The following is a 576,716-nucleotide window of genomic DNA, read 5'->3' as shown; positions in this document are numbered from 1 at the left end:
TTATCTGTGAGTAGTCAACAACACTGGGAGTCATTTCTCAGTTTTTCAAATCTCTTCTGCTAGTTATACTTTTTTGCTGATTTTGTTATTCTCTAATTCAGATGTCTCTCTTTTGGCCTTGAATCTTCGAGCCTTTTCTAATTGATTTGAGGTTAGTTTCAGTTCTTTTAATCTTTACTTTTTTTCCAGAAAAACAAACACTTGAGTTCACAAATTAGCACTTTTTTTTCTTTCTGTATGTATAGATCCTGCTGTGTGTTATATGCATAAATTATTTCATTTCCATACTGGTTTTATTTTAGTTTACTTTAAATGACTATTTTCACTATAAATAGTTTGCACTGTTTGTTTTTTCTAGCAGGAACAATGAATGTAAGCAGAACCAAGACATCTAAACGCACACAGAGACGATTCAGTGTCTATCAACAGCAATCACCAAAATCAACAGAACAGCAACAGCAGAAACTAAAACAGGAGAAACTGCAGCAACAGCAGGACCAGCAGCAGCAACTCTCACAAGAACAGGTACAAGATCAAAAAGATCAATATGAAGAAAAAGAGCTAAAGCAAGAACAAAAACAAATCGAACAGGAACAAGAACAAAATCTAGATGTGGAACAGAAGCTGAACCCAGATGATGACCAGGAGCAAGAGCAAACTGAAGATCCACAGCTGAAAACAGAGCCATCCCAGGCAGCCAAAATGGAATCAAAAGATACACAAACAAGAAAGGAGCAGAATTTCTGGTACTGGCTCCCTCACCTCACTGACAATTCTCCGTGGGAATGTCTTGTCAAGGTAAAAGACCATGTTAGTAGTTAGAGAGCTGAAACTCTCCAGTATTGTAAGAAAGGAAGTGTGTACTAGTCATTTGCTAGCTAATAAAAATTTAACATACTTAAAACTCACCGTATTTTGAGATAGCCTCCGCCAGCTATTTGGCAGTCACAGACAAACTGAATTGAGTTCAGAGCATAGTACCTCAAATATGTCCCACTATAAAAGTGAAAACTTGTTCAATAAATTTGATGAACATGACCCCAAGTTTAACATAAAACAGTCTTTTGAACATTTGTGATAAGTAAATCTGCATTTCATATCAGATCTAGATACCCATCTCAGATATAAACTTAGACAGAAATGTCAAGAAATGGAAAGTCAGATAAGTAGAAATCTTTTACTCTACCCAGAATTTATATGTTAATTATATGTTATAAATTAAGACATACCTGAAGTGAAAAAGAAAACCACCAATTATGCTCTTCAAGCATGCCACAGGGACTAACAGAGCTTCAACCTATCACAAACTTCACTGAATTAATTACATCTAATCGCCAGTTTTCTCTGAAAGGGCTAAAAATGTGAACAAATAGCATTTTATTATTGTTTTAACAGTAAATCTTCAAGAATGGCTTCTTTGTCAGATATAAACAGGTTACCAGTAGTTCTTACGTGACCTCTGTCTGATGATATTTGTAGAAGAGAAACTCTCTCTTGAAGGCAAAGCAGCCAGTTAATGTATCCACTTATTCAGTCATTCATTCATTTATTTTGTTCTGTAGATCCCATCAAGGAGAACCATCATGAATTTGGAATGAATCAAGGCATACAATTAGTATGAGACAAAGCCATCACAGAAACTTTACCTGCATCATGTATTAGTAATAAAACTCTCACTGTACTGCCTAATGATATTCTCACTTATGATTTTTAAAATTAATGGAATACATTAGTACGAATGCTGCTGCTTTGAAACAAGGTGCTGCCTTCTCAGTTTTAATATATAGCTCCTGCTTTATCTGCTTTTTGTGGCTTACTGTCTACCGATTACAATTTTTCAAGAGTAATACTTTCTCATCCATAAATACTGACTCCTATTTATTGTATATTATTACTCATCATACAGCTTCATAACACACATTGCTACTTGCCTTGTTGTTAATATAAATTTTCAATCTCTGAATCTAAAGACTCAGATAATTTGTAGAAAGAGTCACTGATGAGGTATGTTTTTAATTTTCTTTTGAACTGGTAGGAATTCCGAATTTCTTGCTTTATATTAGACAGGAGCTTGTCAAATACATAACTCCAGTCTGAACCCAGGTCATGGAGGCAAAGTTTACAAGAAAATCATTTCTGTGTCTTGTATAGTGACTGTCTATATCAGAGTTTAGTAGAAACTGATCTTCATTTTGGCAAGAAAAACCAGTAAGGAGTATTAGGAAGTGAGCCAAAGAAATCAAGATCCTTAAAAAAAGGCTTCAGCAAGATATACTTTATCTGCATTACACAATATTTTTACTGCTAACTGCTGCTGAAATAACGCTTATTTACTTTAGGTGCATCATACCAGAAGGAAATTTCATAACACAATATGGTGTGAAAATGTGAAAATATGCCAAATAAACCAATATAACTTGATTTGTTCAATATTCCTGAAGAACCTTGATTGTGATGGAATTTATGGTATACAATGTTTGAAAGAGTTATTGTGTAGCTCTATATGATTTTGTCATATTTCAAAATATCAAAAATTTCAGGTACAAAATGTTCAAATGTATGTAATTTTTATTTTTAAGCTCAAACACTGAGAGAATAATTTTACTTTATATATCTTTTTTACTGTATTGAAAGTACTTTCAGAAATTGCATTTTCTAAAAACGTATTTCCTTTTATCATTGCAGGGTAAAGGCCAAGAAATTTTAGAAACAGTTTTCAGCAGTACATCAGGATCTCAGTATACAAAGTTTACACGCCGACACAGAGATACTGAGCAAACTACAGAAACTGCACAGCACAGCACACATGGCCAAACCACTCCAACTCAGCCTCGCACCCAAAGTTCAAGTAATGTGAAGAATATTAACTGTTTCTTTTTTGGGCTTCTATAAAGACATGACTTCCAAAATTTCTTAATTTCATTTATTCATTTGCAAACACTTTCCATTGTATGAATGTAATTCACAATGTGTGTAACAGTTACATTTTTCATGAAATACAAAGAATCAAGAAACATGTTTCTGTATGTAAGGCAGTAACTAAAAAAAGAAAAACCAAACAAATGTTGTGGTGGACAGGGAGTTTTGTAGTACCACATTCTGCTGCTAGAAGAATAGAGAGGAACCATTCCTGAGTCAATAACTCAAGCATCATTGCTAAGGGAAGTCCTGTTTGGCTTGTATATTTTTAAATTTCCTAGTTACAGTTCTTTTGTGTGCACTTCATTTTTTAGTGGCTGATTCTCATGCACAGCACGCAGACACATATTTTTGTTTCTTGCTTGGAAAAACTGGCACAGGAGCTCTTAAAATGTTAAAAAGAGCCTTCAAGGATAATACAATGAATAAGACTCAAGGGTTCATGTCATTTTCCCATTTCAGAAGTGGTGAAATGTCAATCAATAGGAAATCTCACTCTGGTCGCCCTTCCAAAACTCAGTATGATGAAAAAGTTAAAAAATCATCCTGTAAGATTTACAACAGACCATTAAAGAAGTTTCAGGGTTGTCTCAAGTGACTTGGAGTTCAGTTCAGCAAATTTTAATGAAAGGTTTGGTGATGAGAAGAATGACTGTCAAATTGGTTGGTTGGTTCCTCGATTTGGGGGAGCAAACCCAACAGTGAGGTCATCGGTCCCATCAGATTTGGGAAGGACAGGGAAGGAAGTCAGCAATGCTCTTTCAAAGGGACCATCCCAGCATTTGGCTGAAGTGATTTAGAGAATCACAGAAAACCTAAATCAGGATGGCCACACACAGGTTTGGAGTGTCATCCTCCCGAATGTAAGTTCAGTGTGCTAACTACTGTGCCACCTCATTCATTGCCAAATCTGCTGAATGAATATGACATCATGTGGAAGTTTCCTGCGATCTAAAATGAGTTCTGAAATGATCTAAACATTTTTCCCAAGGTCATCCCAGATGACGAAACATGGTGGTGTGGTTACAACCCAGGAATGACACAATACTCAAATTGCTGGAAGACTTCAAGTTTGCCCCATCCATTATATTGACTGTTGTCCATCCCAGATGACGAAACACGGTGGTGTGGTTACAACCCAGGAATGTCACAATACTCAAATTGCTGGAAGAATTCAAGTTTGCCCCATCCATTATATTGACTGTTGTCATAATGATTAATATCTTTCTTATTGTTCAGTGAAATGGCTCTGTTCTCCCACTTGCTTGTGGGTGCAATAGGCTTGTCCATAATTTATGAATATATAATAAATAAAAACCTTGCTTCATTAACTCTGACATGAAATTGGTGCCCTGGGCCATAATCAGTCTCTGTTGAATGTCAAACTTCAACAACCAATTAGTCACCACAGACTGAACCACTGTGTTGCTTACTGGTTTGGGACAGCCACCATCCCCACATAACATGAAAAATGGTCTATTATAATCAATATATGGCAATTGTTGTATACATGGAAGAACCCTGGAGATACTAAAAGGTATCAGATAGATTATATAATGGTAAGACAGAGATTTAGGAACCAGGTTTTAAATTGTAAGACATTTCCAGGGGCAGATGTGGACTCTGACCACAATCTATTGATTATGACCTGTAGATTAAAACTGAAGAAACTGCAAAAAGGTGGGAATTTAAGGAGATGGGACCTGGATAAACTGAAAGAACCAGAGGTTGTACAGAGTTTTAGGGAGAGTATAAGGGAACAATTGACAGGAATGGGGGAAAGAAATACAGTAGAAGAAGAATGGGTAGCTTTGAGGGATGAAGTAGTGAAGGCAGCAGAGGATCAAGTAGGTAAAAAGACCAGGGCTCTTAGAAATCCTTGGGTAACAGAAGAAATATTGAATTTACTTGATGAAAGGAGGAAATATAAAAATGCAGTTAATGAAGCAGGCAAAAGGGAATACAAACGTCTCAAAAATGAGATCGACAGGAAGTGCAAAATGGCTAAGCAGGGATGGCTAGAGGACAAATGTAAGGATGTAGAGGCTTATCTCACTAGGGGTAAGATAGATACTGCCTACAGGAAAATTAAAGAGACCTTTGGAGATAAGAGAACCACTTGTATGAACATCAAGAGCTCAGATGGAAACCCAGTTCTAAGCAAAGAAGGGAAAGCAGAAAGGTGGAAGGAGTATATAGAGGGTCTATACAAGGGTGATGTACTTGAGGACAATATTATGGAAATGGAAGAGGATGTAGATGAAGATGAAATGGGAGATACGATACTGCGTGAAGAGTTTGACAGAGCACTGAAAGACCTGAGTCGAAACAAGGCCCCCGGAGTAGACAACATTCCATTGGAACTACTGACGGCCTTGGGAGAGCCAGTCCTGACAAAACTCTACCATCTGGTGAGCAAGATGTATGAAACAGGCGAAATACCCTCAGACTTCAAGAAGAATATAATAATTCCAATCCCAAAGAAAGCACGTGTTGACAGATGTGAAAATTACCGAACAATCAGTTTAATAAGCCACAGCTGCAAAATACTAACACGAATTCTTTACAGATGAATGGAAAAACTAGTAGAAGCCGACCTCTGGGAAGATCAGTTTGGATTCCGTAGAAATACTGGAACACGTGAAGCAATACTGACCTTATGACTTATCATAGAAGAAAGATTAAGGAAAGGCAAACCTACGTTTCCAGCATTTGTAGACTTAGAGAAAGCTTTTGACAATGTTGACTGGAATACTCTCTTTCAAATTCTAAAGGTGGCAGGGTAAAATACAGGGAGCGAAAGGCTATTTACAATTTGTACAGAAACCAGATGGCAGTTATAAGAGTCGAGGGACATGAAAGGGAAGCAGTGGTTGGGAAGGGAATAAGACAGGGTTGTAGCCTCTCCCCGATGTTATTCCATCTGTATATTGAGCAAGCAGTAAAGGAAACAAAAGAAAAATTTGGAGTAGGTATTAAAATCCATGGAGAAGAAATAAAAACCTTGAGGTTTGCCGATGACATTGTAATTTTTTCAGAGACAGCAAATGACCTGGAAGAGCAGTTGAACGGAATGGATGGTGTCTTGAAGGGAGGATATAAGATGAACATCAACAAAAGCAAAACGAGGATAATGGAATGTAGTCGAATTAAGTCGGGTGATGCTGAGGGAATTAGATTAGGAAACGAGACACTTAAAGTAGTAAAGGAGTTTTGCTATTTGGGGAGCAAAATAACTGATGATGGTCGAAGTAGAGAGGATATAAAATGTAGACTGGCAATGGCAAGGAAAGCGTTTCTGAAGAAGAGAAATTTGTTAACATCGAGTATAGATTTAAGTGTCAGGAAGTCATTTCTGAAAGTATTTGTATGGAGTGTAGCCATGTATGGAAGTGAAACATGGACGGTAAATAGTTTGGACAAGAAGAGAATAGAAGCTTTCGAAATGTGGTGCTACAGAAGAATGCTGAAGATTAGATTGGTAGATCACATAACTAATGAGGAAGTATTGAATAGGATTGGGGAGAAGAGAAGTTTGTGGCACAACTTGACCAGAAGAAGGGATCGGTTGGTAGGACATGTTCTGAGGCATCAAGGGATCACCAATTTAGTATTGGAGGGCAGCGTGGAGGGTAAAAATCGTAGGGGGAGACCAAGAGATGAATACACTAAGCAGATTCAGAAAGATGTAGGTTGCAGTAGGTACTGGGAGATGAAGAAGCTTGCACAGGATAGAGTAGCATGGAGAGCTGCATCAAACCAGTCTCAGGACTGAAGACCACAACAACAACATATGGCAATTCATAATATGTCTATACTGGTCATTTCAAATGGTTGGTTAGCCTCCAGTAATCTTTGCAGTGGAATACACTGATGGCTCAATTCACCCCACTTCGCACACACTACATAGTTCTTCATGTACTGCTCTACATTCAGCTTATGTGTTTGCCATCAGTATTGGTCAGTTACTCTCTGTTCCCTGGTTTTATGGTCCACTAATATATGACTGTGTGGCCATGTCAATACTTCTTCCTGCAGCATAGCTGGAATCACAACACGAGGTCCAAGTTTTGTTTTCTTACATACCAGTCTGTTGAGCACAATTAATTGTGGGCGCATTGCAGATAGTTTACAGTCTTCTTCACCAGCTTGTTGTTTCTGCCACATTGTAGTGATGTACCACACTCATTGTAACACTTAACATTTCAGCTGGGGCCATCCACATTCTCATGTGTTCTGCCTGGTCGATGGATTACCTCAAAATCAAACTCACTTTAAAGTAATAACTTATCGTGTGTTGTTAAATTTCCTATCATACAAATAGTACTGAAATTACATTACGCCATAAGGCTCAGTATTTTCTTCATTGTTGTAGACCAATTTTTCTCCACTTTATTCAACTGGTGTGAGTCAGAGGTAACTGGATGCTTTGCTCTGTTCACTCCTTGATTCAGTGTGAAGTGAAGTGCATGACCACTTGTGTCAGATGACAATACGATTTCCTTCTCATAATTTGGAGAAACTAACACCAGACTGGTTATCAATGTTTCTTTTAATTTACTGGCTCTTCATACTCAGATCTGACAAAACTTTACTTTCTTTTTCAGTAGATGAGTAAGAGGTCATGCTATCTCTGCAAATTTTGGAACAAACTTCCTCTAATTATTTACTAAGCCTGAAAAACGACTGTAACTTCTCTTTCATACATAGTGTTGGAAAATCTTGCATTGCTTTTACTACTCAAGGTCCATCACGACTCCTTCATGACTGGGAGTCACATGCACTGCATGTAACCTCTTAAATGCCTTCCTTAAACATAGAATATGTCCCTCCACATTCTTTGCAAAGACTGTAGGTCATACAAATATACCATACATTGCCTTGGTTTTAAATCTTGCAAAACTTCATCTAACAAACACTGAGATATGGCTGGCATGTTTTTTAATCCAAATGGCATTTGCTGAAACAGGTAATTTCACAAAGGAACTGCAAATGTTGGCTATTTCTAACCTATCATAGCCACTTCTTATATCTGTGGTAGAGAAGTAAATGCATTGCCTCAAATTATCCACAGTTTCTATTATTTTGTGGTATGGATAAGCATCCATAATTGTGCAGTTATTGAAATATCTGTAATCACAACAAAAACTATATCCTTTTGTGCAGAGTACAAATTTATCCCATCCATATTATCTTCCTCTAAAATCTCCAAATTGGCAACTGTCAATCCTTCAGACAAGTCCATGTCTTTGGTCGCAAAGTTATCTATTCTGATGGGCACTATCTGCTCACTGGCCAGCTCCTGTACACATGCCATACTTCTGTGCACAAAACACCTTGCCTTAGGTAACTCATCATTCTCTTTTAGTGGTTTGTAATATTTTATCATTTAAATTAATCCTTAGTGGCCATGCATACAATCTAATTGGTTCCTCTTTCATGAGCAATGAACTTGGTGCAGTGTGGCACAGAAAGTAGATTTCCCCAGCTAGAACAATGCCCCATTTAGTTCTACTACATGCTGTCTGAGGTCCATTTCAGTATGATGCTCATGTAAGATATATAACCCTACAACTGCATAGTAACCTTCCTCTATATGAGTCAAAACTTTCAGGCATCCCTGTAATTGTTTTGCCTCCATCCAGACACCCAAGCTAATGCACATCTCTACCACCCACCGCACATAACCTACGATCTGGTGCACCCTACTTCCTTTTTCTCATGAGGTCCATATACACCTACATCAATAAAAACTTATATTCTCTTCCACGCACTAAACCAATTAAGTAAAATTCCACTTCTGCACACACTTTAGGTGTGCTAAAATTTAGTGGGCATGCCACTGGACCCCATTGTTGTTTAACAGTGGGTTACCATTCCCATTCTGTGATACCTTACCATGCCCCTTATCAGACTTCTGTCTACAGTTTTGTTCTCGGTGGCCTACTCACCCACATTTACTACATTGCAGTTGACAGCACTCTCATCGTACTTGGCTTGGTCATCCACAATGGCAAAATTTGTCTTCCACAAAGAAAATTCCCTTATCACAGACTCGAGTCACTGTTTCTATTTCTTCTGATGCTGTTGCCATTCTTATGGCTGCAGCTAGGTCTTTAGGAAACTCTGCCCATTTATATGGTACATTAAATGCAAACAGTGCAAAATGCATCTAATGCTTCTGTTATTCCTCTTTCAGTAGGAACATGTTTGTATCATTTCTTTCCATTAGCTTATATATTAACTTTAAGCTTCCTAATCCTCTCCACAAAACTTTCAATTGACTCCCCTTTTTTGTGACACATAATTCAATTTTTTTCCTGTAATATCTATTACTACTCTTCCTCCTATACCATTGCAATAAGCCTGTCATCAGAATTTCAAATGTGTGAGCATTCCTCAATTCTTCATGATAATCATGTACATTTTGGCACCTTCCACCAAATCTGACTTGGCCATATGCAGCAACTGTTCCTTGGGTAACATCCCAGCTTTGGGGCTACAAACAGATAGTCTGTAAGTGCTAACTGATCCTCCCCTGTTTTATCAACGAAAGGAGAAACTAGCTTAGTGGCACTAGCACCTAGGATAAGCATTGAGATAATGGATGAGGATCTGTCCCCCTTATTGCATCTAACTGCTTATGCAAGTCCATGATTTTTGCCTGCATTTGTATCATCTGGTTCAGAAAGGTCTGAACCACCTCCATAATCATAGCCTTCTCTATCCCTGGCACACTCATTGCAAAGCCTATGCCCACAAAAAGAGGAAAATAGAATAGAAAAGAACTTAATATTAATACTAGCATTATACTTCTTGCTACAGACACCTGTAATCCTCACATCTCGGTATCAACCATGAGCACTCTCTACGTTCTATTGTGTAATAACCAGGTCCACAATACTCAGAACAAATTGTTGTACACACCTATCTGGGTGCAAACCATCATCTGTTCCTTAGTGTGCCCCCTAAAGTCACTCACTTGAACAACTAAGTCCATTTTCACCAGTTGAACCTTCCATCCAACCTTGAAATACATACGATTAGACATTTTCACTGCAATAATATGGAAAAAAGTAAAAAATAGTCTGTTTCAAGTGACCACATTGAAATGATGCTGCTGATTGCTGTCCCACGACATTGCTTGTTGTTACTGGCTATCTACTGACATCAAATGTAATGATAAATGTGTGCAACAGTATTAATGATATTGGCAATGTGAGCATCATTATCAGCCAGGATGATCACTTCTGCGGCAGAATGGTATGTATGGGACAGCGGGTTGCATTCTACAAGGGCCGTTTTCTTTTTTCAATCTCCAATCGCTTAGTATAGAAGCTACGCAAGTGGCAGAAAGTGGACATGCGCTGTAGGCTACTGTGTAACTCTCGCACTACACCCTCCACCATTGCCAACCTCAAGGCATCAGTCTGCGTTGCACTACAGCCATGTAAATATGGCTGCCGCCATTGTTGCATCCCGCCAAGTATGCCTTATGAAGTGTAATTCAGCTTCTGCAAGCAGAAGGGAGTAGTACAGCAGAAATTCATTGGAGGATGAGCTGAGTGTGTGGTGATAACTTCATGACTAATGGTGTTGTGTGTGAATGGTGCCGAAAATTTAAAGATGGCCGAAATGAAGTGCATGATGAGGGGACCAAGGACGCAATTCTGTCATTACAGCCGACATTATTGAATGAGTTGACAGAATGATTAGAGAAAATTGTAGGTTCACCATAACTGCTTTGTCTATGGAAATTCTGGAAGTTTCAAGATCTGTTGTACACTCTATCATTACTGAACATTTAGGCTACAAAAAACTTTGTGCTCGTTGGGTTCCAAAACTGTCGATGGATGCCCACAAAAGTCACCAAATGGTGTCAGCTTTATTAATGGTGTCGCAATGGTGTGTGTATTCACTCAGGCACAGGCTGCTACCTCAGCATAACACCCAGCAGCATGCATGGTTCATGGCAGTGTGCATGTGTGAACTAGGTGGTGGTGCTATCTCCATGGAAGGCCACAGCCAGTACAGTAGCTGTGTTGACTTAAGGAACTGCACACCTGGGGCGATCTTTTCTCAGTAACAACGGCTCAAGACATGGAACCATCAGGTCTTGTGAAAGATTGTGGACCAGTGGCTACAACAGAGGTTCCAAACTTTTTTTCCTCATAGACCACATGCCAATTCTTTCTGCTTTGCATTGACCCCTGCCTTTCATACATTGAATTTTTAGAAATTCATCAACTTCAAATATAAATTTGACAGCTAATACAATGATAATCACTTTGATAGGTTTAGCTTTAGAAGCGTAGCAAAAAAAGTTAGAAACGGGATAAGTTTTCAAACTTCCTGGTAGATTAAAAATGTGTGCTGGACTGGGACTTGACCCCAGTACAGCTCACAATTTTAATCTGCCAGAAAATTTAATATCAGTGCATATTTTCCAGCAGAGTGAAAATTCATTTTAGATTGTGTTAAGTTTTATTCATTTCTTAATTTAAATGACATAAAACGCAAATCTACTAAAATTAATACATAAATGCTTCAGTTTGGTTAGGTTTGATTTTAAATCTCCTTGGTCAGTGACTTTCAGTCTGTTTCAAAATTGGCAACAACACTGAAACCACTTCCAATCAGATATGAAAATAGAAAGGCTATCAAATAATGCATAATACAGGATAAGTAACAAGTTCATCTCACTCGAGCCTGAATTGCTGACATCACTTTCTAACCTACATCTTGAGTTCATCATTAGTATTTATTCCAGTCAGTTCTTATTGTAACATTAGATCTGTTTCTTCAATATCAATGTACAGATTGATAATCCACTGTGGTCTTTCCACAGTCAAACCATCCTCAAACCTAGTTTCACAGTCTGTGAGAATGACATTTAAATGTCGAACAAAGGTTGAAATGTCATCATCCTAGCAGTTTTTCTGTGGCAAATTGGAAAACTGAGAAAATTCACATCATCCTGTGTTTTGCTTCATTAGTTTAATTATGACAAGAAAAACTGAGATGGTGGACTCTGTTTTTATCTAATTTAGATAGTTACCAAGTAATCACAACTTAACTTCATTAAATCTAGTAAACAAGTCTGTTAAATGAGCAATACCTGGTTTCCCCTTAATTGAATTTTCTTTTAAAATTGGGTCTTCCATATCCAGAAAGTCTAAAACAGTCTACAATAGTGAGAATAAGTTTGTCAAATGTAAGATTTTTTTTGGCAGCCATTGTACTTCACTGTGAAGGAATAATCAGTTAGTCCTCTTCATTTTCTTTGAGTAATTGAGCAAATAACATAGAATTCAATGTTGTCTCAAATTTTGTGTACTGTGTTAATGACAAGTTGAAGAGACTGATGCAACCAACCACTCAGGTTGTTAGCAACTGTACGTTGTTGATGGATGACTCGGTGTACTGCAAGTAATGTGGGTACATTATTTTAAAATAGCTTATAAATCCAGGCAGGGCTGATTTAAGGCACAAGTGACACAAGCTACTGCTTCAGGCACCAAGTTGAGAGGGTTTCCAGATGCGCAACAAGTGTAAGATTTCTATAAGGGAAACATAACAGTTAGTAGTGGCTGCTTTGGGCACCTTGGTGAGACGGACACTACGGGCATGCAAATGCAATATTTGGACACAATAAGTTTTACAATTAGTAGTGAAAACTGACATGGTTGACAGCATACAAGGGATAAGAAGGGAGAGGGGGTGCCAAATGATAAGTCACTTGTGTGGAAAAATATTCTCGTATTGGCCCTGAAAACATGATAGTGTCAAAACATGGCAGGTGCTCCATCTGCTGCTGCTAATCTATTTCACAGAGGGATCACTTTTTCCATGACATAATATTTCATAACATTAAATACTGATTCAACTTGAGTGTCTGTTGTCACAATTCTCGCAAAGAGCAGTTCTTCATGGATTTCTGGTCCATAACAAAATGAATGTATGCCAATAACAATGGTTAATAACCAGGTAAAGTTGACTCATTCAACTCTATGGAGAAATAGGTCCTTTGCAGCTAATTATACAAGGTGCTTTCAGTATTATAATTCATTCCATCAATACATCTTTGAACTGTGTTTTTGCTCAAAGGAATTTTTTGAGAACTTCATAAAGTGGGCTTGTGTAGAACAGTTTTTAAAATCTCTGCAGTGGCTGGCAAAATTAACTGCCCCCAGTAGCATGCAGTTTTCCAGATTTTTCTATAAATGGGGAGATAATGTAAGATACGTGCAAACCATCAAAATGAACATACCATCCACAGTGGGTCTCTTTGGAAGCTTTTCTTTAAATATTTGAAAGTATTGCAAATCTTGAGCTGTTTTGTCAGTGTGACACCTTCTCCAGTTTGGATAGTTTCATAACATCATTGATTAACACTTTGTTGCATAAAAGGCACATAGGTTCATTTGTCCAACAATAGTAGAATGACGCCCAACTTCAAATAAATGACACTGTACTGTTGCCATGTTTTGTATAATTTATCTACGGAGAAAAATTAAGCTATTTGAGTAAATAGGACATAGCAATAAAAACCAACCCTCTGAACCTAAAGTCATGAACTACACAACTGAAGAAATCATAAAACAAAATTCAATAAAAAATAATTTACTCACTTTTCTGTGCACTCCCCAACAACATGACAATGATTAACTTTAATATACCTAACTACAGTCTATTAACAAAGAGATGAAGAGGGCTTTCTAGTTATGGACCAGCGAAGTTTGTAGAAGTCAGCTGACATCAACCTGTTATCAAGCTCGGTGATGTAACACAGAACCTTGAGAATGTAGCGAAAGCAAAGTGACTGTTGTACCGCATTGTGTTGTGTTGCAAATTAATACATCTCATGATAAGTGTCAAAGTGGTTCCTTGTCTGTCAGGGGAGCACCAGATACTTCCTCCAGTTGTTGGAGTAGGGAAAGGGCCAGTACTTTATAGAGTAGAGCTAGAAAAATAATTAATAATGCCAGCTAGAAATTTTCTCTATGTCATCTTGTATCTTCCTAAAGTCACTCAACTTTGACATCTTACCATACACCACATCATCATCAACAAACAACTGCAGATTGCTGCACACCTTGTCTGCCAAATCATTTATCTATATAGACAAAAACAATAGTCCTATCACACTTACCTGGGGAACTCCTGACGGGTCATTGAACATACATCAATAATTACAGATTTTTGTAGTTGTATATATATGTTTGGATGTAGCTGTATTGCGTTGATGTACTGGTGGATATTGTGAGGTATGACTCCTGTAGTTGATAGTATAATTGGTATAATGTCAACTTTATCCTGATGCCACATGTCCTTGACTTCCTCAGCCAGTTGGATGTATTTTTCAATTTTTTCTCCTGTTTTCTTCTGTATATTTGTTGTATTGGGTATGGATATTTCGATTAGTTGTGTTAATTTCTTCTTTTTATTGGTGAGTATGATGTCAGGTTTGTTATGTGGTGTTGTTTTATCTGTTATAATGGTTCTGTTCCAGTATAGTTTGTATTCATCATTCTCCAGTACATTTTGTGGTGCATACTTTTATGTGGGAACGTGTTGTTTTATTAGTTTATATTGTATGGCAAGCTGTTGTTGTATTATTTTTGCTCCATTGTCATGTCTTTTGGGGTATTCTCTATTTGCTAGTATTGTACATCTGCTTGTGATGTGATCTACTGTTTCTAGTTGTTGTTTGCAAAGCCTGCATTTATCTACTGCGGTATTGGGATCTTTAATAATGTGCTTGCTGTAATATCTGGTGTTTATTGTTTGATCCTGTATTGCAATCATGAATCCTTCCATCTCACTGTATATATTGCCTTTTCTTAGCCATGTGTTGGATGCGTCTTGATCAATGTGTGGCTGTGTTAGATGATACGAGTGCTTGCCATGTAGTGTTTTCTTTTTCCAATTTACTTTCTCCGTATCTGTTGATGTTATGTGATCTAAAGGGTTGTAGAGGTGGTTATGAAATTGTAGTTTAGATTAGATTAGATTTACTTTCATTCCAATTGATCCGTAGTAAGGAGGTCCTCCAGGATGTGGAACATGTCAGAAAAACAACAATACATGACAAATATTTACAACTAAAACAAATAAGCTCATGTACCATTCCACAGGTCCCAAGTGGAATGATCGTCATTTTTTAATGAACACTAAGAGTCATTTTACAAATACTAATGCATTGAATTTAAAATAAAAAAGTTTTTTATTTGTTTATAAGGTAATAAACATGTAATACAACTACTGTAATACTTATTTACAATAAACACATTACTGCACTGAAATGGTGCAGAAGTTAGATTATACTTACACACACACACACACACACACACACACACACACACACACACACAAATTTTCAGTGAACACATTACTGCACTGAAATTGTGCAGAAGTTATGTTGTATTTATATACAAATCAGTTGGTTTTACTAAGAAATTCATCAATGGAGTAGAAGAAGTTGGCCACCAATAAATCCTTTAGGCTTCTCTTAAACTGAATTTCATTGGTTGTTAAGCTTTTTATGGCTGCTGGCAAGTTATTGAAAATGTGTGTTCCTGAATAATGCACACCCTTTTGTACAAGACTAAGTGACTTTAAATCCTTGTGAAGATTATTCTTATTTCTAGTATTGATTCCATGAATTGAGCTGTTGGTTTGAAAAAGTGATATATTTTTAATGACAAATTTCATTAAGGAATAAATATATTGGGAAGCTGTAGTTAGTATCCCTAGTTCCCTAAACAGGCTTCTGCAGGATGTTCTTGAGTTCACACCACATATAATTCTTACTGCACGTTTTTGTGCCCGGAAAACTTTAGCTTGGCTTGATGAATTACCCCAAAAAATAATCCCATATGACATTATGGAATGAAAGTAAGCATAGTATGCCAGCTTTTTCATTTTTGAATTCCCTATGTCTGACAAAATTCGCATTGCAAAAAGAGATTTGTTAAGACGCTTCAGCAGTTCTGTGGTGTGCTCCTCCCAGTTGAATTTATTATCAAGCTGTAATCCCAAGAATTTAACACTGTCCACTTCTTCTATCTTCTTGTCATCGTATGTTAGACATATACTCTTGGGACACCCCTTACAAGTTCTGAACTGCATGTAGTGTGTTTTTTCAAAGTTTAGTGACAAAGAATTGGCTAGGAACCAGTGATTAATGTCCACAAATATTTTATTGGCTGATCTTTCTAAGACTACACTTGATTTGCTATTTATTGCAATGTTTGTATCATCGGCAAACAAAACAAACTTGGCATCTGGTAATGTTACTGATGAAAGGTCATTGATATACACAAGAAAAAGTAAGGTCCCCAAAATGGAACCTTGTGGGACCCCACATGTAATTAGTTCCCAGTTGGATGATGCCTGATAGCTTGATACATGTCTCTTTCCTAATAACACCCTTTGTTTCCTGCCAGAGATATAAGATTTGAACCATTTTGCAGCATTTCCTGTTACGCTATAATATTCTAGTTTACTTAAAAGGATATTGTGATTTACACAGTCAAATGCCTTTGACAGATCACAAAATATACCAGTTGCCTGCAATTTTTTGTCTAATGAATTAAGCACATTTTCACTGTAAGTGTAGATAGCCTTCTCAATATCAGAACCTTTTAGAAATCCAAACTGTGACTTTGACAGTATGTTATTTGAGATAAGATGGTTATAAAGATGACTGTACATTACTTTTTCGAAAATTTTTGAGAATGCTGGCAACAGTGAAATTGGACGGAAATTTGATGCTATTTCTTTATCTCCCTTCTTAAACAGTGGCTTAACTTCAGCATATTTCAGCCATTCAGGAAATATTCCACTGATAAACGACTGGTTACACAGATAGCTTAATATGTTACTTAGCTCAGAATCACATTCTTTAATTAACTTTGTTGATATTTCATCATACCCACTAGATGTTTTTGATTTTAAAGATTTTATGATGGACATTATTTCTGTTGGAGTAGTGAGGGTCAAATTCATATTATGGAAGTTACTTGAAATGTCTGGTCTAAGGTAATCCATAGCAGCATCTACCGAACCTGACAACCCCATCTTTTCAGTAACAGTTATAAAATGTTTGTTAAAAAGTTCTGCAACACTATACACATCTGTCACCAATGTATCATTTACTCTTAATGCTATTTGTTCCTCTTCATGTCTGGTTCTACCGGTCTCCTCCTTCACTATATCCCATATTGTCTTTATTTTGTTATCTGATATGATTATCTTTTCCTTGTAATATATTTGCTTTGACATCCGTATTACAGTCTTTAATATTTTGCAGTATTTCTTATAATGTGCTATAGCATCAACATTGGAAATGTTTCAGATTGACAGATACAGTTTTCTTTTTGTTTTACAAGATACTCCTATTCCTTGAGTAATCCATGGCTTCTTTGTAGACTTTGCTCTATCCTTGATAAGTTTTGGGGGAAAGCAGTGTTCGAAAAGGTAAGCACTTTATTAGCAAAAATGTTATATTTTTCATTCATGCCATGAGCACTGTAAACATCAGTCCAGTGAATGTCTCTGAGGAGTGTCCTAAAATAATCAATTTTTGGATTACTGATTACCCTCTTGAGCTCAGATTTAACAGATTTTATATCCTGTTCAGTATTAAAATTTAACAGAAGGAACTGCATGTCATGGTCTGAGAGGCCATTGACTATTGGTTTTGTAATATAATTTTGTTCATTGGACTTTTCTATAAATATATTATCAATGGCTGTTTGTGAGCAAGCGGCTATCCTAGTGCGGAACTTTACTGTGGGGATTAAGTTGAATGATAGTGTTACTAACTCAAATAAGTTCTTATTGGGAGAGTCTTTGAGGAAATCTACATTGAAATCACCAGCAACCACTATTTCTTTGTTTTTGGTTGTTAAATGGGCCAGTACAGCTTCAAGGTGGTGTAGCCGATGTATTTAAATGAGTGATCGCTTTGTGTATTTTTCTAGTTTCTCCTCGATCTAGAAAGAATTTTCTTAAATTGTCTACCTGTCCATAATGTAGGTTTTTTATGTCGATAAGTCCCCTTCCTCCTTCCTTTCTGCTTAATGTGAATCTTTCTGTTGCTGAATGTATGTGATGTATTCTATATTTGTGGCATTGTGATCGTGTAAGTGTATTGAGTGCTTCTAGCTCTGTGTTACTCCATTTCACTACTCCAAATGAGTAGGTCAATATTGGTATAGCATAAGTATTTATAGCTTTTGTCTTGTTTCTTGCTGTCAATTCTGTTTTCAGTATTTTTGTTAGTCTTTGTCTATATTTTTCTTTTAGTTCTTCTTTAATATTTGTATTGTCTACTCCTATTTTTTGTCTGTATCCTAGATATTTATAGGCAACTGTTTATTCCATCGCTTCTATGCAGTCGCTGTGGTTATCCAATATGTAATCATCTTGTTTAGTGTGTTTTCCCTTGACTATGCTATTTTTCTTACATTTGTCTGTTCCAAAAGCCATATTTATATCATTGCTGAATACTTCTGTTATCTTTAGTAATTGGTTGAGTTGTTGATGTCAATAGTTTTAGATCATCCATTTACAGCAAATGTGTGATTTTGTGTGGGTATGTTCCAGTAATATTGTATCCATAATTTGTATTATTTAGCATGTTGGATAGTGGGTTCAGAGCAAGGCAGAACCAGAAAGGACTTAATGAGTCTCCTTGGTATATTCCACACTTAATCTGTATTGGCTGTGATGTGATATTATTTGAATTTGTTTGGATATTAAGTGTGGTTTTCCAATTTTTCATTACTATGTTTAGGAACTGTATCAATTTAGGATCTACTTTGTATATTTCCAATATTCGTAGTAACCATGAGTGGGGTACACTATCAAAAGCTTTTTGGTAATCAATTTATGCGTAGTGTAGTGACATTTGTTTAGTTTTAGCTTGATATGTCACCTCTGCATCTATTATCAGTTGCTCTTTACATCCTCGTGCTCCTTTGCAACAGCCTTTTTGTTCTTCATTTATAATTTTATTCTGTGTTGTATGTGTCATTAATTTCTGTGTAATGACTGAAGTTAATATTTTGTATATTGTTGGTAGGCATGTTATGGGGCGATATTTTGCTCAGTTTGCTGTGTCTGCTTGATCTTTAGGTTTCAGATAAGTTATTCCATGTGTGAGTGTATCAGGGAATGTGTATGGGTCTGCAATGTAACTGTTACATAATTTAGTTAGTTGTGAATGTGTTGAGGTGAACTTCTTTAGCCAGAAATTTGCTATTTTATCTTTTCCAGGGGCTTTCCAATTGCGAGTAGAATTAATTGCTTGGGTGACTTCATGTTGCAAAATTATCACTTCAGGCATTTGTGGTATCATCTTGTATGTATCTGTTTCTGCTTGTATCCACCGTGCATGCCTATTATGTTGTACCGGGTTTGACCATATGTTGCTCCAGAAGTGTTCCATGTCTGTTATGTTTGGTGGACTGTCTATTTTAATGTGTGTGTTATCTATTGTCTGGTAAAATTTCTTTTGGTTTGTGTTGAATGTTTGGTTTTGTTTCCTTCTATTTTCACTTTTTTTGTATCTTCTAAGTCGTTTGGCCAATGCTTGTAATTTCTGCTTCTTTTCATCTAATTATTATTACTATTATTATTATTATTATTATTATTATTATTATTATTATTATCATTATTCATCCCCCCTCTCCCTGTTTCGATGTAGTAGTTACAAAAGCTGTTTACAGATGGCACAGTAATCACTATATGTAGTGCTTATAACTAGTAATCCAAAGCCTAGAATCATCAATTTCACCACTGAAATGTGAGAGAAGTTTATCGTACTGACATAAGATGCTGAAATCATGTATTTGATTAAGCCACACATGTTTCTGATACTGGAATATCATATGTTAGAATACAGTGTTCTGGCAGCAAGACACTTTTTTCAAACAAGATTTAATGGTACAGAATGACCCAATGCAAAAACCATTTGCAAACGCATTACAAAATTCAAATGGACAGGCAGCATGGCTGATGATTTATTGGTCCCAAGTCAACTGTTGTTAGTCCTGAAAAAAGGTCACCGGAGTTTTGAATTATTGAGTAACATCCAAAGAAATCCATCCAAAGAATTAAAAAGCAGAAACTAGTTTGAAGTGTTCCAGTACACGAGCAATACTGACAAACAATCTACACATGTTTCTATTCAAAATTCAGTCACCAGGTCATACTACCTCTTATGCAATGAAGGGCTGACTTTGCATATTCTCATGCTGACAGATAATGACAGATTCAAAGTTGGCTGTATCTGGCTTGTAGATGAAGCATACTACCATCAGAATGGATTCATGAGTAAACAAAGCTCGTGACTTTTGGGTACTGAAAATCCCAATTTTTGTGAAGCGAAACCACTGCATTTTTCCAGAATTACTGTTTGAACTGTGATATGCAGCAGAATTCACAGCTAAAGTTTAATTTGCTCATTTGGGTTTCAAAGAAGGCAAACTTTCAAGCAAGTGTAACAAGTCAAGTTACATATAACAAAGAGAAGCACCTATTCTATTAAACTTAAGGCAATATAGTTAACAGGAAATTAATTGCCTTCCTGTCTTATATTAAATAGGTGCTGTTTATCTCCTACTGCATTTTTATGTCAGTACAATATTTGTTATAGTGAAACAGTTATGTACAAGCACAACAACAGAGGCACATTTACAATGAACACTGCAGCCAGCTGTGCAGCTAACATAAATCTTCAGTTCTTGAATTTAGGTAATTAGTGAGGTTAAATGCCAAAACATATACTGCCTAATGGTAGGTCTATTTGTGGTTAATAACAAGAGTGAATTTACACTGAACTCTGGAGTTCACAACCACAATACTAGAAGTAAAATATATATATATATATATATATATATATATATATATATATATATATATATATATATATATATATATATATATATATATATATATTTAAAAAGAAAGATGATGAGACTTACCAAACAAAAGCGCTGGCAGGTCGATAGACACACAAACAAACACAAACATACACACAAAATCTAGCTTTCGCAACCAATGGTTGCCTCGTCAGGAAAGAGGGAAGGAGAGGGAAAGACAAAAGGATTTGGGTTTTAAGGGAGAGGGTAAGGAGTCATTCCAATCCCGGGAGCGGAAAGACTTACCTTAGGGGGAAAAAAGGACAGGTATACACTCGCACACACACACATATCCATCCTCATATACACAGACACAAGCAGACATTTGTAAAGGCAAAGAGTTTGGGCAGAGATGTCAGTCGGGGCGGATGTACAAAGGCAAAGATGATGTTGAAAGACAGGTGAGGTACGAGCGGTGGCAAATTGAAATTAGAAATTAGCGGAGATTGAGGCCTGGCGGATAGCGAGAAGAGAGGATATGCTGAAGGGCAAGTTCCCATCTCCGGAGTTCTGACAGGTTGGTGTTCAGATAACCCGGACGGTGTAACACTGTGCCAAGATGTGCTGGCCGTGCACCAAGGCATGTTTAGCCACAGGGTGATCCTCATTACCAACAAACACTGTCTGCCTGTGTCCATTCATGCGAATGGACAGTTTGTTGCTGGTCATTCCCACATAGAATGCTTCACAGTGTAGGCAGGTCAGTTGGTAAATCACGTGGGTGCTTTCACACGTGGCTCTGCCTTTGATCGTGTACACCTTCCGGGTTACAGGACTGGAATAGGTGGTGGTGGGGGGGTGCATGGGACAGGTTTTACACCGGGGGCGGTTACAGGGGTAGGAGCCAGAGGGTAGGGAAGGTGGTCTGGGGATTTCATAGGGATGAACTAAGAGGTTGCGAAGGTTAGGTGGACGGCGGAAAGACACTCTTGGTGGAGTGGGGAGGATTTCATGAAGGATGGATCTCATTTCAGGGCAGGATTTGAGGAAGTCGTATCCCTGCTGGAGAGCCACATTCAGAATCTGATCCAGTCACTTGTGACAGGATACTTTCCGGGACTGGATCAGATTCTGAATGTGGCTCTCCAGCAGGGATACGACTTCCTCAAATCCTGCCCTGAAATGAGATCCATCCTTCATGAAATCCTCCCCACTCCACCAAGAGTGTCTTTCCGCCGTCCACCTAACCTTCGCAACCTCTTAGTTCATCCCTATGAAATCCCCAGACCACCTTCCCTACCCTCTGGCTCCTACCCCTGTAACCGCCCCCGGTGTAAAACCTGTCCCATGCACCCCCCCACCACCACCTATTCCAGTCCTGTAACCCGGAAGGTGTACACGATCAAAGGCAGAGCCACGTGTGAAAGCACCCACGTGATTTACCAACTGACCTGCCTACACTGTGAAGCGTTCTATGTGGGAATGACCAGCAACAAACTGTCCATTCGCATGAATGGACACAGGCAGACAGTGTTTGTTGGTAATGAGGATCACCCTGTGGCTAAACATGCCTTGGTGCACGGCCAGCACATCTTGGCACAGTGTTACACCGTCCGGGTTATCTGGATACTTCCCACAACACCAACCTGTCAGAACTCCGGAGATGGGAACTTGCCCTTCAGCATATCCTCTCTTCTCGCTATCCGCCAGGCCTCAATCTCCGCTAATTTCTAATTTCAATTTGCCGCCGCTCGTACCTCACCTGTCTTTCAACATCATCTTTGCCTTTGTACATCCGCCCCGACTGACATCTCTGCCCAAACTCTTTGCCTTTACAAATGTCTGCTTGTGTCTGTGTATATGAGGATGGATATGTGTGTGTGTGCGAGTGTATACCTGTCCTTTTTTCCCCCTAAGGTAAGTCTTTCCGCTCCCGGGATTGGAATGACTCCTTACCCTCTCCCTTAAAACCCAAATCCTTTTGTCTTTCCCTCTCCTTCCCTCTTTCCTGACGAGGCAACCATTGGTTGCGAAAGCTAGATTTTGTGTGTATGTTTGTGTTTGTTTGTGTGTCTATCGACCTGCCAGCGCTTTTGTTTGGTAAGTCTCATCATCTTTCTTTTTAAATATATTTTTCCCACGTGGAATGTTTCCCTCTATTATATTCATATATATATATATATATATATATATATATATATATATATATATGTGGGAATGACCAGCAACAAACTGTCCATTCGCATGAATGGACACAGGCAGACAGTGTTTGTTGGTAATGAGGATCACCCTGTGGCTAAACATGCCTTGGTGCACGGCCAGCACATCTTGGCACAGTGTTACACCGTCCGGGTTATCTGGATACTTCCCACTAACACCAACCTGTCTGAACTCCGGAGATGGGAACTTGCCCTTCAGCATATCCTCTCTTCTCGCTATCCGCCAGGCCTCAATCTCCGCTAATTTCTAATTTCAATCTGCCGCCGCTCATATCTCACCTGTCTTTCAACATCATCTTTGCCTCTGTACTTCCGTCCCGACTGACATCTCTGCCCAAACTCTTTGCCTTTACAAATGTCTGCTTGTGTCTGTGTATATGCGGATGGATATGTGTGTGTGTGTGCGAGTGTATACCTGTCCTTTTTTCCCCCTAAGGTAAGTCTTTCCGCTCCCGGGATTGGAATGACTCCTTACCCTCTCCCTTAAAACCCATATCCTTTTGTCTTTCCTTCTCCTTCCCTCTTTCCTGACGAGGCAACCGTTGGTTGCGAAAGCTAGATTTTTGTGTGTATGTTTGTGTTTGTTTGTGTGTCTATCGACCTGCCAGCGCTTTTGTTTGGTACGTCTCATCATCTTTCTTTTTAAACATATATATATGCTAGTCCTATCTAGAATTCAGAATAGAGTTTTATAGCCTGGTGCAAAAGACAATCACAGGTTGTCTGTAAGTTACACATGTTGTCCCATATTAAGACTATTGTGCAACAAGAGTGGTGCATTGTCAGAAGAGGGTACATGTTCTGGGTTTCCTACAAACAACATTCTGCTGCAATAGGTAATAGTATAAAAGTGTGGGAGTAAAACGGCAAAGCATCTGGGTACATACATTAAAGCTGAAATATAAGCAGGGCAGTACAATTCTTGTTGGCAAAACATCTAAGTTGTACACAGACTCACTGTGAAATCTTAGCAGTGTATGGACTAAATGCAATGGCATGTTCATCTCTATTGAAAGGGTGCCAATAATTTGAAAAGACCACACAGACATGGGTGATGCTGATTGAGAAGGGAGGAAATTAACATCGACCACAGACAATAATGTTCAGGCAATCAAGCAACTGATTGACAGCACTCATATACTTTCCAATAATAAGCATGTTCACACAGAATTTCTCAAGTGGCTCTGTTACCAAGGAGCAGATTTCTATCGTCGAGTAATATAGAATAATTGGTAGAATGTTCCAACAATCGTTTACAAAGATTTGGTGGATACATCAAAAAATAGTTTCCGGTATCTATACCAGTCTTGAGTGTAGTGCAGCATTCAATAAAAGTTACTTTAAGTGCCTTAATAATGTGTAACTTACTTCTGAAAGTCCTCTGGAATTCCGTATGACATTATTTGAATGTAAACTAAGGGAGATTTCTGACTGTTTCATTGCCAAAATCAGCGATCACATACAGAACTGAAACTCACTGAGTTAAACAGTCAAAAAGACAGACAATATTTGATTTCTGAATCAAGTTCTTGAAAGTATAGCCATTATTCATAAGAGAAATTAATTCATAGGTGTAGAGCTGGATCTTGGTGAATAATTTATGTGAACAAACAACCACATCATCAAGTATACTGATAAAAACTTTGGTGATGGGAAAGCATGAGGCTTATATCTGTACACATCCCCAGCCCCTCTCACATTACCTTCAACGATGGGTACATTCTTGCTCCAAGCAAAGTTCATGTCCTGGAGCAAGTGTAGTGCTCCACCCAAGATGGGTAAATATCATAAGCAAAGCATCCATTGTTCTCTGCCCGCATCAAAAACAGTTCAGTGCTGTTGATATACATATCTTTTAATTTTTTCATCAGTTCTATCTTCTCACCAGTCCAAATATGGAATCCTAGGTTTTACGAAGGTTCTAGCTACAGTCGTGGTTGTAGTATTATATAAAATGAAGGTGGAGGGGGAGAGAAAGGAAAGGGAAGGAACTATTGATATCAGCAGCGTCGTAACTTCATGCAGAATCAGTGTTTATGAGTGAAGACATATGCAGGACTGAGACTTGAACTCAGGATCTCCTGCTTACTAGGCAGTTGCGTTAACCACTCCACCATGTGGACACAGTATTTATAGCAAATGCATGGACTATCTGGCACCCTCTCCAGCTGACTCACATTCCCACTCACATTCCCACCTTTTCATAATCCCCACCCATATCCTCCATGCTCACTAACTTTAGACTCTGCCAGAGACCTAACATAAATGTGTGTCCACACTGAAGGTTGTGGATTAATTGCCCATTGAGATGAATCAGGGATATGAATTTGCGATGGCTGTTCTTTCTGCAGAAAGAACAGATGCCACGCATTCATATAAATAGGTGAAACAGTTATACAGAGATAAATAGATAAACACAAGATAATCACTAATGGAGAACTGCATCAAACCAATTTAAAGACTAAATACTTCATCTACATCTACACACTACTCATAATTAAGTGTCTGGCAGAGTGTTCACTGAACCACATTCAAGCTAGTTCTCTACCATTCCACTCTCAAACAGCGCACGGGAAAAACTAACACTTAAATCTTTCTGTGTGAGTTGGTGATTGAAATTGCCACAAAAAAAGCAAGCTGACATTCAAATGATTGCCATCCCAATTACAATATCATAGCTGTGGCACTCTCTCCAGTATTTCATGATAGTACAAAATGAGCTGTCCTCCTTTGAACTTTTTTGATGTCTTCCATTTATCCTATGTGATGTGGAGCCTACACTGCACAACAATATTCCAGAAGAGGACATACAATAATAGTGTAGGCAGCCTCTTTAATAGATCTGTTGCATTTTCTCAGTGTCCTACCAATAAATCATAGTCTTTGGTTATCTTTACCCAAAATATTATATGTGTGATCATTCCAACTCAAGTTATTTTTAATTGTAATACCTGAGTATTTACTTGAATTTACAGCCTTTAGATTTGTGAGATTTATCATGAAACCAAAATTTAATGGATTCATTTTATATTCATCTGAGTCACCCCCAGTTTTCATTATTTAGAGACACTGCCACTTTTCACACAATACTGATACCTTGTCTAAATAATTTTGCAGTTTGTTTTAATCATCTGATGACTCTATAAGATAGTAAATGACAGCATCATTTGCAAACAATCTAAATTGTTTATGTAGAACATACCATAACATTATTAAAATGATATTGTCTAAGGAAGATCAACATCTGTAAGTGTGTCACATGTTGTCAGACTTAACTCCAGAACATACAATCCTAAATATGTTAAAACACAATAAAAATGTCAGTTCCTGTTTCTTGTAAACCAGTCATGAAAAATCGTACAGCTTGTCAGCAATCCAAGTGGGATCAGTGAGTTCATCATGTTTCACGTATGTTAGTGGTGATTAATGACCAATAAATACAAGAGATGAAACAAGATGAAGCTAACATTCATATTTAATATATAAGAAACTACCAGCAGAAGGCTCAACTATTTAGGCTGAAACCTGGGTAAAGGTTGGTTTCATTACTGCAATCGAGGCTGATAGTTCCTTATATATTAGATTATCACAATTTCTTACTGTGCTGCAATGTTGAAAGTACAAAAACATTCATATTTAACAGGCATCACGTGAACATTGTCTGTCAGATATCATGCAGTGCTCTTTTGTGAAGTGCACTAGCTTTCTCTTATCCTTTTTCCTGAAACATGTTCTCTGTTCATTTTCTTTCATTCTGAAAATCCCTCTTCCTCAAACTCTCTCTCTCTCTCTCTCTCAATAAATGTGCAGTTGGGCAGTTTTGCTTTCAGTGCTCACTTTCAGTTTTGCATATAATTCTGTTACATAACTTCCTTGTAATATTTGCAGATCCATCTCATGAAGCCAGACCAACAGGAATGCAGCACAGGCCTGATACCTCAGCAGGATGTAGCAATAATGTTCCAGGAACAAGAAATGTTTCTCAAAGTGGACCGTCTCATGGAGGAATGACAGATCCATGTATGTTTCTTCCATTAATGCAGGCAGCTCGCAGTATGGGTTTTGATCCTAACATGTTTTCTCTTTTGGGGTTATCTGCTCCTGCACAAAATCCAGTGGCTCCAGAGGGATCACAACATCTACCAAATACTTCATCTACATCTACACACTACTCATAATTAAGTGTCTGGCAGAGTGTTCACTGAACCACATTCAAGCTAGTTCTCTACCATTCCACTCTCAAACAGCGCACGGGAAAAACTAACACTTAAATCTTTCTGTGTGAGTTGGTGATTGAAATTGCCACAAAAAAAGCAAGCTGACATTCAAATGATTGCCATCCCAATTACAATATCATAGCTGTGGCACTCTCTCCAGTATTTCATGATAGTAAAAAATGAGCTGTCCTCCTTTGAACTTTTTTGATGTCTTCCATTTATCCTATGTGATGTGGAGCCTACACTGCACAACAATACTCCAGAAGAGGACATACAATAATAGTGTAGGCAGCCTCTTTAATAGATCTGTTGCATTTTCTCAGTGTCCTACCAATAAATCATAGTCTTTGGTTATCTTTACCCAAAATATTATATGTGTGATCATTCCAACTCAAGTTATTTTTAATTGTAATACCTGAGTATTTACTTGAATTTACAGCCTTTAGATTTGTGAGATTTATCATGAAACCAAAATTTAATGGATTCATTTTATATTCATCTGAGTCACTCCCAGTTTTCATTATTTAGAGACACTGCCACTTTTCACACAGTACTGATACCTTGTCTAAATAATTTTGCAGTTTGTTTTAATCATCTGATGACTCTATAAGATAGTAAATGACAGCATCATTTGCAAACAATCTAAGTTGTTTATGTAGAACATACCATAACATTATTAAAATGATATTGTCTAAGGAAGATCAACATCTGTAAGTGTGTCACATGTTGTCAGACATAACTCCAGAACATACAATCCTAAATATGTTAAAACACAATAAAAATGTCAGTTCCTGTTTCTTGTAAACCAGTCATGAAAAATCGTACAGCTTGTCAGCAATCCAAGTGGGATCAGTGAGTTCATCATGTTTCACGTATGTTAGTGGTGATTAATGACCAATAAATACAAGAGATGAAACGAGATGAAGCTAACATTCATATTTAATATATAAGAAACTATCAGCCTCGATTGCAGTAATGAAACCAACCTTTACCTAGGTTTCAGCTCAAATAATTGAGCCTTCTTCAGAAGATATACCTGAATTTATTATTTTGTCTAAGAGGGCATGGTCTAGAAATAAAACTAAAACAGCCCATGCCCTCTTAGACAAATTACAGATTCAGGTATACCTTCTGCAGAAGGCTCAACTATTTAGGCTGAAACCTGGGTAAAGGTTGGTTTCATTACTGCAATCGAGGCTGATAGTTCCTTATATATTAGATTATCACAATTGCTTACTGTGCTGCAATGTTGAAAGTACAAAAACATTCATATTTAACAGGCATCACATGAACATTGTCTGTCAGATATCATGCAGTGCTCTTTTGTGAAGTGCACTAGCTTTCTCTTATCCTTTTTCCTGAAACATGTTCTCTGTTCATTTTCTTTCATTCTGAAAATCCCTCTTCCTCAAACTCTCTCTCTCTCTCTCAATAAATGTGCAGTTGGGCAGTTTTGCTTTCAGTGCTCACTTTCAGTTTTGCATATAATTCTGTTACATAACTTCCTTGTAATATTTGCAGATCCATCTCATGAAGCCAGACCAACAGGAATGCAGCACAGGCCTGGTACCTCAGCAGGATGTAGCAATAATGTTCCAGGAACAAGAAATGTTTCTCAAAGTGGACCGTCTCATGGAGGAATGACAGATCCATGTATGTTTCTTCCATTAATGCAGGCAGCTCGCAGTATGGGTTTTGATCCTAACATGTTTTCTCTTTTGGGGTTATCTGCTCCTGCACAAAATCCAGCGGCTCCAGAGGGATCACAACATCTACCAAATACTTCATCTACATCTACACACTACTCATAATTAAGTGTCTGGCAGAGTGTTCACTGAACCACATTCAAGCTAGTTCTCTACCATTCCACTCTCAAACAGTGCATGGGAAAAACTAACACTTAAATCTTTCTGTGTGAGTTGGTGATTGAAATTGCCACAAAAAAAGCAAGCTGACATTCAAATGATTGCCATCCCAATTACAATATCATAGCTGTGGCACTCTCTCCAGTATTTCATGATAGTAAAAAATGAGCTGTCCTCCTTTGAACTTTTTTGATGTCTTCCATTTATCCTATGTGATGTGGAGCCTACACTGCACAACAATACTCCAGAAGAGGACATACAATAATAGTGTAGGCAGCCTCTTTAATAGATCTGTTGCATTTTCTCAGTGTCCTACCAATAAATCATAGTCTTTGGTTATCTTTACCCAAAATATTATATGTGTGATCATTCCAACTCAAGTTATTTTTAATTGTAATACCTGAGTATTTACTTGAATTTACAGCCTTTAGATTTGTGAGATTTATCATGAAACCAAAATTTAATGGATTCATTTTATATTCATCTGAGTCACTCCCAGTTTTCATTATTTAGAGACACTGCCACTTTTCACACAGTACTGATACCTTGTCTAAATAATTTTGCAGTTTGTTTTAATCATCTGATGACTCTATAAGATAGTAAATGACAGCATCATTTGCAAACAATCTAAGTTGTTTATGTAGAACATACCATAACATTATTAAAATGATATTGTCTAAGGAAGATCAACATCTGTAAGTGTGTCACATGTTGTCAGACATAACTCCAGAACATACAATCCTAAATATGTTAAAACACAATAAAAATGTCAGTTCCTGTTTCTTGTAAACCAGTCATGAAAAATCGTACAGCTTGTCAGCAATCCAAGTGGGATCAGTGAGTTCATCATGTTTCACGTATGTTAGTGGTGATTAATGACCAATAAATACAAGAGATGAAACGAGATGAAGCTAACATTCATATTTAATATATAAGAAACTATCAGCCTCGATTGCAGTAATGAAACCAACCTTTACCTAGGTTTCAGCTCAAATAATTGAGCCTTCTTCAGAAGATATACCTGAATTTATTATTTTGTCTAAGAGGGCATGGTCTAGAAATAAAACTAAAACAGCCCATGCCCTCTTAGACAAATTACAGATTCAGGTATACCTTCTGCAGAAGGCTCAACTATTTAGGCTGAAACCTGGGTAAAGGTTGGTTTCATTACTGCAATCGAGGCTGATAGTTCCTTATATATTAGATTATCACAATTTCTTACTGTGCTGCAATGTTGAAAGTACAAAAACATTCATATTTAACAGGCATCACATGAACATTGTCTGTCAGATATCATGCAGTGCTCTTTTGTGAAGTGCACTAGCTTTCTCTTATCCTTTTTCCTGAAACATGTTCTCTGTTCATTTTCTTTCATTCTGAAAATCCCTCTTCCTCAAACTCTCTCTCTCTCTCTCTCAATAAATGTGCAGTTGGGCAGTTTTGCTTTCAGTGCTCACTTTCAGTTTTGCATATAATTCTGTTACATAACTTCCTTGTAATATTTGCAGATCCATCTCATGAAGCCAGACCAACAGGAATGCAGCACAGGCCTGGTACCTCAGCAGGATGTAGCAATAATGTTCCAGGAACAAGAAATGTTTCTCTAAGTGGACCATCTCCTGGAGGAATGACAGATCCACGTATGTTTCTTCCATTAATGCAGGCAGCTCGCAGTATGGGTTTTGATCCTAACATGTTTTCTCGTTTGGGGTTATCTGCTCCTGCACAAAATCCAGCGGCTCCAGAGGGATCACAACGTCTACCAAATATTAATTTCCTGCCACCAACACCATCATCACTAGAGTCTAGTGAGTATCAATGTTCTGTGAATTATGATTGTTCCAAATGCTGATGAATTGGCAACAATTTGAATTCTTCTGCAGTTATACTCAGTTTACACTTAAAGTCATATACACTGGGTTATTGTAGGTAAAACTTCTGATTTCTTTCCATTTTATTTTGTAAATGTGGTATAAATGAAACTACTGTTTCTACCCTCTGGCATGCACCTTAATTCCTCATTTTGCAATACAGTGTGCAACTTTTTCCTTAGAACAAATTCAGCACAGGAAAATCCCAAAGGAAATTCCACCAAAAAGGAACTACCAATCATGTGCTATCTTAGAGATTTACAAATCCAGAGTTTAAATTAAACTAATGGAATTTAATTATCCCAGTCACTTCCCAAATCATCAGAATATCTATGAGAGAAATTATATTATGGTAATGTTTATCCAAATCTTGAGACTGGATGATTTTAGTAATTTCGTGCTGTTAGTGTCATGTATTCTAGACTAATCCACAAAGCAGAGAATGAAACTACTTGCTGCCTAATCACTATATCCCCTCCCCATTTCTCCCTTCTCCATTGCTTGTTGTTCTCCATTTCATTATTTTCATCTTTTGTCTTTCATCCTATTGATCTGTGCTTTTTTAAAATAAACCTAGTTTTTTGACACTACAGCATGAAATTTGTCCTCCAATTGTCTTCATATTTTTTACTTACTTTTATTCTTCATTATATATCCTCCTTTGATAGTGAGACCTATACTAGATGGTAGAAAAATCCCTACCTGTCTCCAAGCACAATGTGACCCCTTTTAAACTTCATCAGTAGCTTGCATGGTGGTGTAACGTCTCTATGATGCTTTCTTTGAGTTACTCATTTGAGCTGACTAACATCTGATGCTCTATGCTTCTTCTGCTTCATTTCATCTTTCTTTGCCCCTTATTTCAGATTACCACAGTGCTTGTGCTTCGGGTGATTCTGGAGGTAATGGTGTATAATGAGCACGATGTAGAGGCTGGAAATAGCAATTTTAACAGCCATGTGATAAATGTTAAAAAGCACATTCCATGACAATATAAACCTATATTGACACACGATAAATGTGACATTAATAGAGTTTAAGCAGTTTTCATTAAGTGTATAATTAAATAATACAAGAACCATTTAACTTACACTGTGATTAGATACATACATAAATAAACAAAAATATATTATAATAAAGTATTAGTTATTATAGAATATTGGAGAATAATTGTTAAATTTCCAGAAATTCTCTAACAGAATAAAAACAAGTTCCCTGTTTCACACTCTTGCCAGTATAGTTCTACTCCCAGGAAACTCAGGAGCACTCCAGTCATTACCCAGTACCACCAGGCCTTGACTGCTTCAGTAATTACTCCACTAAGGTTACAAATTTTTCAAGTGAAGCCATGAAATAAGATTCTCTCTCCTTCACGTACTCCATGTTTCACCCACTGCCATCTTCCGCCAATCTTATCAACTTATACAACATACTTTTTGAACATTCCACGATAACCACCTACACTTCTGCAATTATTTGTACCATAAAACCTGACTTGTACATACAGTAATAACAACTGTCACAACACACAACATTAAAGCTGTGACCAAAATTCAAACTAATCATGTCATTTATGGGCTTACATGTTTTCATTTCATTGCTTTCTATATGTGGAATACAACCCCCAATCTGGTATAATGCACGAATGGATACAATGAATGGTCTGCCTTGGGGATGAACAGCAACCAGTTGCTGAGTGTGCTCTGCAGTGTAGTCAAAAGGACTTTACTACCTATTATATAACATGGGCCTTATTTCTGCTATTGTTCAGAGGTTTATGAATAAAGCCATATTTGTGTTACTTGGATTAGTTTTATGTATTACTTGGTTACTACATGATTGGTGACAAGCTTGGAACAGTTTCTATGAGCACAGTCTTTAAGTGCTGTTTCATCAGCTTTAGTCACTATTGATACCATTATTCTGGCCCTGACTGAACAGCTTACTTTGCCAGTGACCACTCTGTCGGCTTCCATTAACAGACAGGGTACTGTTCCATTGGTCTATCCACCCACTTTTCCTCCATATGATTATTCAGCTGAGGATTGGGAAACTTATGAAAAAAACTCAGACAGCGTTTTTTGGCATTCAGTGTGACGGACTCAAATTTGTGCAAAGCCTTATTCCTCTTGTGGATTCCACCTAAGATGTATCAATTACTGAGTCAACTTGCCCCTTTAAAAGAACCGGCAGCTCTTACTTTTGATCACATGTGCAGTTTATTGTTCAGCTACGGTTGAAAATGAATGCATGTCATAGTGGTTTGAGTTGAATTTTATTGGTGCCACAAGAAACCAGACCAGTCATACAGGGCCTGATCAACTGAATTTCACGGCCTTAGCCGCAAGTGTCAATTCATTACTGATGCCCATAATGACTCTTATGCAGACTCTATGGACTGCAACACAAATATCTATTTAGTTCCAGACAAGGAAGTGCATCAGAAGGCTTTATTCTGTGAAAGCCCCCTCTGGCAGAAGTTTTGTAAATATTACAATCTTTTGAAGTTTCTCAGGCAGCAGGTAATCAAACTGAAGCATGCATGGGGCAATGTAGCAATAGTGTCACATGATGTGCCCACTAGAATGACTGACAGCTTGCTTGAGGAAGCAGCAGTGGCGGTAGTAAACATGTCGGCCCTGTGCCGAACAGACCAAGGCCACCCCAAACAGCAACAACCACCAAAGCCCAGTATCAGCATTCTCTGTTTCCTTCTTGTCCTTTCTGTTTTGTCCATCATTAATATTTGGCATGCCCTAAGCACTGGGCTACGTGTAATGCCAGAAGAAAGGCCACATTGTTTCCATGTGTCGTCCGCCAAAGGACATGGACATGGATGTAAACTGTGTGACTCCAAAGTTTATGACTTCTCCCAGATTGCTTATTGAGTTAAGTGTTTTTTACCAAGTGCTCCAGCTACAGGTCAACACAGGTGCTGCACTGATGTTACTGAATTCTCAAACCTACATGAGTTTAGGCTCACTGCTGTTGACACTGGTCACATGGGAGGTGGTCAATTATCCCAAACAGAACTTTGCAATTGGACAATTTACAGCATCTGCCTCTTACAAATCAGTGGCTCATTCCATTACATTTTTGGTGATTACTGATGCCGGTCAGGAGAACTTGTTCAGGATGGACGAATTTCAGGCATTTGGATTTTTTATCACCAATGCAGTTCACCACATGTCCAATCAGGTGCTGTATTCTCAATTGGAAACACTGTGTGAGAAGTATTTGGACTTTTTTTCATAGGATGTGCTACAAATTTTTCTGCTCATATTTCTTTGAAATCCACAGCTAGGCCTCATTTTTATCATGCACATCGGGGAAACTTTGCCTTTGTGGTGACTTCAGTACTACTGCCAACACGCAACTGCTTATGGATGTGTATCCTCTCCCACACCAAGAGGAACTGTTGGTAAAAATATTGAGTGGCTAGTACTTTTCTAAAATTGGTTTGTCTGAAGCGTATCTGCAGGTACCTGTGGACAAAGAGTCTTGGCAAGTTCTGGTTTTGAATACTTCCTTTGGTCTCTATCAGTATTAGCACCTTCCTTTTGGTGTGGTTAGTGGCCCTGCTACTTTCCAACAGTTTACAGAGCAACTGACTATGCCTGACCCAAATTGCATTAATTATAAGGATGATATTGTTGGCACGGCATCCACATTGGCTGAACACTTGAAAAAATTGTGCACTTTGTTCTCCGTCTCACAGTCTGCTGGCTTAAAGTGTAACTTTGCAAAATCTCAGTTTTTTCCACCTTCTATTGTTTATTTGAGGTTCAAGGTCTCACAGGATGGAATTCACCCTCTGCCAGACCACATCTCTGCTGTTACATCTATGCCTCGTCCCTCGTCCATGAAGGATCTCCAGACATTCTTAGGGAAGATAGCCTACTACCACAAATTTGTGCCAGAGTTGACCACATTGCCCAACCCACTGCATGCCTTGTTATGGAAGAGTGTACATTTTTGCTGAAGCCTAGATTATGAATGTGCTTTTCAAATGTTGTAATCCAAACTACTCCCAGCTCCTTGTTTAGCCAAGTGTTCTCTGGACCAGCACATAGTGTTGGCAGTACAGTATGGCCTCAGCTTGGTCCTAGCACACCAATATGCCAATGGTGCTGAACAACCTGTAGCTTTTACCTCTAAATCTCTCACTCCAGCCCAGCATCATTACTCTCAGTTGGGAAAAGAGGAGCTTGCCATAGTCTATACTCTCCAGAAATGTAATGTTGTTCATATCGCTCCGTATTTCACCTTATTACTGACCATAAACCTTTGCTTTCCTTGTTTAATGCTCATGGTTCCTTGTTTGGCAAGGCAGCACACTGCCTACAATGCTGGGTGCTGTTCTTGTCTAGCTACAAGTACAAAATCTATTTTCAACCTATGTCTAAACGCGGCAATGCAGATACCTTGTCCACTGTACAAGAAACCTTTTACCAGCAACTTTTAGTACAGAATGAGATGAATGTGATGTAACAAAGGGAAAGGAGATGTATCAGTCACATCACCTGCAAAGATACCGTTCTCCTGTGTGTCTTCCCAACACTTTCACAAACAACAGTTCACTTCAGCCACGTTGGTGTATTACTCTGAAAGCATCATAATCATCATATTTGAATGTGGCAAACCCCTAGTGATGTTCCTTATGTCAAGCTTTACTGCACATTCAAGGTTCATTATAAGTTGACAATGCCACCACAAAAATAAAAATAATTACAGCAATGATAATATAATATTCTTTGATAGAACACTCCCACCTAAAAAAAAAAAAAAAATAAAAAAAATTAAAAAATTAAAAAAAATCATAGCTCCACACAATTTTAAGTATCCTGGTCATTTCGTTTGCACAATTAAAGTAGTTTTGTACAAATTCTGACACTACCTGTCACCCAGCTGGAGAATAGTTTTACGATCTTTTAACAGCATGATGTCAAGTCATATCATCTTTGTTAGCAGAGTGTACTTGATCTTCGTGGGCTGTTTACACGGTTCTGATGTCAGTGTCAAATGTAGTGTAGCCACTAAAGGCATTAAGACTCCTATGTGTTCTATCACACTTAACATCAGGTTTGACATTAACAAAATCATCTGGGCAATTGCTCACATCAATAATGCAGTTTCCAACTTCTCTCTCTCTCTCTCTCTCTCTCTCTCTCTCTCTCTCTCTCTCTCTCTCTCTCTCTCTCTCTCCCCCTCTCCCCCCCCCTCTCTGTCTCTCTCTCTCACACACACACACACATACACACACACACACTCTCTCTCTCTCTCTCTCTCTCTCTCTCTCTCTCTCTCTCTCTCTCTCTCTCTTTCTCTACCTCTATCTATCTATCTATGTATCATCTATCTCTATCTCTTTTCAGTGTAGTTTCAGCTCTCTGAGACTGCAGATGAGTGTGCAAGTTACGCTTGCGTGAGTGTGTGTGTGTGCATCTGTGTATATGAGTCTACTGCTGACAAAGGCCTTAATGGCCGAAAGCTATGATTGCGTGAATCTTTTTATTGTGCCTATCGCAACTCAGCATCTCCGCTATATGGTGAATAGCAACTTTCCTTCTCTCGTATTGTTACATTCTATCCTGGATTGTCCATTGTTTGATTCTTTTAACTTGAAATTATTATAATTTTAAAAACTCTAAAAACATTAAAAACAAAGAAAAGAAGAAACACATTAATGAAGCATAATAAAAGGTACATATATTTATAGAATTAACAAAATTTATTTGTGTTGCAGGTCTAAATGAGACACTGAATATTATCCAGGAAATTATTGCAGGTACGTATAAGGTGCTTTTTTTCTGTGTATCTCAATCTTTTCATCATTTTCAGCACAATCCCTCCAAATTTAGCTTCTTATACATATAAACATTTCTCTAACATACTTGTTTTTTTTTTTCAAAATTTGAAATATCTTCTGTGTTCAACATGTTTGTGAAATGCTATTTATCTTAACCAATGATGGTCAATTATCATAATCAATTGCATTAACCTTTGGAAACCATGTTAGCAGGAGGAATGCATTGTGATTAATTTGATTCAAATCTTATTAGTCATTTCTTCTACTATTTATGAGAATATGTGAACTCAGGGATGTAAATTTTGCTTAACTTTAATTTTGCATTGAACAGATGTTGCCTTTGCTAAGTATCAGATGAAAACAGCACCTTAGTAGTTTAAGAGGATGAGCAGCACCTTTTTACACCTTTCATAGTAGCCGCATTTCTCCTAATATACATATACATATATAACATAATCTAGAAGCTATTCCCATAATTACATCATCATTAGCAGTAAATTTTTGTTAGTATACTTTACAAAAATAGCCTGCAATGACTGCTTCTGTTAGTTTATGCAGAACATGACTCATTGCACATTCCTGAAAGCTCTTGTTGATTAAGGAACATATCGAACATGATGTGTGAATGAATGAAAAAAAAAAGTTGGTAAATACCTGAAATCAGCATGACTATCAGCTCATATGCCTCACATGGACATCTCACAAAACCACGATATCTGAGGGTACAATGTCAGGCAGATGAAAAATTGCACAGTTATGAAAATACAGACAGTCTAGAAAGGAGACTGCTCACAAAATACACACACAACCCATCTTAGAACATTACTCAAGTGTGTGGGACCAATACAAAATAGGACTAATAGGGAATATTTAACATATACAAAGAGGGGCAGCATGAATGGTCACATGTTTGTTTGAACCACAGCAAATGCGAGATGCTTGCACTGGGCTGATGGTTGATGCCATTTATCACATAAAACCCATTTCCAAAAACCAGTGAAACTGAGGGATCTATGAATGTACTACAGCCTCCTATGTATCACCCACATCACAACCAAGAAGATAATATCAAACTATTTATAGCATGCACAGACACATTTGAGTAGACACTCTTCTTGTGTTCCACATGCAAATGGAACAGGAAGAGACATTATGTAATGAGTCGGTAGTGCAATGACTGCTGCTGGGTTGTGGGAGCTGTCTGGGTGTTTATCAGGAGGTGCTCAAGTCCCACTTGGGACCTGCAGGTGAGGGAGACATGAGGGCATTGACACAGGCTGCAGAAACAGTGAATATAAAAGTACTTTATTACTCTCTCAGACTTGGACAATCATTCAGGTGAGCCCTTGATTCTGATGTGGTTTGATGTTGTGCTCATAATATTTCCTCTTCATGTGGCAGGCAAGGTAGGCAAAGCAAACAGCATGCTGCATGCATGTGTCATGCTGAGCTTGGTGTTGCTGATATGCAGAGCACTGAGTCATCTGCGGCAGAAATAGATCCTGGCTGGAAGCATGCGGCCATCAACAACACAAGAAAGGCATATTACATTGCAACTGGTGGTGTCCTGCTGGCACCATGGCAGGCAGTGTCACCCACAGAGATGAACCCTGGGCTGTAGACTTCAGCAATGCATAGGGTGGTGGCAGTGGTTGCTGCACGCATAAGCCCCAAGACTGTGTCAGTAAATCCCATGACAATAACCGATACACTGCATGTGAGGTGCATGGCCCTGCCATGCTGATGGCTTGTTCGATGGCATCTGCCATGAATTGGGCCTCCAACATTTCCCAGTGTCTGGACTGATGACTGGCTGCTCATGGGATGGGGGTTTAAATGCCACTATCTGGTGTTGACCACCTGGAAGAAGCTGTGTTTCTTTGTCAGGCAGAAATGTCTTGAACAGGTGTGACTGTTCTGGGTGTGGATATAATGACATGATAGTGGTCTGAACTGCAAAAACTTCCTGAAGGGTGGTCAGTGACCCAGGCATTGACTCATGCTGGTCAGGCATCACGAACACACCTCACTCCTGCTGTGTTAGCGAGTCAATGGCTGCAGCTGGTGGGCACAACTGTGAATGTTCTAGAATCAGTACTTGGCTATGGCTTATGGCTCATGCTGTTACTCTTTCTTCTTCTAAGAAAATTCAGCCCTCTGGATTCCCGTTTGTAAGTTGGCTGCAACATAAGTTCTGATACATTTAAAAGTAATTATACTTTCTATCTTCTACTTTACTCACAGTGTCATTTGTTTCTTTACACTATTTACACTTCTTTTATTGTCACTGGCATTGGTTTGTGCTTTGCTCCATCCTTGGGCAGTAAATTCTTTGTTGAACAGCAGTTTCTGGCTCCACTACATGAGAGGAAGTGGGTGTCAAGATGGATTCCTAGCACTACAAACTGGTTGCATCTTATCTAAATCTCATTGTATCATCTTCTACAAGTATACACTCATAACTTGGTACCTATACAAACTGAATGGTATGTGCACTGCCATATTGTTTGGCAATAGTTGCTTGCATGAACTTTATGATTTTCACATTGTCATTTTGTACTGTATTCATGCACCTTAGCAATTCAGAAAAAAATTATTTACAACCGTAAGTGAACCATGGTAACCTTGCTTTGGCAGTGTTCTCAAGATATTGTGTCTAGGGGAGATATCTGTACTTCCATAACCTACCACTTCTTTCTTGTTTTAGTAATTCTTTACTAACTCCTCTCACTCTGGGAGATTTATCCAATCTCATCACTTCAAGAGCTCTCTGATACCATTGACCCAGCTACAGGCAATATACCAGCTCTATCTGCACTGTACAATAATCCTATAATTTTCCCAGCTATAGACACTTCTATACATCATCCTAACATCTGATAGACTTTTACACTATATCAAATCTTTTTCATAGTTGCAATTGTTGGTGGATCTACCGTTATTGTGAAATTGCTTCTCAAGGGACATAGAGTGGTTTAATTGAGAATTTCACAGCCAATGATGCATCATGCATTTTTCTGTTTTGAGACAATGCCACATGACATGAAGACAGTAAGATTTGATCAACCAATACCATTGGGACTCTTTGTTCTTGTTCTAACTCGTCAGTGCTGTACTATGGCTTAACCTTATTTTATTGAGCTATTTTCTCTGGGTGTCAAACTTTCCATATTACATCTCCTAATATTCTTGACTTACACTTAGAAACCATGACCTTAATTCTATATGATAACTATGATTAATTACTGATACACATGTTACTCCCATCATCCTTACTCATTCTAAAACATTTACTCAATACAATTCATATTTAAAATAAAAACCTTATGGCTATTCTGAACTATCCTTAAGAAATTACCAAGTTTTCGCAGTATCCAAGGCTTCCTCTACCTGAGTCAGGTGTCGTCTGGCTAGCATAATGCCATTTCTGGTGACATAACCAAACAATTACATCATGTGACTTGACACATGGGGCCTTATGCCCTGGTAAAATACAGTCAGTGCACATTACCAGATTTATGGTTTAGCCCTCAATCAAATGGCTCTGAGCACTATGGGACTCAACTGCTGAGGTCATTAGTCCCCTAGAACTTAGAACTAGTTAAACCTAACTAACCTAAGGACATCACAAACATCCATGCCCGAGGCAGGATTCGAACCTGCGACCGTAGCGGTCTTGCGGTTCCAGACTGCAGCGCCTTTAACCGCACAGCCACTTCGGCCGGCTAGCCCTCAATCCTTTACCAAGTACTACAATAGTATCTAATCCCAACATCATGAGGAAACTAGAGAAGGTAAAACCTAGGAATGTAAAGAATCCCACTTTAAGTGAAAATTAAAGTCCAGGCTGTTACTTACATATGTTCCTGCACAAGTTCAACCACCATTGAAGTTTCTATCTGCTTCCATTATCAGAATGTAGCTTAACTTCTTCTTAAACCTGAAACATCACTTTCTCTATTCCCTGTTAGTGCTTCTTTGCTTAGTCTGTTAATAAAGCTCATATTATCTGCAAAAGGTACTAATTCTTCCCCATAATTAAAATAAAATAATGTGGCTGAATCCTGTTGAATGCCCATTAAATTAATCCACATCCAGACTATATTGTGTCCCTATTCATATTACTTGAACTTTCAACACCCTACTTCTTCAATAGGAATTAAACCAGACATGTGCTGAACCACGTAATTCGTCCCATGATTCATTTATCTAATAAAGTAGTGTAACTGGCACAATTCAGTGCTTTGTGTAAGTCAAAGATGATCCCAAATGGTGATATTTTATCTTTTAAAAGTTTTATGATGTGTTCAGCGAACATATAAATAGCTGTCTCAGTACAGTAACTCCTTTGAAATCCAAACTGTGAGTAACTAAGTATTTTATTACTGAACAGGTGATCAAAAACTCTCAAGTATATTTATGTCTGCATGACTTCTCTGCAATTCACATGTAAGTGCTTGGCAGAGGATTCATCAAGTCACCTTTAGACTACTTCTTTACCATTCCACTTTTGAACAATGCATGATAAAAATGAACACAAATTTTTCTGAGCAAGCTCTGATTTCTCTTATTTTATTACAATGATCATTTTTCTATAGGAACATGGGCATCATCAAAATTTTTTCACATTTCAAGGAGAAAGCTGGTGAATGAAATTTCATGAAATGACCTTGCCACAGCGAAGAATGCCTTTACTTTAATTATTCCCACCCCAACTTATGTACCATACACGTGACACTCTCTCCTCTGTTTTGCAATTGCAAAATGGCCTGCCCTTCTTTGAACTTTTACGATAACCTCCATCAAGCCTAGCTGGAAAACAAAAATCCCATACTGCTCAGTCATACTCCAGACATAGTGTAAGCAGTCTCTTTAGTAGATCTGTTACATCTTCTACATGTTCAGACAATAAAATGTACTCTTTGGTTCATCTTCTCCACAACATTTTCTATGTAGTCATTCCAATGCAAACTGTTTGTTATTGTAATACCTAGGTATTTAGTTGAATTTACAGCCTTGAGATTTGCGTCATTTATTCATCATTTTCATCATCATCATCATTTAAGACTGATTATGCCTTTCAGCGTTCAGTCTGGAGCATAGCCCCCCTTATACAGTTCCTCCATGATCCCCTATTCAGTGCTAACATTGGTGCCTCTTCTGATGTTAAACCTATTACTTCAAAATCATTCTTAACCGAATCCAGGTACCTTCCCCTCGGTCTGCCCCGACTCCTCCTACCCTCTACTGCTGAATCCATGAGTCTCTTGGGTAACCTTGCTTCTCCCATGCGTGTAACATGACCCCACCATCTAAGCCTGTTCGCCATGACTGCTACATCTATAGAGTTCATTCCCAGTTTTTCTTTGATTTCCTCATTGTGGACACCCTCCTGCCATTGTTCCCATCTACTAGTACCTGCAATCATCCTAGCTACTTTCATATCCGTAACCTCAACCTTGTTGATAAGGTAACCTGAATCCACCCAGCTTTCGCTCCCATACAACAAAGTTGGTCAAAAGATTGAACGGTGCACAGATAACTTAGTCTTGGTACTGACTTCCTTCTTGCAGAAGAGAGTAGATCGTAGCTGAGCGCTCACTGCATTAGCTTTGCTACACCTCGCTTCCAGTTCTTTCACTATGTTGTCATCCTGTGAGAATATGCATCCTAAGTACTTGAAACCGTCCACCTGTTCTAACTTTGTTCCTCCTATTTGGCACTCAATCCGCTTATATTTCTTTCCCACTGACATTACTTTCGTTTTGGAGATGCTAATCTTCATACCATAGTCCTTACATTTCTGATCTAGCTCTGAAATATTACTTTGCAAACTTTCAATCGAATCTGCCATCACAACTAAGTCATCCACATATGCAAGACTGCTTATTTTATGTTCACATATCTTAATCTCACCCAGCCAGTCTATTGTTTTCAACATATGTTCCATAAATAATATGAACAACAGTGGAGACAGGTTGCAGCCTTGTCTTACCCCTGAAACTACTCTGAACCATGAACTCAATTTACCGTCAACTCTAACTGCTGCCTGACTATCCATGTAAAGACCTTTAATTGCTTGCAAAAGTTTGCCTCCTATTCCATAATCTTGTAGAACAGACAATAACTTCCTCCTAGGAACCCGGTCATATGCCTTTTCTAGATCTATAAAGCATAGATACAACTCCCTGTTCCACTCATAACACTTCTCCATTATTTGCCGTAAGCTAAAGATCTGGTCCTGACAACCTCTAAGAGGCCTAAACCCACACTGATTTTCATCCAATTGGTCCTCAACTAATACTCGCACTTTCCTTTCAACAATACCTGAGAAGATTTTACCCACAACGCTGATTAAAGAGATACCTCTGTAGTTGTTACAATCTTTTCTGTTTCCATGTTTAAAGATTGGTGTGATTACTGCTTTTGTCCAGTCTGATGGAACCTGTCCCGACTCCCAGGCCATTTCAATTATCCTGTGTAGCCATTTAAGACCTGACATTCCACTGTATTTGATGAGTTCCGACTTAATTTCATCCACCCCAGCCGCTTTATTGCACTGCAATCTATTGACCATTTTTTCCACTTCCTCAAATGTGATCCTATTTCCATCATCATTCCTATCCCATTCTACCTCGAAATCTGAAACATTACTGATCGCATTTTCACATACATTGAGCAACTCTTCAAAATATTCCCTCCATCTGCCCAAGGCATCCACAGGATTCACCAGCAGTTTTCCTGGCCTGTCCAAAATACTTGTCATTTCCTTCTTACCTCCCTTTCGAAGACTGCTAATTACACTCCAGAATGGTTTTCCAGCAGCTTGACCCATAGTCTCCAACCTGTTTCCAAAGTCTTGCCACGATTTCTTCTTGGATGCTGCAATTATCTGTTTGGCTTTGTTTCTTTCTTCAACATAACTTTCTCTGTCTACCTGGGTTCTGGTATGTAGCCATTTTTGATACGCCTTCTTTTTCCTTTTACAGGCTGTCTTGACTGTTTCATTCTACCAAGCTGTTTGCTTCATCCTACTTTTACACACTACTGTTCCAAGACATTCTTTAGCCACTTCTAGTACTGTGTCCCTGTACCTTGTCCGTTCCTTTTCCAATGACTGTAGTTGACTACATTCAACTAACTGGTACCTTTCTGAGATCGCTGTTATGTACTTGTGCCTGATTTCCTTATCCTGAAGTTTCTCCACTCTTATCCTCCTACCTATGGACCTGACCTCCTGCACTTTCAGCCTCACAATCCCAATTTCACTGCAGATTAAATAATGATCAGTGTCATCAAAGAATCCCCTGAATACACGTGTGTCCCTCACAGCCTTCCTGAATTCCTGATCTGTTATTATATAGTCAATGACAGATCTGGTTCCCCTGCCTTCCCAAGTATACCGGTGAATGTTCTTATGTTTAAAAAAGGAGTTTGTGATTACTAAGCCCATACTGGCACAGAAATCCAAGAGTTGTTTCCCGTTCCTGTTGGCCTCCATATCCTCTCCAAATTTACCCATAACCTTTTCATACCCTTCTGTTCGATTTCCAATCCTGGCGTTAAAATCACCTGTGAGCAGAACACTGTCCTTGTCCTTTACTCTAACAACTACATCACTGAGTGCCTCATAAAAACTATCCATCTTATCTTGATCTGTCCCTTCACAATGCGAATATACTGACACAATCCTAATTTTCTTGCTAGACACTGTCAAATCTATCCACATCAGTCGTTCGTTTACATACCTTATTGCAAATACGCTGGGTTCCATTTCTTTCCTGATGTAAAGCCCTACACCCCATTGTGCTATTCCTGCTTTGACTCCTGACAGGTAGACCTTGTATTCTCCCACTTCCTCTTCTTTCTCACCCCTTACCCAAATGTCACTAACAGCTAAAATGTCCAGCCCCATCTTACTTGCAGCCTCTGCCAGCTCTACCTTCTTCCCAGAGTAGCCCCCATTGATATTAATAGCGCCCCATCTCATTACCATTTGCTTGCCAAGTCGTATCTTAGGAGTCCCTGGTTTGTCAGTTAGAGGTGGGACTCCATCACCTCCAAAGGTCCAAGGCATTTTGCTCTGATTGTTGCCAGCATCATATTTAAAGTACCAGGGAAGCATGTTGCTAGCCTTACTTGCCCCGAGTCCCATTGGGTTTTACCCCTAACGGCTGAGGGACTAACAGGTGGATTTGGTAGTCTTTGCCGTATGAGCACAAAGGTGACCACGACTCAGAATATGTCTGAGATGCCCAGCCTTATTCCAAAGTAACTGGTATCCCGACTGTCGGGACCACTTACTTGGCCACTCATGCATTGCCCATGGTTCATGAACTAGGACATGACTACAGGAACCCACACCATGAACCACGTCATTTATTCTCTAACTAAAATTTAATGGATGCCTTTAGTAGTAGGGACCTCACAGTTTTCATTGTTCAGGGTCAATCACCAATTTTTTCACCATACAGATATCTTGCCTAAATCATTTTGCAATTAGCTTTGATCTTCTAATAGCTTTACAATAATAAACAACAAGATCACCTGCAATTAAGGGGGCTGCTCAAATTATCTCCTAAATTGTTTATGTAAATAAGGAACAGTAGAGACCCTATAAAACTGCATTGGGAACACCAAATATCACTTCTATTTTACTTGGTGACTTTGTCTCAGTCACTATGGACTGTGGCCTTTCTGACAGAATATTACAAATCCAATTGCTCAACTAAGGCACTACTCCATAGCACGCAATTTGATTAGAAGTCACTTGGGAGGAATAGTGTCTAAAGCCTCCTGTAAATCTATAAATATAGAATCAATTTGAGATCCCGATGACTACCATTCATCACTTTATTCTCTTCTTCAAGGTAACTTGTAGTGTTCGAACTTCGTATATTCTCCAAAATCCTAAATCAATGTCAACAATATGGGACTGTAATACAGCAGATTACTTCTGTTTTCTTTCTTGTGTTGTGGTGTGACCTGTGCAACTTTCCAGTCCATAGCTCCTTTCTCAGGGAAGAATGGGTGGCACATTGGGAAAGGATAGAATGGAAGTGCAGGTTGCTCACACCACAGTGGGTCCCTGTCAACCTGGGGTCTGGGTGGCCTGTCTTGTCTCTCTACCTCCCGCACCTTACTCCTCTATCCTTTCTGAAAAGGAAAATAATTGTTCTAAAATATAGTATAGTTTCTTGTACTTTTATGTGGCAAAAATACCCAAGAATATGGAAATTAGGATAACTGTAAAATTAGCAAAAAAGTGATAAAGCAAAACAAGTAGTATAATCATGTGTTGTGTTAACATTACATGTACCAACTCAGCAAAAGCTATATCTTTGAGCTAATAAAATTATCTATCTATCTGATAACTTTCTTGTGTTTAACAGTCAGCTACATTTTGCCACTTTAACTTGATGTTAATGTATATGTCTGTAGGGACTGTTGCTCTGTGTCGCCAGCGGCCAGAGCTAACAGTAGGTCAAATGAAAAGAAAAATTAGAGGATTGTTTCATCAGATGCTTACTGAACCTGCCAACAAACCTCAGCAGTAAGTGAAGGAGGTGAGAAACCAAAATCAAAGCCAATTTTTTATTCACTATAAAGTACTCTTATAAATATTTATTTGCCTATCTCCAAGAATTAAATATACAGAAATATTTTTCTAACATGTTACATGCTGCTATGAAATCTGAATGACTAAGCAAGAGCAGCAGTGGTTTTGAATGAGGATAGCATCACCATATAAAGGCAACAGACTAAATGTCATCATACTAAAATATACTAAAATGTGAGATCAAACCATATTATTTCTTCTTTTTCATTATCCACTTTCAGTATGCCCTTGTATTCTGCTTTCAGTACTTCCTTCCCCATGAAGAGTGAGTGCTCTGCTTATTAACAAATCAATTAAAATATAATACAGTGGAGAAACTGAGTCACAGATAGGCACAATAAAAATACAATCAGAAAGCAAGCTAAACAAATTGGCAATGATATGTGACAATGGGCTTCCCATTGCAATTCCATCTGTCTGCTCATAGTTCTGGTCATTGAATGAAAAGTAAGTGGAAGTCAACACATGTCGAAATAGGTATCATAATCCAGCACCAACCCTTACTCAATCAACTGTAATGAGTTAGACACAGTAACATGAGTGAAGAGAAAGTCCATATAAAAACTTACTCGAATATCAAAGTCATTCAAATGTATCCACTCTAATCAAAGTAAGAAATCCACTGAGTTCTTAATGTGGTGCTCACATTGACCTATTATAAGGCACAAGAGAGTAGTAAGTTGTTTTGCTACACAGTATGTTGGAGCACCAATGTAACTCATGACTGGAAGGAGAGGAACCCTTTGTTGTTGGTCTCAGGGATGCCATATAAGCTAGGGGGAACAACACAATAAGAATTGAGACTTGATAATTGCCTGTGACAAGGACCTTTTCTTCAGGAGGTTGTTAGTCTTTCTCTTGCCACTTTTTGTGGGGTTAGCACAAAGCCTACAATATGCTGAATCAGACAGTAAACACTGCAGTCTTTGAACATAATCCTGCTTTTCCAACACAACTATGGCATTGCCCTTGTCCGTAAGTAAAATAACAATATCTGGATCAATTCTAAGTGAATATAAAGCAGACCTCTCAGCCACTGTTACATTGCTCTTGGATGGTTGTGCTCCATTCAACACATGACATGCTTCACTCCTAGCCTCATCTGCTACATCAAACAGCCTGTTCAATAGAACTAATAAAATCAATTACTGGTACACACTTGGCAGACAGTGCAAAATTTAAAGCTGTGTCATTAAAAGCTTTCTCTGTGAGATTTTATCACAGATATGTTCAAATTTCACAAATGCTAGGCAGTTACAGAATAAAATACCCAGTATACTGCAAGCAGCAGCACCATCCAGCCAATCCTAAGGAAAAGCCAAAATTTTTGAGGCAATCATTAAATGAAGCCAAAACAATCCTTGGAAAAAAAATCCAGCTGTCAATGAGTGTAATGGATCCTTTCATGAACTAGAGATAGGCCAGCTTGTTGCTTGATGTGACTGGTGACATGAGAATTAATATGATGCACAACTTTGACAAACAGAACAATATTTTGATCATGACACCTCAGCAAAAACAACAACACACATTGCAATCTTACTCTACTGCTGCGAATTTTAGCCAACCTTTGCAAGCAACAATATCACACTATTCTGAACTTATCTCAATTTTACTATAATGGATGTTAAATACAATATATATATATGTTGCCTAACTTGCAATAGTCAGCTCAGTTTGAGTTTTAAGTAATGTCCTATTGCTTTAACAAGGATAATTAATTAGTTGCATTTCAGAAAACACAGACTGAATTTATCTTATTCACTAACGTCTTGTGAATAATGAAAAAGTTTATATTCAAATTATCTTTGCTTTTAAATGAGCAATTTACAAACAGCTAGATTACATTATGCAAATATCCATGTTTCGTTGATGGTCTTCAAGGGTATGCAATCGAATTTCATCATACTGATGACACAATATTTTGACAGCCCAACTGGGTATCATCTTCAGGTGAGACTGTAGATGCACAGCATGCCAGAACTGAGGTAACATCAGATACAGCAGCTCCTCTATACGCCCTCTGCAAAGCAAAGAATTGCAGTGCAGCCAGCAGTAGAAACTAAAAAATGTGATGAATCGCAAATGAAGATGCAGCCAGTTAAAAACCATACCACTGTTGTTTTTTTACCAATAAAATAGGACTCCACATCTTGCTTAAAACCTTTATCTCTGTTAGTAATGTCATCAGATAATCATATTTTAATGGATTCCTTAAGTACACAATCCCAGTAATGGGAAGTTGGATCAATAATTTGCATCTCTTTAAATGATATGTTATGCCCTACATTGAGACAATGTTGAGCAATGGCAGATTTTCCAGGCTAGAGCAGACATGTACGATGCTGATTGATGTTGATGTTCCACACATCGGGCATGAACTGTGTCTATCCAATATAAGCCCTTCTGCAATGACAGGGAATTCCATATACTTCAGGCTTCCTCAATTCCAAATCATCTTTAACGGATCCCAGAAGGGCTTTAGTTTCAGCCAGAGGCAAAAGAACACTTTTATTATCATATTTTCTGAGGATACTTAAATTTTCAAAGAAATACTCCCTGAAAAAGGTAAAAAAGCAATCGTGTTAGAAGTGTCCATTGTTGGTTCACATAGTGGTCCAAATTGGAAAGCATGAACCATTTGATGATTAGTACATCAATTTTGCCTGAAAACAACCTTAAGATATTCCAGTTACTGCATCAACTTATCAGAATCCAAAATAGCATAGGCTCTCTTACCACTTGTATATAAAATTCCCGTGTATTGATGTCGGGGATGATAACTAGTAGCATGGAGGTAGCGGTTCATTTGTGTTGGTTTACAGTATACACTGTGTCTCAAAATCCTGTTTTCTTTTTTGTGTATTAAAAGATCTGAAAAAGTTAATTTGCCATCATTTTCGATTTCCTTCAAAAATTTGATGCTTGGATAAAAGCAGTAAAATTATCTAAAAACCGATGAAGAGCTTCCATTCCAAGTGGCTAAATGCCTGAAAAATCTATGTAATCACATCCATGTTTCTTGGCTACAAATATGTTGCAAAGAGCCACAGTACAGACATGTTAGCAATATAATTAATTTTTGAAACAGTTTGAATTCCACATCTGGTCAACACCAAGACAATTAGAGGTGAAGTGCATTCCAACTAAAATGAAATTAAGAGAATAAAAATATTTATTACTCATTCTAATTTTAGATTTTTTTCTCTGTTTACAGGTGCCATAATGACAATACTCTATTTAAGATCATGTGGGAAATTTTGAAAGCTCAAGTTTTGCTTAGCTGTTTGCATCATTCTGATGTGTTTTTTACACATTTCTCACAATATTAACTCACAGAACATTATCAATATATTTTGTGAAAGTTGTCAACATTCAAATACTGTTTCCTGAAAAATGTGGACACTTAAAAGACAATACTAGCATTTGTGTCTAATCATTCCAAATAAGGCTGTGATGTATGCTAAATAGAGTGAACATTTCAATTCAAGTTAATTGTCTCCATTTTAGTATGTTATTAGTTTTAATGAAGATAATACTTTAAGTGTGTCAATATTAATTATATAATTTCAACTGATATTGCAATACCAGTTTCAGTAATAGAATTTAAAGTTTCTTTTAACAGTCTGTAATGTAGGAATTCACTAATATTAACACCAAATGTTTTTCAGTTGAGTACATTATTTTAGGTAGTAGCAGTGCTTGTCAAAACAAAACTGATAAATATTTGAAATTCAATTGATTTTAATAGAATTCAAAAATTTCATCTTCCAAATTGCACTCTGAACTAAAACACACACACACACACACACACACTTGGTTTACATCTGGTATATGTGACTAAATTTTAATTAAAACTGCTGTTGCTTATGTATGCAAATAGATGAAATTAATTTTAATCAAAGAGTGATATAATACTCTGCTGAATAACCATATGTCACATTGTTTTGTTGGAATGAAAATGACACTAATTGAACGTAGCATGGAGAGGAGAGGTGAGAGGGAGTCACTGATTTTTTGAGTTGACAGCTCCTTTACTAAAAACAAAATGTGGGCTGGCAGAAGATTAGAGTGTAAGTAAAGGAGTCAAACACAAAGGAGGCTTGACTATCAAATTCAGTGTGGATCTTCATACAAGTTATTAAAAGTGCTTCATATTTTCATCTGTCCTACTTGCATCTGATTTTATATTTGTTACAATGCTTGTCATATCTCTCTAAGCATATAAGCATATATTTCTGAGCTTACTAGACCTACTCAAAACTGGGCACCTCTATTCACTTTAGTGATCTACTGAGAAAACAAAGACTTCCTTTTTTCATAAGATCCATTTTTACCAACAATTACTTCACATCATGTGGCCAGACAAACAAATCACAGCTATAGTAATGGGAATGAAAGTAGTTATCTCTTATGCCAGCTGGCAAATCATTAATCCTTCAAGCAGGTATATTGAATACTTTATTCCCATGTACTTGCTGAGAAGTTCCTGATCATATGTTGAACATTTCTTTTACGATGGCAAGAAATTTTTGGAGAAGAAACCAACTGGTTTCTATGTTCCTTCTTCATTCTGGTGCAACACTGTTGTTTATATTAATGAATGTTAAAAGGGCTGTGTTTGCAATGTCCTTTTTGCACTTCCTAAACTGCTTTACTGCTTTTTCTCTCCAGTATATGCTTTCTTTCCTGCAATTCTTTATGTAATAACTTAGGAAGCTTGATGTTTTGTGGTATGTTCCAAATGCCATCAGTAAAAATCCAGTATGCTAGTGAAATGACAGAATTCTGATACAGTTCCTGGATGTTTGAAATTAATTATCACTTGTACTCATTTTGGGTTTGGTTTGTACCTTCTGGAGTTATCACATGACCTACAATGATAATTTCTTAAACACCAAAAACAGTTTTTCCATAATTAATCCTTACACCAAACTTGTTCAGTCACTGAAACATGATAGTTAAATGTTTAGCGTGTTCTTTTTGAGAGCCAGAAGCTATCAGTATGTCATCTAAATATGCAAAACAGAAATCTAAATATCTCAGAACTTCATTAACAAATCTCTGTAAGGTACTGGGTGCATTCCTGAAGCCAAGCAACATGAAATTTAATTCATTAAGTCCAAACGGTGTGATCACAACACTCTATTCCTTTTCATTTTCAGCTGCTGCGATTTGTTAATAAGCATTGAGAGGACTGGGAGATTGACTTCAGAGAATATTTTCTTGCCCACAAGGATGGAATTTGCATAATTTATGTGAGGAACAGGACAGCAGATGTTGGTAGTCTCCACAAACACATGCTTTTTTGCCATGTGCAGAGGGATAGGCCACTGGGATTTAGAGGTGGCAAATTATATTAGGATTGTTTGGAAACTGAAACTCTTATTTAGCCAGTTTGGTTTTATGTAAATCTAACCTGTGGGGTTTTGAGTACACTGGAGGGCCACTGCAGGTTGCGATGTAATATTTTATTTCTCCTGGCATAAGGGTGGATTTTGTCAGTTCAATTTGTAAGTAGTTCAGAATATTTACAACTAGTATGAAGCAAACTAACAGAATCATACAAATCAACTGCACACTGGAGTGGAGCCACATCTGTTTCTGTCAACTAATAATTTTCTTTTCAGATCTATTAATAAACTAAACTAACAAAGAAAGCCTGCACCTATTATGCCTTTGTTGTATCGACTACACTGAAAGACCACTAAAAACTTCATTTTAAATTCAATATTCAATAACTTTGATCCATAAGTTTTAATCTCAGATCCATTTGCAGCATAAAGTTTGTAGCCTATCTATTTAACCTTACCCTTGGGACACACTGGTTTAATTGAAACATCAGAACCATAGTTGACCAGAAAACATAGCCCTGAAGTTTTATCTCTAACAAACAATTGATATTAGCAATCTGATATAACTGTTGTGGCAGAACACTCAGCCGTTACTGTGTCCGCCAATTAGTGTTTCCATCACTTTTCCATTTGCAAGGTTGGACACATTTCTCAGGTCTACAGTTGGAGCTGTAATGAAAATGAAAATAGTACTACTTTCTGGAACTATTTCATCTTGGCTTGCTGCAGCCTATGCTACAAGAACATCATTGCAATCAATACTGTTGCTCCCTACATCTGGATTTTCCACCCTTAACACAAGACCTTTCACTGACAAAAGACTCACATGCCATAGGAAACTGACAGAAGTTCATGATTGCTTCACATTTCCATAATCCGGTGAGTCACTTGTGCTAGTTTGTCCAAATTTTCTTCAGAAATTATTAAAATATTTCAGATGCTAACAGGAGGTTTGTCTAGCCAGACAGAGTTTAAGATTTTTTTTGAAATGTCCATTCCTCCACAACCTTTCATTTTCCATTTTCCAAAGTAAATGACTGGTCATCATATTACATATTTATAATTCACTAACTAATTTCTTAATTTGATGCTCTTCACCTTCCTTAAAAGTCATTAACAGTCTTTCTTTAGCTAACAAACATGCGTTACTTTTGTCACTGTTTACAAGACTGCACCTATTTTCAAAAAATCAGGGCTCTAACTATGCTAAGAAGTAATTGAATTTGGTTGCTTCAGTCTGTATTTCCACAATTGTTAATTTTGCATCAGCCTGACAAAACCATTTATCAGGCTTGTCATTTCAGACTGGAGAAAGTTTGATACTTTGTCCACTTCTATTGTAGTATCACTGTTTAGGATATTACTGTTTGCTTTATCTTTTATAATATTTGTTTCTCATTCAGATCACGTCAAAGTCCCCACTCGTTTGGTCTTGTATAATTAAACACAAAACATAGTATTTGAAATTCAAAAATATTATTTGGAAACTTTCAATTGTTACAAGAACAAATATCACACAATCCAGGCACGGCAGTTAATGTCTAGATCTCCTCCTACTCTGCATATTTCAAATGTCATTGTTTTCAAAGAAATATAAGAGTCAACACAAAGAACTATTTATAGGATTGCAGGTTATGAAAATAAACACAAACCTATGGCCATTATACTGTTCTCATGTACACATGAGTATGGCATTCTTCTGAAAGGATCATTTAACCTGATCACCATGAACATTACCCGTAATGGAAGTTGAGTGCAGCATAGCTTCTCATGCTTTCCAGTTTTCCACTGATAAGTGATTATGATTCCAAATGTATAACTGGAAGGATGTAACTTGCAAATATTTTTTAGCTTTATATTTTATACAATTATTCAACTTTAAAGTATCAAATAATATAGTCAGATTGGAATTCTCAAATTTGAAGTGATTTTATCCAATACAAACTGGCTGTTTATTTGGTAAAAACAGTCTCATGATAACAGACTGTTTGAAATATAGATTACAATGGAAGAGGAAGTAGAGGTTTAAATCACCAAATATGAAAGTAAGTCTGTCAAGATATTGTTCTCGATTCTGTAGCTGTATGGATTCCATGTATAAAGTAAACCATAAGCACAACTGTACAAAAAAGTGTGTTGTATGAATACTAATTTTGTCCATAAAACAATTCAGAGCTTAAATGCAAAATAAAAACATGTCAATACCAAACATACCAATGTAGGATTTACAAATCTGATACTTGTATGATCTTCAGCACTTCATTCAATTAATGGAAAACATCACAGTGTATTGAGTTTTTCAAATACTGAAATAAAGTGTTTTCTTAAATATGCAACAGTCCAACACTTTATTCCATAAGGATTTATTTTTCTCAGAAGTTCTTGGTTGAAATACGCAATTTCGCTCAACCAATTTTTGTTGAATATGAGAGCATTCAGATTAGTTGTAATGTCATTGGAGTGGTCAGTGTATGCTGACAGATTCTTCGTACATATTTTCAACACACAAACACAGTGTCACATTCCTGATGGAGGAGGGGATGATAAGAGCTGGGAAAACACTTTAACTTTTTAGTTTGCAATTTTTTATCCCAAATTAATTTCCAGAAATTATTAAACCATTTCTCTGTGCAACAGTATCTACATCTACATTTACATGACTGCTCTCCAGTTCACACTTAATAACTGCAAAGGGTTTATTGAACCACCTTGAAACAATTTCTCTACCATTATACTCTTAAACAGTGCATGGGAAAACTAACACTTAAAGTTTTGTGGCGGCGTTCGTAGCGACAAACACTTCGCTGTAGAAACGGCGTACGAAATCACCGCCACACTTTTAATAGCGGGCCGACCGGTCCACTGGAACAGTGAACAGAAAGATGAAAACCCAAACACTCTGATTAAATAAAAGTCGGTACTTATCTTTATTAACGAAGATACAGAAACACAGTAGTGAACTCCGTGTCTACAGAAATCTGTCTAGTTCGAGTCGGAGCGGCTAGGTCAGCATCGGCTGACGACAAACAACAACTCTGCTGCAATGAACACACAACTCACTAGCAAGTACACAAATCGGTGGCGAGTATACAACTGAGCGGCAAATACAGAACTGTCCTAGCGCTCGCGACTCCAGCGCTTAAGAAGCCAGAAGCCAGCGGTGGCGTGCGCAGACTTGCGGCGATTTCCTGTATCGCTGGCGCTGCTTATGCAGACGGCGTCCGGACTTTGATGCTGCCAACCTTTTGGCAGCGGGCTCGGTTGGCATTACTGGCTAGGATATAACATAAAGTGTGAGTTCTGATTTCTCTTATTTTAAGTAGATGATTATTTCTCCATATGTAGCCTGGCATCAACAAAATATTTTCAAATTCAGAAGAGAAAGTTCATGACTGAAATTTCATGAAAAGATCTTACTGCAACAAACCCCCCCTATGCTTTTGTTTTAATGATTTACACCCCAACTTGCATATCATATTCACGACTCACTCCCTCCTATTTCATGATAAAGCAAAATAAGCTGCTGATCTTTGAATTTTTTCAGTGACCTCTATCAAACCTATCTGGTACAGATCCCATACCACACGGTAATACTCCAGAAGAGAGCAGACGAGCATAGTGAAGGCACTCTCTTTAATAGATCGATTGCATCTTCTAATCTAAGTATTCACCCAATAAAACACAGACTTTGGTTCACCTTCCCCATAACATTATCTATGTGACTTTTCCAATTTTTGTTGTACATAACTGTAATCCCTGGGTATTTAGTTGAACTGGCTGTCTTTAAATTTATGTGATTTATCATGTAACCAAAATTTAATTAATTTCTTTTTGTTCTCACAAGGATGACCTCAAACTTTTTGTTATTTAGAGTTAAATTGCCACTTTTTGCACAATACAGATATCTTGTATAAATCATTTTGTAATTGCTTTTGACCTTCTGCTGATTTTACTAGATAATAAATGACAGCATCAACTGCAAACAATATAAGAGGGACGCTCAGACTGTTTCCAGAATCATTTATACAGATTGAGAACAACAGAGGACCTATAAAACTTCCTAGGGGAAAGCCACATATCACTTCTGTTTTACCTGATGACTTTCCACCAATTGTAATGAACTGTGGCCTTCTCAATGCATCAATTATTCTTGATAGTATTGAACTCTTGCACACAATTTCAGTTACAAAAATGGAAAGCAAATTCTTTTCCATAAGTATTGATAGAATTTATGCAACCATTTCCATTACAAATCAGGATTCATTCCAAACATGCATCTGTCAACTGGGAAGTCAATGAAGATGAGATGAAATTTTGAAAGGGTGATTTGATTTGTGAAACTGATGCAATTCTGCAGTCTCAGTGTATTGAAACGTTTACTGTTCACTATAAATATCAAATCCCCAAGAAATTAGCTTTGCACAGAGTAAATTACTATCATTTTGAACATCAGATGTTACTGATGCAGCATTTTCAACATTTCAGGTTTTCTGTATCATTCTAAGTGTCTCAAAACAAAGGTTGGGGCAGTGAGTAAAGTGCATCACTGGACTTATATTCTCAAAGATATAGTTCCACATCAAATGCCAACAAGACAACAAAAATGCAAGTTCTGGACACAACAGGGGACCACAGGCAAATTTTACAACTATTTAGTTGTCACTGTGGTGCATAAATAAGTTAAACCATTAGGCCCCTCTCCACCTCAGGCAATTCTGAAACCACACTAAAGTGACAAAGCTTCAATATTTACAGGTTAATACTTCTTGACAGCAGGACTGGAAAATTGGAAATTTGTAGTACGATCTCATGGGACCAAACTGCTGAGGTCATCAGTCCCTAAGCTTACACACTACTTAATCTAACTTAAACTAACTTATGCTAAGGACAACACACACACCAATGCCTGAGGGAGGACTCGAACGTCCGACGGGGGAAGCCGCGTGGATCGTGATGAGGTGCCGCAGACCGCGCGGCTTTCCCGAGAGACAGCAGAACTGGCATTTAGTCTGCAATGATACAAAGGAATTCTCAGTCTATTCAATCATGATACATGTCTTGATGCATGATATGTGAACAGTACCATTAATAGATTCGAGTGTCAGGAAGTTGTTTCTGAAAGTATTTGTATGGAGTGTAGCCATGTATGGAAGTGAAACATGGACAATAAATAGTTTGGACAAGAAGAGAATAGAAGCTTTCAAAATGTGGTGCTACAGAAGAATGCTGAAGATTAGATGGGTAGATCACATAACTAATGATGAAGTATTGAATAGAATTGGGGAGAAGAGGAGTATGTGGCACAACTTGACAAAAAGAAGGGACCGGTTAGTAGGACATGTTCTGAGGCATCAAGGGATCACAAATTTAGCATTGGAGGGCAGCGGGGAGGGTAAAAATCGTAGAGGGAGACCAAGAGATGAATACACTAAGCAGATGCAGAAGGATGTGGGTTGCATTAAGTACTGGGAGATGAAGAAGCTTGCACGGGATAGGGTAGCATGGAGAGCTGCATCAAACCAGTCTCAGAACTGAAGACCACAACAACAACAACAACACCATTAAAGGCAATGAATTACAGCTTTGTTTTTGCCAGCCTCAAGTTGCAGACTTGCTTAAAATCATTTGTAAAAGATGAAGACATGACAGTATGTTCCTGCATCACAACAATACATACTAGTCAGACATTTAGGCAGACTATTTAGCTGTAGAAGTATCTATCTTTTGTTGTTTCATTTCTACAAATGAAGACTTGTTGATTATTTGTGGGGGATGAACTCCTCCATGTATGGTCAATGCAAATTCCATGCACTGATTAAATTCCATCACTAAGACCAATATGCTTGACCTCAACAACTTCTTCCAGAAGAAAACAAATAGACAATGGGCTCTGCAAGTACCAAATGGAATGAAATATGGAACTGACTATATTCTACCTAACAATTAGAAACACAGGATGTGGTAGTTGTAAACAACTTTAAAATTTCAAGTAGTCATAGACTAGTAGGACACAGCAAAAATAGATAAAATGTTGAAAAAAATTGACCAGTTAGGAAATCAGAAATGTAGACTGTTTGTTGCTGCTGTAGTCTAAAGTCCAAAGACTATAGTTCAATTCTTTTATCTTGGCGGCTCGTGCATGCCCGCCCAGACGCGGGAGATTGCTGCGTTGCCAGTTGCACACGACGCACGCGCCAATAGAAGCAGCGCCATAGTATAGCATAGTTCGCAAGCTTACGTTTAGGGGGGAGCGCGCAGTTCATGAAGTAAAGCCACCACGGCCACATTAACCCTTTCGCTGCTACAAAGACGTGCTTCCTGCATTCTGCGCTGTGCGCGATTTTGTCACTGCAGTGCTCGCCTGTGCAGACACATCGTGTTCTGACTGCTTTGACACTCTTATCACTCGATTCCACAAAAACTATTTGGCCCAAAAATTAGATTTTTACACATCTTCTTGACTGATACCTTCCCCCCATAAATGACTTAATTTTGTTTCGATGTTCAACACAGTTATTATGCAGCATTAAATATAGTAAACCATTGCACGAAATTTTGAAGAGTTTGCAGAGGTAAAAGTCCATAGAGTATACTTTCCATATGGTCGATTTTAGTTGCCACAATGTTGAGAATGAAATGTGGACAAGATACCTAAAATTCATATAAAATTTACTGTATAACAATATCTCATATAATTTAAGTACGACATAGGTGTTGTATGTAATATTGAGAAATATTCCGTCTTTCGCGACTGTAATAAAAGTATTATTTACACCGGACGCATTTGGCTTTATTTTAAAGCACTTCAATCAATCAAAAGGAAGTAGACAAAATACATTAAACAAAACTATGGACTTACAAAACATTAGGACTTGAATATACCGTCTATCAGTGAAGTGCTCTGAGCTATGTCAAATATAATTTTTGTGTGTGGCGCACACAAACATCATTTATTTGCTAAAACACTGATCTGCCAACACAAACGTTGAATATTGTGTTACCGCAGCACAAAACTACGAAAGGTGACTTGGCAATGGAGGAGACAAAATACTGTCCACTGAAGATTCTTCAAAAGAGAGAAACGCGTCTGGTCTAAATAAGCCCCTTATTACAGGTGCAGAAGAGGAATATATTTCAGTACCATTGGTAAAACTGCGACTGTGGAACAAAAACAAGAAAGAGAACATGAGTACCATTGTGTATGTGCCATACCTTTCCTTGATTGAGGTGCTTTAAAATAAAGCCAAATGCGTCCGGTGTAAATAATACTTTTATTACAGTCGCGAAAGACGGAATATTTCTCAATATTACATACGACACCTATGTCGTACTTAAATTAAATGAGATATTGTTATACAGTAAATTATATATGAAATTTAGGTATCTTGTCCACATTTCATTCTCAACATTGTGGCAACTAAAATCGACCATACGGAAAGTATACGCTATGGACTTCTACCTCTGTAAACTCTTCAAAATTTCGTGCAATGGTTTACAACATTTAATGCTGCATAATAACTGCGATGAACATCGAAACAAAATTAAGTCGTTTATGGGGGGAAGGTATCAGTCAAGAAGACGTGTAAAAATCAAATTTTTGGGCCAAATAGTTTTTGTGAAATCGAATGATAAGTGTGTCAAAGCAGTGGGAACACCATGTGTCTGCACGGCGAGCATGTGTCTGCAGCAGCGAAAGGGTTAATGAAGAGACAAAGCACTAGAAATTTCAAAAAATTGCATTCAAACGAATATAATTCGTGAAGTAAGGCACTTCGATATTGTTTTTAAATAATGAAAATATTACGCACCGCAAAAGGTTTGAACTCATAACCTTTCGCGTAGCAGCCAAACATCTTAGCCGTTACGCTAACGCAACGCAAAATACTGACAAAGATTGTTGGTATGACTATGAATTACTCACGTTTTGTCGAAGTACAATAGGAAATAAACAATTACTGCTGTTCTTTATTGCGAAAAAGCGGTTCGTGAGAGTGATACAAACACCTTTCCTTGCTATCGCCTGAATTAGGAGTCTTATTGCTTGTTTGGTTTAATTAATTAATAGAATGTGAAGCAATTGGTATAAAGAATGCTTTTTCCAAGCTTTCTATAAAAGAATGTCTGCTATCAAGACATTGCTTTTGTTCTATTACTTTATTTATGACTGAACGTTTCTAAAACTGAAGACACTCGTCCATGCTCTGCACTGCAGTCGAGATGTGGCAACGTCGTTCTCTGTTCATTGGCTGACTGTGTTTTGTGATGTCAGATGCGCAGAACGAACCTAAACTCGGCCGCCAACATAAATGACGCACACTTTAGTTTGATGCAATTCTCCATGATGTTCTATTTTGTGCAACCTCTTCATCTCTGAATAACTTCTGCAACCGACATCCTTCTGAATCTGCTTACTGTATTCATGTATCTCTTGGTCTCTCTCTACAACTGTAAACCCCCCCCCCTCCACACACACACACACACACACACTTCCTTCTAATACTAAACTGGTGATCTCTTCATGTCTCAGAACTTGTCACATCAACCGATCCCGTCTTTTAGCCAAAGCGCTGCCACAAATTTCTTGAAACCCCAGATCTATTCCATACTTCTTCATTAGTTTAATTTGATTTGATTTATTATTGGTCCTGTAGATCATACAATTTGTACAGCAAAGCACATCATGATATAGGACAAGTCAATTTGAAAAATTATGTTAAGATGGTATATGATGAGAGATGACAGTAGTGGCACATAACTCACATAGCAGAATACATATAGGATATATGGACAAAATATAAAAAAGGTGGTGTGTGATGAGAGATGATGGTGGTGCGTACTGCACATAGCAGAATACATTTAAGCGATACAGACAGAATATGAGTAACAAACGATAATTAAATTATCTTACTAAGTAGAAATATCTACAAGTGAATATACAGCTTATTACAAGTAATTAAAATATTGTGGTACATACTTCACATAGCAGAATACATATATGAGATACAGACAGAATATAGATGAGATACAATAATTAAATTATCTTCCTAAGTAGAAACATCTACAACTGAATAAACAGCTTATTGCAAGTAATTAAAATTTTGTTTCAAGAAATTCATGTATGGAATAGAAACAGTGATTTATTAGCAAATCCTTTAATTTAATTCTCATTATTTTTGGGTTTTTGCTTATTTTTATGTCTGTTGGGAGTTGGTTGTATATTTTAATGCCCATACATTTAACCCCATTCGCATATAATTTTGTGTTGTGGGCTATAATTTGTAACTGTGTTTTGTTTCTGGTGTCATGTGTGTGGTAGTCTGCATTTCTGTCAAGGGCATCCAAGTGCTGTACTGTAAAACAAGCTAGTTCCAATATATAGAGGCATGGCAGTGGCAGGATTTTTAGCTGTCGAAATAGTGGTTTACAGTGTTTAGTTCTTTTTTTCATTTCATTATTCTCACTACTTGTTTTTGTAACTTGAAAATTGTGAGACAATCAGAGCTCCTTCCCCAGAAGATTAGGCCAGCTCAAGACAGACTCAAACAGGGCATGGTACACCAGCTTCAAGGTATCTACACTGCCTGTGTCTTTTAATGATCATAATAGATAGCAGGTTTTACTAAGCTTTTGTCACAATGCCTCAATATGTGGTTTCCAATTTAGTGTGTTATGATGGTAAGTCCAAGAAATTTGGTGTCCTGCCTGTTTGTAATGTCATCTTTGCTGATAACTGTAACTGCATTGATGGGGGTTAGATTTTGTATAGTATGGAAGTTGATACTTACAGTTTTTTGAGTATTTATGAGTAGTCTATTTGCTTCAAACCACGATTGTAAATGACAGGTAGTTTCATTAACTGCATCTTGCAATGTGTCACCTCTACTGGTTATCAGGATATTTGTGTCATCCGCATACAGAAAGGAGCTGGCATTTGGTATGTGTTCTGGGAAATCATTTGTGAACAATATGAAAAGAACAGGGCCAAGGACAGATTCCTGAGAGACACCATTTGTTGTATGTAGTATATCTGACCTGCAGTGCCTGAATGTTTCTGATTTTCTTATTTCTACATATTGCTTTCTTTGACTAAGGTAGCTATGGAACCAATTGTGGGCCATACCTCTAATCCCATACTTATGGAGTTTCATAAGCAGCAGCTTGTGGTCGACCATGTCAAAGGCCTTGGACTGATCAAGAAATATACCGACAGCAGGTTGTTTACGGTCAACAAAACTTGAGCACTTTTCTAGAAATGCATACAGAGCATGTGTGATGGACCTATTTTTCCAAAATCCGTATTGGGAAGATGTGATTATGTTGTTAGAATTTAAACATATTTCTAATCCAGTTAACATATTCTATTCAAATATTTTTGAGAAGGCAGATAGTGTAGCAATTGGCCTATAGTTTATCATGTCCGTTTTCTCTCCCTTCTTGTAGAGAGGTATAATTTTAGCAAGTTTTAGCTGGTTTGGAAATGTTCCCTCTAGAAATGAGGTATTTATGATATTTGACAGGGGTCCACTGATGTAATTTGAACACTTATGAAGTAAGAAGCAGGGTATCAGATCATGCCCTGCAGAATAAATCTTTTTGACTCTTTTTTTAATAATATCTTCAATTTGATACAGTGTTGTAGGAGATAGGAAAAAGGAGTTCAGAGGAGTATTATTTTTTAGACAAGAGTGTGCAGTGTTTGGAGAGTTAGTCACGAGATCAGGAGATTTGTGGGAGGAGAATGAACAGTATTTGAAGAGTTGGTTAGGAGATTTGTGGAAATTTCTGAAAAATAGCTGTTGACTTTATTGGCAATTTTATGTGCATTTTCAGTCTTTTGTCCTTCTATATTTAGTGTGATTTTATCCTCTATCCTTAACTTTCTACCAGTCTGTTCATTTACTATACTCCAGATGGTCTTACATTTGTTGGAAGAGCACCTGATTGTTTTATCATTATGAGCTTTTTAGCCCATTTGATAACTCTCCTGTATGTGTTTTTGTAATTTTTATAGTATACCTTGAACTCTTTGGATTTGCCACTGTCCAGTTTGCTAAGTCTGTGCAGCAGCCTCATCTTTTCTGATGAAGTTTTAATACATTTTGTGACCCAAGCATTCTGTTTTTTTTTGTTAATGATAGTCTTTGTTTTCTCTGTGAAATGGCAATTAAAGTAATATTCAAATATCTGCAGAAAATTGTCATATTTTTCATTTGTTGTTGAGGAAGTAAATACACTTTGCCAGTCTTCTTTCTCTAAGCTAAGTAAAAAGTTGTTTATGTTGCTATCACTATAACTTCTACATTTAATAACTGTTTTTCCTGTTGGGAGTACATTGAGTGGTGGATTAAAATATATTGTTAGTGCACTGTGATCTGAAAAACCAACATCAATAATTTTTACAGTGCAATCAGTGTTAGTAGCAACCTGATCAAGACAGCTGTTTAATCTCGTAGGACATATAACTTTCATATTTAAGTTGAATGACATCATTAATTTTCTAATTGGGACTTTCGAGCAGATTCTTCAAGGAAATCAATGTTGAGATCACCACATATTATTATATTTTTTGAGTTGTTATGACAAGCTTTTTCTAGCAATAGTGCAAAGTTTCTGAGGAAGACTGAAAAGTTACCACTAGGTGATCTACAGGGTGTTTCAAAAATGACCGGTATATTTGAAATGGTAATAAAAACTAAACGAGCAGCGATAGAAATACACCGTTTGTTGCAATATGCTTGGGACAACAGTACATTTTCAGGCAGACAAACTTTCGAAATTACAGTAGTTACAATTGTCAACAACAGATGGCGCTGCGGTCTGGGAAACTCTATAGTACGATATTTTCCACATATCCACCATGCGTAGCAATAATATGGCGTAGTCTCTGAATGAAATTACCCGAAACCTGTGACAACATGTCTGGCGGAATGGCTTCACATGCAGATGAGATGCACTGCTTCAGCTGTTCAATTGTTTCTGGATTCTGGCGGTACACCTGGTCTTTCAAGTGTCCCCACAGAAAGAAGTCACAGGGGTTCATGTCTGGCGAATAGGGAGGCCAATCCATGCCGCCTCTTGTATGTTTTGGATAGCCCAAAGCAATCACACGATCATCGAAATATTCATTCAGGAAATTAAAGACGTCGGCCGTGCGATGTGGCCGGGCACCATCTTGCATAAACCACGAGGTGTTCGCAGTGTCGTCTAAGGCAGTTTGTACCACCACAAATTCACGAAGAATGTCCAGATAGCATGATGCAGTAATCGTTTCGGATCTGAAAAATGGGCCAATGATTCCTTTGGAAGAAATGGCGGCCCAGACCAGTACTTTTTGAGGATACAGGGATGATGGAACTGCAACATGGGGCTTTTCGGTTCCCCATATGCGCCAGTTCTGTTTATTGACGAAGCCGTCCAGGTAAAAATAAGCTTCGTCAGTAAACCAAATGCTGCCCACATGCATATCGCCGTCATCAATCCTGTGCACTATATCATTAGCGAATGTCTCTCGTGCAGCAATGGTAGCGGCGCTGAGGGGTTGCCGCGTTTGAATTTTGTATGGCTAGAGGTGTAAACTCTGGCGCATGAGACGATACGTGGACGTTGGCGTCATTTGGACTGCAGCTGCAACACGGCGAACGGAAACCCGAGGCCGCTGTTGGATCACCTGCTGCACTAGCTGCGCGTTGCCCTCTGTGGTTGCTGTACGCGGTCGCCCTATCTTTCCAGCATGTTCATCCGTCACGTTCCCAGTCCGTTGAAATTTTTCAAACAGATCCTTTATTGTATCGCTTTTCGGTCCTTTGGTTACATTAAACCTCCGTTGAAAACTTCGTCTTGTTGCAACAACACTGTGTTCTAGGCGGTGGAATTCCAACACCAGAAAAATCCTCTGTTCTAAGGAATAAACCATGTTGTCCACAGCACACTTGCACGTTGTGAACAGCACACGCTTACAGCAGAAAGACGACGTACAGAATGGCGCACCCACAGACTGCGTTGTCTTCTATATCTTTCACGTCACTTGCAGCACCATCTGTTGTGAAAATTGTAACTACTGTCATTTCGAAAGTTTGTCCGCCTGAAAATGTACTGTTGTCCCAAGCATATTGCAACAAACGGTGTATTTCTATCGCTGCTTGTTTAGTTTTTATTGCCGTTTCAAATATACCGGTCATTTTTGAAACACCCTGTATATACACACATTAACACATTATATACATATATAGGTTGGCAAGTACTACCCCAGCTATTTCAATGTCTTTGTCTAAGGAATACACTTCACAGGGATGGAAAGGTTCACAGCTAATGCTATTTGTTACGTATATACAAGTTCCACCACCTTTGTAATTTTTCCTAGAATAGTGGTGGACTAATCTGAAGTTTTGAATATACCGATAAGGTAATTCTGACTCTTTTAGCCAGTGTTCACTAATACACAGTAAGTGCATGTCTGACAAAACATTAGTATTACATGGTTACCCATCCAGTCTTCAGCATTGTTCTGTAGTACCACATTTTGAAAGCTTCTATTCTTTCCTCGTCTAAACTGTTTATTGTTCATGTTTAATTCCCATAGGTAGGCTACTCTGCATACAAATACCATCAGAAAACACTTCTTAACAGCTACTAGTAAATCTATATTCAATGTTAACAAATTTCTCTTCTTCAGAAACGCTTTTCTTACCATTGTCAGCCTATATTTTCTATCCACTCTACTTCATCCATCATCATTTATTTTGCTGCCCAAACAGTAATACTCTTATATTACTTTAAGTGTCCCACTTCCTAACATAATTCCCTCAGGATAACCTGATTTAAATCAATTACATTCCATTAGCCTTGTTTTGCTTTTGTAGTGTTCATCTTATATCATCCTTTCAAGATGCTGTCCATTCCTTTCAACTGCTATCCCAAGTCCTTTGCTGTCTCTGATAGAATTACAACACCATCAGCAAACCTCAAAGTTTTTATTTCTTTTCTATGAACTTTAGTTCCCACTCCATTATTTTTTTGTGTATGTGTTTCCTTTACTGCTTGCTCAGTGAACAGATTGAATAACATATGGGACAGGCTACAAATCTGTCTCACTTCCTTCTTAAGTACTGCTTCCTTTTCATGCCCTTCATCTCTTATAACTGCAATCTGATTTCTGTACAAGTTATAGGGAGCTTCCCGCTTCCTGTATTTTACCCATTCTACCTTCTGAATTTCAAAGAGACTATTTCAGTCAACATTGTCAAAAGCTTTCTCCAAGTCCACAAATGTTACAAACATTGGTTTGCCTTTACTTAACCTATCTTGTAAAAGAAGTTGTAGTGTCAGTATTCCATTGTGTGTACCTACATTTCCCCAGAATCCAAACTGGTCTTCCCTGAGATAAGTTTCTACCAGTTTTATTCTGTAAATAATTTGTGTTAATATTTTGCAACCATGGTTTTTTAAACTAATAGTTCATCAATTTTCACACCCTTTAGCAACTGCATTCTTTGGAATTGGAATTATTATGTTCTTCATGATATCTGAGGGTATTTTGCCTATCTCATATATCTCACACACCAGATAGAAGAGTTTTGTCATGGTGGGCTTTCCCAAGGCTATCTGCAGTTCTGACATGATGTTGTCTACTCCCGGGGCCTTGTTTCGACTTGGGTCTTTCAGTGCTCTGCCAAATTCTTCTTACAGTATCATATCACCCATCTCATCTTCATCTACATCCTCTTCCACTTGTATAATACTGCCTTGAATTACCTCTCCCTTCTACAGAAACTCTATATATTTCTCCATCTTTCATCTTTCCCTTCTTTGAAGGAAAATGTAGACTATGAAAATTTATGTATTACCTGAAAGTGCACCAGATTAAAATATTGGTATCTTGTAAAATGAATATTACACACACACACACACACACACACACACACATTGAAGGTTCAGTGGCTTAACAAAGATACTTAAGCAACATCAAAAGATGTACAGGCATGAAGGGCATATTGGTCTTGCTTCCTATACAGAGTGTTTGTTTTAACATGGGACAATTAAATATCTCAAAAAATAAGCATAGCATGAAAAAAGTGTTTGAGATTAAAAGTTAATAACTTCAGAGGGAACATCTGTCTGTGGCACAGTAGAATCAAATGAATCACTTTTCAATTGCTAAAACTGGAACAGCTGAATTTTGTGTATTACAGTACCATCTGCCACGAGAGAGAGAGAGAGAGAGAGAGAGAGATAGATAGAGAGAATTTTGAAAATGTCATCACACAACGAGCAGGAAACCTACAAAATGACACTCATGCAGTCCCTCTCACCTCACTTGTGTTGACCACACAATCACTCTATCTCACACACTCTAAGATAATGGAGAAAGGAGAAAATGTGATATCATGGGATTAAAACAAAAATAAAACAGCAGAGGAGCTAAACGAAAGGCACAGGGAAATGTGACTGGCTGACTACTTACAAAAAGCATAGGTGAGCCAGTCACCCTGTTAACACATTAAAAACATTTCCCTAAAGTTTTCAGAAACATGTTGAACAAATAACAAAACCTTAATATTCTCATCACATTTATTGAGCATTAGCTAAAACAGAGGGCAGATCTGTTGGCAAATTTGCCACTGCCACTAGTCAGAAACACAGTCTAATAAAATGTGGCACCTAGTGATCTGCACACCACATATGGGAGGGACCTTTCACTGGAGCAAGAAGCCAGACATCATAGGGCTGTGCCCCATGCAAAGATGAATAAGGATAACCTCATCCCGTTGACATCTACATCTACATCTACATTTATACTCCGCAAGCCACCCAACGGTGTGTGGCGGAGGGCACTTTACGTGCCACTGTCATTATCTCCCTTTCCTGTTCCAGTCGCGTATGGTTCGCGGGAAGAACGACTGTCTGAAAGCCTCTGTGCGCGCTCTAATCTCTCTAATTTTACATTCGTGATCTCCTCGGGAGGTATAAGTAGGGGGAAGCAATATATTCGATACCTCATCCAGAAACGCACCCTCTCGAAACCTGGCGAGCAAGCTACACCGCGATGCAGAGCGCCTCTCTTGCAGAGTCCGCCACTTGAGTTTGTTAAACATCTCCGTAATGCTATCACGGTTATCAAATAACCCTGTGACGAAACGCGCCGCTCTTCTTTGGATCTTCTCTATCTCCTCCGTCAACCCGATCTGGTACGGATCCCACACTGATGAGCAATACTCAAGTATAGGTCAAACGAGTGTTTTGTAAGCCACCTCCTTTGTTGATGGACTACATTTTCTAAGGACTCTCCCAATGAATCTCAACCTGGTACCCGCCTTACCAACAATTAATTTTATATGATCATTCCACTTCAAATCGTTCCGCACGCATACTCCCAGATATTTTACAGAAGTAACTGCTACCAGTGTTTGTTCCACTATCATATAATCATACAATAAAGGATCCTTCTTTCTATGTATTCGCAATACATTACATTTGTCTATATTAAGGGTCAGTTGCCACTCCCTGCACCAAGTGCCTATCCACTGCAGATCTTCCTGCATTTCGCTACAATTTTCTAATGCTGCAACTTCTCTGTATACTACAGCATCATCCGCGAAAAGCCGCATGGAACTTCCGACACTATCTACTAGGTCATTTATATATATTGTGAAAAGCAATGGTCCCATAACACTCCCCTGTGGTACGCCAGAGGTTACTTTAATGTCTGTAGACGTCTCTCCGTTGATAACAACATGCTGTGTTCTGTTTGCTAAAAACTCTTCAATCCAGCCACACAGCTGGTCTGATATTCCGTAGGCTCTTACTTTGTTTATCAGGCGACAGTGCGGAACTGTATCGAACGCCTTCCGGAAGTCAAGAAAAATAGCATCTACCTGGGAGCCTGTATCTAATATTTTCTGGGTCTCATGAACAAATAAAGCGAGTTGGGTTTCACACAATCGCTGTTTCCGGAATCCATGTTGATTCCTACATAGTAGATTCTGAGTTTCCAAAAACGACATGATACTCGAGCAAAAGACATGTTCTAAAATTCTACAACAGATCGACGTCAGAGATATAGGTCTATAGTTTTGCGCATCTGCTCGACGACCCTTCTTGAAGACTGGGACTACCTGTGCTCTTTTCCAATCATTTGGAACCTTCTGTTCCTCTAGAGACTTGCGGTACACAGCTGTTAGAAGGGGGGCAAGTTCTTTCGCGTACTCTGTGTAGAATCGAATTGGTATCCCGTCAGGTCCAGTGGACTTTCCTCTGTTGAGTGATTCCAGTTGCTTTTCTATTCCTTGGACACTTATTTCAATGTCAGCCATTTTTTCGTTGGTGCGAGGATTTAGAGAAGGAACTGCAGTGCGGTCTTCCTCTGTGAAACAGCTTTGGAAAAAGGTGTTTAGTATTTCAGCTTTACGCTTGTCATCCTCTGTTTCAGTGCCATCATCATCCCGGAGTGTCTGAACATGATGTTTTGAGCCACTTACTGATTTAACGTAAGACCAGAACTTCCTAGGATTTTCTGTCAAGTCGGTACATAGAATTTTACTTTCGAATTCACTGAACGCTTCACGCATAGCCCTCCTTACGCTAAATTTGACATCGTTTAGCTTCTGTTTGTCTGAGAGGTTTTGGCTGCGTTTAAACTTGGAGTGAAGCTCTCTTTGCTTTCGCAGTAGTTTCCTAACTTTGTTGTTGTACCACGGTGGGTTTTTCCCGTCCCTCACAGTTTTACTCGGCACGTACCTGTCTAAAATGCATTTTACGATTGCCTTGAACTTTTTCCATAAACACTCAACATTGTCAGTGTCGGAACAGAAAGTTTCGTTTTGAACTGTTAGGTAGTCTGAAATCTGCCTTCTATTACTCTTGCTAAACAGATAAACCTTCCTCCCTTTTTTTATATTCCTATTAACTTCCATATTCAGGGATGCTGCAACGGCCTTATGATCACTGATTCCCTGTTCTGCACTTACAGAGTCGAAAAGTTTGGGTCTGTTTGTTATCAGTAGGTCCAAGATGTTATCTCCACGAGTCGGTTCTCTGTTTAATTGCTCGAGGTAATTTTCGGATAGTGCACTCAGTATAATGTCACTCGATGCTCTGTCCCTACCACCCGTCCTAAACATCTGAGTGTCCCAGTCTATATCTGGTAAATTGAAATCTCCACCTAAGACCATAACGTGCTGAGAAAATTTATGTGAAATGTATTCCAAATTTTCTCTCAGTTGTTCTGCCACTAATGCTGCTGAATCGGGGGGTCGGTAAAAGGAGACAATTATTAACCTAGCTCGGTTGTTGAGTGTTACCTCCACCCATAATAATTCACAGGAACTATCCACTTCTACTTCACTACAGGATAAACTACTACTAACAGCGACGAACACTACACCACCGGTTGCATGCAATCTATCCTTTCTAAACACCGTCTGTGCCTTTGTAAAAATTTCGGCAGAATTTATCTCTGGCTTCAGCCAGCTTTCTGTACCTATAACGATTTCAGCTTCGGTGCTTTCTATCAGCGCTTGAAGTTCCGGTACTTTACCAACGCAGCTTCGACAGTTTACAATTACAATACCGATTGCTGCTTGGTCCCCGCATGTCCTGACTTTGCCCCGCACCCGTTGAGGCTGTTGCCCTTTCTGCACTTGCCCGAGGCCATCTAACCTAAAAAACCGCCCAGCCCACGCCACACAACCCCTGCTACCCGTGTAGCCGCTTGTTGCGTGTAGTGGACTCCTGACCTATCCAGCGGAACCTGAAACCCCACCACCCTATGGCGCAAGTCGAGGAATCTGCAGCCCACATGGTCGCAGAACCGTCTCAGCCTCTGATTCAGACCCTCCACTCGGCTCTGTACCAAAGGTCCGCAGTCAGTCCTGTCGACGATGCTGCAGATGGTGAGCTCTGCTTTCATCCCGCTAGCGAGACTGGCAGTCTTCACCAAATCAGATAGCCGCCGGAAGCCAGAGAGGATTTCCTCCGATCCATAGCGACACACATCATTGGTGCCGACATGAGCGACCACCTGCAAATGGGTGCACCCTGTACCCTTCATGGCATCCGGAAGGACCCTTTCCACATCTGGAATGACTCCCCCCGGTATGCACACGGAGTGCACTTTGGTTTTCTTCCCCTCCCTTGCTGCCATATCCCTAAGGGGCCCCATTACGCGCCTGACGTTGGAGCTCCCAACTACCAGTAAGCCCACCCTCTGCGACTGCCCGGATCTTGCAGACTGAGGGGCAACCTCTGGAACAGGACAAGCAGCCATGTCAGGCTGAAGATCAGTATCAGCCTGAGACAGAGCCTGAAACCGGTTCGTCAGACAAACTGGAGAGGCCTTCCGTTCAGTCCTCCGGAATGTCTTTCGCCCCCTGCCACACCTTGAGACGACCTCCCACTCTACCACAGGTGAGGGATCAGCCTCAATGCGGGCAGTATCCCGGGCAACCACAGTCGTAGTCCGATCGGGGGATGCGTGGGACGAGCTGGCCGTCCCCGACAAACCCCCATCCGGACCCCCACAGTGATGCCCATTGGCAACAGCCTCAAGCTGTGTGACCGAAGCCAACACTGCCTGAAGCTGGGAGCGAAGGGATGCCAACTCAGCCTGCATCCGAACACAGCAGTTGCAGTCCCTATCCATGCTAAAAACTGTTGTGCAAAGAACGTCTGAACTAATCTACAGAGAGCACAAACAAAACGACACAAAATTGAAACGGTTATTAAAATACAAGATTGCCTAGTAAATGCAGTAATACTGCCACTTGTGCACTGCTGACACACTGCTCGGCGGCGGAAGGAGACTACGCGATTTTACACTATTCAGGTACTAAAACGCGATGCTGCAACTCTCAAATACTATAATACGCCCGAAATTTATGAATTAAACAATGCAAGTACCAAAAACACGCAAAGAAATTAAGAATTAAACTATGTAACAAATGAGTGAGCTAGGAGTATACGACTTGCTGCTGCAGCTGCTTATCCAACGGCGGCAGGGAGCACACTGACTGTGACCAACCGACACTGGCCGTTCAAAACAAAAACAGATGACAGATGACTACGCGAATTTACACTATTCAGGTACTAAAACGCGATGCTACAACTCTCAAATACTATAATACGCCCGAAATTTATGAATTAAACAATGCAAGTACCAAAAACACGCAAAGAAATTAAGAATTAAACTATGTAACAAATGAGTGAGCTAGGAGTATACGACTTGCTGCTGCAGCTGCTTATCCAACGGCGGCAGGGAGCACACTTTGCTTGAAAGGAAGTACACCGAGGCGCATTGTGGGCTTTATTAACTGGAGCTTATTGTGTGTCAATTCCAGTCACTCATCCTGCCACTGATGCAAGATTCTGTATCTTAACAGCAAGGCAATAGCATGTAGGGGAATGGAACACTGACATAACTGAGCACTTGATACACCTTCTTGGCTGCTACATCTGCCCTTTCAGTCCCCACAATACCCACATGCCCTGGCACTCAGCAGAAAGACACCTCCTTCCACAGCCATTGTAGGCGGAGGAGGGCATCCTGGATATTCTAGACTACTTCATCTGCTGGGTACAAGCATTTTAGAGACTAAAGGGCACTCAGAGAATCTGAACAGGCGAGGAATTTAGTACTCAGATCACATCTCATCTGCTCCAGTGCCTGCAAGTTTTCATATAATCCTGCATCAAAGAAAGAAGTTTTAAGGCAGTCAGACCTTGAGGACATGATCAGGAAAAAAACAAAGCAACCAACAGAGTCCTCCTGTTTCAACACAGCTGTAAAGGTGTGGTGCTCAGTTAAAATGTCCCTAAATAACGTATTAAAAACACATGCAGGAGTGCAACCTCTCCTGTACTGCACTAAATCTAAAATTGCTCTGGGCCTCTGCAGTAACCAGGATGTCAGACAGTCCAAACCCTGGATCTGGGGCTGTACCTGTAGAATCAGAATTCGCAATAAAAAATGGCAGGTCCCATTTGAAATAAAAAGGTTGGCCCTCCCATAGGGGGCCATTTTTAGCACAGACAGACATCACCTTTGGCAAAAATTTACTTTCCATTTTTATTTACTTATTTTATTTTTTAAAGAATGCTTGTTTTTAAAGATATTTAGTTCTTACAAGTTAAAACAAATGCCACTTATGAAAAATGACATAAAAATATGCTAAATTGCAGTTCTCTCAATTAACAGAATGAGATTTTTGCAATATCTTATGAGTTATGTAATATCTTTACTTGTTGCAGTCATTGCTATAAAGAATAAGTGTTGTTCTTTCAAACAAACCTAATTGTGTAATTGCTTGTGTTGAATGTGATATGCAACAATGGAAAAAAAATAATAATCACAAATCTGAAGTCTTCTGTACCCTAATCATCTTACGTAAATGAGTAATAGTGCAGTTTATTTATGGTATGGTAAAAGGGAGTGTTGCAAGGGGAGTGGAGGTCCACATTTTTGAATATGATATTATATATATTGTATGCATTTGTCTGTGTTGTATGGGTATCAGTTTGAGTTACTTCTTGGGTGGCATATGGCATTTGAAGTTTGTCAGCTGACACCTTTACATCACAACAAGTATTGCACAGAACTTATAACTCCACATGGATATCACAGGGAATTCTCAAAATAAGTGATGTCAAAGGTCATCAACGAAAACTGTATGCAAGAATGTAAATGAAAAAATTAGACAAGAAAAAGGCTTGGAATTTTTTTTAGTTTGTATAGTTGTATTCAAATATCCATACAGAAAGCAAGTTGTATACATTCATGCAATAAATGCACACTGCTATTTAATCATGTGGACAATTATTTCCAGTGCAAGGAAGAGAAATATAATAACAGTAAGGAATATATTTAAAGCTACCATGCAGAATCCCTGACATGGCAGCCCTTGAAACATATATGAAATTGGAACACAAGAGGTTTGAGTAGAAGGATATAATAGAAGATGGTAAAACAATAGTGAATTCTGCATGAAGAATTTACTTGTGAGCTTATTATGCTTTTGTATCTAGACTTTGAGCCTATTACTAGTTTATCAAGACTGAAGATTATTTTATTAAGAGTGGAAGACAATGTGTGCAGACAACAATATGTTACATATGTAAGTCCTGTAGTACAGCGAACAAGAATACACAGCTGTGTGGAAAAAAGGCAATGAAGGCTTTGAGATAATTGAAAAAGAAAGGTACAAAAAATTGTGGGTCTTTACATTCCATCTGAAGTAATTTAAGATGTCAATTGGGATTAATACTGAAAAATTGTGATTACATGGTGTGATTTATGTGTATACAATATTTACACCATAGACAAACTAACAATAACTGGAAGTGATATAAATGTTTATTTGTGAGATTAAGAAGGTATTAAGTACCGTAACTTGAACTGAAAATAATTTTCTAGTATTTATTATAATCTACAGAGAATATATAGAAATGAATTTTCTTGCCATCACAATCAACAAGCTGTTGTCACAGAAATGAACAAGAAAAATATTACACCATTACACATTATCTAATGATGTGCAATAAAAAAAATTATTACAAAGAAGAAGTATAACATTTATATATCATTCTCAGAAATAATTTCAACAAAGATCGCATGTGGAAAGCAAATACAGAAGATTCAAATGCATTCGACAATCACTGAATTTAACCTGAATCATTCCAGCATGGCATAGTACACCAAACTGGTCATGGAAGCTCACACCAAGTTTCATCGCCTATGGAAGTACATAAATGTGTTTAATTTTCAGATGTATGAAAGATTACTTAATCAAGGGTAGCCATACAGAACTGAACAGCAATGGCAAACTCAGAAGGAGTAGTAAAATACATGTGATTGTGACTATAGTGTAAATGGTGATTAGCTAACATAGGGACATTTTGCTTGTGCCTAAAGAACAACAAATTCAGTGTTCATTTAAACTGCATATTATTACAGAAAAACCTGGTCACTGTATTTTAAAATGTTAGTGGGAACTAATGGACAAAAATAGTGGATATTTGCCTTGGGCATGATTCAGGAGATGCGTGGCTAGGAATATAAACATTAAAATACTTCAAACTTTTTTTATAATCAAAATGGGAGGAGGTGTGCAAGTGATGTGGTGGAATAGAGGCAGACCATCCACTCATTCTGCATTTCAAGCTGAGTTGGTCCTCCTGAAATACAGAAGCAACAGTCAGCATACACTAGAAGATAGCTAAAGGGACACCAATAACTTAATAACTTCTTTGCTCATTATTGTGAACCTTGCCAAAAATAATTACTCTGTCAGTGCACCAATAGACAAATGAAAGGTAAAAAAAGTTTTGTTATGTTTTCACCTATGCAAAGCTAAAAAGTGTTTTCTTCTTGTCTGCTTCAATTGTGAATCAATATTTTTACTAATGGACATGAAATAGTAATATTTGGTGCGCAATACACAATTTAATGTTTGTTGAGGCTTATTTATGCCAAGAATACATTATAATAGAAGGAAACATTCCACGAAGGAAAAATATATTTAAAAACAAAGATGATGTGACTTACCAAATGAAAGTGCTGGCAGGTCGACAGACACACAAACAAACACAAACATACACACAAAATTCAAGCTTTCGCAACCAACGGTTGCCTCGTCTTTCCTGACGAGGCAACCGTTGGTTGCGAAAGCTTGAATTTTGTGTGTATGTTTGTGTTTGTTTGTGTGTCTGTCGACCTGCCAGCACTTTCATTTGGTAAGTCACATCATCCAAGAATACATTATTTAGTTACATGATATGGCTGAGAACCTATCCAATGAAACCACAGAATCACATACTGATGAGCTAAAACATTATGACCAACTGCTTAATAGTATGTTAGTCCACCTTTGGAACACATATCACGAATTCCACCTGGCACAGCTTCAGCATGTCATTAATATGTTGGTTTGTTGATTTGGGGAAGGGGACCACACAGTGAGGTCATCAGTCCCATCGGGAAACCACCATTCTCCTGAATGTGAGTCCAGTGAACTAACCACTGTGCCACCTCACTTGGTTCATTAGTGGGTTTCTGAGGGTATGTAGCACCAGATGTTAATGCACAGATAACATAATTTTCATAAATTACAGGCTGCTGATACGTGAGTGCAAAGCAGCTGCCCAATAGTGTCCCAGATATGTCCCAGAGATGTTCCATCATACAAATCTGATGGCCAAGAGATCAAGTTGAGTTTACAACCCTGTGCATCAAACCACTTTTACACAATTCTGATCTTGTGACATGAACAGTGATACTGTTGAAAGACACCAGTATTGTCAGGGAAGACATCAAGCATGAAGGGATGCAAGTGGTCTGCAATAGCATTCGTGTACAACACAGCTGTCGTAGTGCCTTCAGTTACTGTCCTAAGTCCTATGGAAGTCCAGGTGAATGCCTCAATCAACCTGTGTCCCAGGTGCAGTGCACACTTTCAGCAGCTGTTCACTTGGTGATGACATATCTATACTCGACAATCGATCTTGGGTAGCAAGAAACATGATTCATCTGACCACATAAAACATTTCTATGGAGCCACAATCCAATCTTGATGATCCCCTGGCCACTTCCATTGTAACTGACAGTCAATAACAGAGCAGAAGGCTGCCATCTGCTGCAGACAGGTCATTATCCTCTGTTACAGGTTGTGTAAGCTTTTGATCTGTGTGTTCTTTGATGAGGTGCGGACACTCAACGCTTTGTCAACTATTCATAGTCTCACCAGTTTCCACAGATGCTCATGACAGTCAACCAGCTTGACTGTTTCCAAGATGCTTGTTTCAGGTGCCAGTTCATAAGCATCTGCCCCCTGTCAAAGTCACTTAACTTAGTGGATTTCCCCATTTTCGGCCTGTATCATTGCTGTAATGATTCCCCATTCATCTTGAAACACAGCAAGTTGGAAACTAATCCCTCTATCATGTTTTCTGCTCCCATGAGTAACTAAAATTTTTCATTTTTTTCATTCTATTTCAAATGCAGCTGCACACACAATATGTACAAGCGTATGTTGAATTGTTATATGTGTGAAAGTTCATTTAAATTTATGGTTTAGCTATTTGTAATTGTCGTCCTTATTAGAATGATGTAATCGGTTTCACTAGGAGACTGGTTATTTACACGTTATGCTAACAGAAGTTTCAACAACATCATATAATGAGAAAACACTTTTGAGCTAACAGACAGAATAGGAGGTATTGTTACCAGTTATTTGAAAGCAGACATTTCCAGCTTTCAAAGAACGCTTTTTAATTATCTGAAACTAATTAACTTACAAAATAATTGACGTAAAAAGTTCAGACCCTCATCATTTCAACTGCTTATTTTGCTTTAATGCCTACAAGATTCTGAACTTTGATGCTATACACTAGAAGCTTGATATAACGTGGTTGTTGGGGAACACACTTTATCCCCACATTATAGTGTACCCATCCTATATCAAGAGTGAGCCATTAATGATAAACTACCCACAGAAAGTTAAAAAGAATACACAATGCAATATTATATATATTGTACTATACTGTATTTAAATTTAAAGAACATCAGAAGTAAAACATTTCAGAAACTTATCAAATAGGGTACAGCAATTAGACAAATTTCACTCAAATGTCAATGAAGCAGTAACACAAGTTTCAGTACAGTATATAATGTACATAGCAAATGAAGTGTAATAATTTACAACACTGCATCCAAGCTACAGTACACCATTATTCTACTGCTTTAGAGAAGTCAGTCAGCTTTCTTTGGTGGATTGTTTTGTGCAGTTTATTTGGTGTATATTGTTTTAAGTTCATCAGCAGCAAGAACTCAGTTTTTTTTTCACTTTGTTGTTCCATGCTTGTAATTACTTTATTTACATTATCCAGTATTTCATGTGTACTGGGATGCACATAATGACTTTATTTGCATTAACCAGTGTTTCATGTGTACAGGGATCTTCATCTAAACATCCTTCTTCAGCTTCATCATCCTCATCCTCAACTGCTTCATTAGTTTCATTTTGAACAGAATCAATAATATCTTTGTCATTTATGATCTCCAAAATTGATTCTTCTTTGTCGACAACTACCCAACAGTTCAAGTCTTCAAGATCAAGATTGCACTATAGAACATCGTATGCAGACTGGATGTCACTGCTGTTGAAATCTATGTCACTACAGCATTCGTGTGTTCCATGTTCTTCAATGGAAAATTTATTTCAGCTGTTTCTAACAGTGGCCAGACTGATGCTTTGCCACAACAAGACTAATGAATACACAACTCTCTTAGGACTTACAGATTTCAAGAACATTTCCATTTCCTCATCTGAATTTACTATTGAGGTGAGCAGTTTACAGTAGTAATATACCTTGAATGCTCTTATGATGCCCTGGTCCAGCAGCTGAATTAATGCCTTCATGTTTTTGGCAAAAACAAAGTTTTTTATTTTTCCAATCAATCAATAATAAAGTGCTGTTTCATCACAATGATACACTTGATGACCATTTAAATTTTCATCTACCATTACTTTGTGCAAATTTCAAGGACTGTGAAGCAGATTCACTGTTGCAAGACCTCATTTCTCCTTCAACGGTTGTTTGGTGAGTTCCATGGCAACATTTCGGTATTGAAAACCATCTGTTGGACGCTGTAAAATCTTTTTTGTCACGTAAATCAAAGTGAAATTTTTCAGCTTCAGTTTTAATAATTAGCCCAGAAAGTGGCACACATTCACTTCTCTTTATTCAAAACCACCTACAAATGCACTGTCTTTTCCTAGTTTGGTCCTTTTTCTGTCCATCACCACATCACTATTAACTGTGTTTATAAACCTTCTAAGTTTATTCTCTTCTTTCACCCATCCCCTGATTGTTCCTTCAGGTACACCACACTTGCTTGGTATATTTGCTTCAGTTTCACCATTCTTCAAACTATCAATAATTTTTAGTTTATTACTCATGGAACGTACTTTCTGTTTCTGTGACATCATAACAAGCACAAAAAATCTAGATAATGAGTGAATAATTCATGATCCATATGATGGTTGTATTCATTTTGATTATTGACAAGCACTGTTGCATAGTCAGGAACATACTCACTTTGTTGACTGTGTCACAATGTTGACAGTAAGATGTATATTTAAAGCTTCTGTCCAGCAACAATCCTGATATGTTGATGAAATAAACTAAAGGTTTAGTTTAATTATGTTCATCTATTGTGGTTGTTGTTTAAAGAGCTTGTAGGTTGCAGTAGTAAATTATACTGAAGAAAGGCTACATGCAGACTGTAATAAGGTTCTTTTTTTTTTTTTTTTTTTTTTTTTTTTTTTTTTTTTTTTTTTTTTTTTTTTTTTTTTTCGAGTTTATAAAGTATGCAAAGAGTGCAAAAACATTCATAAATGGTATATTACTTTGGTGAAGATACCGCATTATATCAGCATCCACAGTGTATCAGACCATGGTATAACAGGCTTCTACTGTATTTTTACTGCTATATGTTTTCTGAATCAAACACCACCTCTCACTAGTTAATTCAGTCACTAATTAAGATTTGGACATTTTTGGATATAAAAGACTTATCTCAAGTGGATGCCATGCTTGTAAATATGGGATTTCGATCTATGGATGAATACTGATGTTCTACATAATTTTATGATTTGCTAATCTGAAACATTTTTCATAAACCAGATAACAGTAAAGTATTAAGAGTCCATGCAAAATAGTAAAATCTAGCCTAGTAAAATTTTGAAACATTAAGTAGTTTCAGAAATCACAACATATTGTTACACCTGTCATTCCTCCTGCAAAATTGCCAGTCTGCAATCAGGGCGAACAAGTAACATATCTATGTTGGGTCATGTTAAGAGTCTCAGTTGGGCAAATGAACAAGCAACAACTAAGTTAAAGTGGAAGTCTGCATCCCAACATCACACATGCAACAAATATGTTTGTAAAGAATGTGAAACTGCATAACATCTTTGTGTCTTAAAATCTTGGGTGAGCTAGTAAATAGATAACCTAAAAGTGCTTGTGGGGATTCCACTAGTGACAGTGGCTGCCACAGAAAGGAAACACTCTGACTAGCATCTTGGCCTGGCATGAAATATCTTAGGAACAATGATTCAGTGTGCTTTTTGCCTGCATGAACTTAGATATGTAGTTATTCTGCATGAATTACAAAATATAGTGCATGTTATGCATAACTGTGTCATTACTACACATTACCTTCATCCCATCCCGGGGTAAAGCCTGTGGCCTGAGCTCCCAGTTGGTGCACATCGACAGCGCAGAAAGATACGTATGTAGCTTCTTTTCTGTGTTTACTTCATAGATTCTTACTTACATTGTGTGTGAGTTTCGTATAGGAGGTGTAATTTCGAGTTTTAGTTACTGTAATCGTAAATTCAGGCAGATTGTAGCGCAGTCGTTAGGCATTTGTACAGGTTAGTTCACACATTCTTTGCGTGTTTCCCTCACGTTATCAAGGCACGGGCTCATGTTTCAGTAACTGTTGTTCAACATCGATTAGAATGGACATGGACTGTGATTGCTGTGTTCGGATGAGGGCTGAGTTGGCATCCCTTCGCTCACAGCTGCAGGCAGCGCTGACTTCGGTTGCGTAGCTTGAGGCTGTTGCCAATGGGCACCACTGTGGGGAGCCGGACTTGGGTATCACGGGGATGTCAACCTCGTCCCATCTGCCCTCAGATCGGTCTGCCACTGTGGTTGCCCCCGGTTGCTGCCCACAGTGGGCTGAGCCCTAGCCTGTGGTTAATTGGAGGTCATTCCAAGGTGTGCCAGGCAGCAAAAGACGTCCCCGGAGGCTGATCAGAAAGCCTCCCCGGTGCGTCTGAGAAACAGGTTTCAGGTACTGTCTCTGGCTGAGCCAGATGCACCTGCCTGCCCTGTTTCAGAGGATGATTTTCAGCCTTCAAGGTCCGGGCAATCGCAGAGGGTGGGCTTATTAGTAGCTGGGAGCTCCAATGTTAGGCGCGTAATGGGGCCCCTTAGGGATATGGCGGCTAAGGAGGGGAAGAAATCCAGTGTGCACTCCATGTGCATTCCGGGTGGAGTCATTCCTGATGTGGAAAGGGTCCTTCCATGCCATGAAGAGCACAGGGTGCAGCCAGCTGCAGGTGGTGGCACATGTCGGCACTAATGATGTGTGTTGCTTTGGATCTGAGGAAATTCTCTCTGGATTCCAGCAGCTATCTGATTTGGTGAAGGCTGCCGGTCTTGCTTATGAGATGAAGGCAGAGCTCACCATCTGCAGCATCGTTGACAGAACCGACTACCATCTTTGGTGCAGAGCTGGGTGGAGGGTCTGAATCAGAGGCTCAGACGGTTTTGTGACCATGTTGGCTGCAGATTCCTTAACTTGCACCATAGGGTGGTGGGGTTTCGGGTTCTGCTGAATAGGTCAGGAGTTCACTACACTCAGCTGGCAGCTACATGGGTAGCGGAGGCTGCGTGGCATGGACTGGGTGGTTTTTTAGGTTAGAAGGCCTTGGGAAAGTACGGGGTGGGCTGCAATCTCAAAGGGTGCATGGCAAATACAGGACGTACTTGGATCAAGGAACTGTCGGAATTGTAGTTGTAAATTGTTGTAGTTGTGCTGGGAAAGTCCCTGAGCTTCAAGCGCTAATAGAAAGCACAGAAGCTGAAATCGTTATAGGTACAGAAAGCTGGCTAAAGCCTGAAATAAGTTATGCAGAAATTTTTACGAAGTCTCAGACAGTGTTCAGGAAAGATAGATTAGGCAGAATTGGTGGTGGAGTGTTTGTGTCTGTCAGTAGTGGTTTATCTTGTAGTGAAGTCAAAGTAGATACTCCATGCGAATTGGTATGGTTCGAGGTTATACTTAACAGCTGAACTAAGTTAATAATTGGCTCCTTCTACCGACCCCCAGACTCCGATGATATAGTTGCTGAACAGTTCAGAGAAAATTTGAGTCTTGTAACAATAAATACCCCACTCATACGGTTATAGTTGGTGGGGGCTTCAACCTTCCCTCAATATGTTGGCAAAAATACTTGTTCAAAACCGGTGGTAGGCAGAAAACATCTTCTGAGATTGTCCTAAATGCTTTCTCCGAAAATTATTTCGAGCAGTTAGTCCACAAACCCACGCGAATTTTAAATGGTTGATGGTTGCGAAAACACACTTGACCTCTTAGTCACAAACAATCCAGAGCTAATAGAGAGCATCATGACTGATACAGGGATTAGTGATCACAAGGTCGTTGTAGCTAGGCTCAATACCGTTTCTTCCAAATCGACCAGAAACAAACGCAAAATAATTTTATCTAAAAAAGCAGATAAAGTGTCACTAGAAGCCTTCCTAAGAGACAATCTCCATTCCTTCCGAACTGACTATGCAAATGTAGACGAGATGTGGCTCAAATTCAAAGATATAGTAGTAACAGCAATTGAGAGATTCATACCTCATAAATTGGTAAGAGACAGAACTGATCCCCCATGGTACAGAAAACAGGTCTGAACACTGTTGCAGAGGCAACGGAAAAAGCATGCGAAGTTCAGAAGAACGCAAAATCCCGAAGATTGGCTAAAATTTACAGACGTGCGAAATTTGGCACAGACTTCAATGCGAGATGCCTTTTATACGTTCCACAACGAAACATTGTCTCGAAATTGGGTAGAAAATCCGAAGAAATTCTGGTCGTATGTAAAGTACACAAGCGGTAAGACACAGTCAATACCTTCGCTGCGTAGTGCCAATGGTACTGTTACCGATGACTGTGCCGTTAAAGCGGAGTTATTGAACGCAGTTTTCCGAAATTCCTTCACCAGGGAAGATGAATGGAATATTCCAGAATTTGAAACACGAACAGCTGCTAGCATGAGTTTCTTAGAAGTAGATACCTTATGGGTTGTGAAGCAACTCAAATCGCTTGATACGGGCAAGTCTTCAGGTCCAGATTGTATACTGATTAGGTTCCTTTCAGATTACACTGATACAATAGCTCCCTACTTAGCAATCATATACAACCGCTCGCTCACCGATAGATCTGTACCTACAGATTGGAAAATTGCACAGGTCGCACCAGTGTTTAGGAAGGGTAGTAGGAGTAATCCATCGAACTACAGACCTATATCATTGACGTCGGTTTGCAGTAGGGTTTCGGAGCATATACTGTATTCAAACATTATGAATCACCTTGAAGGGAATGATCTATTGATACATAATCAGCATGGTTTCAGAAAACATTGTTCTTATGCAATGCAGCTGGCTCTTTATTTGCACGAAGTAATGGCTGCTACCGACAGGGGATCTCAAGTTGATTCCATGTTTCTGGATTTCCAGAAGGCTTTTGACACCGTTCCTCACAAGCGACTTCTAATCAAGCTGCAGGCCTATGGGGTATCGTCTCAGTTGTGTGACTGGATTTGTGATTTCCTGTCAGGAAGGTCGCAGTTTGTAGTAATAGACGGCAAATCATCAAGTAAAACTGAAGCGATATCAGGTGTTCCCCAGGGAAGCGTTCTGGGACCTCTGCTGTTCCTGATCTATATAAATGACCTGGGTGACAATCTGAGCAGTTCTCTTAGGCTGTTCGCAGATGATGCTGTAATTTACCGTCTAGTAAGGTCATCCAAAGACCAGTATCAGTTGCAAAGCGATTTAGAAAAGATTGCTGTATGGTGTGGCAGGTGGCAGTTGACGCTAAATAACGAAAAGTGTGAGGTGATCCACATGAGTTCCAAAAGAAATCCGTTGGAATTCGATTACTCAGTAAATAATACAATACTCAAGGCTGTCAATTCAACTAAGTACCTGGGTGTTAAAATTACGAACAACTTCAGGTGGAAAGACCATATAGATAATATTGTGGGGAAGGCGAGCCAAAGGTTGCGTTTCATTGGCAGGACACTTAAAAGATGCAACAAGTCCACTAAAGAGACAGCTTACACTACACTCATTCGTCCTCTGTTAGAATATTGCTGCGCAGTGTGGGATCCTTACCAGGTGGGATTGATGGAGGACATTGACAGGGTGCAAAAAAGGACAGCTCGTTTTGTATTATCACATAATAGGGGAGAGAGTGTGGCAGATATGATACGCGAGTTGGGATGGAAGTCATTAAAGCAAAGATGTTTTTCGTTGCGGCGAGATCTATTTACGAAATTTCAGTCACCAACTTTCTCCTACATAGGTAGGAATGATCATCAAAATAAAATAAGAGAAATCAGAGCTCGAACAGAAAGGTTTAGGTGTTCGTTTTTCCCACGCGCTGTTCGGGAGTGGAATGGTAGAGAGATAGTATGAATGTGGTTCGATGAACCCTCTGCAAAGCACTTAAATGTCAATTGCAGAGTAATCATGTAGATGTAGATACTACTGACACATTATGACTGTTACAACTGATCTGAATGCTTCTACATTCCCATTTCAAATACTTCACATCAATGATAAAGTCATCTTGCAACTGTCGAGCATCAAAACTCCTATGACAAGACAGTCAATTTTGTACAGATGTGTTTAGTGCTTTGCAGCAACATACTCAGCACCTGACATTGTTCAAGCAGGAGAACAATCATTCTCAGTGTAGTGTCTCCAGTGATGACAATGTTACCTACAGTACTGAACAATGTATCCCTACAGACAATCTATTGGGTGGATACATTCCAGACTTTACTTTGCATGCATATCATTCCATTGCTGTGTACCAGCTTCTTGGACATACAAATTCTCGAATGTTCACTGATGTTGATGTGCCCATCGCATCACATCTAATCTTGATCAACCCATTTGCGCCACATAACATGATCCAAGTGGTTGGACAATTCTCCGACATGACTGCCAAACTTACATCTGTGGCACAAATGGATACTGTGAACCCATTTGTTGTGCCTCTCTGGACATTGTCCTGGATATCAGCACAACTGTGCACCAACGACTCCATTGCCCATTTTAGTTCACAACTTTAGCTGTCTCTTCCCAGACCAATCAATGAGTGCATTCTGGCCACCCATGGCCTCTTGGACAACAGTGAAAAATTTGTTGTTTTGGTTAGCCACCTCAGTGAACACACTGACGTAATTAGTGAAATTATTCTGGGTCCCTCAGATAGCAATAAATACAATGCTGCACTACTCCAATACCTTTCAAATATCCTTTAGTAGCAGTTAAACCATATCACCTATCATGAATGGCTAGAGAACAGGACACCTTCACAACTTTGACACTGATTACGCACCTCAGTGCATATTAACCTCATGCATGATCACACACTTTGGACTCTGGATCGCCAAGCTCCCACCTTTAAATACAATTGGCTATAATTTGAGACAAATGTGTATTACTGGTAAGCAAATTCATATTAACAGACATGATTTTATGTTTTTACAACACCAGCAATGTATAGACTCTGCAGATAACAATGTTGCCAACTGTGATTCACAGCAGCTACATCACTGCGCCAACCACTTAGGTGCAGACGAACCAGACTGGCGATGCCCAACCAATACTGAGCATGACTTCAATTCTACCACAATGGATGGTGACCTTCAGCCTACCACAACAAACATTCACACAGTTGGCAATCACACGCACTGACTTTCTACATGGGAATGGCTCCATTGGTTCCACATGAAGTTTGATGACACGGCATTCAACTGAGGGCCACCATGTGTTTAACCAAAGGCGAAATGAGATCTGCAACAGGTGCACCAGGTCACAACAACAATTCAGGTCACCTCACCTTGCAATATATTGACAAAATGTTTACAAACTTCCTCTTCAGCAGAGTTGCACATTCTACATCCCTGAGTGCATACATAGACAATATTTTCTCACTGACACTGGTTCAAACATGAGTACCTCACCCACCTGGACATTCTCCAGTGATGAGTGGCATACCTGCCATCCAGGTCTGCATAGCAAGTGACTCCTCTATTACTGTTGACATACCTGCATCTCGTACCTTAGAGTTTGGCTTCGTTGCATAGCTTTCGTGCAGCTTTCTCATTGCAGCCATGACTGAACTGCTGCTTGGGGCTGACTTCCTCCTACTCTTCCATCTACTGCAGATTTAGCATGCATCACACTACATTAAAACAGCAGTTGCTCCATTTCTGGTGTGGTTGGTTGTGGTCTCTGCGTCATGGCATACTTCTACTACCACTCTCTCAAAACGTACGCAGTATTATGAGATGAGTGACAAATGTCAATAATACCTGCACGGCTGCATCACATCACTGGCACGACTGCAGACCTTACTTTGACACAAGTTTAGAGTCAAAACACCAATGTAATTGAAATGAAACCATATGATGAACCATTCATGTGGTGTTGGGTGAAGTTGATACCACATAACGCCACTTGGCTTCTATTCTGGTTCAAAACTCTCATCCATCTGCTCCCACCAACTCCAATGCAGCATCTAAGTTATTACACAGTACAGCAGAGACACATACCACCACAGCATGCATGACAACATGGCCTCCACACGTACTACCACAGCATGCAAGACAACACAGCCTCCACATAAGACCCAGGTTAGTAACGTACATTCTATTCATGTTCCGTCAATGCCAACTCAGTGTGTTTGCATGCCCGCCACACAGCCACCAAGTGCAATTTATGCAAAGTGCAGTAAGCAATGGGACAGTCCGCAAGATTACCATCACCCTCCCATTCCCCCACCACTACCCCCACCCCCTCCCACTCCACCCTCATCTACCACAGAGTGCAGCAGTTACCAACAGATAAGCTATGTGTGGCCATAACAGCCACTGTCCAAACTACTACAAGCTGGAATTTTGCTACCTTCTTATAGTTCATGGGCTTCCCCTACCAAATTAGTGACCATGAGAGATGGTGCAGTTGGGCTATGTGGAGACTACAGGGCCTTGAATTACCTGATCCCCAACATTCAAGACTTCACCCATCACCTCGCAGGTGCATTAGTTTCCAGTGCCTTACATCGCTAAAAGGCACACCTGCAGATACGTTAAGTGAGGAGGACATTCAATAGATGATCATCATCATGCCCTTTGGGTTTTATTAATTTCTTTACATGCCTTACGGTATCGAATACACAGCCCACATGTGGCACTGATATATTGACAGTATCCCATTTTAGTTTCCTTTTTGTATGCATATTTGGATGACATTAGAGTTTTCTCCCCTTTCAGGGAAGAGCATGAGCTACATTCAACCAAGTTCTCATTGTGCTTATTGAAAACAATGTTGTCATTAATGACAAGTGTCAGTTTTGTCAGCCCAAAGTAGTCTTCCTCACAGGTATCTGCCCTATGCCACAACAAACCAAATACTGTAAGTAACTACCTCAACTGCACCATTTCCACAAACTACACTCCTTTATCAGCAAGATTAACTTCTACTGCTGACACCTCCCTAGTGCTGCCACCATAAAAATCCCACCCGCAGAATTTCTGGCCGGCAAGAACATGACCATTAAGCACAGGGTCAAGTGGTCTCCAAGTGTGCAACACCCGCTTGACTGTCTCACTCATCCCGTGACTCCAGTGCACCAACTACCTAATGTCCAATTAACAGTTAAATTACTCATAAGCAACTTCAGCATTGAGGTAGTCCTGCAGCAAGTGGTGGGCATACTACAGTCAGTTTCCTCCCCCCAGCCCCACCTTATAAACTGACATTCTCAGCGCAAATGGTTTGCCTACAATCAAGAAGTATTGACAGTATATGAGGCAGTCCATCTGTTTAAATATGATGTTAAGGGCAGACCCGTCATCACTTACACAAACCACCAATCTTTGAATGGACTCAATACACAACCATTCGAAAGATTCCTGCCCTTGATGGTTCCATCTCCTAGACTATCCAGCTCATCACAACTGATGTCGGACACTCCACACAATAGACAATTTCATCACAGATTATCTGTTGAGAACAAATGCCCTCTCCAAAACATACCAACTATGATAAATCAGCAAAAGAACAGTCGCAAGACTGAAAAATTATGTATCTCCTTCAAGATTCTAGTTGTTGTTGTTGTGGTCCTCAGTCCTGAGACTGGTTTGATGCAGCTCTCCATGCTACTCTATCCTGTGCAAGCTTCTTCATCTCCCAGTACCTACTGCAACCTACATCCTTCTGTATCTGTTTAGTGTATTCATCTCTTGGTCTCCCTCTACGATTTTTACCATCCACGCTGCCCTCCAATACTAAACTGGTGATCCCTTGATGCCTCAGAACATGTCCTACCAACCGATCCCTTCTTCTGGTCAAGTTGTGCCACAACCTTCTCTTCTCCCCAATCCAATTCAATACTTCCTCATTAGTTATGTGATCTACCCATCTAACCTTCAGCATTCTTCTACAGCACCACATTTCAAAAGCTTCTATTCTCTTCTTGTCCAAACTATTTATCGTCCATGTTTCACTTCCATACATGGCTACACTCCATACAAATACTCTCAGAAACGACTTCCTGACACTTAAATCAATACTCGATGTTAACAAATTTCTCTTCTTCAGAAACGCTTCCCTTGCCATTGCCAGTCTACATTGTATATCCTCTCTACTTTGACCATCATCAGTTATTTTGCTCCCCAAGTAGCAAAACTCCTTGACTACTTTAAGCGTCTCATTTCCTAATCTAATACCCTCAGCATCACCCGACCAACTTATATATAAAAGCTGTCCCATACCTAGATCCATCAAACAAAAATTGTGTGTTTTTCTGCAAAATCGAGCTTGACCTCTTGTTCCTAAATCAATGAGAAAGATTATATTGGACCAACTCTGTAACATATTACACCCAGCCTATGACCATCTACACAACTAGTCAAAAAACGGTTTGCATGGCCTAATGTCAAAAAGGATTGCCAAAAATTGACACATATGTGCATGGCTTTCCAGTGCAGCAAAGCGGGTCATTACTCACTGCCACTACTCTGTCATTCTGAGATACCAAAATGTCAATTTCAAATATGTCCATTTCAATCTGGTAGAGCCTCTTTCTGAGAATGACGGCTGTCATTACATACTCTCCATCATCAACTGTGTAACATACTCAGTGGAAGCCATTACCCTCAATGAATTTTGGCAGAGACAAAAGCAAGGGTATTTGTTGACACATGGATATCACATTCCGGCTGCCCTATCTCTATAACCACTGACCGAGGATGACAACTGCTCCTAATTAAGGAACTATGCAACCTCTGCTGTACACAGCATTACCACACAATGGACTACCACTCACAAACCAACGGCCTCATGAATCTATGGCACTGTACACAGCATTTGCTAAATGGTAGAATTACCATTGCTGTTATCATATATATGCATTGCATATAAAGACGATCTCCATATATCCCTCAGAGAAGTCATCTGTAGTGATTTGCTCACTCTGCCTGTAGACTTTGTGCTATAAGTACTACCAACGGGGAGCTCAGAATTCCCTGCCCTCACCACTAGTCAAACAACACTTCACACAGCTCAGGGGACTGCTTCCACAGCCTCACAGTTCTCCAAAAATCTTCATTCATAAGGTGCCGCCAGACTGTGACTATGTCTTGCTCAGGAATGACACTATCCATCCTTCACTACAGTTGCCTTACACTGGTCCTCACAAAGTCAACAGACACGGCACTAACACTTTTGACATACTGCTTCACGGTAAGCCCACCTCTGTGGCAATCAGCTGCTTAAAATCAGCTTGGGCCTTATGTGACATCACCTATACCAACAATGTACTAATCACTGTGACCCACACAGTTCCTCTGGTTGCTTGACAGCCCAATGACACATTGTCCAGCTCAAACAGCAACAGCACCTTCATGTTCCAACTAGATGTGCAGCACTTTCTGCCAGACAACATTCAGGTCATTCAGGTCATATTAGTCAATAATTTCTTTGTGGTTGAGAGGCAGCATGCTGTGACATCAAGTAAGCACCAGAATTATCACCCAACATTTCTCTCATAACTACAAAATCCCAAGCTACAGCCTCAATCACATCACAATTCTCACCTTAGGACTTCCTCAACATTAAGGCACCCAAGACATCACAACAGCCTGCAAGCCAATCCTATGCATTCTGACATCAGCACCCCTGCCACTTTGTCATGCTCACATTCTAGCCTCACAATGTTGACAATCTTCGTCGATCTCACTCTTTACCTCCGATTTCACTGACCCTGCCCTCACCTTAATGAATACCGTCTATATGTCATGGAGCATGATTGACATCATCATGCCCATCCCTTGTGATCAGCAAGAAAACATCCCACCACACCTTGCTTTGCAGCTGGCCACAGCACAGTTGGTCATGCACACAGGTGTGAAGATGATCACAACAGCAACACACCCCAGCTAGCTTCTCCCCCAGTGCTCCACACTCCCCATGTGTGGCTCTGTGGGGTCTCCACCACCAACAACAGCTGTTGCATAGAGGAAACACTCTGGCTAGTGACAGTGGTCTGGTGTGGAATATCTGAGATTCTAAGATGCAGTGTGACTTATGCCTGCCATGTACTTTGATGTGTTTCCATCCTGTGTCGAATACGGAATAAAGCGCATGTTACATTCAACTGTGTTGTTACTACACATTACCTTTATCCCACACCACGATGAAACCTATGTGTTAATGATCGACGACAAACACTGTATATTGTACAGGGTAATTAATTTTGGTGATTGTACTATAAGTTATTTCCTGTGCACTGTTACTTTGATGTTTCTGTCACTGTGTCATGTAGTGTGAAGCTCAACAAAAACTGTGACTGATTAATGGCTGAATTAATTCTCTTCTGGATATGATTCCAAAAGAAGAGAAGTGCATCTCTCTATCCATTAAAACTGTGATCTGTAAAAGTGGAACTGACCATCTTCAAAGTTATAGAGTGAACAAAGTGGGGGAAGCCATTTTTGAAATTCACTATCCTTCACAGTATCAGCTCCCAGAATATTTTCTTATTCATCAAGATATGAGACTTCAAGACTGAGACATAACAGTCCATTAAATCCAATTTAAAAAGTATTTTAGACTATAAACAGAAAATTACTGATGTACGAGGTGCATTCAAGTTCTAAGGCCTCTGATTTTTTTTTCTCCGGACTGGAAAGAGATAGAAACATGCGCATTGTTTTAAAATGAGGCCGCGTTCATTGTCAATACGTCCCAGAGATGGCAGCACTGTAAGGGCAGATGGAATTTTACCGCCAGCGGCGAGAATGAGAACTGTTTTAAATACTTAAAATTGCGACGTTTTCCTTACTTGAACAGCGTGCAATCATTCGTTTTCTGAATTTGCGTGGTGTGAAACCAATTGAAATTCATCGACAGTTGAAGGAGACATGTGGTGATGGAGATATGGATGTGTCGAAAGTGCGTTCGTGGGTGCGACAGTTTAATGAAGGCAGAAAATCATGTGATAACAAACTGAAACAACCTCGGGCTCGCACAAGCCGGTCTGACGACATGATCGAGAAAGTGGAGAGAATTGTTTTGGGGGATCGCCGAATGACTGTTGAACAGATCGCCTCCAGAGTTGGCATTTCTGTGGGTTCTGTGCACACAATCCTGCATGATGACCTGAAAATGCGAAAAGTGTCATCCAGGTGGGTGCCACGAATGCTGACGAACGACCACATGGCTGCTCGTGTGGCATGTTGCCAAGCAATGTTGACGCGCAACGACAGCATGAATGGGACTTTCTTTTCATCGGTTGTGACAATGGATGAGACGTGGATGCCATTTTTCAATCCAGAAACAAAGCGCCAGTCAGCTCAATGGAAGCACACACATTCACCACCACCAAAAAAATTTCGGGTAACCGCCAGTGCTGAAAAAATGATGGTGTCCATGTTCTGGGACAGCGAGGGCGTAATCCTTACCCATTGCGTTCCAAAGGGCACTACGATAACAGGTGCATCCTACGAAAATGTTTTGAAGAACAAATTCCTTCCTGCACTGCAACAAAAACGTCCGGAAAGGGCTGCGCGTGTGCTGTTTCACCAAGACAACGCACCCGCACATTGAGCTAACGTTACGCAACAGTTTCTTCGTGATAACAACTTTGAAGTGATTCCTCATGCTCCCTACTCACCTGACCTGACTTTTGGCTTTTTCCAACAATGAAAGACACTCTCCGTGGCTGCACATTCACCAGCCGTGCTGCTATTGCCTCAGCGATTTTCCAGTGGTCAAAGCAGACTCCTAAAGAAGCCTTCGCCGCTGCCATGGAATCACGGCGTCAACGTTGTGAAAAATGTGTACATCTGCAGGGTGATTACGTCGAGAAGTAATGCCAGTTTCATCGATTTCGGGTGAATAGTTAATTAGAAAAAAAAATCGGAGGCCTTAGAACTTGAATGCACCTCGTAAATACTATAGGGGTGTAGATAAACATGTATTTGTGGAATAGTTACTAATGAGATAATTAGTACACTGAAATTGTATTGAAAAATGTAGGTCCTGTAATTGGTAGGAATGTTCACTTCAGTATGAATCTTCTGTAATTAATAAAAACATCCAAAGTATTATTAATATTTTATATTTGAGGATTTTGACATTTATAAAATATCAGATGGTTAAAGTTTATTATATGTATTCGTTCTATAAGTACCAATGCAACTGATGGTATCAGACATTAATATTTAGATAACAGTTTTAATTGTAATTTTATTAAAAAACCCTTTATAACAATACCGAGGATTGTTCGGGATTGTTTAGAACATATAAAAACCAGGACTATGGCTGCAACAGATAACTGCAACAATGAGTACACAATATTAAATCAAACTTATTCATATATGTCTCTATTGCTGAGATCCTTCTCATTTACTGTGTCTGCTTTAATTAAGTGACTAAAGCCTATTATATAGGAGGATCTGGGAAACAAGTTAGCATTCCTGCATTATTAAATGTAATTATGCTCTGCCATACTGTATTATTTATTTATGTCTGATTTTCTCATAAGTTGTCACCTAAGTGGTAAACATTTAGTTATGTCTTTTTTTCTGCAATATACCAGCACACAAAATTGTGAACACTTACTTATATGCAAATATGCTCTATGATGTTACTATATTGTCCTGAGGAATGGCTCACTTATATTACTCTGTCACATACATATGTGTTATGTACAATGCTTTAAGTTTTGAAGACACACACACACACACACACACACACACACACACACACACACACACACACACACATAGCATAAACAGGTTAGTGTTCATCACAAACGTGGTTTTGCAGTCAGTGCAATGTTTACAGGCATCAACAGGTTAGTGTTCATCACGAACGTGGTTTTTCAGTCAGTGAAATGTTTACAAATGCGGAGTTGGCAGATGCCCATTTGATGTATGGATTAGCACGGGGCAATAGCCATGGCACGGTATGTTTGTATAGAGCCAGATTTCCAGAACAAAGTTGTCCCGACAGGAAGACATTCAAAGCAACTGACCGGCATCTTAGGGAGCATGGAACATTCCAGCCTATGACTCGTGACTGGGGAAGACCTAGAACAACGAGGACACCTGCAATGGATGAGGCAATTCTTCATGCAGTTGACGATAACCCTAATATCAGCTTCAGAGAAGTTGCTGCTGCACAAGGTAACGTTGACCACGTCACTGTATGGAGAGTGCTACAGGAGAACCAGATGTTTCCGTACCATGTACAGCGTGTGCAGGCACTATCAGCAGCTGATTGGCCTCCACGGGTACACTTCTGCGAATGGTTCATCTAACAATGTGTCAATCCTCATTTACGGATAAGACTTCATTCCAATGTGATCAAATTGTAAATTTTCACAATCAACATGCATGGGCTGACGAGAATCCGCACGCAATTGTGCAATCACGTCATCAACACAGATTTTCTGTGAACGTTTGGGCAGGCATTGTTGGTGATGTCTTGATTGGGCCCCATGTTCTTCCACCTACACTCAATGGAGCATGTTATCATGATTTCATATGGGATACTCTACCTGTGCTGCTAGAACATGTGCCTTTACAAGTATGACACAACATGTGGTTCATGCATGATGGAGCTCCTGCACATTTCAGTCAAAGTGTTCGTATGCTTCTCAACAACAGATTCGGTGACCGATGGATTGGTAGAGGTGGACCAATTCCATGGCCTCCACACTCTCCTGACCTCAACCCTCTTGACTTTCATTTATGGGGGCATTTGAAAGCTCTTGTCTACGCAACCCCGGTACCAAATGTAGAGACTCTTTGTACTCGTATTGTGGATGGCTGTGATACAATACGCCATTCTCCAGGGCTGCATCAGCACATCAGGGATTCCATGCGACGGAGGGCGGATGCATGTATCCTCGCTAACGGAGGACATTTTGAACATTTCCTGTAACAAAGTGTTTGATGTCACGCTGGTACATTCTGTTGCTGTGTATTTCCATTCCATGATTAATGTGATTTGAAGAGAAGTAATAAAATGATCTCTAACATGGAAAGTAAGCGTTTCCGGACACATGTCCACATAACATATTTTCTTTCTTTGCGTGTGAGGAATGTTTCCTGAAAGTTTGGCCGTATCTTTTTGTAACATCCTGTATATGAATATAATAGAGGGAAACATTCCATGTGGGAAAAATATATCTGAAAACAAAGATGATGTAACTTACCAAACGAAAGCGTTGGTATGTTGATAGAGACACTAACAAACACTAACACACACACAAAATTCAAGCTTTCGCAACCCACGGTTGCTTCATCAGGAAAGAGGGAAGGAGAGGAAAAGACAAAAGGATGTGGGTTGTAAGGGAGAGGGTAAGGAGTCATTCCAATCCCGAGCGCAGAAAGACTTACCTTAGGGGGGGGAAAAAAGGCAGGTACACACACACACACACACACACACACACACACACACACACACACACACACACATATCCATCCGCACATATACAGACACAAGCAGACATATGTAAAGGCAAAGAGTTTGGGCAGAGATGTCAGTCGAGGCGGAAGTACAGAGGCAAAGATGTTGTTGAATGACAGGTGAGGTATGAGCGGTGGCAACTTGAAATTGGCGGAGGTTGAGGCCTGGTGGGTAACAGGAAGAGAGGATATACTGAAGGGCAAGTTCCCACTTCCGGAGTTCTGATAGGTTGGTGTTAGTGGGAAGTGTCCAGATAACCCGGACGGTGTAACACTGTGCCAAGATGTGCTGGCCGTGCACCAAGGCATGTTCAGCCACAGGGTAATCCTCATTACCAACAAACACTGTCCATTCATGCGAATGGACACTTTGTTGCTGGTCATTCCCACATAGAAAGCTTCACAGTGCAGGCAGGTCAGTTGGTAAATCATGTGGGTGCTTTCACACGTGGCTCTGCCTCTGATCGTGTACACCTTCCGGGTTACAGGAATGGAGTAGGTGGTGGTGGGAGGGTGCATGGGACAGGTTTTACACCGGGGGCAGATACAAGGGTAGGAGCCAGAGAGTAGGTAAGGTGGTCTGGGGATTTCATAGGGATGAACCAAGAGGTTACGAAGGTTAGGTGGACGGCGGAAAGATACTCTTGGTGGAGTGGGGAGGATTTCATGAAGGATGGATCTCATTTCAGGGCAGGATTTGAGGAAGTCATACCCCTGCTGGAGAGCCACATTCAGAGTCTGATCCAGTCCTGAAAAGTATCCTGTCACAAGTGGGGCACTTTTGGGGTTCTTCTGTGGGAGGTTCTGGGTTTGAGGGGATGAGGAAGTGGCTCTGGTTATTTGCTTCTGTACCAGGTCGGGAGGGTAGTTGCGGGATGCGAAAGCTGTTTCAGGTTGTTGGTGTAATGGTTCAGGGATTCAGGACTGGAGCAGATTCATTTGCCATGAAGACCTAGGCTGTAGGGAAGGGACCGTTTGATATGGAATGGGTGGCAGCTGTCATAATGGAGGTACCGTTGCTTGTTGGTGGGTTTGATGTGGACAGATGTATGAAGCTGGGCATTGGACAGATGGAGGTCAACATCAAGGAAAGTGGCATGGGATTTGGAGTAGGACCACGAAAATCTGATGGAACCATAGGAGTTGAGCTTGGAAAGGAAATTCTGGAGTTCTTCTTCACTGTGAGTCCAGATCATGAAGATGTAATCAATAAATCTGTACCAAACTTTGGGTTGGCAGGCCTGGGTAACCAAGAAGGCTTCCTCTAAGCGACCCATAAATAGGTTGGCATATGAGGGGGCCATCCTGGTACCCATGGCTGTTCCCTTTAATTGTTGGTATGTCTGGCCTTCGAAAGTGAATGTTTTGAGTCAGGATGAAGCTGGCTAAGGTAATGAGGAAAGAGGTTTTAGGTAGGGTGGCAGGTGATCGGCTCCATCGCAGCCAGGCCCTGGATGTGTGGAATATTTGTGTATAAGAAAGTGGCATCAATGGTTACAAGGATGGTTTCTGGGGGTAACAGATTGTGTATGGATTCCAGGTGTTCGAGAAAGTTTGGTACAGATTTATTGATGACATCTTCATGATCTGGACGCACAGTGAAGAAGAACTCCAGAATTTCCTCTCCAACCTCAACTCCTTTGGTTCCATCTGATTCACCTGGTCTTACTCTAAATCCCATCCCACTTTCTCGAATGTGTGTGTGTGCGAGTGTATACCTGTCCCTTTTTCCCCCTAAGGTAAGTCTTTCCACTCCCAGGATTGGAATGACTCCTTACCCTCTCCCTTAAAACCCACATCCTTTCGTCTTTCCCTCTCCTTCCCTCAACCGTGGGTTGCGAAAGCTTGAATTTTGTGTGGGTGTTTGCGTTTGTTAGTGTCTCTATCAACATACGAAAGAGAGGGGGGGGGGACATTCCACGTGGGAAAAATATCGCGCATATATTCTTGGGGAAAAAAAATATATTAATTAATTTTTGAATGATTGTAAAGGTGGGAAGGAGGCGTTGGAAGTATCTTGACAAAGGAAAAATAGTAAGACTGGTCATTGGTCAGACATTTCATTCAACAAATCCATCTGCGTACTGCAAACTTCAAGACTCCCTATGCAGCAGTCTGCATACTGCAAACCTCAAGATTTTCTATAAAGCAGTCAGCGTACTGCAACCTTCAAGATTATCCATAAAGCAGTGTGTGTACTGCAAATGTCAAAACTATCTACAAACCAGTCAGTGTACTGAATTCTGAATATTTTATGTAAAGTACAGAGATTAGTGCATTTACACTTAGAAATTTTGTATTAGTTTTGAGACTCAAAGTTACATGTTAGCTCATGCAGTTAAGAAATAACTTGTTCTTTCTTTGTAATATTGAGTAATAATTTTTACGTAGTGCTTCATATTTAATTTACATATTTAATCAAACATAGGATTTATCTCATACCACAAGTAAAATGCTTGTTCTTCCAGTTTATTGTGTACTGTTACATACATCTGTCAGAAAAGGGTCAGCCATGTTGGCATGAGGAGTCAGTACTTTGTGAGAAAGCATGTAGCATGTTGAGTGGGATTCATTTCTTTATTGAAAGTATATTACTGCTTATTTCAGATTTGTCAAGATGCTTTGATTTACTTTGAGATCGTAATAAATACTCAGCTGAAATATTATACTGGATTAAATATTCATTTAACTTTGTAGTTAAATCTTACAGTAGCTGTGTAAGAAAGCAGGACTATGGGTGCGACAGACCAACTGCAATGATCAGTACACAATATTAAATCAAACTTATTCATAGATACGTTTTAAGACACACAAAGCAGAGTGCAACATCAACAACAGGTAAGGGGCATGCCACACATGGTGCCGCTGTGTGAGGTAACCACCTCTGTTTTGGGCGATGAAAAAGACTCATACTCATATGGAACAGTGGCACACAAATTTTGAGAACAGATGCACAACATAAACTTAAGACCAAAAGTGACTGACAGTGATAATGACAATAAGATGCAGTAATTCAGGTGACTAACAGCAAATGATGTTGCACAATGTGTGAGAAAATCATGTCTATGTTAAAGTACAATTCATGATGTAACACAGACTTCAAACAGAAGCCACCATTAAGGAATCTGGTCGCAGGCAGAGAATCAGCAAGGGAACTCAACTGACATGGTGCAGACCAGATGTAAACACAGATAGACAAGCAGATGACTTGACGAGAAAACAGCAGCCATCAGCATCAGCAGCAGCCAACATTGAGTACCCGAGGTAAAAGTGTCATCGAGTATCTGTTAGATATTTTGCCAAAATGAGCAGCTTAGAAGACAGAGTGTCAGTAAATAAGGATTTTCAATCCAAAATGTAGAAGTTAATGAAAGATTTAAGTTCAAAAATGGAAAAATTCTATAGTGACATTAAAAGTATTTGCACAGAAGACAGTGCTAGTTTACATTCAGAAATGAAGAGTGACCTTACAAAAGGAAGTTCAAGCGTACAGAATTTAAATAAAATCTTAGACAACTGGCTTCAATATAAGCAATAAAATGAAAATGTAACAGAAAATACCAGTTCAAATTTGCTGCTAATGAGCTGTCAAACGAGAATGTAACTGAAAACAAATGTAATACGGGACTGGAAGTCATTTAATTTGGTCATGATGATTTAGCTGGCGCCATGTCAGTGAGACCCACATCAAGGATCAGGATTAATTTAAGGAAAACACATGAAAGGGTGGCCCAATTTGATGCATCATGTATCATTCCCAAACAAACATTTTTATTTAATAACAATTATATCATAATCCAACTAACAGTTACCAATATTCTTGCCAAATACAAACAAACAGTCGAGGTTTTTAAATTAAAATCACAATGCATAAGGACATTTCCATTATATGTAAAATTACAAATGGTACTCGAAGAACATGTCAACTGCGCATTACAATGGCAGCCTGATTACAAACAGTTAATTGATTAAATAAACATGTGGCGGCATTCTGTCGATGTGAGTAATGTTGCAACAGTGGGCTAATCCCACAACAGAACTTGAATATAAGTTCAACAAACATTAAATAAAAGACATTAAAATACATACATCACCAATGGTCATTCTGCTCTCATACAGACAAGATACGGCCTAGCTGGCCAAACACTACCCATATGTAAAATCCGAACCAAACAGTAGTACGTCACTGATTGGTCACAAGCCTGTTATACATAAATCATGTTAAGTGCTTAAATAAACTACTGGGCTCCTAAAACACTATTAAAATGATGATGACAATTAAACCTCCCTTTTTTAAGGAATCAAGAAACTCAGTGCTCAGTTTGCCCAAACGCTTTCATCACAAGCTCACAAGGACTTTACAGTAATAGAAATACTGACTAAATTACTTCCTAATCCAGTGACACCCCCACAACAGCACGATACCAAGAGGATGACAATAAACTACTCATCTTGTGGCTGGAATATGCGATCTGCAGAAGCACATGTGACCTGTTAACACCTAGGCCTCGTCCAATGATGGGAAAGCCATCAAAGCAGAAGGAAATCGCGTCCTTGTCCCAGACCAGCAGAACAGCCATACATCAACCCCTGCCAATACAAAGCTAACAACATATACCAAACAACAAACAGCAAACAAGTTTGATGGAAATTAAGATACATAACAATGGCTAATTAAAGATTATTTTCATGAAAACCAGCTATTAAAACTTCAGTATAGGAGCACTCGGCTCATAAAAATTGCAAGTTACCCTTCCCAGCAATAACAAGAAACAATGTACACACTCTTTTAAAAAAAATAATTATTACATAATAATCCAAACAAGATTAAAGCCGTCAAGGCATACCTCTACTGGTGCCTCTTAGGGACTAATAGACACTGTAATTTGGATATGCACCAAGTGGCAGATGGCCAGTTAAAATGTACACCTATAATCCAAAGGGCTCCTCAACACAGAGTAAGAGAGTGTGCCAATACTAAAATGCGCCACACATGACTCACACGAGCATACGTTTAGGTTTAGCGAACACCACTTTAGTTATAGACCAAGTCCAATAACTTGCTCCAGGAAGGGCTATAAGGTCTACAACAAACAGAAATTACAATCAGTAGTATCAAATAACAAACAATATTTTCAAGCAATAGATTAAAAATTGCAAAACACTAGCTTGGTGCTTACAGAAGCTTCCAGATTGACACACATAGCCCCCAAAAGAGGTCACTGAAAGGCATAAAGAAACTGTATTCCTGGCTAGCTCACATGGGGCAGAACTGAAAATCTTTGAGTACAGTACTTAATGAAAAAACTTCACATATGATTTCAAATAAATGGCAAGGAGGCCAATAGCTTCAGGACTCCAGGTAGGCAATTGATAATACTGTCCCCCTGCTCATTGCTACTAAGAAGTTGTCTAATACATTTTGGCATATTTAGCACACCACAACTGACTGATGCACTTCGTAACCAGGTTGCTGGTGACAAGAGCGGCTTGCCCACTAAACTCACAGGCAGCAATGGTCAACACTGCAGGAAAACACGGGTCCCCATAGCCCAACAGTCAATGGATCAAATCGCTGCAATAGCCAGGATGCCGAGTATTCAGGCACACGCCTCCAGCTCCGTTTCCCACACACCACTCACTATCACACAGTGCCAGAGGGAGCACACAACCAAGCAAGATGATACAATGAGGGCCAGAGTCAATGGAATGCACGCACAAGTAGCACCAGTAGGATCACATGCACATGCTAACAGAAGCCACCACAGCTCAGCCTCCCCCCACTCAAACCAACAGATCCCTCTCCCCCAGCAAGAAGGAAAGGTACGTTAATTAAGAAGCTTCAACAGATTAAGATGAACTTGGAAGGTCTACCCAGTGGCTGACACCTTAACTAGCAAATTAACCAGCCCCAAAACCTTGTGATAGAACATGATCCCACAAAGTGTGGGGGGGGGGGGGGGGTCAACTTACCAACACTAGCACCACTTTGCACTCACTCCATGAAATTTCTAACAAAAATCATATCTTCCAGCTTACCCCAAAAGAGCTGTCTGCCATGGTTGTAGTGCCTTGCCTGACAGCAGTGAGCCAATTCAATATTCTGCCTAGCCCACTTCCAGTTCTCCTTGAGGAGACCCAGAGTGATCAGAGTGGGTAAAAGGTCGTTAATGATCCATAAGTTGGAGAGGAGAGAATTAATGGGATACGCTAACATAAGAGCGACAAGATGAGCCTTGGATGCCTCATGCTGGGCAGAACTGAATGCGAAGTTGAGCCAGGGAAGGGTACCAACCTATTTTCTCAGAGACTTAATATGGTATATGCTTTAAAGGGCTCCGGAAAGGCTCAAAATCATGAAAAGTTCAATTTTTACTTTTTTGCGTTTTCTGAATCTGCAGACTATTACCTTTTAATAGATATATAATTTATTCAATTCTGAAGACAACAACTATTTTTAAATTTTTTTTGAAAGGTGTTCTACATGGGCGTGACCCACTGTGGCGCTGTTAAACTGCTGTCAAATGGTGCTATTATTAACGTCCGTGTTCATCAGGTACATTTTAGTGATGTGAGATAAAGTATATGTTGTAGTGCAGAAATTTGAGTGTATTAGACACGTACAGAAGCGAATGGGAACAAGACTTCGGCGACTGAAAGCTTCGTACAAAAAACAAAAACTCAGTGATGGTAAAGGGTTGGGTGGGAAGGGAAGGTTAACTGACAGTGTAATTGACAAAATGCAGAACTATTATGGAATGGCTATTAGGCAAAATACACAAAGTGTCGACGAAATGAAGAAGGCTGTTTGGGCTCTTTTTTTTTCATACTTCTTCAACCGATGAAAATCCCCAACATAGCTTGTGTCCCAAAGAAGAAGACAGTTGGTGTAAATATAACAAAGGATTGCTAACTGGTGAAATGTACACTCATAAGCATAGTCTGCCTCATGCAATAATGGAGGTGATAAAACCTATTTTCAGAGACTTAGCAGCACCTGAACTGTTGAAAAAGTGTATTCACGGAAAAACTCAAAACCCCAATGAAAGTGTAAATAGTGTTATATGGTCGAGAATCCCCAAGACTGCATTTGTTGGAATAGAAACACTTCACTTTGGTGTGTATCATGCTGTTGCGACTTTCAATGATGGCAACATTGTAAGGTGCAAGGTATTTAGAAATATGGGAATGAAGATAGGTTCTAACATGGTACGAGCGATGCTTGCTTTAGACAAGGAACGCCTTCAGGCTGCAGACAGGGCTGTAAAGAGTCTAGAAATACAAGCAAGAGTAAACAGGAGGAGGAACAAGAGGAAGCTGGAGGAGGAGTTTGCAGAGGATGAAGATAATCCATCCTATGGACCTGGAATGCACTAAAAAGTTAATCCAATCTTTGTCGCTCGATTCCCAAAACTTTTATTTTCTCATACTAATTACATGTTTTCTAAGATCTTCCAAACATATTTGTTTCAAACTTTCAGTAAATGTTACACAGTACCTTCTGCATAATTTAACACAGCCTTTTTCCAAAAAAAACTGTATATTTTTGAATATATAAATAAAAAATTGCAAAAAAATGTTGTGAATTTTCATTACAATTGAAAAAAAATCATCTTTAATAACTGAACTAAAATTTTGTAAAATCCCTGTGTTAAGTTGTAGCCCATATTCCAATAAATAATCTGTAAAAAGTTTAACTTCCTACCTCAAATACTTTGTGAGGAAAGATGTAATTTATAAGCGTTATTTTAACATTGCAAGTATAGGGCGTTCTGGAGCCCCTTAAGATTACGAATGACCATCTCCACAAAGAACACTTGAGGATAATATGGCATGGTGATAATATGCTTAATGACATTGTGGAAACAGGACTGTCTAAACTGCCAGGAAACAAAGGCTGAAGTGTTATCATTAACAAGGGCCTTAGAGGACAAAATCACGAGAAGCTGTTGTTTAGGTGACATATGTTAATGGAAGGGGTAACCCCTCAGCTAGGGAGCAGCCTAACAAACTGAAAGCACACATCAACAATAACCAAGATGTAACAGTTGCCCCACCTAGTGCGGGGCAATAGGAAATCAATAAAGAGTTTATCCATACGATGCTGCTCTTGCTCGGCCTGCAGCAACACTCTGGGCGAGTTAGTGTTTAGGTAAACCCCCTTACAAGATTTGCACTCATTAACCAAATTGCAAATATCCCTGCACAATGAAGGCCATGTGTGGTGAACGCATACCTTCACCAAGGTTTCGTAGACACCTAAATGACCACTGACCAAAGAGTTATGGAAATAATGAAAGATGGAGGGAACTAACTCAACAGGGAGACAAATCTTTGGCACACTGAGTATGCCTATTTGTTTACACAAAATCCCATCCTTTAACAAATACTTCGGAACACACTCTCCAGACAACAATTGCCTCCTAATGTGTCCCCACAATAGATCCTGATCCTGTTTGGCCTTAAAGCTACCAAATGATTGTGGTACTTTGACTAATACATTGCACACAATATCATGAGGACCCTCAGCTTCACCTTCGGCTCCCAGATCCTCCTCTTCAAACATGCATGGTGTACCTTGAAATGGAAGGCTGATATGCTGACAGCCCACCTCGCAATCCTATCAGTTTTCCTGGATCTAGCCAGAACCCAACTCAATGCCTGATTGTCAGTTTCTAAATCAAATTCTCTGTGTTCAAGATAAAATATGAACTTTTAAAGGGTGAATAGAATGGCTAAGGCCTCACCCTCATACACTGAATATCTAAGTTCAAGACACATCAGTCTCATTGAGGCAAAAGCTAAAGGTTGTCTTTCACTCAGATCCTCCTGGAGAAGAACCACAGCAATCCCAGTGTTCAAAGTGTCAGTCTGGCAGTCTGGACTATAAATTTCCCATAGAAATCAGGCACATCCAATACTGGAGGACTAGTGTTGGCAGTCTTAAAAGCCTCAAAAGCACACTGCCAACTTTCTCCCCACACAAAGCTCTCTGCTTTTCTGCGCAAATTATTAAGGGGAGCAGCAAGTTGCATGAATAATTAGCCATTCCTATAAACCTGATCACCTCCTTTTTACTCCTAAGTGGAGGAAATTTCTTCAGGTTTATTGTCCATTTCTGGTTGATCCAAATGCCATCACCTGAAACGAGGTGCCCCAAAAATGAGATCTGGTGCCTGGCAAGAGAAATCTTGGATGGCTTCCATTGTTAACCCAGCAGAACAAAGTCTGGACAATACCTGACCTTGAACAAATGGTTGTAGACATCCACATTATCAAGGCAATTGTAAAAACATGCAATTTTCAAATATCCCAATACACAAGAAAGAGCAGCAGCTCCAGCTGCCAACTTAAACAGCACTCCATTAAACTCATACTAATGCCAGTCCATGCAGAAGGCAGTGACATGCTTGAACTCTTCAGTCAAGGGAATCTATTAATAGGCTTGATTCAAGCTGAGCATAGTGAAGCAATTAGCCGCAGAAAACCACCTAAAACAGTTGTGAAGATTAGGCAAGGGACTGATTCCAAAAAGACCTTATTGTTTAGAACCCTGTAATCAACTACCAGCCTATAGTCCTGTCCCTGATCTTTAGGGACAAGGAATATTGGTGAAGTATAAAGTGAAGCAAGGCCTAATTACCGCATCCCACAACTTAACCCTGATCTTTTGCCTCAAAATTTTTATTTTAGGCAGCAGAAGATAACAAGGAGCCTGTTGAACTGGAACATTATCAATTAGATGAATATTATGTTGACTCAAATAACACCCAGTATTTCAGACAAGATATGTGGAAGCTCCTGCAACAGGTCCAACAACTGTCCCATCTGTTCTAGCTGAAGATGACCAACCACAAACTCCCCAGTTTCACAACTTACAAAATTAATTAGGATCAAACTGTTACAAGAGCAGGGTGCTAGCTTCTGCACTGGAGGGAATTTAAAGAACAAGGTATTACATGCAAAGTCAAGGACCAGCACGGTCCACTGAATAAAAGTGCAGCCAAGCAACAAGGTGACCATCAAGTCCTTAACTATGACAAGTTACAAACAGATAAACTACCGCGTACCTCACCAACCAGAGGTAACTCTTGCCCATTGGCAGTATGACATCTCTGGGAAGATGAACACATGAGAGACAATTTACAAGAGTGGCGGAACTCCAGGTACAATCTGTAATCAAGTAAGGAGACCAAACTGCCAGAGTCCAATAACACACAATCTGATTCCTGTCCAACATGCATACAAACATAAGGAATGGGATATCTTTCCATAGCATGAATAAGCATACAATGAATCGGTAACTTACTCTGACAAATTCGACCTCCCTCCCCCCCCCCCCCCCCCCCCCTCCCAACCTCAGGGCATCAGTTAGGCCTACGGGTTCTTGCAACATGGCACTCATGGACAAGGGAGTCATTCACACTGCAACAGAAATAACACTTGCATCCAGACCAATCAGATCTGGATCAAGGTTTGTTACCCTGCAGAATAAAAGGCATCAGTGGTAGACATCAATCTGACCCACACTGCTCATCAGAAAAGATCAGAGCTTCAATTGTCTCTATAAATTCCAGAAATTCATCAAAATTAGTCAGGTGGTGAGCAAACACCAAGCGAGACTCATCCTCTGAGTGCATACATTCTAAAATATTGGAGATACTGTACAATTTGGTAATCCCCCATATTGAGTACTGACACAGCCATACACACTCATTCAACATGTTGGCCCAATGTCTTGGAAGATGCCTGCACCCACCAATAATACCTCTGCTCAAGCTCACTGCGCATCTGTGCTGACAAACTTTCTATCTATTATTCAAGCCATGAGCTGTCCTATGGAATCCTGATGTCCAAGGTTTCAGGGACTAAGATACTCATTGTCCCATTTGTTGATGGATAAAGCGATGAAAGGATCATATGGTGCAGTATGCACATGGCATCATCATTAGACTCAAACCAGACAAGCAACCAAAGCACTTGCTGCACTTGATGCAAATCATCGATAGACAACTCAGATATACTGGTAAGGAGGCACATAACAGGGTTGGGCAATTTGGCGAAGTGATCAGTAGACAAACTACCAAGATCTCAGGCATTGGACCACTTACCATTAAGGAGCTGATTACAACAAAACTTCCTGCTCCGACCCGCGCCTCATTCTCTATACTGAGGGATGCCACCATAACCTGCAAGTCCCTTACCTGATTAAGTAACTGTTGAACCACTTCCTTCTCGGAATCCTTAAGTTCAATATGACTGAAATCCATTAAGTGATTCTCCCAATGTGGTAGGTGCACCTGGATCCTACAAGAATGCTTATAGGTGGGTTAGCTGCCTCTAGGAAAGACGCATTACATTGCACATCTGCTAATGTGGCTGAAATAATACAGAGAAAGGCAACTACCTCCCTAAGGATTTTTGAAGAAAGGCAAAGTGGACTGTCCACTGCCCCACTCTTTCTGGCTGCCAGTTCTGGGATGCTACCTTCTATAGGCAGGCCATGAAGCTTTAATTCATACTGTAAATACTCCCTCTTAAGATTCGAAATCCCAAGACATTCCCTGGAATCCACGATAAATAATGACCTCCTGAAAACAACCACAAGTATTAATGCAATAACTCAAGGAATGACAAATGTATTGATACAGTAACTCAAAAGAACGACAAGTTACCTCAAAGGACAGACAACTCTACACCCTCTTTCCCGTGCCTTTCCCCCTGCCAAACAGAATACAACCATCCTCTGCAGCTACCAATTGAGACCCAGGGCAAGGATTGGGATTAATTAAAGGAAAACACATGGAAGGATGGCCCAACTGGTGCATATTTATCATTCCCAAACAAACATTTTATTTAATAACTATTATATCATAATCCAACTAACAGTTACCAATATTCTTGCCAAATACATACAAACAGTTGAGGTTTTTAAATTAAAATCACAATGCATAAGGACATTTCCATTATACGTAAAATTACAAATGGTACTTGAAGAACATGTCAACTGTGCATTACAATGGTGGCCTGATTACAAACAGTTAATTGATTAAATAAACATGTGGCGGCACTCTGTCTGTGTGAGTAATGTTGCAACTGTGGGCTAATCCCACAACAGGACTTGAATATAAGTTCAACAAACATTAAATAAAAGACATTAAAATACTTACATCTCCAACGGTCATTCCACTCTCATACAGACAACATACAGCCTAGCTGGCCAAACACTACCCATATGTAAAAACCGAACCAAACAGTAGTACTTCACTGATTGGCCACAAGCCTGTTACACATAAATCAAGTTAAGTGCTTAAATAAACTACTGGACCCCTAAAACACTATTAAAATGATGATGAAAATTAAACCTGCTTTTCTTAAAAAAAAAAAAAAAAAAAAAAAAAAATCACGGAACTCAGTGCTCAGTTTGCCCAAATGCTTTCATCACAAGCTTAAAAGAACCTTACAATAATAGAAATACTGACTGAATTACTTCCTAATCCAGTGACACCCCAACCACAGCATGATACCAAGAGGATGACAATAAACTATGAAAGGTCTCTGTTGGATTCCTTTCATGTTTAATTTCTTAAATCTGTTGCCATTTATGGAATAAATTCCTCTTCTAAATGTACTGTGGCGTTTCTGACTATCTGGGAGGAGACTGAGCAGTGGAACGTGTTACTTTTACACATAAACAAGAACGATCTGTCACACTACTACACTTTAAAGCACAGTTTATATGTAATTCTTATATGTAATTCATGTCACACAGTCTCATACGGAACCTACATCCGCTTTCTTTTATATACTGTATATGATAAGATACTGTCATCCCTCTTCCCTTTTGTGTGAGAGGATGAATGAGCATATGTATTTCTAGTTGCATGCTTGAGGGTAGCAGACAAGGCTGTCTGCTAGAGAACAGTAGGACCAACGTCGGAACAGGTAGCTACGCTTCCTAAAAGCAAAGAGGTTTCTATCCTTAGTATGGTCCTGTCCGTCCGTTGTCATGTTGGTATAGGAAGCTGCCCCTCTGGCCACTTCCGTTGGTCTTTGTGAGCCACCCTCAGGAAGCACGCTCGGCAGTAGGGCAGTTGCAGGGTGGCCGTGGCGAGCGTCTGAAGTGGTAAGATCTCCGGCTAAGCGCGTGTCTGTTAAGTCCGTAGGACAATGGATTTCTTAAGTTCAGCCTAACTGAAAATTTAATCACTTTTATTTCGGGTTTAGGTCTAAAATATCCGATGTTATCTTAAATTGTAGTGCAGTGTAATTATGGTGTGAAGTTCAGATTATTTTTCGGTAGTTGCTTTGTTACTACTTTGTGAGTAAAGTGGAACCACGTGTTGATCAGTAACTCTAACTAAGTTCATCAATCTCAAATCCGAATGTGCGTGAGATTATAACGTCTCGTCTTGAGAATATTTTTTTAATATAGCAACTTTTCTTTATGCTTTTCTTTATGTTCAACCCACGTGGGGCGTACTTTGCGAGACCAGTACCACATGCTTATATAACTGTTTGACCCATCAGGTTAATAGTAAGACGTTAGTAACCAGTTCAAGGTTTTTCTTTTGTCAATTGCTTTTCGATCTAATGTATTTTAATTATCAAAATTATTGTGGAGTTGTACGCTTTGTGTAAACCAAGTTGACCACGTGAAGCATGTGGTGTAATCATCAAAGTAGCCCTCAGCTATTCTTTTTGCGAAGATTTCACAAAGAGTTAATATGAATTTAGTATACCAGTGTGTGGTAATTACATGACGGACAGGATTGTGGTATGAACGTAATTTCTTTGGGTAAAAACTGAATCTGTTGGTTGTGGTTAATTTCTTCTTGCTTATGTTTCAATGTTCTTCGTGTGTTATTTTATGAATGTGGTGTTGTGTGCAGTCTCCCAATCTTGGCTCCATATTTTATGTGTTCCGTAAGATTACAATCTCACTTTTTTTTTCAATCGTAAGTAAGGCACCAGCTCAGTTATAACTCACTTATAATATGCTGAAATTTCAATGAACAATCTTAAAATAAATTTCCAAATATAAACTGATTTCTTTCTTTTTATTTAAATTCTCCTTCTTATATATATATATTACCGGTTTTGTATGACTATTAAAAGATTATCATTAATGTTAGTCTGCTTGGTAAACCTAGACTAAATATCTGATGAAACAGTTGCCCAGTAATCCACGGTTAACGCCCCCAGACAGATCACGGCTTTTAACCCACTTTCATTGTCAATTAGCACCGATTTCAGCATAGCAAATTAAAGTTACAACCTTACACATCAGCATACAAAATTAGAGTTACAATATTACACATGGCGACCCTGTTCTGTGATTCCGCTAGACTCTGGAATCTCTGAAATGTTAGATTGCGAGCGTGTTATAATCTTAATTTTTTTTCCCTACAGCGCTCAAACAACTTCTGCGTTGTTTCCGAGCAGTCTTTCAAAAGGTTCACGGCGTTGTTGATCGGCGTTGCGTTGTTTGTCTTGTTTTGTTTTTTATATTTGTGTGTTTTATATGTCTGTGTGTTTTTTATTCTCGCTTGGAAATTCCACTGTTTCGATCAAAGACAAAAATTTGTTTTGCGTGTGAAAAAGTGTGTACTAGGTTGGGTATCTTTCGTGTGACTGTCGTAATTTTTGGGGGACACATTTATTGTGATTAGTGTGTTGCGTACTGAGTATAAATTGCACTAATGCAAACACGTAACCAAGCTAAAAGTAAGCGGTCCAACAACGTAAGCAACATGGACCAAGGGGATAATTTCATTTCCAATATTAACGCGTCGGGCGGTTCCGAAAATGCAATGGGGAATACTTCAGACGAAATGCAAAACAGCACGAACGGGCTCACAGCAGAGCCAGAAATTAATTTGCCTCCAACTAACCAAATTGATTTAGCAGAACTCATGAAAGCCTTATTGCAACAAAATAAAGAAAACACAGAAAAATCGATCCGAGAGCTAGGCGAACAAATGACGCAGAAATCAGAAAAATCGATCCGAGAGCTAGGCGAACAAATGACGCAGAAATCAGAAAAATCGTTCCGAGAACAAAAAGAATCATCCGAAAAATCGATACGCGAGCTAGGCGAACAAATAGACGAAAAACTAATCCATCAGACAAATAAAGTCGACAAGTCGATGCAGAGAGTGTCCGATGATATCTCACAAAGAATAAACAATCTGGCAAGTGAGATAAAAAGTGATATTATGAAAGAATTAGGCCGTACATTTGAACAAATCGATGATCGTCTGCAAGCTTTAGAACAGAGCAAGCGGAGGGGCGATACCGAATCTAAAGAAAGCGAAGAACGGCTACTTAGGAATTTCCAAGAGCTGAGGGAAGAATGCCAAAGGGAACACCAGCAGGTAATCTCGAGGGTTCAAGAGGCGGAAACGCATTGTCCCACATCCGTTAGCAACACAATAGCGGACAACAGTTTAGCGATCCACGCGTTGGAACAGCAAATTGAACAATTGAAGCAGACTGGGGCGGAGGACAAGAGACAAATTGATGATAAGATTGCGGCATTAGCGGACACTGTAGGCGCGATGAATCTGACAGAAAGCGAGAACAATACTACACCGGTAGCGGCCGCAGAGACCGAAGAAGTGCGTTCGCTTCTTAGATTTCAGAAGGGACAGTTTGAAGTGAACAGACAACACAAAGCTGTAACAGGCGAATTACAAGAACGCGTGGCGCATCTGGAAAACCGCATGGCGTGTGATTCGGAACTCGCCGATAGCACTAAAAATAGCCGTACGAACAGTGCAGAGAGGGACTCCGGCCACGAGGGAGATTTTGACGACAGGGAAGAATGTAATTTAAGGGGCAGACATGAGAGAAACAGAAACATTCAAGGGCCTCGCCAGGAGGAAATGCGGGGATTTGATTTCAAACATTTCCTTACGGTAAGAAAGTTTGAGATATTCCGAAATTCGCAAAAAGGAATACATCCACGTGCATGGCTCGAGCAATTTGAGTTTTGTCTTCCCCCCGACTGGGCAAGTTCACATAAGATAGAATATATGTGTGGCTATTTGGAAGGCGAACCGGCGATTCGCATGAGGTCGGCAGCGCGTCACTGCAACTCCACTCGGGAGTTTCGACAAGCCTTTCTGTCCGCCTATTGGTCGGAAGCGGCACAAGATAGGGTCAAACATGGCATAATTATGCTGCCAAATTTGAACCAGTCTGGTTTCGGCAGCCCTGCACGCCTATTCGACCACATGCTGCAGGCAAATCAATTCCTATACGACCCATACGGGCCTGCGGAACTAATTAGGATATGCATCACCAAATTGCCGATGCACTTGCGGCACGTCATTCTTGCGGGACGATGCAAAGAGGATGTGGAAACGTTTAAGACGCTTCTCCAAGAGTTGGAATACAATACAGGAGAATGCCCGCCTAATCAGGCACAAAGTTATTACGGGGCACAGCAGCGCGACCGCAGTCGTGGCCGTATTACTAATCAACGGCGTGATTGGTCGTCGCGACGCGAACGGAACAATAATCGGGACCGGCCGTATAGAAACTGGGGTGACAGTCGCGAACACAGGTGGAACAACAGAAATGATCGAGGACGTAGACAGAATCGTGAACGGAACAGTTACGGCAACCAGAATCGATACTACGGTGAACACGGTGGGAATAGGACTAGAGGCGGAGCACCTCATGATGTTGAAATTCGGCCAGCTAACCCTAGACATAATCCAGCAAATGGAAATGAACAAAACCGGCAATGACAAACGATCAGCGCAGAAGGCGCCCAATCGGAAACAATGAACGACATGGCAAAGGAGTGCATACGGTATATAGAGAGGGAAGATATTAGAGAGGATTTGTTGCAAGAAACTACGAGTACTAAAATTTCGGGAGTAAATCCAGTCGTGCAGTTGCAGTAAACGAAATATGTTTTAAGTGTGTCATTGACACTGGAAGCCCTTTCTCGATAGTGAGCGAGGCAGCAATTAAAAAAATGCGAAGGGACTGGGACTTGGCCCGTTTTTCAAGTGCGAGGAATAAAGGTTAAGGGCGCAATCTACGGTAAGAGCATAGAAATCCGAAGGCAGACTCGGCTTAATTTTACCTGCCAGGGAAGAGAGTTTGAGTACAATTTCTTTGTGCTCCCAATATTCATACAGCACGCATACTACAGTAAGAGATCCTCATTTATACTGACAGATATAGAATAGTGATAGATAGATAGTAGCACTGAAAGCAGAAAATCGGAAACAAGGCTACTAACAGCTGGGGACCTGGGTTTGCCAGACCCATAATACCCACAGATCGGATATTCCCCTGAGTTTATGCACTAATTCAGCAACGATCTTGCTTTCCTCAGGAGCGACTCTTTTCAATTTACACACAAAAAAAACATAAACAGCATTTTACTCGTTCACAAAGAAACCTTTTATCTTCACGTTTGAATCAAACTAAATCCTAGTTGCACAAGGAGAAAAAAATTAAAACACCACTTCAATCCATCACATAGAAACATCTTTATCATTAATTTTTATCAACATATTATTCAAGATGCATTTATCACAAATGTAAACTAATCAATTGTTTCTCTTCACCGTCCTCTCTAGTCCTCACTGCCCTGTCTACTCAATGTATGGTTTTACGTTTGACACATGGTGTAGCCCTTTTGATTTCTTCGATCGAAGAGTTTCCACTTCTATGGCGTTTTCATGGGGAATCTTCCTTATCCGATACGGCCCGTTAAAGAGATTAAAAAATTTCTTGCAGACACCTGACCGTTTGTTAGACAGCTTGTGTGATCTGATAAGGACTTTTTGTCCTACATGAAACACTGCTTTTCTCACGTGTTTCTTATACGCCTAGACTCTGGCTTCTGCTGCACGCTTGATGTTGCGTATAGCTAAGTCAACAATTGCGTTCCGGCGTAGTTTCGGCTCTAATGGCCAAGGCATCACCTCTTTGATTTTGCTTGGGGGCTCCTGGTTTTTTAGCACAGTGACTGGCGGAAGCTTTGTTGACGTATTAGGCAACTCATTAATTATATTCTGAAATCCTTTTAGGTGAATGTCCCACGATCGGTGATCACGACTGCAGTATAACCTACATAATTTTCCTAATTCACGCATAATACGCTCACTGGGGTTCGAGCTGGGGTGAAAGAGAGATATATATATAGGTTTAATTCTTCTTCTTCGAAGCATCCGCTGCCAGTATTGTGATCTAAATTGTGGTCCATTATCGGAGATAACCCTTTTTACGCTCCCAACTTCATGCAGAAACTGCTTTGCAAATGCAGTTGCCACTGCCCTTCCTGTGGCTCGCTTCAACGGAGTCAGACACACAAACTTGGAGGTTAGCTCCACCGCTACGAAAACATATGCAAAACCTGCTTTAGATCTTATTAGTGGCCCAAATAGATCCACGGCCGCGAGGTCACAAAGTTTTCTTGGTATTATCGGGTGCAATGATGCAGCATAAGTCACTGTGGCCGCCTTTGCTCGCTGACAAGCCCCGCACACTCTAAGTACACCACGAATACGCCGTAGCATGTGGTCGAATAGGCGTGCAGGGCTGCCGAAACCAGACTGGTTCAAATTTGGCAGCATAATTATGCCATGTTTGACCCTATCTTGTGCTGCTTCCGACCAATAGGCGGACAGAAAGGCTTGTCGAAACTCCCGAGTGGAGTTGCAGTGACGCGCTGCCGACCTCATGCGAATCGCCGGTTCGCCTTCCAAATAGCCACACATATATTTTATCTTATGTGAACTTGCCCAGTCGGTGGGAAGACAAAACTCAAATTGCTCGAGCCATGCACGTGGATGTATTCCTTTTTGCGAATTTCGGAATATCTCAAACTTTCTTACCGTAAGGAAATGTTTGAAATCAAATCCCCGCATTTCCTCCTGGCGAGGCCCTTGAATGTTTCTGTTTCTCTCATGTCTGCCCCTTAAATTACATTCTTCCCTGTCGTCAAAATCTCCCTCGTGGCCGGAGTCCCTCTCTGCACTGTTCGTACGGCTATTTTTAGTGCTATCGGCGAGTTCCGAATCACACGCCATGCGGTTTTCCAGATGCGCCACGCGTTCTTGTAATTCGCCTGTTACAGCTTTGTGTTGTCTGTTCACTTCAAACTGTCCCTTCTGAAATCTAAGAAGCGAACGCACTTCTTCGGTCTCTGCGGCCGCTACCGGTGTAGTATTGTTCTCGCTTTCTGTCAGATTCATCGCGCCTACAGTGTCCGCTAATGCCGCAATCTTATCATCAATTTGTCTCTTGTCCTCCGCCCCAGTCTGCTTCAATTGTTCAATTTGCTGTTCCAACGCGTGGATCGCTAAACTGTTGTCCGCTATTGTGTTGCTAACGGACGTGGGACAATGCGTTTCCGCCTCTTGAACCCTCGAGATTACCTGCTGGTGTTCCCTTTGGCATTCTTCCCTCAGCTCTTGGAAATTCCTAAGTAGCTGTTCTTCGCTTTCTTTAGATTCGGTATCGCCCCTCCGCTTGCTCTGTTCTAAAGCTTGCAGACGATCATCGATTTGTTCAAATGTACGGCCTAATTCTTTCATAATATCACTTTTTATCTCACTTGCCAGATTGTTTATTCTTTGTGAGATATCATCGGACACTCTCTGCATCGACTTGTCGACTTTATTTGTCTGATGGATTAGTTTTTCGTCTATTTGTTCGCCTAGCTCGCGTATCGATTTTTCGGATGATTCTTTTTGTTCTCGGAACGATTTTTCTGATTTCTGCGTCATTTGTTCGCCTAGCTCTCGGATCGATTTTTCTGATTTCTGCGTCATTTGTTCGCCTAGCTCTCGGATCGATTTTTCTGTGTTTTCTTTATTTTGTTGCAATAAGGCTTTCATGAGTTCTGCTAAATCAATTTGGTTAGTTGGAGGCAAATTAATTTCTGGCTCTGCTGTGAGCCCGTTCGTGCTGTTTTGCATTTCGTCTGAAGTATTCCCCATTGCATTTTCGGAACCGCCCGACGCGTTAATATTGGAAATGAAATTATCCCCTTGGCCCATGTTGCTTACGTTGTTGGACCGCTTACTTTTAGCTTGGTTACGTGTTTGCATTAGTGCAATTTATACTCAGTACGCAACACACTAAACACAATAAATGTGTCCCCCAAAAATTACGACAGTCACACGAAAGATACCCAACCTAGTACACACTTTTTCACACGCAAAACAAATTTTTGTCTTTGATCGAAACAGTGGAATTTCCAAGCGAGAATAAAAAACACACAGACATATAAAACACACAAATATAAAAAACAAAACAAGACAAACAACGCAACGCCGATCAACAACGCCGTGAACCTTTTGAAAGACTGCTCGGAAACAACGCAGAAGTTGTTTGAGCGCTGTAGGGAAAAAAAATTAAGATTATAACACGCTCGCAATCTAACATTTCAGAGATTCCAGAGTCTAGCGGAATCACAGAACAGGGTCGCCATGTGTAATATTGTAACTCTAATTTTGTATGCTGATGTGTAAGGTTGTAACTTTAATTTGCTATGCTGAAATCGGTGCTAATTGACAATGAAAGTGGGTTAAAAGCCGTGATCTGTCTGGGGGCGTTAACCGTGGATTACTGGGCAACTGTTTCATCAGATATTTAGTCTAGGTTTACCAAGCAGACTAACATTAATGATAATCTTTTAATAGTCATACAAAACCGGTAATATATATATATAAGAAGGAGAATTTAAATAAAAAGAAAGAAATCAGTTTATATTTGGAAATTTATTTTAAGATTGTTCATTGAAATTTCAGCATATTATAAGTGAGTTATAACTGAGCTGGTGCCTTACTTACGATTGAAAAAAAATGTGAGATTGTAATCTTACGGAACACATAAAATATGGAGCCAAGATTGGGAGACTGCACACAACACCGCATTCATAAAATAACACACGAAGAACATTGAAACATAAGCAAGAAGAAATTAACCACAACCAACAGATTCAGTTTTTACCCAAAGAAATTACGTTCATACCACAATCCTGTCCGTCATGTAATTACCACACACTGGTATACTAAATTCATATTAACTCTTTGTGAAATCTTCGCAAAAAGAATAGCTGAGGGCTACTTTGATGATTACACCACATGCTTCACGTGGTCAACTTGGTTTACACAAAGCGTACAACTCCACAATAATTTTGATAATTAAAATACATTAGATCGAAAAGCAATTGACAAAAGAAAAACCTTGAACTGGTTACTAACGTCTTACTATTAACCTGATGGGTCAAACAGTTATATAAGCATGTGGTACTGGTCTCGCAAAGTACACCCCACGTGGGTTGAACATAAAGAAAAGCATAAAGAAAAGTTGCTATATTAAAAAAATATTCTCAAGACGAGACGTTATAATCTCACGCACATTCGGATTTGAGATTGATGAACTTAGTTAGAGTTACTGATCAACACGTGGTTCCACTTTACTCACAAAGTAGTAACAAAGCAACTACCGAAAAATAATCTGAACTTCACACCATAATTACACTGCACTACAATTTAAGATAACATCGGATATTTTAGACCTAAACCCGAAATAAAAGTGATTAAATTTTCAGTTAGGCTGAACTTAAGAAATCCATTGTCCTACGGACTTAACAGACACGCGCTTAGCCGGAGATCTTACCACTTCAGACGCTCGCCACGGCCACCCTGCAACTGCCCTACTGCCGAGCGTGCTTCCTGAGGGTGGCTCACAAAGACCAACGGAAGTGGCCAGAGGGGCAGCTTCCTATACCAACATGACAACGGACGGACAGGACCATACTAAGGATAGAAACCTCTTTGCTTTTAGGAAGCGTAGCTACCTGTTCCGACGTTGGTCCTACTGTTCTCTAGCAGACAGCCTTGTCTGCTACCCTCAAGCATGCAACTAGAAATACATATGCTCATTCATCCTCTCACACAAAAGGGAAGAGGGATGACAGTATCTTATCATATACAGTATATAAAAGAAAGCGGATGTAGGTTCCGTATGAGACTGTGTGACATGAATTACATATAAGAATTACATATAAACTGTGCTTTAAAGTGTAGTAGTGTGACAGATCGTTCTTGTTTATGTGTAAAAGTAACACGTTCCACTGCTCAGTCTCCTCCCAGATAGTCAGAAACGCCACAGTACATTTAGAAGAGGAATTTATTCCATAAATGGCAACAGATTTAAGAAATTAAACATGAAAGGAATCCAACAGAGACCTTTCATAGTTTATTGTCATCCTCTTGGTATCATGCTGTGGTTGGGGTGTCACTGGATTAGGAAGTAATTCAGTCAGTATTTCTATTATTGTAAGGTTCTTTTAAGCTTGTGATGAAAGCATTTGGGCAAACTGAGCACTGAGTTCCGTGATTTTTTTTTTTTTTTTTTTTTTTTTAAGAAAAGCAGGTTTAATTTTCATCATCATTTTAATAGTGTTTTAGGGGTCCAGTAGTTTATTTAAGCACTTAACTTGATTTATGTGTAACAGGCTTGTGGCCAATCAGTGAAGTACTACTGTTTGGTTCGGTTTTTACATATGGGTAGTGTTTGGCCAGCTAGGCTGTATGTTGTCTGTATGAGAGTGGAATGACCGTTGGAGATGTAAGTATTTTAATGTCTTTTATTTAATGTTTGTTGAACTTATATTCAAGTCCTGTTGTGGGATTAGCCCACAGTTGCAACATTACTCACACAGACAGAGTGCCGCCACATGTTTATTTAATCAATTAACTGTTTGTAATCAGGCCACCATTGTAATGCACAGTTGACATGTTCTTCAAGTACCATTTGTAATTTTACGTATAATGGAAATGTCCTTATGCATTGTGATTTTAATTTAAAAACCTCAACTGTTTGTATGTATTTGGCAAGAATATTGGTAACTGTTAGTTGGATTATGATATAATAGTTATTAAATAAAATGTTTGTTTGGGAATGATAAATATGCACCAGTTGGGCCATCCTTCCATGTGTTTTCCTTTAATTAATCCCAATCCTTGCCCTGGGTCTCAATTGGTAGCTGCAGAGGATGGTTGTATTCTGTTTGGCAGGGGGAAAGGCACGGGAAAGAGGGTGTAGAGTTGTCTGTCCTTTGAGGTAACTTGTCGTTCTTTTGAGTTACTGTATCAATACATTTGTCATTCCTTGAGTTATTGCATTAATACTTGTGGTTGTTTTCAGGAGGTCATTATTTATCGTGGATTCCAGGGAATGTCTTGGGATTTCGAATCTTAAGAGGGAGTATTTACAGTATGAATTAAAGCTTCATGGCCTGCCTATAGAAGGTAGCATCCCAGAACTGGCAGCCAGAAAGAGTGGGGCAGTGGACAGTCCACTTTGCCTTTCTTCAAAAATCCTTAGGGAGGTAGTTGCCTTTCTCTGTATTATTTCAGCCACATTAGCAGATGTGCAATGTAATGCGTCTTTCCTAGAGGCAGCTAACCCACCTATAAGCATTCTTGTAGGATCCAGGTGCACCTACCACATTGGGAGAATCACTTAATGGATTTCAGTCATATTGAACTTAAGGATTCCGAGAAGGAAGTGGTTCAACAGTTACTTAATCAGGTAAGGGACTTGCAGGTTATGGTGGCATCCCTCAGTATAGAGAATGAGGCGCGGGTCGGAGCAGGAAGTTTTGTTGTAATCAGCTCCTTAATGGTAAGTGGTCCAATGCCTGAGATCTTGGTAGTTTGTCTACTGATCACTTCGCCAAATTGCCCAACCCTGTTATGTGCCTCCTTACCAGTATATCTGAGTTGTCTATCGATGATTTGCATCAAGTGCAGCAAGTGCTTTGGTTGCTTGTCTGGTTTGAGTCTAATGATGATGCCATGTGCATACTGCACCATATGATCCTTTCATCGCTTTATCCATCAACAAATGGGACAATGAGTATCTTAGTCCCTGAAACCTTGGACATCAGGATTCCATAGGACAGCTCATGGCTTGAATAATAGATAGAAAGTTTGTCAGCACAGATGCGCAGTGAGCTTGAGCAGAGGTATTATTGGTGGGTGCAGGCATCTTCCAAGACATTGGGCCAACATGTTGAATGAGTGTGTATGGCTGTGTCAGTACTCAATATGGGGGATTACCAAATCGTACAGTATCTCCAATATTTTAGAATGTATGCACTCAGAGGATGAGTCTCGCTTGGTGTTTGCTCACCACCTGACTAATTTTGATGAATTTCTGGAATTTATAGAGACAATTGAAGCTCTGATCTTTTCTGATGAGCAGTGTGGGTCAGATTGATGTCTACCACTGATGCCTTTTATTCTGCAGGGTAACAAACCTTGATCCAGATCTGATTGGTCTGGATGCAAGTGTTATTTCTGTTGCAGTGTGAATGACTCCCTTGTCCATGAGTGCCATGTTGCAAGAACCCGTAGGCCTAACTGATGCCCTGAGGTTGGGAGGGGGGGGGGGGGGGAGGGAGGTCGAATTTGTCAGAGTAAGTTACCGATTCATTGTATGCTTATTCATGCTATGGAAAGATATCCCATTCCTTATGTTTGTACGCATGTTGGACAGGAATCAGATTGTGTGTTATTGGACTCTGGCAGTTCGGTCTCCTTACTTGATTACAGATTGTACCTGGAGTTCCGCCACTCTTGTAAATTGTCTCTCATGTGTTCATCTTCCCAGAGATGTCATACTGCCAATGGGCAAGAGTTACCTCTGGTTGGTGAGGTATGCGGTAGTTTATCTGTTTGTAACTTGTCATAGTTAAGGACTTGATGGTCACCTTGTTGCTTGGCTGCACTTTTATTCAGTGGACCGTGCTGGTCCTTGACTTTGCATGTAATACCTTGTTCTTTAAATTCCCTCCAGTGCAGAAGCTAGCACCCTGCTCTTGTAACAGTTTGATCCTAATTAATTTTGTAAGTTGTGAAACTGGGGAGTTTGTGGTTGGTCATCTTCAGCTAGGACAGATGGGACAGTTGTTGGACCTGTTGCAGGAGCTTCCACATACCTTGTCTGAAATACTGGGTGTTATTTGAGTCAACATAATATTCATCTAATTGATAATGTTCCAGTTCAACAGGCTCCTTGTTATCTTCTGCTGCCTAAAATAAAAATTTTGAGGCAAAAGATCAGGGTTAAGTTGTGGGATGTGGTAATTAGGCCTTGCTTCACTTTATACTTCACCAATATTCCTTGTCCCTAAAGATCAGGGACAGGACTATAGGCTGGTAGTTGATTACAGGGTTCTAAACAATAAGGTCTTTTTGGAATCAGTCCCTTGCCTAATCTTCACAACTGTTTTAGGTGGTTTTCTGCGGCTAATTGCTTCACTGTGCTCAGCTTGAATCAAGCCTATTAATAGATTCCCTTGACTGAAGAGTTCAAGCATGTCACTGCCTTCTGCATGGACTGGCATTAGTATGAGTTTAATGGAGTGCTGTTTAAGTTGGCAGCTGGAGCTGCTGCTCTTTCTTGTGTATTGGGATATTTGAAAATTGACTGATGTACTTGGTAACAAGGTTGCATCTGACAAGAGCCACTCCTTGCCTACTAAACTCACCAATAGCAATGGTCAATGTGCAGGAAAATATGGGCTCCCATAGCCCAAAGGTCAATGGCTTCAAATCGCTGCAATCACCAGGACACCGAGTACTCAGGCCCAGCCATCTAGCTCCATGTCCCACACACCACACACTACCACATAGCCCCAGAGGGAACACATAACCAAGCAAGATAATACGACGAGGGCCGGTGTTGATGGAACACATGCACAGGGGTGCCAGTGGGATCATGTATGCGTCCTCACAGAAGCTGCCACAGCTCAGTCAACTTGTTCCTCAGAAGACAGTAGTAAAACTGTTGATTGTAATAGAGATCTGGAAATATATTTGGATAATGGAAGTGAAGACATAGACAGTGAGATGGAAGAGTGGGAGGCAGAGTATGCATCGCTGAGTAATATATATCCTGATGGTCCATGATGAAAGAGATAAGAAGTCATGGAAGGAGAAACATAATATGGATGAATTAAGTGATATACAAAATGAGTATTATGAGCAAGTTAAGAAGATGTGGACGGAATATTATGATATATGGATGATCAAAATAACTGTCAGGGTGAGAGAGAGTGTGAATCAGTAAATAGTGACAGGAATGTAAACGAGGTGCAAACAAATGAAGCTGGAGCAAGTGAGTTTGGATTGGTATGTGTGCAGATAATGATTGAAGCTGCTGGGAAAGTAAATGATATTGGACAGGAAGTTACTGTCACAGAAGAGGATGAATCATTGTCAATTAGTAACATAAATGAGGAGCATTCTGTTGAGACTAAGGTAGATGTTGTAATGGAAACAAGGTGCTTATTAATAGTAAATGAAATGGTCAGCCAGGCTAATGACTTTTTGGCCATAGTAGTAATTCTGGCCTGTCCAACCAGTTAGCCTGGCTGTTAAGATAAAAATAAATAACACAAATGATATATTATTTACAGGGATGACAATGACTTTATTCGTTCATAGGTCAAATAATACAGTATGACTTTTAGGCCCAGTGTACACAAAGACAAACTCAAGACAGAATGAATAAGCCTATTGTTGACCCATTACTAAGGGCTATGCACAATCACAGAACGAAACATAGAGCAAACATGAACATACACATTTTTGTAAGTGAAGAGAAAACAGCACAGAGTTTATAGACAAAACACAGCACTCATGGCAGCCAGCATGGAACAAATTTGACAGCATGAAATCAAACACTCACGGTGTGACACGCATGTCAAACACTCACACAGTATACCATATAGAACTGTTGGCCATGGTTGCTAGAACAGCCACCCTCAGTGGAAGCAAAGCAACCTCCAGAAAGCATGCTGGGAAGTGGACACGTTGAGCAGATCTCGTGAGGTGCTTATTCCCTGGAGCTGACTTTGTGGCCAGTGCTGGTGCAGGAGTTGCTGTTGCTGTGCCAGATGATGGCATTGGGGGTGCTGTACGAGGCTGCTTACTTTGAGCATCAGTGCAGGGCATCTTGTTCAAGACATATACTGGTTTGACACTGTCTATGGCAATGGTAGTTTGCTTGCAATTGACCAGAATGTCCAGGGCACGATCTCCCCTCTTCACAACAAGATGCGGTTCAGAGTTTGGTGGTTGTAGGGCTGGTTTGACACCATCCGTATGCAACATCACATGTACACATACTGAGGTCTTTGTGGACAAATGTGACAAGGAGTTCCATGTCTGGACAGCTGCGGAGGTCAGATCTCCTTGATGTGATCTGTAAGGTGACTGACAAAGGTAGTATCAGGCTGCGGAGTGACATTCAAAAATTTGCCAGACAGTCATAGCGACTCTCTGTACACCAGTTCTGCAAAGGAACTGTCCAGACTGGGTTTGTACACATTCTGTAAGCCAAGTAGAACCATCGGCACAGGTTCTGTTCACCCAGTGATGTGGCACATTAGAAATGCTTTTAGTGTTCAGTGCCTACGCTCTATCATTACACCACTGGCTGGGTGGTAGCCAGTTGTTTTGTGATGATTCATGCCACGAAAAGCTGTCAGCTTGGAGAACAGTTCCAATTTGAACAACTGTTGTTATGTGCAGAGGACAGACAAAATGAGACTCCCAGTTTAGCATGAAGGCATGTGCCAAAGGCAAAGTTCCCATGGAAATGATGTCCACAGGCGCCATTTCTGGCCAATGCATAAATCAGTCAGTCATTGTCAGCAGGTGCCATTGACCATTCGCAAGCAGAAGTGGTCTCATGACATCCCTGTACATGTGAGTGAAACGCTTGGTATTGTTGGGGAAGTCGCCAACTGGCTCATGTACGTGCCAGATGACCTTGCAACACTGACATTGTAAGCAGTATCGTGTCAACTCACAGCAGCCTTTCTTCATTCCTAGCCACAAGAAGCAATCTGTGGTGAGGCATAAAGTAGATCATGTGCTGGGATGACACAGGTTGTGTAACCATTCAAAGATGTTCTTCCGAAATTTTGCCACTAAAAGTGGCTGTGGTTTTGCTGTTGATACATCACAGTATAACTTGATGCCAGTGCCAGGAACATTGACTAATTTCAAGTCTAATGACAAAGATGTTTCCTACAACAGCTCTTGCAATTACTGGTCAGTGCATTGTTCCTTTGCAATCTTTGTGTACTCAATAGCAGAGATGCTGATTCAGGAGAGGCAGTCTGCTACCACATTCTCAATCCTGGATGTGTGTTGAATGTCCATGCTGAGCTTAGCGATAAACACAAGCTGGTTATTTGTGGCCAGCGAAGTTTGTAAATGCACAGGCCGCCAGCTGAGGTCGGACGTACTAGATTGCCTCATGTATCCCTAATAGTTTATGGTCATAAGCTCTCCACTTCTGTTGAGATGTTAACAGTTTCTGGCTACAGGCTGCCAAGCATCATTGTTGTGTTGCTGTAACAGTGCCCACCGCCATCTGGCTTGCATCTACCACCAATGCAAATGGTGCACTTGGGTCAGGGTGCATCAACAATGCAGCATCTACCTTTCTTGTTCGAATGCAGCAGTCATGTGATCGGTCCAAGTTACAGCTTCATTCCCTTTGCTGTGTAGGCCTGTGAGCACAGCCATTAATGATTCTTGAATTTCTGCTCCTCTTGTTACATGCCGACGGAAAAAATTTAGCAGGTCACCTAAACATTGTCGCAGCTCCTTAACAGTGGAAGGATCAGGGATTTTCAAAATGCCTTCAAGTTTTTGAGGTAGCAGTATGGAGTCTGACGGGTAAACCGGTGGCCAAGAAAATCGATTTGTGGCTGGCCAAAAAGACACCTCACTGTGTTCAGAACAATGCCAAGCAGCATACCTGAGGCCAACTGTCATGAATTTGCTTTCAAACAGGCTGAACAGTGTAATTATAGCCATCTTCAGGATATCTTCCTCATTGACAGGTACCTGTTTATATGCTGTGACGCAGTGCAACACACTGTACAGATGGGCACCACACAACTCATAGTTGTAATCGTGGAGTAATGGCACCAGATAATGGTCTGGCACTGTACAGGCATAAGTGCTCTGTAATTGCAGCAAGGGCTCCATTTGCCACATTTTTTTGGCACTAGATGAAACAGTGAAGATAAGGACTACTGGGCAGTTGTATGATGCCCTCTGGAATTGTGCTGTTGAATTCTGCCTTTGCAACTGCTAAGCAATACACAGCTAACATCACAGCCTCCAAGATATAAGTAATCTTTATGTAGCACACAGTGTTGTGCAACACATCTTTAGGTGGTCATATCAGTGCCAGAAAATCTCGAAATAGGGCTGTCTCTGGCTTCAATCAGTTTGACAGATTGGGTGGTTGCATGGGATCAGAATCCCATAGCCATCAGTCCTGTAGTTTGATGATGATGATGATGATGATGCTAGCCACTAGACCATGAGCTGCAGACACTGTGGTTTGTTCAATTGGGCATGTGTTTGTGACACAGGCAGAGGCTTGTAGTAAGCCACGAATTCTGTTCCCATTATCGGCTCTGTGATGGCCACGATCATTAAGTTCCACACATTTGCTTGGCATAGGCCTATAAGCAGCTCGAAACATTGTGTGCCATACATCAAGGCCACGATCATGAAGTTCCACATATATGCATGGCATAAACCTAGATGCAGCTCAAAACATTACATGCCGTATGTCACAATAGAATTGTTTGCAGCAGCTAGATAGAATGACATACGCAGCCTGCACCAGTGTAACATTGCTCATGGGAAGATACATACATTGGACCCAGTGTCAGATATTTCTGTCCTGTACATCAATCACATACAAACAGACACTGTGACTGAGACTGACAATCAGCTGAAGGATCTACACCCGACTGCTGCTGACACTTGGGTACATGCAGGGCTTGTTTAAAGTGATGTGCTTGATTACCAAATCTGCTATGGTACCAACATACCTCCTGCTGCATTTCTGTCCCAGGCATAGTCAAGTTGATCGGTGACCTGCTGCATGAGTGCTTCTGGAATATGGATCAGTCACAGTTGTTGGCATCACAATAACAACTGCTGATCTGCAGTATCAGCATGTTCACCTTTGCCACCAGTGTGTCATAGTTGGTGCACAATACCATGGCAAACATGCTTGTGCACTGCGCGGTTGTTACACTGATAGGCTCAGGTGATATGGCGTCTTGCACCTTGTTTGCTATTTCTGCCACTTTGTCTAAAGGCATCTTAGATTGCAACATGATGATTTCCTTAATGGCAGGTGGCATCCAACTGCTCTACATGGTTCTTAGCAGGCTGTCCAGTATTGTGCCAGCGTGAACCTTACTTCACAAATGCCGCAAGTACTGGGATGGTTTGTGATCCCTGATGTCTTCCTAATCAGGCCTTGGCAGAGGCATTCTTCTTGCAAAGCGGATACATGATAATTAGTTCCGCTTTGAGACAGATGTACGAACCACCCCCTGGTAGTGAAATTATCAGATCTTACACTTCAGTATGTACTGGCTCATAACCAGCGTGAACTTGGTGGTGTTGATAGTTATTCCTGAATAAAAGAAACTGGCTTCACTTGAGCAAACAAAGCACCTTGTTGTGAGGCCAGAAAAGCAGTAATCATACAGTAAGCCTGGACACAACAGGGTTGCTCGTTGCCAGATTTTCCGCCATGCTAGTAGTAGTTCCTCTAATTTGTGCATCAGGCAGGCATAAATAACATCCTTGGCTGTAAGGATAAGTCTGGCCTGTCCAACCAGTTATCTGTCTCTTTGGATAAAAATAAGTAACACAAATACAATATATTCTATGCTTTGTTGACGACTTTATTTGTTCATAGGTCAAATAATACAGAATGTCTATTAGATGCAGTGTGTGCAAATATAAACTCGAGAGAGAGTGATAAGTCTCTAGTTGACTCATTACTAAGGGCTATGCACAATCACATAACTAAATATAGACTAAACATGAACATGTAGTTTGTTATAAACTAAGAGAAAATGTCACAGAGTTTATAGACAAAACACACTACTCTGGCAGCCGGTGTGGCACTAATTTGACAGCACAAAATTGAACACACAAGGCACGACACACACGTGAACACTCGCACAGTTTACTGTACAGAACTGCTGGCCAAGGCTGCTACAACTTCACTGAGAAAAAAGTGTGTGAAATGTTGTCAATTAGGAGTAGTATAAATAAGTCACCAACGACTGAATGAGGAGTAGATAAGATTATCCAACAGAGTAGCAAAATATATGAATCAGTAAGTAAACGTGATATTAATGTAAATGGTTTTGTTGAGCAAGAAGTAGCTGATGTGAATGTTGATGTGTTTGTGGATATTGAGGCAGATTGTGTGGAAGTAATGAATGATGTTCTTGACAAAGTAAACAACAGTGGCGAATGAATGTAAGATAGAAAAAGAATATGAAACTTTGATGGTTAATAATAATGTAAGTAATTTGCCACTGATGGAGTCACTCTCTTGTAACAATGGAAATGAACTAATTTGTGAAGGACAACATGTAAGTATTGTTGATGTACCAGATCTGAGGTTAGCAGTAAGCGAGTAATGTAATAATACTACATTTGGTGACACTGAAGCCACAAGTATACAAGTAATAAATGTCACTGTTAATGAAGTAGAGAATAATGTGGGTGAGAATCAGTTTGGAAAAGAATGTAGGTTATTAGTTATTAACAACAATGTAAATAATTTGCCATTAATTAAATCCAACGTTAAAGACTGTGTACATGCAGGAATTGAAACGGTTGTCAAACTTTATACGTGTATTAGCAAGGAATGAGAGCAATGTGAAAATGATAGTGCTGTGAAAGATAAAAATAAACATTTGGGCTTTGGTCGTGTTAGTTGGTTCAGTTTAATTTGGTATCACCTGGTACTATTTCCCTTGCATCCTGTATTGTGCGTCACAATGTTTTGTTAAAGGATTACTTCTTTTTTGATGAATGTAATTAATGTAATTCCAGCCACCATGCAGAATTTTATGGACCAGCTATGCTGTGCCACGCCAATACAGACTTTTACGAAGCATCTTCTCTGCTGCAGGAAGTTGCTAAAGCTTTCCGACTAATGACATATCAAATTATCAAATGATGACTAAATACATATTTTCACTTTCAACCATCATTTATAGATGTTTACTGCATACCTACATTTAAAATTCAATCCATTAACATGACACAAAAACATTCCTTCTCTATGAGAACTCAAAACAAGAGCACCACCAATTTCCCAGTAATACAATGGCTTTCTTACACTGCAATCAAAAAAATCATTCATTTTTCTCCAAAGAGATTCCATAATATCATTTATTCTATGCACATCTTCTGAGTCCATGGACTGCATACCAGACACCCAGCAAGTAGTCAGCATTCTCCTGGTTTCTGCGCACTGTGACTATATCTTTCCTTATACACCCTCTCTGTATGAATAGGACCAGTGCACACGGAGGGTCTGTTGATATTTGAACCCTCCTACTTTACTTAAACATTGTGAACATCTTTAGCTAACATGACAATTCTTCATATAGCAGAAAAGGACCTGACCCACAACGATCTGTTTATACTACAATAGTAAGGAGTTGGTTAAAGCAAAATCTGAAACTTTGGTAGTTATTAATGAAATTAATACAAAGCAATTAGTGTAAGTTCATGTAGATACTGTTGGAATGAAATGTGGAAGTGCTGTATGAGAAAAGTGGTCTGTTGCTAAACTGTGAGTGGCTGTTCTGTGCAAATTATTAAAAATTAATAATGTTGATGAACTAAATCCTGCAATGGAAACAGAAAGAATGTTTGGAACTGACAATAAAGTAAATGATTTGAAAAAAAAAGTTTAATTTAAATATACAAATAGTATTTTTTAGGCTGTTAGTAAAGTTATTTGCCTTTGTGTTCATTGGATGCAAAATATTCATTGCTTTTGGATTTACTGGGGACAGAGCTACAGCAAATTTATTGTGTTTTGTATTGGTCCAGCGATGTCTTGAAAAATAAGGATTTGTATTGGTCCAGCGATGTTTTGAAAAATAAAGGTGAAATTACACTCTAAGTTGTAAAAATAGGTGCTAGAGCAGGGGGTGAAACTCAAAGTGAATCCACCAATTTATATAGAATTGATTACTCTTTAACAAGCACACTATATGGCACATAGTGCTTCCTCGATTTGTGTGATTCTACCCTTCCTTTCTAGAACCATTCCATTGTCTGTCTATCCTATCTGTAGTTTGAAACAAGATGAAACCTATTATCTCCTACTATTCACAAATTAATATAAAAGACTTAGTACAATGATAATCAAATTTTCTATGAGTAATTTTGGGGTTAAAGGCTTGTGTGTTAATACGTACTGGCAAAAGATAAGAGGATGGAAACATATAAAATGTTTCTTAAACTTTATATAAACTGAGATGGAACCTTTTTTTCTCTGCAATGATGAAATTTTGTGTCAATAGTAATGAATTTATTTCAGTAAAAATGCAATATGAAGTAAGATTTGTTGGTTGGTTGATTTGGGGGAGGGGACCAAACAGCAAGATCATCTGTCCCATGGGATTAGGGAAGGACGTGGAAGAAAGTTGGCTGAGCCATTTAAAAGCAACCATCCCGGCATTTGCCTGAAGCAATTTAGGGAAATCACAGAAAACCGTGGGTTTGAATTAATGTAAGATGTAAGCCAACTAACTATCAGTATCAAATTTAATGGAAATTTTATAGCAGCAAAACAAAAAAATTTTAAAACATCTGTAGGGACCAGCTGTGTAAGTACACAAAATTGGAAAAATCATTGGTTAAACATAAAATGCAATTAATTCTACATTACTTCAGCAACGTTTGGAAAGCAATAAAGACATGTGTTTAGTTACTTGTATGAAAATTCATCTTTTCAGTAAGCCATGTTACAGCCCTTTTAAGCCATGACAAAAAACGTTGAAGTAAAAATAAGTATTGTTAACTTCAGTAAAGTTAATGAAGGATGAAATGTGTCAAGGAGTCACCCTCCAGGCAGGAAGCAAGTAAAGTGCTTATTTAAATAAATTTTTGTCTGTTATGCAATAGAAAGTAATGTTTTGCCAATAATGTGATTTATTGCTGTTGAGTGTCAGAGTCCTTTTTTTGTGAATAAGAAAAGTAGGGATTTTGGAGTGTAATTGAGGAAGTAATGAAATAATATTGTATATGGAGAAACAACTTAAAATGAAACAATGAGAAACAAAGTACATGAATCAATGAAATAATGGAATATTGTGAATGTGTGAAGCAATGACAACTAGGAATCATTTCTTTATAGTAGCTTCTTTTGTGAACGCACTTTTTCAGTCAGCAAGTTTGTAAGTAAAAAATAACTGGAATAAACAGGCACTGATACATGGGAAAGTGTATAGATGTGCACGACAACACTGTTTTGTTCTAATAACACATCTAAATAACATGAGGAAACTTGATGAGAAGATACTTAAATGTATGCCATTATAATCAGCAACAGTTCGATATTGTCAAGAATTTTTTTTTTTCTTTACAAATGTAGGTGCCATTGAATTATTCAGTCAGCTCTTTGTCCCTAATTGCCTGTTAAATTCAAAGGTGGTGGTGATAAAACGTACCAAGTTTGAAACTAATCCATCCGTTACATTTTTTGTTCCCATGGATAACTAGATTATCATCACTTTTTTATCCTAAATCTAGTGCAGCTGCACATGTACAGGCATACGTCAAACAGTTATTTGTGCAAAAGCTCATTTAAATTATAGTTTACTTATTTGTAATTATCTTCCAATTACAATAATGCAGTTGGTTTCACTAGAAGCCTGAGTGATTACACATTATGGTTATTTCAAGTTATAACAAATCATATAATAAGAAATCATTTTGAGCTAATGGATAGCTTAAGAGGTATCGTTACTAATTATTTGAAAGCAGACATCCCCAACTTCCTGAAAACAAGTTTTAACTTATAAAACTGATTAACTTACAAGCTAACTGACATAAAAAAAGTTCGTATCCTCATAATTTCAATTACCTATTTTCCTTTAATGCCAACAAGATTCTGAACTTTGATGATATATTTTTATTGTTATATTTTTTGTGAATCAAATAAGACCTCTTGCTAGTTAATTCAGTCACTAATAAAGATTCTGAATAACTGAGGTTCATAAAAGATCTATTTCAAGATGGGTGCCATACTTGAAAATAGATGATTTCAGACAATGGATGGTCAATAATGTTCCACATACTTTTAAGAGTTACTAACCTGAAACGTTTTTCATAAACCAGATAATAGCAAAAGTTTTAAGAGGTTATGCAAAATAGTACAACCTAAATTAGCAAAATGTCAAAACATTACATAATTTTGGAAATCACAACATATTCTTGCAACTGTCTTTAAATAGTCATCTCTACCCCAAAATCACCAGCCTGATTCAAGAGTGCTATATTTAGTTGAAAGTATTGAATAAAATTGGTAATGTTTATATGGTGGTGAAAGCATCTTGGTTCTTTCTATTGTATAGTAATGAACTAACCAGAATTTATCATTGCAACATATCTTAATAGAAAAGATAAACTTGGTCTAGATTAATGCAGGACAATATAACTTTAAACAATCCAGGATGGAATGTAACACTATCATGAAAAGGATAGTTTCTACTCACTGTATAGTGGAGACACTGAGTCACAGTTTGGCACAACAAAATAAGTGTCAGAAAGTGAACTATCGGCCAACTGGGCCTTCATTAGGAACAGAAAACACTCACACACACACACACACACACACAAATGCAGCTCACATACACATGACCACAGTCTCTGGCTACTGAGGGCAGATTGTAAGCAGCAGCGTATGATGGGAGAAGCAACTGAGTGGTGAGGGTAAGGAGGAGGCTGGAGCAGAAGGGGGGAGGGACAGCAAGATAGGGTGGGGGATGGTAAACTGCTGCTTGTGGGAGCATACAGGGATGAGGTGGAGAGAGGGTACGGCATTTAGGTGCAGTCAGGAGGTTAGATGGGGCAGCATGATGGGGGAGAGGAGGTCGAGGGGGGAGCAGAAAAGGAGAGAATTAAAAAGTATGTGGGTGTGTTGGTAGGACAGTGGGGTGTGTTGTGCTTGAATGGATACAGGGAAGGGGCTGATGGGTAAGGACAATGATTAACGAAGAATGAGGCCAGGAGGGTTACAGGAACATAAGATATATTGCAGGGATCATTCCCACCTGCCCAATACAGAAAAATGGGTGTCAGAGGGAAGGATCCACATGGTGCAGACTATGAAGCAGTCATTTAAATGATGACGGTCGTGTCAGATGGTGTGCTCAGCAAGCAGGGTGGTCCAGCTGTTCCTTGGCCACAGTTCATCAGTGGCCATTCATGCGGACAGACAGCTTGTTGGTTGTTATGCCCACATAGAATCAAGTGCAGTGGTTGCAGCTTGGCTTGCAGTTCACGACTGGTTTCACAGGTAGTCCGGCCATTGGTGGGATAGGTAATGCTTGTGATCAGACTGGTGTAGGTAGTTCTGGGAAGGTGTAGGGACAGGTCTTGCATCCAAGTCTATTACAGGGATATGAGCCATGAGGTAAGGGGTTGGGATGTGGGGTTGTGTGGGGATGGATGAGTATATTGTGCAGGTGTGAGGTTTGGTGGCGGCGGAATACCACAGAGAGAGTGTGTGTGTGTGTGTGTGTGTGTGTGTGTGTGTGTGTTGGGGAGGGAGAGGAGGAAAGATAGTGGGTAGGACATTCCTCATTTCAGGGCATGACAAAAGGTAGTCAGAACCCTGGCAGACAATGTGATTCAATTGCTCCAGTCCTGCATGGTGCCATGTTATGAGGGGAATGCTCTTCTGTGGCTGGATGGTGGGACTTTGGGAGATGGTGAGTGACTGGAGAGATAAGGCATGGGAGATCTGTTTTTGTACAAACTTGGGAAGGTAATTATGGTCTGTGGATGCCTCAGTGTAAACCTTAGTATATTTCAAGAGGAACTGTTTGTCACTAAAGATGTTACGGCCACCTGTGACAAGGCTGTATGGAAGGGACTTCTTGGTATGGAATTGGTGGCAGCTGTCAAAATAGAGCTATTGCTGGTGGTTAGTAGGTTTGATATGGACAGAAGTACTAATGAAGCCATCTTTGAGGTGGAGGTCAACATCTAGGAAGGTGGCTTGTTGGGTTGGGTAGGAAGGACCAGGTGAAGCGAAAGGGGGAAAAGGTGTTGAGTTTCTGGAGGAATGTGGATATGATGTCCTCACCCTTGATCCAGACCACGAAGATATCGTCAATGAATCTGAACAGATGAGGGTTTGTGATTCCAGTTGTTTAGGAACATTCCTCTACATGGCCCACTAATGAGTTGGCATAGGATGGTGCCATTCAGGTGCCCACAGCAGTTCCCCGGATCTGTTTGTACTTCAAAGGAGAAGTAATTGTGGGTGAAGAGATAGTTGGTCATGGTGGCTAGGAAGGAGGGTGTAGGTTTGGAATCCATCAGCATTAAGAAAGGTAGTGTTCAATAGCAGTAAGGCCACATGCATTGAGGATGCTAGTGTAAAGGGAGGTGGCATCAACAGTGATGAGCAGAGTACCATGTGGTAAAGGAACAGGAACTGCGGAGAGTCTTTGGCGGGAATGGTTGGTATCTTTTATATAGTAGGTTCCAGGTAATAGGGTGAAGGTGTTGGCCTACGAGAGCAGAGATTCTCTCAGTGGGGGCACAGAAACAGACCACAATGGGGCATCCTGGGTGGTTGGGTTTATGGACTTTAGGAAGCTTGTAGAATATAGGAGTGCAGGGAGTGGTAGGGGTGAGGAGAGAGATGGACCCCAGGGAGAGGCTCTGGGATGGGCCTAAGGATTTGAGAAGAGACTGGAGATCCTGGTGGATTTCTGGAATGGGGTCAATATGGCAGTGTTTTTAAGTTGATCAATGTGGCAGCTGGTGGTGTTCTTCAGCCTGGTAAACCTGGTGGTTCAAAACAACAGTGGTGGAGCCTTTGTCAGCTGGTAGGATTAAAGGATGGATCAGTTTTTAGGTGGTGGGTTGTAGTTCTCTCTGCGCATGTAAGATGAGTTTGCCTGCTGATAGATTTGGGGAATGATGGTGAGGCAAGGTTCAAGGTTAATAAATTCTGGAAAGTCAACAGGGGGTGATTTGGTGGGCAGTGGATGTGGATCATAGTTGGATGGAGGAGTGAACTGAGTCAGGCAGGCTTCATCACTGGTCTTTCATTGGGTCTGACTGGCACAGTTGGTGGTGAAAAAGTGTTTCCACTGTAGGGACCTGGAGGAGGAGAGAAGATCTTTAACAAGTTCTGCATGACTAAATTTGGCAGTTGGGCAAAAAGTGAGACCTTTGGAAAGGACTGACATTTGTGCAGGACTAAGACTTTTGGAGGAAAGGTTCATGACTGTGTTTCGGGTCTGCTTAAGTTCTGGATTCTGTATGGTGGTGAGAGGGAGTTTTTGAGGGTGGAGTAAATGTAGAAGGTCTGTGAGACAAGTTTTGTCAGCTATGAGGGGATGTGAGGGAGGTTTGGAGGTTGTCATAGAGGTGGCAGGTAGTGGTAGTCCAAGATGGGAGTAGGAAGTGCACAGGGTGGCAGTTTTTTCAGGTGGCCTTGTGCACGTTGCTCTAGTTCCTGGAGGGCAAGATTTTCAATGTGTTATATGGGATCCAGGAATTTGGAATTGCATAGCACAAAAATTTTGTGGTTGGTAAGGAGGTATTGCAAGGAGGTTTGCACCTGATTGATATGGTTTTGCAAGACTACTTTGGTGAGGGTTAAGAATTGGTGGGATCTGAACAGATGGAGGTTATTGTGGAAGGAAGGGTGGCAGCCGGAGATGGGTAATTTGATGGAAAGGCCATTTGGGCAGATTCTATGAGCCAAGCAACAAAGCAGAAACAGTATGCAGTGCTGGGTTCGGGCTAGGGATAAGGAAACTTCTCTGGAAGGAGCAATTATCAAAGGTGGTGGGAAAAAAATGTGTAAAATATGTAACTAACATAGAAATACATCCAAAACAATTCACAAAAATACACCCAAACATGTGGTTAAAATCACAAAAAGCATTAAACAGATGAAGTGTGGGGAAACATGATGAAATCTGAGAAAGTAGGCTGATACTGAAAGGTGAAAACCAACTGAAATTGGTATGAAAACACAATGGGATAAAAGGAAAAAATAAATAAAAATATTGTAATGTGGGTTGCAGCTCTGTGGGAGGAAAGTGTGAAGAAAGGTGACAGCAGATGTGACTAAATTAGGTGAAGTCAGTAGGTGTGGTCTGGAATAGAGATGAGAAGGAGTGGTTGGGGGGGACTGCTAAAAGAGATAAAAGTTCGTGTGGCACAGGAAGGTATGGGAAATACATGAAAATACACAAGAGTGACACAGGAAGAGTGATCAATCTGAAATACAAGATTAATGATATTGACAGAAGTAATGTAAGACATGAGTTGCTGCACCAACAATCAGCATGGTCTTGTAGCTGTCTGTTGTGCATGGCAGAGATGCTTGATTCAGTGTGGCTCATAAGTAGAGCACACAGTGCAGTTTGTAAGGTGACAATGCAACACACTTTCTAACAGTCTTTTTGCTGTGCCTATCTGCGACTCAGTATCTCTGCTATATGGTGCGTCACAACTATCCTTTTCAAAATATCATATAACTTGAGGTACAAGCTTTAAATGAGCAACAATTTATCATGAATGCATCACTGAGCAGAAATTTTGCTCAAAGTTTAAGGAGAGTGGTTGCTAACCAATTAATTGATTATTCTCATAATGGTAATTTTAGGGAAGTGTATGCATTACACTTAACATCTGAGTCACTATGAATTATCTTACAGCCTACATTTGAGGATAGAAGATTCTGGTTATATGTATGAAAAGTTGCAATATCAACTGTTTACAGGCCTCTATTTTTATAGCACAGAGATAATTTAGTCTTTGATAAATATCCAGTTGACCATGCAAACATTAAGCTAGTGGTACAAGACAAAAAGGAACTTTTTAACATAATTGAGAAAGCAGTTGCTTGCCCCCACCTCCTCCAAAGCAGCATCTTTCACACTAATTTACTGCATTAATTTTATCCTAAGTGAGAATAAATAAAATTTTTACTATTTATGACAATTAGTACTAAGCTTTAATTTGTTACTGGTAACTGAAGATTCTCCTTCAACATGTAATCTCAGGAATACAGTACAGAGTATGTATGGAAAATTAATGTTTAAAATGTATGCAATAAACTTTGCTGTAATATTACATTCCAACCAACCTCAAGATCTTCTTAACTCCACAATCTCATTAAAGTTCAATGGATCTAAGAAAGCTAAGGTCTTAAATGAGTCGCCTCATCATGCCTTCCAGGCTGTCACTAAGAGTCTCTGCCATAATCTTTATAGCACAATAGTTGATCTACCAAGATATGCATCAGAGCTGTTGGAGTTTAATGAGTAGGGAAGACATATTAGCATTTGGTGACTTGAGTCTGGCAGTGAGATGTGTCTGAATCACTCTGTTTCTAGAGACAACAAAATGTGTGGGTTCAAGTCCCAGACCAGCAAATAGTTTTAATTTGTTGAGAAGTTTCATAACAGCACACTCACAATAGAGTGAAAGATTCATTCCATTACTGAACTCCATCACAATGTGTATGCACTGCTGGCTGTGACAAAAAACTAACAGTTATTATTCAGCCAGATGGTGAAGTACAGCTAAATAAGTTATGAGTAATACCTACAAGATCTGCATAAACATACATTTTACACTGAAGTTAGAGAATGTTGACAAAACATCAAATGCCATTTTAAAAAAATTATTTATTTCAAAACCACAAAAGTACAGCAATACCACCAGCGAATAACCACACAACATTGAAAACACTGGTACTTTAACACTCACACTTTCACAAACTCCCACAACGTTTAACATATATTACAAAGTAGACACTCTACCTGTAAGTTCCTTCATCATCTGTAACTTTGTAACTGACAACCCTTTTGTCAAAATGTCCGCTGCCTGTCTATTGGTTGGTGTGTAATCCACTCTAACCTCCTTCTCTTTAACTAATTGACAAATTGTAATGACACCTTGCCTCAATGTGTTTTGATCATTCATAAGATCTTGACCCATTAATAAATCTGATGGCATGTTTGTTATCTACTTTCAAAATAGGAACTGAGGATTCATCAACAGCTGCAATTTCTTTCAGAAGTGGATCTAACCACACAAGTGATTTGCAAGCTTCACTTGCAGTCCAATGAATAAAGAGCAACACATCGCTGTAATGTATTTTTCCATATAGTTCGACTCTTCCATGGAATTTGAGGAGGATGTCACTTGCTGATCGTCTTGTACTTCTGTTTCCACCATTATCGGAATCACTAAAGGCTTCAATATTAAAGTTTTCATTCTTCTCAAGCTTACTGCCATCTGTAATTGTTGATTTAATATACCTGATTATTCATTTTTACAATGCAAAATTTGCCTGTGTTGGTGAGTCTTGAACTCTTCATGCATCATTAATAGCATCTGGTAAATTTTGTCTTGAACTTTGTGTTGAGTACATCAAACTTCCCCCCATTTCTCGGCAGAGCTAGTATTATTAAAAGGAGGTGACTCACACATTGTCAACCCTGGTTCAAAGGGTAAAGATAATGGTTTTGCATCCATCATACCATATTTATCTAAAATTCTCTTCAACATGCAGACTTATTTATTTGAATACAGTGTCAAGTTTCTTGATAGGTAAGCTCAAGAAGTAATCAACCTTTCCTACAGTGATCTGAAAAAGTTTACCAAACTGTTCAATAAACTTCCATGTTGCATCAGTAGAGTCCATAGTCAACCCATCATCAACATAAAACAGCAGTACCAGGTTTTCATGAAAGAACATACATAGATCTAAACAATTCTCTCATAAATTACACTCAGTAAGAAATTTAACAAGAACCATGGATCTTGGACCTTGCCATCGGTGGATGGCTCATGTACCTCGGTAATACATATAGCCATACTGTATGTACAACCACAAGGAGAGGTATCTGTCGAGAGGCCAGACAAACATTTGGTTCCTGAAGAGGGGTGGCAGCCTTTTCAGTAGTTTCAGGGGCAACAGCCTGGATGATTGACTAAACAGGCCTCGTAACATCAACCAAAATCACCTTGCTATGCTCATACTGTGAACGGCTGAAAGCAAGGGGAAACAACAGCCGTAATTTTTCCCAAGAAACTGCAGCTCTACTGTATGGTTAAGTGATGATGGCATTCTCTTGGATAAAATATTCTGGAGGTAAAACAAGACGTCATCATCAGGAGAAACAAAACTGGCTATATACAGATGGGTGCCTTTAATCAGGCAGGTAGGTTAGAAAATTTAAAAAGGGAAATGGATAGATTGAAGTTAGATATAGTGGGAATTAGTGACTGGAGGAACAGGATTTCTGGTCAGGTGAACTGAGGGTTATTTATACTACATCAAATAGAGGTAATGCAATAGTAGGTATAATAATAAATAAGAAATTAGGAATGCAGGTAAACTATTATGAACAGCATAGCAAACACATTATTGCAGCCAAGATAGACACAAAGTTCTTGCCATGCGTACCACAGTCGCACAAGGTTACATGCCAACTAGCTTCAAGTACCATGAAGAGACTGAAGAAATTTATGCTTAAATAAAAGAAATTATTCAGATAGTTAAAGAGGACGAAAATTTAATTGTGATGGGGGACTGGAATTCGATAATAGGGTTAGGAAGGGAAGCAAAAATAGCACGTGAATATGGACTGGGGCCAAGGCATGAAAGAGAATGCTGTCCAGTAGAGTTCTGCACAGGACATAAATTAATCATTGCTAACACTTGGTTTAAGAATCATAAAAGAATGATGTATGTGTGGAAGAGACCTGGAGACACCGGTAGGTTTCAGATTGATTATGTAATGGTTAGACAGAGATTTAGGAACCAGATTTTAATTTGTAAGACTTTCCAGGGGCAGATGTGGACCATGACCACAATTTATTGGTTATGAACTGTAAATTAAAACTGGTTTTTTTTCCCCAAACAGATAGGAAATTAAGGAGATGAGACCTGGTTGAGTTGAAAGAACAGGAGGATGTTGGGAGCTTCAGAGAGAGCAATAGGCAATGGTTGACTGCAACACACGAAAGGAATACAGTAGAAGAAGAATGTAACAATACTAGAGAAGGAAAGTTGCTAATCATCACACAGCGGAGATTCTGAGTTGCGATAGGCACAACAAAAAGGTTTACACAATTATAGCTTTTGGCCATTAAGGCCTTTGTCAGCAATAGACACACATACACACACGCACACACCCAAACGCAACTTGCACACATGTCTGCGGTCTCAGACAACTTAAATAACACGGCGAGCAGCAGCACAAGTGCATGATGGAAGTGGTGACTGGGGTGGGGAGGGGGAGGGATAGTATGGTGGGGGTGGCAGACAGTAAAGTGCTGCAGTTTAGATGGAGGGCAGAAGAGAAGGTAGGGAGGGGGGGGGGGGGGGGTAAGAAGCAGAAAGGAAATAAATAAAAAGAAATTTAAAGGCTGGGTGTGGTGGTGAAATGATGGCTGTGTAGTACTGGAATGGGAACAGGGAGGGGGCTGGATGGGTGAGGGCAATGACTAACGAAGGTTGAGGCCAGGAGGATTCTGGGAACATAGGGTGTATTTCAGGGAAAGTTCCCACCTGCACAATTCAGAAAAGCTGGTGTTGGTGGCTGTAAAGCAGTCATTAAGATGAACCATGAACCATGGAGCTTGCCGTTGGTGGGGAGGCTTGCGTGCTTCAACGATACAGAGAGCCGCACCGTAGGTGCAACCACAATGGAGGGGTATCTGTTGAGAGGCCAGACAAATGTGTGGTTCCTGAAGAGGGGCAGTAGCCTTTTCAGTAGTTGCAGGGGCAACAGTCTGGATGATTGACTGATCTGGCCTTGTAACACTAACCAAAATGGCCTTGCTGTTCTGGTACTGCGAACGGCTGAAAGCAAGGGGAAACTACAGCCGTAATTTTTCCTGAGGACATGCAGCTTTACTGTATGATTAAATGATTATGGCGTCTTCTTGGGTAAAATATTCCGTAGGTAAAATAGTCCCCCATTCGGACCTCCGGGCGGGGACTACTCAAGAGGACGTCGTTATCAGGAGATAGAATACTGGCGTTCTACAGATCGGAAGGTGGAATGTCAGATCCCTTAATCGGGCAGGTAGGTTAGAAAATTTATAAAGGGAAATGGATAGGTTAAAGTTAGATATAGTGGGAATTAGTGAAGTTCGGTGGCAGGAGGAACAAGACTTCTGGTCAGGTGAATACAGGGTTATAAATACAAAATCAAATAGGGGTAATGCAGGAGTAGGTTTAATAATGAATAAAAAAATAGGAGTATGGGTAAGCTACCACAAACAGCATAGTGAACGCATTATTGTGGCCAAGATAGACACAAAGCCCACGTCTACTGCAGTAGTACAAGTTTATATGCCAACTAGCTCTGCAGATGACGAAGAAATTGAAGAAATGTATGATGAAATAAATTATTCAGATAGTAACGGGAGACGAAAATTTAATAGTCATGGGTGACTGAAATTCGAGAGTAGGAAAAGGGAGAGAAGGAAATGTAGTAGGTGAATATGGATTGGGGGGAAGAAATGAAAGAGGAAGCCGCCTGGTAGAATTTTTGGCAGAGCATAACTTAATCACAGCTAACACTTGGTTCAAGAATCATGAAAGAAGGTTGTATACATGGAAGACCCCTGGAGATACTAAACGGTGTCAGATAGATTATATAATGGTAAGAAAGAGATTTAGGAACCAGGTTTTAAATTGTAAGACATTTCCAGGGGCAGATGTGGACTCTGACCACAATCTATTGGTTATGAACTGTAGATTAAAACTGAAGAAACTGCAAAAAGGTGGCAATTTAAGGAGATGGGACCTGGATAAACTGAAAGAACCAGAGGTTGTACAGAGTTTCAGGGAGAGCATAAGGGAACAATTGATAGGAATGGGAGAAAGAAATACAGTAGAAGAAGAATGGGTAGCTTTGAGGGATGAAATAGTGAAGGCAGCAGAGGATCAAATAGGTAAAAAGACGAGGGCTAGTAGAAACCTTTGGGTAACAGAAGAAATATTGAATTTAATTGATGAAAGGAGAAAATATAAAAATGCAGTAAATGAAGCAGGCAAAAAGGAATACAAACGTCTCAAAAATGATATCGACAGGAAGTGCAAAATGGCTAAGAAGGGATGGCTAGAGGACAAATGTAAGGATGTAGAGGCTTATCTCACTAGGGGTAAGATAGATACTGCCTACAGGAAAATTAAAGAAACCTTTGGAGAAAGGAGAACCATTTGCAGGAATATCAAGAGCTTTGATGGAAACCCAATTCTAAGCAAAGAAGGGAAAGCAGAAAGGTGGAAGGAGTATATAGAGGGTCTATACAAGGGCAATGTACTTGAGGATAATATTATGGAAATGGAAGAGGATGTAGATGAAGATGAAATGGGAGATATGATACTGCGTGAAGAGTCTGACAGAGCACTGAAGGATGTGAGTCGAAACAAGGCCCCCGGAGTAGACAACATTCCATTAGAACTACCGACAGCCTTAGGAGAGCCAGTCCTGACAAAACTACCATCTGGTGAGCAAGATGTATGAGACAGGCGAAATACCCTCAGACTTAAAGAAGAATATAATAATTATTCCAATCCCAAAGAAAGCAGGTGTTGACAGATGTGAAAATTACCGAACTATCAGTTTAATAAGTCACAGCTGCAAAATACTAATGCGAATTCTTTACAGACGAATGGAAAAACTGATAGAAGCCGACCTCGGGGAAGATCAGTTTGGATTCCGTAGAAATGTTGGAACACATGAGGCAATACTAACCCTACGACTTATCTTAGAAGAAAGATTAAGGAAAGGCAAACCTACATTTCTAGCATTTGTAGACTTAGAGAAATCTTTTGACAATTTTGATTGGAATACTCTCTTTCAAATTCTGAAGGTGGCAGGGGTAAAATACAGGGAGCGAAAAGCTATTTACAATTTTTACAGAAACCAGATGGCAGTTATAAGAATCGAGAAACATGAAAGGGAAGCAGTGGTTGGGAAGGGAGTGAGACAGGGTTGTAGCCTCTCCCCGATGTTATTCAATCTGTATATTGAGCAAGCAATAAAGGAAACAAAAGAAAAGTTCGGAGTAGGTATTAAAATCCATGGAGAAGAAATAAAATCTTTCAGGTTCGCTGATGACATTGTAATTCTGTCAGAGACAGCAAAGGACTTGGAAGAGCAGTTCAACAGAATTGATAGTGTCTTGAAAGGAGGATATAAGATGAACATCAACAAAAGCAAAACGAGGATAATGGAATGTAGTTGAATTAAGTCGGGTGATGCGGAGGGAATTACATTAGGAAATGAGACACTTAAAGCAGTAAAGGAATTTAGCTATTTGGGCAGCAAAATAACTGATGATGGTCGAAGTAGAGAAGATATAAAATGTAGACTGGCAATGGCAAGGAAAACGTTTCTGAAGAAGATAAATTTGCTAACATCAAGTATAGATTTAAGTATCAGGAAGTCGTTTCTGAAAGTATTTGTATGGAGTTTAGCCATGTATGGAAGTGAAATGTGGACAATAAATAGTTTAAACAAGAAGAGAATAGAAGCTTTCGAAATGTGGTGCTACAGAAGAATGCTTTAGATTAGATGGGTAGATCACAAACTAATGAGGAGGTATTGAATAGAATTGGGGAGAAGAGGAGCTTGTGGCACAACTTGACTAGAAGGGATTGGTTGGTAGGACTTGTTCTGAGACATTGAGGGATCACCAATTTAGTATTGGAAAGCAGCGTGGAGGGTAAAAATCATAGAGGGAGACCAAGAGATGAATACACTAAACAGATTCAGAAGGATGTAGGCTGCAGTAGGTACTGGGAGATGAAGAAGCTTGCACAGGATAGAGTATCATGGAGAGCTGCATCAAACCAGTCTCAGGACTGAAGACCACAACAACAACAACAAGTTGAGGGATGTCATGTTTGGCAGCGTGTTCAGCAACAGGGTGGTCCACTCGTTTCTTGGCCACATTTTGTCGGTGGCCATTCATGCACGCAGAGAACTTGTTGGTTGTCATGCCTACATAGAATGCAGCACAGTGGTTGCAGCTTAGCTTGTAAATCACATTTCGCAGGTAGCCCGACCTTTGATGGGATAGGTGATGTTAGTGACCGAACTGGAGTAGGTGGTCGTAGGAGGATGTATGGGACAGGTCTTGCATCTAGGTCTGTTACAGGGGTATGAGCAATGAGGTAAGGTATTGGGAGCAGGGGTTGTGTAAGGATGGACAAGTATATTGTGTAGGTTCAGTGCGGAATACCACTGTAGGAGGGGTGGGGAGAATAGTGGGCAGCATATTTCTCATTTCAGGGCATGACGAGAGGTAATCAAAACCCTGGCAGAGAATGTAATCCAGGTGCTCCAGTCCCAGATGGTACCGAGTTAAGAGGGGAATGCTCCCCTGTGGATGGACTGTGAGACTTTGGGAGGTGGTGGGAGACTGGAAGATAAGGCACGGGAGATTTGTTTTTGTACAAGGTTGGAAGGATAATTACAGTCAGTAAAGGCTTCAGTGAGACACTCGGTATATTTTGACAGGGACTGCTCGTCACTGCATCTCTAGTGACCCCCCTTCCCACCTTCTCTCCTGCCCTTCGTCTAAACTGCAGCACTTCATTGTCCACCACCCCCACCATACTATCCCTCCCCCTCCCCACCCCAGCCTCCTCCTTACCCCCACCCAGTCACCACTCCCATCATGCACTGGTGCTGCTGCTCGCAGTGTGGTTTCAGTTGTCTGAGACTGCAGACGTGTGTGCAAGTTGCGTTTGCGTGTGTGTGTGTGTGTGTGTGTGTGTGTGTGTGTGTGTCTATTGCTGACAAAGGCCTTAATGGCCAAAAGCTATAATTGTGTTAATCTTTTTGTTGTGCCTATCGCGACTCAGCATCTTCGCTATATGGTGAGTAGCAGCTTTCCTTCTCTAATATAGTTACATTCCATCCTGGATTTTCCATTGTAGAAGAAGAATGGGTAGTTGCAGGAGGTGAGATAGTGGAGGCAGCAAAGGATCAAATAGGTAAAGAGACAAGGCCTAGTAGAAATCCTTGGATAACACAAGAGACATTGAATTTAACTGATGAAATGAGAAAACTAAAAAATTGAGCAAATGAAGCAGGTGAAATAGAATACAAACGTTTAAAAAAGGAGACGGACAGGATGTGCAAAACTGCTAAGCAGGAATGGCTAGATGGCAAGTATAAGGACTCAGAAGCACGTTTCACAGGAAAATTAAAGAGGTCTTTGGCGAAAAGAGAAACAACTGCATGAATATCTAGAGCTCAGATGGAAAACTAGTCCTAAACAAAGAAGGGAAAGCTGAGAGGTGGAAGGCGTGTGTAAAGAGTTTACACATTGGACATGAACTTAAAAGCAATGTTATAGAAAGGCATGTGGACATAGATGAAGATGAGATGGGAGATACTGAGAGAAGAATTTGATGAAGCTCTGAAAGATCTAAACTGAAATAAAGTCCTGGGAGTAGGCGATATTCTGTCACAACTACTGATAGCCCTGGGAGAGCCAGCTATGACAAAACTCTCCCATCTGATGTACCAGATGTATGAGACAGGCGAAATACACTCAGACTTCAATAAGAATGTAATAATTCAAAGAAAGCAGTTGCTGACAGGTGTGAAAACTGCTGAACTATCAGTTTAATAAGTCATGGTTGCAAAATACTACAGAAGAATGGAAAACTGGTAGAAGCACACCTCAGGGAAAATCAGTTTGGATTTTGGAAAAATTTAGGAACATGCATGGCAATACTAACCCTGCAACTTATCTTAGAAGAGAGGTTAAGGATAATAAACCTACATTTATAGCTTTTGTAGACTCAGAGAAATCTTTTGATTATGTTGACTCTTTGAAATTCTGAAGGTAGCAAGGCTAAAACACAAGGAGCAAAAGGCTGTTTACAATTTGTACAGAAATAAGACAGCAGTTAATAGTAGTGGGGCATAAAATGGAGGTAATGGTTGAACAGGAGGTGAGATAGAGCTGCAGCCTATCCCTGATGCTATTCAATATCTACATTCAACAAGCAGTAAAGGAAACCATAGAAAAATGTTGAACAAGCCTTAAGGAAACCAAACAAAAATTTGGAGAAGGAATTAAAGTTGTGAGAGAAGGAATAAAAACTTTGAGGTTTGTTGATGACATTGTAATTCTGTCAGAGACAGCAAAGGACTTGGAAGTGGTGTTGAATGGAATGGACAATGTCTTGAAAGGAAGATATAAGATGAACAGCAACAAAAGCAAAACAATAATAATGGAATGTTGTCTAATTAAATCAGGTGGTGCTAAGGGAATCAGATTAGGAGATGAGACACTTAAAGTAGTAGATGAGGTTTGCTATTTGGGCAGCAAAGGATAGCGACTGAAGTAGAGAGAATATAAAATGTAGACTGGCAATGTGAAGAAGTAGAGACATTTATTAACATCAAATATAGATTTAAGTGTTAGGAAGTCTTTTCTGGAGTTTAACCATGTATGGAAGTGAAACATGGACGATACATAGTTTACATAAAAAAATAATAGAAGGTTTCAAAATGTGGTGCTACAGAAGAATGCTGATGAGTAGATGGGTTGATCACATAACCAATGAGGAAGCACTGAACAGAACTGGAGAGATTAGAAATTTGTGATACACCTTGACCAAATAAGAGACCAGTCGATAAGACACATTCTCAGGCATCAAGGAATTACAAATTTGGTACTGGAGGGAAGTGTTGGGCGAGGGATTGTAGGGTGAGACCAACAGTAAGCAGATTCAGAAAGATGTAGGTTGCCGTAGTTATTTGACAATGAAGAGGCTTGCACAGGATAAAGTAGCATGGAGAGTTGCATCAAACCAGTCTCTGGACTAAGACCATAATAACAACATTCATACCAGCATTTTGAGGCTTGCTTTAAATTATATAGATTATATAATGGTAAGAAAGAGATTTAGGAACCAGGTTTTAAATTGTAAGACATTTCCAGGGGCAGATGTGGACTCTGACCACAATCTATTGGTTATGAACTGTAGATTAAAACTGAAGAAACTGCAAAAAGGTGGCAATTTAAGGAGATGGGACCTGGATAAACTGAAAGAACCAGAGGTTGTACAGAGTTTCAGGGAGAGCATAAGGGAACAATTGATAGGAATGGGAGAAAGAAATACATTAGAAGAAGAATGGGTAGCTTTGAGGGATGAAATAGTGAAGGCAGCAGAGGATCAAATAGGTAAAAAGACGAGGGCTAGTAGAAACCCTTGGGTAACAGAAGAAATACTGAATTTAATTGATGAAAGGAGAAAATATAAAAATGCAGTAAATGAAGCAGGCAAAAAGGAATACAAACGTCTCAAAAATGATATCGACAGGAAGTGCAAAATGGCTAAGAAGGGATGGCTAGAGGACAAATGTAAGGATGTAGAGGCTTATCTCACTAGGGGTAAGATAGATACTGCCTACAGGAAAATTAAAGAAACCTTTGGAGAAAGGAGAACCATTTGCAGGAATATCAAGAGCTTTGATGGAAACCCAATTCTAAGCAAAGAAGGGAAAGCAGAAAGGTGGAAGGAGTATATAGAGGGTCTATACAAGGGCAATGTACTTGAGTATAATATTATGGAAATGGAAGAGGATGTAGATGAAGATGAAATGGGAGATATGATACTGCGTGAAGAGTCTGACAGAGCACTGAAGGATGTGAGTCGAAACAAGGCCCCCGGAGTAGACAACATTCCATTAGAACTACCGACAGCCTTAGGAGAGCCAGTCCTGACAAAACTACCATCTGGTGAGCAAGATGTATGAGACAGGCGAAATACCCTCAGACTTAAAGAAGAATATAATAATTATTCCAATCCCAAAGAAAGCAGGTGTTGACAGATGTGAAAATTACCGAACTATCAGTTTAATAAGTCACAGCTGCAAAATACTAATGCGAATTCTTTACAGACGAATGGAAAAACTGATAGAAGCCGACCTCGGGGAAGATCAGTTTGGATTCCGTAGAAATGTTGGAACACATGAGGCAATACTAACCCTACGACTTATCTTAGAAGAAAGATTAAGGAAAGGCAAACCTACATTTCTAGCATTTGTAGACTTAGAGAAATCTTTTGACAATTTTGATTGGAATACTCTCTTTCAAATTCTGAAGGTGGCAGGGGTAAAATACAGGGAGCGAAAAGCTATTTACAATTTTTACAGAAACCAGATGGCAGTTATAAGAATCGAGAAACATGAAAGGGAAGCAGTGGTTGGGAAGGGAGTGAGACAGGGTTGTAGCCTCTCCCCGATGTTATTCAATCTGTATATTGAGCAAGCAATAAAGGAAACAAAAGAAAAGTTCGGAGTAGGTATTAAAATCCATGGAGAAGAAATAAAATCTTTCAGGTTCGCTGATGACATTGTAATTCTGTCAGAGACAGCAAAGGACTTGGAAGAGCAGTTCAACAGAATTGATAGTGTCTTGAAAGGAGGATATAAGATGAACATCAACAAAAGCAAAACGAGGATAATGGAATGTAGTTGAATTAAGTCGGGTGATGCGGAGGGAATTACATTAGGAAATGAGACACTTAAAGCAGTAAAGGAATTTAGCTATTTGGGCAGCAAAATAACTGATGATGGTCGAAGTAGAGAAGATATAAAATGTAGACTGGCAATGGCAAGGAAAACGTTTCTGAAGAAGATAAATTTGCTAACATCAAGTATAGATTTAAGTATCAGGAAGTCGTTTCTGAAAGTATTTGTATGGAGTTTAGCCATGTATGGAAGTGAAATGTGGACAATAAATAGTTTAAACAAGAAGAGAATAGAAGCTTTCGAAATGTGGTGCTACAGAAGAATGCTTTAGATTAGATGGGTAGATCACAAACTAATGAGGAGGTATTGAATAGAATTGGGGAGAAGAGGAGCTTGTGGCACAACTTGACTAGAAGGGATTGGTTGGTAGGACTTGTTCTGAGACATTGAGGGATCACCAATTTAGTATTGGAAAGCAGCGTGGAGGGTAAAAATCATAGAGGGAGACCAAGAGATGAATACACTAAACAGATTCAGAAGGATGTAGGCTGCAGTAGGTACTGGGAGATGAAGAAGCTTGCACAGGATAGAGTATCATGGAGAGCTGCATCAAACCAGTCTCAGGACTGAAGACCACAACAACAACAACAAGTTGAGGGATGTCATGTTTGGCAGCGTGTTCAGCAACAGGGTGGTCCACTCGTTTCTTGGCCACATTTTGTCGGTGGCCATTCATGCACGCAGAGAACTTGTTGGTTGTCATGCCTACATAGAATGCAGCACAGTGGTTGCAGCTTAGCTTGTAAATCACATTTCGCAGGTAGCCCGACCTTTGATGGGATAGGTGATGTTAGTGACCGAACTGGAGTAGGTGGTCGTAGGAGGATGTATGGGACAGGTCTTGCATCTAGGTCTGTTACAGGGGTATGAGCAATGAGGTAAGGTATTGGGAGCAGGGGTTGTGTAAGGATGGACAAGTATATTGTGTAGGTTCAGTGCGGAATACCACTGTAGGAGGGGTGGGGAGAATAGTGGGCAGCATATTTCTCATTTCAGGGCATGACGAGAGGTAATCAAAACCCTGGCAGAGAATGTAATCCAGGTGCTCCAGTCCCAGATGGTACCGAGTTAAGAGGGGAATGCTCCCCTGTGGATGGACTGTGAGACTTTGGGAGGTGGTGGGAGACTGGAAGATAAGGCACGGGAGATTTGTTTTTGTACAAGGTTGGAAGGATAATTACAGTCAGTAAAGGCTTCAGTGAGACACTCGGTATATTTTGACAGGGACTGCTCGTCACTGCATCTCTAGTGACCCCCCTTCCCACCTTCTCTCCTGCCCTTCGTCTAAACTGCAGCACTTCATTGTCCACCACCCCCACCATACTATCCCTCCCCCTCCCCACCCCAGCCTCCTCCTTACCCCCACCCAGTCACCACTCCCATCATGCACTGGTGCTGCTGCTCGCAGTGTGGTTTCAGTTGTCTGAGACTGCAGACGTGTGTGCAAGTTGCGTTTGCGTGTGTGTGTGTGTGTGTGTGTGTGTGTGTGTGTGTGTCTATTGCTGACAAAGGCCTTAATGGCCAAAAGCTATAATTGTGTTAATCTTTTTGTTGTGCCTATCGCGACTCAGCATCTTCGCTATATGGTGAGTAGCAGCTTTCCTTCTCTAATATAGTTACATTCCATCCAGGATTTTCCATTGTAGAAGAAGAATGGGTAGTTGCAGGAGGTGAGATAGTGGAGGCAGCAAAGGATCAAATAGGTAAAGAGACAAGGCCTAGTAGAAATCCTTGGATAACACAAGAGACATTGAATTTAACTGATGAAATGAGAAAACTAAAAAATTGAGCAAATGAAGCAGGTGAAATAGAATACAAACGTTTAAAAAAGGAGACGGACAGGATGTGCAAAACTGCTAAGCAGGAATGGCTAGATGGCAAGTATAAGGACTCAGAAGCACGTTTCACAGGAAAATTAAAGAGGTCTTTGGCGAAAAGAGAAACAACTGCATGGATATCTAGAGCTCAGATGGAAAACTAGTCCTAAACAAAGAAGGGAAAGCTGAGAGGTGGAAGGCGTGTGTAAAGAGTTTACACATTGGACATGAACTTAAAAGCAATGTTATAGAAAGGCATGTGGACATAGATGAAGATGAGATGGGAGATACTGAGAGAAGAATTTGATGAAGCTCTGAAAGATCTAAACTGAAATAAAGTCCTGGGAGTAGGCGATATTCTGTCACAACTACTGATAGCCCTGGGAGAGCCAGCTATGACAAAACTCTCCCATCTGATGTACCAGATGTATGAGACAGGCGAAATACACTCAGACTTCAATAAGAATGTAATAATTCAAAGAAAGCAGTTGCTGACAGGTGTGAAAACTGCTGAACTATCAGTTTAATAAGTCATGGTTGCAAAATACTACAGAAGAATGGAAAACTGGTAGAAGCACACCTCAGGGAAAATCAGTTTGGATTTTGGAAAAATTTAGGAACATGCATGGCAATACTAACCCTGCAACTTATCTTAGAAGAGAGGTTAAGGATAATAAACCTACATTTATAGCTTTTGTAGACTCAGAGAAATCTTTTGATTATGTTGACTCTTTGAAATTCTGAAGGTAGCAAGGCTAAAACACAAGGAGCAAAAGGCTGTTTACAATTTGTACAGAAATAAGACAGCAGTTAATAGTAGTGGGGCATAAAATGGAGGTAATGGTTGAACAGGAGGTGAGATAGAGCTGCAGCCTATCCCTGATGCTATTCAATATCTACATTCAACAAGCAGTAAAGGAAACCATAGAAAAATGTTGAACAAGCCTTAAGGAAACCAAACAAAAATTTGGAGAAGGAATTAAAGTTGTGAGAGAAGGAATAAAAACTTTGAGGTTTGTTGATGACATTGTAATTCTGTCAGAGACAGCAAAGGACTTGGAAGTGGTGTTGAATGGAATGGACAATGTCTTGAAAGGAAGATATAAGATGAACAGCAACAAAAGCAAAACAATAATAATGGAATGTTGTCTAATTAAATCAGGTGGTGCTAAGGGAATCAGATTAGGAGATGAGACACTTAAAGTAGTAGATGAGGTTTGCTATTTGGGCAGCAAAGGATAGCGACTGAAGTAGAGAGAATATAAAATGTAGACTGGCAATGTGAAGAAGTAGAGACATTTATTAACATCAAATATAGATTTAAGTGTTAGGAAGTCTTTTCTGGAGTTTAACCATGTATGGAAGTGAAACATGGACGATACATAGTTTACATAAAAAAATAATAGAAGGTTTCAAAATGTGGTGCTACAGAAGAATGCTGATGAGTAGATGGGTTGATCACATAACCAATGAGGAAGCACTGAACAGAACTGGAGAGATTAGAAATTTGTGATACACCTTGACCAAATAAGAGACCAGTCGATAAGACACATTCTCAGGCATCAAGGAATTACAAATTTGGTACTGGAGGGAAGTGTTGGGCGAGGGATTGTAGGGTGAGACCAACAGTAAGCAGATTCAGAAAGATGTAGGTTGCCGTAGTTATTTGACAATGAAGAGGCTTGCACAGGATAAAGTAGCATGGAGAGTTGCATCAAACCAGTCTCTGGACTAAGACCATAATAACAACATTCATACCAGCATTTTGAGGCTTGCTTTAAATTATATAGATTATATAATGGTAAGAAAGAGATTTAGGAACCAGGTTTTAAATTGTAAGACATTTCCAGGGGCAGATGTGGACTCTGACCACAATCTATTGGTTATGAACTGTAGATTAAAACTGAAGAAACTGCAAAAAGGTGGCAATTTAAGGAGATGGGACCTGGATAAACTGAAAGAACCAGAGGTTGTACAGAGTTTCAGGGAGAGCATAAGGGAACAATTGATAGGAATGGGAGAAAGAAATACATTAGAAGAAGAATGGGTAGCTTTGAGGGATGAAATAGTGAAGGCAGCAGAGGATCAAATAGGTAAAAAGACGAGGGCTAGTAGAAACCCTTGGGTAACAGAAGAAATACTGAATTTAATTGATGAAAGGAGAAAATATAAAAATGCAGTAAATGAAGCAGGCAAAAAGGAATACAAACGTCTCAAAAATGATATCGACAGGAAGTGCAAAATGGCTAAGAAGGGATGGCTAGAGGACAAATGTAAGGATGTAGAGGCTTATCTCACTAGGGGTAAGATAGATACTGCCTACAGGAAAATTAAAGAAACCTTTGGAGAAAGGAGAACCATTTGCAGGAATATCAAGAGCTTTGATGGAAACCCAATTCTAAGCAAAGAAGGGAAAGCAGAAAGGTGGAAGGAGTATATAGAGGGTCTATACAAGGGCAATGTACTTGAGGATAATATTATGGAAATGGAAGAGGATGTAGATGAAGATGAAATGGGAGATATGATACTGCGTGAAGAGTCTGACAGAGCACTGAAGGATGTGAGTCGAAACAAGGCCCCCGGAGTAGACAACATTCCATTAGAACTACCGACAGCCTTAGGAGAGCCAGTCCTGACAAAACTACCATCTGGTGAGCAAGATGTATGAGACAGGCGAAATACCCTCAGACTTAAAGAAGAATATAATAATTATTCCAATCCCAAAGAAAGCAGGTGTTGACAGATGTGAAAATTACCGAACTATCAGTTTAATAAGTCACAGCTGCAAAATACTAATGCGAATTCTTTACAGACGAATGGAAAAACTGATAGAAGCCGACCTCGGGGAAGATCAGTTTGGATTCCGTAGAAATGTTGGAACACATGAGGCAATACTAACCCTACGACTTATCTTAGAAGAAAGATTAAGGAAAGGCAAACCTACATTTCTAGCATTTGTAGACTTAGAGAAATCTTTTGACAATTTTGATTGGAATACTCTCTTTCAAATTCTGAAGGTGGCAGGGGTAAAATACAGGGAGCGAAAAGCTATTTACAATTTTTACAGAAACCAGATGGCAGTTATAAGAATCGAGAAACATGAAAGGGAAGCAGTGGTTGGGAAGGGAGTGAGACAGGGTTGTAGCCTCTCCCCGATGTTATTCAATCTGTATATTGAGCAAGCAATAAAGGAAACAAAAGAAAAGTTCGGAGTAGGTATTAAAATCCATGGAGAAGAAATAAAATCTTTCAGGTTCGCTGATGACATTGTAATTCTGTCAGAGACAGCAAAGGACTTGGAAGAGCAGTTCAACAGAATTGATAGTGTCTTGAAAGGAGGATATAAGATGAACATCAACAAAAGCAAAACGAGGATAATGGAATGTAGTTGAATTAAGTCGGGTGATGCGGAGGGAATTACATTAGGAAATGAGACACTTAAAGCAGTAAAGGAATTTAGCTATTTGGGCAGCAAAATAACTGATGATGGTCGAAGTAGAGAAGATATAAAATGTAGACTGGCAATGGCAAGGAAAACGTTTCTGAAGAAGATAAATTTGCTAACATCAAGTATAGATTTAAGTATCAGGAAGTCGTTTCTGAAAGTATTTGTATGGAGTTTAGCCATGTATGGAAGTGAAATGTGGACAATAAATAGTTTAAACAAGAAGAGAATAGAAGCTTTCGAAATGTGGTGCTACAGAAGAATGCTTTAGATTAGATGGGTAGATCACAAACTAATGAGGAGGTATTGAATAGAATTGGGGAGAAGAGGAGCTTGTGGCACAACTTGACTAGAAGGGATTGGTTGGTAGGACTTGTTCTGAGACATTGAGGGATCACCAATTTAGTATTGGAAAGCAGCGTGGAGGGTAAAAATCATAGAGGGAGACCAAGAGATGAATACACTAAACAGATTCAGAAGGATGTAGGCTGCAGTAGGTACTGGGAGATGAAGAAGCTTGCACAGGATAGAGTATCATGGAGAGCTGCATCAAACCAGTCTCAGGACTGAAGACCACAACAACAACAACAAGTTGAGGGATGTCATGTTTGGCAGCGTGTTCAGCAACAGGGTGGTCCACTCGTTTCTTGGCCACATTTTGTCGGTGGCCATTCATGCACGCAGAGAACTTGTTGGTTGTCATGCCTACATAGAATGCAGCACAGTGGTTGCAGCTTAGCTTGTAAATCACATTTCGCAGGTAGCCCGACCTTTGATGGGATAGGTGATGTTAGTGACCGAACTGGAGTAGGTGGTCGTAGGAGGATGTATGGGACAGGTCTTGCATCTAGGTCTGTTACAGGGGTATGAGCAATGAGGTAAGGTATTGGGAGCAGGGGTTGTGTAAGGATGGACAAGTATATTGTGTAGGTTCAGTGCGGAATACCACTGTAGGAGGGGTGGGGAGAATAGTGGGCAGCATATTTCTCATTTCAGGGCATGACGAGAGGTAATCAAAACCCTGGCAGAGAATGTAATCCAGGTGCTCCAGTCCCAGATGGTACCGAGTTAAGAGGGGAATGCTCCCCTGTGGATGGACTGTGAGACTTTGGGAGGTGGTGGGAGACTGGAAGATAAGGCACGGGAGATTTGTTTTTGTACAAGGTTGGAAGGATAATTACAGTCAGTAAAGGCTTCAGTGAGACACTCGGTATATTTTGACAGGGACTGCTCGTCACTGCATCTCTAGTGACCCCCCTTCCCACCTTCTCTCCTGCCCTTCGTCTAAACTGCAGCACTTCATTGTCCACCACCCCCACCATACTATCCCTCCCCCTCCCCACCCCAGCCTCCTCCTTACCCCCACCCAGTCACCACTCCCATCATGCACTGGTGCTGCTGCTCGCAGTGTGGTTTCAGTTGTCTGAGACTGCAGACGTGTGTGCAAGTTGCGTTTGCGTGTGTGTGTGTGTGTGTGTGTGTGTGTGTGTGTGTCTATTGCTGACAAAGGCCTTAATGGCCAAAAGCTATAATTGTGTTAATCTTTTTGTTGTGCCTATCGCGACTCAGCATCTTCGCTATATGGTGAGTAGCAGCTTTCCTTCTCTAATATAGTTACATTCCATCCTGGATTTTCCATTGTAGAAGAAGAATGGGTAGTTGCAGGAGGTGAGATAGTGGAGGCAGCAAAGGATCAAATAGGTAAAGAGACAAGGCCTAGTAGAAATCCTTGGATAACACAAGAGACATTGAATTTAACTGATGAAATGAGAAAACTAAAAAATTGAGCAAATGAAGCAGGTGAAATAGAATACAAACGTTTAAAAAAGGAGACGGACAGGATGTGCAAAACTGCTAAGCAGGAATGGCTAGATGGCAAGTATAAGGACTCAGAAGCACGTTTCACAGGAAAATTAAAGAGGTCTTTGGCGAAAAGAGAAACAACTGCATGAATATCTAGAGCTCAGATGGAAAACTAGTCCTAAACAAAGAAGGGAAAGCTGAGAGGTGGAAGGCGTGTGTAAAGAGTTTACACATTGGACATGAACTTAAAAGCAATGTTATAGAAAGGCATGTGGACATAGATGAAGATGAGATGGGAGATACTGAGAGAAGAATTTGATGAAGCTCTGAAAGATCTAAACTGAAATAAAGTCCTGGGAGTAGGCGATATTCTGTCACAACTACTGATAGCCCTGGGAGAGCCAGCTATGACAAAACTCTCCCATCTGATGTACCAGATGTATGAGACAGGCGAAATACACTCAGACTTCAATAAGAATGTAATAATTCAAAGAAAGCAGTTGCTGACAGGTGTGAAAACTGCTGAACTATCAGTTTAATAAGTCATGGTTGCAAAATACTACAGAAGAATGGAAAACTGGTAGAAGCACACCTCAGGGAAAATCAGTTTGGATTTTGGAAAAATTTAGGAACATGCATGGCAATACTAACCCTGCAACTTATCTTAGAAGAGAGGTTAAGGATAATAAACCTACATTTATAGCTTTTGTAGACTCAGAGAAATCTTTTGATTATGTTGACTCTTTGAAATTCTGAAGGTAGCAAGGCTAAAACACAAGGAGCAAAAGGCTGTTTACAATTTGTACAGAAATAAGACAGCAGTTAATAGTAGTGGGGCATAAAATGGAGGTAATGGTTGAACAGGAGGTGAGATAGAGCTGCAGCCTATCCCTGATGCTATTCAATATCTACATTCAACAAGCAGTAAAGGAAACCATAGAAAAATGTTGAACAAGCCTTAAGGAAACCAAACAAAAATTTGGAGAAGGAATTAAAGTTGTGAGAGAAGGAATAAAAACTTTGAGGTTTGTTGATGACATTGTAATTCTGTCAGAGACAGCAAAGGACTTGGAAGTGGTGTTGAATGGAATGGACAATGTCTTGAAAGGAAGATATAAGATGAACAGCAACAAAAGCAAAACAATAATAATGGAATGTTGTCTAATTAAATCAGGTGGTGCTAAGGGAATCAGATTAGGAGATGAGACACTTAAAGTAGTAGATGAGGTTTGCTATTTGGGCAGCAAAGGATAGCGACTGAAGTAGAGAGAATATAAAATGTAGACTGGCAATGTGAAGAAGTAGAGACATTTATTAACATCAAATATAGATTTAAGTGTTAGGAAGTCTTTTCTGGAGTTTAACCATGTATGGAAGTGAAACATGGACGATACATAGTTTACATAAAAAAATAATAGAAGGTTTCAAAATGTGGTGCTACAGAAGAATGCTGATGAGTAGATGGGTTGATCACATAACCAATGAGGAAGCACTGAACAGAACTGGAGAGATTAGAAATTTGTGATACACCTTGACCAAATAAGAGACCAGTCGATAAGACACATTCTCAGGCATCAAGGAATTACAAATTTGGTACTGGAGGGAAGTGTTGGGCGAGGGATTGTAGGGTGAGACCAACAGTAAGCAGATTCAGAAAGATGTAGGTTGCCGTAGTTATTTGACAATGAAGAGGCTTGCACAGGATAAAGTAGCATGGAGAGTTGCATCAAACCAGTCTCTGGACTAAGACCATAATAACAACATTCATACCAGCATTTTGAGGCTTGCTTTAAATTATATAGATTATATAATGGTAAGAAAGAGATTTAGGAACCAGGTTTTAAATTGTAAGACATTTCCAGGGGCAGATGTGGACTCTGACCACAATCTATTGGTTATGAACTGTAGATTAAAACTGAAGAAACTGCAAAAAGGTGGCAATTTAAGGAGATGGGACCTGGATAAACTGAAAGAACCAGAGGTTGTACAGAGTTTCAGGGAGAGCATAAGGGAACAATTGATAGGAATGGGAGAAAGAAATACATTAGAAGAAGAATGGGTAGCTTTGAGGGATGAAATAGTGAAGGCAGCAGAGGATCAAATAGGTAAAAAGACGAGGGCTAGTAGAAACCCTTGGGTAACAGAAGAAATATTGAATTTAATTGATGAAAGGAGAAAATATAAAAATGCAGTAAATGAAGCAGGCAAAAAGGAATACAAACGTCTCAAAAATGATATCGACAGGAAGTGCAAAATGGCTAAGAAGGGATGGCTAGAGGACAAATGTAAGGATGTAGAGGCTTATCTCACTAGGGGTAAGATAGATACTGCCTACAGGAAAATTAAAGAAACCTTTGGAGAAAGGAGAACCATTTGCAGGAATATCAAGAGCTTTGATGGAAACCCAATTCTAAGCAAAGAAGGGAAAGCAGAAAGGTGGAAGGAGTATATAGAGGGTCTATACAAGGGCAATGTACTTGAGGATAATATTATGGAAATGGAAGAGGATGTAGATGAAGATGAAATGGGAGATATGATACTGCGTGAAGAGTCTGACAGAGCACTGAAGGATGTGAGTCGAAACAAGGCCCCCGGAGTAGACAACATTCCATTAGAACTACCGACAGCCTTAGGAGAGCCAGTCCTGACAAAACTACCATCTGGTGAGCAAGATGTATGAGACAGGCGAAATACCCTCAGACTTAAAGAAGAATATAATAATTATTCCAATCCCAAAGAAAGCAGGTGTTGACAGATGTGAAAATTACCGAACTATCAGTTTAATAAGTCACAGCTGCAAAATACTAATGCGAATTCTTTACAGACGAATGGAAAAACTGATAGAAGCCGACCTCGGGGAAGATCAGTTTGGATTCCGTAGAAATGTTGGAACACATGAGGCAATACTAACCCTACGACTTATCTTAGAAGAAAGATTAAGGAAAGGCAAACCTACATTTCTAGCATTTGTAGACTTAGAGAAATCTTTTGACAATTTTGATTGGAATACTCTCTTTCAAATTCTGAAGGTGGCAGGGGTAAAATACAGGGAGCGAAAAGCTATTTACAATTTTTACAGAAACCAGATGGCAGTTATAAGAATCGAGAAACATGAAAGGGAAGCAGTGGTTGGGAAGGGAGTGAGACAGGGTTGTAGCCTCTCCCCGATGTTATTCAATCTGTATATTGAGCAAGCAATAAAGGAAACAAAAGAAAAGTTCGGAGTAGGTATTAAAATCCATGGAGAAGAAATAAAATCTTTCAGGTTCGCTGATGACATTGTAATTCTGTCAGAGACAGCAAAGGACTTGGAAGAGCAGTTCAACAGAATTGATAGTGTCTTGAAAGGAGGATATAAGATGAACATCAACAAAAGCAAAACGAGGATAATGGAATGTAGTTGAATTAAGTCGGGTGATGCGGAGGGAATTACATTAGGAAATGAGACACTTAAAGCAGTAAAGGAATTTAGCTATTTGGGCAGCAAAATAACTGATGATGGTCGAAGTAGAGAAGATATAAAATGTAGACTGGCAATGGCAAGGAAAACGTTTCTGAAGAAGATAAATTTGCTAACATCAAGTATAGATTTAAGTATCAGGAAGTCGTTTCTGAAAGTATTTGTATGGAGTTTAGCCATGTATGGAAGTGAAATGTGGACAATAAATAGTTTAAACAAGAAGAGAATAGAAGCTTTCGAAATGTGGTGCTACAGAAGAATGCTTTAGATTAGATGGGTAGATCACAAACTAATGAGGAGGTATTGAATAGAATTGGGGAGAAGAGGAGCTTGTGGCACAACTTGACTAGAAGGGATTGGTTGGTAGGACTTGTTCTGAGACATTGAGGGATCACCAATTTAGTATTGGAAAGCAGCGTGGAGGGTAAAAATCATAGAGGGAGACCAAGAGATGAATACACTAAACAGATTCAGAAGGATGTAGGCTGCAGTAGGTACTGGGAGATGAAGAAGCTTGCACAGGATAGAGTATCATGGAGAGCTGCATCAAACCAGTCTCAGGACTGAAGACCACAACAACAACAACAAGTTGAGGGATGTCATGTTTGGCAGCGTGTTCAGCAACAGGGTGGTCCACTCGTTTCTTGGCCACATTTTGTCGGTGGCCATTCATGCACGCAGAGAACTTGTTGGTTGTCATGCCTACATAGAATGCAGCACAGTGGTTGCAGCTTAGCTTGTAAATCACATTTCGCAGGTAGCCCGACCTTTGATGGGATAGGTGATGTTAGTGACCGAACTGGAGTAGGTGGTCGTAGGAGGATGTATGGGACAGGTCTTGCATCTAGGTCTGTTACAGGGGTATGAGCAATGAGGTAAGGTATTGGGAGCAGGGGTTGTGTAAGGATGGACAAGTATATTGTGTAGGTTCAGTGCGGAATACCACTGTAGGAGGGGTGGGGAGAATAGTGGGCAGCATATTTCTCATTTCAGGGCATGACGAGAGGTAATCAAAACCCTGGCAGAGAATGTAATCCAGGTGCTCCAGTCCCAGATGGTACCGAGTTAAGAGGGGAATGCTCCCCTGTGGATGGACTGTGAGACTTTGGGAGGTGGTGGGAGACTGGAAGATAAGGCACGGGAGATTTGTTTTTGTACAAGGTTGGAAGGATAATTACAGTCAGTAAAGGCTTCAGTGAGACACTCGGTATATTTTGACAGGGACTGCTCGTCACTGCATCTCTAGTGACCCCCCTTCCCACCTTCTCTCCTGCCCTTCGTCTAAACTGCAGCACTTCATTGTCCACCACCCCCACCATACTATCCCTCCCCCTCCCCACCCCAGCCTCCTCCTTACCCCCACCCAGTCACCACTCCCATCATGCACTGGTGCTGCTGCTCGCAGTGTGGTTTCAGTTGTCTGAGACTGCAGACGTGTGTGCAAGTTGCGTTTGCGTGTGTGTGTGTGTGTGTGTGTGTGTGTGTGTGTGTGTCTATTGCTGACAAAGGCCTTAATGGCCAAAAGCTATAATTGTGTTAATCTTTTTGTTGTGCCTATCGCGACTCAGCATCTTCGCTATATGGTGAGTAGCAGCTTTCCTTCTCTAATATAGTTACATTCCATCCTGGATTTTCCATTGTAGAAGAAGAATGGGTAGTTGCAGGAGGTGAGATAGTGGAGGCAGCAAAGGATCAAATAGGTAAAGAGACAAGGCCTAGTAGAAATCCTTGGATAACACAAGAGACATTGAATTTAACTGATGAAATGAGAAAACTAAAAAATTGAGCAAATGAAGCAGGTGAAATAGAATACAAACGTTTAAAAAAGGAGACGGACAGGATGTGCAAAACTGCAAAGCAGGAATGGCTAGATGGCAAGTATAAGGACTCAGAAGCACGTTTCACAGGAAAATTAAAGAGGTCTTTGGCGAAAAGAGAAACAACTGCATGAATATCTAGAGCTCAGATGGAAAACTAGTCCTAAACAAAGAAGGGAAAGCTGAGAGGTGGAAGGCGTGTGTAAAGAGTTTACACATTGGACATGAACTTAAAAGCAATGTTATAGAAAGGCATGTGGACATAGATGAAGATGAGATGGGAGATACTGAGAGAAGAATTTGATGAAGCTCTGAAAGATCTAAACTGAAATAAAGTCCTGGGAGTAGGCGATATTCTGTCACAACTACTGATAGCCCTGGGAGAGCCAGCTATGACAAAACTCTCCCATCTGATGTACCAGATGTATGAGACAGGCGAAATACACTCAGACTTCAATAAGAATGTAATAATTCAAAGAAAGCAGTTGCTGACAGGTGTGAAAACTGCTGAACTATCAGTTTAATAAGTCATGGTTGCAAAATACTACAGAAGAATGGAAAACTGGTAGAAGCACACCTCAGGGAAAATCAGTTTGGATTTTGGAAAAATTTAGGAACATGCATGGCAATACTAACCCTGCAACTTATCTTAGAAGAGAGGTTAAGGATAATAAAACTACATTTATAGCTTTTGTAGACTCAGAGAAATCTTTTGATTATGTTGACTCTTTGAAATTCTGAAGGTAGCAAGGCTAAAACACAAGGAGCAAAAGGCTGTTTACAATTTGTACAGAAATAAGACAGCAGTTAATAGTAGTGGGGCATAAAATGGAGGTAATGGTTGAACAGGAGGTGAGATAGAGCTGCAGCCTATCCCTGATGCTATTCAATATCTACATTCAACAAGCAGTAAAGGAAACCATAGAAAAATGTTGAACAAGCCTTAAGGAAACCAAACAAAAATTTGGAGAAGGAATTAAAGTTGTGAGAGAAGGAATAAAAACTTTGAGGTTTGTTGATGACATTGTAATTCTGTCAGAGACATCAAAGGACTTGGAAGTGGTGTTGAATGGAATGGACAATGTCTTGAAAGGAAGATATGAGATGAACAGCAACAAAAGCAAAACAATAATAATGGAATGTTGTCTAATTAAATCAGGTGGTGCTAAGGGAATCAGATTAGGAGATGAGACACTTAAAGTAGTAGATGAGGTTTGCTATTTGGGCAGCAAAGGATAGCGACTGAAGTAGAGAGAATATAAAATGTAGACTGGCAATGTGAAGAAGTAGAGACATTTATTAACATCAAATATAGATTTAAGTGTTAGGAAGTCTTTTCTGGAGTTTAACCATGTATGGAAGTGAAACATGGACGATACATAGTTTACATAAAAAAATAATAGAAGGTTTCAAAATGTGGTGCTACAGAAGAATGCTGATGAGTAGATGGGTTGATCACATAACCAATGAGGAAGCACTGAACAGAACTGGAGAGATTAGAAATTTGTGATACACCTTGACCAAATAAGAGACCAGTCGATAAGACACATTCTCAGGCATCAAGGAATTACAAATTTGGTACTGGAGGGAAGTGTTGGGCGAGGGATTGTAGGGTGAGACCAACAGTAAGCAGATTCAGAAAGATGTAGGTTGCCGTAGTTATTTGACAATGAAGAGGCTTGCACAGGATAAAGTAGCATGGAGAGTTGCATCAAACCAGTCTCTGGACTAAGACCATAATAACAATATTCATACCAGCATTTTGAGGCTTGCTTTAAATTATATAGGCTTTCAGAAATTTACATACACATCCTGTATCACTGTCAGAACGTTTTGGTTGATACATGTGTGTATTTTCTCCTTCAAGATACAACTAAGAAATGCTGTCCTTACATCATATTGCCTTATACAGCCATAAAATTGAACTGTAATACCCTCAACAGGGCTCTCGTTGTCTCAAATCTTGCAACAGGCCTAAATGTGTCAACACAATCTGTTCCAAAATGTTGAGTATATTCTTTTGCCATAAATCGAGCTGCATAGTGAACCAATTTATTATTTGCATTTAATTTTGTAGCAAAGACCCACCAGTTTTCATTTACTTTGTTTGTTTCAGTTTTGTACAATAGTCCCCATGTTCTATTTTTCCCAGAGCATTCATTTCTTCCTCCATTGCTTTCTTTCATTCTCCCGAATTTCCTGACTATACTGCTTCTTTATAGTACCCTGGTGTCTCACAAAGAAGCACCATTCATGGTGGCTTGGCTGAATCTTCACAGTAACATGACAGATTTCTCCATTCACATAACCTGTGGCTTCCTTTGCCATCACTTCTTCGTTCCAAGTTGCTCACAACTTGTTCTTCAGTGTCATACAAATGGTTGCTAGTCATTTAGTCACTAATAGCTACTTCCTGGTTCATACAGTTCCACTGTTTATTCTCTTCAAAATCAACTCTTTCACATTCATTTTCATCTACATCCAATACATCAAAAAGCTTTTATTCTCTTGAGTAAGAGGTTTTTGTACTTGTTTCCTGTTGAATTTTACATCTCTGCATACATGTACACACCTTGTTTTCTGAAAAAAAAAAAAAAACACAGTATTCACAACCATCACAATCAACCACACATCCTTTCAAAGATTTAGCATCAAACTTTTTCCATTTTTGTGTAGGAGTCCAAGCATAGCATTCCATTCCAAATTTGGATGGTGTTGAGACAGCAACCAGCCTCAAATTTATTTTCAGTTCCTTTATTCAAAAGGTACTGTTACCAGTTTCAAATCATTATGATTCATCTTCAGACAGTTTTCATGCTTTCATTAGAACATGTGGTGCATTTTTTACAGATTAATTGACCTAAAATATAAATAACACATAATTATAAGCATGCCACAAAAATGGTTGCGTTACAGATTTGCATTGGATGTGACTCCAAACTGACATTTCACGTAAGTCACATTCAATGAAAATCTGTAACGCAACCATCTGTGTGGCATGCTTATAATTATGTATTATTTATATTTTAGGACAGTTAATCAGTAAAAAAATGCACCACATGTTCTAATGAAAGCATGAAAACCGTCTGAAGATGAATTGTAATGATTCGAAACTGGTAATGGTACCTTTCGAATAAAGGAACTGAAAATAAATTTGTGGCTGGTTGCTGTCTCAACACCATCAACATTTGTCTTCAAATAACAGCCACAGTCTCCAACCAAGTCACCATATGACAAAATTCCATTCCAAATTATCAAAACGACCTTCTTTCCACAAAAATATTTCAACGGGAGTTTTATCTTTAGTTTTAGTGGGACCAGTTCAATTCAAAGCTTATATTGCAGCCAGAATGGCCTCACCCCACAATGCTTTTGTTAAGTATTCAGTAAAGCAGAGTAGAGTTGAGTCAACTCGAGAGCGTATCATCATGCAAGGTATTATATTTTGCTGCTCACCAACTCCATGCTGCTGAAGTGTATTTTGTGTAGTAATTGAATGTTTCAATCCAGTTGAGTCAGCAAACTTATGAACATTTTCATCATCTTACCCTTTGCCACCATCTGGATATTGCCACCATCTGTACATAATTCTTTCACAGTATCATCAGCCTGAGTCTTTCTTGTTTTGATGAGCTGTTGTAATTTTTCTTTAATTTCATCTTCTTGTCTAAAACTGGAAAAATCGCCCTTAAAAACAGGACAGTATCAATGACACTGCAAATCTTTTTTTTTTTTCCATTGGTTATCAAACATCTGCATGTACCAATTCTCCAAGTTAAGTGGATTTTTGCACTCTTTCACCAAATGCCACCCAATGATGCTTATCAAAGACACATCCCTTACAAAAGCTACTATCAACCTTTTTCTCTATATCATGATACTTCAAAAAACTGCTGCACATTGCGTTTATTTCGATGACCCCTTGTCAGGAGTTTCAGCAACAAAACGAGACTTTTCTTGATGAACAACCTTCTCGGCTACACAATAAAGCTTATTTTTGCCACTGGATGTAAAGATAGTGACTGGAATATTGTTTTTGAAAAATATCCACTATCTGCCATCATTTTCGATTATTCAATTTATTCATTTTTGTGCTCTCTTAACAGACAAAAAGTTACAGAACTCATCAGGGAAAAACCGATCCCTTCAAAATCTCTTTCTGAACACTGAATACCTGTACATCAATTAGACCTGTGCCAAATGTTGCAATTCACGCAGCATTCTTGGCACTATCCATCTTCCTCAGAGTTTCAAATGGTCCATAGTTAGTGTACCAATCAAGTTGATTTGCTACATGTGTCACACCACTGCCAAAATATCACTCATCACAGCCCAGTCAATTTACATACACAGAAAAATTTTTACGTCCCACCATTATAATTTTTTTCTCAATTTTTGAAGATCTGTGAAACTACAACCTCGTGAATTTTCCACTGAAGTTACACTATTTAACAACACAGCACAGTATTCTCCTTTGTCTATGCTAATACGCTCATCTGATCGATGGCCCTTTTCCTTACATTTGATACAAACTTACACTGTTTTGACAAGTGACCTACTTTACCACATGAACAGCGTTTTCTGTCTTTGTTCCTTTTATAATGAAACATTTTTAATGTATCTGCTTCAGATGAAGTTCATTTGCATCTTTGTTGTTGTTTGCTCATCTTCATTTTCAACATCATTGCTGTAGCAACACTTTCGTCATAATGATCTGTTTTCATGACTTATTCCATGTCTTCCCTTCAGCAGGTAAATGATGACATGTAACATAAATGTAATCAAATTTTTTGGGCAAGGTTTGCTAAATCATGCACAGAGGTCACCATTGTCAATCAGCTTGTCTAAAAATGAAACTTGTTTCCAGAATGAAATTTTTCACTCTTCAGCGGGGTGTGCGCTGATATGAAACTTCCTGGCAGATTAAAACTGTGAGCCAGACCGAGACTTGAACTCAGGACCTTTGCCTTTCGCAGGCAAGTGCTCTACCAACGGAGCTACCCAAGCACGACTCACGTCCAATTCTCACAGCTTTAATTCCGCCAGTACCTCGTCTCCTACCTTCCAAATTTCACAGAAGCTCTCCTGCAAACCTTGCAGAACTAGCACTCCTGGAAGAAAGTAGCCATGTCTCTGCAATATCCTTTCTTCCAGGAGTGCTAGTTCTGCAGGGTTCACAGGAGAGCTTCTGTGAAGTTTGGAAGGTAGGAGACAAGGTACTGGCGGAATTAAAGCTGTGAGGACGGGACGTGAGTTGTGCTCAGATAGCTCAGTCAGTAGAGCACTTGCCCGTGAAAGGCAAAGGTCCCAAGTTCAAGTCTCACTAAGGCACACAGATTTAATCTGCCAGGAAGTTTCCATGAAACTTGTGCTTGTACTTTGTCAAATTTGGCTAAATGTTTTCCAGACAATATTATGAAATTTGTATCTAAGCAATAAGTGTTTTCAGTTGAATGATCATCAAAAATTTTATGTACCTTATCCCGAATCTCCTTAGCAGTCTTGCATTCCCCAACATGAAGTAAAAGCTTAGTATCAAACAACAGAATTAGCTGTTGCCTTGCTGCTGCTTTAGCCTTGGTCCATTTAGCAAGATCAGCTTCCTAATTTTGTCCGCTTTCTTCTGGCTTATCACCATTTACAATATCAATGATACGGTCACGCTCTAAAATAGTTCTCTTTATGATCCTCCATGTCCCCCAGTTTTCTTTGCCAGTGAGTTTTTCAATTTGCTATCTTAAGTTGGCCATTTTCTCATCTTTTACACTTCTATAACACACAACTATCATCAAAATGGCTACAATAGTCGCACTTCATGAAAACTTTATCAACTATCAATGTGACAAAACATCAAAAGTCGTTTCTGAAACATAAAAATTATTTAAAAACCACAAAACCATAACAATACAATCAGTGAATAATCAACACTGCTTATCACTCCAACTGAACCCCAAAGAAACTGTTATGACATGTGATAGACAACTTCCAAAGATTATTAATACACATCTACACTGATCTGCCAGAACATTATGACCAGCGACCTACCATCAATATAAACCCACCACATGACAGCAGCGTCATGTGTGTGCGGTGCATGCAGTAGTATCAGTGAGCGTGTTGTCCGTGTGTAGAATGGGGAAGACACAAGATCTGAGTTTGACTCATGGCAGATTGTGATGGCCCAGAGGCTTGGCACAAGCATTTCGGAAACTGCACAACTTGTCAGGTGTTCAACAACTGTTGTGGTAAATGTCTTCAATATGTCAGACGTTGTACACTGGGTGGACATGTAGACCTGGACAGGCAGCGAACTGTGGTGGAATTAACATCAAACTTCAATGCTGGGCAGAATACAAGAGTGAACACACAGTGCGTCGAACACTCCAAATGATGGACCTCCACAGACAGAGCATTAGCTCTGGACATTGGTACAGTGTTGCATGGTCTGATGAATACCTTCTCTGTCATGCCCGTAGGAGGGCACAAATCCGTTGTCTTCCAGAGGAACAGCTCCTTGATGCCCGTACTGTGGGATGGAAACAAGCTGGTGGCAGCTCCATTATGGTCTGGGGAACATTCACGTGGGCATCCATGGATCCAGTGGAGCTCGTGCAAGGCACCATGACGGCCAAGGAGCATCATTCGCTGATTGCAGACCAGTTACACCCCTTCATGATGATCATGTTTCCTGGCGGCACTGGCATTTTTCAACAAGATAATTCACAATGTAACAAGGCCAGGCATGTAATGGAGTGATTCAAGGAACACAGTGTCAAGTTCCAACTAATGTGCTGGCCCCCCAATTCACCAGATCTGAACCTGGTGTAACACATCTGGGATGCAACTGAACTTGGCGTCAGAGCTCATCACTCCCATTGCAGTATTTGGCAACTAGTGTGTGCAGATGTGGTGCCAACTCCATCTAGTAACCTACCAAGGCCTCATTGCTTCCATGTTGCAAAGTGTCGCCACTGTTATCTGTGCCAAAGGTGAACCCACCAGGCAGGTGGTCATAATGATCTGGCTTATCAACATATATAACCAGTGCTGTTTCTTGGGGGAAAGCTGGTGGATGTGTACCCCTAAACTTTTTTGTCGGCAAAGTAATTTTTTTTACGATGTTCAGAACTTGGAAGAGTGCCAAAGATTTATTTCATGGAAGTAAATTTTTTATTTCATTTTTTCGTGTTGGTAATTGCCCATGCCCATGCCTACTACAGTAGTACAAGTTTATATGCCAACTACCTCTGCAGATGATGAAGAAATAGATGAAATGTATGACGAGATAAAAGAAATTATTCAGGTAGTGAAAGGAGACGAAAATTTAATAGTCATGGGTGACTGGAATTCGTCAGTAGGAAAAGGGAGAGAAGGAAACATAGTAGGTGAATATGGATTGGGGGGAAGGAATGAAAGAGGAAGCCGCCTTGTAGAATTTTGCACAGAGCATAACTTAATCATAGCCAACACTTGGTTCAAGAATCATAAAAGAAGGTTGTATACCTGGAAGAATCCTGGAGATACTAGTAGGTATCAGATAGATTATATAATGGTAAGACAGAGATTTAGGAACCAGGTTTTAAATTGTAAGACATTTCCTGGGGCAGATGTGGATTCTGACCACAATCTATTGGTTATGAACTGCAGATTGAAACTGAAGAAACTGCAAAAAGGTGGGAACTTAAGGAGATGGGACCTGGATAAACTGAAAGAACCAGAGGTTGTAGAGAGTTTCAGGGAGAGCATAAGGGAACAATTGACAGGAATGGGGGAAAGAAATACAGTAGAAGAAGAATGGGTAGCTCTGAGGGATGAAGTAGTGAAGGCAGCAGAGGATCAAGTAGGTAAAAAGACGAGGGCTAATAGAAATCCTTGGGTAACAGAAGAAATATTGAATTTAATTGATGAAAGGAGAAAATACAAAAATGCAGGAAATGAAGCAGGCAAAAAGGAATACAGACGTCTCAAAAATGATATCGACAGGAAGTGCAAAATGGCTAAGCAGGGATGGCTAGAGGACAAATGTAAGGATGTAGAGGCTTGTCTCACTAGGGGTAAGATAGATACTGCCTACAGGAAAATTAAAGAGACCTTTGGAGAGAAGAGAACCACTTGTATGAATATCAAGAGCTCAGATGGCAACCCAATTCTAAGCAAAGAAGGGAAGGCAGAAAGGTGGAAGGAGTATATAGAGGGTTTATACAAGGGCGATGTACTAGAGGACAATATTATGGAAATGGAAGAGGATGTAGATGAAGACGAAATGGGAGATAAGATACTGCGTGAAGAGTTTGACAGAGCACTGAAAGACCTGAGTCGAAACAAGGCCCCGGGAGTAGACAACATTCCTTTTGAACTACTGATGGCCTCGGGAGAGCCAGTCATGACAAAACTCTACCATCTAGTGAGCACGATGTATGAGACAGGCGAAATACCCTCAGACTTCAAGAAGAATATAATAATTCCAATCCCAAAGAAAGCAGGTGTTGACAGATGTGAAAATTACCGAACTATCAGTTTAATAAGTCACAGCTGCAAAATACTAACGCGAATTCTTTACAGACGAATGGAAAAACTGGTAGAAGCCGACCTCGGGGAAGATCAGTTTGGATTCCGTAGAAATGTTGGAACACGTGAGGCAATACTGACCTTACGACTTATCTTAGAAGAAAGATTAAGAAAAGGCAAACCTACGTTTCTAGCATTTGTAGACTTAGAGAAAGCTTTTGACAATGTTAACTGGAATACTCTCTTTCAAATTCTGAAGGTGGCAGGGGTAAAATACAGGGAGCGAAAGGCTATTTACAGTTTGTACAGAAACCAGGTGGCAGTTATAAAAGTCGAGGGGCATGAAAGGGAAGCAGTGGTTGGGAAAGGAGTAAGACAGGGTTGTAGCCTCTCCCCGATGTTATTCAATCTGTATATTGAGCAAGCAGTAAAGGAAACAAAAGAAAAATTCGGAGTAGGTATTAAAATTCATGGAGAAGAAGTAAAAACTTTGAGGTTCGCCGATGACATTGTAATTCTGTCAGAGACAGCAAAGGACTTGGAAGAGCAGTTGAACGGAATGGACAGTGTGTTGAAAGGAGGATATAAGATGAACATCAACAAAAGCAAAACGAAGATAATGGAATGTAGTCAAATTAAGTCGGGTGATGCTGAGGGAATTAGATTAGGAAATGAGACACTTAAAGTAGTAAAGGAGTTTTGCTATTTAGGGAGTAAAATAACCGATGATGGTCGAAGTAGAGAGGATATAAAATGTAGACTGGCAATGGCAAGGAAAGCGTTTCTCAAGAAGAGGAATTTGTTAACATCGAGTATAGATTTAAGTGTCAGGAAGTCGTTTCTGAAAGTATTTGTATGGAGTGTAGCCATGTATGGAAGTGAAACATGGACGATAACTAGTTTGGACAAGAAGAGAATAGAAGCTTTCGAAATGTGGTGCTACAGAAGAATGCTGAAGATAAGGTGGGTAGATCACGTAACTAATGAGGAGGTATTGAATAGGATTGGGGAGAAGAGAAGTTTGTGGCACAACTTGACTAGAAGAAGGGATCGGTTGGTAGGACATGTTTTGAGGCATCAAGGGATCACAAATTTAGCATTGGAGGGCAGTGTGGAGGGTAAAAATCGTAGAGGGAGACCAAGAGATGAATACACTAAGCAGATTCAGAAGGATGTAGGTTGCAGTAGATACTGGGAGATGAAGAAGCTTGCACAGGAAAGAGTAGCATGGAGAGCTGCATCAAACCAGTCTCAGGACTGAAGACCACAACAACAACAACAATTGCAATACGCAGTTTTTGGTGGGAAAAGCGATGTCATTGACTGTTTCCAGCATTTCGAAGCTGCGGCAACCGATCGCGACAACTGAATCGCTGGTAGCCAGGTCAACTAGCATGTAGTGCCCTCGCCCGCTAATAGTGGGTGATGGTAGTGCTAAACGGATATGCATATGCTCAAAGCCGAGCTACTGATAGATGTCTCTATGGTCCCGCTACCATGATCCTTCGTGATTCTTTGCCATCTTTGCTTTGTTGTTCTTTATTCGTTTGCGTTTGCCATTCTGTCTGCTGTTTCATTTGAGGTGTATTATAGGTCAATTGAAGTGTATGATACCATTTTCTTTTATTGTTCAGGGGTTGATGGGAATCACATGCTTCATTTGAGGTGATGTAAACTGATGTATTCGATACCACATTCTCTTGTATGTTTAGGTGTTTCTTGGTATCGCCAGCTTCATTTCAACTGTAAAGTCAATTGAAGAGTCCGATACCATTTTTTTGTAGTTCGACATGTTGACGACGTCATGGCTAAAAGCAGACGGGTGGTATCCCATACTTCAGTTATAAGTAATTTTCGCTGGATTATATACAATGTCGGAGTACCCTCAAACTTTTTTTTTTTTAGAAAAAAAGCACTGTATATTACTGAAAACACTGATACTTTCACAGAAAAGAAAAGGGCAATTTCCTTTCTGGGTGAAGAAGTTTACACAACTCACTATATTCACACAGATTTGCCTCTAGTACAACAGTACTCTGTCCTTCATGTGATTACCTTATGAGCAAACCAAACATGGAAGTAGAGTAAATGCTGGGCAGTCTTCCTCACCAATGAAAATAACAATAAAACATGACAGGTGTAGTGTACTGAAAGGCAACTCACCTACACAGGGATAAAAAGATTGAAGTCATAATTTTGTAATCTACATTTGGTTCTTTAGTGACTGATAAAAGGCTTTTTCAGTTTCCATGACATGAATTTCATGTATTTTATTTCTGAGGTGACCTGTAACAAACTGAACCATCCTATCCTCCCAACCCAACCCCCCCCCCCCCCCGAAAAAGGTCTCTCTCCTGGATTATAATCATCATCTCGAGAGTGGCATGTATACCAAACATCCTTAATTCCATACAATGCTATTCCCCACACATATGTTCTCAGAAATTTCTTCCTCTAAATTAAAGCCTATATTTGATATAATATACTTCTTTTACAGAGGGTGCCCACTTTGTTCACGCCAGTCTACTTCTTATATCCTCTTTGCTATATCCATCATATGTTAATTGGCCTCCAAAGCAGCAGAGTACTTCCATTTCATCTGCTACAAGGCCCCCAGTTATGATATCAAGTTTATTGGTAATCTGCTTTGTGTTATTCCTTATTATTTTCACCTTTCTTGGTATACTGTCATTCTGTATTCTATGCTCTTTAGACTGTTCATTTTATTTACCAGATCCTGTAATTCTTCCTCAATATCTCTGACAATACCAATGTCATCAGTTTATCTTACCACTGATATCCTTCCACCCCGAATTTTAGTCCCATTCCTGAACTTTTCTTCTATTTCTGTCATTACTTCTTCAATATATATATTGTATCCTCATTTCAATTCTTTTAATCCAAACATTTCATATTTCATTTTGTTGCTCCTCTTGGCTCTTGTATGTATTGTATTCAGTCTTTCCCTAATAATTTCAAAACCTTGTTGCACCATTTTAACTTGCCAAACAATTTTTCTAGGTCAATAAATCCACTGAAGTATCTTTATTTTCTTCAAGTCTTGCCCCCATTATCGGGCATGTCATCAGATCTCTCTCTCTCTCTCTCTCTCTCTCTCTCTCTGGTGCCTTTACTTTTCTTATACCCTGACTGACTGTCATCTAATAGATTCTCAATTATTTTCCTACATTCTTCTGTATAGTAGAACACTTTTCACATATATCTGCATTTGCTATCTATGGAATTGTATATGACATTCCAGCAGAAGTCCAGTGGTATGTCTTGTCTCCAATATCACTGATTCTACACGCTAACTACAGTAATCATTTTATTGACACTTCCCCCAATGATTTTAGAAATACCAAAGGAATGTCATATGTCCCTTCTAACTAATAAATATATATGCTTCCTCAGTCAGTGTCAAAATCATTAAAATCCTCCTAAGACTGCCACATCATCTTACAAAATATTCAAAATTCTAAAATAGTAAAACAACTGATTTTTGTCTGCATCACAGTGACCTTCTTCAGAGGACAGACCCATGCCCTGAAGAAATTCACTGCAACACAGCCACAACCGATTATTTTAGAAGATGACATTGGAGATGATGTAGCAGTACACCCAGAAGGATTCCATTAAGAACTTTCTGCCTTAACCACAAGTTTTCCACAGCTCTGACAAACTGACATTATTACTGGATTCCCTATATCAACACTCATTCCTTCTTCTATAACTTTAACAGGCAGTTCCTCCACCAAATGTTCTCAGTCTGCATTTCCCTCCCACACTCTCTCTCCTGTACCTTTACCACACAAATTCCTTTTGACTCTTAATGTTGATTCCAGTGCTTTTAATTTCACTCAAGATTGTTTTGGATTTCCTATATGCTGACGGTACTTAGAACAACTTTTTGATTTCTTCAAAATTTTCTGCAACCATCTTGTTTTAGCTTCCCTGCAACTTCTACTGACTTCATTTCTTAGTGATTTATATTGCTTTTTTGTTGAGCATTTTCATATTTCTTTCTTTTATCATGCAACTGAAGTATTTCTTTTGTTACCTAGTTTCCTTGCAGTTACTCACATGTTTAGGTTAATTATACAGTAAAACCCCATTTATAAGTTTTTGCAGGGAGATGATAAAATAAATATACAAATGATATTAACATTAAAATGAAACTTTTTAATATTTTTCTATTAAACTCAAGTGCACACAGACAGAAGATACGTATGTTGTACAGTAATAGGTGTAGTAGTTCGAATGTGCTTATCCCTAAGTTATGGACAATTAAAGTTATTTAGGCCTAAAGAATGAATCAATTGTGGTTTTTTTTTTTGGAAGCAATACTGCATTCATAAATCAATTTTCATATGTAATCAGCATGCATATCTTGTCATCACTGATGTTTCTTCATCTTCTGTAATGATGTGTTACTTCCAATGCAGTAAGTGCTTCTGACAGACTGGGAGAGTCCACAGGTTCACAACCCGATCTTTACGGTTCCTCAATACTATTTATTTCAGCAGATACTGGCACTACTTCTTGTATTACTTCATCCTCATTTTGTACACAACAAACAGCAGTATCAGCTTCAAACTGAATGAAATCAATAAAATCAATTCCATTTCCAATATGAGCCCAGTCAGTCTTCTGATATATCAAAATTTACATAAAAATGTTCAGCATTTTCAGGGTCAGATTGAGTTTCATCTTTTGTGTTGCCATCTTTTTGAAAGCACTTGCATATTGTGTTTGGCTTTAATTGATCCCATGCAGTCCTTACATACTGCATTGCCTAGATAGAAAAATAAATTAAAAATTACATACATGCTAAATTTAATTTAATTTATAGATCTATTCAAAAAAATTTAGTGAAGTTCAGAAGAAACTGACAGGAAATGTTATACATACGTAGTGTATGTGTAAAGAGTGTCCCAACCACAATACAACTCTTTGGTTTACCTGCAATATGTCCAGTTTAGGATCTTCCTTCACAGCGATGACACTGAACCAGCATTTTCCTGTACTTTGCTTTTGTGGCAGCAATGATGCTGAAGTCAAGGGGTTGAACATGGCTTGTGCAATTTGCTGGAAAAAATGCCAGTTCTATGCTGCTGAACTGTAATGCCATAGAATAATCCAAACAACTGCTGAGAAGCAAAAGCATTTTTCTCTTCTCACAATGCAGTGTGCGTTAAACTTATTGAGTTGACTCTTGAAGAGGTTTGCAGTCATACATGCCTTCTTGTTTGTCTCATACTTGGTGGAATACGACTTTACGCCCTTGAAACATCTAGGCTTCGCTGGCTTCCCAATCACTAGTGGGCGGAGTTTATCAGAGCAATCTGCATTTATGGTAAGGAGTACCGTCACTCTTTGCTTGCTTATCATTCCCCCCAAAGCAGGCATCCCCCATAAATGTCAATGTTTTGTCAAGCAACAAGTTAAAATAAGGGACTCGTTTCGTCTGTGTTGTAAATATCTTTCACACACTAATTTGCAGTTATAATTGGGAGATCATGCTTTTTCCAACATTCTACAGTGACATTATCCACACTGTTAGCCTCCCCACAAACTCTGTGGACAGTAATGCAACATCTTGCTTTTATGCATTGTAACCAACCAGAACAAGCATGAAAGTTTTCAGTATTTAACTTCTTTGTGAATTCTGAAGCCTTTTCTTCCATTATTGTGCCTGAAATAGATACATTAGCTGCACACTGTAGCTGAAACCAAGTCTGCACACTTTCCACCCTGGATACGCATGTGTTTCTTACTGCTTGGCCTAGCTTTCAAAGCACGAGATCTTATCTGCATTTCATTGGCCAGTATGGTAATTAATGTAGAACATGGGATTTTGAGATGCTTTGCAATACTCATTCTCTGTTCACTAGGACTTCTTTGCACTTCTTCAATTACGTTTACTTTCTCCTGCACGGAAAGACATCATCTTCGGTGATGAACTCATTTTAGCATGTACGAAAACTCTAAACTACACTAAAAAAAGATTGAGTTCACCCTTTGCAAAAACACTCCTAGTTTCATTCAGTACGCTCTTTGCCTGCTAACACTACCATCAAGAGCCATTGGTATGTATTGTGTGACTATTGGACTGCGGGCTGCAATCCCCTTCCTTACAGCCCCACTGCACAATGCCATTGAGAACCGCTACTCTGCAGTGCTCATTCATTCACATGGCGAAGTGCATCATGCCCCCACTGAGAACATGTGTAGCTGTTGCTGCGAGCAACTTTGACACTGTCACTACTGCTGCTGTTTTCCCTGACGTCTTGTGGCAACTGCTCATAAGCGGCTACCCATTCCTTGGCTGGTCAACAGCACCCCCAAGTGGCATTGTGTGAAGGCCACTACTGAGAGCAATGTTGCCCCAAATTATACAACCTGAAACCAGTTGCCACAAGGTCAACAACGACAGTGTCGCCAAGTGTACTGTAGCTAAGGCCCACAATAATAACTTTTACTTTGCATGCAGACTGAAAACTAACAATCACTGGCCACACCATATACGAAACACTTTGAGATGATTTCTTGGTGTTTCGAATGTATAAGGGCAACAAAAATAACTGTGAAGGAGTAAAAAAAATAGCGCAAAAGTCTGAAAATGTATAAATCGAAAACATGAACTAACTTTGCATGCAAAATCAAAAACGTGTACAGTATACAACGCACAAGTGCAAAAACATAGAGCTGAGAAATGTATAAATGCAGTTTCACTGTATACCCATACCAAAGATGTTACATATTTAAATGGTGGAACACTGCTTCTAAGTTACACTGCTCTGCATTTAAGTATGGGCCTAGTATGTAGTTTCAGTATGTCATTAGGTTCATATCAGCTGTCATGTACAATACTTACTTCTCCAGTCAACCTTAATCTGTGGCTAAAGCTTTTTTATTTATCTATTTATTTATATACTTGTTCCATAGATCTGTACATATGAGCAAGTCACTCAGATGTGGAACATGTCAATGTACATAATAAAATACATAGAATAAAGACATTGTTATAGTATTAATAACAGTGCACAAAAGTCATACTTATTAGCTTAAAAACTAGTCAACATAAATGTGAAGATAGCAGTTTCATATTTAGGGCATTATTGCATCTATTTTAACCTTGAACAGTAATCGAAACTTCCCACTTTGTGTTTAAAAGTTACCCAAAAATGGAAATGAGAAAAACAGGAATTTTTACATTAGGGCATTATTACATTAGTTTAACAGTAAACCGTGTCAAAAAATTTAAAAATATCTTTCCAATCTGGGTTTTACTTATTTCTCTGAAAGAATTCCTCTAGTGAATAAAGTGAGGTCTCAAGTACATAACTTTTCAAGCTACGTTTAAATACTGATATCATTGGCATCTCTCTCTTGCAGGGATAAAGTAAAAGTTAGTGACGCACTGATACTACTGGAGGAGTGGGAGAGTGGTAATAATAGATGAAAGTTTTCTATTGATTCAACATACAAGATTTGACTGCTCAGCTTTCCAGCAAAAGTTTTAATCTTAAATTGAAAGGGAGAGGACATAAGGCTTTGTACACTAATCCTGATCACTTTTTTTAATGTTAAGTTTCCAGGGCACTTTCTTCATGACTAAGTTAAATGTGTAGAAATTATATAATAACTGACTAAAAAGGACCCACTTTGCTTGGTCCTTTGTTCCAATTGTTTGCCATATTGATTAAAAATGTTTAATTAATCATCTCTGTCATATAGCATGTAACATATTCAAAGTATATTGCTATGAACTACATTTGGCATTTTCCTTCTTGATGCAAAGACAAAATAAGTTTTGTGGTGTCCAACAGATGAATGCACTACATGTAGCTGTCTGCACAAGAAACAAAATTCTTTAAATTCACTCCACAGCAATCGAATGTTTGTCCTTGCGCTTTGTTGATACTTATACAGAATGTTAGTCCTACCAGAAATTGGAGCTTTTTAAAGTAGAATGGTATGCGAGTCAAAATGAGTGGGCCTCATAGTCTGAATACTGACTTGCCTTTTCTTTTCCGGTTAATATTTCCACATCTATGGCGATGTTTAGGAGCTTTTTTGAATAGGTTTACAATACAATAAGAAAATTTAGGAGCTCTGCTGGGAAGTTTACACTTTTGTTTTGGTTCATCATCATATAAATGGATTTAAATCTTCTTTCTTCCCATTTTGTATTCACTGGTTTCTTTCTCGAACTAGATCAGTTTTGTTGCCAAAATTGTTCATTCACACAACCACTCTTTGTTCATATAATTTCTCTCTATACTGTTATTCTGAAGTTGTTTCTACGTCATTATAACATTGCCAACTCATTGGTTTTGATGAAATGTGCATTAATGTGATATGTGGCAAATCCAAGTTTTATTCTAAAAATTTGTGACTATTTTACAATATTCAAAATCATTCAGTAGCATTCAAGAATATTTGTAAAATCTCAAGACCATTACAGCATAACCTCGAATTTTCTGGGACAAAAGATGTCCTGATGACCACCGCTATGGGATGGTGACCATTTCAAATGCGTATCACCACACCACACCACACAATCATTATGATGCACAATGGAGGAACCAAGGGTAGCATCAGACACATAAATCATTGTGCAGTGGGTGGTTTAGCACATATCATCAACTTTACAGACAAACACTGATTCAGCTGCTTCACTGGCCTTGGAAAATACACTTCCCAGTAACCATATGTCTTCACTGTGTTTATGGGAATATGTTGTACCACTTCTGTACCCTCCTGGCATATAATGGTAGGCTACTGCGCCAGTTGTAGTTTGTGTTTGTTGTGAAATATAGCTTTTAGGGCCTTAGGAAGTATACATACCATCAAATCATGCTGTTGTGAAGACCCTTCGGATAGTCTGCTTACCCCTAAAATAGTTTCTCTACGAGACATGTAAAGTAAATGTACCACAAAATTACTATATCTTTTTTTGGAAGCATACTTACTCCAAACTTAGTGCTTTTACACAGTTTTTGGAAACATATCTTACCACCTCTGGATGTGCCTGACACTATAGCAGGTACATAAAAACTGTTACAATGATCAGTTTCTGTTTTTTCAAGAGTTGAATACTGTTGTCACTTCTGAAACCCTGGACTTATTGCTTCATTTCTATAGTGGCTTGCATCAGCTCACTTCTTATTATGTGATAAATGAAGTTTCTAGGATTGTTTTCACATTTGGTAAGTAAAATAAAAACACAAACAATGTTTTTTTATTTTATTTCTTCACATGTAATTGACAACACAACAGCTCTCAAAAGGCCTATGGGAGGCATCTACACCCTCACAGTTTTCGAATGTAAATGACAATAATAAAGTTAATCATAAAATAAATACAGTTAACTGATCACGATTTTAATATGAATAGAGGGGAAAAAATGCCCTTGCTGAAATGCGAAAAAAAAAAAAGGGCACCCACAAAAGCCTTGAGGTTTGCATAGAGTCAGTTAGTACTGCATATTGTATGCAAAAGACACGACCTAGTATTTTCCCTAGCTTTTCTCTACATCCATCATATGAGACTCTTATCAGGCAGGTTATCGAGCAGAAGTTGCCTGCACATGTCCACACAATCTCTCTAGATATGGCTGGAAGGACATGTTATGATACCAATTTACTACTACTTCTCCTCGGAGCTAAATATGCTCCTCTGAAACCACAGTTATCCTTTCATCTGTATATTTTCTCCCATTCAATGTCATATCTACTCTCCTGTCCCCTGTCTTTTACTCTTGAGAAATATCTTGTCTATTTCAATAACACAATTCAATTATTTCTAACAGACAGATAGAGGACGTATTGAGCAAAGCGCGCGCGCGCGCACGCGCACGCACGCACACGTGCACGCACACGTGCACGCGCACGCGCGCACACACACACACACACACACACACACACACACACACACACACACACACACACACACACCTGCATACATACAATATGTATCAGTGCACTGAGACCCAACTGAGGTGAATAGTAGCATTGGCTGAAGTGGGAGGTGTGGGATGGATAAGGGGTAGGGCTAGCAGGGTATGGAAGGAGAAAGATGATTTAGTGCTGCCTGTGGGAGCAGACAAGAAAGCAGAGACAAGATAGTAGGATCCTAGGTACAGCATTGAGAGGCTGTGCTGAGAAAGGGGACAAGTGAAGCAAAGAAGAGGAAAAGTCCACTGAGGGGATAGAAGGTGTGTGTGTGTGTGTGTGTGTGTGTGTGTGTGTGTGAGGCTGGAGTGGGAGCAAAGTAGGGTACAAAGGTAAGTGGACAGGGAATAGCAAAGGTAGAGGCTGCGAGAGGGGCGTATGGGAATGAAAGATATGTAGCATAAGAGTTTCCACCTATGCAATTCAAAAAAGCTGGTATGGGGAAGAATTCAGATGGCACGGGCTGTGAAGCAGTTGAAGTAAACCACTGTGTTGCACTTCACACTCAGCAATTGGTTGGCCAGGCTGCCTCTTGTCCACATTTTTGCAGTGACCATTAAGGACAGCACATTAGTGGTCATGCTCATGCAGGATGTTGCACAGTGGTCGCATCTAAGTTGGTATACTACATGGCTACTTTCACAGGTGGCCCTGTCTTTAATGGAGTAAGAAATGCTTGTGAAGGGGGTTGTGGAAGCAAGTATAGAAATGTTTTACAGATGAGTGGAATAGGTATGGACAAGGATATTTCATATTTGGGTGGGTGGTAGAATGCCATGATGTGAGGTGGTGGAAAGGATAGTACAGAGGATACTTCTCATTTCTGTATATGACAAGAGATAGTCAAATCCCTAGGGAGATGTGTGATTCAGTTGCTCCAATCCTGGTTAGTACCAAGTCACAAAGGAGGGACCCCTTTTCGCTGGTCTGTGGGTATATGGCAGATGGTTTGTGACTGGGGGACAAGATGTGGGAGTCTGTTTCTGGACAAGGTGGGAAGGATAATTTCCGTCTGTGAAGGCAACAGCGAGGTCCTCGGCGTATCTGGAGAGGGGTCATTCATCACTGCAGATGTGGCGAACAGGAGCAGCTGTGCTGTGTGGAAGGGACTCCTCGGTGTGGATTGAGTATCAGCTGTCAAAATAGAAGTATTGTTAGTGGTTGGTGCATTTGATGTGGAGAAAGACTCTGATGGAGCCATCCATGAAGTGGAGGTCGGTATCAATGTAGGTGGCTTGCTGGGCTGAGGAGAACCAGATGACGTGACTGGGAGCTAAATTGTTGAGGTTCTAGAAGAACCTTGAGGATGCTCAATCCAGTTACTCCAACCTGTATCTTCCATTGTGTGTATGTGTGTGTGTGTGTGTGTGTGTGTGTGTGTGTGTGTGTGTGTGTGTGTGTGTGTATTTTTTGTGACAGCCCAAGTAGGATTATTCCATGTTCATGGGTGTAATTGGCTATTCTCATTTGTTTTGTATGAAATTAATCTTGAATTTGTGCGTATGTACACGCATGTGAGGGCACACTTGTAATTTTTTATCCATTCAGTGTAGGTGACTGTATGATCTTTCCAAAACTTGATTAACATATATGTAATACTTTGGTGCTAAAAATTTCATCCCGATAGTAATACAGCTGCAACCAAGTGAAAATGTAATAAATTTATATACTTACAACACACATTCGTAAAGTAATTTGTTAGGTACCCGGTCAGCTCAGATTTATCAGCTCAGCTGTGGAGTTGATAAGGAGAATGCAAGGACAAAATGCACATAATCTATATATTACACTTACACTATACTAAAGGCAGTAGTTAGCCTTTAAAAGATATGTCATATACTTAATTCATGATGAGCAAATGCACATCTATATTTAAAACGAAAAGAAATAATTGCATAATCAACATATTTAATATTTATCTGATTCCATAATATTTTTACATAGTTTACAACAGTGCTGTATTTTTACAGAAGTGCAAAGTTCTTACACCTTTGAAGATAATCTTCAATAATAAATTAAAAGTCCAACTACTTCATTAAATTTGTGTCTGTACCGCAGAAGCACAACAGCAATGTTGTTGTGTTTGGCAAATACATGGCATTCCACAGTGAAGGTCAAATCGGCACACATGTGCAACAATACCCTTAAAACACAAATGCCCAGGCTGCTTACCAGAAAACAATATAAGAAAGAGCTCTGTAGTCAATAGGAAGCACAATTCAGTTTAAACTAATGAGTTACATTGCACCTGTACAGCCTTTTCACATCTTGTCCAAACAGAAGAAGATGGTGTCTATTCAGAGGTTGTGCCATGTAAACTGCATTGCCATTCGAGATGGCCACATTCACACATTTTCCCTGCTGGACGCACCTGGAAAACATTCACTGTATGCGCTGAATCATCAAATTTACAACTCACATGGAGATCTGCTATAAGGAAAGTGTAGAATTGGCTTCCCCAACGCCGACGTAGATACACAGAACGAGGATCCTCCCGCAGCACTGCTGCAATCGTTTCTGCTGTGGCTCCTGTCCCATCAGAACCAGTTTCTGCTGCTAAACTCTCCAACTGAGCACGGGCTCTTTCACTGAAAGCTACGTTCAGTTCTGGAGTTGGTGAATGGGTGACCCACTGTGGAACACGCACTACATCCCTTGCAGCCATCCTTGAAACAGATACACAGGGGAAAAAATATACTTGAATATTTCCATTAATCAGTGATACATGGCGGCAGGAGGGGGGAGGTGGCGATAGGGGGAGGGGGCGATAGGGGGAGGGGAGAGGGAGGTGGCGAGAGGGGGAAGTGGCGAGAGGTGGAGGAGGAGGAAGTGGCGAGAAGGGGAAGGGGAGGCGGCGAGAAGGGGAGGGAGATGGGGCAAGAGGAGGAGGGGAGGGAGAGCGAGAAGGCAAGAGGGGGAGCGAGAAGGCAAGAGGGGAAGGGGCGTGAGAAGCCAGGAGGGGAAGGGGAGCGAGAATGCAAGAGTGGAAGGGGAGGGGGAGTGAGAATGCAAGAGTGGAAGGGGAGGGGGAGCGAGAAGGCAAGAGGGGGAGGGGTGGGAGGGAAGGGATGAGAAGTGGAGGGGGAGAGGAGAAGGGGGATAGGGAGAGAGGAAGGGTGGGAGTGGAGGAGGGGAAGAGGCAGTAAGGGAAAGGGTAATGGAGTGGGCAGATGGAGATGAGAGGGAGATGGCAGAGAGAATGAGAAAGAGTGGGAGAGTGTAGGAAGGAGGGAGCGAGGGGGAGAAGAAGTGGGGTGAGAAAGAGAGAGGGGGTAGAGAGGGAGAGAGAGTGTTCAATGCAGGCACAATCATGTAAACAACAATCGGTAAGGCATGCTGAAGGCTCAGTTGCAGACTAACCAACTATGATTGGTTATGATGCATTTTAAAAAAATCTTAATGCCAACACCCGAGTCCTTCACAACCTGTCTTCCTTTCTAATCATTCTCAATTAATATCTTCTTTCTTCTCCAACAAAGGAAATTTTAAATTACAAAAGTTATTTATAGCTGATCCTAATTTGTAAGTGTCTAATGTCAACCCTTGGAAATTCACCTCTTGAAGATAAATATTTGCCAGAAAATTTGTATTCTTTTCATACACACTTGCATACCTAAAACATGAGATGACCAATTACACGAATAGCAATGAATAAACAAATATTTTTAGGGGGAAAAATAAGAATTTCATATATTTTTGAATGAATTTAATATGCCCTAAGAGCATTTACAAAGCACACCTTTTAATATAATCATATGTTGTAGGGAACAAGGCATCACTCTGGTGGTTCACATCACGACTGGTGCATATGAACATGGTATGTACAGTGACTGTCAGGATTTTGGATCTGGATGTCGCACTGGATATGTAGTAGTTAATAGGATAAAGGAAACTTATCTCCAGAGCCCTAAAACAATGAGTACAAGAGGCAGCAGAGCACTGAACTACATTATGACATGTGTTATGTAGACAACAGAAGGTGAAATCATGTTGTTTATAACTTGACACAGCTTTAGCAGGTAATTACAAAAGCCTATGGTTAAAACGTAGCACCACACTGCAAGACCTTCTGTAAGAAGATTGATTCAGTGACACTAGTTTTTAGTGATGAAGCAACCTCTCATGCAGGTGCAAAGCTGAATGAAACATTCACTACAGAGGAGCAGAAAATCTGCACTGTTATGTGGAACGTGTGTGACTCCTGCAAAGTGAATGTTATGTGCTATAGTGAAGATGAAACTTTTCTTCCCGAACAGATAGTGCCAGGAGCTATCAGAGCTGGACAAGCTTAAGGAATGGCTGTAATGATTTTACACAACAGAATGGTGCAGCACCATAGAGATGCCAAAGTGTTTTAAAAACATCTGCCACAGCAATGCATTGGACACAGACAGCTGGTGGTCAAATGTTTTTAACCTGGTCGCCATGTTCACCAGACCCAGTATTGCTATTTCTTCATGTGATGATACGTTAAATATCAAAAGCAGCACATCCAAGCTGCCTTCCTAAGCATCGCTGTTGACATGGTGCATGTGAGGGAAGAGAATGACTATTGCATAAATGTCAAATGACAATGAATGGTACATACTGAACATTTGTGGAAAAACAGCCTTCCTAAACCTATATAAAAAGCTTCATGAATTACAATGCACAACAAAAAAAAATTAATATACCACATCAACTGCACTGTTTTTATGATTTCTTTGCGATTCTGAAAATAATTTAAAACAGCCCTGAACTTGCAAAATAAATAATTACATCCAAGATAATTACGCCCACTGATGGAAAGTTCAGCCAACTGTCATTGCTGATTTTTCAAAAATATAGTGGTTAACACAACAGTTGTGTGTTGTGAACAGTGACTGCCTCACTAAGGACAGTGATAAATTTTTGTTTACATCAAGACGGAAATCGTCAAATTTGATAGCTCAATTGCAGACTGTAAGACAATGGTGTAGCATTTAGAATCTTTTCTAATAGATTCAAAATCAGAAAAATACTTGCACTAATGAAAATACTGGAAACACCTGCATTAATATGATTAATATGGCACTGTGCCAGTTTTGAAGGGAAAACTCTACCACTATTAACCAGTGCAGCATTTCGTTCTGCTGATGGTGAAGAGGAACCAAATCTGCATCAGTGACGTTCAGGGGAAAACTGTGGAGATGATGAGCTGATAATACTATGAAATTAGGAATACACACTCTCAAGCTATTCCATGATACGCATCAAATCATTGTACACTGGATTTTGAAAATGGTTCTGATAGCTTTTGCAACTGTGAGTTACAGACACAGGAAAACTACCAGTGTGGAATGTTTAGTGACTTGCATGAAACTGACAGATTACTGGCAGCAAATCACAAAGCCCATGAAAAAGGTCAGTTGTGTTTTTGGCATAGAATCTATATGAGATCAGTAATACCCCAACCAAAATAATCACAGTACTTTGAACTGTGTGTTTGTTTACCTGCCAGCTGATTGAGAAGAATCTGCTGTTTCTTCTTCTCCATCTGGAGCCTCTCTCTCTCCCATTCGTGCCGTGGGAGCTGGAGCAGTTACCCCCTCGGCCACCATACGTTCAGTGTGTGACGGGAACACAACTGAAATACTGTCTGCAGCTCCTTCTGGTACCATTAACGATGTATCTGCTTCACTTTCACAGCCTAAAACAAGCAAAAGGTGCTTAATAAAAATGGTTAACAGAGACTACATATATATTCTGAATAAAAGGGGTTACCAACATAAAAAAAAGGGAAAAGAAGTTTCAATGACTCATGCCAATGACATACGTAAGACTTGTTAAATATTTGTACAACAAACTCTGACTATAATGACAATTTCGATGGTAAATCAATTTACTCGTAAAAAAAGGCTTTTATTATCATACAGACTTCATAATGTTTCATATTTGTTAATTAAATGTTGAAAGTATTAACTATGAAATGTAATTCTGTGGAAAATTACATAACTGCAGTAATGTTGCAGCAGTCTTCAGTTAGAGATTGCGCTTCATGTCAGGCTATCCTATACATGTTTCTTCATCACAGCAATCTGCACTTATTCAGACTGCTTAAAGTTGTCTAATTTTACTTCCTCTCTACAATTTTTATCCCCACACTCAGTAACATAGCTATATATTCCTTGATGGTTCATGATGTGCCTGGTCGGTCAACCCCTTATTTTAGCAGAGTTGTACGATATTACTGCTTGCTGTATGTATAGATTGAGTAACACAGATGACAGGCTACAACTCTGTCATACTCAGTTCTCTATTACTGCATCCCTTTCCCATGTTCTGCAGTACTGTTTGACATTAATTCCGAATAAATAAATAAGAAATAGGTGTGAATTTGTAAGCAACTATCTGACAAATGAGAAGAGTGGGGTAAAATACTGCCCTAGAAAGATAAACACACAGACATTACTCCATCTGAAAGTTTTATTGAAGTGTACACACTATTACCGCGTAAAAATCTGATTCTAACATTAAAATGCACTTTCATTCTAGCTCTACGACATATTGCATTATTAAAGAAATAATACATGCAGATTAAGCATAATTTTTTTTACTTTCCATTTTACAAACTGCATTTACTTATGAAACTCCATTATTGTAGCTTATGGTACTAACTGTTTACTCAGCAGTAAAAAAAAGGCTATCTAATGTAAATTCACTAAAAAGCTTGATACATAAAGGGCTACATTTTACACAATATACTGAGATGCTTCATGCAAGGGAATGTCTTCTACTGATATAAGCACACCATCCTGTGTCAACTACTTTAAGTTCTTGCTTTAGCTCCACTTTCTTCAGTTTGTTTATTTAACTTCCTTCGCTAGGTATTCTTCAGTGTGATTTTAAAAAAAAGTAAAACTAGTGCCTATTCTGCAGAAGATGAGAGAGCACTTAATTGATTAACTAAGTCAGAGATAGTCTTTAACAATGACGTGGCAGTCTCTTTTTTTATGCTTATCATTGTACAACAAATTGGTATCTACATTTGTTGTAAAAATGTAGCTTTCTCCTTTTGTTGTCCAGTTCAGGGGCTTGGGTTATAAAAGACATGCACAACATGTGATTATCAATGCAGCTTACTGCAACAGGGCTTAAGACAGTTTCCTACACACATTTATAATCTTCCTCTTCAAAAAGCTGGTCCAAAAGTAACCTTTCAAGCGTCTAAGTGTATACATCCTCCATAAGTTTCTGTTGCAAATGAGAGAAACCTTTTTGCTGTACATGTTTTATCATACTCAGAAATCGAATCATATTTCAGGTTTTAGAGCATATTTGCAAATGATAAATAATATTTCAAACTTCTTACATGTAATCTTTTAAGTTTCTTGAAAATGTATGTCTTAAAAAAATAATGTCAGCATGCTAGAGTAAGGTTTCTCAGCGACAATCAATTTTGGCACACAACAATTTCATTTAAAGTAGGGAAATTATGAGACAGAATAGCTGGTCAGTTTTTACCCTCAGGAGCAAAATTCTTAGTACTACTAACATACACCTATAAAGGTACAAGGAATTATACTAGCTTTCAGAACTATTAGTTTCTTCCTCAGAGAGAAAAGAGGGATAAGCTGGGGAAGGTTAAAAAGTAAGGGCAGGTCACTCAGACCAAGGACAAGAGACCCACCAATTGTGAGGACAAGAAGAGAGAAGGATGAAGCGGAGGTGTCACAGAGAGAAGGTCCCATATTGTACACTGGTAAGTAGTGTGCCAGCTTCAGTCCAGAGATGATGAGGAAGTGGGATACATGTAGTGCTTACAATTACCATCTGGTCGGATCAACAGCAAGGTGCAACCTAATGTTCTCACCACACAAAGTCTGCCAGAGTACCTAGTAAATCTCTGACCCAATGTTGCCAGTCCCTCATCATACAAGAGTGCAATGCTGATACCATTACAAAAGTCCCTTTACAAGTAGAAACAAATGACAACTGTTAGTTTATACATCGCCTGCAGTTCCAGGCAGAATCACACTTGTCATTCATATTGCATCATCATTGGTGCCAGTTTACATACAAACAGGTAGTGGTCTTGGTAAGATGGCTCCAAAGCTTTACATAATTGGCTTCTGCACAGAAAGATGTGTTCTGTAGTGGCCAGGGCAGTGAAAACAAATGTGGATTGTTTGTTGTGGCACAAGGTACCATATTCTTCCAGAGGTTCACAACAAATAGAGCTGTTGTGCAGACACATGTGACAGATGAAAAAACGAATTTACCTGGCAACTGCAGAGGCTTGCCATACACAAAGCTGCAGCAGATGTAATCTGTTTTGTTAGCTGAAATGCACTACCCAACTGCAAGTCAAGTCATACATACTCTCTGCTGTCTGATCTTGTACGGGTAAAACTTTTGGCCACCTTGTGAACTTGTCAGTCACCATCAGACAGTAGCAGAAATTGCGAGAAATAGGTAGCAGGCCGATGAGATGCTCTTGTAGGTATGCAAAATTGTCTCTGGGAGTAACCAAGTTCAAGAGTGGTTCCTTTATATGATGTGTCACTTTTCATTTCTGGCAAGGGATATTCCTGCGTCCATGAGCGGCAGACTTTCTCCACAGCAGGCCATAGAAGGACAGTGTTGCTGGTGCCCTCATACAGCATGGATACCTGGACAGCTTAGTCCACGCAAAGACTTGAATCTGCAGCAGTGTAGTGATGCAGGTATGTACAGCTGTAGCTGGCATGTTGCTTTGTCACAATACACTATCATATCAGCACCTGGCAGTGGCATGCATGCAAATGAGTGGCCTTGTCCTTCAATTCTGTGTTGTTCTGCACTGTTGGCTGCAAACTGAAATCAATTGGTTTACTTTGGATAGTGTTAGCAACAACATTTTCAGCTCCAACATTGTACTGAAAGTTGTGAAATGGGCAATGAAATTTCTGGGAGCTATGAAAATTTGAATGTCAGGGGGCAATAGCTGGTATATATGGTGAGGGTGAGGCCTTCAATCATAAACCTGAAATATTTTACAGCCTCATAGGCAGCCGCAAGTTCTGTACAAGAAACTGGCCAAGAATGCAGTTTTTCTTTTAGCTTTTTAGAGAACACTGCTGTGGAACTACACTCACATAACATGCCAAAGCATTTGAGAAGACTTCCATACGGGTTTCAGTAGCAGGACATTCAAGTGCTGTAACCCACACCAGGCTTGCTTGTCATGCTTCAAATGCCTTCTGTAGATCATTATTCCAAATCAGCGGAAATGGACGATGCACTGTCAGGCCAGCTAGGATTGCTTGGATTTCAGTATCATGAGATATAAAGCAGGGAAAGACATTTATCATGCTTATGTATTGACAAAGCTCTTGCACTGTCATCAGGACCAAATACATCTTCAGAATGGCAAACTGATCTGGAGGTGGGTATATGGCAGTGGCAGATATCGTGAGTCTGATGAACGTCACTTCAATAGTGAGGATAAATAATTTGGTGAGATTCAGTAGTATTTCATAGTCAACAAAGTGGCAGAAAGCTTTTTGAAAATGATTGTTTGTGCTCTTCTGGTGAAGATAGTACCACCTGCACATCATCAATGACAAAGAAATAGAAGTCTAGGTATCTTAGCATCTCACCAATAAACCTTTGATAAGTGTTGCAGCACTGTATAGCATGTATGTCACGTAAGAGAATTCACACTTTTTGTATATCCTCTGGGGACTGGGATTTATTTATAAGCCTTGTCAAGCTCCAATATGAAAAAATCTGTACAAAAAGTAAGAGGACACTTGGACTCTCCAACTGGCTTCTTTGCCACCAAATGCAGTGGTGATGTCCAAATGTTTTCTAACAAATGTGCTGGGCTTACATGATCCATTGTGTTGAACACTGCCATGCAAATCTGACGTTTGTTTGGCCGGTGGTTCTGAGATCTAGAAAAGAGAAAAGGGCTAGCTGTAATCATTATACGGTGTACTGTTGAATGACATAGGGTGTCTGCCACACCCATTGGCCACATAACTGGCAGTACTTCCATCACCAGCTGCAAGAGTGGAGACAGATCTGTAATGAAATGCACAGTTGGAATGAGCTGGTTGATCATTCTTAATGAAGTTGTTACATCCAGGATACACCTATTATAAACGTCAAATATGAGGTCAACAAAAAACCCTATTCGATTAGATTGGTTGGGTTATATTAGCTACAATAAATTAACACTTGAAAGCTCTCTGTAAGCCTAATTTCAGATTTAATATCACCCCACTGTAGGTTGCTACAGCAGAATTGTTTCTTGTAACAAGATTAAAGTTGCTGTGTGGTCTCCATTGTCTTGGGAGTGCTTTTGGGAACATACTTATGTTGGACCTTGTGTCAACTAGACACTACAGCGTGACCACCTACAGGCATCACAGTTGTTGACTGGGTCACTGTTGCTGGCAAGCTGTTGCAGCTACAACACGTCTCTGTCTCTCTTATATGATGTGATGCTCATGTTAAACACCTATGTAGATGCAACCTCTGAAAGGCTGCCCATAGTTTCTCTAATCTTGTTTAACTCCAGTTCATGTGTCACTGGGTTGTCAGTGCATTTCTGGTAAGCATGACATCCATATGGAATGCAGGAATTCATGCGGCACTTCAGAACACCACCAACATGCTGAGGAACTGAGATGGTTTTCTCACAGTGGTTATTCAAATTCGGAAAAAAGAAAACCCTTAGAATTCCAGGTACGGGGAGGAAGATGGTGTCTTAAGAAGCTCCAATAAATTAATGGTGAGTGTGCAGGAGGGATGGAGCATACCACCACAATAAAATGAATTTTCTTTCCTCTGAATTGAGATATACTACCATGAGGCAGTAGTTTAACCACAGTATTTAAACATTGATAATTTATGTGAAATAATATTGATATAATTACCACACTTTGAAACAGCAAGTATTTTAAAATTTGTGATTTACAGAACTCAATAAAACTAAATTCCAATGCAAGGTTAAAAACATAGTATTGCCTGAGATTATATGAAATTCCCTGAGATTTTCCTAATTTTTCCAGGTATAATGTAATTTCCAAAATACCAGGTTTTCCAGAAGAATTGCTGAACTGTTTCTGCCTCCCAGCTCCTTCTCATACAGCAGTAGTTGCTGTGACCGTAGTGTGTGTGTGTGAGAGAGAGAGAGAGAGAGAGAGAGAGAGAGAGAGATAACCATTTCCCGTTCACATCTTTCAGCCACTTTTATCTTTTATCAGTTTGTTGCTGATGGTTTCATGATTACAAATCAAATTTTAAGCGTCACAATGGGGTTATATTTCATGCCAACAGCAATGAAATTGCTGGACATATGAACAATATAGAGTAAGCCCAGAGTGGTGATGCAGTATTTTACGGACTATTTTAAGCAAGTTTTTTTTTTCACGAAATAAGATTTTCCATTTTTATTACTGGACTGCAAAGCTAGACTATCATGCTGCACTTCTTGAAAGATGTAACAATAATGTCTTCTCTCACTCTAGACCATGACTGTTTCATCCACTGACACACTTGTTTGATTGTAGGTCGTTTTAAAGCTCCCTTTGGCTCGAATTCATGTTGCGTTTAATCTATCATCCATTTGTTCCATTCCTCTCTCATACACACTTTAAATGGTTTATTTATCGAGACATCAAGAGATTGCAATTGTGAAGTAAATCCACCTGGAATAACAGGAAGCTCTGTATTTCCCTGTCTCAATTTCTCTTTCAAAGAATTTTTCGTACAATACTAAACTGATCTAGGTCAAGAAAAGAACTTTTCTTTAATAAAGCACCTTTCCTTTTCTCCCATACTCTGTTAATCCTTAATTTCATACCAGCTTCATCCATCCAACTCTTGTCATGTACATGAACACCATCACTTGGTGGTATTTCAGAAGTTTTTGATATTGTTTAGCTCTTGAAAATGATTGTTGGATTATGTTTAGTACCATCGGCACAACATGAAAGGACAACAGTGTAGAGCATTTGTTCATGTCCACTTGTTTGTTTTAGTTACAGTTTTAGCACCTTTCATGGCAACAGTTCTGTTACTCAGCACATCAAATGTGAGAGCAGTTTCATCCATATTCACTATTTGACTTAGTTTCACATTGGTTTTCCTACAATGTTGAATAACGAAGCGATGGAAACATAACATTTTCTCTTCATACTTTTGAGACTTTTCTGAGATATTTTGGTTCTGGTTCACAGGCTCAGTCCATGGTGTTTCATAAACCTGTAGCACCAACCAACACCAGCCTGAAAATCTGGTAAGTTCCACTGTAGCACTAGCATACAAGCATCATTTTTTTTATTAATTCCAATGCCATTTTGACAGTGTCCTTGAATCCATTTCAATACATCATCTTCTAAGTTCGGCCATTTTGCATTCAGTCCTCTACCTACCTACACCTCTACCTACTCATTTTCTTCAGTTGTTCTTTACTAGCCCACCAATCACAAAACACTGTTTTCATAATTCTTTTATATTCAAATAAGTAATCAACTCACAACAACTGATAATCAACAAAGCTTTTCAGACAACGTTTCATATATGAAGCTTCAATGCTTCACCAAAACCATACGTTAATACTTAAATCACGATAGCATGGCATAGAGTCTATATAACATCATTCATTTTCTTTCGTGCTTGATCACAGCACCTCAAAGCACGACTGCAAAATGCAAGCAACCCCTCACTGGCAAATCCAAATTACACATCCGTTGTTGCCTTCTTCACTGTGCCTGCATTTTTCTTTCTCATATCTGCACATAAATTCCAGCAAACCCAGGTACAGTAGATGCTCTTTACTCTACTACTAATTACAGTCACGTTTTTTACATGCGCATATTTGTTGGTCTAGTAAAAGGAAAGTGAGACCTGTTGTTATACTTTATAGCAACATGTACCAATTCTAACATTACTCCAACTGTAATTCTGGCTAATACTTCTCATCACAAGATATTCAATGTAGTATGAGAGTAATGTAGTTCTTGGAGTGGAATACTTAGCTTTGAACCATCGAATCACCTCCGCCAATGAGTCCATTAGGGGATGTATACTGCAGATTTGCCTGGATTTCAGACGTATTGAAAACTTGGATGTTAAAATAATATTTTCCAACACAGTGATACATCCTTTTAACAGCAGGTGCATTTTCCGTAAGAAATTCACAAAGGTGTTTTCTACTGAAAAAACAGCAATTGCTACAGATTTTGCATCATTACATAGGCCAAATTGCAACTGACTTCAAGTGCTTGGTACCACTCAATGTATAAACTACCTTAACAATGTACGTTCTTTGGCCTATTATCAAAAACAATTACATTTACTGATTTACAGTGAAAAGTTAATGAGTTACAACAGACTGTTAGTATGGTTTTAAAGACCATAAATGATGATTCATTCTGAATACATTTCTAAATACCATTCTTTTGACTTTTGTGTGGCAATTTGGCTATGAATTTACAGTAACGATATCTATCACATAATCGTTAGTTACAGCTTGATTTCAGGTTGGATTTTATTCTTAACATCAATTGAGGTACCAGTACAAAATGCCAAAATAGAATTTCAAGTTAAAGTTCTGAACGATAATTTCGTAGTATCAGAGTCACTGAAAATCAATAGTGTTTATGTCAGAATGTTTGAGAATCATTAATGAAAAAGTTAATTACAACTGATCTAATTGGTTTTTCCTTACTGATATGATATATGAAGTGCACAAGTCATGTTAAATACATCACATGACTGATAAATGTTCCAATAGTCTGTTTTTAGGTAAGCTGAAATTGATGAACTTTGCTAATTAATTACTGATTTAATTACAACTAGGATATTTCTCCCAACTTTTTTACAGGAATGTTATAATGCAATCATGAGAATGTAATTATAAATTTAGCTGAAATTTATGACAGTATGTTAATTCAAAACATCAGGTTTTCTAAATACTTATAACTTTCTGTTAATTACAGTTAAGTGATCTGAAATAATGTTAATGATGTTGATTTGGTATACAAGTGAACCATACAGTTTTGCTGACAAGAACTTAAGCAAAACAATACTTTCTAACTTGTCCATTACATATTGTGGATCAGGTAATACACAACCTGCTAAACTTTTACTGGTATTGAAGCATTCATTAAATACCATTTAACTAGTCTTATTACACACTACACTCTCCATCCCAGATAATATGCTGCATCCTCCCTACCAAAAAGTCCTCAATTCAGTCACAAATTTCACTTGATACCCTCTATGATCGTACTTCTGATAATAAGGGTAGGTGCAGTACTGAATCAAATGCTTTTCAGAAATCAAGAAATACTGCGTCTAACTGACTGCCTTGATCCAAGGCTTCCAGTATGTCATGTGAGAAAAGTGAGTTGGGTTTAACATGATTGATGTTTTCAGAATCCATACTGGTTGTCAAGGAGGAGGTCATTCTGTTCAACACCTCAATACATTTGAGCTCAGAATATGTTCTAAGATTCTACAACAAACTGATGTCAAGGATACTGGACAGTAGTTTTGTGTATCACTTCTACTACCCTTGTAGATGGGTGTAACCTGTCCTTTTCTCAAGAATTGGGCATGGTTTTTTGTTCAAGGGATCCATGATAGATTATAGTCATAAGAGGGCTAATTCAGCCACAAATTCAGTGCAGAATCTGACAGGGATTCCACCAGGCACTGAAGCTTTGTACAATTTTAATGAATCAACACACCACTCACAACGCTAATACTTATTTCACTCATCTTTTCAATAGTACGACGATTAAATTGGGGCATTTTCTTTGGTTTGCCTTTGTAAAGGAACAGTTAAAAACAGAGGTAACCATTCCAGCTTTTGGTTTGCTACCCTCAATTTCGGTTCCTATCTCATTAGCTAGGGACTGGTGCCACTAACAGCCTTTACATATGACCAGAAATTTTTTGGGTTTTGTGAAAGATCATGTGATAATATTCTGCTATGGGGGACATTGAAGGCTTTACACATTGCTCTCCTGACAGCCAAATGCATTTAATTCAGTACCTTGGATCTATAGCCCTATGCTTTGTTTTACACCTATTATGAAGTAATCTCTGTTTCTTTAGAAGTTTCTTTACAGCAACTGTATACCATGAAGTGTCCCATAACTTGGACAACAGTGGCTAGGCCAGCTAGTCAAATTAACATGCAGTGATGTAAGCAGTTGCAGTTATGACATAAAAAGACACAAGCACAGAAACAATACAGCTTCAATGTCATTTAATTTTTAAAAAGAATGAAATAATATTTGGCAAAACTCTGACAATAGCGCACGCTTCTTAGAGAGCCAGAGGGAAAGCAAGACATGCTCTCATTCTTAGTTATCTTAGCATTGTAATTAACAACAGCAGGGATGAAAAACCCTAACTTAAAAACAGGGTAGTATTTCTGAGCGAGATATGATGACACAAAAGTGTACTGCAGGGATTTCACTGTTTAGCTAAATATTGAAGCTTACTGAATGTTTTAACTTACAAAGAGTCATCCGGTAATCTCTTAATTTCTTCATACATGAATTCAAGAAAAACATTTTAGTACTAGAGCAGTCATCTGCTACATCGATAAAAAGTTGATCAACAACAAAATCCATGAAGCCAAAACAAACACACCATTTTCTCCTCCTCTTTCATGATGTGCTGTGATGTATCCTGCCAGCATTCAACAGTGAAACCTGCCACAGCTTTATGCACTAGTTCCAGAAAGTCTGGCAGCTTAAATTCTCGTATTTCTCACAACAAATCCCTTAACTTGGCTCAAGACCAGTTCTGTTGGGTTCATGTCACAGTGGTACAGTGGCAACTGTAAAAAGGCAGCATTTGAATGGTGTGCTCAGTGCTGTGAAAATGATGCTTATCACTCTGGCTCATATGAGTCCACATCTGTGTTATAAAACGATGAACATACCCAAATAAAGAATACTTATTTTCATTTTTACCCTAAAAATTTAATCTGTAAGTTTTCTAAATTTAAACAACCTTTATTAATAAGGTAATTAAGAATTTATATCCACAATGAAAACTAGAACTTTGTGTGCAATACGTAATTTGAAACAAGAAGTAGATTTTTAATTAAAATAATGATTAGTTATGTGTTAGTTAGCATATGTTTGATGAATTTTAAATTTGAAAGATGCAGGTACTCCAAATTTAATGGGGGGGGGGGGGGGGGGACAACTGAAGCGATATTTGAACCCTCGATAAACAGATTAATTTTGGAATAACGTTTTCTAAAGATATTTTCTCTGGAAACTTGTAACAAACACCAAGAATGACCTGTTTCTTGCCACTTTTTGACTGTGTTCCACAATCATCTTTCACTAAAGAACACAAATCAGCGTCAGACATTTTCACACTACATATTAACAGCACGACAATTGGAGTACAACAGGTACAGAGACTGTGACTGTACATGATTTTTGAAATAAAAACTACATCTCTGAAATATGATCCAGACAAACGTCGATAGCTGTCATACATTAGAATATCTTAAAGTTTCATTTACCTTAACGATCTTATCCCCTTCAAAATACTGCCATTACAACTAATACATTTGTCCCCACCAGTACTTCCACTTTTCGAAACATTTTTTTTACTCATTTTAGAAATGGCTGACAGCTCCTCCCTCATTTTATCCTTGACTTCTTCAATGCTGTCAAATCGGTGTTTTTCATGCCCCTTTTCATACATGGAAATTAGAAAAATTCGCACAAAGCCAGGTCACATGAATAAGGTGTGTAGGGCAGTGGAACCATGCCAGTTTTAGCCAAAAACTGTCTAACAGATGGCTTCGTGTGCAGGTGTATTGTCGTAATGAAAGAGCTAGTCTCCTGCCTTCCGTTAAAATTCCCTGAACCAAGCTCCTAGATAACCCACTAATTTCTTGAACAATTGTCTGTCGATTGGTCTGTGAGCAACAGCTTTCGAATGTTTTCAATATTTTCATCGATTTGGACAGCTGATGAACATCCAGAACAAGGTTTGTCATCAATCGACATGTTGCCATTTTTAAATTGAGCAAATCACTCGTACACTTGAGTTTTTCCCGCAGCGCCATCTTGGTAAGCTATTTTCAACATTGAAACAGTTTCATCAGCATTTTTGCTGAGCAGAAAACAAAATTTCACAGCTGCATGTTATTCACTTAAACTTGCCATTATAAAAATGAAATGGCCCACGGCAATATTATCCCCCCCCCCCCCCCCCCCCCCCCCCCCCCCCCCACCCCCCCTCCAGCCACAGCCTGGGGGATGTTTCCAGAATGAGATTTTCACTCTGCAGCGGAGTGTGCGCTGCCAGGAAGTTTCATATCAGCACACACTCTGCTGCAGAGTGAAAATCTCATTCTGGAATCAGATCTACTGCTTTCCTCCCTCTGCCATATCACATTTCAACAGGACCTGTCATTAGACCAATGCCTTTTTTCATACGCTTGAGAGTCTGAAACTTCTGCAGGGCTACTGGTGCAGACTCACCGTTCTTGTAAAAGAGATTTACCAGCGATATGGGATCCTTCATGGAGACAGTCACATTGGGTGTCTCGGACGTAAACTGAGGAGCAGCCATTTGCCATGCATTTGTTGGTGTGCACTTTCTGACACTTACAATGCCATCTATTAGTAATTTTTTTTTTCCACGATGTTTCCCCTTGCATCAATAATATGCTGTTCAAATTTGACATCATCTGAGCAGCAGTTCGCTTTCTACAGCCTTTTGAAACCGAAACTAAATGATTTTTGCCAACAATTTACAATGGTGTCATGAACTTTGGTTATTCAGTAGTATTTTACTTCATTTTATCCGAACTGTCTGGGGTTTGTGAAAGACTACGTACTAATAACTTAATATCAACATTAAAATAGGAAATTACTAACAGAAAGAAAAAAATGAGATTCAGTTGTACATTTAAGTTTAAGCTATAGGTTACGAACAATGATGAACTTAAATTTTAGTGGAGAATCAAGAAGAAACAAAAAGAAAGATTTGAGGTAGGTGGTAAGTTGTCTTGGAACTATATTAATTGAGGTACATTGATTGACAGGTACCTAGTAATGGTTACAGGGGAACAATTTTCAACATCACTGGCATAAAGTAGTTACAGTTGCGTGCTAAGTCTTCACAGGATTCACATTCTTTGTGAATTTCGTGTGATGACTACTAGGTCCTGAGTTGATCAATGTCTTTCTTCATGTTTCAAGTTCTATACAACGGTCCTCCTCTTCTACTATCCTGTATACTTTCATTACATTTTCTTCTACTATCCCTAACTACTGACTAAGGTAAATATGTAAGGACTAGATTTGGAAACACACATCATTTAGTGTAAAGAAAATGGTATTCATTGTATTCAGATGATGTTTTCTGCAGAATTAACTATGGTGTAGCACTTTCGAGTTATGAAAGATCATGGCAGTTATGCCTTTCTTTAGTCAACTATTCTACTGCTAGCACCCGACAGATTAAGATAAACATCTTACTCGTCAGTGGAATAATGTTACTTCGCTTAGAATTGAAAAGCAGCAAGATCACATTTCTCTTGCAGGCATTACAATGTTCTGTGAGCTACAAAATAGTTATTGGAACATTTGTTTCTGTTCTTAATTTTCAAAATTTACAGGTCATAATTTATACACTTTCAGGAGAATTGCATGTTGTTAACTGTATGCTACTTAAAGACTCACGTTATTTTAACTATATCCATTAGAGAAATGTTTACCAAGTAAAATGCGATAACAGCATTGTACAATGCTTAGAATTTATTTTCCATTTCCTCAATATTTAAAGGTTAATTAGTATTACAAGACATGGCCTGCATCTCAATAGGAAAGGAAAGGGTAAACTGGCTGGGATGATAGCAGAATCTTCAGGAGGGAGGGGGAGGGGCACTAAAACTCATGGGAGTACTTTTTTAGGCCAAGATCACTATCCAATCATCCTACATTGATTGAAATTAAGCTTAATGGGAAGTTCAGACAGGCAGGTACAAGAGATGTGAAAATATCACAAGATTCTCATAACAGTACAGTGAAAAATAATGTTAGTATGTCACATGATTCACATAGAAGCACAGTGAAAAATAATGTTAATATGTTACATCAGAATATCAGGGGATTAAAAAACAAAGTAGATGAGCTTCTTGTTTGTTTAGAAGATTTAGAAAATGAGGATGGAATAGATGTACTATGCCTGTCTGGACATCATACAGTCACAGGTATGGAAATGGTAAATGTAGGTGGATATAAGCTTTCAACAGATGTAAGTATAGACACTATGGAGAGAGGAGAAGTTGCTGTGTATGTTAAAATCAGTCATAACGTGGAAAAAAAAAATTAACCAAAAAATTTTGCGTAGAGCAACATATAGAAGCATGTGCATGTGAGCTTAAACTAAATAATGGCACTTTTATAATTGCAGCTGTGTATAGGTCCCCATTGGGAAATTTTCAACTATTCTTGAAAAACTTGGATTCTTGGTTGTGCTATCTGTCAGACAGAGGAAAGCAAATTATTGTTTGTGGGGATGCCAATGTAGATTCTCAGAAAAAACTCCAATAGGAATCTGACCTTGAGGTATTACTTGGTCCTTTCAATTTGACATCAGTTATCGATTTTCATACTCGGGTGGTACAGGAAAGCAGCACACTGAGAGATAATCTTTCATAGACCAAGATAAATTTAATCAAATAAAACTTTTTCCTGTTAAGAATGGTCTATCTGATCATGATGCACAGATAGTTATAGTATATGATATAGCTCCATACAGTAATGTAAAACACTCCTCCAAAATAGTGCATTCAATTAATGATTTAACAATTGAAAATTTTAGGGAAAGCTTGCAACCATTAGACTGGGATGAGGCGTACAAGGAACAAAATGCTAGTTTAAAATTTATCATATTTCATGATACCTTTGTGAGTATATTTCAAAACTGTTTCCTTAGGAAAACAGTGAAATATAATTGTAAGAAACCATGTAAAAAGCCATGGCTTAAAAAAGGGATAAAAATATCTTGTAAACATAAAAGGGAAATGTACCTTATAGCTAGGAGAAGTGATGATCCCGAAACAGTGAAACATTATGAAAATTACTGCACTGTTTTAAGAAAAATTATTAAAAATTCCAGAAGTATGTGTATTATGTCTGAAATTGAGCACATCTGATAATAAAATTAAAACAATTTGGAATATCGTGAAAAGGGAGACGGGGCAACTGAGAGCACAGAAGACTGTATTTCTATCAAACACAATGAAAAGTTGTTAACAAGAAGTCAGAAGTAGAAAACATTTTTAATAATCATTTTTAAGTGTTGTAGAGAAAATAGGATCCAGCTATTCATCATCAGAAAATGCAAGGCAGTGTATGAAAGAGGCAGTACATATGCAATTTGATAAAACTGAAATTCAACCTACCTCTCCTACTGAAATTAGGAAAATAAACATTCACTCAAAAGTAAAAGTTCACATGGATTTGATGGAATTTGTAACAGAGTACAAAAAGCTTGTTCCCAACAAATAAGTAGGATTCTCAGCCACATATGTAGTAGCTCACTCAAACAGGGCATTTTTCCAGATAGACTGAAATACTCTATATTGTTAAACCATTGCATAAAAAAGGGGATAGATCTGATGCCAACAATTACTGCCCAATCTCACTTCTGACAGCTTTATCCAAAATTCTTGAAAAAATAATGTATTCAAGAGTAGCATCACATATTTGTAAAAATGAAGTACTAACAAAATTCTGTACAGTAAATGGCATAACACCATTGATAAATATAGACTATGAACGGAAGTCTGTTGCTAAGGCAGAATACTCAAAATTTCTAGGTGTGTGCATTGATGAGGAACTGAATTGGAAGAAACACATCAATGATCTGCTGGAACGGTTAGGTTCAGCTACTTATGCTATTAGGGTTATTGCAACATATCAGTAAATTAGCCTACAACACCTATTTTCATTCACTGCTTTCATATGGCATCATATTTTGGTGCAATTCACATAAACATATACTGTTTCGTAAGTCTCTTGTGCCTCCAAATGTCAGAAACAACCTAATATACATATAAGTGAAAGTTGGCTTCAGCACCATGACCAATCTCAACATGAACCATAATATACGTCTTCCCTCCAACAAGGCTAAGACAAGAGTTTTCCTCAAGAGTATCTTCTCACCTGTTCTTGTTATTATAACAATCATCCCTGACGCAATTAGCACAGGATAACATAGAAGCTCCATGGTTCTTCCATACACTTTCACTAAAACTTCCATGGATCGCCTGACAAGTACTTGTCGTTGCCATTCGACCGCCGCATCTACATTCTTCTCGTGACTGAATTTCAAACCTGCATACACAAAAATGTGACACGCAGTAGGTAGGATTCTATCATCCCACATTCACATATAAAATATCGTGTGTTCGAGACGGTAGAAGGCCAAGAGGTTCTAGAATTTACACCGAAATTCTTGAATCACTACAAGAGAAGATCAGGCATGGTACTTCACTCTGAACATTCTTTATGATGTGCAAACATTAGTCTTATAATATAAACGGACTGTGGACATTCATAGCAGCAAAAGTTATTTTTTTTAATTACCTAATATAATTTCTTATGATGTGTAGCTCACTAGTAATTTTTAACTGAAATAATATTCCGAGTACTTAGGAGGTAGATGAAAGATAAAATATGCAACCACATGTGTAAATTGTTAAAGCAGGAAAGAAAATATAACAATTGTCATGAGATGTCGAGGAAAACGGTGTTATTGACAGTTTCTACAAGGTGGAACACTAATTTTTAATTTTATTCTTTTTTTTACTTATTCCAATGTTGTAAAGGGAGAGCTAACTGAATTGTAGTAGGTTACAGAGTATGACGGAATAGGAAATTACTGAAAATGAGAGAAAGTGAAAGTCTGACTTCAATATGGAAGATGCAGGAAATAAAAGAGTCACAACATACTTACTGCAAGGCAGTATATAGTTATCAAGTACTCAAAATGGAACTCCTCTAAGAGCAAAAGATAAAATTAACATAGAAGGCTATAGCAGCCAGAATCAGTTGTGTTATATTACAAAGCGACCATCCCAAGAATTATATCTTGTACTTAGATTTGCAAAAGTGCATTAAGTAAACTATGCTGCAACTTCATGAAGAGGAAGATGCTATGGAGATGAAAAGAGAGTAAACATCATATACAAACAAAATAAAATAAATACATGGCTACAAATGTTGAATGTGAATATAATTTTTGTTAAGAACATATTAACTGCATCATATATCGCCACACTATCCTTAAGGGGGGAGAAAAAAAACCCTCATAACTGATACAGTAATGTCTTAAGACAGTAACACGATGGCTAGAAAGGGAAAGCAGAAAAATTGTACTTTTGTGCAGAACTTAATTGGTAACAACAGTATAAAAACCTGTCACAAGATCATCTGTCTAAATAGGGAATATGTGGTGTTACATATTACTCCAGAAGAGTGCTGTGTAACCCTACATCTAACTTTCCAACAAATGAGTCTCACAGATAGTAAGATGACAATGATTTAATACATAGGAAATACAAATATTGTGAGATTTTGTTATGTATCTTGCATATGGTGAATTATCTAGAGGGGTGACGCATGTCTTCAAGGTGGGATGGCAATAGCATTAATTTCGCAGGAGGAAGTACCTGCAGGGGCAGTTGGGCCCACTCCATGTACTGTCAAGCCGAGGTTACAGTAATGCATCAGTCATGGAACCAAAGCTATAGTGCAACACTGCTGAAATCAAGTGGAGTAAACTAGAGAAGACTGTAAAATGTAATCATTGCTTTACATTCCAAACTGCCGAGTTCACATTTACTTTAATACACTAAATTACAAAGCTACTGTAATGTTTCTGGAGAAAGAGTTGTTCATCATGATGAGTTACTTGTGCAATACTTGAAGAATAAATGGCAAATAGATCTAAGAAGTCTCAAATTTATTTATGTAATTCCATATTGTGCTAAATTCTAGGCTTTCAGCGTCTAGTGCAGAATCAGAAGATGAAGTCCAAGCTTTCAGTATTCAGTCTATCAAGAGATTGATGAATAATGTAACATTTTTTTATGGTCAACACCTGGAGCTAATATAAATTTTGAAATATCAAGGTACAGGGCTATTACAAATGATTGAAGCGATTTCATAAATTCACTGTAGCTCCATTCATTGACATATGGTCATGACACACTACAGATACGTAGAAAAACTCATAAAGTTTTGTTCGGCTGAAGCCGCACTTCAGGTTTCTGCCGCCAGAGCGCTCGAGAGCGCAGTGAGACAAAATGGCGACAGGAGCCGAGAAAGCGTATGTCGTGATTGAAATGCACTCACATCAGTCAGTCATAACAGTGCAACGACACTTCAGGACGAAGTTCAACAAAGATCCACCAACTGCTAACTCCATTTGGCGATGGTATGCGCAGTTTAAAGCTTCTGGATGCCTCTGTAAGGGGAAATCAACGGGTCGGCCTGCAGTGAGCGAAGAAACGGTTGAACGCGTGCGGGCAAGTTTCACGCGTAGCCCGCGGAAGTCGACGAATAAAGCAAGCAGGGAGCTAAACGTACCACAGCCGACGGTTTGGAAAATCTTACGGAAAAGGCTAAAGCAGAAGCCTTACCGTTTACAATTGCTACAAGCCCTGACACCTGATGACAAAGTCAAACGCTTTGAATTTTCGGCGCGGTTGCAACAGCTCATGGAAAAGGATGCGTTCAGTGCGAAACTTGCTTTCAGTGATGAAGCAACATTCTTTCTTAATGGTGAAGTGAACGTGAACAGACACAATGTGCGAATCTGGGAATTTTGATGGGAATGGTACACGAAACAGTTCATTTTGACACTAGTAAAATACGTACCACCTGGAATTTCTACATACACAAAATATACATTTACACATAAGTTTTAGTTTGAGATTCTGAGTGAAACCAAAAACTGAATACAGCTATATATCTGTTTGCACATCTATTCGGGTAGATTTATGTAACTGGTTCGAGCTGCACGCTTCGGGCTCCAGTTGTGATGGCGCTTTATGTACCTCCACAACGGATATATTTACAGGGTGTACATAAAGTCCGGGAACACTTTCAGTTATTTATTGCAAAAGAACTAGACACTGTTCAGGTGTTGTACACACTGCATTTTGAAGAGAAACCCTGAAAGTTTTTTTTACAAACATTCGATATACAAACCTTGAGTGACCCCACAGATGTCAATACGGTAATCAAATTCTTGCCGTATCTGTCCCAACGTGGCATCGTTGACTGTGGCAGTGCTTCCCCCGTTCTCTCCCGGAGCTCTGCTACATCACTTGGTAGAGGCAGATTTTTAATGTGTCCTCACAGAAAAGTCACATGGACTGAGATCTGGTAATCGGGGAGACCATTTCATCAAACAGCTGTCCACTTCTGTAGCATGGCTGTCATGTTTGTGACTATCGGCAAATTACCAAACTACGCTGTCACGGTATACATGAAAACAAAACTTTCAGGGTTTCTCTTCAAAATGACATATGTATGATATCAGTACAATGTTTGGCTCTTGTGCAATAAATAATTGAAAGTGTTCCTGGACTTAATGTACACCCTGTATGTAAATCGGTGGTTCATGCCCCACATTTTGGTCGCCATTGTGGTGGTGCTTTATGTATTGGGTTTTATATCTTACAAAAAGTTGAAGTTAATGTTATTGTGCCTGCTTCACAACTGGAAAATTATTTACGCCAGTGACTCAGTTTTGGTGCCTCTTGCAGTTAAATTGCCCTACATGGTGTTTGTATATTAAAAGATGCCACCACAAACATATTACAATGTACTACTCAAAATAATGAGTACATTGCAACACAAAATAAGAAATCAAAAGAAAAAGTGAAAAGCTGACAGCTCACGGCTTTCTATTATTTTAGTTTTACGAACCACTAACTCTGTATCAGATATGAAAACTTTATAATACGTACGGCTTTAAACTTGCATCCAATATGCAAAAAAAATTCCAGATGCAGTCAAGGATTATTGGCTGTGCTTTCAACGGTGGGCATGTGGGTGGGCTGCATCAAGCTTCATATTAACATCTCTCCATCAATATCCAGTGATGCTTACATTTAACAGTGCAGCAGCACTGTTGTAACTGCAATTACAACATGTTATACCAGCCAAGAGTCTTACAAGGTATGCTATCTTCAATAATGCTCATTTACTGGGTCAATCTCTGAGAGAACTCAATACACTATAATTATCATCTCGCTATATAAATCATTTGGTTTGTTTGACCAGTTTCAGCCTCCCGTGGCAAATCTTCCTTCTAATTACATGCTTGCTGTTTATTACGTTGGTCTTTTGGTGAGACAAGTGGATAATGGTGTACAAACTGACATTCAGTAAATTTGCTGTTGTGCACATCATAAAGTTTGCTGTGACTTTTAAAGCTCCATCTGGGTTCTTGCAGCCTGTCTTATGGAGTGGCTAATCCTGGCCTTTCTTAGTATTAATGGAATTCCCTACTTAAGACTGGCAGTGCAGGTTTTGCAACCACAAAAAATTCTGCTTCTTGTAAATGAAGAAAGAAAACATTACCTTATTATGGCTCTTTGTTATACCACCTGGGACCAGGAATTTCCTTTTACTTGTTTATTGTTATTCTTAAAGTCTTCCTTATACTTAAAGCCTATACTGTTAATATTATCAAATTTTACTCTCAAATGCTCGCTTATGTAAAGAATACTTGCTAAGTTTCATAATACTTAAATCTTTGCCTTGTAGTGATCTTAATTTAGAAATTGGTAACTTTACCCTTTGGGTTTTTGGGGCCATCCTTTTAAGTTTGGTGAATTGTGTGGAATTTTGTAATCATAGTAAATAGCAACTCAAATGTGCATTAATGAATGACGTTCAGTCCCTATTTGCCCAGGCCTTCCTTACTCTTCACTGTAGAGACATATTGCGGCATCTCATAATTGGCAACAGAGCATGGATACTTTTGGTTATAGGGCTTGTGATTGACAATTTTTTGTTACCTATTTGGCACTGTTAGTCAATTGTAGTAAAATAATTGTTTTGCCAGACTCTACTCGTATTGCGGTTTTCAAGTGCACTTGGAGGCAAGATGGCATCTCGACTGGTGAGGGGAGTTGTATGTTTGAAGAAGGAACAGCTACATTATGAACTGTGCATTCAGAGTCAGGTGGAGGAAGGTGATGTAGCAGAACTTAGTGCATGCCTCTGTAGGGCCACCACCCTTCCATTTAAAATAACTGGGGAACTGATTCGTTTGGTGAGTAGTGCCCTTGTGTGCTGCACCTCTTCTCTGTCTGATATCAGTGTTAACAGTCAGGCCACCTTGCTGACAATTGTCATGTTAGGAAGAAGAAACAGTCGAACAACAGACACCGAGGGAACCGCAGACAGTTTCTGCCTCGCAGATTGCTACAGGCCTGCAATAAAGTTAGGGGAATTATTAGTAGCTCTTTAGCCTTTGTGTGTGGTAGAGGAGCGTTTTGCACTGGTACTGCAAACTACTGTCTGTGCCAAGTTCTACTTTCCATGATGTCATGGGACCACAAGCTGCACGTTTATATCTCTCCACCAAACACAATGAGGAGCTTGAAGTTGGTGCTTACTGTTAGCAGTGCAGCAGCACTGTTGTAACTGCAGTTATGACACATTATACAAGCCAAGTGTCTGGCAAGGTGCATTAACTTGGGTAATACTAGTTAACTGGGTGGACTTCTGAGAGAAGCGGATACATGATAATTATCATCTTGCTATTTAAATCATTTGATTTGTTTGACAAGGATCAGCTTTCAATGGTAAAACTTCCTTCTAATTACATATTTGCTGTTTACTGGGTTTGTCCTTTGGTGAGACAAGTGGATAAGAGCATACAATCCAACATTCAGTAAATTTTGCTGTTGTGAACAGTGTAAAGTTTGGTGTGATATGTAATGCTCCATCTGTGTTTTTGTGGCCAGCCTTATGGGTAGGTTGAGTCTGGGTCCTCTTAGTATTAAAGGCACTGTCTATTTAAGACTGGTAGCACGGGTCTTGCTATCAAACAAATTTCTACTTCTTGCAACTGAAGAAAGCTTACATTAACTTACTGTACAGTTCACATCATATAGGAAGGCGGCCCAATTTGCAGCAGTTCTGCAGCCAATCAGATTCATTCTCTCTCCGAGCAGCTAGTTGTGAGTTACAAATAAGACCATGATAATCTCTCTCCTGCAAGCTGCACTGTTGCCAAAGCAGTTTCATTCACAGAGAAACAGAATTATTCATTCAGCTGTTGATGTTGCTTTCTTGTAGCAGTGTAGCTGTGAATGTATATCTATAAACGTTCTAGTGTGATTTCCAATAAAACTGTCAAGTGACAGCAATAAACGTGAAGTTCCACACTAGTGACTACTAATCAAATTGCATACCTAAGGAATATTGCCTAAGTAGTGTGACTGGATTCGCAATTTCCGTCAGAAAGGTCACAATATGTAGGAATCGATGAACAATCATCAAGTTAAACGGAAGTGATATCTGGCGTTCCCCAAGGAAGTGCTACAGTAAAATTGCTGTTCCTGATCTGCATACACCATTTAGGAGATAATATGAGAGCCCTCAGACTGTTTGTAAATGATGATGTGATTTACCCTCATCTATGATCAAAACACATTGCAAAACGATTAGACAAGATATCTGTATAGTGGAAAAAGTGGCAATTGACTCTAAATAATGAGAAGTGGGAAGTAACCACACAAATACTAAACTGAATCTACTAAATTTCAGTTACGTGATAAAACACACAGATCTAAAGGCTGTAAATTCAACTAAATACTTAGGGATTACTACTATGAATAACTTAAACGGCAAACCATCACACAGATACTGCTGTGGGGAGAGAAAAACCATAAACCTGTGATTAATGGCAGAACTCTCAGAAAATGCAACAGTTCTATTAAAGAGACTACTTAAAATGTGCTTGTCCACCCTCCTCTGGAGTATTGCTACCCGGTGTGGGATCCACATAAGATAGAACTGATGGAGGATATCAAAAAAGTTCAAAGAAAAGCAGCTTGTTTTCGATTATCGCAAAATAGGAGAGAGAGTTCCACGGATATGATTACACAATTAGGTGTGGCGGTTATCAAAACAAAGACGTTTTTTGTTGTGGCAGGAGCTTCTCCTGAAATTTCAGTCACCTACTTTCTCTTCAGAGTGTGAACGATTTCGTTGGCACCTAGGGACAATGATCATCATAATAAAATAAGAGAATTCAAGAGCTTGTGTGGCAGTAAGCTACATAACGTGATAAAAATGATGTTGAATAACTTCGCAAATATACCAAAACTGATATCGAAAAGAAGTATGTTATTGTGTGAACTTTCAAAGAGAAGACTCAATAATCAATTAATACGATCTGTGAATGTGATTGCAATTTTCTTTTCAATTTTTTTTTTTAACAAAAAGATTCCTTTTCTCCCCCCCCCCCCCCCCTTTTTTCCTCCATAGTGTAAGAAGCCGTTTTGTTATGAGGCATAAAAACATGTAAGTTTCATGTAATATTTAGCCTAAATAAATCAAACATTACTTAAAAGTGTTGTCCATTTTTATATGCACCAGCTCCTATATTCATGAAGTGGCAAAATTAATTTCTTTATGCAAATTTTACAGGGGAGCAGAGGTCAGCATCATTGTTCTAAATGATAACGGCCCAGAGTCATAATAAATATCTTAATATTCTCTAAGTTTGACAAGGAAAAAATAAATGGAAATGTAGGAGATTTTTCTTGATTAGTGGTTCTTCCTTTGCAACAATAAAAGTAATCAATATTTTCAATATTTAATCATATTTGAGTAAACTGAGTTCAGTAAATTTTTTCGATCCTCGCATAATGAAATCGCAAGTATCTCCTTAGGCTTGCATTTTCACAAAAGTAAAAACAATTAACAAAAATCAATTTTAGCAACAAATACAGTCATGCATCTGGAATTTTTTTTGCATATTGGATGCAAGTTTAAAGCCGTACGTATTATAAAGTTTTCATATCTGATACAGAGTTAGTGGTTCGTAAAACTAAAATAATAGAAAGCCGTGAGCTGTCAGCTTTTCACTTTTTCTTTTGATTTCTTATTTTGTGTTGCAATGTACTCATTATTTTGAGTAGTACATTGTAATATGTTTGTGGTGGCATCTTTTAATATACAAACACCATGTAGGGCAATTTAACTGCAAGAGGCACCAAAACTGAGTCACTGGCGTAAATAATTTTCCAGTTGTGAAGCAGGCACAATAACATTAACTTCAACCTTTTTGTAAGATATAAAACCCAATACATAAAGCACCACCACAATGGCGACCAAAATGTGGGGCATGAACCACCGATTTACATACAGGGGTGTACATTAAGTCCAGGAACACTTTCAATTATTTATTGCACAAGAGCCAAACATTGTACTGATATCATACATATGTCATTTTGAAGAGAAACCCTGAAAGTTTTGTTTTCATGTATACCGTGACAGCGTAGTTTGGTAATTTGCCGATAGTCACAAACATGACAGCCATGCTACAGAAGTGGACAGCTGTTTGATGAAATGGTCTCCCCGATTTACCAGATCTCAGTCCATGTGACTTTTCTGTGAGGACACATTAAAAATCTGCCTCTACCAAGTGATGTAGCAGAGCTCCGGGAGAGAACGGGGGAAGCACTGCCACAGTCAACGATGCCACGTTGGGACAGATACGGCAAGAATTTGATTACCGTATTGACATCTGTGGGGTCACTCAAGGTTTGTATATCGAATGTTTGTAAAAAAAACTTTCAGGGTTTCTCTTCAAAATGCAGTGTGTACAACACCTGAACAGTGTCTAGTTCTTTTGCAATTAAATAACTGAAAGTGTTCCCGGACTTTATGTACACCCTGTAAATATATCCGTTGTGGAGGTACATAAAGCGCCATCACAACTGGAGCCCGAAGCGTGCAGCTCGAACCAGTTACATAAATCTACCCGAATAGATGTGCAAACAGATATATAGCTGTATTCAGTTTTTTGGTTTCACTCAGAATCTCAAACTAAAACTTATGTGTAAATGTATATTTTGTGTATGTAGAAATTCCAGGTGGTACGTATTTTACTAGTGTCAAAATGAACTGTTTCGTGTACCATTCCCATCAAAATCCTACAAGCAACCTATCTATGTGTGAGAAGTGGCTGCAGTGTCTCAGAGGGCCATAGACACAGGTTCACGGGTAGATGCAGTGTTTCTTGACTTTCACAAGGCATTCGATACAGTTTCCCACAGTCGTTTAATGAACAAAGTAAGAGCATATGGACTATCAGACCAATTGTGTGATTGGATTGAAGATTCCTAGATAACAGAACGCAGGCATGTCATTCTCAATCGAGAGAAGTCTTCTGAAGTAAGAGTGATTTCAGGTGTGCCGCAGGGGAGTGTCGTAGGACCGTTTGCTATTCACAATATACATAAAATGACCTTGTGGATGACATCGGAAGTTCACTGAGCCAATTTTGTGGATTGATGCTGTGGTATATCGAGAGGTTGTAACATTGGAAATTTTACTGAAATGCAGGAGGATCTGCAGCGAATTGGCGCATGGTGCAGGGGATGGCAATTGAATCTCAATGTAGACAAGTGTAAAGTGCTGTGAATACATAGAAAGATAGTTCCCCTTATCATTTAGCTACAATATAGCAGGTCAGCAACTGGAAGCAGTTAATTCCATAAATTATCTGGGAGTAGGCATTAGGAGTGATTTAAAATGGGATGATCATATAAAGTTGATCGTTGGTAAAGCAGATGCCAGGCAGATTCATTGGAAGAATCCTAAGGAAATGCAATCCGAAAACAAAGGAAGTACATTATAGTACACTTGTTCGCCCACTGCTTGAATACTGCTCCGCAGTGTGGGATCCATACCAGATAGGGTTGATAGAAGAGATAGAGAAGATCCAACGGAGAGCAGTGCGCTTCATTACAGGATCATTTAGTAATCGCAAAAGCGTTACGGAGATGATAGATAAAGTCCAGTGGAAGACTCTGCAGGAGAGACACTGAGTAGCTCGGTACAGGTTTTTGTTGAAGTTTCGAGAACATACCTTCACCGAAGAGTCAAGCAGTATATTGCTCCCTCCTACGTATATCTCGTGAAGAGACCATGAGGATAAAATCAGAGAGATTAGAGCCCACACACAAGCATACCGACAATCCTTTTTTCCACGAACAATACGAGACTGGAATAGAGGGGAGAAACGATAGAGGTACTCAAGGTACCCTCCGCCAAACACCGTCAGGTGGCTTGCGGAGTATGGATGTAGATGTAGATGTGGGGCTCCAGCTTTGAGAAAAATACAAATAACCAGAACAATAAACCAAAAACTACAAAAGATAAGAGTGCAGATACAAGTGCTGCTGGCTGGTGGACAATAAAGACATAAATGAGCAGCGGGCCGGGCTCTCCCCACAGTGAAAAATTTTAAATTTTCTACATGTTTTAGTGAATTTATATTTGCATATTTTTGCAGTGAAGTCAAAACGATTCGTTTACAAAAAGCAGTGAATGATAGTGTTGAATTTGAGATAGTTTAGTGCAGTGTATATTTCATATGAATTTGCTTGCCAGGTTTAGCATAGAGTAATGTAAAGTGAAGTATGCACAAAGGTAACTTTAGAGCATTGATCACAAGATAATTTTGCAGTGTTTTTGATAATTAACAATTCAGTATAGGTAAAACTTGGACTGCAGTAGCAGAAAGTTCTGTATAGGTGAACTAGCACAATTCATGTACAGAGTCAAGTTTTGAGTAAATTTGAAAGAATTTTAGTTAATGATAGGCTTACATAACACTGTCACTTAAGGTTTGTTATATTTCTTGTGTTTTTGTGTATATTGTCATAGAATGTGCATGGGTAGGCCATTGTAGGGAGAAACGTACTGAGAGTAAGACTATATCTGAGACAGAAATGGATGATAATGTCCACGAGTTCCAATACCCATTCGCAAATTCCTCAAAGGGACCCAGAACTGAGACCAATATTTCACAATTTTACTGAAAATACCTAACACGCTCAACTGAGCACATACGTTCATGAGATTAGGCCAGAATCGAAGACTGATGTCACAGCATCAGCTGATGGTGCATCAGCAACAGCAGTTCCTAGTCCTGATTTTCCTGGAATTTTGTTAGCACAATGAGATATCCAGGACAGACAACGCAAGGAAAAGACAGGCAAGAACGAATACAATGTGAACAAGCACTTTTACGTCAGGTAAGAGATGTGTTACAATCAGAACATAATGAATGTGAGGAAAGGGAAAAGGTACAAGCCAAAGCTCTTTCTCCCTAGCCCTGGCAAGGGGGAAAAGAGAGAAAGAGTGTGGTGCCCTTCTTGTTCAGAAATTAAACGACCTTTTAGAAGAACAAGGTACGGCTATCATCTCACATCTATCGCAAGAGACGGATGTGATAAAACAACAAGTTTCGGAACTTGTAAAACAAAACAAAGATGTTCCAGAAAAAAATCAATGAACTTGACAACAGAGTAAATAAGCTAGACAATGCCCATGCCGTGCTCAAGGATCAAATAAAGGTTTTCAGCCGGACAGTTGATGATCTCACACAAAACTTACACCAACACACTGACAAGCGTATCTCTGAGGCAGTGAGCCGGTTCCAAATTGACCTGCCCATCACATCACGTGTTGCCGGAGAGCAACACGAGAATCGAGGTACGTCGGAGAAAAAGAGAGCAATACAGCAACTTTCCAGTTAATATATGCCGTGACGATAAATTTGTCTGCAAGAGTCAGCCAAGCTAGACTCCACCAACTTTTACGGGCACTGTTGGTGCTGCGGATTCAGGCGTATTACCAACCATTGGCCAAATTTGTCTGCAATAGTCAGCCAAGCCAAACTCCACCGACTTTTACTGGCATTGTTGGTGTCGCGGATTCAGGCGTATTACCAACCATTGCCCAAGTAAAACATGAGGAATCGTTGATAAAACATAGTTTCAGATATACAATGATGAGAAAAAGCATGTGCATCCTGTCGTCTTCATAAAAAGTTTTAAAAACATTTTGCCTCTCTCATGGAGAGAGGCGAAAGATTCAGTTTTCACATCCTTTATAACAGGAAATGCAGCTCTGTGGACACTAGAAACAGCCCAACAGTGTGCATCCTTTTCTCATTTTGAAAACAAATTTCTTGCAAGGTTCTGGTCCCAATCTGTACAAGAATGTTTAAGAAAACAGGTCTACAATCCCAAACCGTTCAACCCCCGTAACGGGAATTTACAAAAGTAATTTGAGAGATATCTCATTAAGCAACACTACTGTGATGAACTGATGTTGGCAAGAGATGTACTGGGAATTCTTAAAGGAAAACTACCCATCGCCAACTGAGAAAAACTCGTACATGTCCCAGACACAGACTTAAAAGAATTTATGCCAACATTAGATTCTTTGGATTTAATCCAAGAAGATGCAATGTCAAAATGAATCTGGCAAAGTGAGGAGCAATCAAAACAACAATAAATCACGACAGTCGAATAGTAACAGCCCCAGAAAGAACGGGTTCACGAAGAATAATGACTTTTCAAATGGTGAAGCGTACAATAAAAGACAGGCGGGGCATAACCAGCAACCGAGTAACAATAACTGGCATCCTAACCATGTAGAAGGAAACCCTTATTCACGATCTACTTACTCACCGAGTAAAAATGGCAATGAGCAAGACAACCGTAAAAGGAGATGTGAAGGAGGGGGTAACCCCCAACTTCTTACAGAAAAACATGCTCACTGCCAATGACCACTGGCAACACCCAGGGCCGTCAAACTGGCAGGCACAAAGTCAAATAATAATATACCAATCAATCACACTTGCCCAGAAAGATTTAAGTGATCATCTTTCCCCTCACACTGTTCAAGAATGGAATAGTAGAGAAATAGCTTGAAGGTGGTTTGATGAGTCCTCTGCCAGACAATTAACTATCTACAGCAGAGTAATCATGTAGATTTAGATGCAGAAGCTTCACAAGCAGGCGAGGAGGTTTATGTACTGCCTTTACAACTTTTTTAAATGTGAAACAGAATGCAAAGCTCCTATTTTTGACATTTTGAAGACTAAAGAACAAACTGCAGAAGCACATTTTGGCAAGAGAACTGTGCAGAAAATGGTAAACATGTCAGAGCTGTGGAAACCTCAAGAAAATTTATTTTCATATAATCTGGAAAGCATCAGAGTCGCAAGAAATCTGTAACACGAAAGAATGGTTTTGACAGCATTATTTTAAAGAGCTCCATGTTTAAATTGTATATAAGTAGGGAATATCCGCTAACAAGGTTGCCCATACCTGGGGGCAAGAGGAAAGGGGGGGGGGGGGTGATGGCCCTCCCTTGGCTCTCAGGGAAAGCAAAAAATGTAGTGAAATCAGGTCCTTTTCTTTCAAGAAAAGGATTTAAATGTTGGTACAAGGTTTTTACCAGTATCACAACTTAAACTTTTATGACTACTTACAAGTCGCCATTTGTCTTCTAGAATGTTATAAATACTTCATAACCCCCTCCCCCCTTCTGGTTTCCCTCCTCTCCCCATAGCACTCTTGCCTGCTATCACAAAAACTTGTTACAATTATGCATGAGCAATCTGTTTTCAAAGGTAACGCTTCGTTATGCAAATAATTTTTTAAATGACATTGATTTCAAATATATTAAAGAGAGGGTTTTTAATTGAAAGAAGTGACAGAGTTGCAGCATGAACCACATCACTTTTAAAGATAATGATATAAGAAAAGGAGATAGTTCTTGATAAAACATCCATGAATACTGCTGGAAAATGAGGGATGGTAGAGGTGGTTTAAAATTGCCACAGAAAAAGGTTCTGGGATAATTATTTCGCATGCTGGCCCTTCTTGTTTTGTTGCCAAGAGTAAACTTGTATTTAGTTGTAAAAAAAACAGCAGCATCTATCATTCGAAAATAAACGCTGTCACTTTCAAGAAATAGTTCACTGAACAATTCTTGCCATACCTTGTATGGATGTTGGTCATTTTAATTACCATGCCAATAATCATTCTGCTGTTACAGAGAAAACATCACTTACAAGCACCAGGAAAGCAAATATTGTTCATTGTCTGAAAAATAAAAATATTTCGCACATTATAAACTTAGCTAGTGCTGAACTCCTGCGGCTCATTAATTTATACAACTCAGATAACAGAACATACAAACTGAACCTTGTTGCACGTGAATGTGGTCATATAGTTTTGCGTTTACACACATATCACTGCCAGTATAATCTGAAAGAATTAATTTGGACACAGGTTTAAAGCTTTGTCGGGTAAAAAACAAAACATTCCCGATAACAGACACTGTGTACGAAGCAACAGACGACATCCCTCTTCAGCATGGGCACACTGTTTGCAGTGTTCTGAAAAAGTTTCAGAAAGAAAACTTTGACAGAGATGTGATAACTGTGTAAGACTTGAATCTGTCATCCTAAATTTAGAATCAGATTGTTTGGCGATTGACTCGAATAGCAGTGACAATGGAATTATGATGTAGGCGTAGGAACAAAGTAAAGTAATAATATTTCTTGTTTTTAAATGGTTACAATTTAAAAAATGTCTGTTAATGTATCAATTGCATATATAGTATTTGAGAACTTCCTAGCCTTTATTCATTACGAATTTGTAGCTTATGATGTATTCACACTATAATCTTCAACACATTGCCCAAGAAGAACCTAATCTTTTCCCAGCATGTTGTACATTCTAATTACTCATGAGAATGTGGCTGGATAAATTCATCAAAAACTCCCAATATTTCGACAAGTAAACCTCTGTCATTTTCGAGGCACGAATTAGAAAAAATATGTGTGTGTGTGTGTGTGTGTGTGTGTGTGTGTGTGTGTGTGTGTAGTATGAGCAGCTCTCAGGCAAATGTAATGATTTTGGTTTGAGTTTGAAGTTAATTTTTTTGTGTGTTAGATTTTTACTTATTTAGTCCAAATCACAATAAATGGCAATTATTACAAACATTTTCAATGATCTTATAGTTAACCAATCGTCAGTTTGAGAAAAATTGTATGTGACGTCTTCACAAAGCTGGATCAGTTGTTATCACTTCTGATATCACACAGACATCTGCTGTGGAACAGTGGATGTGAAGTAAGATTTGTCTCACATGGACAATTGATCAAAATCAGTTTTAAAATGTATTACTTCTATCACAGATTTGAAGTATACATAATACAGTGTACCGTAGATAAATGAACCTGACTGTTGTCCTCAGCAACACAGTTCGACAACACAGACTGTTTGCCCACTCTCTGCCGCCACGCAAGTGCAGACCTCACCCCCTCCACATTTCTCTATTGCTCAGCCTCTTACGCACGGAAGTGCCATCCTACATGATGCAGTCTATCACCTGGTACCACGAATTTCCTTTTACTTGTCCTTTCTTATAAGGTACAACAGAGTGGTATTGAAGGAAGGACTGCAGCTAATCCCTAAATCTAATTCCGAGTGTGAGATCCAACTACTTGTTGCCACACTATGAGTTGCTATCCAAAATTTTTGGGACTGGTACTGCCATCGATTGAAAACCTTACCTTTGGACTAATGGTCACCATCACCCTCGAAGTAGTTCCCATCCGCACGTGCTTCTGCCACTGGTCAAACGTTTTCTGGAAGTCCTGTTCTTTGAGGGTGTTTATCACTGCCAGCGATGCTTCTTGAATCCTCTCTAGAGTGTCGAACCGATGGCCTTTCAACTTGAGTTTCAGTTTTGGGAAAAGCGCGAAGTCCTAAGGTGCCAAATCTGGCGACTACGGTGGGTGTAGTACAACCGCCATGTCGTTTTTTGCCTAAAAGGTCCTGGTGAGCAAGGACGTTGCTCTTCACCTGTTTCACTTTTTTGGGTCTTGGAGAGCCCAGGCTCTTCCACTCAAACACACACTTACAGCTCATGCTCTGTCCCCCAAACACTTATTGAATCATTGCAGGGGCTCTGTAGAACTTTTCCCGAGATTCACACTGAATTTGATACACAAGCACTGTTGTGTTCGTAGACCCATTGTATAAACGCCATCACCAAACACAGAGAATTACAGAAATCACTGTGGACACGCAACACATCCTCCCAGCTGAATGCCACTCCACACACTGACTCATCAGATATGCAGCTCTCGCCACCTAGTGGTGCAAAGATCTACTACACCTACTTTCCAGATGGCAGGACCAGTCCCAAAAATTTTGGATTCCATCTCGTACATTGTGTGTGTGTTAATTTCATTGTGTTTGTAACAACAGTCTTTTGTATGTTTTGGAGCTAGTCTTTTGTATGTTTTGGAGCCAGTTAATTTGGGCTACCAGGCCGCATTCTTGTGGAGTGTCATGGGTTCTCCCCAGGTGCGAACCACTTTCAATAACAGAAGGTTGCTCCCAAAAATTCATAAAGCTTTCACCTTCACATTTGTTATTATGGTTATTGTATAACAAAGTTTCACCTTCAAATTACTTATTATAGTTGTTGTATATGGCTTTTCTTTAAAAAAATTTTAAGCTGATTTAAATGTCACTGGATGCACCCCATTAAGGTTTAGCTGGTTAGTTTGTGTACATTATTTCAAGCACTGCTAGAAGCTCTTAAGAGGTGTTCGATTTTACTTAAAGCCTCTACTGTCAAGATTATGTAATTTTACTCTCAAATGCTCACTAATATAAAGAATATCTGGAAAATTTCATCGTACCTAAATCTTTGCCTTACAGTACTCTTAATTTAGAAATCGGTAAGCGTATCTTTTGGTTTCGGGAGGTATCCTTTTTAAGTTTACCAATTTATGTTATGTAATGTTAATAAAACATAATTCAAATGTGCATCAACGAATGATGTTCAATCCCTATTTGCCCAGGCCTTCCTTGCAGAGGTGTTCTGAGGTGTCTTGTGTATATTGGCATCAGTGAATTCATTACCAAAGCAACATTTACAGAAAGAGTGCAAAATAAATGTAGGTAAGGCATAATAATTTTAATTAATATACTTCATGAATTTTTTGGAGCCACCTGGTAAGGTGAGTTTTCCTAAGTTTAGCAGTTAGTACTATACTTTTTACCTAACTGCATGTTTCTGACATTACTCTTCTTAGGTTCATTTTTACTTCAATCTACTTCTGTTTCTCAACAAGGCTTTGGCTCAATTTAAATCTATCATGATGCTTTTTTGCTTTTAAAGTAAATTTCTAACATAGAAACTAAATCACATCAGGTTGTACTAAAAATCAAGTGCACTGTGTAGTACACGTTTGACCTATCAATGGAATCTTAAGAACTCCATCTAATAAAAGAAATCACAAATCCACATTCAATATTGTTGCCTAAGACACTAATTTACACTCTCCACTCAATTAAATATCAGAAGATAACATTCACCCCTGAGAACAACATTTCAAATTGTAAGCTGTACTTTCAACCCACCAGTGATAATGATCTTTACCCCTCACCATCTTTTCCTCTTCCATCCTTACATTAAAAATTCCTATCAATTCTACTTTCTATACTTCACCACAACATTAGTTACAGTTATTACAAATAGTTATTACTAAATAGTATCATCCAACAGCTAAAGTTACACAATCACTAGTTCCTAAGCAAGCACCAGTTCCTTAAGAAAAGAGATCACACACAAGTTCTAAAATCTAACGTATCATTCCTTCATTCATCAAAAAACATACATACCATCCATCAACCGCAGTTCAGTGCTGCCAGGCACAGACTCTAGAGGGCAGTCATACTGTGGAATGTATGGTTTTATGTCCAATACTGGTGTCCCATCCACCATATCTACTCCTGAGAAATAAACGGACGAGCCTGAAATTGAGAAGGTTACAAATTATGTAACACTAAATATAAATTCTGATAGATAGTATTTTATGCAAGGCAAATACTTGAATCTTAATAATGAAGTTTACATCCTCTGATACTGCATAAAACACCTCTTATAACATCACAAATTTCAGTTCACTTACGATGTCTGAATTTACTTATAACTAGTTATAGATAGTGTAAAAAATACCATAACGAAAGATATAGGTGTGTCTCACAACCACAAATTACTGTTTAACAATCCACCAACAATGAAGTCTTTAGATATGGAGCATTAGATGAATCGGAAAGGGTAATGAGGAAACTGGCCATGCACTTCAGAAGAAACAAACTCTTGCATCAAGCAGCAAAATCACAGAAAAGCTAAAGGAAGCTGAACCTCTGTAGTCCCAAACATGGGTCTCATGACTTAACCATCTAGCACTTGGTATAAAAGTTTGATTTTAAAATAGGAAATGTATCACAACATTTATGCATAGTACATTACCTGATCACTACAAGACAATACATAATTATTTTTGCCTGTTGTCGTAAAGATAAATTGAATGTAATTCTTGTGCACAGGTGATGAGTCATACAACAAAGAAAATTCAAAATGCCAAAATACTATAGTTAAGGGGAAAAAGGTGCTTCTTAACCTGTGTATGTTGTGAAAGTGGAACCAATTACCATTCCAATGAATACCAAGAGCAAGATCAGTTTAATGAGGTTTCTCTGTTTACATAACACAAGAGTAAAACAAGATAGCTTCCTCAAAGCTCAACAATTCACCATTGCGGTACAGAAACAGTTCATGAAGGTTGCACTTGTTTCATTTCTGTTACACGTATTAATGAACGAAAACAAATTTTCACAAGGATTTATTTATTTGTGGGGCCATGAAACATACAGATTGGACAACTCAGAAGTACTGATCATCGCTAATTAAGCTGAAACTTCTGTTTCATGCTTCTTTCATTTTGGATTCAGTTGGGGGGGGGGGGGGGGGAGGAGGAGTCATGGCGCTCACATTGCAACTAACATAGCAAATAGAAGATTTATTTCACTATTTGTACATTCATGTGCATTTGTATACTTGTATGTTAAAGGTAAAATCTTGTTTTCTAGGTTGTTAAGTATTTTTGAAAACCATAGTTAAAGAATCCCTTTTCTGTACATTTTCCTCAAGCTCACTTTAGTCTAAAATGATATACATGACAAAATTTATATGCGAGAAAGGAAGAGCAACAATTTTAAACTGATAAAGACAGAACCAAGAAAATTTAGGAAAATAGTAATTTAATTAAGAACATACAATATAAGAACATAATTTCTTGACGTGACTTAAATGAATAAATTTTCTTTGTGCACTTTAGCATTCTATAAGGGGCATTCAAATGAAATCCAGTCACTAGCGTAAATTAACAGTAACGGTTTTATTAACTCAAAACAGTACACATACTCAAATATAGTCGCCAAAACTGTCGGCACATTTATCCCGTTGCAACACTAGCTTGTCGATTCCATCCTTGAAGAAGCTAGTAGGCTGCTGTTGGATCCAGGCCTGGACCCAGTCACACACTTCGTCATCTGTTGTGAATAGATGTCCACAAATAGCTTGTTTTAGAGGTCCAAACACATGAAAGTCACATGGTGAAAGGTAGGGACCATACGATGGATGTTCCAGTGCTTCCCACCGAAACTGCTGCAATGTCGTCTTCACCACATTGGCCATGGGTTGGCGGGCATTATCATGCAGGAGGATTACACCATTGGACAACAACTCGGAGGGTGTGCTCTCTGTACACTGCCTTCATTCATCGACACATTTCACGCCCTCCAACTCCCTCTGCCGCCAAAAATCGAATCACTCCTTATTGTTCCTGCTTACCCCACTGCATGTTCAGTAGTGGATGATAACTTGTGTGACCACCTTCCCTTCGGCATGTAATCACACTGGCGCTATGCAACATCAAATGGTGTGCATGTGTCACTCTCTCTAGCAATAGATGGCGTCACCATACCCGCAGTTAAGTGGTGCCACCTTACCTGTAAGGCAAAGATAGATGCACTCACCAGGTTTCATTTGTATGAACCTCGTATGTAGTAGTTCTCTCTCAGAGGCATCCTTGGTAGCTTGTTTAAATTGGAGCTTAAAAAAAAAAAAATAAAAAAAAAAAAACTTTCTCAAATCCCTACAAGAATCTGAAGAATAAAATGCACAATTTTTGACTGTGAAGAAAGTGTACTTACGCCCTTAGTCTGAGGTCTGAGGAAAAGCAAAAGAAAATAAAGAAATTACTTAAGAAAGATTATATAAATAGAACCAAAGATGTATGAGCTGGTAAATAATAAAGTCACAGGTCATACAAAATGTGAAAGAGTTAACAAATGGAAGAAAAGGAAAGAATACCGCTACTACACTTTAAATTGTATACTGAGAAGTTCACAGTTCTAATAATTAAAAATGTATACATAGCAACAAATCAACAGCGTATTGCTATGCCTGTTCTACGAGAAAATTGTGCAGAAATAGCAACTTTGCTCTAAAGCAAACAGTAATTAATCAAAATTATAGAAGACAACTCACCAGGAACCTAAGTTAAAGATGATGTAAGAGGCAGTCACACATTGAAGAAATATGAAATGCAGTATTGATCTGTGGTACAAATACAATGCTATTAATTTGTTGTACACATTCTTCTTTCAGATCCACCAGAGTAGGCTGTTCCAACACTGCCCCATGGGTCACAGGACTGGGGAGCACCCATCAGCTCATTTGCAGGTAGGTGTAGCTACTACAGGCTACATGCCAGACAGCCAATTGTACGTGTTCTGCATACATACCAACCTCTTGGCCACCCTTGTTGCAGGTGTAAGGCCAGGGCAGTACGGTTGCATACAATACAGCCCAGCCGCCTGCACATCAGCTATTTGCCCATCCTTATCCACCCAGATACAGACTCAGATCACAATGTAGTAGTGATGAAGAGCAGTTGAAGTTTAAAAGATCAGTCATGAAAAATGATTCTGCAGAAAAGTGGGACATGGAAGTACTAATGAATGAAGAGAGAGGCTCCAGCTTTTGGCCATTAAGGCTTTCCTCAACAACAGATGACACCCCCCCCCTCCCACACACACACACACACACACACACACACACACACACACACAGCTGCAGTCTCAGGCAACTGAAACCACACTGCAAGCACCACCTCTCCCGAAGCCTGATGGATTCCAAACCAACTACCTGCTTCCTAGTCACCATGACCAACTATATCCTCACCCACAATTACTTCTCCTTTGAAGGCATTACCTACAAACTAATCCGGGGTAGGGCTATGGGCGCCAGCAAGGCTCCATCCTATGCCAACCTATTCATGGGCCATTTAGAGGAGTCCTTCCTATAAACCCAGATCCTAAACCCCTATCCTGGTTCAGATTCATTAATGACATCTTTGCTATCTGGATTGAGGGTGAAGACATCCTATCCACATTCCTCAACAACTTCTCCCCCATTTGCTTCACCTGGTCCCACTCAACCCGAGGCCACCTTCCTAAATGTTGACCTCAAATCTCAAAGATGGCTACATCAGTACCTCCGTCCATATCAAACCTACTAACCACCGGCAATACCTCCACTTCGACAGCTGCCACCTGTTACATACCAAGAAGTCCCTTCCGTACAGCCTAGTCACCCTTGGTCGTCGCATCTGCAGTGACAAGCAGTCCCTCTCAAAATATACTGAAGCCTTCACTGACCGTAATTATCCTCCCAACCTTATACGAAAACAAATCTCCCATGATTTATCTTTCCAGTCTCCCACCACCTACCAAAGTCCCACCATCCAGCCACAGAGGAGCATTCCCCTCGTAACTCAGTAGCCTCCCATGGACTGGAGCAACTGAATTACATTCTCCACCAGGGTATCAATTACCTCTCGCTGTACCCCGAAACAAGAAATATACACAATATACTCGTCCATCCTTACACCACCGCTGCTCCAAATCCCTTATCTCATGGCTCATACTCCTGTAATAGATGTAGATGCAAGACCTGTTCCATACATCCTCCCACCACCACCTACTCCATTCTGGCCATGAACATCACCTATCCCATCAAAGGCAAGACTACCTGTGAAACCAGTCATGTGATCTACAAGCTAATCTGCAACCAATGTGCTGCATTCTATGTAGGTATGACAACCAACAAGCTGTCCAGATGAATGCCACTGACAAACTGTGGCCAAGAAACAAATGGACCACCCTGTTGCTGAACATGCTGCCAAATATGATATCCTTCATTTCAATGACTGCTTCACAGCTTGTGCCATACGGATCCTTCCCACCAACACCAGCTTTTCTGAATTGCGCAGGTGGGAACTTTGCCTGCAATACATCCTACATTCCTGTAACCCCTCTGGTCTCGTTAGTCGCTGTCCTTACCCATCCAGCCCCTTCCCTGTTCCCATTCCAGCACTACACAGCTGTCTTTCCACCATCCCACCCAGTCTTTTTATCTCTCTCCTCCCCCCCCCTCCCCCCACCTCCCCGCTCTCCACCTCTCCCCTGCCCTGCAGCACCCCCCATAATTATTCCTCCCCCTCCCAGCCCCAGACTCCTCCGTACACCCACCCAGTCGTCACTCCCATCATGCACTGGTGCTGCTGCTTGCAGTGTGGTTTCAGTTGCCTGAGACTGCAGCCATGTGTGTGTGTGTGTGTGTGTGTGTGTGTGTGTGTGTGTGTGTGGTTTTGTTCTACTGTTGACAAAGGCCTTATTGGCCGAAAGCTTTAATTACAAGAGTCTTTTTGTTGTGCCTATCTGTAACTCGGCATCTCTGCTCTGCTATATGGTAAAGTAACAACTTTCCTTTTCCTAATATTGTTACATTCCATGCTGGATTTTCCACTGTTTGAATCAAGGCCATAGATACTGCAGTGAGAAATAGGTCAGTAAGTATGACATTTGAACCCGAACGGACACTTCTAAAAAGGGCAATTACAGAAGTTGGAAAGAAAAATATGGGTACAAAGGAGGTAGCCGCAAAGAAACCATGGGTAACAGGAGAAATACTTCAGTTGCTTGATAATAGAATAAAGTACAAAAAGGTTCAGGGGAATTCCAAAATACAGAAATACGAGTCATTGAGGAATGAAATGGATAGGAAGTGCAGGGAAGCTAAGACTAAATGGCTGCAAGGAAAATGTAAAGAGATTGGGAAACAAATGACTGTTGGAAGGGCTGACTCACTATATAGGAAAGTCAAAAGAACCTTGAGTGAAATTAAAACCAAGGATGGTAGCATTAACAGTGCAACGAGAACTCCACTGTTAAATGCAGAGTAGAGAGAGCTGATAGGTTGGAAGAGTACACTGAAGACCTCTAGAAGATTTGTCTGATGTAATAGAAGAAGAAACAGGAATCGATTTAGAAGAGATAGGGGAGCCAGTTTTAGAATCAATTTCAAAGAGTTTTGGAAGACTTTACATCAAATAAGGCGGAAGGGACAGATAACATTACATCAAAACTTCTACATTCATTGGGGAATGTGGCAACAAAATGACTTTTCACATTGTTGTGTAGAATGTATGAGTCTGGCGATATACCATCTGAGTTTCAGAAAAATATCATCCATACAATTCTGATGACGGCAAGAACTGACAAGTGAGAATTATTGCACAATCAGCTTAAAAGCTCATGCATTCATGCTGCTGACAAGAATACACAAAAGAATGGAAAAGAAAATTCAGGATGTGTTAGATGACAATCAGTTTGGTTTTAAGAAATGTAAAGGCACTAGAGAGGCAATTTCGAGGTTGCAGCTTGCAAGAAGCCCCCCCCCCCCTCCCCCCACTCATGCTAAACCTCCAAGAAATGCCTCAGTTGAGCAGGCGAGTTCGTAGATGGTGGTATAAGGGGCATACAGTATAACTGGCCGCGCTTTCCCACCCTAGTTCCGCGATAATTTAGGCAGTCTGTCCCTGAACTGACTTAGTGAGCTGTCGCACAGGGGTTCTTCCTACCTGTTACACGGAGATGCTCTCATAGTTTTAAGTCCCCTTGCAGAGCTGTAGCAGCACCATCGGATTCTGAAAGTGCAATGCTACTGTCTATGTTTTACTTAATGAAGCAGGAAGAAGTTTTTTGTGCAAATAATATTTACATTGGATGCCATGATGGTGCATTTATTTAAGGAAAACTGTAAAATGAACTTGTTCGCACTGATTACAAGATAAAAATTAACAGTACAAGAGCATGGTCCACCGCATGACCAGATCAAAGCGCATCCTATCAACAACTGCAGACTATGATGCACAGTATGTAACCCAAGTGTAAAATTGGTATACTTTGTACAAGATTGTACATCTTCAGTTATGCCCAAGTTATTTACTTATTTATTAATATCAACATTTCCTGGTATAAGACAATTACTGAAAGATAGTATTTACAACTTAGACTTCTCCTAAGGACTGAATGGCAAAAGGCAACTTTTGTTAGCAAATATTTATTAATAACAATTACTTGAGGATGTTCTTGAGGACAATATTATAGAAATGGAAGAGAATGTAGATGAAGATGAAATAGGAGGTATAATACTGCTTGAAGATTTTGACAGAGCACTGAAAGACCTAAGTTGAAACAAGGCCTCGGGAGTGGACAACATTCCATTAGAACTACTGACAGCCTTGGGAGAGCCAGGCCTAACAAAACTCTACCATCTAGTGAGCAAGGTGTATGAGACAGGCGAAATACCCTCAGACTTCAAGAAGAATATAATAATTATTCCAATCCCAAAGAAAGCAGGTGTTGACAGATGCGAAAATTACCGAACTATCAGTTTTATAAGCCACGGCTGCAAAATACTAACATCAATTCTTTACATACAAATAGAAAAACTGGTAGAAGCTGACCTCGGGGAAGAGCAGTTTGGATTCTGTAGAAATGTTGGAACATGTGAGGCAATACTGACCCTACGACTTATCTTAGAAAATAGAGTAAGGAAAGGCAAACCTACATTTCTAGCATTTGTAAACTTAGAGAAAGCTTTTGACAATGTTGACTGGAATACTCTCTTTCAAATTCTGAAGATGGCAGGGGTAAAATACAGGGAGTGAAAGGCTATTTACAATTTGTACAGAAACCAGATGGCAGTTATAAAGAGTCAAGGGGCATGAAAGGGAAGCAGTGGTTGGGAAGGGAGTGAGACAAGGTTGTAGCCTATCCCCGATGTTATTCAATTTGTATATTGAGCAAGCAGTAAAGCAAACAAAAGAAAAATTCGGAGTAGGAATTAAAATCCATGGAGAAGAAATAAAAACTTTGAGGTTGATAATGGAAGCAAGGCTAAAGAAAAATCAAGACATGTTCTTAAGGTTTGTTCATTTGGAAAAAATGTACAAAAATGTCAAAAGGTGCAAGATGTTCAAAATTCTGAGGAAAATAAGGGTAAGCTACAGGAAGAGACAAGTAATATACAATATGTACAAGAGCTAAGAGGGAATAATATGACTAGAAGACCAAGAACAAAATGCTTGGATTTAAAAAGAGTTTAAGACAAGGGTGTTGTCTTTCGTTCCTACTGTTCTACCTATACATCGAAGAAGCAATGATGGAAATAAAAGTTAGGTTCAGGAATGGAATTAAAATTCAAGTTGAAAAGATCAATGATAAGATTTGCTGATAACATTGCTATCCTCAGTGAAAGTGAAGATGAGTTACAGGATCTCCTGAATGGAGTGAACAGTCTAATGAGTACAGAATATGGACTGAGAGTAAATTGAAGAAAGACGAAGGTAAGGCAAAGCAGCAGAAGTGAGAAACTTGACATATTGATTGGTGGTTATGAAGTAGGTGAAGTTAAGGAATTCTGTTATGAGGCAGCAAAATAACTCATGATGGATGGAACAAGGAGGGCATACAAAGCAGAATAGCACTGGCAAAAAGGGCATTTCTGGCCAAGAGAAGTCTATTAGTATCAAATATAGGCCTTAATTGGAGGAAGAAATTTCTGAGAATGTATGTTTGGAGTACAGAACTGTATGGTAGTGAAATATGAACTATGAGAAAACTGGAACAGAAGAGAATAGAAGCATTTGAGATGTGGTGCTATAGATGAATGTTGAAAATTAGATGGAGCGATAAAGTAAGGAATGAGGTGGTTCAGCACAAAATCGGAGAGGGAAGGACTATGACAAGAAAAAGGGACACGATGGTGGGACAACTGGTAAGATGTCAGGGAATAATTTACATGGTATTAGAGGGAGCTGTAGAGGGTAAAAACCACAGAGGAAGACAGAGATTGGAAAATACCCCGCAAATAACTGAGAACGTAAGTTGCAAGTGCTACTCTGAAATGAAGAGGTTGGCACAGGAGAAGTATTCGTGGCGGTGCGCATCAAACCAGTCAGAAGACTGCTGACTAAAAAATAAAAATGAATACACAAGAGTTTGTGGATTTTATGAAGTTTGTGCTGTTATAACTGTAGGTAGTATATTAATAAAAGGTGGGTTTCCCAAACACACTCCAACAAAACAGCACGACTGTCAGTTATAAAGCAAACAGTAGAATTCATTAAAATGAAAGTTACTACAATATTATTGAAAGGATACATTGCTACCCACCACACAGCGGAGATGTTGAGTTGCAGATAGGCACATCAAAAAGATGATCAAACAAGTAAACTTTCAACCAGAAAGGCTTTCATCCAAAATAGCCAAAACACACATGCACACACGCAAATGCAACTCTCACACTCATGGCCACAGTCTCTGCCTGCACAGGCCAGATACTGTGGTCACATGTGTGCGAGTTGCATTAGAGAGTTGTCCAATTTAGATGAAGGCCTCTCTAGCCAAAAGCTTACATGTTTGACTGACTATTTTTTTTTTGTGCCTATCTGTGACTCAACCTCCCTTCTATATGGTGAGTAGGAACCTATCCTCTTCAGAATATGGCTGTTATTCCATCCTGGATTTTCCACTTTATAAAATGAGAATGAGTTTGATAACTTGATCTTCAAGTAAGCAAATTATTAAATGTACATTAAGATTAAATTGTAACTCACAAATATACTCACAGGATATGAGACATTAGCTTTGGTACATGGTTCGTTGAACAGCTGTGGGAGCAAATGAATACTCCGTTTATTATTATGAATGAACAACTATATGCAATGAAAGACTGAACGAATCAACTGAGCTCTGAACTGAGCTCTGAACTGAAGATCATATGGATCAACTAGAGCTTCTGTTAGCAACAAGTTTACAAAGGGCAGGCTCTAGATAGTGATGGGACAACTGACTGTTTTCAACAACCAATGGGTCAGTCGATTGTTCTTCCACCCAAGTCAGTTTTTTCAGTTGAATGAAACAACCGAATGAAACTAGTTTCCGTGGCTGTGTCAGCTATATGAAAGTTTTCACTCACTCACTCACCAGGTTTAAGTGTTTTCATTCAATGTGAGACAACTGACTGAAACAAGTTTCCATCAGTTGTGGCTGTTGTATGAATGTTTTCACTCATTGACCGAGTTTCAGTGGCTTCATTCAATGCAAAACAACCAACTGACGCAAGTATCTGTCAGTACACACGTTATATGAATCTTTTCACTTAGTCTCTGGATTTGAGTTATTTCACTCTCATTCTTATTCATGCTTTTGTGTGTGTGTGCGTGGGGGGGGGGGGGGGGGGGAGGGCGGCGACAGTCACTGCAGTGGGTGCATGGCGCCAACGCCATAGCCTCCTCCTGCTTCTACCAGGTCCAGGGCAGCAGCCGGAGCGGGGTGATAGCTGGTAGCACCATGGCCGGCCCGAGTGGAGCACAGCACTGGCCCGGGACCTGCGATAGCAGTAACTGGCCACGACACAGCATCCCTGTGCCGGCTGCTGCCCTGGGCCTGGTAGTAGGAGGACATTACATGGACCATGTGCGATGCTCAGTGGCTAGATTTTTTGTAATTAATAGACATCTTTGCACCTTTTGAGTAAAACAAAATGCAAACAATCAGAAAGATCTGCTATGTATCCTTTCTTGTTCACATATCCCTAACAGAACTTTTATGCTTGCTCAACTTTGTACTCCCAATGAAGCTTTCACTAGTTACATGTTGCTAATTGCACTTGGAATGATTTAATGCACAGCAGTTTATATCTCAGTTTTAAGTGGTGAAAAGAAGAATTTTTCTTTCAGTACATAATCACAGGAGAATTTATATTGCTTATTTTGACTTGGGTCCACTGGTCTTCACATACACATGAGGTGGGGCTACCCTCCCAAAAAATTCTGGAACTTAATCCACAAATTTTTTCTACCCTTACCTTTTACTTATTGTACATATCTTCCTTTGAAATACTCTCCTCCACAACTGATACACCACTCCCAATGATGACACTGTTATCCTTAGTGTAAGTGATAAAGAGTTACAAGATGTGTTGAATGGAATGAACATTCTAATGAGTACAGAATATTGATTGTGAGTAAACCAGAAAAAGACAAAATTGGTGAGAAGTAGCAGAAATGAGAACAGGAGAAACTTAACAGAATTGGAGATCCTGAAGTCGATGAAATGAAGGAATTCTGCTACTTAGGCAGCAAAATAACCCATGATGGACGGATGAAAGTGGACATAAAAAGCAGAGTAGCACTGGCAAAAGGGGCATTCCTGGCTGAAAGAGGTCTACTAGTATCAGACAAAGGCCTTAATTTGAGGAAGAAATTTCTGAAAGTGTACTCCCAACACCATTTCCATTTCCAGAGGCAGTCCTGGTCCACCTCTTGCTGGATCACATGAAGCGCAATCTTCAAATTTTCTTTTATGTCGACTATCACTGCAAATCTTTGTCCTTTCAATTGGAAATAAGAAAAAAGTCTGCAGGGGCCAGGTCTGGAGAGTAAAGAGGATGAAGCAGCAGAGTGATTTCGTTTTTTGTGTAACAGTCACACACCAACAGTAATTAATGTGCGGGCGTGTTGTCATGATGTAAGAGTCATTAACTGTCTCACCCCATTTCAGGCTGTTCTCACATTTTCTCTCAAGTGTCGCAACATCAATTAATAGTTTGTTCCTGTGGCATAAATTCATGATTAAATAATCCTTCAAAGACAAAGAAAACTGTCAGCATGGTTTTGACATTTGACTTGACCTGATGAGCCCTTTTTGGTCTTGGAGAACCTTTCCCAACCTATTGTGAAGATTGAACCTTGGTCTCGATATCATAAACGTAGATCCACGTCTCACCACCAGTTATGATTCTCTGAAGGAATCTCTCGTTTTCATTTGCGTGATCCAAAAGCTGTTTACAGATCGGGAGGTAAAAGTCTTTCTGGTCTTGACTCATGAGCTATGGGACAAACTTGGTGGTAACTCGATGCATTCCAGGATGTTATTTCAGGATTTCATGACATGATCCAACTGAAATGTTTCATTCATTCTTCGACTGGCATGCCAACGTTGTTGACGTTCCTGGCATGAGCGTCATCAGTAGACATCGAAGGGCATCCTACATGAAGATTATCTTCAACATCTGTTAGGCAGTTTTTAAACTGTGTGAACCATTCACAACACAGAGAACGGCTTAAGCAATCATCACCGAAGGCTTCCTGCATAATTTGGTGTGTCCCTGTAAAGATTTTCTTAAGTTTCACGTATAATTTAAAGCAGACGCATTGCTCCTCTAACTCTGCCATCTCAAAATTCGCAAACTGTGTGGCACAATGTTCCACTCATTACAGCACTGAACAATAACTAGCAGACATACAAAAATGAAACTTCTGGCAGTTACACACAAAAAACAGGCATGTGCAGGGATGCCAACCACATTACGCTCCAACACATCATTGGTACGAAATTACAAATGTTCCAGAATTTCTTGAACAGACCTTGTATGCCACTGCTTTACTTCACCTAATGAAAGCACTACAGATCGGTTTAACTCACTAGAATAACTGGGTAATTCAGTCAACTAAACCACTAAACAGTGGTTTCAGTTCAATGCCGAATGAATACATGCTTCCAATCCCAGAAAAAAACTAAAGACTGGTTTCACCTGGGAGGGGGGGGGGGGGGGGGGGGGGGGGGCGGCAAAGATGCATAACACAGTCAGTACAGAAAACACCACTGGATTGTGTTGACTGTTTTCATTCGGTTGCTCCCAACACGGACTGGTTTCACAATCAAAAGAAATGAATGTATAATAATCCAACTAATATGTAACGCTAGAACTGACTGTTTCGCTTGTTTACATTCAGTGGCTCCCACAGACCGGTTTTACTCAAAAGAATAAATGAACACTTCTATCGATACGTAAAGCTACAACAGAATGAGTGCAATTGTTTTCCACCAACCAACTAGATCGATTGTTTTCATTCACTTGTTCCCAACACTCACTCAAGATGGTCAAAGAGAGAACTGCTTACAGCCCAAGACAAACTGAAACATTAATCTGTTAGAATTTTTACTAGCTCATGAGATACTGACATCTGCTGTCTGATGATTCAATAAGAAAGTTGTTTAACACAACTGAATTCAAAATACATCCAAAGGATAGTGAAGTGGTAAAATTGCTGAAAGTACTTTTTCAAATCTTTTCAACTATGTTATTTCAAGTAACAAAACACCAAATACAAGGAGTGGGAGGAGTAGGTAGGCAGGAATGAAATCAAATATTTCTACATCTCCTGTGGGCTAAACTAGCAAGTGCATACGAGAGTACTGGAGAGGAAACTTTTCTTCTGAGCCAACTACTCTGTTATGAGGGGGGTACTCAAAGGTTTTTAAAATCATCTAAGGCAGGGCTTCACAACATACGTGCTTGCGGAGCAAGCTATGAGCAGCAAGGCGCGAGCACGGAGCAGCGCGAGCACACTACCCCCACTACCGGATCAGAGCGGAGAGGGGGGAGAGATACGTTGGGCACACAACAGCTGCCGCCAGTCAATGTAAATCCGCGGCCACCTGCAGGGATATCACTCACGAATTATTAATGTGACAAATGAAGCAAATAAAGGAGAATGTACATGTGCCACATAATTTTATTAGCTTAGTGTATGCCTCTACATTTGTATTAATTTGTGAACTGTTACACAATAAAAGGTGTCACTGAAGTGTGGGATTCTCGGTTATCTTGTACTTTTTGCCCTTTAAAATTGCATCTATGTTCGGAGTAATTGTTCTTGTGCATTGTAGGCGCAACGTGCAGTTTAAATTTCGATCAGACAATGTGTTTCTCAGGTGCATCTTGTTACATTTCATTGCAGAGAACAGTCGTTCACAAACATACGTGGAACCAAACATTGATATTATTGTAGCCGCCAGTTTGTGTAAACGAGGAAATCTATCCTGAGGGAAGTGTCTACAGAATTCCAAAATGATTTCTTGATCTGAAATTTGTCTCCGTATTCTCTGTCACACTGCAGGTCAATAATTTCTAGTTGCAGCTCAGGACGAATCTCTTCAATATTCTCTGAACATGGAGAGGAGAACGGATCAAAATCACTGTCTAGTACTGTCAGATCTTGAAAGCATTGATCAAGTTCTTCCTTAAGGGCAACTAAACTATGTGAATAACGTTCACAGTCTTTGTGAACATCTTGCATGGATGTTAATTTTAAAATTTTCCCGGCGAATTGACTGTTCAATCAAATTTCGGGCTTGCAGCCGGTCGTTGTTCAATACTTCGCATGATATTTCAACTGGGCACCTGCCAGTCATCTTCAGGTGAGCCGTCGCAGACTGGCAAGAACGTCGTCCGTTCCGCAATATATAGCGTACTGTAACTATTCTGCGCATGCGTCGAAAACTTGATAGTTGAACCACACTGCCCGCCGGCAGCGCCCTCGCTGGTGGAATAGCGGAACTCAGTCGCCCTCTGCGTTGCTGTTTGCCACGGTGGTCAATGCAATCTGTCGTCTTCGATTTGAGCAAATCGTGGAGATGATGGGATTCCATGCACTGTCCAGCTGGTAGCCACTGTCACAGTTTAACAGATTTTCCGCCAGTCGTATTTCTACGGATTCTTTAATAATGGAGTCCCAGAAAGACGAAGCTGTGGACAAAATCATTGTTTTCTCATACTCCATTGAATGTCCAGTAGAAATACAATGTTCAGCAATAGCGGACTTGCTTGGCTGCAAAAGGCGGGTGTAACATTGATGTTCAGTGCAGCGTTCTTTCACGGTGCGTGTGGTTTGACCTATGTAAGCCATACCACATTGGCACGGTATCTTGTAAATTCCGGCCTTTCATAGTAACAGATTGTCCTTAACTGATCCCACAAGGTCCGCAATCTTCGATGGTCGGCGGAAAACCACTTTTACCTGAAATTTTCGGAGGATTCTTGCTATTTTACACGAAGTGTTGCCAACAAAAGGAAGAAAAGCTAAAGATTGTTCCGGCATGTTCTCCTCTTTATTCACTTCCTGCTTCTTAGTTTTAACTGTTAGTGCCCTGTTAATCTGCCGGATGGAATACCCATTTTCGCTGAATACTGTCTTTAGATGGGCGAGTTCTTGAGGTAAGCTATCTAGATCTGAGACAGTATGAGCTCTATGAACAAGTGTTTTAAGCAAACTTATGGTTTGCGATGGGTGATGGCAACTCGATGCTTGCAGGTACAAATCAGTATGAGTGGGTTTCCGGTAAACTGAATGCCCTAGAGAACCATCATTCTTCCTTCGAACCAGGACATCCAAGAAAGGCAAACAACCATCTTTCTCTATTTCCATGGTGAACAGGATGCTGCTATGAATAGAGTTGAGGTGATGTAGAAACTCCATTAATTTATCTTCTCCATGAGGCCACACTATGAAAGTGTCATCCACATACCGCCAAAAAACTGTTGGTTTCAGGGCAGCTGATTCAAGTGCTCTCTCTTCAAAATCCTCCATAAAAAGGTTGGCCACCAAAGGAGACAGGGGGACTACCCATGGCGACACCGTCAGTCTGTTCAAAATATTCTTGATTAAACATAAAATAAGTTGAGGAAAGAGCGTGCCTGAACAAAGCAGTGATATCAACAGGAAACATGTTACCAATCAGTGTCAAAGAATCTGCAAGAGGAACTTTTGTAAAAAGTGAGACTACATCAAAACATACTAGAAGGTCTACACTGCTAAGACGAAGAACCCCCAGTCGATTGATAAAATCAGCTGAGTTTCGTATGTGATGTGAGCACTTGCCTACGAAAAGTCTCAGTAAGGAAGCGAGATGTTTAGCTAAATCATATGTAGGAGCTCCAATGTTGCTCACTATTGGACGCAGAGGAAGACCCTCTTTATGAATCTTTGGAAGGCCATACAGTCTTGGAGGTACACAACCATGTGGTCTTAACCTCTTGATGGTCTCTTGTGGTAAGGAGGAGGAATTTAATAGTGCTGAAGTTTTTCGTTGCACACGTTCTGTAGGATCGTAATCAATCCTCCTACAGGTAGAGTCACTTAACAGACCATACATCTTATCTTTATACACACCACGAGGTAACAAAACAGTTGCATTACCTTTGCCAGCTTTCAATAACACTACGTCAGGGTCCTCTCTCAGATTTCGTAATGCAGCCCTTTCTGCAGAGGTTAAATTATTGCGTTGAGTAGGAGCCTTCAACAGAGCATGGCAAGTTTCCCTTCTTATTTCGTCTGCAACACCCAAAGGAAGACGTCGTACAGCTTCTACAACACCACTCAAAATACTTATTAATGAACAATCTTTAGCTTTTCTTTCTTTCGTTGGCAACACTTCGTTTAAAATAGCAAGAATCCTCCGAAAATTTCAGGTAAAAGTGGTTTTCCGCCCACCATCGAAGATTGCGGACCTTGTGGGATCAGTTAAGGACAATCTGTTACTACGAAAGGCCGGAATTTACAAGATACTGTGCCAATGTGGTATGGCTTACATAGGTCAAACCACACGCACCGTGAAAGAACGCTGCACTGAACATCAATGTTACACCCGCCTTTTGCAGCCAAGCAAGTCCGCTATTGCTGAACATTGTATTTCTACTGGCCATTCAATGGAGTATGAGAAAACAATGATTTTGTCCACAGCAACGTCTTTCTGGGACTCCATTATTAAAGAATCCGTAGAAATACGACTGGCGGAAAATCTGTTAAACCGTGACAGCGGCTACCAGCTGGACAGTGCATGGAATCCCATCATCTCCACGATTTGCTCAAATCGAAGACGACAGATTGTGTCGACCACCGTGGGAAACAGCAACGCAGAGGGCGACTGAGCTCCGCTATTCCACCAGCGAGGGCGCTGCCGGCGGGCAGTGTGGTTCAACTATCAAGCTTTCGACGCATGCGCAGAATAGTTACAGTACACTATATATTGCGGAACGGACGACGTTCTTGCCAGTCTGCGACGGCTCACCTGAAGATGACTGGCAGGTGCCCAGTTGAAATATCGTGCGAAGTATTGAACGACGACCGGCTGCAAGCCCGAAATTTGTTTGAACATCTTGCATGGATGATAATTTAGGAAAATGAGCTAGATTTCCTGTTTCTAGCTGACTCACCCAAAGTGTCAATTTCATTTTAAAAGCTCGTATTCGATCTATGAAATGAATAATTAGCAGATCTTTACCTTGTAGTGAAATGTTCAAAGCATTCAGATGGCTAGTTAAATCTGCTAAGAACGCCGAGATCACATTTCCATGAAGGCTCTTTCAATTCAGGAACACACATGTTATTTATTTCCATGAACATATTTATCTCATCTAATAGGCAAAAAAATCGATTTAATAATTTGCCACGACTAAGCCAGTGGACCTTGCTGTAATAAGGCAGGCTACCATACTGGCTTTCTACATCCTCAAGAAAGCTTTTAAATTGTCTGTGTTGTAGCCCATGCTTCCTTACATAATTGGTTGTACGAACAACAACACTCATCACACTTTTTAGAGTGATACTCTTTGCACATAAGTTTTCCTGGTGGATCACACAGTGAACGCCCCTTATTTCCATTCGGCACGGTCAGTTTTTGCATTTTCTCCTTCAACAGCGCAACGAAACCTCATTTTTTTCCCTGTCATCACTGGTGCACCGTCTGCAGACGCTGAAACTAAAGAATTCCACGACAATCCTATATTTTCAACACTTTCTTCAACACTACTTAAAATATCACCTCCGATTGTAGTGTTCTTCATGGCTCTTACATCGAGGAGCTCCTCCCTCACCTGAAGATCTCTATTAACACCTCTAATAAATATAGCAAGCTGCGCTGTTCCAGTGATATCAACAGTTTCGTTCAGAGCTAGAGAATACGCCATAAAATCTTTACAGATATTTGCAAGCTGCCTCTGCATGCCGTCTGCCATGTCCTGTATGCAACGCATAATGGTCATGTTAGATAATGGCACAATCCGAAACTGCTCAACTTGAGATGGACACAAATGTTCTGCTGCAACCACCAAACATTCTTTTATCAAATAGCCATCAGTGAAGGGGTGCAGGGATTTTGCTAAAAGCAAAGCAATTTTGTAACTCACTCTGAGAGCTGCCTCAGTTGATTTTTCTTCGTCGTCCAGATCTTCTTCGGATAGCTTCCTTTTAAGTTTAATAACTTCCTGTGCACGATCTGGTCCATCACATTTTCCACTTCCGTAGTCTTTCGCGTGGTACGACATATAATGTCGCTGCAAATTAAATTTCCTAAAAGAATTCAGCGTTTTGTGACATACTAAACATTTTGCAAGACCATCTTTTTCTGTAAACAGATACAATTCCTCCCAATGGGGGTTGAACTGCGAAAGCATGGTTGGGGTTGCAACAACGGCGACTTGACATGATTCTTAACCAGCGAATTGACTGTTAGAGCTGATCGTAGTACTTTAAACGTTACACAGTCGGCGCGAATTCAATAGGCACGCTGCGGCCCTATTCAAACATGCACGCGCATTTCCCCTCCCTCCCTACTCCGCGACCTTGCACCTGCTCACGAGCACGTGCCTGAGCAGACGCGAGTACTTGCGCTCAAAACCGGCCAGTTGTTAAGCCCTGATCTAAGGAAAAAAGTTATCTCATTACTTTTTTGTTTGTTTGGAAGTGTGTTTGCAACCCTAGTACATATCAAAATCTCCATGCCATTTTGTTTTGGCTCCTCAAGCAATATGTCAATGTACCGTGGTGTGGGGATTTCAATGTTAACCAAGACTGCAGACATGCACCAACAAATAAACAAAAATTAATTGTACAATTTTTTTTCCAAACGGTAGTTATAACTTTATGATTACCATGCATAGAATTTGTGGATGAAAACAAACCTTCAACACGGTCAATGCAGACAAGAGAAAGCCCAACTGGACAAGGTCGATGTGGTGAACGAGTCCCAAACACTCCTAAACGTGCTCCGTTCAGTCTGGGAGGTGATACTTTTGCTCTGATGTGAGTAGAATCATTTTTGTGGAAATGGAAGAGAATCCTGAAACAGAAAATTCAGTTATGGTCACCCATTTATATTCAATAAATTCAACAACCATCTTTATTACAAAGACGTTTAGCAATTCACTCCTTGAACAGGGGAGTGAACAATCTCCACTTCTTTCCTTTGATCTCCTTGAATCTAGAATAAAACTCCTCTGGTTTTAAAGGCTTAGACTTCTAAAATTCTCCTTTCATGTTATCTGTTTTGCTGTATTATTTTTATAAAAAGTCTCATAGCTTAACATGAACAGGAACTTTGTCATTTATGCATTCTGGAAGGAGTGCTACACTCTCAACATTCTTCGATCTCATACAAAGTCTGTTTACTATAAAGTCTTCCATGGAAAAGTGCACTAATTCACTTTTAAGGTGCTTAGGGAAATCCAAAAAACATTTTTGCCCTGTTTATCAAAAAATAATTAAAAAAAGAAAGTGGTCACATATAAAGTTTTTGGGCTGTGACAATATTACAATTTTATTTTAGGAAAACACAAACCAAAAAAATCTAATCTGACACCACAGGTATTAAAAGAGCACTTTATTATTACTATAATACAGAGTGTAGGTGATAAATACAGGAGTCAAGTATTATGGTTGAATAGTTGAATTTTCAGTCCTCATCAGTCTTTTGATTGGTTTGATGAGGCCAGCCATAAATTCGTCTCCTATGCCAACCTCTTCATCTTAGAGTAACACTTGCAACGCACCATGTCTTCAATTATTTGCTGGATATGTTCCACACACTGTTTTCCTCTACAATTTTTAGCCCCTGCAGCTCCCTCTAGTACCATGAAAGTTATTCCCTAATGTCTTAACAGATATCATATTATCCTGTCCCTTCTTCTTGTCAGTGTTTCCCTTATATTCCTTCCCTGTCCGATTCTGCAAGGAACACCTCCATTCCTAACCTCATCAGTACATTTAATTTCAACATTCTTCTGCAGCACCAAACCTCAAATGCTTTGATTCTCTTCTTTTCCAGTTTTCCCACAGTAGTTGTTTCACTACCATACAATGCTCTGCTCCAAATGTACACTTTCAGAAATTTCTTCCTCAAATTAAGGCCTTTGTCTGATGCCGGTAGACCTCTTTCAGCCAGGAATGCCCCTTTTGCCAGTGCTACTCTGCTTTTTATGTCCACTTTCATCCGTCCATCATGGGTTATTTTGCTGCCTAAGTAGCAGAATTCCTTCATTTCATCGACTTCAGGATCTCCAATTCTGTTAAGTTTCTCCTGTTCTCATTTCTGCTACTTCTCACCAATTTTGTCTTTTTCTGGTTTACTCACAATCAATATTCTGTACTCATTAGAATGTTCATTCCATTCAACACATCATGTAACTCTTCATCACTAACACTAAGGATAGCAATCTATCAGTTTAATAAGTCACAGCTGCAAAATACTAACGCGAATTCTTTACAGACGAATGGAAAAACTGGTAGAAGCCGACCTCGGCGAAGATCAGTTTGGATTCCGCAGTAATGTTGGAACACGTGAGGCAATACTGACCCTACGACTTACCTTAGAAAATAGATTAAGGAAAGGCAAACCTACATTTCTAGCATTTGTGGACTTAGAGAAAGCTTTTGACAATGTTGACTGGAATACTCTCTTTCAAATTCTAAAGGTGGCAGGGGTAAAATACAGGGAGTGAAAGGCTATTTACAATTTGTACAGAAACCAGATGGCAGTTATAAGAGTCGAGGGGCATGAAAGGGAAGACGTGGTTGGGAAGGGAGTGAGACAGGGTTGTAGCCTCTCCCCGATGCTGTTCAATCTGTATATTGAGCAAGCAGTAAAGGAAACAAAAGAAAGATTCGGAGTAGGTATTAAAGTCCATGGAGGAGAAATAAAAACGTTGAGGTTCGCCGATGACATTGTAATTCTGTCAGTCAGCAAAGGACTTGGAAGAGCAGTTGAATGGAATGGACAGTGTCTTGAAAGGAGGATATAAGATGAACATCAACAAAAGCAAAACGAAGATAATGGAATGTAGTCGAATTAAGTCGGGCGATGCTGAGGGAATTTAATTTAGGAAATGAGACACTTAAAGTAGTAAAGGAGTTTTGCTATTTGGGGAGCAAAATAACTGATGATGGTCGTAGTAGAGAGGATATAAAATGTAGACTGGCAATGGCAAGGAAAGCGTTTCTGAAGAAGAGAAATTTGTTGACATCGAGTATAGATTTAAGTGTCAGGAAGTCGTTTCTGAAAGTATTTGTATGGAGTGTAGCCATGTATGGAAGTGAAACATGGACGATAAATAGTTTGGACAAGAAGAGAATAGAAGCTTTCGAAATGTGGTGCTACAGAAGAATGCTGAAGATTAGATGGATAGATCACATAACTAATGAGGAGGTATTGAATAGGATTGAGGAGGCACAACTTGACAAGAAGAAGGGACCAGTTGGTAGGACATGTTCTGAGGCATCAAGGGATCACAAATTTAGCATTGGAGGGCAGCGTGGAGGGTAGAAATCGTAGAAGGAGACCAGGAGATGAATACACTAAGCAGATTCAGAAGGATGTAGGTTGCAGTAAGTACTGAGAGATGAAGAAGCTTACACAGGATAGAGTAGCATGGAGAGCTGCATCAAACCAGTCTCAGGACTGAAGACAACAACAACAACAGCAATGTCATCAAAGGAATCTTATCACCAATATACTTTCACCCTGAATTTTAATCCCATTGAACCTTTCTTTTATTTCAGTCATTATTTCATCGACAGTAGTGCCTGTCTTATATCATCTTTAATCCAAGCACTTTTTCTTGGCCTTCCAGTCTTATTCTTCCTTCTTGGTTCTTGTACATATTGTATATTACCCACCTTTCCCTACAGCTTACCCCTACTTTTCTCAGAAAATCCAACAACTTGCACCGTTTTACATTGCTGAATGTTTTTTGCAGATCAGCAAATCCTATAAATGTGTCTTGATTTTCCACTTTCCTTCAGTCTTGCTTTCATTATAAAATACAATATCCAAACTGCCTCAGTGGTGCTTTTAGCTTTCCTAAAGCCAAATTGATCATCATCTAACGGATTCTCTACTTTCTTTTCAGTTCTTCTGTACATTATTCTTGTCAGCAACTTGGATGCACGAGTTGTTTAGCCGATTGTGTGATAATTCTTGCACTTGTTGGTTCTTGCGATCTTCATAATTGTGTGGATGATGTTTCTCAGAAAGACAGGGTATATCACCTGTCTTATATGTACTACATACTTTAAGGAACCATTTGCACTTGAGCACAGACAATATTTAATTTTGTTAACTTAGATTATATGTATCGATTTTTTAAGACAAGAGAATGCAAAATGAAGCAATTAACACCGCTCTCTTGTCACAGCCAGTAGGCAACAGCACGCTCTTATGTCACCCGTTGTCCTAGAAGGATGTAATATTTTGTGTGGCTCCACAGTTAGCCATATTGACATTTATTTGCAGAAAAGAGGCGCGGAATTAATAAGTCGCTCTCATTTGTGAATTATCTGCAATTATTTACTTGGAATTTTACGCAAGTGTCATTTGTATCGTAATGTATATGTTAAAATGAATATATGTTTTATTTCATCGTATGCTTTTCTTTATTTTAGTAGTTTTAGTAACTCCATTTTCATGATTGAAGCTGAGGACAGATATCATACTTTGTCTACAAAAAATACATAATAAGCCCTGGCTACGCTCCGTACATCTTCGGACGTGCGAAGCTCGATAAATTCACGGCGTAAATTTGAATCTCTCAATTACTTACCCAAAAAATCAAACAACAATAATTATTATTATTATTACAAATTACTATTATATATTATTATTTTATATTTTATTTTTTATTTGTTAAAATAGCAATGTGAATAGTCATTCCATTACCACTTCCCCCAATGATTTTAGAAATTGTGATGGAACATTATCTATCCCTTCTGCATTATTTGACATTAAGTCTTCCAAAGCTCATTTAAATTATGATTCTAATACCAGATCCCCTATCTCTTCCCTGTCGCCTCCTGTTTCTTCTTGTAGCACTTCATCAGACAAGTCTTTCCTGTCACAGAGAACTTCAATGTACTCTTTCCACCCATTTGCTCTCTCTTCTGCATTTAATAGTGGAACTCCCACTCTGCACTCTTTCATGTTATTGTCCTTGTTTTTAATTTGATTGAAGGTTATTTTGAACTTTTATATGCTGAGTCATTCCTTCCAATCATTATTTTTCAATTTCTTCACATTTTTCAAGCAGTCATTTCATCTTAGCTTCCCTGCACTTCCTATTTATTTCATTCCTAAGAGACTTATTTCTGTTTGCCTGAATATTCCTTATCATTTTTGTTCCTTCCGTCTTTTGCTGATCAACTTAATTTTTCTGTTACCCATAATGTCTTCGCAGTTGGCTTCTTCATACCTATGTTTTTGTTTCCAATTTCTGTAATTGTTCTTTTTAGGGATGTCCATGCCTCTTCAACTGCCTACCAAGCTATTCTTAATCACAGTCTCAATTTTTTTCGACAGACTTTTGAAGACGGTCTCCAGCTTTTGTATTCCTAAGTTGAAGAAGTCTCCTGCCAACCAGCTGAGGAAGCTTGTGACCTCTGCTCAGACTTCGTCATCACTCTTGAAGCGTTTGCCACCGAAGTGTTCCTTTCGCTTGGGGAAGAGATGATAATCACTGGGGGCTATGTCCAGGCTGTACGGGGGATGCGGCATAACAGTCCACCCAAATTTCTTCAAAAGATTCTGTATTTGACGAGTGATGTGTGGTCGCGCATTGTTGTGAAGAAGCGCTACCCCCTCCAATAGTCATCTTCTCCGTCAATTCTGGATTGCTCGCTGGAGTTGGGTCAATGTTTCACAATATCTGTTTGAGTTTACTGTCATCCCAGGTTGCATGATATCAATGAGGAGTGCTCCCTTCCGTCCGTCCGTCAGCATCCAGGGGATGCAGCAAGCACACATCCTGTGATACCCCAACATTGCTGTTAAAGCTGTTTCAATTGTGCCATGGGAAGCTACTTTGAGCAGCTCACTGTTGATCATCTGGACAATTGCGTCCAAAACTGGCGGTCTTCCACTTTGTTCTTCATAGTGAACTTCCGTGCAACCCTCGGCAAAAGCCCTGCAACATTTGCGGACATGATGAATGGACATGCACTCTTCACCATAAACCTCAGTCAGTTGCCAATGAATCTCCACATGCAGTAACTTCCTTGCATGGAAAAACCAGATTACTGCTCGAACCTCACACTTGGCGAGAGCAGTGATCAACACTTCCATTTCTGATGGCTGCCAAGCCAGCACTGAATGACGTAGCGAATCGCGGACGGGTGGGCTTGAGAGTGGGGGAACCACTGCACACGGCACTGTTGTCAGATTTTGCCTATCATCTTCCTTCAAGACTGTAGCTCATTTGGAACCTTACTTTTGGTACAACCCTCGTATATACAGATATACAGCATTCCTCAATGAATGAAGAAATGGAAATTAAATTACAAATGCAGATCACAATAAGTATGAGAGACAAGGGAAGAATTTGCATTTTGATCGAACCTGCTGATAACAAATCTAGTAGTACGGCTCTAAATTACGTCAATGTTTTTCTTTGATCTGACATGGCTTGGATCCCAAACACAAAGCAGTACTTGTACTAGTGGTCTACATGTGATCTCCATTGACTAGTAACTGAAGTCTACCATTTTCCTTCCCCACTGCTGATCAAATGAGCTCATTCCATTTCATATCATACTGCTTTGCTACATTACACATATGAGGTTTGATCATCATGACCTTGTCAAGCAGTCATCACCAATACCATATACTTACTCATCTGTATTAATTCAGATTTGTCTAAATATAGAGGTAGCTGTCATTCACCATACCACATAGAAATTCTATGTCATCCTGTATTTTCCAACAGTCACACACTGATGACACTCTGCTGTACACTACAGCATCGTCAGCGAACACTTGCAGATTCTGCTCACTCTATCCATCAGATCAAGAGCAGTCCTATTACACTTCCCCCGTGCTGACTCACAGAAGAAATTTTTATGGTACCAAAGACAAGTAAGGTGACAAAACCAACTTCATAAATAATGGCTGGTACATGTACTAAGTTAATTAAAAGTTATTCGCATTGGCCAAGGAGGCTATTCATCATTTTTAAATACAACTCTGAAGGAGGTTGGACTGTTTCTTTAAATTTCTAAGAAAGGCAAAGGCCTTGTTCCTGTATACGGTAGATCAAAGAAAAATAACTGCAGTCACACATCAATTACTAATACTGCATTTTATCTAATATATAAATGTTCTCAAATTTTAAGAACATGTTCTATTAACTGTAATTGGATAGATAAAAAAATCTAATCACCAAGCTGCAATAGGAGATCACATACACACAAATAGGTTTAACTTATGTAAGCGTTCAGAGCCAGGGGCTCCTTCCAGCAGCAGAGTTGAATGGGAAGGAAGAGCGGTGAAGGAAAAGGACTGGAGAAGTTTAGGAAAAGAGATATAGTTTGGAAAGGTCAAACCACAGGTCATGAGAGACTTATCAGATGGGATGAGAAGGAAAGACTGATTATTGGGAAATGCACCAGAGAGAGAGCTTAAAGGTGGAAGTCAGGGTAATATGCAAGACAAAGATTACTAATAAACATCATGCATGAATTAATAAAAGTGAAAATCTAAGTGCATTGCATGTAACAGAGGTGGGAGGGGGGACGGCGTAAAATGACTGATCAGAAAACGAAAGATGTAGAAAACTAAAATGGAGTGAAGAAAGGAGTAGTTACCGTGAAGAAATGCTGAAACGGAAGGAATTAACATAAATTAAGGCAAGGTGGGTGGCGAGAACCAAGGATATCTGTCGAGTTCTGCGAAACTGGTGTACGGGAAGAATCTAGATGGTGCGCGTAGTGAAACAGGCACAGAGGTCATGACTGTCACATTGCAGAGCATGCTCTGCAACAAGATATTGTGTGTTGCTGGTACAAACCTTATGCCTATGCCTATTCATCGTAACTGATAAATGGGTAGTAGCCACAGCAGTGTAAAAGCCTGAACACAGTTTACATAACTGGTATATGACGTGTCGTTTCACAGGTGGATCTGCCTTTGATAGTACATGTTTTGCCAGTTACAGGGCTGGTATAGATGGTGGAAGGAGGGTGCATAGAGTAAGTTGTGCAGTGAGGATGGTCACAGTGGTAGGAGCCATAGGGTTGGGAGATGGGTGCAGAAGGAGCATAGGGTCTGACAAGGATGTTATGGAGAATGGGAGGGTGACGAAAAGCTATTGCAGGTGTGGTGGGCAAAATCTCAGACAGAAAGGATCTCATTTCAGGGCATGATTTTAGAAAGTCATGGCCTTATCGAAGTAGCTGATTAATACATTCAGGATTGGATGCGATGGCCTGGGAAATCTGTTTTTGAATTAGGCTGGTAAGATAATTACTTCCAGCGAAGGCAGAGGTCCTCTTTTCAAAAACATGCTTTTGCACTATCAAAACTTAGATCCCACATACTGTTTCTTAAAACCTGCTTGTCCCTTGGAGTTACTCCCAAAGGTCTAACATTTGAAGTTCTCATTTTTGGATGTAGTCCTACTCTAATGTAATCCTCCTCTACATTAGGCTCTTTTACAGTTTCAAACACAGCAATCTCTTGCACTTACCTGACTAATCTGTGACCTATATGCCTCATCTGCCAATTTTCACACCACCAGACTTCTCACTTTTCACAAAATACTGCAGTTATCCGCCCCTCATGTTTCCTTGGATGGCATCATCCACCAAGCCAACTTCAGACTGTGACAACATGCCAAACTTCACTTCAAAAGCTATACCACCTTCTCCTAAATTTCCTCAACAGTTCAGCTCCCCAAACAGCCATACCATCAACCACTATTCTTCTTCTACAAACCAAACTTAGCCAAGCTCCTTAACATCCCACAGCCTTCATCACTGCCTCCGACCAAAAATAACTCACAATCACAAAAAACAGTCACAACAATACAGTGCGCACAACCTCTAGTCTAAAGCACTCACCCCTCCTGAATTATCTGCATCTGTCATGGAACAAGAGTGGCAGGAGGTTAATAGTGCCGATAACATGGATGACAAATATAATACTTTCCTTGACACATTTCTCATGCTCTTTGAGAGTTGCTTTCAATTAGAATGTTCTAAACGGGGTACTAGCAGTAATGGGCAGCCCATGTGGCTGACTAATGGTATAAGGATATCATGTAGGTTTAAAGTGGGAATTATATCAAAATGTTAGTAGCAGTCACAATGAAGCTGCAGTAGCCCATTACAAACAGTACTGTAAGGTGCTTAAAAATGTTATTAGGAAGCCAAACGGTATGTGTTATGCAAATAGAATACCTGATTCACAGGATAAAATTAAAGCCATATGGTCGGTTGTGAAGGAAGTGTCTGGTCAGCAGCACAAGATCGATGATATAAAGTCAGTTCGTAGTAAAAATATTTCTGTTACTGATAAATCAGATATATGTACAGTATTTAACAATCATTTTCTGAGCATTGTGGTGAATTACAAAAAAATTTTGTTTCTACAGGGAATCATAACTTTCTTGGCAAATGCCTTTCCAAGATTGATGTCTGAAATACTCCTCTGTGATAAAGATGGTTGGGGGGTGGGGGGACAGTCAATAATAAAAACACTGAAGACCAAGGACTCTTCTGGATATGACAGAGTGCCTAGCAGAATATTAAAGTACTGTGCTGCACATGTTAGACCTTTATTTAGCCATACTTGTAATTTTTCCTTTAGGAATGGTCAGTTTCCAGAAAGATTAAAGTACTCAGTAGTAAAGCCACTTTATAAAAAAATAAGAAAAGGATAATGTAGACAATTTTAGACCTATTTCTGTGCCACCAATGATTGTTAAAGTCATTGACAAGATTGTGCATGTAAGGATAATTGATCATTTTATATCACATGATTTGCTATCAAATGTACAGTTTGGATTTACAAGTCCTTTATCAACAGAAAATGCTATATTCTCTTTTCTCTGTGAGGTACTGGATGGGCTAAACAAAAGGATTCGAATGCTGGACATATTTTTTGATTTAACTAAGGCATTTCATTGAGTTGATCACAAAATATTGCTAAAGGAGTTGGACCATTACGGAATACGGGGAGTAGCTAACAATTGGTTCACCTCTTACTGTAGCAACAGACAGCAAAAGTTAATTATTCACAATGGTGAGAATGACTGTGATGTGGTGTCTAAGTGGGGTACAGTCAAGTGGGGGGGGGGGGTGCCCTAGGGATCCTGCTCCTTATTTATATAAATGATATGCCCTCTAGTATTATGGAAAACTCTAAAATATTTCTGTTTGCTGATGACCCCGGCTTGGTAGTAAAGGATGTGTGCAACATTGGCCCGGTTTCAAATATTGCAGTTCATGACCTAAGTTCGTGGCTTGTAGAAAATAAACTAGTACTAACTCACAGTAAGACTCAGTTTTTACAGTTTCTAACACACAATTCAACAAAACCAGACATTCTAATTTCTCAGAACGGGCATGTGATTAGTGAAACTGAACTGTTCAAATTTCTAGGTGTTTAGATAGACAGTAAACGGTAATGGAAAGCCCACCTTCAGGATCTTGTTCAAAGACTTAATGCTGCCATTTTTACTATTCGAATAGTATTTGAAGTGAGTGATCATTCGACATGAAAATTAGTCTACCTTGCTTACTTTCATCCTCTTATGTCGTATGGTATTATATCTTGGTGTAACTCTTCCCATTCATAAAAGCATATTTTTGGCTCAGAAACGGGCGATTCAGGCAATAAGTGGTGCAAGTTCACGAACTTCTTGTCCTTGTCGACCCCTGTTCATGAGCCTGGGTATTTTAACATTGGCCGCATCCATTTTCAAAGCTACCGCTCGTATTCAAAAATCTTTGCAGTAATCCACGCACTTTCAAATCAAAACTGAAGAGTTTCCTCACGAGTCACTCCTTCTATTCTTTCGAGGAGTTCCTTGAAAAATTAAGCTGATTATCGTTGATTGTGTTTACTTAAACTTATGGATTGACTTTTTTTTCGGGTACATAAAACATTTTTTTTTCTGTTATTAATTTTATGTTGTAATTTCATGTACTGACATGTTCCATGACCTTGGAGATTTGCTCCTCAATTTGGTCCCTCAGTTTAGTCCTACGGAACTTGACGCATAAATAAATAAATAAATAAATAAATGTTCAAGGGTCTCACTTTCAGCCCTTCAGTGAAGGGCCTACTTTCCTTTACATGTAACATCAACTGGAAATATCTCTTTGCAACCCAATCCCAAAACCTTTCCAACAGCAAACCTGAAATTGAACCCTGCCTTGAACAGTTCCAACTATGATCCCAACTTGACCCATCAGCACTACCACTACCTTAAAATCATCTCTTACATCCTCCCTAGAATTCCTCACATCCAAAAATGTGTCACAGCACAATTTCAGGATTTCCAGCACTTGACATAAACAGAATTTTATGAAAGTGATTACAACCACTTTCTTTTTTGACATCCTCTAGTTGCTGTTGCTAATGTAATGTTACATTGTAAGTACATACCACAAAATTAAACATATGTTTCTTATTCATGGAAAGTTGCTATTGGTAAAGCTTGATACTTCAATTTCTTTCTCCCAAATCTGTTCAATTTTTAAATATTAATTTAAACATAAAGTTAAATAAAGGAAAGGCAACCACCACCTACAACAGATCCATGCATGGAGCACAGAAACACGTAACAGAAGCAACATGTGCATTAGCTTTCAAGTGCTAGCTCTTTTTTCTAGCAAAAGTGTACACACACGCACACACACACACACACACACACACACACACACACACACACAGGCGCGCACGCGAGGCCAAGGCAAGACTAAGGCTACTCAATTATTGAAAGCAGTTGCCTGAGCCGATGGAACCGGGGAGGGAATAGGGAAGGACACAAGGTTAGCAGGAAAGAGACAGGTCTTTGGACAGATGGCTGCCCAGCAGCACAACAACATGAAAAGAGTACGGAGGTAACAGCAAAATGAGATGCAGGAAGGAGGACTGGGATGGGGGAACAAGATAAGGGAAGAAAAGAGAGGATGAAGAGGAAGAGGGAGAAAGGGAGGGGACAGAGAAGGGAAAGGGGTTGAGAACATGGGGGAGGGGGAGGGGGTGGGGGAAGGAGGAAAGAGAGGCGCAGAGAGAGAGAGAGAGAGAGAGAGAGAGAGAGAGAGAGAGAGAGAGAGAGAGAATGCCCACATGGGGCAGGCAGAAGAAGAGCAGTGTGGACAGAAGAGAGAAGGACAAGTTAAGGCTGCAGATTCCTCGACTTGCGCCACAGGGTGGTGGGGTTTCGGGTTCCGCTGGATAGGTCAGGAGTTCACTATACACAGCAGGTGGCTACATGGGTAGCAGGGGTTGTGTGGCATGGACTGGGCGTTTTTTTTAGATCAGATGGCCTCGGGCAAGTACAGAAAGGGCAACAGCCTCAAAGGGTGCGGGACAAAGTCAGGACATGCGGGGGCCAAGCAGTGATCTGTATTGTAATTGTAAACTGTCGAAGCTGTGTTGGTAAACTACCGGAACTTCAAACACTGATAGAAAGCACCGAAGATGAAATCGTTACAGATACGGAAAGCTGGCTGAAGTCAGAGATAAACTCTGCCGAAATTTTTACAAAGGCACAGATGATGTTTAGAAAGGATAGATTGCATGCAACCAGTGGTGGCGTGTTTGTCGCAGTTAGTAGTAGTTTATCCTGTAGTGAAATAGAAGTGGATAGTTCCTGTGAATTATTATGGGTGGAGGTTATACTCAACAATCGAGCTAGGTTAATAATTGGCTCCTTTTACTGACCTCCCGACTCAGCAGCATTAGTGGCAGAACAACTGAGAGAAAATCTGGAATACATTTCACATAAGTTTCCTCAGCATGTTATAGTCTTAGATGGAGATTTCAATTTACCAGATATAGACTGGGACACACAGATGTTTAGGGTGGGTGGTAGGGACAGAGCATCGAGTGACATTATACAGAGTGCGCTATCCGAAAATTACCTCGAGCAATTAAACAGAAAACCAACTCATGGAGATAACATCTTGGACTTACTGATAACAAACAGGCCCGAACTTTTCGAGTCTGTAAGCGCAGAACAGGGAATCAGTGATCATAAGGCCGTTGTAGCATCCCTGAATATGGAAGTAAATAGGAATATAAAAAAAGGGAGGAAGGTTTATCTGTTTAGCAAGAGTAATAGGAGACAGATTTCAGACTACCAAACAGATCAAAACGAAAATTTCTGTTCTGACACTAACAATCGTAAAATGCGTTTTAGACAGGTACGCGTCGAGTAAAACTGTGAGGGATGGGAAAAACCCACCGTGATTCAACAACAAAGTTAGGAAACTACTGCGAAAGCTAAGAGATCTTCACTGCAAATTTAAATGCAGCCAAAACCTCTCAGACAAACTGAAGCTAAACGATGTCAAAGTTAGCGTAATGAGGGCTATGCGTGAAGCGTTCAGTGAATTCAAAAGTAAAATTCTATGTACCGACTTGACAGAAAATCCTAGGAAGTTCTGCTCTTAAGTTAAATCAGTAAGTGGATCGAAACAGCATATCCAGACACTCTGGGATGATGATCACACTGAAACAGAGGAAGACACGCGTAAAACTGAAATACTAAACAGCTTTTTCCAAAGCTGTTTCGCAGAGGAAGACCGCACTGCGGTTCCTTCTCTAAATCCTCGCATGAACGAAAAAATGGCTGACATCGAAATAAGTGTCCAAGGAATAGAAAAGCAACTGAAACCACTCAACAGAGGAAAGTTCACTGGACCTGACAGGATACCAATTCGATTCTACACAGAGTCTGCAAAAGAACTTGCCCCCCTTCTAACAGCCATGTACCGCAAGTCTCTAGAGGAACGGAAGGTTCCAAATGATTGGAAAAGAGCACAGGTAGTTCCAGTTTTCAAGAAGGGTTGTCGAGCAGATGCGCAAAACTATAGGCCTATATCTCTGACATCAATCTGTTGTAGAATTTTAGAACAGGTTTTTTGCTCGTGTATCATGTCATTTCTGGAAACCCAGATTCTACTCTGTAGGAATCAACATGGATTCCGGAAACAGCGATCGAGTGAGACCCAACTCGCTTTATTTGTTCACGAGACCCAGAAAATAGTAGATACAGGCTCCCAGGTAGCTGCCATTTTCCTTAACTTCCAGAAGGCATTCAATACAGTTCCGCACTGTCGCCTGATCAACAATGTTAGAGCCAACGGAATATCAGACCAGCTGTGTGGCTGAATTGAAGAGTTTTTAGCAAACAGAACACAGCATGTTGTTCTAAATGGAGAGACCTCTACAGACGTTAAAGTAACCTTTGGCGTGCCACATGGGAGTGTTATGGGACCATTGCTTTTCACAATACATATAAATGACCTAGTAGATAGTGTCAGAAGTTCCATGCGGCTTTTCACGGATGATTCTGTAGTATACAGAGAAGTTGCAGCATTAGAAAATTGCAGCGATACGCAGGAAGATCTGCAGCGGATAGGCACTTGGTGCAGGGAGTGGCGACTAACCCTTAACATAGACAAATGTAATGTATTGTGAATACATAGAAAGAAGCATCCTTTGATGTATGATTATATGATAGCAGAACAAACACTGGTAGCAGTTACTTCTGTAAAATATCTGGGAGTATGCGTACGGAACGATTTGAAATGGAATGATCATATAAAATTAATTGTTGGTAAGGCGAGTGCCAGGTTGAGATTCACTGGGAGAGTCCTTAGAAAATTTAGTCCATCAACAAAGGAGGTGGCTTACAAAACACTCGTTCGACCTATACTAGAGTATTACTCATCAGTGTGAGATCCGTACCAGGTCGGGTTGACAGAGGAGATAGAGAAGATCCAAAGCAGAGTGGCGTGTTTTGTCACAGGGTTATTTGGTAAGCGTGATAGCATTTCTGGATGAGGTATTGAATATATTGCTTCCCCGTACTTATACCTCCCGAGGAGATCACGAATGTAAAATTAGAGAGATTCGAGCGCACACGGAGGCTTTCCGGCAGTCGTTCTTCCCGCGAACCATACGTGACTGGGTAGTAAAGCAGCTGTTTTAAGTCATTTGTGTTGTGGCGTGCAGTTGGATGGCCAAGTTTGTAGTATGTCAAAGTATTGTGGTCGCCATTCATGTGAATAGGCAGTTAGTTTCTTGTCATGCCCACATAGAATACTGTGCAGTAATTGCAGCATAACTGATATAAACATGGCTGTTTCCACATGTGGCTCTGCCTTTTACGGGTAGTAAATGCCTGTGACTGGACTGCACTAGGTGGTAGGTGGGTGTATAGGAAAGGCCGTGCGCCTGGGCTGACCAAAATGGAATGGCCCATGGGGTACAGTATTGGGAGTAAGTTTGGAATAAAGATAGACAAGGATATTCTGTAAGTTGGGTGGGCGGCAGAATACTACTTTGGGGGATGTGGATAGGATTTTGGGTAAGATATTCCTCATCTCAGGGCATGGCAAGAGATTGTCGAAGCCCGGGTAGTGAATGTGGTTGAGCCTTCCATGGACTGGGTGATACAGGTTGATCAGAAAAGTGCTACTCAGTGGCTAGTTAATAGGTTTACAAGGAAAATTCAGAAGACTGGGACTGCACATGAACAAAGGCAGTGAGAGCATTTTAAGGCATAAGGTAAATGGCTGTGATACTGCTAAGTCCCTTTTCTTATCATGGATTCTGCTGCAAACATAGAGGTGGTTGTTCAAGCTGGTCCCTCTGACAGTATCTGATAAACTGATTTTCAATTAAATTTGTCACGTGACTTCTGCTCACCTCAAGTTTTATCAACGTCACAAGCAACTGAGTCAAAATAATGGAACTTGGGCCTATGTCACCGATGCAAGTTTTTTATGCCTACCACTAAAGAATGTTATGCAGAAAGCACGATCAGAGATGTGATCGTCTACACAGCACCCCATAAAAAGTTTCAGTTATAGGTTTTACAGTTTGATGACCCTTTGTTAGGCAAAGTGTTTCATTTAGCCATAGGCCTAAGAAGTCATCCAAGTGGCAGGCCATCACTTAGATTCCTGGACGGGCAAACTGCTGCAGTAAACAGTGAATTCAGACATGTGGAGGATTCAGCATCCAGTGGTGATGTCATGGCAGTGCACAAACAACAGCGAGTGTGTCCCCCTCTTTGGAAACAGTGGGTCTCACAACAGCCCAGGTTGCAACAGCCTTGCCCATCCTGCCTGGAGTGTTTTCAGAAGCATGCTACAGACGAATGCCCAATCCAGAGGGTGGATTGCACTAAATGCACAGGATGGGGTAATGTGACTGCAAGATCAAATGGGCGTTAATGTTGTATGTTTCCCATCCACATGGGAAAGGTTCTCTGATAAAATGTTCATTTTGCTGCCAGTGGCTGGCAAGACAGTCAACTTTCAAGTCGATACAAGGACCACCACCTGTCCCATCAATTTTCAAATACATTTACAATTACAGACACTTGTAATCACTTATCAGTTCGACAGTTGGTAAATTATAAAAAGCAACACATTCTGCTGAAAGAGTCAATTTACCACAGAATCCATTTACAAAAATGTAACCAGCAACATAACTTTCTCAGGGTTGCCACAAGTTTCCCCAAGTGAAATTTCCTGATATCTTCCTGCTTACCGGATGAGTTTTCGTATTTTTCCTTGAAAAATTTTGAGACTGATTGATTGACTGATTAACTGAGAGGGTTTATGGGACCAAACAGTGTGGTCATCAGTCCTGTGATTAAAAAGCTACTCACAGTAGAAAGAGGGTCCGCTGAAAGTGGAAAGATCCAGTTGGGGGACTCAAACTATAAAACAAGGAAGTTAAAACACAGACAGTAAAAGGCATAAAAGGTTAAACCAAATCTAAAAACTGGAAAGAAAGAGTGGTCTTTCCACAGGGGAGCAGTCATGGGGTCCCAGACTGAGAAAACATGAAGAGAGACCTTAACCACAACCATCTTACCCCTGATCCAAGAGTAAAGCAAAACCCTATATCAAGAAATAACCACTGAGGAAACTGAGGACCAGTTCAACCATCGGTGAATTGTCTGCTAATATTAAAATTAAAAAAAAAGACTATACTTAGCACAAAGGGCCAAAACAAGGGGACATCCCAACAATATGTGGGATAATGCCTGTTTGGCTCCACAAACATATTGTGCGGGTGGTTCGTTATGCAGGAGGAGACAATGGGTGAGCCTGGTATGACCAATACATAGAGGGCATAAAGCAGTGGACTCCTCCTGAGAGGAGTGGAAGGAAGAGCACCAAAGCTCCTGGTTTGTGTGGATTTTATTACTGAGAGCAGTAGCACACCAGATGTCATTCCACTTTTGGGCAAAGAGAGATCTTACATAGATCTACATATCAGCAGCCGGAGTCATGAACGGGAATGGAGTGTGAGTATCAGCTTCTCTAGCTACACAGTCAGCCACTTCATTCCCTGAGATACCCACATGGTTTGGGACCCAGAGAAATACAACTGAGCAGGCAGCATGGCCAAGGGAGGAGGGGTGGTCATGGATAGCAGATATCAAAGGAAGACAAGACTAGCAGGCTGCTAATTGAGTCAGTATATATTAAAACACTGTGGAGGGAGGCCTGAGTAACAAAATTGAGGGCCCTCGTAAAGGCTAGCAGCTCTGCTGTAAACACACTACATGATTCCAGCAATAAATGGTGTTCTAAGCCAGTATAAGACATGAAAGTGTATCCCACTTTATCTATTGTCTTAGAACCATCAGTGTAGGAGATGGTAGCACCCTGGAACTCTGCAAGGATGGAATGTATAAGACGCCAGAAGACCATAAGAGCGACGCAGACCACCCTGAATAGGTCGGTCCTAATCTGTGGTCTAGGCATCATCCAACAGGGGGTGTGAGAGGAAATACACGGGGAGCATTTCAGTGAGTGGTGATGGAGATCTCGACAGGGGGAAGTGAGACGCATTCCAACCTGCACTCCCACATGTGGACAGTGATCATGAGGGAGATGTCCCACGCTTGCTAAGAGGACAGGGTAAACAGGACGGTCAGGGAATCTGCGAATGGTGATAGCTTAAGAAACCAGGAGTTTGCTTCTCGTATTTGTAGAGGGAGAATCCCACCTTCTGTGAGGAGACTGTCAACATAACTAGTGCGAAATGCACCAATAGCCAGGCGCACCCCACAATGGTGAACAGGATCAAGTATTTTCAGAATGGAATGAGCTGCTGAGTCATAAACCTGGTTTCCATAATCTAGTTTGAACAAGACCAGAGCGCACAGTAAAGGTGGAAAGAGTAGCATGGTCTGCACCCCAAGACGTGCGGGCCAGGCGTCAGAAAGCATTAAGCTTTGCATGCAAGTAGTCTTCAGGAGGCAAATATGGGGCAGCCACATCAGCTTCTTATCAAAAATAATGCCCAAGAAACGGGACTGTGCTGCAACATCTAGGAGCTGGTCACCTAAATAAAGTTCTGGATCGGGGTGTACTATGGGTTGATGACAAAAATGCATAACCCGCATTTTGGAGGGAGAAAACTGGAAGCCATAGGAGACAGCCCATGTAGAGGTCTGTCAGATGGCACCTTGGAGCCAGCGTCCAGCAGACGCGACAGAGTGGGAGCTGCATCAGATGCAAAAATTGTCGAATACAATGCCGGGGTAACCTGAGGGCCAACAGAGGTAACAAGCCCATTGATGGCTACAAGGAAGAGTGTGACACTCAATAAACAACCCTGTGGGATACCATTCTCCTGAATCTGAGGGGTGCTCAGTGAAGTGCCAACTCAAAACCCAGAAGAGCTGGTGGGATAAAAAACCAAATAATGAGGGGGGCCACAAAAGCCCCAGTCGTGGAGGATAAGTAAAATGTGATGGCACCACGCCATGTTGTGTGCCTTATGTAGGTCAAAGAAGACCAAGACAAGGTGCCGACTGTTATTGAAACCCTGTTGGATTGCAGTTTCCAATCTGATAAATGGTCAGTTGGAGATCATCCTTCCCGGAAGACACTCATCAGGGCAAAAGGTCCCGAAGTTCGAGTACCCAACATAATCAGAAGCTAACCATCCTCTCAAGCAGTTTACAAAGACTAACTGGGTGGTAGCTGTCGAGAGACATTGGGTTCTTCCCAGGCTTAAGGATGGGGATAACTGTACTATCTCGCCATTGTGAGGGGAAGGCACCCAGGAGCCAAATGCAGTTGAAGACCCTGTGTAGATATTGCCTCTGCGTAATGTCCAAGTGTTGGAATTGTTGCGTCATCTGCTTGTGGATGGAATCCAGGCCTAAGGCTGTGTCACCTGAAGAGGTAAGAGCCTGCAAGAATTCCCATTCATGTGTCACCTGAAGAGGTAAGAGCCTGCAAGAATTCCCATTCAGTGAAGGGTTCATCATAGGGTTCAACTTGGTGAGGGTTGAAACAGAGAGTGGTTGGTTGAACTCTGTGTTTCTGCCAGATAAAGGTAGCAGAATAGGAAGAGGAAGCGGGTGTTGTCGCAAAGTATGTCGTGAAGTGTTCTGCAAGAACCAATAGATCAATAGACAGAATACCTTGGAGGATAAGCCCCTGGACAGCTGACTGTCACTGGCTGCCCAGAAGGCTACAGAGCATGGATCAAACCTGCGACAAAGAGCCATATGTCCCCAGGGAGGAAACATAGCACACCCAGCATTCCTTTTTACTCTGCATAATAAGGTAACAAGCCTTAGCACAAAGACACTTGAAAGTGAGGAGGTTCGTCTGTGAAGGGTGTTGTTTAAATTGCTGCAGCGCCCATTGGGAGTCCTGGATAGCGACTGCTACGTTCTTGGTCCACCACGGTTTTGGTCAACCTGGGGATAAGTGGACAACAGTCCAGCAGCGTGAAGAATAGTGGCAGAGATTCCCTGCATGACCGCATCAATGCAATTCGAGAGAGAGGTGTCAAAGCGCATATATAAAGGCCAACTGGCACTGTGGATGCTCAACATGGAGGCCTGTCTGCCTGGCGGCTGCAGGGGAATGACAGAATCACAAGAAAGTGGTCACTGTCACAAGGACCACCATGGGGTGACCAATGTCAGTAGTAAGTTGGTCAAGTGGAAGGCCTCTACCCAATGAAATGACACTCTTCCAAAGTGGGTGGTGTCCATTGAAGTCCCCAAGGACAAGATACAGAGGCAGGAGTTGCTGTATTCAGGTAGACAGTTCAACATAAGGAAGAGACCAACCTGGAGGGCGGTAGACATTACAAATGGTGATTGCCGGAGTTGTCTGCACTCTACCCGCTATTGCTTCCAGAGTGGTATGAAGGCGGATCCAGTCACAAATGACATCAGTGCAAAATAAAGTGCAGACCCCTCCAGACACTATCCCGGTGCCAGCGCAGTTCTGACACAATGCCCTATACTACAAAACATTGGAGAGTGGTCATCACGAAAATGTGTTTCTTGAAGAGCAAGACACAATAAAGAGTAGGAGGAAACAAGGAATTGTATTTCCAGGAGGTGACGATAATATCCGTTTCAATTCCACTGGATTATCGTGTGGTGAGCGTCCAGGTGAGACATAAAGAAGCTGAGGGGAGGTCACATCACTTGGTCAGTGGTCGTCGCCAATGAGGGAGGGGTGACCTCCATAAAAGCTGAGTCTGATTCGGGATTAGGTAGAGGGGGCGAAGCTCCCTGGGAAGCTGGGGAAGCCTCGTCCTATGACTTTCACTGCTTCTTCTTCTCCCTTGGAGAGAGAGGAGGCATTATCAGTAAGAGAATAGGTTGCAGTGAACTTGGGATCAGACAGAGAGCGAGTGCTTTGGGGCCCCTTGGAGTGCGAGAAGAGGACTTCTCTCCTGGCTGAGGCTGAGGAGGAGGAGGAGGAGGAGGAGGAGGAGGAGGAGGAGGTGGAGGAGTGGTTCCTGGAGAGAAAGGAACAGGAGCCACCGAGGGTGAGGAAAGGGATGGGGGGGGCAGGATAGGGGTAACGAGGAGGGATGACGAGGGGAAGACATAACTGAAGCAAAGGTAGAGGGAAAGGGTTAAGTCTGCAAAATTCCCTCTGAGCCTCAAAGTAGCTGAGACAGTCAAGGCTCACTATTTCCTGAATTCTTTTTTCTTCCATGTACACTGGGTACTCCGATGAGTGGGGAGAATGGAGACCAGAGCACTTTACATTGTTAGGCTTCACTGCTTTTCATAAGTGCTTCAAACTTGGGCACTTTGTTGCGAATACTTCAGCAGTTTACCATTAGGATTTTAAAACTCTCACATGCGAGAGGAATTTCTTTCCATCTTACATTGATATTTCTGGGTTTCCTACAGCTACCATTATCCAGATTGGATGGAGAGTTGCCCACTCTAAAAACCCATTGTGTGTACCCCACACACAGTCAGCTAGCCGAGTAGCAGCCTCTGATGCGCAGTGCACACCTGACTCATTTACGGGATCCCACAGTTCTCTACCCTTTGGCAAAGTACAGGAAGTCACTGCCCAGCTTGTCACTGAACCTTCAAAAGTCTAGTTCAGTCCTTTTACTCAACTCAGAATGATAAGTTCTGGGGACAATGCCACAAATTGTGAGCTACGTTGAAACTCCATGCGTAAGGCTATTCTTCTCAACCTTCTCTGGCAGACGCTGGAATGACCCAAGAATAATATCGGAGCCCATACAACAGGCATCATTTGTTCCAACATGCGCCACAATCTGCAGTTGGTTGCACCTTGTTACCTCGATGGCTGCTGGAATAGGTTCTTCAAAATGTTGAATTAGGCCCCTACGCATACACACAGAGTGCCTTTTCTGCCCCTTGCTGCCATTTTCCTAAGGGCTATCATCATTTGCCGTACATTTGAACTGCTGACAATTAATAGACCCCTACCCTTTAGCCTTTGCCTCCTTCTGCCACCGGACAAAACAGGTTTCCCCAAATAGGTGACATGAGTCCCACTGGCTCAGTTTCATTTTCAGTGCAAGACAGCACCTTAAACTTGTTGGTTAAGGGGATTAGCACAACACCCCGAGTCCACCCTTGTCTCCAATCACCCTGTGCAGGACGCATAGATCTCCCATTGACATGCCACTCGAAGTCAAGTGGACAAGTAACAACATATCTATTCTTTCTGCAGAGACATGATCCATGGGAGACGACAGTACCTGAGGTACTTCTGGTACAGGTATCACAGGTAGACGACTCTCGGGATCTCTTCTGACACACCAATTCACTGCAGCTGCCAATCGTTTAACAGTAGTCAGGGTGATTTCCAACTGCTTACAAATGTCAACCAACTCATCCTGTGTTCGAGAACAGCATTGACAGTGATGCCGCATTTTGGCTGGTGCAATTTATTATATGGTAGTGAACAAATAACTTTAAATTAAGCCAGCTTCTTATCTGCTGAGCTAAAAAGCTGCTAATTCTCTACAAGAACTGAAGCAGCTACACCAAAACGAGATTACTAGTTTCCTAAAACATTTTAAGGTTAATTATAGTTGTTAGCAAATTTGAAAACAGAGTTAATTTATGATAAATGCAGATAATATATAGGGCTGCTCCTCTTTAAGGGAAAATTAGATATAACACAATATGTCAGTTAAAAAATCTGTTACAGTAACTAAATCTCAGACGCCGATTTGGTACAAATTGCTCTTAGATTATGCAAAGGACAATGAAGTTCAGGGGTGATATATTCTTTGTCAAAACTGTGAGCCACAAAAAAACTGATTTGCTACAAAATAAATTATGTATCCAAAACACATGTACTGATAATTTATGAAAATATAGTTGAATTGTGCAATGAAATTAATGGCTCTGAGCACTATGGGACTTAACTGCTACGGTCATCAGTCCCCTAGAACTTAGAACTACTTAAACCTAACTAACCTAAGGACAGCACACAACACCCAGCCATCACGAGGCAGAGAAAATCCCTGACCCCGCCGAGAATCGAACCCGGGAACCCGGGCGTGGGAAGCGAGAACGCTACCGCACGACCACGAGATGCGGGCAATTGTGCAATGAAATTAGAGAATAATTATTTGAACAATGATAGACCACCTGTTCTCAAAAATTTTAAAATAGCACAATAAGTTTAAGCCTGCAGCTGACGATAATAGTACAAGTTTATCGCAGCACTCGTGAATGTCCGAAAATTCAAAATATATCACAATACAAATGGGTATTGAGACAATCAATGAAAGATTTTGCAGAAACAATGCAAAAAATAAAATACACGAATCTCCAACTTCAAGTCAGCACACGATCTTGAACATGGGGTGTGGTATCACACAAAGGAAAATTCCCAAGTTCAGGTTTTACATATAAACAAATGTGCATATTGCACGAATTTTTCACTTAGCTTATTCTTTGCATGCTTCTAGACTGGCATGCTGGCAAGCTGAAGGTGAACATTGCAGCGCGAGTTTATCTCCATCAAAATTACTAAAACGTGCAGCACTAACAAAGCCCGTCTTCTGCCTGTTGCAACTAACAATGCACCCTTCATTACAACCACCATACTCTGGAGCTTGCCAAATACTCAAATGTGGGGAATATACACTGCAAATAATGTGCAATAGCAAGCCACTGATGGTATCACTGGAACGGGTCAAACCATCATATTTGCTTACATCAGTTGCCCCCAAGCAACAACAAGAAACCTGAGATTCCACATTGACGACCTCAAACCAACCCTGTAGTCGGACAAGTCACTTGAACCCAGCGCTGCCCTCACCTCAGCAAACAAGCCCCCAGAAGGCACCACATACACCACCAGTTTACACAAGAGCGTTGAAAACACTCACACATTCTGGGGGCTACACACTGCCGCAGGGCAGTTGTGTGAAAAGTGTTGACCTTGGATAATGATTAAAAGTATATTGTTCTTTGGTCTCTACCAACCTTCATTTGTTGATGTCATATTTTATATTTGTTTTTAGTACCTGAAAGTCCCTCGTCAACTTTCCGTTTTTAAGGTGGGTTTTCATAGTCAGGTTATTTGGTTATGGGTGTATTATTGAATTATTGCCACTTTTATTATGGAAAAATTGGATAATGTAATAAATGTGAGCTGAAATGTAAAAATAAGAACACGTGGTTCTTCACAAACAAGTTATAAGAAACTAATACCAAATCAGCAGAAAGTTTCATCAAAATTGGCGGAAAATGACACTGAAATATGCAAAAAAATTACACCAAAACTGACCATGGAATTAAAAGTATTTTTCCTGTCCTTAATAACATCACAGCAATAAAGAGAAAATTACTGCACAGTGAAGACAAACATTTACAAACACTCATCCAGGGAACAGATAGAAATAGAGCAATTGCCTATATGAGTTGTTTTCCTCCAACCACAATTTCTGGCACTTTTTGGGATACCTATAAAATTATGAACGAAAAGTTAAGATGCTACAGAAATTTAAAATGTACAAGCAAAATACGAGACCAAGCAGTAACTAAATAATACATACACCTAGTCCAGAACCAAGGCTGGTAAACCTAGTACTCCAAGAAGGCCACCTCTAGATGACTCATTAAACAATTTGCAAGCAAAGAATCACCCTGGTTCCCATTGCTGTACCTTTATAAGTATGACACTCAAAGGTGAAATAAATGTCAGTTGAAATATCATTTATGTCAGTCCTTAAGAATGGTCTTGGACTTCTCAGGCAGGAAAGCACTGGGGAGGAAATGCACAGCATCAGCCAAATGGTGTACAAAAGAGATTTGTTGGTGGCAGTAAAGAGCAAAACTTCTGGAGAAATTAGATCACATGCTCTTGTAGGCAAGTATATTATCAGTATCTTCGATAAAGGATCAAGTCTATGTGCACAAAAATAAATGACTTAATGTAAAAATTCCAGATTTGCTGCCCCTTAATGCAAATTATATGCATACTGTACTGTTGCAGAATGTCACACACACAGAAGTGATTGTAGCATTTCAATGACATACATACCACATATGTGAGAATTCTTCCAATCCTTCTAGGGCATGTTCAGGATTTGTGAAGACTGTATTAGAAAGTGTTAGTTTCCCTCGACTGCTTGCACAAATACCAGGCTGTCGGGGTGTTCCTCTTTTGGCTGGAAACCAAGTAGAGATGGTACCAATTGGGTGTAATGTTAAGCTATCATCTGGCACATTGCTTTGTGATGTCGCCTCCCTACAACCACTGCACTGCCATGTTTCCAATACATTATGAATATTGTCAATTTCCTTCCTTTGTAAAATACTCAGTGAGCGTATCTGCTGCCTGAAAACAAAAATTAAACATAAAAAAATTATAAAATTAAAATGGAAACATACCATTACAAACCTTCAAAATGTTCAAATTTTGCACTCAAATAGCATCAGTGAAGTCATCTGGTGTATACAAGTTAAGAATTACACGACAAGACTAAAAAGGCAGATAGAGGTGACATTTATATTACCTCTCCTTTTGTCTCAACATCTCTCTCAGTTCTGTATAAACTTTTTCCTCTGTTCCTAGATAACAGGGAGGAATAGCTACCTGCATAACTATCTCTCCTGCAATTATTTTTGTTTACATGTTTGTATGGCCATCTTCCAAAGCAGCTGTTAAAAACAATTATTACTGCTTTCTCTGTCTTCAGCTTACTGCAATCAATTAAAGACGATTTTATACCATACATATTTTGCCTTTGTTACAACACATCTGTGGCCATTCTGTAAATAAGGATATGTATGTTTGTACATTTTGGTTGTTATAGATTAAAAGTGTTTTTTGATGTGCAATTTACTTATAGTGTTTCTGCCTCTTGTTCACATACATGTGCTCACACTGTAATACTGTGCTTAGCGAGGTGAAGTGCAAATAATGCCAATGCAGTGAAAAGGAAAGCGCAAAGTGCAAAACGGCACATAACTGTCAAGTGTATATGTATAACCTCCGCTAACAAATAAGGAAAAGACAATGGTTTGCAGAATATGTGAACAAGAGGCAGAAACACCATATACTGCATGCCAGAAATACTGTTTTAATCTATAACACCTAAAGTGTGCAAACACATACATCCATGTTTACAGAATGACCACAGAAGATGTTTTGTAAATAAAAGTGAAACGTCTCCAGTATAAAATTCTCTTTGTTTATTACAAGTAAGTTTCAGACAGAGAAGCAAATAATAATTGATTTTTGTTTATTTTTATTTTATTTATTTACCACTTAGTCACATTCATGATATGGGATACACTGGGTTGGACTGGATTGGCGGGGTTAAAGGGACCAAACTATGAGGTCATCAAGAACCTCCACCCTATTTGTGTTAAGTTGGGAAGAGTCCTCAAAAACAAGAATACAGAACACTAATCCTGAAGCGCCCAGCTGTAACAAAGAGTCAATAAATCCAAGACACAGAAGCAAGTAAAAGTGAGAGAGAGGTAAGAGAGTGAAGGTTGGTGAGTTTCTGCATACAGGATGCAGGTGGAGGCCCCCAGGGCATGTTATGCGGTGGGAGACGCACCTTCTGCATCCAACTGGTGTTCCCTCACCCTCCATTAACACAAGAAAATCTAACACAGAAATGTTGATAAAATCTCAGGGAAGAGAACATCATTGATGAGACAGTAACCAATGACAGGCATAAAACAATAAGAAGACTTATAAAGGTGAGAATGATAGGGGCCAGACTGGACCATTGAGCAAGGGCAGCCATGGGCTCCGTGGGTCGGAGCAGGTGACGGGGCACCCCTCTAATCCCTTCAAGTGGCTGACAAGGCCAGTGTGCCCTACCTCACAAAAAGAAGTAAAAAACACATTCATGGGTAAATGTAAAAACTAGATCAGCCACTCTGTCATCATCCACCAGCACCAAAGGCAGTATGTCTGCAGGTTTAAGGTTTCAGCATAAGGTGGTCAACTTAGTGCAGTCTAGTAGATGTGGACCACTGTCAGAGAGGCACCACACTGACAGTGAGGTGGATCCACACACTGTAGAATCCGGCATTGGGTCAGCCAAGTGTGGCCAGTGCAAAGCTGAAGAGAAAAGTAGTTTCCCTGCGAGAAGCATGAAGGAAAGACTGCTATTTCAAACAAAATTCTGAGACAAGTTAATATATGCAATTATTAAACCACTACATAAGAACTATAACAAGACTGACTTAAACAATTATTGTTCAGTTTCCTTATTGACATCTTTTTCCAAAAAAATCGAAAAAGTATTGTACTCAAGAGTAGTGACACACTTAAGAGGAAACAATTTACTTAGCACATCACAGCTTGGATTCCCAGAAGGGTTGCTTGAAAGAGACTGTTATTTATACATTCATCACCAAATAGTACAAGCCTTAATTAATAGTATATCGCCATTTGGTATTTTTTGTGATTTTCCCAAGGTGTTTGATTGTGTTGATCACAATACTCTCTTAAAAAAACTCAAGTTTAATGAAACTGGTGGTTTTACACACACCTGCTTTGAATCACACTTAACAAACAGAATGCAAAGAGCTGCGCTGAATAATTTGGATAATTAGATGATTATAGTGACCTGGGAGTGGGGGGGGGTCAAAAAAGGTGTCCCACAGGGACTATCTCTGCCTACGTAGATCAACACCTTCAACCCATTACATGCAGTCTCCCATCCTTCATCAGACACCAACCACTTTCTCGAACGTCTGGAATCCTTACCCAATCTGTTACCCCCGGAAACCATCCTTGTAACCATTGATGCCACTTCCTTATACACAAATATTCTGCACGTTCAGGGCCTCGCTGCGATGGAGCACTTCCTTTCACGCCGATCACCTGCCACCCTACCTAAAACCTCTTTCCTCATTACCTTAGCCAGCTTCATCCTGACTCAACTTCTTCACTTTTGAAGGCCAGACATACCAACAATTAAAGGGAACAGCCATGGGTACCAGGATGGCCCCCTTGTATGCCAACCTATTTATGGGTCGCTTAGAGGAAGCCTTCTTGGTTACCCAGGCCTGCCAACCCAAAGTTTGGTACATATTTATTGATGACATCTTCATGATCTGGAGTCACAGTGAAGGACAACTCCAGAATTTCCTCTCCAACCTCAACTCCTTTGGTTCCATCAGATTCACCTGGTCCTACTCCAAATCCCATGCCACTTTCCTTGACATTGACCTCCATCTGTCCAATGGCCAGCTTCACACATCTGTCCACATCAAACCCACCAACAAGTAACAGTACCTCCATTATGACAGCTGCCACCCATTCCACATCAAACGGTCCCTTCCCTACAGCCTAGATCTTCGTGGCAAACAAATCTGCTCCAGTCCGGAATCCCTGAACCATTACACCAACAACCTGAAACAGCTTTCGCATCCCGCAACTACCCTCCCGACCTGGTACAGAAGCAAATTACCAGAGCCAATTCCTCATCCCCTCAAACCCAGAACCTCCTACAGAAGAACCCCAAAAGTGCCCCACTTGTGACAGGATACTTTCCGGGACTGGATCAGACTCTGAACGTGGCTCTCCAGCAGGGATACGACTTCTTCAAATCCTGCCCTGAAATGAGATCCATCCTTCATGAAATCCTCCCCACTCCACCAAGAGTGTCTTTCCGCCGTCCACCTAACCTTCGTAACCTCTTGGTTCATCCCTATGAAATCCCCAAACCACCTTCCCTACCCTCTGGCTCCCACCCTTGTAACCGCCCCCCGGTGTAAAACCTGTCCCATGCACCCTCCCACCACCACCTACTCCAGTCCTGTAACCCGGAAGGTGTACACGATCAAAGGCAGAGCCACGTGTGAAAGCACCCACGTGATTTACCAACTGACCTGCCTACACTGTGAAGCTTTCTATGTGGGAATGACCAGCAACAAAGTGTCCATTCGCATGAATGGACATTGTTTGTTGGTAATGAGGATCACCCTGTGGCTAACATGCCTTGGTGCACGGCCAGCACATCTTGGCACAGTGTTACACTGTCCGGGTTATCTGGATACTTCCCACTAACACCAACCTGTCAGAACTCCGGAGATGGGAACTTGCCCTTCAGTATATCCTCTCTTCTCGTTACCCACCAGGCCTCAACCTCCACTAATTTTAAGTTGCCGCTGCTCATACCTCACCTGTCATTCAACAACATTCAACTGAGTTCAGCTACTTTTGCTCTTCACACAATTGCGAATCTTGGAAACTAACATATCAGTCTCCTGACATATCTGGCATATTTCCACATAATAATGTCATATGGAGTAATTTTACAGGGTAACTGATCACGTAGAAAATACCGATTGCACAAAAGCGAGCAGTAAAAATAATATGTGGTGTTCACCCACAGATGTCAAAAGGTACCTCTTCAAGGAGTTATGCACTTTAATTGTGTTGTCGCAATACATATATTTGCTAATAAAATTCATTATAAATAATCCATCACAATTTGAGAAGACCAGTGGTGTACATACCTACAACACTAGAGGAGCAAATGACTATTACCTGTTGTTAAGGCTGCCAGTGGCTCAGAAAAGAATTCAGTATACAGCAACAAAAATTTTCGATCATTTGTCCAATAACATAAAACGTCTGACAGGCAGCAAACCAAGTTTTAAATCTGATTTAAAATAATTTCTCCTGGACAACTCCTTCTAATCCATTGATGAATTGCAATTACAAAGTGGTAGCCAGTAAAAAAAAGTGTTCATTAATGTTGACACTGATCGTGTATATATATCCTGTAATCTTTGCTCGTTCCACATCATTTTGGTAAAAAAAATTGTGCAAATGATCTATGGAACATTTAACTAACTAACCACATGGTCGTGGACCCTTTTATTGCTCACAGTTTGTTTGGAGAAATCAGGCCACACCAACCCAATCCATCACCCGTTTTCCAAGCCTCCAACAACTAATAGCAGAGTCGACAGGAGGTTCAGTTTCAGTACCCCTGCCTCTAAAGTTGGTGTTGTGGTAGCCAATTGGCAGACCTGTTCGTTCCCGGAGATTCCAACGTGACCTGAGGTCTGGACAAAGACAATTGAATGTCCAGTTTGATGAAGCTCAGAAAGGAGATCCTGGAATCACAATCAACAGTTATCAAAAGTAGCACTGGACTCAGGGTGTCTGCCGATTCAGAGAATCTTGACAGTGCAATAACGAACATGAATGAGGGCTAGAGCAATGGCCACCAATTCTGTGGTGAATATACTGCATCGGTTCGGCATGGAGCATTGTTGTTCATTGCAGCTTGTATGCATTAAGGCAAAACTGGTCCACCCATTGGCTGGATACCACATTCCGAATCTAGAAGTGCATCAGGAACAGCCAGGAACGGGAGGCAAAATAAATAAATAAAATAAAAAATAAAACATTGTGTGAACATAGACATTTGGTCCAAAGGACAGGATGAGACGGATCTGAGGCTAGGCCACACACCATGTGGACGTACGCGATTGCTCCCCGACAAGAAGCAACAGACAGCTGGAGTTCAGAGCAGAGACACTGAAGCAAACTGTGATCATAACTCCAGTACTGGGCCTCTGTTGAAAAAGAGGAATCTCTCTACCAGGAATAAGTACATGGTAGTTCGGATACTCAGGAGAGCAGCAAATATGTATGGCATACTTGAGCAGCAGTTGTTGGTGCCTGATCTGCAGTGGTGCAAACCCAACATCCATGGGTACGTTGTTTACAGGGCTGGTCCAAAACACACCTGTTGTAAGTCGGATCCCACAATGGTGCATTGAGTGCAGCGTCTGTACCCCACCTCAGTGTAGAGCCATCTGTACCCCACCTCATATTACTAAGGGAGGTGCAACAAGCAAGTTCATTAAATTGGTGAAGATGGGAAATCCACGTCAACCAGGCATCAAAGACGAGTCCCAGGAGGCAATAAGACTTGCACCACATTCAGTAATTGCTCTCTGAGCTAGATGATGATGATGATGATGATGATGATGATGATGGTCTGCAAGGCACTCAGAAGTGTGGTTATCAGCATCTGTACAAATTCCCAATCTTTTTACAGTCCAGCCTCACCTTTTTCCCTGAATGATGACAAAATGATGAGGATGACACAAACACCCAGACCCCGGGCAGAGAAGATCCCCAAACCGGCCAGGCATCAAATCTGGAACCGCATGATCCAGAGGCAGCAATGCTAACCACTAGACTACAAGCTGCAGGCCGCTGAGGTAGAGTTTTGGTTGTGGAAGGACAATACAAGGCGACAGAAGTGCATGACGCCTTTAATGGAGGGTGACACAGTAGACCCCACAGCTATAGCTTCACCATTGACAGGCACTAGAAAAAAGGCACATCCTAAGCCCTGCAAAACCCCATTCTCTTGCATATGGGAAGTACTGCAGGAAGTACCAACTTGAACTGGAAAATAAAGTGTGACACAAAGTTCCAGTCAAAAAATTGGGAGCATGCCGTTGGAGACCCCACTCATGTAGGGAAATGAGGGTGTGATGACGGCATATGATGTCATAAGCCTTTTGCAACTCTAAGAAGATGGTGATAAGATGTTGACACCAGACAAAAGCTGACCAGATGGCAGATTAAGGCAATCAAATTGTCAGCAGTAGAGCAGCCTTGACGAAAACCATCCTGGGATGAAGCCAAAAGCACCCCAAGTTACCAAGACAGCCACCGGCTCACCATATGTTCAGGCAACTTGCAGAGGCCATTAGTGAGACTAATTGGGTGATAGCTGTCCATCTCAAGGGGGTATTTACCCAGTTCCACTCACGCTTTATTGCCATTGAGATGGGAACTACCCTCGCTCCCTATACGGTTGAGGATGGCAAGGATGTGATTTGGCAATCCATGGAGGAATTCCAATTCACTGAATGGAGCATTATGTGGTTCTAGGTGACATGTAGCGAAAGGTAAGTGAATTCGCTCCACCCACTGTTTGATGACACAAAATACAGGCTGACAATTCTCAGATGCAAAGGTTCGGGTGTAATGCAAAGCAAAACATTCAGCGACATTAAAGTAGACACCAGGTACACCAGTGGGGAACTGGTGTCCATAAGGGACTAACCTTTGCCCAAACCTGAGTAGGAGGGGTACGCAGCCCAACACCATTCCCAGCATTCTTGAGCCCAGGCATGGAGATGTTTAAAGGAAACGAGGTTATCCATCAATGGATATTGCACATGGCATTGCAGAGCCATTAACCAATGGCCACAGCAATTTCTGAAGTTCACCAAGGTACTGCCTTCCAACAAGGGGAATCTGAGAAATAAGGGACTGCTAAGTTTGCTGCCAACAGAATGGCTGAGGTTGTACTCTGGACAGCCGCTTTAATACCTCCACATAGCTGGGTGCTATGGGCAATGGCAGAAGCAAACGCATCCCCCGTCAGCATTGTTGAGAGCCCATATGGATGGACAACATTTTTGGTTATCGTTGTACAGGTCATCGGAGACTCTCCAATGGATGGAAGGGAGAAGACAAGGGCTGCAAATGGAAAGATCAACGGGCAAATTAGATCTACATACCACACTGAAGTGTGTGGAGGTACCAGTATTCAAGAAACAAAGTTCGAGGTCTGTGAGCAAAGTTTTGATAGCTTTACCTTGGTCAGGGGTTGTAGTTTGACCTGATAAAGGGTTGTGGGCACTGAAGTAACCTAAAATCATGAAGGGGTAAGACAAGCTGAAGAGTCAGTGCAGACAATATGGTCTGAGACATTCACCATCAGGAGGGAAATACACATTACACCTGACAAAAAAAACAGACATGTTCTCTCATGAACAGCCATGGCCTAAAAAGTATCAGGTAGTATGTTTTTATTGCAGACTGTATACTGAAGATATGTGCAAACTCCACACAACAGAAGAGACATTGCAGCTCAGGCAGGTAGTGTAAAAAAAGCTACAGTTCCATTGGAGGATCACACTATCAGTATACACTGGGAGGGGGGGGGGGGGGGGGGGGGATGGGAGTGGGGGGGTTGTGAGTGTGAAAGGTGGCAAGGAGGCAGGAGCAAAAAAATATATTAAAAATGTCATTCCCCAGGACTTTAGGCCTTTAGAAATAGCACCAACATCCCCCACTGGAATTAAGAGAATTATAAATATACTGGAAAACAAGAGCTCATGTGATGATGGAGTCTCTTAACAGAATTTTGAAGTGTTGTTCTAATTTAATAAGTGATAGTGATATATGTGACGCTTTGCTGGCATAGGGAATTTTTCCAGACAGATCAAAATATGCAATTGTCAAACCTCTTTATAAGAAAGTGGACAAGAGTGACTTAAATAATTATAGACCAGTCTCATTCCTGACTTCATTTTCTAAAATATTCGAAAAAGTTATGTATTCAAGAGTAGTCTCACATTTAAGTGAAAATAATTTACTCAGCATGTCACAGTTCGCATTCCAGAAGGGTTACTCGACTGAGAATGCTATCTACACATTTACCCATCAAATAGCACAAGCCTAAGTAATAAATTATCGCCAGCTGGTTTCTTTGAGATCTTTACAAGGCATTTGACTGTGTGATCATGTCACACTCTTGGAAAAACTCAGAAAAATTGTGTTGAATAACACAAATAATGTTGGGAGGGTGGCATTCTAGTGAATGGAGACCATCACAAAGGAAGTCCCACAGGGCTCAATTTTGGGTCCTCTGGTGTTCCTTATTCATGTGAATGACCCCTCATTTAACGTTCAGCAAGCAGAACTAGTACTTTTTGCAGATGACACGAATGTTATAATAAATCCCATTCCAGAAGAAGCAGCTGAAGATATTGTTAAGGATGTCTTTCAAAGAATTATTAAGTGGCTCTCAGAAAATGGACTCTCCCTTAATCTTGAAGAGAGGGAGGGGGAAAAAAAAAAAACTCACTATATCTAGTTCTGTACACCGAACAGAGTCATATGAACAGGGCTCAGTTAACAGGGTAGATTTCTCCTAATTTTTGGGTGTTCACATTGATGCCAACTTGGACCAGAAGTAGGATATTACTGAGATTCTCAAACAACTAAGTTCAGCTTCTTTCACTCTTCGTATAATCGCTAGTCTCAGTAATAAACAGATCAGCCTCCTAACATACTTTGCATATTTTCACTCAATAATATCTTATGGAATATTTTTGTGGGGTAACTCACCACTTAGACATACAGTATTGATTGCACGAAAGAGAGCAGTGGTGTTCACCTAAGGATGTCATGGAGGCACCTATCAAGGAGTTAGGTATTTTAACTGCACCATCAGGGTACATAAATCTGCTAATGAAATTCGTTATAAATAATCCATCTCAATTCGCAAAGAACAGTGATGTTCATACGTACAACACTAGAGGGAAAAATGACCTTTCCTATTATTGAAGCTGTCAGTTGCTCGAAAAGGAATACATTATTCAGCAACAAAAATCTTGGATCATTAGCCCATCAACATAAAAGTGTCTGGCAGGTAGCAGATCAAGTTTTAAATCTAGCTTAAAATCATTTCTTTTGGACAAATCCTTCTATTCCATAGACAAGTTTCTGTTTCAGAACTGGCAAAAAAAAAAAAAAAAATCTTACCTCTAGCAAGGGAACCTCCCCATCGCAGCCCCCTCAGATTTAATTCTAAGTTGGCACAGTGGATAGACCTTGAAAAACTGAACACAGATCAATCGAGTAAACAGGAAGAAGTTGTGTGGAACTATGAAAAAATAAGCAAAATATACAAACTTAGTAGTCCATGCGCAACATAAGCAAAATCAAGGACAGGGTGAGCTCAGGAGCACCGTGGTCCTGTGGTTAGCGTGAGCAGCTGCGGTACGAGAGGTCCTTGGTTCAAGTCTTCCCTCGAGTGGAAATTTTAATTTTTTGTTTTCAGTTTATGTCACAAACTCTTATGTTTTCATCACTTTTTGGGAGTGATTATCACATCCACAAAAAAACCTAAATCGGGAAAGGTAGAAGAATCTTTTTACCCATTCGCCCAGTGTACCAGTTAGGTGGGTCCACAACATATTCCTGTCATGTGACGCACATGCCGTGACCAGTGTCGTATAGAATATATCAGACATGTTTTCCTGTGGAGGAATCGGTTGACCTATGACCTTGCGATCAAATGTTTTCGGCCCCATTGAAGAGGCACGTCCTTTCGTCGACTAATCGCACGGTTTTGCGGTGCGGTCGCAAAACACAGACACTAAACTCATTACAGTGAACAGAGACGTCAATGAACGAACGGACAGATCATAACTTTACAAAAATAAAGAAAGTAAACTTATCACTCGAGGGAAGACTTGAACCAAGGACCTCTCATTCCGCAGCTGCTCACGTTAACCACGAGACCATGGCGCACCTATGCTTACATTATCCTTGATGTTGCCTATCTTGCGCATGGACTACTCAGTTTGTATATTTTGCTTATTTTTTCATAGTTCCACACAACTTCTTCCTGTTTACTCAATTGATCTGTGTTCAGTTTTTCAAGGCCTATCCACTGTGCCAACTTATAACTAAATCTGAGGAGGGTGCGATGGGGAGGTTCCCTTGTAAGTGTAGTTACATGTGTAGAACTAAAAATTTCAGTGATATTAATATTAGCACTTTTCATGTGTGTACATATATCTTGTAATCTGACTTGTTCCATGTCATATCAGTAAAATAATCGTGAAAAAGATCTATGGAACATGACATAACTAAACTAAACTGAACTAAACCAGGGTCACCCGCCGCCACCGGTTGCGAGGATATGCATCAATACATGTTTGTTCTGGATCAGGTTGTGTGGGGAGAACCAGTAACACAGGGGCCACTGGGGACTTTACCTTGGGTACTGAAGCAGACCATGTGGGGTCCGATGGCACGGGGACCACCAGAACCTCCTTTATCTTTGAGGTCTTTTTTTGTCCCTCTTCTCCTTGGATGATCTCAATGTCTGCAAGGGCTTGTCTGCCCTAGTTTGAGGGACGGAGGAGGAATGCAAAGCTCTACAACTAGCAACCTGTGGTTCCTTCAGCTACTGGCTGGTCAGTTGCAGGTTGTAAGTGGGAAACAGTAAGAGGACAGTTCTACCCATCAGGGGACTGGCATGGGGGGCTCGACACAAATAGGCTTAAAGGGCAAGAATACTTTTGCTAGGGAGGATGACGTCACTGTGCCATAGCAGATGTTGTCATCTTACATACAGGATGCAAATGACCATATTTTTTCTTGCCTTCTGATATGCAAATCAGTCAACAGTCTTGTTTTCTTGGATTTCTTTTTGCTTTGGAGGAGAGGTGAACCAGACAACAAGTTTTGGAAGACTGAACAGGGGGAATGGTTCTACCCACAGCTGACACACATTAGGGCAGCTTCACAAGTAGCAGCATCCATGTACAAATAACTTCCACAATCCCTACAAACAGGGCTGGTTTTACAATGCAAAAGCATGTGATGCATCTGAAGCAACGCACGGGTGGGAGAATATACGATTTCACATCATACTGATACACCTTTCCAAGCAATGATTCACCTTCAAAGTTCAACATGAAGGCCTTATTCTCCTTTGGTCTCTGTTAGACATGATGGATGAATGGCACGCCCCTTTGGTTCAAATTGGCATGTAACTTGTCATCACTCTGTAAAACGAGATCACAGTCGATGATGATATCTTGTGCCATATTGAGACTATTATGGGGGCGATAGTTACAGGAAAGTCACCCAACTAGTCACATGCAAGTGGCATCCACAATTGAGTGAGGTCATATCTCTCCTTCAGAAGAGGCTGCTGGCGGCCTCCTGCAGAAGGAAGCTTAATCCATTTCATTTGCGAGTCATCCACCTTGGTGCGGCACCCACTGCGAATGAGCACTCTCCTCACATGTGCCGCTCAGCCACAACAGTGGTAACCTAGCTGGTTAACCATTGCCGGGAGGCCCCGTGACCCAGCCATGAAGGGAAAACATAGAAGCCCCCCCCCCCCCCCCCCCACACACACACACCCAAAAATGGGATGGCTACTGAGTTGGATTTTGGATACATTAACTTTGCTGGAAAGGAAGGGTGCAAAGATAGAAGGTGTAAAAATTGGAATGTACACCACACTGCGTGACCTTCCTGGGACTATCCACACATCGTTAAAATTTGAAAGAGGAATTAAAGATCAAATCCAACAATGGGGACCATATAGTGAAAATTAGAAGTTACAGAGAGTTCCAGGAGAAAGAAAGATGTATAGCAAAAATCAGAAACCAAATCCAAACACAACCAGCACCAACAAGACCCTGCAATGGAAAGGCAGAGGGGAAAATGGAAAGGGAAGTAGGGCTGAAATGGCCAGGGCCCTATGGTGGCCAAACACATACTCCAGTGATGTTAGCGTCCTTGGTGGATATAAGATACATGTATACAATAATCTTAAAAAAGCATTTATCTTTTCATTACAGTAGCGGTTTACATATGAATATACATATTCCGTAAAAGGCAGAATGGGCTACACACATCAACATAAGAATTAATTGTCAGCTGACTTATCATTACATGTAAGACTATAGCATTACATTTTACATAAACTGATCTTAATAACAGCAACTAAATAAAAAACAACATAAATGAAGTAGCAATCTAAGCAAAATTTAAGTTTAATTTGTCATATATTAGGCTCCAATTACTCAGCAAATAAATGAAAATAATGTAGGACTGGTATACTGCTGACGTTCTTCATAAATAAGTTGTTATTTTTGACTGAACATGGGAATTTATTATAGAGTATGCTGTGTATGTGTCTTCTTCTGTCAAGCATTTTCTCAGTCTCTTGCTTGTTAGATGATGGTTAGCACTAGTATGGGCGTAGTAATCAGGTAAATTTCCTTCCAACAGATGGAGGTTCTTATTCACAAATAAAACAGTCGCTAAGATATGTATGCGTGAATCAGAAAAATTTCCAGTTCTCTGAAAACTGATTTAGTGTTCGCATTTTGTGAGCTTCCTACAGTGACCATCACTTTTCTTTATGCATCATACATATTTTTGTGTGTGTGTTGACTCCCAGGTTCACCAATTCATTCATTCATCCATTCATTCGTGTTCAATGGACCCAATCAAGGTGGAGAACTTGCAGAAATGTGAACCAAGTGCAGGTATAAGTCAAACAAAATAGCAGGAAATCATAGAAAGTTGATCTGTGCACTGTGTTAACAATAAATTATCACGGTACTGTTTGACACAATTCACAATTACACCGTCTAAATTTAGTTTGAAAATTGCTGCCTTCTAAGCTTTCCCGTATACCACTGTTTATCTGCTATTCGTTTCTTAGAATTTACTTGATGACAATGGTATTTTTCACACAACATTTTTTGTACATCTGTAAACACAAGTCATATTTACAGTACCATGCCACTTCTCATGCATCATTGTAACAAACACTGCTACTTGTCACGAAGTTAAAAGAACTTTTCAATCCCAAAGTCTAGATATTCAGAGGGTGCCTAATGAGGCATATCTTTAATTTTCTTTTGAACTGGTAGGGACTCCCAATTTCTCACTTTATATTTATTAAATAACTCCACCCTGAACCCTACATAATTAGGCACAGTCTACGCGAAAATTCTGACTCTGAATCACAGTTTAGTTTTACCTGATTTTTACTGTGATTAACAAAAACCATTATGGAGTAAATACATTGACAAGTGAGTGACAGAATTCAACCATCCTTAAAAGAGGCTTCTGCACCAAGTGCAGTTATCTACACAATACTCTTACTGCTCACTTCTGCTTACCAAACACTTTATTTACTTAAGGTACACAGCCTCTGAACATTAATCAAAAAGACAACAGTGGGTGAAAGTATGAAAAATACATAGAAACTTTTGTCTTTAGGTCAAAGCAATGAGAGATGCTTCTAATGGCATAAAACACTGAACTGAGCTGATAAATTAAATTATCTGCATGTCAACTCCATTTTAACCTGGTTTCCAACTTATCCCCAAGGAATCCTGCACAGTATATTTAATTCAGTGTATGGCCATTAATGTATGCTTTGGTGATAGTATGTCATTATTATTGGTTTGAAACTTTATACAGTGAAGTGACAAAAGTCACTGGATAGCAATATGCACATGTACAGATGGCGGCAATATCGAGTACAGAATCTATAAAAGGTCAGTGTATGGTGGAGCTTTCACTTGTACTCAGGTGATTCATATGAAACCGTTTCAGAAGTGATTATGGATGCACAAAGGGAATTAACAGACTCTGAATGTGGAATGATAATGGAGCTAGACACATGGGACATTCCATTTCAGAAATTTTTACGAAATTCAATACTCTGTGATCCATAGTGCTAAGAGCGTGCTAAGAATACCAAATTTCAGGCATTATCTCTCACCATGAACACAGTAGCCGATGGCCTTCACTTAACAACTGTAAGCAGCAGCATTTGCATAGAACTGTCAGGACTAACAAACATCCAACACTGCATGAAATAACCACAAAAATGAATGTGGGAAGTACGACGAATGTATCTGTCATCGCCGGCAGCGCCTCTTCTGGGCTCCTGACCATATCAGTCGGACCCTAGATGACTGGAAAACCATGACCTGGTCAGATGAGTTCTGATTTCAGTTGGTAAGTGCTGATGGTAGGGTCCAAGAGTGGCGCACACCCCACAAAGCCATGGACCCATGTTGTCAACAAGCTGGTGGTGGCTCCATAATAGTGTGAGCTGTGTTTACATAGAGTAGACTGGGTTCTCTGTTCCATATGAAACAATCACTGAATGGAAATGGTTATGTTTGGCTACATGAAGACCATTTGCAGCTATTCGTGGACTTCATGTTCCCAAACAACGATGGAGTTTTTATGGAGAACAATGTACCATATCACCATGGCACAACTGTTCTCATTTGGTTTGAAGAACATTCTAAACAGTTCAAGCAGTTTGTTTGGCCACCCAGATTGCCCAACATGAATCCCATCAAACATTCATGTAGGACATAATCGAGAGGTCAGTTCATGCACAAAATCCTGCACCAACAACACTTTTGCAATTATGGACGGCTATACAGGCAGTATGGCTCGATATTTATGCGGGGGGCTTCCAGTGACTTGTTGAGCCCATGCCACATCGAGCTGCTGCAATATGCAGAGCAAATGGAGGTTTGACACACATTCAGAGGTATTACATGATTTGTCACTTCAGTGTAATATGAGTCTTTATGAGATTAAGACAAACTTAACTGTGAACCACCCGTAGGCTGCTACAGCTATAATCAGATCTGTGTTTACTAAGGTTGTGTTTGGGCACTTGATTACTACACTTATAGTTTTGAACCACCCTTTATTAAAATCAATGGATGATCATTTAAGTAGGTTAGGACACAAAAGTGGACTGTGTACCAATACTTTAGGTACTCTACAAATTATGTTACTCTTTCTGAGGTTAGTTTCATGGCTGAGACACAGTGTGTTACTGAGACCTCCTCCTTTCTGTCATCCACCATCTGTACAAGAGGAGTACCATTAATGCCACAACACTTTAATTTGCTAACTATAATTTTGTGACTTACACAATCAAAGGCTTTGACAAGATCACACAATATACCAACAGGATAATAGTACTTGTCTAGCTCTGCCAGGATTACATCCGTGAGTTCTTGTAATTGTTTTCTCTATGGTCAATCTTTTACGAATGCAGAAAGAATCATGGAAGTCGATAAAGTTGAACAAAGCTAAGTCATTTCATGGTAGTCATGTCACACCTTTCATTGAGCACCCTAAAGACATTAACCAGAGGCTGCTTAATTTGTTTAGCAGTTTACCTCTGTGAAAATTCCACTGCAATGTGTACTCTCTCCACAGCTCAAGAAATTTAATCATATTGACATGTTCAACTACCGTATTTACTCGAATCTAAGCCGCACTTTTTTTCCGGTTTTTGTAATCCAAAAAACCGCCTGCGGCTTAGAATCGAGTGCAAAGTAAGCGGAAGTTCTGAAAAATGTTGGTAGGTGCCGCCACAACTAACTTCTGAGATCGAATATATGTAGCGCTACAAAGGCATGCTTTGCAAAGATAAATACTGGCGCCAAAAGCTCTGAGTCAGTATATAAAAAAAAAAAAAGGTGGAAGACGAGCTTTTTTTTCTCTGCCCCGAGTTTCGACCACTGCATTTTCATACATTATACAACGAAGTAAATACAAATTCCGTATTGTTCATCTTCGAGTGTAGCAGCATTTCAATGTACTATGAAAATCCGACTGGCAAGACTGTTTGGGATGTTTATCAATATAGCCAACTCTAAATTCTGAGTTTTTTCCTACCTGTGAGAGAGAGATGGTTGCTAATAGGAACTTTTATGAATTGTGAATCACATGCAGTGTTCTCTTCACCATAAGAATAATACGAATATAAACATTTTGCCATGTATTCTTTCGTGTTTGCTGCTATCTTATTTAAATCTTGTCTGCCTAATAAACTACGAAACTAGTGTGAGACAACAGCAAACGCGGAAGAATATACATATCATGTCATGCTTATATTCGTATTATTCTTATGCCTAATAGTGATACAGTCAGAAATGAAGCACGGCAATTGACTAGATTTTTAAATCTAAAATGACTAATTTCTGTGCAGAATGTAATGTACAGAAGAGGCATCTGCAAAGATTTTAAAACGGCGAAAAATTTTAACTAAACTCTCGTTCAGAACATCTTCTATCACATGCAGTCTATTATTTGGTTCTTGTTGATCATTATCAAAGAAAGCAGCAGTGTAAGTAACAACAAATAGCAGTCTCTTGCCATTGTTTTGCTAATGAGACAATTCCTCTCTTTTTTTATCGTAAGCAGCGGTAGCGCGCACAAAAGCAAGCCATGCCGTGAGCGGTGACAGGTCGTAAACACACATTATCAGAATGCAACAAACAATGCATGAGACAGTACAATAACGCATTTTCAGCTTAGAGTGACAAACACCTATAACAAAGAGAACAGCACTTATCAGATCAAAGAAAAATAAGCAATCGATTCAAACCAGAGAAGCACGTGAAAAAGGAAGGGTGCCCATATAAATACGGACGGAGTGCCTGACGCATAGCAATTGCTACCTGGTAAAGCTAAACTTATGACTCGAACCAAACTACTGTAGCTGTATCGTCACTCATTCGACCTAAATTGTTTCTCATATTACAATGGACCAACTTTGTTTCAATTTGGAGGTGCGGCCTAAAACTTTTCTCTCCCTTGAATTTCGAGTCTCAAATTTCAGGTGCGGCTTAGATTCGGGAAAATTTTTTTTCCTTGATTTCGAGTCTCATTTTTCAGGTGCGGCTTAGATTCAAGTGCGGCTCAGATTGGAGTAAATACGGTACTTCACTGAAACCACTCACTGCAGACTCATCTTATAGCATACTGTCACGTCGTAATCACACTCAAGCACAAAAAAAAAAAGCAGGGTCATCAATGAAATACCATACTTAGCACTGGAAGCATATTTATTATGAATACTAATGTCACCCAGAAAAGAACTGGATTTATGGTGGGAGAGGTCAGCAATTTATACAAACACCAAACATTCCAGAATATACAAACATAAAATATTTCAAGAACCTTCCAGTCATGGCAGATACTAAATAACAAATAATTTCTGGTGGTCAAATTTGAACTAGCACGCCAACTAGCAACACTATCCACTATGCCACACTTTATGTACCACATTTCCCACAGAAACAGCGGTCCACTGTTTCAGATTTTCTCATTGGAGGCGACTGTGGAACCCTGGTTCTATCTAGATCTTGTCGACGGTCCTTTGTATGGTGGCATGACAGATCCTAGCATTCCGGTCACGTTATATCCGCAATACTGTGAGGAACATTAAAGGCAGATCCTGTCATCAAAGCTTTGCGGATCAGAATCCTCGATATCATAGGAGACAACCCGACAAGTAACAATGGTTATGATACAGACCAATGGAGTGCCTTAGTAACTTCTCCAATACTCTCACCTTCCACACACGTGTACAAATCCATATGTAGTGTCCTGGCTGTATCTCACTGGCCAGAGCTTGGGGCTATAATGCTCTCTGTCTTTTTTGTGGACATCCAGAGTCCATAAGTGAGCCAGCTGCCTTGCTTCTTCAGTCCTGGTGGTGAGGTGTTTCACATAGTCAGGCTGAGTATCATCTGGCTGAAACATGTACAGTGTATCCATTGTCCTTACAACCTCACAATAGCAGAAAAAACAGTGTGAACCCTGTAGTGCTTATTTCACTGTGTTGTATGTTAATGTCACAATGGACAATATTTTACCTAATCTCTCTGTTCAGCATGAACAAACAATGAAATCATATCTGCAAACACTCAGTGTGTATACCTGTGGGCTTCATTCAACAAGTTAATGTGGCTAGTCCAGAGCCATTGAAGGAACAGGGTGCAACCAACTGCAGATTGTGGCACACGTTGGAATGAATGATACCTGTTGTCTGGGCTCCAAGTCATACTTGGGTCATTCCAGAGGTGGGCAGAGAAGGTTGAGAAGAATAGTGCTGCGCATGGAGTTTCAACGAAGCTCACAATTTGCGGCATTGTTTCCAGAACTGATCATTCTGAGTCAAGTGGAATGACTGAACCAGAGCCTTTGAAGGTTCAGTGACAGGTTGGGCAGTGACTTGCTGGACTTGAACAATACGATTGAGAACTGAAGGGTCCCCTTAAATGAGTCATTTGTGCACTATACATCACAGGCTGCTACTCAAGTAGCTGATTGCGTGGGGGTGCACACAAGGTTTTATTAGATTAAGCAGCTCTCTGTCCAATTCAGATAACGATGCTGTAGGAAACCCAGAAGTATGAGTTAAGATGGAAAGAAATGCCTCCCACAGGCGAGAGCATTAAAATCATAATAGTAAATTGCTGAAGCATTCGCAATGAAGTGTCAGAGTTTGAAGCACTCATAAAAAGCAGTGAAGCTCACAAAATACTAGGTACAGAAAGCTGGTTGAAACTGGAAATGGATAGCAGTGAGATTTTTGGGGGAAATTTAAGGTTATATCGAAAGGACAGACAAATGGAAAATGGAGGTGGCGTATTTGTCACAGTAACAAGAAACTCAAATCCACTCAGGTAGAGATTACATGCGACATTCCTTGGGCATGAGTCAGTATCGGTGGGGGGGCATAAAATGATAATTGGGTCTTTCCATTGCCCACCAGACTCATCTCCTAATGTGACCAAAAACTTCAGAGAAAACCTCAGTTGCCCAATCATACTGTATTAATCGGTGGAGATTTTAATCATCCAACAATTAATTGAGAAAATTACAGTTTTGCTAGTGGTGGGCATGATAAGACATCCTGTGAAACTTTACTAGATGTCTTCTCTGGAAATTGCCAAAAATTGATAGTTAGGAACTTTACTCACGATGGAAATATATTGGAGGATCTAATGGCAACAAATAGGCCTGACCTCTTTGAGGATCTCCACATCGAAACTGGTATCAGTGACCCTGACACAAGTTGTGGCAACAATGATTACCAAAGTACAAAAGAAACTAAAACAATCAGAAAGATATATATGTTCCATACCCAGTAGAACAGTTCATAATGACCACTGTAAAGAAATTTCTAAAGAAACCGAGATTACTATATGAAGGTGTATAAGAAAGCATAGGACTAGAAATAAGAGAGATGCTGAATGAAACACGCTTGGTTGTCAAGCAAGCAATGTGCGACATCTTCAGTGACTACTGTAGTGGAATACTGTCAAGTGATCTTTCACAGAACCCAAAGAAATTCTGGTCTTATGTAAAGGCTGTTAGTGGCATCAAAGTTAGTGTCCAGCGAATGAGATAGGGACTGAATCTGAAAATAGACTGCAAAAGCTGAAATGCTTAGCGCCATTTTCAAATGCTCCTTTATAAAGGAAAACACACGAGAAATGCCCCAATTGATGCTCATGCCACTAAAAAATGAATGAAAAAAGTATTCGTGTCAGTGGTGTTGAGAAACAGCAGAAATCATTCAAATTAAACAAAGGCCCTGGGCCCAATAGAATCCCTGTCAGCTTATATTCCCCTCTTATCTATCATAAATCCCTCAAACAGAAAAATGTGCCCAGTTCTTGAAAACAGGCTCACATTACTCCTGTCTACAAGAAGGGTAGCAGTAGTGATCCACAAAACTACTGACCAATATCCTTGACATCGATTTGTTGTTGAATCTTAGACCATATTTTGCGCTCAAACATAAACCTCACGACATACTGAAAGCTCTGGATCAAGGCAACAAGACAGATGCAGCATTTCTCGATTTCCAAAAAGCATTTGACTCAGTACCGCACCTACACTTGTTGTCAAAAGTACAATCATATGGGGTATCAAGTGAAATTTGTGAGGAGAGCAAGGACCTTTTGGTAAGGAGGACACAGAATGTTATCTTGCCCAGAGATTCATTGTTAGATGTAGAAGTAACTTTGGGAGTAGTTAATAATAATAAGCCACTGCCGCCTAACACATGAACACATGACCATCTTCAACAGTGAGAGGACCCACCAGTTTGTGATACCTGCACAATACCAGTTTCAGTGATTAAGTCCAACAGCTCCCTCTCCATGTCATCTTTATGATAATGAAAAATGGAATCTCGGGCATCATTGGATATTTATTTGGCAAAAATAAGGAGCAATTCTTGGACCACTTCACTGGGAGAAGTTAGATGTGTTTCTTCTTACAGTACAGCAGTGACTGTCACTGATCTGCCTTTGGCAAAGATTCCTTTGATTGACATCTAAACTTGAATTGTTGATATGGGATGATTGGCTGAATTCCTGAACTGCAGTCACGATTTCCCTGCTATCTTTAATGAATCTACAGAGTACTGCAGTTGCTACATATAAGGCTGCAGCATTTTCTGCTGATGTTCTGCATAAAAATCTTCACAGACGCTCTGGCCAGTATTCCTCACTCCGTCGTGGAACAGGCTGTATTCTAAGTTAACCAGACTTATTTTGGGATGGATGTTTCAGAGGCTTGATAAATCAGGCTTTCAATTTTCTAAATTAATTCCCTAGGGTCATAAAGACAACCAAGGTTATAAGTTGCTGTCAAACAATAACCTACTTATGTTCATATTTACAGTAACACTGCTCTACTAAATGATTACATCACTAATAAGACTTGACCACTGTTTCTATCTTTCGATACAGTTTATTGATACATGGAACTGTTTCATTGTTTTGAAACGGCCATGTTTCACTGTTTTGAAACAGTGGTGTTTCATTCTGCTCTGTGTTGAAAACGGGACCAGATTTGATCTTGAGTCAGACACAGAAACTGTATCATTGTTTCAAAATAACGCTGTTTCAGTCCACTTGTGTTTGTAATGGACTAATTGTATCGAAACAGTGAAGTTTCATTTCAATCTGTCTCAGACGAGATTGGGGTACATTTAACATACTACTTTGTAAAACACTTTCAAGAGAGTCGAAATCTTTTTGACACACAACAGCATGAAGCTCAAGATTTCTGAAAATAAAGCTCCGTTTATAATTGACTGCCCATATATATGTACACTATTCACACTCAAAATAATAAAAGTTCTCCGTTTCTTCTTCTCTGGACAATGTGCACTGAATTTGTTTGAGAGTAAGTATCTTATTTATGAAAGTATATGTTTGTGTGTTTATTTTTGTAAATGTGCTACGTTGGTTATTACACGATAGGCATCTTGATACTTGTGTATCATAAATAATTCTCAGGCAAACCAAAATTGGTACTTTGATACTTTTGTTTTTGGTGTTCAGATACTGTGACACAAATTGCATTTCAACAGCAACTTAACTTCATCTCTGATTTCCTGAGGAATTTTATAATGAAACGATAACAAAACTGCTAGCTGTGTGTACTTGAGGGAATTCCATATACCTGAACCTCAAACTAACTTCTCTAGCAAGAACTGTACGTGGTGCATAGCCATGTCTGCCATGATATAGGTATCACAAAGGCATTACACTGTATGAATTGTTTCAAATTTTAGTCTGGATTTTATACTACAAGGAAACATACTGATCTCTGCATTTCAGTTACCTTGAAATGTTTTAACATGGTGTACATATTATGAGATGTGTCCACCTAACTTGTGAATGTTCGATGAAAAACTGCCGTACCTGACCATTGCACTATATGCTCCAGTCTGTTATGGTAATGTTTTGATCTGTGTGCATCAGTCACTTTACATCCTGCTCTGTGTGACAAACAATGGAAAATTTAACTGTCAGTAAGAAAAGTGTGAGTGGCACACTCATAAATGTTAATTCAGTGCCTTGCTTTCCAGAATGTTATCTCAATAAATTATATCTCATGATATGCCTTTTCAAGAGCCATACAGACTATCACTCATAAAACCTATCAAAATTAGCCACTAGAATACAGGGAAACAAGTCTGGATAAATCTCTTATGTCCAACATATGAAGTATGTCCTCGGCCAATTGGAAAATATGAGTCACACGACACGAAAGCAGCGCATTTGCTACAGGAAATACATAACTACAAAGACGCCTAAGTGAAAGTTTCATACTTTCCGAGATGATTGGTGCTCTCGTACCTCATTTGCATTTTTATGACAATATTTATACAGTAGACGCTCAAGACGATATAATGTGAAGACCTATACTATTACAAAACACAAACTGTTTCACTGTTTAGAAACAGTGTTTTAAAACATTACATTGTTCTCATTAATTTGTTTCGAAACAGTTGTGTGTTTCAGTTTACCCGTCTCTAACCACTATGTAACAAGCAACCTTAATTCCTAATTTGTTCTTTTATTACTTGTGTCAATGACTACATTAAGTTTACAATTAAGGAACTACTTTTTCAAATCGTACAGGCCTACACAAGTTCAATGTAGTTACAACTTTTGTTTCAACATGAAACCTATAATTTAATGCTTAGTCTTGAGTCGAACAATTCTTCCATTCTCTATCAACTTACTTCTGCACTGCCAGACTGCTCATAACTATGGATCTTTACTGGCAAGTGCATTATATGATGATATAAAAGATGATTTCTTGCAATGTATAATTATTTCACATCAATCAGCATTAATAACGGCAAACCATAAGACTATCTCGTGGTCAATGGGTATTTTGTGTCAAAACACTTCTCGTGCCACCTCACTTTTTCTTTAGCCTATATATTTCTACACTTAATTAAAAAATATCACATAAACAATGTAACGCGAAAACGTCGTGACAAGTTACAATCAACCTCCCCAACAAAACAATGGAACATGATCGTATGCTACCTTGAAAAAAAAAATCTCACATCAATAATTGAATGCAATGTCAGTGTTAACAACAGTTCACAAAATTACTATCATTAATGATGACAATGATATTAAACTGTCGAGAGGGCAATTTCCGCTGACAGCGGTGTGTTGCCAATGACGTTAGTTTCCTTGCCTGCCGCAAACTGTCCGTCGGAAAAACACTGCGCTTTCGTAAACATAACTTACGCTATACAACAATGCGTTCAGTTATCTAATTAATAAAATACGTCAAGAGCTTCTTGCTTTTAGTAAACTGCCTCTGCTTCGTGGAATCAGCAAACTACTAGCATGACAACAAATAATAGCGCTGCAAATACAAGAATTGACCGTCAATACCGGCGCAATTCATTCATCGTTGAATTGACGACCTGTTACGTGCATAAACAAAATAAAAAGGACCTACAATAGCATACAGCACAGTTAACTTGTTACCTTAAATTATTAATTTCATTTCTGGCAACAGTAAGCTGCTGACGGAGACACGAAATATCATCCTCCCGTTCAACACATGATGCCATGTTTCACAATATTTATTGTAAATTTGTGCACCGCCTTCCTCATAGCGCAGCCTTCTGTTACATCTGTTCGATAGGAAGTAATCAGGTTGCTTCCTAGTGGCGTCAGCCCACCGGCGACAATCAGCACGCACGTGAAAATGTGTTGAAGCCTATAAAGTCCTGTTTGACACAATATCCCATCGAAGTCAACATTTATAAATCTGTTAAATCTAGCCGAGAAAAAACTAAGTCCTTATAAAATACACTGGAGTTTATTCACATTTGAACATGTTACACATTATTGTTTAAAGATGTACATATAACACTAAGAGACACGAGGAACATAAAATTTCAGGATATTTACATTAGGAACACATTACTATATATGATGTGAAAATTATATATGCCGGAACCTTTTAACCAATGATTTGTTACAACTCAATATGTCAGTAAAGCTAGGTTCACGCACGCATATAATTTGGCGCTACAGCTTGTGGCTTGGTGTAGTGGCATCGTGAGCCACCCTTAACATAGGACGCAACAAATTCCACGTAGTTGCACAGATTTCAGTATGGTGTCAGCTGAAATCATATGAGGTGGTATGAATGTTAAACTGCAGGTCTGGCCTTAGTGCTGTGACAGGAGTTAAATACAAGGAAGACGAAATCCACATGTTGGATCCGAAAATAGATTTCGCACAGGGATAAATCAGGGGAAACAAACACATTTATCACAGAAATGACACTCAGAGACGAAAATGATGTCTGCAATGGCAAAATATAACCAACAGCTGGCATGTAAATATCATCTGCAGAAACATCCCTCTTCCAGCATTTTAGAATCTTATTGTATTCGTTGATATAGGCATTTCGAATAACTAATTTTTAGTTTAACAGCTGCCACATCACAATCTGGCGTTATTTCCTGCATAAAATGCCCAATTTATGCAATTCTTGGTCTCACAAGTTACAAAGTTCGTACGACTCGTTTCTTTGATTGCTTATATCAAGTTTATTTATTTATTCCTTCATGGGATGTGTCATTGATTTGTTACACTATGTGATCAAAAGTATCATCTGGCTGAAAATGATTACAAGTTCGTGGCGCCCTACATCGGTATGCTGGAATTCAATATGGTGTTGGCTCACCCTTAGCCTTGCTGACAGCTTCCAGTCTCGCAGGCATACGTTCAGTCACGTGTTGGAATGTTTCTAGTGGAATGGCAGCACATTCTTCACGGAGTGCTGCACTGAGGAGAGAGGTATCGATGTCGGTCGGTGAGGCCTGGCACGAAGTCGGCGTTCCAAAACATTGCAAAGGTGTTCTATAGGATTCAGGTCAGGACTCTCTGCAGGACAGCCCATTGCAGGGATATTACATTTGTATAAACGCTCCGCCACAGGCCGTGCATTATGAACAGCTGCTCGATCGTGTTGAAAGATACAATCGCCATCCCCGAACTGCTCTTCAACAGTGGGAAGCAAGAAGGTGCTTAAAACATCAATGTAGGCCTGTGCTGTGATAGTTCCACGCAAAACAACAAGGGGTGCAAGCCCCTCCATGAAAAACACGACCACACCATAACACCACCGCCTCCGAATTTTACTATTGGCGCAAGACACGCTGCCAGATGACGTTCACCGAGCACTCGCAATACCCATACCCTGTCATCGAATCGCCACAGTTGTTGTTGTTGTGGTCTTCAGTCCCGAGACTGGTTTGATGCAGCTCTCTATGCTACTCTATCCTGTGCAAGCTTCTTAATCTCCCAGTACCTACTGCAGCCTACATCCTTCTGAATCTGCTTAGTGTATTCATCTCTTGGTCTCCCTCTACGATTTTTACCCTCCACGCTGCCCTCCAATACTAAATTGGTGATCTCTCGATGTCTCAGAACATGTCCTACCAACCGATCACTTCTTCTTGTCAAGTTGTGCCACAAGCTCCTCTTCTCCCCAATTCTATTCAATACCTCCTCATTAGTTATGTGATCTACCCATCTTATCTTCAGCATTCTTCTGTAGCACCACATTTAGAAAGTTTCTATTCTCTTCTTGTCTAAACTATTTATCGTCCACGTTTCACTTCCATACATGGCTACACTCCATACAAATACTTTCAGAAAGGACTTCCTGACACTTAAATCTATACTCGATGTTAACAAATTTCTCCTCTTCAGAAACGCTTTCCTTGCCATTGCCACTCTACATTTTATATCCTCTCTGCTTCGACCATCATCAGTTATTTTGCTCCCCCAATAGCAAAACTCCTTTATTACTTTAGGTGTCTTATTTCCTAATCTAATTCCCTCAGCATCACCTGACTTAATTCGACTACATTCCATTATCCTCGTTTTGCTTTTGTTGATGTTCATCTGATACCCTCTTTTCAAGACACTGTCCATTCCGTTTTGCTTTTGTTGATGTTCATCTTATACCCTCTTTTCAAGACACTGTCCATTCCGTTCAGCTGCTCTTCCAAGTCCTTTGCTGTCTCTGACAGAATTACAATGTCATCGGCGAACCTCAAAGTTTTTATTTCTTCTCCATGGACTTTAACACCTACTCCTAACTTTTCTTTTGTTTCCTTTATTGCTTGCTCAATATACAGATTGAATAATATCGGGGATAGGCTACAACCCTGTCTCACTTCCTTCCCAACGACTGCTTCCCTTTCATACCCCTCGACTCTTATAACTGCCATCTGCTTTCTGTAAAAATTGTAAATAACATTTCGCTCCCTGTATTTTACCCCTGCCCCCTTCAGAATTTGAAAGAGAGTATTCCAGTCAACATAGTCAAAACCTTTCTCTAAGTCTACAAATGCTAGAAACTTAGGTTTGTCTTTTCTTAATCTTTATTCTAAGATAAGTCGTAGGGTCAGTATTCCCTCACGTGTTCCAACATTTCTACGGAATCCAAATTGATCCTCCCCAAGGTTGGCTTCTATCAGTTTTTCCATTCGTCTCTGTAAAGAATTCGCGTTAGTTTTTTGCAGCTGTGACTTATTAAACTGCTAGTTCGGTAATTTTCACATCTGTCAACACCTGCTTTCTATGGGATTGGAATTATTATATTCCTCTTGAAGTCTGAGGGTATTTCGCCTGTCTCATACATCTTGCTCACCAGATGGTAGAGTTTTGTCAGGACTGGTTCTCCCAAGGCTGCTAGTAGTTCTAATGGAATGTTGTCTACTCGGGGGGCCTTGTTTCGACTCAGGTCTTTCAGTGCTCTGTCGAACTCTTCATGCAGTATCATATCTCCCATTTCATCTTCATCTACGTCCTATTCCATTTCCATAATATTGTCCTCAAGTACATCGCCCTTGTATAGACCCTCTATATACTCCTTCCACCTTTCTGCTTTCCCTTCTATGCTTAGAACTGGGTTTCATCAAAGCTCTTGATTTTCATGCAAGTGGTTCTCCTTTCTCCAAAGGTCTCTTTAATTTACCTGTAGGCAGTATCTATCTTACCCCTAGTGAGATAAGCCTCTACATCCTTACATTTGTCCTCTAGCCATGCCTGCTTAGCCATTTTGCACTTCCTGTCGATATAATTGTGAGACGTTTGTATTCCTTTTTGCCCGCTTCATTTACTGCATTTTTATATTTTCTCCTTTCATCAATTAAATTCAATATTTCTTCTGTTACCCAAGGGTTTCTACCTGCCCTTGTCTTTTTACCTATTTGATCCTTCACTGCCTTCACTATTTCATCTCTCAAAGCTACCCATTCCTCTTCTACTGTATTTCTTTCCCCCATTCCTGTCAATTGTTCCCTTATGCTCTCCCTGAAACTCTGTACAACCTCTGGTTTAGTCAGTTTATCCAGGTCCCATCTCCTTAAATTCCCACCTTTTTGCAGTTTCTTCAGTTTTAATCTACATTTCATAACCAATAGATTGTGGTCAGAGTCCACGTCTGCCCCTGGAAATGTCTTACAATTTAAAACCTGGTTCCTAAATCTCTGTCTTACCATTACATAATCTAACTGATACCTTTTAGTATCTCCAGGGTTCTTCCATGTATACAACCTTCTTTCATTATTCTTGAACCAATTGTTAGCTATGATTAAGTAATGCTCTGCACAAAATTCTACCAGGCGGCTTCCTCTTTCATTTCTCTCCCCCAATCCATATTCACCTACTGTGTTTCCTTCTCTCCCTTTTCCTACTCTCGAATTCCAGTCACCCATGACTATTAAATTTTCGTCTCCCTTCACTACTTGAATAATTTTTTTTGTCTCATCATACATTTCATGAATTTCTTCGTCATCTGCAGAGCTAGTTGGCATATAAACTGGTACTACTGTAGTAGGCGTGGGCTTCGTGTCTATCTTGGCCACAATAATGAGTTCACTATGCTGTTTCTAGTAGCTTACCCATACTCCTATTTTTTTATTCATTATTAAACCTACTCCTGCATTACCCCTATTTGATTTTGTATTTATAACCCTGTATTCACCTGACCAAAAGTCTTGTTCCTCCTGCCACCGAACTTCACTAATTCCCACTATATCTAACTTTAATCTATCCATTTCCCTTCATAAATTTTCTAACTTACCTGCCCAATTAAGGGATCTGACATTCTACACTCCAATCCGTAGAACACCAGTTTTCTTTCTCCTGATAACGACGTCCTCCTGAGTAGTCCCCGCCCGGAGATCCGAATGGGGGACTATTTTACCTCTGGAATATTTTACCCAAGAGGACGCCATCATCATTTAATCATACAGTAAAGCTACATGCCCTCGGGAAAAATTACGGCTGTAGTTCCCCCTTGCTTTCAGCCTTTAGCAGTACCAGAACAGCAAGGCCATTTTGGTTAGTGTTACAAGGCCAGATCAGTCAATCATCCAGACTGTTGCCCCTGCGACTACTGAAAAGGCTGCTGCCCCTATTCAGGAACCACACGTTTGTCTGGCCTCTTAACAGATACCCCTCCATTGTGGTTGCACCTACGGTACGGCTATCTGTATCGTTGAGGCACGCAAGCCTCCCCACCAATGACAAGGTCCATGGTTCATGGGGTGTGTACCGTGATTCGTCACTCCACACAACGTTTTTCCACTGTTCAGTCGTCGAATGTTTACGCTCCTTATACCAAGTGAGGCGTCGTTCGGAATTTACCGGCGCGATGTGAGTTTATGAGCAGCTGCTCAACCATGAAATCCAATTTTTCTCACCTCCTGCCTAATTGCCATAGTACTTGTATTGGATCCTGATGCAGTTTGGAATTCCTGTGTGATGGTCTGGATAGATGTCTGCCTATTACACATTACGACACTCTTCAACTGTCGGCGGTCACTGTCAGTCAACAGTCGAGGTCGGCCTGTACGCTTTGGTTCTGTACGTGTCCCTTCATGTTTCCACTTCACTATCGCATTGGAAACAGTGGACCTAGGGATGTTAAGGAGTGTGGAAATATCGCGTACAGACGTATGGCACAAGTGATACGCAGAGCGCCCCATTCTGCTCTCTCACGATGTCTAATCACTACTGAAGTCGCTGATATGGAGTACCTGGCAGTAGGTGGCAGCACAATGCATCTAATATGAAAAACGCATGTTTTTGGGGGCTTCCGGATACTTTTGATCACATAGTGTAATATTGCACTCTCTCTCTCTCTCTCTCTCTCTCTCTCACACACACACACACACACACACACACACATACACACTGCTGCAGAAAATCAAACGTAGGTTGCTGTTCTTGTAGCTCTACAAGCTGCAAAAGTGTACCTGTCGACCACAGTTTTCATTGTTTTCAGAAATAAAATAAAAACACGCTGAAATCGAATGGAGTACTGTACGATACTCGTTTTTCGAAATACTCCCGCCAGAGAGCAGTGGTGGTAGATAAGTGGCGGAACAAAGTACAACCAAGCTGCACTTCTTGAGGCGAGATAAAAGTTGCGTCTCTAAATTTGCGCCACTAAAAGTGGGAGTTCACACATGCAACTGCAATGCAGCTGCAGTATGCCACTAGCTGCCACGACACTGTTGTTGCATTTGCAAACCCCGCTTAATTAGTCAGAAGTTTATCTCACTTAAGTCTAATTACTCACAATCTTTTATGGGGCAGTGTGGTTTCTTTTTAATCCACTTTGCTAAAATACCTTCATATGCACTGTAGGGAACACAATGAGCAGGTTTTGGAAGTCTATTGAAAAATCTGGGGTGCAGATATTTGCGGCTGTTGTCTACTACATTTAGAAGACAACTATACATATAAAGGCTAGCGATTGTCATAATATTGAGTTTTTTTAAGTGATCTATAAAAGATTTTCTTGGACTAAGTGCTGTTACATATCTGATAGCCTTTTTTGTTGCCACATGAATGTAGTTAAGGAAGTTTTTCTGTTGGAGTAGTTTCTGCATAGAAGAGTTCCATAGGTGAGGTGGGAGTGGAAAAATGCAAAATATGCATACATTAATGGGGTACTGCTTACATTATTCCTCAGTTTGTACAACAGGTAAATGACATGAGACAGTTTGTAGCATAATTTTTCTGTGTGGCTAACCCAGCTGAGCTTCTGTTGGAAGTGGAAACCTAACAGTTTAATTGTTTTGTGAGCTACCTTGAAGACACTTAAATAGAAAACTATGTGTTAAGTTTTATTGTTATTAATTCGTAAATAATAAGTGCATTGGTCCACTGCTACATTTTGATTACATTGCAGCTCCGCAAGAAGATCGCCAATTTCTGTGATTAGAGTTGTATCTTCTATGTACAATACAGCCTCACACAGCAAAGACGAGCATAAATCGTATATATATAATGAACAGGAGAGGATCCTGTACCTAGTCCTGTGGAACACCTTTTGTAACAGGTTATGAGTCTGATCTTTGGTTATTTATAGCTAACATCTGCTCCCTATTATGTAGGTATGACTCAATAAGGTGCAGATCATTCTCTCCAACTCCATATTACTGGAGCTTTTTGATAGGTATACTATGGGGGACAGCATCAAAAGCTTTTCTCGAATTCAGAAGAGTTGCACAGGTTCTTTCCCAACTTTCAAAACAATCATATATTTTTGTGATTATGGTATCAACTACTTTGACAGTGGAAAAATAAGGTATGAAACCATATTGTGAGGTGCTAAGTAGATTATTTTGCTCGAAGTGCTGGCTCATCTGTTTGGACATACTATATTCTATAATTTTTTATATGATTGGTATGAGTGAGATGGGATGATAGCTATAATAGCAGGCTTCATCAACTTTATTGTGGTTACGGGTTACAACAGATATTTTTAGGCAGTCTGAGAGGATTCCTTCACTTAGCATTGATTTTGGTTTGTGGCAGTAGTATTTCTTTCTTTATACAGCGTGTAACAAATATACAGCATTAACTGCAGGACACATTCCTCACACATACACGCAGTCATTATGTTACGTGGAAATGTGTCCAGCAGTGCTCTGTTTCCATGTTACAACTCATTTTCTCCAATTCATTAATCATGGGAAACACATAAGAACAGAACAGTAGAGTCATGGGGAACATGCACTCTTGGTGATGTCTGACTATGTTGTGCACCACTAGTGTTTTGACTTGCAAATCCCTGTTTCCATTGCTTGTTTACAGGTAACATTAACTTTTCACCGATTGGTATGACCACTGCAAACACACAGGTTACTATATGGAGTTAATCACAGGCTTGACTCATGGAATGGCAGTGGACACAAATGCAAAGATGGCAGAGACCTTTTGATGCATGAATTAGCTGACAGCAATGTTGCTCAAGCTCAATGTGTGTACTGGGAGAAACGTCCAGGACATCAGTGTCCTGACAGTAAAATGTTTGAAGCCATTGATCGTAATCTTACAAGGGAATGGTCAGACTTGTCATGTCGAAACCTGTGTTGCTTTTTTTACCACTGTGAGTTAACATTGTAATTTTAGCTGCTGACATGAACTGCAAGTCTGTAAACAATTTGATGAAGTAAGACATTATTGTCGCATGGTTTCCGCGCTTATAACTGCCTCTTGTACAACCCTGACCTCTCTCGCTACGTTATACCAACGCCATCTACGGACAAGGTGGCGTTAGCTACGCGCCGCTCTCTTGCCACAGCAGTGAGAGCTGATTCCCCCAGTGAAAGGGATCGTATGATAATTAAACATTCGTTGACAAATATGGCTGATATGTTATCTACAACATTCTTTCCAAATAGCTATGAAATAGACACAAATAAATATACGGTTTAGAACATGTCCAAATTTTATTTCTTGTAATTACCTCCAAAATGCGAAATATTGATACAATGCTCAAAACATAGGTTTTTTGTGCACCAAGAACATACAAGCAAAGATGTCATATGACAGCCCTGCGAATCACAGACGTTGTTAGATGTCCGTAGACAAAACTGGGCTGGCGTTAGGAATGAATCAGGCCTAGTATCAGTATATTTCGAGGAGTGCCACAACGCATATTTAATCAAATTCTGAAACCGTGGGGAGGAAAATTGATAATGTACTACTGATTGCAGCTTGAGAATATTACCATGGTGATACACAGGAAATTACAGTGTTCTGCACATAATAATTTTCTCTGTTAGTTTTCTGTAAAATACCTTCCACTGACGGAAAAATTCTCTGTCTAAAGGTTGAATTACGTTCGTCGTGTCGGGTGGAATCTGAAGTATCTCTACTTCTTTGTCAGGGTGGGCTCGAAATACAGCTTTTAATGAATCACACCTTTTATGACCTGACCACGAATCTAGAAGGAGAAGAGATTTGTTCCCGCAGAACGGAAGAAAAGCATGACGCATGAAAGGTGTAACGTTTTCATTTCCCATTTTTCCAGACTTCGATGCGTCTACCACCAAGATTGTTTGCGTGTAACATTGTTCTTTTGACACGTGGTCCAAAACGTCCATTTGGTCCTTGAAGACACACATACAGTTTAGGCAGCAATGAACCATCCAGACTAATTATGGGCATTATAGTGTATGAATGGGTGAGTGCAGTCGTGGACTGCGCAATCGCCTCAATATGTTTTTCCCCTTTGAATGACAGTGTTCTTTTCACAAGCATTTCTTTTTGAAAACCTGACTGATCTGCATTTTACACGTACGATTCACTAAAAGTAGCGATCTTATTTTTTTGCATTCGTAAGAAAAGCTTCTATCATTTCGATTATGTCACTTCATTTTCCGACCTGTTTCTCGATACAAATTTTATTATTTTTATTGCCACAATTTTATGTGATCTTTTGAAGCGACTAATCCAACTTTGAGAAGCTGTAAATTCTTTAGCGCCTATTGCATTGGCAATCTCCAACGCCCAATCACGCAAAGTTGTATCGCTGACATTAAATGACTGTTGTCTGGCATCGTAAATATCTCAAAACACTCGCGCATTTATCTCCGTCGCAATTTCCAGTCGACTCTTACGTCGTCCACCGACTTCCTTTTTCCATCTATATAATTCACGTTCAGAACGGACAAACCGATACTTATTTTGAACAGTACTTACACATAGGCGTTTCTTACCACTTTCGTTCAACCAATACGTCACCGCTTTTTCTTTGTCTGATAAAGTAATTGTAGTTGCTGGTGTTACCTTCGGATGGTACGTGGCACTATCACTCGAAGAGTCTTCATGAGTGCAAATTTCGTCGGTGCCTTCGCCGTCTGTAGATTCACAGTCTGCAATATCGAGTGTTTCAGTTGTTTCTAGCCACATGTCTGCGCCATTTACATGCTCGTCTAGAAGTTTAACAACCATGTCGCACAACACATAGTCTTCACGCGTGTTTTCTGTTGATTGCTTCATTTGGCGTCTGTGGCATATCTCCATGGCAAGCAGCAAAACATTTACAGGGTTCACCATCACCTGGGAGGGGAGATTGAATGTTCACCGTTAAGTGGCTTGCGGAGTATAGATGAACATGTACAGAACATCTTTCACATCTCTAACCAGTTTCAGAACGGTATGTTTCGAAATACGTACCAGAAATTAAAAGGACGTGGATGCCACAGAAACGAATATTCGTTTCCCCTTTCTACCAAAACCGTGCAGCGATATTCCTCTTTAGTGAACGCCGCGATAAGACGGCCGCACTTCCCGACCATGCGCACGACGTTCGCGACTCGCCATTTCCAGGGGTGGCCAGCCGTCACTGCAAGCGCCAAGCAGGAAACACAGCCATGTTCGTGATTTTTTTAGGTGACTTCCAGTTCATGTCAGCAGCTACAATTCTGCATACGGACCTTTTGCACAGTTAAATAACAGTGCTAGAAAAAGCAATACATGTTTCGGCATGACGAGTCTGACCATTCCCTTGTTAGAAAACATGGGGATTTAAACATGATACCCGCGAGTATGGGAGGCCTAGAAGGACGCAGACATTGCAACAGGAGGCGACACTTCTGCGTGCAGCTGACAGTGAGCCAAGTGTCATTACAAGACACGCAGCTGCAACACTGAATGTTGACTACATGACTGTCTGTCGAATGTTACAAGAGGACCAACTGTATCCATACCATTGACAGTGTGTGATTTTCCTGCACAGGTGTTCCTCTGTGAATGGTTTATTTAACAAAGTGACAACCCTAATTCCAGTGCAACGTTGCTACTTATAGATGAGGCGTCGTTCCAGTGAGATCAGATTCTACATTTTCACAATCAGCATGTATGGGCAGACGTGAATCCTCATGCAAATGTTGAACCAAGACATCAACAAAGATTTTATGTCAATGTTTGGGTCATCATCATTGAGGACTGTTTGGTAGGGCCTCACTTTCTTCCACCCGGGCTCAACGAACAAAGTTGTCATAATTTCATAAGGAAGGTTCTATCTGACCTGTTAGCGGATGTGCCTTTAGCTGTGTGACAAAACATGTACTTCATGCACGATTGATCACCTCCTCATTTTAGTGTTAATGTCCGTCAGGTTGTAAATACAAAGGGTGTTCAAAAATTTTTGCACAGTCCTCTCTAATTTTTTTATTTTTTTCAGAAGGAGAATGATTTTTTTGTGAACATACTTGGAACATTTAGCTATAAGTTGGTAAATAAAAGTATTTTCTTTTATTTACAGGTGATCCATAATGGACCATGAAGTAGATGTCAGGTTGCGACATGGTCGGTGATGGAGTTCCTCTTCAAGATCGGCGATGACTCTGCCACATCAATTCACAGGAAGTTGCTCCCTGTTTATGGACAGGACAAAGTGGATTGCAACAGTATGCAGTGGTGGTTGCAGAGCTTTAAAGAAGGTGATTTCTCTCTCCTGGACAATACACGATGTGGTAGACCATCAACGGCAGTGACTTTTAGGAACCTGGCTCCACTATTAACTGGGACCATTACTGTTTGTCATTGGATAAGGTGCGATGTGCCATCAAGACCCACAGACCACAGACCACAGCTTCAGACTGCACCATGACAATGCCAAACTCCATACAGCCTTTATGACGTAGGAGAAAATCAGGAAAATGGGTTGGAAAATTGATCCTCATCCTCCCTACAGTCCGGACTTGGTTCTATCTGATTTTTACCTCTCTGGTCGTCTAAAGTTCCACCTGTGCGGTAAAACATTTGATAGTGAGAAGAACCTTATTCCCTGTGTCAAGCGAAGGTGTAAAAGTAAAAAAAAATTCATTCTCCTCCTGCAAAAAATTAAAAAAATTAGAGGCGACTGTGCACAACTTTTTGAACATCTTTTGTAGTAGACTTGAAAAATAAGCAGAGATGGACGAATTGCCTGGCCCCTTCGCTCTCTGGACCTAAACACACTGGACTTTTATTTGTGGGGACATCTGAAGGCTCTTGTGCAAGGAACCCCAGTACAAGATGTTCCGAGTCTCCGGGCCAGTATTATGTAAGGCTGTTAAACCATACTCAATACTCTAGTGCAGGGCTTCACAACATACGTGCTCGTGGAGCAAGCTGTGAGCAGCAAGGCGCGAGCACGGAGCAGCACAAGCACGCTAGCCCCACTACCGGACCAGAGCGGAGAGTGGGGAAAGTCACGTGGCGCACACAACAGCTGCCGCCAGTCAATGTAAATCCGTGGCCACCTGCAGGGATATAACTCACGAATTATTACTGTGACAAATGAAACAAATAAAGGAGAATGTACACATACCACATAATTTTATTAGCTTAGTGTATGCCTCTACATTCGCATTAATTTATGAACTGTTACACAATAAAAGGTGTCACTGAAGTGTGGGATTCTCGGTTATCTTGTACTTTTTGCCCTTTACAATTGTGTCTATGTTCGGAGTAATTGTTCTTGTGTATTTTAGGCGCAGCGTGCAGTTTAAATTTCGATCAGACAATGCGTTTCTCAGGCACGTCTTGTTACATTTCATTGCAGAGAACAGTTGTTCACAAACATACGTGGAACCGAACATTGATATTATTGTAGCCGCCAGTTTGTGCAAACGAGGAAATCTATCCTGAGGGAAGTGTCTGTAGAATTCCAAAGTATTTTTCTTGTTCTGAAATTTGTCTCTGTGTTCTCTGTCGCACTGCAGGTCAATAATTTCTTGCTGCGGCTCAGGACGAATCTCTTAAATATTCACTGAATATGGAGAGAACAGATCAAAATCACTGTCCAGTGCTGTCAGATCTTGAAAGCGCTGATCAACTAAACTATGTGAATAACGTTCACAGTCTTTGTGAAGATCTTGCATGGATGATAATTTAGGAAAATGAGCTAGGTTTCCTGTTTCCAGCTGACTCACCCAAAGTGTCAATTTCATTTTAAAAGCTCGTATTCGATCTGTGAAATGAGTAATTAGCAGATCTTTACCTTGTAGTAAAATGTTCAAAGCATTCAGATGGCTAGTTAAATCTGCTAAGAACGCGAGATCACATTCAAACGTGCGCGCGCATTCCCCTCCCACCCCTCCCTCACTACTCCGCGACCTTGCACCTGCTCGCGAGCACGTGCCTGAGCAGACGCGAGTACTCGCGCTCAAAACCGGCCAGTTGTTAAGCCCTGCTCTAGTGCTACATCAGGACAGCCGAGATTCACTATCATGGCGAATTGATGGATTTATCAATGCCCACGGAGGGCAGACTGAACATCTTCTGCGAGAAAAAGTTGCATGTAGTATGCTGGTGCGTTTAGTTCGTGTGTGTCCCCATGATTAATGAGTCGAAGAAAATGAGTTTTAACTTGGAAACAAAGCGTTTCCAAACCTATGTTCATATAACATAGTTTCTTCATCTACATGTGAGGAATGTGTCCTGTTTGTGCTGTACATTTTTGTTATATTCTGTATTTTTTATTACATAATTCGAAGGTCTGTAGAAATCTTCTGCTTTTGAGTTGCTAATTATAGCAGTTGCTTCACTAACTTGCTTGAAGTTGTTATACAGTTTATTATCTTCAACTTTATTTGAGTCAGTACCGATAAAGTGTCATTTACAGTATTTGGTTGATCTGGAATGTTGTTGTGCTTATTTTCACAGCCTATCTCTGTTTTAATAACTTTCCATGTTGCTTTACACTTATTTGTCAAACTAAATTATTGTTGTCATTGGCATTCTTGTTGGCTGCTCCAATTTCTGAAATATACACTCTTCTTCCTGCTGAATAAATTTCCTTCTCACTCGACTCTGATGCAGTGTGTCATAGTGCGCTATCATTTCCTTCCTAAGTTTGCTCAGATGTGGCGTGTACTAGCTCCTCAGATCTTGAGGTTTATTACACTGGTTCTACTTTGGGTGTTTTTTGTGACATATGGCACTACATGAGTCAAAGTTTTCCGCTAATAATTCTAAAGATTTCTATGTCGATTCATTGGCAGATACGTCATTAGTAGTTAACATTGGTTTTTAACTGATTCAATTTATGTTAATTGTTTGGTCTGATTGCCAAGAGTTGAAGAAATGTTAAAAAACTGTTTGTTTTGTTGCGTAGAGGGTTCCTAAGCCATGACCCTCTGTGTTCTGGAATCCTGAGGTTTACAGTTCCGAGTTCAGCTTTATTTGGCTGGAAGTCGAAGTCTGTAATACCTATGCAACCAGTGAGCTGCTAGATTTGGCATTTAGGAAGTAGAAGTTCATTAATCTTAATTTGTCTAAGAGGGGTTCACATTTTTAGTCTTATACATAAAGTCTGTTTAGTATAACCAAATATCAATACTCTATAGTTTTTTAGTGTAACAGCATTATCAATTTTCTATAAATACTTCTCTATTATTACTAGGGGAATGGTAATCTGCTACAGCTATTAGCCCCTTTCTTAGTATCAGTGTAGCTGAAACTGGAAAAAAAACAGCTTCTATACAAAATGAACTTTCATCTGTAGTTCCATATTCTACATTATTTGTTTCCTTGATAAAGACTGAAACACTGCCATGTTTCAGATTTGTTCTATAGTAACATGTTGCTAATAGGTATCGATAAGATGCACTTAATTCAAGTTCACTTTGAATTATCCAGTATTCATTTACTAGTAAAACATCACAATTTAATTCTTCCAACCTGTCTTCCATTTCTCTAAATTTATTTTAAAGAGAATGTACATTAATATGCAAGAAAAACACACATTTTGCCTTGATGTTTTGAGTCTGCTTGTCTAACTGGTGACACACAAAATTCTTTGCTACTGTCATCTGGTTGCCCCAAGTGAAATGCATCAGATGACTTAGTCTGCCTCTTCCTTGGGTGGCTGAGGATTCTTCCTAGAGGCATGTCACAGAAGGTATTTCTTCTGCTAACGTTGTTGATGATGGAGGTGTTGGTGTTATCTCCCCTGTGCTATGGGAGTGCCAGTTTAATATGATTTCACTTTTGAGTATTTGATTCGTATTGTTGATACTATCGTTTGTATTTTTAATGAGAAGTTTTGTCCCAGTCTATTAAGGTGTAACTCAAGTGACATGTGGAATCTGTGGCCAATGATGCTAATATCTAGGAGTTCTGCATTTACATAACACTGTTTTTTGTTCATTGGCAGCAGTAATTTTACCATTTACTGACGATCACAATGGCAAGACGTATAGTGTGGGATATTTAGCACAAAAGTATTTTTATGTGTATGCTGTTCTAAGCACTTATTTTAATTCCAATTTTGCTTTGCAAGTTTATTTCCTGTTTACATCGTCTGAATGGGTGAAAACCATAACAGTATAAGTGACATTTTTTGCAAAACTGACTTAAGTGCACTTTCGACCGCGAAACAAGGGATACTTGTCAGTGGCACCACAGTCTAACATAGTACTCTCCACAACAAATACAGAGGACACTGAAAATGAAACCGAAAGAGGCCACAAAGAAAGCAGAAGAAGATGAACAAACCTTTAAATCGATGGCCTTCCTGCCATATGTGGGTAACCTCTCATCAAAAATAGAACGCATTCTCGACGGACGCAAAGTAAAAGTGATTTTTCGTCCTCCACCCAAGACAGCTGCACTCGTGGGCTCCGTCAAAGATGATTTGCTGCTCTGAAAAGCTTGAGTTTACAAAATTCCATGTGAATGTGGCCTTTCTTACATTGGACAAACAACTTGTACTGTCCAAGAAAGATGTACAGAACACCGGAGGTACATACGACTTTTACAACCTAATAAGTCGGCAGTGGCAGAGCACCGTATTGGTAATGGTCACAGTACGTTTTATGACAACGTCGAAATTTTGGCAACTACATCACCCTTTTGGGACTCGATAGTGAAGGAGGCAATTGAAATTCGCTTGACGACGAATTTAATTAAAAGAGATAATGGTTTCAATCTTGATATATCATGGAATCCGGCACTTGCTGTAATAAACTCGCAAAGACGTCGTCACAGTGCAGCTCACAATGATACATCGATATGCCAACACAGATCAACTACGGAGTCATAGATACAACTCGCGCATTATGCACGTCTCTGCCGCCGGCCAACGTCTCTGGCGCATTTGCATCTGTGGCCGCATGCGCAGTCGCGCGGTACAACAGTATAAAGGGAGCGGCTCCTCTGTTATGCCAGTCCTGCCTGGATAGCTGCCCCCCCAAATTCTATAAGTCCCTCCAGATCCTTGAGCGTCATGCACTCCGCCTCGCCTTCCGTATACGCCTCCCGTCCCCCATGCGGATCCTCTATGATCTCATTTCTTTGCCCCCATCTGCTCCTATTCCTCGAACATATCCGCATCCTCTACACCTCCCGCTGCCTTGACCTCCCTCATCCCCTGGTTGCTCCTCTCCTCTCCCATTCCTACCCCCTGCCATGTCTTCACTGTTGTGTCCCCCCTACCCTCCATCTCTACACCGTTCATCTCCTTTCCCAGGGTGGCTTCTATCAACTCTCCCTCCCGGATGATGCCCTCTCTCCCTCCGTTTATCCCTCCTATCAACTCTGATCCTCACTCCCCCTCCTTTCCTCTGTCCTTTTCCCGGACTCCCTCTCCCCCCCTTCCCTCCTCTTTTTCCCCCACCTCCCCCCTCTGTGCCCCCTTCTCTCCCCCGAGTCCTTTTGCATTTCCCTCCTCTGCCTCTTCTCATTCCCTCTCGCGTCTACCCTGCCCCTCCCCCCCTTTATGACTCCTCTCCCTCCTTGGTTCCCCCCCCCCTTTTCGTTTTTTCCTCTCCTCCCTCCTTGTTTTTCCCCCTCCTCCATGTCCCCCCCCCCCATCTGCCTTTGGCTCGGGAGTGCCATATTTGTGCCGCCATTTTCGTGCAGTGTTTTACAGTGTGTGTTTTTCCAGTGAGTGTTGTGTGTTGTGTCTTTTGGGAAGTGTGGCGACCAGCCATCATACTGTCGCTGGGTGTGATTTTTTATCCCTTGTGAACAGAAACCAGACTGTCGCCATGTTTTTTAATTGTGTGTCTACTATGTTACTTGTCTGATTCCTGTGTATTTTATCAACATTGCCAACCCCTTTTGCTTTCTGTTTTAACTTTCCGCATTTTTACGCCATTTTACACTTTAAGTCACCATTTTATCACCTGTTTTTCATTGTTTCTTTCTTCTTCCTTTTTTTAAAAAAAAGTCTGTAGGCTGTAGAGTAGCATACTAAGCTGCTCCAGCCCGCCCCCTTCGGGAGGAATTGAAAATCAATAAAGAAAAAAAACAAAAAACTGGAGCGGCAGTCTTGTGGCTCACTCTGAAGATGGCTGAACGTTATACAGCCGAAATATTAGGAGAAGGAGATTTCTTGCGGCTGCACACCCGAAACTTAATGGAACGTATTGTCACTTATCTCACATTTTATTTGTATTCTTTCCACATACCTCTGTAATGTACACACTGCATGCCTGAGTGCTGTAATATAATAAATTTAGAGCAAACCGCTTAGTTTTGTCTTTCCATCTTGCAAATGGCATGCTGATATGGTTTTGCAACAATCCAAGGGCATCTTTTCTTTGAAATATTGGGATCCTATAGTCTTCAAAATTTGTTTGTCCTTCTTCATTTGATCCTTCTGATACAGTTTCTGTTACTGTCTGTACTTAAAATGATAGGCACTTTCCTCACCCCATATCAGTTTTGCATGAAGTGTAGCTACCTGCACATTCTGATACTCCACACGCTTTTTCTAAGCACGAGTAACTGCTCTTAATTCTATTACTTCATCATCAAAGCAGGTCTGTGTTGGCGATTCAGATAAATCTGGCACTGATATATGGAGAGTTGAACTGGCTGCTTTTGTGCTGTAGTAGTAGTTTACAGCTTTAGACGGATTGTCGAGCCTCTGTGGCAGTTGCCTCACCATCGTCAGCTGAGATGGTTTATTTGGAACGTAAAACAATGTGGTTAACTGTACTCCACACGAGTTTATTATCGTCTGAATTCATGAACTGGTTTTGTTCGACGTCGAGCAGACAAAACTTATTATTATAAAGGTAAACAGGACATTCTTTCATTAGATCTTCTCATCTGCAATTCAATAGCCATTTTCTACTCCTAAACAAAACAATCATCAATATTCACTAGCCATTTTCTACTCCTAAACAAAACAATCATCAATATACATCTAATTTACAAGCGAGTCCTGACGATGCAGTATAGTAACATGATAGTTCTTCTTGTTGCTGCCATTTATTGCGCTACTCTACTCTCTCATTTGTAAAAACCATTGTACAAAACAAAATAAACAACTATTATTCGCTTTCGCTTTCACGAGTGCGACGAACTCAACAGTTTAACTTACTGGCCGCTTTGCCCGCTGCTGGCGCAGTAGGCAACAAAATCGAGGCGAAGTGTCGTGACTGTTATGTTAGACTATGGTGGCACGAAGATCCGGTGCCCACTGTTAACGTCTGCCTTCTACCGATATGTGGTATAACTACATTTATCTTTTTTATTTAATTTAACCATATGGCTAGGGCCCCCCATTGGGCAGACCATTCGCCGGGTGCCGGTCTTTCAATTTGACCCCACTTCGGCGAGCTGCAGTCGATGAGGATGATGATAGGACAGCACAACATCCAGTCTCTGGGCGGAAAAAATTCCCTGACCCACCTGGGAATCGAACCCGAGCCCAGAGGATTGGCAATCCGTCACGCTGACCATTCAGCTACTACAGTTATTTAAACACAATCGATAGGTAGTGGGCAGTGTCAGGACGGTGCAAGCAACAACATGGCGGACGCTCCAAAGAATCACAATTTAGGCTCTCATTTTCTGACGAAATCTCAATCAGAGATGAGTAATTCTACCTTTTAAGGTATTCAGTGTTGTTCAGAAACCTCTGATGAAGATTTATCAGGTTATGCTTCAGTCGCAAACGAATATTATGTTCCTGTTCAAGGTAACTAAACTTCAAGAATTTTGTGTAACATTTTAGTGACTACATCAGGTTTTGTTTTGAAATTTTCAATGGCTTTTGTGGCCATTAGAAATGTCTTAAACTATTTTTTTTTAGTATATAAGCACACCTCAATCTAGCATAACACCTTCTCCTTACTGTCAACAAAAATTATGTTTCACATGAAAAATACTGTCACAAAAATATTGTCACTTGTACTGGTATGTGACCAAAATGCTTAACATCTTTGAGGTACGTTAGCATTCCTTTGACACAATTCATTCACCAAAACGACGAGATTATTTTGGAAACTATATGTATGAAACTGAGTTTTATATAGACATTTGCTTTATATCAATGCTTCAATGGTATATTTCCCTTTCTATCCAGATGCATTATCTTCCGATGAAAAAGAAGATCGTAGTAAGCCAGAAAAAACCCTAACAATAAAAAAATCCATAACACAGTTGAAAAAACTCAAGAAAACGTTTTTTCAGAAAAGAAAAAAGGAATGTGGAGTCATGGAAAGTGAATAAAAGAAAATGCCTAAGAAAGCTGGGAAAAGAAACATCTACAACAGGAAAAACTATGCATGCAAGAGTCATCCAGCCATTTCAACATACCTGCCGATATGAATGCAGGACTTTCATAGAAGAAAGGCGAAGAACTATCCATGAAGAGTTTTGGAAAACTGTTTCTTGGCAACAACAAACGTCCTCCATAGTAAAATATCTTTCAACTGCCAAACCAAGACGTCCAAAACAAAACTGTAAGAAGTCAAAAACACAAAGTACTGTCATAACGCTGCATGGTAATCGAGTGTGTTCTTCCTGAAGACATTAACTATAAGCAATCGCCAGTTTACCACAGCTGCATTATACAAAACAAGAGTGGAAGGCCTATCTCCGGTCGATCATTGAGGTAAACATGCTCCTGGAAATAAAATACCAGAAGATAAAAAGCTTTCCTCATTACACAAATGACTGTTCTCATAAACGTAATCCTTACAGGAAATACCTGCCTCCAGAGTTATCTGTCTCAAAAATGAATATGCTTTATAGTAAGAAGTGTGAGGAAGAAAACATTTTGCCAGTGAAGGCCTGCATTTACCGTAAAATGTTCAATTTAGAATTTAATCTATCATTTTATAGGCTAAGGAGTGATACCTGCAACTCTTGTGACCGATTAGAAAATTAATCAAAGCAGAGGTAGATGCCAGTAAAATTAACAATCTAAAGCCGGAGAAAGAGTTTCACCCAAGGAAAGTTGAGCAAGCAAGAGCCGCTGAGAAAGGAGATATACAGAAGTCAAAAGAAGGCTCAACACATGTACTTACTTTTTACCTAGAAAAAACATTGTCAACTCCATTGTTAACAACCAATGTTATTTACTACAAAAGACACCTTTAGACATTTAATCTTGGAATACATGACTGTAGAACAGATCATGCTTTCATGTATATGTGGTCTGAAAATACTGCCTCATGTGGACCTTCAGAAATTGGTTCTTGCTTACTGAAGTATGTATAATTATTGCCATCTGATATTAAACCTGTTATTACCTACAGAGATAGTTGCATTGGGAAAAACGGAAACCAAATAATTGCTCGATTTTGGCTCTATATTGTTGCTCAGACATCTATTGAAACTGTTGATCACAATTTCCTCGTGCCTCGACATAAATACCTTGAAAATGATGCTGATTTTTCTCACATTTACAGGAAGACAAAGCAAACCCTATTTATATTTGTGCCACAGGATTGGATGAAGTTTGTAGAAAATGTCAGGGTGACATTTCGTGTGAAAGAAATGAAGCAAGATGATTTCCTATCTACAGAACCAATTGCAAAACTTCCATCAACAGAAAAATTGACACTGAGAAGCAAATACTGGTTGACACTCAGATGGATGCAATACAGAAAAGCTGGACCAAAATCATTCTTCATCAAGGAGTCATTGAATGAAGACATACAATTTCGAAAAGTAAATCTTGCACATCCTGGTAGTTCTGGAACAATACCTGAACAACTTCCACTACTTTGACATGGACCAGTATGTTTAAAGCAAGCAAAAATTGAAGACTTGACTTCGTTGTTACAGTTTATTCCTCCAGTGTACCACAACTTCTATAAGAGTCTAACACCGATTCAGAGCTCACCAGAAAATCAACCTGTACGTCGTAGTCACCCTTGTGGTCATACTGGTGGTCGTGTCAGAAGTCAGCATTGTCTTGCACCCTTCCCACAGTACTCTGCACAGCCAAGTGATGGTGCATACAAAAATCTGAAACTGGAATTGATTCAGGGTTTCTGCATCACAAGAGCAACGCCTCTGGCAAGTGCTAACCCAAGGGGATATGGGAGACTGAAAGCATTCCCAATATTTATGGCATCTGCACAGCAAGTTGGACACTGCAACTGTGCTGGACAACCTGCTGCACGCATCATGGAGCAGCTGCTTGTCTCCACAGGTGAAAAACTTCACCAACACGATAGCATATGCTATATTTTTTGCTCTGATTGGTGCATGAGACACTATGTGTAACAACATGTCAACAGCATCATGTAATCCAGTATCATCAACGATGTTCTCTGCCCTGAGTGGTGCACTGGCTGTGATGTGTCACAGCCTAGCATCAACAATGTTCACAAGGGCAGATTGCAACAATCTGGCAGCTAAGGTCGAGACTCGTACAAAACGACTCGACTAGTTTCTGTCCCAGCACGAATTCAGTGACAACAGAAACCAGTATTGCAGGAGGTCTAGAAGTCATTCCTCTACTACCTCACTGACATATGAACAAGAACAGCACTTAGTCTGCTCGTATTGCAGAAGATTTTGGACCCAGGCACACTAGTGCACATCACCATGAATGCACCCAAATGCCAGTGGCAGTCAGACATATGTACTGCCTCCGATTGCCAAGTGTTAACCCAGCGTCTTTTTATCAGTCATCGGAAGTTGGGCTAAATCATCTAATGGATACCAGGTCAGACTTGTGTATTTTTCAACAGATACTGATACACTATCAGAAACCAGCATCCTTATTTGTCTGTCCACTGCAAACATCTCTTTAGTACCAAACTATGGCAACCAACATAGGGAATTAGACCTGGGGCTATGCTGAGCATTCATATGGGATTTTATGATAGCAGATGTCACTGAGCGCATCATCGGTTCTGATCTGATGGTTTACCACCACCTAACAGATGTTATATGCAGTTATTGGATGGCGTAATGAGCCTGGTGGTTTTGGGTTTCCATCGCTGTGCAGTGCTGCACTCAGCTAATGTTGTTCAGGAGGATGCTGGGGAATGTACGCACCTGCTTCAGTGACTCCTAGCCTTGACATGACCCCCAAGAGCACCGAAAGAGGTATGTCACGATACTGTATATTATATCAAGGACACAGACAACCTGCCAATTTCCTGTTGAGCACTATATTTGGACCCAGAACAGTTAGCAATCACGAAGGCAGAATTTAACGTCATGGAGAGAGAGGAGATTATACTGCTCCTCTTGCTTCATTTCTTGCTAAAGAAAGACAGTGCACGGTATCCATGCAGTGATTACAATGCCTTTAATGCTTGATTACGTCAGATCGTTATGCCGTTTTTTACTACATTATGCATTACACAGCATGACAATTTTTAGTATAATAGACTGTGCTCAGGCATACACACAAATATTTGAAGTTGAAGAAGACATTCCAAAAACCGCAGTCATCACTCCACTTGGATTGCTGAAGAATCTGTATATGACATTCGACTTGCAAAACGTCACAGAAGCATGACAGCTATTTATGAGTCTGCTACTACAAGGACTAAACTCCTATTTTATGTACTTAAACAACATTCTCATATTCTCATCAACCATGGAAAAAAAATAAACAGCAGTTGATAAAAGTCTTGGAAAGGCTAAATAAATATGGTGTGGTCACCCAAGACTACAACATTCAGTGGACTACAAGAACCTCTTATCACAACACTTGCTAGCCCAAAAATCAACGGGACTTTGCCAGTCCAGTGGACTCACGCTATGGGTTTGACCACCCTTGAAGTGATGAAGCATAGCATAGCGGATGCAGTTTTTCACTCTCATTCAGAATTAGAAGCATCCCTTGCTCTGGTGGTCGATGTGAATCAAGCAACGGTCGAGACGGTTCTGCAACATTCCATGAGCTTGAGTGGCAAACTTTGGCCTTCTAATACCATAAGCTGTCGTCATCTCAGTAGACATTGAGCACTTACAATCGCGAACTTCTCGAAATAGCCGTGGCTTTAAACTACTTCCGTCTACAACACGAATTTTACAGACTTTAAGAGATTGACATAAGCATTCCGCAGAATGCTCACTTTGCCAGCACAACCAACTCATAGCGCAATTCAGCATAGATATCAGGCACATATCTGATACTGACAATGTGGCAGCCAATAGCCTGTCTCACCTCTATGGCATTTCGAACAACTCAAGCACTAGAAATCTGACAAGAACTTCAAAATTATTTAAACGATCCAACGACAGCGCTGGAATTTAGGTTAGTCGATGTGCCTATCACTGACACCTAAATACACTGTGACCTCTCAGTGGGAAAATCAAGACCATTCTTGCCAATATCGTTTTCCAATTCAATCCCATCTTTGACGACCTGCATAATGTGCCAGGCAAACAGTTCACCTAGTCTCTCACTGCTTTGCGCGGCCAAGAATACAAAAAGACTGCCATGAATGGACCCACACGTGTGTCAAATGCCAATGAAGCAAGATTAACCGTCACACATGTGCTCCGACTGGGAACTTTGCTATTACTAATGTGCGATTTATACACATCCATATCGACGTCATGGCCAATTGTCTTCTTCCTATGGGCAACAACATATCCGTGCGTGGTCGATTGCCTTACACTCTGACATGAAGGAACCATGGTGGATAACATACCCACAGAAACTTTGGCATCGACCTTCACATCAAGTTGGATTTCTCGCTTTGTTTGTCCACTGCATATAACGACTGATCATGGCTGCCAATTCGAGTCGGACCTCTTCTACCAACTAACTATGTTCTGCATCACACCGCATCATGGACCACCATTTACTACATGGCCAGTGGCGATACTATTGAGCGCTGACATCGCTTGCTCGTAGTGGCGATCATGAGCGAAGATTCAGACTGGAAGAAAAAATTACCGATGATATTACTAGGCTTCCAAACGACACATAAACCCGATTTAGGCGTGATACCACCAAAACTTGTATATGGCGAAACCTTGCACCTACCAGCAGAGTTCCTGGAAGTGCAACTTTCGCAGTTACCTGGCCTCGATCACAGCAACTTCACATGTCGACTGAGGGAACACATCGCCTGGCTTCAGCCATTTCAAGCTTCAAGACATCACACCTTTGCAACCTACATTCTTGGGACACATCTACAGGCATCCATGTCATGCTCCCCACGGACAGTGTCAGATCTTCACTGCAACCATTGCACACCAGCACCTATGTGGCATTGCAATGAGGGGAACACACCTTCAAGATACTAGTAAATGGCAAGCCTTCCACTGTTTCAATAGACAAGTAAAAGGCAGCGTACGTTTCACGTGATGATACACTACCCAATGGTTTACGACCACGCCCACCAATATCAGTGCCAGCGCAGGCATCAATGCTGTCACAACCTATCATAGAACTGCAGCTGATATACAAAGAGATCTGGATGGACAGTACACTTCCTGGCGTGCTATCAAGATGGCGCTCCACTTCCCCTCAGGGGGCTGATATAGCGACCACATTCCAGTTCTCGCACAGCGTAGTGCTGTGAGCACGAACATATATGTATAAATTTCGTTATGGAGCAGCTATCAATTAGCTTTCCGTGCCAGCCACCTGGAGCGGTGGTACCGTTGGAAAATTATTCCAAGCTGTCAGAGAGGTTTTATGAGTTTTATTTGTGTTCTTGTGTTGTTCTCTTACCTAGCGACAAGAAATAATTTTGGTTTAGGAACATTTTATCTATACTAGGATTGTTTGTCAAGCCACGAATTTGCTATTTCCTTGTAAAGAGCTTAACTCCTTAGGCGAGCACAATAAAGAGACAGTTCACTTATACAATGATAAGCCATTTCAGGTACCTACAGGCTAGATGGCGAATCAGTCGACGATAAATCTAGCAGTATGACCACAACTCGATAAGTGCTCGTTGTTTTGATCACGTACCTCTTTTTGAAGACTTGACTGTTTTTTAAGATCTTTAGTTAATTCACATTTCAGTTTCAAGTCTATTTTGTACCGATGTTCAGTTTCCACGATCCATAAACCAAATCGCCAGGTCGTTATCTCATCTAGGTATTTAAGGTTGACGCCTGCACATTTTTGATTAGAGTCAGGTTTTTCATCGCTTTTTTTTTACACTTACCACACTTATTATTATGTAGAAAATCGTTTATATCATACTTACGTTTCCAGTTGTAGTGGGAACCATAAACAAATTTATCCCCTTAATGAGTGAACATGTTATTGAGCTTTGCCATTGTGAATGCAAAAACGCTGATTACTATCATGCAGTGGCGACAGTTGTAAGTAGATGTATCACATCGGTAATAAGTACAATATTCCACATAGGTGAGAAGCACAATATCCCATACAGTCCAATTTTCTAGATGTATCGAAACTTATATTGTGTCAATTACGTAGCTAAAATTGATATGTTGCTGTTATGAATGCTCATACAGTAATATTATGATCTTCAAAACGAATAGGACAAACTGAACAGGATGATAAATTCCACATAACATAAAATTACGAATTCTACTGTGACTAGTATGAGAACAACAGGGTATTTTATAAATGTCGCTTTAAGTTTCTGGTAGTATTATTCTCCTTCCATGAACCATGGACCTTGCCATTGGTATGGAGGCTTTCATGCCTCAGCGATACAGACAGCCATACCATAGGTGCAACTGCGATGGAGGAGTATCTGTTGAGAAATCAGATAAACGTGTGGTTTCTGAAAAGGGCAGTAGCCTTTCCAGTAGTCGCAGGGGCAACAGTCTGAATGATTGACTGATCTGGCCTTGTAACATTAACCAAAACGGCCAACTGTGCTGGTACTGTGAACAGCTGAAATCAAGGGGAAACTACAGCCATAATTTTTCCTGAGGTAAAATAGTCCCTTAATCGGACCTCAGGAGGACATCGTTATAAGGAGACAGAAAACTGGCGTTCTACGGATCAAAGTATGGAATGTCAGATTCCTTAATCAGGCAGGTAGGTTAGAAAATTTAAAAAGGGAAATGGATAGGTTAAAGCTAGATATTGTGGGAATCGATGAAGTTCGGTGGCAGGAGAAACAAGACTTATGGTCAAGTGAATACAGGGTTGTAAATGCAAAACCAAATGGGGGTAATGCAGGAGTAGGTTTAATAATGAATAAATAAATAGGAGCGCACATAAGCTACTACAAACAGCACAGTGAATGCATCATCGTAGCAAAGATAGACACGAAGCCCATGCCTACCACAATAGTACAAGTTAATGTGCCAACTAGCACCACAGATGACGAAGAGATTGAAGAAATGCATAATGAGATAAAAGCAATTATTCATATAGTGAAGGAAGACGAAAAATTAATAGTCATGGGTGACTGGACTTCGATAGTAGTAAAGGGAAGAGAAGGAAAAGTAGTAGGTAAATATGAAATGGGGTAATAAATGAAAGAAGAAGCTGCCTGATAGCATTTTGCACACAGCATAACTTAATCACAGCTAACTCTTGGTTTAAGAATCAAGAAAGAAGGTTGTCTACATGGAAGAGGCCTGGAGATACTGGAAAGTTTCAGATAGATTATATAATGGTAAGACAGAGATTTAGGAACCAGGCTTTAAATTGTAAGACATATTCAGGTGTGGATGTGGACTCAGACCACAATTTATTGGTTATGAAATGTAGATTAAAACTTAAGGAACTGCAAAAAGATGGCATTTAAGGAGATGGGATGTCAATAAACTGAAAGAACCAGATGTTGTAGAGACATTCAGAGAGAGAGCGTTAGGAAATTATTGACAAGAAGGGGGAAAAGAAACACAGTAGAAGAAGAATGGATAGCTTTGAGAGATGAAATAGTGAAGGCAGCAGAGGATCCAGTAGGTATAAAGACGAGGGCTAATAGAAATCCTTGGGTAACAGAAGAGATATTGAATTATATTGACGAAAGGAGAAAATATATAAATGCAGTAAATGATGCAGGCAAAAAGGAATACAAAAATGAAATTGACAGGAAGTGCAAAATGGGTAAGCAGGGATGGCTAGAGGACAAATGTAAGGATGTAGAAACATATATTAGTAGGGTTAATACATATACTGCCTACACGAAAATTAAAGAGACCTTTGGAGGAGAAAAGAAAACCACTTGTATGAATATCAAGAACTCAGGTGGAAAACCAGTTCTAAGCAAAGATGGGAAGGCAGAAAGGTAGAAGGAGTACACAGAGGGTATGTGCAAAGGCTATGTACTTGAGGGGAATGGAGGAGGACATAGATGAAGATGAATTGGGAGATATGGTACTGTGTGAAGATTTTGACAGAGCACTGAAAGACCTACGTCGAAACAAGGCCCTGATGAGTATACAACATTCCATTAGAACCACTGATAGCATTGGCAGAGCCAGTCCTGACAAAACTCTACCATCTGGTGAGCAACATGTATGAGACAGGCGAAATACCCTCAGACTTCAAGAAGAATATAATAATTCCAGTCCCAAAGAAAGCAAGTGTTGACAGGTGTGAAAATTACCGAAATATTAGTTTATAAGTCACAGCTGCAAAATACTAACACGAATTCTTTGCAGACTAATGGAAAAACTGGAAAAAGTCATCCTTGGAGAAGATCAGTTTGAATTCTGTAGAAATTTTGGAACACTTGAGGCAATACTGACCCTATGACTTATTTTAGAAAATACATTAAGGAAAGGTGAACCTACATTTCTAGCATTTGTAGATTTAGAGAAAGCTTTTGACAATGTTGATTGGAATACTCTCTTTCAAATTCTGAAGATGGCAGGGGTCAATAAAGGAAGCGAAAGGATATTTACAATTTGTACAGAAACCAGGTGGCAGTTATAAGAGTCGAGAGCATGAGAGGGAAACAGTGGTTGAGAAGGGAGTGAGGGGTATAGCCTATCACCAATGTTATTCAATCTGTATATTGAGCAAGCAGTAAAAGGAAACAAAAGAAAAATTTGGAGTAGGAATTAAAATCCATGGAGAAGAAATAAAAACTTTGAGGTTTGCTGATGACATTGTAATTCTGTCAGAGACAGCAAAGGACCTGGAAGAGCAGTTGAACAGAATGGACAGTGTCTTGAAAGGAGGATATAAGATGAACATCAACAAAATCAAAACGAGGAAAATGGAATGTAATCGAATTAAGTTGGCGATTCTAAGGAAATTAGATTAGGAAATGAGACACTTGAAGTAGTAAATGAGTTTTGCTATTTGGGCAGCAAAATAACTGATGATGGTCAAAGTAGAGATGATATAAAATGTAGACTGGCACTGGCAAGGAAAGCGTTTCTGAAGAAGGGAATTTTTTTTAACATTGAGTATAGATTTAAGTGTCAGAAAGTCTTTTCTGAAAGCATTTGTATGGAGTGAAGCCATGTATGGAATTGAAGCAGGGATGATATATAGTTTAGACAAGAGGAGAAGAGGGTAAAAATTGTAGCAGGAGACCAAGGCATAAATACACTAAACAGAAAAGATGTAGGTTGCAGTAGTTACTCCGAGATGAAGAAGCTTGCACAGGATAGAGTATCATGGAGAGCTGCATGAAACCAGTCTCTGGACTGAAGACCACAACAAAAATAGTATTATCCTTTCACCACATCAGTCCAGTAAATGCTATATGATAGCTATGGTACCCAATGTAACCACCCTGCTTTATTTTTTACATAGCTTCCGTTGGACTGCTGTCAAGATATGTGTCCGTCAGCTTAATTTTTCTGTTGTTATTACCTATAGATATTCAAGATGTCTCAGAAACAAAAAAATACATAAATTATTTAATAATGCTGCACCCAAGTCATGCCTGCAGTTTTGGTTGGCGATCGATGAGCTACATTTGCTTCTGATTCCATTTCTTTCTGGTGGAAAAGAACATTTTTAGTGTGAGTAATAATCCTGAACACTGGTTTATTAGTGTCTATGATTGTTTCTAACTACATAACCTGAAGTTTTGTGCATGTGAGCTTATCTTTGATCTGCAGACAGCAAATGGAAATCAGACTTCATTGTCTTCTCCTTGTTGGAGTCACATTCTTCTAGCTATAATTATATTTGGGACTCTCCATTATGGTCGGTGGATTACATGGTGAAGGTGGCAACTGGCTTATCACCATTGAGCTCAGTATCCAGAAATGACATTAAGTCGTATCTTTTTCAAAATTAGGAATGAGACAGGGCCTTTGTGTCACCCAATTGTTCCAAAATGCCACTGAGCTCTACAAGAAGATCTTACAGACTAATGTCACACTGAATGTCCTAACACTAAAACTGGATCATTGGAAAATCCTTCTTCTACGATGTAAGAAGACAATCTACCTACTTCTACAAATATCTCCATACTTCAAGATGTTCTGCTTCCACTTTGGATTCTGCAAAAATATTTGTGAAAGGTTACTCAAGTAATATTGCTAAACTTCACCCCACGTCTTTGAGCAAAATAATTTGCTATAAAATTTTAAATATCAAATTTCTAACATTGAAGCCACAACAGAATAAGAGTTGACGTGTAGAGAATCAGTCCATTATGCACATAAAAAGCAAGCTTGATAATTACTGCACAAATAGCTCTGACAATGATGATGGAACAAGATATAGACTGAACTTACTTTGACCAGGAAAGGGTAAGTATAAATTTCAAAAGAGCATTTTCTACCAAGGAATAAAACTGTACAATAAGGAGATTTTTTTTAAAAAAAATGTTAGTTTTCTGTTTTTGGCACATGGTATCTCCTGTTCAATCTGCACTTGATTTAGTGGGGGCAAATTAATTTAAACATCTCATTGCACTGTAGTTATTTAGATATGATTCAAAACATCTTTCTTCCTTTTGATATAAGAATGAAACTGAACAAGAATAAAAGGTTAGGACATCTTAGGAAAGTATGGAAAGGGTTTCAGTTTCAAAGGATATGAGGAAAACAAAATACAAGGGTAGACCTAGCAACACAACGCAATGCTTGGCTGGTCCCCAGCCAAGACTTAGATGCAAATGACAAAGTTTATTGTCATTTTAAAAGTTATGAAGGCAACTTTAGAAGCCTATTTATTTGTACAGAAGTTCTCAAAAAATTTTTAACTCATTGTGAGACTAAGATGACTTCTACTTTTGATGAATATGCTCACATAACTAATTGTGGTGCTTTCTTTGTGAACATGTTGATGGACATCCCCAATTTTCCACCTGGGTGCTGTGCTGAAACCAAGCTGCTGTTAATAAGACTGTTTGTGCAAGTGAGGCTCTTTTACATTATTAAATTCAGGAATCAAGACTTAGTCTGTAGGAGCAAGAGAAGAAATAAAAAGTGATGAAGCTGGCTCATTTGGGATTTAGGTTGCTAAAGTGTTAGGACTGACTCATTCATTTAATTTTATTTTCGTTAAATGTATCAATGGGATGTAATACAGTTTTAAAACAGTCATGCTTTTTATTGACATAACCTGATACCACAAAGGATAAGACGGAAATTGTATTTTTGGAAGCAGGCTTCCTGCAAAGCAGAACGTAATGAAAAGTGATGTGTCACTTCATTTTTACACAAGGAAGAGCATCTATATACTTCATATATGGGATATACAGAGTGTATTCTCTTACTTTCAGTGGAATAAGTGCAATTGTATGCTACTTCTTAATTATTCCATTGGGAAACAGTCACTATTATCCTTTAAAATATTACACCATAATGTGCAGTCAATGTTTAATAAGTTACTAGAAATAGATCTCTTCCTAAAAACAAAGCCACACTTAGATGTTCTCTGTATTACTGAACACTGGTTAACAGAAGACAAAATTAAAAAAAACGCCTCTTGGCGAATTTACTCTAGCTGGTTATTCTTGTCGGAACAAAAGTAAGGGAGGTGGTACAGCAATCTATGTCAAAAAATATTTAAGATACAAAAGCCTCACAAAGTACAATCATATGCAAATAGAAACAGACTTTGAATTCTCCTTAATTATCTTAACGGACTATAACCTACTGATATTGAATGTATATAGAGCATCCAAACCTTCAAACACTCCCTCGAAGCACTACTCACAAAAATTCACTCACTAAACAAAAATCTATTAATAAGTGGAAACTTTAATATTGACTTCCTCACACCTGGAAAAAACAAAGATGAATTGTTGAATATTACAAATTCATTCAACCTATCCCCAACTGTAAACACACCAACCAGGATCACAAAAAATTCAAAAACAGCTCTAGATCAGATTTTCATAAACGCAGACAAACTACACCACTCAATCGAAGTCATCAGCACAGGTTACAGTGACCACGAATCCCAAATACTAACAGCGAATTTAAATTACATAGGACAATATCCCACAATAACCAAAATGCAAAGGCAATTTAATGATGATGATATAAGGCTTTTTAACTATCTGTTAACGGCTGAAAACTGGGCAGAGGCCTATAAAGAAAATGATGTAAACTACATATTTAATTCCTTCCATGAAACTTTTCTCCACCACTTCAATACTGCATTTCCAATGAAATCCAGGAAAATCGGAAACAAACACACAAACTCATGGGTAACAAAAGGGATAAGGATTTCCAGCCAAAAAAAGCATGACTTAAAAAATCACATGAAACACCATGACGTCAATGATCAGTTTAGGTCATATTGTAAGACCTATTTTGCAGTCTACAGAAAAGTTATCCAACAAGCAAAAAAATTATACAATGATAAATTTATAAAGTAATCTAACAATAAAATGAAAGGCTTGTGGACAGTTGTAAAAAATGAAACAAACAGTAAGCAGCAGGTTATAAACAAAACATTAAAACTAAACCTAAATGATGAAGTCACATCAGATCCCCAAAAAATAGTAGATGGTTTTAATGACTATTTTAGCAAAATAGCAGAAAACCTGGTAAAGAACAACGGCTACAGACCAAATACTCAACACCAAACACTAATAGAAACCAGACCAGTACAGGCATCAATGTTTCTTCACAAAGTCTCCAATACTGAAGTACTTGCAGCTATAAAAGGACTAAAGAATAAGTACTCCAGTGGTAGTGACAACATGCCTGATTTAATTGTAAAGAAATGTGGAGAATCCATTGTAGAACCCCTAACCCACATAATAAATGCATCCTTTACAAATGGAGTTTTCCCTGACCTACTAAAGACTTCTAAAATTACCCCACTTCACAAAAAGGGCTCTAAAAATGATGTAGCCAATTACAGGCCCATATCACAACTCAGCTCATTCTCAAAAATATTTGAAATATTATTTTACACCAGATTGGAAGACTTTACTAATAAACTATCCTTATTGACAAAACACCAGCATGGTTTTAGAAAGCAAAAGGCAACTACCACAGCTATTTATGAGTATCTCAACAAAACCTTAAAAGCACTGGATAATAAGGAAATCACTACTGGTATCTTTCTAGATTTATCCAAAGCCTTTGATGTAATTGACCATACCATACTCCTTAAGAAGTTAGCAAATAAAGGTATAAGAGGAATTGCAAACAAATGGTTAGAATCTTACCTGTCAAACAGATTTCAAAAAGTTGATATTAATTTTGAAAAAAAGAATACAACCATCCATCGATCTACTGTCCACTCCTCTGACACAATGCCCATTAGATATGGTGTGCCACAAGCCTCAATCCTGGGACCCATACTGTTTCTGCTATACATTGATGATATAAGCACGAAGCTTGCTACAGTACATACCACACTATTTGCCGATGACACAAGTATACTAATAACAGGTACTGATACAGAGGACCTCAACCTAAAAATTAAACCGCTGATGTTGTCACTCAGCAAATGGTTCAACGAGAACAAACTGATTATAAACATACAGAAAACAACGTACATCAACTTCAGACTCTCATCCCAAAAACAAGAAATGCCTGATGTGATTCTAAATAACCAAGAGCTTATGTGTGTGGACTCTGTCAAGTTTCTTGGCATATGGCTTGAAGGAAATCTTAAGTGGGAGACTCACACAAATTATATCTCAAAAAAGCTCTCAACTGTGTGTTACATTTTAAGGATACTCAAAAAATCAGTCACAAAATCTGTTCTCATTCATGTATATTATGCTTACTTCCATTCTACATTACAGTATGGAATCATATTTTGGGGGAACTCACCTGGAGGTAGATATATTTTCAAAATGCAAGAACAGGCAATATGCATAATATGTAATCTAAGACATAATGAATCATGCAGACAATATTTCAAAACAAATGGCATTATGACACTGCCCTCTGCTTACATTTATAATATTGTTTCATTTGTCAAGTCATACCTGTTAAACAATGACTGCACACTAAAATTCAATGGAGATATTCATAACTACGCAACAAGGCAGCAATCTGACCTACATATGATTCAGTCCAGAACTACCTGCTACCAAAAAAGTGTTTTAAATGTTGGGATACAAATGTATAATAATTTACCCAATGAAATCAAAGCAACAAAGAACCCAAGAGCCTTCTCACATAAGTTAAAAAAATATCTCTTGGACTATTGTTTTTATGCAGTTGATCATTTTTTGAAAGGGGTTAAAAATGTAAACAATATGAGAAATGTTCAATTAGGTCTGAACATCATATACTGTGCATGTCTATGAAATATACTGGATTATTATATACTGTGCATGTCTATGAAATACACTGGACTACTTTACTATTACATTTGTTGTTCCTTTGACCTGTCCAATATCGTATGTACAACCTTAGAATTCTATGATTTGTATTAACTGCTTTGTTTAAGATAGATAATTTCCTTGCTACAAAATAATGTAAACATCAATTTGTAAAAATTTGTATTAACTGTTTTGTTTAAGATAGATAATTTCCTTGCTACAAAATAATGCAAAAATCAATTTGTAAAAATTACTTGTAAATAGCTCTCTTGACCTATCCAATACCATATGTACAGCTGTACAATAATATGATTGCTTGCATCAATAAAAATACAATAAAATACTATTTCTTCAAGAATATGTTGCAGCTTATGTCACTTCATTCAATAGTTCGTGCTCTGTTTACTTATACTTCACGATCATTTATGTGTCTCACTGTTCTCCTAGCACTTGTGACGCAAAAATATACTAACGATTTTGTAAATTAGGTACAAAACGAATTAGAAACAAACATTATTTTCACGCCGCATCTGCCATCAGAGGAAGGCTTGCTTTCTGGCCGCTACGGGCGCTAGTGTCACTTGAACTGTCAAATGGTAACAACTTTCCTAGTAGTGAGTGTCGCGACTGTATATATTAGACTGTGGTTCTAACTTTGAGGACACGTTGATGACAACATGTATCTCCGCAACATTCTGTTCGCACAGGAAAACAGCAAGCGCAGATAACATGATTTTTGACGACACTTTACCGTCATCCATCACACGAAGTTCAAATATTGATTTGCAGAGTGCAGTTGTCAACAACCAAAGTACATTAATTAGCAACCACAATGACGCACTTGCCATAATACTTCAAAAAACTGGATAGTATGAAGACCAATTACACCAATTTGCGGGCAGGCGTACAAAATACAAACACAATTGCACAATTGCGTGCAGAAATAAAAAATATAAACACCAATTTGCGAACGGACATAAATACAAAATTTGACAGTTTGTCGCAAAACCTTACCTTAGTTACACAAGACATAAACAAAGTAAAGCAAGAGCAGAAACAAGTATTAAAAGATTTTCAAGACACAGTCACGCAGCAGATCAGTGATTTGATAAAGAATTTTTACGAGCAAATGAACGTAAAATTTAAAGACATGGAAAAACAGCTAAAACAAGATGTACTTTCTAAAGTAAACAATTACAGGGTCGACAGAAGCGTCCGATCCCACGCGTCGGTTTTGACCCGTGACGGCGCGGAGTTTGGTTTGAGTGTGGCTGTCTCCAGTTCTGTTTTATCTTATTTTGTTTACTTTTCTGATCTATTCGTTCTATCTCGTGAGTTTTTTTTAATTTAAAAACGCTTATTACTTATTTTAATTATGTTTCCTCCAATTTCTGTTTTAGTTTATTATATTTATCTTTCTGATCTGTTCGTTCTATCACAAAAAACACTAATCAGCTATTGAAGCATCTTTATCTTCTATGGGTTGCAGGGGTTACGACCCCTGGGGAGGTGGGTGGGTATTCATGTATGGCTGTCTTCACTTACACGTTGTAGCTACGCAAGGCGTCTAAATTTGTTTATATTTAGTTTGCCCCCCACCCAAAACACCCCATTTCCCGCGCTTGTCCCGTTAGTGTCATTAGGCTTCTTGTGGAAAGTGTGTGTGTTTGTTTTTGTTTCCGCCAAATTTGTGACGTCATGGGTCAAAGCAGACGGGCGGGATCGGACGCTTCCGTATTTCCCAATTACATTACGGAAATAAAACAGAAATTACACACACTTAACGAACAAAACGATACAGTAGAGCAGTAAATAAAAGCGATGAAACACACACACACAAACCTGGAAACAAAACAAACACAATTAACATCCACAGTAAAGAACATCTCTACCGTAGTAAACAAACTGCACAAGGATTACGAAAATTTACCAGCAGCAATAAATGAACTCACTTCAAAACTAGCATCACTTGCAACCGAATCAATCTGTGCCAAAAAGGAAGGAGACAAAATTAATGAAAATTTATCTGACGTAATTTCACAAGCTAAAGCAGGTACTTTAGACAAAACCAGTACTGCAGCGGAAAAGGTAGTGAAAGAATGTAAATTAATCAATGATTTGTTTGAAATGGTTATTCAACAAAAGGAAAATTACATTATCGACAAAGTGAACACCAATTTGCAGGCTACAGAGCAGAGGATACGCAATTACTTAGGTGAAACTGATACAGAGACACAAGTTGCACACATAAACAAAGTGCCAGCCACAGTAATGTATGCACAGATCATTGTAAATCCTACAGACAATGCCAATAGTAATGACAGACCACAAAATGTAAGTCTGCATGGCATGACACCAAAACCAGTAACTACTAGAAATGTAAACAACTATGACAGTTATGTAAACACAGCACAAAGTGCAAACAGCTTGTCTACTATATTTGCTAACGAAGGTATATTAAGACACCTCAATTTCCAACATTTATGAGCGAAGGTAAGAAGATGAATCCTGTTGCATTTATTAGTGCTTTTCGACATGTGGTTCCTAGAAATTGGACGGAAGCACAAAAAATCAAGTTTGCTGTTGGGTACACGCAAGGCGATGTACTTTTGTGGGCGACCGAGGTAGCTGAGCGTTGTGCCACGTATTTAGTCTGAACGGGCATTTCTTGACAAATACTGATCAGAAGGCGTACAGGAGAGACTTAGGCGAGAGGTTTTTAATAGCAAATACGGTAGCTTGCCAGGGTATTTTGAGAAGAATCTCAATAAAACACGTTATTGGACGAATCCTATTCCTCATGTTGATGTTTTAAAATTTTAAAAAGTCGTTTGCCATCACACATTCGTGAAAAATTAATTACTACACCTGAGCACGACACAGAATATTTTCTATCCATTTTGGACTCAATCGACTTAGTATATGAACAGAAAGTAGTAACAAATATGGCGTCAGACAGCCAAACAGCACAACAATATAACTTGAATGGTCAATACAAAAAGCCATACACGAACACACAGCAAAGCTGGGATGCACAACCGCAAGGACACATTAACCGTGGTAATGGGTATGGGAATGGAAATGGTAGGAACAAGAGATTTAAACAAAACTTTCCGTACAGGAATGATTACCATTCACAAGCTAATTTACATACCCCCTCTCAAAATTATGCACCGCGTGTAAATAAAAACAGCCATACCAGAGGCCGTCGCGCGGCAACAACAATAACGTATAACATGCCGTACCGCAGCCAACCTTTACGCAGGAAAATCACAATACGGCAACATTTCAGACAGCCATATGAACACACGAGAAAGCATGTCGCGAGCTGGAAATGATACACACTGGAGAAACAATCACACGTTACAACTGACAGAAGTTGTCCCGTGTACCGACGTAGATCAGACTACACTGCAGGGAAACCCGAACAGGTCACATTTGAGCCCCATACTACAGACATCGCAAGCGATGGGGGCAAATCAAAGTTTCAAACATGTTCCGTATGATTCGATGTACAAGGAGACATAAAGGACGATCTATACCAACATGAACTAAAATCGGCGGATAACACACAGGAGGGATAAGTGCAAGCAGTAATCAGAGTGAAAATTTTTGGTATAGACACACATTTAATACTTGATACAGGGCCCACAACTAATTTAATGTCTGAAGCATTTTTCACTGAATTAAAAAGACGGAATAAATTTCCTGTTCTGCCAGTACAAAACTGCAAAGTACAAACCGTTACCGACGGCAAAACCAAGTTAGTAAGACACCAAGCACTCATCACCATGCACATTGTACAATTTTCTGTGTAGTGTCATCTTTTAATCGTAGACAAACTTATAGACAACAGCTTAATAGGTATGGACACATTTAGAACCTATGAAACTCAAATAGACATAGGTGATGGTAAGCGCCATTTCTTTGTGAAGGACCAAAGATTTTCTATCAGCCTGATTACCACATCGGAGACGTCTGACAAAGTTAACCCAGAACCCCATGTCACTGTACAGTATTCATATCCCACCGTGTATTTGTTGAACAAGTATGATAACAAACATAAGGCTGACACTGAAGTTAACCAGGAGTTAGTAGAGCAAAAATTGAATGAATCAAATATTCTAGATGCTACAAAATGACAAGAGCTTTCTGACTTACTGTTTAAATATGCAAATGTTTTTAATAAGAATACAGGGGTAATCAAAGATTATGAAGATAAACTTAATGTCACGAAACATTTTGTGTTATGTCTTACACTATACTGTGGACAAAACGTGAAGCAATAAGTTTCCTTTAATTTACGTCTATGGTCACAAACTTTTTGTTAACAGATTACCGGTTTCGGTCTTTAATGACCATCATCAGATCTGTTTCATAAAAACTGACAATGTCACAGCTTGGAAAACGTGAAGCAGGAAATCAATAGAATGTGCAAATGGGGGGTCATACAGCCATCATTTTCACCATATTGCAGCCCAATACTACCAGTTAGCAAACCTGATGGATCAGTATGACTAGTTTTAGATGCTAGAGGCATAGACAAAATCCTAGTACCAGTAAGAAGCAAACCAGATAATTTAGATGAACAATTGTTAAAATTTCATAACACCAAACATTTCAGCACCCTCGACCTTAAAAAATCCTACTGGTAAATAAAGTTACATGAGGAGAGCAGAAATAAACAACATTTGTCTGCAATGGCAGGAGTTATGAATATCAAGTTCTACCCTTTGGCTTAAACATTAGTGCAGGCGTCTACATATAAGCTTTGGACCAGAATTGCTCAGTAAAGTTACCATTAATGTTGACAATATGTTAACAGCTACATCAATTTGGGCAGAACGCATCAGTATAATGGAAAAGGTATTTCCGAGATTTGCAGAGTACAAAGTAATAGTAAATCTAAAGAAATCTAACTTTGGCAAAGAGCAAGGAAAATTTTTAGGACATATCATATCTGAACTGGGTGTATTACCAGACCCAAAGAAACTAGATGCCATACGTAATTGTCCACCCCAATGAACAGAAAACAATTGAAAGCATATCTAGGACTAACTTCCTTTTTCCGAAGATTTATACCACAGCAGCTTATGAATAGTAATGCCCTACTTAAACTATTGAGAAAGAATAAACCTTGGTTATGGGATGAGAGATACCAGGACTTTATCAAAATTGAAAATGCATTGATATCAGCAAACATTTTGAGTCATCCTGACATGTCTAAGGACTCCTGTTTAAGCACAGACGCCTCGTCTCAGGTCCTGGGGGCATGTTTGTTCCAGATGCAAGAGGAAGAAGGAAAAACAGTACCCAAAGTCATCAGCTTTGCCAGCAGAGCTTTATCAGAGGCAGAAAAATCATATTCCGTATCAGAATTGGAAAGTTTAGCAGCAATTTTGGCATTTCAGAAATCCGAGTACTTTCCTTGGGGTTAAAACATCAAAGTCTATAATGATCACCAATCATTATCTGTTCTCTTAACATGTAAGCTGTTACACCGAAGACTAGCAAGATGGTGTTTGTGCCTTCAGGAATTTAATTTTGAAATAATATACATAAAGGGCCGTCAGAATATTATTGCAGATGCAATATCCAGGTTGCCGCAGAGATTAGACGAGTTCAGTGAACTGTCTGAATATGATTCAGAATTCCGAACATTATTGATGCAAAGTAGTACACAAAAATCAAAATACAAAAAATTTTGCAAGCAGATGGGAATGATACAACACTGAGACGATAGGTGGAAAAAGGTAATACAAAATATTAACCGAAATGCAAACCACAAGTTAAGTAAATGGTATCAGTAATACAAAGACGTTTTGTTTCACCAGGAGCACGAAAGTTTTAACCATTGGTGTATATGCCTTCCGGAGGAATATATCGACGAATTTATCAAACATACACACAAAATTTGGAGACACTTCGAAGTAACAAAATGTACAGAAAAGATTTCCAAACTTTGTTATTTTCCTAATTTACGACGAAGTGTTTCACAAATATTAAAAAAGTGTGCTATTTGCCAAAGAACAAAACCATCCAATGTGTCAAAATTTACAAAACTACACCTCATACTAACCAAAGCCCCCACTGGAAATGGTTTCTGGAGATATCACAGGGCCATATGCTAGAGCAAAAGGAGGTGTCACATACATAATAGTTCTTTATGATATTTTCACAAAATACATCAAACTTTATGGTATCAAAACCACTACAGTCAGTTGCAGCATAAGGAGTATTGAAGAGGATTACTTACAAAGAGAAGGGAAACCCAAAGTCATATTAACAGACAACGCAGCCTATTTTGTGGGAAGAAAATGGAAACAATTCATGAACACACAGGGCATTAAATACATCTTAGTGAGTGTTTTCCACCCTGAAGCAAGTCCCCTTATAAAGAGTGTTTAAAGAATTCAATAGATTTATAAGGACATACAGTCATAATAAGCATTCACGATGGATTGAATACTTGACTCCATTTATGCAAATAGTATACCGTCTCCCCCAATCTTCCACAGGTTTCACTCCTAATGAACTTATGTTTAACACAAAGCAAAATGACGAATGGGAATCACCCATACCAAAATTACCTACTACAGAGTTAACTTTACAGGATAAAATCAAACGGCAATAATTACGCTGGAGAATAGAGCAGAATACAGAAAGAGAATACACAACAAAAAGCTAAAACGAGCTACACATTTTTTGAAGGTCAACGAGGCCTCTTGAGAACACATCCCAGATTGGCAAAGATCCGTAAGTTAAAAAAAAATGGCAATTGCTGTACTCAGGACCCTATATTATTACAGAAATACCTTATCCTGGAACTTATAGTTTAGTATATGAAAGAATGGGGCAAGACAAAGGTCTCCACTCCCTCACAAAGATTTAAAGGCTTTTCACGAGTAGTGGTGACACTTTATCACAGCAGTTTTGTTTTCGGAGAAATAAGTACGTACAAATAATATCATGGTTTTCATTATTATTATAATGACTATCCCCACTTTATTTTTGGAGAGTGATTGAACTTGAACTCACAATTTCATTTCCGGGACTTTTCTCTTCTTTGCTTCACGAAAACATTTCGTCCTCTTGTTTTTTGAATTTTCAAGTTTGCAATCTGATTCTGGCACCCTCTGCGATTTTGAGATTTTTATAGTGATCTTCTACAGATCCCTCTGGACCGCTCTCTGACATTCTGTGCCACATTTACCCTTTGTTATAATATTGAGAGTTTTCCTTGGCGTTTTGGAGTTTTCCATCCTGTAGAGACATGTATAAAATAGTCTTATAAGTAAATGTTATAGATTTATCCAGGATGTTGACAGTGGCTCACAAAGAAACAAGAAAAATGGTATGCAGCGAACTTTTGGAACAGTACGAGAATGGTGGAGATGAATTTCTTGGAAGAATTGTGACAGGTGATGAAACATGGCTCCATAATTTTTCACCAGATACGAAGAGGCAATCAATGGAGTAGCATCATGCAAATTCATCCAAGAAAAAAAAATTCAAAACCACACCTTCTGCTGGAAAAGTTATGGCTACGGTGTTTTTGGATTCCAAAGGACTCTTGCTTGTGGACATCATGCCAAGTGGAACCACCATAAATTCTGATGCATATGTGATGACACTGAAGAAACTTCAAACTCGACTGAGTCGTGTTCGACCACATTGGCAAAAGCAGGATGTTTTGCTGTTGCACGACAATGCACAGCCACATGTCAGTCAAAAAACCATGGAAGCGATCACTAAACTCGGATGGACAACACTGAAACACCCGCCTTACAGTCCTGACCTGGCTCCATGTGACTATCATCTCTTTGGGAAACTGAAAGACTCTCTTCGTGGAAGAAGGTTTGAAGATGAGGACTCCCTTGTGCATGCTGCCAAACAGTGGCTCCAACAGGTTGGTCCAGAATTTTACCGTGCGGGTATACAGGCGCTGGTTCCAAGATGGCGTAAGGCAGTTCAGTTGAGAGGGATGGAAATTATGTGGAGAAATGAAAATATTGTTCCTAAAGGATGTATCTACACACTGTAAAACTTTCAAACATGTTGAATAAAAGATGGATTTAAAAAAAAATAGTGTGCATTTCTTTTGGAGTGACCCTCATATATTATCGTTACTTATTTCCCAAAAATCGTTTATGGACTGTCTTGCCAGTCACACCAGTGAATTTTTTTTTTTTTTTTTTTTTTTTGTAATCCCCTGCCCAATATGGGCAGGGGAGGGCTGGTACCGGCACAATCCACTGCTCTTCAGCCAAGTGGCATTACAAAAAATAAAAAGTGGAAATTTATACTTAAAAACGGGTGGATATAAAAACACAGCAACTGGAGGACAATAGGAGTTAAAATACACACTGACACAGGGACATTCATTAGGGGACACTTAAAAAAGTCGACATAAAGTTAAAACAACACAGTTGGCGATTTGTGAGGCTCTTAAAATACACTGGAGTCACACACACACACACACACACACACACACACACACACACACACAAGTTAAAAGTCACGCACAGTATAAAAAAACACAGAGTGAGAGACACCTAAAAAATCACTGTACGCGCGGAGCACACAAGAGGAATAAAAACCGAGGGGAGAGGAAGGTGCAGTGGGGGAGGGGGGGTCTGGAAGGGGTGGGAGGAAAAGAAAAAGGGGGCAGGGGGTGCACCAAGAGGCAGGAGATGGGTGTGGCAGGAGATGAAGAGGGAAGGCATGTCAGGAGGGAGGGCAGAGACACAGAAGGGGGCACGGGAAAGGGAGGGGGTAGGAGGGAGGAAAACTGCTCAGGGGAAGGGAAGAGGAGGGTGTAGGAGGGAGGAAGAATGCTCAGGGGAAGGGAAGAGCAAGGGATAGAGAGCCCTGAGGAGTAGGAGGGGGAATGTGGGTTCAAATGGCTCCGAGTACTATGGGACTTAACTTCAGAGGTCATCACTACCCTAGAACTTAAAACTACTTGAACCTAACTAACCTAAGGACATCACACACATCTATGCCTGAGGCAGGATTTGAACCTGCGACCATAGCAGTCACATGATTCCAGACTGTAGCGCCTAGAACTGCTCGGCCACCCTGGCCGGCGGGAAGGTGGGGTTAGAGATGGTAGAAGGGGTAGAGATCAGGGCAAAGCTCATCATCCGGGTAGGGTAAGTGCTGGAAGTTGTATTGGGAAAGGAGGTGGAAGGTATGGAGATGGAGAGAGGGCAGGTCACAACAGTAAAAGCAGGGCAACAGGCTGGGGGTGGAGAGGAGTGAAGATACAAGGGGGTGGGGGGGGTTAAGTCAGTGGATGATATACAGGTGTGGATGTGTTCGAGGAAAAGAGGAAGATGGGAGAAGGGGATGAGGTTGTAGAGGATTCACGTGGGGGAAGGATGGCGGATACAGAAGCCGAGGTGGAGTGCATGGCGTTCTAGGATTTGGAGGGCTTTATAGAATCTGGGAGGGGCAGATATCCAAGCAATGCTGGGATAACAAATGATGTGGCGGATCAAGGATTTGTAGGTGTGAAGTATGGTGGAAGGATGCAGTCCCGATGTCCAACTGGACAGGAGTTTCAGGAGGCAGAGTCTATCGTGGGCTTTGTGTTGGATTGTAAAGAGACAGGGAGTCCAGGTGAGGTGATGGTCGTGGGTGAGGCCAAGGTATTTCAGGGTAGAGGTGAGGTGGACAGGAAAGCCATTAACAGTGAGGTAAAAATCGTGGAGCTGGAAGGAGTGGGCGGTATGACCTATGATCATTGCCTGATCTTGGATGGACTGATGCGAAGAAGCCACTGGTTGCACCAGGTGCTGAACTGGTCAAGATGGGTTTGATGGGTAGGATGGGACCGTTGAAGGGTAGGATAAAGGGCCAGGAAGGCGGTGTTATCAGAAAATTGGAGGAGGTGAATGGGGGGGGGAGGTTTGGACATATTGGCTGTATACAGGAGATAGAGAAGAGGGGAAAGGACAGAGCCTTGGGGCACGCTGGCAGTGGTATAGAAAATATGGGAGTTGGTATTGTGGATAGTCACATAGGAGAGACGATGGGAGAGGAAGGAAGCAACAAGATGGATGAAATTGATGGGGAGAGCATAGGCCTGGAGTTTAAAGAGGAGCCTGGGATGTCAGAAATGGTCGTAGGCATTCTGGAGATCGAGTGAAACAAAGATAGTCGAGTGACGGGAGTTAAGTTGGAGGGAAAGAAGATTAGTAAGGTTACGGTGCCGATCATTGTCTGAGAAGGAGGGCCGGAAGCCCCAATTGGTAAGGGGAAGAAGGTGCTGCCGATTAAGGTGGTGATGAATATGGTGGGAGAGGATGGACTCAAAGACCTTACTGAAAACGGAGGTGAGGCAGATGGGACGATAGGAAGAGGTGTCAGAGGGGGGTTTGTTGGGTTTAGGGAACAGCAGGACATAGGAAATCTTCCACAGGTCAGGGTAAAAGCCAGTGGAGAGGAGGTCATTGTACAGGGTAGCAAGGGCAGCCAGGAAAGACAGGGGAGGGGGGGGGGATTCCTTGAGGTGGTGGTAGGTGACACTGTCATGACCAGGGGTGGTATTATGTTTGGAGCGGAGGACAAGTTTGATGTCATGTGCAGTGATGGGAGTGTTTATGTCTGAGGGGGGTAACTGATCAAAGTACCAGAAACCAGGGACGAGTGGTTGGAAAAGGGTATCAGTGTGTTTGAGGATGGTGGGGAAGAGGTAGTAATTAAAATGGGGATCTTTGGGAATGGAGACGACCTCGGAGAAGTGGGAAGCAAAATGGTTAGCGTTACTGAGGTTGTCAGGGACGGGGCGTTTGTCATGGAGAAGAGGGTACTGTGGGACGGGATGGCCACCAGTAAGGCAGTGGAAGGCAGACCAGTACTTGGGTAAGTTGACCGAGAGGGTGGAGTTGAGACATGTACATGTCTGGCACCAGTCCTGACGTTTCTTGGCTGTGAGAAAGTTTCAAAAGTATCATCGTAATTGCCGGTAGCAGAGCAATGTATCCCGGTCATGGGTGTGGAGGAAGGAGCCTGCGGGATTCACGGAGAAGAAGAACGGCCTGTAGAGGAAGTGTAGGGTGGTGAGGGTGGATGAGTTTGGTAGAAACAGGGGCCTCCACAGCATCAGTGATGGTCTTCTGGAGCAAGGAAGAGGCAGGGGTGAAGTCAGCGGCGTGGTGAAAGGTAAGAGGGTGGCTTTTGACCTGTGAGGCAATGGATTCCCGGTAGGCATCTCAGTCAGCATGGTGGTAGTCATGGACAGACTTTGGAGGGCCAGCAGGGTGGTGGGGCAGGAGGGGGCCATAGGCAGAGGAGATGGTGAGAGGGATCAGGAGATGTTCACTGCCAATGGGATAGAGGACATCCACGACGATATGACCAAGGAGGTTGTGGGGAGCGAGGATGACATCCAGGGTGGAGTTACTTTCAGGATGGGTGTGCTGTGGGAGAGGAACAAGGTCACCGTGGAGGATGGCAAGGAACTAATGTCACCGCCAAAGAGTGGCAGGGTCACAGCTGTGGATGTTGAGATTGGCGGCAATCGCATAGGTGGACAAGGTACAGTCAACATGGGAAATGAAGTCACAGGGGAGAGGAGCTGCGGGACAGACATAGATAGTGGCACAGGTGATGGTAAGGGAGGGAAAAAGATGCTGAGGAGAAGGTGTTTGGTTGGGTCATTAAGCAGGCATTGTGGCCAAACAGGGATATGCTTCAGGTGGCCAATAGTAACCCCAACTCGCACAAGAGGAAGGGGGTTGTCGGTGCGGTGAAGGATATTGGGAGAGGTGCGGACAACATAGTTAAGTTGGAGGAAGGTTTAATTAAGGCTGAAGGAGTCGACCTGGTGCTGGGACAGGGTATGCATGAAGAGGTATTTGTTGGCAGGGAGTAGACGATACTGTTGACGCATCAGGAAGGGGAAGGGAGTGGGGGTGGGGGGGAGGAGGAGAGAGGGACTTAAATGTTGGTGTCTAGGCAGATGAATATAAAGGGGGTATGATTGTGGGAGTAGGTGGTGTATATTTTCAAATGGAAGACGGAGCGGGTGACAAGGGAGATCTGCTGGAGGTTGTCGGGGTACTGGAAGGGGTGGACATTCTGCAGGATGATAGTCACGAACCAGATGATGTCTTCAGCTGTAGGGGGAGAGTGGACGGAATTCTTGGGGTGGATGGGGCGAATGGGAACAGTGAGCTCAGGGTTGGTGGGAGGGGTTTAGTTTTGCATTTGGAGGATTAGGTGGGTTGGGGTTTGTTGCAGGAAGGAGGAGAGGTGACGTTAGGACACTGAGGAAGTGGGAGGCTTTACAATGGGGCCAGGTGGGATGGTTTCTTGCAGTTTTGTGTGACGTGGTCGTTGCAGAGGAGACAGCATCGGCAGTGGTAGGATTCAGGAGGGGAACAGTATGGGTCAACAGAGTGGTGTCGGTTGAAAATCAGGCCGCTCTCAGTGCGAAGGTGATCTAAAGAAGAGGCAGACATAAATACATGCATGAGGAAGGCAGGACCAGAGTTGTTGTAAATACTGTGTGCCAAGCGGATTGCCAGGGTGGGGTGGGTATTCAGTTCCGCCAACACCTTCACCTCCGTGACCACAGTGCTGAGGGTTGGCGGACAATGAGGGGGTTGAGGCTGACAAAGAGAGGAGGAGGTAAGGAAAGGGGCTAAGGGATAAATGTGGGCCAAAAGTGATGAGGGGAAGTCGCCGGAGGTGATCAGTGTGGAAAGAGGGAGAAAGGGGGGTGGGGATATGGTGAGGATAGAGTCTCTGCGGGGGATAAGTTGGGTATTGGGGCACTGGGGATGTACTTACAGATTTTGAGGGAGAGGGTGTGGGCATCTAGGAATTGGGGTTGGCAAGAATGAAGGTATAAAGGGCGGGGGCTGGGGAGGCGGGAGGAAGGGTGATGCCTGCTGAGGGATCATAAGAAAGAGGGGCAGTCGTGGTTTTTTGAAGGAGGGGCTGGAGATGAGGTCGCCACTTGGATGCTTGGAGGTTTTTTGGCAGGTGAGGCCTGTGACAGGGGGTTGAGGGACTGGTTGGATTGGAAGGTGGTGGGAGGCAGGCTCCTTTTGTCACTCTGTGGTGGTGACTGTGCCAGGGTGGACGGTGACTCTGGTGGGGGAAGCAGGAGCAGTGGTAGCTGGGTGGGTGGGTAGGGGGAAAGTCTCCCCTGTGGGTGATAGTGGCAGGAGGGAGAGGGGGAGGATCAGGAGTAACATAAAGGTGGTGATACAGGGATGGGGAGGAGATAAAAGGGGAGGGGACTGTGAAGAGGGGAGGTAGAGAAGACGGGGGAAGCCCAGAGGAGGCATTCCATGAGGTAATTGTGGTTGCAGAGGGAGGGGAGGTGTAAATGATGGTGGTAGTCAGGGTGTCCATGATAGGATGTGTTGTCCACTGGCGACAGGAGTCGCCAAAGTGGGGAAAGAGAATTAATGCGGTGCTGGACAGCAGTGGTAGATGGCAACGATAGATGGCAGTGGTTGACTGCACCCTGAGAGTAGCCCAGGTGGCAGAATCTTCTGATTTGGAAGTTGTGGGATTCCAGCCCACAGGATGTCACATCAGTAAATTCCATTCGAAGCTATATATCATTCGTTATGGAATATTGCAACGAGTATACAATATATTCTCAATAAATAACGAACTGTGAAAAATTGTTCCATTTGATAGGATTACATAGTTTTCGTACATGAATTTTAACTCAAATACTATTCTGTAAGCCCTAAAACCGAAATAAAAATCCACTGCTGTTTCACATTCCATTTCCTTACTGTCACCAACAGATGGCTACACTGATAAAGAGCGTCTCAAGTTAGAACTCTGTACTACAAATTCTGTCCCCAAGAGGTATCTGCAACAGCAAAAAGTTCGGAATTCGATCTATGGACTACACATCGTTAAAGGCACAACAGAGCTTTAAATTAATTACTTGGCACATCAATGATGTCAAAAAATTCTAAAATGGTTGCAAAATATAAGTGCACTGTGTATGTCCATTACCACAGTTTTTCCATCACGTTATTTTTTCTCTATTAATACATTATTGTGAACTCTAAATTATTTTTGTGGGAAGGGGGTAGGGCAGAGTGAAGATAATAAATCCCCAAAAATCGTAACTGATAACTATCATAAATGACTGGGACATAGTGGAGGATAAGTAAAAAAAAACTCTTTTTAAGACTCTAATCAATTATTTTCACTCATTTAAGGGGCTTGTAAAAAAGGTCGCAATATTCTAAAATGCATCACAAAATGTAATGTTTATGTTGCAACAGTATTTAAACACATATTCATTTATGGTTTTATATGTGAGATTTCTTGCACTTTGCAAGCACTATGAAGCTTCAAATTAAATATGTCAGCAGTTAAATCAGGGCTGGCCAAGGCATGTCAAACTTCACATGGGCCAGGTATACGGGCTATGCTAGGCCTGTTTTCACACTGCTCGTTTCTTCTTGGATGTACTTGGTACAGCGCAACATTTCATTTAATATTGCAAAGTGGCATTTTCTGGTCACCACAAGTCTCTCCAGTTTGGCACAATCATGGTTTTCATGTATGAAGGACATTCACAGGTCCAGTGGGTGTTTGCACAAAAATAGGCAGTCTAGCGAACTATTATCACAAGCCTTTAAGAATGAATGAGAATAACAGAAGAGAGGGATGAGAATCCTCACTGTATTTTATGCACTTGCAGAGTCTGAAATATTTATGTTGTTATGCGTAGAGAGAAAGAAACAGCTTTCCTCTCAGGGAAGATTAATACACTACTGGCCATTAAAATTGCTACACCAAAAAGAAATGCAGATGGTAAACGGGTATTCATTGGACAATTATATCATACTAGAACTGACTATAACAGAGGGAAACAATCCACGTGGGAAAAATATATCTAAAAACAAAGATGATGTGACTTAAACGAAAGCACTGGCATGTCAATAGACACACAAACAAACACAAACATACACACAAAATTCAAGCTTTCGCAACCCAAGGTTGCTTCATCAGGAAAGAGGGAAAGACGAAAGGATGTGGGTTTTAAGGGAGAGGGTAAGGAGTCATTCCAATCCTGGGAGCAGAAAGACTTACCTTAGGGGGGGAAAAAGGACAGGTATACACTCGCGCGCACACACACACACACACACACATACACACACACACATCCATTCGCACATACACAGACATGTGTCGGTGTATGTGCAGATGTGTGTGTGTGTGTGTGTGTGTGTGTGTGTGTGTGTGTGTGTGTGTGTGTGTGTGTGTGTGCGTGAATGTATACCTGTCCTTTTTTCCACCTAAGGTAAGTCTTTCTGCTCCCGGGATTGGAATGACTCCTTACCCTCTCCCTTAAAACCCACATCCTTTCGTCTTTCCCTCTTTCCTGATGAAGCAACCTTGGGTTGCGAAGGCTTGAATTTTGTGTGTATGTTTTTGTGTCTATCGACATGCCAGCGCTTTCGTTTAAGTCACATCATCTTTGTTTTTAGATATACTAGAACTGACATGTGATTACATTTTCACGCAATTTGGGTGCATAGATCCTGAGAAATCAGTACCCAGAACAACCACCTCTGGCCATAATAACGGCCTTGATACGCCTGGGCATTGAGTCAAACAGAGCTTGGATGGAGTGTACAGGTATAGCTGCCCATGCAGCTTCAACATGATACCACTGTTCATCAAGGGTAGTGACTGGCGTATTGTGATGAGCCAGTGGCTCGGCCACCATTGATCAGACGTTTTCAATTGGCGAGACATCTGGAGAATGTGCTGGCAAGGGCAGCAGTCGAACATTTTCTGTATCCAGAAAGGCCTGTACAGGACCAGCAACATGCGGTTGTGCATTATCCTGGTGAAATGTAGGTTTTCGCAGGGATCGAATGAAGGGTAGAGCCACGGGTCGTAACACATCTTAAATGTAACGTCCACTGTTCAAAGTGCCATCAATGCGAACAAGAGGTGACCGAGACGTGTAACCAATGGCACCCCATACCATCACACCGGGTGATACGCCAGTATGGCGATGACAAATACACGCTTCCAATGTGCGTTCACAGTGATGTCGCCAAACACGGATGCGACCATCATGATGCTGTAAACAGAACCTGGATTCATCTGAAAAAATGACGTTTTGCCATTCGTGCACCCAGATTCGTTGTTGAGTACACCATCGCAGGTGCTCCTGTCTGTGATGCAGCGTCAAGGGTAACCGCAGCCATGGTCTCTGAGCTGATAGTCCATGCTGCTGCAAACGTCGTCAAACTGTTCGTGCAGATGGTTGTTGTCTTGCAAACATTCCCATCTGTTGAATCAGGGATCGAGATGTGGCTGCACAATCCGTTACAGCCATGCGGATAAGATGCCTGTCATCTCAACTGCTAGTGATACGAGGCTGTTGGGATCCAGCACGGCGTTCCGTATTAGCCATCTGAACCCACAGATTCCATATTCTTCTAACAGTCATTGGATCTCGACCAACGCAAGCAGCAATGCTGCGACACGATAAACCGCAATCGCGATAGGCTACAATCCGACCTTTATCAAAGTCGGAAACGTGATGGTATGCATTTCTCCTCCTTACACGAGACATCACAACAATGTTTCACCAGGCAACGCCGGTCAACTGCTGTTTATGTATGAGAAATCAGTTGGAAACTTTCCTCATGTCAGCACGTTGTAGGTGTTGCCAACCATGTGTGAATGCTCTGAAAAGCTAATCATTTGCATATCACAGCATCTTCTTCCTGTCGGTTAAATTTCGCGTCTGTAGCACGTCATCTTTATGGTGTAGCAATTTTAATGGCCAGTAGTGTATTATAAAGAAATATTTATAGTTGTCTTTAAAGATGGATATAACACTCCTAGCAGTATTTTCACACACTGGTGTCCAATAAAAATTACCTCGAAACAGTTTTCCTTTTCTCTAGAGCTGATAGATTTTGCCGTTGTTTCGATACTGATTTTATGCCATGTGCATTTCTAACAGAATGTGATCAGACTTTTTAGCTGTGCTTTCTTCTACCATACATGATTGTTTCAGATTGGTTTTTAAATAACTCAGAGAGACAATATTTCAAACTTTCATGAAGTATACTTCAATAAAATGTACAAATTTTTTCATGAATTATTCGGACAGGCACTACTTAATGTGTAGCTCATGCAAGTACACAGAACAGATAACATGAGATAAAAAATATTCATTTTAGTTAAGATCCATTTGCCCTCTTCATCAACATGTCTTAGCTTTCCTGTACATCATTTTGAAACATAATTACAGATTTTCAATAAAAATTTGTTTTAATCATCAGTGCTTGTACCATTTGTTATTTAAAATTATCATCTCATTTTTTCTGTACATATGTTACATTAAAAGTCAATGGGTACTGCAGATTTCCTATAAAAAAATATTACAATAACATGCAGAAAGAATTTAAACATATAGTTTATTACAAAAGAGCAAAAAATTACAATGATAGACAGAAGGGATCCATTTAGCACTTTGTACTAAATGAGATATGCTGCAGGTGAAAGAATTGGTAGTATGATTAGTAAAACTCCTTAAGTCACACACAATATTCCAATGTCAGTTGCGACATTTTTCGATGAAATTGAACTAAGAGTATGGAGGGTGCAAAGTATGTCGGTTAAGTCAAGGGGCATGCCTGAAATGATTTTTTGATTTAAAACTCGGTATTGCTGAATTTATGAAGGAACAGGAGTGCTGGAATGACAATTAGAATATCTGGAATGGGTTTCAGACCTCACATTTTAAGCGGACTTGACTGCACACTGTAGGACACTACAAGGTAACAAACAACTTATTGATGGGGATGCACTTAAAAACAAAATCAAATTGTAGAAGGGACAAATTCTGACAAAAACACAGTCCAGTTCCACAAGCTCACTGGCGTTAAACAAAACATGAGGTTTGAAGAACTCACTGTGGCCTTTAAAGAATTACAGGGTTTACTTTCTAAACGTTTTTAAGACACTGCCAATCTTACAATTGTTTTCAGGACCACTATTGCCATTTCAGCTAAAAGCACCCATATGCATGTGCAGATGGAACTGATCTATCTGCAATGTAATTTGCATTTTAAGGACAAATCCTCTTACATTAAAACTGTCCAGGATGTCTATACTGCTTTCCTCAGTCACAGTTACGTGGCAACCAGAGTGGCACTAATTCCTAAGGTGGATCATAGCCCACCATGCTTCATGCCCATAATGCTGGCATGTGCCACATATATACCGATGAGCCAAAACACTGACACCTGTTTAATGGCGTGTTGGTCCGCTATGCAACACAATACAACAGCGATTCTGCTTTGTACAGATTCTGCAAATCCTTGATAGGATTCCAGAAGCATGTGGCACCACAAATCTATGCACAGGTCAAGGAGTTCCCGTGAATTATGGGATGGTGGTTTACGGGTATGCAGCTGGCGTCCGACATGTGTTCCAATGGCTATGAATCATGCACATTTGCTGAACAAGAAATCAATGTGAGTTTACCCTATGTTCCTCCAAAACCACTGTAGCATGATTGTGACCTTGCAACTTGGACAGTTATCATGATGGAAGATGTCACTACCGTAGGGAGAGACATGGAGCATGAAGCAATGCACGTGGTCCACAATAATGTTCATATAGTTCACTGCTGTCATGACGTCTTTGATTACCACCACAGATCCCATGGAAGCCCAACTCCGTGTACCTCATAGAAAAGCTCTGCCCTCACCGGCCTCCATCTGTGTCACGCAGTGCATGTTTTGTGCAGCTGTTTGCCTCGATGATGGTACGTAAGGACCCAACCACTGACCTAGTGTAACAAGACGTGATTCATTTGACAGACAACACGTTTCTATTGATATCATGGTGAGAACTCAGTGATGCCGTGCCCACTGCAGCCACAACTGATGGTATCATGGGGTCAACATAAGAACACATAGGGGTGTGTGATGTGGAGCTCAATGTTCAACACTGGCTTTTGAATGGTGTGCTCCAAAACACTTGTGCCGACACCAGCATTGTACTCTTGTCATCAGATCTGCCACAGATTGCTGCATCTCTCTACATTTTCTGGTGAGACATGGTCGTCCAATATTATATGGCCCACTCATTTCACCGTCTTTCAACCACTTTCCACAGGTGTTTACGACAGCAGTACACAAACAGCTGACCAGCTTTGTCATTTCAGTGACAGCGCCACAACAATGTGCCCTTTGTCAAAATCACTTATATCAGTGGATTTCCTCATTTGCTGGCTGTATCTTTGCTACAAATACTGCCCATTCATCTCTCTTCCACTTACATTATTTTCTTACTGCAACACATACCCACAACACCACTGGAGGCAATCAACCTCACGGTGAGCAGTGGTCATAATATTTTGTCTCACAAGTGTACTTGGTGCTGTCTGCATGTATGGTAGTTCATGACCTACTAAATTACAATAATGGCATCTCACTGGCTGTGAATAGTATTCTTCTTAATTCCCTTTAAACCGTGACAAATCTACAGGTTTCCATTTATTTACCATGGTCGTGAACAGAAGAAAATGGAAAGGTCACCAAAATAAAAACTCTCACCGAAGCCATACTGCTGAACCACATACTGCAGCTATAGATGTGGTCCTGGATCCCACTGCAGGTGCCACCTCCACTTATGTCACTAGTTGTAGAGGCCACACTGGGGCCTCTATGGTGAGAAATGGAACATAATAGTTGGACACGAAGTAGATGGACCACTTTACCTCTTATACTTAGTGTTTTATTTCTATTTTTTTGGACAGCCACTTTCTTGTCCATCTTGAGCAGGAACCACAATTGCACCTGAATATGGATTGACACTCATCCAGAAATGCACAAGTAACTTCAGGTATGCCTCAGGAAAGTGTGTCGAGACCACTGCTGTTCAAGTATTATATTAACAACAATATTAACAGTAGCCTTACACTTTTTGCAGTTATCTACAATAAAGCATTATCAGCAAAGTGTTTGCACAAAAAACCTTAGTAACTTCTGACTGCAGTCTCAGTGATTCACAATTTGACTCTCTCAACTCGTACAAATACTTTTGTTTAACAATTTGTGCGGATATGGAAATGATCAAAGTGACTCAATTGTAGGTAAAGCAAGTGGGAAACTTTGGTTTATTGGTAGAACACTGGGAAAAGGTAGTTAGCCAGCAAAAGAGATTGTTTACGAAACACTTGGATCACCGTCCTACAATATTGCTGAAGCGTGCGGTACCTATATCAAAAAGTACTAACACAGGATATTGAGCACATACACAGAAGAGCAGCATGAATCATCACAGACTTCTTTGCCTATGGATGAGCATCATGGAAATTCTGAAAAATCTTTATTGGTGGGTATATGAAGGTAGAGGTAAGCTCAACTTCAAAAGCCTACAAAACTGCAACAATAAATATGATGTAATGAACATGGGGATATACTGTACTACAGTTTCTGCAGTTAAGAGGTTAAACTAGCTCCTGGAAGAACAGCAATTATGAGACTAGACAAATTACACCACACACAGTGACATTTCATTTCAGCAGTCATTCCTCCTGTGCTCTGCGTGTGTAAGGAATAGGAAGTATCCTCTGCCACACACTTCACTGTGGTTTACAGAATATGGACATAAATGTAAAGTGATGCCCATTAAAATAGCTTGACTTTTCAATCAGGTTACCTGGGTGGAAGCACCAAAGAACTTCAGATCCATTCAGCTCACTGGGAAGGATAACATTACAACACTTTGTCCACAGTTTTTCCAGTGAGCACATTCCCTTCTTGAAGCTCAATCTTGAAAGGTTTGCAAAGCACTTGTCTATGGCTGCTATAGCCTTAACTCAAAGCATTTTCCAGTCACAGATTTCTTTAGACGTTGGGAGCTTCCAGTTTATATGTATGAGGTACATTAAAAAAAAATTCCATAACTTTCATAATTTCACACCAATGGTGCGGCGGAAAGAAATGCAGCTGAACTCTCTCTCTCTCTCTCTCTCTCTCTCTCTCTCACACACACACACACACACACACACACCAGATGATGGAGAAAGCCTACACTGATGAGTGTTTAAGCCAAACTCAATGTTACAAATGGTTCACATAGTTTAAAAATGGCCAGACGGAAGTTAACGATGACCCTCGCTCAGGACGCCCTTCGACATCTACTGATGACACTCATGTCAGGAACGTCAATGAAATTATGCATGCCAATCAAAGACTGACTGACAGAGATTGCAGAAGAATGTATCACTTCAGTTGGATCAATGTCATGAAATCTTGACAAAGCATCTTGGAATGTGTCATGTTGCCATCAAGTTTGTCCCACTGCTGATGAGCCAAGTCGAGAAAGACCTTCATGTTGCAATCTGTGAAGAGCTTTTGGATCATGTACATGAGAAAGAAATGTTCCTTAAGAGAACTGAACTGGTGACGAGATGTGGTTCTACAGTTATGATGTTGAGACTAAGGTTTAATCTTCACAATGGGTCGCAAAGGTTCACCAAGACCAAAAAAAACTTTTCAGGTCAGGTCAAATGTCACAGCCATTCTGATAGTTTTCTTTGACTTTGAAGGATTAGTTCAACAGGAATTGGTGCCACAGGGACAAACTATTAATGGTGCTATTGGGATGTGTTATGATGCCTGTGAGAAAATATGAAGGAAACGGCCTGAAATGTGACCAGACAATTCGTGGCTCTTGCATCACGATAACGTACCCCCACATTCATCCCAATTGGCACAAAAAATGAAATCACTCTGCTGCCTCAGTCTGTACTCTCTAGACCTGGCTCCTTTGGGCTTTTTTTTTAATTTCCAAAGTTAAAAAACCCAAGGACAAATATTTGCAACACTATATAGGATGAAAGAAAATTCGCAGAGAGCGCTTTGAGCGATCAGTAAGAGGCATACCAAGACTGCTTCTGGAAGTGGAAATGGTACTGGGAGTGATGTAGTAATTGTGGGAGGGGGTATTTTGAAGGAGACAATCCACAACAAGTAAAAGGTACGCATAGAAAAATTTTGTGGATGAAGTTCCGGAACTTTCCGAACAAACCTGGTACACTGCGATATTTGCTTCTGTATGACTCCCATCTTCTAGTTTACAGTTAGCAAATTCCCCTCTTGAAATATGATCCAATCCCTAAACTGACAAGCAGTTATACCACTAACATAAGGGGTAATATGAGCCCTACATAAGCTAGTAGATGACCCAGGGAGGGCAAAAGTCACACGATGTCCCCAAATGCAACATAAAACAAAATAATGTTTTAAATAGCTAGCCAGAAAAATGGCTGTACCAACTAAACAACTTTTTGGTGTCACAAAAGTTTACTTCACCATATGTTTATCATTGTTCTTAAATAGTGAACCAAAAAGATCAAATTCCAGTTCACTTTTAATACCATACATAGTTTCTGACAAGTTGTGTTCACATTTTAATGAAGTAAGAGACAAGGTTTATTTTCCCACTTGAAACATAATATACAGGAAATATATTCTTCTAGTTACTGGAAAACTTTGTAGTGTTAACAGTATGACATCATCCCCAATGATTGAGCTACCATATCAGTATTCTTCTGTGTACTTTGAATTTTCATGTCTTCTATTAGATATGGCTATATAGTCAAATACTCATGTTTTTATCTCCTAAAAATATGAAGTAATGTGCAGATATTGAAAATGCAAGATTTGATTAAACCTTTTGTAGGCCCCTTGCCAGTCAATTGTTCTGTCAGTTCACAATAGTGTGGTGGTTTACAAAATGACTGGCACTGCTGTGCCCTTAACACAGCATGCCATGAGAGAAAGGTCCAATACCAAATCTTATCAAAAAAACTGAGCCACTTTTCCCGTCTAACTTTTTGAATTTGGACAAAACAGTGAATTTATGCATCTTCAGGTTATTAACTGATTGTTTTGGTACATTATTTTGAAAACAGTGATAAATTAAAGGGGTCTGTGCTCCTGGAGCTGAGGAGCAAGTCTCAATGATAGTGATTATTATTATTATTATTATTATCGTTAATTCCCAATTGAGGAGAGCGTTAAAACACAATCAATATTCACAATGACAATATGGTACATAAATTGGTACATTTCAAATTCATGGCACTTTTTTCTGTCTCTTTCTTTTCTCTTCCCAAAAACCTTTCATAAAATCACTGTGTTTCTTCTTCCTCTCTTCTGTCCACTTCTTTCCTGGTTTCTTCTCTTTTGGTGTTTCTTCGAATTTCTGTTTGTTGATTTTTTCTCTGTATTTTCCTCTGTTTGATATTTCTTCTGTGGAGATGTTTAGATTTTTGAGGTCTTCCATGGTTTCCTTTACCCAGTTAGTTTTCGTCTTATTCGTCACCACTATGTTAAAAATCTTCTTCGTCAGCCTATTTTTATTCATTCTATGAATGTGCCCATAGAATTTTGCCCTTCTTTTTCTGATATTGTCTGTAATTGTCTCTGCCTGTTTGTACAATTCCTTTGTTGGTCTCTTTATCCAGATCCCCTGTCTCTGAACTGGCCCATAGATCTTTCTCAGAATTTTCCTCTCTTGCTTTTCCATTTCCTTGATTTTAGTTCTTCCTCTGATTACTGTTGTTTCTGAGGCATACAAGGCCTCAGGTAAGACTACTGTTTTGTAATGTCTTAATTTGGCATTGACAGAAATATTTCTTTTATTGTAATGGTTCCATGTAAGTCTGTATGCTTTTTGTAGTTTTGTAACCCTTTCTTCATTGGCTGTTGAATTCAGCCTCGTTTTCTGTATAATCTCTCCCAGGTATTTGAAACTTTCTACTTGTGTTATCTTTTCGTACTTTGTCATCAATGGGCTTCTGTCTGTAGATTTTGTGTCCACGTACTGGGTTTTTTCGTATGATATTTGTAGTCCTGTTCTGGCTGCGATTTCATGCAATATCTCTAGGGCTTCTCTGGCTTCTTTTCTGTCATTTGTAATGATGGCTATATCGTCGGCAAAGGCCAGACATTTTATGTTGACGGTTCTATTTTTCTCTCTCCCCATCTTTACCCCACTGACTCCTTTGTCCCACGCCCTGATTATTTTCTCTAAAACAGCGTTAAATAAAAATTATTATTATTATTATTATTATTATTATTATTATTATTATTATTATTATTATTATGTACAATGTAGTGCAAAACAAGGTTATCACCACATTTAGTGAGACTGAGCCTTTTTTCCTGTAAAATAAAGAAAGTAAAAAATACGAGGTACTTCTTTCAGCACAATGTTAATCTGCATGAATTTTATCTTTTGTATACATTAAAGTTACCACTAAAAATAAGAAGTGTAAACATTAATAGCTAAACATTTTATTCTTGCACAGAATAACAGATTAATGTATTTGATCAAAGTTAACAGTAAAACTTGTAAATCCAAGTAACATCAATAGCATTTTGTAGTTCTTTAAAGGTTTTTACAAAGTGATTCTTATATATTTTCTCAGCATTAACGTATTATTAAGTCCAGAAAATACACAACAGTATTTTAATACATATTGTACAAAACAGGAAGACAGTGGAAAAACATCCACAAAACTATATAAACAGCACAGCACTGAAATGCATCATGTGTAATGAACTAAGAATGATAAACTTCTTTTTACATAACATGAACAGATATATTAAACAAGTCTTATGCAATATATTCATTTGATCAAGTCTGTGATTTTAAGCCTACAGGAAATTCTCAGACTATAAGTATCTCTCTCCATTCCAAAACAGGCATTTCCTTTTCAAAAACCCAATTACAACAGTATAAAAGAATTGCACTTCAAAACAACAGACTGTATATCCCTACAAGCGAGCCACTGATTTATTTCATGGGCTAGAAGTCCTACCAAAATCAAGCTGATAAATCATGGAATTTGAACTGTAATTAAAGCCTTTATCGTTTCAGTATCTCTTACTTGCCTCAGTATCTATTTGCAATATTTTAAGGTTTCCAGAATGAGTACAATATTTAAACTTTGTGATGAGTTTTTTATGGCATGATCATGTCAGTTCTCATTGTCCACAGCAATTCTGACAGCACAAATACTTTTAATGGCAACACGTTACAAGTATCAAAGGATGCAAAACAAAATGCACAAATTATTAAATTTTTCATGGCTTTCTGCAAAGGCCATCAGAGCTTTCATGACTCTAGGATATTATAAACTCAGTGTCTTCTTTATAATAATGCAGGGCTCTCTTAAAGTACATACTGAATAGATACTACATGCCAGTGCCATACTTGAAAATGAATGCACTTTCTCCATCAACCTCATTAGACACCTGGAGTATGATCTCTGATGACTTCTGATAGAATTTGAAATTTTCTGTCCTCTGGAGAATTTTACCTGAAAGACTGAATATTATCTAATCTATAAATATTTTACTTTTGTTATACTGCTCTGCGTAAGTCCTACCCTTAAATGCTTGCCAATATCTCAACAATCTATTATATATTAAGATCAGAATATAATTGTTTTATAACATTCATGAGGTAATTTTATGTGAACATTTGGCAAATGAATGTTTACATGAAATAGTACCACAAGAGGAGTTTAGTAACAGACACAATACTGCATAAGTTCTACAAGTATTTCTTCCTAAATGACTAAATGAACATGATGTGCCATTACATAAGGTGTAGCTTAATGAAACAGAATTATTCAGACAAAATAGGAGTGAAACCTATCTTTTACAGATGTATTTCAACACATATACTAGTTATTTCAAAGCAATTTCCTACAAAGTAACACACACCTGACATATCAGAATTGATCCTAGACTACAAATATTTGTCCTTAATGGCAAGAATGACAAATTTTCCAGTGGAATGTAGAACTACTATTTGAACAAATGTACGAAATATTCATTGAATTATGTAGATGACATGTGATCAGAAACATCCATTAAATTTGAAGGGTGTGCTTTAATATCAATGACGACCTTAATGACTATTGTACTGTATTACATGCCAGTTGAAACAAGTATGTTATCAAGCACAAATTTATTACATTAAATGGAACATTTATTCTGAAAATGACACTCAAAAATAAAAGGCCAGTCTAACTTACAAGCAGATGAAATGGATGATACATAAACAAACAATAATAATAAATAGAAGATATAAGCTTTCCCTCCAATTTTCCATGTTTCTCGCAGGTTTTTGTTGTTGAAGAATACATTCTTTTGTTTACTATAGCTACTCCATTTTCCAGCTGAATGAAAGATAAATCTCTTACATCTATTACACTATCAAACATTGCTAACAGACAATTTTCTCTTTCCAGCAGTGTCATCTCAAACCAAAGAGAGGTGTCTTATAAAGCACAAGAACAACAAAAGACAAGAAACAAAAATTTGAAAATGCAACCACTCACTTGTAGTCAACCAATAAGTGATGGTGAGGGGGACAGTAAGTCAGAGATAAGCTGTTTTTCATTGTGCACTCAGCACCTCACATACATCACCACTTAGACAACCAAATACATCCACCAACAGCAGCCACAACAGTGTCATCACAGCCACTATCTGGGGGCACTTTTTGCAGTTGTGTGTGAAAAGGTACGTCCACATGATGCCTTTTTTTCTGTTCAAGTTTGTGCAAGAGTTTACATTTCCAATAGCACAACTATGCCTGTGCTTTTGTGCATGTCTAATTTCCCCAAAGTGAAGGCTGTGCATGAAAGTCCATTGTTTTCCAGGTTTGGTGGAAATCTCTTGCACTGCTCAGCAAATGACAGGCAACTAAGGTCCATGTGGGTTTCATTGTGTAATGTGTTGAGGTTATGTTGACTCCACAGAAAGCACGGGGAAATTTATAAAATATTACAGACAAAGATAAGTCATATGAAATGCTGCTTCTAAGGACTGCTTCAATAAAAATGTGAGATGTGATGCCGTGAGTGTCAAGTATTAGATAAAAAGTCTTCAATCATATTACTGTAAAGTAAGAGACAAGTCTCAAAGTAGGAAAACAGAGAAGCAGCACCTTACAAATTTATGAAAAATGCGTATGAAATCTGTGGACAAATATTCATGTAATGGCGACTTAATAGCACAGTTGCGGAGCCTGACATCTGAACAAAGGAGAAGATGGAATAAGTGGCTTTGCTCAACCAATTACTAGGAACTGAAAAGCAACAACACTGGTAATACAAAATTGGGAAAAGCAACTACCCTCTATTCTTGGGTCTATGGCATTACTGAAATTGTCAGTCAATCTTAATATAATAATTTTTAATTGAAGTTGTGAGAACAACTTTTTATAAAATTAAATATAAGTGACTCACTGAAAGACAACTTTCACAGAATGACTAAGAACCTCCCTTAAGCATTTCTCAGTTTCAGGAATAATCACGGAAATTGTTTTTTTTTTTATGTGAAATTAATAGCTCAAACTGGTCTGTAGGTATCTATTTTCCAGCCGATGAAATGTTATTGCCAGCCTTACTCTTACAGTTACCAAGCAGAAAATCTTAAATCTTGCTGTGACCTCATGAAATTTGCAAACTAAATGTTGCCATCACTTTGTATTTCTTATACATCTGACATTTAGATACTGTTTTACACACAGTTACCCTGTGTGCACTTCTTCTGTCACCTTTCATCACAAACACAGCACAAATTGTCAAGCAAAGAAATGGATGTATAGGAAACATGCAGACACAAAGACACGCATGTGTACACGCGTTCTTTCCACTAATTTTTGCACTTGTACTTTTGTTCGCATGCCTTAGCAACTGCATACCAGGAAAGAGGCATTCTGTGGACATACCTTCAGAAAAAGTGCTTACACTAGAAAAAAAGCAATATTTTCAAAGCTAGTGACATCTGTATGTTGTTACACACCTGTGTGTGCATTACATCACTATGCATAAGGAGATCAGTTGCCATTCCTCATTATTGTTTCTTGTTTGCACTCTGGAATTACCAGACTGTAGGACAGTAAATTTCCTAATATGGCAAAAGTTGATCTTAATGTAGTAGATCTTAGCAGAGGACAACAGTACATAACACAACAACACATGCTTCATCTTTAAGCATAAGCAACATATACTTGAGAGAGTTAATTGTAAGACACAATACAGAAGTTCTGAAATAGCAGTCACTTAAAAATCGCTGCAATAATAATCCAAATAACACCCTTCCTACAGTTCTTAAATATGACTGCAATGGGAATATCTTGCGACTACTGGTGAAGTCCCTCAGCATGCTGAGAGAAAACTCTTTCAGCAGATAAGCTAAGACACTAGTGTACACAGTGTGTAACCGGCATAAGTGCAGATATTTTTATTTGTGGTATCTTAATATGTACATACAGCAGTGTATTGGTTGTTTTTCCCTTTGTCAAACTGTCTTCCCACAAACAAGTAACGTGATTTACTACCTGATGTTTTTTGCACAGTTGTAACTGCACCACTAAGTTGACCACACCTATCAATGTAGACTAACCATTTTGTGTCCACACATCCGCACTTCAACACCTAACCTGCTGCCCAGGGAAAATGAGTATTAATGGCTTGCTCTTGCCACACGTAATTGGAGGTACTAACCAACCTAAAAACATAGAATTATTAGTCTGCAAATGACATACATACTGATGTGATATTGTTCAGTACACTGACTTCACTAACCAACAGAAATATCTGCACTTATACCCTTTACACCCTGTATAAGGCAAGTCAAAATGTAACCTGCACGATCTCCTCTTTTATGAAATTCATTAACTGTTTTATGGGTTTATGGAGCCACTCTGTGGAGTTCTAGCTCAGTACATGTGAACTAGGGAAAGTTGTCTCAGCACATCCCATATCTTGGTAATCTTGGTATACCAAATCAGAAAACTAACTGCAGTGGTGTACAAATGTGGTCTTTTGCAATGAGCAAGCATGCTAAGCTTCAATCAAGTAACGTTTCAGTTTACCTCTCAAACTATTCTGTACCTATTGAACTACACCACAAAGGAGAGAGAATTCCAGTAATTAAAATACATTTTTTGCTTCTCCTCCTCCAATTCTAATTCCCACAAAATATAAATACAGCACGAAGAATGACAAACTGTATAAAATCCATACATAAACAAAGCCACTGACAATATTATAAAGAAAGTCAAATGTTACCTGTGTGATTAAACATGTGAGTTTATTATACCCATCCTGAGTCAAGACATAAAATGAATATAATATACAAGAACAGATATGCAGAAAACATTCTAATGCACCTGTCAGATGATGAAATATAGTCTGTTTGAGGGTGGCAATCTAATGCCTTAAGCATGTCTGTTTCTTGACCTACAAGTGAAATCTGAAGCACATGATGGACCATCCTGCTACATTTTTGTATGACTGACAAATGAACATGTACTTGATAAAACTGCGAGACCCACAAAGGGAACCAAATTTATAAATTTATCTCAGTATTTTGAGCACACCTTTACAATGGAAAAAATATAAAAACACTTCATTCAAAAAATAATGCATTTCTATTGAAACTGTTCCCTCATAAAACCAACTGATAAAGCATGAAGTGCACAACATGATCCATTGCCAATTTAATTTCATTTGAGCATATTTTAAGATCTGAGTTTGGACAGACAAGTCTCTTCGTTGTATCAACAGAAAGCGAATTATGAATCCGAAGGCGATTCAAGCATCTCCATAAGGAACGTATCAATTGGAACATCTCCAATAAGGCGAAAGAAAAACAAATGCTCCAAACACTTAAGGCCTATGGAACGTAAAGAAGGCAGACGAAGCAGAAGTTTCGCAAATCGTCCTGGTTCGTCAGGGTGTGTTGTTCTAGTATATTCTTCCAAAGCTGCATATACTTTTTCACGAAGAAGTTCCACCTCCTGGGCAGATTTCAAACCCCTCACCTCTGCAACAATATACAGAATTTATGAAGTGTTTCAGGAATAAAACATGAGTGCATAAAATATGATTATAAATGAATAAACTACAACACTTCTTCAACAAAATGAACACATTATGAAGGGAAAAATTTTTAAAACTGAAAACAACAGAGTAACAACACATTTAAATCTATCCTCATTATGGCAAGAAGCATGGCTATGTCCACAACAAAATTTTTTGATTTAGGAAATATGATATCTTTGTTGGAGATAACAGCTGGTTAACAGTATATTGGAGGAGGAGACAAGGGGCAGGGGTTCATCTACATCTACATCCATACTCCGCAAGCCACCTGACGGTGTGTGGCGGAGGGTACCTTGAGTACCTCTATCGGTTCTTCCTTCTATTCCAGTCTCGTACTGTTCGTGGAAAGGATTGTCGGTACGCCTCTGTGTGGGCTCTAATCTATCTGATTTTATCCTCATGGTCTCTTCGCGAGATATACGTAGGAGGGAGCAATATACTGCTTGACTCTTCGGTGAAGGTATGTTCTCGAAACTTCAACAAAAGCCCGTACCGAGCTACTGAGCGTCTCTCCTGCAGAGTCTTCCACTGGAGTTTATCTATCATCTCCGTAATGCTTTCGCGATTACTAAGTGATCCTGTAACGACGCGCGCTGCTCTCTGTTGGATCTTCTCTCTCTCTCTCTCTCTCTCTCTCTCTCTCTCTCTCTCTCTCTCTCTTCTATCAACCCTATCTGGTACGGATCCCACACTGCTGAGCAGTATTCAAGCAGTGGGCGAACAAGCGTACTGTACCCTACTGCCTTTGTTTTCGGATTGCATTTCCTTAGGAGTCTTCCAATGAATCTCAGTCTGGCATCTGCTTTACCAACGATCAACTTTATGTGATCATTCCATTTTAAATCACTCCTAATGCGTACTCCCAGATAATTTATGGAATTAACTGCTTCCAGTTGCTGACCTGCTATTTTGTAGCTAAATGATAAGGGATCTATCTTTCTATGTATTCGCAGCACATTACACTTGTCTACAATGAGATTCAATTGCCATTCCCTGCACCATGCGTCAATTCGCTGCAGATCCTCCTGCATTTCAGTACAATTTACCATTGTTACAACCTCTCGATACACCACAGCATCATCCGCAAAAAGCCTCAGTGAACTTCCGATGTTATCCACCAGGTCATTTATGTATATTGTGAACAGCAACGGTCCCATGACACTCCCCTGTGGCACACCTGAAATCAATCTTGCTTCGGAAGACTTCTCTCCATTGAGAATGACATGCTGTGTTCTGTTATCTAGGAACTCTTCAATACAATCACACAATTGGTCTGCTAGTCCATATGCTCTTACTTTGTTCATTAAACGACTGTGGGGAACTGTATCGAATGCCTTGCTGAAGTCAAGAAACACGGCATCTACCTGTGAACCCGTGTCTATGGACCTCTGAGTCTCGTGGATGAATAGTGCGAGCTGGGTTTCACACGACCGTCTTTTCCGAAACCCATGCTGATTCCTACAGAGTAGATTTCTAGTCTCCAGAAAAGTCATTATACTTGAACATAATGAGTGTTCCAAAATTCTACAACTGATCGACGTTAGAGATATAGGTCTATAGTTTTGCACATCTGTTCGATGTCCCTTCTTGAAAACAGGGATGACCTGTGTCCTTTTCCAATCCTTTGGAATGCTACGCTCTTCTAGAGACCTACGGTACACCGCTGCGAGAAGGGGGGCAAGTTCCTTCGCGTACTCTGTGTAAAATCCAACTGGTATCCCATCAGGTCCAGCGGCCTTTCCTCTTTTGAGCGATTTTAATTGTTTCTCTATCCCTCTGTTGTCTATTTCTATATGTACCATTTTATCATCTGTGCGGCAATCTAGAGAAGGAACTACAGTGCAGTCTTCCTCTGTGAAACGGCTTTGGAAAAAGACATTTAGTATTTCGGCCTTTAGTCTGCCATCCTCTGTTTCAGTACCATTTTGGTCACAGAGTGTCTGGACATTTTGTTTTGATGCACCTACAGCTTTGACATAAGACCAAAATTTCTTAGGATTTTCTGCCAAGTCAGTACATAGAACTTTACTTTCGAATTCATTGAACGCCTCTTGCATAGCCCTCCTCACACTACATTTCGCTTCGCGTAATTTTTGTTTGTCTGCAAGGCTTTGGCTATGTTTATGTTTGCTGTGAAGTTCCCTTTGCTTCAGCAGCAGTTTTCTAACTTGGTTGTTGTACCACAGTGTGTGTGTGTGTGTGTGTGTGTGTGAGTGTGTGAGAGAGAGAGAGAGAGAGAGAGAGAGAGAGAGAGAGAGAGAGAGATATTTCGGATTTAACATCGCAGAAGCTCGGATTAGGTAGCATTTGTGTGAAGTGATTTACGGAAATTGAGGAGAAATTATATCTGAAATGGCCAGATGGGGATTGCAAACTCCATCCTCCCAAATACCAGTTCAGTGTAGAAGCCAATGTTCACCTCCCTTGGTGTGAAAGAGGGGGGGGGGGGGGGGGGGGGGAGGCGGCAAACAGAGGAAAATCTGAGAATGTGGAAGGGATGGTTGACGCATGCAGTGGAGGATAAAACAGACACAGAGGAAATGCAGAACAAGCAGTTTAAGTGATTACTACTACTACTACTACTACCACCACCACCACCACCACCACCACCACCACCACCAAATTAAGCATGCGCAAGACATTTTTCCGGATGCACATTCATTTGTAACAATATATTCCAGTTCCGTGATTGGTGGAACATTATAACAGATAAAACCCAAGCATGTGAATTACGAAGAACACAACCACGATTTTTGTAACATTTTTCTCCTTCCTACATTAGGTATGCAGATATATTTACAGATATTGTCTTTTCTCTATCCTTAAAACCTCTAACATGTTCTCTCTCCCCTCTTTTTCTCCTCTAGTCTTGATAAAATGGACTTCCAGCATAATCCCAAAGACAACGTTCTCATAATCAAGCCCCAGTTCACAGCAATTATTATATTCCTGTAAATATGGCCAGTCGAGCAGTAATGCCTCCTTTTCTTTCTCCTTAAATAAAGTGTGTTAAATGAAAAATTTGTGTTTGGGAGTATTCTGTAAAAATGTTTCTCCAATCCACTGCAGTAGCAACTTAGTGTGTCAACAGAGGCCAATACTGCAGTCACTTACAAAATGGCCAACATCAATGTTCATACAGCTCTGCGATAAAATTCTTGGTAATAGAAGGTGAAAAGCTCGTTCACATTCGTGAAAGACTGGTTTGTGGCTGTAACAAAGCTGAAGAACAAACATCATTGGCTGACGAAACACAGAGCAGCAGGCTGGTGACTGCAGCGACTCCACACAAATTTAGCGAGTCTACAGCATCATTCGCCATGACTGCCTGATGACTGCACATGATTATTTGTGTCACATTACACCCCCCCCCCCCCTCAACAAAGGCAGTGTGACGATGATTACTCAACAGCTGGGATACTCAAAGGTTTGTGCAACCTGGGTACCAATGCAAGCCCACACACCAGTCATCATACCACTGAAGAGATTGTGAAAATTGGATGGGAATCCTTGCCTCATCCCCCATACTGCCCTGACCTGGCACTATCAGACGTCCATCTGTTTGAGCTGCTAAATGCTCATCAAGGGATTCACTGCAACAACTTCTGTGTGAAGTGGCTTCAGAAGCAGGATAATGCACTTTACCACATTGGAATAAATTTCCTTGTTAAAAGATGGAGCTAAACTGAGAAAATGGATGATGTTGAAAAGTCATAAATTAATCATAAACATTGTGGTTTTGAACCTGTATAGTTGCATTTGGGGAAAAGAAGGAGTAGGAGTAGGAGGAGGAGGAGGAGGAGGCAGCATTTCATTTTGACTTACTCTGATAACTCCAGTGTATCAAGACCACTCACTAATACACAAATGACAATGGAAGTTGAGAATTTAGAACATATTACTTGTTGTTGTTGTGGTCTTCAGTCCTGAGACTGGTTTGGTGCAGCTCTCCCTGCTACTCTATCCTGTGCAAGCTTCTTCATCTCCCAATACGTACTGCAGCCTACATCCTTCTGAATCTGTTTAGTGTATTCATCTCTTGGTCTCCCTCTATGATTTTTACCCTCCACGCTTCCCTCCAATACTAAATTGGTGATCCCTTGATGCCTCAGAACATGTCCTACCAACCGATCTCTTCTTCTAGTCAAGTTGTGCCACAAACTCCTCTTCCTTCTCCCCAATCCTATTCAGTACCTCCTCATTAGTTATGTGATCTACCCACCTAATCTTCAGCATTCTTCTGTAGCACATTTCGAAAGCTTCTACTCTCTTCTTGTCTAAACTATTTATCGTCCATGGTTCACTTCCATACATGGCTACACTCCATACAAATACTTTCAGAAACGACTTCCTGATACTTAAATCTATACTCGATGTTAACAAATTTCTCTTCTTCAGAAACGCTTTCCTTGCCATTGCCAGTCTACATTTGATATCCTCTTTACTTCGACCATCGTCAGTTATTTTGCTCACCAAACAACAAAACTCCCTTACTACTTTAAGTGTCTCATTTCTTAATCTAATTCCCTCAGCATCACCCGATTTAATTCGACTACATTCCATTATCCTCGTTTTGCTTTTGTTGATGTTCATCTTATGTCCTCCTTTCAATTACTTAAGGATTTAAACATGGATAAATTTCTAGGTTCCAGTAGTTCTTAGTGATATTAGAAACACTGAAAAGCCTCTACTTTCACAAAAGTGCAACTTGTGGTCTACTTTATATAATGGTTGGTTTATACAATAAGCAATTTAAAATAATGAAGATAGATAAGGTGGAATGGTTGCAACGAGGCTACCAATTTTGCCACTGGTTACATTTTAAAATTTTGGGCAACTACTTGACCTTCAATCTGTTTATGGTTAATTTTGCAAATGCAATAAAAAACTGAGTGCTCAAATTCGATTACAATGTTCTTCTTGTAAATGAATGTGCATTTACACACTATGCATTCCAACTCTCCACCTTCACTTTTGCCATTTCTCCAACAATAGAGCATGTGCTCTTTCTCTATTGGAAACAGCTATACAGAATCAAAAATTGTGACAGTGAGAACTACAATACTGGACAAAGGATAACAATGAAATACCGAAAATATAACAGGCAAACAGTAACAATCACAGACAGATAACAAAATAAGGTAAGGCAAATACTGCAAAAGAAGGTCAAAAAGCCAGTTTCGTGAACTGAAGAAGACAACACTACTTACGGCAGCAACCGCTTTAAAAGAGTTTGGCAAAGAACATGACATGTAGGTCGTCTTGCTCAAAAGGAAAAATCAGCTGCCTTGTTCATGTAGAATTCCATCTGTGCGTATTACTACTTGCTTTTGTATCTCATGGCATACTACCCACGAGTCTCAATTAAAATTTTCAGACAGAGATGTGACAGAGCTGTACAAAATCATATAAAAATTGCAGGAAAATTATACAAGGGACGTCAAGGGTGCGAGAGAGGTTTATTGGAGGAACAGAGCATGAAACTGCTTGAAAGTATGCTACAAATTTTCAAAATAATCAGAAGCAAGATGCCCCACCTCCTTCACCACCCAGGCGTCAATACATTTCAAGGGTGTAAGGAGGTTTATTGGAGGAATGGAGCACGAAACTCTGACTTTTTTAAATCATATCCCGAGACAAGATCATCTCTCACTGATACCCTTTTCACATATCCACTATATCCTTGTAAAACCACACGAATATATCACATTATCACTGTATATCAAAGTTCTTACTCCTGCAATCGTTCCCCTACTAAAACCTGCCTCAAGCAAGCATCCACACACCACTACTTCCTTCAATCTTATCCTTGGTAAATTCTACATCATCAGAGATAGAGCAACACTTGAAACCACTCATGATGTTTCCCATGTAATTTGACTCAAGAGATCTGAACATTTGCTACACCACATGTGCAATATGTATCCTCCTTGAACACAGGGTACGGAAACTGCTCTCCAACATATCCTTGCATCATCCATGGCCTTTATTAATACTGGAACAGATGGGGTGTGTCTCTTAGACCCAGGCAGATTTTGTTTTCAAAATATTTGTGAGAGTATATGGTTTATGAGTAAGCCATTCACTGTAGCTTTCACTTAATGTTTCCACAGGTCTCTCTCTACCTGTTTCATCATTCCTCTCTGTTAGCCATTTGTTTGTTGACACGGTAAGAAATGTACTCTGGGTCTCAGACCCAGTTTGTTTACATTAGCTTTTTCTACTTATGCACTTTTCTTGTTACTCTATCTGCCTCAAAATGGCTAGGCAGCACACACTGAATGAGGAGAAAACTGAAGAACTGTTATTCGAATGTGATAATGACGATTCGGACGTAAATCACAATTTAGTTCCTGAAAGTGATCATGATACATGAAAGTGATATGAGCGATGGAACAGCTGGACAGTGAAGATGGCACCATTATTCCTGTCAGAAATGTGAGTACACTTACACATCAATCAATCAAGATTCTCTACCAACTAGTGTGGTTGGTTCCAGTCCCTATTCCACGGAATCATCACCCTGCGATTTATTGAGAGACAGACAAAGTAAATGCCTGAAAAATGTTGCCGATGAAAATGGCTGTACTAAACCTCGCAATATAATTACACATTTACCTGGTGGCAGTGTAGAAGCCAGATATGCTAACACCATTGCCAAGGCCTGGAAACAGTGCATTAACGACAATTTGCTTGAATTTAATAGAAAGCACAAATACTTACATGGATCACATAAAATCTCTTTTTAAAGGTTGACCTAAATACTGAAAAAAAGATGAGTTCAAGGTATTTTTTTGAGAATTTTGTACATTTCTGGCATTCTTCACAGAGGCAAAATGAACATGGAAGAATTTTGGGACACACGTGGCACAGGAATCTTCCTTTCCCACAGGTCATTGTGAAGGTTCCATTTTCTTTTGAGATGTGTTAGGTCAGACAATAGTCACACAAGACAGAAACACAGAAAGAGCGATAATTTGGCCCCTGTATGTGGTGTTATGGAGGGATTCACAAAAAACTGCACAAGTCATTAAACAAGAAGTGACTACCTTGCAGTCAATGAATTATTGTTAGCTTTTTGGGGACATTGTCCTTTCAGAATGCTCATTCCTTCAAAATCTGAAAAGTATGGGACCAAAATATTTATCACAACAGATGTAAAAGGACACTATGTACAGAATTTAGAAGTATATGTTGGACAACAACCTTCAGGTTTGTTCCCAGTGAGTAACACAGCTGATGATGTGTTCAGACTTGTAGAGCCAGTGAAGAGAACAAGAAGGAATATTACCCTTGATAACTGGTTCAGAAACTACACTCTTGCTAGAAAACTTTTGACATTTTTTAATCTTACACTTGTTGAAACACTGCATGAAAATAAAAGAGAAATCCTTTAGAATTCTTTCTTCCATGAAAAGAAAAATCCATTCATCCAAATTTGGATTTAATGACAATTTCACATTGGTGTCACATGTGCTGAAGAAAAATAAATGTGTAATTTTAGCATCATTAATGCAAACAAACAGTAATATCAGTGAAGAAACAGGTAATGTGAGTGGATGTAATTGATGCCATGTGTTCAGAATATAATGAAGAAAGGCAAACAAGACAATGGCCATAGTGCATGTCTTATGCCATTGTGAATATTGCACTGTATACTACAAATGCATTTATACTAGCAAACACAAGACTGGATATATCAAGAGGGCTATTTCTCAAGCAACTGGGTTTGGGATGGATAAAAGCACACATGGGACAGAGCTAACCAAAAGACTCTCTTGGGGAACATTTGCCAACTGGCAGCATGGGTATCTGGAATTACCCATGAGAAGGTTGTACCAGAAAGCAAACGAGGTGGTTGTTATAAACGCAAAGACAATACAACAAAATATTTTTGTAAAAGTTGTGTAAAGTGGCCCCGTCTGTCCCATTCGGTTATGTTATGTGAAGACTATGCAGAAAATACAGATCAGTAACATGTATATCAAAAGAAGTGACAACCATTTTTTTGTTAGCTTGTACTATGCACTGAAATTGGTAAACAGTACTTTTGGGACTGCTGCTGAAAATTTAAGTCTTGCTTATTCCAGAAACCCTTCCCGCCTGTCTGTTGTAAGGATTAATCCACCTACGTTTCCAGTTTACTTCTTAACTGTATTATGCATTGCACTCATTTTTTTCCTCTTTACCCCACATTAACTCTCAATCCATCCCTTTTATCACCTCTAAACTGAAATTAAAACAGTTCTAATTAATGTACTATTTTTGACCTACTATCCTTTTTTTCTGACACTTTCTCTCTCCTCTTTTGCATAATATGTACATCTGTCTTAACCTAGGATTTCAGCACCTTGCCTTCTTTTTTCAATCCATCCAAACCACTCCCTCTTTGCTCCCTGAAAACGAATACAGAAGCTCCAAATGCTAGGATTAGTGCTTTCTGTTTTAAATATTTCCATCAGTAGCACTAGGAACTTCACCTCCTGAAGGTAATTACCGGACAGCCACTCTACTTGTCTTGCAATTTTAAGTATTCTCAACTAAATTTTCCTTTGCTAGAATTAATACTAATCTTATACGTTTTTACACTGCTAAATAAAAAGAATGGTAGCTGCTTCAATAACTTTTGATTTTCAGTACATGAGAAAAATGTTAAGAAATTTGTGGATTGTCTTGTGACATGCCTTCACCCAGAATTCTATGTAAAAAAGAAACTACTGCATATAGCAACTAACCTATCTTATGATACATGCTACCCCCCTCCCCCCCCCCCCCCCCCACACACACACGGAGGGAGAGATGGGAAAGAAGTTGTGTTTTTTTTTTTTTTTGGGGGGGGGGGGGGGGCAGCAGGAAAGAAAGGTGTTTATAGAGGCTATTTTCACAGCTCCCAAATAATGCTTACCTGGATTGAAAAGAATTACAGATCTCAAGCAGCCAAGTTCTGTTTTATCCATTTTCATTTCTCTCATCTTTGCCACCAATTCTGTCAAAACACGGTCAAATATTGTGCCCACTCCTGCTTGATGGGCAGAATTTCGATGCACTGTGAGTCCAGTGGCAAGTACTATACCATCTTTAACATCTACAGATCGATGCGAGAATGCTGCAATTAGCAGCTCATTCCAACCTGTAACAAAATAATTTCAAACTAAAAACAATGAATACATTTGTTAAACTGGCCAAAAATGTATACATGTCTTAATATAAAATAAATCAACATGAAGATGGAAATGTATGCCAATTTTTCATTCTTACATTTACTTTGCCCTCTAATAATTATGTTTTTCTCCCTCATATATATAATGACTCCAATTTGTCTCATTCATATGATCTTTTCTGTTAAATATTCCAGTAGAACAGGCAATTTTTAAGTATCTCATCTTATTTAATGATCCACTTGATCTTTGTTACCACATGCAAATAACAAATCCTCACAGCAGTCTTCAACTATTTTATCTTTTTCAGCCCACAGTTAAATGACTTGGATGTCCAATTAGTAAAACCAAAACATGACACTGAACTCTAGTTTGGTGTTACTTTATATGAATTTATGACTAATTAGGACCAACACATGCTGAAGCATACAAAATGGCAAAATCATACGCAATTATTATGGGCTGAGGAAATAAGAGCTCTAACTCCGGCTTTCACTTATTGGACTGTCTTTTTTTTAATCACAAAAAATAACACAGCACGTGGAAATACATGTGTATAAACAATGACACAATTAAATGAAAGTACGTATGATGACAAACAATTTAAACACAATAGAAAGAAACATATTTTTCAGCAGAAATTTAGTTCTTAGTAATGCAACGGAAAATCCCAGCTCGAATGCAGTTGACGGTATGAGGGAAGTCAACCACTCACTAAGATTAGGAGTTTTACACCCAATGGCTTTACCGGAACTAGAAATGGAGCACTTGTTTCAACACAAAAGGACATAGAAGTTTGTATGGTGTAGTTCCTTTGAGGGAGATCTCTAAGAATAAAGAGTTTTCTCATTATAAATGAGAGAGGAAATAGCTGAGGAAGTTTAAAGTAGTACTGTTGAACGCTGCTTATGGAAGCGTCTAAAACTGACAAGCACTGTTAAGTACCCTAAGTGATCATACACCTTCCAATAACGGTACCGTAAATAAATAAATAATAAAAAAAAAAATTTTAATATCAGTTTTCTCTGCAAAAATGAACACTGATTCACTTCCAATCATTCTGTTGCAGTCTTTCTTATTAAATGCAACCGGTATTATGGAAACTATCCATCTGTATCCATAAACAAAGAGCAATATGTTTCATAAAGCATACATGAAAACTGAAATAAAAATTTCAACTATATAATCATCTAGCACTCTTAATGAGACATCAGGGGGGGGGGGGGCAGTCACTAGAAGATTTGATACCACTCTAACTACATACTTTTGGTTCCCCCACCGAGACCCCCCCCCCTCATTTGCACTGATGGTGTAACACATTAATAACTGTTGCTAACTATGTAAAGCTTATTTACCAACTGATGCATGGACTGAAATCCTTTCATTATAAATTTATTACAAACATATTTACAGACTCAGTAGGACAAGAAAGAAAAATGATGCTTACCATGTGAATTAAAATGAATTTACAAAAGCAATTCTTGAACTTTATAATTCAATATGCTCTATATACTCAACTCTCATGCTTTTTATTTGTCTCTGTCAACACAGAAGAAACAGTAAAAACTAAGCTGCTGCTAAGAATGAAACATATGTCCATCTCCCATTCCAAAGTTTCTCCAACTTTTAGCTAATATCTGAGTGTCCACTAATAACATAAATAAAGAGAAGCCTAGCAAAAGAATATTTATGCCATATTGTAAATATCTCATTTCTGGAGTATTTATTTTCCAATGATGTGCTGGCATTATATCTGGGCAATTAAAACCACTTGTATGTGTGTCACCACTGTAATTTCACACTGACCTACTGTCATCTTGAGATATACAGATTAGGTCACTGGTTGTCAACTTGACGGAAGTCAGAAACTTACTAGGGGTTTCATAAACTACTGTATCTAACTTCATGACAGCGTGGGAATATTTTACTTGCTACACACATCTATGGAAGGAAACATTATCTTACTGATAAGAGAATTAATGAGGATTGTTATCTATAATAAGGAAAACACTGCCATGAAAATGGCTGCTAAACTTACAATAGCATATAGCCAATGAAAATGACAGAAATTGTGGTGACTGAGTTGTTATTGGCAAGGTCTGATTAACTCTGTGAAAGCAAAGAAACGACTTCAGACATCCAATGAGAAGAAACACTTGTATTGTCCACATGAAAATCGTAATATGGCCGAACAACTGGGCTTATATTAACAATCAACATAACAAGGGAAGCACACAATCCGAACGTACTCGTTCCAACTGTGAAGGTTCTGTACTTGTGCAGTCATACTTTCATGTAGAAAACAGATAAGCACCTATTACATTCCTCCAAACTTACTTTGTTGCATGAAGTCAATCTATTGTTACCATAACAATTATAAAAGGGGTACTTTGAAGAAGGGAATCCTAACACTGACCAAATTGAGGATATTGTGTGCTTTTAATTCTGATAGGTAACAACAATACAATTTTTAAATGAATCTACTGACATAAAGAGCAACAAGAAACAAAAGTTAAGTTTACATTTTCATGTAGATTGAGAAAGTAAGTGTGTGTGTGTGTGTGTGTGTGTGTGTGTGTGTGTGTGTGTGTGTGTGTTTAAAATTAAAATTCTGTCTTCATTAAAAGTGGCCTCTTGAAACATCTGTCTACAGTGAATCAATGTACTGTAAAAATTTGAATCTCTAACATGAAGATATCACTATCAACTTCCTGTAGTGGTGGAATTCTGATTCACAGATTCATAACATGTTAATATCACTGAATCTTCTCCTTCTTTGCTTCAAGCAAGTGAGTAAACTGAAATGCTTGCAATATTGTTCTAATTCCTACTAACAATGCTGTCTCAATTTACAGTGCAGCACTATGAGGAAGATGTATTTTAATGAAAATGCTGTTTATCAAGCTGACCCCCCCCCCCCCCCCCCAATCCTCGTTCAGCCTTTAGTAATAGTGCCATGGTGTCGCATTATGAGAAATGAGCATTATAATTTAACTTGAAAGCTGCTATGTTTTGGTACAATTAAATGTAATTGTAAAGTTTCAATGACCACCTTAAAAAATAAAGTTATGTAATTAATTTTTGTTTGTTTGTAGGTACATGTTTGTAGGCATGGTAACAATTTAAATCTTTGTGCCACGGAACCACAGCAATGCACTACGAAATTGGAGATAGGCTACTACATCTTGCTTTGGCTCCTCTGGTGATATGCAACAGTACTGTGGCATGGGGATTTCAATGTGTATAATGGCTGCAGACATTTACCTGAAAAACAAACTTTATTATAATAATTAAAACTTGGTGACTATCCCTTGTACATGACCAGATTTCACAACTTGAAGACCTGTCAAGAATTTTATTTAAATAATTCGAATTCATTAACAACTTTTAAAATGTGCATCAAATACTGCAGGTGAAGTGTATTGAACACTTTTAGTAATATCACGGTAATTCACAAAAAATGGAAGCTAGTGCGACTTTTGGCAGTGTTAATTTTTCCTCTGTTATAACCAGCCAACAAACACTCTACCATCAGTAGAAATATGACCACAAACAATATGATATTTACTCTCTAGCAGGACTAATTATTTTTAAGGTTTATTACCTAAACAACTAAAAACAATCTTCTTTTTATTTTCTATCCACACTGAACTTAGGAGTAAAATGGAGGAAACCTCAGTAACTGGTTTGTGTGTAGCATCACTTAATCATTTAGCTTCAGGAGACCATCTAAATTCTTGAAATGTTAAGGTAGGACAGCTTGTGAGAACTAAAGACAGTGTCAAAAACCTTTATGTATGAACATTGCCATATTACACATGAACATGCTTAAAATGAATGAATAACCATAACAACTGTAAGAGATGGGCATGTTTAGATACTTGTGAACTTCGGAACACAATCAAAATAATGCATCATATTTACTAATCACATGAAGATTTTGACAAATCTCTTTGATACACACATTACATTAAAAAATCAATGGTAATAACCCCCCCCCCTCCCCCCCGGTCACCCAACCCATTTCCAAAGGTCACTTTACGTATTTTGTGTCTCGTCTCTCTTTTAAATTACCAGACCTGATGGACATCTGGATATCATAAAGATTCTAACTTATATGTGTGTCCTAGGAACTCTACTGGATATATCTGTGGAAGCAAAAATCATCACAGTCACCCATTTGCAATGACTAAATGTGCTGCTATAAAAATAGAGCTCTCACCTGCTCTGAGGAGGAGAACCTGGTCCTCCAGAGGTAGGGATGTGAAGTGCGGGATGTGTTTAGCCCACTCCACCAGCTGAAACAGTTGCTTGTTGGTAGCTTGGCAGATATTGGCAGCCTGGCAAATGTTATTCATTGTACTCTGCAACATTATGTTACAGTTATGTGCTTGAGAATATTCGTATGGTATCTACTCCCAGAGTATATGCTGTTTATGTTACACAACACCTATGCAACTTACAGAAATCAAGATCTCAGTAGTCAGCAAAACTAAATAACGCAGTAAGATTAAATCAAATAGATACATAAGATAACAAGACTATACTCAAAAGCAGTGAAAATTGCACTGTGCTAGGAACATCCTAAATTCTCATTAAAAAAAATATTTAACCCACCGACAGGATTTCTTTTTCCTTTTATTCTATTCTTCCATACGAGTTAAAAGAATGCAATTCCACTTCTGAAAGACAAATGATGTTTACACTGCCTTATTCATCACACAGCACTTACAGATTGTCACTACAGGTGAGCATTGCCCGTTATTTACACTCAAATTTAATCGTAAACCATATGTATACACTGTGTCTAACATATATCGTGCCATAGCCATTATTACTGTATTTGCATAAATAAGATGTGAATACTTGAACTTAATGTTTAAAAAAATACAATATATAGGATGGTATAGCTACATTATTAATTATTGGCAACTATCTGAAAAATAAAGAAAAATAATGTTTATAAAAATAAAATGAAGCAACTTCCCAACCAAGCAAGAAAATTACCTCATATTCCACTTGGTTTTCTGCTTTGCACTCCACTCGTTTTTCAGCTTCGAGAATGCGTTCAACAGGCATGTCTGTATGCAGGCTACTTGTTGATTCAACTTCATTCTGATCACGTTCCTTTGTTCGCTGCCTTTCCTCCTAACCAAATTAGGCATTATTAATATTAGAGTGCAATGTAGGCAATTTAGCTATCTACAAGGGCTTCACATTAACAACAACTTTATTAAGAATTAAACATTTTCCCAACTATGCCGTCTTTAGATATCTGAAGACTAAATGATAACCAAGGACAAGGTATTGCAAAATTGTATCATATAAGAATCAGGCCTCAGAGATTCTGTGTGAAAAAAGTGAAAATACTGAACTAACTCAAGTACAACATGTTCATATGAGAAACAATAACTCACTCTGACTGCAGTTTGAGATACATACACCAAATATTTTTTAAAAATCAGAACATAGCAAAAATATATGTTCAGGGTGTGCATGGTGTATACATGGAGAAGGAAAAAAAATTCCCGGATTCTCGGTTAAAAATACACTTTCTCCTGGGTGAAAATACAATTTTTCTGTGTTAAGTGACAATATACTTTCCCTTGGAACCATACACCTTTATCAATCTGTTGGTTAGGAAACGAACCCTAGGGAAAAAAAGTGTGTTTTGGAAAGATCTTTGATGTGCAGCAACATGTATGCTGCATATTTTCGTATTACTTAAGTATATAGTCGAATTCCACCAAACAAAGAACATTAGTTTCTGGAGTATTGAAATCGAGATTGCGGTGTGCTTTTGAAAGCCAATCATAACTCATGTCACGTGATCTCGCCAGCCGATGATAGCAGATTTTCGCCATGTTCACATGGGACTTCCAAAACCAGATTTCGTAAAGCGATTTCCCAACACTGCATTGGTGGTCATGGAAACACTTTAAAATCGATTTTGGCATTCCGCTTCTGGTTGCCGGTTTTCCAATTCTGCAACCGATTTTTGCTCCCTTGTAAATGCAGCCGGTATTTAAATGTGCTTGGGCTGTCAGGTTTCGTCTTGTTTTTAAAATTTTCAGCTAATACTTTTTTAAAGCTGTTTCTGAAATTCGGTTTTTGTCTTTTGGAAGATGTGTCGCCAGTAAACGTAGTGATTCAGACCACAGGATACGTGATGCAATCAGCCTATAGCAACATTACTGTTAAGTAGCACAAACACACAAATAGGAAAAGTTAATGGTTTAAATTTATCTACACAGTGTTGCTACAAGAAAAGCTAAGCTTTCACAAACAATATTAGACTTTTATGTATGTGTTACACTTCACTTCAATAAATCACACAAATGAGCCAGTAAAATTTTAGGCAATGACATAAATGACTGGTCTTCTGATCTTGAAATTCTTCTAAGTGGCTGGCCCTCAAAATGTTTAGCTTTAGATGAGACTCAAACCTGCTGTCATTTAAGAAATTCAAAGCAAGTTCACCCACATAACATAATTCACGTTCTGTAAAATGAAATGTACTTTGAAAGTAACACTTTTCAAACCACTAATCGCAATATTTTCCCGTGACTTGTCAGAATTCTTTTCAGCAGTTGTCAGAGAGTGCTAGAAATCGGTGTTACTGTGCATGTGTAGCTACTATGATGAAGGTAGCCCGTATGTTCATACATATAAAGCATTAAGAGATCTTACATTACATCATAAACGATACAGGCCATCAGAGCGTACTCTAAGGGCATCGGAATTTCGTAAACCATACTAAAATGCATGATTTGGCTTAAAGGGCACATTCGTATTTCCAGATTTACAAAGAAGTAGGCCCCAACCTGATATTAAACCTTCGAGTGTTGTTTTCGGGATGCAAATTTTATTGGAGTATCAGTACTGTTATTATTTTATGCTGCAAGGCAATTAATGCCAGACTGCCAAAACCTGGAAACAAAATGAAATCACAAAACTGAAACTAATAACATATTTTAGCTTTCCGTAGTTATGTGAATGTAAAGGCTCCCGGCCACAGAAATACGTTTTGTTTTCATTTGGCTTGAGAGTTGTAAATGAAGAGGAAACAGCAAAATCACCAAACGTAAACACGATTCACATGGAGACTACTACCCACCCCACTACAACTCCGACTGCTCTGCACATGTGCGAATCTGGCAGCTTGGGTGCACCAGAAAAATTTTTCTGGTTAGCATCTGGCTGTTTGTTGCTATTGCTGATACAGCTAAGAACCGCACTTCTAGCAGTCAAAAGTGGGAGAAGGTACTGCTCGTATGTGACACTACTTCGCATGTGCATAAGCCAGCAGGTAACTGCTCAAACGAACATAATGTAAACTGTTGTGATGTCACGCTCGTCGAAAGATGTTTTACAGGGAGAATATTAGACACACATGAAGTATCTCAATGATGTGACAATCAGTCTTGAAAAGGGAAAGCTATTTTTGCTTAGTATTTAAATATTTCACAGTAAACTGGACATCATGTTGGGGGACATATTGGGTTTGACAAACCATCTACTAAATATGTTCTGGACAGGTGATTTTCTATGGGATGGATGAAGGAAGTGAAGATTGGAAAGGAGAATAACTACAGAACATAATAAAGCTGTTAGAATATTTTTGAAGAGACTCAGCATAACTGCAGATAAATCACATGTAAACTGTAGGGAAGGGTTACCAAAGATGATACGATACCTTTGGTTTTGAATATGAAGAGAATATAAATGTTGAAGTGAGTTAGAGGTTTTCTGTCTCCCTTACATGACTTTCCTATATCTATGCCACTCTTCCCAGTGCTCATCACGTCTACATTACTGAGGACCATCATGTTATTTATTTACAATTGAAACCAAACAGCAATCAGTAGCGTTTACTTCAGGAATGAGATATTGTTTTGTGTAATGTGTCAATAACTTGTACAACATTATTTGTTGTGACAAAGTACACTACCTTACATTCTTTTATCCCCATTTGTAGCCTAGAAAATATCTTGAGGACATACCACATGGTATTCAATACATACACAAAGTTTCATAGATACTAAACGGCATATTTTTATGTACAAAAGGACACAAATGTTCATGCTTTGCAACTGGACTTTTTGGGGGAGGCCTGTGTCTTAAATATCTTGTGTTGATGAATGATGATAATAATAATAATAATAATAATAATAATAATAATAATAATAATGATGGAAATGGAAATGTCGTGTGGCTAGGGCCTCCCGTCGGGTAGACCGTTCGCCTGGTGCAGGTCTTTCGATTTGACGCCACTTCGGCGACCTGCTCGTCGATGGGGATGAAATGATGATGATTAGGACAACACAACACCCAGTCCCTGAGCGGAGAAAATCTCTGATCCAGCCGGGAATCGAACCCGGGCCCTTAGGATTGACAGTCTGTCACGCTGACCACTCAGCTACCGGGGCGGACAATAATAATAATTAATCAACACACGAATCTTCTAGAATGGAATAAATCTAGGTTTTGTTGTTGACAATGCAATATGAATTATAGCTGTAATCTGCCCATGAAGGTATATATAATTTAAACAGGCAAGGAGTATTCATTTTGAAACACGATACATTATGTCGTCATGGTACACCATCGGATGTTGACGATTTTGGAATTCTACGAGTGTTACTGTAACTATTCTGAAAATGTCACAGCACTTAAAAATATGAGTTGACTAAGGAGAAGAAGAATAAGGAGAAGAACAACAGTAAGCAGTCACAGTCATCTGCCTGGTCAGATGTGGCCTGCCAAGACTTCCTCTCCTGTGCAAGCCTCTTCCTCAATTGCTTATTGGATATATTCCAATCTTGGTCTTTCCCTGCAGTTTTTATCCTCTACAGTACCTTCTGGAAGTTATTCCCTGAGAACTGAAAACTTCACCTGTCCTCTTGTCCCTTCTTTCAATATTTTGCAAATATTTCTGTCCTCACTGATTCTACAAAAAACTTCCTCATTTCTTATCTCAGCAGTCTATCTAATTTTAGGCATCCTTCTGTAGCACTATATCTCAATCGCATTGATTCTCTTCTTCTCATGTACTTTTCTCACAACCCACAATTCACTTCCATACTATGCTGTGCTCCAGATGTCTATTCTCAGAAATTTCTTTGTCAACTTATGTGTGATGTTTGATACTAGTAGACTCCTTTTGGCCACGAATGCCCTCTTTGCCTGTGCTAATCTGGTTTTTATGTACTCCTTGCTTCTTCAACAACTTTGTCGCCTCAATTTTGATGTAAATTTTATCACTAATCTCATTTCTTCTAGTTGTCATTACTTTCGTCTTTCTTTGATTTACTCCCAATCCAGTACTGTCCCATTTTCATAGAGGATAGCAATGTCATGAGCAAATCTTGTTGTTGATGTTCTTTAACCCCAAATTTTAATCCCAATCCTGAACCTATCTTTTACTTCCATCATTACCTCTTCACTGTACACACTGAACAGTAGGGGATAAAGGTTGCAACCTTATTTTATATCCTTTCAATCTAAGCGCTTTTTTCTTGGTCTTCTTATTGTTCCCTTCAGGTTCTGGAATATATTGTATATTACTTGTCTTTCCTTATAGTTTTCTCCCATTTTCCTCATACTTTCAACCATCTTGCACCATTTTACATTGCTGAGTGATTCTTACAGGTCAAGAAACCTATGAACATGTCTAGACTTTTTGTTAAAAGTCTTGCTTTCATCGTCAACTGCACCATCAGTGCTGCCTGTGTGCTGTCTTTAACTTTAATAAAGCCAAACTGATCAGACCTGATCTGGGATGTATGAACTAACAAGGTCATTGTGCAACAGTTTCCACAGTTATTTGCCTTTGCTATCTCTGGTCTCATATATTCTATACACTTAACTTGAATAGTCATCTGACTCTACATCTACATCTACATTTATTCTCCGCAAGCCACCCAACGGTGTGTGGCGGAGGGCACTTTACGTGCCACTTTTCTCCTGTTCCAGTCGCGTATGGTTCGCGGGAAGAACGACTGTCTGAAAGCCTCTGTGCGCGCTCTAATCTCTCTAATTTTACATTCGTGATCTCCTCGGGAGGTATAAGTAGGGGGAAGCAATATATTCGATACCTCATCCAGAAATGCACCCTCTCGAAACCTGGCAAGCAAGCTACACCGTGATACAGAGCGCCTCTCTTGCAGACTCGGCCACTTGAGTTTGTTAAACATCTCCGTAACGCTATCACGGTTACCAAATAAACCTGTGACGAAACGCGCCACTCTTCTTTGGATCTTCTCTATCTCCTCCGTCAACCCGATCTGGTACGGATCCCACACTGATGAGCAATACTCCAGTATAGGTCAAACGAGTGTTTTGTAAGCCACCTCCTTTGTTGATGGACTACATTTTCTAAGGACTCTCCCAATGAATCTCAACCTGGTACCCGCCTTACCAACAATTAATTTTCTATGATCATTCCACTTCAAATCGTTCCGCACGCATACTCCCAGATATTTTACAGAAGTAACTGCTACCAGTGTTTGTTCCGCTATCATATAATCATACAATAAAGGATCCTTCTTTCTATGTATTCGCAATACATTACATTTATCTATGTTAAGGGTCAGTTGCCACTCCCTGTACCAAGTGCCTATCCGCTGCAGATCTTCCTGCGTATCGCTGCAATTTTCTAATGCTGCAACTTCTCTGTATACTATAGAATCATCCGTGAAAAGCCGCATGGAACTTCTGACACTATCTACTAGGTCATTTATATGTATTGTGAAAAGCAATGGTCCCATAACACTCCCATGTGGCACGCCAAAGGTTACTTTAACGTCTGTAGACGTCTCTCCATTGATAACAACATGCTGTGTTCTGTTTGCTAAAAACTCTTCAATCCAGCCACACAGCTGGTTTGATATTCCGTAGGCTCTTACTTCGTTTATCAGGCGACAGTGCGGAACTGTATTGAACGCCTTCCAGAAGTCAAGAAAAATAGCATGTACCTGGGAGCCTGTATCTAATATTTTCTGGGTCTCATGAACAAATAAAGCGAGTTGGGTCTCACACGATCGCTGTTTCCGGAATCCATGTTGATTCCTACATAGTAGATTCTGGTTTTCCAAAAACGACATGATACTCGAGCAAAAAACATGTTCTAAAATTCTGCAACAGATCGACGTCAGAGACATAGGTCTCTAGTTTTGCGCTTCTGCTCGACGACCCTTCTTGAAGACTGGGACTACCTGTGCTCTTTTCCAATCATTTGGAACCTTCCGTTCCTCTAGAGACTTGCGGTACACGGCTGTTAGAAGGGGGGCAAGTTCTTTCGCGTACTCTGTGTAGAATCGAATTGGTATCCCGTCAGGTCCAGTGGACTTTCCTCTGTTGAGTGATTCCAGTTGCTTTTCTATTCCTTGGACACTTATTTCGATGTCAGCCATTTCTTCGTTTGTGCAGGATTTAGAGAAGGAACTGCAGTGCGGTCGTCCTCTGTGAAACAGCTTTGGAAAAAGGTGTTTAGTATTTCAGCTTTACGCGTGTCTTCCTCTGTTTCAGTGTGATCATCATCCCAGAGTGTCTGGATATGCTGTTTCGATCCACTTACTGATTTAACTTAAGAGCAGAACTTCCTAGGATTTTCTGTCAAGTCGGTACATAGAATTTTACTTTTGAATTCACTGAACGCTTCACGCATAGCCCTCCTTACGCTAACTTTGACATCGTTTAGCTTCAGTTTGTCTGATAGGTCTTCGCTGCGTTTAAACTTGGAGTGAAGCTCTCTTTGTTTTCGCAGTAGTTTCCTAACTTTGTTGTTGTACCACGGTGGGTTTTTCCCGTACCTCACAGTTTTACTTGGCACGTACCTGTCTAAAACGCATTTTACGATTGCCTTGAACTTTTTCCATAAACACTCAACATTGTCAGTGTCGGAACAGAAATTTTCGTTTTGATCTGTTAGGTAGTCTGAAATCTGCCTTCTATTACTCTTGCTAAACAGATAAACCTTCCTCCCTTTTTTTTATATTCCTATTAACTTCCACATTCAGGGATGCTGCCACGGCCTTATGATCACTGATTCCCTGTTCTGCACATACAGAGTCGAAAAGTTCGGGTCTGTTTGTTATCAGTAGGTCCAAGATGTTATCTCCACGAGTCGGTTCTCTGTTTAATTGCTCGAGGTAATTTTCGGATAGTGCACTCAGTATAATGTCACTCGATGCTCTGTCCCTACCACCCGTCCTAAACATCTGAGTGTCCCAGTCTATATCTGGTAAATTGAAATCTCCACCTAAGACTATAACATGCTGAGAAAATTTATGTGAAATGTATTCCAAATTTTCTGGCAGTTGATCTGCCACTACTGAGTCAGGAGTTTGGTAAAAGGAGCCAATTATTAACCTAGCTCTTCCAATGGTTTCAGAAATTCTGAAAGGGTGTTATCTATGCCTTCTGCAGTATTTGATCGCAACTCTTCTAAAGTTCTGTTAAACTTTTAACTGTTATAATGGATCACCTACGTCATCCATATCAACTCACAATTCTCCACCTATCACATCAGGTAGTATCTCCCCCTCGTCAAGGCTTTCAATGCACTCTTGTACTTTTCCAGCTGTCCACACTTTCTCTTCTGCATTTAACAGTGGAATTCCAATGGCACTCTTTAATGTTGACTGCTTTAGTTTTAATTTCACTGAAGGTTGTTTTGACATTTTCATACACTAAATCTGTTCTGAAGACCATTTCTCTTTCTATTTCTTCACATTTTCCTGCAGATATTTCACCTTGGCTTCCCAGAACTCCCTATGTATTTCATTCAGCAGCAACTTATATTTTTGTATTCCTGTCTTTTTCATAAACATTTCTGTACCTTTTTTTTTTTTTGTCAACCAACTGAAGTATTCCTTCTGTTGCCCAAACTTTCTTTGTAACTGCTTTTCTTGGCCCTACATTTGCATGTCAATCATTTGTGATAACCCCTTTTAGAGATGTCCAGTCCTTTTCAACTGAACTACCTACTGTAGTGTTCATTATAACAGTATCTACAGCCTTAGAGAATATAAACTGAAAATAATCATTCCTTAGTATTTCAGTATCCCACTTCTTTCCATGTTGATTATGACTGGTAATTTCCTCAAACTTCAAGCTACTCTTCATCATTACTAAATTGTGGTCTGATTCAGTATCCGCTCCTAGGTACACCGTACAACCCAATATCTAATTTCAGAATCTCTGTCTGGCCATGATGTAATCTAGTGCATATCTTTCAATGCTCCCATGCCATCACCAAATATACCTTCTCCTCTTGCAATTTCTGAACAGTGAATTCACTATTATCAGTTGAAGTTTACGGCAAAACTCCACTAGCCTTTCTCATCTCTCATTTCAACTACCAACCCCATACTCTCCCGAGTTCTGTCTTATATTCCTTCTCCTACAACCACATTCGAGTCACCCATGATCCACATATGATCAGTAACTAATAATGTAAACGTGACACTTTTAATTTCTTTGGTGTTGGAGTCATATATTTTAATATTGTTCATTCCCCACACTCACTTTGCATATTGAATAAGAAGAGCACATGTTATGAGCTATTTGAAATGCACGAACTTTCCCTAACATCAAATCAATTTTTTAGTCACTGTCTTACTTACCAATATAAAAACGTTAACTGATAGGTTGCAAAGCCACGATGCGATTTTATGCTCTTCAAAGAATTTACAGAAATATAAAGGAAATGGGATTTCTGATTTGGTTATCATCTTGAAAGTAACTTACCTGAACTGCCTCTCTCTTCATTCCCATAGCGAGGCATTTTTGATATCTACAATACTGGCACCTGTTACGTTGGCGTTTGTCTATTATGCAGTTTTTGTCTTCCCGACATGCATATGACAAGTCTTTTCTCACTGTGCGTTTAAAAAATCCTTTACAACCTTCACAGCTGTTAAATTTAAAGATAATATCAGTACACCAAAAAGATGGACAATGAATATGTGAAAGCAGTGGCACTATAACACTCTTCATTTGTTACTATCACTGTTCTCTCAAGATATATTTTGAATAAGAAAGACTGTACCTGTAAACACCATAATGCTTTCCACTCGCTCTATCTCCACAAATAGAACAAAGGTGTTTGGAGCCACTGAGTGGATGATTTGGTGGATACTGTGAAGATGAACCTTTTGCCTGGTTGCTTGAGTTGTTCAACAGGCTACTGTGTCCAATTGTAAATGAACTGAAAGTAACAATGAAAAGGTTAACCATGCATCAGGAAAGAGCAAGAATGCTGTACAATGGAAAACAAAAATTCACCATAAACAGGACACGGATGAAGAGAAAAAATAAGGTGAAATTAATAATAATAATAATAATAATAATAATATTATTATTCACATATGGGCTCAATAGGGCCATGCGAGTATAATCAATCAATGTCGCGTTTCATGGTTGGTCGTCCTTTGTGTCCAAATCTGTTTCATACTTCCAGAATGAAATCTCTTTCTTTCATCAGACCACAGTGTTACAGTCCGTCGTCTTATTTCCCTCTGACGAACCAATAAAATATTGTTTTTCTGAATGTTTTTTATCTGTAATGTCTACCTGAGTTATACCGGCTACTTTAAGATTCTCCTTAATCGCAGCGATCCATTTAATTGGCTAAGTTTTAGCCTTACTTCTGTTTCAACAGAATTCTATTTGTTTTGTCAATCTCGTGGCTGCAACTCTTTTTAATGTGCCCATCAAATTTAAGTCTTCTTTTTCTCATGTCATGTATATCTGTGTATTCTTCTATTTCCTTACTATTTCTCAGCCTATAATTTTCTCCATGAGTAATTTTGGCAGCCTAATATTTCCCAAATAATCTTCCTTTCTTTCTTTCAAGGTTCTTCAACATCCCTCTTTCTATTTAAAATTAAAGTTCCTGCTCCATAAAGACATTCAGGTTTTATTAAAGTGTTCTAATGCCTAAGTTTACTGAATTTAGAAAGTGATTTTTTATTATAATTATTTTGTGTTAAATCTGAATGCAGTTGCCAGTTTTTTATAGTGAACTTTGTTTGCAGCTTTTTCCAGACCATTTTCTTGTATGATTTCCCCATGTATTTAAACTGAGAAACCCTTTTTATTTTTCCATATTTCATGTTCAAAAATTTTGGTGCTTGTTTGTTGCATGTCATATATTTCATTTTTTCGGATGATATTTGTAGTCCCACTTTTTCCGCAACTTCAGGTGAGGCAATCTACTCTAATATCACTTCTACCCAACTTGATTTAATGATCTATATTTTGACCCGACTTTTGCTCTTGCCATTCTGCAATTACCTTTACCAAAACACAGTTAAACAGTAATGGGGAGAATCCATCTCCTTACCTAACACCAGTCTTTATATCAAATGGTTCACAAGTTCCTCCCATGAATTTAACTTTAGAGCTAGTGTCAGTTAACGTTTCCTTAATCTGCGTTAGAGTTTTATTATCTAGCCCTTGTGTTTCTTTAAAATTTGGAAAAGACATTCATGATCAACTGATTCATAGACCTTTCTAAAATTCACAAATGTACATACAATTTTGTTACTAAAATCCTTTGTTGCCTATGGATGAATTTTAAACTAAGAATTTGTTCCAGATAGCATCTGTCTGGTCTAAAGCCTGCTTGGTATTCACTAATTTTAGGTTCTAACTGTTCTTGGCTTCGATCAAGTAAACAATGCGAGAGAATTTTCAGCAGAGTGATCTCAAGAGTGTTAGGGCCAGGTGATTTAAGTAGTTCTGCAATTGTACCATCTTCTCAGGATGCTTTGTTGTTTTTAAGTCTCTTAATTTGTTTAGTTATTTTGATTTTGTCAGATTCTTTAGAGTTAGGATTGTGTTATTAGTTTCTGTGGTTGGAATTAATCTGCTGGTTCTGGACAGTTCAATAGTTTTTCAAAGTAATTAGAAAGTGCCTTACAATTTTCCTGGTTGTTAAGAGCCAAACTGCCATTTTCATTTTTGAAGCAAAGACTTTTAAGGTTGGTAACCATTAAGTTTTGTTTTGAATGTTTTATAAAAGTTTCTTGTACTGTTCTTCTGGAAATCTCTTTAGATTTCTGTAAGTTGGGCATTTTCATAGTTTATTTTATCTACTGGATTAATTTAGATATTTATTTTCTTACAGTTAACTTTTGTTTGCATTAAACAATGGTCAGAATCAATATTAGCCCCTTTCGTAACTTGGACATTTAAAATTTTTTTGTAGTTAGGGCATGAAATTGCTACACATGATCAACTTGAAATTCCCCAATAAATGTAATGGGAGCCTGCCATGATTTTTGTTTAGATGGGTTCCTTTTAAAAGGTGTGGATATGATTTTAAGGTTAAAATTTTTGCACATTTCAACAAATCTTTCCCACTTATGTGCAGGAAATCTACCCACACTTTCCTTATATTTTTTCTCTTTACCTAACTGGCATTAAAAAATTCATTTTAACATGGTTTGGGGGAATTTTCAAGATGATGCTTTGTAATGTTTCATAAGCTTTCCTAAATTCTCCAGTTTTTTTACATTTATCATCACTGACTAGCATAAGGGCTTTAATTAGAAGTGTATGCTTTATTTGCACATTTACGAGAAATTCTCATTAACCTATTATTTATGGGTTTTAGCTTCATTACTGAATTTAAAACATTTTTGGAGACTGTAAAAGCAGCCCCAGATATGGTGTATTATTAAGTATTCTTTTATTGGCTTTACTTTTAAAAATACGCTAATTGCCGAAATCCATGGAGTTATTGTCCATCATTTCTGTTTCTTGAAGTGACAAAATTTGAATCTTCTGTTTTTTTAATGTATCTCCCAATTTTTGAAGTTTACTTGGTTGCAAATGAAATATTGATAAAAACACAAAAAAGATCCACATGGTAGGGAGGAGCCAGGCATTCAGTTTACCAAAAAAGTGCACTTTTTTTCTTTATGTCAGCACAGATATATTTAAAAATGGGCATCTGGAATGTGACGCGTGAGAGAGAGAGAGAGAGAGAGAGAGAGAGAGAGAGAGAGAGAGAGAGCGACACTCTGCCAAATTTGTTTAGTTTGCATACTGACTGTGAAAGAACACTGAAACAACAGTCGTGGACAGTTCTCTACATTGTGCAGTGATCTTCCAAATTCACAAACATCTCACAAAATCAGCACAGAGCTTCAAACTAACACTTTCTTTCTCCTTCCACAACTATGACTGCTGCTTAATTCTCAGATAACAAATATAATTAAAATACAACTAGCTACATAATAAATGATTGTGTAGTGAATGAATTATGTTCTGCTCACTATATGTACAAAGGCAAAGGCTTACAATTTCCCCATAATTGTTTTGCTGGGCTATCTTCTTTGTGTTAATGATACACCCTACAAAAAGTACATTCACACACAAATTCCAGTTAATTTCCCCATACTTTTTAATAAAAATGAAAGATTTTCAAACATTACAGTTTGCAGGAATAAGAATAATAGTAGCATCAGCAACAGCAGTAATAACAGCAGTACTGGTGAGTAGCAGTAGCAGCAGCAAAACATAAAACACAAATACAATGACAAAGGTGTTCATACATACCCTGGGCTGTTAGGTCCTCCAGTGGGACTGAAACTGCCAGAGCTAATTAGGCTAGCTGTATCTGGTTTCATATCCAATGGTGACTGTGGACCCATTGAGCTTATCGAAAGATTGTTCTCTAAGCTTATTCCTGGAACAAACATTGAACCTAATTACTTCAACAGAACTCATTCCATCATGAATGTTCGAAAAACAAGAAGTTATGACAAAATTATTTTTCTTTCATGGTGATCAGTAGAGAAAGAGATTAACAGAAGCCAAGGAGGCATCAAGTAATCAGTCTCGTCTTGCCTCCATTCCAAATACACGTGGAATACAAGTCAATTAAATACATGAATTTATTGTTTTTGTCTTTATAGAACAGTTCTTGACATGTAGCACCTATCGTTTATCTACCACCATCACAACACATTACTGAAAGAAACTGCTCAATAAATAAGTGAAAGTGCCTCATTGCTAGTTTTAATTGAAGACTATTGACGTTCCTTCCATTGCTTTTCTGAACAATCTTCTTTATAAATCTATTTTTTATGCATCACACAAAAAATACATTTACAAAAAATGTCACAGTAATCCCCTGAAGGCATTAATAAAAAAATGGGGGTGGGGGTCAGTGGTTATTATAAAAAATTTCTGAAAGTTACTGACATATAATAGTAGTAGTTATAATAATAATAATACGAAGCCCGAGTCTTGGTTGAAACATCTTCTGAAGACCATTTTCTAAATTTTGTAGTAAGGTTTGGCACACACACAGGCCCATTTCATATCAAATAATAAGTTCTTTGCTTCTCAGTGACTAGCTGCTTGGGGTAGACTTAAAGCCACCATATAGATACAGCTTTTCTGATTACACAGTATGCAAAGATTTACCATGCAGACTGATGCACGACTCTACCAAAAAGTTTTAAGCAGAAAATATCACTGAATAACTGATCGGCAATACACGTAAGAATAAAAAGAGGTAAATATATCATAGACGAACGTCTGTCAGCTTCAACAAAATGAACAAATTAAAAGAGTCAAATTGCATTCAGGCATGTGACTCAAACACCAAATCATTACTTTTTAAGGAAGATCTCTACTAACTGGGTACTCATTGAAGTACAATTCACCCATGACTTTCAGACTCCATCCAAAAGTGCTTCTGTTATTACAGTACTAAGCACCCATAGTTAGAAATTATAAAAGGACCAAACTACCTGACTAAAACTTATGGTGGCCTTGCAGAGCACCACTACAAGCAATAAGACGTGGTTGAGTCCTGGTGCGACAATTTTTTATCCTGTGCTGACATACTCATTAGTGTCACATTCTCCAAATGATAAAAATTGTTTACTCATTAAATGTGAAGACACAAAAACTGTATTCCCAGTGTGAGTGTTTACAGGAAAATAAAATAAAACTGATATTGAAGACTTCTTTTATTATTATTATTATTATTATTATTACTTTTCACATTTGATTCTAGGTGGTGACCAAAGTGAAATTTAACTACTTTTTCTAGTAAATGTTGTTAATTGAAAATGACAACTAGTTGGTCATGATAACGTCAATCATAAAGGTGCAAAAAAATCAGGAGCACAGGTCGTTTCCATGAAGTTTATAGCTCACATTTTTTTTTCCAATACCAAACTCATCTTCAAGATAAATAAATAATAATTTGAACATACCACATGCATACACAACAGAGCGGACAAGCAAAGAATGACAATATCTGTAAATATCCAACTCTCATTACAGCAGCACAATAGGAACCAACAAGCATAATACACATATATGCATTGAATTTTAAAACACTGACTTCAGCCATGACGCATCAAAATAGGCAGCAGCAGTTTTAGCACAGTTATTGACATGAAAATATATTAAATAATTAAGTTAATATATGAACTTCAAAAACCAGTCAGTACAAATCACGAGATAAATCAAACACAAAAATCTACTGTGAACAATAGCTAGTTACATTTCATACAAAATCTAATTCAACAAAATACTTGAAGAGGTACACAGTGAAACAATAGGCACTATGTATAGCTCAGTAATAGGCTTCACAGTATTATGAAAAGGACAGATTGCTACTCACTATATATTTTGACATGTTCCACATCATGAGGATCTCCTCAGCACGGATCTATGGAACGATAAACTAATCTAATCTACTCCAAAGGAGATGCTGAGTCGTCATTTCTGTACGGGGAGCAACATTGTCCTTATTCCACCTAGCATTTTTCAGTAATAAGCTTCATATTGTGTGTGTGTGTGTGTGTGTGTGTGTGTGTGTGTGTGTGTGTGTGTGTGTGTGCGCGCGTGCGCTCACACACGCATGCATGAATAATGGGCAGCGAGAGTGGGGAGGAGGACTTTTATAATCCATTTTGTCTGTAGAAAACTAACAACTCCAGGATACAATTTATACATAAAAGAAAGTAAACAAACTCTGTATTTTACTGGAAATGAAAGAAATGATTTCATTCTTTTTTCCACCAATAGGTAACATTGTAAAAACGGTTTTTACATTGGGTCTGACACTCAATTTTAACCTGTAACACACTATACACCAAGATTATTTGCTTGACACTGAGGCATGTTAGCTGTTAGAACAGACTGAGGCTCGCTACTAAAATTGTATGATATATGGTGATTATTTTGTGTTCGTTTATACGGCTGTTGCGGAATGGATCTGTTCTATCTTATATAAAATGAGCTTCTTCCTCAGTCTAGTCAACACTTATCCATCAAAAACGGTGGGGGGACTACTATTTGCCATTTAGCTACATATTTCTCGACAGCTGGTTTTCCGTATGTAAAGAAGTAGATGTGTAAGCCGTCAGCCGAATAATAGGAGAAAAGAATGAGGGAACGAACAATCGGGCCTCTTTACCGCGTACTATACTTGCAGCGTAAACTGCCCGTTTCAGTAGCAGACTGTTCCTGTGCTGCAGTATGAGACAACTGACTTTGACGCTAGTTTCGTTGGTATACTTCTTCACAACAAAAAAAACTAAAATCCACGTCATAAACTAGTCATCGATCTCTATTCAGTCTGTAGCGGGCAGCAACACAAACAACATAGCTTGACTGCGTTTAACTGACTTCTATTTCCTATATTAATTTTGTACACGGATGTCTCCTGTAGCCTTCTAAAACATTTCACGCTTTGACCAGCGAATGCAATGCCAGGATATTTTGGACATTCGCTTTAATTGCATGTATTTAACAATATATTCACTGTCTATTGCATTTTACGTCTCAGTGTACTACCCCGAAAAATTACTGCTCGGAGTTCAGCTGCCGCCTACACACTGTGCGAGACTACTTCAGGAGACTCCATTCCTCAACAGTTGGCAAAACTGGCGGCTGACGAGTGTAGCCGGCAGCCAAGTGCGGGGTCAAGCAAAGCTTCCCGAGTCACGGTACGTCCCTGGCTCTTGGCTGCACCTTCCGGCACCTAGGCACAGTGGCCTTGGCTCAAGAATACGGACCAAGCGCGCTCACGCTACAGACAGCTGCCAAGGTCACGCTGTGCAGGCAAACCTTCCACAATGGAGCACTGCGTAAGTGCCCCTCGTCAACCGCCTGTAAGAAGCGGGCACAACAGTCAGAAAACCGCAACGACGTTGTTATTATTATACAAACACTATATTCAACGGCATGGGAGATCGCTGGAGAGATATGTGCAGGGAATTCATAACTAGAAATAACGACAGATGATGTATGTACTGATAAACTTGCTGCAATTCGTAGTATTTGGTAGGATACGACAGGAGTACTTCCTAAACTCTGGAGGCTTTGAGGAAATGATGATGTCGACGAGCAGTTAGTAGCATTTAGTGGTGGTGGTTGTTGTCCAGTAAAACAGTATGTCCCAAGTAAACCACCAAAATAGGGAGTGTGACAGCAAATCGTCATCCGTACCTAAACCTCAAACTTACACACGAAAGAAGAGCAGAGTGGCACCAGAAAAAAAAATCAGAGAATGAGTGTAGTTGCTGCTCTCAGTTGAGAGGTTAGATTATCAAACGTGAGCACTCATTTACGTCATACAATATGGGACAGCTGCTCCTTAAAATGAAATGAACAATGTGGGGAACTATACGCAAAAATAAGCCACAGCTTCCAGAAAATAGGACTAACAACGAGGTTCACAGCTCTTCATTTTACTTCACAAATGATACTACTGTAGTCAATTATCTTCCTTAGAGAATGAAGATGTACTACTGAGCACACTCCACCATGATGAAATCAGTAATAGAGCTGATAAGAAACCAAAAATGATTTCCGATTACAATTCAACGAAAAGAGCAGTAGGCACACTTGACTAGCTAACCGGTACAGTCGACCAAACAAAACTGTCGGCGTGGAAAATGGGTGAGACCCACATCGGGAATTCTCGGTGCATACAACAACGCCACAAATTGTGGCAACACTCTCGCCCCATTAATGTCCAAGTTACGTTACACCAGTAACGTATACCAGACAGATGCGCTTATACGCGACATTGGAAAATAAAAATTATACACGGAAGTACAGGATGATGTCAGCGATCGCGAAATACGTAATGATTTGGCCGGCAGTACTAGATGCGGTTCGAAGGAGGTGTTAGCGTCGCGGCGCAAGTGATTCACGATCAAAGTACCTGGTTGTCATTTTGTAAATCAGATTTCGGTTCCGCCATCTGGTCAATATTTTTTTGGCCAATATTTTTTATGTCCCCGTCGTGGTAGGTGCCAAAGGCCTTTCTGTGGTAGCATCTCTTGTCTTGAGTGCATAACTCGTGCATATTATTTGTAGCCTTTGCGAGAACTGATATAGAACGAGCTAACAAAAACTATCACATAACTCTCAAAATTTTAAACAAAATTCAAGCAAGTTATATAAGGGCATTCGTTTTTTACGAGTGAGAAAAATATTATTTGAGGAATATGTGATTTTTAGATCAGTCAGAATTCTATTAAAATTGTATCTTTTAAGAAGCTCGTATTTCAAATTGTGGAGAGATTAATCGAATAACTGTGCAGTTCTTTGGTACTATTGAAATTGGTAATGCTGTTCATATGTAAGCGCAAAATTCAATAGCAATCCTTTTGTTCTTTTATTCGGGAACAGTAAAACTCGGGATAGCTCTCAATTTCGAAAACGATAGGTCCAAATTAAATTGCCAAAGAGAAAGTTTTGTCTGTAGGCATAAAACTGTTCACAGAACTAGCAGATAGACTGGGAAAGTAGATTCGTAGAAAAAACCCATTAAGATGAAATTGAGTAAGAGAATAAATGTTTAATGACTAGCTCATAAATTTTGGTCCCTATATAAAATTAACAATACGTTGGAAAAAAAAGCAAATTCAACTATTCGGCGTAATGGGTCTGAATAACACAGTAAATTCTGTCATACTATTTATTAAAATCCGAAAAAAGGCAGGTACGAATGATGATGAAGACAACAACCTGCCCCAGTCATCTCGGGGCAGGTGAAAATCACAGATGCCGCTGGGAATCGAAACCCGGGACCCTGTGCGCAGGAAGCGAGAACGCTACCGTGAGACCACAAGCTGCGGACAATTATAATTTACTCTGCGAAAATAGTCAAGTTCTGATTTGATTTTTTTTTAATTTACGCAACTGATACTATTATTACTGAAAATGATTTTGAATACAGAAAGAAGTTGCCCCTTGTGGGGGGCGGGGAGTTTGGTGATGTGAGACAAATTCTGTCTACAGTAAGTGCTCAGCTCTGTTGGGAAACATCTGAACATAAATCTTCCTGGCAGATTAAAACTGTGTGCTGGACAGAGATTCGAGCTCGGGACCTCTGCTTCTCGTGGGAAAGTGATCTTGGGTAGATCAGTCGGTGGAGCACTTGCCCGCGACTGGCAATTGTTCCGAGTTCTATTGTGTCCGGCACACAGTTTTAATCTGCCAGGAAGTTTCATTATTAGCGAACACTCCGCTGCAGAGTGAAAATTTCATTCTCTTATTAGAACAGTTCTCACATCGCCTGGGCGTAAAGCTGTGACCATTTCGGAGCTGGGCGCTGTCGAGAATCCTTGATTTTAAAAGAGGTGAATCTCAAGTTTTTTTTGCGTGTATGTGCTGCTGCAACAATAATCATACCATTATATTCTTCACAAAGTACTCTTTCATTCGATGTAATGAATTGTTCTTCAAAACGAGCAGCGTAACTATGAAGTTATATTTCTAGTGCAAGATGCTTATTCCTAATATGCATTACCAAGGGTATTCTAATACGCGACGGTATCAACTTTTAGGACATGCTGTCACGTATTAGGACAACTTCAGGTGGCTACCTTAGTAGTTACATTCACACTATATTTTTACCAAGCTGTTTCACAAGTTTGTGAACTTTATGAAGCCATCTTGTGGTGATCTTGGTGGTCATAAGAGAAAATCATGTACACATTATCCGGTCATCACCCAATTCCTCGCATAAAATGCAGCCTTTTCATGTGGAATCCCGAGAAATAGAAATCTGGCGGGCAAACAACCCAGGACGAACAGTAACCTCAGTTTTGATTACGAGATTATTTGGAACGGCCTATTTGGGAGCAGTAACAACAGAAAATGCTATAAACGACGTCTGGAAAACGGGACACTTCCCATGCAGCAAGCATACACTTAAACGAGATGGTGATTTTGCTCAAAATGGCTCAAACGGCTCTGAGCATGATGGGACTTAACATCTGAGGTCATCAGTCATCAGTCCCCTAGAACTTAGAACAACTTAAACCTGACTAACTAACCTAAGGACATCACACACATCCATGCCCGAGGCAGGATTCGAACCTGCGACCGTAGAGGTCGCGCGGTTCCAGACTGAAGCACCTAGAACCGCTCGGCCACAACGGCCGGCGGTGATTTTGCAAGACACCAGAATTTTGAAATACAATATCCAAACAAAGGAGTAAATGTGAGTCCAAATGGTATCCGACCAGCTCCCAAAAGCAGCTGGTCATATCAAGAGCCACCAGCTCACGTAAAATCAGCACGTTGAGTATATAATGCCATACAGGAAACGTTTAAAACAATTCAAAAGGAAGAAAGCTTCAGCGGAATCAAAGGAGGGTGAAGTGAAAGTTTTATTCTTGAAAAAGAAAAAAAGAGAAAAACATAAGACACACACTCTTCCAGTCATTCGGGGCCTGATACAAATTTAATTGAGGAAAATGTTTCAGACGTGCAATCTGAAGAAGAAGAAACTGAACGCATATTCTGCTGTGGACATTTCTCTGAAGACTAATACAGAGAAAAGGGCACAGTTCATGGGCTGCTATCTTTGGGCTCCCAAAGAATGCTAACTCGAAGAGGAAATTTTGTATGCCCTGGCTGGACTTCTTTTGCGCAATAAACGCAGGAAATGTTTGAGAGGGAGTAAGAAAGAGATTATTATTATTATTATTATTATTATTATTATTATTATTATTATTATTCCAGTGCTTATCCGTTCTTATATTGATCGATAGTTTTCTTTCACTGTTCCATATTAGGACATTTTTATTTCGATTCAAATTACCTCGATTGTGGTTTTTTTTCTTTCAAATTTATACGTGCTAAGAGTTAAGTAGAACAAATCCAATAAATACAACTAAAGTACAATGATTTCAAGCTGATGTCAATTTAACAATCATACAGTTATTAAACGTCGCGATAAAAACTTGAGTAACGAGAAACCAAGAAAGTTTCACAACATATACCGGGCAGCATGAGGGTCATCTTGCCATTGGCATCAATTACTTGTCTCCACCAATAAGGCCTGCAGGCTGTCAGTCTCTGGTGATGGCCGGTATCGGCCAGTCTTAAGTTCACGTGACGCTTCATTTTGGCCCACAAAATTTTCAGTAGGATTATATATCGACCCTCGAACAGTCTAGTCGATCAGGCTGACGCCAGCGTGTTGCGAAAACAATTGCTGAACGATTCGACTCGTGTGAACCGATGAGTGGTCCTGCTGGGTCTGGATCACTTCCAAGGGACGGCGCATTCTCACACTCGGTACCAATAGTATGTTTCGTGAAGTACACATACGATCATAAATTCGACGAAGTATCCCTGCCCCACGTAATGACATTCGCCCCAGCACGAGACTGTTATGCAGCCTACCTGCGAATATTGCTTCACATACTGTGGGTCGTGTCGTGACCTGTAGACCATCAAAGACCTTCATTTACTGATCATTCATCAGAAAATATGACGCTGTGCCAATCATAGCCTACATTTAATTCTGCGAAGGCAAGCCTATAAAGTTTGTGATCGGAGAGGGCCTCTTTACCAGCAGCCCTATGAGACGTTTGTGAACGGTTTTGTTCATCAACGGAAATTTGTCTCATTCTTGAGACAAAAGTGGTCGTTCCGTATAGGGTATCTTGCTGAGATGTCAACACCTCTCTTAAACTCGACGCTCGGAAGCCACCGCTTTATCCACTTCTGGGCACAGCGAGGTCTAACGCCGCACTGGCTGCCGCTTCACGCCATACTGGACGAATGCCAGGGTGCTATCTCTCGTGGCCCGAGTATGCTGAGGCGCCCCGGCAATAAATGGCTGTTTAAGTCCCATGCCCGTCAGTGGCACAGTGTGTTACCATGCTCGACACACCTCGGTTATATTCGTATTACGCTTGCTATATATCAACAAACAATACAATGTAAAGAAGACGACGAGAGGACGCGAATCCTAATTACTTCAGTGGAATTCCAGAACGTCAAACCCTTCCATGCGGCTACCACGTAACTACTGAGATTTGCTCCAATTTGTTTATTTAAGGCAGAAGCATTTCGGCGTTTCAGATAAAAGTGCTACAATGTATTACATATAAAACAATGTGCGTATACGCAGTGACAGAAAATCAAAATGGTTTATATGTAAAATCGTTGGAATAACAAGGGAACAAATACACTCCTAAAGGAGACTCATAGTTTACTGCCACTGATGAATGGTTGGATAGGTGAAAAAATAGTTCGGTGTGCGCCAGGTTACCACTAGTGGAGAGGATTTATCTGCTGAGAAAGAAGCTGTGCCTTCGAAGTTACCTGACGAGGAGCGAATTTCTGGAGAACATCTGTAAAACTAAGATAAAACGGTTTTACAAGCTGCTCATTACGAAAACACTTGCTTCAAAAAATGGAAGCTGCGCACCCGAATACAAGGAAAGTACGGAACCTGTTACTATAATGGCTTGCAGAAATGCAAGTGGCAACCACAAGGTCCGGCTTACATAAACAGGGAAATCACGGAAATTTAGATCTTTCAAAAACCTGAAAAATGAGGATCAGTGATCCTGCCAGAGACAAACTCACTGATGAGGATATCGAAGCGTTAGTTTTACCACCAAATAAGACTGCTCTTTTGTCACCTGAAGGACCAAGGCATCCTTGAAATGCTAAAGTAGTGGTATTGCTGTCGTCTTCAGAGTTCGTTGATATCAGTGATTTAGAATAATGAAGACTGTAACAATTTCGAAGAGAATTGACTTGCTAAATGTCCACGTGGTTGGCTGCACCGTGGGAAGAGATTCCTAACGTTATCACTTGTAAGGTGTTGGAAAATTCTTTTAGCCCATAAAGGCGGACATTTTAACTTTGAATCCATGTGGGAAGCCGAAGTCAAAGATTGTTTTATTGCTCAAAGATGTACGGGGCTGTGAGGATTTCGATGCAGAGAACATGGATGGCAAATGATGAAGTTTATGAATCGACTGATAACGATATTGTGGAAATGGTGATGCACGAGAAATAACAGATGAGAAGCTCTTCACTGAGATGAGAGGAGAAACCTCAACCCTCATTCGGAAGGGTTCAAGTCAACTAAGGCAGCGTTGCAGTACATTAGTGAGCAAGATGAAGGAATGCCAGCTGGCTTGCGTGTGGAGATCCACTGCAGCATGGTAGAGGAAGGGAAAAGTCATTTATTAAAAACTTTTTAAAACTTCAAACCAAAGTTCCATAGTTTTCGTTAGGCCTGGATTTTCACATGTGTATCATCATCCACTCATATTTTATAATGCAGATCGTTTTGTGTTTATTGTAATCATTTTTGAAGGGTGCAGTGTATACATAACAAACACTTACAACTGGCATATATCAGGTAAGAAGTCAGTAACTTAACAAAATTAGGTTTTTTTTTTGTAAAAAAGAAAGAAAGAAAAGGAAGAAAAACTCTTTTGAATGGTGCGGCTGGGATCGGAAGAAAGAATTTATGAACTCCGGCCTATGCGGCTTGACCTTCCGCCACATTAGGTTGGAGAGTCGGTGTGTGTACTTTCATACCTTTCGCTTCATGGTACACACAAGCGGAGACTACGAGTTCTGATCGATGTACTCTACACTACCCTATTATAACCATTCCCTTGGCCAAAAAATTTATTTCACCAAAATCTCTTGTTATTGCCTCTTTCCACTATTTCATGTGCAATTCTAACTCTTAACATTTTCCACCCCAAAATTTTAATGTGACGTATTCGTCACACAGGGTAATAGGCAGCATAAAATGTTGGATAGCAGGACAGGTTGTTAAGATTAAAATTTAATTTAATTATAGGTTCTGGTTCCAATATATCTTTTATTCTCATTTTTACGGAATATTCTCTTTTGATGAATGAATGTATCAAAACCAGCTTGCTTTTACACGCACTCTTTAGTAATTAATACATATAGTATTAAGTAAATGATTGATTATTATCAAACAGCAAGTAGCCGCATATATCTCACTTCCGCACAGCCTGGTTGTTATATACTATAGAACAGCAGATGATCCACTTAACTGTTCATTCCTTTTACAATAAAATAGAAAAAAGCAACAGAAATTATTAGCCAATTCAATCTGTCAGTTTTTATGTGGGAATTCTTCTAAAACAATTTCTGTCTTTATTTAAGCACAAAAATACTTCACATTTTTCACACCTCCCATATGATACCATCTTGATAAGTGTCTTGCATCGTCCTCTTGTTTCCTTCCATATAGGCTAACGATCGTACTTGTCCTTTTGGCAATCTACAACTAATAGAACTGTTGTCGCAGCCTCCTCCTCCTTCTTCGACATGTCATCTTTACTTGGGCGTCCTCGTTTTCATTTCTCTTTCCCTGCCAATATCAGTCCACCCGCAATTTCTGTTTGGAATTTGCGCAATGAAATGTGTCACTCCTGCAGAAATTTGCAGTCCTTACGCTATTTTAGCCAACTGTTGTCTACCGCAACTGTAATTGGTGCCAGAAGATGTACAAACACCACCGCCTTGATTTTATTTAGTATCTGTATAGTGATGATAGCATGTCCCACAGATCAATATCACTCATACAAGTGTTGTAAGCTGGGATAACAGCTGGTCTGATGATACCAGAGAAACAGGTTTGTTGTCGTAGCATCTCACTACAATGAATCGCCCTGTATGGTCTACTAGGCTTGCTATGACTCCTCGCCTTCGGCCTTCATGTCTTTTTAGCTAGGGATGTCACAATCTTTCAGCCTATTTGCTCTTACTGTTCGAATGAAATATATATCTCTGGTCAACAGGTACTGAACATGCATATCGCTCATAAAAAAATTGTCGGCATATACCTTGAAACTGTGGTTTTCTGGTTACGTAACTTAATTTTACGACACCTCATATGCGAGCCCTTTCCCTGCTTCTCTCTTCCCTTCTTACATTTTTTGTCTGCTGCCCCATGACGTATATCAAAGCCATATAAGCAGCCAGAAGATCCTGCCGTACCCTACATTTTTAATCTCCACCTTACAGGATTGTTTTGCATAAACTGTTTCAAGGAGCTTCTGCCTTTAAAAGCGATCATTACTTCATCAACATTACTGTGTTCTTCTGGAACTTCTTTCAAGCATTTTTTTCTGAACTGATTCCTCCAAGGTAGAATTTTCAAGAGCTTATCACTTGTTTTAGTTTCATCAGTTGCTAATAAATTGTTTTCAAAGTAGAGGACGCTCAACCGTTTCCCAAGTCTATTTTCTGACAAAACGTTACAAACCAACAGATGGGCCATGTGGGTCTCGCAGTAGCAGCGAGTTTGAGCAAGTCCCATTCTCAGGTACATGCCTAATATTTGTTACAGTTCCGATTTGCTTGTGTTCACTGTCTTCCGGTCTTTTGTGCCCTGTACTGGTTCGACAGGTCTACCAAGTTGTGAAGAGAATGTCACACATCACCAGCGATCTGAAATATTCCACAGGACTTATTAGTCCAGTAGGAGTTGGAACAGGAACAAATGGTTCAATGACTGGAATAAAATCTCTTTTCTTCCACTGTAGTCGATCAAACTTTTCTGCAACATTGTTGTCTCCTTATATGAACTATTCATCTTCTGCAGCTAAACAATCTTCAGCATCATTTTCAGCAGAAAAAGGAATATTTGGGGATACTTGTTCACGTCCTGGGGAGTCTCTTGTCATAACTGCAATCATTTCTGTCATAACTGCAATAGTTTCATCAGTCACCATCACCACCATCTGAATACAAATCTTCTATGTCACTGACGTCAAGCTTGTCCAGACTAGAAAGTATGTCTTCAATCGGTAGCTACAAAGGCGATAAAGAGTCATTTTTACTTTTAATTTTATCACGAGTTCCATTGTTTCTGAAATGAAATAATCTTGGATTCAAGCACAACTGTATTACTCATTGCCCAATGTAACATATTTGTAACATGCATTTTCAAACTGTATTACAGCACACTATACAATAGTTATTCCATTCACAAACAATACTTTCTATTTGTGGTATGGCAAAATAAAATGTAATAAAATATTCCAAAAAACTGCAGTAATATGAAGACACGAATACAACTACATTATCTGAAGTGACATGGCTGTTTACAGCAGCGGTCGGATGGCGAAACTGACTCGGTGCGCTTTGTCCGCATGAGCTTCACCAGAGATTGCTACGGAGGCGTTAACAGAAATGTCAAGCCAGGCACTTAAGCACGAAGGAAGCAAATTGTAGTTTCTGCAGCACTTCAAACCCTATGTGACATGTGTCACGCGGGACACTACAGGGTTAAAATAAGAGTGCGACGCGTCGGTGTAGCACCACAATTACGGTTGCCATATCTACCAGGATCGTCTTCGGGACACACTGAGATGAAGGTGTCGAAATAAAGTAAAAAAATTATTTAAATTACTTTTTTATGTAGAATACAATGATATGGAACTTGTTGCGGCAGAAATAGTTGGTACACCATATTTTTCGGAAGATTTCACCTTTTTCAGCAAGGTTTTTTTTTCCTTTTACGTATTTATAAAACTCCATGCGGAATTAGGGAGAAGCGAAACTTGTGGCACACCTTGACTGGAAGAAAGGATCGGTTGGTAGGACATGTTTTGAGGCATCAAGAGATCGCCAATTTAGTACAGGAGGGCAGCGTGCAGGGTAAAAATCGTAGAGGGAGACCTAGAGATGAAAGCACTAAGCAGATTCAGAAGGATGTAGGTTGCAGTAGGTACTGGGAGACGAAGAAGCTTGCACAGGATAGAGTAGCATGGAGAGCTGCATCAAACCAGTCTCTGGACTGAAGACAATAACAACAACAACAGAACTCCATGCAAGTCAGCTTGTACTTAAACTGGCACTGTCAGAATGAGACCACAGTCCCTGGCAGCAATCGATTTCTTTCGTCGGCCCACTGGGCCGACATCTGCGGTAATACTCTTTCCCCAATGGCGTTGTATGTGGGAATAGAAAACAAATACCCGCATAATTCTAGAAGTTGGCATTTGCGTTACGGATTTTTGGTTTCCTTAAGAAAGTAAATGCACCTTTCTTCCACATTTACACGTTGCGCTAACAGATGGCGATACTTCATTAATTGAGCCAAGCTCGTAAAAGGATTTTGCAAAATCGGGTCTTGTCGGGACACGAAGGTGTACAACGGTGATGGTCCCGATATATCGGGACGCATGGCAACCCGCTCCATGGTCAACCCCCCCCCCCCCCCCGCCAGTTGCGAAAGTGCCTGTTTCTCGCAGTCGTTGTTGCAGTCGGGTTAAAATGGTATGTGACGTCATAATTACAGCACAGATTGACGATGGCGCCCTCTTCTGTTTGTATGCGTACCGTGAAGCGGAAGATTTGAAAGTGATCCGATTTTCAAACTTTACATCGTACTAGTATATTTCCGGACATGGGTTCCTTACCAAAACTTTATCTACTAAGTTCCTTCTACAACTCGTATGGAAGACGCTACCCATTATTATGTTTACGGAGACGAAGTAAGTTTCTCTCTGTATTCGTTAATGCGTGCAGATCTGGTTAAGGTTTCACGAATCGTTGATCTTCTTCAGCTCTCGCAAAATTTCGATCACTCCACGTAGCACTGCATTTCTTATTTACAATGAAACTTAACATAATTCAAGTGACGTCTTGGCGTCATGATACAGAAGTGCAGGTATCTTTAGAACGTGTACAGTATTCCCGATAAACTGACGTATTATGCCCGCATTACCACCGTGACACCATGATGCGGGACGTCAAGCGATATAAAGCGTGTGAAACTTATATTCTGCCTTGTGAGAGGAAAAACACGGTTCTTCTCTGCAGATGTGTAGCTGAAAGTTCGTGTAACATCGTCACAGTACAGTGAAAACGGAGCGCAATTATTTTTCTATATTGACATAGGAGATAAATGACATAAGAACACACACTTAAAAGTACCCCGTGAAATCATTAACTGCAAAAACTATCTAACTGTACAATATGGTAAAACTTCCACGGTATGAAATTAAATTTCTTCGAATGACTCTACTGACGCACGGACATAAAGTCACTCAGTACCTTTTATAGCTAACCGAACTAAACAGAAAAGAAAACTATTTTCTTTGCGAAATATTGTAAAGACCTTTTGTCTTATGGCAAAATTCTACCTAGTGCGTAACGATCAGCACATTTCTTAAGCGTTATGTTAGTTGTGGCAACCTAGACCAAGATGTTAGAGTCGTTCATCTATGAAATATCAGCGAGTAATCAGAGTAATGAATATCAGTTTCGATGTCTTGTGACAATATGTTCTGGTGCTACCCAATCGGGCAAGTTTTCTGTACTTCTGACGATTGTCTGTAATGAAATCAGCAACTTTTTTTTATTCACACCTTTTCAACTATGTTTAGACCAGATGTGGCCTGAATTTGAAGAAATATGAGGCAACAGGTTTATACCGAATAAATTACTAGAAGATGGTACTGATCCCCATGGAAAATTGTTGAAGCAACGAAAAAAAGGCATACCAAATTTAAAAGAATTCAAAATTTCCGAGATTGCCTAAGATTTAAAGAAGCTCTAAATGTAGCAAGGACTTCTATGCGAGATACTTGTAATAGCTTCCACAACGAAAGACTGTTCGAAATCTGACAGAAAATCCAGTGAGATTCTGGCCGTACGTAAAATACACCAGTGACAAGACATAATCAATACCTTCATTGCGCGACACCAAATGTAATATTACCGATGCAAACGGCACTGAAAGGCAGTTATTAAACACAGTTTTCTGAAATTCCTTCGCCAAAGACGAAGTAAATATTCCAGAATCCGAATCAAGTGCAACTGCCAACATGAGTAACCTAAAAGTCGATATAACCAGTGTAGCGAAGCAGCTTGAAACACTTGATAAAGGGAAGTCTTTCGGTTCAGATAGCACACCAATTAGGTTCCTTTCAGAGCAGGCAGAAACAACAGTTCCACACTCAGCAATAATACACAAACGCTCACTCGACGCAAGATCCGTACCCGAATACTGGGAAGTTGCACAGAACACACCAACATTCAAGGCAGGAAATAGGAGTAATCCGCTGAATTACAGGTCCATGCAATGACGTCTATTTTTAGTAGAATTTTGAAACATACCATGTGTTCGAACATTATGGATTACCTCGAACGTTGACACACAACACAGGTTCAAAAAATATCGTTCTTGTGAAACACAACTAGCTCTTTACTCGTACGAAGTAATCAGTGCTACCGGCGGGGGATCTCCGACTGATTCCATATTGTTAGATTTCCAGAAGGCTTCTGACATCGTTCCACACAAGAGACCTCAAATTAAATTACGTGCCTATGGAGTACTGCTTCAATTATGCGACTGGATTAGTTATTCCTTTAAGAAATATCACCGTACGTAGTAATCGACTGCGTCTGAGTAGCCATCTTGGACTGCAGATGGTGCTGTCATTTACCGTCTAGTAAAGTCATCACACGATCAAAATCAATTGCAAAATGACGAACGCGATATATCTATGGTACAAAAAGTGGCAATTTTCTATGAATATGTAAAAGTGTGAGATCATCAAGATGAGTACGAAAAGAAATCCGTTTAAATTTAGGTTATACAAATTTTAAGGCTGGTCAATTCACGTAAATACCTAGAAAGTATAATTACGAAGAACTTAACTTGGAACTGTGACATAGATAACTTTGTGTGGATGGCAAACCAATGACTTTTTTGGGCACAACACTTAGAAGATGCAACAGGTGTACTAAAGAAACCGCCTACATTACCTCTGTCCGCTCTCTGCTAGATTAGGTATGAGATCCTTACCAGATAGGGTTGACGGACGACATAACTAGTCCGAAGAAGGCAACTCGCTGTGTGTTATTGTGAAATAAGATAGAGAATTGACGGATCTAATAAGCGAGTTGGGGTGTCAGTCATTAAAACAAAGGCGTTTTTCGTTGCGGCGACGTCTTTTCACGGAATTTCAATCACAGACTTTCTCCTCTGAATGTGAAAATATTTTTCTGTCGCCAACCTACACAGGGAGAAATGATCATCATAATAAAATAAGAGAAATATGAGCTCTTACAGAAATATTTGAGTGTTCATTTTTCACACGCGTTGTTACAGAATGGAGCGGTGGAGAAACAGTCTGAAGGTGGTCTGAAGAGCCTTTTGCCAAGCACTTAAGTGTTACTTGCAGAGTAGTGATGCAGATGTACGGTTGTCCCCTTTAGATGTTCGCTGGGCCTGGCTGACTGTGAAGGCTTGCAGGTTTAGAGATCCACATTCAACATGGCTTCGATCCCCGTGACTTCTTGACTTCCTGTGGTGTCTTAAGGTCAGTGGCTACGAGTGATGACTATAAAACGCCAGGAGGAGGATTAAAGTTTAACGATCGTCTGTATCGAAGCCACTAGTGAAAGAGCACTTGCTCTGCTTGGGCAAGGCAAGCAGAAAGAACCGCCCATACACAGATAAGAACACAAGTGTAAAGTACGACAATCATACCTCGTCGCTAAAAGAGGAAATATTATTTACGGAACTATCTAAAACTTGGTAAACTAACCAATATGTAGTAGGTCGTGGCTCTCACTCAGCGACTTCCAGAGCACTTACAGTTATAGAACACAATGATCTACAGCAGTAATTTTCTGCAGAAATAACGTGCGTTTTGAAAATTGACGTGTCTTATGTAAATGAGTTGGTCAGTTTCGAGCCATGGCATGCAATAAAAACTAAGTTATATAGGTGAAACAAGAAACTTATTATAACCTTGGTAATACGTGGTCATCCATTCAATATGCGAATATCTCAGTACTCCAGATTCCAGGGACGAGAAGGCGAGTAGGCCCGTTGGGGAGCCTGTGCCATTGTGTCTCATTAATCCCGAAGTTAGGAAAGCAGCTGCTCCAAGGTCTGAAAAATCGACAACGTATGGGAGATCGTGTGCTTGACGCCATGCCCCTCAATAACGCTTTCGCATGACGCCACGTGGTACACAGGCGTCTGGTCGACATTGCTTTGCCTTCAGGGCATGATTGCGGACTTTTGTTTTTAGGGGCAACTATATTTTTAAGTTTCGTGACGGAGGCAACTCTACCTTCTGAACTACAATGAAACTAGCTGCTAATCTTTGCACCAGTCTGATTTGTTAGAAGTATCCTTTTTGATCAGTATACGTCGCCCGGACATCGTTCCACACAAGAGACCTCAAATTAAATATCGTGCCTATGGAGTACTGCTTCAATTATGCGACTGTAAGACTATGTTTCAGGTTTTTAGGCCATTAGGAATTGTGTAAATTCACTGACGCCAGTTGTCAGCATTTTCAGTTGGTTGTTGAGCGACGGTTGCTACTGTGGCCTTGAATGGAAATTGCATTGCGAAGCAGTAGTATTGCCCATCACTGTTGTGCTTACATTAGGTCTACATGTTGCAATGGCATCACCCGCGGAACATTATGTCAGACCTCTGTTGCACCATTCAAGCCAAATACAAGCACTGCAGAGCAAAACATAACAATCCATAAACGCGCCAGTACAGCCTTATATCGCGTTAAGGCTTATTTCAGCGCTAAATATATCGTGAACCGTTACGAATTGATTCAAACAAGTTTTCAATGGTGGTTGGAATTTTATTCAAATTTTCTGAGATATACTGTTTCATTTCCTTGGAAGGGGAGGAACCGCTACTTTTTTTTCCTTCGTATACACGGGTATATACCTCGGTAAAATTTAAATTTTGCGGTTACGATTGTCAGATAAGAGGTTTTATTGTATCCTAAAACACGTCAAAACTCATAGTCCCCTGCTGGGATTAACATCTGCGATAGTGAATGGAAATGTCCACCGTCAATTTGGGCGTTTAAACAACTGAAGAATCTCCAGCGTAGTTGACTGTTGGAAGAAGACAGTTAGTACTGTACATCTTCCCCGGTGTTTTAAGTAAGTAAAGGTGGTCTGTGAGAGGAATCAGTAAAATTTTTGTCGCCAGACAACATTTTATGCTTCCATTAGTCGCTGGTCATCGAATCACTAAAGCTTTATGTCTGCTATCTTAGAGCCTTGCCGACAGCAGTTGGATCATGAATTATTATTTTTCGATTGTTCTCGTCGCACCCTTTGCGGTGATAACAGTGTTCTCTAGGTCACGACTTCTCTAGCATTCTCGGCGGCGATCCCTTTCGTACAGACGCATTTTTTCACGACCTCCGCTCACTGTTATAATTACTGTAATCAGTACTAAGAAGGGATATAACACTAGTTTCTACAAAATGACAACTAAGTGATCGGAAGTGGCAGAAGAATTGCTAAATCCAACACCGCCTTAACACCAAGCCAGAAAGGGTTAGTGATTTGTGTCAAAGAACAGTTCTGCAAATTCTCCCTAAGATTTTAGCGAGAGATGTTTGTCATGTTCCATCCCTATGGCAAAATGATTCTGAAACCAGTTTAGATATTTGTGAACATTATTTTTACAAATATGCCAATACGGTTAAGCAGATCAAAGTCAAACTTCAGTCACCTGTATACAAAAACCTTTCAAATTAAGTATTTCACAACTAATATTTCCAAATTTTGACTTTTTCTCAAAAGTCTGATGTTTATGTTTCAGTGTACAGATACTCGTGTTCCTGCTTGGAGAGACATTATTCTCGTTGTGTTCCTCAAATATAACCGACAGGTAGCAACAGCTACCTTGTATTGTGGAAAAGGTAACCTATGGGAGTCCAAAAAGCAGTGAGAATTTTTTCATTTAGAGATCTTTATACATCACATTTTCACCTTTTTTATCTTGTTGGTACACACGATCCTGACGTATTTTTGCATTTTCAGCTGTTTTAAATATTTAGTTTATTGTCGACAGTCGAAGACGTTGTATATGGTTTCGAGTGCTCGGCTAACTTTTACTTTCGAAGAAGATAGATCAAACAATTTGCATTAAATTTCTTGAAAATTGAAATAAAGTGCAGCACCGTATTCGAAATTTTGACTGTGGCTTTTGACGAATGTACTAAGAGTAATACAAGACATTAAGAGTGGTACTAAAGTTTCAAAAAAGTGTCGAAAAGACGCTGGTGACGACTACAGCTCTGGACGCCCTAGAACATCAATTACTGACGACAATGTGGAAAAAGTAAAGAAAATGGTTCTGGAAAATCGCCGTATCACTATCAGAGATATTGCTGATGGTGTCGGCATCTACTTTGGTTCACTCTGATTTTTTCGGATGTTTTGGGCATGAAACGTGTAGCAACAAAGTTTGTTCCGACCAAAAGCGAGGCACATCGCTTAGGAATTTCTGAACGAAAGTCGACGTCGATCCAGAACTTCTATAGTGTTACAAGGAGTGACGAAACATGGGTATGAGTATAACGTCGAAATCAATGCCCAATCGTTTCAATGGAAACCACCTGAAGGGCCAAGACCGCGAAAAATTTGACAATTTCGATCACATGTGAAGTTTCTTCTCACTATTTTCTTCGATTACAATGGGATAGTGCACAATGGGTTCCTGCCTTACGGTCGTACTGTCAATAAGGAATAGTACCTGGAAATTATGCGCCGTTTGGGTGAAACAATCCGAAGAAAACGATCAGGATTGTGGCAAAACCACTCGTGGAAATTTTATCACGATAATGCTTACACCTCAATGCTTGTTCATGATTTTCAGCGAACAACAAAACCACTGTTGGCTGAGCCACCGTATTCGCAGGACTTGGCCCCCTGCGGCTTCTTTCTATTCCGGAGGTTGAAGAGAACCATGAAAGGACGACGTTTTGTCACCACTGGTGAGATAAAAACAGAATCGCTGAAAGAGCTAAACGCCGTAACGAAATGTGCGTTCCAGAAGTGCTTCTAAGATTGGAAAAAGCGCTGGCACAAGTGCATTGTGTGTGAGTGAGATATCTTTGAAGGGGCAAAGTTGGTGGTGAATAAATAAAGACTATTCATGAAAAACAAAAATTCCCGTTACTTTTGGATCACATCTCGTATTCACAATCATTCTCACACAAGATAAGTAATTCAAATTTGTACTATGAGACACTTTTCAGAGTTCGTAAACATGAGAGCCATCATAAGATTAAAAAAAGATTAGGAAAAACAGCTTTTTCCCAGATCATTATACGTTCTCCAGATAAGTTCGAGCTTCCCTTAGCGGGGTTAAAACCTACAGTTCGAGAGGCCCTGCTCTATAGTTTACACGCTCATTAACCCTGGCAATCTGCTTCATATGATGGGTGGCGATCGTCTTTAATCCTCCACCTGCCTGTAACAGTAGGTTTACCTTTTTATATCATCATCGTGTTCAGGAGACCACTCTGAATTCTGTATTCGGTCATGGTACTTGAGATAGTACCTCTGGAGAGCCCTACCAGGGCAGCAGATGTGTAAGTTAAAAATAGAGATGAGGTTCTCAACGTATTCAACACTGTCATCTGGCACCAGCTAAGTGCTAGGCAATCTATTATGTTGGGGCATAATTTCGTAGCGTTTTTGCATAAGTTTCATAAACACAACAGATACACATAACAGACTTCAGTCATCAATAACACGTTCTCCTTACCTATTTACAACAGTCTGCCAACGGCGGGGAAATTGTTAGATTCCGCGGCTGTAGAAATCACATAGTTTTGAGGTGAAGAACTCATCGCGCCATGTTCGGACGCATTTTCCTCCGGAAAGGAAGTTTCTTGAAGGTTGTTCGATATGGAGCGGGAAAGGTGAAAATATGAGGGCGCAACAACAGGTGAATAAGGTGAGTGCGGAATTATTTCCCAACCCAATTCCTGTATAGTGTTTTTTGTCAGTCTAGCCAATGCGGGCAGGAGTTATCGTGGAGTAGCATTACTTCTTTCAATCTTCCTTGTCTTTGTTCTTGGACTGCGTCTGCAAGGCGTCACAGTAGTTAATAATAAATGTGCGCAGTGATAGTTACACTTCGGGGAAGTAATTTGTAGTTCACTAGTACACCACTTCGTCGCTGTTGCACCAGATGATAATGATATTTGGTTTGTGGGTGCTCAACTGCTCGATCATTAGCACCGGTACAAAATACAAATTTTTACACAGTCCAATTTTTCACGTAATCCAATCGAGCCACTGTCACGAATGATGATTATGATGAAATGATAAGGACAACACACACACACACACACACACACACACACACACACACACACACACACACACACACACACACACACAGTCCCCGGAAAGAGAAAATCCCCAACCCGGCAGGAAATCGAACCCAGGACCTCGTGATCCAGAGGCAGCAACGCTACCCACTAGACCACGAGCTGCGGACGTTGAACCAGATGCGTAAACATCTTTTCTGGGTGTGCTCGGGTCTTCGTACGGGGAGTTGCTGCTTTGTTTGCTCAACTATTCCTTTTCTTTTCCTTATGTTAGCAGAAAGCCACTTTTTCTCGTCATCTGTAACGAACAGGATAAGAATGGTCGGTGTCTTTCACGAGCCAACTGATGACGAAAAAGCAAAGATGCACATATGCCCACCCCCTGATTTTTACGATTTTGCCTTAAATCATGCTGTACCCATTCACAAGATTTTTGAAGCTTCCCTATAGCATGCAAATGTCACACGATGGCGGAATGATCATAGTTCACCACATCTTCCAGTTCTCGAGTACACTGACATGGATCATTGTGGATTAATGCGTTTAAACGAACTTCGTCAAACCCTGATGGTCTTCCTGAACGAGGAGGGTCTCACCAATGTCATAACAATCCTCCTCAAATCGAGGCAACCATTTTCATGCCGTATTCTGTCGAATGGTATTATCCCCATACACGGCACGAATGTTTCTGGCTGCCTCAGCTGCTGTCACCCCTCTACCGCACTGAAACAAAATATGTACGATTTGTTCAGATGTCTGCATTTGGCACGGCATTTTCTAGCGTACACAGCCCCACTCAGTACCTCCAAATGATAAAATGACAATATGTGAACTGAAATAGCAACAGTGAACTACAAAATGATTATCGATAAATAAACCCTTAGCAACCAAAATACCAACATGCAAAACCAAAACGGAAAGAACTTATGCACCAACCTATTAATCCTTTTAGACGATGTTGTTCCGCTTAAAGCATCTAGGATTTTCTCATTTTGTGGCATACGCACATTAGTTACATCTGTAGCCAACCTTTAAGTCTCCAGCAGATACTACCCTTTAGCGGCTGCAGCTTGCATAACTTCATATGTTTCAAATCTTAGCAGTTACAGGAGCAAGGTAAGAGCCATTTTTGTATGCAGTGCATGAATGTCTTTATTTTCAAATTGTAATTGAATTTGTCCTTATAAGGCATGTTTTACGCATGGATTAGGTACAGAAAAGGAGCTGTTCTGTTCAAATTTATACTCTGCGCCCTGCGATAATAATGTATTGTTATAATTATTGTGGTGGTTCCTTTTGAAATAACTGTGGCTCCAACAGCTATGTCAGTAGCTGTGACAGGTTGTTATATTTCCACTTTCACACGACGTACTCTCGCATAATAAAAGAAGAGGAAATTCTGGCGTGACTTTGAAAAAGATTTCTTTTGATGCCGACTCAGATTGAGATTGAAGTAGCAGTGAAAGTGAAGATGATGTGTTAGCTGAAGACAGAGTTCTCGATTTTCGAACGAAAAAAAAAAAAAATCAACGTTGTCTTGCATTACTTCCGAGAGCGAGAGCAAAGAAACAATAGCAAAAAATATAAAACTGTTGTTCCAGTTGGAAAACCTACAACGGCGCACAGCATCTACCAATACATGGCACCCAAGGCGCTATGTTCACTGTAGCACGACTAAAGAACCTCACAGAAGCCGGGGGCGTGTGCTGTCTATCAATTAGCGCTATGCCTATCTGCTTAAAGGAACTGCATTTTATCTTAGCACCGACATTTCATGCACAGTGGCTACATATGAAACCACCCCGTTTGTGTTTAATTATTGTATCTGACACCACCTGTTCTGTCTCAATGTATGTCTAACAAAAACAAGTAAAATAAAAAAAAATAATGTTTCGAGTCTGAAAGGGTTAATTTACACAAGTGTATGGGTAAAATACAGAAAAAAACAACATCGAACGGCTAAAATTTTACAGTCGCGAGCAGTGGAAATGCGCGTGTAGTAAGTAATGAACCCCCCCCCCTTCCTCCAGCCGGTCTGCTTCCTGAGGTGGACGGCAGCCGCGAAGTGAGTTGCTGCTGGCTGGGAAACTACGGGCGCCGGCCGCGCCGGACAGCGTTGCGCACAGCCGGCCGGCCGCTGCTGTCAAGGCTGCGAGCGCAGCCAAGGCCAGCGACGCCTCTGCCGCTGTTGCTCACTGCTCCGCCAGGACTGTGCTGGGGCCCGAAAGGTGCCGCCGCCGCCGCATGTGCAACGACCAATACCGCCGCTTACGGGAACATGACACCACGCGAATATCGCGGGCAGCTTCACGGGTGCGCACCGCTGCAAGTTAAATACGACCAAGTGCTCGCGACCACAACTCTCACATCTTTGGGAACATTCAAAAATCAATTACGAAATGTTCTAACACGCTGCACTGTTGCTGGTCTTGTGGTCTTCTGTCCGAAAACTAGTTTGATGCAGCTCTCCATGCTACTCTATCCTGTGAAAGCTTCTTCATCTCCGAATAACTGCTGTAACCTACATCCTTGTGAATCTGCTAACTGTATTCATATCTTGTCTCCCTGTATTATTTTTACCCCTCACACTTCCCTCCAGTACTAAATTGGTGCTCCCTTGATGTTCCTACCAACCGATCCCATCTTCTAGTCAGGCTGTGCCACACATTTCGTTGCTCCCCAATTCTATTTAGTACCTCCTCAGTAGTTACGTGATCTACCCATCTAATCTTCAACACTCATCTGTAGCACCACATTTCGAAAACTTCTATTCTTTTCTGGCCTAAACTGTTTACCCTTCATGTTTCACTCCCATAGATGGGCTAGATTGCATAAAAGTAATTTCAGAAAGTACTTCCCAACTGTTATATCTATATTCGATGTTAACAAATTTTCTGAAGAAACGCTCCTCTTACCACAATCTACACTCCTGGAAATTGAAATAAGAACACCGTGAATTCATTGTCCCAGGAAGGGGAAACTTTATTGACACATTCCTGGGGTCAGATACATCACATGATCACACTGACAGAACCACAGGCACATAGACACAGGCAACAGAGCATGCACAATGTCGGCACTAGTACAGTGTATATCCACCTTTCGCAGCAATGCAGGCTGCTATTCTCCCATGGAGACGATCGTAGAGATGCTGGATGTAGTCCTGTGGAACGGCTTGCCATGCCATTTCCACCTGGCGCCTCAGTTGGACCAGCGTTCGTGCTGGACGTGCAGACCGCGTGAGACGACGCTTCATCCAGTCCCAAACATGCTCAATGGGGGACAGATCCGGAGATCTTGCTGGCCAGGGTAGTTGACTTACACCTTCTAGAGCACGTTGGGTGGCACGGGATACATGCGGACGTGTATTGTCCTGTTGGAACAGCAAGTTCCCTTGTCGGTCTAGGAATGGTAGAACGATGGGTTCGATGACGGTTTGGATGTACCGTGCACTATTCAGTGTCCCCTCGACGCTCACCAGTGGTGTACGGCCAGTGTAGGAGGTCGCTCCCCACACCATGATGCCGGGTGTTGGCCCTGTGTGCCTCGGTCGTATGCAGTCCTGATTGTGGCGCTCACCTGCACGGCGCCAAACACGCATACGACCATCACTGGCACCAAGGCAGAAGCGACTCTCATCGCTGAAGACGACACGTCTCCATTCGTCCCTCCATTCACGCCTGTCGCGACACCACTGGAGGCGGGCTGCACGATGTTGGGGCGTGAGCGGAAGACGGCCTAACGGTGTGCGGGACCGTAGCCCAGCTTCATGGAGACGGTTGCGAATGGTCCTCGCCGATACCCCAGGAGCAACAGTGTCCCTAATTTGCTGGGAAGTGGCGGTGCGGTCCCCTACGGCACTGCGTAGGATCCTACGGTCTTGGCGTGCATCCGTGCGTCGCTGCGGTCCGGTCCCAGGTCGACGGGCACGTGCACCTTCCGCCGACCACTGGCGACAACATCGATGTACTGTGGAGACCTCACGCCCCAAGTGTTGAGCAATTCGGCGGTACGTCCACCCGGCCTCCCGCATGCCCACTATACGCCCTCGCTCAAAGTCCGTCAACTGCACATACGGTTCACGTCCACGCTGTCGCGGCATGCTACCAGTGTTAAAGACTGCGATGGAGCTCCGTATGCCACGGCAAACTGGCTGACACTGACGGCGGGGTGCACAAATGCTGCGCAGCTAGCGCCATTCGACGGCCAACACCGCGGTTCCTGGTGTGTCCGCTGTGCCGTGCGTGTGATCATTGCTTGTACAGCCCTCTCGCAGTGTCCGGAGCAAGTATGGTGGGTCTGACACACCGGTGTCAATGTGTTCTTTTTTCCATTTCCAGGAGTGTATTTATACCCTCTCTACTTTCGCCACCATCAGTCATTTTGCTGCCCAAATAACAAAACTCGCATATTACCTTAAGTGCTCCTTTCCTAATCTAATTGCCGGCCGGGGTGGCCGAGCGGTTCTAGGCGCTACAGTCTGGAACCGCGCGACCGCTATGGTCGCAGATTCGAATCCTGCCTCGGACATGGATGTGTGTGATGTCCTTAGGTTAGTTAGGTTTAAGTAGTTCTAGGTTCTAGGGGACTGATGACCCCAGCAGTTAAGTCCCATAGTGCTCAGAGCCATTTGAATCTAATCTAATTCCCTCAGCATCACCCGATTTAAGTTGACAACATTCCATCATCCTCGTTTTGCTTTTGTGGACGTTAATCTTATATCCTCCTCTCAAGACACTGTCCATTCCGTTCAACTGTTCTTCCAAGTCCTTTGCTGTCTCTGATACAGTCACAATGTCATCAGCAAACTTCAAACTTTTATTTATTCTTCCCGAACTTTAAAATTCCTACTTTGTTTCCTTTATTTCTTGCTCGAAGTATAGACTGAATAACATCCCGGGTAGGCTACAATCCTGTCTCGCCACTGCTTGCCTTTCATGCTCCACGACTCCCAACTGCCGCCTGGTTTCTGCACAAGCTGTAACTAGCCTATCGCTACCTGTATTTTACCCGTGGTACCTTCAGAATTTCAAAGAGAGTATTCCTGTTAACTCTGTCAAAATCTTTCTCCAAGTCCACAAATGCTGTAAACGTAGGTTTGGCTCTCCTACCATCTTCTACGAGAAGTCGTAGGGTCAAGTATTGTCTACATTTCCCCGGAATCTAAACTGGTCTTAGCTGGCGTCGGCTTCTACCAACGTTTCCATTCTTTTGTAGGGTACTATGGGCTCTGAAATTATTAGCTCGTGTCAGTAGTCGTGCAGTAGTCGGAGTGCTGCGTACAAGGTTCTCATGGATATCTCTCGTAATGTTCTCTCATTCAAAATCAAAAACAGAGAGTAAATTAACTGACAGCTCAACTTCTTTTAACAAGTGTACGAACGAAAGATCTCTAACAAAAAGTGTGCTGTACATTATTAATCTTCTTAAAAACAACCGTGCTGATAGAAGGAAGTAACTTTTTCCCACCGTCGACAACTTACAGTAGACGAAACTTCCCATATAGCGAATACAATAAAATTATTTGAACCATCGTAACACAAACCCTCACCGAAGCACAAGTGCGTTGCAGCTCTTTCCCTTGAGGAAGCCAGTTAGAATCCAAGTGGTGGGATAAATTTTCATCGACAGCATTTGGCCCACAAGGGGAGAAATGTTCCTAATGACCATGTGTGTCAGTGTTTCCAAGCTAAATCTCACACTTCTCCGCTGTCCCTCACAGAGAAGGCGCATGTGATTTTGCCGGCGATCCGTCCGTCAGATGGGGATGTTGACCTCTGCTATCGCCTTGGTATTATTACAGAGGAACAAGCTGTGTCCCGGCATAGAATTCCACCTTTTCCCTTGCCTTTCTTGTACGAAACCGAAATGGCAACAAGTGGATAGGTTTGTACCATCCTTCACACGAAATGTGAAGCAATTATGAACTGTCACAGAGCACAACTTATTCTTTCGTGATCTACACTGGGAATGCTGACAGCACATCATTAAATTAATTTCGTGATATATGACAAAATAAATCTAAGAGTGCGGCGCTCCTCCTATTTTTACGTGACCGACGGTCACAGGAGATCAGAAGTCAACTGTAGGATAGTAATTCAAGTAAGCACAGTACCAGTATAAATGTTCCACGGTCTAAAAACTACATTTCAATACTCGGGCTGTGTTAAATAAAACAGACGCATCTTTGACACTGACGCTGTACAAGGCACCAAAGTGTACAACGTGTCGACTGCATACACAGACAAGTGCAGACTGCAGAATATCTTCTCCATACATAAGACACGTCACTTCGTATCGTAAAGTGCTAGTTTCACTCCGCGAGTTGGTGCATGGTAGCTAAGACATTTTCCAAACTGACGTACGCTTCTTCCGCCATGAGAAGGTAAACTTAAAATTTACACTTTTGTTATTAGTCCGCTATTCTCAGTGGATTAAAAAGTTGAAATGTGTCTATGTGATACGCGAACAGTCAGCAGTATAAAGGAGGGTTTCCGTTAGAGGCACCAAGTAACTGTCACTAAGAATTTACATGCATGACTGTCGGATAATATTGCTAGGCATTAGCTGCAAAAAAAAAAAAAAAAAAATACATTCTTTTCTTGCCAAAATTCGTAACCGCTACATGCAAGGAGCGAAGCATTACTATGGTATGGAAAGTATGATAAGGCAGGCCATAAAACTTCGCTAGACTTTTAATATACAATTCCCCCCCCCCCCCCGTGTCGCTCTCTCTCTCTCTCTCTCGTGTGTGTGTGTGTGTGTGTGTGTGTGTGTGTGTGTGTGTGTGTGTGTGTGTGTGTGTCAGCCACATATGAACGCAGAATTAAACGAATGGGACGTATATATGTGCAAACTGGTTAGATGCCAGTGGCAAATAAGTTCTCTACATATAATACCAACTAATTAGTAAAATACGTTCGATCTAAGCGTCATATCGAATTCAGATTAATTGAATATGCCCTTAGGCAAAATCTGCGTAACAGAAATAAAGCTCTGGCTTCCCTAATTAGTATTGCTCAGGCATACTAGCCAATATCTCACATTTCCAAAGAGGCGAAGTAATTGGAGGTAACTTCTCACTTTACAGAAGAGGTACAGCTGCTTTCAACTGGTCGTAGTCGAGAAAGTAGCAAATGTGACTCATTTAGCGTTAGGTCCAGAGGACACCGAAAGGAACGAATGACAAGGGTTCAAGAGAAGAACGCAATTTTCAGAACAGTTCTCCGTCACACTGTGTAAACATCTTAAAAATGGGTTAAGGCGTTCATCTGGGCAACATACACTGGTATCCAAAATTAAAGCAATAAACGGAAATTTTGCAATGTTGCTTTTATTTTGCCACAAAACAGTATATACAGGTGATAGTAAAGTAGAAGCAATGTAAAAAAACTGCAACATGCATAACGATAGACGAAAATGTTCTTCCTTGTTTCCAACTTAACGGAATTGCACACACACATTGACAACTAGTTAATGTGCTCAATATGGGGTGTGACCACCTCCGGCAGGAATACAGGCATGACAACGGTGGGGCATGCTGTGAATGACATCATCAATCTAATGTTCACGCAATAACGCCCGTTCCTCCTGCAAAGATGCTCGCAAAAGTCTTGGAGAGTGGTTGGTGGCGCTGACGTGATACAGCCCGTCTCCCCGTGCATCCAAGACATGGCTATGGGATTCAAATCGGGAGAGCGAAAAGGGCACGCCATGGGTGCAATATCTTCCTTTTCCAAGGAAACATCAACTACCCGTGTTTATAGGTCGACCGTTATTGTCCATCAATACGAAGTCTGGGCCCACAGCACCTCGCAATAACCGCACTTGAGGTCCCAAGGTCTCGTCACAATTTCGTGAAGAGGTCTTCGTGTGGTTAACATAACGCCTGCCCGCACCATTTAGGATCCTCCTCGATATCGGTCTCTTTCCACAGTGCCTGGGTCCCGAAAATCTACATCTACATCTACATCCATACTCCGCAAGCCACCTGACGGTGTGTGGCGGAGGGTACCTTCAGTACCTCTATCGGTATGCCTCTGTGTGGGCTCTAATCTCTCTGATTTTATCCTCATGGTCTCTTCGCGAGATATACGTAGGAGGGAGCAATATACTGCTTGACTCTTCGGTGAAGGTATGTTCTCGAAACTTTGACAAAAGCCCGTACCGAGCTACTGAGCGTCTCTCCTGCAGAGTCTTCCACTGGAGTTTATCTATCATCTCCGTAACGCTTTCGCGATTACTAAATGATCCTGTAACGAAGCGCGCTGCTCTCCGTTGGATCTTCTCTCTCTCTTCTATCAACCCTATCTGGTACGGATCCCACACTGCTGAGCAGTATTCAAGCAGTGGGCGAACAAGCGTACTGTACCCTACTTCCTTTGTTTTCGGATTGCATTTCCTTAGGATTCTTCCAATGAATCTCAGTCTGGCATCTGCTTTACCGACGATCAACATTATATGATCATTCCATTTTAAATCACTCCTAATGCGTACTCCCAGATAATTTATGGAATTAACTGCTTCCAGTTGCTGACCTGCTATTTTGTAGCTAAATGATAAAGGATCTATCTTTCTGTGTATTCGCAGCACATTACACTTGTCTACATTGAGATTCAATTGCCATTCCCTGCACCATGCGTCAATTCGCTGCAGATCCTCCTGCATTTCAGTACAATTTTCCATTGTTACAACCTCTCGATATACCACAGCATCATCTGCAAAAAGCCTCAGTGAACTTCCGATGTCATCCACCAGGTCATTTATGTATATTGTGAATAGCAACGGTCCTACGACACTCCCCTGCGGCACACCTGAAATCACTCTTACTTCGGAAGACTTTTCTCCATTGAGACTAACATGCTGCGTTCTGTTATCTAGGAGCTCCTCAATCCAATCACACAATTGGTCTGATAGTCCATATGCTCTTACTTTGTTCATTAAACGACTGTGGGGAACTGTATCGAACGCCTTGCTGAAGTCAAGAAACACGGCATCTACCTGTGAACCCGTGTCTATGGCCCTCTGAGTCTCGTGGACGAATAGCGCGAGCTGGGTTTCACATGACAGTCTTTTTCGAAACCCATGCTGATTCCTACAGAGTAGATTTCTAGTCTCCAGAAAAGTCATTATACTCGAACATAATAAGTGTTCCAAAATTCTACAACTGATCGACGTTAGAATGAGTTCGACGTCCCCTCCAGATGCGAATCCGTCGAGAATCACTCTCGAGACCAAATCGGGAGTCATCTGTGAAAAGAACATTAGCTCACTGTTCGACTATCCAGGTGATATGTTGACGACTCCACTCTAGACGTTCCTTTCTGTGAAGACGAGTCTGAGGTACACAGACAGCAGATCTCCGACAATAAAGGCCACTCTTCCGAAGCCTTCTGTACACCGTTTGCCCAGACAGCACGTCCAATAGATGCTGCGGCGTCAGATATCAGTTGCCGTGCAGTACTAGGGCGATACCGCCGTGCCCTTGCAGCCAAATAACGGTCCTCTATTTCTGATGGCACAAATAGTCGGCCCAGCCCTGGTCTTCGGGATACAGTTTCGTTCTCTGTTAACTGTCGCCACATCCGAGAAACAACAGAACGATTCACGTTAAGCCATAGAGCCACCTCGCTTCACCTTTCTTCTCTTTCAGCAAGCGACGAAGCCTACCACCAAGCCTTTGTCTATCATGAATATCTACCCCAGGATCTCTTTCTTATTTCCACCAATTCCTCCATTGCTTTCTTCATAGATACTTTGGCAGTGTTGCATACAGCATCATACATTTCTTTACTTTTTTTCATACCTTGCACAAGGTGGAGTCATGTTCAGAAGACCACACAATAACTGATGAATTTTTCTCGGGTAATCAGCCAAGTGGTGGCGTCGTATTGTCGCAACGTTTCAATGAGTTTCGTACCCATCATCTTCTGGCGAAGTGTCATGTCGGGATGCTGTGTATATATAGCTGCTTGGCCGTCGTTCGCTAATGCAGGCCGGCCAAGGGGGTACCGCATCGGTGTGGTGGTAGGCGTGGGGGGGGGGGGGGGCCGGCGTAGAGACCCGGTGGCTATCCACTCTGCGGACGCCGTTGCCTTCAGATCGGAGCGTCCCTGAAGTATTTTGTCATTTGTGGGATTCCACGCTGCACTGGGCTGAAAACCGCTATCCCTGTTTACTAAATTGTTGTGCAGACGTATCTCCTCTGCCTCTTTGAAGATCGAGTCCCAGAAACCGTTGGCGCTGCACAGCTTCTTCGTTGTTTTTTTTTCTTCCGGAAGCGAAGGTGTGTCCCTCGATAATGCTATGTTCTGCTACCGCGGACTTGTTTGACTGTACTAGTCGTACGTTCTTGATGTGTTCAGTACAGAGCTCGGAGATACATCGTTGTGTCTGCCCGATATATTCCATCCCACATTCGCACTCAATACTGTAAATGCCCGGCGTCTGCAACCTCAGTTAGTCTTTGGTTGAGCCAAGTATATCTTTGACTTTTTTCGGTGCGTTATTTCGTGCTTCTTTAATATTCTTGCGATTTTGGCTGTTGACGGTCCAGCAAACGGCAGAAACGCCACACGTTTTGCTTCGTCTTCCACTGGTTTCCTCTCCCACCTCTTGTTTGCACGCAAGGCGTGCCTTGTGTGTGTCTCGGTGTAGCCATTCTTACGGAAGGTTTCCCGCAGATGTGCTAACTCACGCGGCAAATTCTCGCTGTCACAGATCTACCTGGCTCTTTGTACTAAAGTGTTCAGTACTGAGTTACGTTGTGCTGGATGGTGGCAGCTCCGAGCATTGAGATATAAGTCCATGTGCATCTTCTTCCTGTAGACCGAGTGTCCCAACGTACTGTCCGGATTCTTCTTGATCAAAATATCCAAGAAGGGAAACCAGCCATTCTCTTCTACCTCCATGGTGAATTTGATGCTGTCATGTACGCCACTGAGATGGCGTAGGAACTCCTGTAGTTGTTCCTTGCCAGGGGGCCACACTACGAAAGTGTCGTCTACAGTATCTGTAGAACACATTTGGTTTATTGGTTTATGGCGGGCGGTGTTCAGTGCCACATCTTCAAAGTGCTCCAATGTACAAGTTGGCAATACCTGGGGCCGGGGGGGGTGGGGGGGTGGGGGGGGTGGGGGTGGGGTGGAAATACATGGCGACACCCTCCGTTTGTTCATAGAATTTCGCACCACATTTGAAGTACGTTGTGGTTAATACGAGACGAAAGAGTCTGAGTGTGTCCTCATCGAAGTGATCTTCGAGCAGGGCTAAGGAATCATACAGCGGCACCCGGGTGAAAAGAGAAGTGACATCAAAGCTAACTAGTAGATCCTTCTCTTCCAGGCGTAACCGTTGGCCGGCCTACAGTAGCGGACGACGGCCAAGCAGCTATATAGATATGCAGAACACAGCATCCCGACGCTTCACCAGAAGATGATGGGTACGAAACTCATTGAAAGGTTGCGACAATACGACGCCACCACTCGGCTGATAACCCGAGAAGAATTCATCACTGGAATACGCCGAGAAAGACAGCAATCGCATAAACCACACAATAAATTACCTCCTTCCCTGCCCTGTCCAAGGCATATCAGAGCATATACTAACCTAAAATTGCTTCGATAGGTACTGCCCTGTCCAAGGCATATCAGAGCATATGCTAACCTAAAATTGCTTCCATAGGTACCAGTGACAGTTTCTATGGGGGAGGAAAATGAAAATTCATAGCCACACGAATTACAAATTAATTTAAAATCACAAGCTATTCCCACTCTTCTTTCCTCAAAAACAATCGTGCATTCCGTATTTTTACAGCTAACACATGAACACGAAAACTTTATAGCTTAGCAGAGAAGCTCTAAATCAATAAGTCTGAATCCAGGGGAATCCTTCTCAACATCATTCACGCACATGTACAATTCTCCTGTCCCAGGATTCGATGCCGAAGCTGAGAGCTTCCGTTCTTCATTTCAAGCTGCTTCCTCTTTTTTGTTGGTAAACAGATTACCATGAAACCTCCGTTTCCTAAACAAAATTTTTCCACCACTCATTATGCATAAATCTTGACTTCCACGTAAAGGTATGCGAATTCAACCTTCTACCTACTAACATGTGTTAGGGATTGTCAAAACGTAAATAAACCACATGCAGAAAGTTTTCAGGCAAAGATACAGATGTGAGCCAAAGATATCCTAAGAACATAGCCTTCACACTGACAAAAATTCCGGTGAAGCAAGCAGTATCTCAAATGTCGGAAAAGGTGAGAATGGCCGCCACTGCAGAGTTAATCGGCTTAACAATTTAAAAGCGTTTCTAAAGCTGCTATAACGATAAAATTCACACACAAAATAGATTAAACTGTGTAGATCAAGAAAATAATGTTTTTGAAAAATCGATTTTTTGGACCAAAATCCATTACATCCCCCCTTAATGACAGCTTTTCGCTTTATATAACTTCGGGATTTGGTAATATAGATATGTTCTTGCAAATACACTCCGCACAAAAAGTCACAAGCGGGCAAATCTGCTGATCCTCGAGCAATCAGGGAAAATGTTCCGCACAACTGCTTATGGGCGGAAAAAAAGCACGATTACATCTACAGCAGCTAGGCACACCACACGTGGGAAGGTCTTTCAGTAGCTCCGCAAAACCGTTCAGCGGGCTCAAGACGATAGTTCTCTTTGTTAACCGACCGTTTAAGTGATAATAAATCTCCTTCACCCCTTATAAATACTACTGCATTTGGGTCGGCTTCAAATATCACTTGCATACGTACGGCGATGTCTTCGCGTTGCTGGGAAGTTGCTATTTTTGATCTGTTGGACCACTACCATTTTATACGGTTGAAACTTTAAATCCAAACACAACATCTTGTTCTTTCACGCTCACGGTTCATATGTGGACAGAATGGATGTTGACGTGTGGACCGTCTTAGATTCCTGATGAGCACCTCTCTGACGATGGTAACGTTTTCTGGCGTCCTTGCTTTTCTTTCTATCGAGAGCTGGCAGCTTCTTCTTAAGAATATTTCTTGTGGTTCCGAAAGCTGTCACCCACAGTAGGATTGCATTGCGAAATGAAATGATCGTATGGCATTTAATGGCCGGGATATCCCCTTCGGGGTTCGGCCGACGTATTGCAAGTCATTTTAGTTGACACCACTTAGGCGACTTGCGTGTCAGTGATGATGAAAATGATGAGAAAGGACATACAACACCCAGTCCCTAGCTTGGTAGACAGCAACGCTATCGCTGCGCTACGGGGACAGCTTCTGCGAAATGGAGATGAGCGATTAAAATCGTGACGAAATATCCGCCGCACTACAACGGCTGCCTCGGCATTAAGGACAGGAGTATCGCACACGAACACGAGATGCTCTCTTGTCCACTGCTCCTGGAACGGCGGACCCGAAGTGAATGAACCCGCATACGGTAATTAAATATAACAAAAAAGATAAGTATGCACATAAAAAGTTTCTGCGTCTATGTCGTTGACTGCAAAAATGAAGTTAATTAGCGAGTCACAGGCATCAAGAAAATGTCGCTAAGGAAGGCAGAAGAGCTCAGTATTCCGCAATTTCCATCGCTCCTATTCTGCGTAAAATACCTGACTGTAAATGCAATCAAGGCATACACGGAAGAAAGGCGCTTTCAAAAGTAAATTCAAGTTTACGTTAACAAAACACCCAATGCCAAACAGGGCACTGAGGACGCGAAGAAGAGAATCTGAGCATAACACGTTAGTCGTTTTTCTAATTATTAGTTATGTGAGGAAACGATAGGAAGAAAATTTGGGATAGCATAGACGTCAGATTTCAGAGTCGTGACACAAAGACGCCAGGCAACACACAAGCAGATCGCCTCGATTCTATTTACTGAATAGATGACCGCGTCAAAGAAAAGAGTTTTTTGTATAATTTTAGTCATAATAATATTTTACTCTCGCACGCACACCGATAATAAAATGACAATTGTGTGAGTTCAGGTAACTTACTGCGAGAACGGGAATTGCAAGTAATGGTTTTCCTACTATTCGCTTAAAAAAAATAAAGACAGTAACAATGGCAATGAGCTAGAATAAATGATATCTAGAACCCATTCCCGAAAGATTTATATCCAACCAGAATGACAACAGCAAATGAAGCCACGAACAAATCTCAAAGCATTCGTCATACCTTATTTTGGAATAAACGTTTGTACATGCATTTTACCTGAATTTAACATATCACACAACCGTCTCAACGATAACTCACATGACTTGCAAAAGCTAACAGGAGACTACGTTTTAATTACCTATTGCCGCACACATTTCTTTGAACAGAAAGCTCACACCAATAGATGTGTATTCGCTCGGCGCTCCTACAAATGCGTGATTCAGGCAAATGTATTCACATTTCATATGCTGGTGCATTATTCCGCTTGCATTTTAAGTGACGTGGTCCCACATACATATCTCTTCAATCTTCTCAAAATGCAACATCCCAGTCAACTGATTTCCCTTCTGTAAAAGGGTACAGGAGTGAAAAGAAAACAGCGTACATATGCAACTAGTTCTAGAAACAGTTGTCGCCTACTTTTCCGTAAACTGGATACGGGATGTTTACCTCTATTTACCTTTTATATTCAGCAATATTATTTTCAACTCAAAACGCCGCTTCTACACAGCAGTCCCGATTGACGTGACAAAATCTACGAAACAAATACGAGAAGCAAAAACAATGCTCCATTTAGTGCTTGCTGTTCTGTTGTACAGAGTGTACTTTATGGTACACTCATCTGGTACGGTAAAACGGCAGAACGACGTTTTTGCTACAAATCGCACACAATAGGAATGATTTCAGAGTAGAATACTACAATGTAATGTATCACTTCTGAAGTGACTACTTTTTTAAATCTGGTATCCACTGGATGCACAGACTTTCTAGAGGAGTACGAGATAACAGACGAAGTGGACATTAATAGGGGGTGCACCAACCATTTGCCTTCGTAACTGCTTGAACTCTTCTGGGGACAATTTCAATGATATATGTGAATGTCTGTGAAGGACTGGCAGCTCATTTTTCCTCAACAGCCGAAACCTGGGACGAGAGTGATCTTGGACGCTGGAGTCTGAAGCCAAACCGACATTGTAACTCACCCCAAAGGTATTCCACTAGTTTTCAGGTCGGCACTCTGTACAAGCCGGTTTATTTTAGGATAGTTATTGTCCACACACTAGTACCTCAGAAATGCTGCTTTATGACAAGACGTACTAACACAGTGATACCAACAGTCATCGTCCCCGAACTATTACCCTACTGCAGGCAGTAACTGTTGTAAAATATGTTCATATCCTTCCGCATTAAGTGTCCTCTTAAGCGGGTCACACAAAATTACAGAGAGACAAACAATCATCGTCTCCGCACTATTCGTCTAATGCACGAAGTAGACAATGCTGTAAAACATACCGATCAGCCAAACCATTATGACCACCGGCTTAATAGCTTTTTGCCTTTCTTTGGAACGAAATGCATTACTGATTCTGAGTATCAGGGATCCGACAGTTTGTTGGTAGGTTTGTGGAGGGAAGTGGCATTAGATGTCTACGCACAGGTCATGTAATTCGCGTAAATTACGGGCCGCGAATTTGGGTACGCGGTGATGGCGCCCGACAGCGACCCAGAAGGGTTCCATAGGATTTACATCAGGTGAATTTGGTCGCAGAGACATCAACGTGAGTTCACTATAATGCTCCTCAAACCACTGTAGCACGGTTCCGGCTCTGAGACACGAACAATTGTACTGACGAAATATGTCACCGCCGGGGAAGACATCAAGCATTAACGGATGCAGGTGGTTCGCAGCTGTCAGCTTGTCTTCGATTACTACCACAAGTGATATGCAAGCGTATGTCTCGCGTAGCATAATACTGCTCTCACCAGCCTGCGTCCGTGGCGCGCTGCACGTTTCGAGCAGCCGTTCGCCACGATGACGTCATTTGTGGAGACGACCATCGACATCGTGTATAAAAAATGAGATTCATTCGAAAAGTCGACATGTTTCCATTGATCGATGGTCGAGTTACGATGGTCCCGTGTCCACCGCAATCATAATTGACGATGTCGTCTCAACACGAGAGCACACAAGGGTGGTCTGTGGAGTTCCATGTTCAACAAGTTATGATGAACGGCGTGCTCCAAAACACTCGTGCGTGAACCAGCATTCTGATATTTCAGCATCGATGCCACAGACCACCATCTATCCTATTATACAGAGCAGAGAATCCTTCGAATCCTACATTCTGTGAAGAGTCGTGGACGTCCAACCATTTAGCGCCCAGAGGTGGTTTCAATGTCCTACCTCTTTCCCTTGATGCTCACTATAGTAGCGCATGAACACTCGACCAGCTTCGCCGTCATCGAGATCACAGCCTCTGAATAATAATCTGCCCTTTGTCATAGTCGCTTATCTCAATGGATTTTCCCATTTGTAGCCCATATCTTCGCTAGGGTGATCCCCCTCCGTGTGTGCTCCGCTTACAGACTTTTGTTACAGAGTCACGTCGCGTTGGGCAGTGGTCACAATGTTTTGGCTGATCGGTCTATGTTCACATCCTTTCGCATCTGGCGTTTTCTTAAACGCAATAAGGGGGTCATACCCTAGCCACGAAACACAACCCAGTGCCGTGAAACGACTTCCTCCGTACTTCAATGACTTCATAGTTGGCGATACACATGGTGGCAGGTAACATTCCCGGCATACGTCAAACCCAGACCCTTCCATCGGATTTAAACAGTGTATAGCGTGATGCATCACTTGTTTCCAGACATCCACTGTCCAATGGCATCGCTCTTTACATCAAAGCAAACGTCGCTTAGCACTGACTCCAGAAATGTGTGGCTGTTGTTCCAGATAATACCAGCGATTTATTTCGCAATTCCGTGAAGAAAATAAGTTTGCTCTTAGTGACATGTGGTTTATAGAAATGCTATAGATATCTCCCGATGGGAACTGTCACAATCACAATTTTTCCTATCAATGTAATTAAGGAACTTGTGGAGTATGAATTGTTCGACACAAAGGAAAAGTAGGTCGAACCGGAGGAATTTTGAGTGGCTATCTGAACACTGTTAGCGACCTTGCAAAAACACCGTGTTTTAATCAAAGTGGGCGCTTGCTTATCAGGGGAGATAATTCAGGTCGCATATTTACGTAGACAAGCATAAGCTGCTGGAAATTGCTCAACTCTACAAGAGACACTGCAATGTCATTCTAATAAAATTAGAACAACTTGCTTTTCAATAGTTTAGCCCAATGCAAAGATCCACAATTTTCGATCTGGAGACCACTTTTAAAAAAGGGGGTTCTCGGAAATGTCTAACTGTACGGTAGCTCTGGTTTCACAAAATACTAAGGGAAATAATTGGAAAAAAAACAAGATCGCTGCGAAGGCAGATTTACTGGAGGCTTACAGCGCAAGAGGCCTGATATCCAATTTACGATAGAACCCCTAAAATTTCGAGATTCCCCGATGTCTATCCCTAACAGACCACATCACACTTGATTGCGTGTAATAGTATACGCAACATATGCAATTAAATTACTCTACATGAAACAATCTAATATAGGTGTGAGGACAGCATTCTTCTATTCACACTGAATGCACGAACATGCTTTAACGCTCAAACTGTTCAACTTAAGTGCAGAATCTTGTTAAAGAAAATGTGGCCTTGATTACGAAAGCAATGGAGAAGACCTTATTCTAGGGACATCAACTCCGCTCCAATATCAAGATACTGCTGTAGTGAAGGTAAAGGTAACTTAAAAGAACTGCTTCTTGGAGTAAACGAAGAGCGAGCCCAACACAATGCTTTCAGAGCACACACAAAGCGCTGCCTACTATTTTCACTGGTAAAGAAATGGCCGCGAAACACTGGGAACTGGGCTTCAGTCCTCGTCTGGGAGATGAATTTCAACTTGCGAAATGCAGCAACTACGTTAAAGAAAACAGAAGGAATTTATTAACTAAATTTTCACTGAAATTACAAAAATCCAGGTAGAAATACGTAAGTTCTCGGGGGAAATATACTCCTATTTAACTTATAGAGTAGAAAAATACTTTTTCTCTGTTCCGTCTGATTCAAGCGTTGAGGCTAGATTCTGTTTTTAGTCTGCACCTAATTAAGATCGTTCGCTCTCTGCTCGCTCTGCGCTTGGGTGACACGACTGTTACCAGCGCGTCAATACGGGGCTCGCACTTTGTATAAAACACTGTTCATGATTTAGTTAAAACTCACAAATCCGACTGCTAGAAAATTTTAGTCATTTACATATGTCGTGCAAAATTAAGTTTATACAGGGTGATTTTTTCCACCGTGTACAAATTCTACGGATTGATCGATGAGGATACGGAATAAAAAAGGTCTAATGAACTTCTGTATAGAAATGAATGGTTTCCATGCTAGAGATCCTTTATTTAATCATACACTGTTACAAAGACTGCGGTTTATATGCGCTGTACCATGCAGCCACAGTTACAGTAAGCATACTTCCTTGCTAGAGCGTGGTAGACCTACTGTTTCTCATAGGTCATACCCTAGTGCCCCCCCCCCTCCCCCCTGCCATGGTGATTGGCAATGCGTCCGATTCACTTCTCTTGCCGACTCATCTTGTAGTGGATGTGGTACAGCGTTGTACACAATGGTCCGCTCTTCCGTATTAAAATCGAGAGCTTGCCGACATGGTGTTTACTTACGGAAAGGCAAATGGCAACAGGCGGCAGATAGCACGGTAGTATCAAAGAGACCTATCCCCGCCGCCAACGACCACAGCATTCAATGTTTGCAACAGTGTATCGCCGTTTGTCTGACAATGAAACAAGGTCGTTTCAGGAAGGAGGAAATCACGAAGGGCGTACCCGAAATGTCTGGACACTAGACTTGGAGGAAAACGTGATTAATACTGTAGAAGGTGGCCGCCGTTCTCAGTACCCAGGCAGTAGGTCCGCCAATACAGGGTAAGCCAGACGACAGTGTGGAACATCCTCCACGACAATCACTACTACCTTTATCACTTACAAAGTATGCAGGGCTTAATAGTGACAGATTTTCCACATCGGGAGCTGTTTTGTCACTGGTTTCTTTACAAGGCAACCACGATTCCCAGATCTGTCATCTATCATATTTACAGATGAGGCCACCTTTACGCGGAGTGGTATCGTCAACTTTCATAACAGTGATCTGTGCGGTAGTATGCAGAACCCCCATGGTTACAGCGAATCGTCAGCGTCGGTGGAGCCGGAAGTGTGCGCTGGGATAATTTGCGACCGTATTTTGGGACCAATCTTCCTTCCACGTCGCCTAACAGGCCGGACCTATCGACGTTTCTTGCGGGTGACTTTCCCTCCCCTGCTGGAAGAAGCGCCATTGATGATTTGATGGATTATGTGGCTGCTACAAGATGGTACTCCAGTCCACTTCACCGTTGACGTTCAGATGCATCTGCCACAAAGGGTAGCCGCGCGGTCTAAAGCGTGCCCTGCGATGGTTCGCGCGGCTCCCTCCCTCGTGTGTGTGTGTGTGTGTGTGTGTGTGTGTGTGTGTGTGTGTGTGTGTGTGTGGTGTTCTTAGTTTAAAGTACTTTAAGTTAGATTAAGTTGTGTGTAAGCCTTGGGACCGATGACCTCAGAAGTTTGATCCCACAGGAGCTTACCACAAATTTCCAAATTTCCAGATGCATCTCAACCGTGTCATCCCTGGTCGACGGGTCGCCCTATACAACTGCGTTCTCTTTTCACAATTCGTGTTAAGTCCCTCTACTTAATTATTTTCAATACTCTTTCGTGTATGACATTTCAGTGCGTTTATATAATGCGCGTATAGAAGTAGGAATGTGCACAACCAACCTTTCTCTATATCTAAACAAATTAGACTATTCCTGGTTCTGAGCCCGCTACACTACTTAATTATGAGCTGTGTTAATCATCTTCCTATGTGATGTGACAAGCTGTGAAGCTACACGAACTGTTGCATCCTCGTTTACAAGCAACTTCATAATGACGTGATATAAGCTATAGTTTTTTTAACTTTAACAATATGTGATTCTCACTCTCTAAAATATCTTATATGGAGCGGAAACTTGGCCCACTACCAAACGAAAAGGCGTTTCACTAATTCGAAAATAGAAACGTCCGCAGAATGAATAGGTTGGTAAGAGATGCAATAAAATATCTATGGGCTCTCTACAAAAAGAACCGGTAAATAACGCAAAGGTTCTGGTTTCCAGGTGGTAAGACAGGCACAACTACTGCACGAACAAAGCAGCTTGTACCTGTGCATAAGAGCAGCACTGAAACAGATGACACTATTCGTGTATTAGGGCAAATAAAAACTGGAGCCCTAAATATAGATTTTTACAGTTCTTACTAACTAAGAAGCAAGAATCCACCTTCAATAGTTCCAAAAGGTATCGTTGCCCTCCAATGGTAAGACTTCGCTTGATACGGTTACAATGGATCATGTAGCCAAATAAATGAATACCATGGCAATGAAACCATGAGACGCTAGTGACCGAGACACAGCTGGTAGCAGGGACGCCAGAAATAAATTGTTTCGCGTCTGTCCCCGATGGAAGGAATACACTACTACGATACAAAATTTACGCGAGTGCTCGTATTTCAACTGAATTATTCATCGTGGCGTAACATTTGCGTCTGCATTTTAATCTTTAGCTCCGTCCTTACGCTGTGACTAGTAGACTGGTGTGCAAAACCTAACTACGAAAGCAATTTTCGCATGATGTGTTGTGGCCAAGTAACAATATCTCGATGATCCTTGACCTATACATAGAAAGAACTGCTACATTGTAGTACAGAGGGTAACAGATGGAAATGCGGAATGAGACTATCAGAAATAACACTTTTATTCAAAAACAATATTACACTGACGTAACCGCGACTTACGATGGTCCCCTGGGCATTACAAAAGGCGGGAAACAGTGCTTAACAGGGTGTGTGAGGTCACCGCACGCAGCAATGCATGCTCTGCAAAGTGCTCCCGCGCTGCCTACAAGGTTGGTACCGGTTCTTGTGGTAGGGCGTTCCATTCCTCCTCCAGCGCGTTTGACAACTGCCGAACGGTCGTTGGTGCACGTGGACGCGCTGCGATACATGTACCTAACGCATCCCATAAGCGCTTGATGGGATTTAAGTCGGCGACCGGGCACGCCAGTCCATTCGCCGTATATCCTCCGATTTCAATAGCTCCTCCACGTGCGCTGTTCCATGTGGTCGCTCATTGTCAGGGCCGAATGCACCCCTGAAAAGATGTGCATGGGACGGCGTACAGTGTTACAATAATTCGGTGGGTCGAACAGTTAATATATTGGGTTATTTTACGTATCTCGTCCTTAATTTCTGCAGAGCAGTGTATTTCAAAAGTGTTGACACGTGCATAAATTTATAACATAAGTCCTCTTATTTTTATACTGATGTAGTTTGTAAAGGATCTTTCAGTGCTTTCAGACCTTTTAACTTGTGACAATTGGATGTTGCTTTTTTGCTGACATCGAAGACGTACCTATGACGACATGTTTTCAGCGCAGTCCCTTAAGGGTATACGGAACGCCCTATGCTTACAATGTTAAATTGAGCTAAAAGTTAGGAACATTTTCTCATTTGTTATTTGGACGATACTCTTGATTTTTTCACAGAACGCAGAGATATGTTCTGCTTTTATGCTGAATTATTAATTCTGAAAAAAAATAATGTATAGTTTTTCAGATATTTTATTTCTTGTAAATGTTAAAAAAGTTATACATTTTAACAAGTATTTTAAAATTTACATCCATTAATACAAAATAATTCCACATATATTTTAATTCAGATATATTAGAAGGTCTTAAGGAACAACTACAGAAAATTTCATCTTTCTACTATAAATAGGCCCTGAGAAAATGTACCTTATACACAAAAAAACTAAAGTTACGGGAAATTAGCTTCAAAGTTTTTACTTCAATACAAGCCTGCTCCATAGCTTGTATCATCAGAATCGTCCCACAGCTTCCTCTTGATGGCTCTGCTATGCTGTCTAGCCATCTTTGAATATACTTTTATGGCATTATCTGAAGACCTGAGCCGTTCCTTGTCCAAACAAAGCATAGCTGCGGCAGTTCGTAGTCCTACACAGAGCCCCAACTTCTGCAGAACTTTGCACTTTGTTATATTGCCCTGATTGAATGATGAAACAGCATCATAAACGCCAAAGTGAAGTGTGTTTATTGCCACAAACACAGTCTTAGGTAGTCTATTCCATATCACATGGTTCCACATTCATTTGGATTTTGAGTCCGGCCATGAAGACATTTCTTTAGTAGACTAATATCTGCGAGGTCTCGGAATATTGGTTTTATTTCATCCATTATGGCAGGTGGCAGGTGATGAGGATGATTGTATTGTTTCTTAGTTACCTTCCTCTGTCGTACGAGGTGCATTCAAGTTCTAAGGCCTCCGATTTTTTTACTCCGGACTGGAATGAGATAGAAACATGCGCATTGTTTTAAAATGAGGCCACGTTCATTGTCAATACGTCCCAGAGTTGGCAGCACCGTACGGCAGATGGAATTTTACCGCCAGCGGCGAGAATGAGAACTGTTTTAAATACTTAAAATGGCGACGTTTTCCTTACTTGAACAGTGTGCAATCATTCATTTTCTGAATTTGCGTGGTGTGAAAACCAATTGAAATTCATCGACAGTTGAGGGAGAGATGTGGTGATGGAGTTATGGATGTGTCGAAAGTGCGTTCATGGGTGCGACAGTTTAATGAAGGCAGAACATCGTGTGACAACAAACCGAAACAACCTCGGGCTCGCACAAGCCGGTCTGACGACATGATCGAGAAAGTGGAGAGAATTGTTTTGAGGGATTGCCGAATGACTGTTGAACAGATCGCCTACAGAGTTGGCATTTCTGTGCACACAATCCTGCATGACGACCTGTAAATGCGAAAAGTGTCATCCAGGTGGGTGCCACGAATGCTGACGGACGACAACATGGCTGCCCGTGTGGCATGTTGCCAAGCAATGTTGACGCGCAACGACAGCATGAATGGGACTTTCTTTTCGTCGGTTGTGACAATGGATGTGACGTGGATGCCATTTTTCAATCCAGAAACAAAGTGCCAGTCAGCTCAATGGAAGCACACAGATTCACCGCCACCAAAAAAATTTTAGGTAACTGCCAGTGCTGAAAAAATGATGGTGTCCATGTTCTGGGACAGCGAGGGCATAATCCTTATCCATTGCGTTCCAAAGGGCACTACGGTAACATGTGCATCCTACAAAAATGTTTTGAAGAACAAATTCCTTCCTGCACTGCAACAAAAACGTCCGGGAAGGGCTGCGCGTGTGCTGTTTCACCAAGACAACGCACCCGCACATCGAGCTAACGTTACGCAACAGTTTCTTCGTGATAACTTCCAAGTGATTCCTCATGCTCCCTACTCACCTGACCTGGCTCCTAGTGACTTTTGGCTTTTTCCAACAATGAAAGACACTCTCCGTGACCGCACATTCACCAGCCGTGCTGCTATTGCCTCAGCGATTTTCCAGTGGACAAAACAGACTCCTAAAGAAGCCTTCGCCGCTGCCATGGAATCATGGCGTCAGCGTTGTGAAAAATGTGTACGTCTGCAGGGCGATTACGTCGAGAAGTAACGCCAGTTTCATCGATTTCGGGTGAGTAGTTAATTAGAAAAAAAATCGGAGGCCTTGGAACTTGAATGCACCTCGTACTTGCACCAACTATCGTCTCCTTTTGGACATAGCCCATGTTGGGGATTCTCATTGCTTGAAGCTGTATCAAAAAACAGAGCCCCGACTGCTCTTCTAATTAATTCTGCATCTGCTGTATTCTGTCTTACTGCTAGACCATAGCACTTCTGAATATGATCTATTGTAGCATCTGTCAGTCTATTTTTCTCATCTGAAGTTTTTCCATCGTTGAATTTCTTGCCTTTCATGCTAGCCTTGAGCCGTCGAAGTCTTGATCCCATCCTTTCTGAACATGGTCAACACACTCCAGTTTGGAAATTTTCACATCGTTACCATACGGTCTCAGTTCCTCAATTTCTTTGAAAGCCTTTGAGTCACCATCTCCAAAATACGCTCCTGGAAATTGAAATAAGAACACCGTGAATTCATCGTCCCAGGAAGGGGAAACTTTATTGACACATTCCTGGGGTCAGATACATCACATGATCACACTGACAGAACCACAGGCACATAGGCACAGGCAACAGAGCATGCACAATGTCGGCACTAGTACAGTGTATATCCACCTTTCGCAGCAATGCAGGCTGCTATTCTCCCATGGAGACGATCGTAGAGATGCTGGATGTAGTCCTGTGGAACGGCTTGCCATGCCATTTCCACCTGGCGCCTCAGTTGGACCAGCGTTCGTGCTGGGCGTGCAGACCGCGTGAGACGACGCTTCATCCAGTCCCAAACATGCTCAATGGGGGACAGATCCGGAGATCTTGCTGGCCAGGGTAGTTGACTTACACCTTCTAGAGCACGTTGGGTGGCACGGGATACATGCGGACGTGCATTGTCCTGTTGGAACAGCAGGTTCCCTTGCCGGTCTAGGAATGGTAGAACAATGGGTTCGATGACGGTTTGGATGTACCGTGCACTATTCAGTGTCCCCTCGACGATCACCAGTGGTGTACGGCCAGTGTAGGAGATCGCTCCCCACACCATGATGCCGGGTGTTGGCCCTGTGTGCCTCGGTCGTATGCAGTCCTGATTGTGGCGCTCACCTGCACGGCGCCAAACACGCATACGACCATCACTGGCACCAAGGCAGAAGCGACTCTCATCGCTGAAGACGACACGTCTCCATTCGTCCCTCCATTCACGCCTGTCGCGACACCACTGGAGGCGGGCTGCACAATGTTGGGGCGTGAGCGGAAGACGGCCTAACGGTGTGCGGGAGACGGTTGCGAATGGTCCTCGCCGATACCCCAGGAGCAACAGTGTCCCTAATTTGCTGGGAAGTGGCGGTGCGGTCCCCTACGGCACTGCGTAGGATCCTACGGTCTTGGCGTGCATCCGTGCGTCGCTGCGGTCCGGTCCCAGGTCGACGGGCACGTGCACCTTCCGCCGACCACTGGCGACAACATCGATGTACTGTGGAGACCTCACGCCCCAAGTGTTGAGCAATTCGGCAGTACGTCCACCCGGCCTCCCGCATGCCCACTATACGCCCTCGCTCAAAGTCCGTCAACTGCACATACGGTTCACGTCCACGCTGTCGCGGCATGCTACCAGTGTTAAAGACTGCGATGGAGCTCCGTATGCCACGGCAAACTGGCTGACACTGACGGCGGCGGTACACAAATGCTGCGCAGCTAGCGCCATTCGACGGCCAACACCGCGGTTCCTGGTGTGTCCGCTGTGCCGTGCGTGTGATCATTGCTTGTACAGCCCTCTCGCAGTGTCCGGAGCAAGTATGGTGGGTCTGACACACCGGTGTCAATGTGTTCTTTTTTCCATTTCCAGGAGTGTAGATTCAAGATACGCAAACGCTAAGCTATGTAACCATGGTGAAAAATCAATTCCCCTTAGAGTGGCCACTTTACCCCACAGTCCCCTACATGTAAATAAATCACATCTGAACTATCTTCGGTTTGCTTCTAGTACAGATAAACTTCAACGACTATGAGAAGACCGAAATAGCGCAGTTTGAAAGAAGGCCTGAAAATCAACATAATACGATTTAAATAAACGAAAGGAAATTTTACAAATTAACAACAAAGTCACACATAAGAGTTGAGTTTTGTATTTATGCTAGCTGAAGACACCGACTGGATGATCAGTAACAGAAAGAGAGTAAACATGGGGTGGACTTATTTTTGTTAACTAAATAGGGCTTTTAGGGCTAAGCTTCTGATGTAACTGAAAATTACAGTTTACTCTCAGCGTCTTACCAACTTTGACTTACTACAGTAGAACACCGCCATTGCGAAAACCATTCAAAAAGTGAGCGTTCCTTACCGAGCAATGGAGAGATGAGACAGGTTGGAAATTATTACAAGAGAAAGAAGAGCAAATAGATCAGCGAACACATTAAATTGGAAGGAGTAATTACGAGCGTAGCGAGGATGGAATGGAGGTGGGTGAAGCACGTACCAAAGCGAAGCATAACGACGGTAGATAGACAAGGAAGTTTAGCAAAGACAATAAAAGACCGAGGCAATGACCTAATGGAAGGTGGGTTGATAAAATGGAACGTGGATTAATAGAACCGAAGACCGTAATGCACGAGCTGGTTTGGAGGAGGCCTTTATCCAGTAGTAAATGTCAAATGACTGATGACGGCGAAGACTACCCTTCAACCACTGAACAACATGGCAAGACCAGAGTTGCATTTTATTGTCTCGAAATTGTTTTAACGCTTCCAAAAGCTAGCTTCAGAATGACTTAGGACCCATTTTCAGACGTTGGGTATTTATATAAAAACTATTTTGTGAATGAAGATCAAGTCGTCGCTAGAGAATCCAAGATGATGATGATGATGTTTGGTTTGTGGGGCGCTCAACTGCGGTGTTATCAGCGCCCGTACAATTACCCAATCTTTGCTCAGTCCAATTTCGCCACTTTCCGGGACGATGATGAAATGATGAGGACATCACAAACACCCAGTCATCTCGAGGCAGGTGAAAATCCCTGACCCCGCCGGGAATCGAACCCGGGACCCCGTGCTCGGGAAGCGAGAACGCTACCGCGAGACCACGAGCGCCGGACTAGAGAATCCAAACAGCTGTGAGAAACATGTTGTATTATACAGGGCTATTACAAATGATTGAAGCGATTTCATAAATTCACTGTAGCTCCATTCATTGACATATGGTCATGACACACTACAGATACGTAGAAAAGCTCATAAAGTTTTGTTCGGCTGAAGCCGCACTTCAGGTTTCTGCCGCCAGAGCGCTCGAGAGCGCAGTGAGACAAAATGGCGACAGGAGCCGAGAAAGCGTATGTCGTGATTGAAATGCACTCACATCAGTCAGTCATAACAGTGCAACGACACTTCAGGACGAAGTTCAACAAAGATCCACCAACTGCTAACTCCATTTGGCGATGGTATGCGCAGTTTAAAGCTTCTGGATGCCTCTGTAAGGGGAAATCAACGGGTCGGCCTGCAGTGAGCGAAGAAACGGTTGAACGCGTGCGGGCAAGTTTCACGCGTAGCCCGCGGAAGTCGACGAATAAAGCAAGCAGGGAGCTAAACGTACCACAGCCGACGGTTTGGAAAATCTTACGGAAAAGGCTAAAGCAGAAGTCTTACCGTTTACAATTGCTACAAGCCCTGACACCCGATAAAGTCAAACGCTTTGATTTTCGGCGCGGTTGCAACAGCTCATTAAAGAGGATGCATTCAGTGCGAAACTTGTTTTCAGTGATGAAGCGACATTTTTTCTTAATGGTGAAGTGAACAGACACAATGTGCGAATCTGGCGGTAGAGAATCCTCCTGCATTCGTGCAGCAAATTCGCAATTCACCAAAAGTTAACGTGTTTTGTGCAATCTCACGGTTTAAAGTTTACGGCCCCTTTTTCTTCTGCGAAAAAAACGTTACAGGACATGTGTATCTGGACATGCTGGAAAATTGGCTCATGCCACAAATGGAGACCGACAGCGCCGACTTCATCTTTCAACAGGATGGTGCTCCACCGCACTTCCATCATGATGTTCGGCATTTCTTAAACAGGAGACTGAAAAACCGATGGATTGGTCTCCCGACTTAACCCCATGCGATTTCTTTCTGTGGGGTAATGTGAAAGATTCAGTGTTTAAATCTCCTCTACCAAGAAACGTGCCAGAACTGCGAGCTCGCATCAACGATGCTTTCGAACTCATTGATGGGGACATGCTGCGCCGAGTGTGGGAGGAACTTGATTATCGGCTTGATGCCTGCCGAATCACTAAAGGGGCCATATCGAACATTTGTGAATGCCTAAAAAAACCTTTTTGAGTTTTTGTATGTGTGTGCAAAGCATTGTGAAAATATCTCAAATAATAAAGTTATTGCAGAGCTGTGAAATCGCTTCAATCATTTGTAATAACCCTGTACTTGTTGGTAAAAGCTTAACCGTAATCTGACAGTGGTTCAGTAGATAGGACATGGAAACGGAAAGAAACCGAAAATAATAAATCATGACAGTGTTGCTCCTGCCGCAATCGGCCTCTTTTTACATTGGTGTTCACAAACTAGTAGAATTGGAAGATAAATAAAGCATGGCTTCACAGTAATAAAGAGACTAACTCATCGAGCAACAGAAACCTGATTTTTTGTACTCCCAGTTTCTCACGAGCTATCCTAGGACTAATATTCATGAGTCTACGAAACATTCAAAGAGGTACTCCACAGCACATGAACCTAGCGTTGGCGAAAAGAAAAGAAAGCTGGAATGAATGACGGTTTGGAAACGCACTATTGGAAAAATTTACGTCCTCCCTGATACCATAACGATGTGGACGAGGACAGATGGGAATGGGTTGGGGCGGAGGAGGGGAGGGGATATGATTGGAAGGTTAGCCACTATGATCATATAGACGAGAGCTAAACAGGAAAAGGGTGGCCGATGGAACGCGTAATGGCATTATTCAAGCAAGGATAGTATACAGTATTCGTCTGAAGTGATTTAAAGCCACTACATTTGGATCGTCGAAATGAGGTTTCAAACGCCGCTCCGAGATACTAGTTCAGTGCCTTAAAAAGAAATTCTAATAAATCAGGTGTGGCCTATTTATATGTTATACAATTCTGTCTACTAGACAGACTAATATGGCGCAGTGCTTAAAGAGACGGATAGTTTCTATTTACATGGGAAAACAAACACGGAGTGGAGCCAAAATAAATGATGATTCCTCTCCTGCGTGCCGAAGGCCGAGGGTCATATTATCTCACTAGGTGCTTCTCATGCACAGTTTTAAATGACAGAATATTCTCTCTTTTCTGTGTTTACTTTGGGTATTATTGTATGTTTCTTTTTAATTCTCTACCTTAAAAATATTTTTATTCTTTTTTGACCTTGTAGCTTTTTCTTGTCTGGTTTGGGTTGAGAAATATTATGAACAAATTTATATCGTCAAGGATAGGGAATTTGAGAACAAAAATCTTAATATGGGCTAATAAAATACAAAAGACAATGGTAAGACTTTAGTTATCAACGTTTTGTTGTTTATCTTTCCTCACAGATACGCGACTTAATAATAATAATAAAAATAATACATCAACAACTTGCCATAAAACATAAACTAATAAAACAACACGTTCCCACATACAAGTACACACCACAAAATGTACTGGAGAATGATGAATACAAATTATACTGGAACAGAACGATTATAACAGATAAAACAACACCACATAACAAACCTGACATCATACTCACCAATAAAAAGAAGAAATTAACACAACTAATTGAAATATCCATACCCAACACAACAAATATACAGAAGAAAACAGGAGAAAAAATTGAAAAATACATCCAACTGGCTGAGGAAGTCAAGGACTTGTGGCATCAGGATAAAGTCGACATTATACCAATTATACTATCAACTACAGGAGTCATACCTCACAATATCCACCAGTACATCAATACAATACAGCTACATCCAAACATATATATACAACTACAAAAATCTGTAATTATTGATACATGTTCAATGACCCGAAAGTTCCTAAATGCAATATAACATATACCGTACAGTTAAAAGGAAGTCACGCTTGATCAAGGTCCGCGTCACTGTCCATTTTTGACCAGACATAACGTCTGAGAATAGAAAGAAATAATAATAATATCTTCTAATTAATAATATTCACATATGCCACCCTATTTCGTATGCCTGCATGTAATGGAAGATTAAAGTTTTCATTTATTAAATTAGTACTAATGGCGAACGAGTAGGTGAATGTATCTTATTTCTTTGAATGGTGTGTTAGAACCTCTTTGTTCACTGTCTAAGTCTTCGCAAAGAGGGAGAGAAAAGAAATGGAATCCGCATGTGATTACTACTGCCAACACGAGGGCTACGTTATTTCCATCCTCCGATAGTTCGCGAAATTAAAACCACGGCGAAAATACGATTAAGTTTTGCGCAAATGTCTTGTGTAGTGTCTCTAGTACCCGTTCTCATTTTTCAGTTCTGAGCGCGCAGTGAACACGTTAAGATGCCTAAAAAAGTAGTGTCTCCCGCCAGGTGTGAAGGGGGCTCACACAGAACCTAACTGACATGCATTTCCTTCGTCATCACAATTCCTTGCCGCATACTGCACGTGCAACGTAGACCTCCTGCAATGTTTTCGATGGGAAGTGTGTGATAACAACCATACAGCCCAGACTCGGCTCTATCTGATTCTCCTCTCTTCACTCACATGAATCACTCTGGCTATGATGGCAACAGTGTGGCAATCAAAAGGACTGTATCTTCCACCAAGTGAACGCTCCTCACCACACAGGCAGTTTTTGGCTAAAATCAACATGACACAGGTTTGACACACGCTCTATTCACCCCTCTGTGGCTACTGATTCCTAGAACGGAAGCGTTTACGGGGGCAGGAAAAATGGTGACACGAAAATTCATGGAGTTACTTACTACGCAGCATAACATCTGACGACTTTTAAAAAGATGTTCCCATCAATGGGAGAACGATTAGAACACATTTCGCCTGTGGTCAATATTTTGAAGCAGAAGCAATTTTGAAAACATTCTCTGAGATATAATACGGGTAATTAAACAATCCTAGCCCCTTTTGGTTTCCACTAATTTATGGTTCCTAAATTTCAGTTGATTTAAGTTCCATCACCAAGGGAAAGGGTAAATTTCATGCGGAGGATGCTGGTGTCTGGGGACAGATTCACACGTTTCGTCTGCCTGGTAGATATGAGCAGCCACCCGACGTAACCTACAACACGAACGAGTCACCGACGGTTGTTTTTTTTTTGCAGGAGGCGGTGGCCATTAAGTGCACTCCCGCCATAAACGACTCCGCGTGGTCGTTGCGAACATCCCAATAAAGACGTCCCCAAGCCCACGCGCTCTAGGTAGTTGAAGCTACCCCGTAACGCATTCGCGCTGTCCACATAGCGCTAAAACGATAAATTACGACGTATTATTTAAGGCAGGGTGAGCATAAAATTGCTAGTTCATTCATATAACATAAAAAATACAATGTTCATGCGCTGCTACATATGCACCAATGGAAACAAGGCATAAGTAGTCACCAGCATTGTGTATAAACCGTTGCCAGCGATGTGGAAGTCGTAGGATACTCTTTGCAGTGCCAGCTGTGTTGACAGTTCGAGCGGCGCGGTCCATTGCCGACGCATTTGTAGCAGTTCTGAAGCGAAATTCGTGAAGTATTTCCTTCAGTTTAGAAATCGAGTTGAACTTATGAGGGTTTAAGTCAGGCGAGTGCAGTAGGTGGTATAGTTAAGCAACCCCATCGGTCAAACAAATCAGTAACAGCTTGCACTGTACGTGCTTGAGCATTGTCCTGCAAAATGATGGTCAGGTCCTGCAGAAAGTGCCATCACTTCTGTCTCTATGCTGCTCATTTTTGGAACACAGCCTACGACCAGCTTAGAGACAGACGGAAGCACTTCACGGCATTAGCTTCAGAACTGCTATAAATTCGTCTGGCAATAGACCGCGCCGCTCGAATTGTCAACACAACTGGCACTGCTACGACTTCCACATCTCTGGCAACTGGTTATACACAATGCTGGTGACTACTTTGAAGGTCAGTAAAACTTTGAAACACGTATCTATTTTGTACGAGCTGTAAATAAATAGTTGCCACAATTAAAGTTCCAACTCTCGTATAAAGTACTAAGAAGACTGCTTTTAAAATATACGGAAGACTCAGTAGCATGAGATCCATATTAAAATTCCGACGACCAGGAGACCTGCCGTGTTATACGGACTATATAAGACGCTACGGACTGTAAGATTCCCCTTAATTTTTAAGCAATTTTTAAAAAATTACCGTTTTTATTATTGGATTGCAAGATCAGATTTTTAGTTTATAAAACCGACCTAACTTGAAATCCCTGAAAATCATCATCTGAACCTCCTTCTTCCTCCTGCTCCTCTTCCTTTTCGTCGTCATTGTCGTCCTCTTCATATATAATAACATGGTCTTCGCTGCCATCGAGAGCGTTACTTATGACGCACTTCTTGAAAGATTTAACAATAATTCTTCTCTCACTCCAGGCCACGACTGTTTTACCCACTGACAAACTAGTTTGATTGTAGGTAGTTTTAAAGCTCCCTTCGGCGTGAATTCATGTTGGGTTTCATCCATCATCCATTTGATCAATTCCTCTCTCAAATACACGTTAAATGGTTTATTTATCGTGACATCAAGAGGCTACAATTGTGAAATACCTCCTATCGTAATAACAACAAGCTCTGCATTTCTGTATGAATGTCTTTTTCGCAGAATTCTTCAAACGACTGCTACACTGCTCTAGCACAAGAAGAGAACTCTTCTTCAATATAGCACCTTTCCTTCTGTCCCACACTATGGTAATACTAAGTTCCATACCAGTCTCTTCCATCCAACCCTTGTCCATGTACATGAACAACATCTGCCGCGCGGAGTAGCCGTGCGGTCTAAAGGCGCCTTATCACGGTTCGCGCGATTGCCCCTGTCGGAGGTTCGAGTCCTCCCTCGGGCAGTTTGGTCCAATAGGACTTACCACAAATTTCCGAATTTTCCAAACAACATCTGGCGGTATTGTAGAAGGTTCTGGCATTGTTTTGCTGTTGAAAATGATCACTAGATTACGTTTAGTGCTGTCAGCACAGCATGAAAGGACAACAGTGTAGTGTATTTTTTTACGTCCATTGTTGCTACAGTCACAGGTTTAGGACTTTTCATGGCAATAGTCAGGAATTTCAAATTAAACACTGGACATTTTTGTATTAAAATACGACGCAACTTAATTTTGGAGGCAATTTATACTTATAGACCGTTAAATACGATAGGTATGGATATGAAGCTGCTCTTGAACTCACCTACATTACAAGATATCTACATCTACATCCATACTCCGCAAGCCACCTGACGGTGTGTGGCGGAGGGTACCCTGAATACCTCTATCGGTTCTCCCTTCTATTACAGTCTCTTATTGTTCGTGGACGAAGGATTGTCGGTATGCCTCTGTGTGGGCTCTAATTTCTCTGATTTTATCCTCATGGTCTCTTCGCGAGATATACGTAGGAGGGAGCAATATACTGCTTCACTTTTCGGTGAAGATATGTTCTCGAAACTTCAACAAAAGCCCGTACCGAGCTACTGAGCGTCTCTCCTGCAGAGTATTCCACTGGAGTTTATCTATCATCTCCGTAACGCTTCCGCTATTACTAAATGATCCTGTAACGAAGCGCGCTGCTCTCCGTTGGATCTTCTCTCTCTCTTCTATCAACCCTATCTGGTACGGATCCCACACTGCTGAGCAGTATTCAAGCAGTGGGCGAACAAGCGTACTGTACCCTACTTCCTTTGTTTTCGGATTGCATTTCCTTAGGATTCTTCCAATGAATCTCAGTCTGGCATCTGCTTTACCGACGATCAACATTATATGATCATTCCATTTTAAATCACTCCTAATGCGTACTCCCAGATAATTTATGGAATTAACTGCTTCCAGTTGCTGACCTGCTATTTTGTAGCTAAATGATAAAGGATCTATCTTTCTGTGTATTCGCAGCACATTACACTTGTCTACATTGAGATTCAATTGCCATTCCCTGCACCATGCGTCAATTCGCTGCAGATCCTCCTGCATTTCAGTACAATTTTCCATTGTTACAACCTCTCGATATACCACAGCATCATCTGCAAAAAGCCTCAGTGAACTTCCGATGTCATCCACCAGGTCATTTATGTATATTGTGAATAGCAACGGTCCTATGACACTCCCCTGCGGCACACCTGAAATCACTCTTACTTCGGAAGACTTTTCTCCATTGAGACTAACATGCTGCGTTCTGTTATCTAGGAACTCCTTAATCCAATCACACAATTGGTCTGATAGTCCATATGCTCTTACTTTGTTCATTAAACGACTGTGAGGAACTGTATCGAACGCCTTGCGGAAGTCAAGAAACACGGCATCTACCTGTGAACCCGTGTCTATGGCCCTCTGAGTCTCGTGGACGAATAGCGCGAGCTGGGTTTCACACGACCGTCTTTTTCGAAACCCATGCTGATTCCTACAGAGTAGATTTCTAGTCTCCAGAAACGTCATTATACTCGAACATAATACGTGTTCCAAAATTCTACAACTGATCGACGTTAGAGATATAGGTCTATAGCTCTGCACATCTGTTCGACGCCCCTTCTTGAAAACGGGGATGACCAATCCTTAGGAATGCTACGCTCTTCTAGAGACCTACGGTACACCGCAGCAAGAAGGGGGCAAGTTCCTGAGCGTACTCTGTGTAAAATCTAACTGGTATCCCATCAGGTCCAGCAGCCTTTCCTCTTTTGAGCGATTTTAATTGATTCTCTATCCCTCTGTTGTCTATTTCGATATTTACAGTTTTGTCATCTGTACAACAATCTAGAGAATGAACTACAGTACAGTCTTCCTTTGTGAAACAGCTTTGGAAAAAGACATTTAGTATTTTGGCCTTTAGTCTGTCATCCTCTGTTTCAGTACCATTTTGGTCACAGAGTGCCTGGACATTTTGTTTTGATCCACCTACCGCTTTGACATAAGACCAAAATTTCTTAGGATTTTCTGCCAAGTCAATACATAGAACTTTACTTTCGAATTCATTGAACGCCTCTCGCATAGCTCTCCTCACACTACATTTCGCTTCGCGGAATTTTTGTTCGTCTGCAAGGCTTTGGCTATGTTTATGTTTGCTGTGAAGTTCCCTTTGCTTCCGCAGCAGTTTTCTAACTCGGTTGTTGTACCACGGTTGCTCTTTTCCATCTCTTACGATCTTGCTTGGCACATACTCATCTAACGCATATTGTACGATGGTTTTGAACTTTGACCACTGATCCTCAACACTATCTGTACTTGAGACAAAATTTTTGTGTTGACCCTTCAGGTACTCTGTAATCTGTTTTTGTCACTTTTGCCAAACATAAAAATCTTCCTACCTTTTTTAATATTTCTATTTACGGCTGAAATCATCGATGCAGTAACCGCTTTATGATCGCTGATTCCCTATTCTGCGTTAACTGTTTCAAATAGTTCGGGTCTGTTTGTCACCAGAAGGTCTACTATGTTATCTTCTCTGTTTAACTGCTCAAGGTAGTTTTCAGATAAAGCACTTAAAAAAAATTTCACTGGATTCTTTGTCCCTGCCACCCGTTATGAATGTTTGAGTCTCCCAGTCTATATCCGGCAAATTAAAATCTCCATCCAGAACTATAACATGGTGAGAAAATCTACTCGAAATATTTTCCAAATTATCCTTCTGGTGCTCAGCCAAAACAGCTGATGAGCCAGGGGGCCTATAGAGACATACAATTACCATGTCTGAGCCTGCTTTAACCGAGACCTTCACCCAAATTATTTCACATTTCGGATCTCCGTCAATTTCCTTCGATACTATTGCACTTCTTATCGCTATAAACACGCCTCCCCCTTTACTGTCCAGCCTGTCTCTGCGGTATACATTCCAATTTGAGTTTAGATTTCATTACTGTTTACGTCTGGTTTCAGCAAACTTTCTGTCCCTAGTACTATATGGGCGTTGTGACCGTTTATTAATGAGAGCAGTTCTGGGACCTTTCTATAGACGCTCCTGCAGTTTACTATTAGCACATTAATATTGTTATTACCTGTTGCATTTTGCCTACTCCTACCTTGTCGCGTCCGGCGTGTAGTGCACGCCTGACCTATTCAGGTAGACCCTACATTTCTCCACCCGATAGCGGAGGTCGAGAAATTTGCACCCCAGATCTCCGCAGAATCGTCTGAGCCTCTGGTTTAAGCCTTCCACTCGGCTCCAAACCAGAGGACCGTGATCGGTTCTGGGAACGATACTACAAATAGTTAGCTCTGATTCCACCCCGCGAGCGAGGCTTTCCGCCTTCACCAATTCCGCCAACCGCGTGTACGAACTGAAGATGACCTCTGAACCCAGACGGCAGGAGTTATTGGTGCCGACATGAGCAACAATTTGCAGTCGGGTGCAGTCGGGCCTCCTCCACATCTCGGATGAGACCCCCCGGCAAGCAGACAGAGTGAACACTGGCCTTCTTCCCCGACCTTTCCGCTATTTCCCTAAGGGGCTCCATCACCCGCCTAACGTTGGAGCTCCCAATAACTAATAAACCCTTCCCCCCGTGTGCCTGCTCGGACCTTGCTGAAGGAGCGGCCACATGTCCACTCACAGGCAGAGCGGGCGATGCCACATGGCCAGCCTCCACATTGACCCTCTGCCTCGTGCGCCGCTGAACCCGCCACTCCCCTTGGGGAAAGGGTGGCCCAACCGCGCTCGGTACCCGCGAAAATGTCTCGACAGTGGGTGAAGCATGTAAACCCTGGGGTGTACTATGCGACGCACCAGACTCCCCACTGCCGCTACACTCGGAGGCAACAGCCTGAAGACGGCTGACTGCGGCCATCAACACGTTCAGCTGTTCGCGAACAGTGGCCAGCTCCTCCTGCGTCCGTACACAGCAGTCACACATCCTATCCATCCTAAGAAATCAATTTACTGTAGAGAATTAATCAACTTTTAATTAGACTGCTAATTCACTAAAGGCGGCTGATTGTTGACTAAACTGTGGTTGCTAGCCACTTCTTGTAGAAAACAATGAAAATAGTACTACCTGTCTCTGGACTGTATTGAAAACAAACACTAGCACTACTGGCACTATGGTTGACTAAAGGGACTCTCTCTCACTGTATTCAAAACAAACACGAAATCTATGGAACACTATTACTAGCGCTCGACAATTAAAGCTTCCTAAAAGCAAATCCACACGAAGAAGAAGTGACAAGTAAGAAAAATACAGTTAATACTTAAATTAAGGTAGCTCGCTGCACAGCAGACGTGAAGCAGACGGCAGTTACGACGACGCTGACACATGCTGTTCACGTATTTTCAAGAGCTAGTTTTATTTTCGTGCATTTCGCCGGACGTTGAGTTGTTTGTGTGTGATAGTTGTTCAGGATATAAAGCCACTAAAATACAAAATACGTTCGCCAGTCTTGTTCAGTAGAGCTAATGCTCCGTCTCTAAAGGTCCCGATGTTGACTACAATTAGCTTATGTTGTTTCTTTTTTCAACAAATGCGCAACACGAAGCCATAGCACCAAAACAGTTATCATTCCCATAGTGGCGACCTATGTTAGGTATTCAAATATGTCTTAGATGGAAAGCCATTTCGTTTATTTCAAAAGTGCGATTTCCTAGCACAGACAAATGCTCGGCATTCCGAATTTGTGTCTACTTTGCGCTCGAGCCCGCGACGTCGTAAACCTGGAAACGTACGCGGTAAGCACTGTACACCTATCGGTATGCCGTTTTATCGCCTGCTCGACCAAAGCTCGCTCGAGACTACTGGGTCTTCAACAACGAAGACCCACTGCCCAAGTAAAAACGCGGTTTGACTATCGACAAAATTTTAGACGAGCACGTTTACAATTGCAAATTGTTTTGTATTCCAGATGTCCGGCAGTCTTCATGAAACTGAAATGATTTTGTACATATAGGGTTTTTGTTTATCTTAATTTTAAACGCACTGGTATCTGGGTTCATGCCGATCTTCAGACGTCCTAAGGAAGATACACTCAAAAAGGTACGCATGAAAATATATCTTTGATGACAAAATATGTCACTGGTAATGTGAAGCACGCTGCCTCATACATAATACAACGAGGACGTGCTGAAAAACGATTAAAAAGTTAAAGAAATGTCTTCAGAAACATCTACAGAAATTCGATGAAGGCAAAATAATAAATTTAACGTAAGTACTGGTTAAACTGTCAACACATCCCACGTCCCATAGCATGTAATATTATGTAGGGTATTGTTTTGTTATCTTCTGTCGGACCGCTGTTTATGGCTATTTAAACCGATACTTGTCCGCCTACAATAAAAATAAGCAAGCAGCCTTATATATGTATATCAATTGCAAAGAGGTTCGATACTTTTAACTTCTCAACAAATGCCAAGGTAACTGAAGGAAGCCTCTGAAATGTTCAGGCTCTTAATGTCGGTCTTATATTCCACTGGTTAAATTTATTCCACCTCTCACACTTTGCCGAAATCGAGTAGGTACGCATTGTTTCCTATATTTTTCTTCTTTTGTGTAGTAATATCTTACTTATAACATCCCAAAAAGGAAGCTTAAAATATTCTGGTTTCAGTCAGAATGAAAACCTGTAAATTCTCATATATCGACGTGTCATCCTATCAAAAGAAGTTCAAAGGGCTCTGAGCACTATGGGACTCAACAGCTGAGGTCGTAAGTCCCCTAGAACTTAGAACTACTTAAACCTAACTAACCTAAGGACATCACACACATCCATGCCCGAGGCAGGATTCGAGCCTGCGACCGTAGCAGTCGCGCGGTTCCGGACTGAAGCGCCTAGAACCGCTCGGCCACCGTGGCCGGCTCCTATCTATCATTTCTGATAGTATTAAGCGGATTTACAATGCTATCACGAACACACAAGTAACTCGAGATCACTGTGTACGCGAGGACTTCTGGAAGGACGTGTGCTAAACTGCAGTTGTTTATATACTATAATCGCATGCGAAATGAATTTGATTAGGTTATCTAGTCAGTCACAATTCTAAGTTTTTACAATCAGGCCCAACCTATATGATGCAAAGTGGACATTTTCACATGGTTCATTTCTAAGCCTTGGTGGCACAAAGAACCGAAAGAAGCATTAAAGCGAACATTAATTCTAAGGTGGTGTGAACTCCACGGTGCTTTACTAGTCCAGAACATACCAGCAACTATTGGACATCCACTGGCAATAAAGGACCCTTCTGCACTTTTACATGCATTATGATCTTAAGCCATATGCATCCATGTTGCTCTTAATGTTTTATAATGGCATCTCAACATTTAAAAAATCTGATATGGCTGCACGATAGACCAACACTTTTCACATCAATTAAACTGTAAAATAGCTCAAATTTGATTTTCGTATTAGGCAGCTAGTTAAAAGTTTTCACTTTCGGAACAGGTTCATTGACTGGGAGCGCTGCATGGCTGCTGTGAATCGTGAAGGCTCGCTTGCGACACAGGAAGGAAGGTCGCGTGCTGCAGTGCAATTTCAAGTTCACAATGCTATGCCAATGCCGCTCTGCAGCATTGCCAAGAGTCACGTCAGGCGACCACCTGCCGATGTTGCAGCCCTTTCTATTCACTGCGGGGAATTATGTATGAAAAATTCGAAAATTCATTCATGCCAGTTAATATCGCTCCTATGACTGCGCGTTCAATAACCTCCGAGGTCACTGTCATTTTCATGAAACAGCTGGCGATGCCTCACAAGACGTACCCTCGCAAGACGACAGCGACATATAAAGCTGCAGACTGCCACATTTCCCTTTTGAAACCTGTTCTTGTATTTCAAACATATTTACTGTAATTCGCAGCCCTGGAACCGCCTGTATCATATATATGAGTCGCGTAGAACAGGGTCCCCTGTCTGCGCTTCATGCCCTCTTTACTAACTAAAACAGATGTTCGCAACGACTCAATAAACGGAATGCAAGATACCGAGAGAGAATAGTTAAGTATTTAGTGCATATCCACGAGTCACTAGGTACAAAATCACTGAAAATCTTCGATGACACAAGGCAGAGACACTCTACAATATGTTACTGATTAATGGCAAATGTAACGAGATATCATAAGCCGTAAAAGAGTAAAGCACAGACTCAAATTACTGTCCTCCACTCTCTTTCATAAGCCGCATTTGTCGAGACTACAGTCTTAGCATCGCACAAAAAAATTCATCTGTTTGCACAGTAGGGGTATTTCTCACAGCTAAATACGAAAACATCACAAATCTGGTTTAAAACATAGCATAAAAGCATAATATATTATTCATATTCAACAGATATTCAACAATTTAAAAAATCCGAACCCCTGGCACACGATCAAGCAATTATGCGAGCACCGCAAATATTTCCAATTTCTGAAGCAAGAGTTGTAGAAACGGAGTGCTGACCCCGAACCCCACTCTGATCCAAACAATACTAATAGGTCAGGGGGTACGCACTTGTGGCATAACAACCGTGGCGAACTGTAGTCCTAGCAGCGTCATACATTTCTGTAGACAAATTCGTGCAAAATTTTCTACTTAGTCCTTATTTTGCACGTCCAGAACCTAGTCACAGAATAATTCTACTTTAAACAAAGATTCAAAATATACACACTTCCAATTGATGAAGCATTTATTGTTTCTTTACCCACCTTACTGTAAACACACCGTGCAAAAGCAGTACTACCAACTTCCACTCATTGTAACCGAAAGCCCAAAGGAGCGTATGGTCTATATCTAAGCATTTCCCTGCCGCAAAATATTTTGTTTATTCTTGGTCGACAGTCAGTGAAGGCAAGACTGCGATACAAGGCATGCCTTTACCCAACACCGATTATAAATTCAATATCAGCATCACAAACGCACTACGGATAAGATAAACTTGGGACGCATATTTAGAAGTCGTGCCGATGTGGTTGTGCTAAACTCAAGTTACTTTCGGTACGAGAACAACACTGGGACAATCATAAAACCTGTTATGGCTCCAATACCTTTACAAAACTTACAACAAACAAGACAAAAAAGGAAGGTTAGAAATTAAAGTCCTGTCGGTGGTAGGATCAATAGGGACGTAGATGAAGCACGTATTGGGGAAGTATGAAGACGCAAATCCGTCGTGTCCATTTCAGTTCCTACTCCGGCATTTGTCGTACCTGGCCAAGTTCCAGAAAAGCCTAGGAAAATGTGATCCTGGTGAGCCGGACGAAGACTCTGGAACGACCGTTCTCGTTCTCTCGAATGCGGCCCAGCGTCTTAGAACGGCTCTCTCTTGCTCGGTACAGCCAATAAGAGAAACATTTTGCCTAAATTGTGAGCTGTCTCGGACATTATCGAAAATCAATGATACGATGGTGTCTCAGAATGCGTGACTATTCCTACCAGAATAAACAATCCATCACGACACGGCTTTAGCAAAGACGTTTGTATGGAATGCCCTGCACTTGGCACAGAAATTTTACTTCCATTACGCTAAATATTTTTTCAAAGCAACGATATCGTAACAAGATGATGATACAGTGTTTTCGTACACACACACACACACACACACACACACACACACACACACAACTTAATATGGCACGGCGACGTAGAATAAATTATAACACTTTACATGTACAAACTCAAGAAAACACGTGATTAGTTCATTTGCTGCGCCGAGACGAATACGTAAATCATTTTAGTACCTTATTATTTGAAACCTGGGTAGCATGTTATAAAATATAAACATTACTGTGCAATGCATTCATATTGTCGCGTCACTGGTAACTATCATCACGTTTGCTTTGCGTTCTTCACTCTTCATATTGCATAATTTGAACACTAGTTTCAAATACAATACCAAATTATTGCGAACTGATGAAAGTTTACATTAGTTTTGGCGCGTCAACGTACTTTTATCTTTTTTGTTGGTTAAGACCTTGTGCTACAAAATTTTGTAAAAAAAGGTGTCAATTTAGGAAAAAATTCACATACCAATGAATGGTTATGTGTACAGTCTTAATCCAACATCTGTCTAAATCGCACCTTCAACTTATTTCATTCTAGTTACATAATTGTGGCCGTTACAGCGACGAACATGTATTGTAAATAAATGAGAAACAAGAAAACAGACACCGACATTTCATCTAAGTGAAGCGACTCGTATTAAATACTGGGTGCAGTACATTATCTAAAACCAAAACGCAATCGCCTGATTAAGCAATCCACAGTAAAAACGCAAGCTAAGTGCGGTGAGGGTCTAGCGGGTACATATCCTTTCTATTTGTATATTTTCTCTGAAAAAAAAAAGCGGTAAACGAAACTTTTGTAGCTGTCAAGAATAAAAATAAATGTTTGAAAATGAATTGCAAAAACGTTAAGACGATCTTATATACATTTCGACAAATCACGAAGATACACGAACAATTACTTACAATGTGTACTGATGAATGTAACGAAACAGAAACAAAACCAAATAATTTACTTTTTGTCACAAGCAAGATATATAATCGTTTCCCACGACGAATTACAACTTGGAGTATATGTCACGAGTTTGGATGCTGTAACATGGCACATTACAAATTAATTTTAAACAAATGTTTAAACGGCAACAAGTACTACCATGATTTAAAGCCATTGTTTAAAACACCGGGCAGCCGGTATGACAAACTACTTCCCGCTGCCTCTAGTTGTCTTGCGAATTCACTCTACGATGTTGGGAACTCGGAAGCGCCTCCATCAATATACGTTGAACGTTCCAGCCGAGCATTAAGCTCAACTCCTTCCAAACAGCACTTGTCCACAATTTCGCCTATAGTTCTTCAAAAACTAAACGAGGGCTGTAATACCGTTAAAGGGGCGGTGATGTGTGTCCTATGAGCAAAATTTTCTGCCTCATCAAGTAAGTTCCAGGTATGATCGTTAGGCATGCCAAGCGATATCTTCCATTTTCTAATATTTTTGGTCATCCAGTGCACTTACACGACTTAACTAAACCAAAATTTCGGATGGCGGTACGTTTGCTTCCTACGACTTCTCCAATCAATACTGAAAATTATAAGGGGATATTTGCTAAAATAAAATCAAAGGAAAGTTTAAATACTTAACTGCAAAATGTCAGATCAGCTACAGAGAACGGCTTGGCTACCACAACAACAGTAATATTGAAGACCACGACAACAAATTTTGACTCAATTCAGATTTTTTGAAAAGTGATTCATTACAGGAGTTACGCGCATGATATAATACTGTATAAAACAGATGGTGTCAAAGAGGATGAGTTCCATATATTCTAAAATTAAATTTAACGCAGAGTAACTACTCTCTTGATCGTACCATGACTAAACAGTATAAACCATGCAACTCGTATTTTCAGAAAACACTGAAATAATTTAAACGACGATTCATATCTGAGCCGTGGCAGCTTATCGTACTATCTTTGGCTCTAAGACGTTGCCCAGCGAGCGCAACTCCCTCTGGCGTGGCCTGGAGGACCGGCTTGATGACCCGTAAGCGAAGTATGAGAGCTAATACGATAATGGGAGTACGGTGCAGCAACCAAGCGGAAAGGAGGCCTTTTGCTGCCACCCACCTGTCTTGGACAGGCTTGAAGTGTCGGCCGAGTTGTCAGAGGCGCGTTTACCGGAATTTCTGGATGCTCCGGTTCTGTCCGCTTCCTTAAGGCAAATAACTACCAGCTGATATTAGTTCTGGTGCTTTGTGTGAAAGTAGGCTTTCGCGATGCGTGAATGTTGTCAGGCTTAGTGTTTACCGTATGACTTAAGTTTAATTTGAACATTTTGAATAAACCCTGTGCTCAATTTGTCCTTCTGAACTTGGCTCCACTGCGTCTTATTCCTGGCGCTGAAGACCTTGCTATCGTGCGTCCGTATCAACATATCCGTCTCGAGTCTATTGTACTGCTTATTCTGCTTCCGGTCATGTGTATCTTTTTTTTTATTTCATTGAAGTGGCTTTTACAGAAATTTGTTTTCTAAATTTTAGTTGTCCATTCTGAGCTTTTTGGACTGTAAGTGCCAAGGAACTGTAGAATTTGAGGCAATTGGCTCGGTGTAGACTTAATCATTCGTTCCAGCAGTTATCTGGTGAACTATTTAATTCTGAAATTTTCCTTAAGCCAACTGCACGTGGTGCCTTAAATTTTCTAATTCTTAGACAAATTTGGAGTATCGCTCCGTAAGAAATCGTATTAACTATGGAGACCGTAATCTTTATTACGAGGGCTGTTCAATAAAGAATAATCAGAAGCTTAATGTGCAACAAACACGCCGTAGTAGTTTCATTGTTGGGACTCCTGGTTCCCGCCTGTGAGAGGCAGGCAAGGTCAGACATTTTCGGTATGGAGGTAACACGCAAGGGACAACATGCGTCTTTGAAATTTTGCTTTCGTCTCAACAAATCTTCAGCTGAGGCCTATACAATTTTACACACGAGGCCAATGGAGAGTCTGCTCTTTCCTACAGCGCAGCTCGAAGGTCGTTTAAAATGTTTAAAGAGGGGAGACAATCAGTTTCAAAGGAAAATGGATCCGATGCACTAGTTACTGCTCTTACGGAAGAAAACCCCAACACTGTTGCTGTCATTGTGAGACAGGATCGACGAATTACCTCAGTATCACTTTCTGAAACACTGAGCATTTCACTGGGTGCCACCCACACGTTGGTGACAGAAAAATTACACACGACACGTGTTTGTGTGCGATGGGTTCCAAGACTGTTGATTCCCGAACAAAAGGACATTCGCGTGCAGGTCTGCATGCAGTTGGTTGATGTTAGAGGAAGATCCAGAGTTTCTTTTAAATGTATTTACTGCTGATAAAAACCTGGCTACATCATTTTGATCCTGAGAGCAAACAGCAAAGCTTAGTGTGGAATTCTTCATCACCAGTCCCCAAAAAAGCAAAAGTGGTTGCTTGTGCTGGGAAAGTTATGATCATATCATTCTTTGATATTCATGGAATGGTTTCAGCATGTTGTGCCTGCATACAAATCAGTAAATAGACAATGCTACAGGGATGTCCTGAAAACATTGCAAGTCCATATCAGGCACGAAAGACCACACTTCCGTGAAGCAGGCTGGATGCTGCACCATAATGCGCGGCCGCATATTGCCAATGTCGTTGCTGAATATCTTCCAAAAATCAACGTGAAGTGTCCCTCACCCTCCCTATAGTCCGGATTTAGACCCAAGTGACTTATTTCTATTCCCTAACATGAAGAAACACCTTCGTGGGAGGCATTATCAATCATCAGAAGCAGTGGTGAAGGCTGCGGTGACGATTTTGGAGAACCTCTCAAAAAATGGTTTTCAGCAGGTATTTGAAGACTGGTAGAAACGCTGGGACAAGTGCATCGCATTCATGGGAGACTACTTTGAGAAGAACCATCAAAATTGAGGATGAGTAAAGGTATGTTGTAAAAAACATTTTTTATTGAACAGCCTTCGTATAATCTTGGCAGTGACTTGAGCTTGCACTTATTGGAATTTATTCGTGTTGCAGCGAATTTTGGTAAGGTTGCTTGGTGTCTGGCGTCGGTGCTGTTACCGATTCTTGTCCGGTCCATTCATTCTAGACTCTGTCGACCTAGGTCTGTTAGTCTCTCTTCAGTGCAATTTTAAGCTGACGAAATCTTCGGTTTAGCAGCATGGATAATTCCTGTGGAAACAACTGTTAGGCTGCGGTTAACCTACTCCCACATCCTATATTCTAGTTTTAGTCCAACGTAATATCCTGGAAAATACATATACTACTAACTCTTCGCCGACACACTGAAACCTACGGTCGAGCGCAAGTTGTTTGAATGGCTCAGTTGGGAATAATTATACCCCCGCAAAAGGCAACCCCTTATAGTTTTAATCTGACGAATATTGATACAAATCTCACAATATTAAGTATTATACGGCCTCACTGTATGCTGCATGCAGTTTTCAATATCATGTCACACTCACATAAAATCTCGAATCTAAGATATTCTCGATGCGATCATCCTTCAATGTTTAGTCGTAATACTAGACATTGCCAAACACTCCCTGGAATTTCGCTACCTTCCCCTCACGACACAGCTTCTTTGGTGTGGAGTAAGGTAAAGCCCACTCCTGCTGTTTGTCGGCCCGTTGTTAACGTAGCTTGCAGGGACGTGCCAATGTCGCGGCCGAAGCTCTGTTCTGCGGGTGGACTATCGTTAATTTCGCAGCCGCCGTTCCTTTCTCCGTTATAGGCTCGCTCCACATTTTTCACATTCCATTCTACTATTACCGAATCGGGATTTCTACTGAGAATTGTTCTTCTCTAGTCTCACACAGGCCAATGAAGAAAGTTCTTAAAATGTGCACATACATCAGCCTGTGGGCTCGATTAGGTACGGCCCTGTGGTCCTCTGCCAGAAGAAATCCATCCAGCTAGTTACCTTTCATTCACTAACAACCACCCTAGAGCCAACTGATTTGGGCCCCAGGTACTTGTCTTGTATGAACCACGAAACCAATGTTAAAAACCTAATATGCTGAATTCGAATGACGCTTGGAGTTTAATGTTAAAAACTTGTCAAATACAGGCTTAAAACCAAGAATAATGGAACCCATTCGAATAACATAATTTCTGAGTGGCTGACGAAAGTAGCAACTTCTAAATCTAACAAGATCCGATATTACAATTATCAACTTCTTTGTTTCCTTTCATGAACGGGGTACACACACCAATACTGGCCCTAATTTCTCTAAAGTTGCCGTCATAATAGTTTAAAAGGTACGTGTAGCACTGGTAGGGAAGGAGGGAAAAAGTGCTAAAGTTGACTTGTGTTAGCAGCCAAGTTTCAGGACTTTTAGAGGTTTCAATTTTTTATTACACAGAGCGTTACTTGTGCGTTCTACTGTAGTGCCTCTGACGCTGAAAATAAATGACGAGTACTGCAGCTATATGTCAATATATTGTTCTTATGTCAGTTCTATTTCGAAAGGAACAGCATCAGCTGTGGAACAGCATCCGTTAATGGCACGGGGAGTTTCGTAAACGAACTCTTCCGTTGATAAGTTATATGTTGGAATTCTTCCACTAAATATCCGTCGAATACTATATTTACACGGTTGTCCTACCTTTATATCGCTTCGGAAAGACTCGCTTAGACGTCTGCTGACCTGACTAGATTCGTCGTTCACAGTGTAGTTAATATCTGACATCTTCAACAGATTTACAGCACTATATCTAGTTATATTTCGTTTCAGTCGCAAATCTCGGCTCAATTTTTCGGAACATCCATGTGATCCTTAACCACACTCAGATCTACTGGTATCGCAACTTTTAAGAACGCGCACGCGCCAAAGAATCGATCCATTTAAAACTTTCTGAGACTTTCCCAGATCTACGTGGCATTCTCTTGTGATATTTACCCACTGGACACATAGGTTACAGTGTGCAGCCCGTTCTAAATTCCTTAGTTGAATAGCATATTGGTCAAATACATTAACGGCCGTTTTGTTTCCTTGAAGGACGTGTGAGACTGCGTAGATCTAGACTCTGAAGTCCACGCTCGTTGTTATAGAATATGAGTTAGACGTCCAGGAAAGTCTCCAGTCGTGCCCACATAACGCGCTTCATGCCTCTAAAAAGGCAGTTGAATGCTGGTTTCGTCCTATCCTGCCACTCCCGACGGTAGCCGGAACGATATGTGCTTTATTTCAGTTACATACGATGCTCTGCCACTTCAGCGATCCCCTGAAATAAATATTTCTACATGAATTGAACACTGTAACATATGGCCCAGTGGTCTTTCCTTTACCCACTGTGCTGCCTTTCGACTTCGCAGTAGTTTCTTTGTACCCTATTTTATGTCCGAGCAACAACAGAAAACTTGAGACTGTGGTGAATTTTCCTCAGTAAAAACAGGTATGAAAAACAAAACCAAAATTTCTCAATGATCTTTCATTTTTATTATACTCTACGATCAAGGAGGAAATTAACAGATGTCTATTACCCTTCTCAGGTAGTAAACCATTTGACTGAAACCGAAGACAGATTTTGGGAGATCTGAGTAAGAGGAACTGGTACTAATGGTCCCATTGCCAGTTAATATCGCACTCTGTTACTACAGGACTACTACAAATTATTCGTTTCTTAAGTTCTATATTTTTCAACGTATTACATGTAAAAATTTGATGCATGAATAGAACCGTAAACTCAGTTTGCTTTGAACTCAGTAGTTGGCGTTACGAGTGCAGCGCCTTGACAGCAAGAAAAGATTGTGTGTGTTGCAATCAACGATTTAGGGACACTGGCTGTCTCTGTATACCGGAAAGTAGAGGTCGACCAAGTGTGCCAGATGCAGCCTTGGAGAGGCTGAGGGAAAGTTTCGTACGCAGTCCAAAAATAATCAATCGTCCGCACAAGCCACGAACTTGGAATATAGCAGAAAACTGTGTGGGAGATCTTTCGTTGGCGGTTACATTTCAAACAATCCTGTGTGCAACAATTTAAACCGGAAGATTATCGCCGTCGCCTTCCATTTTGCATCATAATACAGGAAGTACTTGATGAATATTTCCCCTTCAAGCTGATATTTAGCAACGAAGCAACTTCCCCTGTATGGAACGGTTAATCGCCACAATGTGAGCGTGGGACTGAAAACCGTCATTAATGCATCAAAGAGATTCGCCGCAGATTAATGCTTTCTGTGCAGAGTTACGGAAAGAAGGAAGATGGAGTTTAACGTCTCGTCGACGTAGAGGTCATTAGATACGGAACACAAGCTCGGATTGTGTCAAGGATGGGGAAAGAAATCGGCCATGCCCTTTCAAAGAAACCACCCTGGTATTTGCCTGGAGCGATTTTGGGAAATCACGGAAAATCTAAATCTGGACGGCCGGACGCTGGTTTGAACCGTCGTCCTCCCGAATGAGTCCAATGTGTTAACCACTGCTCCACCTCACTGGTCCAATGTTAGATGATTCTATAAGGGCAGTTTTTCTTCTGTGAGAAAACTGTGACGGGTAGCTCCTGCCTTGATATGTTGCAGTAGTTTGTTCCCACAGCTGAATGGGGATTCCGAGAATTTCATCTTGAAACAAGAAGGCGAAAATTATGTGGCTGTTCTCTTGCCGTGACCCCCCCCCCCCCCCCCCCCCGCCTGTCGCCTAACCTAGACATTAGTCGTGTGACCAGGGATGCACATATAGAACATTTGTAGAGTGCAACATTCAAACTTAGGGAGTTTACTGTTCTATTCATTCATCAATTATATTTGTACATGCAATACTTTGGAAAATAGAGCTCTGAAAATTACAGTACTCATTTATAACAGCCCTGTACCTTGCACGTGGGTTAAGTATGATCATGTTGCTTGGCTGAATAGCGGCAGTACAACTGCCTGCTCTCTTTGTTTACCATTGCTGACATGATGGATTCGTCCATGTGAAAGTTAATATTTCCTTTTTCACTTGTGCATTGCTTCCGCTCTATAAATATCAAAACCGCTACAGTTCATTACGATGAAGCCATCTATACAGTATGAAAATTAATAAAAATTCTAAAAGCGACTGTACTTTCGAATTTACACCAACGGGCCGGTAATTTGGGACTCTTTGGCTTTCCAATACGCCCGAGCACCACATGTTCACTGAGCGAATTGATGTCTTACCTGGAGACGCACGTCAAAACTCTTTCCAAAGAAGCGATGCACATGAGTGAAAAAAAATTCTTTTTTGCGGCACTCTTATTTACCGGTCGTGTGAAAAAAGTGCTGACGTAACAGGTCGTGTAAAACTCCGCATTCTAAAAACTATCTAGTTCTATTTCTAGAGTAGTTAGCGCAGTTATTAACGCGGGCGGAATACTGAAAATACTGCATGATCTGTTGACTACTGAGAATACTAGAGCTGTCCACAACAGCCGCTATGTAAGCGTCTTTCAAAAGGAATGTCGTCCTTAAAGTGCTGTGTCGAGATCGCATGCAACCGCGAATGAACCAAGAGCAATTGCTATTCAGCAAACAATATTTGCTTGATGAGCGAAAGAAAAACACGTGTGCAGCAGCGCGCGCTCGCACACACACACACACACACACACACACACACACACACACACACACAGACAGAGAGAAGTGATGCTTCGCATGTCGAAGGAGTGCAATGATGTACCACATGTTTCTTCTCTACTCCGAAAGCTTAATTCGTTGTCACTGTTTCTGTCAATTGTTCTTAATTATAATCGGTAATATTACATAACGATAAAAATATATGCTTCTTAACTTCGCTTAGTGTCTCTTACAACTTCCAATCGAAAGGACAGAACCTTTTATTCAATTCTGCCGTAGCTTCGCATACCGCGAAGTTTGCGAATTACGCAATAAAAAAAAAAAAATTGCCAGTATAGTACACGTAGAACAACAGAACTTTGAGGGTGGCATGGATCTCTTATTACACTCATCCTTAAAGTGTGACTACAACTGTTAATCTCATAGTATTCAGTTCCATTCCTAAAAGGCGGGTGAACTGTTCCTCAGCAATATTAGAGGGGAAGACGACGAGAGATATCGGTGTTAGTTTCTCGTCACCAGATTGTACGCGAATATCCTGACTGTCTCATGAAATATAGGGACGTGAAACTGCGGATGGTGATCCTGCTCCGCTGCCGGTGTAGGCAACGCAAACTCAGCGGCTGCCTTGAGTCTATTAGAGGAGGTTATGCGACTGTTACACAAACACCTACGAAAGTGAACCACAGCTTTGGCATACAAATCAATCAGTAGGTGGCACACAACAACGGGACAAGACAAACGATAGGCATCGGCGCTGATTAGAGGTACTATTAGTGTTACGATTTTATGAAATTCGGGCGTATTAGGGTCTACGTTCTGTTTACTACGTGGTTACTGAAGCACGAGAACGAGCTCCAATTCAGAAGGATGTGTGTCATTTACAATGAAATATCTCGGCCTTTAATACTTTGGGAAACCACATAAAATCTACACCTGTATGATCAGGCAGCGATTTTAACCCCGATGTTCCCAAATGAGTGTCAGTGCCTTGAGAAACTTCCCTCGACAATGAGCTTAAGGAGATGTAACATGTTATTAGATAACAGCGTGTAGGCGTGGATTTACCTCTGGTCCAGTGCTGCGTCTGCGCGCCCTGTATGATAGCGGCGACGGACATCATAGGCTTTTCCTTCTTGAGCATGGTGGCATGCGGCCTGACTGCTGTTCCGGTATCGTGACCTTCCAAGACGGCGCCACGGCCAACGGAGCCCGACCGCTGCGCATCCCCGCACGCAATTTACAAAACGAGACCCATCTTACGTAAAAAGCACACCAATGTAACTGTCTGCTACTCTTTTTTTACTCTGCACCGCTTAACATCTGTTTAGCGTACAGGTAACGGAAAGGAACATTAAAACAAACTGAAATTCTCATCAGATATGAGAGTTTTGGCTGGGTAAAGAAGGAGGTGGGGAGCAAATGAAAGGCTGGCGTTCCTTATTATAAATTTCAATGCGAGTGTCTTTCGCAGTCCTAAAGTGTGCCAAGTCGTAGCATATGAAATAGGGGATTTTTAAGGATCTAATTCAAAAGTGACAGACCAAAATATCAGTACGCGCTAACTTTTTTGCTCTGTCTTTTGACCTGGTTTGGGGCGACCCCTCACGACTTCCTGTCCTGTGCCAACTTCATCTCAGACTAGCACTTGTCCAAGGAATCATAGAGTACGTTGTTTGTATACATATTAATTAATGTCTTAACCTACAGGTTTTGCTCCCTGTGTGCTGCCTGGAAGGTATTTCTTGATGCCTTACATTTCGTCAGTTATGGTCAGTGTTTTCCACATATTCCTTACCTGGTCGATTCCGCTAATAACCTATTTTCTCATCTTACGAGTCTACTCATTTTAGGGCAATCATATAACTCCACACCCTAACCGCTTCTTTTCAAGTTTCGCCACTGTCATTGTGGTTTCATATGTATACGGAAATTTCAACCTGACTGCAAACGAAAACGGCACAATTTTTTTAATGCATCATTTCTATCAGTATACCCAAGTCTTAAGAGATTTCTCCTGAAAACATAGGAAGGCACCTACGATCGAGTATTAAAAATGTGATCTTAAGCCATCCCTCAGATACATGTTTCTCCGCAATATAATAATTTTTATACAGTAACCATGACTAAGGAAAATCGGCTATATACACGAGGTAGGTGCTGCTGTTTACTGTCATTTAAACTGGCGAAAAACTGCCATCTACTGAGAAGTAATTTATTTTTAAAAAAATACATGGTTTATGCGCAATATATCAGCCACAAACCACAAGTTTTTTATAGTCTAAACAGAAGTGCGTCGTTTTCGTCCTATCAAATTAACTAATACTTGTCCATATAACTGCTCTCGATCAAATGGAACAGTGAAAAAGTCCATAAAAAGCATGAATGTAACTTAAGACACTAAATCGATTTCCCCTACTCATTTGTACGATATGCAATGAAACGGTAGTCAAGCAGCCACTAGAGCCTCTTGGAAATGAAACATCAGTGCTTAATGCTTTAGATTGCTTCTTTTGCCTGCTGAAGAGGTAATGAGAACGAGAACTCCGAATGATCGGATAAAAATTATAAAGAAAACTGATATTCTCATGTGGCTCAATAACGAACCTGCTACAGCCATTAAGGCCGACTTATGTACAAGCAACTGGTCTGAGCAGAAGACATGTTGGAGGCAGTTTGGCTACAGTCAAAACCCCTTAACGACTCACTTGTACAAAATCCAATAGCTAACATGGATTCTGTAACTACATCAAGCACATACCAGGACTCTGACACAGAAATCGTGATTGACATTGTGTGTACTTTACTACAATGTAGACAACTATCCAAAATCAAAAATCTTGGAACGTAGCATACTACTGCTGAGAAGGCAGTTTGCTCGTTAGGGTCCTATAATCAAATCCATCTAATAAGAAATTTGTAATACGCATCATACTTCGCATTTGTACTTGGGACGACCGTACTACTGTCAACGATAATCAAGGCGAAGAAAAAAAAGTTACATTCAGATACGAACTTTACTGTGAGGTAATTTTCATTGTACGATTCTGAATTATTACGAAGATGACATGAAACTAAGCTGCACCCATAATTATCCGGTATGCGCTCCAGGACCGCGTCTTCTTTCCCATGGTGGAGAGTACAAATTTATTTTGAGGTATGTCGGGGGGAAATGAAGCACGCTCCGGTCGTCCCACAACAGCACTCACAAAAGCGGCGAGAAACTGTGAGCACATTTCAGCTAGAACCTTTGGCTTCTATTTGATTCCGGAGACAGAAAAGGGAGGACAACAAGAGGCTTAGCGTCATGATCAACGTGCTGCATTACGTTCTCCTACAATTACGGAATAAAAATCTTTACACGAGGTTCCAAAGAACGAAACATCAATTTAATGAGGAAACTGACGCTTAACTGTGAATACATTCATTATAATTAATTTAGCTCAATCGTTCAACATGGCACAACAATGTTTGGCTGCTACACCCTTTTTCAACAGCAGAGTAACTAAGCCTACCAATTCGCGTGCACCTTAATCACGTGGACTGTCGTAAAATGATTCACAAGAAAAAAGCATTTCAGTAGTTTCTTCTATGCAACACACAGAACTTGCTTGCAATCTCATTAATGCCCTAGTATTGGCAGTGAAATGTAAAACGCACAGAAAGACGTCCCTCAGATTGAATGTTTCCATAGAGATCTTGTCATCTGGATTATTTCATGTACTACAGTCTATCGTAGGCTAGGTAAAAAAGAAAACATAAAAAATGCTGCATAATGCTACGGCGGTTTCTCTTCCGTTGGGCAATATTTCAAACCGCGTAGGTCTATATTATGGCTGAACCGGAAAATGTAATTCTCTCCCACGAATTGTACAAACCTACTGAATTAAAACGACCTTCTGACCGACAAACTGAATTATTTGGAGACAAGCCTCACCGAGTTCATATGTCAAAGGAAAATACAGTATGCCAGTTAGTTAAAAATTAAAATAACACATGCCATAAACAGTTAAATACAAATAAGCCACTGGAGAACATTATGCAATAGGCTGCTACCATATCCCTTGTTCCTACCTACATGTTGTGTCGATGGTGTCTCCGTGGATTTTATTTTAAAGTTTGCCTATCCCCACAAGCTTCGTGCATGGATGGCAGGAGGAGAAAAGTGGTTTTGACGAAGTGACGGCAGGTTCAACAGAATGTAGTAAAATCAGTCTCAAATAACCATACTTCAGAGCTCCACGATTTGAATTTCATCTATTAGCGCAATATGGTAAAGATTACCACGATGAATAGCTTTAGAGTTGTCTCTAGGAAAAGCGCTAGAGTAAAAAAGTCTGGTTACAATGTGTCGTCGTCCTGGAGTCAAAAGTTTTATGCCATGACAGAAAACTAAGGATTTTTCGAAACTAGACAAATGTTACCTAGTTTCATCGCTACCAGCTAACGAATGAGAAAATTTTAGTGTTGGAGCAACCTGCTTAAATATGCCATTTCAGTCTTTAATTTTTAAGGATGAGTGTGGTTTATATATATTGTAAAATGCACATAGTTAACATTAATGTGCAAATTTCACAAAAGTTTAAAACTTCTGGTCATAAATTTCACAAGGAAAGAAACTATCAACCTTGCAAGTAATAGCAGACAGCTACATTGGTTACGCTAGCAATGACAATTTTCAGATACATTTAGAACAATGTCAATCCGAAACAGTGTTGCGACTGGTACCCTTAAAGTGTGCTTCGCATAGAAATTTTGTGTTTAGCACATATCATGATAGGGATTTGGAACAGACGAAATATGACAGCGATATGTTGCGAAATCGACATGTAAGACCAAAATACGTCACGTAGTTCCCTTTATATTTCTAGATTCATTTTCCCTTTCTCCAATCGCGAGCCCTCGTGGTGGCCTCGTGAGAATTGCACGCGAAGTCCAAAGGGGCGGAAACTTGGCAGTCGACCGCCATGTTAGTGACGTCAGACGACACCTGTACGGCAGTGTAAACTTCTGCCACCATAAAATGCAACGGTGACTTTAAAAATGTAAATATACACCTGCTGGTTTGTATGCTTTCGCGGATGATGGTATATCGGATCACATAGAAATGTTGCTTTTTATTAACATTACCAAGTGAAAACGCTAAACATTTCGGCGCTCTAAAATATCGCTCTATGATGTGCTAAAGTAGCATGGCAAGGCAGCTGAAAGCAAGGTCGAATGTTCGTAAAGTTTGGCTATGTAATTTGACTGAGTTATAGTGTTTGTACTAAAAATTACGGGTTACTCAAAAATATCAGTGCACTTGTGATGTATGCAACGTCTCGCTAGCAAATTGTTATCAAATCCGTAACTCATTTTTTCCTTCGTTTCAACTGCTACGTACGAAAAATTAGATGTGAAATCTCTGCCCAAGGTTTGTTAAGACTCAACTTCATAGTTATTTTACGCGACTGTGGTACGCAATAATATACATAAATAAACAATTCTGAAAGACGCAGCCCTCTATGCAAACTGAACAGATAGGCTACACAATATTACGATTACTCCTCCGCCCATTACAGTGTACTAAAACGGTTTTCAATAATATCGATTGACTTTCATATCCGTAACGTCCTCACGAAATTATTATATTATACCCTTGCGCTGTTTAACAATGAAAGTGTATCATTTGCAACAGGGACATGTCTTTTCTTTGATGCGAGCCAGACTCTTACCTTACTTTGAAAGGGCGAATACCTCGCCGTGAAAATTTCACTGGGTTAATAACCCTATTAATGAAATCAACAAAATTGTCATTGTTCGTCGAACTGCAAATGACTTAAATTACCTACAATGCAAGTAGAAATACTACGGTTCGCCACAGATATGAAACGATGCGGAATTCCACACTTATATGCGAATCGTGCTGCATATGCTTGTCAAATGTTTTATGATAGGAAGCAATGTAGCAGCGTGATTCAAGTCACAACAGGGTGCAATAAAACCCATATCAATCGAGTTTACTGATCTGTATCCTATGCTCTACACGAGGTTGAAGAACCAACAATAACCACAGTAGGGCTGTCACCCTGCAATATAACTGCAACACCAACGAAACAGGTTGTCAAATTTTCTAGCAATAGTAAGCGCTCCAGATTAGTATCGGGCTTTCACGGATTTTAGTGACACGTTTATAAGAATGCCTATCTAGAAAAGTCGCAGAGTTAGTCTGACCAAGGGGGGCAGAAAATAAAGATACAAAATTGCGCAGGTAACTGTCCGCAAAATGTAAAACAGCGCAGTCTGCCAAGCACACTTTAAGAGCTGTTGCCACTAAGCGAATCTTAAGCGAACCAAAAGACAGCTATACAACCATCATACAAGTATGAATTCCTGCATGGACTCAAAAGAGCAGCCGTCAGGTCACGCGAAAGTGCGCTCTTCACAGCTCCGCGCACAATGCCACGGCTAGACTAAGCCACACGATACACCGCACACCACGGAGCAGGTGGCCAAGTAAAGCACTCTCACTGCTGCAGCACAGCGATGTCAGTAGGTCAACCTCGCCACCCGGCTCTTCACTGCGAACTGAGGATAGACTGGCCTGACATACTTTTTCGCCGAGAGCGTACAGCGCGTTAGCCGACCGCAGCCGACAACAACCGAACGGCGCTGCACAGGGTGTCGAAGGAACCCACGGTCCTCCGTACCAGTTCTCGCTGCCGAGCGGTGCGGTGCTAGTAGCGAGGGACGCTATGCGTAACTTTTTCTTTAAATGGAAAGGGTCAACATACACTTTATCATCAAGTCCTACAATTTATTATTCCAGTTTCTGAATATTGTCTCCCCAGTTTTATGGCTGCTGCGCCTTCTACAGCGGTCAAAATTACAACATATCAAAGAAGGAATTTTGCAATGCTCAATTATTTCATGGATTCAGGAGAATGAGGACTAATAACTAACATGTTCTTATTATGTATACAGGGAACGTGTCTTTTTATCAAATACGGCTGAATGATGGCGGGAGATTCGCCAGATCGGGGCAGAAAATAGAGATACGACACTATTGAACAGCAACTGGCACTGAATATCAACTCAAAATCAACCATTTTAAATGGCTGCCTGTGTTGTTTGTGTCCGTTTAACGTAAGACTGCGACTTCATGGTATGATGAAGTAACATTGTCAAACCACATTGAATGAAGCTGCTTTCTGATAGAAAATCACATTCGTATTAAACTGGCGTGAACATTCTGTAGGTTTAAACACTTTGCCATGAGGGCACACTAGTGCCGCGGCCAGGAATATGCATAGTCGGACATATAAATTTCCTAACTGTTTTTGTTTTGCCGCAGATTTCCATAAATTATTGCTCTTTTCTAAATCGACGGAGATTTTCCAATATTTTAAAGGACGTTCTTTCTCAGGGCCCAAGTTTGTTGGGCAGAAGTGTTTAATATGTTCTATTTCGGATGTATGAATCACTGATTTGCAAAATGTTTCTATACCTGTTCTTTTTCATTTACGTAAAACATTCACTTGATAAATAATTTAGACATAAAAACTGGATATTTTAAAGTCTTTTATGTATAAAATTTTAATTTAGAGGTATCAGTACTACAAGTGTCCAGGAAATTCTGCAGTTTTCTCAAAAGTAGTGTGTTACTCTTCATATGCAATACCCCTTGCAAAATATGCATACAAGAAATGTAGGAAAGAAGTGTATGAGAAATGTGACATCTGCTCCTCATTAAAAATGCTACATATTCATTTAGAGTTACATAACTTTTATGATGTTTTAGGATATCTCTCTTAACACTAAAACAGGTTTAAGTGCAAAATTAAAACTAAGGAACTATTAACTTAAAGAAGTGAATGTTCCATATGCGACAAGATAGCAAGGATGGAGCACTAACCCATATAAGGTAGGAAAAAGGGAAAAAGGCTGTGATTAAAATGAAACCCAAATCTTAATAGCTGCATGTGAATACTGACTGCAACAGAGCTATTCCTCCTCCTCCTCCTCCTCCTCCTCCTCAAGGAGGATCTGTCTACTCACTAGCAAATACCTTGTCTGTAAGTTAGGGTGGTCATACAAAAATAAATGACTGTTCTGGGGTAGACAGATGTAATTATTACAATAATCCTTTTGATTTCCAACACAATTCAATGCTACTCCCCATTACTGAAAATCAAAATTCACACAGCTAAGCCATTAAATTTCACATTAACATCTGATTAGGACATTTTTTAAAATATTTATCCTTAACACGTTGACTCCATGTGAGTGCCAGTGGCCACAGCAGAGCCTCACAAATAACACTGCGCACCTGGCCTAGTGGTGAAACATACATCACTAGAGCATGCAGCAATCAACCTGTTAATCACGTGAATATAACAGAAATCATGTAGAACTGTGCCAGGGGGCTAGTAAATTGAGGAATGTCATGTTTCATCCTGAAAATCGGCATATCATATTATGAAATTGCCAGTCTGAGCTAGTAATATTTTGTACTAAACACCACCGTAAAAAAGATCGCTTATCAGTAAAATTCCTGATTTTTGGTCTAGCTTTCTACTTTGGTAGTTAAAATGCAGAAAATGTAAGTACTTGGGAAAATTACACTGGCAGCTTCTATCTTAAGCTCAGTATAAATTTGTACTGTTCCAGATGATTGCCACAAAAAGTGCATCAGACGCTACCTGCCTTCTCAATGGACAGGGCAGCAAGCAAGTCAAGTTGTACTATGTACATACTTTGGCTACAGACTTTTCATTAAATATCTCGCAAAAAATTGTATTAAAATGTGTCATATTTACCATATTTTATTAAAAGCTGGATTGATACAGTGAATAATATCAAGTATAGGTGTACCAGATTTCATCAAATGTAATTAAAATATCAAATGAAAGCTCTCAGAAATATGAACTCTGTGAACAGTGGAGTGCACATTTCACTTAGTTAGAAAATCTCATATGGCTAAACATTACTTCTAATTATACCTTTGTCTGATTAGAGACTGAAGTGTGAGAAACGAGCTCATAATATGAAAGTTTTTTTTCCATAATAATGTCTGCTTCTTCCATTTATTTTCAGAGTTTACCAGCGGGAACAAATACTTTGCACAAATAAGATGTCAAATAATATTAATGCGGTATAGATAAGTTCAGACTTTAATCAAGATTTTCTGGTCCTCAAAGTAGTCATGATTCAACTTCATACAATAAAATCTAAGTCATATTATACGCAAAAGAATTCTCGGTGTTTGCTTTGACACAATGTCCCCTCCATTAGTCTATTATAAAGATTAAAGATAAATGCACACTACGGGGAAAACATCAATGATTACTCTTTATAAAACCGAAGTGTGGTTTCATCTGGACTTGGCATTATTATTATTATTATTATTATTATTATTATTATTATTATTAATATTATTATTATCCCCCCCCCCCCCCCAGTTGCTTTTCAATGCCAGGGATGCCTATTTCTGTCTCTTTTGCATGGGAGCTAGTGTGCTAGTCAAACAATGGTTTAAGATATTGCACAATACTTCTCTAAGAATAACTTTTTAAAGGTGAAATTTAAAACTTCAACTTTCCTTTTGCTGTCTTTAACTGCCATACCAGAGTTGTCAACAAGTGACTGAATAGAAACCTTTGACCCGTTAAGCAATTTTACATAGCACTAGACAAGATCTTTAACTATCTTATGACATTAGAAGTAGTTGTATGCTTTGCATATAAATCTTTTTACAGATCTACAAATTTCCACTAATTTCAATATGTTGACATTTCTGCATTCCTTTTGGACCAAGTGTGCAACAATCCCTGTTTTCTCACCATTTTCCAAGTATTGTTATGAAACCATGGTGGGTCTTTTCCATCCTTAATATCACCTTGCTCAGCACACACTTCTCCAGAGAGTGGTTCACAGTAAGTTCAAACTTTCCCCATGACCCAAACTCTACTAGCCTTCGACAGATATACTAACCATCATGGCTACGATGACATTGTGATGGTTAATTCCCGTCTCTGTAATGAGACTGTCACTAAGGTCATAATGAGATTTTCACTCTGCAGCGGAGTGTGCGCTGATATGAAACTTCCTGGCAGATTAAAACTGTGTGCCGGACCGAGACTCGAACTCTGGACCTTTGCCTTTTGCGGGCAAGTGTGAGGACGGGGCGTGAGTCGTGCTTGGGTAGCTCAGATGGTAGAGCACTTGCCTGCGAAAGGCAAAGGTCCTGAGTTCAAGTCTCGGTCTGGCACACAGTTTTAATCTGCCAGGAAGTTTCAAGGTCAGACTTATTTGTGGGTACAAGATCTGAAATATTTTCTTTGCTTGTCAGTTGTCAAACTGGTTGCTAAAAGGCACTTTTTGGAGCAAGTGTTCACAACTACTCTGCAAGATAAGACTTTCACCTGCAAGGAATTCATACACATCCTCGTCAATACTGAATATGTTAAAGTTGTCTCCAACTAATATTCCAAGACCTTCTCAGATACCATTCTGCTAACGTATTTGAGAAGATTTTGGGAAAGAGAGTATGGAAGACAGTAGGAGAAGCACAGAGAGGAACAATATGGCTTTAGACCAGGAATTTTGACAGTGGATATTATTTTTAGTGTAAGGCAGCTCCATGAGATGCTACAAATATGGTAAGGATTCAGTAACAGTGTTCATGGACATTGAGAAGGCCTATCATAGTGCGATATAAGAAACCCTCCAGAAAACGAGAATTTGAAAGCAGACTGAGAGAATAAAGGAAATCTAAATTGTGTAGAAGTAAGAGGAGAGAAGACAGACTGGTTTGAAGAGTAAAGTGGGCTGAGGCAAGGAAGTGCACTATCCCCTAAACTTTTCATCACCATTATTGATGAGATATTGACAGGGGTTGAGGGGTGGGGGGCAGCATGAATATGAAAGCAATGGTGTGGGAAAATTGAAAAAGAGAAGTACAAAACAGTGAAATGTATGTGATGAAACAGTGTGGACTGAAATTTAATGGAAATAAGTGTAATGTGATGGTGGCAATAGGGAATAAGAGAGAGATGTAAGTATTAGAAACAAAAGTAGAAAATCTAGAGTACCTTGGGACCATAGTAGATGATAGCAGGATGAATGATAAAAGAGAATTGAAAGCCAATGGCAAGCCAATGGCAACCCCATGGTTTCCCGCACAGTGTAAGAAGACTGGTCTGGAGCAAGTAAGCAAATGCTATATTGAGTATATTATGCTGCACAACTCACGTAAGCATGAGAAATATGGGTAATGAATAAAATGAATGTGGGCAGGATAAAGGCTTGCAAGATGAAATTTCAAAGATGCAGAATAGAACTTACTGGAATGGGCAGAGTAAGGAATGCGACAGTAACAGAAATAGTGAAAGAGAAACTCAAGCAAGAGATCACGGAAAAAAGATGAAGATGGTATGGGCATGTTGATAGAATGGGATTTTGCAGGCTGCTGTTAGATCCAATGCATCAGTCTGCAGACTGTTTAATGTGGCCAACAGCATCTTTAACTGTTCAAGAACTAAGGCAGCTCCTCCTCTGTCCACACACAGCAAGCACACTCCTTGCACATCTTAATACTGTTGACTTTTAGACACAGATTTGCACTAAATTTCTTAAAATCATAAACACAAGCTACTACACTGAAACTGGCACAAAATGAAATAAAAGTATGGGGGTCACACTACTATATTCAAAACCACAAGACAGTGGCACTGAATATGATATTCAGCTATGCTACAAGAACTATGAGTAGCAAGAACTGAAAACAAAAAATTATAGAGTTGTCTTTTACTTCCCTCGCATAGATCTTATTTTTCCTGGCCTTCACGGGGTCTGCATGTTAATCTGAATATAGCAATGTTACTGGTAGATGGTGACCGGATGAGGAGGGATGTCAGTACCAGCTCAGTATTTCACCTAGTCGGAAGTGGAAAACTGCCTAAAAACTACATATGGGCTGGCTGACACACGGGCCCTCATCATTAATCCACCAAGTGAATTTGATTTGAAGCCAGCACATATTCCCAAGTCCTGGAAGCAGCATACTAACTTTAATGGCCATCCGGGCAAGTACTTGTCTCACACAGATAAAAGCAAACCATTAATAAAATTTAGCTCTAAATTATGGCTCTCTACAAGTGCTTGATGCCACAAAAATGTGGGCTCCTTATTGTCAGTATTACCTATACAAATGAAGTGCTTTAGTAAGCGGTCACAACATTTTGAAAAGTGGGCTTTGGGCTGTACCTTCAGGGTCACAAACGTACTGACAGAGATCAGGGGCAGAGAAATCCTCTTGCACCATATATACAGCTAGATGTTGCCTAGATTTCATAATCTGCCTGAATTAACCAGTTACTAATCCAACTCCATTAGGTAGTGAAAGGGTATGTAATTTTCTATTTTATCGGTAAGAATTTCAAAAAGAAAACACTTAACAGGGAAGTCCTGTACTTGGTTGATATATAAATGAACATGCACATATAGTTATGCATTTTGGTAAAGTTGAGTAGAAAATTCAATTTGAGGGTTTTGTTTTGTGCCAATGATTTTGAGAAACAGCTGAAATCATTCGAACTGAACAAAGCTACAGGTGCCAATGGAAACCCTGTCAGATTCTACAATGGATTTGCGACCGAGTTAGCCCCTCTTCTAACTATAATCTATTGTAGATCCCTCAAACAAAAACATTTGCAGTTCTTGAAAAAAGGCAAAGGGCACACCCATCTACAAGAAGGGTAGTAGAAGTGATCCACAAAACTACTGTCCAGTATCCTTGACACGATTTGTTGTAGGATCTTAGAACATATTCAGAGCTCCAACATAATCGGGTATCTTGGACAGAATGATCTCCTCAATGCAGACCACCATGGATTTAGAAAACAATGATCATTTGAAACTCTAATCTCACTTTTCTCACATGATGATCTGAAACCTTTGGATCAAGGCAACCTGATAGATACAGTATTTCTCGATTTCTGAAAAGCATTTGACTCAGTACCACACCTACACTTTTTGTCAAAAGTATGATAATAAGGGGTATCAAGCGAAATTTGTAACTGGATTGAGGACCTTTTAGTAAAGAGCACACAGCATGTTATCTTGGATGGAGAGTTATAGTGAGATGCTATTCGTATTATACATTACTGACCTTGCAGACAATATTAACAGTAAAATCAGCCTTTCTGCACACGATAGTTGATTCAGTCAACTCTTGGTAAGATTTCATAGTGGTGCAAAAATTGCCAACTTTCTTTAAATGTTCAGAAATGTAAAATTGTGCACTTCACAAAACAAAAAATGTGTAGTACCCTATGAGTAATCAGGGTAATTAGGGGCGTCGACTTATAAAAAATAATGGTGCGGGGCATACTGGGGGTGTTTCTGTGGGGAAATTTTCTAAGTTTTAGATGAAAAATAGTGAGTTTTAAATTTTTTAACACTTTTAGATATATTATCAACATCAGAACCCCGAAAATTGGACTCTCGATAACTCTACACTCCGGTAAACTTGACACACCCGACACATTTTTTGGCTTTGGAGAGGGGAAAAAAAAAAAAAACCTTGCATGATATTTTCGTAAAAAGCTAATTTACTTTACAGTAATGATCATGCTTATAGACTATTACAGAGCAGTGAATACAGAGCTCTGCAAAGACTGAAATTATATTTAAATAAATCTTAAACTATCATTACAAGAATAAAACATAAAAATATTGCTGTTGCACAATAATAGCACTTTGATTAATAAGTGAAATAGCTAATTTAAGATTACTTTCAATAAGGCTCAGGGTTCATTAAATAAAAACAATATCTCAGAGTTAATGCTTTAATACAGTCAATAAAGTTAATACCGTAGGCCTAATACTTTCAGTCAAAAAGTATGTAAATAGCGGGTTATAATTGGGTCCTACACCCTAAAAATATTTAAGTATTTGAAAATAACTAATACAGTACTATAGTAATACAGTACTACAGTACTAAGCTAGTACTAATATTTTGAAACTGAAAATTTAATATTATGTATGTATTTAATTCTCTATTTTATAAAGATATTTAATATTGCTCTAAATGCCATTGTTAGGGTTACAGTATCTTTAGAAAGGTGCAAATGTCAACCGCCTGACTGTATTACTGAATATGAAGTCATTGATGATCCAATTCATCCAAAACATCTCGGTGGGCATATAGAACATGCCAAATTGTTCAATTGCTTCTGTCCCATTGCTGATCGGAGATATGACTTCAGACGTCAAAGGGCCGATCTGCTGTATCATGATTGGAACTACTTGGAGAAGCTTCATGCACTTCACTACTTCACATAACATTTCTCCAACTGCAGGCTTCTGTCCCATTGCTGATCGGAGATATGACTTCAGACGTCAAAGGGCCGTTCTGCTGTATCATGATTGGAACTACTTGGAGAAGCTTCATGCACTTCACTACTTCACATAACATTTCTCCAACTGCAGGCTCTTGTGTAAAGTAGTTTCTTACATCACACATGTTTTTTAAGACCAGTTGTTTTTTATTAGCGATATTGGCTAACATATTCAAGCGTAACTGCAGTCTCAAAATGTCTAGGTCATTTTTGAAAAACGCAGTTGATTTTTCCAATTTTTTTCACCTCTGTTTACTAAAAGCATGTGCTCTTGTTCAACTGCAATGACCTGCGCGAGTTTCAGTTGAAGCAAACCTCTCAGTAATGGAAGATTCCACCGTTTCACAAACTTCAATGTAAATAGCTTTGTAGTATTCCTTTGGGGTTTTGAAAGTGTGCAGTGAGCTGGCTTCGTTGTTTTCCATACTTCTTTGGGATACTTTGAATCTGAGGAAGCGAAGAATCATCAACTTGTGAAGGTTTTTCTTTTAAACACAATTCCCAGAAATGTTCAAAACTATCCTGCCTCCCACTCAATATACAAATCAAGCCCTCACATATTTTTTCCAGATCAGCAACACTTAGATGAAGGCACTGAATTTTTTTTATTGACATCCTCTACTGGGTTCATTGCATGGCAATAAAGACATAAAAAGAAATAAGTCTTGAATTGTACCATAAGCTCAAGGTAGCCTGCACATTTGTAACCTGCCTCTGTTTTGTCCTCTGCAGAAAGCGTTTCAAAAAAACTCTAGAAGTTCTTCAAAGTTTTTCAATATCTTCAAGATACTAGAAGCTCGCATAATAGTCGAGCAAAGGGGTCGTAGACCAGCTTTGTCGTTGGCGCTCTCACAGCTTATGCTTCTGAAAAGTCCCATCCTTTTGTTGGATTCCCTTATGGTGTTTATTAAGTCCTTGGCTAAAGCCATAATATCCCTCATAGACATAGGATGGTGGAGACCGTCTACAACTGTCAAGTCTAAACTGTGAGCAGTGCAGTGCACATAATGTGCTTTTGGTTGTATATCCAAAATATTTTTAGTCCTTTGAACTTACCTCTCATATTCGAGGCACCATCATTGCACTGTCCTCTTTAAGTTATCCATTGACAAATCAAGACAAGCAAAAACGTCTTTTAAAATACTAAACAGAGTTTGTGATTCAGTGTTGGGAGTCTTGTATAAGCCAATAAATTTGTTGATGATTAAGGAATCATTGACAGTACGAATACAAAATGACACTTGTTCGTGAATCAAAGAATCATTTGTTTCGTCAACCATTATAGAAAAATGTTCAGTCTTCTTGATTGAAGCCAATGCCTTTCTCAACACACCTTCCTATTACATCAATGATCTCATTTTGAATATCGTGGGACATCCGCTTATACCACGAACTCCCTAACCAATCTTTAAACTCAGGTATGTCAGTGTTTTGGAGTTCCACCAATCGAAAAAAAAAAAATTGAGTTTACATATTTGTGCCCTCTAATTGCTAGTCCTTGTCGGTATAGAAATTGCATGGTAGTAAAAATTGTCTCAAAAGCTAAACACCCTTTCTTCATATCACTATCTAACTGTTCATTCAATTGGGAGGCCACACTTCGGTTAGTGACAGAATTTAGTTTCAGAACACCTCCTTTACGCATAAATGTACTTTCATGAAGATGGAATTTTTCCAAAGCCGGTTCTCGCCTGAAGATAATGAAGCAATTGATGATCCAATAATTGTTGGAGGCTGAATTGCATTATCAACAACTTCCAAGCATGCCTTTTTGGTAACAAATTTATCCATTGCAAACTTAATTCCCAATACACTAAGAGACTAAAGTAAATGAATAAAATATAGTTATAAAATAGTCCACTAGACACTACTAAAGTTGGAACACTGAACACTTCTGCAGCATGCACTGAACAAAACTACCCACATTGAATGACTTCGACAGCAGGGTGGACTTTATATGGCCGCATCATTATAATGTCTCAAAGCGTCAAGGCAGAGGGTTTCAGGCGCTTCTGCTCCAGTCCTTTTGATGTCTTTGCGGCCTCAGTGCTAGCCCGCCGGTGCCAGACTTTACTCGAAGGTTCGCGCACCAGCACCGTAACACTGTTATGATTCACACCACTCGTTTTCAGTTAACCTGTTTACTACCATAATAATTATTTAACTCATTACTCCAACAAGGAGGCCCACAGTCCCTTTTGTGGGTACATGGATGGAGCACACGGGGCCCCGAGCTATTGCAGTCTCCTTCCTTTTTCCAGACTGCATTACCTCCCTGTTCCTGTCCTTTCCTACCCTTGCTCCTTTCTCCCTGCTCCCTCCTTTCCCTCTTGGTGGCCTTCTTTATATCGACTTGGCTATCCTCCGGGCTTTGTTTTGGTATGTGCTATTGTTTAGTTTGCTGTTTCCACCTCCCACCTCCTTTTTGGCATCTTTGGTCCCCTTGGGATTTGGTCTCCATTTCCAACGTCTTCTGTTCAGTGTGAGCCATTTGGGGATGAACTCCCAACCTAGTTTCCATGGTGCAGGCTCCTCTCCCCCCTCCCCTCCCTTTTCCCCTTGCACGCTGCCCCGTTCCTGCTAGGTCACCAACACAGTTGCCAGTCTGTGTGATGGGGATGACCCACTTGGCTAAGCCCCCTGACAACACAGGGATCACACCGCTAGTACCAGAGCTGTTAACGCCCCGTGTATGGCAAGGAGTCGATGCTCATCACTGGGGCATCAGAGCTCCTGGCAATGATCGCCATGCCAGATGGCCCTTTCTGTGGCTGGGTGGCGCCCACGGGGCGAGCCCCTAGTCAGAGTGGTTGGCACTAGGGTCGATGTCTTGCGCATGAAGTGACAAAAGCTTCAACATCCTGGCCACCTGGAGGCTGTATCTAAGAGTGATAGAAGACATGACACTCCTTCTGACCCTTCAGCCTTCCCCTCCTGGCTTGGGTTGAAACCTTTCCCTTGGTACCTGGTTTGTACCTGGACAGATGGCGAAGTTTTGCCACGACCACCCCTTTGTTTTTCGTGGAGCCGATTGAAGATAAGTAAGGCGAAGTGGAATCCATGAGTAAAATGCGGTCCAGTTCTTTGCTCATCATCTGCTGTGCAATCTGTAGCCCTGTGCACTTGTGACCATCTCGGTGATATTCCAGTCTCCGTCGCACTCCACCAATCTTTGAACTAGGCATAGGGCATCATTTTCCACCAGGATCTTCTCCAAACAGACGAAGAGCTCTGTGCAAACCTCGAGTGGCGAGGAGTCCAATTTATCCGCTGTGTACAGCAAGGCCCTAAAAAATAATCACACCGATTCAGATGCCTTTATCCTGGCCTTTGAGGGTGTGACGTAAAACCTTACATTCCACCACTGATGAGATGCTTTAAATGCTTATGGTTTGTACACGTCTTCCCACTGCACCAACGATCCCCTCTGCAGTGACCTCCATGAGGGGTGTACCTGTTCTCCCCTGCCAGTGTACACAAATTGTAATGCGCAGCATCCTCCACACTCGCCAGCATGCCCGGTGTAAGTGAAAGAGCAACGGATTCAAGAGTACAAGACCTTAGATCGACTCAACAGAGGCTTGTCGAAAGCATGATCGGCTCCATCTCGTGCCTATAACTTCTACTTTTGTTTCAGTTACGTCCATTCTCCCTCCTACCCCCTCCTCTTCCCAGCCCCGCCCCCATTCGCCACACACCTTCCGCCTCACCCTCACTCTCCCACTCCCCCTCCCCATCAGCACCCATACCCACCCCTTCAGGTGCTGCTCCCCCTCCCCCGCCGGAGAAGCGCTCCCCTTCTTCAGCAGCCGACGGTACTGGAGCTCCCTCCCGGGACTCCTCTTCCCGCCACCCCTGAAAGGCGATCTGCATCTCCACATGGACCGTGCGATCCGCAGCCGGTGGGCGTCAAAATTTCCAGGTGTAATTCCGTGCCCAACCTCACTGCAGTGTGCCCTTCTCTTCCTTCACAAGAGAAGAAGCAGAAACACAAGAACAAGGGCAAGCCCCCCCCCCCCCTCTAGCACCCCCTGAGGTGCCGCCTTCCCCTCCTCCAGCCAATGAAACAACAAAGTCTGACCCCACCTATACAGATATTACCCAATCCTCATCAGTGACGGATGGCGACTCGGCAGCATGACCGGCTCCAGTCCATTTGCTTCCCATTTGGACTCCACCCTGAGAATCCTCCAGTAGAATTGTAATGGATATTTGTGTTACCTCCCGGAGTTCCAGCCCCTTCTTTTCATCTACTTTGCTGCTTGCACTGCTCTCCAGGAGACCCATTTTGTCAATTCTTACTCACCCACGCTTCGTGGGTTCCACGCTTTTTGTCGGAACCGAATTGGCCCCTTGCAGGCTTCTGCTGGTGTTTGCAGCTTGGTACGCAAGAACATGAGTTCCACTCCATACAACTCTGGAAGCAATTGCTGTCAGGGTCCATCTGGCCACTCCAATCACAATCTGTAATCTCTACCTCCCACCAGACAGACAGGCTGCCCACTTCCCTTACCCTAACCACCCATCTTCAACAACTCCCTTCTCCCTTCCTGCTTCTAGGGGACTTTAATGCCCACAACCCTCTTTGGGATAGTCACACAACTACTGCCCTGGGCAGGACAGTTGAAGCTGTTCTGGCAGGGCTTTGACCTCTGTCTACTAAACATCGGCACTCCCACACACTTTAGTGTGGCACACGGCTCTTTCTCTGCCATTGACCTCTCCATCTGCAGTCCTGGCCCTCTTCCCTCCATTCAATGGGGCGTCCACAATGACTTATGTGACAGTGATCATTACCCGATTGTTCTGACCTTCCTTCGGTATATCCCGCTCCGTCACTCTTCCAGGTAGGCCTTCTCTAAAGCTGACTGGGGTGCTAATCTCCAGACTTTGTCGCAGAGCATTTGCTCAACACTTTGCCCAAGCCTCTGCATCGACTCAGTGTCCATGCAGGTGTGCTTGGCACGACTGCCTTTGTCTTTTGTTTCTCACTGCTTGGAGCCTTATAATGCCCCATTTAGAGAGTGGGAATTCACCAGCGCCCTCACCCTTTGTTCCAACACAGCTCCTGGACCGGATTGGATACACAACCAAGCGCTCCAACACTTATCGGTGTCTGGCCACCGTCATATACTGAACCTTTTCAACCGTCTGTGGAATGAGGGGGTATTTCCTACCCATGGCAGGAAAGCATTGTTATTCCGGTGTTGAAGCATGGGAAGCCACCTCTTCAGTTGGGTAGTTACCATCCAATTAGCCTTACCAACACACTATGCAAGCTCCTAGAATGCCTGGTGATTCGGCAGCTGTTTTGGATCCTTGAATCATGCGAGCTTTTGTCATTGACTTGAGATTTTGCTGTGGCCGCTCTACGGTGGATAACTTGATCCACCTGGAGTCTATTCGGTCGGCTTTTTCCCATTGGAAACACCTCATTGAAGTCTTCTTTGACCAGCATAAAGCCTAAGACACCACCTGGCACCTCCACATTCTCACCACCCTTCACGAATGGGGCCTTTGTGGCGCTCAGCCCGTTTTTATCTATAACTTTTTTTTGTTGCTCTTTCCGGGTCCAAGTTGGTTCCTGCTACAGCACTTCCCATCGGCAAGAAAATGGGGTTCCACAGGATTCCGTGCTGAGTGTCCCTCTCTTTCTTGTAGTCATTAATGGCCTGGTGGTGGTTGCTGGGCCGACAGTGTCCCCCTCTTTGTATCTACGTCACTTCCTCCGTCATGGCCACTGCAGAATGCCGTTTACAGGCGGGCAGGCACAATCTTGGGCTCTCTCCCATGGCTTTTGGTTTTTGGTGGCCACGTCGTGTGTCATGCATTTCTGCCGTCGCCGTACAGTCCATCCCCATCTGGATCTGTTCCTCGATGGCCAATCCCTCAAGATGGTGGACACCCATAGCTTCTTGGGTCTGGTCTTCGATGCCCGGTTGACATGGCTCCCTCATCTTCGCCACTGAAGAGGACACGCTGGTTACATCTCAATGTTCTTAGATGTCTGTGCTATACCACCTGGGCTACCAACAGGCCATCTCTTGCTACTGGCATTCCGGGAATAGACCTTCACTCGGCATTACGTCATCAGGTTTTGGGACTTTGGAATGCAGAATGGCACACTCTTTCTTCGCCAAACAAGCTCTGGACGATAAAGGATTCTAAAACTATGTGGCGGTCCTCCCTATGAGCCTCTCGTAAGGCCTCTGTCGTTCTTTGCCGGGTCCGTATCGGCCATACTTGGCTGACTCATGGTTATCTCCTCCATTGTGAGGACCCTCCTCTCTGTCGTCGTGGATCAATATTGACTGTGGTTCACTTCTTCCTGGACTGTCCCAACTTAGCTGCCCTGCGACGGACTTTTCGCTTTCCTGACTCACTACCCCTGGTGTTAGCTGACAATGCCTCAGCGGTTGATATAGTTTTAAGATTTCTTCGTGGGGGGTTTTATCGCTTTATTTAAGCATGGGAACTTCAACCTTATTGGTGGGTGGAGGGGTTGGCAGGCCGTCTTGCTCCCCCCTTCATCCTGATTGGACTGGCTTCGACTGGGCTTGGCGGTTCACTCCCACCCTCTGCCTTCCCACTCCTTTCCTTATGGGGTCTGTTTTATCTTGAGCATCTATCTTGTCTACCTGTGCTTCTTCCATCATGACCGTCATTAGTCACTTTCTTTCCCTCCTCTCTTCTTCCGCCTTCTTCCTTCCTTCTCTGTCGATAGTTTGTAATTTTATGGCCATTGTAGTTCCCTCTTATAGAGTGAGGTTTTATCGGTTTTAGTTATTCCAAAGTTGGAGGGACTGATGACCGCATAGTTTGGTACCTTCTCCAATCCAACCAACCTGCCTTAACTCATTACTGAATGTGTTAGGGACTGATGACCGCATAGTTTGGTACCTTCTCCAATCCAACCAACCTGCCTTAACTCATTACTGAATGTGTTTTAAAATTTAACTATCATCAAACAAGGAAATACAAAATTCCAACAAAATTTTGTGATTTTGCAAAGCATAATATAACTAATATTTTTCTTAAATTACAAATGAATTTTTGAGGGGGCTCGGGCGCCTTCAGGCCCCATGGAATCGGTTCCTGTGACTATAATATCAATGAATCACAGTTGGAATCGATCAAGTCATACAAATACCTCGGTATGACACTTTGTAGGGATATGAAATGGAATGATCACATAGGCTCAGTTGTGGGTAAAGCAGGCAGAAAACTTCAGTTTATTCGTAGAATACTGGGTAAGCGCAATCGGTCTATAGCGATGATTTCTTAAAGATCACCCCTTCTAGAATACTGGTAAAGTGTGTGTAGTCCATACCAACTAGGACTAAAGGGGGATATTGAATGTATACAGAGAAGGGCTGCATCAATGGTCACAGGTCTTGTTAATCTGTCGGGAAGTGTCAGAGATGCTGAAGAAACTCAACTGGCAATCTCGAAGACAGTCATGAACTATCCCGAGTAAGTCTATAAACAAAGTTTTACAAATCAGCTTTAAATATGACTCCAGGAATGTACAACAACCCCCTACATATCTCTCATATAAGGGTCACAAGGGCGAGATTAGAATAATTACAGCACACACATATGCATTCAAACAATAAATTTTTCCCACCCTCCACATGTGAATGGGATGGTAAGAAACCCTAATCACCGGTGCAATGGGATGTACCCTCTGCCATGTACTCAATCTTAGTTTGCAGAGTATCGATGTAGATGTAGAAGGTTTACTATGGAGCATTTTCTATTGCTGCTGTTCTACTTATTTGCCTGAGATATTCCTGATGGGCTTTGTGCAGTGACAAGAACTGTAGTGCTATGCTTGACGTCAGTACAAGTGCAGAAAAGAGACTGATTTGCCATATGTGGCTTAAGGGAACATCACTATAACATCTTGTTTTAGTTAGTTGAATGGTCAGTGCTGAAATGTATTCAGTCTAACATAGACACATGCTAATCTCTTGTCAGATGTACAGTCAATGCTTAATAAAGTCCGACAGTAACTCCAAGTTGTGAGATTACTGATTTAGCAGACGTTGGCATTGAATAAAGATTTAAGAAGATTTCATCCATTCTGCAGTTTGAAGACAACTGCATATCAAATGTGTAGTCTTGTTAGCAACACATATACTGATCAAATGCTCACAGTGGCAGTGTGTTATGCTCCTCATTTAAAGCACAACCAATGCTCTAGGTCAGGACTGATCAGCTGGAAGAACTTGGCCTTCCAATTTTGGTACAAAACACAACAGACTACTAGTATGTAATAGATTCCAGTTTTACTCAAATTCATCAGCAAAATGTTTACTTCATTAATATATCCAATGTGAACAATGCAACAAACTGAATAGGAAAAAGAAGATTGTGAGGAACAGAGACATGAGACAAACTAAAACATTTCAATGAAAACAATATGTAATAACTAAAGGAGGGCAGCCAGTTATGAAAGAAAGACCAGAAGAGGACACTGAAAACCTAAATCTTCACTTGGAAGACTTATGTATATATAGACGATTAAAGTGTTCCCATGTAGGTATGAAATATATAAAAAAATCCATGTGAAAGTAAGAAACATAAGCATGTGGATTTGAATGTGCAACATCCTGGTTGGTAAGTAATTGCTTTAATCCCTTCACAAACTCTCCAGCTGAAAGTAGAGCTCACATATGACAAATGTTAATTTCTTCAAAAACTATGGCCTAGTGACCTAATCCCTCTATGGCCACATTTAGATAGTCCAAACTGTTCAGCTTCCTTGTAGGATCACAAAACCCAAAGAGAAATATCATTCTGGAGTAATTTATCATGTTGGACATCATTTGCACCACATTAATCTGCAACGTTTGGACACACAACCAAGAGTGAGGACTGTGTGCCAGTGGTGGCACAATTTTGTTTTTAGTAACATGGTCGGTACAACTCTTGGTTCATGGGATTGTTGGGCAGAGAGTGTGTTTGCTGCCCCTGACAAAAACAGGGTTATCTGGCAATTCTGCAAGTGAAGAGGGGGCTTAGTTGTGAATGGAGTGCTAGCTTGTGGAATGTGGAGTGCGCAAGGTGAGGCCGGCAGCAGTGGAGTCAGCTCCATGCGGCCTATTGGGCGGAGTACACACTGTGTTTTGGAATATGTGGCTCGATGGTGTTGTGTGGAAAACTGGCTTGTGACTTTTAGAGACCTACAAGTAATGTTGGTTTGATCGTGTCTAGAGGATGTATTATCTGTCTATCAGCTGTTGAAGGCAGGTGTTTTGCTGCTTCTGCCCGCACTTACCTACAGTGGCTCAACAGTTTTCTACACTGGAACCTTGCAACTTCTTGAGAAATTTACAGACAATTAGTACTAAAGTTACATGCTTCACTGAATGGGGCTTTTGTTACCTGTGAATAGGTGCAAGCTATAGAATGATGTGTTTTAACTGACAGTCTTTCATGAAAGTGTTCCCAGTGGCCAGTGGACAGCTATTTGCTTTATTACATGCTGATGTAGCTTGTCTCTGATACTAAGCTGTTTCAGGTAATCCACTGGGTAATGACTGATTTGATGTAAATTATGAAGAAATGAACATGCTGGATGCATCCAAGTGGATGTGTCACAGCAGCATTATCAAGGATCCAAACCTGAAACCAACAAATTTCTTTATAAAAGGGAAGCTTTTCAATGTTTGATTCTTAAAACGGTAAAGCTCTGCAAAGTTTGGTTTCGGTGTCATTAAGCTGCATTTCTTAAAAATGCTCTGGTAAACATGGTGTTTAGATGGTTGTTGATCTTTTATAAGGTGGAGTCATTTTGCTCGTGAGCTTTGATTTTTTATAGTTCTTTCCATTAATATTGTCTATGTTCACCAGAGATGAAGTGAAATGAGTTTGTTGTGGTACTATATGAAGCAATTTAATGTGATGTATTTTGCAGATTTTCCTAAGTTGTGATTTAATAAAGCTATAAATTTGTTATTGCTAATTCGTCTCAATCAATCTCATCATCTCATCCTACTGCCCAGTACTATCAGAACTGCAAAAAGTGTGTTTGGAAAACCTGATCTTTATTATGTAAGGCTGTAAACAAAGCACATGTTCAAACTGCACAGTCGGTTTGTATGAAAATAAATGGGACATTTTTTTCAGCAGAGTGTACTAAAAACAAGGACACTACTACTATACGTAACATTTGCAGGAGAAAAAAAGTGATGTAATGAAAAGATAAGAGGCCCGGGGTATTATAAAAAAACATATGTCTTGTACAAGAAGGAATATTCAATACCCAATTTTGGAAGAGCAAAATGTTACACACTACAACCTAAGTGGATGGTTCCACACCCACACGGAGATGTCTTTGTATGCGTTGTGGAAATTTTTTTTGAACTTTTCTTGGTAAATTTGAAGACCTTACTTGAATCTGCTACAAATGGCTCCTTACTTGTAAGTATAAGTGTTTAATAGTATCTGATGTATTGTTCCAAGAATTTGCTGTTTGTTCTGGAAAGCGAGCATTCTTTTAAAGTTACATATGTCACACTGGAAGAGAACAAACTAAGAAAAATGGTTGCCACTGACTTCTTCACTGGCAAACTTTGAAAATGAACAGCGAAAGCAGTAACACACCAATGTCTTAATGAACTTCAACACCATACTGCAAAAGTGAAGAGTTGTCTACAGATTGAACAACTTTGCTTGGTGTTACACTGATTTTGCCAGAGACTGGTCTGTGATAAGAAGAGTAAAGGTGCCATTGCAGTAATGGTCACATCACTTTTTACAAAAGTGAATATTCACAATCCAAGCCAGACAGGAGTGATATATACAGGAAACAAGACACAAGTGTTGCAGTTGTAAACAATGACAGGGGGCATGACTCAGAATATTACACAAGATGTTTCAACAGTTGCATTCATAGGCACAGACGATCGGTATCAACTGTCTGAATTCAAAAAGTCATTTGTGCCAGTGGAGTGAGTAACCAGCTTTGTGATGGTGTAGGAGAGGTGCCGAAGCACTAGACTACAAACATTACCTTTCCAGCACACGCACAGCAGTAATTTAGAATGCTATGCATTTTACAAGAATGATGAAGTGATGCAAATCATTAGAACAACAACTCTTATCCTATTGCCAAATGTGAAAATTGGAGAATCCTACCAGAAGAAAATAGAAGAGTAGCCCACCAGAATACCTCTGTGAAATAAATTCAGAAGACACTGGACTGGACTCTAAGGTTATAGATATCAGTTGTGAATTAAAGGAAATCATCATGCACTGGCTGCTTGATATAGATTTCCTTGTAAGACAGCAACACTACCAACAGTGCTCACTTCTAATGATTTGAAGATTGTGATAACTCAAATTCCTATTGCTTCAACGAGAAAGCATCAGTTGGTATCAAAGGAAGATACTGTCTCAGTTGGAAAAAAAAAAAAAAAAAAAAAAAAAAAAAAAAAAAAAAAACCCCACCCACCCACACACACACACACACACACACACACACACACACACACACACACACACACAGTTCACTGAATTACGGATTTCAGTTTTACACAGTGTATAGAAGTACTATTCTTTGGAGCCTGTATGTTTTGGAATTCACATAGATATTTTCTTCTTTTTAAGATGTTTGAAAGCTGTGTGTATTAGATATCCTTAATGAGGTTAAAATGCTACCATAAAGTAAGACTAGAGTTTTATTTCAAGATAATATGGCGATACTTTGGTGATGGAAACTGGTTTAATGTAGCCAACAGCATAATTTTCAAACATTTCAAAAACCATTACACACAACATTTGTTTTGGAATTATTACTTAAAACAAATTGAATTTTGAGTGTACTACTATAGATGCGGAACTTGGGCCCATATTTCAAAACAATGATTTCATTTTAATCAGAAAATTAACATAGAAAAAGAGGGGACAGCAAAATATCCAGGAATACCCAATTTAACATTGTCACCCAAGGTGCCATCTTTAGCAGCCTGTATACGGTAACTGAACAGGAAATTTTTGGCCGAAACAAGAAAAATACTGTTAAGGGTCATGCCAAATCCTTATAAAAACAATCTAAAAAAGCAAGAAAATAGAATAAGGATTACAATAGTAACCCAAAATCCTGCAATAAAGAAAGCCAACTCTTTCGTCTTATAAGGGAAATACTGTACACTAGCTACTTGACTTCAATCTTAGCTAGTTTCTGTACTATCATTTTGTAACTTCACGCATCCCTTCAAACACTACAAATTTTTAGAGGTATATGACAATTATGAAGAAAGTTACAGGCATGCAGAGTTGACACTGTGTGATATTTACATATACATGTCTCAACATAAATGGCTATAATCCAAGTTCTAATTCAAACATAGTAATGAAACTTTATCGTAAAAAGCTAATGAGTAGGTTATTGACCTTAACATTTGACCCCTCCTTCAATTATTTTGGAAAAAATATACTGGTTGCTCTAATATGCTAATACACATATGGTAAATATCAAGCTGCCAAACCAGAAACATCATGCCCAAAAATTAACTTTGTCATCATCAGTACACTATCAAGATGCAAACGACAGCACATTGCTATGAATCACAAATTATTAAAAAATACATTTTATAATAAGTAATGTGTAATAATATGGTTTGTATTAGTGCAGTGGTGTTGTGAATCATTTAGAGTGTAGTTTCAATGAAAAAGGCAATAAAAGGTGGTTCCATAGTGTTTCACAAGTTTCCGAGTAAACTGTTAATGTTCATTAGATATGATGGATGAGTATATGCTTCCAGTAGGTGTCACTGGATACAGTCTTGTCAGAATGTCACATCTTCTGGTAACACAGGTGTCTGGTGAAGCATGGAACACAAATGCTGGTGATGGTCCATGTGAATGCAATAAGTTGACCCATACTTCATCTGTTTCTTCATAAGTTTATAAGACATGTGGAGTTGACCCATACTTCATCTGTTTCTTCATAAGTTTATAAGACATGTGGAACCCACCAATGACTGACATACATACAGGCAACAAATCCACATATGCCTGTTAACAGCATTTCTTTCAATACAGCAATCACTGACTCTTCTCTGCTCACTAAAAAATCACAGTATGCCTTTATTTTTACTACATCTTTGTTAACTATTATGCTTAAGGGTATCTGGAATTGTACTTTTACTCTTAAAATATTGCTTCAGCTTGCTCATGTCTTAATCATGATAGGAAACTAACATGCAGTTGAAGAAACATGAAGGAATATTTTCTTCGCACCATTGAAACAACTACTATGGTGTCAAAAAATGGTTTTCATGATGTTGTTTGAAGCTAGCAGGTGTAGCTAATCTCTTTACAGCTCCTGCAACCACATTAGGTCCTTTACAATGTGCTGTAGCAAAATAATGCAACTGAAGCTCTTCCTGGAGGCAGGGCAGATTCATGAAATTCGTTCAGTTCTCCTATAAAGGGTAACACATCCATCCAAGAAATGATAAATGTGCTTTAAGGTTGGAATGTGAAGTTTTAACAAGTTGATGAAATTGTGCTGGGAATAATACACATGCACTACATCATGCTAAGGCAATCAGATATTTCTGCATAGGACACATGGTGTATTTCAATAGTATTTGCGTCTCTGTAGTACGCTACAAACTGGTGAACTGACAGAGAATGTGTTGCCACAGCCTTTCTGCTTTCATTTCTGTTCTGCTTTTCTCATCTAACTATTAGAAAAATGTCACAAAAATAAACAGGTAATGTAGATTAATGTACAATAAAAGTATATGAACGACCTGATCATTCTCATGGTTTAGTCACTGTACCTGTGTTATGTCACAATTTAGCTACGATTTCACAAAATTTAAATACGGAAAAAGAATAAGTGAAGATTGCTTTCCATCCAATAATAATGTCTTAGACAACGAACTGTAAAGCACAAGTTACGAAATAGCCTATTAGGATGGGCTTTAAGATATTTTAATGTTATACCACTACTCATTTTCATTGACAGTATGTTTCTAAGATTTATGTTAATAAATTCCATGAGTGTTTCGCATATAGTAGTACATACTTCAGGAAGTTTTTGGAAACACATGCGATTGATATAAGAAATAGAAACGACTATTGACATACGTGTCTGAAGTTTTGGAATAAAGCCATGTGATGGTTGCAGTTGCAAATCACTGATCAGGGCCAAACCACGACTTCTTTGAAGCTTATGCAAAATTCAGGCACCCACATTTTTCTGTGACTATGTTGTTTTGCCTTCACAACCAAGAGCTGCTCATTATACAAAATAAACCATGTTGTATGTTTCTGGTCTCTGTCATGCTGTATGAAATATAAATTAAGTGACTTTACCACGACAACATTTCAGTGCCAAAAAAAATGACACACATCAGATGCCTTCTCTTCTATTCGCTCCAGTGTAACCGCTTAATGACGACGAGCACACGCAAACCCACTGCGAATTGCTTGCGAATGCACATTCATTTGTGTTTCTTCTGTGTACAGGGGGCTTTAGTCATCGTCCCCGTCTAATGTGCAACATTCAGCTATCACTACCTGCATGTGTAAGAGCTCTATATGCCCTGACATCCACATTTTCTTCCCCTGCTTACAAACTAGAATGGATGTTTTACAATGAATTTTCTGCCTGTGACAGTTATGACTTAAGCGAAATTTAAATGAAAAGATTTAACAATAACTGTCTGTCAAATGTGTGCAGATATTAAAGCTTGAATGTCAGGGAATATGATTTCCTAAATGCAGTTCCAACTGTATTTTTAGAAATCTTGTGGCATGTAAGCATAGCACAAAATCACTAATGGGACTACTGAAGCATGTATAGAAACAGTTGGAATGTAATACAATGAGGTGACAAATGTCATGGGATGGCAATATGCACCTCTACAGATGGCAGTAGTGTTGTATACACATGGTATAAAAGGGCAGCTGTCATTTGTACTCAGGTGATGGACGTGAAAAGATTTCTGATGTGATTATGGCTGCACAATGGGAATTAGTAGTCTGAATGCAGAATAGTAGTTCAAATCAGACAGACGGGACATTCCATTTCGGAAATTGTTTTCGAAGTCCATATTCAAAGATCCACAGAGTCAAGAGCATACTCAGAATATAAAATTTCAGGCATTATGCCTCACTGCAGACAACACAATGGCAGACAACCTTCACTTAACAACTGAGAGCAGAGATGTTTGCAAAGAGTTGTCAGTGCTAACAGACAAGTAATATTGACTGAAACAAACACAGAAATCAATGTAGGGCATACCACAAACATATCCAATAGGACAGTGTGGCAAACTTTGGCATGAATGGGCTATGACAGCAGTCAACTGATGCAAGTGCCTTAGCTACAGCTGGGCTTGTGACCGTATTGTTTGGATCCTAGATGACTAGAAAACCAAGCCTGTAAGTCCCAATTTCTGTCGGTATGAGCTGATGGTAGGGTTTGAGTGTGGTGCAGACCCAATGAAGCCATGGACCCAAGTTGTCAACAAGGCACTGGCAAGCTGGTGGTGGCTCCATAATTGTGTAGACAGTGTTTACATAGAATGGACTGTGTCCTCTGGTTCTGCCATTCATAGACTTTATGTTCCCAAACAACAATGGAATTTCTGTTGATTACAATGCTAAATTACACCGGGTCACAATTGTTCGTGACTGGTTTGCGGGACATTCATTCAATCAGGTGAATGATTTGACCAGCCACATCACCTGACATGAATCCCAGTGAACATTTATGGGAGATAATTGAGAGGTCAGTTCATGCACAAAATTGTGCACCAGCAGCACTTTTACAATTATGGACAGGTACTGAGGCACCATGGCTCAATATTTCTGGAGGGGACTTCCAATGACTTGTTGAGTCCATGCCACATCAAGTTGCTGCACTACGTCGGGCAAAAGAAGGTCTGACACAGTATTAAGTGGTATCCCATGACTTGTCACCTCAGTGTAAACTCAATAAAAATTCACAGCAATTTTTGTTAAATTTTGACTTGGCTGTTAGAACAGATCTTCTGATGGAAATGTTGAATCAAAATTAAAAGTACTAGTGTTTACTTCCACCTCCACAAAACCAGATTATTTATCTTGCAACATGTTAACTCTGGTCACTAATTATTCATTATATTTACTATGACATATTTACCTTTTATAGCAGAAACATCATTCATTTGATTAGTATATCTGATCTAACTTTTACTTGGCAGCTGTTAAAATAAAACAACCATTACTTTTACATGAATTCAAAAACTATGAAAGAGGCAGAGGCAATCCTGTCAGTGATTGTGTGATTGAATCCTCTGGTCCACTGGCTGCTAGCTTCACATTCTGTCACCATCTTACTTTAAGTAACTCCTGACAAACCCTCACTCCGAAAGTTCCACAATCACAAAGTAACTATTGGACATAGGCAACCTTGCTAACTTCAAAACCATTGCCTACACAATGCAAAGATTGGGTAAAAGTTACAAATTGGTTTTTCACTAATGCACATGGAAAACAGAAGGAGAAAAGCATGAAGTATCACTCTAAAAGTACACTTACTAATACTGTAGCAATATATCTGAGACAGCTTTAGCCTTTGATACTACCTGTCAACTTAGAGTTGCGACAAGGTGGTGCTATGTCTGGCAACATCATACGTCTGTGAAGATTTAGTCTGTTTCGTTTGGGGCCACTGGTAATGTTAGTTTTGCACGTCATTTCTATTCTCTCAAAATTACAATCTTATTTGTAATGGCAAAACACAGAATTAGGGTAACAGCAGGCCTACAGTTAAATCGAAAGTGGACTGTAATACTTGACAACCATGGATTTTAGTTCCAAAACACACAGTGACTCAAGACCATATGCTGTTACTAAATATTCAAATTTAAAAGTTTGACAAGATGCATCAACAAAGACAAAAATATGAATTATTAATAGATGTTAAAATTAATGGAAAACAGTTCAATACACTGACATTTCAGGAGTTTGTCATCTCAAAATTTGGTTACAGTTTTGATTTTATATTACTAAACAACTTGGCTTTTGTGTGACCTGTTTGTAATGTAGCATTTTTTTTGTTTGTAATAATCTCTACCAGAACACATTGTGGTTTTTCTGCAATGCTCTTTGAGATACCTTTCAGAAACATTTGCATTCAAAGCTACAATTCAGTGTTACAGAATGGCAGTCAGATACAGATTTACACAGAAAATGTTCCATTAAAACGAAGTACCAGGATCACAGAAAATAAGACAACGAAATACTCCAGTTCAAGGTTTTGAAAATATGTAACACACTGTATCGCTGCCAGAATGTTAAAACAAAACTGTTAATTTGTTCAGTAGATAACTCAATCTTATTTGTTTGATTGGCGTCTCAATGATCCATGTATAATGTCTGCAACAGTTCTGTGATACTAAGTGTATTTGGATTTGCAACAACGAAGTGAATAAATCGCCATGTGCTGGTAATTGACACTGAAATAGTGCTGTGTTCCGTCTAGTGAGACCTGCAGTTCAATCACCATACTTTTACATCAAACTGAAAAAGTTGCCTAAATTCAGATTTCAAACACACATTTAATCTGAGTGCCGATATGTTTCTACAGTGAACCCCATTGAGATATGCAATAGTTAGAAAAAAAAAACTAAAACCTATTTGCTTAGTAGCTAAATGACCAGCATTCAATCGGTTTTACATTGTTCCTTGAAGTGTTCTGCAGTCAATCCACTCATAATGATAATTTATCACTTTGGCTTCCTGCACGCTTTATCCTGAAGTGTAAACTTATCGATTAGGATTTACAAAGAGGAACACACTAACATTACAAGCGCAGTGAGCTAAGGTTTCAGGAAGAAATAAAACTGACGTCGAGTACTTGAAAACTGTTTAGGAAATTCACATCCAATTAACTTCTGAGACAACTATGAAAACTACTCTTCAGGGTAAACCAGAGTTTCTGCTTAGAGCGTAATTATACCATTTAGTAAAGCAGACATGTGGAGTTACATTGATAATTGCTGGAAAATCTAAAATAATTTCTAGCAACAAATGAAAGTATATTTAATAGAAAACAACTAAATGCGACATGTTTTGGCTCTGAATTCCGACTTCGTTGTCAAACTGAAATTATTTTTCTGAGAAATATGCTGCCCAAAGAAAAAGAAAACACATAATTGCGGTCACTGAACCATTTCTGTTCACGACCCTGACACTGCCATTGCCCTGACGCAAAAAGTGTCAAACAGGAACAATGACACAGAACTGAAAAAGCACTTACCTCTTTCACTTCCTTCCATTCCTTACAGTTTCTCACTGCTTCACACAAAATTACAGTACAAAATCACTCAAGCTGCCTACAAACTGATAATATTCAACCCACTTGCAGTACAACAAACATGGCCGGATCTCTGTCACAAACATTAAGTTCGTTGAACTCTGAACGATCATTATATGATGTTCCACCCTCGAACACATCCCACATAAAAATCATATTTTAGAAAATGTGTCAGTCTCATATGCGTTTAATGGTAAAGAAGCGACGGAAATAATTATTTATGCAATACTTCTCTTGACTCATTAGTCAAACTTATTGATTCAAATAAATTTCCCGTATGCTTTCGTAAGTTCAATGAATTTTATCAGTTCGTACGGAAATTTCTCCTACATGTGTAATGTGAATGCCATTTATAGTTAAATTATATACTTCAGTCCTTCATTCTGAATGTGCATTATTTGAACAGGCAGTAATATGAGTATACTCTTGGGAGTTTGTTTATAGTGCCTGAGTAACGATATTCATTTGTTCAGGCATGTATGTTTCGAAAGTGGGCGCTGAGATATTTTGTTTATATCATCCATCGATTAAATGTGTGATTTGTTGTGCAGTGTGTTTTTCAGTTGTGACACCGGTTCGTTATCTCCCAATAATGTAAAATGAGATTAAAACCCTTTCGTGTAAATAAGAAATGGATATTGTTATTTTCTGTGACTATGTGTTTCTTCGGCTATTTCGGGCTGTTCACTCATTTATTTGAACGAGATTATAAAAGCAGCTTCAGCTACCCGTATGAGGGTGATATACGACGTTTTGTAGACCAGCTTAAGAATAACGAAACACCTGACGCTAAGCCAATCAATGTGTACAATTATAGTTTCATTTCTGCGTGCACGAAGAAGTGTAGCACTCCAGACAAAGAAGTCCTTCGAATAGTATACATTGTAAAATCTGCACTGCCTAATTTCCATCGCCGAAAGGCAATACGAGAAACGTGGGGATTTGAAAAGAGATTTTCTGACGTGCAAATCAGAACAGTTTTTGTTCTTGGTGTGACTGCAGATGATCGAAAACTGTTACAAGAAGTTCAGAAAGAAAGCGCAAGACATGGTGACATTGTGCAGGCAAACTTCATCGATGATTATTTCAATAACACTATTAAGACAATGATGGGAATCTCATGGGCTTTCGCATATTGTCCCAATGCGCAATTCTATTTTTTCAGTGATGATGACATGTATGTATCAACAAAGAATGTATTGAGGTTTATACGGAATCCGGCTCACTACCCGGAATATTTAGAGACTCCTGTCATTTCACTAAGGAGACGCGAAAAACGGAACGTAATTGAAGGACTTACCTCACACGACATGCAGTACAATACTTCTGGTCAGATGATGCGACGCTTACATCAATTTCAAGATTTTGAATTGGCTGACGATGTTGTTTTATTTGCAGGGTATGTATTTGTATCTTCGCCTCAGAGACATTTTAGCAGTAAGTGGTATGTACCATTGTCGGAATACCCATATAATATGTGGCCCCCGTACGTCACTGCAGGAGCATACATTCTTTCCCGCAACGCCCTAATTGACATGTATTATGCTAGTCTGTACACAAAACATTTCCGATTTGATGATATATACTTGGGAATTTTGGCAAAAAAGTTGGGAATTGAACCTTTTCATTGCAGTGAATTTCATTTTTATAAAATGAATTACAATATCTATAGTTACCATTATGTAATAGCTTCACATGGTTATTCTGACCCTGATGAAATAAAAAGAGTATGGAATGAGCAAAGAAGTGTCGGCAATGCATAAATACTTTTAATTGGAAATACGGAAGCGTCCGATCCCGCCCGTCTGCTTTGAGCCATGACGTCACAAGTATGGCGGAAACAAAAACAAACACACACACACTTTCCACAAGAAGCCTAATGACACTAACGGGACAAGCGCGGGAAATGGGGTGTTTTGGGTGGGGGTGGGGGGGGGTGGGGTGGGGGTGGGGAAACTAAATATAAACAAATTTAGACGCCTTGCGTAGCTACAACATGTAAGTGAAGACAGCCATGAATGAATACCCACCCACCTCCCCAGGGGTCGTAACCCCTGCAACCCATAGAAGATAAAGATGCTTCAGTAGCTGATTAGTGTTTTTTGTCTTTAAAAAAAAAAAAAAAAATCTCACGGGATAGAACGAACAGATCAGAAAGACAAATACAATAAACTAAAACAGAAATTGGAGAAAACAGATAATTAAAATAAGTAATAAGCGTTTTTAAATAAAAAAAAAATCTCACGAGATAGAACGAAGAGATCAGAAAAGTAAATAAAATAAGATAAAACAGAACTGGAGGCAGCCACACTCAAACCAAACTCCGCGTCGTCATGACGTCACACACGACAACACCCTTACGTCACGGGTCAAAGCCGACGCGTGGGATCGGACACTTCTGTCGACCCTTTTAATTCAGTATGGTGTCACCTGGAGCTGAGAGGCAGATCTTACACATACAAATAAAACTGTAGATGTTTAAATCTAGTCCAATAGCCAAAAATGTTAACTAATTTTAAATATTGTGGAAAATCAGTTATCTAATATATAAACATCACTTGTAAATGACAAAGCGTGACATCCATTCAGTAATAGTGAATTTCACCAATCTGTAATACTCATAATTATGTAAATGGTGAGTAATTAGCTGATATTATTGCCAGTGTGACTGACAAAGAATTTGCTTATATATCGTTTGGTGCTATAGTTGATATGCCAATTCAAAATTTTTTTCATTTTAAGAAACCAAGTGATGCATGTGATCTAGCAGTACAGGAGTGATGGCAAAACTTTGAGCTGAGTGGAATTTTTTTATTGCACCTACCCTTTTTGTAGAACACATTTATTGTGACAATCCCTGTATCTTACGTCCAAGGTAAACGTTATAATTAAAATCTATTTAAGGTAATGTACTGATAATGTAAAAATATATAAATTCACTGCTCATGTACAATTAAGAAGATCTCATTTATGGTGTTAACAGACAATGCAGAACAAGTTTTAATCATATTTCATTTAGACCATTTTTTTAGTAGAAATAATTTATAATTAAGTTTTCACTGTAATCATTATTTTACTGAAAGGTAGAGAAGAAGCAAATGTTAGCAGTATGGCACTGTTGGTGTCTTGGCAAGGTTGAAGTTATTAGCAAATTGAATTACGATATAATTTTTTTATTGTATTCTAAATGGAGTATTTCAAATCTTGTGAACAAGATGGCTCATTGTCTGTTAACTTTAATAGATGTTCCTGAGCTCACACTAAAAGACTGACAAAGAATGTATAATGGAGATGTTAAACAAGTGGAGCCAGAAATTAAAGAAGAAAGCAGTGATATTGTTAATTACATGGATCATTTTGGGTAAACTTTTATTATTAGGACTGATGTTGTTAATCTCACAACCAAAAGACTGACAGAGAATGTATAATGTAATTGTAAAAAAGAACCAGGTACTAATAAAGCAGAAATTCTGCTGATGAGATGAATTATTTGTACTTGTTCAAAATGTTCCTGAGTTACATAAGAAATGTATTGAACTAAATTATTGTTGTCAACGGAGGCATCCGATGCCACCCGTCGGTTTTGACCCGTGATGTAAGGGTGTTGTTGTGTGTGACGTCTTGATGGCATGGAGTTCAGTTTATGAGTGTGTCGTGTTTGTAGATGTCGTCTTGTTGCGGTTGGTGTCCTCTGGTGGTGTGTATATGGTCCGCGTGTTATGTGGTGTATTGGGTTCATTTGGGTGTTGGTGCTTGAAGTGTACATTTATCGGTCGTGACTGTTGTAGAAGAACGGAAATTTTGATGTTATTGGTTTGCTGTTTGTCGCGCGGTAAGTCATTTAATTCAGTTTGGAGATATGTGGTTTTTGGTATCGTGAGCTGCTGTTTACCTATATAGGTCAAGGGAAGTGTCATATTCCAATTTTTGTTGTTTTAGGTGTTGGTTTTGTGGTATCGAGTCATGGTGTGATTATAATTTTTGGAATAGTTGGTTTTTATTTTGTGGTATCGACAATTGTGATTGAGCTCTGTAGGTGGAGGGAAGTGAGCGATTCCTATCGATATTGTAATTGTAGCGGAAACACTGGTCCAGTTAGTCTCATTATATTTTTGGAGGGAGATGTTTGTTGGTTTTATATGTATTTTCATGTCCGTTGTCGTGTTTATGTAATGATGTCGTAAGCGCCGTATTGGAGACGTTAAGAATGGTTGTTTCCGCCATATTGGTGATGTCATAGGTCAAGCAGATGGGTGGAATCGGACTCTTCTGTATTCTCGTTGTTGCCTACCAACTAACTTTTACATACACATTTCGGAGATATATTTTATAACAGGTCTGACATGTTTTATATTTTTAACAATTGTTTTGTAGTAGTTATGAGGACCACTGACATTAGCCTTCGCAAACTGTATTGTATGAATCAGGATCAGTAGGCAGAAGTAATGTTAGAAGTCTCAGACTAGTTAACACTCTTGTTTTGCAAATGCTTGCATTTGCTATTTTGGCTATACTAAATTCAACAAAACATTTCCTTCCATCAGAATGACTTCTTCTGTTTTCTGGTCGTATAACTGTATTTAGAGAAATATGAGATTTGTAATTTTTTCTTTCATCTGGCATTAGTCATAATGTTCCAGTGCCATGAACCAATTAAAAAATTCAGTTCTCCCTTATGCTACTGTAATTAGAACTCTTAGTCTAAATTTGATGGAAGGTGCATATTTTCAATCCAGATAGGTTCAAAAATTTAATACCTCATTTTGCAATGGTACAAGGACCTATTCATTGAAAAGTACGTTAAAATATATGTAAAAAGAATATTCATCTAATGGAAAAAGATCTGAGATAACTCGCTTCTAGTGCGACACTTTTGCTTGTGCTGTAAAAATATGCAAAATTGTTTTATACTATTATAATGTATCATCAAGAGTATGTGGTGTTTGAGTATTTCGTTCCCCCACGTACATCATTTAGTACTTTTGCTAGTATAGATGCTTTCCTGCTCATCTATAATAATTGGCATTATTCAGTTTCCATTGCTTCTCTTCCTCAGCCAGATCTGTGGGTATTTTGAACTGTGCATCAGTGCAAGCATATTCAGCAGTGCTTGTATATATATGTCATAAAAAACCGATTACTTTCTTTGTTAAACTAATATCTGTATCTCCTAAGTTTGTTGCCAAATCCAAGATTAGATGAAAATAATGGTGGTGATCCGGCAGGGGGAGAAGTGGTGGCATAAACTCTTTGATCACCAGTCTTTGTGCCAATGTCCTGTGTTAAATCCCAAATGTCTCCACATTGTCTCATGAGGTGAAGCCATTTGGCTCTGCTGACGGTGGTCCATCTGTAGTATGGGAACGTTAAGTTCTTCGCCCCTCTGATGCTATTTGAGAGAAGTAGGCTAAGTGCTGGCACCAGGTTTCACCCCCCCCCCCCCCCCCATAAGCCCCCTCCCACCCCCGTCCTCCAGCCATTTGTGCCATACAATTTTAGATTACAAGTAGAATTTGTGAATGACTTTTGCAGTATTTTTTAGACTTCTTATTTAACTCCCATGGGTCACCAGTGTGACTTCATTGAAGTGCACCACCACCACCTCTAGCAGTAAGTTATAACTTCATGGTAAGATAGTAAGATTATAGTTTCACCTTTGTCATTGTATTTTCCTGCAAATGAGAGGTATTTTGTTTTCTATGATAATGTTACCGGGAAACTCCTATTTTCACCTATTAAAAAATAAATTTATCCACTGTTAACACTAGTTTTTTCTAAACTGCTTACAACTGTATGTCTTGTCTTCAGTATTTTCTGTCATTTACACAGAATTTTTATTTTTCATCTTAATTTTTTTTATGAAGCCTTGATTCTTATTCTAGGTGTAGGAAGATAACACATTGACAGAAGTGAAACTCTAGTCCATGATTTCCCTAAATCACTTCAGGCAAATGCTGGGAATAGTCCCTCTGAAAGGGCATGACCGATTCCTTCCCTAATCCGATGGGGACTAATGACCTCACTGTTTTGGTCCCATTCCCTCAAATGAACCAGTCTATGTTAGAACTGGAAAGGAGAAAGTAAGACTGCGCAGGATCTGCCTCATATAACAGAAGAGTTCTTTGAAATGTACATTGGCAACTCCGTTAAAAACTATCAGTCTTTTATTTATTTATTTATTTTTTATTGAAAGTGTGTGATGAAGACAAAATTAAAGAGTACTAAACTGAGAATATAGATTTTAGTAATGTCACATGAACTTTAATGATCTGTATCTGAGTATGTACACCAGTAGTATGGGAAGGTATGTTAGGCAGTCAGTTGTTCCGAAAAGGGAAACAATTCGTTAATGTTAAAGTTGTAAATTTGGAGCCATGTGCTTCCAATCCCTGCACAAGTCTGAAAAGTCTTTAGGTTTTTTTTTTTTTTTGTTTTTTAAGGCAAATGCTGTAATAGTTCCTTTTGAAAGGCCATGGTTACTCATACCCCCAATCCTTCTGTTAACTGAACAAGAGTCCTAACTTTTGTAGTTCAGACCACCACACCCTTTCGTATTATGTAGGGATGTAAATTATTACAAAATCGTGTATTAAGCAACACACAATTTGATCATAGCAGAAATGAGACAAGATTTCTGCTTACTTTTTATTTTTCCACTCTTATCTACCCAGTGACACAGGATTTACTTTTGACACAGCTTATAGCTTCATCTTTTGGAGATACAAATGAAAGGATCATTTGAACCTAGAAATTTATCCACCTATTCAAAGAAGTAAACATTCCATCAACTTTTGTACATTCATGTTACCTTGTGGAAAATTGGAAATTTGTGATAAGGTCTTATGGGGACCAAACTGCTGAGGTCATCAGTCCCTAATCTTATACACTACTTAATCTAACTTACGCTAAGGATGACAGGTGTTACCTTGTGTGTTTCGTTGTTCTATTCATACTTTGTTATTATGATCCAGATATAGGCATAAAATACAACTGAGCCGTCCATAAGTTGTATGTCACATAATTCTATGTTTGTACTGAAATATTTTGTGTTATGTCAGTTTAAAAAACTATTTGTATGAAAGTTATTGTAAACACAGTAAAATGTTTAATAAAAGTAATACTAAAAATGCTGCAAACTAAACTGCCAATCATTGACAGACACATGAGTGACAAAATGAACATTATATCTCGTATTTCAGTCAGGCCCTTACTAATTTCGAAAAAAGTGAAGTGGTGCTGCAGGACACAATTTTAAATTAATATCAAATTTTTTGAAAAAAATAGGAAATATAGTGATGTGGAAATTTAAGGTTACAGAAGTTCTGTTAGTGGTCTGGATTAATTCTATCCTGACAGCATATTATTGCAGTGACAGACATCTGCAGTAATGCAATTAAATTTGCATGTCATTTAAGCTTTCATTTATGGTGCCAAACATACAGCATTGGTGCCTGAACAAAGCATTCTCATCCCAATAGCACCATCTCTATTATGTCATGTGCCAGTAACCTAACATTCATCAAAGCACCCAAGGACGGTCTATCTGGTCCTGATACTACACTGTCCATCGCTTGAACATAATTTTTGAGCTATATAATCATCAAAGACCGTAATTTAAGGGTATTACAACAGTCAAACAATGGAAATTCCAGGATGGAATGGAACCGTATGAAAAAGAAAGTTCCTACTCATGATATAGCGGAGATGCTGAGCCGCAGATAGGATTGCCATCTCTCAAGGCTCACGAAGAACAAGAAAATTATTGAAAGGTTGTTAGTAAAGGTGATGTCGGCATGCTATTGTAGAGGTCAAAGAGAAATACACTTGTATAGTAATTGGTGTTTCAAAAAGGACTTTAAAACTTTAAAAATTGATATATATTTATTGAAAAAAGATACAGAGTTGGGATTAGTGTTATTTTTTAGGGAAACATAAGCTTTTTTTTTGTATGTGGCTTCTGTTGCTTATTCTGCACACATCCAATCACTTTAGAGCCATCACGAACATGTTGCAATGTTTGATGTGGATTTTTACTGCCCCAAATCCTGCAGTTGTGTGTGTTAACCTTGCCACTTCAATGAAAAGGTGACTCGTCAAAAAAGATTATTTGGTCCAAGAAATGTAATCGATTTAACATATCTGCACAGAAGTTCTTGCGAGCAATTTTATCATTGTCTTTTATTGCTTCTACAATCATCAATCAGTAGGTTTCAAATGCAAATGGTTTCTCAACACATGCCAAACAGTCGTGTGTGGGATTTGCAGTTTGTGAGTTGCCAGGTTGATTTTGCAGGGCAGTTGAGAAAACATTGTCTTACTCACTCATCACTACGTCATCAGATGTGCTTGGACGACCTGATGATTTCCCATTTCTTACCAAGCACCTTGTTTCTACAAAACATTTATGCCACTCATAAACTGTCGGCCTACTAGGAGGATCTTATGTGTACTTGATATGGAAATTACACTGAACTGTTGTCACCAATTTTGATTCTTCAAACCAAAACACACAGCTAGCATGCTCAGGCCCAGTGAAAGCAGCCGTCTTTAACACAACTGCCACTAGCACTCCTTATGGTGCAATTCAGTGCTTGCGAAATACATGTATCTCCCACAAATTGACACTATAATCACCTTTGTAGGTACTGTGAATTAATTTTTATGAACTTACAAAATTGTAAAGTCCTTTTGAAACACCCTGTATATAAAGAATCTGCCATAGATGTAACTGAAGTCACTAATTTCCAACAAATATAATTCGTTGGAAAAAAACAGTATGCACATACAAACCAAACACAATCAACATTCAACAGGACCAGAGAATGGCAAAAGACTGGTGGGTGTGTTGGCAGAGAGCAGCATACAGTGATAATGAAGGAAAAGGAGTTGGGAGGAGGACAAAGAGGGACCGAACTGTTGGGTGGAGGAACACTAGGTTCGAAGGTGACATGGCATAATTTGGGGAATGGAGAATATGTTTTATGTGTAACTCTCATCAGTGGAGTTCAGAAAAGCTGGTGGTGGAGAGAAGGTTTCAGATGGCCCTGGTTGTGAAGCAGCCATTGAAATTGAGCATGTTATATTCAGCTGTATGTTGTGCCACAGAGTGGTCCTCTGTGTTCTTGGCAGCAGTTTGGCGGTGGTCATTCATGCTGGTGGACAGCTGGTTTGTAGTCATACCAATATGTGCAATGATTGTAGTGGCGCTGGTATACAATGCACCTGATTTCACCAACCTGGCGGAAGACCTCTGCCATTTGTCTGAGTCCTCTGCCTATAAACTGTGCCAGACTGATTTCATCCTAGAAGTCCAACATAGCCTCCAATCCCTGTTTAAAGCCTTAGGCCCTGCCCAAAACCTCTCCCTTGAGTCCATTTCCCTCCTCACTCATGTACACCCACCTTATACATGGTCCCCAAAATCAACAATCCTGGATGACCCATTGTTGCTGATTGTTGTGCCCCCAATGAAAGAATTTCAGCCCTCATTTTCCAACACCTTCAACCAACCGCCCAAAATCTAGCCTCCTACATGAAACACACCAACCACTTCCTTCCTCAACCCTCCAACATCCCCTCTGCTTTACCTCTTGGATCCCTTCTTGTCACTGAATCTCTATACACCAATGACCCTCTTGCCCAAGGTCTTGCCACTGTTGAACACTACCTCTCCCAACATTTTTCAGACTCCAAACCCAATAGCTCATTTCTCATATACCTTACTAATGTTATCATAATACACAACTATTTCTCCTTTGAAGGGAAGGTATTAGAGATGGGCAAAACTATTCTTTTCAGAGATCGGATCAGAACTGTTCACTCCCTGAAATGAACTAGCTCTTTTTCATGACTCACCACTCATTAACAATAGAAAATAAATGGAAGGCACATTGCCCTTTAAACTTGGTTTATTCCAGTACTATACCTGTATTTTGATCTTATTTGATCCTATTTTGAAGTAACACAGATAATGAGTAAGAATTTTGTATTGTTTATTGAAATTTCCACGACATGACAAAGTTTTTGATTATTGATTTATTTTGCACTATCGTGGTTTTTTGGGTGATCAGAAAATGTTGTAACTTGAGATTTACATCAACAATATATTTTGCTATAATGTATTAAAATTTCATTAACCTGGTACAAATACATCGCAAGCCATATACACTCCTGGAAATGGAAAAAAGAACACATTGACACCGGTGTGTCAGACCCACCATACTTGCTCCGGACACTGCGAGAGGGCTGTACAAGCAATGATCACACGCACGGCACAGCGGACACACCAGGAACCGCGGTGTTGGCCGTCGAATGGCGCTAGCTGCGCAGCATTTGTGCACCGCCGCCGTCAGTGTCAGCCAGTTTGCCGTGGCATACGGAGCTCCATCGCAGTCTTTAACACTGGTAGCATGCCGCGACAGCGTGGATGTGAACCGTACGTGCAGTTGACGGACTTTGAGCGAGGGCATATAGTGGGCATGCGGGAGGCCGGGTGGACGTACCGCCGAATTGCTCAACACGTGGGGCGTGAGGTCTCCACAGTACATCGATGTTGTCGCCAGTGGTCGGCGGAAGGTGCATGTGCCCGTCGACCTGGGACCGGACCGCAGCGACGCACGGATGCACGCCAAGACCGTAGGATCCTACGCAGTGCCGTAGGGGACCGCACCGCCACTTCCCAGCAAATTAGGGACACTGTTGCTCCTGGGGTATCGGCGAGGACCATTCGCAACCGTCTCCATGAAGCTGGGCTACGGTCCCGCACACCGTTAGGCCATCTTCCGCTCACGCCCCAACATCGTGCAGCCCGCCTCCAGTGGTGTCGCGACAGGCGTGAATGGAGGGACGAATGGAGACGTGTCGTCTTCAGCGATGAGAGTCGCTTCTGCCTTGGTGCCAATGATGGTTGTATGCGTGTTTGGTGCCGTGCAGGTGAGCGCCACAATCAGGACTGCATACGACCGAGGCACACAGGGCCAACACCCGGCATCATGGTGTGGGGAGCGATCTCCTACACTGGCCGTACACCACTGGTGATCGTCGAGGGGACACTGAATAGTGCACGGTACATCCAAACCGTCATCGAACCCATCGTTCTACCATTCCTAGACCGGCAAGGGAACCTGCTGTTCCAACAGGACAATGCACGTCCGCATGTATCCCGTGCCACCCAACGTGCTCTAGAAGGTGTAAGTCAACTACCCTGGCCAGCAAGATCTCCGGATCTGTCCCCCATTGAGCATGTTTGGGACTGGATGAAGCGTCGTCTCACGCGGTCTGCACGTCCAGCACGAACGCTGGTCCAACTGAGGCGCCAGGTGGAAATGGCATGGCAAGCCGTTCCACAGGACTACATCCGGCATCTCTACGATCGTCTCCATGGGAGAATAGCAGCCTGCATTGCTGCGAAATGTGGATATACACTGTACTAGTGCCGACATTGTGCATGCTCTGTTGCCTGTGTCTATGTGCCTGTGGTTCTGTCAGTGTGATCATGTGATGTATCTGACCCCAGGAATGTGTCAATAAAGTTTCCCCTTCCTGGGACAATGAATTCACGGTGTTCTTATTTCAATTTCCAGGAGTGTATTTTTAATGTGAACGTTTCCTTCCGAAGACGCCTAAAACCGCAAAATCCGTACCAGAATAAGAAAAAATAAATAAATTTGACTGTAAGACTGAAGTGCTGCATATAGCCTTACGCAGAATAAAACAAGGAAAATATTGGTGTATCACATTTTGCGATATGTTTATCGGTTCGCTCGTAATTAAAGCGTAAATTCGAGTGTCCATAATAAAAATCCTATAGTAAGAGGAGTCGTCAGGAACCTAATCTGATCATTTAAACAAATAAAAATAAAATAAAAACAAATGATGTATACATAACATAATAATGTAATATACATAGTGGTATTACTACAAAGAACAATATCCAGTAGAGACGAACTCCGATGCAGAAGCACTGAGTCGAGCAGGTCGAGCCGCGAGCTGTATTACTGCGTGAGCTAAGACCGCAGAGACCAGAGTGACACCTGAGTTGCTTTGCTCAACGCTCTGGCTAGAGTCAAGAACGGTGGGGTGAGCGTTGAGCAGGCGAGTTCCGAGGGTGGGGGGAGCGGTGAACGGCCACCAGTCACCCACTCCGAGACAAATCGTCCGTCACTTTGTTCCCTTCATCCCTGCATGCCACCTTCCTGAACGACGATCTCCTCCTCTCTGATGGCGTCATCCACACCTCTATCTACATTACACCCACCAAACACCAACAGTACCTGCTTTCCAACAGCTGCTATCCCTTCCACATCACCAATGGATGGCCTATCTGCAGTTACAAGAATTCGATTGCCCATTGTGCTCAAGGTCTCACAAAGGCCTTCACAGACACGCAGTACCCCCAGACCACAGACTGATTTCTCATGCTGTATCCTTACACACCCCCAATCCTCCCATGATCCCCAAGAACCAGATACAAAGGAGCATCCACTTTGTCACCCAATACCACATTTGGCTGGAACAACTCAACCATTTCCTTTGCCAGTGTTTGGATTATCCATCATCATGTCCTGACATACTACCCACAATTCTACCTATCCCTCCTAAAGCGGTGTTCCTTCACCCACCCAACCTCCACAATATCCTAGTCCCTCCCAGTCTTCTTAGCCTCTTGTCACAGGAATCATATCCTTGGTGTAAGACTTTCCCAAATCCACCCAGCCAACACTTCCTACTCCAGTCCTGTCACAGGCTTATCCTCCCTCATCAGAGGCCATACCACCCGCTGCTTCACAACCTGGACCATTTGCATCCTCCCCTCCACCACCAGCTAATGATAACCTAATGTCCCCACACTCGCCACTCAACTCAACAGTTTGCACCCCCCCCCCCCCCCCTCCTCATGAACCATGGACCTTGTCGTTGGTGGGGAGGCTTGCATGCCTCAGCGATACAGATGGCCGTACCGTAGGTGCAACCACAACGGAGGGGCATCTGTTGAGAGGCCAGACAAATGTGTGGTTCCTGAAGAGGGGCAGCAGCCTTTTCAGTAGTTGCAGGGGGCAACAGTTTGGATGATTGACTGATCTGGCCTTGTAACACTAACCAACACGGCCTTGCTGTGCTGGTACTGCACACGGCTGAAAGCAAAGGGAAACTACAGCCGTAATTTTTCCCGAGGGCATGCAGCTCTACTGTATGGTTAAATGATGATGGCGTCCCCTCGGGTACAATATTCCGGAGGTAAAATAGTCCCCCATTCCGATCTCTGGGCCGGGACTACTCAGGAGGACGTCATTATCAGGAGAAAGAAAACTGACGTTTTACGGATCGGAGCATGGAATGTCAGATCCCTTAATCGGGCGGACAGGTTAGAAAATTTAAAAAGGGAAATGGATAGGTTAAAGTTAGATATAGTGGGAATTAGTGAAGTTCGGTGGCAGCAGGAACAAGACTTTTGGTCAGGTGAATACAGGGTTATAAATACAAAATCAAATAGGGGTAATGCAGGAATAGGTTTAATAATGAATAAAAAAAATAGGAGAGTGGGTAAGCTGCTACAAACAGCATAGTGAACGCATTATTGTGGCCAAGATAGACATGGAGCCCACACCTACTACAGTAGTCCAAGTTTATATGCCAACTAGCTCTGCGGATGATGAAGAAATTGATGAAATGTATGATGAGACAAAAGAAATTATTCAGATGGTGGAGGGAGACGAAAATTTGATAGTCATGGGTGACTGGAATTTGAGAGTAGTAAAAGGGAGAAGGAAACATAGTAGGTGAATATGGATTGGGGGTAAGAAATGAAAGAGGAAGCCGTCTGGTAGAATTTTGCACAGAGCATAACTTAATCATTGCTAAAACTTGGTTCAAGAATCATAAAAGAAGGCTGTATACATGGAAGAATCCTGGAGATACTAGAAGGTATCAGATAGATTATATAACGGTAAGACAGAGATTTAGGAACCAGGTTTTAAATTGTAAGACATTTCCAGGGGCAGATGTGGACTCTGACCACAATCTATTGGTTATGAAATGTAGATTAAAACTGAAGAAACTGCAAAAAGGTGGGAATTTAAGGAGATGGGACCTGGATAAACTGAAAGAACCAGAGGTTGTAGAGAGTTTCAGGGAGAGCATAAGGGAACAAATGGCAGGAATGGGAGAAAGAAATACAGTAGAAGAAAAATGGGTAGCTCTGAGGGATGAAGTAGTGAAGGCAGCAAAGGATCAAGTAGGTAAAAAGACGAGGGCTAATAGAAATCCTTGGGTAACAGAAAAAATATTGAATTTAATTGATGAAAGGAGAAAATATAAAAATGCAGTAAATGAAGCAGGCAAAAAAGAATACAAATGTCTCAAAAATGAGATCAACAGGAAGTGCAAAATGGCTAAGCAGGGATGGCTAGAGGACAAATGTAATGATGTATAGGCTTATCTCACTAGGGGTATGATAGATACTGCCCACAGTAAAATTAAAGAAACCTTTGGAGAAACGAGAACCACTTGCATGAATATCAAAAGCTCAGATGGAAACCCAGTTCTGAGCAAAGAAGGGAAAGCAGAAAGGTGGAAGGAGTATATCGAGGGTCTATACAAGGACAATGTACTTGAGGACAATATTATGGAAATAGAAGAGAATGTAGATAAATACGAAATGGGAGATACAATACTGCGTGAAGAGTTTGACAGAGCACTGAAAGACCTGAGTCGAAACAAAGCCCCGGGAGTAGACAACATTCCATTAGAACTACTGACAGCCAATCCTGACAAATCTCTACCATCTGGTGAGCAGTATGTATGAGACAGGCGAAATACCCTCAGACTTCAAAAAGAATATAATAATTACAATCCCAAAAAAAAGCAGGTGTTGACAGATGTGAAAATTACCGAAATATAAATGATTAATGGAAAATCTCATATAAAGATGTGAAACAAATACTAACAAAGAGATAGAGGGGCTGGCCAGTACTTACCTCAGCTCAGTACAGCCGATAGATACACATAAAACAGAACCAAAAATTTACATTCCTAGCTTTCGGAACAAATGTTCCTTCATCATTTGTTCCGAAAGCTAGGAATGTAAATTTTTGGTTCTGTTTTATGTGTATCTATCGGCTGTACTGAGCTGAGGTAAGTACTGGCCAGCCCCTCTATCTCTTTGTTAATTACCGAAATATCTGTTTCATAAGTCATGGCTACAAAATACTAATGTGAATTCTTTACAGACAAATGGAAAAACTAGTAGAAGCCTACCTTGGGGAAGATCAGTTTGGATTCCGTAGAAATATTGGAACACGTGAGGCAATACTGACCCTACGACTTATCTTAGAAGAAAGATTAAGGGAAGGCAAACCTACGTTTCTAGCAATTGTAGACCTAGAGAAAGCTTTTGACAATGTTGACTGGAATACTCTCTTTCAAATTCTGAAGGTGGCAGGGGTAAAATACAGGGAGCGAAAGGTTATTTACAATTTGTACAGAAACCAGATGGCAGTTATACGAGTCCAGGGGCATGTAAGGAAAGCAGTGGTTGGGAAGGGAGTGAGACAGGGTTGTAGCCTATCCCCGATGTTAATTCAATCTGTATATTGAGCAAGCAGTGAAGGAAACAAAAGAAAAATTTGGAGTAGGTATTAAAATCCATGGAGAAGAAATAAAAACTTTGAGGCTCGCCGATGACATTTTAATTCTGTCAGAGACACAAAGGACTTGGAAGAGCAGTTGAACGGAATGGATAGTGTCTTGAAAGGAGGATGTAAGATGAACATCAACAAAAGCAAAACGAGGATAATGGAATGTAGTCAAATTAAATCGGGTGATGCTGAGGGAATTAGATTTGGAAATGAGACACTAAAAGTAATAAAGGAGTTTTGCTATTTGGGGAGCAAAATAACTGATGATGGTCAAAGTAGAGAGGATATAAAATGTAGACTGCCAATGCAAGGAAAGCATTTCTGAAGAAGAGAAATTTGTTAACATCGAGTATAGATTCAAGTGTTAGGAAGTCGTTTCTGAAAGTATTTGTATGGAGTGTAGCCATGTGTGGACGTGAAACATGGATGATAAATAGTTTGGACAAGAAGAGAATAAAAGCTTTCGAAATATGGTGCTTCAGAAGAATGCTGAAGAATAGATGGGTATATCACATAACTAATGAGGAGGTATTGAATAGAATTGGGGACAAGAGGAGTTTGTGGCACAACTTGACTAGAAGAAGGGATCGATTGGTAGGACACATTCTGAGGCATCAAGGGATCACCAATTTAGTACTGGAGGGCAGTGTGGAGGGTAAAAATCGTAGAGGGAGACCAAGAGATGAATACAGTAAGCAGATTCATAAGGATGTGGGTTGCAGTAGGTACTGGGAGATGAAGAAGCTTGCACAGGATAGAGTAGCATAGATAGCTGCACCAAACCAGTCTCAGGACTGAAGACCACAACAACTACAACTGTCCTATCGCCTCCCAACCCACATCCCCTCATCCTCACTGTGCACTTCACTCTATCAATGCACCCACCAGTTTTTTCCCCTCTCTGCTGCTCTCCTTTCCCACTCCTCAATCCCCTCCCCCTCAGCTTACTAACTCTGCACAAGGCAACTTTGTCCTCCCACCTTCTAGTTGTTGTACACTGCCAGACAGGCCTCTTCTTCCCTGCCCCCCCCCCCCCACTTGTACTCTGCTACCCCTTCCAAGCCCCCCCTCCCACTAAATCCAGACTCTTGCTTTCGTTCAACGCTACCTGCAGTCTGCCCAAAGCGGCTGGAGATAGTGGTCATTGTGCCTGAGGTGTTCTTGCTTTGTGTGTGTGTGTGTGGGGGGGGGGGGGGGGGGGTGTATGCCCACATGCAGTTTCCTTTTTTTCCTGAAGGACGCTTCGGCCAAAACCAGTTGTGGGACAGTCTTTTCGTTGTACCTATCTGCAACTCAAGTGTCACCTTCACAGTGGATAGCATCTATTCTTTTCATAATTGTTTATTTCCAACCTGGTCTTTCCTTTATTTGCAGCTTGTCTTTGTCTCCGATTGCAATATGCTTAATAACAGCACCAGTACATTACAGTTTCTCTCCATGGAACACTTAATATGAGTCATCTGGTATACTTCCTGGAACACAAGTACACGTTTGGCAACTGTTCGACACTATAACCTGCATGGATTATTTATTTTGATACACTGATTTGCCATTGTTTCAACAGTGAGGAAGAGCCAATGCAGGCCTCTATTATATCTCAGATATGTGCACATACTACTTAACAAGTAAATGGCAAGAAATGATCTAACACATTTGGAGAACATTAAATTTAAAGTAAATGTGGCTTCGATGAAAGATTCCACAGTTCATTCATTCATGGTGATTTCTGGAGAGCAAGTGATCATCTTCCATAAATGTTCAAAACACTTTGGAAGCAATATGAATAGTCTTGGCAATCTGTGCTTAATATTTACTCCGCTGTGTGAATGTAGACTATTAAGAATATTGCTGATGGAAAGCTCTTGGGTTTCCAGCTAGATGGCACAACTGAAATTCTGCAAAAATGATATGGCCGCTGTAACAGTTGAAGTCGTGATTACTAATAAAAGTACCTAGAACTGATTGCATTTAGGAATTTTGTCATTCACAGCAATACTAACATCAGACCTGAAGATGTTGGATAGATATTTCAAACAACTCTCTCTGACCAAAGTCTCAAAAGACCAGTGCATTAACTTATCACATACCTAAAAAGCACGCAAACTATGAACCTAATATCACATTTAGAGATCACACTCCAATACGGCAACAATCTGAAATACCTTCAACATACAATACCCATCTCTGGAAAATGGCAGCTAAAATCAAAACTTGGAACAATATACAGGGCTATTACAAATGATTGAAGCGATTTCATAAATTCACTGTAGCTCCATTCATTGACATATGGTCACGACACACTACAGATACGTAGAAAAACTCATAAAGTTTTGTTCGGCTGAAGCCGCACTTCAGGTTTCTGCCGCCAGAGTGCTCGAGAGCGCAGTGAGACAAAATGGCGACAGGAGCCGAGAAAGCGTATGTTGTGCTCGAAATGCACTCACATCAGTCAGTCATAACAGTGCAACGACACTTCAGGACGAAGTTCAACAAAGATCCACCAACTGCTAACTCCATTCGGCGATGGTATGCGCAGTTTAAAGCTTCTGGATGCCTCTGTAAGGGGAAATCAACGGGTCCGCCTGCAGTGAGCGAAGAAACGGTTGAACGCGTGCGGGCAAGTTTCACGCGTAGCCCGCGGAAGTCGACGAATAAAGCAAGCAGGGAGCTAAACGTACCACAGCCGACGGTTTGGAAAATCTTACGGAAAAGGCTAAAGCAGAAGCCTTACCGTTTACAATTGCCACAAGCCCTTACACCCGATGACAAAGTCAAATGCTTTGAATTTTCAGCGCGGTTGCAACAGCTCATGGAAGAGGATGCGTTCAGTGCGAAACTTGTTTTCAGTGATGAAGCAACATTTTTTCTTAATGGTGAAGCGAACAGTCACAATGTGCGAATCTGGGCGGTAGAGAATCCTCCCGCATTCGTGCAGCAAATTCGCAATTCACCAAAAGTTAACGTGTTTTGTGCAATCTCACGGTTTAAAGTTTACGGCCCCTTTTTCTTCTGCGAAAAAAACGTTACAGGACACGTGTATCTGGACATGCTGGAAAATTGGCTCATGCCACAACTGGAGACCGACAGCGCCGACTTCATCTTTCAACAGGATGGTGCTCCACCGCACTTCCATCATGATGTTCGGCATTTCTTAAACAGGAGATTGGAAAACCGATGGATCGGTTGTGGTGGAGATCACGATCAGCAATTCATGTGATGGCCTCCACGCTCTCCTGACTTAACCCCATGCGATTTCTTTCTGTGGGGTTATGTGAAAGATTCAGTGTTTCAACCTCCTCTACCAAGAAACATGCCAGAACTGCAAGCTCGCATCAACGATGCTTTCGAACTCATTGATGGGGACATGCTGTGCCGAGTGTGGGAGGAACTTGATTATCGCCTTGATGTCTGCCGAATCACTAAAGGGGCACATATTGAACATTTGTGAATGCCTAAAAAAACTTTTTGAGTTTTTGTATGTGTGTGCAAAGCATTGTGAAAATATCTCAAATAATCAAGTTATTGTAGAGCTGTGAAATCGCTTCAATCATTTGTAATAACCCTGTATTTCAGAAGTAAGCAGGAACCAACTGAGGTGTCAATGCAGCAGTCTTCAGAGCATCAGCTCTTTCACTTTCATACTCAGTTGCAGAATACTGCTACTCCACATGGCTGCACAGTGCTCACATTAAAATAACTGACACAAAGATCTATCAAGTAATGCATCCCATCAGTGTGTGTACTCATGCACTGGGTACCAGTACTTGGTAATAATTCACCACCATCCATACGATGACCACAGTCATCACTAAATTATGTGGATATGAATAAACAAAACAACCTACAATTATCAATTCATTCAGAAATTTCATTACCAGAACCCCAGAGACTGAGGTCTGTAAAACCATTGTGGCACACAACAATCAGTCTGCAGGAGAGTAACTTCAATGTGCAAGAAGTGTGGAACAGTCAATTGCATGAGCAATTTTCCACGCAGCATCACCAACTAATCCAGGGCCGGCCAAACACTGCACAGCGTGCGGAACTGCTGCACATGTGCGCACGTGTGTGACAGCGACATCTGTTATTAGACATGTGTCCTAAATGAACAGCGGCGGCTCCACTTCCCTGTTTATGTGGTACAAGCAAGGGCGCAACATACCCAGTCTTGTTTACCCCTGGTGACCATAACCTTAACAGAGAAGTACTGAGAAATGGCAGGTACTGTGAAAAAGCAAAGGACGGGAGATCTATGTTTTCAGTCGTTTAAAAATGACTGGGATCTGCAATTCTTTTTTGTAGCTATTGGCGAAAACTCACAGTGTTTGCTGTACCACCGAATAATAGGCGGCCAGCGTAAGTTTGCAATTGAAAGACACTACAAATCACAAAGACGAGTGGAGTGTACTCAACAGTGAAGAACGACAAGCGAAATTAAATGTCCTTAAAAAAAAATGGATGAGACACATCAACTCAATTTTACTGTATGTCAAAGTAACTGATACTTCTTGAGCTCTTTAGTTTCTTGTGTTACATTTATGTCTATTTTACTGTACGCTGTACAATGTACTGTTTTCAATTTTCCAGAATAACAACCACACTAAATCTTCACTGCGAGCAAGTTTAAATCTCACTAAGAATTGCACAATCTGGGAAACCCCTTTCCGAAGGGGAGTATGTGAAAGGGTGTCTGATTGATGCTGCAGAATTTGTGTGTCCCACGACCATTAGCAGGTTTCAAGAAATCAGTCTATCCAAACAGTGACAGGATGTATCAGTGCTATGGCCGGCAATGTGCACAGGTAGCTAATAAATAAGGCTAAAGACTTTGTTGCTTTTTCTGTTGTGCTCGATCAAGCAACAGATCTTACAGATACACCCCAGGTTGTGATATACATACGAGGTGTCGATAACGCACTTTGTGTAACAGAGGATGTTTTCGACTTAGTACCTTTGAAAGAGACTACAACAGGTGCGGACTTACTCAAAGCTGTCGAGCAAACGATTTATGGTGTCAGTATGGAGTGGAATTGGTTAGTCTCAGTGACCACAGATGGAGCACCATCAATGCAAGGCCATCGGAGAGGACTCATAGCACGGATGCGCAAAAAGCTAGGGCGCACAGATGAGACATTGTATGGAATTCACTGCATTCTGCATCGAGCGGCGCTTTGTGCAAAATTAGTAACGTTAGCAAACGTCATGCAAATTGTTGTGCGTACTGTAAACTATCTGAAGACACATGGGCTTACACATCGCCAGTTTCGGCGGTTCTTGGAGGAATTAGGAGCGGAGTACGGCGACATAACTTGCTATACCGAAGTTCGCTGGCTCAGTCAAGGTAAAATACAGATAATATTTTTTGATTCACATTTGGTCATAGTAACATTCTTACATGAGAAGGGAAAAAGTGAACCTATGTTGGAAGACCCTTGTTGGATATCAGACCTTACATTTCTCGTGGACATTACGTGTAACATGAACAGCCTGAACGTCAGTTTGCAAGGTGAAAATAATTTAATTTTTGACATGTTGGAAAAAGTAAATGCCTTTGAAAGGAAGCTTGCGCTTAGGGAGAGCCACTTATTGACAGAAAACACTGCACATTTCCCGACTCTTGGACTGGTCCATGAAAGTGCTAGATTTCAAGAATACGTGTCAATAATTGTAAAAATTGAGGAACAATTTCGAGCACAATTTGCAGATGTTACGAGTTTGTCTCCTGTCATTCGCCTGTTTGCTCGACCGTTCTCATCGTCAGTTGAAGATGCTCCGAATGATCTACAGACGGAACTGATCGAATTACAGTGCAATACAAAACTGAAGGACAAATTCTTTGCAGTGTGAAGTACAAAAGAATTCTATGAAAATTTTCCACAACAAGAATTTCCACGCCTGCACCGAGAAGCCGCGAGAGTTATGTCCATGTTCAGGTCGACATATGTTAGTGAAAGATTTTACTCGGTGATGAAAATGAATAAATCAAGGTTTCAATCAAGCATAAGTGATGAAAATCTTCGCAACTGCTTGCGTTTGTCAATGAGCTGTGCTTTTGTGCCCGATATTAACTATGTCATTTCTCACGACCAGTGATAAACATGCTTGGATTTATTCCTTTCATAATTAAAAATTATTGTTTACTAACTGTGCATTATTGCCTCATTCTGCTCCATGTTACATTATTATCAGGAAAATTGGTCATTAAACCGATTGTTCCAATGTATACTTACATTTAGGGTTTTTTTTTAATGTGTGAAGGGCTACGCTCAGCTGAAGTCAATAAAACATAATATTCATCTAATTGTCAGTTATTATGCAGATTTCAGACGGAAGTTATGAAAGATATAGCAGTAATGGTATTGAAATAAAAGGTGATCATCGAGAGGTCTGCAGTTATCATTCTGTTCAGAGGTCAGTGAGACAGAAATTATGTGGGTGTAACTGAGGGCACCGAGAATTAGTTATAGGAAACCTTGCATTAGTTTAATGTTATTTGAAATCATGAATAAGGTTCATTGGAAGCCACTACGTGCTATCTTTCTTAACTACTAGATCAAAAACATTACTTGTATTTACGTGCCGTCAGACAAGCTGCCTTAATAAAAACCCACAGTTGTTAATTGTATTACTTTTCTTACTGGGTTAAACTGTTAACATAAAAGTAGACGTCTCAATGAGTAGACTGTGATCGTATTCCCATGGTTGGCTTGCAAGCTGTGGAAAGAGCACTAGAATGCACCATACGGAGTATCCCAGCAAGTGGATAAAGCGACATCTGTGCGTAGAGACATGCACTACATGAACGCTGACGGCTGCGGCGTGCATGCTGTGACCCGGAAGGAGCACCGTACACATGCAGAATTTCTGGCCGGCCCTTAACTAATCAAAACTCCCTGGAAGCAATCAGCAGGTTTTCGTCAACGACACTGGAGCACATTGAATCGGACCAGAACTGACTGGGGTAGATGTGGAGCATTGTTGTGCCAACCAATCTCCCCTGAATGTGACTGTGGTGAAGATCAGCAAACTGTACATCACATAACATTTGAATGTTCCCTCAACATTCAAAGGGACAATTGAAGACCTTCACAATTTGTCTGCAGAAGCTTCTGAAGGATGTACAATATGGATTCAGGGCAATGAACCCATTACAGATTTGAGATTGTGTGTATCTGTATAAAATTGTATGCATTTGTTGTAAATAGCTGTCTATATTTCTCTGTCATCAAATGAAAAATAAAAGTAATTAACCAAAGTACCTTTGAAGTAATGAAAAAATAAAACCACAATTGAAAAACCCTTTTACTTACCTGATCACCATTTCTGCATATATGCAATGACATCTTGTATTTCATAATAGGAACCCTCAAATACTGGCACTTACTGTTATTTGAGCAGAGAGTGCATAACAAAACTGGAAATGATAAATAATGGGGAGTATCACCTCCCCCCTCCCTCCCCCCCCTTTCCACACCCCATTCTGAAATATCTGCGACTACAAGCCTGATTCCAGATGCAAGTTGGGAGTGGCCATGTGTTGTGTTTTGCACAAAGAGAGACAAATCGAATACTTTGCAGCAGTGCCAGTGTGCGCTCTGTCTCATGCCACAACCTCCACCTGTTGTTTCCCTGTCAACCTCAGGTTATGCTCCACTGGGTGATACCAATACTGGTTCTGACACAAACTCAAAAAATACATATGCTCAGAAAACTTTCACTTATTAACATAACACTGTAGTGGCTTTACTAGGCTCACCATACCTACCCCAGTATGAAAATCAATCTTAAATGTTCCAAGTACTTGGAAAAGCACAAGGTAAAACGGATGTGGCAGAGTGACTATTTGCTTGTTGTCTCATGTTGTCTACTTCCCTTTTCTTCTGTGCATTGCCCCACTACTCACTTCTTATGTGCATATTGCTCAGAAGCACAAAAAAACTATAACTACTACAAAAGTACGATATTTTGCATTTCATGACAGATAGGGTTAAAATTTACTGAGGAACTAGTTTGTGGAACTTGTCATACAAAGAACTTCTACAGTGCCACTGTCTGGCCACCCGCCTGTATTAGTGTTTTTCTCGGGACCTGGAAGAACAAAATTGCTAGTTAATCAGTCAACAAGAGATCAAACTTCTCTCATAGAAACACACAAGAGAAAGTACGGGATGTTAAAATAAGTCACTCCATGGAAGCACCAATCACGTCACATCCAGCTTGCTCTGTTTTTTCACAAAATTCAGAAAGGAATAGATAGTGAAGCTCATGGTTATGCCATGTTTCTTGACATCTAGGAAACCTCTGATAAATTTCATCACTGTCATAAGTGTTGACATAAAATATAAGTATCTTTAAGTTGATTCAGCACTTGTGGGCAAAGATTGGCAACTGCTCCTAACAAACTAATGTAATGTACTGTGTACAACTAGACAATAATGATCAGTATATTTTGACTACACAACTAGCAATCAGCGATAGCCATGGACAATCGAGGATAACTGCCAGGAGTGATTTAAGGTAGAATGAAGTCGTAAATCTAGATATAGGCAATACTAATATTGATCGAGATATATGCCTCACACCTTCCATAACAGCTTCAGACTGGGACACAAGCAGGAAAGCTTCTGAGGGATGAGGCATGCCTGAATGGTTCATTCAACAGGAGCATTCCTATGAAACAAGGGCATCCACAATTGGGGGGCGGGGGGAGGGGGGGGGGGGGGCGGCGAGCATGCACAACTAAACCCCAGCTCTCATTTCATCAAGAAACATGGTGAAACCTTGGGTAATTAATCACTGTGAAGAGAACTTAATTTTTTTTTCTGTAGAAAACAAGTTCACAAATGTTCAATATGACCCCCTCTAGACACTCAAGCGACATCAGCCAGATACTTTAACATGTTCCACACTCTCTGTAGCTTCTCCATAACAGTTTGGATAACTGCAGTTATTCCTCCTTTTAGTTCCTCAATGTTAACTGGTAGAGGTAGTTTAAACTCCATATTGGTTGAAACACCATATCTTTAACATACCCCAATAGAAAAAAGATCGCAGGGGCCGAGGACAGTTGCACCTTCGAAGAAAAAAGGACCAAAAATTTTATTGGCTGAAATGACACAGAAAACATTCACCTTAGGTGAATCATGTTCATGCTGAATTGTTTCCTGTGGATTCTCAGTCCCCCATACACGGACATTGTGCCGGTTGACTTCCCTGTTGTGTGAAATGTTGCTTCATCACGAAACAGTAGATTCAAAATGAACCATTCATCTGTTTCCATTTGATCAAGAACAGACTCGCCAGAACTCTATTCTTTCCACCATATCAGCTTTGTGGCTGGACTGCGAGCAAATGCTTCCCGAGTGCGGCCAACATTTTCTTCACTTGTGCAAGGCCATTTGGAACTTTCCCCTTTGCACAAACACCATTTCTTTATGAATTGTTTATACCAACGTATGATACATCACCTACCATGAGGTTGAACATCATACTTGGTTCGAAATGAACGCTGAACAACTGTCATCTATTCACTTCTGCCATACTCGATAACACAAAAAGCTTTTTGTTGAGAAGTTGCCATCTTTGCACTGACAAAAGAAATGAAGGTTATGTGGCCAGCACCATTCCTAGTGTCCAAATGAGCAACCAAATGAAACTTCCAAGGTTACTTCAATTGATGACAGAAAGAGCATAGCTCTCCTTTTCTTTGCAGAGTTCTGGAGTTTCAGAGTTGTCATATTCTTTTCAAATCACCCTATATAGTGTAGTCAGGTGGTTTTCTTTCAAAAAATTTAATTAAAGTCAATATTACACAGGTTTTTAACAGGGTCGGATCTGCAAATGTTATGGCAACTTCCAAGTTCCCATTCGTTTTCCAAAATATTAAAAGTACTCCATGCACACAGGTCTAGCGTCCCCCCTCCCTCCTACAGACCACCATATTAGGTGCCCTTGCTGTGAAGGGCAAAAGTTCTGGGTTCATGTCCTGATCCAGGACACACATTGAACTTGTTCTAAAGTTTCATAACAGTGTACACATTGCTGATATTTCTGGAATTAATCTCACTGTTATAAGAGGGCATACTTGATGTATTAAGCCTCAGAATATATACAAAGTTTATACATGAAACTGTAGCTGGTTTCAATGTTCAACATATTTTTATTACATAAAACAGTAACTCTGTTTGACAGAGTGAACTATGCTTTAGTTGACCCTCTTTTGGCAATTTGTATGTAGACATTTTCAGTTTCAGACAAATATTATTTTCTGACTCATTTTCAGTCAAATATATATAATGCACAATATTTCACAAATCTCAACCCTTAATGTTGATGTCCTTCGTGGGTATGTGGCCAGACAACATCATCCTGACGACACGATACTTCAACGATCCAACTGGCCATCATCTTCAGGTGAGATTGCAGGTGCACGATCATGCTGGATCTGAGGTAACAGACAGTTCCTGCAGGATTGTGCACCTGCTCACCTGAAGATGCTCACCTGAAGATGCTCACCTGAAGACGTGTCAAAATATAGTGTCATTGGGATGATGATATCCAGCCACATGCCAATGAAGAGCAAAGAGCATCAACATTTCTTACACCGGTAAAATCTATGTAATCACATCAACCCTTAATACTTGATATGGAATGTGATGAGGGAGGAAGACTGCAAATTATTCACAAGCTGCTGACAGTTTATCATACTATGCAGTACTGAGGAAATTATGCACAGTTTCAACGTAAGAAAAATAAAACCAAAATAATAAAAGAAAAGATAATTTAATGATAAGGCAGTTTATTTAAATAAACTATATAAATTTATATAAAGGTGTTTAACAGGGTGGTTTTTTATTATTATTCATCTCTTTGAACTTGTGTAGCATTCAGCATGCTGTCATAATGTTGCAATTTTGATAAGTCTTAACATAATTCCCTGCAATATTGTAAGAAACTTCCAATGTTGGCAACTTTTTCCCCCTTACATAAATTTTCAAATCAAAGCTCTCTTTCATTGTTAAATGTGGCTGTTTTTCTTCACTGTGGCACGTCAGTAGGCTGCAAAACATGTTTCTCTGTGTGATAAGTCTTAAAAATTTGACTCAAAACTGGTGCGGCATCAGGATCATTAATCCACACATTTGTGTTACTGGGATTCTCTAGCATTGACAGAAATGCTGAAAAAAAAGTTCAAATCTCAATATACAGACTTATAATTTAAAAACAATGTTAATTGCAACAATAAAAACAGTGAACAAGTAAGATATTTTTTTAAAGTTTTTAGTCAGCCATTCTATTTGTGAAAATACTTACTTTACTTTACTTTTGTGAAAATAGAGGTACTAAATATGAGAAATGCAGTCTGCTTCTTTGTTACAACCTGACCACAATATTATTGCACTTGGTCATCTGTGGCCGTTACTGCATATACAAGGTGACATTATAGTAAACAAGTACAGTGCTGACTAAGGAAAATGCATCAAATTGTGAATGATTTCAAAACAGTTGTGCATATACTACCAAGTGGTTCAGTGTGTATTCGTAAAATATCATGATAAAAACTCAAGGTAACCTGATCGAAACAACAAGTGCAATAATAATGTTGTTGACTAATATACAACATTTAGTTGAGAGGCTCGTGCAGTGACTTCAGTACTACTGTTGGGAACACAAGATACATGACAGAAGTATATGGTTAAATAAATGACAGCGGAAAACTGACAAAACTGGACAGGAAAAATCAAATAGCATTATCACATGGCAAGGACAAGAGTGTGAGCAAAACATTATACACACTGGTGGAGTCTGCCAATTACTCAGTGAATGGAAGGATATCAGGTAATGACACCAAGATAACACAAAACCATAGAAATACTGAAAGTGTGTAACTGAGGAAATGATAAGTACAATGAAAGAGAAGGAGAATGCTAAAAGGAATTGAAATGTCATTGCAGATTAAAACTTGAAGTATTGAGAGCATAGGGAATTTAAGACGAACTGAATGGTTAACTTGGAGATTTATTATCAAAAAACATAACAGTTTTAACGTTGCTAAAATCTACATGTTACTCTTTTTTAATTGACACACTGGACCTCAATAGTGAGGTAACATCATTAAGGAGACATCGAACTGAGCCACATAGGAAAGGAAGGGACTGGTTTAACATCTCACTGCTGATGACATCATTGGAGACAAAGCACAAGCTCAGACTGGGGTAAGAAATAAGAATTCCATTTTCTACACTTTAAGCTTGTGCACACTTAATTACATCCCAAACAGAGATATGGCAACCAGATAAATTACACTGTTCTACTGCTATTTTTGATAAGGTGTACATTACAAACTTAATTTTATTACTATTCAGAATGCTTCATTCATTGCTTGATTATTTCTCATAACAATTACTTTTTAACATGTTTGTCAATGTTCATTACCATAACAGTGAGCATAGCTGAAATTAAAAACTTTATATGACGAAGAAAATAAAAATCATAAACTCTGAAATATTGGGAGCAAGGAAATGAATCAGTACAAAAACTCAAGGGAAGAAGAATAAATCCATTGATGAATATTATCTTACCCAGCAACATCTTTGGATTTGTAAGACTCAGCTGTATTGCAGGATTTGCCATAATTGCTTTGTACACCGGACCGTCAGGGTCTAAACCAGTGTCTAGATCTTCTAAACTTCTTCTTCGCTCACCGAGCAGCCATTCACACTGCAAAGATTGGAAATAGTCTATTTAGTTTCATTACTTAACTGCAGTTTTTCTATATCTCACAAACCGTACTATACCAACAGCGGAAGTTTCGTGATTTCCAGTGACTTGTAGAGCATCTATAATATCTTCTTCCTTAAATCCCATTTCTTTCAGTTTTCCAAGTGCTTTTGGATTAGGTTTGAAGTACTGACGTCTATATGAACGAAATGATTCAAGTAGAGATGCAACAGACTGAATGACAGATTTCTTGTCCCTCTTGCTGCCTTCTGCTGCAGCTGCTGTATAAGTGGAAACTGTTGTACAATATCTTATACATTTATGGACATATATCTTACTATTGAACCAAAATACCTGCTGCTTCTTCTGCACAGTTGGTACACGTTAACTCATCATTTGACGTATCATCACATAATCCTCCAGGCCTCACAGTGGAATGTTTCATTAGCCAATCTAGTGCCAGTCTCGGATTCATGCTGAAATCATCAATTAACTTGTAAAAAAGTGGTCAAATTTACAGCTACACAAGAATATGCTACAAGTTATATAAATCATTTCAAATATGGCTGCTATGTGAAGTGTAGCAAATAGAATAAGATATGACAAAGGGAACTAATTTGAAGACAGAGTCTTCCATGGTTTGAATCTGATTTCAAGTAATATCACAGTGCTGTGTGCCAGGAGATTGATACTATTCCGCCTCTTTCATTATTGTTCTTGTAGGTATAATGCAGTTCTTCAAACATTTAAATATTACACCATGAGATTGATACTATTCCATCTTTTTCATTATTTTTCTTGTAGGTATAATGCAGTTCTTCAAAAGTTTAAATATTACAATATTTCTTATATATGGAATTCTAGTTAACTGCTTTAAATGTGAAATATTTGTTTATAAGAACATTCTGCAAATACAGAACCAGCTTCAACAAATGTTCCAGTGGCACAGTCTGATATGTGAGTCTGCCTGAATTAAATTTAACTGACACAGATGTGTGCCACATAAATTGATCTGAAAATAAATCAAAACATTGGCAATGTTGAATAATCAACAATTTCCAACAATTTGCCATGAGAGCCAGTACTAGTTAACACTATGTACTTTGTTTCTGGTGGCATTAATGGCAGTAATAGACCAATGACAAACTACTAGTAGTATGACAGATGCTGTCAGTACTGAAACCATATGATATTTTCAGAAGACTCCTTGTCCTTAGCATCTGTTAGTACTGCAGAATAGTCCAACTACTTTCCTGGGGAAAGGTGTCAAACAATGGAACACCATTTTGTTGCAGAGCTGGTATCAGCCACCTAGTAAACAGCAATGTAAAAAACAAACTGATAAGTTCGGGATTAAGAATAAATAGGAAAAGGTTCAACAACCTGAAAGTCACAGATGACACTTTAGCATTGGCTAATGGCTTTGAAAAACTTATAACTGGTTACTGATCTTGCTTCCAAATGACAGATAGTCGGCATAAGCATAAAACTTTCCAAACACTAAAATTATGACCCTAAAATGGGCCAGAGCATACAATGTTTGGATTGACATGTCTTCAAAAGATGTCAGTGAGTACATCAATCCTGGCCAGCTCAAACATGATTGCTGATGTACAGTGTGCCAAATAAGTAATGAAATTGCTTTTTTTCAGAAACACTTTCAAAAAATGAGCCAAATGTAGTTACCATTTCACCTGCTAGACTGTGTTGAACACGCAGATGTTTCGATTGTGCCAGAGCACGCGCAGTGGGTGTGAAAGTAGTGTTGTGCAAGTTGTGGCAATCAAACATATCGTCATGGATCAAAGAACTGTGGTACATTTTTATTGTAAATTAGAAAAAAACAGCATCAGAAGTTTACAAAGACATGCAACATGTTTATAGGATGATTGTCTTTGTCATGCACATGTATGTAGTGGTAGGAAATATTTTCACTGAAACAGAAGAAACTCGGGTAGTAGGAACCATGCAGCAAGCAAATGATAATCTTTTTTTGTGCTTCTGGAGTAATCCTTCATGAATATCTCATTAAGGGCGCAATACTAACTGGACAGTACTACTCAGGAGTCATGCAACATCTCTGTTCACACACATCATGTCAGGATGCATCTCCTCCAAAGCACAATTTGGGTACTTCTGCATGACAATGTACTGGTTCAATGCACACTGCCCATGAACCAGTTTTTAGCATCGAAACAAATCTGTGTGCTCAAATACCCACCGTATTCAAATGATTTGGCACCTGTAGACTTTTTTCTATTTTAAATTACATGTTATTTACATGGGGGACATTTTAGGGACACTGAGGACAGACAGCCTATAGGAGGTACTCAATCTGGACATCCAATGTTTTTTCAACAACTTGTAAGAACCATGTAAACATTGTGTGGAGGTGCAAGAAGGTTACGTTGAGTCCCTGTAACTGAGAAATTGAAATGAAGTTCTTACTTTGGTTCAATACTAGTTGTCTCATTACTTATTTGGCACACTGTTTAAGACCTGAAATCTTCTATCACACAAAACTACACGGTCCACTCACATAAATGTGACAACAGCCTAAGATCAACATCAACGTGCAATAACCACTTGCAACAGTAGGTGGCAGCACTAGACATGGAAGATTATGAAGTGTGTTGGGGGGGGGGGGGGGGGGGGATGTGGAAAACAGAACAATTGTCATCATAATGCAGAAATGGAATGATTTATCTGGCACCCAGAAGGACAATCATTAGCTTTTGGGTAACTGTGGTGCACCATGAGCCATAGACAACAGGGGCGAGCAACGGCTGCGAAGATGTACGGGTGAATACAAGTGCAACGGTTGAGCAACTGACTGCCCTGATGAATCAAGTGGCTACCAACAGCGTCTCCTCAACAAATACCATTCAGCGAGGTCAGCCATGGCAAAGCTGCAGTTGTGCCAACATGGTGCTGCAATGGCCTGACCCCTGTGTGAGAAACCTCAAAGCCTAAGTACTCAACTGATCACTGATAAAATTCGGATTTGGCAAGATTGTACTTGAGATCTGTAGACTGCAAAACAGAATGTTATGAGATTGCTACAGTGTTGAAAGGTGTGGAGGAAGTAAAATACAATGTTTACTGTGTGCTTAAAAAAATAAAGTAAAATAATAGTGCTTAACATCTAAGAGGTTATATAAAAATAAAATATATCTGTAAGGTAGGTTGATATAGCAACACATCAAGTGTGTATAGTGTTTTTTTACTTTGTGTCTATGTATGTGTGTTATTACATTCACATAAAGTTACAATAAAATTAAGATAAAAATCACAGCAAGTTATGGGCCCAGAGCAATAAGAAAATAGAAAAGCTAAAAATAGAAAGCATGAAGAAAAACAGTTAAAGATGTTTCAAGAAAATGAAGAATTTCATGATATACAAGTGTTTACAGATAGTACATTCAGTCTGTGGGACGTTGAAATTAGAATATTATTTAATACGCAAGACCTGTGTGATATTGTGGATGGAACTGAAACAATGGAAAATTGCAAAACTTTAGAAAAATAGAAAGAAATGGCAGAAAATGGACAGCAAGGCAAAACATTTTATAATGAGAACAATAGATAAAAAGGTAAAGTCACATGTATTGTGTTGTGAAACTTCCAAGGCAATGTATGATAAACTTAAAGCAATTTATAAAAGAGATGCGTCTCAAAGAACTCAGCAGTTGCTTCAAGAATTTTATAGTTTCAAGTACGATAAAACCAGAGACTTAGCTAGTAATAGAAGTGCACCACAGAGTATAGTATTTGAACTGAATCATCTCCAGTCAGAAAAGATGACAGATGATATGATCATACCGAAGATATTGTCTATTTTGGCAGAAGAATACAAACACTTTTCTCCAGCATGGGATTTGTCACCCAGTGGTGAGAAGACTATGGAAAATCTAATTGCAAGGTTTATAAGAGAATAGGAACGACTGAAAAACAATAATCAAGAGGAGAGTATTGCCTTTGATGTTGGGTTCAACAAAAATAAAAGATATAATTTGTAAACATTGTGGTGGTTGTGGACATTTTCCAAGAGAATGCAAGAAGCCTAAGAAGAAAGAATACTGTTCTATATGCAAGAGGAATAATCACAAAGAAGAAGAGTGTTACTTTAAAAATAAAAATAAAATTCAAGAACCAAAATCGAGATCTTTCAAGCCCTGTCCTCAGTGCAAAAAGACTAACCACAAAGAAGAAGATTGTTATTTTAAGAACAAAGAGAGTGAAAGAATATCATTTTGCACTTTTGAAGAGGTAGAAGAAGATCTAGTCACTCAAGAAAGCAAGAAACAAAGACATTGGTGAAGAAAAGAAGATCGAAGACACTGCACATATTGCATATGAATGTAACCAAGGAAAGATTTCACGAGAAGCCAATGGGAAAGAAGATATGGTCATGGTTGTTGATAGTGCATGTACAGGACATTTGTGTAATAAGTGGAAAAGTTAACAAATGTGAGACATTATGATAGTATTGTAAAAGTTGCCAATGAAAATAGTTGCAACACAAACTTTGTAGGAGATAACTGTGTTCTACGAGGGCAGTTCAATAAGTAATGCAACACATTTTTTTTCTCGGCCAATTTTGGTTGAAAAAACCGGAAATTTCTTGTGGAATATTTTCAAACATTCCCGCTTCGTCTCGTATAGTTTCATTGACTTCTGACAGGTGGCAGCGCTGTACGGAGCTGTTAAAATGGCGTCTGTAACGGATGTGCGTTGCAAACAACGGGCAGTGATAGAGTTTCTTTTGGCGGAAAACCAGGGCATCTCAGATATTCATAGGCGCTTGCACAATGTCTACGGTGATCTGGCAGTGGACAAAAGCACGGTGAGTCGTTGGGCAAAGCGTGTGTCATCATCGCCGCAAGGTCAAGCAAGACTGTCTGATCTCCCGCGTGCGGGCCGGCCGTGCACAGCTGTGACTCCTGCAATGGCGGAGCGTGCGAACACACTCGTTCGAGATGATCGACGGATCACCATCAAACAACTCAGTGCTCAACTTGACATCTCTGTTGGTAGTGCTGTCACAATTGTTCACCAGTTGGGATATTCAAAGGTTTGTTCCCGCTGGGTCCCTCGTTGTCTAACTGAACACCATAAAGAGCAAAGGAGAACCATCTGTGTGGAACTGCTTGCTCGTCATGTGGCTGAGGGTGACAATTTCTTGTCAAAGATTGTTACAGGCGATGAAACATGGGTTCATCACTGACAAAGATTGTACAGTTGTATTTACTAAACATTCTGTTCAAATCTATAAAGGTGAAATACCAGTTTTGAAAGGACAAAAAATAAGAAATTGGTTGTATGAAGTGAACATTAAATCAGGAATGCAATCACTACTGACACAAGAAGAAAAACAAAACTGGCATAAGAAACTAGGTCATTCAGGCATAAGCTGTACTTCAGAGATCAAGAGAATGTGTGAAGGAGTTCCTAACAGTTTATGCTCAGCAGAACAATTGTGCGAAGCTTGTGTAAGAGCTAAATTAACAAGAAAACCATTTTCTACTATGAGAGAAAGAGCAACAAGACCTATTGAAATCATACATACTGATATCTGTGGAGAGATAGAACCCCCAACATTTAATGAATATAGGTACTACATGACAGTGTTAGATGATTTCACTGATTTCTGTGTAACCTACTTGTTAAGATATAAGTTAGAGGCTGAAAGATTCATAAGAAAATGTGTGTTAGAAAGTGAAAATAAGTTCAATACAAAAGTGTCACAAATAAGATGTGATAAAGGTGGTGAATACACCAGCCGTGAGTTTAAGAATTGGTGTGAAGGAAAAGGAATTGTGCTAGACTATAGTATTCCTTATATCCCTCAGCTCAATGGGAAAGCAGAGACACTAAATCTGACAATAATGAACAAGGCAAGAGCTATGATATTCAATAGCAAACTAAAGAAAGAGCTATGGGGAGATGCAGTGCTCACAGCTACATACTTAATCAGTAGAAGCCCAACTATCAATCAAAGTGCCACACCTGCAGAGAAGTGGTTTGGGAAAAGACCAGATCTGTCAAGACTTCAAATTTTTGGATCGAGAGTTTTTGCTAAAAATTTAGGCTATTTGAAGAAACTACGTGTAAGAAGTAATGCATACATTTTTGTTGGTTATGCACCAAATGGCTACAGACTGTTTGATGCACAAAGAAGAAATATTATTGGGTCAAGAGATGTTGAATTTGAGCAGAAAGTGACAAAAGAAACTCTACAGAAAAATCTTGTTATTGGTGAACTATCAAATAATACTAGCAATCAAGAAAATGAAATAGAAGACCATGAAAATCAAGAAGTAATAACATGCAATGAAGACACAAGAAACTACATCCTTACGAAAAGAACTAGTTTGAAAAAAAAAAAAAACCTGTAAAATATAATGATTATGAAACAGCTTTACTTACCTATGAAGAATGTACGAGTGGTCCAGGCAAAGAAAACTGGTCGAAAGCAATTGAAGAAAAGAGATCTCTTCAACAGAATGAAACACGGAAGTTGGTTAGCGCAGAGGAAGCAAAAGGGAAAGATATCTAAGAAATCTTAACAAGCAAATGGATCTTTAAAGTCAAAGATGATGGACGATATAAGGCCAAACAAGTTATCAGAGGTTGTCAACAAGAAAAGGATATAGATTTCAAGGAATTATTCAGCAGCAGAGAAAAGTTTCCATATGAGAAGGTGTGATGTCAAAACAGCTTTTCTCTATGGGAAACTGGATGAAGAAATCTTTATGAAGATACTTGAAGGATACAAAGAAGCTGGAAAAATCTGTGTTTTGAAGAAAGCCCCATCCAGATGGAATAAAACTTTGACATATTTCCTAAAATCGGAAGGACTAATTCAATTGAAATCAGATCAGTGCATATTTAAAAAAAGATGCAACTGAAGAAATGTACATGGCTATACATGTTGATGATGGAATCATAATAGGAAAAGACTTGGAGAAAATTGAAAATATACTAAAGAAACTTAAGAAGAAATTTTAAATGGTTGTGGTAGAAAATCCAGATGTGTACTTAGGTATACAAATAATGAAGACAGAGGATGGAATATTTTTACACATAGTACAATATGCAAAGAAAGTACTGGAAAAATTCAATATGACTGACTGTAAGGCCATGAAGACTCCATTAGTACTAGAGGGAAAGACAAATGAAGAAAATCAAGAAAACTAACACACTGAATTTGCATATCGTGAAGTCATAGGAAGCCTTCTTTATTTGTCATGTAAAACCAGACCAGATCTTGGATTTACAGTAAATTATGAGAGCCGCTTCACGGAAGACCCCAAGAAAAGGGATTACAAAAATGTAAAAGAACTCTTCGATATCAACAAGGTTCCAAGAATTGTGGTCTTTTCTATAAGAAAAAAGAAATTGAAGAAGATGACAGTATTCATCTAAATGTTTATTGTGATTCCAATTATGCACAAGATTTAAGAAACAGAAAAAAATACAAGTGCATTCATAGTTCTTTATAATGGTGCTCCCGTCAGTTGGTGTTCCAAGAAGCGAAGTGTGACAGCTACTTCATCAACTGAAGCAGAATACAGTTCAGCATCAGAATGCACCAAAGATACAAAACACATCAAAACCTTGATACAAGAGTTAACCAGAAGAAAAGTGAAAATCATTCTTCATGTAGACAATCAAAGTGCTATCAAAATGATCAAATCAGGACAATTGGTTAGACGAAGCAAACATATAGGTGTAAAATTTCACTATGTTCGAGATAAAATATTGTAATACGGAAGAACAATTAGCAGACATACTGACCAAAGCTCTACAAAGATCAAAGTTTGAGAAATTTAAAAATGCTATTATGAAACAATTACCGTGACTGTGTGATACTAAATTTGTGAAGCTTGTGATTTAGAGTCATAAAAAACAAACATTGTACTTTAAGAGGGGATGTTTGAAAGGTGCGGAGCAAGTAAAATATATCTGTAAGATAGGTTGACATAGCAACATATCAAGTGAGTTTAGTGTTTTTTTTTTTTTACTTTGTGTCTATGTATGTGTGATATTACATTCACATAAAGTTACAATAAAAATTAAGATAAAAATCACAGCATATGGTGGTCTTCATGGAAGAACCCGGAACAATGATATCATCAATGTAACAGATGCAGCCGAGTACAGAGAATGGCAGTTGTTCTAAAAAATGCTGAAAAACTGCAGCTGTGCTAGTGACGCAAAAGGCGAGCATTGATATTGGTATAGGCCGAAAGGTGTTTTGACAACTAGAAAGTGCCTAGTTGCCTCATCCAAAGGAAGCTGGAGGTACACTTCCAACAAATCAATCTTGGAAAAGTAGTGGCCATCTGATAATTTTGTGAGCAATTCATCAGGGCAGGGCAAAGGGTATGTATCTATCACGGAGTGTGCATTAATCGTGACACTGAAGTGACCACAGAGGCGGAGCTTACCCATCGGTTTCATAACGGTAACCAATTATGTAGCCCATTTACTGGGAGAAATAAGCCGAATGACACTGAGCATTGTCAAAAGGTCTAATTTGGCCTTGACTGTCTTGCAATGTGACAGACACCCGCCGTGCTTGAAAAAAATGACGGTGGGCAGACACTTTCATGGTAATGTGGGCCTGAAAACCGATAGCAGAACCAAGCACAGGGGAAACAAGAGACAAACACTCAGAGAAGAGGGACTCCAGTTACTGATATGGAACTTGATCTGACACTAAATTTACCTCAACAACAACATACAAACCAAAAATGTTAAGCACAACTAACTCAAACACGTCTGCGGTATGGGAATGATCCACAACATAGAAGGTGAGAGAGTGAACAACAGATTTGTAAGATACAGGAGTGGAGAACTGACCTAGGATTGGAATCTGCTGTTTATTGCAGCTAACAACTTCCGTGAAACGTGTGAGGGGGAGGGGAGCCCAAGTCCACGTATGTTTATGTGTTTACTGAAGTCACTGCAGCTCCTGTATCACTTGCATTATTAGCGGTTTATTAAACACACGCAAGTCAACAAACAATCTGTTTCGGGAAACAGTTGTTGTAGAGATATACAGTTTATGTCCATCGGTACGACTGCCTGCCACATTTGAAGAGGAGTTACATGCTAATGCAATGTGGCCTTTCAACACTTGTTGAAAACTGCCCAACATTTTGGGCATGCAGCATGCTCGTGTTGGACAAAGCAGTACGAGCAATATGGACGGTGGGGGGGGGGGGGGGGGGGTCACATGGCCGCTGCTGTGATATGACCTGCTGCTGCTGTGGCTGTAAACACACAGCCCCATGTAGCATTGAGTTGAAGGTTGTACTGCTCCAACAGCTTCCCCATCAACCTGAACACTTGCAGTATGCCTAACAAGGGTTGCCTGAGCAACATCCAATACCTCTGCTCACACAGAAATTTGATCCCCTGCAGCCCATGACACTTCAAAGTACTGTGCTACATTCAGCAAATCCCGAAGCGTTGGATTCTCACACCGATGTGCTTTTTCACAGACTTTCCTAGCTGGGGCCACATGAATAACATCAGACACCATGTGACAATCGTAGGCTTCACAATTATTATTTACAACGGCAGCACAACCCATGTAATTCTACAACCCAGACTTTGTAAGATTGGTTTGGGTGTTTCTGACAGTGATAAAAATCTACACGCATCACAATGACACATGTTCTATCACAGTAATAGGTGGAGAGAAGTTTGCACATTTCATCAAATGATAAGCTGGCTGGTTATTGCAAAGGCATAAGTTGGCAGACCAAATGATACAATTGCAGCGAAAGCCACGAAAGAAAGTAAACCCTGCACAGCTTTGCATCACCCACATGAGAAACCTGGAAATGTTGGTGTAACCATGTCTTGTAGGAGTCCCAATCTTCAGCCGATTCGCCATATGTCTGAAAGGGCGACAGCTGCACTGATGAGAGAGCTGCTGCTGGGGAATGAGATGTAGGAGTATTTCTTCCATCAAGACATTTGTTGGGTCACTTAGCACTGACACTAACACATGGAGAAAACTTAACTCTCTCTCGTAGCCAAGTTTGTTATAGCAAGAACAAACACAATTTACGGAACATAGTTCATTTATAGGCAATACATAAGATACAGCTTGTGCATAGCACTGAACACTTTGACTGAACAACTGTAATACAGAGTAAAGAATAGGCCAAGCACTCGTTTGAGATCGCTTAAATAATGCCACTTCTTTGGCGGCTCACCAAAGTGTGCCAGGGGGCCTACCCAGGTGGTCTCTATAAGTGGGCCTATGAACTGTACGGATGTATCATGAGTGAAGGTACGTCAGTAGCAAATTTGGGGGGCTGCAACACCTTAATAGATCTCTTTGGCCTCACCATAAGGGATACACTTCATTGTTTTAATTTCCTGTACCTTCCTTTCTTCAATGAAGACACTGCAGTCCCTACTCAAGACAGGGTGGTCCCCAGAGCAACCTACCCACTTCAGAAGAGATTAACAACCCACTTCATCATAGGCAGCCTGACCACATTTGCCGCAAGTGGCTTCTCCCTTATGATCAAGAGTAGTATGGCCAAAGTGCAGGCAATTACAATAGTGCATTGGATTGGGGACATAAGACTGCACACTTAGGCGAAGAAAACCTGCCTTGACATGTTCTGGAAGTTTAGCGCTACTTAAAGTCAGTATAAATGAGTATGATGTGCCAACATTGCCATGTATTCTTTTCTTTACGTTTTGCACATCAACAATGCCTTCTTGGGTCCACTCAGCTTTCATTTCTTCTCTGTGAATGTCAAATAGAAACCTGCAAGTCACAAGACCTTAGCTGTAGTTCAAGGTGTTACGCAGTTCAGTTTCTATTCCACTCCTTTCCCTGAGGCACTGAGGTTTCTGGAAGTTCTTTACTAGCTGGGAACTGGCTGTTTCAACCAACAATGTCCCCCACACAATTACCTGACAGTTTTTACATTTCCAGCAATCCCCTCTACATGCTTTTGAATGTAAAATGAGGAAACTTTCTTGAAGCTGCCCTCTTTCAACTTAACTATTAAAAACACATTCTGACCTGCAGCACGTGTTCTGTTACTGTTAACATAAATACCGTGAAAAATCCCCGAGTCATGAGGGCTGGCTACATGATCCCTCTTGTTATATTGGATGGTGATACCTACCCAGTGGCTCACCCATTCCATTTGGAGAGGAAGAATTTAATTTTAAGTGTTCTATATCTGTCCACGCACTGTTGCGGAAATGCGGGTCTATTCAAAAAGAGCCTTGCGTACCTGAGTAAGCTTTATACAACTGAGGTGCGACACGTTCCCCAGAGGTTGCCCGCTAACAACTATTTCACCTCAACTACCACACATCTCGTCACTTTGTGATTGAGTGTCCTTCCACAGAGATTTTTTCCATTCTCGCAATCTGGGCAGTCAAGCCAAGATCTCCATTCCCTGTGTGACAGGGGCCACTGAAGCATGTAGAGCTTATAGAGAAAGAGGACTAGTGGCGCTTGCCAGTGCCCTGCTCAGGACCCCTGGGGTTGCCAAGCCTAGCAAATGAAAGCCGAGCCCCTGAGGGCAGAAATAGTTGACCATGCGCTGGATAGACCTGTACATAGAAGAGCAGTAGTTGATGGGAGGGACTCTTCATGGTATACAGTTGCTATAAGGAAAGTTCTAAGGAAATAGAGACTAAAACAAATAATAGAACTATAGACAGAGAGAAGGTGAATGAAACACACTTAGCTGTCAAGAGGGCAATGTGTGAAGCCTTCAGTGGCTACCACAGCAGAACATTACTGAAAGATCTTTCACAAAACCCAAGAAATTCTGGGTGTATGTAAAAGCTTTCAGTGGCACCACAGTTGGTGCCCAGACACTAATGGATGAGACAGGAACTGAAATTGAGGGTAGCAAAGCACAAGCAGAGTAGTTGAATTCCATTTTCATGTGCTCCTTCACATAGGAAAACCCAGGAGTTTTGCCCTACTTTAATTCTATTACCACTGCAAAGGAGAATGAAATAAATATTAGTGTCAACGATGATGAGAAACATCTGAAGTTGTTAAAACTGAACAAAGCTGCAGTCCCTGAAAGAATCCCTATCAGATTCTAAACTGATTTTGCAGACGAGTTAGCACCTCTTTTAACCATAATATTCTGAAGATCCCTCGAACAAAAAACTATGTCCATGCTAAGAAGATTGTACAGGTCACATCCATCTACAAGAAGAACAGACGACGAAATAAATCTCAGGTGAACAGCCTGGTATGAGTGTGCATAGGACACAATATTTCGGCAATCGACCACGTTGCCATCATCAGGTGCACTGATGTACATCACTCATATCAGGCTGTTCACTCGAGATTTTATTTTGTCATAAAATATGAGAAATTGAAAAATCACAAGAACAGAAGAAGTGATCCACAAAACTACCATTCAATATCCTTGAAAACTATCTGTTGTAGAAACTGACAACCTATTTTGAGTTCAAATGGAATGATCTCCTCCATGGCAAACAACGTGGATTCTGAAAATATTGATCATGTGACAACCAATTTTCACTTCTCTCACGTGACATCCTAAAAGCCATGGATCAAAGCATACAAACAGACAAAATCTTTCTTCACTTCCAAAAGGCACTTGACTCAGTAGCACACATATGCTTATTATCGAAAGTACATTCATATGGTGTATCGAGCAAGACTTGTTACTGGACTGAGGATTTCGTAGTGGGGAGGATGCAACATGTTATTCTGGAAGGAGAGTCATCAACAGATATATAAGTAATTTCACATGTGCCCAGTGAAGTGTGCTGGGTTGTACCTGTCCATGTTATACATTAATGACCTTACAGACAATATTAACAGTAACCTACAACTTTTAGCAGATAATACATTTATATATAATGAAGTACTTTCTGAGAAAAGGTGCACAGATATTCACTCACACCTTGATACAATTTGAAAGTGGTGCAAAGATTGGCAACTCACTTTAAATGTTCAAATATGTAAACTATGCCCTTCACAAAGCGAAATAATATGGTATCCTATGACTACAGTATCAGTGAGTAACAGATAGAATCTGTTAACTCATACAAATGCTTGGGTGTAACAATTTGTAGACATTTGAAATAGAACATAGCCCAGTCCTTGGTAAAGCAGGTGACAAACTGCAGTTCATTGGCTTAAATAACACTCATGAGACCCATCCTAGAATATTACTCTGTGTGGGATTCATTTCAAGTACAACTAACAGTGGTCGTTTAACAGACACAGGTGGTTACAGGTTTGTCTGACCAATGGTAGAGTTTCACGAAGATGCTGAAAAAACTGTATAGGCAGACACTAAGACAGATGCAAACTATCCTGACAAGGCTTGCTCAGAAAATTTTTTAGAACTAACTTTAAGTGATGAATCTAGGAACATATTAAAACCGCTTACGTATTGCTCCCACAACTATTGAAAAGACAAGAGGAGACTAATTACAGCATGCATAGAGGCGTTTAAGCAATTATTCTTCCAGCATTCCATATGTGAATGGAACAGGGGAAAAGCCTAATTACTAATACAATGGGACATACCCTCTGCCATGCACTTTACAGTGGTTTCTAGAGTATAGATGTAGATATAGAATTGTGTCACTTATGAGCAGAAAGGCAAATGTTCACAATGACAGATGTGATTATCTGCCTACAGTCAGTAAAAAATTGATACACGAAACTGATGAAAAAGGTTTGTGAAAACTGCTGTTTCACAAAATCTTAGCTGTTGGACAGCTTTCCATGGATTTCTCAGTGTCTTTTGCACAAGACTGTAATGAAACAATTAGGGGTACCACAAGTTTGGTATTTGTTGGGTTCCAAAACTCTCAGGTGGCTGAATTTTTTGTAGAGTTAATCTGTCAACTTAGTAAGAGATATGATGATTATGTAGAGAAATAATTCAGAGTCTTAATTTTAAGATTCTTCTGCTAAAGAAGAACTATTCCAGTATTTCATTTAAATCCAACCATGAGTTATTTTCCACATAATCCTTGTATAAGCCTCTCTGACAGGCTGATACTTTTAGTGAAACCCATAATATTTTTTCACTCTGCCAGCACTTATTTAATGGAAGATTGTTGTCCATGCAATATGAATTAATGTGAAGAATTTTCCTGTTCCACAATGTGTAGGGATTACTTTGTATCTGGTATGTAATATTTACACTTTTAAAACTCACAAGAATAAAGAAGTAACTGTGCAACACTAGTTTTTATATATTCCTTTATTGGTTGTGTAGTATTAATGTAGTTGTAGATTTCACTGTATATTCCAGGCTCCAGAGAAGATGCATAACAACCACTATTCCTGATTTTACTGAGCAACTACATTACATCTTTTGTATGATAATTTTTATCAGCAGGGACAGATTATTATTCCAACTGCCATGTGAAATAAAATACAAGCACTCTATGAGACCGATACTGAAACCTATGTATTTACCTGTTCAGGTGAAGAGCTTCAACCACGAGAGCCTGTGGAAATCCCATGTCTGTTAGTTGCTTAACGATATGGTCAACACCTTTATTTTCAAGTCTCTCTCTGATTATCTGAAATACCTCTTCTGACTCTGGGCTTGGTGTCAAAATTCTTGCAGATGCCTCCACCAGTGATATTAATACTTTGCGGATATCACTTTCAAACTGCAACAAGAGTGAAAAATTTCACAGCACATTTAAGACCAGTAATAGAAGGGGAGGGGAGAGGCACTCTTAAGTATTGCCTAATGCTAAAAGCATATCTTACAAATAATCACAGGAGTCACTGTGGAACACATTAAATTTTGCAGTACACCATCACATACCTATCTGACAATGAAACCAGAAAGAAGAAGAAGAAGAAAAAGAAGAAGAAGAAGAAGGACTAAAATAATTAGTGCACACACAATATATAGTTATTTCATTTTTCTCCTATTTCATAAAAAATTTAATGTTCACTCTCAACAGCAAAGTAACTGATAAAACTAAAAAACAAATACAACAACAATTGGTAAAATAGATGTATCAGCCCAGTGCTACTTGACAAGTAACTCCCTATGACACAGTAGTTCCACAATTCCACATCTTAAATTTCTTACGAAAACTGCAACTATGTTTTTCATCTATCTGTAAAGGTCAATAAACATGAGATCCAGTAGAAACAAATAGTGTTTGGTTTCAAAAAAGTCCGAATTTTACAATGTACTTATTGGACAACAGAATGCAACTCACAGTATGTATTTAACACTTACATCATCAGGCATTTGATCAGACAAATAAATAACAGTGTATTGTCATTTTAAGGCTCTACTGCCAAAGAAACTGCTCCCTTATTTCTTAAAATGTGACTAAGCTTACTCATTTTATTTTAATGTAGCATTTAAGGTTCTGTGACAGAAACATTTAAATAAGAAAAATCCTCTCAAAACCTATGAGGGCTATGCCGAAAGATTTTAGCAGCCCATAAACCGTAAGGTGGAGGACAATGGGGTTGTTTTCATTTGAAAGAGCGATGTTTTTCGACCTCGGGATGTGCGTGCGCAGCCCCTGGCTAGCGGTGATCCCTCCACAGAGTGATAAGAAAGCACAGGCAGTGCTGAGTCAGAGATGGTGCAGGATGGAGCTGTCGCACCGCGACTTTCGTGCCATGATTTTTTACAATTATAAAAAGGGTTTAAGTGCCGAAGAATCCCATTCTTCTTTGCTGTGCATTTTGGTGAAGCTTCCCCTTCTAGGGCCACAGTTGAAAATTGGTTTCGTGAGTTTTCGAGGGATCGCCAGTCAATTGAAGATGAACCTCGTCCCGGTTGGCCAGCAACAGCTGTGACTCCTGAAAACATTGATGCTGTGAGGAAAATGATTAAAGAAGATCCACATCTTACATTCCGCGAGATTGAAGGGACCCTAAATATGGGATCAACAGCAGCACAGACCATCATTCATAGTCACTTAGGCCTTACTAAGAGATGTGCACATTGGGTGCCACATTCCCTGACAGAAAGCCAAAAGGAGGCGAGAGTGGACTGGTGTCGTTTCATGCTCAAAAAATTCAATGGAGGAATGGAGGGAAGTCCCAAGACACCTACAGTATCATCACAGGTGATGAAACGTGGGTCTACCATTATGAGCCTGAAACGAAGAGAGTCTTCTGTGTGGTGCTTTCCAGGGGAGAAACCACCCACAAAAGTTCGACGAAGTCGGAGCTCTGGAAAAAAGATGGTGGCAACTTTTTTCACAAAGATCGGGCATCTTACCTCTGTGACCTTGGACACATGTCGTACAGTCAATGCTGAATGGTACGTGAACGACTGTCTTTCAAAAGTCATCGCCACATGGAAGTCACAGCATCCAAAGTCCAAGAGTGGGCACCTTCTGCTACATCACGACAATGCATCTGCGCTCAGGGCTGCCAGAACGATGGACTTTCTGGAGAAGGAAAAAGTGCGAGTGTTACCCCATCCCCCCTATTCACTGGACCTGGACCCCTGTGCCTCCTTTCTGTTCCCTAAGACTAAGGAAAAAATTCAAGGGCGGCGATTTTCATCAGATGAAGAGGCCATTGCAGTGTATGAGAATGCACTAAGGGACATCCCAAAAGAAGCTTGGACTGACACATTTTCTAAGTGGTTTCAGAGGATGGTAAAATGTGTGAGGTGCATTCAAGTTCTAAGGCCTCCGATTTTTTTTCTCCGGACTGGAAAGAGATAGAAACATGCGCATTGTTTTAAAATGAGGCCGCGTTCATTGTTAATAAGTCCCAGAGATGGCAGCACCGTACGGTAGATGGAATTTTACCACCGCGGCGCGAATGAGAACTGTTTTAAATACTTAAAATGGCGACGTTTTCCTTACTTGAACAGCGTGCAATCATTCATTTTCTGAATTTGCGTGGTGTGAAACCAACTGAAATTCATCGACAGTTGAAGGAGACATGTGGTGATGGAGTTATGGATGTGTCAAAAGTGCATTCGTGGGTGCGACAGTTTAATGAAGGCAGAACATCGTGTGACAACAAACCGAAACAACCTCGGGCTCGCACAAGCTGGTCTGACGACATGATCGAGAAAGTGGAGAGAATTGTTTTGGGGGATCGCCGAATGACTGTTGAACAGATCGTCTCCAGAGTTGGCATTTCTGTGGGTTCTGTGCACACAATCCTGCATGACGACCTGAAAATGCGAAAAGTGTCATCCAGGTGGGTGCCACGAATGCTGACGGACGACAACATGGCTGCCCGTGTGGCATGTTGCCAAGCAATGTTGATGCGCAATGACAGCATGAATGGGACTTTCTTTTCGTCGGTTGTGACAATGGATGTGACATGTATGCCAATTTTCAATCCAGAAACAAAGTGCCAGTCAGCTCAATGGAAGGACACAGATTCACCGCCATCAAAAAAATTTCGGGTAACCACCAGTGCTGAAAAAATGATGGTGTCCATGTTCTGGGACAGTGAGGGCGTAATCCTTACCCATTGCGTTCCAAAGGGCACTACGGTAACAGGTGCATCCTACGAAAATGTTTTGAAGAACAAATTCCTTCCTGCACTGCAACAAAAACGTCCGGGAAGGGCTGCGCGTGTGCTGTTTCACCAAGACAATGCACCCGCACATCGAGCTAACGTTACGCAACAGTTTCTTCGTGATAACAACTTTGAAGTGATTCCTCATGCTCCCTACTCACCTGACCTGGCTCCTGGTGACTTTTGGCTTTTTCCAACTATGAAAGACACTCTCCGTGGCCGCACATTCACCAGCCGTGCTGCTATTGCCTCAGCGATTTTCCAGTGGTCAAAACAGACTCCTAAAGAAGCCTTCGTCGCTGCCATGGAATCATGGCGTCAGCGTTGTGAAAAATGTGTACGTCTGCAGGGCGATTACGTCGAGAAGTAACGCCAGTTTCATCGATTTCGGGTGAGTAGTTAATTAGAAAAAAAATCGGAAGCCTTAGAACTTGAATGCACCTCGTATACATGCTAATGGAGAGTATTTTGAAAAGTTGTAAACGTTTTTTTGCAAATAAAATTTTTTCACACATTCTGCTAAAAACTTTCAGCACAGCCCTTGTATTTAACTACTACAACCCCCGTCCCCCATATTTTCTTCAACGTCTTCAATCACCAATTCCACACACAAGAAAAACATCACTTACTGAAATGATAGGAAATCAATTGTATACCTTTATATGACTAAGAACTTGTCTTGAGAACAAACAGAGGGTAGCAACATAAAAAGAAAATGAGATTAATTCCTACGGCAAACAATTATTCAAAAATTTTGTAGCAATACTGTCAACAGGGACATAAATGGGCACAACAGTACACTCATAAGTTGCTACACTTTGTAATTAATCCAAGACACATAAAACAAGAGAATACATACAAGAAGTGCACATTTGAGAATAACCTGATAGTTCTATTGTGTCTACGAGCAACAGGTTCCAGCACACAGAGTTGAGTGGTGAGGAGCCTCAACCTGGTGCAGGAGTAGGAAATGTGCAGCATGCTCTGTCCGTTGGTAGGAAGTCTAGGAACAGCACTACTTTCAGGAAGATGGAGAGTACTGTTGGTGGATATCAGTCACAACAGGGGTTGTAAGAGTTCAGTCAATGTGTGTTACGAATAAATTACACATCTGCTCTCTAGTAGTCACAGAACTCACAACTAGATGAATTCATATTAAATCTTGATTCAACCCAACATCTGCAAACTCAGTATTCCAATAACTTTTGAGTCACGATTGAAATTTATTATACATTGACTATACATCAGACAAGTCAGTAGATGTAGCTCTATGTGAGATTGACATTCAATTCAGAGTCTGATATTCAAATAATTGAACTACATGCTATTTCTTGAGTAGCTGATATTCCTTGTAGCCGCATACGGCGATGAAATGTCTTTGCTATACCTGCTCGTTGGTGCACAAACCCATAAGGAATACCTCAGACAAACAGACAGAACAACCATGACAGAACTTGCCCCTTAATAGATCTTCATACATAATAAAAATAGTTCTAACCTTCAAAATGACCTTCCTACTCAACTTTACCTAAACACATAACTATGTACACTTTTTCATTAATACATCAAGCTAGTACATGATTTTCCTATAAACAGCTGGGATAGGAACAGCAAGCACAACACAGGTGGTGACCTGAGTAACTTAAATCTGTTAACCGGTAATACCAATGCGAGCAAGGTTGAGCTGTTCTCTCAGCATGATCGGCCTCGTCTTGGCAGTGGAGATAAAGATGGTGCTGATGACTGTTGACCAGGGACACAATGTGCTGGTGCCAATGGTGACTATTGAGAGATGGGGAACACTAGCTGTAACCATAGCTTCGATAGGACTGGGAAAGAGAGAATAGCAGGTGGGTCTTGGATCACACATGCTTGAATACCTGTTGTCTTGGGTAGGAGGACTAGGCCTGCTTCAAGACAACATGTTCCCCTCCCTTCAATTATTATTCAAGATTTATTCAGCACATTCACGAAAGATAGAATGTATCACAAACACCTCAAGAATTTCCTTAGAATCATTAACAGTATTCTTCATTAAAATGTGCAGCCTATTAAAAATTACGTTCACCAGCTCAAAGTTGAATTACAGTCTTAGAGCAGCATTATTGTTTGCGATACACGGCACTGGTGTTGCGACCATGAAATACTGCATTATAGTGTTACTATTATATTAATGTGGAAGTTGCTACTGTAAAACTATCCTGAAGGGTGGGAGGTCATGTATTTACGTGAGAGGTGGCACACATTTTAAAGCTACAGAAAATCTGATCACAATTAGTGTAGATAAGTAGATAAGGATTTTGAATTGGCAGCCATTTAACTAACAAAGCTAGACATCCACAAGAAGTTACATTGTGTGTGTGTGTGTGTGTGTGTGTGTGTGTGTGTGTGTGTGTTAATGTGGACACACTGTTTGGCAAATTAACTGAATTACTGGAAAACTAACTAAATAATATGCGGTGACATGAATATTAACAGAGGGGTTAGTGGCAAAATTAATAAAAAATTCTTAATCATTTTGAGCACTTTTTGCATGCAGTAAATGGTAAACACTAAACACTGCCACTAGGGCATCAGAAAGTACAGTACTTCCAGATACTGACAGGGAAAACTGTAAAATATAAAGTACATACATTTCCTAGGGCACTGACAAATCAAACCTGAAATGGGATGTACGCAGGAAAAAATGCTAGACACTAAGTTCTTTAAGTTTGGCAACTTGTTTAAATTAATTTTTGAGGAGATGCTTCCAAAAACAGCCTATTCAACAGCAACAGCTAAGGAAAATAAATGAATAACTATGAGTAGTAGAAAGTCCTCCTAAACATTTAGATTTATCAATTCTTTTAAAAAACGCTACACTAATCCACTGTTTTCAGATGTATAGAAGAATATACAGGAGAGTAAAAAAAGGGGGGGGGGAGCACACAATGACAAAAAAATACACAACGCAGAAAAGCAAAATAGTATGGAATGTCACAAAACATGAAACTGGAAATGGAAGACAAGTACAATAAGATACAAGTCAAAGACGGTGGGTGGTACAGTACAAAATCCTCAGTAATTGTCAAATTTTGTTACTATTATTATTACTCAGACTATTGAGCAAAACGCTACCAGACATGTCAGATAGATTACAGAAATAATATATATGTGTATAAACACATACAAAGTAGGATAGGGTTAGACTAGTTTTCTGGAATTGCAAGGAAGTTGTAGCAAAATGTTTCTAAAAGGTATTGCATCCACAATGATTTATATAGCAAGGTCAATGACAGAGCTGGAAATGATGAATACAATACAGATTTTTTTTTTTTTTTTTAAATTTAAGAAGTCAGCAGGCATTTGCAAAGCAGCTCTAGACTGGTTCACTTCAAATGATGTGTCCCTCAACGTTAACCCCCTTAAGGGGGGTAGGACGTCAAACGGGCCGACTTGGAGCAGGAGAGGCATAACAGGACATTTTAATTTCCACTGTCTATACTTTTACAAATAAATTCATAAAACTTTGTCAGCATCACCAGAAAGGATTCAGGATTCACACTCATTGCAGTGGAAGATCGAAAACATAACAAAATAAATTCTTTTATGTGTGAAATTTCATCATTCCATCACTTACTAATGGCTGCATTTGTTGCTATAGGTACACTTTTTTTCATAAGTTAGAGAGATTCTTCGATGAATTTTGCACAGCATACAAACCATACTTACAGATCAATGAAACTCTAGAATTTATTTAATTTATGAAAAAACTAATGAGCTGTTATATTTTAAACTTCATGTTTAGAAAAAACACAAATTTTCTAGTTAATTACCTCAATTTTTACCACAGTTTTTAATAGATTTGTAAAATTCTAGAGTTTCATACACCTTTGAGTATGGTTTGTATGCTGTGCAAAATTCATCGAAGAATCTCTCTTACTCATGAAGAAAAGTGTACCTATAGCAACAAATGCTGCCATTAGTAAGTGAAAAACATGATGAAATTTCACATGTAAAAAAAAAAAATTATTTTGTTGTTTTCGAACTTCCACTGCTGTGAGTGTAAATTCTGAATCCTTCCTGGTGATGCTGACAAAGCTTTATGAATTGAATTTATTTGTAAAAGTATAGACAGTGGAAATTAAAATGTCCTGTGATGCCTCTCCTGCTCCAAGTCGGCCCATTTGACGTCCTACCCCCCCCCCCCCCCCCGATAAAAAACAAGAAGATGCTGAAATAAAATGTGCTGACAGAGAAATATTGAGAGTTGAAGCTTCCAAATTTCTGGGGTTAGATATTAACAACACCTTAAACTGGTCAGTTCACTCCCTCGACCTACATAAAAGACTGAACAGGCCAGCATTTACCATTCACTCTATTTCATCTGTTTGGGACTTGGAAACAATCAATGGCCTACACCTTGGATATTTCCATTTGCTTATGACATCATATTCTGCACAAAACAGCCACAAGCAAATAGTATATAGGGCGCAGAAGAGAGTAATCAGAATTACGAAGTTTATTCAGACAGATGGGGATGTCATCATGCCACGCCAGAACATTTTTTCCACTTATGCACTCTGTCAACGAGAATTGTCCAATTTACAAAATAAACAATACCTTATCATGATCACGATGCAAGTAGCAAACATGATCTCCACAAAAATATAAAAAAATGTTTGCATGGTACATAAAGGAGTACATTACTAAAGCATAAAAGTATGCAATTAACTTCCATTCATGTAACTCAAGTCATTAGCGATCTGACAAAATTTTAAAAACTGCTAAAACTGTACCTCTGGATAGTTCTTTCTATTCTCTATAAGAATTTTTTTAGTGTGTAATACTTTATGACCTGTGTTTAATTTTAAGCATTACTATGCGAACTTACTATGTAGTAATGGTAAATTGTCACATTGTAACCTTCATACATGACATCCAAGAAGTGATGATGGATAGAACATGGCCCAAAGTAGCACTTCCATAACTTTTCCGATTGTCCCACTCTTCACACAGATGAAAACATCTACACCAGGTCTCCTGGGCTTTATGTAAATAGCCAGTGCTTGGTGTTACAGCACTGTAGGTCTCTCTCCTGCACATCAGGGTATGTATGTGAGTCAGTGCTTTGCTACTTGCGTCCCAGTGATTTGTTTCATGCAGTCATCCTGAGTATTGTCTGGCTGAAACAGGAACACCATATCTATTGTCATTTCGCCCCGTGACTATGGAAAAGAAAGAACAGTGTGAAGCATCTAGTGTCTTTCTTTAATGTGTTGTATGCAAATGTCACAATAGGCATTATTGTACCCCAATATCTTTGTTCAACATCAACGTACATTGAGAGCATATCTGCCAATGTCTAATTAAAGCTTTCTGTGATGCCATTTTTCTGTAAGTGGTAGGCAGTTGTCATCCTATGGGTGATGTCACAACATGAAATTACCTCTAATATTAGTCTCAACTCTGATATTAGTCTCCACGATCAAAAATCATCACATGTGGTGCTCCATGCTTCAAACTGATGCATTTACAATGGATTTGAAATTTCTAGAGCTCCAGAAGGTGGCACAGCTTTGATGACAGCTTAGTGGGCAGCAGACTATTATCCTTCTATTCCCATTTGTCATCTTTCTGAATGCCTCCCCCCCCCCCCCCCCCCCCACCCACCCAAGAGGTCAATTGCAGTTCAGTGGAACTGCTCTGCTACACCTGAGGTCGGTACCACATGCCTTGGAGGTATGGAGATAACTGTGGCATGTAGTTCTATCATTTGTATTATTCACATTGGCTCACACTGTGCCTAACAGATTGTTAAAGACCTGGCCAGTGATACCGGCGTCTGATTCTGGCCAGAGTCTTCACAAATCCCAGGTGGGATGACAAATTCAAAGGGCTGTGATCTGTCACTGATAGTTATTCCTGCAATACATGATCCTATCGGCTAAACATATTTCCCATTAGCAACTTTCAGTGCTATCACTTTCTTATCACAGGATACAGTCTTCTTCAGCCAACAATAACAAGCATCTGACATTACAGTAAGTACCCATGTCTACTAGGGACTGGACAGTTGGCCACCAATGACTAAGTCTGAGTATTGCTAATTATTTGTGACTGTCGTCCAGGAAGAATATTCATCTGTGGTGGCCTTACCTTCACAGATGGTCACCTCACGTAATCTTCCTGAAGTCAGCAGGTAGGCAGGTGACGGGTACCTCTGTATGGCAATGGGGAACAGCTACAGCATGTTGGAGAGTGAACTCTTCCAGGGTATAGCGATGGGTTGGTCCCACAGGTCCACTATCATCATCTGCAGTTGACTGGTGTGAATAGGCCTGATGTGATTGCCGACATCTTGCAGCGTATAGTCACTGAACACTCGTCTTCTTTCTCTACAGTGGCATTGTGTCCAGAGCATTCACAGTGGAAAAAGACCAGCTTATTTTCCCCTGACCTCCAAATATCTTTTCTTCTATGGGGCATTATATTTGGTTTAGGAGTTGTACCTGAATTGTTCTGGAGCTGGATTGTTGTTTGTTGGCTGTGGCATACATCCAAGTCCATTTATAGTGATGCATTTGGGTGATGATGGAGATTGGTGCTAAATATTGATACACCTCTTCAATATTCTCTTCTACATCCTGCTATATTGAGTCTTCGTTAATAGCTGCTACATCTTGCATGCTCCGTACAACAGCTCTGGTTGCCATAAAATGCTGTTTCTCTTCTCTCACTACCTGCACATGAAAGAGGCAAAGTCATAGTGGTTTACCACAACTGCCATCAGGGCCACATTCAGGAGTTGGTCATTGCCTGATTCTTTTCTACTTTATTTCCTCCTTATGCACCATTCGATGAATTCCTGGGTCGTTGTGACATCCTTTATCAGAAGAGCTTAGAACACAACTTTGGCAACTCCTTCGCCTTCAGTTCACATTCGGATTTATGATGTGGCATACGGGTCAAAACACTCTGTATCCCAATATGTTTTCTCAAAGAGTAGTCTATGGCATTGGCCCCTTACTTAGCTTGCATTTATATCAAATATCTCGCCCAGCGCATCGTCCCACACGGCTGAAAAGTGCAAGTGACTCCTGTGTATAAAAAGGGCAATTCAAGGATAGATGACAAGGGATAACTTCCATATTACTCAATTTTTGAGAAGCGTTTGACTTGGTGCCACACTGCCGATTGTCAATGAAGGTACTGTCAATGAAGGTACTAGCATATGGCATAGGTCCTCGTAATTTTCGAGTACATCATTAGTAGTGTCTTGCTTGACACAGGCACATCGTCTAAGTATCTGGGCATAACACTGCAAGGTGAAATGAAATGAAATGAAATGAAATGAAATGAGCATGCGAGGATTGTAATAGGAAAAGCAAGTGGTTCATTTTAGTTTACTGGGAGAGTTCTAGGAAAGTGTGGTTCATCTGTAAAGAGGACTGCATATAGGATGCTAGTGCGACCTATTCTCGAATATTGATCGTGTGTGTGGGATCTGTACCAGGTCAGATTAGAGGAAGACATCGAAGCAAACATCAAATGTTACGGAGATGGTTCAGGAACTCAAATGGGAATCCCTGGAGGGAAGGTGAACTGGCATTTGAAGCTGATTGCAGAACGATTCTGTTGCCTCCAACACTCACTGCTTGTAAGGACCATGAAGATAAGATGTGAGAAATTTGGTCTCATATGGAGGCACACAAACAGTCTTTTTCCCTTGTTCTATTTGCAAGTGGAACAGCAAAGGAGATGTCTAGTAGTTGTACGGGGTACCTTCTGCCATGTACCATAAGTGGATTGCAGGTATCGATGCAGATGTATAACAGTGTCATTTCCCCTTGATGGTGGGCCCAGTTCTTCAATTGTTGTTCTACCAAGCACATTTGCTTTTGATTGTCACAAAATGTTCCCTTCATGTTCACCCTGGATTTTGCAGCAGCTATTAAGCTTCTCTTCATTGTCCCCTATCTACAGCTGGGCTCTGCTGTCCAAATGAAAGTATACAGTTGTCAAACACATCAAGTCATCCCACCTGTTGTATCTGGCAATTAAGTCAAATCCTTTCAGCCGTTTCTTTGGATGCTGAGCAGTATTTCCGGGGTTCACTGATGGATGCCTGATGTGCAGCTGACTTATTGCTAGCTTGGAATCTGTTGGTCTTGTGAATTGCTTGTACTCCTTTTCCTGTTCATGTAGGAGACTGGTTTTACATTGCCTGATTGGAGCCACAGGGATGTAGATGTTTTGAAGTATCTGGCATGTCCACCGTCACGTCATAACCACACTGAAGTTCAAATCCAACAGCTGGGCCATCAAAGAAATACAACATTTAGGATGGAAAGCATGTTTATTACAAACATCAATGTACACTCAGAACAGACATGAATTCCCCACCGGAGAGTGCATCTATTTATACAAACACTGAATATTCCAGACTGCTGGTGTTTATATAAACATAGAATACTCAGGAATATACAAACATAAGATATTTCACGAACCTTCCAGAAACAATAAATACTAAATAACAAATAACTGCTGGTGGTCAAGTTTGAACAAGCAACCTAAACTGCACCAACCAGCGACACTAAACACTATGTCACACTACATGCACCCCAACTCGCAGTAATATCACTGACAGAATGCTTTATATTTAAATTAGAGTGGAAGCCTTATAACTTGTTTGTGTTAATATTATTAACACAGTTACCTGGATTTTTATCGGAACACTTGCAAATCACTTTTTATGTACATCTGTTTATGTATGATTTATATTATAAGCCTTATGACATTTACATATGATTATTGCTTTAATAATTTGATATGTTCATGTTCTACATCCTAGTGACACACCCGTGTTAAGGACACACGGAACTCGAAAATAATAAACACATGAAGTTCGCATCTGTTCTGAAGGCCTGCATAGATAACATACAAGCCCCACTCGCAAACATAATAAATATGTCCTTTAGTTCAGGTAAAAGGTGCTGACAAAATTAATGGCATCAGCATGTTATGCTCTTAGGATTTCATCAATTTGTAATGGCCAATGTCTTATGGAGACATACTATTCCTCAATACACACAATTCTTACCTACTGCATTCTTTTCTACAGATTAAGGGATCAAAACATACACATAATTTCTAACTGCAGAAAAGGGAGACAATAATAATTACTAGAAACAATAGTTGGCTCATTGTAAAGACCTATTTAAAAAAAGCTGGTATCCTTGCTGCATTGACTGCGCAATTCTACCAACCTGTTGTGCATATCAGGGAAAACATAAGTAAGTACTTCACTAATGGTTCTATAAATGATCAGTGAACAAAGTTTGGTCTTCTATTTACCACAATAAAATAAACAAAATGCTCAAAACAGTATTTAGAACAGGGAATAAAACTTTACAATTAACTGACCACAAAAACACAACAGATTACTCAAATACATGTGTTTAAAAGAACAGTTAAAGAATTCTTCATTGTTGTTGTTGTTGTTGTTGTCTTCAGTCCTGAGACTGGTTTGATGCAGTTCTCCATGCTACTCTATCCTGTGCAAGCTTCTTCATCTCCCAGTACCTACTGCAACCTATATCCTTCTGAATCTGCTTGGTGTATTCATCTCTTGGTCTCCCTCTACGATTTTTACCCTCCAATGCTAAATTTGTGATCCCTTGATGCCTCAGAACATGTCCTACCAACCGGTCCCTTCTTCTAGTCAAATTGTGCCACAAACTTCTCTTCTCCCCAATCCTCTTCAACACCTCCTCATTAGTTATGTGATCTACCCATCTAATCTTCAGCATTCTTCTATAGCACCACATTTCGAAAGCTTTTATTCTCTTCTTGTCTAAACTATTTATCGTCCATGTTTCACTTCCATACACAGCTACACTCCATACAAATACTTTCAGAAACGACTTCCTGACACTTAAATCTATACTCGATATTAACAGATTTCTCTTCTTCAGAAACGCTTTTCTTGCCATTGCCAGTCTACATTTTATACCCTCTCTACTTTGACCATCATCAGTTATTTTGCTCGCCAAATAGCAAAACTCCTTTACTACTTTAAGTGTCTCATTTCCTAATCTAATTCCCTCAGCATCACCCGACTTAATTCGACTACATTCCATTATTCTCGTTTTGCTTTTGTTGATGTCCATCTTATATCTCCTTTCAAGACACTGTCCATTCCGTTCAACTGCTATTCCAAGTCCTTTGCTGTCTCTCACAGAATTACAATGCCATCGGCGAACCTCAAAGTTTTTATTTCTTCTCCATGGATTTTAATACCTACTCCGATTTTTTCTTTTGTTTCCTTCACTGCTTGCTCAATATACAGATTGAATAACATCGGGGAGAGGCTACAACCCTGTCTCACTCCCTTCCCAACCACTGCTTCCCTTTCATGCCCCTCAACTCTTATAACTGCCATTTGGTTTCTATACAAATTATAAATAGCCTTTCGCTCCCTATATTTTACCCCTGCCACCTTCAGAATTTGAAAGAGAGTATTCCAGTCAACATTGTCAAAAGCTTTCTCTAAGTCTACAAATGATAGAAACGTAGGTTTGCCTTTGCCTAATCTAGCTTCTAAGGTAAGTCGTAGGGTCAGTACTGCCTCACGTGTTCCAATATTTCTACGGAATCCGAACTGATCTTCCCCTAGGTCGGCTTTTACTAGTTTTTCCATTCGTCTGTAAAGAATTCGTGTTAGTATTTTGCAGCCGTGACTTATTAAACTGATAGTTCGGTAATTTTCACATCTGTCAACACCTGCTTTTTTTTGGATTGGAATTATTATATTCTTTTTGAAGTCTGAGGGTATGTCACCTGTCTCAAACATCTTGCTCACCAGATGGTAGAGTTTTGTCAGGACTGGCTCTCCCAAGGCCGTCAGTAGTTCTAATGGAATGTTGTCTACTCCCGGGGCCTTGTTTCGACTCAGGTCTTTCAGTGCTCTGTCAAACTCTTCACGCAGTATCATATCTCCCATTTCATCTTCATCTACATCCACTTCCATTTCCATAATCTTGTCCTCAAGTACATCGCCGTTGTATAGACCCTCTATATATTCCCTCCACCTTTCTGCTTTCCCTTCTTTGCTTAGAACTGGGTTTCCATCTGAGCTTTTAATATTCATACAAGTGGTTCTCTTTTCTTCAAAGGTCTCTTTAATTTTCCTGTAGGCAGTATCTATCTTACCCCTAGTGAGATAAACCTCTACATCCTTACATTTATCCTCTAGCCATCCCTGCTTAGCCATTTTGCACTTCCTGTCAATCTCATTTTTTAGACGTTTGTATTCCTTTTTGCCTGCTTCATTTACTGCATTTTTATATTTTCTCCTTTCATCAATTAAATTCAATATTTTTTCTGTTACCCAAGGATTTCTACCAGCCCTTGTCTTTTTACCTACTTGATCCTCTGCTGCCTTCACTACTTCATCCCTCCAAGCTACCCATTCTTCTTCTACTGTATTTCTTTCTCCCATTCCTGCCATTTGTTCCCTTATGCTCTCCCTGAAACTCTGTACAACCTCTGGTTTAGTCAGTTTATCCAGGTCCCATCTCCTTAAATTCCCACCTTTTTGCAGTTTCTTCAGTTTTAATCTACATTTCATAACCAATAGATTGTGGTCAGAGTCCACATCTGCCCCTGGAAATGTCTTACAATTTAAAACCTGGTTCCTAAATCTCTGTCTTACCATTATATAATCTATCTGATTCCTTTTAGTATCTCCAGGATTCTTCCATGTATACAACCTTCTTTCATGATTCTTGAACCAAGTGTTAGCTATGACTAAGTTGTGCTCTGTGCAAAATTCTACCAGGCAGCTTCCTCTTTCATTTCTTACCCACAATCCATATTCACCTACTACATTTCCTTCTCTCCCTTTTCCTACTACCGAATTCCAGTCACCCATGACTATTAAATTTTCGTCTCCCTTCACTATTTGAATAATTTCTTTTATTTTGTCGTACATTTCTTCAATTTCATCGTCATCTGCAGAGCTAGTTGGCATATAAACTTGTACTACTGTAGTAGGCACGGGCTTCATGTCTATCTTGGCCACAATAATGCGTTCACTATGCTGTTTGTAGTAGCTTACCCGCATTCCTATTTTTTTATTCATTACTAAACCTACTCCTGCATTACCCCTATTTGACTTTGTATTTATAACCCTGTATTCGCCTGACCAAAAGTCTTGTTCCTCCTGCCACCGAACTTCACTAATTCCCACTATATCTAACTTTAACCTATCCATTTCCCTTTTTAAATTTTCTAACCTGTCCGCCCGATTAAGGGATCTGACATTCCATGCTCCGATCCGTAGAACGTCAGTTTTCTTTCTCCTGATAATGACGTCCTCCTGAGTAGTCTCCGCCCAGACGTCCGAATGGGGGACTATTTTACCTCCGGAATATTTTACCCAAGAGGACGTCATCATCATTAACCATACAGTAAAGCTGCATGCCCTCGGGAAAAATTACGGCTGTAGTTTCCCCTTGCTTTCAACCGTTCGCAGTACCAGCACAGCAAGGCTGTTTTGGTAAGTGTTACAAGGCCAGATCAGTCAATCATCCAGACTGTTGCCCCTGCAACTACTGAAAAGGCTGCTGCGCCTCTTCAGGAACCACACGTTTGTCTGGCCTCTCACAGATACCCCTCCGTTGTGGTTGCACCTATGGTACGGCTATCTGTATCGCTGAGGTACGCAAGCCTCCCCACCAACGGCAAGGTCCATGGTTCATTCTTCATAAATCATGCACATTACACAGCTAAAAATGACTTAGTGGCCTCAGAGATAGCGATTAGTAATAAAGGGGATTATAACAACGCCCTGTCACACTACAATACTTGATCACAATATAGTGCTTTTACAAGAAAATCTTGTGCCTTACGATGTGAAATGCACAACTGTAACATCTTGCCACTATCCTGCATTCAACATCTCAGTCATCATAGGAGGATGCTGACTCTAGTTTTTCAGGTGGACTGAGGGGAGGACATGAAGACATGCATGGGAGATAGTTGAATGTTTACAGGCCTGGAGCCACTTTTATGAACAGACTGGAATTAGTGCAAGAGACCCAGCAGCATGTTCATGGTCCAGGAGTCACCATCAGATGTTGTTAGTGTGTGCAGCAGTGAAAAGCAAAACTACATTTTATGTATAAGGTACCTGAAGCAAATTGTACGTAAATCAAAGAGCACTGTACAGTAGGGAGAAACTGAATGACACACTTATCTCATAATAGGAAAAAAGGAATTTGTTCCATCTGTCCATCCTGATTTAGATTTTTTATGTTCTTTTCTAAGCCATTTCAGGGAAATGCCACACTAGCTTCTTATTCAAGGCCACAGCCGACTATCTGCCCTATCCTCAAAAAGCATACTTTACATATATACTGCCATGATATAAATAAAAAGCTATAACTGTGGGCAAAAATATGCAAACATCACAATAAACTTCATTTCACATGTGGTGCAGTAAAACAAAGTTTTGTTATGAAGCCCACTGACAACAGAACTAAGTACCAGATCAGGACTCTGGCTATGAAACTTGCCTTTTGCTGACAATGTTCTAATTCCTGCACCTCAACTAGGCTCATAACAGTAACAGGTCAGCACACCTCTCCCACTATGGAAACTCCATAGCTGCTCACCTTAATACTTTACTGTGCCACAACGAATGGGGAAAAGAATACTTCCATTCCTTTTGAGGTGCTACAGTAGGAACATATACCGTAGAGCCCAGGTGAGGCTTGTTGAAAGTGGCAGAGAAGTACTGGGAGATTAAGGTTTCATCAAATTATGCGGTGCACCTTGATAACTCAAACGGGAAAGACATCACCTGAAAGGAAACAGTCTGCATTCAACTGCCATTTGACTACACAGTTTGAGTCAAGAGGTTTCATGACTTCACTTTGATTCATTGCAGACATTCTAAAAGAGCACTAATTAGGATGCCTGGGGAAGCTACAAATGTGTGTAGCATAAGCGGCCAGTAAACGTTGGCGCCGTAACCGCAGTGGAGGGACACCTGCCTCCAGAAGTATGCTGTTCACAGGGCTGGTCCGGAGAGCTCCAATGGCAAGTCGGATACCGCTGGGAAGGATGGGGTCCAGCAACTGTAACGCAGAAGGGGATGCTGAACCATAAGACAGGCTCCCATAATCCAGACGTGACTGAATTAACGCCTGGTAGAGCCGTAAGAGGGTAGACCAGTTGGCTCCCCAGCTGGTGTGGCTCAAGCAACGCAGAGCATTAAGATGCCGCCAACACATCTGTTTAAGCTGATGAATATGAGGGAGTCAAGTCAACCGGGCGTCAAAAACCACACCCAAAAATTGATGTGTCTCCACCACAGCAAGAGGTTTGCCGTCAAGATAAAGCCGTGGCTCAGGGTGAACAGTGCGTCGCCAGCAGAAATGCATAATGCGGGTCTTGGCAGCCGAAAACTAGAAACCATGCGCTACAGCCCAAGCCTGCGCCTTGCGGATAGCGCCCTGCAGCTGATGTTCAGCAGCTGCAATGCCAATGGAGCTATAGTAGAGGCAGAAGTCGTCAGCATACAAGGACGCTGAGACAGACGTTCCCACCACCACAGCGAGCCCATTAATTGCAATTAAAAACAGGCAGACACTTAAGACAGATCCCTGTGGTGCCCCGTTCTCCTGAACTCGGGGGGGAACTATGGGAGGCCGCAACTTGAACACGGCAGGTACGATGTGACAGAAAATTTCGGATGAAAATCGGCAGCAGACCCCGAAGACCCCAACCATGAAGCGTAGACAGGACGCGATGTCGCCATGTCGTATCATATGCCTTCTGCATGTCAAAAAAGACAGCAACGAGGTGCTCATGGCAGGCAAAGGCAGTACGTATGGCAGACTCCAGGCTCACCAGATTATCGGCGGCAGAGTGGCCCTTACGGAACCCACCCTGAGACGGAGCCAGAAGGCCCTGAGACTCGAGTACTCAACTCAACCGCTGGCTCACCATGCATTCAAGCAATTTGCAAAGAACGTTGGTGAGGCTAATGTGGCAGTAGCTGTCCACCTCCAGTTGGTTCTTGCCAGGTTTCGGAACGGGGATGACAATGCTTCCCCGCCATTGCGACGGGAACTCACCCTCAACCCAGATACGGTTGTAAAGGTCTAGGAGGTGTCACTGGCAGTCGGCCGAGAGGTGTTTGAGCATCTGACAGTGGATGCGGTCTGGCCCAGGAGCCGTCATCAGGGCAAGTGGCTAGGGCACTTCGGAAATCCCACTCACTGAACGGAACATTGTAGGATTCAGGGTGGCGCGTGTGAAATGAAAAGCTCCGACGTTCCAACCGCTCTTTAATGGAGCGGAAGGCCAGTGGGTAATTCGGAGAAGCGGAACTCTGAGCAAAATGCTTTGCTAAGCTGTTGGAAACTGTGTTGGGGTCAGTACAAACTGCTCCATTCAGTGAAAGCGCAGGGACACTGACGGGGGTCCGATAGTCATAGAGTCGCCGAATCTTGGTCCATACCGGCAATGGAGAGGTACGGAGGCCAATGGTGGGGACATACCACTCACAGCACTCCTGCTTGTGTTGGGGAATGAGGCGGTGGGCCTGTGCATGGAGCCGTTTAAAGGCAATGAGGTGTGCTAATGAGGGATGTCGCTTTTGACACTGGAGCGCCGCATACGATCTCTAATTGCCTCAGCGATCTCAGGTGACCACCAAGGCACAGTCCTCCACCAAGGGGACCCAGAAGAACAGGGAATAGCAGATTCTGCGGCAGTAATGATGCCAGTGGTGACGGAGTGAACCACCGCATCAATGGTGTTATTGGAAAGAGGCTCAATAGCGACAACAGAGGAGAACAAGTCCCAGTCAGCTTTATTCATAGCCCATCTGCAGGTGCGCCCAGAAGAGTGACGCTGTGGCAGTGACAGAAAGATCGGAAAGTGGTCACTACCGCACAAGTTGCTGTGCACCCTCCATTGGACAGACGGTAAGTGGCTAGGGCTGCAAACCGAAAGGTCGATTGCTGAGTACGTGCCATGCGCCACACTGAAACGTGTGAAGGCACCATCATTTAAAAGGAAAATGTCTCGCTGTGCCAATACATGCTCAATGGTGGCACCTCGGCGTGTTGCCACTGATCCACCCCACAGAGGGTTATGGGTGTTGAAGTCGCCCAGTAACAGAAAAGGAGGCGGCAATTGGGCTATCAGCGCAGCCAGGACATGCTGCGGGACATAATTATCCGGTGGAAGAGACAGTAAGAACCTCAGGTGTCCACACCCAAACAGTGACAGCCTCTAAAGGTGTTTGTAGAGGGACAGACTCGATGTGAAGGGAGTGAAGGACGTACACGCAGACGCCACCAGAGACCCTTTCATAAGCTGCCTGGTTCATATAATAACCCCGATAGCCACAGAGGGCGGGGGTTCGCATTGCCGGAAACCAAGTTTCTTGAAGAGCAATGCAGAGGAAAGGGTGAAGGCTGAGAAGTTGTTGGAGCTCAGCAAGATGGTGGAAGAAACTGCTCAGTTCCACTGGAGGATGATATTGTTCATGGCTGAGAAAGGCGTGAAGGGACTGGGGAGGCAGATTACGCCGCTGGGTCACCGGCTGCCACCGATTCAGCACCTGTGCAAGTGTAATCCACTGTCTCTGAGGGACCGGCGAGATTGAGGTCCTCAGCAGACGCCAGGATCTCCACCTCATCCTCAGACGCAGAGCTCGAAAGTTGCGGTGGGGTGGGTGCCACCGCAAGTTCCTTGGCCTTCTTGGACTTCTCTCGCAGCTCCTTGGCTTTCACCGGCTGGGAGGGCTTCACCGATTCAGTCTCCAGGACGGAGGAGGATCACGAAGTCCTAGGACCAGCTGCTTGTGGGCACTTATGCCACTGTTAGGTGTCATCCTTCTCACTTGTGGAAACCTGGGAAGGGAGGGACCCAAAGGACACCTTTGGAGCGAGATTAGCCGAAGAAGATGGACGCTTCTCCGGCTTAGAAGCGGGGACGGATGTCCCCGATGGGTGGGGGGGTGTTGCTCCCAAGGTAGGTGGCGCAGGAGCAATAGGATGGGTAGTGCCCCCAATGGGCAAGGGGGCATGTGGAGTTGTACGGCTCGGCGATCTGGCTGGAATTCGCTGAACTGATGGGGCTAGCATGGTTGTTGTAGCAGCGGCATATGAAGATGTCATTCTCACAGGATGTAGTTGGTCATATTTCCTCTTAGCCTCAGTATAGGTCAGGTGGTCCAGGGTCTTATATTCCATGATTTTTCGCTCTTCCTGTAAGATCCTGCAGTCTGGCGAGCAAGGTGAATGATGCTCTCCACAGTTGACACAGATGGGAGGCGGGGAATATGGAGTATTGGGATTTGATGGGCGTCTGCAATCTCGACATGTGAGGCTGGAAGTACAGCGGGAAGACATATGGCCAAATTTCCAGCACTTGAAGCACCGCGTCGGGGGAGGGATATAGGGCTTGACATCACATTGGTAGACCATCACCTTGACCTTCTCCGGTAATGTATCACCCTCGAAGGCCAAGATGAAGGCACCGGTAGCAACCTGATTATCCTTCGGACCCCGATGAATGCGCCGGATGAAATGAACCCCTCACCGCTCTAAGGTGGCATGCAGCTTATCATCAGACTGAAAAAGTAGGTCCCTATGGAAAATAATACCCTGGACCATATTTAAACTCTTATGTGGTGTGATGGTAATGTTAACATCCCCCAACTTGTCACAAGCAAATAACCTTAGTGACTGGGCAGAGGATGCCATTTTTATCAAAACAGACCCAGAGCGCATTTTGGACAAGCCCTCCACCTCCCCGAACTTGTCCTTTAAATGCTCTACGTAGAACTGAGGCTTTGTGAGCATGAAAGACTCCCCATCAACTCTCGTACAAACTAGGAACTGGGGCAAATAACTGTCACTGCCATCTCGAGACTTACGCTCATCCCACAGTGTGGCCAGGGAGGGGAACGTTCTTGGATCGTATTTCTTAGCATTAAATTGAGCCCGAGAACGCTTAGAGACTGCTGGTGGCTGGCCACTAGCGAGAGATGATGTACCACACTTCATTGCGTGTCATCCGCCCTGATGCCACCTGGCAGGATGGCCATTGCCGGGAGTCCCGATGCCCCAGGGATGATGATGTTTGGTTTGTGGGGCGCTCAACTGCGTGGTTATCAGCGCCCGTACAATTACCCAATCTTTGCACAGTCCAATTTCGCCACTTTCCTGGATGATGATGAAATGATGAGGACAACACAAACACCCAGTCATCTCGAGGCAGGTGAAAATCCCTGACCCCGCCGGGAATCGAACCCGGGACCCCGTGCTCGGGAAGCGAGAACGCTACCGCGAGACCACGAGCGGCGGACGATGCCCCAGGGAGGTAGGCATCTACTCCTTGGCATACGTGGGGAGTTAACGGCGCAGGCATCAGCAGAGTGATCCCTGTGTTGTCAGGGGGGCTACAACCAACAGGGTACTTTGCGGCCCCACCACAACGGACTGGCTACCGTGCTGGATATTAGGTGAAAAGTAGTCCATGTTTGTCGTCAGTGCAGAAAGCGGCACTGCACATTGCATGGCAGAAAATGTACGCAGGAACGTACCCATTCCCAAGAGATGGAGAACGGGCAGGGCTGCAATGCAACGATGAATAAACTGGCGAAAGGTCTCAACACACGATGGACACAATGCACCAAGTAAGGCGCCCTTCCCCAATCGGCTCACTCTTCGGAAGAATTTTGAGATATGGAGGTCAAACCCAACAGGGGACCATCACATAAAGGCCGAAACATTTGAGACTCCTTTTAGTCACCTCTTAGGACAGGCAGGAATACCGCGGGCCTATTCTTACCCACGAACCCGCAGGGGGGGGGGGGGGGGATTATGTTTTGCAGAATGGTGCTTTAGCAGACCACCTACACCATCACAAGGCCCCTTCTCATGATCAGTAGCACTGTATACTAAGTCAGTTGGCACAAGTTACTTACTCAATTCAGACAGCTGGTAACGATTTTTAAAATGTCTAGGAGCACCATCAGAAATAATGATGATCTTCTCTGCCCCTGTTTGCAGTTGAAGAATTGTGCACATTGCTAGCAAAGCATGTGTTGAGTCATGTCCTGTCTCATCACTTTTAACTGCAACACCTGTGGTCTTGTTTTGAAAATATATCAGTCCTGTAAAAATTGAAACCTGGTCATTCCTCCGATGACACCCTTGTTCCCCTTGTGGGAGAATTACAGATCCATTCCCAGTAAAATCACAGCGAAGCACTAAACATAGTTATTCAGCCTGTACACACCCTTTCACTTCTGCAATGTGTTGCTGCAATTTCTTCAGATGCTAGTGTGTTACTGCTTTCATTGACCATTTACCAAATTCATTAGTGAAACTGTCAAAGGCAACAGTTTTCCTTATTGGTTTATTTTCCTCTCATGTCCCATATGTGATTTCTGCAGAGTTATCTGCTACATCTTCCAGGCCAAGTGTCTGTAAAGACAGCCCTCCCTTTCCAGGGCAGTCACCACATTCTTGAAACAAACAAATCTCTTGCTTTACATCACAGACTACTAATGACTTCACATGCCCAGCCAAGGTGCCATGTGTCACGTGCTGCAATAAGTTCTTCAAAGTTACCACAAAAAGTTCAAAATTTGTGCAGTACACACATAAACAGACATCTCTGCGTGGGTGTGGAACTACCCACTTAGGTCGTAATGCATAAAATTTTGATCTTCCAATGTGTGAAGTTGTATAGTTGCTCCTATAAATTGCAAAAGTTTCTTTAATACTGCAAGTCATGTACCTCTTCACTTTCACAGCTTTTTGACCTACAACTGTTACAATTATAGTGTCTTTTTTGTTGGCACTCTGGCGAGAACAGTCCCATTTATCATCCAGATAAAGATCGTAATAGATGGAAAAGACCCACCGTGGTACAACAACCGAGTTAGAAAACTGCAGCGGAAGCAAGGGAACTTCACAGCAAACATAAACATAGCCAAAGCCTTGCAGATAAACAAAAATTACGCGAAGCGAAATGTAGTGTGAGGAGGGCTATGCAAGAGGCGTTCAATGAATTCGAAAGTAAAGTTCTATGTACTGACTTGGCAGAAAATCCTAAGAAATTTTGGTCTTATGTCAAAGCGGCAGGTGGATCAAAATAAAATGTCCAGACACTCTGTGACCAAAATGGTACTGAAACAGAGGATGACAGACTAAAGGCCGAAATACTAAATGTCTTTTTCCAAAGCTGTTTCACAGAGGAAGACTGCACTGTAGTTCCTTCTCTAGATTGTCGCACAGATGATAAAATGGTACATATCGAAATAGACGACAGAGGGATAGAGAAACAATTAAAATCGCTCAAAAGAAGAAAGGCCGCTGGACCTGATGTGATACCAGTTGGATTTTACACAGAGTACGCGAAGGAACTTGCCCCCCTTCTCGCAGCGGTGTACCGTAGGTCTCTAGAAGAGTGTAACGTTGCAAAGGATTGGAAAAGGGCACAGATCATCCCCGTTTTCAAGAAGGGACGTCGAACAGATGTGCAGAACTATAGACCTCTATCTCTAACGTCGATCAGTTGTAGAATTTTGGAACACGTATTATGTTGGAGTATAATGACTTTTCTGGAGACTAGAAATCTACTCTGTAGGAATCAGCATGGGTTTCGAAAAAGACGATCGTGTGAAATCCAGCTCGCGCTATTCGTCCACGAGACTCAGAGGGCCATAGACACGGGTTCACAGGTAGATGCCGTGTTTCTTGACTTCCGCAAGGCGTTCGATACAGTTCCTCACAGTCATTTAATGAACAAAGTAAAAGCATATGGACTATCAGACCAATTGTGTGATTGGATTGAAGAGTTCCTAGATAACAGAACGCAGCATGTCATTCTCAATGGAGAGAAGTCTTCCGAAGTAAGAGTGATTTCAGGTATGCCGCAGGGGAGTGTCGTAGGACCATTGCTATTCACAATATACATAGATGACCTTGTGGATAACACCGGAAGTTCACTGAGGCTTTTTGCGGATGATGCTGTGGTATATCGAGAGGTTGTAACAATGGAAAACTGTACTGAAATGCAGGAGGATCTGCAACGAATTGACGCATGTTGCGGGGAATGGCAATTGAATCTCAATGTAGACAAGTGTAATGTGCTGTGAATAAAAAGGAAGATAGATCCCTTATCATTTAGCTACAAAATAGCAGGTCAGCAACTGGAAGCAGTTAATTCCATAAATTATCTGGGAGTACGCATTAGGAGTGATTTAAAATGGAATGATCATATAATGTTGATCGTCGGTAAAGCAGATGCCAGACTGAGATTCATTGAAAGAATCCTAAGGAAATGCAATCCGAAAACAAAGGAAGTAGGGTACAGTACGCTTGTTCGCCCACTGCTTGAATACTGCTCAGCAGTGTGGGATCCGTACCAGATAGGGTTGATACAAGACAGAGAGAAGATCCAACGGAGAGCAGCGCGCTTCGTTACAGGATCATTTAGTAATCGTGAAAGTGTTACGGAGATGATAGATAAACTCCAGTGGAAGACTCTGGAGGAGAGATGCTCAGTAGCTCGGTACGGGCTTTTGTTGAAGTTTCAAGAACATACCTTCACCGAGGAATCAAGCCGTATGTTGCTCCCTCCTACGTATATCTCACAAAGAGACCATGGGGATAAAATCAGAGAGATCAGAGCCCACACAGAGGCACACCGACAATCCTTCTTTCCACAAACAATACGAGATTGGAATAGAAGGGAGAACTGATAGAGGTACTCAAGGTATCCTCCGCCACACACGGTCAGGTGGCTTGCGGAGTATGGATGTAGATGTAGATAAAATTACTGCACTATTTGAACTTTAGCTGCTTCTGCCGGATGACCATAAGCGGGATCTTGCCTTCCAAAGACTCCTTTTACAGACCTCACATTTCTTGATTTGTCTACCATGTACCTTGATACTGATGGATCATGGTTCAAAATTGTTTTCTTTGAAAATGTCCTTGGAATAACAGTTAAAACTTGCACCTTTTCACTGCAGGATACACAATATTCTACAGCTGAATTGATATTTGTGAAAAATTCCTGGTATTAGGTGCAAGAGTGCTTTAGTTCATTTTCTTCTGAAGATGGAATTTCTACTTTGAAGAGTGTGGTCAGTTTTGATTAAGTGTATTCATCCACAGCTTTAGTAATTTCTCCGCACTTTCTTGATGCATAGAGCTTATGACTCAACTTCAATGACCACAGTTTCTTAATAGGATTAACATCTACCTCTGCAGTTGACTGATTCAGGGTATTTACTTCTTCCTCTACTGATGCAAAATCTGCATCATCTGCACCATGGGAGGCTTCACTGTGTTCAGATACTATAATCGTCGTTATTCCATCAAAACATTTAGAACACAAAAAGTCGTCACTGGAAACATCTTCACTTTGAAACATAGTCTTCAAATGAGAACACTTATTCTCAACCTTCAAATGAGAACACTTATTCTCAACCTGAACAGTCTTTTTTTGTCTTATATATCACTCTTTTATGGATACGCAAAGAGCACACTTCACTCTCCTGTGGCCCCAGTCAGAAGACATTCCAAACAGTCCTTTTCACAGAATACAATGCAACTGTGTCAACTGGCAAATTCCTCATAAGAACACAGAACTCAATGGATGGTCTCAGATTTCTTAGAAGCTTCTTCAGTAAACAAATTAGCACTTAACAACTACAACACAGAAACCTGCAATGAACAACTACGACAAAGAAACTGACAAGAAACTACAACAATGTGTAAGAAATATCTGCAATAATGAAAATGACAAGACATAACTGTAACAAAGAAAGTGATAAGAAATAACTGTAATAAAGACAATAGAAATAAACATTGTAACAAAGAAATTAGTAAGAAACAACTTCAGTGAAGGCATCCATTATCCTTAAAAAAAAAAGATTTAAAAAAAAAAAAAATAAAACCAGTGCAACTTTAAAGTGGAAGCTCTCCTTTACAGGGAATGTAGTACTACATGGCATTAATCAACAGAAAAAAAATAACTTTTCTGGATTGGCATTTTTGAAAAAAAAATTTTTTCCTATAAATTATAGAAAAAAATTAAAAAGGCGACAGTAAAATAACTTTGACAGATATGTCCACTCCTGAATTTTAACATATGCTAAATTCAATAACATCCGAGACTATGAAGGTAGCCCCCCCCCCCACCTTAAGTGATACAGATATTCCTCCTGAAAGTAAATTTTGGCCAGCTGTTCTGTGTCCTTGGGACAGATCAACCTGAGGAAAAAGTACTACAGCTCTCACTCAGCAGTTCTATTTTGCAATAACATTCTGCCTTGTTTTATGTAGGTTACAAATCAACATAAAGAAGTTACCAGAAGGATAGTATTTTGAAAAAGCCTCCCCTCTCTCCTCCCCCCAACATCTTGACTCTTCAATACAGAACAAATGAACAAAGATTACATTCGAAGAAGAGAAATAACATTTGATTTGGTTTGCTTTACATTTGGAGCCACTTTGTGGACTTCAACGACAAAAATACAATTGGCATGTTTCCAGAATGTCTATGTTAGGTTAGAAGATTTGGCTACATTCTCCACATGCCAACACATGGAGCACAGCGGAGTGTACCTTGTACCACTACTAATCATTCCTTTTCCTGTTCCACTCACAGAAGGAACTAGGAAAAACGACTGTCTATATCCTTCTGTAAGATCCCTAATTTCTCTTATCTCGTCTTCGCAACCCTTATGCAAAATGTACATCGGCAGCATATAATCGTTCTGCAATCAGCATCAAATTCCAGTTCTCTACATTTCATCTCTAGTTTTCATGAAAAGAACGTTGTCTTCCTTCCAAGAGAGAATTTCCATAACAATCGCTTGTTGATTCAACCTACTGGTAAAAAATCTACAGCTCAAGCCTCTGAGATGCTTCCTTTAATACAAACTGTTAGGGGTCACAAACACTGTAGCAGTACTCAAGAATGGCTCACACTAGTGTTCTAAATGTAATTCCTTTTTATAGATGAGCTACATTTTCGTAGAATTCCCTCAATAAGTCTAAAATGGTCACTGGCCTTCCCTTCTATCGACCTGTCATGCTCGTTCTATTTCATGTTGGTTTGTGATACTATTCCTAGATATTTAACGAACATGACTGTCAAGCAGCACACTGGGGATATTCACTCACATCTAATGAAATTCATGACAAGACGCAAATGCTACTTTGTGATTGATTTAGTTGTTTATAATTTCAGACAGAATATGATGTTGCCAATGTACAATCTTAATTTAACTTACTCTTTAGTTTATGAATAACAAATTCCATGGTAAATTGAGAAACACTGTATCACATAATATACAAATTACTGATAGAAACTTTTGGTGTATGTTATGTAGTATACTGCATATCAATCCTGTGAGGAGGGGCATAGCACAAATCTCACTAATGAATTGGGATACTACAATAAAACATCTGTTCAATCTATAAACATCAGCAATAAGAATATAATTAAAAACTTAAACAGACTTTGCAACCTTTCCAGTGTTTAGAGTGGAGTTCTGTATTCTGATGCAAATTTATTTGTTAAAACACCAGAAGTCTTGATGGAAATAATAAATTCAGTTTGTTCACCAATACAGACCTAGCTTACTTTTTGTTATCTTATAAGCTGCTCCACCTCCAAATATTTTGAACTGTGGGAGCTTTAATGCCTGTTATCACTGTAGAGATTCAGATTAAAACCCGCCTTAAGGCTTATTTTTGATATAGCAGTTTCTCTCATAGAAGCTATATAAAAATTTCTTTAAAATCAAAATACAGTTAATTCCTTTCAATATTTAATATATGCAAACATAATTACATAACTAGACACTTATCAAATTAGTGACCCAAAGTAGACAATAACAAATCCTTCCAGATTTTTTATTCATTTCAAATTTCTGACAGTTATTAATCATGAAATACAATGTTGCACAAATGTACGGTCTGTAACCTTTCCTGCAACAATTGTAGAAATACATGCAGGGAACAGATGAATAAAACTATGCCCCATAAGTAGACTGTTGCAGGAAAAGTAGTAGAAGGCTTAGCTCTCCCTTCGTATCACAAACTTCCCAATGACAGAAATATCCAGCATGAATTAAGATTGTAAATTTTTGTACAATATGCACGCAATACATATCAGTTTACTTAAAAGTTCAAAATAACTCACTGACAGGTTGTACATGGTACACTGGCTGCTCGTGCACGGACGTATATCCTACTGTAATGCTGTCAGTGGTTGATGCGGAAAAACAGTTTGCCTGAGGTACAATGCATTCTACAAAAGTGTATGACATAGGATGTAATGTTACATCTGTCACTGATTGTGTGAAATCTTGGGTGAAAATTCTTCACCCTGGCAATATACCAGACATGTTTCAAAACTCTGAGGGCAGGATGTGAGTCATGCCTGGAAGGTTCAGTGAGTAGGAGCACTGCCTGTGAAAAGCCAAGACGTTTCAAACAGTGGACACCCTATTGCAGAATGAAAGGTTCATCCCGCATAATTATTTTGTCTGCAGTACTATGTCGGTAGCCTTCTATAGTTAGTGAAGGTTCTCAGTAACTGCCTCAGAATTTCTGGTAGTGTGTGACAGAGCTACACACTCTCACCCTCCTCACCACCAAAACAAATCTGAATGTAGCTGTAGCCTAACAGACAGACAAAAACTGAATGGAAACAAGATTACAGTAAGGGGACCAATTTGTGAAGTGTTCACTGAATTCGAAAGTAAAATTCTGACTTTTTTTCCAAAAATGTTTCAACAAGGATGATTGTAGTGTGGTTTATCCATTAAATCATCACACAATCATCAAAATGACATATGTGACCATGGCATATAAAAGCAGCTGAAATTGCTCATCCGAAGGAAGGCCACTTACCTCGAATGGATACCAATAAGATTCTACATAGAGTATGTGAAAGAACTTGCTCCTCTTCTAACAGCAATGTACTGTACATTGGTGGGGAATCAAAATATTCCTAGCAATTGGAAAAAAAGCACACATCATTCCCATTTTCAAGAACGAGAGATCAAACATTAGGACAAAACTATTGGCCTATATCTCTGACAACATCTTGTGTAGAATTTTGGAACAAGTTTTACAACATTTCTGGAAAAGGAAAAATCTCCTCTGTAACAATCAACAATGGTTCTGGACACAACAATAGTGTGAGACCCAGTTCACTCCATTCATCCACGAGACCCACAAAGCAGTAGATACCGACATTATGGTTGATAACATGTTCCTTGATTTGTGGAAGGTGTTCTGCAGTTCCGCACTGCTACCGAAAGAACAAAATAAGATCTCACAGAATACCACACTAGTGTGTAATTTGGACAGATAAAAGAATCTATTTACCAAGCGGTGGCAGGGGAACACATACACACAAAAGGATTTAACTTTTACAAGCTTTCGGAGCCAGTGGCTCCTTCTTCTGGCAGAAGAGTTGAAGGGGAAGAAAGAGGGGTGAACGAAAAGGACTGGAGAAGGTTAGGGAAAGGGATACAGTTTAGAAAAGTCTCCCAGAATCCTGGATTCGGGGAGACTTAACCAGACAGGATGAGAAGACCTAAACCTCTCCAGTCCTTCATTCGCCCCTCTTCCTTTCCCTTCAAATAACTGATTATTTGTTGGAAATGTAATTTGACTGAAGAGATTCTAGCAAACACAATTTAGCATATCATTCTCAAGTGAGAGAAGTCTTAAGACGTAAAATAACTTCCTTTTCACAATATATATAAATTACATAGTGGACAACATTGGAATTTCCTTGAGGCTTTTAGCTGATTACGCTGTTGTATACAGAGAAGTTGCAACACTTTAAAACTGTATCAAAATACAAGAAGACCTGTAAACTGTCAACACTTGGTGCAGGGATTAGCAGTTAACCCTGAATATGAACAAATTTAATATATTGCACATATATACGGGGAAAGATCAATTACATGACTGCAGAATGATCAATCGAAGCTCTCACTTTCTTAAAATATCCAAGAGTATGAATATGAAGCAAAGCAAAGAGGAATAACTGTGTAAAACTAATCACAGGTAAGGCAGGTGCCAGAAAGATTCACTGGAAAAATTCTCAGGACATGTAGTTCACTCATGAAGGGGGCAGCTTACAGAACCTTTGTTCGAAAACCATGTCGTGTACCAGATAGATTGCTAGAGGAGATAGAGAAGATCTAAAGAAGAGTAGTGTGTTTTGTCACAGGATGGATCATTTAGTAAGTACGAAAGTATCACTCAGGTGCTCATCCAACTCCACTTGCAGATGCTACATAAGATGTGTTTTGCATCATGATGTGGTTTACTGTTGAAACTCCAAGAGCATATATTCCTCGAGTGTCAACCACTACACTGCCTCCCTATGGATATCTCGTGAAAAGGCTTTGAACCTAAGATTTCAGAAATTTGAGCTCACATGGAGGCTTACCAGCAATCGTTCTTCCCACAAATTATTTGTGACTGGAACAGGAAAAAGAGGGCAACGACAGAGACACACAAAGCACACTCCTTCACACTCTATAAAGTGGCTTGCGGAGTACAGTTGAACTATTTTGATGCACGGGACATATATTTATCATGTTCCATAGATCATAACACAGAGACCCTTTAGGGATACAGAATGTGTGAAGATATACATTAACAAAAGATAATCACATAACACAGACTTAACCCTTTTGTTAACAATAAACTATTTCTATTACGATAAATGCTATTCATGCTTATGACACCTAAATATAACCCAGTAAATTATAAAGTGTGTCACCACTTTGAAAATATCTGCTGCTTATCTTCTATTGATACTTCAATATTTACTTCTTTGCATTGGTAATTTTGAAAGGAAATAGATAACTACATCAGTAAAAACTATATCCTGTTTACAGTGCATTGCTACTTGTTAGACAGCTCTACAGCAAACACTGTTACTTCCCATATAGCTAGAATCTGATTCACAAGTGATGACAGTTCGCGTAGGTCAAGGAACGGACACAGTTGGCATTGTTGTTGATTCCAAACAAAGTTATGATACATGCAGACCCATGCTTTGTGCCTGAAGAAAGCTGGTATTCTACAAATTACATTCTTGCTTGCTTATGTAGAACTTGTCATTTACCACCACCAACAGTGATGACAACTCGCCACAAATGGAATAAAAATTCTCCCAATAATTTGCTATGATCGCGTTTAATACTTGCACTGGCTATGGCATTCACAGTAGAGCACTCAGAACACTACTGAGCAGTCACTGGCTGTCTGAGAATACGCGACACAGCTGCACTGAACAAGCCTAAATTTGCCCACCATCATGCATGACCCCAACTATAACAGACATTTGCAATTCTTGATTCAAGATATTCAAATAATTTGGAGGAGGATGCCTCATGAGGAAAGTTTTCAATTTTCTTTCGAATTAATTGGGAATTCCAAATTCTTGGTTTATGTCACATGGAAGCTTACTGAAAACCTTTCAATCAGAGTAGATAACTCCACTTTGACCTGTAGAAAATAGGCAGAGCGTACAAAAAATTGTTTATATATCTTGTTATGTGATTGTGCTCAACATAGTTCAGCTGATTTTTACTGCCAGCAACAAAATTCATTAATCAGTGGGCATATTCCAGGATCTTTAAACTGACTTTCACAAGATGTATGGCTGCTTACTTCACATATCATTCCTACTGCTTACTTCTGCTGAATGGACTTATTTTGCTTTAGGTGCACTGAACCAGAAGATAATTCCACAACACAGCAAGGAGTGAAAATACCCAAATCAAGCCAAAGCTCTTGTCTTTACGTCAACACAAAGAAAGAAACTTCTTAAGGCAAAATCTGCTGAGCTGAGTTTCTCGATTAGTTTTGTGTGTTGATTCCATTTTAACTTGTTGCCCAATTGGACCACCAATGAATTACACACAAGGTGTTTCATTTAGTGTGTGACCATTGATGTCTACTTTTGGTGTTAGCATGTCATTTTAGCTTTCTTGAAACTGCATAATATGAATCTTTATATGAGTTTAAGACAAGCTGTTAGCTTCCAACCAAATTCAGAGCACAGCAGTTATCATCTGATCTGCATGTGTTAAGTCTGAGTACACTTTTGTCATACTCTAGCATTACAGTCTTCAATCGATTCTTTAAAGCCACTGGAAGATCATTAATATAGGTCGAGAAGAAGAGAGGCATAGTACTGAGCCTTGTGGGGCCTCACATTTTATGTTCCCCCATTCCAAAGTTACTGTCAATGCATATGACACAGTCTGCCAATCAAGTCATCTGGTTTCTGTTAAGGAGATACAACAGCACCCACACAAGGGGGATGCAATTAATGTCATACATCTGTCAAGTAGAATTTAGTGGTCCACAGAATGAAAGGGTTTGAAAAATCACAAAATATACCAATAAGATAATTTTCCCTTCATTAGTTGTGCCAGAACAATTTGTGAGTTCTGGTAATGTTCTTTTCTGAGAAGAATCTTTTATAAAAGCCAGGCTGAGATGCATTTAACACAGTCTGCTCAGTTAAATGATTGTTCTATAGGAGACCATTTTCTCAAATGCTTTTGAATAGACTGGTAGAAGTGAAATAGAACTGTAATTAAAGGTAGTCTGAAATTTTAAAACATGCTGTGCTTCAGCAATGGTGCATGTAAAAACTTCATAGGACTCGGAAATAACAACCAACCAGTTGCAGAATTACCATGGTTTCAACAAATATGCATTTGTGTTCTTCAGAAGGAAAATGGACCTGTTGAACAAATTGTTATAAATGTCGACCAAAGAAGGAACCAAATTTGAAAATAATAATAATAATAATAATAATAATAATAATAATAATAATAATAATAATAATAATACTATTATATAATAATAATAATAATAATAATAATTATTATTATTATTATTATTATTATTATTACTATTATTACAATTTTTTTAAGAAAAAAAAGACATACTTACTCACAACATCACATATTGACATAAACGGATGTTGACACCATAAGGCTCTTGCCTAGTACAGTGTGCACGTAACCCACAAATATCAACAGTTAAATGCATAATTTAAATTAGTACCCAAATCTTGTAAGGCTTTGTTGAAGAACTATAAAATAAAACACACGTCATTGACTCCAGCAGACATTTAGTATGACACATACAAGGCTAGTAACATGAGCCGACTGATCATGATTTGTAGGCACTGGTGATAGATAAACTGCGGTAGGTGATGCTTACTATGCAATTGAATGTGCGTTTAGCCGCACTGAGAAGCCAATCCCTGCATCGGCAAATAAAATGGTTAATAGCTAAAATTAAAACAGAAAAAATAATGAAAATAGAAAAATTAGGGTAAGGGAAAGGGAGTCAAAGTCATATAACATGTAAAGACCTAGCAGGCTCGAGTAAACAGTCCTAATTATTTGCATACGCATGCATCAAGCACCATGAGAAGAACTTCTGAATGAATACAAAAATGTGCCAGATAACATTGTATGAAGCCAAAACCTCACAAAACAGCTTTTACTTTGTTTACACAGTATGCATCATTCACTGCTACTTTCCCTACTTGTTATTTCACAGGTTATAATTAGTGCCACTCACCACCCACGCCTTTTTGCTCGAGTTTAACCTGTTACATTTCTTCTTATAAATATCTTACCTTCCATGTTAGTTACACGCAGATTTATAGGGATCTACATATTAATACCTTTTTACATTATGTTAACATGTTTTAGAACATGTATTGGCTTCATATACTGTACCTAGGCAATGTTCTCGTATTTATTTACAAGTTCTTCTCGTGCAGCTTTATGCATGCTTATGTAAATAATAACCACTGTTTACCTGAGCCTGACTGGTCTTTACGCACCACATGACTTTAACAACTCCCTCCACCCCTCTCCCTCCGCCCCTTTTGCCACCCTCCCATTTTTTCCATTTTCATTAGTTTTATTTTAATTTTAGTTATTAACCATTTTATTCCCTGAATCAGGCATTAGTTGCTCTATGTGGCTATATGCACATTTGTTCATGCAGTAAGTACCACCTACCGCAGTTTACCTATCACCAGTGCCTGCATGTCTTAGTCACCTCGCATCACTAGTCTCGTGTGTGCCATACTAAATGTCTGCTGAAGCCAATGACGCGTTTTATTTTAAAGTTTTATAACAAAGCCCTACAATATTGAGCTATTATTTTGTATTAAGCACTTTAACTGCTGATGTTTGTGGGCGACATGAACATTGCACTAGACAAGAGCCTTATGGCATCAAAATCCGTTTATGTCAATATGTGATTTTATGAATAATTTTTTAATTACTGTTTATCGGCAGCTGGTTGGCTGTTATTTTCCCATCCTACCAAGACGTACTTTGACTGTCCCCAGTTTTATAGTTTCTGTCTGTCAGGAAACACACTCAGAGTCACTGATTAATTACAAAGATAGCTCATGAAGAATGCTTTGGCCAAAAGCTTATATGAACTTTCTGAAGAAGGCTTCGGCCGAAAGCTTATACTTAATTGTCTCTTCATTGTGCCTATCTGTAACTTAACTTGTCATATTTATATGGTTAGTAGAAATCTATCCTTTTCTTGATATTTAAGACAGCTTATGGGTAGCCTTAGCAAGTCAACATATGATTTTAATATTTTATTAGAAACACCATTATAGTCAGCAGAATTACTGCTTTTTAGTGACTGCTTGTGATCTCCTTTGGGGCTGTATTTTTGAAACTAATGTCTGTTGGTGGTGCATGTAGTGTGTGCACAAGTAAATCTAATAAGCCTAAATTTGGTTGTCAATTAATGAGTGGCATGTTTGCTCCCACTTATTAAATTTGGTAACACATGATTTGAGTTTCATCCTTCTTTTATAGAGCTATTTCCTAAGGGCCCAATGCCATTATGGTGGTTCTTTTTGTCTGTTTCTCATTTAATAACATTCCAAATTGTTTTTGCCTTACCATTCCAGTGTTTTATTATTTTTTTTTTTTTGACACAGTGGATGTATTTTGCTTTCTTTTTAATAACAGATTGGCGGATTTTACAGTATGGGTAGTAATGGAGTTTCAACACTCAATCAAATCTTATTCTCTGAAGTTAAAGTAACATTTTTCTCTCCAGCCAGGATTACCTTACATATGGATTTATGAGGACATGACCAAATTTTCAACATTTCATGTAGGGTCCGTCCGCATTTTTATAAATTCTGCTAATGTCCACATTTTTTTAGTTTTGAGAATTAACACCTTTTCGTTATTTTTTCCCTTCATATCAGCAGTTACCGAATTACACTGTTGTGGACTTAATCTGGAAGAACCTATCAAATTTTTATTTGTTAAAAATACTGAAACTGACAATGAAAAGCATTTTGATCGCTTTTCATGTTGGGGGGGGGGGGGGGGGGGGGTGTCACTGTTATATATGTTGGAACATCTGAACCAAGTCAGAAGCAGTACATTGAGTTATGTAGTAGAGAAGAACAATTTACGAATCAAATGTGCAGTTCTTATTTGCAGTTCCAGTGCATAATGCTTCTGTTTAGAGGATATCTCCTTAATACATGCACAGTGGAAAAAGGAGAGAAACAGACTAACAGTTGAATCTACGAACAATGGTAAAATTTAATTTGTGTCAACAAAAGGAAATTTTAAACAAGATCCAGTCCAGCAAAAAGTACTCAAGGGCTCTAAAGTAATGTAGATATGCTTGACATGAATATTTTGTTTAATATGGAATGCAGCCACTTGATAACATAAAACGGAGCTAATAATGTTCCATTTGGCAGTCCTAAAGGAATTTGTCTGGATCTTAATAGGAACATTACAATCACTGTCTTACAGCAATCGTACTTTCTCACTTAAAACCAAAAACCATCCCAATCTAGTACTGATTATCTGGGCTACGCTACAGGCAAGAGATAGGGCAAAAAAATATTTCTTGTTTGTGTGTCTACATCTACATCTACATCCATACTCCGCAAGCCACCTGACGGTGTGTGGCGGAGGGTACCTTCAGTACCTCTATCGGTTCTCCCTTCTATTCCAGTCTCGTATTGTTCGTGGAAAGAAGGATTGTCGGTATGCCTCTGTGTGGGCTCTAATCTCTCTGATTTTATCCTCATGGTCTCTTCGCGAGATATACGTAGGAGGGAGCAATATACTGCTTGACTCTTCGGTGAAGGTATGTTCTCGAAACTTTGACAAAAGCCCGTACCGAGCTACTGAGCGTCTCTCCTGCAGAGTCTTCCACTGGAGTTTATCTATCATCTCCGTAACGCTTTCGCGATTACTAAATGATCCTGTAACGAAGCGCGCTGCTCTCCGTTGGATCTTCTCTATGTCTTGTATCAACCCTATCTGGTACGGATCCCACACTGCTGAGCAGTATTCAAGCAGTGGGCGAACAAGCGTACTGTAACCTACTTGTGTGTGTGTGTGTGTGTGTGTGTGTGTGTGTGTGTGTGTGTGTGTGTGTGTGTGTGTGTGTGTGTGTGTGTACATATACACACAAAATTTACTCATCAAGCAGTGGCAGGAGAACTCATGTACAAAAGTTATTGAAATTCACAAGTTTTCGGAGCCATTGGCTCCTCCTCCTGGCAGAAGGATCGAAGGGGAAGGAAGAGGGGTAAAGTGAAAGGACTGGTGAGGTTTAGGAAAAGGGGTAGACTTCATAAAAATCGCCCAGATTCCAGGATCAGGGGAGACTTACTGGACAGGATGAGAACGAAAGACTGATTGATTGATTGATTGATTGATTGTGTTTGCACCTGATTTGATGCAGTCTCATTTGGTGCAGTCCCCAAGAATCAGTCTTTCCTTCTCATCCTGTCTGATATGTCTCCCCTGACCCAGGGTTCTGGATGACTTTTCCGAACTCTACCCTTTTTTTCTAAACCTCACCCGTCATTTTCTTTCACCCCTCTTCCTTTCCCTTCAACCCTACTGCCAGTAAGAGGAGCCACTGCAAATTTCAATACCTTTTGTATCAGGGTTCTCCTGTCACTGCTTGGTGAGTAGATTTTTTATGTATCCAATTACATTATATTTTCAAAAACTGATTATTTTCATTGAATAACATTCTATCACTAGCATCTATTATTACGGTTTTGATTGCAACAGTACAAATATGTTTACATCTTTCGTATAGAACCGATAGCAAGTTGTGTGCATAGGTAGAGAGAAATTAAATTTGGTTTATGTTAGGTCTGGAGTGCCACAAGGGTCAGTGCTCAGACCTTTATTGTTTCTGTTAATGATAAGTGATCTGCCTTTATTCATATATTCTCAAGCAATATTGTACACCGATGATACAACTCTTCTAAATAAAAGCTAAGATCTAGCCACACTGAAAACATTGACCGAAAATACCCTTGCTCGATATTCATTATGGTTTAAAGTGAATGATTTCTTGCTAAATGAAAATGAAACACAGGAACTTTACTTGAAGGAGGTCCCTAACCACCATGAATTAGAAACCGTTAAAATTTTTAGGTGCTACCATTGACAACAAATTGAACCAGGAAACACACATCACAAATATACTGGTGTATAATCAGTATTAATCATATGGAATTATATTGTAGTGTACTAGTTGTTACATAAATGACGTTTTACTTTTCCAGAAGAAAGTATTAATAACTACTGACTCCGGTAAATCACAATACTGTAAACTTATGTTCGTTAAATTGCAATGTCTGACGGTAGTGAACCCATTCATTTATAATGTTCTGTTGTACATCAGAAACAATGTTTCTAAATTTGTATCGAGAAGTGATATTCAGAGCTATAATACTAGAAATGGAACATGTGTAGGCATGCCACATCATACACAATGTAAATCACAGAACTCCTACTTAGTCCTTGTACTTAGGATGTTTAGCAGACTAAGCAAAGATTTTAAAGAATTACCTGTAAATATTTTTAAAGCCAAATTGTATAAGGTATTAGTAAACAATACTTTTTACACTGTTGATGAATTTAGAATGGGTAGCTTTGAGGGATGAAGTAGTGAAGGCAGCAGAGGATCAAGTAGGTAAAAAGACGAGGGCTAGTAGAAATCCTTGGGTAACAGAAGAAATATTGAATTTAATTGATGAAAGGAGAAAATATAAAAATGCAGTAAATGAAGCAGGCAAAAAAGGAATACAAACGTCTCAAAAATGAGATCGACAGGAAGTGCAAAATGGCTAAGCAGGGATGGCTAGAGGACAAATGTAAGGATGTAGAGGCTTATCTCACTAGGGGTAAGATAGATACTGCCTACAGGAACATTAAAGAGACCTTTGGAGATCAGAGAACCACTTGTATGAACATCAAGAGCTCAGATGGAAACCCAGTTCTAAGCAAAGAAGGGAAAGCAGAAAGGTGGAAGGAGTATATAGAGGGTCTATACAAGGGCGATGCACTTGGGGACAATATTATGGAATGTAGATGAAGATGAAATGGAAGATACGATACTGCGTGAAGAGTTTGACAGAGCACTGAAAGACCTGAGTCGAAACAAGGCCCCCGGAGTAGACAACATTCCATTGGAACTACTGATGGCCTTGGGAGAGCCAGTCCTGACAAAACTCTACCATCTGGTGAGCAAGATGTATGAAACAGGCGAAATACCCTCAGACTTCAAGAAGAATATAATAATTCCAATCCCAAAGAAAGCAGTTGTTGACAGATGTGAAAATTACCGAACAATCAGTTTAATAAGCCACAGCTGCAAAATACTAACACGAATTCTTTACAGACGAATGGAAAAACTAGTAGAAGCCGACCTCGGGAAAGATCAGTTTGGATTCCGTAGAAATACTGGAACACGTGAGGCAATACTGACCTTACGACTTATCTTAGAAAATAGATTAAGGAAAGGCAAACCTAAATTCCTAGCATTTGTAGACTTAGAGAAAGCTTTTGACAATGTTGACTGGAATACTCTCTTTCAAATTCTAAAGGTGGCAGGGGTAAAATACAGGGAGCGAAAGGCTATTTACAATTTGTACAGAAACCAGATGGCAGTTATAAGAGTCGAGGGACATGAAAGGGAAGCAGTGGTTGGGAAGGGAGTAAGACAGGGTTGTAGCCTCTCCCCGATGTTATTCAATCTGTATATTGAGCAAGCAGTAAAGGAAACAAAAGAAAAATTCGGAGTAGGTATTAAAATCCATGGAGAAGAAATAAAAACTTTGAGGTTCGCCGATGACATTGTAATTCTGTCAGAGACAGCAAAGGACTTGGAAGAGCAGTTGAATGGAATGGATGGTGTCTTGAAGGGAGGATATAAGATGAACATCAACAAAAGCAAAACGAGGATAATGGAATGTAGTCGAATTAAGTCGGTTGATGTTGAGGGTATTAGATTAGGAAATGAGACACTTAAAGTAGTAAAGGAGTTTTGCTATTTGGGAAGCAAAATAACTGATGATGGTCGAAGTAGAGAGGATATAAAATGTAGACTGGCAATGCCAAGGAAAGCATTTCTGAAGAAGAGAAATTTGTTAACATCGAGTATAGATTTAAGTGTCAGGAAGTCATTTCTGAAAGTATTTGTATGGAGTGTAGCCATGTATGGAAGTGAAACATGGACGGTAAATAGTTTGGACAAGAAGAGAATAGAAGCTTTCGAAATGTGGTGCTACAGAAGAATGCTGAAGATTAGATGGGTAGATCACATAACTAATGAGGAAGTATTGAATAGGATTGGGGAGAAGAGAAGTTTGTGGCACAACTTGACCAGAAGAAGGGATCGGTTGGTAGGACATGTTCCGAGGCATCAAGGGATCACCAATTTAGTATTGGAGGGCAGCGTGGAGGGTAAAAATCGTAGGGGGAGACCAAGAGATGAATACACTAAGCAGATTCAGAAGGATGTAGGTTGCAGTAGGTACTGGGAGATGAAGAAGCTTGCACAGGATAGAGTAGCATGGAGAGCTGCATCAAACCAGTCTCAGGACTGAAGACCACAACAACAACATGAATTTTTTGAAGATGAAAGCACTACTTTGTAAAGTGTGTTTTCTTCATTTGCTCTTGACTTTCTCTATTGCCGTAACGAGGTGAGTGACAATAAAATTCTATCATCATCATCATCAAGTCGAGATCTGAACTAGAACCATCCTTAAAGGGTGTCGATCAATCCCTTTGAGAGTATCCTCATTTCGGAGTTTCAGAATGTGGTAACCCTATCTCCAGCATTCTTCTCGTTGTTTGTCTCTAACACCATGATAGAATGTTTTTCTTCTATGACTGTTACCAATGAGATGAGTATATTTTGAAGTTAATATTTTACAATTTTGATCAGACACTAACTCATTTCAGATAGTTAAGTACAAAAACAAACTGTCAGTAGCTGCAGCACTCTCCTTCAGTCATCACAGGAATTTTAGTGTGGAAATAATCCAAAGTTGGGCATTAAGAACTCTTGGTGAAAACCATCAGTAGCTCTACGCCTGATAGAGAATCAACATTAAAGTATCCAAAAACAAGATTTTGCAGATTAGCTGGCATAACATTTTATGGTAAAACATACATTTACTATGCAAAAGGCAAAGGGAAGAGGAGGGGATAAGCACTACATAGCTCTAACTTCAAATACAATTCTTTCTAGGGCAAATACTAACACATCCCGAGACCCAAAAACATTGTCGTAAACTTACGTCTAGTGAACAACCAAGCTGAGGCTGCTGCTTTGTTGTGTTCTTTGTATCCAGTTTACTTGTTGCTTCTTGAATCTCCTCAACAGTAGGAGCTTTTAAGTTGTCCACAGAAATCTGCTCCTTTACCGGTGGTCGCCGTCGCTTCATTAAAAGTACCTGATCTACAAAAGGAAACGAGTTACCGGGAGCTTATTTATTTCATTTAATCTACCATAAAAACATATATATATACCATTGGTCTTAATATCCTCTTGATTAATAGCATTGTTATCGTTTAATGGTTTTCTTCCTGACACCGAAACGAGTTTATAATTTTGGGCTACCTTAGATAAATCTGTTGAATTGTAAAAGCGACTGACTGCCATTGTCTTCAATTTTTCTACTGTGCAATCAGCTGTTGCATCTACTGTTAGCTTATCGCCTTCAGGGCTAATGACAGTAACCTCAATCATTTCGCCGCACAAACCATTACCCTCCGAGACAAACATAGTTTCTTTATTTTGTGAAGAAAGCCGTATGTCACTATCGAGACGCCTGCTGAAGATGCTCATCAGCCTTTGGCGACCTCCTGAAATTTTCTCTTGCACCCAAGGCAGCATGAAAGCAATTTATACATATTAATTTCTTGTTTTCACATGAAGTTCGCTTATCAAACCTTGGTCAATATGCCAAACATCATCATACTCACGAAACTAACATGTACAACGAGGTGGAATGTCTTCCATTGAAACTATTAGGTAAAAGAAAATTCTAGCGCAGGCCCTTTACATGCAAGTAAATAATTGTAGCATGATTCCAAACTATTGAAAGTCGCGCTATTTGTATGCCGTTTTCGTTGGTTTTTATTTTTTTAAATAAAGCATCTTCTTTCATGTTATTTCGATAAACTTAATGGCCCCAGTGATCCTACTTAACAATGGTCCTCCATACATTATTCTCCGCGAGAAGTAGAAAAAAAATGACTTACAGCAAATAACACATTAATGAGTACTAGCGGGTATCGTAATACCCGATTACTAGTATTCTGCAGTCATTTTAATAACAGTCAATACTGCCAAGCATTTGTTTACATAGATAACTGCGCGGCACTCACGCATCCATCAAAATAACAGGCTATGTCCATATAGTTACAAATACTTGATTTCAGTGTCCAGATCAGGCAGGGCTACCTGTGAAACCAGTCATGTGATCTACAAGCTAAGCTGCAAGCGCTGTGCTGCCTTCTATGTGGGCATGATAACCAACAAGCTGTCTGTCGCATGAATGGCCACTGACAAACTGTATCCGAGAAACAAGTGGACCACACTGTTGCAGAGCACGCTGCCAAACATGTCAACCTTCATTTCAATGACTGGTCCATCCCCGTACCATACGGATCCTTACCAAAAACGCCAGCTTTTCTGAATTGCGCAGATGGGGACTTCCCTGCAATACATCCTACGTTCCTGTAACCCTCCTGGCCTCTACCTCCGTTAGTCACTGTTCTCAACCATCCAGCCCTTGCCCCATTCCCATTCCAGCTCTACACAGCCGTCGTTCCACCATCACATCCTGTCTTTTTCCTTCTCTCCTTATCCGATACTCCCCCCCCCCCCCCTCCACACCTCTACCCTGTCGCCGTCTAACTTGCAGCACTTCACTGTCCGCCAACCCCACCATACTATCCCTCCCCCTCCCCATCCCAGCCTCCTCCTTACCACCAACCTGTCGCCACTCCCTTCAGGCATTGGTGCTGCTGCTTGCAGTGTGGTTTCAGTTGCCAGAGGCTGCAGTGCTGTGTGTGTTGCGTTTGCACGCGCGCGCGCACGTGTTTGTGTGTGTCTATTGTTGACAAAGGCCTTAATAGTCGAAAGCTTTATTTTTTAAAATCTTTTTGTTGTGCCTACCTGCGACTTAGCATCTCCGCTATGTGGTGAGTGGCAACTTTCCTTTTCATAATATTGTTACATTCCAGCCTGGATTTTCCAGTGTTCTTATATTTATTCTTATATTTGTGGAAAAAACATTCTTTGACACCATAGAGTTAAAAAAAGGGAGGTGTCATTACGTGACAAACTTGAAGCCAATGTCCGCCATTGAACCAGCCCAAAACACTATGTTCACCGCATTCGTAGCTGCATAGTTCCACACAGTGATACTTACCCGTGATGTCACTATGACGTTCCTGTGCCCAGTTTCGTCAGTATTGGATATTTCGATTGTGAGGAGACGTAGTTGTTTCTGGGTGTACTAAGCGATCCAAGCGTAATCTAAAGTTTAAAGGAATCAAATTTCATTTGTAAGTGGAATAATGCAAACAATATTTTCTTTTGTATACATGAATTATTGCTGCACTGTTTACTTTTATTGTAATTGTTTCATTCCTGTCATTTGACTTTAGATCTGCTTCACTTTTCTCAGTGTGCGTTCTTTCACTCATTGTCACAAGTCGGCCGCGCGGGATTAGCCGAGCGGTCAAAGGCGCTGCAGTCATGGACTGTGTGGCTGGTCCCGGCGGAGGTTCGAGTCCTCACTCGGGCATGGATGGGTGTGTTTGTCCTTAGGATAATTTAGGTTAATTAGTGTGTAAGCTTAGGCACTGATGACCTTAGCAGTTAAGATCCATAAAATTTCACACACATTTGAACATTTTTTGAACTTTCAAATCGCAAATGCTCCAACATCCAAGCCACACTGTATCAACGGTGTAGTCCCCACAAAATACATGGCTACATTACCAGCTAATTGTTGGGCAGCGTCTGGTGCCCTAAATTCCTCTCGTCGCTAATTATTACTCATTGTTCACATTTCCTCTCCCTTTAAAAAAGATTCTGTCTAGAACAGTCGGAAACTGAGGTCATGTATATGCAAGTTTTGTTTGCTTGATTGTATGAATATGGATGTATGCTGTGCTTCCTTTCAGAAGAAGGCTTTGGCTGAAAATTTATGTGAACACCCTTTCCGTCATGCCGGCCTTGTGCTTGGCGTGTGAGTAACAATCTATCCGTTTCACAGTATAGCTATCCACTAATGAAGTTTGTTGTAAATAATCCACTGAAATTCGACACGAACAATGATGTACATAACAACTATACCAGAAGAAAAAAAAAGACATTCATTGTGCTACATTAAAGTCGACTGTAGAACAAACAGGGATTCACAATGCTGAAACCGAAAGTTTTGATCACTTGCTCATTGATATAAAGTAAAATTTGAAACTAAACTGAAAACGTGTCTCTTTGATAACTACTCCCATTCCACAGAAGATTATCTATTACTATAATGTGTAAATGGTGAAGAGTGGGAATTCCTACCAACTAACATCTGTCCATCTTTAATTAAAAAACGTAAAAACTAATAAACGATCAGTGTGGAGGCATATTTACAAAAAGAAATTGATGTCAATATACACTCCTGGAAATGGAAAATAGAACACATTGACACCGGTGTGTCAGACCCACCATACTTGCTCCGGACATTGCGAGAGGGCTGTACAAACAATGATCACACGCACGGCACAGCGGACACACCAGGAACCGCGGTGTTGGCCGTCGAATGGCGCTAGCTGCGCAGCATTTGTGCACCGCCGCCGTCAGTGTCAGCCAGTTTGCCGTGGCATACGGAGCTCCATCGCAGTCTTTAACACTGGTAGCATGCCGCGACAGCGTGGACGTGAACCGTATGTGCAGTTGACGGACTTTGAGCGAGGGTGTATAGTGGGCATGCGGGAGGCCGGGTGGACGTACCGCCGAATTGCTCAACACGTGGGGCGTGAGGTGTCCACAGTACATCGATGTTGTCGCCAGTGGTCGGCGGAAGGTGCACGTGCCCGTCGATCTGGGACCGGACCGCAGCGATGCACGGATGCACGCCAAGACCGTAGGATCCTACGCAGTGCCGTAGGGGACCGCACCGCCACTTCCCAGCAAATTAGGGACACTGTTGCTCCTGGGGTATCGGCGAGGACCATTCGCAACCGTCTCCATGAAGCTGGGCTACGGTCCCGCACACCGTTAGGCCGTCTTCCGCTCACGCCCCAACATCGTGCAGCCCGCCTCCAGTGGTGTCGCGACAGGCGTGAATGGAGGGACGAATGGAGACGTGTCGTCTTCAGCGATGAGAGTCGCTTCCGCCTTGGTGACGATGATGGTCGTATGCGTGTTTGGCGCCGTGCAGGTGAGCGCCACAATCAGGACTGCATACGACCGAGGCACACAGGGCCAACACCCGGCATCATGGTGTGGGGAGCGATCTCCTACACTGGCCGTACACCACTGGTGATCGTCGAGGGGACACTGAATAGTGCACGGTACATCCAAACCGTCATCGAACCCATTGTTCTACCATTCCTAGACCGGCAAGGGAACTTGCTGTTCCAACAGGACAATGCACGTCCGCATGTATCCCGTGCCACCCAACGTGCTCTAGAAGGTGTAAGTCAACTACCCTGGCCAGCAAGATCTCCGGATCTGTCCCCCATTGAGCATGTTTGGGACTGGATGAAGCGTCGTCTCACGCGGTCTGCACGTCCAGCACGAACGCTGGTCCAACTGAGGCGCCAGGTGGAAATGGCATGGCAAGCCGTTCCACAGGACTACATCCAGCATCTCTACGATCGTCTCCATGGGAGAATAGCAGCCTGCATTGCTGCGAAAGGTGGATATACACTGTACTAGTGCCGACATTGTGCATGCTCTGTTGCCTGTGTCTATGTGCCTGTGGTTCTGTCAGTGTGATCATGTGATGTATCTGACCCCAGGAATGTGTCAATAAAGTTTCCCCTTCCTGGGACAATGAATTCATGGTGTTCTTATTTCAATTTCCAGGAGTGTATATTGACTCATTCCATATCATTACGATTTATCGAGCTAATGATATATGGTACATAAAAGTAAGTAACTAACTATTGGTATATCACAAATCATGGTGTAACCTTAAACACTTTGAAAACCTCAAAATGAAATCCAAAAGTAAAATCAAGCGGATGATCAAAGTATATGTACATTCTAGTTGTTCTTTGCCTGATTATTCCTGAAAAACTGACAGAGTTACATCTACATCTACATTTATACTCCGCAAGCCACCAACGGTGTGTGGCGGAGGGCACTTTACGTGCCACTGTCATTACCTTCCCTTCCTGTTCCAGTCGTGTATGGTTCACAGGAAGAACGACTGCTGGAAAGACTCTGTGCACGCTCGAATCTCTCTAATTTTACATTCGTGATCTCCTTGGGATGTATAAGTAGGGGGAAGCAATATATTCGACACCTCATCCAGAAACGCACCCTCTCGAAACCTGGCGAACAAGCTACACTGCGATGCAGAGCGCCTCTCTTGCAAAGTCTGCCACTTGAGTTTGCTAAACATCTCCGTGACGCTATCACGCTTACCAAATAACCCTGTGACAAAACGCGCCGCTCTTCTTTGGATCTTCTCTATCTCTGTCAACCTGACCTGGTATGGATCCCACACTGATGAGCAATACTCAAGTATAGGTCGAACGAGTGTTTTGTAAGCCACCTCCTTTGTTGATGGACTACATTTTCTAAGGACTCTCCCAATGAATCTCAACCTGGTACCCACCTTACCAACAATTAATTTTATATGATCATTCCACTTCAAATCGTTCCAGATATTTTACAGAAGTTACTGCTACCAGTGTTTGTTCCGCTATCATATAATCATACAATAAGGGATACTTCTTTCTATGTATTCGCAATACATTACATTTGTCTATGTTAAGGGTCAGTTGCCACTCCCTGCACCAAGTGTGTATCCGCTGCAGATCTTCCTGCATTTCTCTGCAATTTTCTAATGCTGCAACTTCTCTGTATACTACAGCATCATCCGCGAAAAGCCACATGGAACTCCCAACACTATCTACTAGGTCATTTACGTATATTGTGAAAAGCAATGGTCCCATAACACTCCCCTGTGGCACGCGAGAGGTTACTTTAACGTCTGTAGACGTCTCTCCATTGAGAACAACATGTTGTGTTCTGTTTGCTAAAAACTGTTCAATCCAGCCACACAGCTGGTCTCATATCCCGTAGGCTCTTACTTTGTTTATCAGGTGACAGTGCGGAACTGTATCGAACGCCTTCCGGAAGTCAAGGAAAATGGCATCTACCTGGGAGCCTGTATCTAATATTTTCTGGGTCTCATGAACAAATAAAGCGAGTTGGGTCTCACACGATCGCTGTTTCCAGAATCCATGTTGATTCCTACAGAGTAGATTCTGGGTTTCCAGAAATGACATGATACGCGAGCAAAAAACCTGTTCTAAAATTCTACAACAGATCGACGTCAGAGATATAGGCCTATAGTTTCGCGCATCTTCTCGACGACCCTTCTTGAAGACTGGGACTACCTGTGCTCTTTTCCAATCATTTGGAACTTTCCCTTCCTCTAGAGACTTGCGGTACATGGCTGTTAGAAGGGGGGCAAGTTTTTTCACGTACTCTGTGTAGAACCGAATTGGTATCCCGTCAGGACCAGTGGACTTTCCTCTGTTGAGTGATTCCAGTTGCTTTTCTATTCCTTGGACGCTTATTTCGATGTCAGGCATTTTTTCGTTTGTGCGAGGATTTACACGCTTTACGCGTGTCATCCTCTGTTTCAATGCCATCATCATCCTGGAGTGTCTGGATATGCTGTTTCGAGCCACTTACTGATTTAACGTAAGACCAGAACTTCCGAGGATTTTCTGTCAAATCGGTACATAGAATTTTACTTCCGAATTCACTGAACGCTTCACGCATAGCGCTCCTTACACTAACTTTGACATCGTTTAGCTTCTGTTCTTCTGAGAGGTTTTGGCTGCGTTTGAACTTGCAGTGAAGCTCTCTTTGCTTTCGCAGTAGTTTCCTAACTTTGTTGTTGAACCACGGTGGGTTTTTCCCGTCCCTCACAGTTTTACTCGGCACGTACCTGTAGTCCGCCGCTCGTGGTCTCGCGGTAGCGTTTTCGCTTCCCGAGCACGGGGTCCTGGGTTCGATTCCCGGCGGGGTCAGGGATTTTCACCTGCCTCGAGATGACTGGGTGTTTGTGTTGTCCTCATCATTTCATCATCGTCCAGGAAAGTGGTGAAATTGGACTGAGCAAAGATTGGGTAATTGTACGGGCGCTGATAACCACGCAGTTGAGCGCCCCTCAAACCAAACATCATCATCATCATCACGTACCTGTCTAAAACGCATTTTACGATTGCCTTGAACTTTTTCCATAAACACTCAACATTGTCAGTGTCGGAACAGAAATTTTCGTTTTGGTCTGTTAGGTAGACTGAAATCTGCCTCCTATTACTCTTGCTAAACAGATAAACCTTCCTCCCTTTTTTTATATTCGTATCTACTTCCATATTCAGGGATGCTGCAACGGCCTTATGTTCACTGATTCCCTGTTCTGCGCTTACAGAGTCGAAAAGTTCGGGTCTGTTTGTTATCAGTACGTCCAAGATGTTACCTACACGAGTCGGTTCTCTGTTTAATTGCTCGAGGTAATTTTCGGATAGAGCACTCAGCATAATGTCACTCGATGCTCTGTCGCTACCACCCGTCCTAAACATCTGAGTGTCCCAGTCTATATCTAGTAAATTGGAATCTCCACCTAAGACTATAACATGCTGAGAAAATTTATGTCAAATGTATTCCAGATTTTCTCTCAGTTGTTCTGCCACTAATGCTGCTGAGTCTGGAGGTCGGTAAAAGGAGCCCATTATTAACCTAGCTCGGTTGTTGAGTGTAACCTCCACCCATAATAATTCACAGGAACTATCCACTTCTACTTCACTACAGGATAAACTACTACTAACAGCGACAAACATGCCACCACCGGCTGCATGCAATCTATCCTTTCTAAACACTGTCTGTGCCTTTGTAAAAATTTCGGCAGAATTTATCTCTGGCTTCAGCCAGCTTTCTGTACCTATAACGATTTCAGCTTCAGTGCTTCCTATCAGGGCTTGAAGTTCTGGTACTTTACCAATGCAGCTTCGACAGTTTACAATTACCGTACCGATTGCTGCTTGGTCCCCGCATGACCTGACTTTGCCCCGCACCCTTTGAGGCTGTTGCACTTTCTGTACTTGCCGAGGCCATCTAACCTAAAAAACCGCCCAGTCCACGCCACACAACCCCTGCTACCCATGTAGCTGCCTCCTGTGTGTAGTGGACTCCTGACCTATCCAGCAGAACCCGAAACCCCACCACCCTATGGCGCAAGTCGAGGAATCTGAAGCCCACACGGTCGCACAACCGTCTCAGCCTTTGATTCAGACCCTCCACTCGGCTCTGTACCAAAGGTCCGCAGTCAGTCCTGTCGATGATGCTGCAGATGGTGAGCTCTGCTTTCATCCCGCTAGCGAGACTGGCAGTCTTCACCAAATGAGATAGTCGCCAGAAGCCAGAGAGGATTTCCTCCGATCCATAGCGACACACATCATTGGTGCCGATGTGAGCGACCACCTGCAGATGGGTGCTCCCTGTACCCTTCATGACATACGGAAGGACCCTCTCCACATCTGGAATGACTCCCCCCGGTATGCACACGGAGTGCACATTGGTTTTCTTCCCCTCTCTTGCTGCCATATCCCTAAGGGGCCCCATTACATGCCTGACATTGGAGCTCCCAACTACCAGTAAGCCCACCCTCAGTGACCGCCCGGATCTTGCAGACTGAGGGGCAATCTCTGGAACAGGACAAGCAGCCATGTCCAGCCAAAGATCAGTATCAGCCGGAGACAGAGCCTGAAACCGGTTCGTCAGACAAACTGGAGAGGCCTTCCGTTCAGCCCTCCGGAATGTCTTTCGCCTCCTGCCACACATCGAGACGACCTCCCACTCTACCACGGGTGAGGGGTCAGCCTCAAAGTATCCCTGGCAGCCACAGCCGTAGTCTGATCGGGGGATGTGTGGGACGAGCTGGCCGTCCCCGACAAACCCCCATCCGGATCCCTACAGTGATGCCCATTGGCAACAGCCTCAAGCCGTGTGATCGAAGCCAACACTGCCTGAAGCTGGGAGCAAAGGGATGCCAACTCAGCCCGCATCCGAACACAGCAGTTGCAGTCCCTGTCCATCCTAAAAACTGTTGCGCAAAGAACGTCTGAACTAATCTACAGAGAGCACAAATAATTCGACACAAAATTTAAACGGTTATTAAAATACAAGGATGCCTAGTAAATGCAGTAATGCTGCTACTTGCGCACAGCTGACACACTGCTCGGCGGCGGAAGGAGACTACGCGATTTTACACTATTCAGGTATTAAAAAGGCGATGCTATAACTCTCAAATACTATAATACGCCCGAAATTTATGAATTAAACAATGCACGTACCCAAAAACACGCAAAGAAATTAAGAATTAAACTATGTAACAAATAAGTGAGCTATGAGCATACGATTTGCTGCGGGCAGCTGCTTATCCAACGGCTGTGACCAACCGAGAGAAATGTTCGGGGAAAAGAAGCAAATAGGCCACTGTTGGAAAGCTAGGCCTACATCCTACGCTGGTTAGACTATCATTACTAAAAAAAGTTACTCACATACATGTTAAGGAAAAATATCCATTTTAAGGGGTCTTAACTGTTTGAGACCATTCCCTTAATCACAATGTTGGAACTTGTTTTAAAAAATATATCTTTTCTTTTTACCTTGTAAGTTGTTATTCCTGGCCACACACTGAATGACACATAATAGAAAATATTTCAAAATTATAAGATGGGTAAACTACACTGAGATTAATGCACTGACACACTAATAAAACGAGAATTCTATTCTGCATGGAGGTATAACTCTACACAGTTTTGTGTCTGCGACATTTCAACAATCGTTCACTTCATTGACATGCATAAAATGCAATAGCACACCTTGCTTCTTTCCTCATTGCACACGTTTATAGACTAGCAAATAACATTTAGTAGGTTTTTTTGCAAACGTGAACATTAAAAACTTTGTGCCCGAGCTGACAGTTGAAAATGTAACGAATAAGCAGTACTAGTAAGCAAACAAGCATTGATTTTGGAGTTCCAGTTTCATTTGCTAACGATACAATACAATAAAAGTACAATTAAACGGACTATGAAAGCATGGTTTTCACATCGCTTCCTTCTCTTCTTCTTTGTTCGAAAAATATCAACAAAAAACAAGTTACGTTATCGAGGCCAAGTGTGTCGTATTACTAGAGCAAGCACGCATTCAAGAACAGAAAAACTATCGAAATTGCTTTCCTGACACAATATTATTCATGTAGCCACTGTAACTTTTAGTATTTAAAGATGTTGTTGCACGCACACGATGGAAATAATGGACAAGAAGCAATCATAAACAGTAGTCTGTTAATGTTTTTGGACTACTTAAAATGTCCGGAGACCCGTCCACTTTGGCTTCAAAACAATGTACAGCGTAAGTCTGTAGTGCCACCGCCCTTCTTTTCTAGCTCCATGGCTCACACATTGGTAATAACACTGTTCAAAAGTACCTTAGCCTAGTTTAAACGACGACCCTGTGTTGCAGGCAACTGCGCTACCAGCCATTGCGCATGTGCGGCGCACGTTTGCTGAACACGTTGGCGAAACTAATCATTTTCTGCTTGTTTCGACTTTGGCGACGCTAGTTGCATGAGTATTAAGATTAAGTATGCCGGTAGATAGTAAACAAACGGGAATATTAAGTGTGGAAATTGTTCGCTTTTTGGGTATCAATGCTATGCACAGGTATTTGTAGTATTTTAATGACGTTGAGTACAAAAACAAGGAGCGACTTTGTCGCAGTCGTGTCGCAAAAATGCGTGAACGGACCAGCGCCGCTCACGGCTGACCCGCGTTAGCTGCGCTAGGTATTCGTCGCCGTGCGTACCTGCCGATAGGCAAAATTGTGGCACCGTGTGGCATGCACGGCAGTTCAATTGGCTCGAAGCACTATGGGACTTAACATCTGAGGTCATCAGTCCCCTAGACTTAGAACTACTTGAACCTAACTAACCTAAGGACATCTCACACATCCATGCCCGAGGCAGGATTCGAACCTGCGACCGTAGCAGCAGTTCGGTTCCGGACTGAAGCGCCTAGAACCGCTCGGCCACAAGGGCCAGCGCAGTGCGAACTGAGCCGGCGTAAAGTACAGACGCGTTTTTTGAGAACATATAGCTTCAATCCACGGACCACGTGTACACCCTACAGATTCGGTGTTCTACTGGACCTGTTATGCAGAGAGAATTAACGAGATCGCCGGTTGATGGACGACGTTAGAGTAGCAGCCGAGTGGATTTTGCTGGTATCATTACCGCTTTGGAAACGACGTGGCAAAGTGTCGGCCTCATTGCTAACACCTAAATGCCAGCTGCAAACAGGCCCAGAGGCTGCTGGAAGGCTGAGGCGCTGCATCTTCTGGCAGCAAACAATTCGACAATAAAAACGTATGGCATTCATCACCGAAATTTGGACCTTGGACATCATAGCACATTCCCGTGGACGCTTATTGTGGCTGGTGTCAACAAAACAATCCTGGATGCAGATTTTCTTGACCACTACAATTTATTAGCTCACAATGCAGACACCCTGCTGATCGATTTGGCAAAAAATTTGAAAATAGCAGGACAGTGATGGCCAGCAGCCTTCTTCAGTGTTAAAATAGTGAAGTCCTCTGGATCATACACAGATATACTGGAAAAATTTCCAGAGGTCACTCGCCCACCTGGTGCACCGAGGAACGAGAAACATTCGACGGCCCGTTACATTGTGACTATGTCAGGCCCACCCACCTCTGCCATCCGTGTCGACTTGTGCCCGAGTGACTCACTTTAGTAAAGGCTGAGTTCGAGGCCATGTTGCGTCAGGACATTGTTCGCCCATCATGCAGCCCATTGTCCTCTGCCCTGCACTTAGTACCAAAGAGAGATAATTCGTGGCGCCCATGAAGAGACTATCGTGCCTTAAACACAAGAACGGTGCTGGATCTGTATCCGGTTCTGCATCTGCAGGATTTTAGCCACGTTTTGGTGAACTCAGTTATATTTAGCAAAACTGACTCACAATGGCGTTCCTGTAGATCCCTGTGACACCTGGAGACGTTCAGAAAACAGAAATTATCACGCCCTTCAGGCTTTTCGAAAGCTTGGAAAGCCGCCCAGACCTAGCTACTTTTCCTGGATGGCGTCTTACGAGGCTTACCGTGGTGTTTTGCGTACCTCGACATCATCCTCGTCTACTCGAAGTAGCCCAAATTCCACTGTCGCCACCTAACGACAGCCTGAGCCAGGCCAGCATGGTCATTAGCCCCCTAAAAAAGCAGGTTCAGTGTCACGGAAATTGTGCTTCTAGGGCATTTAATCACGCCACTACTGTGCAAGGTACAGGCGATCTTGAACATGACACGCCCACAGACTCACAAAGACTTGCGTAGCTCTCTAGGCATGATAAATTTTTATCGGCGCCATCTGCCCAACGCCGCCGCAGGGCTGAGGGCTGGAACCCCTGACTGTGATGTTTCGCAGCCATACCTCGAAGGGAAGGACTCCTGTTAATTGGAGGAATCCAATAGAGAGAAGCTCTATTAAGCCCAAATGAAGCCCCACAGAAGAGATGTTGCTCGCCCACTCAATGCAACACGCCGAGCAGGCCATGGTGGTGGACACTACCCAGACAGCCATAGGCGCAGCGCTTCAACAATGCGTCAGTGGCAGCTGGCAGGCACTCGGTTCTTCTCGCAGAAGCTTCCAGAATCACAGTGCATATGGAATGCTTATGATCATGAGTTGCTTGTGCTGTTCGAGGCAGTAAAATACTTCCACCCGTAGATAAAAGCTCGTCCCTTCGCAATTTCCACTGAAAACAAGCCCCTAACTCACGTCCTTTGGAACAGTAATACTAAGTGCATGCCACACCAAACCCGGCAGTTCAGGTATGTGTCGCAGTTCTCCATGGACATCCGCCATATTTCCGAAATTGACAACATCATCGTTGCACAAGAGCAGGAGAATGACAAACAACTGAACATCCTCCACGACAACACATTGAATGGCCTACAGCATGAGTTAGTACCCGTTCCTGGCTCTGCCCACAAAATTTGGTGAGACGCTTCAACAGGCGCACACCACTCGTTTTTCCCAAAGAAATTCAGTTGCAGTTTTTTCGACTGTATCCATGTCTAACAATACCACCACTTGCAAAGTAGGTTAGAAATCAGATTAATAATGTTGCTCACACAGCATAAGTTTGCTTTATCGGGCAACAACAAAGTTATTGACTGTGAATGGTATCGTCAGAATGGAAATAATAAAGTCACTGTAAAAAAGTCATTAATTTTGGCACTTATCTTGAATGGATTCCCACGTAGATTTCGTCGAAGTTGTTATGGCTCATCTTGTTGGTTCTAGGGTGGTTCCACTTTGACTGCTAGAAGGTCCAGGTCTGTATTTTAACAATATTTGAAGACCTAACAAATGCGTTTTTCAGGAAATTCTTAATGATCAAACAATTCCAGATCAGGACAATGGTATGGTAGAAATAATTTTTGACTTGGTGTTCACGATCCACATTTTTATTAAACTTCTTGTAAATTCACATATACTTCTTCTTAATTGTCACATCATCAAGAAAACAGTTTTGTATCAATCTTCATATATTTAATTTCCACTTTAACCAAACACAAGACTTGACTATTCTTTTACAAAGCGAAAAAACAACTTAATACTGCAAAGTGAAACAAAGACTGCTCTGTGCGCATTCGCGCCAAAACGGTTACAAATAAGTCAAAGTTTATGTCAGTCTCACAGAAATGAATACACACAAAAACCATATCACTGTAATATATCGATACATCGGAGTACCTATACATTAATAAAGCCAAATGTGAATATTGTCACAAAAATATGTCTGTTACTTCGCAAAAAAAAAAATAGTACGATATTACTGGTATCGAGAACTGGGGTTGGAGTGCCATAATTCCAGAGAAATGTTGATTTCATCTTCTAAAACATCGCTCTGGAAAGAAAACTTCAATTGTAAAAGTGTTAAAAATGATATGTCATGTGCAGCTGTCGAACATAAGGTAGGCCTAAACAACCTAGTAAATAAGTCATCGTCGAAATTTATGCTCCTGCACCAAAATGTACAATCCTTATCAAATAAAATTAGTGATATAGAAATATTGTTATCAGATGAACTAAAAGAAGTGTCAGTTATATGTGTTAGTGAGCACTGGTTATCAGAAAATATGTTACATCACACAAGGATAGAGGGCTTTACCCTTCATCTTTTTTTTGTAGGAAAACCTCCATGCATGGAGGAACATGCATATATGTTAGAGAGGACGTCAAACACGATAATTTAAAGTTCACTAACTAGCTAGGGGAAGAGCAAAACTTCGAAATTTCTGCTACACAAATGACAAATTTAAATATAATTGTTATTTGCATATATAGAAGCCCAGATGGAAACGTAACTACTTTCATTGAAAATCTTGAGAAGGCACTTAACAATATAAAAATAGTTAGTAAAACAACCATCATATGTGGTGACTTTAATATAGATTTCAACAAGAACTCAAAAGACAGATTAAACTTTGAGGCCTTATTAAAAACCTACAATATACATACAACTATCAAATCCGCCACCAGAGTCACCAAATCGTCAAGCAATGCTATAGATCAGATACTAATAAATACAGATAAATATTTACACAAATCTGGAAATATGAATACAGGTTTCAGTGATCATTATGCACAGTTTATTGAATTCCCAGTAGAGACTGCAGGAAATACTGAACAAAAAAAGACAAGAAAAGGTAGAAATTTTAGCAAGCACAACCTAGAACACTTCAGGCACTTACTAAAAAAAGAAATATGGAATGATATAGACAACTATGAGGACACATGTAAAAAGTTTGACATGTTCATGGAAATATTCTCCCATTATTTCAATATTTCTTCTCCAGTTAAAAACCAAACATTAAAAACTAGAAAAAGAAATGTTACATAGCGGACGAAAGGCATTAAAATATCATGTGCTTAAAAGAGGAGACTTTATGAAATCTCAGAAACACAAAATGTTACAGAAGAATTCCTGGTGTATTTCAAGAATTATAAGAGAGTGCTTCACAAAGTCATAAAAGAAACTAAAAAAACAACAAATGATCACCATATAAAAATGGCCAGGAACAAAATGAAAGCCATGTGGAAGATAGTCAGAGAACAAGTAGGAAATGAGACCTCCCAAAATGTAAATCTCCAGGTAATCCAAGATGGCAAAAAAATTACTAATCCAGAAGAAGTAGCCAATGCTTTTAGTACATACGTTGCAAATATTAGTGAAAAATTACTCTCTGACATAAAATCTTCAAATAAAAATCCTGCTACAACACCATCAAATCAAAATAGAAACTGCAACTCCATATTTCTTACTCCAACCAACCCTAAGGAAATTATACTATCAATTAGAGAGTTAAAAACAAAATTTTCGACAGGTGAGGATGAGATTCCAGATTATGTCATTAAAAATGTGGGTGACCTCATTGGAATACCATTAGCCCACATTTTCAACAGTTCATTAACAAATGGTGTCTTTCCTTCCTGCTTAAAGACAGTGAAACTGAAACCACTGTTCAGAAAGGGTAAGAAAGAAGACATAGCCAATTATAGACCTATTGACTTGCTATCTACATTTTCGAAAATACTAGAAAAATTTTTTCATAAGAGGATGCTAGATTTTCTAGAAAAGTGCAAAATATTATCCACAACCCAACATGGCTTCCGGAGAGGCTGATCAACAGAAACAGCGATATATGAATTTCTGGATGAAGTACTCGAAAAAATTGATAGTGGACAAAAAGTAACTGGCATATGCCTTGATCTGTTCTAAGGTTTTTGACATCATAGACCACACCCTATTGCTGCAGAAGCTTGAAAGAATTGGTATCAGAGGTATGCCTAACAACTGGCTTAGATAATATCTTACTGACTGCAAGCAAGTAGTAGAAATAAATTTTCACAAAGAAAATAAATCAACAAGACACTATTCCGATTATAAAGCAGTAAAATATGGAGTACCGCAGGGCTCGGTACTGGGCCCCACCCTATTTTTTATATATATAAATGACCTAACATCAACCAACCAGTACCATAGCACTATCCAGTTTGCAGATGACACAAGCATATTAGTCAGTGGGAAGACTGCAGAGATACTACAAACAAGACTGTCTGAGGCATTAACAAATGTTGTAAACTGGTTCAACCAAAACAAACTAATAATAAATAAAAGTAA

General features: G+C 40.3%; 5 protein-coding genes across 10 annotated transcripts; 2 read left to right on the top strand and 3 right to left on the bottom strand.

The window, feature by feature from the left end:
• Positions 1 to 366: 366 nt before the first annotated feature.
• On the top strand, positions 367 to 49,663 carry LOC126088268 (uncharacterized). The gene is made up of 8 exons (XM_049906399.1): positions 367 to 798; positions 2,686 to 2,848; positions 26,897 to 27,028; positions 28,747 to 28,878; positions 30,599 to 30,898; positions 36,708 to 36,749; positions 46,212 to 46,336; positions 49,607 to 49,663. Exons 1-7 carry the CDS (start codon positions 367 to 369, stop codon positions 46,325 to 46,327), a joined length of 1,317 nt encoding a protein of 438 aa, XP_049762356.1. The 3' UTR covers positions 46,328 to 46,336; positions 49,607 to 49,663.
• Positions 49,664 to 179,003: 129,340 nt separating this feature from the next.
• On the bottom strand, positions 179,004 to 282,245 carry LOC126191381 (tRNA (adenine(37)-N6)-methyltransferase). Its single transcript, XM_049932233.1, has 6 exons — positions 282,112 to 282,245; positions 258,437 to 258,733; positions 234,277 to 234,434; positions 215,892 to 216,023; positions 182,585 to 182,780; positions 179,004 to 179,778 (listed from the first exon to the last, which is right to left on the bottom strand). Exons 1-6 carry the CDS (start codon positions 282,195 to 282,197, stop codon positions 179,406 to 179,408), a joined length of 1,242 nt encoding a protein of 413 aa, XP_049788190.1. The 5' UTR covers positions 282,198 to 282,245; the 3' UTR covers positions 179,004 to 179,405.
• Positions 282,246 to 340,089: 57,844 nt separating this feature from the next.
• On the bottom strand, positions 340,090 to 476,959 carry LOC126191375 (retinoic acid receptor RXR). Of its 5 annotated transcripts, none has more exons than XM_049932223.1 (9): positions 450,504 to 450,702; positions 445,217 to 445,367; positions 372,450 to 372,579; positions 368,932 to 369,090; positions 368,631 to 368,796; positions 359,886 to 360,026; positions 359,101 to 359,242; positions 354,626 to 354,850; positions 340,090 to 345,661 (listed from the first exon to the last, which is right to left on the bottom strand). In XM_049932223.1, exons 1-9 carry the CDS (start codon positions 450,507 to 450,509, stop codon positions 345,411 to 345,413), a joined length of 1,371 nt encoding a protein of 456 aa, XP_049788180.1. In that variant the 5' UTR covers positions 450,510 to 450,702; the 3' UTR covers positions 340,090 to 345,410. The 5 variants fall into 5 exon arrangements, with proteins under 5 accessions (XP_049788180.1, XP_049788179.1, XP_049788181.1 ...); XM_049932222.1 differs by having other exon boundaries at positions 450,512 to 450,702; XM_049932224.1 differs by having other exon boundaries at positions 359,101 to 359,176; positions 450,512 to 450,702.
• A 147-nt stretch (positions 476,960 to 477,106) lies between these two features.
• Positions 477,107 to 499,627, top strand: LOC126191377 (beta-1,3-galactosyltransferase brn-like). Its single transcript, XM_049932227.1, has 2 exons — positions 477,107 to 478,259; positions 497,083 to 499,627. Exons 1-2 carry the CDS (start codon positions 477,460 to 477,462, stop codon positions 497,120 to 497,122), a joined length of 840 nt encoding a protein of 279 aa, XP_049788184.1. The 5' UTR covers positions 477,107 to 477,459; the 3' UTR covers positions 497,123 to 499,627.
• A 3,634-nt stretch (positions 499,628 to 503,261) lies between these two features.
• On the bottom strand, positions 503,262 to 561,172 carry LOC126191388 (ubiquitin-associated domain-containing protein 1). 2 transcript variants are annotated; one of them, XM_049932245.1, is made up of 7 exons: positions 560,712 to 561,172; positions 560,480 to 560,640; positions 519,698 to 519,897; positions 505,570 to 505,691; positions 505,297 to 505,496; positions 505,077 to 505,215; positions 503,262 to 503,672 (listed from the first exon to the last, which is right to left on the bottom strand). In XM_049932245.1, the coding sequence occupies exons 1-7, from the start codon at positions 561,076 to 561,078 to the stop codon at positions 503,533 to 503,535; spliced, it is 1,329 nt and encodes a 442-aa protein (XP_049788202.1). In that variant the 5' UTR covers positions 561,079 to 561,172; the 3' UTR covers positions 503,262 to 503,532. The 2 variants fall into 2 exon arrangements, with proteins under 2 accessions (XP_049788202.1, XP_049788203.1); XM_049932246.1 differs by having other exon boundaries at positions 505,297 to 505,493.
• Positions 561,173 to 576,716: the final 15,544 nt, after the last annotated feature.

This window comes from Schistocerca cancellata, chromosome 6 (assembly GCF_023864275.1).
Source record: "Schistocerca cancellata isolate TAMUIC-IGC-003103 chromosome 6, iqSchCanc2.1, whole genome shotgun sequence".
NCBI classification, from domain to species: Eukaryota; Metazoa; Arthropoda; class Insecta; order Orthoptera; family Acrididae; genus Schistocerca; species Schistocerca cancellata.
Note: the sequence above shows the minus strand (reverse complement) of the source record. Positions and strands in the feature narration are given on the sequence as shown.

What these genes read in the sequence shown, in the direction of transcription:
- LOC126088268 (XM_049906399.1), top strand. Translation starts at nt 367, where the DNA reads ATGAATGTAAGCAGAACCAAGACATCTAAACGCACACAGAGACGATTC. An exon ending in TGGAGGAATGACAGATCCAT is followed by an intron (nt 27,029 to 28,746) that starts GTATGTTTCTTC and finishes TAATATTTGCAG; the next exon opens with ATCCATCTCATGAAGCCAGA. An exon ending in TATCCAGGAAATTATTGCAG is followed by an intron (nt 36,750 to 46,211) that starts GTACGTATAAGG and finishes ATATGTCTGTAG; the next exon opens with GGACTGTTGCTCTGTGTCGC.
- LOC126191381 (XM_049932233.1), bottom strand. Translation starts at nt 282,197, where the DNA reads ATGGCATCATGTGTTGAACGGGAGGATGATATTTCGTGTCTCCGTCAG. An exon ending in GAAGAATTCTCACATATGTG is followed by an intron (nt 234,435 to 258,436) that starts GTATGTATGTCA and finishes TTTCTGTTTCAG; the next exon opens with GATTCTCTTCCATTTCCACA. An exon ending in TGAACTGCGGTTGATGGATG is followed by an intron (nt 182,781 to 215,891) that starts GTATGTATGTTT and finishes TGCTTGTTTTAG; the next exon opens with GCTGTGAAAGTGAAGCAGAT.
- LOC126191375 (XM_049932222.1), bottom strand. An exon ending in GACGCAGCACTGGACCAGAG is followed by an intron (nt 372,580 to 445,216) that starts GTAAATCCACGC and finishes TGTTTGTTCCAG; the next exon opens with GAATAAGCTTAGAGAACAAT. An exon ending in GGTTCTCCTCCTCAGAGCAG is followed by an intron (nt 354,851 to 359,100) that starts GTGAGAGCTCTA and finishes ATTTTGTTACAG; the next exon opens with GTTGGAATGAGCTGCTAATT.
- LOC126191377 (XM_049932227.1), top strand. Translation starts at nt 477,460, where the DNA reads ATGAGATTAAAACCCTTTCGTGTAAATAAGAAATGGATATTGTTATTT. An exon ending in GATGTTGTTTTATTTGCAGG is followed by an intron (nt 478,260 to 497,082) that starts GTATGTATTTGT and finishes TCAATTTTCCAG; the next exon opens with AATAACAACCACACTAAATC.
- LOC126191388 (XM_049932245.1), bottom strand. Translation starts at nt 561,078, where the DNA reads ATGCTGCCTTGGGTGCAAGAGAAAATTTCAGGAGGTCGCCAAAGGCTG. An exon ending in GAAGCTCTTCACCTGAACAG is followed by an intron (nt 505,692 to 519,697) that starts GTAAATACATAG and finishes TGATGATTTCAG; the next exon opens with CATGAATCCGAGACTGGCAC. An exon ending in GAAATCACGAAACTTCCGCT is followed by an intron (nt 505,216 to 505,296) that starts GTTGGTATAGTA and finishes CAATCTTTGCAG; the next exon opens with TGTGAATGGCTGCTCGGTGA.